General features: G+C 45.2%; 3 protein-coding genes and 1 long non-coding RNA gene across 6 annotated transcripts in view; 3 read left to right on the top strand and 1 right to left on the bottom strand.

Annotated features, from left to right (window-relative positions):
* The first annotated feature begins 32,533 nt into the window (after positions 1-32,533).
* On the top strand, positions 32,534-315,479 carry ROR1 (receptor tyrosine kinase like orphan receptor 1). Its single transcript, XM_075320352.1, has 9 exons — positions 32,534-32,829; positions 207,705-207,776; positions 248,031-248,318; positions 248,415-248,445; positions 283,552-283,679; positions 286,569-286,886; positions 290,331-290,576; positions 303,260-303,471; positions 310,564-315,479. The coding sequence occupies exons 1-9, from the start codon at positions 32,736-32,738 to the stop codon at positions 311,986-311,988; spliced, it is 2,814 nt and encodes a 937-aa protein (XP_075176467.1). The 5' UTR covers positions 32,534-32,735; the 3' UTR covers positions 311,989-315,479.
* A 12,893-nt stretch (positions 315,480-328,372) lies between these two features.
* Positions 328,373-368,159, top strand: UBE2U (ubiquitin conjugating enzyme E2 U). The gene is made up of 11 exons (XM_075321144.1): positions 328,373-329,172; positions 334,755-334,843; positions 339,504-339,585; positions 340,867-340,959; positions 349,270-349,367; positions 349,470-349,596; positions 353,765-353,843; positions 365,250-365,338; positions 366,734-366,800; positions 366,907-367,007; positions 367,200-368,159. Exons 2-11 carry the CDS (start codon positions 334,778-334,780, stop codon positions 367,388-367,390), a joined length of 993 nt encoding a protein of 330 aa, XP_075177259.1. The 5' UTR covers positions 328,373-329,172; positions 334,755-334,777; the 3' UTR covers positions 367,391-368,159.
* Positions 338,900-389,905, bottom strand: LOC142249489 (uncharacterized). 3 transcript variants are annotated; one of them, XR_012725065.1, is made up of 5 exons: positions 389,824-389,905; positions 378,300-378,453; positions 343,251-343,340; positions 343,004-343,118; positions 338,900-339,075 (listed from the first exon to the last, which is right to left on the bottom strand). It is a non-coding gene; the product is annotated as an uncharacterized LOC142249489 (long non-coding RNA). The 3 variants fall into 3 exon arrangements; XR_012725064.1 differs by lacking the exon at positions 389,824-389,905 and adding an exon at positions 387,955-388,141; XR_012725066.1 differs by lacking the exon at positions 389,824-389,905 and adding an exon at positions 387,955-388,141 and having other exon boundaries at positions 338,900-339,072.
* A 6,183-nt stretch (positions 389,906-396,088) lies between these two features.
* Positions 396,089-484,229, top strand: part of CACHD1 (cache domain containing 1) — a 166,416-nt gene continuing 78,275 nt past the window's right edge. The window contains exons 1-3 of the mRNA XM_075320351.1: positions 396,089-396,456; positions 467,569-467,631; positions 481,514-481,662. Of these exons, the coding sequence (XP_075176466.1) occupies positions 396,289-396,456; positions 467,569-467,631; positions 481,514-481,662 (380 nt within the window). The 5' untranslated portion in view covers positions 396,089-396,288. The remainder of the gene's footprint in view (positions 396,457-467,568; positions 467,632-481,513; positions 481,663-484,229) is intronic.

Here is a 484,229-nt window from a genome sequence, read left to right as displayed (position 1 = left end):
CTGCACTCACTATTCTGCTGGTGCAGTCGCTGTGTACATACATTACATTACTGGTCCTGAGTTACATCCTGTATTATACTCCAGAGCTGCACTCTCTATTCTGCTGGTGCAGTCACTGTGTACATACATTACATTACTGGTCCTGAGTTACATCCTGTATTATACTCCAGAGCTGCACTCTCTATTCTGCTGGTGCAGTCACTGTGTACATACATTACATTACTGATCCTGAGTTACCTCCTGTATTATACTCCAGAGCAGCACTCACTATTCTGCTGGTGCAGTCGCTGTGTACATACATTACATTACTGGTCCTGAGTTACATCCTGTATTATACTCCAGAGCTGCACTCTCTATTCTGCTGGTGCAGTCGCTGTGTACATACATTACATTACTGATCCTGAGTTTCCTCCTGTATTATTAGAGCTGGGTGGACAGTGAATGTAGGGGTCCTTGTTCCAGAACAGTATATAGACTCTTTGCCTTCCAGTAGTATATAGTAATGCGCCTCTTCATGTTCAGCTTTGGAGCAGTATGTGGCCCCCTTTATCTTGGACCCCTGAGTGGCTGTACTGGTTGCACCAATATTATGTCGTTTTCTCCTCCACAGCTGCGCTCTGTAATTCTGCCATTATTCCAGACTGATACATTTGATACATTTTCCATTTTGCATGCACTGACACAATGTAACAATCTGGGAGGATCAGGATTTGTGCTGGATGTTCCTCAGTCCATGACACCACTGTAACAAACCCTCAGCTGTGATCTGGATTTCCATCCTGTGAATTGAATGGAGAATATTTCAGCCGAAATCCTGAAAAGAGCAATTAAAAGAGAGATTATTCCTAGAACGAGGAGAACTTTCTGCAATAATTCCACTTTATTTACATAAATCATGCGGCGACTTTCACTACATGATCACCATTTTTTTTTTTTTACATAAAGAAACCCGCCATAACAGCCTATAAACTACAATCCTGCGGGTCGGTAATTCCCGGCTCTGCAGAACATGTGTTTTCCCTCCACGTAATGAAAAGAAAACAAATTCTCCCCCAAACATAAGTTATGTTTTTCTTAAAAAAAAGTAGTAATTTTTCTTTCTTGACGTCATTGTTCCCGGCGCTTTACAGATGGTTCGGGCGAATATTCCGCGTCCCGATTCGGGCGGCGAACGGGGATCGGGCGGTGATCGTGGCCGGGGCAGCGTCACTATAAGGATTGCAAATCAGGCAAATGAAATAAATTTTTCGCTGTGATCGATGGGCGCCGCGTTATTAAAAGCTGCAGGACGACGGGATTAAGCGCCTGCAATTGTTTTCACATGATGCAACATTAAATCCATCTTTTGAACTGTATAGAGTTTCCTTCTCGTTCCCATAAAACTTCAGAACGTTTCAGCGATCTCACGTTACAGACTGTGACCCGGCGAGGTTGCACTTTTCCCCCCTTTACCAGTCTGCAGAGCGAAAATAATCAAACCCAGAACCTCGCAGAGCAGCGCACATGAAATCCCCGGGGCGGCGAGCGAGGGGCTGGAGAAAAAAAAATAGAAAAAAGCAAAAAAAATTCCAAAAAATAGGAAATAATCTGTGTAAGCAGCGGCTTCATCTCGGTTATCAGATCCCGGGCAGTTCTGGGTCTGATCGATGGAAATAGAGGAAAGCGGGAGATATTGTCACATTCTGCACAGGGCGAACCGGGGAGGGGACGGCGACATTCCAGATGTGACACGAGCAAAAGTACATCTGTAGGGGCGGAATAAAAGATGGATGGATATGAGATGGATATAAGATGGATGGATGGATACGAGATGGATGGATGGATACGAGATGGATGGATGGATGGATATGAGATGGATGGATACGAGATGGATGGATGGATGGATATGAGATGGATGGATGGATACGAGATGGATGGATGGATACGAGATGGATGGATGGATACGAGATGGATGGATGGAGATGAGATGGATGGATGGAGATGAGATGGATGGATGGAGATGAGATGGATGGATGGAGATGAGATGGATGGATGGAGATGAGATGGATGGATGGAGATGAGATGGATGGATGGAGATGAGATGGATGGATGGAGATGAGATGGATGGATGGAGATGAGATGGATGGATGGAGATGAGATGGATGGATGGAGATGAGATGGATGGATGGAGATGAGATGGATGGATGGATATGAGATGGATAGATACGAGATGGATGGATGGATGGATACGAGATTCATGGATGGATATGAGATGGATGGATATGAGATGGATGGATAGATGGATGGATGGCTATGAGATGAATGGATAGATACAAGATGGATGGATGGATACGAGATGGATGGATATAAGATGGATGGATATGAGATGTATGGATAGATAGGAGATGTATGGATAGGAGATGTATGGATATGAGATGAATGGATGGATATGAAATGAAAGGATGGATGGATATGAGATGTATGAATAGATATGAGATGGATGAATCTGAGATGGATGGATGGATATGAGCTGGATCGATATGAGATGGATGTAAAGATATGAGATATATGGATATGAGATGAAAGGTTGGATGGATATGAGATGTATCGATAGCAGATGGATGGATATGAGATGGATGGATATAAGATGAAAGGATGGATGGATATAAGATGAAAGGATGGATATAAGATAGATGGTTGAATGGATGGATGGATAGGAGATGAAAGGATGGATGGATATGGGATGATGGATATGAGATGGATGGATATGGGATGAAAGGATGGATGGATATAAGATGTATGGATGGATAGATATGAGATGTATGCATGAATGGATATGACATGAAAGGATGGATATGAGATAGAATGATGGATATGCGAGATGGATGGATAGAGAGATATGAGATGGATGGATAGATACAACAAAAATATAAATGCAACACTTGTTTTGCTCCCATTTTTTTATTGGACCACATTGTTATTGCACAGGTGCGCCTTAAGGTCCCGTCACACGCAGAGAGAAATCTTTGGCAGATCTGTGGTTGCAGTGAAATCATGGACATATTGTTCCATTTGTACACAGCCACAAACCTGGCACTGATTGTCCACAATTTCACTGCAACCACAGATCTGCCGCAGATTTATCTCTGTGTGTAAAGTGGCCTTTAGGCTGGCCGCAATAAAGGCCACTCTAAAATGTTCGGTTTAACGGTATTGGCAGGGTCCAGAGGTCAGAAAGCCTTTCAATATCTGGTGTCACCACCATTTTTATCACACAGTGTCACACGTCTCCTTCACATGGAGTTGGTCTGCTCCTATTCAATGGCTGTGAAGTTGCTGGATATTGGCAGGGACTTGTCCTCGATGTTGTGTACACCGATCAGGAGCCCCAGACCTGCTCAATGTGTGCCAAGTCTGGTGAGTATGCAAGAATTGGGGTGTCTTCAGCTTCCAGGAATTGTGCACAGATCCTTGCACTATGGGGCCGCACATTATCAGCTCCAACATGAGGCGATGGTAGATGAGGCACAACAATGGCCCCAGGATCTCATCACTGTCTCCCTGTGCATTCACAATGGCCTCCATAACAGGTTCCTGTGCTTGTTGTCCATAACACACGCCTGCCCAGACCATAACCCACCGCCACCATGTGCCCCTCCATTCACAACGCTGACATCAGCAAACTGCTCACCCACACGACGCCATACAGTCCGCCATCTGCCCTGTACAGTGAAAATCAGGATTCACCGGTGAAGAGAAACCTCTCCAGTGTGCCAGACGCCATCAAATGTGACCATTTACCAATGAAGATTCTTTAACTTGCTGTTGTTTCTTATATTAGCTGCATTGAACAGATTCTGACCCTATCTGTTATATTGAGGCATCTAATGAGCGTGTGCAAAGGTCATTATGGAGGGAGGGAGAGGAGGTGAGTTGTGACATCTATTGTGAATGATGGACATATATTGTAAATGATGGATCCTGTGTTATCTACTGTATACAGAGGTGTCATCGTCATTAAACAGGAGGAGGAGGTGAGCTGTGACATCACCAACTGTTAATGGTGAATCCTGTGTTATCTACTGTATATAGAGGTGTTATCAATCGTTGTACAGGAGGAGGAGGTGAACTGTGACATCACCTATTATGAATGGTAGATCATGTGTTATCTACTGTATATTGAGGTATTATCAGTCATTGTACAGGAGGAGGAGGTGAACTGTGACATCACCTATTATGAATGGTAGATCATGTGTTATCTATTGTATATTTAGGTATTATCGGTCAATGTACAGGAGGAGGAGGTGAGCTGTAATATCACCTATATTGGTGGATCCTGTGTTATCTACTGTACATAGAGGTGTAATCAGTCATTGTATAGGAGGAGGAGGCGAGCTGTGACATCACCTATTGTGAATTGTGGATCCTGTGTTATCTACTGTATATAGGAGGTGTTATCTATATAAACTGAGCTCTACACTGTGTGCAGAATTATTAGGCAAATGAGTATTTTGATCACATGATACTTTTTATACACGTCGTCCTACTCCAAGCTGTATAGGCTGAGAGCCAACTACCAATGAAGTAAATCAGGTGATGTGCCTCTCTGTAATGAGGAGGGGTGCGGTGTAATGACATCAACAACCTATATAAAGGTGTGCTTAATTATTAGGCAACTTCCTTTCCTTTGGCAAAATGGGTCAGAAGAGAAATTTGACGGGCTCTGAAAAGTCCAAAATTGTGAGATGTCTTGCAGAGGGATGCAGCAGTCACTTTTGAAGCGTGATCACCGAAAAATCAAGCATTTCATGGCAAATAGCCAACAGGGTCGCAAGAAGCGTGCTGGGCAAAAAAGGCGCAAAATAACTGCCCATGAATTGAGGAAAATCAGGCGTGAAGCTGCCAAGATGCCATTTGCCACCAGTTTGGCCATTTTTCAGAGCTGGAACGTTACTGGAGTATCAAAAAGCACAAGGTGTGCCATACTCAGGGACATGGCCAAGGTAAGGAAGGCTGAAAAACCACCACCTCTGAACAAGAAACATGAGATAAAACGTCGAGACTGGGCCAAGAAATATCTTAAGACTGATTCTTCAAAGGTTTTATGGACTGATGAAATGAGAGTGACTCTTGATGGGCAGATGGATGGGCCAGAGGCTGGATCAGTAAAGGGCAGAGAGCTCCACTCCGACTCAGACGCCAGCAAGGTGGAGGTGGGCACTGGTATGGGCTGTATCATCAAAGATCAACTTGTGGGACCTTTTCGGGTTGAGGATGGAGTGAAGCTCAACTCCCAGACCTACTGCCAGTTTCTGGAAGACAACTTCTTCAAGCAGTGGTACAGGAAGAAGTCGGTATCGTTCAAGAAAAACATGATTTTCATGCAGGACAATGCTCCATCACATGCATCCAACTACTCCACAGCGTGGCTGGCCAGTAAAGGTCTAAAAGATGAAAAAATAATGACATGGCCCCCTTGTTCACCTGATCTGAACCCCATAGAGAACCTGTGGTCCCTCATAAAATGTAAGATCTATAGGGAGGGAAAACAGTACACCTCTGGGAGCAGTGTCTGGAGGCTGTGGTGGCTGCTGCACGCAATGTTGATCGTAAAAACAGATCAAGCAACTGACAGACTCTATGGATGGTCGGCTGCTGAGTGTCATCATAAAGAAAGGGGGCTATATTGGGTACTGATTTATTTGGGTTTTGGATTTGCAGAAAAATGTTTATTTCTACATTTTGTGCAGTTATATTGGTTACCTGGTAAAAATAAACAAGTGAGATGGGAATAGATTTGTTTTTTATTAAGTTGCCTAATAATTCTGCACAGTAATAGTTACCTGCACAAACAGATATCCTCCTAAGATACCAAATCTAAAAAAAAACACATTCCAATTTCCAAAAATATTAAGCTTTGATATTTATGAGTCTTTTGGGTTGATTGAGAACATAGTTGTTGATCAATAATAAAAAAAAAATCCTCTAAAATACAACTTGCCTAATAATTCTGCACACGGTGTATATGATAAGCAGTGCGCTCTACGATAAGCGATACTCTATATGATAAGCGGTGCGGTATATGATATGCGGCACTCTATATGATCAGCACTCTATATAAGCGGTATGGTATATGATAAGAGGCGCTCTATATGATAAGTGGTGCGGTATATGATATGTGGTGCGGTATATGATAAGCGGTGCGGTATATGATATGTGGTGCGGTATATGATATGCGGTGCGGTATATGATATGCGGCACTCTATATGATCAGCACTCTATATAAGCGGTATGGTATATGATAAGTGGCGCTCTATATGATAAGCGGTGTGGTATATGATAAGAGGCGCTCTATATGATAAGTGGTGCGGTATATGATATGTGGTGCGGTATATGATAAGCGGTGCGGTATATGATATGTGGTGCGGTATATGATATGCGGTGCGGTATATGATATGCGGCACTCTATATGATCAGCACTCTATATAAGCGGTATGGTATATGATAAGTGGCGCTCTATATGATAAGCGGTGTGGTATATGATATGTGGTGCGGTATATGATAAGCGGTGCGGTATATGATATGCGGCACTCTATATGATCAGCACTCTATATAAGCGGTATGGTATATGATATGTGGTGCGGTATATGATATGTGGTGCGGTATATGATATGTGGTGCGGTATATGATAAGCGGTGCGGTATATGATATGTGGTGCGGTATATGATATGCGGTGCGGTATATGATATGTGGTGCGGTATATGACAAGCGGTGCGGTATATGACAAGCGGTGCGGTATATGACAAGCGGTGCGGTATATGACAAGCGGTGCGGTATATGACAAGCGGTGCGGTATATGGCATGTGGTGCGGTATATGATAAGCGGTGCGGTATATGATAAGCGGTGCGGTATATGATATGTGGTGCGGTATATGATATGTGGTGCGGTATATGATAAGCGGTGCAGTATATATGTGGTGTGGTATATGACAAGCGGTGCGGTATATGATAAGCCGTGCGGTATATGATAAGCCGTGCGGTATATGATATGCGGTGTGGTATATGATAAGTGGTGCAGTATATATGTGGTGCGGTATATGATAAGTGATGATTTCCTTAACCAAGAATCTGCAAAAACATTAGTGCATGCCCTCATCATCTCCCGCCTCGACTACTGCAACCTCCTGCTCTCTGGCCTCCCTTCCAACACTCTTGCACCCCTCCAATCTATCCTAAACTCTGCAGCCCGACTAATCCACCTCTCCCCTCGCTATTCCCTGGCCTCGCCACTCTGCCAATCCCTTCACTGGCTTCCCATCGCCCAATGACTCCAGTTCAAAACATTAACCATGACATACAAAGCCATGCACAACCTGTCTCCTCCCTACATCTGTGACCTAGTCTTCCAGTACCTACCTGCATGCAACCTCAAATCCTCACAAGATCTCCTTCTCTACTCCCCTCTTATCTCCTCTTCCCACAATCGCGTACAAGATTTCTCCCGTGGCTCCCCCATACTCTGGAACGCTCTACCTCAGCATATCAGACTCTCAGCTACCAGGGAAAGCTTCAAGAGGAACCTGAAGACCCACCTCTTCCAACAAGCCTACAACCTACAATAACCCTCAGTCCAGTAGACCACTGTGCAACCAGCTCTGTCCTCACCTATTGTACCATCACCCATTCCCTGTAGACTGTGAGCCCTCGCGGGCAGGGTCCTCTCTCCCCCCTGTAGACTGTGAGCCCTCGCGGGCAGGGTCCTCTCTCCCCCTGTAGACTGTGAGCCCTTGCGGGTAGGGTCCTCTCTCCCCCTGTAGACTGTGAGCCCTCGCGGGCAGGGTCCTCTCTCCCCCCTGTAGACTGTGAGCCCTCGCGGGCAGGGTCCTCTCTCCTCCTGTAGACTGTGAGCCCTCGCGGGCAGGGTCCTCTCTCCCCCTGTAGACTGTGAGCCCTCGCGGGCAGGGTCCTCTCTCCCCCTGTAGACTGTGAGCCCTCGCGGGCAGGGTCCTCTCTCCCCCTGTAGACTGTGAGCCCTCGCGGGCAGGGTCCTCTCTCCTCAGATACCAGTCTGTTTTGTACTGTTGATGATTGTTCTACGTATACCCTCTTTCACTTGTAAAGCGCCATGGAATAAATGGTGCTATAATAATAAATAATAATAAAATAATAATAATAATAAGTGGCGCTCTATATGATAAGCGGTGCGGTATATGATAAGCGGTGCGGTATATGATATGTGGTGCGGTATATGACAAGCGGTGTGGTATATGATAAGCGGTGCGGTATATGATATGTGGTGCGGTATATGATAAGCGGCGCTCTATATGATAAGCGGTGCGGTATATGATAAGCGGTGCGGTATATCATAAGCGGTGTGGTATATGATAAGCGGTGTGGTATATGATAAGCGGTGTGGTATATGATAAGCGGTGCGGTATATGATAAGCGATGCGGTATATGATATGTGGTGCGGTATATGATAAGCGGTGCGGTATATGATAAGCGATGCGGTATATGATATGTGGTGCGGTATATGATAAGCGGTGCGGTATATGATATGTGGTGCGGTATATGATATGTGGTGCGGTATATGATACTTGGGGCGGTATATGATAAGCGGTGCGGTATATGATAAGCGGTGCGGTATATGATGTGCGGTATATGATATGTGGTGCGGTATATGATAAGCGGTGCGGTATATGATATGTGGTACGGTATATGATAAGCGGTGCAGTATATGATAAGCGGTGCAGTATATGATAAGCGGTGCGGTATATGATATGTGGTGCGGTATATGATATGTGGTGCGGTATATGATATGTGGTGCGGTATATGATACTTGGGGCGGTATATGATAAGCGGTGCGGTATATGATATGTGGTGCGGTATATGATATGTGGTGCGGTATATGATATGTGGGGCGGTATATGATACTTGGGGCGGTATATGATAAGCGGTGCGGTATATGATATGTGGTGCGGTATATGATATGTGGTGCGGTATATGATATGTGGTGCGGTATATGATATGTGGTGCGGTATATGATAAGCGGGGCGGTATATGATAAGCGGTGCGGTATATGATAAGCGGTGCGGTATATGATATGTGGTGCAGTATATGATAAGTGGCGCTCTATATGATAAGCGGTGCGGTATATGATAAGCGGTGCGGTATATGATATGTGGTGCGGTATATGATATGTGGTGCGGTATATGATATGTGGTGCGGTATATGATATGTGGTGCGGTATATGATAAGCGGTGCGGTATATGATAAGCGGTGCGGTATATGATAAGCGGTGCGGTATATAAGTGGCGCTATATATGATAAGCGGTGCGGTATATGATAAGCGGTGCGGTATATGATAAGCGGTGCGGTATATAAGTGGCGCTATATATGATAAGCGGTGCGGTATATGATAAGCGGTGCGGTATATGATAAGCGGTGCGGTATATGATAAGCGGTGCGGTATATGATAAGCGGTGCGGTATATGATAAGCGGTGCGGTATATGATAAGCGGTGCGGTATATGATAAGCGGCGCTCTATATGATAAGCGGTGCGGTATATGATAAGCGGTGCGGTATATGATATGTGGTGCGGTATATGATATGTGGTGCGGTATATGATATGTGGTGCGGTATATGATAAGCGGTGCGGTATATGATAAGCGGTGCGGTATATGATAAGCGGTGCGGTATATGATAAGCGGTGCGGTATATGATAAGCGGTGCGGTATATGATAAGCGGTGCGGTATATGATAAGCGGTGCGGTATATGATAAGCGGTGCGGTATATAAGTGGCGCTATATATGATAAGCGGTGCGGTATATGATAAGCGGTGCGGTATATGATAAGCGGTGCGGTATATGATAAGCGGTGCGGTATATGATAAGCGGTGCGGTATATGATAAGCGGTGCGGTATATGATAAGCGGTGCGGTATATGATAAGCGGTGCGGTATATAAGTGGCGCTATATATGATAAGCGGTGCGGTATATGATAAGCGGTGCGGTATATGATAAGCGGTGCGGTATATGATAAGCGGTGCGGTATATGATATGTGGTGCGGTATATGATATGTGGTGCGGTATATGATACTTGGGGCGGTATATGATATGTGGTGCGGTATATGATAAGCGGTGCGGTATATGATAAGCGGTGCGGTATATGATAAGCGGTGCGGTATATGATAAGCGGTGCGGTATATGATAAGCGGTGCGGTATATGATAAGCGGTGCGGTATGTAACGACCACACATATGGTTCCATTTCTGACCGCTCGGTATCGGGGTCTTTCCTTCAGGTGTCAGGTAACGAGCTGCAGGAACATACAATCCGCTGTGGCTGTGAATTCCGGGGCTTAGCGCCACAGATGCTGCGCAGACCGAGCCCCGGCCGTATTTATAGCCTCCATGAACTGATGTTTGGAGCCTCATTCATCTTGATAAGATCATTGACATATGAATAATGGGAAAAATAAGGACAGGAAGTCGGGGAGGACGGAGCGGATGATGTCACAGCTGGGCCGTGTTATATGTGGTACCATGTGGCGGCATTAATATATGGAGAGTACTGAAGTGAACCTGACCCGGGCTCCAGACTGACAGATCCCCTGATAACACTGGACCAGGTCTGCCGGAGCGCCACCGAGGGGGAGGGGCAGAAATAACCTGTCAGGACCATTTATTACTGTAACTAGTGATATGGCGGAATAGGCCCTGGTCCAAAACTAAAGCTGCCGCCTGTCTGATGTATCAGCGCTGAGAAATTGAGCTGTGAAGCCACATGCAAATCAGCCTGAAGGAGCATTGTGGGTGTGTCCATACACCATAGCCACACCTCTTATGCACCTCCAGGCTCATTTGCATGTGGCTTCACAGCTCGATTTCTCAGCGCTGATACATCGGATTGCTACGAAACCGGAGGCAGCTTTATTGTGGTCCCAGGACTGATTTCTCATAGACCTTGTCTTTTAATCATTGTAAGATGTAAGATCTCTGCTTCCAGTCTGTGAATAAAACCATTCTCATTTCCATTGATAAAATACTATAGGCGCTGAGAGTTTGCTACAATTGTATCCATAGCAGACAGGAAATACAGAAGTAGCAAGAAAATCTGTTCTGAGAGTTTGCTACAATGTATCAGAGCAGGTAAAATGTCAGGTTTAGCTGGAGATTATCTACTGTATATAGAAGTGTTAATGTCAGTCGTTGTACAGGAGGGGGAGGTGAGCTGTGACATCACTTATTGTTAATGGTAGGTCCTGTGTTATCCACTATATATAGAAATATTATCAGTTATTGTACAGGAGGGGGAGGAGGTGAGCTGTGACTTCACCGATTGTGAAGGGTGGATCCTTTATCTACTGTATATAGAAGTGTTAATATTAGTCGTTGTACAGGAGGGGGAGGTGATCTGTGACGTCGCTTAGCGTGAATGGTGGGTCCTGTGTTATCTACTATATATATATATATAAATATTATCAGTTATTGTACAGAAGGGGGAGGAGGGGAGCTGTGACATCACCTATTGTGCAGGGTGGATCCTTTGTTATCTACTGTATATAGAAGTGTTAATATTAGTCGTTGTACAGGAGGGAGAGGTGAGCTGTGACATCGCCTAGCGTTTTTGGTGGGTCCTGTGTTATCCACTATATATAGAAATATTATCAGTTATTGTACAGGAGGGAGAGGAGGTGAGCTGCGACATTGTATATTGTGATAGGTGGACTCTGTTACCTACTGTATATAGAGATATTATCAGTCAATGTATAGGAGGGAGAGGAGGTGAGCTTTGACATCACCTATTGTGAATGGTGGATCCTGGTTATCTACTGTATATAGAGCTGTTATCAGTCATTGCACAGGAGGAGGAGGTGAGCTGTGACATCATTTATTGTGAATGGTGGATCCTGTGTTATCTATTGAAGCTGAACTCTATATAAGCCGTGCGGTTTATGATAAGCTTTTATGTAATTTTATCACTGAGACCTCCACGAATCACAAGAACGAGGGTCCCAGGACCACTGAGCTCTTTTCATCAATCCTATAGACAATGAGTGGACCTGTACAGCTCTTTTCAAGCATGGGACACAGGACCCCCGTTCTCGCGGTCAGTGGGGTGTCGGTGGTGCACCCCAGATCTGGGATTACTCTGTTCTTCCCACTCCATGTGCAATCATTTAGGAATGTACAGCCGCAGGTCTGGCACAGACGCCGCCGCACTCCCTGGGAGGTGACCTGATTGACGGAGCCAATAAAACCGCTAATCTCAATATAAAATGTGTTTAACATGAAGGCCCATCCTGTAAAATTCACCAGTAAGCCTGGCATTACGGCGCGGGCACACCTGCGGGTGATGTCACCGTACACATGTGCCAAGGAGGAATACACCTGCGGACCCCGTGCACATGAATCAGGGCTGAGAGCAGAAGCGGACCCTGTATATTACAGAGCTGCAGCCTGATACATGGCTCATAGTTGTGCAGTATAGATCCATAGATTTCTATGGGCCTCAGATTACAGAACCATCCAGCACAGATATGTAATATGGCCGAAGTCTGAGAAACATACATAGAGGAACATGCAAAGGAACTACAGGTGCATCTCCATACATTACAATATCATCAAAAAGTGAATTAATTTCACTTAACAAAAACACACTTTAACAAAAAGGGAAACACATATATTATATAGTCATTACACACAGAGGGATCTATTCCTGTATATTATATAGAGTCATTACACACAGAGGGATCTATTCCTATATATTATATAGAGTCATTACACACAGAGGGATCTATTCCTGTATATTATATAGTCATTACACACAGAGGGATCTATTCCTGTATATTATATAGTCATTACACACAGAGGAATATATTCCTGTATATTATATAGAGTCATTACACACAGAGGGATCTATTCCTGTATATTATATATAGTCATTACACACAGAGGGATCTATTCCTGTATATTATATAGAGTCATTACACACAGAGGGATCTATTCCTGTATATTATATATAGTCATTACACACAGAGGGATCTATTCCTGTATATTATATAGAGTCATTACACACAGAGGAATATATTCCTATATATGATATAGTCATTACACACAGAGGAATATATTCCTATATATGATATAGAGTCATTATACACAGAGGGATCTATTCCTATATATTATAGTCATAACACACAGAGGGATCTATTCCTATATATTACATAGTCATTACACACAGATGGATCTATTCCTATAGATATATATACAGTCATATGAAAAAGTTTGGGCACCCCTATTAATGTTAACCTTTTTTCTTTATAACAATTTGGGTTTTTGCTATTTCAGTGTCATATATCTAGTAACTGATGGACTGAGTAATATTTCTGGATTGAAATGAGGTTTATTGTACTAACAGAAAATGTGCAATCCGCATTGAAACAAAATTTGACCGGTGCAAAAGTATGGGCACCTCAACATAAAAGTAACATTAATATTTTGTAGATCCTCCTTTTGCAAAAATAACAGCTTCTAGTTGCTCCCTGTAGCTTTTAATGAGTTCCTGGATCCTGGATGAAGGTATATTTGACCATTCCTGTTTACAAAACAATTCCAGTTCAGTTAAGTTTGATGGTCGCCGAGCATGGACAGCCGCTTCAAATCATCCCACAGATTTTCAATGATATTCAGGTCTGGGGACTGGGATGGCCATTCCAGAACATTGTAATTGTTCCTCTGCATGAATGCCTGAGTAGATTTGGAGCGGTGTTTTGGATCATTGTCTTGCTGAAATATCCATCCCCTGCGTAACTTCAACTTCGTCACTGATTCCTGCACATTATTGTCAAGAATCTGCTGATACTGAGTTGAATCCATGCGACCCTCAACTTTAACAAGATTCCCGATGCCGGCATTGGCCACACAGCCCCAAAGCATGATGGAACCTCCACCAAATTTTACTGTGGGTAGCAAGTGCTTTTCTTGGAATGCCGTGTTTTTTGCCTCCATGCATAACGCCTTTTTGTATGACCGAACAACTCAATCTTTGTTTCATCAGTCCACAGGACCTTCTTCCAAAATGTAACTGGCTTGTCCATATGTGCTTTTGCATACTTCAGACTCCTCTGTTTGTGGCGTGCTTGCAGAAACGGCTTCTTTCGCATCACTCTCCCATACAGCTTCTCCTTGTGCAAAGTGCGCTGTATTGTTGACCGATGCACATTGACACCATCTGCAGCAAGATGATGCTGCAGGTCTTTGGAGGTGGTCTGTGGATTGTCCTTGACTGTTCTCACCATTCTTCTTCTCTGCCTTTCTGATATTTTTCTTGGCCTGCCACTTCTGGGCTTAACAAGAACTGTACCTGTGTTCTTCCATTTCCTTACTATGTTCCTCACAGTGGAAACTGACAGTTTAAATCTCTGAGACAACTTTTTGTACCTTCCCCTGCACAACTATGTTGAATAATCTTTGTTTTCAGATCATTTTAGAGTTGTTTTGAGGAGCCCATGATGCCACTCTTCATAGGAGATTCAAATAGGAGAAAAAATTGCAAGTGGCCACCTTAAATACCTTTTCTCATGATTGGATACACCTGCCTATGAAGTACAAAGCTCAATGAGGTTACAAAACCAATTTAGTGCTTTAGTAAGTCAGTAAAAAGTAGTTAGGAGTGTTCAAATCAAGAAATTGATAAAGGTGCCCATACTTTTGCACCGTTCAAATTTTTTTTAAATGCGGATTGCACATTTTCCGTTAGTACAATAAGCCTCATTTCAATCCAGAAATATTACTCAGTCCATCAGTTATTAGATATATGAAACTGAAATAGCTGCTGCAAAAACTCATTGTTATAAAGAAAAAAAGGTTAACATTAATAGGGGTGCCCAAACTTTTTCATATGACTGTGTATGTATATATATATATATATATATATATATATATATATACATAAAAATAATATAGAGTCATTACACACAGAGGGATCTATTCCTATATATTATATAGTCATAACACACAGAGGGATCTATTCCTATATATTATATAGTCATAACACACAGAGGGATCTATTCCTATCTAATATATAAAGCTGTGTGTGTGTGTGTGTGTGTGTGTGTGTGTGTGTGTGTGTGTGTGTGTGTGTGTATATGTATATGTATGTCCGGGATTGCCATCTGCACCGTCGCAGCTACAGCCACAAAATTTTGCACACTCACACTTCTGGACCCCGAGAGCGTCATAGGCTATGTTTTGAGGGGAAATTTTAACCCCGGGCTTTACAGTTATTCACCAAAAAACCTGCCTCCATTAAAGTGAATGGAGCTGGGAGCCACAGTGCAGCCAGAACTTCAGAAGAATGCGCAGCCACGCCCTTATATGGAATGTTGGCATGTCACAATGCAGCCAGGGAAACAGACAGACACAGACAGGGAAAGAGGCAGACACAGGGTAAGAAACAGACATAGGCAGGGTAATAGACAGACACAGACAAAGAGACAGACTGACAGGGAAAGAGACAGACAGGGAAAGAAAGAGACCGGTTAAGAGACAGACACAGACAGGTAAAGAGACAGACACAGACAAAGAGACAGGGAAAGAGAGCGAAAGAGACAGACAAGGTAAGAGACAGACAAAGACAGACAAAGAGACAGACACAAGGAAAGAGACAGAGGGAAAGAGACTGACAGGGAAAGAGAGGGAAAGAGAGAGAAAGAGACAGATGGGCAAAGTGACAGAGATAGATAGACAGACAGGGAAGGAGATTGAGACAGATGGAGAAAGAGACAGAGACAGTCAGAGACAGACAGGGAAAGAGACAGACAAAGAGATAGAGAGAGAGACAGAGAGATATATACAGAGGGGGAGACAGACAGAGAATGGGAGAGAAACAGAGAGACAGTTACTATCCCGGGCGTTAATACATTCGATTTATACATTCTATCCCGGGAATGTTAATACATTCTATTTTAACAACAGTTATTAACCCGGGCGAAGCCGGGTAGTACAGCTAGTATATTATATAGTCGTTACACACAGAGGGATCTATTCCTATCTACTATATAAAGCTGTGTGTGTGTGTGTGTGTGTGTATGTGTGTGTATGTGTGTGTGTGTGTGTGTATGTATGTCCGGGATTGGCATCTGCACCGTCGCAGCTACAGCCACAAAATTTTGCACACTCACACGTCTGGACCCCGAGAGCGTCTTAGGCTATGTTTTGAGGGGAAATTTTAACCCCGCACTTTACAGTTATTCACCAAAAAAACTGCCTCCATTAAAGAGAATGGAGCTGGGAGCCACAGTGCAGCCAGAACTTCAGAAGAATGCGCAGCCACGCCCTTAAATGGAATGTTGGCGTGTCACAATGCAGCCAGGGAAAGAGACAGACAGACAGAGAGAGGGAAAGAGACAGACAGGGAAAGAGACAGACAGGGAAAGAGACGAACACAAAAAGAGACAGACACAAAGAGACAGACTGACAGGGAAAGAGACAGACAGGGAAAGAGATAGACAGGTTAAGAGACAGACACAGACAACGAGACAGAGACAAACACAGGGAAACAGACAGGGCAAGAGACAGACAAAGACAGGTAAAGAGACAGACAAAGAGACAGACACAGCAAAAGAGACAGAGGGAAAGAGGGAAAGAGACAGACAGGGAAAGAGACAGACAGGGAAAGTGATAGATAAACAGACAGGGACAGAGATTGAGACAGACGGAGACAGAGACAGTCAGAGACAGACAGGGAAAGAGACAGACAGACAAAGTGATAGAGAGAGACAGCGAGATATATACAGATGGGGAGACGGACAGAGAATGGGAGAGAAACAGAGAGACAGTTACTATCCCGGGCAGCGTCGGGTGCTATGTTGTGAGGCGAAATTTTAACCCCGCGCGTTCCAATTTACCAATCAATTTTGCCCCTAGCTACATAATGGGGAAAAAGTGAAACGAAAAGTGTTGGGGGCAAATTGACAGCTGCCAGATGTGAACAAGGGGATACGAGCGGTGGATGTGCAGCGTCTCATCATACGAGCGGTGGATGTGCGGCGTCCCATCATACGAGCGGTGGATGTGCGGCATCCTATCATACAAGCGGTGGATGTGTTGCGTCCCATCATACGAGCGGTGGATGTGCGGCTTCCCATCATAGGAGCGGTGGATGTGCGGCATCCTATCATACAAGCGGTGGATGTGCGGCGTCCCATCATATGAGCGGCGGTGGGTGTGCGGCTCTCATCATACGAGCGGCGGTGGATGTGCGGCGTCTCACCATACGAGCGGCGGTGGATGTGCGGCGTCTCACCATATGAGCGGCGGTGGATGTGCGGCGTCTCACCATACGAGCGGCGGTGGATGTGCGGCGTCTCACCATACGAGCGGCGGTGGATGTGCGGCGTCTCACCATACGAGCGGCGGTGGATGTGCGGCGCTGTAATCAGCTCGTCAGACACAATGTATCACTCACTCCTGGAAAATGTTGCTAAAAATAACGTCGTATTTCTGGGAGCAGAGAATTGTTTCCAGACCAAGTTCTCATTATCTCCAGAAATGAGGGTTAGGTTCCTCCTGAGGGAGAGCGACTCCGACCACAAACTCCACCAATATTAATTGCTCATTAACCCCGGTACTCCCAGTGCAGGGAGTCCTGGAGATACATCACAGGACCTGACAATGGATTACGATTCCTTCTCGCACCTCTGACCTCTCTTGTCCTCCCACCTAGAAGACGCATCATTCTGTCAGGAATCGTCTGCAGCATCAGATACAGGATCACGTCTTCCTCTGTCTATGATGGGTGAGAATAAATATGGCCGCCTCTACAGTAGCCACAGGGGCTGCCACCGGGTCGGCCCAGTATGGCACGTGAACATAAATGGCATCAATCCCGAATAAATGGAAATAAGCAGAGAGATTAGGGGCATGAAATGGGGTGTAGGCAACAAATGTCCACCCAAAAGGGGATGTATTGTCCAGGACGGACAGCATGGTGGCTCAATAGACTTAGGGTACTTTCACATTTGCGTTCAGCGCAGTCCGTCACTATGGAGAATAGCGCAGTCCGTCACTATGGAGAATAGCGCAGTCCGTCACTATGGAGAATAGCGCAGTCCGTCACTATGGAGAATAGCGCAGTCCGTCACTATGGAGAATAGCGCAGTCCGTCACTATGGAGAATAGCGCAGTCCGTCACTATGGAGAATAGCGCAGTCCGTTAATGCACTGCGCTATTCTCCATAGACTTGTATGGACGACGCACTGTAACGCAAGTGTCAGCGTTGCATCCGCTGGACGACGCAGCGTCGTTATTTTGACGCTGCGTCGGGCGGAAGAAACGCATCATGTAACGTTTTTTTGAGCAGCGCAATCCGTAGGATTTCACTGCACATGCTCTTTTTTTTTTTTTTTTAAATCACAAAATTTATTTTGTCTCTCGGTGGCCGAACGTTCAGCTGAGCGCCCGGCCGCCGGCATGTGAGAGCGCTCAGCTGAGCGCCCGGCCACCGGCATGTGAGAGCGCTCAGCTGAGCGCCCGGCCACCGGCATGTGAGAGCTCTCAGCTGAGCGCCCGGCTGGCATGTGAGAGCGCTCAGCTGAGCGTCCGGCCGCCGGCATGTGAGAGCGCTCAGCTGAGCGCCCGGCCGCCGGCATGTGAGAGCGCTCAGCTGAGCGCCCGGCCGCCGGCATGTGAGAGCGCTCAGCTGAGCGCCCGGCCGCCGGCATGTGAGAGCGCTCAGCTGAGCGACCGGCCGCCGGCATATGAGAGCGCTCAGCTGAGCGACCGGCCACCGGCATGTGAGAGCCCTCAGCTGAGCGACCGGCCGCTGGCATGTGAGAGCGCTCAGCTGAGCGACCGGCCGCCGGCATGTGAGAGCGCTCAGCTGAGCGACCGGCCGCTGGCATGTGAGAGCGCTCAGCTGAGCGACCGGCCGCTGGCATGTGAGAGCTCTCAGCTGAGCGACCGGCCGCTGGCATGTGAGAGCTCTCAGCTGAGCGACCGGCCACTGGCATGTGAGAGCGCTCAGCTGAGCGACCGGCCGCCGGCATATGAGAGCGCTCAGCTGAGCGACCGGCCACTGGCATGTGAGAGCCCTCAGCTGAGCGACCGGCCGCCGGCATGTGAGAGCGCTCAGCTGAGCGCCCGGCCGCTGGCATGTGAGAGCTCTCAGCTGAGCGCCCGGCCGCTGGCATGTGAGAGCTCTCAGCTGAGCGCCCGGCCGCCGGCATGTGAGAGCCCTCAGCTGAGCGCCCGGCCGCTGGCATGTGAGAGCTCTCAGCTGAGCGCCCGGCCGCTGGCATGTGAGAGTGCTCAGCTGACCGCCCGGCCGCTGGCATGTGAGAGCCCTCAGCTGAGCGACCGGCCGCTGGCATGTGAGAGCCCTCAGCTGACCGCCCGGCCGCTGGCATATGAGAGCCCTCAGCTGAGCGCCCGGCCGCTGGCATGTGAGAGCTCTCAGCTGAGCGCCCGGCCGCTGGCATGTGAGAGCTCTCAGCTGAGCGCCCGGCCGCTGGCATGTGAGAGTGCTCAGCTGACCGCCCGGCCGCTGGCATATGAGAGCCCTCAGCTGACCGCCCGGCCGCTGGCATATGAGAGCCCTCAGCTGAGCGACCGGCCGCTGGCATGTGAGAGCCCTCAGCTGAGCATTCACAATAGTCTGCTGCCGGTAAAACTGTAAAGAAGAAAAAAAAAAAATAAAGCTTTCCGTTGTTTTGTACGATCTGTAGCATCCGTTGCATCCGTCACACAACGCAATGCTACACTCATCCAGTAAGAAGTATCACACATGACAGAGTTGGATACACTCATCCACTACACTGTATCCCCCATTATAGGCTTAGATACATATGCTCAGTGAACGTCATGCCTCATTTTTCCTTTGAAACATTCGTAAGTGATGAGACCATGAGATGTGAGAGCAGAGGAGCCCCACATGTAACTGAGCGCCCCCCACATGTAGCAGAGCGCCACTCTTCTGTAGTTGTGTGCCCCCTGTTTGTAGCAGTGCGCCCCCGCATGTCACTGCACCCCTTGCATGTAGCAATGTGTCCCCCCTTGTAACTGTGCACCCATTGGCATGTATCTGTGCACCCCCAGCATGTAACAGTGTGCCACATGTTGTGGACGAGGGCTGGGCCGCTGCAGGGGCTGCTCGGATCCGGGTTCGTTACTGGGGCTCGAGTGGTAGCTGGACCCGGGCTCGTACAGTCGTCCGTCCTCACAACCGTAGAAAAGGGGGTATTTACAGGGGATATAGTCTTTGTCAGTGATGCCACCCGTGGGTTGCGGTGAGAGTTGGTAGCACCGCCGCTGCCTGGTGATTGGACGCCCGGGGCTGATGGAGCGGGGCAGCAAGATGGGATCCCCTCCACGGGTAGGGGAGGTGTAGTCCCAGGGCCCAGGGTGTACGGGAGTGGCTACGGACAATGACGTGCAGGGTTGGACCGGGGATGAATGGTGTACTCACAGTTCTAAGAATTGCACACAAAGTCCAGTGGTAAACCAAATTGCCAGTGACCGGTTGCCTCCGGCGGGTGTATTCGGGTCCCACACCCTAGTGTAGCAAACAGGGGTCCCTTCCTCCTGCACTGTGTTTGTGTCTTCAATGGGACAACTGCGCTTGGAACTGGGAAGTTGACTCCCGGTATTTTGTATGTTGGGAGCTGTGGCCCGTGAAATCTGACCCTTGGGATTTCTGTGGGTTCTGACGATCACCCTATCCCCCGTGTTGGGCTTCTGTTTCGCTCTCTGGGCTTACGGTGGAACAAGGCCTGAAACCTTGTCCCCGGCTGGTCAATTAACAAGGGGCTTGCAACCTTCCTCGTCCTAGGTTCCAGGCACCCCGACTGTGCACGGCCTCTGGACTGAATTCCCGCTGTCACTACCGGCGGGCTACAACCCTGCCCCGGTCCACTTTAGGTCTCTTTCGACCGGATCTCCGTCGCCTGTGGTCCTGCTCACTGTCTGCCACCTAGTCCGGTAGTCCGGTAGTCCAGGGGTCCCAACCCCTGACTCCGCTGTCACTCCTCTCTCCTCTCACTTCAGCTGTCAGAACTCAACCCCGTGTTTCCCACCCCTGACACCTCAGGACCCCTAGGTGGGCGCTTCCATCCGCCTGATCCTGCCCACTGGTGTGTCCCTATTGTCATGGGGGGTGACTAGGCTTTACTGGCTGTGTGTTGTACCTGGGTGTGGGTTTTGTGTTGGTATGCCAAGGAGGACGGAGTTTTGTACCTGAGAGATTTGTACAACCTCTGAGACTACATGGTTTTGCCAGAGCATCACACACACACATGTAGCTGTGCACCCTCATCATGTAGCTGTGCACCCTCATCATGTAGCTGTGCACCCTCATCATGTAGCTGTGCACCCTCATCATGTAGCTGTGCACCCTCATCATGTAGCTGTGCCCCCCACATATAACTGTGCACCCCTCTGCATGTAACACAGTGCCCCCCGCATGTAGTTGTGTATCACCCACATGTAGCTGTGTACCCCCCACATGTAGCTGTGTACCCCCCCCATATATAACTGTGCACCCCTCTGCATGTAACACAGTGCCCCCTGCATGTAGTTGTGTATCACCCGCATGTAGCTCTGCACCACCCCCATGTAGCTGTGTACCCCCCCACATGTAACTGTGCGCCCCCTGCATATAACCGTGCGCCCCCATATCCCACTAATGAGCAGCTCCAGATACAAGGAATGGAAGGAACCGGGGGATTGATTTCCACATTTCATCTATAGGGATCAGGAAATGTGCAGCTAATAAAAGCATCTCAGCCGCTCTGCATCCGAGTGCAAACACATCAGAAAATCACTTCCACGTGCGGAGCAGGAGCCCGATAACAAGTCCTGGCTGTCACATCCCAGACATCACTAAATCGTGTGATCGCCAGTGATGTAAGCAGTGACAGAAGAGATCAGACAATGTCACTGCCTGTCACACGGCTGAAATACTCTGTGCTGCTGGTACAGCCTCTCACTGTCAGTCTCTGTCATCACATCATCACCCCTGAGCTCTCTATGAGCGGAGAGTCACTGCCCCCACAAGATCAGCACAATCCGCCCCTGCTGCTGCCATTACTATCATCTAAGACAGAAATCTATCTATCTATCTATCTATCTATCTATCTATCTATCTATCCCTCTATCTATCTATCTATCTATCTATCTATCCCTCTATCTATCTATCCCTCTATCTATTATCTATCTATCTATCAATCCCTCTATCTATTATCTATCTATCTATCTATCAATCCCTCTATCTATTATCTATCTATCTATCTATCTATCTATCTATCTATCTATCCCTCTATCTATCTATCTACAGTTAGGCCCAGAAATATTTGGACAGTGACACAATTTTCGCGAGTTGGGCTCTGCATGCCACCACATTGGATTTGAAATGAAATCTCTACAACAGAATTCAAGTGCAGATTGTAACGTTTAATTTGAAGGTTTGAACAAAAATATCTGATAGAAATTGTAGGAATTGTCACATTTCTTTACAAACACTCCACATTTTAGGAGGTCAAAAGTAATTGGACAAATAAACCAAACCCAAAAAAAATATTTTTATTTTCAATATTTTGTTGCGAATCCTTTGGAGGCAATCACTGCCTTAAGTCTGGAACCCATGGACATCACCAAACGCTGGGTTTCCTCCTTCTTAATGCTTTGCCAGGCCTTTACAGCCGCAGCCTTCAGGTCTTGCTTGTTTGTGGGTCTTTCCATCTTAAGTCTGGATTTGAGCAAGTGAAATGCATGCTCAATTGGGTTAAGATCTGGTGATTGACTTGGCCATTGCAGAATGTTCCACTTTTTTGCACTCATGAACTCCTGGGTAGCTTTGGCTGTATGCTTGGGGTCATTGTCCATCTGTACTATTAAGCGCCGTCCGATCAACTTTGCGGCATTTGGCTGAATCTGGGCTGAAAGTATATCCCGGTACACTTCAGAATTCATCCGGCTACTCTTGTCTGCTGTTATGTCATCAATAAACACAAGTGACCCAGTGCCATTGAAAGCCATGTATGCCCACGCCATCACGTTGCCTCCACCATGTTTTACAGAGGATGTGGTGTGCCTTGGATCATGTGCCGTTCCCTTTCTTCTCCAAACTTTTTTCTTCCCATCATTCTGGTACAGGTTGATCTTGGTCTCATCTGTCCATAGAATACTTTTCCAGGACTGAGCTGGCTTCATGAGGTGTTTTTCAGCAAATGTAACTCTGGCCTGTCTATTTTTGGAATTGATGAATGGTTTGCATCTAGATGTGAACCCTTTGTATTTACTTTCATGGAGTCTTCTCTTTACTGTTGACTTAGAGACAGATACACCTACTTCACTGAGAGTGTTCTGGACTTCAGTTGATGTTGTGAACGGGTTCTTCTTCACCAAAGAAAGTATGCGGCGATCATCCACCACTGTTGTCATCCGTGGACGCCCAGGCCTTTTTGAGTTCCCAAGCTCACCAGTCAATTCCTTTTTTCTCAGAATGTACCCAACTGTTGATTTTGCTACTCCAAGCATGTCTGCTATCTCTCTGATGGATTTTTTCTTTTTTTTCAGCCTCAGGATGTTCTGCTTCACCTCAATTGAGAGTTCCTTAGACCGCATGTTGTCTGGTCACAGCAACAACTTCCAAATGCAAAACCACACACCTGTAATCAACCCCAGACCTTTTAACTACTTCATTGATTACAGGTTAACGAGAGAGACGCCTTCAAAGTTAATTGCAGCCCTTAGAGTCCCTTGACCAATTACTTTTGGTCCCTTGAAAAAGAGGAGGCTATGCATTACAGAGCTATGATTCCTAAACCCTTTCTCCGATTTGGATGTGAAAACTCTCATATTTCAGCTGGGAGTGTGCACTTTCAGCCCATATTATGTATATAATTGTATTTCTGAACATGTTTTTGTAAACAGCTAAAATAACAAAACTTGTGTCACTGTCCAAATATTTCTGGACCTAACTGTATCTATCTGTCTATCTATCTATCTATCTATCCCTCTATCCATCTATCTATCAACTATCTATCTATCCCTCTATCTATCTATCCCTCTATCTATCTATCCATCCCTCTATCTATCCCTCTATATATCCCTCTATCCATCTATCTATCTATCCATCCCTCTATCTATCCCTCTATCTATCTATCCCTCTATCTATCTATCTATCTATATCTATCTATATCCATCTATCTATCTATCTATCAGAATGTTGGAAATATTCCCATTTCCCTTCAGTAGATCCCGAGCGTCCATTCCCGGCCATCGTCCTTCTCCCGTGTACACGTGGATTTCTCTGAATCTTTGGAGACTCTTCTGTCCTATAGATGGGGAGATCTTCAAAGTCTTTGTAAATTTATATTAAGGATCATTTTTCTGACATAGTACCACAGACTGGTGATCTCTGACCATCTTTGCCTCTGGGAGACTCTGCCTCTCTGACTTGCTCTTTTTATACAGTCATGTGACTTGGCTGAACATTGTCTCTCCAGCTGTTTTCATTGGTAGCACTTACTTTCCAGACTTTTGCTAACCCTTTCCCTACTACTTTATGGAACAGGGGTTGTAGCTGGCCATCAGTGGTCGGATGGTTCCTCACTTAGGGAAGGTGGAATGATTTAGGCTTACACAGAATGATATCTACAGTAAATCATCAGAGGTGGAAGGGACCTGAGATCCAGGAGGATCAGCTCCAAGAGCAGCCACCAAAATGATCTGATGTCACCTGTAGGATCAGTAACAATGTCATCTCCTGGTCATAACACCATGCTCTGTCCACTCTGTCCGCTCTGTCCACTCTGTCCGCTCTGTACGTTCTGTCCGCTCTGTCCGCTCTGTACGTTCTGTCCGCTCTGTCCGCTCTGTACGTTCTGTCCACTCTGTACGTTCTGTCCACTCTGTCCGCTCTATACGCTCTGCCCACTTTGTCCACTCTGTCCGCTCTGGCACTCTGTCCGCTCTGTCCGCTCTGTCCACTTTTTCCGTTCTGTCCGCTCTGTCCCCTCTGTCCACTTTGTCCGTTCTCTCCGCTCTGTCCACTCTGTCCACTTTGTCCGTTCTGTCCACTTTGTCCGTTCTGTCCGCTCTGTCCGTTCTGTCCGCTCTGTCCGTTCTGTCCGCTCTGTCCGTTCTGTCCGTTCTGTCCGTTCTGTCCGCTCTGTCCGTTCTGTCCGCTCTGTCCGTTCTGTCCACTTTGTCCGTTCTGTCCACTTTGTCCGTTCTGTCCACTATGTCCCCTCTGTCCGTTCTGTCCGCTCTGTCCGTTCTGTCCACTTTGTCCGTTCTGTCCCCTCTGTCCGTTCTGTCCGCTCTGTCCGTTCTGTCCGCTCTGTCCGCTCTGCCCGCTCTGTCCGCTCTGTCCGCTCTGTCCCCTCTGTCCGTCCTGCAATGTGCTCTGCCCGGAGTGCGGCGTCTGCGCGATCCCTGTGCCGCCCCATCACACAATGGATGGAGGAGGAGGGAGAAGTCGCACATTTCCCGGGTGAGCTGCGATCAGGAGGCTGCGCTGAGACGTTTCACCGACAGCTCATTAATATTATTAACATTTATTTATAACGTGCCAGAATATTCCGGAGAACAGCAAGGTGGGGCGGCCGGGGGCGAGATGGAAATACTCCATATATACCGCACACTATATACTGCACACACTATATACTGCACACACTATATACTGCACACTATATACTGCACACACTATATACTGCACACTATATACTGCACACTATATACTGCACACACTATATACTGCACACACTATATACTGCACACACACTATATACTGCACACACTATATACTACACACACTATATACTGCACACTATATACTGCACACACTATATACTGCACACACTATATACTGCACACACTATATACTGCACACACTATATACTGCACACTATATACTGCACACACTATATACCGCACACTATATACTGCACACTATATACTGCACACTATATACTGCACACTATATACTGCACACACTATATACTGCACACACTATATACTGCACACACACTATATACTGCACACACTATATACTACACACACTATATACCGTACACACTATATACCGCACACACTATATACCGCACACACTACATACCGCACACTACATACTGCACACACTATATACTGCACACACTGTATACTGCACACACTGTATACTGCACACACTATATACTGCACACACTACATACTGCACACACTATATACTGCACACACTACATACTGCACACACTATATACTGCACACACTATATACTGCACACACTATATACTGCACACACTGTATACTGCACACACTGTATACTGCACACACTATATACTGCACACACTATATACTGCACACACTATATACTGCACACACTGTATACTGCACACACTGTATACTGCACACACTATATACTGCACACACTATATACTGCACACACTGTATACTGCACACACTATATACTGCACACACTATATACTGCACACACTATATACTGCACACACTATATACTGCACACACTATATACTGCACACACTATATACTGCACACACTATATACTTCACACACTGTATACTGCACACACTATATACTGCGCACACTAAACGTCACAGTCTTAGCATCATTATAGTAATACTTATATAAAGCGTCCGTCCATTTATTTGTCTACATCTCTCAATAACCTGTCTATCTGTCTAATTGAATTTCATCCATCTCAATCTATCTTCTATCTCTCCAATCATCCATCTATATACACTACAGTTCAAAAGTTTGGGGTCACTTACATATTTCCTTATTTTGAAAGAAAAGCAGAATTTTTTTCAATGAAGCTAATATTAAATTATACAGAAATCCCCTCTATACATTGTTAATCTGGTAAATAACTATTCTAGCTGCAAACGTCTGTTTTTTAATGCAATATCTACATAGATATATACAGGCCCATTTCCAACAACCACCACTCCAGTGTTGTAATGGTACATTGTGTTTGCTAACTGTGTTAGAAGGCTAATGGATGTTTAGAAATCCCTTGAAAACCCTTGTGCAGGTATGTTAGCACAGCTGAAAACAGTTTTGCTGATTAGAGAAGCTATAAAACTGGCCTTCCTTTGAGCTAGTTGAGAATCTGGAGCATTACATTTGTTGGTTCCATTAAACTCTCAAAATGGCCAGAAAAAGAGAACTTTTCATGTCAAACTCGACAGTCTATTATTGTTCTTAGAAATTAAGGATATTCCTTGCGAGAAATAGCCAGAAAACTGAATATTCCCTACACCGGTGTGTACTACTCCCTTCAGAGGAGAGCACAAACAGGCTGTAACCAGAGTAGAAAGAGGAGTGGGAGGCCGCGCTGCACAACTGAGCAACAAGACACGTACATTAGAGTCTCTAGTGTGAGAAATCGATGCCTCACAGGTCCTCAACTGGCAGCTTCATTAAATAGTAACCACAAAACGCCAGTGTAAACCTCTACAGTGAAGAGGCGACTCCGGGATGCCGGCTTTCAGGGCAGAGTGGCAAAGAAAAAGCCATATCTGAGACTGGCTAATAAAAGGAAAAGATTAATATGGGCAAAAGAACACAGACATTGGACAGAGGAAGACTGGAAAAAAGTGTTATGGACAGACAAATCGAAGTTTGAGGTGTTTGGATCACACAGAAGAACATTTGTGAGACGCAGAACAACTGAAAAGATGCTGGAAGTGTGCCTGACGCCATCTGTCAAGCATGGTGGAGGTAATGTGATAGTCTGGGGTTGCTTTGGTGCTGGTAAAGTGGGAGATTTGTACAAGGTAAAAGGGATTTTGAATAAGGAAGGCTATCACTCAATTTTTTCAACGCCATACCTTGTGGACAGCGCCAATTTCATCTACAACAGGACAATGACCCAAAGCACACCTCCAAATTATGCATGAACTATTTAGGGAAGAAGCAGCAGCTGGTATCTATCTGTAATGGAGTGGCCAGCCCAGTCACCAGACCTCAACCCTATAGAGCTGTTGTGGGAGCAGCTTGACTGTATGGTACCAAAAAGTGCCCATCAAGCCAATCCAACTTGTGGGAGGGGGGAAGCATGGGGGAAAATATCTCCAGATTACCTCCGCAAATTAACAGCCAGAATGCCAAAGGTCTGCAAAGCTGGAATTGCTGCAAAGGAGCATCCTGTGCCGAAAGCAAAGTGTGAAGAGAAAATTATTATTTCAAGTAAAAATCATTATTTCTAACCTCGTCACTGTCTGGACGATATTCTCTATTCATTATGCAAATCATTTGATAAATAAAAGTAGGATTTTTCATGGAAAAGACAAAATTGTCTGGATGACCCCAAACTTTTGAACTGTAGTGTATCTGTTTCCATCCATTCATATATTATAATGCACTGGTGGACACAGACAGAAGAGGCCCCTGCATGATCATTATATGGGCCCTGCAGCCCAATAGCTCCTCATAATGCACAATTCCTCCTGCTGTGGAGGTGGATGTGGCCCCCAACCTCTCGGGCCCCTGTGGAGCTGCACCAATGATATGTCCGCCCCTGGTATGAAGTGAAGCACAGATTCTGCCTTTTGTAACAATGGCTATGTGTATAGACCACTGGCCGCATGGTCCACTGCCTGAGCCACATAGAGGTCACAGGGATCAGCAAATAGTGGACTGTGTATATAATGGCTTGTCCACATAATACCTCCATATAGTGCCCAGATAAAAGGTGTAATCTAAAGAAATACTCAATACAATCTGCTGAGTATCTGATACTGTTTGTTGAGGAGTGTATCTAAAACTTATCTGCTGAACTGGTGTATCTAAGCTTTTCATGTGCGATTCTATCTACATTGCTGGTGCATCCACAGCCAGTGCAATCTGTTGTGTGGTTACATAGGACACACTGGTGGACAGAGACAGAAAAGGGCCCTCTGCAAGAACAGAATATGGGCCCTTTAGAGCCCAAGAGCTCATGAAAATGCAAAATCACACTTGCTTTGGAGGTGTCAGTGGCCCCCTCACCTCTTGGGTCCCTTTGTGGCTGCACCGATTCCACCATTGATATGCCCTTCCCCTGATTAGGACACATCATTCCCTGCCAATCTATTAGGTCCCAATGATCATACCCCCGATCACACACTTGTTGCCCAAATTTATATAAAAAAAAAGTGCCTAAGATGTATCTACATTTGCCTTATTTAAAGGGGATCTTGCAGATTTCACAATCTAAATTGCATAAATACGTAAACAGACCTCTTGGGCTTGATGAGGCTGGTGTACAAACATTGAAAAAACTATGCAGGAATGACTGCAAAATCCTTTTTTGGAAAGTTTTACCCTCCGATAATAAAGTAAACCTTCCAGCTGGAATCATAAAGTGTCCATTTTAATATCCACATTATAAAGCCATTCAGTCATGGATTTACACAGTAAGTACACTAGTCTCATCAGGTCTATGAGGATCTATTCAATAATGTATACAGTGTATATTGTAAAATATGGTGACAGATTCTCTTGAATGACTGGCGGTATTATTTAGGCACCTTACATCATTTTTTTGTATGTTGTATTATTTGACATATTATACCAGTAATTTCTCAAATATTACTGCAGGGGAATTCCAGCAAAATAAATCCACTTCTCAGAAACCCCTTGGTGTAGGGGAATTTATTCTATACTTTGTGTCCTCTATGTCTTGAAAATCTTCTTTGGATGACAGAAAACAGTTTTCCTTCCTTATTGTTGGTGCTCTTGTCTTGAGATGCCCTGATGATATGGAACTTCTCTGGAGGATTGTTACTGAAGCTAATTGTAAGGTTGTATAATAAGTCCCAGCACAAAAATAACAATGTTATCAGTCTTGTAGGTAGAAATCAAAGCCAAGAGTGAGAAATCAAGCTGTGAAGCCGCATGCAAATTAGCCTAGAAGTACATTGGGGCGTGTCTAAGCACTAAGCATGTATGGGCCCCCAATGTGGGTGCAGACTAATTTACATGTGTGTTCACTGCTTGATTTCTCAGCTGTGACATGTCTGTACACTTTAAGATAGGAATAATTTGCAATGTTGCGTTAGGAGTGAGGACCTGTTCCGCCGTATCACAAGTTTCAGTAGTAAAATCATCCTGACAGATTCCCTTTAAGGCTTGCAAAACCCCGGATAGGAAAACGCTGCTGTTTGGTACAACAAAAGTGGGTTAGATTAAAAAAAAACAAAAAACTGTCCAAGTGACATTTAACCTTAAAGGGGCTTTCCAGGATGTAGCGCCGGCCTCCCTGCAGGGACACCGACTTACTTACAGCCCCAGCCGGGTTGCATCTTCCCCCGCACTCCCCCAGCCATCCATGTGTGCTGCTGCCTACTTCCACTCCCAGGGTGTGTGCACGCAGCTCAGGTCTCCCGGAAGTGCGCTTAGGGCACACGCGTGCACACTGACCCTCCTCTAAAGCTGCGACACTATGTATTTAAGGCACCCCCCCATTAGAGGAGGTGCATGTGCCATGTTTAATTTATTCAGTATACCAGTCTGCTACCTAGCTAGTTGTCAGGTCCTGAGCTCCTGTCCCGTTATCCCTGTGTTAGTCACCTGTAGCTGCCTTCCCATAATATCTGTCCCTGCCTTGTCCACCATTCCTGTCCGAACCCGCCTGCCTGTGTGCTTCAGTAATCCCACCTGACTCTGCTTGCATCTGTGTCCATACCCAAGTCCGTCTGCTGTCCTCGGGGTCAGCTGCCACAGTCCCCAGTCACTGCCCTGGGAGTAGTACCTGGTGTCTGCCTCGCCGTGGGCGCTTAGCTAAGCCACCCCCACTAAGGGTAAGCCTAAGCCCCCCCTGTGGTCCAAAGGGTCCACTAATCCTGCTCGCTGCCCTTACACTGGCCATAACTTTGTTTGTTTTGTGTGCTGTACTGATAAAGGTAATGTATATGTAATCACCCATAAATTCTTAGTGCCGATCTTCCCCCACGTTGTCGGTCACTTGACCACCCCACACACTGATTTTCTAGCTTCCTGTGACGTCCCGTCTACAGAGCATTTCCTTCTCTTCCATTTTGGCTTGTTAATGTGACATTACAGTTGATGTCACCCCTACAGGCGCATGCGGATTGCGTGAAAGGATAGAGAATCAGAGCTGAGAAGCCAGCTCTAATCTTATGCAGCTGCACCGAGGAGGAGGGATGGTATAAGGTTAGAAAAGTGATGACCATGCCGTGTCAGGGTTTGGGGTTGCTGGAATAGCTACATTCAAAGAAAATAGCCCGCGGCAGGGACATGGGGGAAAAGGGTGAACACTAGACATGTGCAAAATGATTTGTACGCACGTTGCCCCTCTGCATAATATCCTCCTGGTATATGTCCTCCTCCTGGTATATATGTCCCATTCTAGGCCCTTCCTGGTATGTATGTCCCCAGCCTGGTTTATTGTCCCCTTCCTAGCATACTACTGTATGTCTTCCTCCTGTTATAAATGTCCCCATCCTGGGACCCTCTTGATATACAGTATATGTCCCCATCCTGGTTTATTTGTCCACATCCTGGTATATATATCCCATCCTGGGCCTCACCTGTTATATACCAGAATGTGCCCAGGACGGGGTTATATATATGTCCCCATTCTGGTTTTGTCACCTTCCTGATATATATGTCCTCCTTCTGGTATATATGTCCCCTTCCAGGGCCCCTCCTGGTGTATATAAATCCCCCTCCTGGGCACATTCTGGTATAATGTAGGACTCTAATCCTCTGTTGCCACCCGACAAGAGTACTACAACCGTCCTCCTACCCATAAGTCTGACGCAATACCATCGTTATGATGTAAACATGATGCCACACTGGGTCTACTTAATCAGACGAGGATGCAGGTAGGATGAGGTTTGTATCACTTTACTGATGTGGCCGCTGGGCCAAGATCCTGCAAACGATTTTTATCATCCCTAGTAAAGGACAGTATATAAAAAAAACAAAAAAACACAATTTGAGGAGCATTATACATTTATTTAGAATACCAAAATGGATTTTTTGAAAAATGGTTTTAGGCATGGAAAGCCCCTTTAAAGGTATGTGCCCATAATCAGGGTAATGTGGCGTTATGAACGCAACGTATTCTCACTACGAGAAAAATTGGATAGGAAATCAGCGTTAAAAAGAAGCACGGTGGGCAGGAGATTTCTATAAATCACGTCCACTGTGCTTGGCCTCTACAATGCAGCGTTTTGGATGCAGCGAAAATACGCGGTGTCCAAAACGCCACTAATCCGTATATCGTGTGCACGGGCTCTAAGCAGGTATCTCACTTCCAGATTCCCATAGCACTGAACAGTTACAGACCTGTGAAATGTTACAGTTTCCTTTCCTTGTTGATTGTTTCCATTTCCCACGATTGTTACATTTGTTATTTATTTACATAACACTTGTTTATCGTGCGCCGCTGTCATTAGCGGTTGTGGCCGCCAGGTGGCGCTGCGCGCACTGCTCCTCTCCGGGCTCGGCGCTGTCTGCCCTGCAGAGAGTTTGGAAAGTGACAAGTGAAGGGGGGCTGAGAAAGTTTAGGCAGCGGAGGCAGCGGAGGCAGCGGAGGCAGCGGAGGCAGCGGAGGCAGCGAGCAGAGCAGCTCCGACCTCTCACAGCCTCCGGAAAGGAGCACGATCTCCCTACATCAGCAGAGAGGAGCTGCCCCCGGAGCTGTGCACACTGCCCTCACCCGACAGGGGGCATCCCAGGGGCAACAGGGACCCGGAGCCAGGCTCTGCCAGGATTTCTAGCAGGGATGTACCCGGGCAGGCAGCGGCGGGGATGCGCCTGGTGCTCACTACTGGTCATTGTGCTGCTGGACATTGGCATGGGGAGACACTGGACACAAGGTAAGAGCTGCACCCCTAATTACTGCAGAGAGGAGGGGGGGGACCACTGTGATGCCAGGGTCTGGGGTAAAGATGGCACTCCAGCCTGTGTCTGCAAATCTCCATACAAGGGGTCAGTATATGATAAAGCATGGATGGGGGTCTGGCTGGTCAGTTACATGGTTGGCACAGTCCTCTATAGTGGGTGCTGGCTGGTCAGTGACATGGAGGGCACAGTCCTGTATAGAGGGGACTGGCTGGTCACTGACATGGAGGGCACAGTCCTGTATAGAGGGGGCTGGCTGGTCAGTGACATGGAGGGCACAGTCCTGTATAGAGGGGACTGGCTGGTCACTGACATGGAGGGCACAGTCCTGTATAGAGGGGGCTGGCTGGTCAGTGACATGGAGGGCACAGTCCTGTATAGAGGGGACTGGCTGGTCACTGACATGGAGGGCACAGTCCTGTATAGAGGGGACTGGCTGGTCACTCACATGGAGGGCACAGTCCTGTATAGAGGGGACTGGCTGGTCACTGACATGGAGGGCACAGTCCTGTATAGAGGGGGATGGCTGGTCACTGACATGGAGGGCACAGTCCTGTATAGAGGGGACTGGCTGGTCACTGACATGGAGGGCACAGTCCTGTATAGTGGGTGCTGGCTGGTCACTGACATGGAGGGCACAGTCCTGTATAGAGGGGACTGGCTGGTCACTGACATGGAGGGCACAGTCCTGTATAGAGGGGACTGGCTTGTCACTGACATGGAGGGCACAGTCCTGTATAGAGGGGACTGGCTGGTCACTGACATGGAGGGCACAGTCCTGTATAGAGGGGACTGGCTGGTCACTGACATGGAGGGCACAGTCCTGTATAGAGGGGACTGGCTTGTCACTGACATGGAGGGCACAGTCCTGTATAGAGGGTACTGGCTGGTCACTGACATGGAGGGCACAGTCCTGTATAGAGGGGACTGGCTGGTCACTGACATGGAGGGCACAGTCCTGTATAGAGGGGGCTGGCTGGTCACTGACATGGAGGGCACAGTCCTGTATAGAGGGGGCTGGCTGGTCACTGACATGGAGGGCACAGTCCTGTATAGAGGGGACTGGCTGGTCACTGACATGGAGGGCATAGTCCTGTATAGAGGGGACTGGCTGGTCACTGACATGGAGGGCACAGTCCTGTATAGAGGGGGCTGGCTGGTCACTGACATGGAGGGCACAGTCCTGTATAGAGGGGACTGGCTGGTCACTGACATGGAGGGCACAGTCCTGTATAGAGGGGACTGGCTGGTCACTGACATGGAGGGCACAGTCCTGTATAGAGGGGGCTGGCTGGTCACTGACATGGAGGGCACAGTCCTGTATAGTGGGGGCTGGCTGGTCACTGACATGGAGGGCACAGTCCTGTATAGTGGGTGCTGGCTGGTCACTGACATGGAGGGCACAGTCCTGTATAGAGGGGACTGGCTGGTCACTGACATGGAGGGCACAGTCCTGTATAGAGGGTACTGGCTGGTCACTCACATGGAGGGCACAGTCCTGTATAGAGGGGACTGGCTGGTCACTGACATGGAGGGCACAGTCCTGTATAGAGGGGACTGGCTGGTCACTCACATGGAGGGCACAGTCCTGTATAGAGGGGGCTGGGTGGTCACTCATATGGATGGAGGGCACAGTCCTGTATAGAGGGGGCTGGCTGGTCACTCATTTGTAGGGCACAGTCCTGTATAGAGGGGGCTGGCTGGTCACTAACACGGAGCGCACAGTCCTCTATAGTGGGTGCTGGCTTACCACTCACATGGTTGGCACAGTTCTGTATAGAGGGGGCTGGCTAGTCACTCATATGGAGGGCACAGTCCTGTATAAAGGGGGCTATAATGCCAGGTTCTGGGGTAAAGATGGCACTTCAGCCTGTGTCTACAAATCGCCCTACAAGGGGTCAGTCATATGATAAACCATGGATGGGGGTCTGGCTGCTCACTCATATGCAGGGCAGAGTCCTGTGCAGAGGGGGCTGGCTAGTAGCTCACATGGAGGCTACTGTCCTGTATAAAGAAGGCTGGCTGGTCACTCACATGGAGGCTAATGTCCTGTATAAAGGAGGCTGGCTGGTCACTCACATGGAGGTCACAGTCCTGTATAAAGGAGGCTGGCTGGTCACTCACATGGAGGCTAATGTCCTGTATAAAGGAGGCTGGCTGGTCACTCACATGGAGGTCACAGTCCTGTATAAAGGAGGCTGCTGGTCACTCACATGGAGGTCACAGTCCTGTACAGGGGTGGGGGGGGGGGGGGGCGCTTGTGATTGGACTTCACATATCAATAACCCTATAGTAAAGGGGACAGTTATCATTGGGTATATGGGGTCAGAATAGGAGTCGGCGGGGGAAGGGTCACTCATACAGAAATGTATAATCCTATATTAAAGGGGCAGTCATATGATGGGACACGTGGAGGGTCACTCACATAGAGAATTATAGTAAAGGGGGCAGTTGTGATTGGACATAAGGGGTCAGAAGTGGAATGTTCTGGGGGCAGTCATATGATGGGACACATGGAGGGTCACTAAGTAAAGAGGGCAGTTGTGATTGGACACATGGGGTCAAAAGTGGACTGTTCTGCAGAGGCTGGGGGCAGTCATATGATGGACATGGGGGGGGGGGGTCACTCAAATACCAATGCATTTAATCCTATAGTCATGATTAGGCATATTGGGTCATTCATATTGATAATAAGACTTATTCATCTGATAGGAAATGTAAGGGTAATCACCTACAGAGGACTGTTCTATAGTAAAGGGGTCGCTCATATAATAGGGGACGTGGGGGGTCGATCACTTATAGAAACATAAAATCCTATTGTATTTATTTCAGTTACATCGTATGATATCAAATGTTCTATATTATTGGGCATCTAGGAGTTAATCATGTATAGCTGTGGACTGTCCTTTATTTATTTGGTTGTTCCTGAGATAATTGTGTGCGTTGGAGGGGATTAAATCCAGTCCTGTAAATTTAGGGGATAATTCAGAGGATTGTGCATATCAGGCATTAATCACATATAAAAATGATCAGCGCTATCATAAAGGGGTCTAATGATAGGAAATGTATGTGTGGGGGGGCTACTCACATATAGGAGTATTGCTGGCGGCCACTCACATATAGGAGTATTGCTGGCGGCCACTCACATATAGGAGTATTGCTGGTAGCCACTCACATATAGGAGTATTGGAAGTGGCCACTCACATATAGGAGTATTGCTGGCGGCCACTCACATATAGGAGTATTGCTGGCGGCCACTCACATATAGGAGTATTGCTGGCGGCCACTCACATATAGGAGTATTGCTTGCGGCCACTCACATATAGGAATATTGGAGGTGGCCACTCACATATAGGAGTATTGGAGGTGGCCACTCACATATAGGAGTATTGCTGGCGGCCACTCACATATAGGAGTATTGCTTGTGGCCACTCACATATAGGAGTATTGCTGGCGACCACTCACATGTAGGAGTATTGGAGGTGGCCACTCACCCATAGGAGTATTGCTGGTGGCAACTCACATATAGAAGTAATCGAGGTGGCCACTCACCTATAGGAGTATTGCTGGTGACCACTCACATATAGGAGTATTGGAGGTGACCACTCACATATAGGAGTATTGGAGGTGACCACTCACATATAGGAGTATTGCTGGTGACCACTCACATATAGGAGTATTGGAGGTGACCACTCACATGTAGGAGTATTGGAGGTGGCCACTCACCTATAGGAGTATTGCTGGTCACCACTCACATATAGGAGTATTGCTGGCGGCCACTCACATATAGGAGTATTGCTGGCGGCCACTCACATATAGGAGTATTGCTTGCGGCCACTCACATATAGAAATATTGGAGGTGGCCACTCACATATAGGAGTATTGGAGGTGGCCACTCACATATAGGAGTATTGCTGGCGGCCACTCACATATAGGAGTATTGCTTGTGGCCACTCACATATAGGAGTATTGCTGGCGACCACTCACATGTAGGAGTATTGGAGGTGGCCACTCACCCATAGGAGTATTGCTGGTGGCAACTCACATATAGAAGTAATCGAGGTGGCCACTCACCTATAGGAGTATTGCTGGTGACCACTCACATATAGGAGTATTGGAGGTGACCACTCACATATAGGAGTATTGGAGGTGACCACTCACATATAGGAGTATTGCTGGTGACCACTCACATATAGGAGTATTGGAGGTGACCACTCACATATAGGAGTATTGCTGGTAGCCACTCACATATAGGAGTATTGGAAGTGGCCACTCACATATAGGAGTATTGTTGGTGGCCACTCACATATAGGAGTATTGCTGGCGGCCAATCACATATAGGAGTATTGTTGGTGGCCACTCACATATAGGGGTATTGCTGGCGGCCACTCACATATAGGAGTATTGCTGGTGGCCACTCACATATAGGAGTATTGGAAGTGGCCACTCACATATAGGAGTATTGCTGGCGGCCACTCACATATAGGAGTATTGCTGGCGGCCAATCACATATAGGAGTATTGCTGGCGGCCACTCACATATAGGAGTATTGGAAGTGGCCACTCACATATAGGAGTATTGCTGGCGGCCACTCACATATAGGAGTATTGCTGGCGGCCAATCACATATAGGAGTATTGCTGGCGGCCACTCACATATAGGAGTATTGTTGGTGGCCACTCACATATAGGAGTATTGCTGGCGGCCACTCACATATAGGAGTATTGGAAGTGGCCACTCACATATAGGAGTATTGCTGGCGGCCACTCACATATAGGAGTATTGCTGGCGGCCAATCACATATAGGAGTATTGCTGGCGGCCACTCACATATAGGAGTATTGTTGGTGGCCACTCACATATAGGAGTATTGCTGGCGGCCACTCACATATAGGAGTATTGCTGGCGGCCAATCACATATAGGAGTATTGCTGGCGGCCACTCACATATAGGAGTATTGCTGGTGGCCATTCACATATAGGAGTATTGCTGGCGGCCACTCACATATAGGAGTATTGCTGGTGGCCACTCACATATAGGAGTATTGCTGGCGGCCACTCACATATAGGAGTATTGCTGGTGGCCACTCACATATAGGAGTATTGCTGGCGGCCACTCACATGTAGGATTGGGCAATGTGTGTGATGAAACGTTAATGTGTTACGTCTTGATCATATAGACGCCGCGGGCCTCGATATACATTGATTTAGCGATGAAAATGTCTGTGTAATTGCTGTAATCGTTCCACAAGGTGTCGTGTCATTTATATATCCAGCGTTAAGGACAAGTTTGCAGTTTTGGGTGAGGTTAGAATCTTGGCTGAAGAGCTTACAATCTAGAGGCTGATGACTGGGACTGCGGCTGTCGGTCCAGTGCTGGCAGTGATGGAGACTGGTGTCTTTCTGTTAGAGACTCTGTATGTCCTGTATCCGCAGGGACGTGTGTGACATTTATTGTATCTGTCATGCTGTGTATGTGTTCATTAATATGTTGCATTCCGTATGATACATAAGTAACAATGTTGTGGCTGATATCCAAACCACTGAAAACAAATGCAGGAGACATTCTGACCGCCATGCTTTATGACCGCCATGTTTTCTGACCGCCATGCTTTGTGACCGTCATGTTTTCTGACCGCCATGTTTTCTGACCGCCATGTTTTCTGACCGCCATGTTTTCTGACCGCCATGTTTTCTGATCGCCATGTTTTCTGATCGCCATGTTTTCTGACCGCCATGTTTTCTGACCGCCATGTTTTCTGACCGCCATGTTTTCTGACCGCCATGTTTTCTGACCGCCATGTTTTCTGACCGCCATGTTTTGTGACTGCCATGTGTTCTGACTGCCATGTTTTCTGACCACCATGTTTTCTGACCGCCATGTTTTTTGACCGCCATGTTTTCTGACCGCTATGTTTTCTGACCGCCATGTTTTTTGACTGCCATGTTTTCTGACCGCCATGATTTTTTGACTGCCATGATTTTTGACTGCCATGATTTTTGACTGCCATGTTTTCTGACCGCCATGTTTTCTGACCGCCATGTTTTCTGACCGCCATGTTTTCTGACCGCCATGTTTTCTGACTGCCATGTTTTCTGGCCACTTTCTTCTCTCCCATCCGTCTGCTGCAGGTTCTTTGTTATTTTTTTTATCGCACATGATGACAGACACAGCGTCCCTTTGTCCTGGGGGTCCGGGAGGTACAAGCCCCCAGACGCCTCCTTACAGCAGCAGATATTTAGAATGGTCCATGTGCTTTTCATCTGCTCCAGTCTGAACAGTGGTGACAGAGACGGATCGAGGTGCGGGGATCCTGCGCAGGACGGTGTCAGCAGGAACATGGCAGATAACCCTTCAGGGACGCAGGATGGTTAATGAGGAGGTGCCGAGGGTCACACCATTGTAAGGTCTAGTTAATGGGGCTGGCATAGATCTGGGGAAAAGCTAATAGGAAGATCTCCGACATTTCTTCTGGCCCTACAGGGGGTAAAGTGGCACAAAGAGCCTTTATGACCCGAGCTGTGTTGCATTAATCTGCATGAGTTGATAGGGGATGGCACAGATGCCCAGGGCCTCATACACATGCCAACCATCTTCTCCATCCGGCCCAGACTGGCACAATGATCCTACAGAGTTTGTTGGCCAGAAACTATGGATTTCTCACTTTTGCATCTTTCTTTCCTCCACCTTCTCAACCGAAGCTCCCAACCTGGTGCCCAACTGCGCCACCCCGATGCCACCTCTAATCCTCTGTCCTGAGTGCCACCCAGCACCCCAAATCTTGTGCTGAGCAAATGTATAACATTACCATACAGATAGTGCCCCATAAATAAAAGCGCCACACAACGCGGCCCTAACGATATTGGGGCTGAATATTAGTGCCCCCCAATTACTCTGCCAAGTAGATAGTGCCATCCTGTGACAACCCAAAAACAGTTTTATTCAGAAGATATTGCTCTCAATCTGTGCCCATAAAGTGCCCCCAATAATTGTTCCAGCCGTAATTGCCCCTATAGTGATTAGAAGTGTTCCCCCAACAGTAAGAACCCACTTAGTGTAACCCCCCAAAATTGTGCCAACAGGAGTGTCCTCATAGTCTAAGGCAGTGTTTCCCCACCAGGAAGAACCCACTTACTGTGCCCCCCCCCCCAAAAAAAAATTGTGCCAACAGGAGTGTCCCCATAGTCTAAGGCAGTGTTTCTCCAACATTAAGAACCCACTTAGTGTGCCCCCCCTAAACAATTGTGCCAACAGGAGTGTCCCCATAGTCTAAGGCAGTGTTTCCCCAATAGTAAGGCCCCACTTAGTGTGCCCCCCAAAATTGTGCCAACAGGAGTGTCCCCACAGTCTAAGGCAGTGTTTCTCCAACAGTAAGAACCCACTTAGTGTGGTCCCCCAAAATTGTGCCAATGGGAGTGTCCCCATAGTCTAAGGCAGTGTTTCCCCATCAGTAAGAACCCACTTAGTGTGCCCCCCAAAATTGTGCCAATGGGAGTGTCCCCATAGTCTAAGGCAGTGTTTCTCCAACAGTAAGAACCCACTTAGTGTGCCCCCCAAAATTGTGCCAATGGGAGTGTCCCCATAGTCTAAGGCAGTGTTTCCCCAACAGTAAGAACCCATTTAGTGTGCCCCCCCAAAATTGTGCCAACGGGAGTGTCCCTATTGTCTAAGGCAGTGTTTCTCCAACAGTAAGAACACACTTAGTGTGGTCCCCCAAAATTGTGCCAATGGGAGTGTCCCCATAGTCTAAGGCAGTGTTTCCTCAACAGTAAGAACCCACTTAGTGTGCCCCCCCATAATTGTGCCAACGGGAGTGTCCCCATAGTCTAAGGCAGTGTTTCCCCAACAGTAAGAACCCACTTAGTGTGGTCCCCCAAAATTGTGCCAATGGGAGTGTCCCCATAGTTTAAGGCAATGTTTCCCCAACAATAAGTGTCCACTTAATGCCGCCCAGATAACTTTCCCAACCAGAGTGCCCCCAATAGTAAGTGTGCAATAAGTAATGCCTTTTTGCAGAGTGCCCCCTTAATGCCCCCCAAAATTATTTTTCTAGCATAATATTCCAAAAGTTTCCTTGGCTTTACAAGTGCCCCCATAGTGAACCCCCATAATAATTGTATCAGAGTAAAGTGACACCACTGAAAGTGCCCAAAGTATTTCGCCAAGTGCCCCTCAAAGTAGGTTATTGATTAACCCTGCGTGCACTAGATTATGGGGGTCCGAATCCAGGCAACTTTGTGCCGAGAGGGGGCATCTCCCCATTTGCTGCCCATCCCCGGTGTTACTTTCATCCCCTGCTCTTTGATAACCGCAGGGCCGTTTTGGAGAGGTTGTCGGATAACCATGTGGGTGCGGTAATGGTTTTCACCCAGACACAGATATAACCCCCCAGACCGATATAACCCCCCAGACCGGATTCCAGTAATTGATCTTTTATATAACATCTCTGCACCCCCCCGAGACCCCTCACCGCCCCCTTTCCTAAACACAGGGCAGAATTTATGTTATGGGATTGTCCATGTGCTAAGTTGTATGGCTGCGCTAAGCCCCCTGTTTATGGGACGTCAGTATAAAGCATACACCCGCTGATTGATGGCAGCCGCACTATATACCTGCAGCTCCGCGGGTCCTCTTTTTTTTTTTTTCTTATATTTTGGATTTTTGAAGAAATTGCAGTTTTTTCTTCTTTGGGAGATAAGTTATCTGGGCAGATACCGTGTGAATGGAGAACACACAGGGGCGACGCTTATCTGGCCACTTCTGACCAATGACCTTTGCTTAAGCGCCTGATTAATGGCCGGATCCTCCAGTAATAAATCCCCGCTGATATCTGGATTAATTTTAGAAACTGACCCCTAACAAGGCGGTGAGGACTGGACACTGCCACTGTGCAGGGCAGGGATATTAGGAAAATCCAAACACAACTTACAATTTCAGCCTTTACCTATTTAGTGTTATTCCCCCCCTTTCCCCCCCGAAATCCCTGATATTAGGAACGTCTCCGATGCTATTATTTACATCCATATAGTTTATCATGGCCGTATCGTTCAGCCGCTGCCCATGTCCCGGTGACCACCATCCCCTTTCTAAGGTTTCACTGCTATGTGTTCTTCACCGTGCAAGTGCAATATGTATAGGACACAGATAGTGCTGTCGTCTTGCCTCTCCCTGTAAATGAAGCCTACATGGATTGTACTGCCACCCTGTAAATGTGTGCACAGATAGTACTGCCTGCCTGCCTCTCACTGAGAATGATGAAGTCACAGATGGTCCTGGCTTTGTAGATTACATAAGCACATATTGTACTACCTATCTGTAAATAATGTAGGCATAGATAGTACCAACTGCTTGTCTCATTCTATAAATTATGTAGGTATATAGTGCTGCCTTCCTATTTCTCTGTATAGATAATATAGGTACAGTTAGTACTATCTTCCTGTTTCTCTATGAAATATGATGTAGGTGCAGATAGTACCACTTCCCAGTCTCTCTGTGTAAATGATGCAGGTCCAGATACTACTGCCTTCATATCTAAATGTATAAATGATATAGGTATAGATAGTAACTTCATTCCTGTCTCTGTATGTATATGCTGTAGGCACATATAGTACTGCCTTTCTGTCTCTCTCTATAAATGAATTAGGTACAGATAGTACTGCCTCCCTGTCTCTTTATAAATTTATTAGATACAGATAGTACTGCCTCCCTCTCTCTATAAATGATGTGGACACATATAGTATTGCCTTCTTATTTCTCTGAATAAATGATGTAGCTAGATGGAATTGCCTTCCTGTCTCTGTAAATGAATTAGGTACAGATAGTACTGCCTCCCAGTCTAGCTCTAAAAATGATGTAGGCACAGATATTACTGCTTTCCTATTTCTCTGAATAAATGATATAGCTAGATAGTACTACCTTCCTGTCTCTCTCTATAAATTAATTAAGAACAGATAGTATTGCTTCCCTGCATACCTCTATAAATGAATTTGGTACAGATAGTACTGCCTTCCTGCCACTCTGTATAAATGTATTAGTTAGTTAACGGCCTTCAACTCCATCTCGAGCCATGGTGACTTGGTGAATAAATGCCTTGTCGGAAAATCGATCTTGCGCAGCTTAGGTAGGTCCACCAGGGTCTTTTCTGCCTTGATAGGTCCAGCAGGATCTTCACCATTTTCTTGATAGTATAAAGCCATCAGATTGCTGTCTTTTTTCTTCACCTTGATCCTTCTATTCTTCCACCCATGATGTCCTTCTGTAGTGATTACTCTCTTCATATGATGTGTCAAAAATAGTCATAAATGCATTAGGTACATATAGTACTGCCTCCCTGTCTCTCTATAGTTGAAATAAGTACAGATAGTACTTCATCCATTTCTCTTTCTATCTTTCTATGTATTATGTAGGCACAGATAGTACTGTCTTCCTGTATTTCTGAATAAATGATGTAGCTTTAGATAGCACTGCCTACCTGCCTATATATATATATATATATATATATATATATATATATATATATTATAGGGTCAAATAGTCTTCCAGCCCTGTCTCTATACAATTCATGTGGTCACAGATAGTACTGCCTCTTTGTCTCTCTCGAAATTGCATGAGCAAGGATTAAGGTGCGCAGACCGCGCTCTTGCACTTCTGTCACTGTAACTGGGTGCAAACTATAAAGACCCTGCTCCCCCCACGCTCCGGTATGGAGTACAGATCTGGGCACTTGGTTGCGCACACTTTAGCATTGATTTTCTCCATGAAGGCAGAATAATGGGGTAATTACCTCTAATATAAAATATTTTCAAATTACTTTTCCAGTTTAAAAATGAAAATAAATATGTTTAGTGAATGGTGACTCCGCTGCAATATATATATACAATGCGGAGGACCGGGACGGTTCCCAGGGCTGAGCTGTGCTGGTGATGGACGTCGCTTGATGTGACACCTCGGGGTTGGGTGCTGTTTGCACGGATGGGGCACTGCGTCTGCTCTCAGCGTAATCTAATTTAATGAGGTTTACTTGGGTTGAGTAAATATCAGATAAAGAGTCACAGTTAATTATCACTCATTAATACCTGCTGATAATTGGGGTGGGGGGTCGGTGTACACATATAGTGCACATGGAAATCCATGCGTCAGCGCAATAACATTGCCTAAGCCCAGACTGCAATAAAACAGATAATTACCTCCATTTTACATCTGTACATCATATGCTGGGGGAAATAGGATGTGGCGCTGCTAAAAGCCTGGGGGTGTATGGAAATGTCCAATATAACAAATGGCACCCTCATAAATGCCGAGGAAGCTGAGATCGGTGGAGTTGTTTGCCATCATTCATGGGCATCCAGCATGCGTGGCCACCACACCCAACCCAAGATGTACAGTATATGGGAACTGTATGGACGGTATTATTTTGTGAATATTTGGTTCTGTTGTCTGGACACTATGGCCCCAATTCATCAAAGCAATTTCGCCAGAATTTTGGTGTACAATACCTTGAAATGTAGTAAAAACAATGTTGCACAACTTTTATGAGTTTACTTTATGGCATTGTTATATATCCCATGTATGATGGTATTGTGAAGGCACTGCGTGACATTATAGTAGACAATGTATGGCAGTATTAAGCAGGTATTGCAAGACGCTATTATGCAGGCACTCATTGCACTTTTGTGAAGGCACCGTATGGCGCTATTGTAAAAGCTTTGCATGGAACCAATGTAAAGACACTGTATGGCACCAATGTGAAGACACTGTATGGCACTATTGTAAAGGCTTTGTATGGCACCAGTGTGAAGGCACTGTATGGCACCAATGTGAAGACACTGTATGGCCCTATTGTAAAGATTTTGTATGGCAGTACTGAAAAAGCACTGTATGGCACTAATGTGAAGACGCTGTATGGCACCAATGTGAAGACACTGTATGGTATAAGTGTGAAGTTACTGTATGGCACTATTGTAAAGGCTTTAATTGGTACCAATGTGAAGGCATTGTAGTAAAGGCTTTGTATGGCAGTAATATTTGTGAAGGCACTTTTCAGGACAAATGTGAGGGTACTGTATGGCACCAATGTGAAGGCACTGTATGGCACCAATGTGAAGGTACTGTATGGTATTATTGTCAAGGCTTTGTATGGCAGTTCTTAGAAGGCACTGTATGGCAACAATTTGAAGGCACCATATGGCAAAAATGTGAAGGCACTGTATGGCACCAATGTAAGGACACTGTAAGGTACCAATGTAAGGACACTGTATGACACCAATGTGAAAGCACTGTATGGCACCAATGTAAGGAGACTGTATGGCACCAATGTAAGGAGACTGTATGGCACCAATGTAAGGACACTGTATGGTACCAATGTGAAGGCACTGTATGGCACTAATGTGTAGGCACTGTATGGCACCAATGTGAAGGCACTGTATGGCACCAATGTGAAGGCACTGTATGGCACCAATGTGAAGGTACTGTATGGTACTATTGTCAAGGCTTTGTATGGCAGTTCTTAGAAGGCACTGTATGGCACCAATTTGAAGGCACCGTATGGCAAAAATGTGAAGGCACTGTATGGCACCAATGTAAGGACACTGTAAGGCACCAATGTAAGGACACTGTATGACACCAATGTGAAAGCACTGTATGGCACCAATGTAAGGAGACTGTATGGCACCAATGTAAGGACACTGTATTGTACCAATGTGAAGGCACTGTATGGCACTAATGTGAAGGCACTGTATGGCACCAATGTGAAAGCACTGTATGGCACCAATGTAAGGAGACTGTATGGCACCAATGTAAGGGCACTGTATGGTACCAATGTGAAGGCACTGTATGGCACTAATGTGAAGGCACTGTATGGCACCAATGTGAAGGCACTGTATGGCACCAATGTGAAGGCACTGTATGGCACCAATGTGAAGACACTGTATGGCACCAATGTGAAGGCACTGTATGGCACCAATGTGAAGGCACTGTATGGCACCAATGTAAGGACACTGTATGGTACCAATGTGAAGGCACTGTATGGCACCAATGTGAAGGCACTGTATGGCACCAATGTGAAGGCACTGTATGACACCAATGTGAAGGCACTGTATGGCACCAATGTGAAGGCACTGTATGGCACCAATGTAAGGACACTGTATGGTACCAATGTGAAGGCACTGTATGGCACCAATGTGAAGGCACTTTATGGCACCAATGTGAAGGCACTGTATGGCAGCAATGTGAAGGCACTGTATGGCAGCAATGTGAAGGCACTGTATGGCACTAATGTGAAGACACTGTATGGCAGCAATGTGAAGGCACTGTATGGCACCAATGTAAGGACACTGTATGGTACCAATGTGAAGGCACTGTATGGCAGCAATGTGAAGGCACTGTATGGCACTAATGTGAAGACACTGTATGGCGCTATTGTAAAGGCTTTGTATGGCACCAATGTGTAGCCACTTTTTGGTACCAATGTAAAGGTTTGGTATGGCACTAAAATCTACTATCTGACTGATATATAACACTTTATTGCAATGTTTGGCAGTCATATGTGGGCATTTTAGAACTATTTGTTCTATTTTTAAAGGGCATTTCCACTGCAAGAAAATCATGAAGCCTCATTGTTAAAAGAAAAAAAAAAAAGCTCATTACATGATTATCTTGCAGTGTAAACAGGCTGCCGATCACCCGATGAACACGTTACCCTTAATTCTGAGCATTCTCGCTTGTGCTGTCTGTGTTTTATAGTTTAAGAGAATATTTCATAAGAAAGTTACCTATTGTTTAATTCAGGTTTTTGATCAAATCAAAAGGTGGCTACTTTGAAGAACCTAGAATATAATACATATTTTCAGTTGTTTCACACTTTTTTGGTATTTCATTCCACATGTGTTAATTCATAGTTTTGATGCCTTCAATGTGAATCTACAATTTTCAGAGTCATGAAAATAAAGAAGCATTGTTGACCTTAGGGAGATCAACATATCCACTGCGGAGACACCATCACGTGTTTCTCAACGCAGTGATTCTAGAGCATTATTATTATTATTATTTATATGAAAATAAAGAAAACTCGTTGAATCAGAAGGTGTGTCCAAACTTTTGGTCTGTACTGTACATGTGAATCTCCTGAAACAGCAGGACATTAGACTCTATAAAAGCTCCAGTGGCCGGTGTGAAAATAGACTTTTATATTTTATTTTTAATGAAGTTTATGATATGGAAATCTTAAATTGAAACACTTCTTGAGAAAGTTTCAGAACTTTTCACTCCAGAAAGATTCTGTAAATTAGGACTTATTTATTGCCGCGAGGGGATTAAAGTGCATTAAAGCCTCGCCGTGTGAATATGGCCATTATCAATCAGGACAATATGGGGTCGTGTCTCCGTTGGGCGCAGTGTATGGCGGCTGCGCTCACTTCTGTGGATTGTGGCAGCGGCCGTGGCCCGGAGAATGCAGCGGATCTGGCACGTTCCTCGTGAATCGGCTGACGAGTGCCATGCGTCTTATAACACAGACTGAAAGAAAGCAACACATTTTATACTCGCCGCATGTCAAATCTTACTAAATAAACAAAGACTTGGGACAGAACAATCCCCCCCTTTATGTGCGGAGCCGGCCGCTGTGTTCCCTGTCCTATGTTGTGTCTTACTCACTGCTCCGTCCGCCTCTGTTTTTCCACTTAAATGGACCTGAAGTTACCCACAAACTGTAAAAATAAACTCCTGCGTCGCCTCAAAATTACATTTGCAAAACGAAAAGCACAATAGTATTTTGTGTTCACCTTATGAGATCCCGACGTTGGCTTTAGGTTGGCCAGATGGCGCTTGGTCGGGGTTTTGGCAACGGCGGTGGGACTACAAGTACTGGAATGTCAATTGTCCACATATAGTTCTAATGTAGCAACAATGAATTAGTCACTGAATAAATCAATAACACAAACAGATATCAGACACTGTCTCTTATCAGAGATTTTGGCTTTATCAGCCATTATTTCTCACTGACCCATCCCCTGAACTCATCATCACTCTGGTGATAAGACACACTATCAGCTCAATGAGAAATCACATATGCCTATAGAAGGCAATGGAGAGGGGAGTGGGAGCAGGAGGGTGGAGCAGAGAGACAGTGCTTTCTAGTAAGTGTATATCTCACCCAGAGCTAGATTCACAATACTGCTTCATGCTCTCTATGCTGCTGCTTTCTAGCAAGCATTTATCTGACTACGGAGCTGGATTCACAGCTAGACTGGGCGGCACGGTGGCTCAGTGGTTAGCACTGTACATTGTGGCTCAGTGGTTAGCACTCCAGCCTTGCAGTGCTGGGGTCCTGGGCTCAAATCCCACCAAGGACACCATCTGCAAGGAGTTTGTATGTTCTCCCCGTGTTTGCGTGGGTTTCCTCCGGGTTCTCCGGTTTCCTCCCACACTCCAAAGACATACAAATAGGGACTTTAGATTGTGAGCCCCAATAGGGACAGTGTTCCTGATGTATGTGAAGCGCTGTGGAATATGTTAGCGCTATATAAAAATAAAGATTTGATTTAGACTGCTCAATACTGCTTTATAATGTTCTTCATGCTACTTTCTAGCCAATGTTTAGCTCACCCCATGATGGGATTCACATCTACACTGCTCAGTACTGCTGAATAACATTCTCCATGCTGCTGCTTTCTAGCAAGCGTTTATCTGCCTCCAAAGCTTGATTCACAGCTGCAATGCTTAGTACTACTGTGTAATGTTCTCCATGCTGCTTTCTAGCTAATGTTTAGCTCACCCCAGGGCTGCATTCACATCTACATTTCTCAGTACTGCTGTGTAATGTTCTCCATGCTGCTTTCTAGTCAATGTTTATCTCACCCCCAGAGCTGAATTCACAAATACACTGCTCATTACTGCTGTGTAATGTTCTTCATGTTTCCTTCTAGTCAATGTTTTTCTCACTTCAGAGATAGATTCACAACTACACTGCTCAGTACTGCTGTATAATGTTCTCCATACTGAATTCTGGCTAATGTTTAGCTCACCCCAGAGCTGGATTCACAGAAACACTGCTCAGTAATGCTGTATAATGTTGTAAATGCTGCTTTTTAGCTTATGTTTTAGCTCACCCCAGAGCTGGATTCACAGCTACACTGCTCAGTACTGCTGTATAATGTTCTCCATGCTGCTTTCTAGTCAATTTTTATCTCACCCCCAGAGCTGAATTCACAAATACACTGCTCAGTATTGCTGCATAATGTTGTAAATGCTGCTTTTTAGCTTATGTTTTAGCTCACCCCAGAGCTGGATTCACAGTTACACTGCTCAGTATTGCTGTATATTGTTATCCATGCTGCTGCTTTGTAGCCAATGTTTATCTCCAGTACCTGCTACACTGCTCAGTACTTCTGTATAGTGTCCTCCATGCAGCTGCTGCTTGAGAACCTGTGCTACATAGAGATAGAGCAAGAGATCCATCTTTTCTATGTTTACTATGAGACATAATATGAGTGGTAAATGATTTCCTACATTTCATGGATGTCCCAAAGATTTACAAAAATCTATTTTTCACAACTGCAGGATATTTTTCTGGTAGAAGCTGATCATACAGTAGGAAGGATCCAAATTTATCCCAAATTTAAAAAAATTGGGATTTTTATCTCTTTAATACATTTCACCAATATATTTAGGGGACATTGGTTAAGCTATAGTCATTTAACGCATTCTTGCCATTTTTGGTGACTTTTCAGAATAAGCTTGCCAATGAAGAATATCCCATTTTCTGGCCGTCAAAAGACTTGTGCTTTGCAATTATCAACTCTGCAGACTCAGTTGTCTCTGAGCTAGTGGAAAAAGACTAAGGGGCAGAACTGGTGTGATACCTGACAGCTAAATAATGTCTACAGTCAGTTATGTTTGGTATTCTAGGTGTATGGAGAAAAGTATTTGGAAATAGCCCTTTATTTGGGTTATGGGGTACAGTACTGTTATCTCTTGTAAGATTGAACTCACCACCAATATTTACATATGTACATCCGTCTAGCAGCCCATGTGTTAGATTTATCCAGGGGTTTAGTAGACAGGTCAAAGGTCGAAAACCTCTGATAACCCTTAAGTAATATTTAATTAGTTACCGGAACTACTAGAGCTAAAAAAACACCAGTAAAATAAATACATTTTATCTAGTAACAGGTCTGAGGGGGCAGGTGCATGACACAGGTATTGAAAGAACCAATGAGAAAGAATCTGTATTATGCCCCGCCTCCTAGGAGCCTGCAGAACACAGAACACATTATATAAATTTTACCTGGAGCTTTTCTTTAGTTTTGAGGAGCAGATTTACTTAAGATTAAGATGCAGATCATATTTATGCTTTAATGACATGCCTGTCATCTTGTTTTAGCAGTATTATACGCTGAACGATATGCCACTAGGTGTCACTTTAAGCTACTGGAGACAGTGAAGTAAAACATGCCGATAGTCACAAGCCAGGAAGTCAGATAAGGGAGCGAGAATGGCCGAGGTCAGGGTGCAAGCTGGAGGCCAGACGCCAGAATGTGGGATAAGGTACACAGGGAGTGAGCAGAGCCGAGGTCAAGGGACAAGCCTGAGGTCAGAAGCCAGGAAGTCAGATAAGGTACACAGTGAGCAAGCAGAGCTGAGGTCAGGGTACAAGCCTAAGGTCAGAAGCCAGGATGTCAGATAAGGTACACAGTGAGCGAGCGGAGCCACGGTCAGGGTACAAGCTGAAGGTCAAAAGCCAGGACGACAGATAATAGTTACACAGGGAGCGAGTGGAGCCGAGGTCAGGGTGCAAGCCGGAAGTCAGATAAGGTACACAGACAGCAAGCGGAGCTAAACTCAGGGTACAAGTTGGAGGTCAGAAGCCAGAGGGATAACGTCAGAGTCAAGGGCACAGGCAGAGAAGGGTAACAAAGGTCTGGGGTAGGGAGGCAAGATAAGAACAACAAAATTCACGGGAGCCAGAGAACTCACTGCAGAGCAGAACCTACCACTGGCAATGTTGCAGGTGACGTTGCTCTCTAATGAAGCCAAGCACTCACCTGAGATGAGGCACCTGAACACAGGCCCCTCCCCGCACCAGTGCAAAACCAGAAGGCTGAGAAGCAACCTGTCACCTGGAGCATAATACAGAACATTAGCTCTGCTGGAGAGCAGAGCGCCGCGGATTGTGAAATATACAATGTATAATAGGCTTCTGGTTGCCATTTTTCTTTTGCATTTTTGCCAATGAAAGCTCAAAAAAGAGTACTGCCCTTGCCTCTAACAATGTAAACAAAAAACATTTTATGTTTACCAGAGATCAGGATTGCACTTGATACGCTCCAGTTGGCCATTTTAGGGGACTCCTCTAATTATCTGGTGTTACAATACCTTTTATAATATTTTTTTTTTTTAAAAGAAAAGCTTTATTTTGGCAACAGGTTTACTGAAAGATAAAAAAGGTAGAACAAACCTACATTGTGAAATTTATGAAAACTTCACTTTAAAATGGCCACTAGGTGGCAGTGTTCTGTAACAATTTATATAATTTATCCTGGGAGTAAGGGATTAATGCAGCACATTCTGGAATTTTATAGCACATCCTCTCTTATGGGCAATCTCTGAAACCATAATTGTGCTCAAATAGTGGTTTCATGACGTTTAAAGGCACAGTACGGCTATTGTACGTGGGTGTGTAGTATTGTCTCCGGTAAATGAATAGCTGCAGCCGCAGAATTATACATAACATGTAATCTATTATTTTACAAGCTGAGCCTGTGCCTAAAAGCGCTGTTGTAAGAAAATTAAAATTACAGGAAACTCCTAAGTACGGGGACGTAGGCAGCTCTGGGAATACAGATCCCTTAATGAGTTAATGTCCTTATTAAGCCCAGACACAAAGCCTTTTATCATTAAGACGTTATTACATGACCCAGCAGAGATCCCGGGACTCTTCCTAGTTATTACTGAGCCTTCCACATTCTCTTCCCAAAGGCGTGTTGTTTTCCAAGGCTGTAGGGTCGGAGCAACCAAAGGCCACGTGGAGAAATCTGCTGCAGATCGTATTCTCGAGGACACATAATTATCTGTAGGGTTTATTACTTCTTATTAAAAATCCTCTCTGTTCTCAAATTACAGAAAGATTTTTAATTATATACTGTACTTTTTGTTGTGTTGATTACAGCCCACCTCTGCAGTCTGTCAGAGGTGGCCAGTCTCCTAGGCAAGGAGCGCAGCGCTTACAAGCTCTTCAGTGCCCATGTGCTCCTTCTATGCTTCAAAGGCAAAATTGCCTCTACTTAAAACATGACACCATTTGGACCATTTCCCAGAAAAATGCTCGAGTCTCCCATAGACTTCCATTATACTCAAGTAGTCAAGTCGCGCCCATCCGAGCATTAACTGCTCGTTACGAATACAGAGCACCCGAGCATGGTAGTGCCCACTCATCACTAGTTACGAGTACAGAGCTCCCGAGCATGGTAGTGCTCACTCATCACTAGTTACGAGTACAGAGCACCCGAGCATGGTAGTGCCCACTCATCACTAGTTACGAGTACAGAGCTCCCGAGCATGGTAGTGCCCGTGTGTCGCCCTGAGCAAGCCAGGGGACACAGGTCGCACACCACCACACCCTACATCCCAGTTAGGAACACCAAAGCTAACCAAAAATCCTTGTTGCCTTCCTCCAGAGGCTGATGATTCACACCAGGGGGTGGGCCAGGCGGTTGGCTCCGCCCACCGAGGAGTTCACAGCTCTGGAGGCGGGAGAAACCAGGCAGAACAGCTAGGGGAGTGAAGGAGTAAACAGCTAAGATGAGTTAAGGAAGTAAAGTGGTAAAGGAGGAAAGCAAGAGTGGTGACAGAGAGAAAGCCTGAAGTAGTCCAGCTGTGTGCAGGACAGGTCAGCAAGGTCAGCAACGGCGGTGACTGTCTGGAGGGGGACCGTTTGGAAGTTCCTGGAAGGACCGCGGACGGGTAGTGGCCCGGCGGTCTGGAGCAGTGTTCCGAAGGACAGTCAGCACCAGGGCAGGGGCCTCTCGGACCCCGGCAAGGCTAGGAGTCGCCAGAATTTGCCAAATCCGTCAGTGAAGGGGACGTAGATCCCCCAACAACCAAGTCCCGATTGAAGGCAACAGCCCAACCAGAGTAGGAGAGACCCCGCCACCGCCAGGGCACCAGTTTCTCAGGGCCAGCGCCTGCGGGCAAAGAGTAGAGCTCCCCCGGTCCAGCTTGAAGCCGGGGAGCGGGTTACCGGTGGGGACCCATCGCAACCAACAAGTAAACAAAAGTGCAGGGAAGAGGGACATCACCGTCACCTACTGGGAGAGCAAGTGCAGCCGTCCGTGGGACCGTCTTACCAGCCGTTTGGTTTACCGTAAAAACTGTGTCAACGTCTCAGGCTGAGTGAGTACCACAGTGCCGCAAGGCACAGCGCTGCCCCCACGTCCCTGCGCCCACCAGGCCCCGCACCTCCCAAGCCATCACCGGGCCCCGGGATCACCAACCCCTACCCACGGAGGGGCAACACAACACCTGGCTGCTCCGCAACACCATCCCCGGGATCCCCATATAGAGCAGCGGTGGTGAAATCACCACAACCGTGGGTGGCGTCACGGACAATAAACAATCCCCACACCCAACAACCCCCTTTCACTCATGGGCGAGGAGTGCCGCTCGAGAAACCCCCGGGATCCGGCCCACAGCTCGAGCCACCACTGAGCAGCCACCGCCGGACCCGAGCAGAAGGGGTGAGCGTAGTGTGCTGACACCCTCCTCCCCGCCCGCGACAACTGCTCATCACTAGTTACGAGTACAGAGCCCCCGAGCATGGTAGTGCCCGCTCATCACTAGTTATGAGTACTGAGCACCCAAGCATGGTAGTGCCCGCTCATCACTAGTTACGAGTACTGAGCACGTCAGCATGGTAGTGCCCGCTCATCACTAGTTATGAGTACCGAGCACCCGAGCATGGTAGTGCCCGATCATCACTAGTTACGAGTACTGAGCACGTCAGCATGGTAGTGCCCGCTCATCACTAGTTACGAGTACTGAGCACGTCAGCATGGTAGTGCCCACTCATCACTAGTTACGAGTACCGAGCACCCGAGCATGGTAGTGCCCGCTCATCACTAGTTACGAGTACTGAGCACCTGAGTATGGTAGTGCCCGCTCATCACTAGTTACGAGTACTGAGCACCTGAGCATGGTAGTGCCCGCTCATCACTAGTTACGAGTACTGAGCACCTGAGCATGGTAGTGCCCGCTCATCACTAGTTACGAGTACCGAGCACCCGAGCATGGTAGTGCCCGCTCATCACTAGTTACGAGTACTGAGCACCTGAGCATGGTAGTGCCCGCTCATCACTAGTTACGAGTACCGAGCACCCGAGCATGGTAGTGATCACTTATTGTGAAACGCATGACGTTGCACCCGGCCTTCTAATCAGAAGAGGTGCCAGAAATGTTGGCAATTTTTTATCTCTACTGGCTAACACGGTACAAAGATATATTTTACCTGTAGCACATAAGTGGAATTTCGCAGGGCTTTGGTCTGGTGGCCATGGATTACTGACTTGGCTACTGGACCAGGGTCCTTGCAAATCTTTTTACACAACTCAATCTTTCACTTTCTAGATGATCCTATTCGCTGACAGCAAGCAGAGTAAATTCACATGTCCTGCAGTCATCTGTTAGAATGGATCTGTTGGGATTTCTGTAGGATCCGTTTTAACATGGAAGTCTTTGGACAATGGATCTATTAACGAATTGCTATTTAGCCATCCGTTGTTCTTGCATTTGAAACAGATCCCTTGTTTTCTTAACAGATTCGTCACAGCAGATTTTTTGCAAACGGATCTCTAAGGCTGTGCGCCCACGATCAGTGTGTGCAGCGTTTTGGATTCAACATGTTTTTGCTCAGTCCAAAACGCTGTGATGTACGATACAAGCACAATGGATGGGATTTCATGAAATCTTGTGGCCACTGTGAGTGTGCGGTCCGCAGCAAAAATGGACCTGCGGTGCGGCTTTCCTCAGCCGCAGCATGTCGCGGAGTCGCAAGCATGTTCCATAGGGAGAACACAAGCGATAGACTGCAGCGCCTGCAGAGTAGACTCGCGGCCCCATGGGTCAGGACCCACCGCGTCCAGAATGCAGCGGGTCCCGACCATGGACACGTACCCTAACAGATCCGTGAAAATGGATGACTATAGGACATGTGAACCCAGCCTAACATATTCATCATTCTCATACTAGTCTGTTCCATTAGGCTTTACTGTAAATACATAGAGAAGTCGGCCTGAGAATTCCCGTGAATGATACATTACGAATCATTGCCAACGAAAGTATTTTTGCAGATGGCGACATTGGAGAGCGAAGTAGTAAAAGCACTTGACCTTATTGAGGCGTTACCCATTAGGGGTGATGATCCCCGTATATTGGGACGTCTCTTTCTTTTTCTTAGATGCCTTAGGCAGTATATGGTTTTCATAAAAGATCCTATTGTACATTTTTATTGTTCCGTTCTCTATTGTTGCCGGACTGACACTGCCAAGCGCACCGTCCATACAGGACACGGTGTTTAATATGATATCATGTCTGAGCTTTTGTGCCGTTCTGTTTCCATGTCAGAAATCATTACCGTCAAGAAACCAAATCCTCTCCGCCCTCCCGTCTTCCTTTTTGGAAGGGATTTTATGTGGAAGACGCGCGGAGCAATGTGTCCCGCGCTCCTGACACGTCCGCGATCTGCTCTCTTCCCGCTCAGAGAAGATTTCCTGTGGTTCAGAACGAGAAAATAGAACGTTTTCAAATCTCACATTTTCTTATGAATAACATTTAAATCGCAAATTAGATCAGGCTGAGGTTTGGCCGTCCGGGGCTGGGGGAACGTGGTTTCTGCAGAATTGCAGGATGGACGGAACGGAAAGAAATATATGATTTGTAGACTCCAAGTCAATGAGTAAAGGGCAAAACTGTGCTGTAGCTTCTATGATCTTGGGTTGGGTGGGTGACAAAAGGGCTAGTAAAACAGGAATCTTATAATTAGCGACACTAAGGCTATGTTCACACACAGTTTTTTGGCGAGTTCAAAAACCACGAGATTTTCAAGCAGAAACCGCTTAAGGAACACTCCTTTCTGGTGGGAGTATTCCTTTTCCTGAAGTGGTTTTCAAAAGTTTTTAAAGAGTTTTGGAACTTTTTTTTATATGGCTGGCATTGTACCGCCCTGAGAGGGGACCGGGGGCCACGTCGCTCTGTTAAGGGGGGGCAGTGGGGTGGTGGTGTGGGACGAGGTCCGCAGCCGGGGGCCGCGTTGTCGTTGGACCTGTCATGACGCCACCCACGGGTCGTGGTGAGGGGATGCACCACCGCTGCGGCTGGAGTGAAGGGGGCTCCCGGGATCGGTGTTGAAGGCGCAGCCTGAATGTTAGCCCCTCCGTAGGTAGGGGCGATGTGTCCCGGGGCCCGGCGGGACGGGCGATGATGTTGTCGGGGTGCAAGGTGCCGTACTGCGGTGTGGTGTTGTGCCCGGATGGCACTGGTGTACTCACTATTGATTCACACTCAGAGTCACTGGTAAACCAAAGTTCGGGTCTGGTCGGGTCCCGCAGTCGGCTGCTTGTGTCCCCTGTGAGGTTGATGGTGGCCCCTTTCCCTTGCACCTCTTGTTGTGGTTTTTCGGCTCCCCTGCCTGGACAGTGGTAGCCCACTCCCCGGCGTTGAGCTGCCGGAGGAGCCCTCGGTTGTCCGTAGGCACTGGCCCGTCGGATGTTTGGCCCTTGGCGGTGGCTCTCACCTGGTATCGGTGGGCTGTTGCCTTCTTTCGGGACTTTGGGTGAGGATGAACCCATGAGGTCCAGACTGCAATCAGTTAATTTGCCTACACTCAGTGGCTTCTAAGCTAGGACGGGGTCTGAGTACCTGGTTTCTGGTGCTCCAGTAAACGGTTGACTCCCCGGTTCAGGGCCGGCGGGCTCCAACCCTGGCCCGGTCCCTACGGTTCCGCCGGTTGCTATACCGGTACTCCTGCAGGCGGCCACCACACCGTCTGCCTGCCTGACGTTACGGGGATCCCAGGCTCCAACCCGGGTCCCCGACAGCTTTTCTCCTGACACCTCCTGTCACTGTCACTCTACAACTCTGTTCTCTCAACTAACTGTTTGTATTTCCTGCCTCAGGACAGTAGTCCTCTCGGTGGGCGTGTCTTCCCGCCTGACTCCGCCCACCTGGTGTGCCCTACTTGCCTTGAGGGAGGCATCAGGTCTCCCTTTCGGGTGACGGGTGTGTCCTCACAAGGGATGGGGGTGTGTATGTGTGTGTGTGTGTGTGTGTGGTAGGTGTTGTTACCTGTGACCCCCTGGGGTCCAGGGCGTCACAGTATGATTTAGGATAACCTGCACTCACAGGGGCTGGACCCGATGGCCCTTGAGGTTCCTTCCAATTCTACCATTCTAGGAGTTTTTAAAGAGTTTTGGAACTTTTTTTTTTGCAGCTTTTTGATAGGACATTGCCTAGTTTGGATATGTTTCCAACATGATCTTTTTCAAAGAAATGATATGAATTTTCGTTTTTCCTCCACACGTTGGATCCTTTTCAAAGAAGTGACATGAACTTTCTTTTTTCCTCCAGGTGTTTTCTAAACCTCTTTGGGAAAAAAAGTTTAAATAAAAACCCCTCCGCATTTGAGCATCAAAATGAATTTCTTATAAACATAAATAAGAGAAAGTTCATACTGAGATTTTTTTTAGGAGTTTTTTTGGAGTGGAAACTGAGCTAAAACTCTCCAAATCCTCCTCAAATGCTCAAAAATCCTCAAAAACGTGGACTTTCTGCTCCAAAAACTCAGACACAACGTTTTTTTTTAAACTCTGAAGCTTTAGGAAAATGTCGGCAGTATTTTTTTTCTGAAGCATCTTCTTTGGCGTCTCTTCGACTGATTTTCGTGGCCATTTTCATTTTCTTTTGCTTGTATATGTAAACTAGTGAGTGGCTTCTAAGTGCATGAAGAATGATGAGGTCAGTTCTTTTAGCCTCCTAAACCTTAAAGACCTGTGCACACAATGCGATTTTTTTTCTGCGTTTTTTTTCCAAAAATGTGCACCAAAATCAGCATGGCTATCCTGATTTGGTGCAGATTTTGATGCAGAAAAAATCTGCAATAAGTCAGATGTTGGGGCGTTTTTTTCCTGCTTTTTTTGGCCATTCCAGCCATTGACTTCATTAAAAAAAGCATTCTAAAATAAAGGATCAAAACCGCATGCAACTTTTAGTGCGTTTTTCTGCCAGAAGGTGCAGATTTGATGCAGAAAATATCTGCACCAAATCTTCAGCGTGTGCACATAGCCATAGGCTATGTGGACACGCTGCATATTTAGTGCAGACATTTTCTGCACTATTTCTGCACCTTGTGGCAGAAAAATGCACTAAAATCCACCTATGGTTTTGGCGCAGTTTTTGATGTGGTTTTTGCAGAGTTTTTAGCATGCAACTAGGGAAAGACTATCAATAAAGTTATGTTAATAAAAAAAAAAAAGCTTTCTTGATATCATTTCCTGTTTCAACCGTTCTACTGCTCAATTTTCTATCGTCCTGCTGCTGATGACATCACATTCTGTTTTAGCCATGTGTTTTGTTTTGTTTTTTAAATTCTGCAAAAAAGCGGCAAAACCACACCAAAAACTAAATGTGTGAACATACCTTTTCGGTGTTTTTACATCACAACATGTCAATGGGTGAAAAAACGCTGCAAATCCGACCCAATAATTGACATGCTGCAGATTTTTTCTGCATCAAAATCTGCATCAAATCTGCAAGGAAAAAAAACAGCATTGGCACAGCACTTCAGAAATCTCATAGGCTTTGCTAGCTTCAGAAGAGGCATGCAGATATTGGTACAGGTTATGAAAAAAAACGCATAAAAAAGTGTCAAAAAACGCATCATTAGCACAAGGCCTAAGAAGAGTTTTCCAAGAGTTTTTGAAAAGTATTTTGATGAGGATCAGCTCCAAAAAGCGGTTTTAAAAAAACTCATTGTTTACATGTTTCATATGTGGGTCGAAAGCTCGAATCAGTTACCCCATATACCGGTAGTACAGAGAAGAAAAATGAATTGCTGTTTTTTTGGCCACCGCAATACAAAAATGCAATAAAAAGCATTGAAAATGTTGTATATACCCCAAAATAGCATTGATTTAAACTACATTTCACCCCGCAAAAAAATGAGGCGTCATCCAGCTCCAATAGGAAAATAATAAAATAAAAATTATGGGTCTCAAAATGTATTTATTTATTGATTTTTACAAATTTCTGATTTTGTTTTAACCACTAAAATATAATTAAAAAAAACCTTATCGCCATAATCGTACGGGCTTGAAGAATCCTATGGCCGGGTCCTTACTACCGCACAATAAACACTGTAAGAACAAAGTAATAATAAAAAAATGGCTGAATTCCACATTTTTTCCATATTTCACCTCTCTTTTTCTCATTTTTCAGTGCAGTATATGGTAAAGTGAACGATGTCATTCAAAACCACAAAAAAACAAGCTTTGTGGATGAAAAAATAGATAATATGGCTCTTGGAAGAAAGGGAGGCAAAAAATTGAAGCGCAAAAATTAAAAATTGCCGGTCATGAGGGATTAATAAGATTATGAAAGGTATGTCTCCCAATATAGGGCAATTACAAAGAGCGTATTGTACGCTGGAGGACCCGACACGTTCCTACATGACGACCACAGCTCATTGACTTCAATAGGAGACGTGTAGTACCTCATGTCTCCTGTTGAGGAGCTGTAGGGAGGGATAAAACACCATAGAGTTCTGGGGTGATGGAAGTAAAACTGCAAAATGATGCAATATGGATACTAAAGTGTGGAAATCAGATATTTATGGCACGTAGGGAAGGATTTACGTGTAACAGCTGCCCCAAAAATCATGTGCTTCCTCTCACAGTCCTGTCACGTCCCTGTGAGCGGGAACTGACTGGAATCAATAATGCTCTCACCATTAATTACTGACCAATTATAGCTTTTATATACAAAAAAATATATAAAAAGTAAAAAAAGGAAAGTGAAAGCCTTCATCTTTCCACACACGGCGGCCATGTTGTGCTCTCTCACTGCAGTAACCATAGCAACCCTTGAAAAGCTACCATTATAAGGATTTATAGGCAGCCGGAAACCTCCCAGAAACAACTTCCGGGGTCTGTCTGTCTGTCTATCTATCTATACAGTGTAAATCTGCAGATGTGTCTTTATAGAGAGCGGAGGGAAAATCCTGAAGATGTGTCTTTATAGAGAGAGGAAGGAAAAACCGGCAGATGTGATTGTATAGAGAGCGGATGGAAAGACCTGCAGATGTGTCTGTATAGAGAGCGGAGGGAAAAACCTGCCGATGTGTCTTTATAGAGAGAGGAAGGGAGAAACCTGCAGATGTGCCTGTATAGAGAGAGGAAGGGAAAAACCTGCAGATGTGCCTGTATAGAGAGCGGAGGGAAAAACCTGCAGATGTGTCTGTATAGAGAGCGGAAGGGAAAACTTGCAGATATGTCTGTAAAGGGAGCGGAGGGAAAAACCTGCAGATATGTCTGTATAGAGAGCGGAGGGAAAAACCTGCAGATGTCTATTTTTCTATCTCTTTTCTATCCTTCTGTCTCTCGATCTAGCTGCCGTTGTTATTGTTCATCTCTCCTCGTCTAATTTAGCCCTGATTTACACAGACTTTTTGGCTGATAATCCATTCAGTACGGTCTGCTTAAAGGGATTAAGTTCTCTCCAGCGATTTATCCGAGTGTTTTTCAATAGTGGGAAAAATCTTCGTGTTGATTTAGTGCCGTCTGCCTTTTGTCCGCCTGTCGCGGCGCGGTGCGGGCATCGGCCGCTGTTTACTTTGCGTTGATAAAGCGAGCGCCAATCTTTGCTGCTTCCATTCTGTGCGTGGCGTGGACCTTCCCGGCGTCCTGACTGGATGGGAATATCCAGTCCACATCTATGAGAAAAATGTCTGTCTCTAAATAACGTCACTCCGACATGTCTGATCTAATAAATACTTCATGACATATCAATACTATGAATTTTGTGTTGTGCCTCTGTTATTCCTCCTGGAAATGTCTGGTGCTGTGAGCAGACTGTAGTGTCAGTGTGTGTATGGACAAACTCCATTGTCAGTTTATTCACACAATGCCAGGAGGAGTAACTGAGGGAAGCTGAGAGTCACCTTTATCTTCATTTCTATGCAGAGGATTTGGAGCTCTGTATCAGAAGGCTGCCGATCACCGATCTTCACCGGTCCGTGTCCAGAGCACCGCTCCTTGCAGCCCCCACCCTGCTCCTTGTCCTAAAAAGCTGCACTTTGGGGAAACCATAGTTGTGTTTTGGAAACGCTCGGCTCCGACCACTACAAGTGGATTTATGTTTCCAGCTGGGCAGTTATTTCATTTCCTCTTGGAAGTCTTTAAATGTTGGCACCGGTAGCTGCCTGGACCCGAGCCAAACCCACGTAACAGTATCATTAACATGCTATATCCAGGAGCCCAGGACGTCTAATACCAGATCCAAGGATCACCCCCATCATCCACACTAACAAGGGGAGACGTGACCACTACAGAAAGGAGAGATATCATATAATGGGGGGAGCGGGCAACTACACAGGGAGGTCTGGCCTCGTGTATCTAAGCCGATCGTGTTATATCGTCTAGTGACTCAATGTATCTAAAGCTGGGTTTACACACTGCAACATCGCAAAGGACATCGCTGTAACGTCACCGGTTTGGTGACGCAATAGCGATTAAGTCTCTGGTAAGTCGCTGGTGAGCTGTCAAACAGGCAAACCTGGCCAACAACGCAACAGCGATCCGGACCTGCAGAGCGACCTAGCTGGTTGTTGGGGACGTTGATAAGCAGCCTTTTGAAAGGGAAGTTGCTAACAAAGTCGCTGCAAAGTCTTTCACACACTGAAACTTTGTAGCGATGCATGCTGCACAGCGGGAAACAAAGGACCTAGGAATGGTCCTGAACGATTTGTAACGATTACAACTTCACAGCAGGGGCCGGGTCGCTGATAGGTTTCACACACTGCAACATCGCAAACAACATCGCTATTGCGTCACAAAACCGGTGACGTTACAGCGATGTCGTTTGAGATGTTGCAGTGTGTAAACCCAGCTTAAGTCTATAATGTGTGATACTATCTACTGAGCGGTATATCTAATCTAATCATGTGTATTATTGTCTTCTGAATTAATGTACCTAAACCTATTATACTGTATGTGATACTGTCTACTGGCTTATTGTATCTAAACGTATCATGCTTTATTTTGTCTATTGACTCATTGTATCTAAGCCTAACTAAATGTGTTATTCGGTCTATTGAGCTGTGTATCTAATCCTATCATGTCTGATACTGGCTGCTGTGCTGTGTATCTAATCATATGTATTATACCATCTGTTGAGCCGGTGTATCCAATCACGTGTGATACTGTCTGCTGATCTGGTGTATCCAATCATATATGCGATACAGTCTGGTGAACTGATGTATCGAATCCTATCATGTGATACTGTCTGTTGAGCTGTGTATCTAAGCCTGCCATGTGTGATACTGTCTGCTGAGCTGGTGTATCAATTCCTGTTGTCTGATAGTGTCTATTGAGCTGTGTATCTAAGCCTGCCATGTGTGATACTTTTTGATGATCTACTGTAGATAATCCTATCATGTGCGATACTGTCTGCCCCATAGTGATACAGTCTCTGAGAATCAGAATCATGTTGTGATACAATTCCACTTTTTGATGTTCGCTGCTCAGATTTGTGCCCCCATTACAGCCGACTGGTCTCCCAGTATATGGCCCCAGTGCAGCAGGCTGTTCCCCCAGTATCTGACCCCAGTGCAGCAGGCCACCCCCAAGTGTCTGACCCCAGTGCAGCTGGCCAGCCCCCCAGTATCTGACCCCAGTGCAGCAGGCCGCCCCCCAGTGTCTGACCCCAGTGCAGCAAGCTGCCCCCCCAGTATCTGACCACAGTGTAGACGGCCGCCCCCAATATCTTACCCCAGTGCAGCAGGCCGGCCCCCCAGTATCTGACCACAGTGCAGCCAGCCGCCCCCAATATCTGACCCCAGTGGAGCAGGCCAGCCCCCAGTCTCTGACCCAAGTGCAGCAGCCCTGCCCCCCAGTATCTGACTCCAGTGCAGGAGGCCGGCCCCCCAGTATCTGACCACAGTGCAGCCGGCCGGCCCCCCAGTATCTTACCCCAATGCAGAAGGCCAGCCCCCCAGTATCTGACCCCAGTGCAGCCATCCGCCCCCCCAGTATCTGACCCCAATGCAGTCGGCCCCCCCAATATCTGACCCCACTGCAGCTGCCCCCCCAGTGTCTGACCCCAGTAATTTGTCCTCCCTTTAGTGGAAGCCGCCTGACTTAGTCAGAATAGAATTATCCGGAGTCTTTCTGCACCCGGCGGAACATTTGCACATTTTTGTACTGGAGGATTAAGTTCTCTCCCAGTGCTGATAATAGTGAGGAAACAGAGCGGGATGTCAGGCTGACAGTGACTAGAGGAGCGGACGGGGCCCAGCTGACCCAAACACCTAGACAGTGATTGATGACCCAGGCCGGGCGCTGCCGCCTCAGCGGAAAACGCAGTATGGATCCGAACAAGAGCTGGAAATCAGAGCTGGGACGTAAACTGTGGGAACAGGAGTGGACAACTCACTCTGCGCTACAAGACGAGCGCGGCCGCCAACGCCACGTCTGCGCCTCACCGGAGATGGAAATATTGTGTCTACAACTCTTCCTTACATTGGATTTGCAGCACTTTAGCTCTCCTAACTTGTCTGTGTGCCAAGTTTCGAATAACGGTTTTGGTTTTTTTTGCATTGTGCCGCCCCTCTGTTACTCCTCCGGGAAATATATATATATATATATATATATATATATATATATATATATATATATATATATATAAATTGACAACTGGGTGGTACCATTTACCTTATAGGACAATTCCCTATACAGTGTAGAAATGTCAGCCCTGATTGGACAGAGTAAGGCACTGACTCCATGATACAAAATAGAAGAATTTCCGGCACTTCCTAAACTTATAGTCTGAACTGGTACAAACGGCTCATAACATATAATATCCAAAATGACAGTTGCACTCAAGTAAAGGCTCATTGACAGGCGGCGACACATGTCTCCTGTAACATCAGTACAACGGGGTGCACTTGATGGCAGCGGAAATGAATGCGTTAAATCTCCATAGACTATTATTGCCTGCAGGAAGTGATAGATTAGGCTGCTTTCACACATCTGGTTTTTGCTGTCAGGCACAATCCGGCGAAAAAACTGATGCGACGGATCCGGCAAAAAAACGGATCCATCGCATCAGTTTTTTCCATGCTTTTCTTCCGTTTGTTGACGGATTTGTTGTGATACTGAGCATGCTCAGTTAAAAAAAAACTGATCTGTTGTTGGATTCCGTCATATGCCGGATGACGACGGATCCAGCGCCCATAGGCTTCCATTATACAACATGCCGGATGGCGTCGGATCCGTCATGGTCCGTTTTTTTGCCGGAGACAAAAAACGTTGCATGCTACGTCCTTTCCGGCAGCCGGATGAAGAAATTTCGCCTGATCCGGCGGATGCAACGTGTCGGATGGCTTGCAACGCAAGGCCACCCGGCACAATCCGGCGCTAATACAAGTCTATGGGGAATAAAAGGGATCCGACGCCAGATCCGTTTTACCCGCAATTCGCCGGATTGTGCTTTACGGCAAAAAAAGGGATGTGTGAAAGCAGCCTTTACAGAGACTATGGGGTGACAGGGGTACTGGATACTGAGCTGTATGTGTGTATATACTGGTTGTGCGCTATTTAGGTCCTTAGGCTATGTGCGCACTTTGCGTTGAGTTAGTTGCATTTCAAAACGCATCCTCTGGCAGAAATTGTCTTTGTCGGATTTGGTTTTGACCACAAAAACGCAACAAATACGCTTGTGTTTTTACTGCGGTTTACATGCTTTTTCATTGCTTAAAGTCAGATGCGTTTTGAATACAAATACACTGCTAAATAAAGTTTTAACATTCAAACGCTATGAAAAAAAAGAAAAAAATGATTACAAATATCATGATTAATATATACAAAATAGCTAATTTTATTAAAATGATAACGGTGTTCTAATATTTATGTATAAAATTGCGTTCATTTATTGATTTTCATTAATTTAATTGTCGGACTATGTGTGTGTGGAAAGTGACATATCATGCCCTTAAAGGGAACCTGTCATCAGAAATTTTGCTTTAAACCTAAATGTTTCCCCCTCTGCAGCTCCTGGGCTGCATTCTAGCAAGGTTCCTGTTGGTTTTTTGCTCCCTTTTAGACCAAATATAATACTTTATAAAGGTGTACCTTTTGGGATGCTAATTTTCTAAATCGTCCATGGGGGCGGGCTCTCTGGTGTCCGTTATGTCCATCCTGCCGATTTACGCCGTCCCCCAACGCAGCATTTCATACTTCCAGGATGCCGCCCAGTGAGCCCGTGGTCCGGCGCATGCGCAGTGCCACTGTAGCGGGACTGTGCACTGCGTGCACAGTGTGACCGCTGGTGACGTTTGCGCAGGCACGAGAATGGGCGGCGCTGTGTTGTCATCACAAGTGCCCGCGCTTTCCCCTCTGCCTCCAGCGTTCTGCGCAAGCGCTGGCCAGATGACCGCACGTCCCCTCTTTCCCATCTTTCCCTGTAACAGGAAATAGATGGGAGGATCGGAGCAGGACACCAGCGGTTACGGCCAGCGCTTGCACAGAACGCTGGAGGCAGAGAGGAAAGCGCGTGCACTAGATTATGGGTGGGCACTTGCAATGATAATCACAGCGCCGCCCATAATCTCGTTGGGGGACGTCGTAAATCGGCAGGATGGACATAACGGACACCAGAGAGCCCGCCCCCATGGACGATTTAGAAAATTTGCATCCCAAAAGGTACACCTTTATAAAGTATTATATTTGGTCTAAAAGGGAGCAAAAAACCAACAGGAACCTTGCTAGAATGCAGCCCAGGAGCTGCAGAGGGGGAAACTTTTAGGTTTAAAGCAAAATTTCTGATGACAGGTTCCCTTTATTATAATGTCAAAAAAGCATGCTTTCAGCATCAAAAGAGCATTAAAACGCTAGGATTTTTATTTTGGATGCGTTTTGAAACTTCTCATTAACTCTAATGTTAGCAAAACGCTGCCAAAATGGCAAAAACAATTGACATGCTGCTTCTTTAAACGCAGATATTTTGACAAATTTTCAGCATCAAAAACGCTGCGTTTTTAACAGCATAGTGCGCACAAGAAATCCCAATTCCCCATAGACTTTGCTTGAAAATCAAAACGCATGCATTTTTTGCATTAAAACGCTGCAGTTGAAAACGCTGCGGAAACGCATGAAAAAAAGCAAAGTGCGCACACAGCCTTAGTAATAACACAGAGCTCTCCTTTACATCCCTGCCCACTAATAACAGTGAGATGACTCTGCGTCTGCTGTCCCAGGCTATACAGCAAAGCTGACAAAAAAGCTGCAGAAACCAGAGGTGTAAGAGCATAGTCTGGAGGCCGTTGTGGAAACTGCAAAAGTTCAAAATTTTTAATGTGAACACTAACAAAAAAAAAAACAGAATTAGCAACTGCCAAAAAAAAGGGAAAAATTTTAAATTCCGCCAATATCCTCCTTATAAAGGGGCGGCGGGTGGATGTATTTAGGAGCGAGATGTTAGGAGGTGATCTGTGCAGGGTTCCTGTCCCGCGTCTCCTTTGTGTATTTTAGTGGATGTTTCTGCGGTGTTGTTTGTGTTACGGACCCGGGTTCTCCATGTAAGTGACTCCATGCTGGTGGTCCTGGACAGTGTCCAGCCGCGGCTCTGCCTGATCGTCAGTAATGTGGCTGCAATTAGCAGCGGTTTTCCTAGATAAAGAGACAGATAATGAGCGTTAATGGGCGTCAGGTTGGGGTTGGCCCCAGCAATCTTCCCATCAGTCCATATCTTCATTCCATCAGCTCAGAGTGCGGAAAACGACCGCTGCAAAGATCTTTCTGGGAAAACTTCTCGACGATACATTATGTGATACATCCACAGACGCACGCGCCGGACGCGAAATTAAACATATGAGATAATGGAACAATTCCTGCAGCTGGAGAGGATTTCGGTAGGAGGGCGAGCGGCGCTGGAAGGGATCTGCCGTCTGCGGGATGGTGTGGTGCTGGGAAAGAATGAAGAAATGTTTACACTAAAATCATGTATCTATCTATCCATCCATCCATCCATCTATCTCCTATCTACATCCCAAAAAAGGTTTGCAAAAACGTGGGATCTTTATTGGCCCATGTGGCTTCCTTCTGAGAAAGGTTCTATTGGGGAATCTAAGCGCAGCCACTGGCAGACAACTCAGGGAGACCAAAAGGATCAACAGCCCAAAATCGGACACACCAGACCGACCCCTTCCGCCACAATTAATTGCCCAGGGTCCTCATACACAATAGACCGTCGTTGGTGGTGGGTTTGGTCCACATTAGTCTAATGTATATGGCGGGGCTTAACTCTATAAAACTACATAATGTCGCAGAATACTAATGTGGCGCCCCTGAGGCGTCAGGTGCCACAGGTTATTGCACCCGGTAAAAGGTGCGGTGATAACCCCGGGATTCCTGGAAGACCAGTGTCGGTAAATACCATCCAAACACACACATCCATGCCCTTTATCCCCAGACTGGGTAACAGGCTAGAGACGGATCTGATGGATGGCCACCTATTGATCGGGACTTATCGAATCCGTAGTCAGAAACCTGGGAGGAGGAGGGGCTAGTCAGTGCAGTGGACAAGAGATGGACATCTTGACAGACAGACAGTCTGTGGATGGTCAGACAGAAGTCGATGCTCAGACAGAGAGTGTAAATTGACTTATTGGGCTCAAGGAGTATGGTTGCCAGGGAGAGTACAGTGTGAGTACTCACGGAACCGAGCACCGGCGGGGTGCAGAGCTCTAGTTCAGGATGACGCTTCAAGCTCACCTGATAAATCTGCCCGGTGAGGGAATCAACAGGGTTCCTCAGCAATGTTAGTGTCCAGGGCACAGCAGCAAAGAGGGAACCCGGGTATGGGGACAGAGGTCCGACCCAAGAGAAGTTCAAGCTGCCTGCCATACGGGCCAGGACTATGACAACAGGGGACCCTAAAACGCTTCAGGCCTCGGGGACCCACCAACTGCAGACGGATGCATGGGAGTAACGCTCACCAGATCACTACACCGGCACTGGGATTAAGGGAATACCGGATTACCTGAGGCCCAGATTGGTAGAGACCAGCACCAGACAGGTTGCAGCTACTCAGAACCAGTGAGTAAAGCACAAGTTAAACCGCAGCCCCCTGTGTTGTCTGAATTCTTTATACACCTCTGCATCACCAACTCCCACCATACTACAACCACCATCATCCTCCCCTGGGACTTAGCTCTGCTTGCGGAGAGCCATAACATCCAATCTGCCTAATACCACCAGCCCCAGCAGTGAGAGACTTTGCAGCGGCGGCTTTCCCCATATAGCCTCATACCGCAAGTGACGTCACGAAAACCATTGTATTTATTCTTATTTCCTTTTTATTTTTCCTCCTTTTTTTAAGCGACCCCCATGGGCACGGAACCGGGCACCGGCCACCCCCGTGACACGTCCCTGTGACTCAAGGCTTGGGACCAAGTATCCCAAGGCCCTGAGGTGCGTCACTAAACTCTGATCTTCCTCAGTCTGGGTAGGGTGGGGAGTGAATGTCGTTCTTCTGTTTTCTGTCAGAGCAAATGTATTTTACATCAAATAAGTTCAAATTTAGTGATCCAGGAGGGCAGCAGAGATCCCCCAGAGATCTCTTTGGCATCTCTGCAGCCCTCCTTTATCTCTGGGGCATGTCTCCAGTCCACCTGTATCTCTGAGGGATCGTTGCTGCCCTCCTGGATCGCTGGGGGATCTCTGCTGACGTCCTGGATCTTTAGGAGATCTCTTCTGCTCTTCCTCTAGAAATCCAGGAAGGCAGCAGAGATCCCCACAGATCCAGAAGAGATCTCCCAGAGATCCAGGAGGACAGCAGAGATCCCCCAAAGATCCACAAGAGCAGGAGAGATGCCCCAGAGATCCAGGAGGGCAGCAGAGATCCCACCAGAAATGGGGGGATCAGAGCGTCTTTGTCGGGGAGGTCATAAGAGATGCTCAATAATAGACTTCATTTCCTCATGGCTTTGTTTTGGGTAATCTATCGAGGGCAGAAGAGGTCCCCCAGAGATCTAGGAGGGCAGCACAGATGCCAGAGGGCAGGAGAGATGCCCCAGAGATCCAGGAGGGCAGCAGAGATCAAGGAGAACAGCAGAGATCCCGGAAGGCAAAGGAGATGCCCCAAGATCATGAGAGTAGCAGAGATGCCCCAAAGATCCAGGAGGGCAGCAGAGATCCCCCAGATATCCAGTAGGGCGGTAGAGGTCCCCCAGAGATCCTGGAGGGCAGGAGAGATGCCCTAGAGATCCAGGAGGGCAGCAGAGATCCCCAGAGATCAAGAAGGGCAGAATAGATCTCCCAAAGATCCACAAGAGCAGGAGAGATGCCCCATAGATCCAGGAGGGTAGAAGAGATCCCATCAGACATGGGGGGATCAGGGCGGCTTTGTCGGGGAGGTCATAGGAGACGCTCAGTAATGGACTTCATTTTCTCGTGGCTTTGTTTTGGGTAATCTATAGAGGGCAGCAGAGATCCCCCAGAGATCTAGGAGGGCAGCAGAGATCCCAGAGGGCAGGAGAGATGCCCCAGAGATCCAGGAGGGCAGCAGAGATCCCCCAGAGATCCAGGAAGGCAAAGGAGATGCCCCTAGATTCATGAGGGCAGCAGAGATTCCCCAAAGATCCAGGAGGGCAGCACAGATCTCCCAGATATCCAGGAGGGCAGTAGAGGTCCCCCAGAGATCCTGGAGGGCAGGAGAGATGCCCCAGAGATCCTGGAGGGCAGCAGAGATCCAGGAGGGCAAAAGAGATGCCCCTAGATCCAGGAGGGCAGCAGAAATCCCCCAGAGATCCAGGTGGGCAGGAGAGATGCCACAGAGATCCAGGAGGGCAGCAGAGAACCCTCCAGACATGGGGGGATCAGGGTGGCTTTGTGAGGGAGGTCACAGGAGACGCTCAGTAATGGACTTCATTTCCTAATGGTTTTGCTTTGGGTAATATACAAAAACATGGATTATGACCCTACTATTGACTTAGCGGTTTGGAGCCCCCCACACGCTGTGCCACAAATTTTTCTTTTTTCCCCAGCAAAAAAGTCAACTGGACACAATAATCAGAACCGGTCGCGTCATAGATGTTCAAAATAGTCTTTGGCCTGAAGATGACCACATACAAAATCCCAAACTCCAAGCTAGATTTGCTATTACTTCTCTATTAAGTCTATAGGAGGGTGGCACTGCTATATATTTAGATCCTAAAGTACCTTACAAAGGAGTGGGAATCTTATATATCGCTGCAGGCCCAGCTTCTCTACATTATACCAAGCAGTTCATAAGACAAGAAGGTAAAAATGCCCTTTTTATTATATTTTGCTTCTATGTGATCCCCCCTTATGCTGCTGGGTACAGACCCGAGTCTAGAGAGAATCAGTCTCCTTCTCCTTCTGGCAGCTGGCAGTACGGTCCTTTATTACGTCACCTGCAGTCTTTCTGGCTACACTGCTTGTACTGCAGAGACTCCCTCCTTTGCTGACTAGCAGGCAGAAAGCTATTTTATTGGCTCGGCACTGAGCAGGGGATCACTGTGCAGAGAGATGACTGAGCATGTGTGTCCCCCAGTTCTTTTTGGACTCCCTCCTTTATTCAGTTGCATTCACACTTTGCGGTCATACTGTAGTTTTTCCTTTTTTTGGATTATGGCTGATTGTGGGACCTATGAGCAGCACAGTGGGTGATGATGGGGCTGTTGGAATTCGATCTGTCCATTCATTTGTCCTATTCCCTCCACCCAATCTGGACAACGACGCAATTCTACCATTCTGACGTAGAGAATGCGATGGAAACAATAGTCACCTTGTAAATAACGTGACTCCGCACATCAAGGTCACCCATATTGTGAATTGTTCAAGAAAACCCAAAAAATGACCGTCTTGTGAGAGTCGGGAGCTCCAGGGGCCGGAGGGGAACTCTTGACCTGTGAGAATGGGGCTGATTGGCATCGTGATGGGGAAGGCCGCGCTGGAACGCTTGGACCGAACAAAACCGCCTTGTCCTGACTTTCTGTGATGCCGCGGACGCTGGAGACTGAATTCACAGGGACAGAGGCGGCCGGTGAGACATTGTCCACAGAAAGACTTCTCCTTCCAAAGAACCCGGGGCCCCTGTTGATTTACCGACCTTGCTGAAAAGGCAGAACGTTCCCTTTGGGTTAAGTGGAGGCAGGTGTGCTGTGCCGCAGATAAGCCCCTCACCGAAATACAAATATATCTTGTTTCCTTCCTCCGAAAGACGAGATCTGGGGCATTCACCGCCTTGTCATGCATCAAACACAATTAAAGGAGGATTTGGCCATCGACTTCCAGTGCATTGTGCAGGTGGCCAAATTCACAGCTTTATATCATGTAATGGGTGGAAACCATTGTCAGGATTGTCAAGCGTGGGACGTAGATTAGTTATATTAGTTGCATTCTGTATTATACTCCAGAGCTGCAATCACTATTCTGCTGGTGTAGTCACTGTGTACATATATTACATATCCTGTACTTATCCTGATTTACCTCCTGTATTATACTCCAGAGCTGCACTCACTATTCTGCTGGTGCAGTCACTGTGTGCATACATTACATTACTTATCCTGTACTGATCCTGAGTTACCTCCTGTATTATACTCCAGAGCTGCACTCACTATTCTGCTGGTGCAGTCACTGTGTGCATACATTACATTACTGATCCTGTACTGATCCTGAGTTACATCCTGTATTATACTCCAGAGCTGCACTCACTATTCTGCTGGTGCAGTCACTGTGTGCATACATTACATTACTTATCCTGTACTGATCCTGAGATACCTCCTGTATTATACTCCAGAGCTGCACTCACTATTCTGCTGGTGCAGTCACTGTGTACATACATTACATTACTGATCTTGAGTTACATCCTGTATTATACTCCAGAGCTGCACTCACTATTCTGCTGGTGCAGTCACTGTGTACATACATTACATTACTGATCCTGTACTGATCCTGAGTTACCTTCTGTATTATACTGCAGAGCTGCACTCACTATTCTGCTGGTGCAGTCACTGTGTACATACATTACATTACTGATCCTGAGTTACATACTGTATTATACTCCAGAGCTGCACTCACTATTCTGCTAGTGCAGTCACTGTGTACATACATTACATTACTGATCCTGTACTGATCCTGAGTTACCTTCTGTATTATACCCCAGAGCTGCACTCACTATTCTGCTGGTGCAGTCACTGTGTAGAGATATGGTACTCCTGGAAGGACAGAGCTGCCATTGGCTGAGGCTTTACTTTTTCTTCCTCCTTGCGTCTTTTTACCTGACCACCGTGGACGGTTTTATGGATGTACCTGACGCTGGTTCCGGTGATGGGTCACTGAGCGGAGTTTCCCTTTTCCCAGAGTTGGAGTTTACGAGGAGCAAACACTGTTTTATATTCAGGAGAAATTCACAGTTTATTGCTCATTGACTTTCAGTCGCTGCGTAATCATTGATTTCATTGGCATTTACAGCGATTTCACTCCCGGTTTACAAGTGGCAAAATAGGAACTTAAAAGAAAATTTTGGAAGAAAAATGTGCACTAAGACCCCTCTAATCCCCACCTGCCCCGATGGGTACAGAGGGGATTATATCCTGGTATTTCAGGCTGCCCGTGAAAATGCAGCAACAAATTAATACTGATATGTGTACTCATTAACCAACACTATCACAACTGCACCATACTAACACAGTCTGCTACACAATACTGTACTAACACAGCTCTGCTACACAATACTGTACTAACACAGCTCTGCTACACAATACTGTACTAACACAGCTCTGCTACACAATACTGTACTAACACAGCTCTGCTACACAATACTGTACTAACACAGCTCTGCTACACAATACTGTACTAACACAGCTCTGCTACACAATACTGTACTAACACAGCTCTGCTACACAATACTGTACTAACACAGCTCTGCTACAGAACACTGTACTAACACAGCTCTGCTACACAATACTGTACTATCACAGCTCTGCTACACACTACTATACTAACACAGCTCTGCTACACACTACTATAATAACACAGCTCTGCTATACAATACTATACAATCACAGCTCTGCTACACACTACTATACTAACACAGCTCTGCTACACAATACTGTACTAACACAGCTCTGCTACACAATACTGTACTAACACAGCTCTGCTACACAATACTATACTATCACAGCTCTGCTACACAATACTGTACTAACAGTCTGCTACACAATACTGTACTAACACAGCTCTGCTACACAATACTGTACTAACACAGCTCTGCTACACAATACTGTACTAACACAGCTCTGCTACACAATACTATACTATCACAGCTCTGCTACACACTACTATACTAACACAGCTCTGCTACACACTACTATAATAACACAGCTCTGCTACACAATACTATACAATCACAGCTCTGCTACACAATACTGTACTAACACAGCTCTGCTACACAATACTATACTATCACAGCTCTGCTACACAATACTGTACTAACACAGCTCTGCTACACAATACTATACAATCACAGCTCTGCTACACAATACTGTACTAACAGTCTGCTACACAATACTGTACTAACACAGCTCTGCTACACAATACTGTACTAACACAGCTCTGCTACACAATACTGTACTAACACAGCTCTGTTATACAATTCTATAGTAACACAGCTCTGCTACACAATACCATACTAACACAGCTCTGCTGCACAATACTATACTAACACAGCTCTGCTACACAATACTATACTAACACAGCTCTGCTACACAATACTATAGTAACACAGCTCTGCTACACAATACCATACTAACACAGCTCTGCTACACAATACTATAGTAACACAGCTCTGCTACACACTACTATACTAACACAGCTCTGCTACACAATACTGTACTAACACAGCTCTGCTACACAATACTGTACTAACACAGCTCTGCTACACAATACTATACTAACACAGCTCTGCTACACAATACTATAGTAACACAGCTCTGCTACACAATACTATAATAACACAGCTCTGCTACATCTGGTCCTCCACACTGGGAGACGCTTTTTGTTGCCCTCTCTCCATTCTGGCTGACAATTGACGCTCTGAATTGAGTTTTCGATATTGAATTTTTTAAAACGAGGGGAACCTTTCATTTCTCACATTCACTTTTCCTTGTTCACGTTAATGTGGCCTAATGAATCATCTAATCCTCCAGCTGCGGAGCCTCAGCCCAAGTGTCCAGGTTTATGGGGTCCAGGATCACATTGCATCCAGGGGATTCTTGTGCCGGGATACATTTGCTGCCCGAGAATCTGAGGCCGCAGATAAATCTCATTCTGTATTTGCCAATTTCTTAATGTATTTTATATTAAATCTTCTGCGGTATTTGTTCCAAGATATGACTCTGCCAGTAAGAAAACACGGAGATCACACAGCCTCCATCTACCTAAGGACACAGCCATCTATCTATCTATCTATCTATCTATCTATCTATCCCTCTATCTATCATCTATCTATCTATCTATCTATCCCTCTATCTATCTATCCCTCTATCTATCTATCTATCTATCTATCTATCCCTCTATCTATCTATCCCTCTATCTATCTATCTATCTATCTATCTATCTATCTATCTATCTATCTATCTATCTATCTATCTATCCCTCTATCTATCTATCTATCTATCTATCTATCTATCCCTCTATCTATCTATCTATCCCTCTATCTATCTATCTATCTATCCCTCTATCTATCATCTATCTATCTATCTATCTATCCCTCTATCTATCTATCTATCTATCTATCTATCTATCTATCTATCTATCTATCTATCCCTCTATCTATCTATCTATCTATCTATCTATCTATCTATCTATCTATCTATCTATCTATCTATCCCTCTATCTATCTATCTATCTATCTATCTATCTATCTATCTATCCCTCTATCTATCTATCTATCTATCCCTCTATCTATCTATCTATCTATCTATCCCTCTATCTATCATCTATCTATCTATCTATCTATCTATCTATCTATCCCTCTATCTATCTATCTATCTATCTATCTATCTATCTATCTATCTATCTATCTATCCCTCTATCTATCTATCCCTCTATCTATCTATCTATCTATCTATCTATCCCTCTATCTATCTATCCCTCTATCTATCTATCTATCTATCTATCTATCCATCCATCTTTTTTTTATAAAGAAGGAGGTAACACCTCAAAAAAGCTTTGCAAAAAACGTGGAATCTTTTTTTTTCTCACGTGGCTTCATTCGAAAAAACGTTCCGCCTTTTCCCCAACAATTAATTGTCCAGGGTTCTCATCTACAATAGACCGTTGTTACGGGTGGGTTTGGGGAGCTTACCTCTATAAAACTACATAATGTGGCATGACTGACCCCAATACAGTACAGAATACTAAACTCTGATCTACTTTAGCACCTCTGTCTGGGTAGGGTGGGGCAGGGGGGGGTGAAGACCGTTCTTCTGCTTTCTGTCACAGCAAATGGATTTTACATCATATAAGTTCAAAGTCAGCCATCCAGAATGGCAACAGAGATCCCCCAGAGATCCAGGAGTGCAGCAGAAATCCCTCAGAGATCCAGGAGGGCAGCAGAGATCCCCCAAAGATCCAGGAGGGCAGCAGAGATCCCCCAGAGATCCAGGAGGGCAGCAGAGATCCCCCAGAGATCCAGGAGGGCAGCAGAGATCCCCCAAAGATCCAGTAGGGCAGCAGAGATCCCCCAAAGATCCAGGAGGGCAGCTGAGATCCCCCAGAGATCCAGGAGGGCAGCAGAGATCCACCAGAGATCCAGGAGGGCAGCAGAGATCCACCAGAGATACAGGAGGGCAGCAGAGATCCCCCAGAGATCCAGGAGGGCAGCAGAGATCCCTCAAAAATTCAGGAGGGCAACAAAAATCCCCCAGAGATTCAAGAGGGCAGCAGAAATCCCCCAGAGATATAGAAAAGCTGCAGAGATACAGGTGGGCAGCGGAGATCCCCCAGAAATCCAGGAGGGCAAAAAAGATCCCATAGAGGTCCAGGAGGGCAGCAGAGGTCCCCTAAAGATCCAGGAGGGCAGCAGAGATGCCCAGAGATCCAGGAAAGCAGCAGAGATCCCCCAGAGATCCAGGTGGGTAGCAGAGATGTCTCAGAGATCCAGGTGGGCAGCAGAGATGGCCAAGAGATCCAGGTGGGCAGCAGAGATCCCCCAAGAATTCTGTCTCTCACAGACCTTTTATTGTTTCTCCTACTCTGCACTCATTACCTGTATAAATTGCACCTATTTGAAATTGTTACCTGTATAAAAGACACCTGTCCACACAATCAATCACACTCCAACTTCTCAACCATGGCCAAGACCAAACAGATGTCAAAAGACACCAAGGACAAAATTGTAAATCTGCACAAGGTTGGGATGGGCTACAGGACAATAGGCAAGCAGCTTGGTGAGAAGGCTACAACTGTTGGTACAATTATTAGAAAATGACACAAGATGACTTTCAATCTTACTCGGCCTGGGGCTACATGCAACATCTTGCCTAGTGGGGTCAGGATGATTCTGACAGAGGTCAGGAATCCACCCAGATCTAACCTCCTTCCCTCAGTGAGAGCACTGAAGATGGATCTTGGCTGGGTCCTCCAGCATGACAATAAATTGTAGGTTTTTTTAACCCAAACAGAGGCATTAGTTTGATAAGGACCCAACAAGAAGAGGTCGCCTTGCCGCTGGCTGTTGGGCTCACATAAAAATGGCCATTTTTGTGTGCTAAGTATCTAAATTTTTGCATGTTTTTACATAGCAGTAATGCATCTCTATATTCCCATATTTATTGTTACACATGTCTCTTAGCACTACAGAGCGCAACTGTCTCCTTTTTGTTACAATAACCCGAAACACACAGCGGGGGCAACATAGGAGCGGCACATAAGAAGCATTTCCAGGTCCTGGAGTGTGCAGAGGACTGATGCATATTTTAGACTGGTGTCTTCTTATATGGTGGAGGGGGTTTTCGGTCCCTACTCTCGCCAGGTTCCTTATCTCTTGCTCTGACTCTACTGTATAGATTTACGGTATACCAAGAATGCCAGTTAAGGAAACTCCATAATTTGCCACAACCACAGATAATCAATGATAATGTCTGCATAGCCCCAGCCCCTGAAACGCAATAGCACTCAGTACATGAAGCAGAAAATGAGGAACATTCCTGCCATGAGGAGTCACTGAGGCCGCGGAGTCTGTGATTTCCAGGAGACATTTACAACAATAATATATTTCGGGAAATCTGGGCTTGGAGCACGTACAGCGACCGCTAAGTGAGGCCGCGCTGGATGCGAAGCGCGCTGTGATCTACAACCACATTACACAAAGTTCCCTCTTTCCGTTTTCCCTGTTGATTGTCAGGTGATCCCTTGTCCCTGTTGACTGTCAGGTGATCCCTTGTCCCTGTTGACTGTCAGGTGATCCCTTGTCCCTGTTGACTGTCAGGTGATCCCTTGTCCCAGACTCCGCGACTTTACTCAGATGTCAACACTCATTTGGGAACAACTTATTATCCGCTCAGCACAATTCTTTCATTGTGACATTTTTCATTAAGGTAGAGAATACTTTCCCAAAGCTACACCAGGATTTGTAGGATCTGGAACATTCGAGCAAAGATTTCTTGCTGGGGCATAATAAAAAATAAAATGTTCCCCTTTAATTGTACCATGTACAATAATATTCAGTCTGTCTGCTAAATATACCACAAGCAGAAGGCTCAGAATTAACTGCTTGTGTGCTGAGAAAGATTAGAAAAAAATCCTAATGGTCAACAAAATATCACTACTATTATATTGTCTCCTATGTACAACAATAAAATCACTATAATACTGCCCCTATGTCCAAGAATATAACTACTATAATACTGCCCCTATGTACAAGAATATAACTACTATAATACTGCCCCCTATATACAAGAATAAAACTACTATAATACTGCCCCTATGTACAAGAATATAACTACTATAATACTGCCCCTATGTACAAGAATATAACTACTATAATACTGCCCCTATGTCCAAGAATATAAATACTATAATACTGCCCCCTATGTACAAGAATATAAATACTATAATACTGCCCCCTATGTACAAGAATATAACTACTATAATACTGCCGCTATGTACAAGAATATAACTACTATAATACTGCCCCTATGTACAAGAATATAACTACTATAATACTGCCCCATATACAAGAATATAACTACTATAATACTGCTCCTATGTACAAGAATATAACTACTATAATACTGCCGCTATGTACAAGAATATAACTACTATAATACTGCCTTCTATGTACAAGAATATAACTACTATAATACTGCCCCTATGTACAAGAATATAACTACTATAATACTGCCCCTATGTACAAGAATATAACTACTATAATACTGCCCCTATGTACAAGAATATAACTACTATAATACTGCTCCTATGTACAAGAATATAACTACTATAATACTGCCCCTATGTACAAGAATATAACTACTATAATACTGCTCCTATGTACAAGAATATAACTACATAACTACTATAATACTGCCCCTATATACAAGAATATAACTACTATAATACTGCTCCTATGTATAAAGAATATACCTACTATAATACTGCCCCTATGTACAAGAATATAACTACTATAATACTGCCCCTATGTACAAGAATATAACTATTATAATACTGCTCCTATGTACAGGAATATAACTACTATAATACTGCCCCTATGTACAAGAATATAACTAGTATAATACTGCCCCTATGTACAAGAACATAACTACTATAATACTGCCCCTATGTACAAGAATATAACTAATATAATACTGCTCCTATGTACAAGAATATAACTACTATAATACTGCCCTATGTACAAGAATATAACTACTATAATACTCCCCCCTATGTACAGGAATATAGCCGCTATAATACTGTCCTCTATGTACAGGAATATAACTACTATAATACTGTCTCTATGTACAAGAATATAGCTACTATAATACTCCCCCCTATGTACAGGAATATAGCCGCTATAATACTGTCCTCTATGTACAGGAATATAACTACTATAATACTGTCTCTATGTACAAGAATATAACTACTATAATACTGCCCCTATGTACAAGAATATAACTACTATAATACTGCTCCTATATACAAGAATATAACTACTATAATACTGCTTCTATGTACAAGAATATAACTACTATAATACTGCCCCCTATGTACAAGAATATAACTACTATAATACTGCCCTATGTACAAGAATATAACTACTATAATACTGCTCCTATATACAAGAATATAACTACTATAATACTGCCCCTATGTACAAGAATATAACTAGTATAATACTGCCCCTATGTACAAGAACATAACTACTATAATACTGCCCCTATGTACAAGAATATAACTAATATAATACTGCTCCTATGTACAAGAATATAACTACTATAATACTGCCCTATGTACAAGAATATAACTACTATAATACTCCCCCCTATGTACAGGAATATAGCCGCTATAATACTGTCCTCTATGTACAGGAATATAACTACTATAATACTGTCTCTATGTACAAGAATATAGCTACTATAATACTCCCCCCTATGTACAGGAATATAGCCGCTATAATACTGTCCTCTATGTACAGGAATATAACTACTATAATACTGTCTCTATGTACAAGAATATAACTACTATAATACTGCCCCTATGTACAAGAATATAACTACTATAATACTGCTCCTATATACAAGAATATAACTACTATAATACTGCTTCTATGTACAAGAATATAACTACTATAATACTGCCCCCTATGTACAAGAATATAACTAATATAATACTGTCCTCTATGTACAACAATAAAACTACTATAAGGCTATGTGTCCACGGGAGAATGTTGCTGCGGATTTTTCTGCATCAAAATCCGTGGCTTTCCCGCAAAATCCGCACCTTTTCAAAGGTGCGGATTTGCAGCGGATTTACCGCGGAATTGCCGCGGATTTTGGTGCGGATTTTTTTTCTCCCAATTTTAAAGCCAAAATCTGGATCAAAATCCGCAACAATAATTGACATGTTGCAGATTTTTCCGGATCAAAATCCGCACGAATTCCGCCGCGGAAAAATCCGCAGCATGGGCACAGCATTTCCAAAATGCCATAGAAATGGCTGGGAAGTGCTGCTGCTGCAGATTTTCGGGAAATCCGCGGCTTTTCCGCGAGAAATCCGCGGCAAAATCCGCGCATTTTACGCAGCGTGGGCACATAGCCTAATACCGCCCCTATGTACAAGAATATAACTACTATAATACTGCCCCTATGTACAAGAATATAACTACTATAATACTGCTCCTATGTACAAGAATATAACTACTATAATACTGCCCCTATGTACAAGAATATAACTACTATAATACTGCTCCTATGTACAAGAATATAACTACATAACTACTATAATACTGCCCCTATATACAAGAATATAACTACTATAATACTGCTCCTATGTATAAAGAATATACCTACTATAATACTGCCACTATGTACAAGAATATAACTACTATAATACTGCCCCTATGTACAAGAATATAACTATTATAATACTGCTCCTATGTACAGGAATATAACTACTATAATACTGCCCCTATGTACAAGAATATAACTAATATAATACTGCTCCTATGTACAAGAATATAACTACTATAATACTCCCCCCATGTACAGGAATATAGCCGCTATAATACTGTCCTCTATGTACAGGAATATAACTACTATAATACTGTCTCTATGTACAAGAATATAGCTACTATAATACTGCCACTATGTACAAGAATATAACTACTATAATACTGCCTCTATTTACAGGAATATAACTGCTATAATACCCCCCTATGTACAAGAACAGTTGAGCTAACCTGTAATACCAGTCACAGCCTATGTACAGTAGTGACGCTGTTTCTGAATCCTGTTCAGTTTATATTGTAAATATTGCACGCAGCATTGTACGGTTCAGACCCAGGGATTCCAAGATAGGGTCAATTACAACTGATTACTGTGGGCCATTTTTCCCCAATCCAATTTTGAACACTCCTCTCTCTCCCCATTAATATTCCGTCTGTCCGTCCAGGGCGCCTGTCGCTGCTGTACAAGGATCACTATTCTAGATGCGAGTGTTTTTCCACCCCGCCGTACTCCAACATGAAACCCCCTCCGGGTCCCCGAACCGTCCATCCTACAGACGTGAAGAATTTTTGTGTCACGTCTCCTAAGCTCTGTGGGTTTAATATTTGGCGAGGAGAAGGCGAGCAGGCGGCCAAGGCTGTATCAGGAGTGATTTTCTGACACATGGGTCCTGGGGAGGAAATTAACACAATTGGTAATGTTCCCAAATGCCTTTTTGACTCGTGTGTATGTGTGTATATATATATATTTCTTTTTTTAGTGAATGGGATTAACCCCCTGTTTGCTGTAGGATTGCGTCTGCTCTGTACGACTTTTCCTTGCTTTTACTTAGGACTCTCTGAGCTCAAATCACTGTACCAATGTCATCTTCTGTATTAAGGAGGACCTCGTCCTAATTCCTGCACTCTGTGACAGTATTATTTACATTGGTTGCACTATTTGTTTTTCTTTTTTAACATCAGCTCAATCTCGAGCCATGAAGACATGATGGATGAATGCTCTGTAGGGAGACGGGTCTTGTGCAGTCTAGACGGGTGCCCCAGGGTCTTCTCCACTTAGATATGTCCACCAGGGTCTTCTCCACTTAGATAGGTCTAGGTCCACCAGGGTCTTCTCCATTTAGATAGGTCCACCAGGGTCTTCTCCGCTTAGATGGGTCAACCAGGGTATTCTCCAATTAGATAGGTCCACCAGGGTCTTTTCCGCTTAGAGAGGTCCACCAGGGTCTTCTTCACTTAGATAACTCCACCAAGGTCTTCTCCACTTAGATAGGTCCAACCGGTTCTTCTCCGCTTACATAGGTGCACCAGTGTCTTCACCACTTAGATAGGTCCACATGGGTGTTCTCTGCTTAGATAGGTCCACCGGGGTCTTCACCACTTAGATAGGTCCTCCAGGGTCTTTTCCGCTGTTATATTGATTGTATCAAGCCATCGGGTTGCTGGTCTTCCTCTTTGCCTTGTTCCTTCTATTCTTCCGACCATGATGTCCAGTGATTGCTCTCTTCATATAATGTGTAGTTGAGTCTTAAGGCTGCTTTACACGCTGCGATCTCGCTAGCGAGATCGCTAGCGTGCGTACCCGACCCAATCGTTTGTGCGTCACGGGCAAATTGCTGCCCGTGGCGCACAAAATCGCGCGGACCCGTCACACTACTTACCTGCCTAGCAATGTCGCTGTGACCGGCGAACCGCCTCCTTTCTAAGGGGGCGTTTCATTCGGCGTCACAGCGATGTCACTAAGCGGCCACCCAATAGAAGTAGAGGGGCGGAGATGAGCGGGACGTAACATCCCGCCCACCCCTTTCCCTCCTCAATGCCAGCGGCCGCAGGTAAGATGAGGTTCCTCGTTCCTGTGGTGTCACACATAGCGATGTGTGCTGCCGCAGGAACGACGAACAACATCGTACATGCAGCAGCAACGATAATTGGGAACAGGGGGGCATGTCACCAATTAGCGATTTTGCACGTTTTTGTGACGATTCAAAATCGCTCATAGGTGTCACACGCAAGAAAATCGCTTACGCGGCCGGATGTGCGTCACAAATTCCGTGACTCCTTAAAGCGGCCTTTAGCCTGATGATTTTTGCTTCGAGTGAAATGACTAGGTTGATTGGTTCCAAAATTGATTTGGTTCTTCTTGCCATCCATAGTAGTGATAAAATCCTTTTTCAGCAACACATTTTATATGCGTTGATTCTTCTGTCTTCTTTATTTATCAGCCAGGTTTTGCAACCATATCTTACTACAGAAAAGACCAAACTATGTACAAGCCGAGACCAGACTATGTATGAGCCGTGTCTTCATCATCAGTGAAATGTTCCTCAATTTGAGGACCTTGTCCAGTGACTTCATTGTTGATTTGCCCATGGCTATTCTCCTGTTGAATTCCGCTGTCGTTGCTGCATCTTGAGTGATCATTGATCCGAGTAGGCGGAAGTCCTTTGCAACTTCCAGTTTGTCACCGTCCATCTCAAGTGTCCCGGTCTCATCTGGCTGTAGTCAATATCTTTGTCTTCTTTGTATTGAGGAGTCCCATGCTCGAGCTTTTCATCTTGACACTGCATAATAAGTCCTTCATTCCTTCTACGCTTGTGGCTATCAATGTTGTACCATGTGAGTATTATAGTACTATTATTTGGGCACCCCGATTATACAGTGCATCTATATAAAAACCCATCCTAGACATGTCAGCCATGCAGAAAAGAATTCTGAAATGACTATTCTCACACAGTATCGGACCCCTCTAAAGCTGAACGTGCCATTTAAAGGGCCAGACATGACATTTCATATTTTATGTCGGGGAGAATAGTACGATATAAGCTTATAATTTCACATATAAACTTGCGCTTTTCTTCCTTTCTTGCAGGGACAGTAGATGAGATCATCCGCGTTACTGTACTTTCCGCCTTCGGGCTTCTCGTTCGCACTGTCGGCTGTCGTCCCAGGCATGTTACTTTTTACACTTTAAGAAATAAATTCTGCTTCAAGGTCTTTCCAGTGACAGGGATGCAAGGTCCGGCTAATCCCCCTATCTCCCCAGACCTTGGGGCCATGCATTTGATCAGAGAGATTGTCAGTTGTGTTGACTCATTCATAATATCTTCCAAAGGCCGTCACATCTGATTTATGCAGCTGTCCACCCCTCCTTCCCTCCCCGGTATTGAGTCAATGTATTTACAGGTGGATCTACTGTCCAACTTTTCATTCCTCTATAATTGTATTTTACCAGAAAATTAATTCTCTAAAGATTGTGACCAGAAGTGCACCCTCCCCCAGCTCCCGGCTTCCTACTTTCCCAGGGGGAGGCGGTGCACTCCTGCTTGATTGACAGCTCGGACCAGCGGCATTGTTGGGGTAACTGTTGGTAGCTGTCATGCGATGTTGGGCTCTGCACACATCTGCTGGAACGGTGTTGTCAGACTCTGTTCACACCACACAGTCTGGCAATCAACCTGGGCCTTCTAGATTTTTGAGTTCAGAGACGGGCGTCGGCTGGTTCAGGTTCACTTGTCTTCCGCTCTGCAGGAGTTAAATACTGCAGACTGGTGAGCAGGAACTAAGAGATCAGGTTACTAATTGCCAAATGCAGCGGTCTCCACAGCTTCCTTCCAGTAGGTGCTGATGATAGCTTCAGCGCAGCTCCAGCGATCCCGGTCTTGGTGGTTATCCTGTTTATGGTGATCCGTCTTGCGCTTCTAAGTAGTGTGACTGTTCCACTGTTGTGCATTACTTCCTCCCCTTTTGTGTTGCCCCCCCCCCAGTACACATATTGTCTCTCCTGTGTGTTTTTAGTGCTGTGTGTACGAGTTTCCATTCTCCCTTATCCGTGTCGTTTTGTGGGGTTTTGTCATTGTGTTTTCTAGCCTGCCCCAAGGGTTTGGGAGAAGGGGAGTTAGATCAGGGCCTGGACAGGAGTTAGGGTCACACTGGGGGCTCGGTCCTGGCTACCATGAAGCCTACCTTCGGTCTAAGGGACTACGCAGGACCAGCCTAGTGGCCCCAGTCCTGTCATTATAGACCCTGTGTGTAATACTACTGTATGTTTTGAGGATTTCGATAGCGTAGGGCAATGACAGCCAGAGACGAGTTTGTGGTACAAGATGTTTATGATATGTAACCACGGTAGATACACAACGGAAATACACAGTATAACAAACACATGAAAATACCTTTCCGAAACGGAGCGAAGGGGATTCCCGGGGCCACGCACCGGACTCCCCCAGGGAGACCACCAGAGCGAACCCCTATACAGGGACTGTCCGGCAATCAACCCCGGAAGGCCTAAATGCGCCGCAGCCGGGACACAAGGGGCAAGCGGTAAAGTCCAGAAGTGTCCGTACGGGATGAAAGTCCAGAATGGTTATGAACCGGAAGAAACCGGGCAGACGTGCTGACCCAAGACGGCAGACGGAGTCCGGGCACAGTTTGAAGAAACCGGGTATGGTCCAGAGTCGGTCGGTAGATTTTCAGGAGGATCCAAAGGTAATCAAGTAGCAGCAGCAGCAAGGCAGGAGCACACAGCAAGCAGTATACTCAGGCACTGGACTAGGCTTAGAGGCGGCCTTTTAAGCAGCTGGACAGGAAGTAGGGCAACAGAACATAAAACTCCATGTTAACCGAGGGCAAGCTCTTTCAAAAGAGGACTGGAAAACCCGGAAACCTGACACTGTGACAGTAGCTTCTCCAGTGGAGCATGGGGCACTGTAAATAGTTACATCCAGCAATCCTTCCATCTCTACAGCAGCGTTTACAAGCTCTATAGCAAAGACTTTGCAAGCACTGTGCTTCTTGCCTAGTAGTCTGTCCGCGTCTGATAGATCGCAGCAGTGGCCTGTAGTCTAGGAAACAATAAAGTTTAAATTCCTTCCATTCTAAAAAGGAAGATGATTTTTTTTAAAGACGTAAACTGCAAAGTTGCTTTTCGTTACAAACAATTTTACCTTTTTAGGCAGATGAGACAAGCTCTTTAATAGTGGGGATGAGGGTCCTCTGTTCAGGATCCTCACTTTTTTGGCCAGGGTGAAGAACATTGAGAAAGAGCAGCTCTCACTATGAAGGCCCTATCCTGTCCTGCACTGCACAGAAATTCTATTAATTTTTATGGGGTCTCTGTAATGCCTCATTTCACCTGTGGTGGCGCTATAGGGAATCGTGAACATTTATTGTCTCGATTTCCGACAGATTGGAACCAATAGCTTGGGTTCCTGAGGAGGACTTTCCCTGCCCTTGTGTAAGGGTTCATCAAGGTTCCTCACAGAACTATTACTTTAGTAATAGTAAAAAGAATAATAAAAAGAATTTTTTAATATAAATTAATAGCTTTTCCATATGTAAGATAAAAGTTGCATCAATATTTGGCACTGTAGGGCAAAAACAAGAAGGCTAATGTACAAGTGACCTCTGTATACAACTCTGCAGAGCCTCCGTAATACGCTCTCCATGGAGATGTATGAGTCTTATTGGACTTTATAGTGTACAATAATCTTTATTTCTATAGCACCCACATATTCCGCAGCGCTTTACATGCATTTATATGGACACATAGGGGCTCGATTTATCATTTATTTTTTGTTAAGTCACTTTTCTTTTTTTTTAACCTGTGATATTTGCTGACTTTTCCATGCCAAATTCATCCCTATGGGATACGTGATTCATAAATTTTGCATAAAGTAAACAAATATTATTTTTTTATGTTTGTGTCTTTTTGGTGCAAAAAGTTGATATTTTGCAAAATTTTGGAATAATTGGATAAAAGGTTAATGGGTTATTGGAGTAAATTTGCAATAAAAGAAAAGTTCCACATGAGGAATTAATGAAAACATCTCAAAACCCTAAACTAGACCCCTTCAAAAAAAAAAAAAAAAAACATAAAATAAACTCAAAAATGGCGCAAAATCTAAAGATGAATTGATGAATTTGGTGCAAACAAAAATGAAGGCACGAAACACAAAAGCTTGATAAAAACCGGACGTAAATGCATTAATGAACCAGACTTGTGCCCTGGGCTCTGTAGTCGGGAGCTGGTCGGATTCTGTTGTTTAGTTGGTATTTATTTCCGAAACTTCCAATCTGTGAGTATAAAGTGTAATGAAAAAAGTGTAATTCAGCTCACCAAAACAGGGAAAATCCTTAGAGGAGAATCTGGACGGTGCTCGCTGGGAGAAGGAGGCTGAAGGCAATCAATAGAGGGTGGATCCCGGCACAAAAAACGTTCATTTTAGAAGTATAATTAAAACTTAATTTATTGGAAAAATAAAAACAGCATAAAATAAATTCCTCCAATCAACGCGTTCCAGACGCGATCGTCCTTAGTCGGACGTCTGAAACGTGATGATCGGAGGAATTTATTTTATGCTGTTTTTATTTTTCCAATAAATGTGAAGTTGTAAGTATGAAGTGTAATGACAATCCCCGGCTCTCCCCCAGCCCCTATCCTACATGACTTTTTTTTTTTTTACAATGTATCGGCCGTGTCTCCTGTTCTCTGTTTGTTTGGGTTTTCCTGCGGTGACTGTAGAGAGATACAATCTCCTGGAACATATTAGTTACAGTTGGATATTTTTGCTATTTGTGTAAATACAGATATATAGACGACATCTCCTTCCTTTGATCTGCAGCGCTGCACGGGGCGGCTGCTGAGAAAGACTCGGGAGATGATTCCTGCGATATAATTTGACATCATAATGATAAGATTGCGAGGTTGAATAGTTTTGCAGTTCTTTGAAGGAATGAGGATAATTGCAGGTCCCGGTGTGAGGAAGGACAATGGGGCAGTCATATTGGACCATCAATGGTCCCTTTATTTGCCACAGTATAGGCCGTATGGGCGCTGAATGTATTTCACATTATACAGCCCTCTATGAAGAAGCAAAGTAGACCGAGGCCTCCACTGTAATATGGAGGGATATACAGACCTGCGGAGCTGTGCATTACTGCAATTCTGGGAAACAATGCTCATCCCATATCACCAACCACTAAGAAATTATATAAAAAGTATCTATCTATCTATCTATCATCTATCCATCCATCTATCCATCTATTTATCCATCCATCCCTCTATCTATCTATCTATCTATCCATCTATCATCTATCCATCCATCTATCATCTATCTATCCCTCTATATATCCCTCTATCCCTCTATCCATCTATCTATCCATCTATCTATCCATCTATCCATCCATCTATCTATCTATCTATCTATCATCTATCCATCCATCCATCTATTTATCCATCCATCCATCCCTCTATCTATCTATCCATCTATCATCTATCCATCCATCCATCTATTTATCCATCCATCCATCCCTCTATCTATCTATCCATCTATCATCTATCCATCCATCTATTTATCCATCCATCCATCCATCCATCCATCCATCCCTCTATTATCTATCCATCCATCTATCTATCCATCTATCCATCCATCCATCCATCCATCTATCTATATATCTATCTATCCCTCTATCTATCATCTATCTATCATCTATCTATACATCTAGCTATCATCTATCTATCTATCCATCCATCTATCATCTATCTATCCCTCTATCTATCTATCTATCTATCTATCTATCCATCTATCCATCCATCCAGAGAGGGACATGGGCTCCTATAGGGGACCCTAGACTATCCCTGTCCTCTGAATTACCCCTGATGGTGGAAACACTAGAGTCCCATGCCTTACTATACTCCTATGTAATGCTGATCTCCTCCCCTCTCCCCCAGGGAAGGAAGGGGCAGTGTGATGGAAACACAGATGAGACATACAGGGATAACAGAAACACATTTTACACTCCCAGGAATAGACAGTAAGAGACTAAAGGGAAAAGCAAGGAAAGTAGTGCCACAACAAAAGGACAACAAGGGTTAACAACACAACCGCTCACAACAATAAAGTACTACAACCATTAGTAAATCTGGATCACCACACCTCACCAGACCAGTATAGAAAAGCTATAGCTGGCATTAAAGGAAGCATCCTGCCAGCATATGTAGGAGGAGAGTGAATGTGACTATGTCTCACATAGCATATGACCATGGAGGTGTATAGGAGAAAAGGTGTTTCGCCGGCGCTCACACCACACTGCTCGATTGTATTAAATTGATGTCTTTTTATTCTATTGTAGGCACAGGTCAATGCGTTTCTAGGAAGGCAGCCCTCTTCATCAGGACAGCAAGCCAAAAGAACATAAATTAAATATTATATTTATGTTCTTTTGGCTTGCTGTCCTGATGAAGAGGGCTGCGCCACTTGAAACGCGTTGACCTGTGCCTACAATAGAATAAAAATACATAAATTTAACACAATCGAGCAGTGTGGTGTGAGCGCCGGCGAAAAACCTTTTCTCCTATACACCTCCATGCATTAACCTCGGGGATCTGCAGCTGACCACTTCATATTCGGCTAAAATAGGGGTTGTGGCTTACACAACCGCTATAGGTGAGTGATCCTGACATCTACCCTAAAGTGTTTGACCGGTTAAGACCCTATTGCGCTTTTTTCTTCTGCAGTGTTGTTTCATTATAGCATGTGACCAATGAGACTAACAAGCAGCTCATCAGAGATTAACTTTTGCTAACGTCCCCATGAACCACAGATCTGTGAGTCGACACCCGAGTCACCCCTATCTATCTATCTATCTATCTATCTATCCCTCTATCTATCTATCTATCTATCCCTCTATCGATCTATCTATCTATCCCTCTATCTATATATCTATCTATCTATTAGAGGTGAGTTAATCAATTCAATAAAAGTCTAAATCCTCTCAAATTTAGAAATTAGATCAGCCAGAGAAGGCTCACATGACCTCACGGTTGCACATACTTGCCCATAATGCCATCGCATGTTATAGCACAACCCATTAGGAGGGACTATCACAGACTATATAAAAGCCAAGGTAGGGAATTCAGCTTCCATTAAGTCACTATATCCACAGCTTTAAGCATGCCCTAAATACACATTTCTTTCGACACCTCAGTTATCTAACTATTTCCTTTTTGCCCTTAAACATTTTCTTTCATATCTGGTCCCTTTTATAATCTGTGTACACCCTCCATGCATTGAGTAGCTGTCTGTACTTACCCATGTGCACACTGACTGGTGACCGGGTCATGCAGCGATATGTGAATCCCTTATATATTATATTGATGACCAGACAATAGCAGTACTTTTTACCATTTACAATTTGTGCCTCCTCCCCACCCTATTTCCTCATAGATTGTAGCTTGTGAGCAGGACTCCTCGTGGTATCTGGTGAACTATGTGTTACTCTGCTATGTCTTTATTGTCTGTACACGTCCCCTCTGAATTGTAAAGTGCTGTGGAATATGTTGGTGCTATAGAAATAAAAATAATCATTATTATTATGATGTGAATCTGGAAACTGAGAGGACGTCACACCGGACAGCAATAGGGATAAAGAGAAGAAGCCATAAACCACTGAATACACATTACAGATAGTGTGTGACAGCGCAGCAGGAAGGGCGGTCACCATCCTATTACCCATAGCTGAATATGCTGAGGTCACTGTCATCATCAAGGTTCATTCTGACCTTGTTCTGGCCTTTCTTTGGACTCCTAGCCTCACTCTAGCTTTGTCCTGGCATCCTTCTGGCCTTGTACTGGCCTCATTTTGGCCTTTTTCTGGTCTCACTCTCGCCTCCTTCTGGTCTTGTTCTGGCATGTCTCTGGTCTTGTTCTGGTCTAATTCTGGCCTCATTCTGGCCTCGCTCTGTCCTTACCCTGGCCTTGTCCTATCGTCATTCTGGCCTCACCCTGGCCTTATTCTGGCCTCGCTCTGTCCTCACCCTGGCCTCGTTGTTTCGTCATTCTGACCTCACTCTGGCCTTATTCTGGCCTCGCTCTGTCCTCACCCTGGCCTTATTCTGGCCTCGCTCTGTCCTCACCCTGGCCTTGTCCTATCGTCATTCTGACCTGACTCTGGCCTTATTCTGGCCTCGCTCTCTCCTCACCCTGGCCTCATTCTGGCCTCGCTCTGTCCTTACCCTGGCCTTGTCCTATCGTCATTCTGGCCTCACCCTGGCCTTATTCTGGCCTCACTCTGTCCTCACCCTGGCCTCGTTCTATCGTCATTCTGACCTCACCCTGGCCTTATTCTTGCCTCGCTCTCTCCTCAGCCTGGCCTCGTTCTATCGTCATTCTGGCCTCACCCTGGCCTTATTCTGGCCTCGCTCTCTCCTCAGCCTGGCCTCGTTGTTTCGTCATTCTGGCCTCACCCTGGCCTTATTCTGGCCTCGCTCTGTCCTCACCCTGGCCTCGTTCTATCGTCATTCTGACCTCACTCTGGCCTTATTCTTGCCTCGCTCTCTCCTCAGCCTGGCCTCGTTCTATCGTCATTCTGGCCTCACCCTGGCCTTATTCTGGCCTCGCTCTGTCCTCACCCTGGCCTCGTTCTATCGTCATTCTGGCCTCACCCTGGCCTTATTCTGGCCTCGCTCTGTCCCCACCCTGGCCTCGTTCTATCGTATTCTGGCCTCACCCTGGCCTTATTCTGGCCTCGCTCTGTCCTCACCCTGGCCTCATTCTGTCGTCATTCTGGCCTCACTCTGGCCTTATTCTGGCCTCACACAGGCCTCACCCTGGCCTCGTCCTATCGTCATTCTGGCCTCACCCTGGCCTTATTCTGGCCTCGCTCTGTCCCCACCCTGGCCTCGTTCTATCGTATTCTGGCCTCACCCTGGCCTTATTCTGGCCTCGCTCTGTCCTCACCCTGGCCTCGTTCTATCATATTCTGGCCTCACCCTGGCCTTATTCTGGCCTCGCTCAGTCCTCACTCTGGCCTCATTCTGTCGTCATTCTGGCCTCACTCTGGCCTTATTCTGGCCTCGCACAGGCCTCACCCTGGCCTCGCTCTGGACTTGTTCTGGCTCTTATAGACTTGCATTGAGTGCTTATGACATAACTTTTGACTTCCAGCCAGTTAGAACTTACAGTCATAAGATGGAGTCTTGGGACTGAAACATCATCTATATATATAATTGCCTTATTCTGTCTGTCTGTCTGTCTGTCTGTCTGTCTATCTGTCTGTCTGTCTGTCATGCTCCAAAATTGTGTCCTTACGGTGACACAAAGCTGATTGGCCGCTGGGCTCGCCATGGCCCCGCCCCCCCACACGGATTGGCCGCTCGCCCAGGCTGCGCCCCCACACGGATTGGCCAGCCGCTCGCCCAGGCTCCGCCCCCCCCACAGATTGGCCTCTCGCCCCGGCACCCTGCAGGCATTGGCAATTCGGCCACGCCACGCCCCGCCCCCCTCACGCAATGCACGTTAGCTCTGGCCCCACCCCCTCCCTCCTCCCGCGCATTTCTCGAACTGACACGGCTGTCACGGAGGTGAGTACGGTACTCCCTGCCCACCCCCCCCCCCTCCCCCCCCCCGCCCCCGCCCCCGCTCGCACAGGACTGGTGTGGATACGTTGCTAACCATGCTCGCATGGTTACAAGCGCTGTCACGGAGGTGAGTACTGTACTCCCTCCCCCCCCCCCCTCCCCCCCCGGCCCCCGCTCGCACGGCAGTGGTGGGAGTGGTGTGGATACGTTGGTATCAAGCCCATCAAGGTCCTGCTGCGCCAGAAGATCCACACGCACACACACAAACATACACACACATCAGATCACACTCACACTCACTCTTACACACACCTCACACACACCTCACACACACCTCACATCGCATCCACATACTCACAACATCCTGGGATATCGCTTGCTTCTCGGCGGCGAAAATGTGCTGTTGTGATCTTCCAGGACCTGACGGAGGATCACATGGCCAGAAGCATGTGATATCCCCGGATGTTGTGAGTATGAGCGCGTAAGTGCGATATCGTCAGTGTCTGTGTGTGTGAGTGGATGCGATCGGGTGTGTGTGAGTGGATGCGATCGGGTGTGTGTGAGTGGATGCGATCGGGTGTGTGTGAGTGGATGCGATCGGGTGTGTGTGAGTGGATGCGATCGGGTGTGTGTGAGTGGATGCGATCGGGTGTGTGTGAGTGTATGCGATCGGGTGTGTGTGAGTGTATGCGATCGGGTGTGTGAGTGTCGGCAGAGGACCAGGCCGTGCTGGAGGAGGCTGGGAGCAGAGAGGCTGATCATGGGGAAGAGGGGAATGCTGATGCTGAAGGAGGCTGGGATGGGAAGGCTGGGAGGAAGGAGGCTGGGATGGGAAGGCTGGGAGGAAGGAGGCTGGGACGAGAGAGGCTGATCCTCAGGAAGGCTGAGGAGGGGAGGCTGATGCTGAGGGAGGCTGGAAGGAGAGAGGCTGAGCAAACGTGCTCCATCCGCCATACTGCGCACTCCCCATCGTGCTGCATCCCCCATGCTGCGCACTCCCAAACGTGGTCCATCCGCCATGCTGCGCACTCCCAAACGTGGTCCATCCGCCATGCTGCGCACTCCCAAACGTGCTCCATCCGCCATGCTGCGCACTCCCAAACGTGCTCCATCCGCCATACTGCGCACTGGAGCACGTTTGGGAGTGCGCAGCATGGCGGATGGAGCACGTTTGAGAATGCGCAGCATGGCGGATGGAGCACGTTTGAGAATGCGCAGCATGGCGGATGGAGCACGTTTGGGAGTGCGCAGCATGGCGGATGGAGCACGTTTGGGAGTGCGCAGCATGCCGGATGGTGCACGATCGGGAGTGCGCAGTATGGCGGATGGAGCACGTTTGGGAGTGCGCAGCATGGCGGATGGAGCACGTTTAGAAGTGCGCAGCATGGCGGATGGACCACGTTTGGGAGTGCGCAGCATGGCGGATGGAGCACGTTTAGGAGTGCGCAGCATGGCGGATGGAGCACGTTTGCAAGTGCGCAGCATGGCGGGTGGAGCACGATGGGAGGTGCACACCTCCCCCCAACACACACACACACGCGCACTGCACAACACACACACACTAGGAATCACAAACAACGCCCTACACAGACACCCACACAGACAACGCTGCACACACAAATATACGCACATACTGCACAACACACACATTGCTCAAAACATACCTCCCCCCAAAACACACCACACACACACAAACCGCACAACACACACACACACACACAACGCTACAGACACACAGCGCTCCACAAACAACGCAACACACGCAACACACATACAACACCGCTCTCACCCCCCGCGACACTCAGAACATGTACAGCGCCCTACACAAACACTTGGTAACTACACACAACAACATCTATATATATATATAACAAAAATCATACATGAACTACACAATACGTAAATTCTAGAATACCCGATGCGTAGAATCGGGCCACCTTCTAGTCGGTAAATAGTGAAGCCACAGAAAGGTATGGGGCAGGGGGCAGGGGGCTTAGAGGTAAAGCACCACTGCAGCGCCGAAAATAGAAACCCCGCTGCAGTACTGCTTTAAAGAGTATGCAAACAAGCCAATGTTGATTTTACTTCATCAATACATCAATAATTGCTCCAGGTCTTAAAATTCTTTTTTTTTAATTTAATTTATGGGAATTTATTGTGTTTGAGTCTGGGTCACCATTAATCCCTCTATAAAGGGAAAATCCAGCAAAGTTACAGGCCATAACCCAGCAATGTGCTGTGAATCCCTGTGGCTTTAAAGGAAGATTACTGCAATTTACAATTTAGGGCAAAGGTGAAAAAGACTCTGATTTCTGGGAGTCGGTGACCCATAACGGGTAATTTCCTCCCCACAAGTCCTAGAAAGCAAATACTCCCATAGTATGAGCCTGTAGTATAAACCATCATACAAATAAAATACTAAAACTGTAAAACAGACTCAAATTTGAGGATGAAATTTTTTTCTTTTCATTTCTATTTTTATTATCTTTTTAGCTGTTTTATTATTTAACTACAGTAACGAGATACAGAGTCTGTATAGAGGGACAAGGACCCATATATTGTCAGACTATATTCTCTCCCTCGCCCTCTATTATATATATGGAAAAAAAAACAACTCCGTTCCATAAAGTAATATCCTAGTTTTGGTTTAATTATTATTATTATTATTATTATTATTATTATTATTATTATTTTATAATCTATTATTATTGTATATTATTATTAATATCATTATTATTTTATAATATTTTTTAAATTATTTTATAATTTTTATTATATATTTTAGCATTATGATGATAATGATTATTATTATTATTTATAATATATTATTACTATTTTATTTTTTATTCTTGTTACTATTATTATAATTATTATTTTTTAATATTTAATCATTATGATTATTAATTATTATGTTATGATATATTATTATTCTATTTTATGATGATTATTATTATTAGTAGTAGTAGTATTATTGTATTGGTTGTTTTCTTAATTTTTATTTATGTCAATATATTTTTATAGAATTTGTAAAGATTTATCAAACGAAAAAAAAACAACAATATTCCATTGAAAAAGCAATAACAGTAAAGGTAACCGAAACGTCTAGGTGACCTGATACAAAAATATGCACAGGACAATACAGTGCCATCTATTAAATTATTTCAATGTTGTATTCAACATTAAAATTTTAATAGGAATAAAATGAAAAAAAAAAAAGTGATAAAACTATAAACTTCTACAGTGTTATTCTTTGTGAAACCCAGCTTAAAAAAGGACCAGTTACCAGAAAAAAAGTGCCAGTTTTTTATTTTATTTTCACTGGTCCCCTGAGTGTTCAGTTTTTTTCTGTTTTTAAATCCGCCGTACGGATCCAGAGATATGGACCTTTTAATTTAATCCAAGGGGACAAGGGTCATAGATCCTCAGGGGCGTGTCTGTAAGCTCCTCAGCATGTATACCATGCCCATAAAGACCATAAAACGTAGCCACAAGTAAAAAGGCTCATATCTGTGGAACAGTAAGGTGGATTTAAAAAAAGAAAAAAAACCTGACAACTCAGGGGAGCAACAGGAATAAAAAAAGAGCAAAAATTGGTACTTTTTTTCCTGGTGACTGGTCCTTTTTGTAAGATTGGGTTTCACAAAGAATAACAGTGTAGAACACTATAAACTTCTACAGTGTTATCCTTGTGAAACCCATCTTAAGAAAAAGGACCATTCACCAGGAAAAAAGTGCCAATTTTTGCTTTTATTTTACTCCCACTACTCCCCTGAGTATTACATTTTTTTCTTTTTTTAAATCTGCCATACGGATCCAGAGATATGGACCTTTTAATTTAATCCAAGGGAGTAGTATGGTTCATAGATCCTCAGGGGCGTGTCTGTAAGCTCCTCAACCTGTGAGCCACGCCCATAAGTACCATAAACCATAGCCACAAATAAAAAAGATCCATATCTGTGGAACAGTAAGGCGGATTTAAAAAAAGAAAAAACCTGAAAACTCAGGGGAGTAACGGGGATCCCCCATACTCTGGAACGCTCTACCTCAGCACATCAGACTCTCCACTACCGTGGAAAGCTTCAAGATGAACCTCAAGACCCACCTCTTCCAACAAGCCTACAACCTACAATAGCCCTCAGTCCAGTAGACCACTGCGCAACCAGCTCTGTCCTCACCTATTGTACCATCACCCATTCCCTGTAGACTGTGAGCCCTCGCGGGCAGGGTCCTCGCTCCTCCTATACCAGTCTGTCTTGTACTGTTAATGATTGTTGTACGTATACCCTCTCTCACTTGTAAAGCGCCATGGAATAAATGGCGCTATAATAATAACTAATAATAATAATAAAATAGAAGCAAAAATGGCCTATTTTTTACCTTCCTTATTTTTATTTAATCCAAGGAGGTGTGGTTCATAGATCCTCAGGGGCATGTCTGTAAGCTCCTCAACCTGTGAGCCACGCCCATAAGGACCATAAAACATAGCCACAAATAAAAAGATCCATATCTGTGGAACAGTAAGGCGGATTTAAAAAAAGAAAAAACCTGAAAACTCAGGGGAGTAACGGGAATAAAATAGAAGCAAAAATGGCCTATTTTTTACCTTCTTTAAAATTGTAAATGGAATAAAAAGTTCTCTTCTATAACAATATATTTTTTTCAAACAAAATGATCATTTTAATTTTTTTATTATTTTTATCAGTATGATATTGTACATTTCTAATTTAATGAAGCAAATAAGAACCGTCCTGTGCGAACTCCTTCCCCAAATCTGATAAAATACCAACCTGTTTCTTATTATAATCTCTGTAATTTGGGAGTATTTTTAGTCCTAGGTAATTCTTTCCCATAAACTATAATAAACAGTGTTTTCTATTGTTTATTTGCGTTTAGCGGTGGAAGTATGCAGCTGAACTCGTCTCTTACAATATCCGCTATTTTAAAAAAATAAAATAAAAAATGGTCTTGCTGTTTTGGCTGGTGTCTTTGGAGTTTTTAATCAGCTCGGTATTTCCTGCTGCTGCAGTCGGGGGGAACACCTGTGTTATTCTAGTGGGGATCTGGGGAGATGATTGGGGGCATCTATGATTGTGCGGAGAGGAGGGAATTACTCCTGGACCATCTGCGGGAACTGTCTTCAAAGACCAGAATGTAACGCGGTAAATTGCAGAGCGACGGTGACGGGGGCTGTCACCGAGACCAATAGGATGAGGCCGCTATCCGGTAACTTCATAGAAAGCGGGATATGAAATATTAGCTTTATTGTTAGGACGATCCCTCATGTTCTGCATCTACAAATTCCTTCTGTATTCCCGCAGACGCCGACATGTCACATCCAAAGATACTTTAATGTACTGTGTGATACTGTCTGCTGAGCCGTGTATCTAATCCAATTAAATGTGATACTGTCTGCTGAGCCATGTATCTAATCCTATTAAATGTGATACTGTCTGCTGACCCCTGTATCTAATCTCATCATGTGTGATACTGTCTGTTGAGCCATGTATCTAATCTCATCATGTGTGATACTGTCTGCTGAGCTGTCTATCTAATCTCATCATGTGTGATACTGTCCTGCAGAGCCGTGTATCTAATCCTATTTTACGTGATACTGTCTGCTGAGCTGTGTATCTAAGCCTATCATATATCATACTGTCTGCTAAACAGTGTCTAAACCGGTCATGTTTAATACTGTCAGCTGAGCTTTGTATCTAATCCTATCATGTGTGATACGGTCTGCTGAACTGTGTATCTAATATCATGTGTGATACTGTCTGCTAAACCATGTATCTAATCCTATCATGTGTGATACTGTCTGCTAAACCGTTTATCTAAGCCGGTCATGTGTGATACTGTCTGCTGAGCTGTGCATCTAATCCTATCATGTGTGGTACTGTCTGCTGAGATGTGTTACTAAGCCTGTCATCTGTAGTACTGTCTGCTGAACTGGTGTATCTTAGTGTATCATGTATGATATGGTCTGCTGAGTTAGTGTATCTAAGCTTATGATGTTTGATACAGTCTACGATGATGATGTATCATGTGTGATAATGTCTACTGAGATGGTGTATCTAAGCATATCATGTTGTATACTGTCTACTAAGATGGTGTATCTAATCCCATCATGTGTGATACTGTCTCGTGATTCAGTATATCTAATTCTATAATGTGTGATACAGTCTACTAAGACAACGTATCTAAGGATGTCATGCAGGATACTGTCTACTGAGATGATATGTACGGTATATAACTATTGTGTGAAACTGCCTGCTGAGCTGTGTATCTAAGCCTATGTATCTTATGCGGTACTGTCTGCTGAGCTTTGTATCCAGTCCTATGTATCTTGTTTGATACTGTTTGCTGAGATGTGTATCTAATCCTATGTATCTTGTGTGGTACTGCCTGCTGAGCTGTCTATCTAAGCCTATGTATCTTGCATGGTAATGTCTGCTGAGACGTGTATCTAAGCCTATGTATCTTGTGCGGTACTGCCTGCTGAGCCGTGTATCTAAGCCTATGTATCTTATGCGGTACTGCCTGCTGAGCCATGTATCAGTCCTATGTATCTTGTCTGGTACTGCCTGCTGATCTGTGTATCTAAGCCTATGTATCTTGTGCGGTACTGCCTGCTGAGCTGTGTATCTAAGCCTATGTATCTTGTGTGGTACTATGCTGAGCTGTGTATCTAAGCCTATGTATCTTGTGCGGTACTGTGCTGAGCCCTCTATCTAAGCCTATGTATCTTGTGGGTACTGCCTGGTGAGCTGTGTATCTAAGCCTATGTATCTTGTGTGGTACTATGCTGAGCTGTGTATCTAAGCCTATGTATCTTGTGCGGTACTGTTCTGAGCCCTCTATCTAAGCCTATGTATCTTGTGTGGTACTGCCTGCTGAGCTGTGTATCCAGTCCTATGTATCTTGTGCGGCACGGTGGCTCAGTGGTTAGCACTGCAGTCTTGCAGCGCTGGGGTCCTGGGTTCAAATCCCACCAAGGACAACATCTGCAAGGAGTTTGTATGTTCTCCCCGTGTTTGCGTGGGTTTCCTCCGGGTACTCCGGTTTCCTCCCACACTCCAAAGACATACAGATAGGGACTCTAGATTGTGAGCCCCAATGGGGACAGTGTTGCCAATGTATGTAAAGCGCTGTGGAATTAATAGCGCTATATAAATGAATAAAATTATTATTATTATTACTGCCTGCTGAGCTGTGTATCTAAGCCTATGTATCTTGTGTGGTACTATGCTGAGCTGTGTATCTAAGCCTATGTATCTTGTGCGGTACTGCCTGCTGAGCTGTGTATCTAAGCCTATGTATCTTGTGTGGTACTGCCTGCTGAGCTGTGTATCTAAGCCTATGTATCTTGTGTGGTACTATGCTGAGCTGTGTATCTAAGCCTATGTATCTTGTGCGGTACTGTGCTGAGCCCTCTATCTAAGCCTATGTATCTTGTGGGTACTGCCTGGTGAGCTGTGTATCTAAGCCTATGTATCTTGTGTGGTACTATGCTGAGCTGTGTATCTAAGCCTATGTATCTTGTGCGGTACTGTTCTGAGCCCTCTATCTAAGCCTATGTATCTTGTGTGGTACTGCCTGCTGAGCTGTGTATCCAGTCCTATGTATCTTGTGCGGTACTGCCTGCTGAGCTGTGTATCTAAGCCTATGTATCTTGTGTGGTACTGCTTGCTGAGCTGTGTATCCAGTCCTATGTATCTTGTGTGGTACTGCCTGCTGAGCTGTGTATCTAAGCCTATGTATCTTGTGCGGTACTGCCTGCTGAGCTGTGTATCTAAGCCTATGTATCTTGTGCAGTACTGCCAGCTGAGCTGTGTATCTAAGCCTATGTATCTTGTACGGTATTGCCTGCTGAGTCGTGTATCTAAGCCTATGTATCTTGTGTGGTACTATTTGCTGAGCTGTGTATCTAAGCCTATGTATTTTGTGTTGTACTGTTTTCTGAGCTGTGTATCTAAGCCTATGTATCTTGTGCGGTACTGCCTGCTGAGCTGTGTATCTAAGCCTATGTATCTTGTGTGGTACTATGCTGAGCTGTGTATCTAAGCCTATGTATCTTGTGCGGTACTGTGCTGAGCCCTCTATCTAAGCCTATGTATCTTGTGGGTACTGCCTGCTGAGCTGTGTATCTAAGCCTATGTATCTTGTGTGGTACTGTGCTGAGCCCTCTATCTAAGCCTATATATCTTGTGTGGTACTGCCTGCTAAGCTGTGTATCTAAGCCTATGTATCTTGTGTGGTACTGCTTGCTGAGCTGTGTATCCAGTCCTATGTATCTTGTGTGGTACTGCCTGCTGAGCTGTGTATCTAAGCCTATGTATCTTGTGTGGTACTGTGCTGAGCCCTCTATCTATGCCTATGTATCTTGTGTGGTACTGCCTGCTGAGCTGTGTATCTAAGCCTATGTATCTTGTGCGGTACTGTGCTGAGCCCTCTATCTATGCCTATGTATCTTGTGTGGTACTGCCTGCTGAGCTGTGTATCTAAGCCTATGTATGGAGTCAGACCTCGCAGTGTTGGATCAGGGCCTGGCTTCTCATAACCAGCCGAGATCGGAGATAACTCTGATCCTAATCACTGACTGAGGCCTAAAGAATCTGCAGCGGTGACGAGGCCTCAGATATGGACCGAGAAGTAATAACATGGCGGACGGCGTGCGGGGAGGAAATGTGGGAGGTTTTTTCCCAATATCAGTAGTGGTCATGAAGCGGTTAAGTAGATGTGCTGCTCCTCTGTTCTGCGCTGATCCGGTGGCCGGCTGAGGCTCGGTTGGCGGCCATGTTTTTACAATGTGTTGTACAGATGGCGTCCCGGCCGCTCGGCTCCGGCGCAGGGTGACGCTCCGGGATCACACAGAGGAGCGTTATCTGGAATATTGGGGGGAGTCATGTTTTTATACACGGGCCGCTCGCCGGAGAATGCTCTTGTGTAGTCGCCTTCGCTCATTTTTCGCACATCTGGCTTTCATAAATTGGCGCTGCTGACATTGTACTCTCCCCTCTCACAACCCCGCATGTGCTGCGCAGGGGCCGCCGGGCGGACAGCAGCGGGAGCCGCGGCCTGCTGATCTGCACACTGACCGGATTAATCTATGTGCAATGTGCAACCAATGTGACCAATCAGATGACGGATCCAGGCCGGGGTCAGCTGCACGACGGCGCAACCGACATCCCCTCACCTGGAGAAAAAGACTCGTCCTATAAATGTACAAAGACCCACACAGTGTAAACCCGCCTGGATATATGACCGCAATAATAATCTAATAACTGTACTATACTCCATGGTGTTAGCTTCATCCTCTCCTACTATAATACCTGTATACTTCTCTATAGAGGCAGTATTATAGTAGTTATATTCTTGTACATAGGGGCATTATTATAGTAGTTATATTCTTGTACATAGGGAGCAGTATTATAGTAGTTATATTCTTGTACATAGGGGGCAGTATTATAGTAGTTATATTCTTGTATATAGGGGCAGTATTATAGTAGTTATATTCTTGTACATAGGGAGCAGTATTATAGTAGTTATATTCTTGTATATAGGGGCAGTATTATAGTAGTTATATTCTTGTATATAGGGGCAGTATTATAGTAGTTATATTCTTGTACATAGGGGCAGTATTATAGTAGTTATATTCTTGTACATAGGGGCAGTATTATAGTAGTTATATTCTTGTACATAGGGGCAGTATTATAGTAGTTATATTCTTGTACATAGGGGGCAGTATTATAGTAGTTATATTCTTGTACATAGGGGAAGTATTATAGTAGTTATATTCTTGTACATAGGGAGCAGTATTATAGTAGTTATATTCTTGTAGATAGGGGCAGTATTATAGTAGTTATATTCTTGTACATAGGGGCAGTATTATAGTAGTTATATTCTTGTACATAGGGGGCAGTATTATAGTAGTTATATTCTTGTACATAGGGGAAGTATTATAGTAGTTATATTCTTGTACATAGGGGCAGTGTTATAGTAGTTATATTCTTGTAGATAGGGGCAGTATTATAGTAGTTATTTTCTTGTACATAGGGGCAGTATTATAGTAGTTATATTCTTGTACATAGGGGGCAGTATTATAGTAGTTATTACTCTGTGTCATTCCTGTTGTGATTGAGTTCACATTTTCTTTGCAGCGTTCTTTTCCCAGTATCTCCCTGGTCCGGATTACTGAGGTGTGATCCGTTTGTTATGTCAGGCTTCAGATCTTTCTCATTAGCGTTAAAGTCTTGTTTATACACCGCATATGGGGCCTGTCAGCGCACACTGCGGCGCTCCGGACAAGTCTTTGGTGGAGCTGACATCTCCTTATTCTGTGTTGTTGCTGTTACCATAGGACGGTTTTTATCATTTATCAGGGCTAGGTTTGGGTGGCTTCAGCTTTTGTGGGAGTTTTTTGAAAATATGAATCTTTTGCTCGGAAATCATCGACCCGCTGAGGACCTCGCATTCAAGCCTTTGATTTTCTCGACTAATGAGCAAAAAAGAAAAAAGGCGTCTTAAGGCCCTGTCACACACAGATACATTTTTGGCAGATCTGTGGTTGCAGTGAAATCATGGACATATTGTTCCATTTGTACAAAGCCACAAACCTGGCACTGATTGTCCACAATTTCACTGCAACCACAGATCTGCCGCAGATTTATCTGTGTGTGTGACAGGGCCTTTAGATTCTGCCATCGTCCGTTCCTGGTGGAGGTTGTAGTTGGACATTTTGATCGTCCTCCCTCCAATTTCCCATCAAGGATACAAGAGTCTAGAAGGAAGCCAAAATACAAGGGCTTTTGTTGCAATTGGCAAACTGGGCTGCAGCCTCGGGCTCCTATTTTTCGGGGGCGTCAGAAGAACCCATTTGGAAATAATCCCATCCAGTCTGTGATTAATTCATGGACGTTATCTCATAATATTGTTCTTTTTGGATCCTGATCCGGTCTCTGTCGGCGACCGTGTTATCACAATGTGTTGTACAGATGTCGTACGAATCGCTCCGCATCCGGCTGTAGCGCAGGGAATCTTGGCTTGTTGAGTGGAGCATTGTCAAAAAAATTAGTTGAAGCCATATTTTTGTTGTCAGAGACCTGGCATTTTACACTCGGTCCCGCTTTTCACACATCTGGCTTTAATATGTCGGAATTAGTTGCCGGTTGCAATATTTTTTGGAGATGCCGCATAATATCTGATCACTTAATTGTTTGGGTTTTTTTTCAGTGCACTATATGGCAATATTTTCTTGCTACTTTATTGTAAGGTCAAGTGTTAAAAAATTGCAAAGATTGAATATTTTACTGCAGAATTCACTCCGACGAGAACCGCAGGAAAGAACCAGTGCAACCAGCAAATGACAAATCATTGTCCTTGTGCCGCCATATCGTGCATGTGCGAGGCACCGTATCTGCACATAAGGCTTCTAGATAAATTGAAAAACTTTCACAGGAACAAAAGGGCAACAGTGTTTATCTGCCCAGGCCACAGAATCAGATGCTAAATTGATTTGTAATAAAACATAGGGTACAGTGGAGTCAACAGAAGATCAGTAGCACAATGATGTGGATAAATGGCTCATAATACCGCATTGGGGCCATATTACTGATCTGGATGTTTAGTGTCACAGGAGTATCGGGGTAACTGGAGCAGGGACCCCTAAACTGGCCTCAGACGACTAGGACCCCTGTACTGTCACTTATCCCAGAGCAGGGCTGCCACTAGGAATTTCAGGGCCCCTGACTGGCATAATTTTGGGGGCCCCTTGAGACTCCACCCCAGCTCTGCCTCCATCCCTGCTCTGCCTCCACACCTCACATACAAGTCAATAAATGAAGCGTGAAGAGCCCCCCTTCTGTTGGGGCTCCGGACTAGAGGCCTGTTTGTTCCCCCCTGGTGGCGGCCCTGCCCAGAGGTAGACTTGATGGTAGCCAGGTCTGGACCACCAGCATGACCCTAACTCCTGTCCGAAGCCTGATCTAACACCTCCTTTCCCCAACCCCAGGAGAGGGACAAGACCAGAGAAGCAAACTCCACAAATACCACAGAAAGGGGAAAGCCCTAAACACATGTGCACTGCAATAATACACAGTGGAGAGACAATACGTGCCCAGGAATAAAGAATACACAAGGAGGAGATAAACTGACAACGGATATTTCCATACCACACAGGATCACAAAACAGATCAGCAGTTTCTGGATTACTACAACAGGGACCGGTATCGCTTCAGCAGCACTGAGCTATATTCGGGGAGGAGCAACCAGAACCTTATAAAAAGTGAAGGCGGCTGTGAGTGATCAAAGCAGCCTGAGCTCCTAACAGCAGTTCACAAGCCAGCAGGAATTAACTCCTGCTGGACTGGAGAACAGGGAAGCTAAAACAGCCGACGCCCGAGAACGGCTAAGCAGCTAAGAGACCTCAGGTTGTTTGTCAGACCCGGTGGTGTGAGTAGAGTCTGATGCCGCTATGACACCCAGAGAGTGGAAAGCTGAACACCACATGACATTTAGGCCACATTCACACACTCAGTATTTTACATCAGTATATTTCTCACCCACTCCTGGCTTTAGCTTACAAAACGGATGCAAAATACTGACCAAATACTGTACTCGTGAATGTGGCCTTAGAATGAGTAAGGCTGCTTTCACACTTGCATTGTGAAGCATCCGTCACAGTGTGTTGTGTGACACATGTGATGGATGCGTTGCAAATAGTGTGCTAATAAACGTAACGGATTCCTGTGAAAGAACGCTTTGCGTTTTGTTTTTTTAATTTAATGTTTCGCCGGGAAAGGAGATTTGCAGTCGGGAGGAGAGACAGGTGACCGCAAATCCCCTGAGTGACCGCAGTGAGCCGCACGATCAGCGGTGCCGTCATTCAGGTTACCCGCGGCCACAGCTGAAGTCCTCCACCTGAGAGTGGTGGCCGCGGGTAACCTGAATGAGGGCACAGCAGCTGATCGCGCGACTCACTTCAGTTGCTGCATGGAGCTGATAGAGAGTGGTCGTGTTCTACAGCCGCTCCTGTCAGCTTCATGTAGTAGAGCTGGATGCGTCATGGGACATCATGTGGATCACGCTGGACCTGGATGGGTATTGGTGGATTAATAAAGTGGTGAAAGAGGGTGGTTATTTTTGTCTTTTATTCCAAATAAAGGATTTTTTTCTGGTGTATATGTTTATTTACTTTCACTTAAAGGTTAATTGTGGGGGGTTGTCTCATAGACGCCTGTCATGATTAATCTTGGACTTACTGGTAGCTATGGGCTGCCAATAACTCCTTATTACCCCGATTGCCACCGCACCAGGGCAATTCGGGATGAGCCGGGTAGAGTCCCGGGAGTGTCGCATCTAATGGTTGTGGCAATTCCGGGCAGCTGCTGGCTGATATTGTTAGGCTGGGAGGCTCCCCATAACGTGGAGCTCCCCATCCCGAGAATACCAGCCTTCAGCTAAGTGGCTTTAGCTTGGCTGGTATCAAAATTGGGGGGATATCGCATGCAGTTTTTTTTTTTTATTATTTATTTATTGTACTGCACTACATAGACCCGCCCACCGGTGGCTGTAATTGGTTTAAGCGAGACAGCTGTCACTCAGTGTGGGGGCGGGTCTGACTGCAACCAATCATAGGCGCCGGTGGGTGGGGGAAGCAGTGAATACTAGATGGAATAATGATCGGCCGGCATTTTCAAAAGCAGGAGAAGCCACCAGAGCAGTGTGACAGCCGTGCAGCGCCGCGGCTGTGATCGGTGAGTATGAGAGAGGGGGTGAGAGGGAGAGACCGGCAGACAGAGAGAGATAGAGAGACCAGGAGTGATTTTAAACGATTTAGATCGTTCTGCTGACATATTGAGCATGCTCAGTAGAACGTGACGGAATCCGCCACCATAGACAATCATTAGACACCTTGGCGGATTCTAACGACCCAAAAAACTCTACATGCAGCGTTCCCTCCACCCGATGCTGCGTCAAAATAACGACTCAGCGTCGTCCAGCGGATGCAACACAGACACTTGCATTAGGTGCGTCGTCAATACAAGTCTATGGAGAATAGCGCAGTGCGTTAACGGACTGCGCTATTCTCCATAGCGGCGGATTGCGCTGAATGCAAGTGTGAAAGCAGCCTAATATGCCATGTGCATGTGTCCTAATACTTATGATCTGTGCAGTGTGTAACATTGTTACATGATTGTGTCACCTAAGATTTCCAAACTGTGCAATAATGTTGTAAAGGATACATCTATTTATTAAGTGTATCACTTTATCGGGTGTGTTAGGGGTACTTTGCACACTACGACATCGCAGGTGCGAAAGTGACGCACATCCGGCGTCGCTGTCGACATCGGAGTATGTGAATCCTTTTGACTACGATTTACGAGCGCAAAAGCATCGAAATCGTATGATCTGTGTAGCGTCGGTCATTTCCATAATTTCGGAAGGACCGATGTTACGATGTTGTTCCGTCGTTCCTGCCGCAGCACACATCGCTGTGTATGACACCGCAGGAACGAGGAACATCTCCTTACCTGCGTCCACCGGCTATGCGGAAGGAGGGAGGTGGGTGGGATGTTTACGTCCCACTCATCTCCGCCCCTCCGCTTCTATTGGCCGCCTGCCGTGTGACGTCGCTGTGACGCCGCACGACCCGCCTCCTTAGGAAGGAGGCGGGTCGCCGGCCAGAGCGACGTTGCAGAGCAGGTAAGTGCGTGTGAAGCTGCTGTAGCGATAATGTTCGCTACGGCAGCTATCACAAGAGATTGCATCTGCGACGGGGGCGGGGACTATCGTGCTCGGCATCGCTACCATCGGCTTGCGATGGCGTACTGTGCAAAGTACCCCTTACTCCCTCTGTAAATATGGTGCATGCAACTTCATTATAACCCCCGGGGGCTTTTTTTCTTTTTCTTTTTTTTTTTTGCACATTGTGTATTTTCTTGCACAGATAATGTTTGTACCAGAATTCATTCCACCCGTGAAGTGATAATATAACGTTCAGGTGATTGATCGGCTGTGAGTGCGCAGAGCGCAGGGGGTAGGATCCCATATCCAGGATGATGAGGCACGGAGGAATGCTGGATGTGAGCAGATCGGATGTGAGACCCCCGTTGTTCACCGTATGTGTCTGGAGTTTATGAGAACATCCGCCCCATCTACGGCTCCTCCGCCGTCACCTGCCCAATCCAGGAGGAAGAATAATCAGCAGTGAATGAGTCCAGTGTTCAGCGCGGTTGTAGCTCACAGTCTCCGGCAGAACACCTGGAATCTCCGAGCTGTCACCAACCTCAAGGTGTAGCCAAAGGGAAGCGAGGAGCATCGTCGTATTATTGGGACTGACATTATATATCTGATGCAAGGGTAAAGTTCCATAATTCTGCGTCCGATAATCTACAGATTCTAAGGCTGCTTTCACACATCAGTTTTTTGCCATCATGCACAATCCGGCAAAAGCCTGAAAAAAAAAAAAAACGGATCCGGCGTCTGTTGCTGCAGGATCCGTTTTTTCGCCCATAGAGTTCTATTAGCACCGGATTGTGCCGGATGGCCTTGAGTTCTATCCGGCTTTGCTTGTCCGGCGGCCAGATGGAACGCTGAGGGGAACGTTTTTTGTCTTCGGCGAAAAACCGTATCGTGCCAGATCCGGCGCCGTATGGCGTGTTTTATAATGGAAGCCTATGGACGCCAGATCCGGTGTAATGTGGCAAAAAACGGATACGGCCACCAGATCCGTTTTTTTTAACTGAGCATGCTCAGCATCACAACGGATCCGTTTAGCATCGATCAGGAACTATGCAGTTAGAGCCAAGGATGGGATCACTTTCTGTCCTATGAAAATCCAATTCCTTCCTGCCCAGAGTTTGAGGGTATATATATATATATTCTATATTCCAAGAGTAATTGTACAGTCATGGCCAAAAGTTTTGAGAATGACACTAAAATGATATTTTCACATGATCTGTTGCCCTCTGGTTTTTTAATTGTGTTTGTCTGATGTTTACATCACATACAGAAATATAATTGCAATCATATTATGAGACCAAAAGGTTCTATTGACAGTTAGAATGAGTTAATGCAGGAAGTCAATATTTGCAGTGTTGCCCCTTCTTCTTCAGGACCTCTGCAATTCTCCCGGGCATGCTCTCAATCAACTTCTGGAGCAAATCCTGACTGATAGCTGTCCATTCTTGCATAAGCAATGCTTGCATTTTGCCAGAATTTGTTGGTTTTTGTTTGTCCACCCGTCTCTTGATGATTGCCCACAAGTTCTCAATGGGATTAAGATCTGGGGAGTTTCCAGGCCATGGACCCAAAATCTCTATGTTTTGTTCCATGAGCCATTTAGTGATCACCTTTGCTTTATGGCAAGGTACTCCATCATGCTGGAAAAGGCATTGTTGAGCGCCAAACTGCTCTTGGACAGTTGGGAGAAGTTGCTCTTGGAGGACATTCTGGTACCATTCTTTATTCATGGCTGTGTTTTTAGGCAAGACTGTGAGTGGTGCGATTCCCTTGGCTGAGAAGCAACCCCACACATGAATGGTTTCAGGATGCTTAACAGTTGGCATGAGACAAGACTGGTGCTAGCGCTCACCTCTTCTTCTTCTAATAAGCTGTTTTCCAGATGTCCCAAACAATCGAAAAGGGGATTCATCTGAGAAAATGACTTTCCCCCAGTCCTCAGCAGTCCACTCCCTGTACCTTTTGCAGAATATCAGTCGGTCCCTGATGGTTTTTCTGGAGAGAAGTGGCTTCTTTGCTGCCCTCCTTGAAACCAGGCCTTGCTCAAGCAGCCTCCTCCTCACAGTGCGTGCAGAAGCACTCACACCAGCCTGCTGCCATTGCTGAGCTAGCTCGGCACTGCTGGTAGTCCCATCCCGCAGCTGAAACAGTTTTAAGATACGGTCCTGGCGTTTGCTGGTCCTTCTTGGGCGCAGTGGAGCCTTTTTTGCAACAATGGAAGCTCTCTCCTTGAAGTTCTTGATGATGCGATAGATTGTTGACTGAGGTGCAATCTTTGTAGCTGCGATACTCTTCCCTGTTAGGCCATTTTTGTGCAGAGCAATGATGGCTGCACGTGTTTCTTTAGAGATAACCATGGTTAACTGAAGAGAAACAATGATACCAAGCACCAGCCTCCTTTTAAAGTGTCCAGTGGTGTCATTCTTACTTAATCATGACTGATTGATCGCCAGCCCTGTCCTCATCAACACCCACACCTGTGTTAATGGAACAATCACTAAAACAATGTTAGCTGCTCCTTTTAAGGCAGGAATGCAATGATGTTGAAATGTGTTTTGGGGGTTGAAGTTCATTTTCTTAGCCATTATTGACTTTGCAAGTAATTGCTGTTAAGCTGATCGCTCTTTATGACATTCTGGAGTATATGCAAATTGCCATTAGAAAAACTTAAGCAGTAGACTTTGTAAAAATTAATATTTGTAGCATTCTCAAAACTTTTGGCCATGACGGTAATTTGTGATAAACCAATGTCAAAATTCCACGTAAGTACCTGTGATTTGCAGAGGTGTGGTAAGAGCCTGACCCTCCCCTATGGTTTCCTTTTGGTTTCATCTCCTAATTTGCCCCTTAATAGCCCCTGCTTATTATTGCTGGTGTTGTGCATTTAAATGCAAACTTTTGTCCTCTGTTATCAGCCATTTTCCAATAGTAATGTTCACCAATAGGATGACTGATATGATATCAAAAATCATACCTCTTCCCCCTTTATTCACCTTTACTTCATCAATCTGTGATATAAGCCACCGCCAATATTGTGAGTAATTTCCCTTTAATTTCCGCCCCCGCTGGATGTTTTGATTGATATTTGGCATAATAAGCCTGACAGGCATAAATATCCAGCATTATAATATTGTTATAAATTCCCGTCCTGTGGCCGCTGATACCAGCAGAGATTGGCAAAGCCTCAAGTCTCCGACCAACTGAGAAGCCTGGAGCCACAGACGGCCGGTGGCCGGCCCAGGAATGCTTGACCCGTCCAAATAGTTTATTAAATTACATCCCAATTTGTGCAGCGTTCAGACCACCAGGATGTGGTGACTATCAAACCCAAACACATGACCACACCAAAAATGTTGCAAGCGGCTAATAGAAATGCAACTTTTTACAATGTTTTTCTCTATTATTATTATTATTATTCTTTTGTGTTATTTGTATTTTATTCCTTTTCATTTTGGCAATATTTTGATACAATGGATAAAATGTATCTTTCCGGATACAGTATTTATGTCATCATATAATAACAATGCAAAAAAGCCCAAAATATCCGGAATTCCATGAATTCAACGGATCTGAATGGAATGTGCATTTTTGAGCTTGAAGGTTCCAAATGTTGGTGATTTCCTGTCCATATACTCTATTAGGCTATGTGTCCACGCTGCGGAAAATGCGCGGATTTTGCCGCGGATTTCTCGCGGAAAAGCCGCGGATTTTCCGAAAATCTGCAGCAGCGGCACTTCCCAGCCATTTCAATGGCATTTTGGAAATGCTGTGTCCATGCTGCGGATTTTTCCGCGGCGGATTTGCCGCGGATTTTGATCCGGAAAAATCTGCAGCATGTCAATTATTGTTGCGGATTTTGGTGCGGATTTTGGGTATAGAATGGGGGAAAAAAAAAAAAAAAAATCCGTGGCAAATCCGCGGCAAAAATAAGGTGCGGATTTGCCACGAAAGTCGCGGATTTTCATGCAGAAAAATCCGCAGGTACATTCTACTGTGGACACATAACCTTATTGTTGCGGATTTTGGCTATAGAATGGGGGGAAAAAAAATCCGCATCAAAATCTGCGGCAATTCCGCGGTAAATCCGCGGCAAAAAATAGGTGCGGATTTGCCGCGAAAGTCACGGATTTTCATGCAGAAAAATCCGCAGCAACATTCTACCGTGGACACATAGCCTTAGATCCTACGGATTTTGGATCCCCCCATTATGAGCCGGCACAAAGATGGTCGGTCATTAACGGTGAAAAGACGTCACCACCGATTCGATGACACTAGACTAGAGTCATTCTTACACTATAACCAATTCGGATTGTTGGGCGATTCACTATGGGTGAAGTAGGTGCTACTCCTCTAGGCTGGTTTGGGGTGGCAGTGGTGGCCAGAGGACAGATGGACTAGGCCGAGATGTTGGGAATGTGCCATGTCTGGTCTCCCCAACCTTTATGCTCAGACCTGGGAGGGGGGTATGGCTGAAGAATTCGGCTAATGACAGCCCTCTCCACATGAGAGTGCCCTGTGATCTCCGAACACATGTGGCCGTGACCTTGCTGGAGCTGTGTATGAAAGGGAAACTTCCCAGCGACATCTGATCCGTGTCTTCTTACCTATGTTTATTCAGCAATCATGGACCCCAGGATCTACAGGAGCTCAGAGGCTTTGAATTCCTCAGTCTTTGTGCTGTGGCTTCCATATAGATTTCTACTAGCCGGCCGGCAAGTGACCCAGCATCAGCGCCGGCCACCACCAAGTGATAAGGCAAGGATGCAATATGGATACATAACATCTGGTAATTGTAACAGGGCAGGAAAACAAGGAGGAAACTCGGGGTCCATATATGTCCCTGGAAGAGGCGGAAGATAGGCTTCATACACCCTAATACCGAGGATGACTCTATGGCCGGATGGGCCGTGTTGGGGGTTGTAGGGCTCTATGTGTGGAGTAATAATATTTTTGCTCTCTGTTAGCCAAAATATAACAAATATGGAAGCTAAGAGACCAACAATCATCAGCAGCCGGGTCTCCATATTAAAGTGTTATTCCCCAAAAATCAAAGTACAGATAAGTGATGCCGGTCACTGGGGGTCCGACCACTGAGACCCCCATCAGTGATGATATCAGGGGTCTGGAAGCCCAAGAACAGCCATTCTGAATGCAGAGGTGGTGCGCATGCTCGGCCTCCGCTACTTTCATTGTCTATGGGACTGCAAAGCACAGCGCTGATCTATCTCCATCAGTCACAGAGACAATGAATGGAGCAGAGGCCGAGCATGCGCACCAGCTCTGCATTCAGGACAGGGCTGCAAGACTCTGATGTCAGGGGGCTCTCCTGGGATCGCTGGGGTCTCAGCCGATCAGAAAGTTAGGCCCTATCTTATGTATAGAACATAATAGTGTTATATCGGGTCCTGTTGGGGGTTGTAGTGCTCTGTGTATGGAATATAATAGTATTATATCGGGGTCATGTCCGGTGCTCAGGTCATGTTGGGGGTTGTAGTGCTCGGGTCATGTTGGGGGTTGTAGTGCTCGGGTCATGTTGGGGGGTTGTAGTGCTCGGGTCATGTTGGGGGTTGTAGTGCTCAGGTCATGTTGGGGGTTGTAGTGCTCGTGTCATGTTGGGGGTTGTAGTGCTCGGGTCATGTTGGGGGTTGTAGTGCTCGGGTCATGTTGGGGGTTGTAGTGCTCGGGTCATGTTGGGGGTTGTAGTGCTCGGGTCATGTTGGGGGTTGTAGTGCTCGGGTCATGTTGGAGGTTGTAGTGCTCGGGTCATGTTGGGGGTTGTAGTGCTCGGGTCATGTTGGGGGTTGTAGGGCTCGGGTCATGTTGGGGGTTGTAGGGCTCGGGTCATGTTGGGGGTTGTAGTGCTCGGGTCATGTTGGGGGTTGTAGTGCTCGGGTCATGTTGGGGGTTGTAGGGCTCGGGTCATGTTGGGGGTAGTAGTGCTCGGGTCATGTTGGGGGTTGTAGTGCTCGGGTCATGTTGGGGGTTGTAGTGCTCGGGTCATGTTGGGGGTTGTAGTGCTCGGGTCATGTTGGGGGTTGTAGTGCTCGGGTCATGTTGGGGGTTGTAGTGCTCGGGTCATGTTGGAGGTTGTAGTGCTCGGGTCATGTTGGGGGTTGTAGTGATCGGGTCATGTTGGGGGTTGTAGTGCTCGGGTCATGTTGGGGGTTGTAGTGCTCGGGTCATGTTGGGGGTTGTAGTGATCGGGTCATGTTGGGGGTTGTAGTGCTCGGGTCATGTTGGGGGTTGTAGTGCTCGTGTCATGTTGGGGGTTGTAGTGCTCGGGTCATGTTGGGGGTTGTAGTGCTCGGGTCATGTTGGGGGTTGTAGTGCTCGGGTCATGTTGGGGGTTGTAGTGATCGGGTCATGTTGGGGGTTGTAGTGCTCGGGTCATGTTGGGGGTTGTAGTGCTCGGGTCATGTTGGGGGTTGTAGTGATCGGGTCATGTTGGGGGTTGTAGTGTTCGGGTCATGTTGGGGGTTGTAGTGCTCGGGTCATGTTGGGGGTTGTAGTGCTCGGGTCATGTTGGAGGTTGTAGTGATCGGGTCATGTTGGGGGTTGTAGTGCTCGGGTCATGTTGGGGGTTGTAGTGCTCGGGTCATGTTGGGGGTTGTAGTGATCGGGTCATGTTGGGGGTTGTAGTGTTCGGGTCATGTTGGGGGTTGTAGTGCTCGGGTCATGTTGGGGGTTGTAGTGCTCGGGTCATGTTGAGGGTTGTAGTGCTCGGGTCATGTTGGGGGTTGTAGTGCTCGGGTCATGTTGGGGGTTGTAGTGCTCGGGTCATGTTGGGGGTTGTAGTGATCAGGTCATGTTGGGGGTTGTAGTGCTCGGGTCATGTTGGGGGTTGTAGTGCTCGGGTCATGTTGGAGGTTGTAGTGCTCGGGTCATGTTGGAGGTTGTAGTGCTCGGGTCATGTTGAAGGTTGTAGTGCTCGGGTCATGTTGGGGGTTGTAGTGCTCGGGGTCATGTTGGGGGTTGTAGTGCTCGGGTCATGTTAGGGGTTGTAGTGCTCGGGTCATGTTGGGGGTTGTAGTGCTCGGGTCATGTTGGAGGTTGTAGTGCTCGGGTCATGTTGGAGGTTGTAGTGCTCGGGTCATGTTGGGGGTTGTAGTGTCGGGTCAGTTGGGGGTGTAGTGCTCGGTCATGTTGGGGGTTGTAGTGCTCGGGTCATGTTGGGGGTTGTAGTGCTCGGGTCATGTTGGGGGTTGTAGTGCTCGGGTCATGTTGGGGGTTGTAGTGCTCGGGTCATGTTGGGGGTTGTAGTGCTCGGGTCATGTTGGGGGTTGTAGTGATCGGGTCATGTTGGGAGGTTGTAGTGATCGGGTCATGTTGGGGGTTGTAGTGATCGGGTCATGTTGGGGGTTGTAGTGATCGGGTCATGTTGGAGGGTTGTAGTGATCAGGGTCATGTTGGGGGTTGTAGTGATCGGGTCATGTTGGGGGTTGTAGTGCTCGGGTCATGTTGGGGGTTGTAGTGCTCGGGTCATGTTGGGGGTTGTAGTGCTCGGGTCATGTTGGGGGTTGTAGTGCTCGGGTCATGTTGGGGGTTGTAGTGCTCGGGTCATGTTGGAGGGTTGTAGTGCTCGGGTCATGTTGGGGGTTGTAGTGCTCGGGTCATGTTGGGGTTGTAGTGCTCGGGTCATGTTGGAGGTTGTAGTGCTCGGGTCATGTTGGAGGTTGTAGTGCTGGGTCATGTTGGAGGTTGTAGTGCTGGGTCATGTTGGGGTTGTAGTGCTCGGGTCATGTTGGAGGGTTGTAGTGCTCGGGTCATGTTGGGGGTTGTAGTGCTCGGGTCATGTTGGAGGTTGTAGTGCTCGGGTCATGTTGGAGGTTGTAGTGCTCGGGTCATGTTGGGGGTTGTAGTGCTCGGGTCATGTTGGGGGTTGTAGTGCTCGGGTCATGTTGGGGGTTGTAGTGCTCGGGTCATGTTGGGGGTTGTAGTGCTCGGGTCATGTTGGGGGTTGTAGTGCTCGGGTCATGTTGGGGGTTGTAGTGCTCGGGTCATGTTGGGGGTTGTAGTGCTCGGGTCATGTTGGGGGTTGTAGTGCTCGGGTCATGTTGGGGGTTGTAGTGCTCGGGTCATGTTGAGGGGTTGTAGTGCTCGGGTCATGTTGGGGGTTGTAGTGCTCGGGTCATGTTGGGGGTTGTAGTGCTCGGGTCATGTTGGGGGTTGTAGTGCTCGGGTCATGTTGGGGGTTGTAGTGCTCGGGTCATGTTGGGGGTTGTAGTGCTCGGGTCATGTTGGGGGTTGTAGTGCTCGGGTCATGTTGGGGGTTGTAATGCTCGGGTCATGTTGGGGGTTGTAGTGCTCGGGGTCATGTTGGGGGTTGTAAGTGCTCGGGTCATGTTGGGGGTTGTAGTGCTCGGGTCATGTTGGGGGTTGTAGTGCTCGGGTCATGTTGGGGGTTGTAGTGCTCGGGTCATGTTGGGGGTTGTAGTGCTCGGGTCATGTTGGGGGTTGTAGTGCTCGGGTCATGTTGGGGGTTGTAGTGCTCGGGTCATGTTGAAGGTTGTAGTGCTCGGGTCATGTTGGGGGTTGTAGTGCTCGGGTCTTGTTGGGGGTTGTAGTGCTCGGGTCATGTTGGGGGTTGTAGTGCTCGGGTCATGTTGGGGGTTGTAGTGCTCGGGTCATGTTGAAGGTTGTAGTGCTCGGGTCATGTTGGGGGTTGTAGTGCTCGGGTCATGTTGAAGGTTGTAGTGCTCGGGTCATGTTGGGGGTTGTAGTGCTCGGGTCATGTTGGGGGTTGTAGTGCTCGGGTCTTGTTGGGGGTTGTAGTGCTCGGGTCATGTTGGGGGTTGTAGTGCTCGGGTCATGTTGGGGGTTGTAGTGCTCGGGTCATGTTGAAGGTTGTAGTGCTCGGGTCATGTTGGGGGTTGTAGTGCTCGGGTCATGTTGAAGGTTGTAGTGCTCGGGTCATGTTGGGGGTTGTAGTGTTCGGGTCATGTTGGGGGTTGTAGTGCTCGGGTCATGTTGGAGGTTGTAGTGCTCGGGTCATGTTGGAGGTTGTAGTGCTCGGGTAATAATGGGGGTTGTAGTGATCGGGTCATGTTGGGGGTTGTAGTGATCGGGTCATGTTGGGGGTTGTAGTGATCGGGTCATGTTGGGGGTTGTAGTGATCGGGTCATGTTGGGGGTTGTAGTGATCGGGTCATGTTGGGGGTTGTAGTGATCGGGTCATGTTGGGGGTTGTAGTGATCGGGTCATGTTGGGGGTTGTAGTGCTCGGGTCATGTTGGAGGTTGTAGTGTTCGGGTCATGTTGGGGGTTTTAGTGCTCGGGTCATGTTGGGGGTTGTAGTGCTCGGGTCATGTTGGAGGTTGTAGTGCTCGGGTCATGTTGGGGGTTGTAGTGCTCGGGTCATGTTGGGGGTTGTAGTGCTCGGGTCATGTTGGGGGTTGTAGTGCTCGGGTCATGTTGGAGGTTGTAGTGCTCGGGTCATGTTGGAGGTTGTAGTGCTCGGGTCATGTTGGGGGTTGTAGTGCTCGGGTCATGTTGGAGGGTTGTAGTGTTCGGGTCATGTTGGGGGTTGTAGTGCTCGGGTCATGTTGGGGGTTGTAGTGCTCGGGTTCATGTTGGGGGTTGTAGTGCTCGGGTCATGTTGAAGGTTGTAGTGCTCGGGTCATGTTGGGGGTTGTAGTGCTCGGGTCATGTTGAAGGTTGTAGTGCTCGGGTCATGTTGGGGGTTGTAGTGCTCGGGTCATGTTGGGGGTTGTAGTGCTCGGGTCTTGTTGGGGGTTGTAGTGCTCGGGTCATGTTGGGGGTTGTAGTGCTCGGGTCATGTTGGGGGTTGTAGTGCTCGGGTCATGTTGAAGGTTGTAGTGCTCGGGGTCATGTTGGGGGTTGTAGTGCTCGGGTCATGTTGAAGGTTGTAGTGCTCGGGTCATGTTGGGGGTTGTAGTGTTCGGGTCATGTTGGGGGTTGTAGTGCTCGGGTCATGTTGGAGGTTGTAGTGCTCGGGTCACTGTTGGAGGTTGTAGTGCTCGGGTAATGTTGGGGGTTGTAGTGATCGGGTCATGTTGGGGGTTGTAGTGATCGGGTCATGTTGGGGGTTGTAGTGATCGGGTCATGTTGGGGGTTGTAGTGATCGGGTCATGTTGGGGGTTGTAGTGATCGGGTCATGTTGGGGGTTGTAGTGATCGGGTCATGTTGGGGGTTGTAGTGATCGGGTCATGTTGGGGGTTGTAGTGCTCGGGTCATGTTGGAGGTTGTAGTGTTCGGGTCATGTTGGGGGTTTTAGTGCTCGGGTCATGTTGGGGGTTGTAGTGCTCGGGTCATGTTGGGAGGTTGTAGTGCTCGGGTCATGTTGGGGGTTGTAGTGCTCGGGTCATGTTGGGGGTTGTAGTGCTCGGGTCATGTTGGGGGTTGTAGTGCTCGGGTCATGTTGGAGGTTGTAGTGCTCGGGTCATGTTGGAGGTTGTAGTGCTCGGGTCATGTTGGGGGTTGTAGTGCTCGGGTCATGTTGGGGGTTGTAGTGCTCGGGTCATGTTGGAGGTTGTAGTGTTCGGGTCATGTTGGGGGTTGTAGTGCTCGGGTCATGTTGGGGGTTGTAGTGCTCGGGTCATGTTGGGGGTTGTAGTGCTCGGGTCATGTTGGGGGTTGTAGTGCTCGGGTCATGTTGGGGGTTGTAGTGCTCGGGTCATGTTGGGGGTTGTAGTGCTCGGGTCATGTTGGGGGTTGTAGTGCTCGGGTCATGTTGGGGGTTGTAGTGCTCGGGTCATGTTGGGGGTTGTAGTGCTCGGGTCATGTTGGGGGTTGTAGTGCTCGGGTCATGTTGGGGGTTGTAGTGATCGGGTCATGTTGGGGGTTGTAGTGCTCGGGTCATGTTGGAGGTTGTAGTGCTCGGGTCATGTTGGAGGTTGTAGTGCTCGGGTCATGTTGGGGGTTGTAGTGCTCGGGTCATGTTGGGGGTTGTAGTGCTCGGGTCATGTTGGGGGTTGTAGTGCTCGGGTCATGTTGAAGGTTGTAGTGCTCGGGTCATGTTGAAGGTTGTAGTGCTCGGGTCATGTTGGGGGTTGTAGTGCTCGGGTCATGTTGGAGGTTGTAGTGCTCGGGTCATGTTGGGGGTTGTAGTGCTCGGGTCATGTTGGAGGTTGTAGTGCTCGGGTCATGTTGGGGGTTGTAGTGCTCGGGTCATGTTGGGGGTTGTAGTGATCGGGTCATGTTGGGGGTTGTAGTGATCGGGTCATGTTGGGGGTTGTAGTGCTCGGGTCATGTTGGGGGTTGTAGTGATCGGGTCATGTTGGGGGTTGTAGTGCTCGGGTCATGTTGGGGGTTGTAGTGCTCGGGTCATGTTGGGGGTTGTAGTGCTCGGGTCATGTTGGGGGTTGTAGTGCTCGGGTCATGTTGGAGGTTGTAGTGCTCGGGTCATGTTGGGGGTTGTAGTGCTCGGGTCATGTTGGGGGTTGTAGTGCTCGGGTCATGTTGGAGGTTGTAGTGCTCGGGTCATGTTGGGGGTTGTAGTGTTCGGGTCATGTTGGGGGTTGTAGTGCTCGGGTCATGTTGGAGGTTGTAGTGCTCGGGTCATGTTGGGGGTTGTAGTGCTCGGGTCATGTTGGGGGTTGTAGTGCTCGGGTCATGTTGGAGGTTGTAGTGCTTGGGTCATGTTGGGGGTTGTAGTGCTCGGGTCATGTTGGGGGTTGTAGTGTTCGGGTCATGTTGGGGGTTGTAGTGCTCGGGTCATGTTGGAGGTTGTAGTGCTCGGGTCATGTTGGAGGTTGTAGTGCTCGGGTCATGTTGGAGGTTGTAGTGCTCGGGTCATGTTGGGGGTTGTAGTGCTCGGGTCATGTTGGGGGTTGTAGTGATCGGGTCATGTTGGGGGTTGTAGTGATCGGGTCATGTTGGAGGTTGTAGTGCTCGGGTCATGTTGGAGGTTGTAGTGCTCGGGTCATGTTGGGGGTTGTAGTGCTCGGGTCATGTTGGAGGTTGTAGTGTTCGGGTCATGTTGGGGGTTGTAGTGCTCGGGTCATGTTGGGGGTTGTAGTGCTCGGGTCATGTTGGGGGTTGTAGTGCTCGGGTCATGTTGGGGGTTGTAGTGCTCGGGTCATGTTGAAGGTTGTAGTGCTCGGGTCATGTTGAAGGTTGTAGTGCTCGGGTCATGTTGGGGGTTGTAGTGCTCGGGTCATGTTGGGGGTTGTAGTGCTCGGGTCATGTTGGAGGTTGTAGTGTTCGGGTCATGTTGGAGGTTGTAGTGCTCGGGTCATGTTGGGGGTTGTAGTGCTCGGGTCATGTTGGAGGTTGTAGTGCTCGGGTCATGTTGGGGGTTATAGTGCTCGGGTCATGTTGGGGGTTGTAGTGCTCGGGTCATGTTGGGGGTTGTAGTGTTCGGGTTATGTTGGGGGTTGTAGTGCTCGGGTCATGTTGGAGGTTGTAGTGCTCGGGTCATGTTGGAGGTTGTAGTGCTCGGGTCATGTTGGGGGTTGTAGTGCTCGGGTCATGTTGGGGGTTGTAGTGCTCGGGTCATGTTGGAGGTTGTAGTGCTTGGGTCATGTTGGGGGTTGTAGTGCTCGGGTCATGTTGGGGGTTGTAGTGTTCGGGTTATGTTGGGGGTTGTAGTGCTCGGGTCATGTTGGAGGTTGTAGTGCTCGGGTCATGTTGGAGGTTGTAGTGCTCGGGTCATGTTGGGGGTTGTAGTGATCGGGTCATGTTGGGGGTTGTAGTGTTCGGGTCATGTTGGGGGTTGTAGTGATCGGGTCATGTTGGGGGTTGTAGTGCTCGGGTCATGTTGGGGGTTGTAGTGATCGGGTCATGTTGGGGGTTGTAGTGATCGGGTCATGTTGGGAGTTGTAGTGATCGGGTCATGTTGGGAGTTGTAGTGATCGGGTCATGTTGGGGGTTGTAGTGATCGGGTCATGTTGGGGGTTGTAGTGATCGGGTCATGTTGGGGGTTGTAGTGCTCGGGTCATGTTGGGGGTTGTAGTGCTCGGGTCATGTTGGGGGTTGTAGTGCTCGGGTCATGTTGGGGGTTGTAGTGCTCGGGTCAGGTTGGGGGTTGTAGTGCTCGGGTGATGTTGAGGGTTGTAGTGCTCGGGTGATGTTGAGGGTTGTAGTGCTCGGGTCATGTTGGGGGTTGTAGTGATCGGGTCATGTTGGGGGTTGTAGTGATCGGGTCATGTTGGGGGTTGTAGTGATCGGGTCATGTTGGGGGTTGTAGTGCTCGGGTCATGTTGGGGGTTGTAGTGCTCGGGTCATGTTGGGGGTTGTAGTTCTCTTTTGTGTAGTATAACAGAATAGTATCCCGGTGATGTTGGGAGTTGTGCTCTCCGTGTGACGCACGATGGTTTTCCACCTGACCAGGCCCACCCGGCCCTTTCTCCAGTGGGCACTGTCCACACCTGGTGACCACCGCTTCCATTTTTCGTGTCTCCAGATGGCCGCACCAGTTGGGGTTTAATACATTGAGACCATTTCCTGTCATGTAACATTTAGCAGATCATGAAATCCGCGAGAGCCGCCATTTATGATCATTAGCGGCATCGTTAAGAATAATGACTGTTACACATAGTGCCGTCTATTCAGGGATCCTAATCCTGCACTCCGTCATATGACTGCGGTTTAGTAAACACTACGTCATGATTTATGGCCGCCGGTTCATGGGGACAACAAAGGTTGATGAATTTGGATCCTGGTCACTTTTTTTCGGTCTTGAGTAATTATGTCCAGCTCCTTAGTGTTTGTGCGTCGGACATTAAAGGCCCATGTTGTATTTGGGAGCAGATCCCTGTGTATAAACACTTGTCAGCGCCATCCGAGTCTGTGTAATGTATGTTAGCGGAGCCGGGATACAGGGACTGGGACAGATACAGCGTATCCTGCGGGTTCAGCGCCATCCCATAGACTCGGGGCTCGCAGAATAGATGTGGCATAGTAGACTAGGAAAGGTCCCCACTCTATATGTTCAGATACACAGACAATTTCTGAGCCTCCTGACAATCCAAAATTTTGAGCCTCACTTTTGCAGTCATAGTTGAAAATGATAGGATATTATCCCTGGTGGTCTAGAGTAGCAAAAGGGCTATGTCACCCTCTATTTTTAAAGAGTTTGTTCCATTTTGATATCCATTGTGGTCGAGGTAAAAGGATAAATCTTAATAATATCCATGGTGGTGTAGGTGAAAAAAATAATGATAATATCCCTGGTGGTCTAGGGTAGAAAGGGGTCTATGTCAGCCTCTATACTTAAAGTGTTTATTCCACTATCCCTGATGATCAAAGTATAAGGATAAATCTTAATAATATCCATGTTGGTGTAGGTGAAAAAAATAATGATAATATCCCTGGTGGTCTAGGGTAGAAAGTGGTCTATGTCAGCCTCTATATTTAAAGAATTTACTGCACTATCACTGATAGTGATGAGCGGATCGGAACTGTAAAAATCTGGATCCGCGCGGTTTCAGCTTCCGGTCCGGGTTCCGACCTGGACGCGGAAATCCGACTGCACGATCCGGATCCAAGTGGTTTTTTTTTCTCTTTTTTTTTTTCTTTTTTTTTTTCTTTCTCTCTCTCTCTCATAAGTCCGCTCAACTCTAATCACTGATGCTTGAGGAAAAAGGATAAATCTTAATAATATCTATGGTGGTCTAGGTGGAAATAATAATCTTAATATTCCTGGTGGTCTAGGGTAGAAAGGGGTCTAAAGTTAGCGTTTATTCCACAATCTCTCATGGTTTAGGTGAAAGAATTAATTAATGCTAATGATATTATAGACAAAAGCTTTTATACTAATAATATTCCTGGTGGTCTAAGTAAAAAGAATATTGATAATAGTCCTGGTGATCTTAGGTAGTAAGAGGGCTATATCAGCCTCTATATTTAAAGAGTTTATTACACTATCCCTGGTGGTCTAGGTAAAATGATTAATGGTAATAATAACCCTGGTGGTCTAGATGACAGAATTATTGTTAATATTTCTAGTGGTGTAGGGTATTTACAAGGGTTTTACGCTGCAATCCCTTGTGGTCTGGGTATTATTATATCTTTGGTAGTCTAGGTTGGTTTAGAGCTTAATACAGTTTACAATTTATGGTAATAAGGGTCTTTGTCATCTAGGGTATTGAAACAGTTAACCGGTGATTAAAGTAATTGATTTATTAATTTTAATATCCCTGGTGGCCCAGAGTATTTAAGGGGTTCAAGCAAGAATCCTTGGGGATTTTTATAACACTGGTAGTCTAGGACTTATTTATTTTGTATAGATGGTCATCCCTGGTGGTCTAGTGGATTGGTAATGTCAGAATACCTGATGGTCTAGGGGATCATTATACATCTGAAGGTATAGAGTATTAAAACAGCGGTGGTGTAGGGTAATGAAGGTCCTAATGTTACCATCCTGATCCCTGGTGGTCTAGTGGATGGTTAATGTCAGCATCCCTGGTGGTCAAGGGAATTGAAGGGGTTTATGCCAATTTATTGACATGGAATGAATCACTATGAGAAGAAAAGACCACCCTATAGACTCAAGATCGGAGAATTGAGTCCAGGTATCAAACTCAATTTACTGTCATTCTAAAAACCAAGACTTTCCCTTCCAGAATTAAAGCTTTCATTGGAATTTACTTTTAATATTACTCCAAAGATTAAAACTTCATTGACCCCCCGAGAGCGGGGTGGATATACAGCACATTGTGCTGCGCCCTTTGGCAGAGAAGACTTTCACATCTGCATCGTTCCCCAAAGACCCTGACAAATGACCCCGGTCCATTTAATGGGGGGAAAGCAGCGGTTTGCCTTAGGAATCAACTTGTAGCCCTCAATACAGGTCCTTTGTGATGAAACAGCGGGATTTGATCTATCACCAGACCGTCCTCAACTTCTGAGCTAAGTGTTAGCGAGACATGAATGAAACTTTTCAGCCCGGCCAGAAGAAGGTTCAGGAGTTCACTGTGTATTAATTATTTGGTTTTGCTTTTTTTTTTATATATCTAAAAATAAATTGAAAGAAAAAAGTTGCAAAAATGTTAAAAAGTTTTTAAAGTTTGGGGTGAAATTTACATGAGTTGAGGAGATAATACAAACTCCGGATACATTGCTGTGGTGGTTGGGTTCAGATCCGAGGGCAAGGGAGAGCGAGAAATGTAGAGTGGAAGAGAGAGAGAGAGGGAAAGTGAGAGAGAGTGGGAGAGAGAGAGAGACGTAGAGTGGGAGAGAAAGAGAGGGAGAGAGAGGGAAAGTGAGAGAGAGTGGGAGAAAGAGAGAGACGTAGAGTGGGAGAGAAAGAGAGGGAGAGAGAGGGAAAGTGAGAGAGAGAGAGAGAGAGAGAGAGAGAGGGAGAGGGGGAAAGTGAGAGAGAGACGTAGAGTGGGAGAGAAAGAGAGAGAGAGAGGGAAAGTGAGAGAGAATGGGAGAGAGAGAGAGACGTAGAGTTGAAGAGAGAGAGAGGGAGAGAGGGAAAGTGAGAGAGAGTGGGAGAGAGAGAGAGCGAGAGAGGGAGAGGGGGGAAAGTGAGAGAGAGTGGGAGAAAGATAGAGAGACGTAGAGTGGAAGAGAGGGAGAGGGAGAGAGGGAAAGTGAGAGAGAGAGTGGGAGAGAGATAGAGGGAGAGAGGGAAAGTGAGAGAGAGTGGGAGAAAGAGAGAGAGACGTAGAGTGGGAGAGAGAGACGTAGAGTGGAAGAGAGAGAGAGAGAGTGGGAGGGAGAGGGGGGAAAGTGAGAGAGAGTGGGAGAAAGAGAGAGAGACGTAGAGTGGGAGAGAGAGAGAGAGACGTAGAGTGGAAGAGAGAGAGGGAGAGAGAGGGAAAGTGAGAGAGAGTGGGAGAAAGAGAGAGAGAGACGTAGAGTGGAAGAGAGAGAGGGAGAGAGAGGGAAAGTGAGAGAGAGTGGGAGAAAGAGAGAGAGAGACGTAGAGTGGAAGAGAGAGAGAGGGAGAGAGGGAAAGTGAGAGAGAGTGGGAGAGAGAGAGAGGGAGAGAGGGAAAGTGAGAGAGAGTGGGAGAAAGAGAGAGAGAGACGTAGAGTGGGAGAGAGAGACGTAGAGTGGAAGAGAGAGAGAGGGAGAGAGGGAAAGTGAGAGAGAGAAAGAGAGAGAGGGAGAGGGGGAAAGTGAGAGAGAGTGGGAGAGAGAGAGGGAGAGGGGGAAAGTGAGAGAGAGTAGGAGAAAGAGACAGAGATGGAAGAGAGAGAAAGAGAGACGTAGAGTGGAAGAGAGAGAGGGAGAGAGAGAGGGAAAGTGAGAGAGAGTGGGAGAGGGAAAGTGAGAGAGAGAGTGGGAGAGAGAGAGAGACGGAGAGTGGGAGAGGGAGAGGGATATAGTGACAGAGTGGGAGAGAAGGAGTGTGAGAGAGTGGGGAGAGAGGGAGAGAGAAAGAGAGAGAGACATAGAGTGGAAGAGGGGGGAGGGGGAGAGATATAGTGTCAGAGTGGGAGAGAAGGAGTGTGAGAGAGTGGGGAGAGAGGGAGAGAGAGGGAGAAAGAGAGACGTAGAGTGGAAGAGAGAGTGTAACGCCTGCCTGGATCCGCAGACTCAGATGGGATGTAAAATACAGGCTAGAGGGAAGCCACTCACCAAGCAGGACCCCCAGAACCCTGAAACCCGTTAACCCCTATACAGGGATTTGGAATTACACAGGGCCCTGGAGATCACTACCTGTGGAAGGCTGCACTCCGATGAGAGTAGTCGTCAGGCAGGGTCAAACCAGGAATAGCAGAACAGGGACAGAATCGGCAGGCAAGGTCGTAATCAGAAAACGTAGCAGAGGTCAAATCCGGATCGGGCAGCGAGGTACAAAAACAGCAGACAGAAGGGTAGTCAGGAAACACGCAGAAGTCAGCACACAGGAATCACTAAACAGAATAGGGCGGATCAGGAGCCAGGAAATCAGAACTATCTCTGGCAGAGGTCAGCAGACAGGAGGGGAATTAAGAAGGGTGTGGTGTCTTCCCATTGGCCGCAGCTGAATGATGGCAACCTCAACTGGAAGACACACGCCACCCATAGTCAGCCAGTGGTACTGCAGGTCCCAAGATAACCCAGCCCAGTGGATGATCGGAGCCTGTGCCCACCGGTGCCGCTGGCATCGACTCCTCTCCCATCACCAGCACCATCCACAGCAGGAACATGTCGTCGCCTGGCGATCGGAGCAGAAGTCGCTGGAGCGGAGTCCGGTGGTGACGTAACAGAGAGAGGGGGAGGGAGAGAGGGAGAGAGATATAGTGGCAGAGTGGGAGAGAAGGAGTGTGAAAGAGTGGGAGAGAGAGGGAGAGTGGTAGAGAAAGGGGGAAGAGGAGAGAGTGGGTATAAAGGAGAGGGAGAAAGGAGGAGAGATGGAGAGTGGATGAAAGAGGGATAGTGGGAGATATACAGAGAAAGAGACTTACTTACTACCCCAGGCAGTGCCAGGTACTACAGCTAGTTTGCTATAAATGTCATAGGTGGGACAACCTCTATAAATATGGGCAATTGTCACGTTTTATAACCCCTACAGATATTGGGATCCATCGTACAGTAATAAGGATCCTTTAGTGGGATGTTCAAGATAAGAATAACATATCAGATTTTTTTCCAAAACAGTGCCACTCCTGTCTGCGTGTTATAGACATGGCACTGCAGGTCAGTTGAAGTGAATGATACTGAGTTGCAGTACCATTTACAACCTTAGAGCATGAGTGGCGCTGTTTTTGGAAGAAGGCAGCCATGTTTTTCTAATTCTGCACAATCCCTTTATTGTCCAGCTCTGTATTCATGAATGTTAGTGGCTAAGCTTTCGATTTCGGCTCAAAGATAGAGGTCCGAAGCAGAGGACGACTCCCGCTCCATAATGTACATGGGTTTATAGCTAATGGGACAACTTCTTTAATTGATATAACAAAGGTTAACATAAATATGTGGTATCTATGGGTCATTCTGCACCCGTCGCCCGTCTCTACATTACACACCGGCTGAGCAGTTTGGAAACAGTCAACAGGAGCAGAATGGAAAACACCTTCAAAGAGAAGTGTCTGAAAGTGAAGCCCCAGGGTCACAGTGGTTGACCTGGCTTGAAAGTGCTGTAAATTAATGACATTAGGGGGTCTTAAGTCCAAGGCTCAACAAAGCCTTAGAAGCTTCAATTACTTGGAATACTAATGCCTTAATTGCTTTTTTTTCCAAGAAAAAATGTTTATCCGTACAGTACCGGGGACCGATCCCAAAATACAATCTACACAGAATCCCTCTCCTCCATCCCTTGGGCTCTTCCCTTAGCTTTACATGTACAGGACATGTATGGAGAGGAGCTGCGCCCGTCCTATAGGAAGTGTCTGTGGGATATGAGTGGTGAACATTTGTAGCAAAATGTATTTTGTAAACACAAAATTGTATCAAAAAAGTCCAATGACGGAGTCACAACATTCTCATTCACAAAATGACATCTGCATCCTGTGTTCTTACACTTCTAGTTTTGAAATACTGCATTTATTATTATTTTTTTTTTTCATAAATGGGGAAGAGCCGATCCGTGGATGTTCGGTTTCGAAAGGCTGGACCGGACATTAACAAATTCAGTTTGGGAGCCGGACTTAACCCCAGACCCTAAACTCCAAACAAGTCAATTGGGACCCGAATGTCTGTGCTGTAAAATGGTCTTTCTTTCTTTCTTTCTTTCTTTCTTTCTTTCTTTCTTTCTTTCTTTCTTTCTTTCTTTCTCTTACTTTCTCATTCTCCTTTTACCTTTCTCTCTTTTTCTCTTCTCTCTCTTTTTTTCTCTTCTCTCTCCATTTTCTTTCTCTCTCTTTCTTTCACTTTTTCTATTTCTCTCGCTTTCTCTTTCTCCTTTTCTCTCTCTCTCTTTTTCTCTTCTCTCCTTTCTTTTTCTCCTCTCTCTTTTTCTTTCTCTCTCTTGCTTTCTCATTCTCCTTTTCTCTTTTTCTCTTCTCTCTCCTTTTTTTCTTCTCCATTTTCTTTCTCTCTTTCACTTTTTCTATTTCTCTCGCTTTCTCTTTCTCCTTTTCTCTCTCTCTCTTTTTCTCTTCTCTCCTTTCTTTTTCTCCTCTCTCTTTTTCTTTCTCTCTCTTGCTTTCTCATTCTCCTTTTCTCTTTCTCTTTTTCTCTTCTCTCTCCTTTTTTTCTTCTCTCCATTTTCTTTCTCTCTGTTTCTTTCTTTCTTTCACTTTTTCTATTTCTCTCGCTTTCTCTTTCTCCTTTTCTCTCTCTCTTTTTTTCTCTTCTCTCCTTTCTTTTTCTCTTCTCTCTCATTTTCTCTCTCTCTCTCTTCCTCTCTCCCTCTCTCTTTTTCCCTCTCTTTCTCGCGCTCTCTTTTTTTTGCTTCCTCTTTTTCTCTCTCTCACTCTTTCACCAAACGTTATTAGCATACAAACAAAAGCCCGTGTTCAGGTGTGAGTTTCTGACACATGGTGTTCAGTATGAACCACAAACTTTACCGTTCACTCATCTCTAGTCTTAGGCTACTTTCACACATCCGGCTTGAGCCCTGCGGCTCAATCCGGCTGTGCAAGCTATGCAACGGATGCGGTGAAAACACCGCATCCTTTGCATAAGTTTTTCCCATGCGGCCCGCCCGGTTTTTGCCGCTTGCGGCATGCTACTGAGCATGCGCAGTGGCAAAAACCGCATGCGGCGGCCGGATGCGGTATTTGCCGCATCGCGCCGCATCCGGCCGCCATAGGCATGCATTGAGAGATGCGCCGCATCGGCCGAATGCGGCGCGATGCGGTTTTTTTTGCCGCACGAAACAACGTGCCAGGCAACGTTCCATCCGGCCGCCGCATCGGCTAAATCTGCCGCATGCGGCAAAAACCGGATGGAACGCAAGGCCATGCGGCACAATGCGGCACTAATTAAAGTCTATGCAGGAAAATCGCAACCGGCAGCAAAAAAAAACCGTTTGCGATTTTCCTGCAAAGTGCCGGATTGTGCCGCAGAAGAAAAACCGGAGGTGTGAAAGTACCCTAAGGCCTTGTGCGCACGCTGCATTTTTTGCCACATTTTTGTATGTATTTTGAGTGCAGTTTTGGTCCCAAAACTGCCTGCATTTCCTTCCCCAGCAAAGTCAATGAGATTTCATTTTTGCTGTGCGCACGTTGCAGCTTTTTTTTTTGCCCGTGTCTTTGTGGGGACCACTGCAGCATGTCAATTCTTTGACCATTTTTGCCAGCATTTTGGAGCTCTTATAAGAGTTGACTTAAAAAAACGCACTGGGCAAAAAATGTATGCCAAGGTTAAGTTTTTTTGGGACCAAAAATGTGCATGTTTGTGCTCACCGCAAAAATGCAGCGTGCGCACATAGCTATAAAGTGATATTAAGGCCGGGGCCACACGAGGGACTAGTGCGATCCTTGCATGACACTCGGCTCACGCTGGCAGCCGAATGTAATGCGAGTGTCACTGTGACTGAGGACCGATTGGACCTCAGCTGTGGGGGGTGGGCCGACTCTGAGGAGGGGAGGGGCAGCTCTGAGGAGAGGAGGGGCGGGGCGGCTCTGAGGAGAGGTGGGGAGGGCCGGCTCTAAGGAGAGGAGGGGTGGGGCGGTGCTGAGGAGGGGAGGGCCGGCTCTCAGGAGAGGAGGGGCGGGGCGGCGCTGAGGAAGGGAGGGTTGGCTCTGAGGAGGGGTGGGCCGGCTCTGAGGAGGGGAGGGGCAGCTCTGAGGAGAGGAGGGGCGGGGCGGCTCTGAGGAGAGGTGGGGAGGGCCGGCTCTAAGGAGAGGAGGGGCGGGGCGGTGCTGAGGAGGGGAGGGTCGGCTCTCAGGAGAGGAGGGGCGGGGCGGCGCTGAGGAAGGGAGGGTTGGCTCTGAGGAGGGGTGGGCCGGCTCTGAGGAGGGGCGGGCCGGCTCTGAGGAGGGGCGGGGCGGTGCTGAGGAGGGGAGGGCTGGCTCTGAGGAGAGGAGGGGCGGGGCGGCACTGAGGAAGGGATGGTCGGCTCTGAGGAGGGGTGGGCCGGTTCTGAGGATTGGAGGGATTTATCTCCCCTCTCTCCTCCGTAGCCGGCTATTGCCATTCTTGCCCGGCACTCGCGGTACACCGGTGTACCGCGAGTGCAGTGCGATTTGTTTTCTCACCCCATAGACTTGAATGGGGGCGAGAGAAACAAGGATCACATTACACAAGCAGCATGCTGCGACTGTTTTCTCGGTCCGATTAGAGCTGAGAAAATAATTGCTTATGGGTGCGGGCACATAGGCTAATAATGTTTTATCGCATTCCACTCGCTCCGATTTTCATGCCGTGTGTCTTAGGCTTAAGTGATATTTTGTTGCCTTTTTATGCATCACCAGCTTCTGTTTAGAGATTAAACAATGGTTGTGCATGAATGTCTCTATTCTAGTTTAACTCTTATAAAATGCTTGACTATTTCTGTAAGTTTCTCATTCATATGTCCATGATCCTCCCAGGAGCTTTTCAAAGATAGGACTCGTACCAATTATTGCCCATAAGAATAATGACCAGTCTAGGAACAAATTCACAAATGAAAGTATATGGGTCTTTGAAACTCTCAGACCGCACTCGTATGCCTTATGGAGACCGTCCTAGCCCTGTGCAGGTTTCATGATTAAAAATTGGCCATTAGCGGGTACTGCATATCCGCCTGCTATTGATTAGAATGTGAGGCGGATGTGTAGTACCCGGCCGTGGCTACTATCTGAAGATGGAGCAGTCCCGGAACTGAGCATTTCCGGCTGCCGGGACCGAGAACAGCTGATCGGTGGGGGTGCGGGGTGTCAGACCCCGGCCGATCAGACATTGATGACCTATCCTGAGGGTAAGCCATCAATGTCAAAGTAGGGGACAACCCCTTTAAAATTTGCAAGGAAAACATAATTCAACATTTGTATGAGATTTTAGGAATCTCATTCATTTTGCTGGTACTGTAAAGTGCAGCATTTTTTAGCATTGAAAAAACGGAGTAAAAATGCATCGTGTGAACAAGTCCTAAGTGTGTCTGTGATTAGTGGTACAATTAAACAATCGGACCCTCAAATCTGAATAGGTTGTGCACCCCCCGCTTTAACATTACCCCCCACCATCATGTACATGGTGGTCCAAAATGTAATAGGGTTATGAAGGGAAAGATTTATCAAACATGGTGTAAAGTGAAACTGACTAAGTTGCCTTTAGCAGCCAATCAGATTCCACGTTTCATTTTCCAAAGAGTTTGTGAAGAATGAAAAGGGGAATCTGATTGGTTGCTAAGGGCAACTGAGTTTCACTTTACACCATGTTTGATAAATCTCCCCCTTCATCGCCCTATTACGCATACTGTCCACCTACTTTAGGACCACCCTATATATGTGATGGGAATTAAGTCTGTGTTTTGTTGTTTTGATTTTTTTTACCATATATTTGAATTGACTGAAATAACATCCGACTGTTGTAAAACTACATTCTGTGTCACAAAATAAAATGTTAATAGTCATTTTTGCCACCAAAGTGTCACAAAATTCCAAAACCTGATGTTACAAAAACGCAACCTGATTTCACCCAGTTCAGTTTTGTAGAATGGTCTTTAATACTAAACCTTCTGCAAAGTGTCTCCAGACTACAGCTTGTTTGTCCCCAAATGTCAACTTACCCCCTATCCATGGTGCATGACTACCTTACTGATAGCTGGGGGTCCTGCAACCCGGGAAGATGGCTCCGCAAAGTCCTGTCCTGAACGGAACAGAGGTGCACATGCATGACCTCCACCCCATTCATTGTCAATGGGGTTACCGAAAATAGCCCATTGATAGCGTCAAATCATAATTTATGAAACTGCACAATAAAGTGTTACAATGCCGTGTCCTGTGTTCACCCAGTTCTGTTCTGTAACTGACTGGTATTTTGTGGCATAAGACATTATTGGATGTTGATGTGGTCACGTAGCGGCTCCCCATCACCGCTCTGCAGTCCGGGCTTCCTCCAGGCGTATGTGATGGCATCGAGCCCGCGTTCCTTCGCACAGAGCTGCCAGACATCAGCCCATTATCTGTATTTTCATATCTGAAGCAATAATATTTTTGACTTGAAATGTGAAAATGCTGCAGACTTTACGAGTTTTGGATAAATCTTGGAAGATATGAAAACAAATGTTTTATCTGGAAAGAGTCAGTGAAATGAAAACAGGTCTGATGCCGATATCCTTGTAGTCAAAGGTTCTGCAGCAGGAGCTGGCCATATTTCCAAGTCTCCTGTCACGATTCCTCTGTGCAGAGCATCTTGCACACTTGTGATGCTCTGCTGCGCTGTCCTGGGCTACTGAGCTGGCAGTGACACGATTCCTCGGTGCAGAGCATCTTGCACACTACGAGATGCTCTGCTGCACTTTTCTGGACTACTGAGCTGGCAGTGTCACGATTCCTCTGTGCAGAGCATCTTGCACACTAGGAGATGTTCTGCTGCGCTTTCCTGGACTACTGAGCTGGCAGTGACACGATTCTTCTGTGCAGAGCATCTTGCACACTAGGAGATGCTCTGCTGCACTTTCCTTGACTACTGAGCTTGCAGTGACACGATTCCTCTGTGCAGAGCATCTTACACACTAGGAGATGCTCTGCTGCGCTTTCCTGAACTACTGAGCTTGCAGTGACATGATTCCTCTGTGCAGAGCATCTTGCACATTAGGAGATGCTCTGCTGTGCTTTCCTGAGCTATTGAGCTGGCAGGTTGATTGACAGCGCAGGCTTCTGTGCTGGTTCTGGGAGGTGCTGATTACTCAGGTGTTCCATCTTCTGGATAATTGCTCTGCTTCTTTACTGAGCATGCTCTCCCAGAATTTTGGCAGTCGTACTTTCTGGTTCTGTAGTTGTGCTGTTTGCCTGTATTTCTGCATATGTTCTGATCTTTGTTTCTTGACCCTGGGCCATTGTTTGACGGTCTCTGCCCGCTCCCTGTTCTTGTCGGGACCTCCTGGTTCTTGACCTTGGACCGTTACCTGACCACGTCTCAGTTTACTCTATGAATCTATTACATGCCCTCCTGGATTTCTGACCCTCGGATTGTGACTTGACTACAAATTGTGACCTAGTTGTCCATATTAAATTTTTCTGGTAATCTGTCATTAATTATAAAAAATATAACCCAGATAGCAATATTTTGATAAACTGACAACGCTTCTGCTTACTCCCTATATCCATATGTGCCCTCCTGTTACCAGACCCCGGTTTGCCTGACTACTCTTCCGTCTGTACTATCCGTAAGTAGTGACTTGGATTACATCTCCTACCTGTGGCTCTCCAAATCCTGTGAAACTACAACTTCCAGCATGCCCCGACAGTCTGTAGTTATGTGCATTTGGATCATTGTTCCATCAATGAAATACTGGAGCCTTGTTATGGAGATGGGTCTGTCACAAAGCAATGTCGGAGGAAGGCTACTAGCACTTAGAAAGGCTTCCATAGAAAGTTTTGGACTAGCCATTCAGTCTGGCAGGTCCTAGAGGAAACCAGGTTTTCACCTTTTAATCCCTAAACAGTGATTTGGATTTACACAGGGGGCCCTAGGTTGAGTCCACCAAGTGGCGAGGGGCGACCAGAGAATGGTCAGAAAGTCTGATCAGCCCCAAGAGGTCAGGATGGGAACAAAACTTGTTAAGCAACAGAATAATCTAAGCATGTTCCGAGTAAGTAACAGGAATCAAGATAGTAATGGGAATCAAAAGAGCAGGATAAGTAACAGGAGTGAACCAGGTTAAGTAGAACTTATAACTGGCAATAGAAGGCATTTACTGTATATAATGTGGTGCCCCACTTACGGTTCACAGAAGGGTGTTAATAAGAAAAAAGGCAAAAAAATTGATCCAGATCACAAGGAATAAAAGGATCTAATTTTATTAGAATAACTAACTGTACTACCCGGCTTCGCCCGGGTTAATAACTGTTGTTAACAAAATAGAATGTATTAACATTCCCGGGATAGAATGTATAAATAGAATGTATTAACATTCCCGGGATAGTAACTGTCTCTCTGTTTCTCTCCCATTCTCTGTCTGTCTCCCCCTCTGTATATATCTCTCTGTCTCTCTCTCTATCTCTTTGTCTGTCTGTCTCTTTCCCTGTCTATCTCTGACTGTCTCTGTCTCTTTCTCCGTCTGTCTCAATCTCTTTCCCTGTCTGTCTATCTATCTATCTCTTTCCCTGTCTGTCTATCTCTTTCACTTTCGCTGTCTGTCTCTTTCCCTCTCTTTCCCTGTCTGTCTCTTTCCCTCTCTTTCCCTGTCTGTCTGTTTCCCTGTGTCTGTCTCTGTCTTTTTCCCTGTCAGTCTGTCTCTTTGACTGTGTCTGTCTCTTTGTGTCTGTCTCTTACCCTGTCTATGTCTGTTTCTTTCCCTGTCTGTGTCTGCCTCTTTCCCTGTCTGTGTCTGCCTCTTTCCCTGGCTGCATTGTGACACGCCAACATTCCATATAAGGGCGTGGCTGCGCATTCTTCTGAAGTTCTGGCTGTACTGTGGCTCCCAGCTCCATTCGCTTTAATGGAGGCAGGTTTTTTGGCGAATAACTGTAAAGCGCGGGGTTAAAATTTCCCCTCAAAACATAGCCTATGACGCTCTCGGGGTCCAGACGTGTGAGTGTGCAAAATTTTGTGGCTGTAGCTGCAACGGTGCAAATGCCAATCCCGGACATACACACACACACACACACACACACACGCACACGCCCACACACACATATTCAGCTTTATATATTAGATTAAAACTCCATCTTACAGGCAGAAAGTTGCAGGAAATGTGAAAAATGGAAACTATATTGAAATATTAATCCATAAGCTCTCTGTTTGGGTGGCACTGTTGTCGCTCCACATTGTCCGCAATGAAGGTGCACCACTGGAGCACCAGGAGCGAGTACAGACACTGATTTTACACTGACACTACTTACCTGGGGGAAGGACCAATGGTCATATTTGTCAGGTTACGTCCATAGTGCCCATTATTTGGATGGATTCTGTTAAAATCTGACAAATATTTAAAGTCTTTGCTCAATTCTTCAAAGGGAATCTTTGCCTTTTACTTTATTTGTACAGTAATAGTCAGAACTCCATTTTTCGGTACAGCCACGACTTTTCACGCTCAGACTGGCGAGTGCCCGACACATGGCGTGACAGATGTGCATGGACCAACGACTGTCCGGCACATGGTGAAATACATGAATTTTAATGGGGATGTTATAGGAGAGAAAGACCCTGACCATAGGGAGCAGGAGATGGGACACTTCTTGACACTAACCTGTATCTAGTCCCTAATGCTCCCCTAACGTCTCTAAACAAGTCTTTCCCCTCATCGCCATCATGTGCCTAGTCCCTTACTGTCCCTCCACTCACCCTGTATAGTGACAAAGCCAGTGAGTACACTAGACATCACAACTACACTAATAACACACAGAGAAAGGAGGACAGACAGGGGAACATAGACAAAAATATAAATCGATGAATTTCATGGTTGCAGCCAGACACCAAGGCTGCAGACATCACAGCTGCAAAGAGTAGGATCGCAAAATCGCCAACAGTGGATCTCCAGCAGCTCCTAGAGAACTTCTTCCCTCTAAAGTGGTCAGAAACAGAGTGAATTCTATTACCGGCATCAGGTAATGGATCATGTGACTATATAAAAGGAAATGGGAGTGGTCACAAACCGGCTGCACCTGAGGAGAACTAACCAGGAGCTGCTAGCAACGAAAATTACATTAACCTTCGCTGCATCAAAAGAAAGCAAATCACAATTAAAATCCAGAGTCTCGCAAGGCAATGTGAGACTTCGGTCCCAAACCTGTCACGGGTCCCAGTTAGGATTCCAGTATATAAGAAATCACCTTGTCGTTGGTTACTGGGCTCACATGCATTGGTCAATACATAAGCTAAGTATCTCCTTTTGCAAATATTCCTATAGCAGAAGTGCAATACCAGAGTTTCCTTATTTATTGTTAGCATTCTAGAGTGCAGCTGTATGTATTTTGTAGTTACATTGTGTTTTCAGCTATCACCTGTTCACACCTGTGGGATGTGCAGGTCAGTCTTTTTGATATAATCTTAATGACTGGAGACACTCGTGACACCTGTAGGGGGTCATTGGTCCATATGAAAGACAGATTTATTATTGAGTTCAATGTTGACTCTGTATACAGTAAACTCTTTAACTCCCCCTAGAGGTGGCTGCAGGAAGGCAAATTGTTAAACATTTTTTCTCAGTCTATGCTGGTAATTTGTAGAAAAACGGAATTTTGGCCAATATCATTATTATAAAGTGATTCACTGCAGAATTTTCAGTCTTTTTTAGATAAAAAAAATAAAAAGCTTTTCAAGTCCAGACGACTGTTCATCATTCATAGTGCTTGTAATGATACCTGAGCCCCTATGGATTTGGAGCCAGGACCCCTGGACACGTGAAAGCATCAGGGCAGCTGGTTTGGTCATTGTTGAAACCTGAAACTGTGAATATCCATGGGAATATTGTGCGGCCCTCAGCGCTCTTTCCAAATTTGCTGCCTCGGTGACTGAACCCATAGAGAAAAATGAGGTCAGAGAATTCTTCAGTCCTATTTTGGTTGCTCCCCCTGCTGCATCTACAATGTCTCAGTGTTTGGATACTTTATCCATGGTCGCTGACTCTCTAAGAGGAGTGATAAATTACGGAATACAGTGGAATTCCGAGTAACTCGCTGGTGTAGAATACTTTTTTATTAAATCCAGAATTAGGGCTTTTTCAGTCAATAAACAAATTGGGGGGTGGAGGATTTTTTGTGACTTCTTTTAATTATCAAGAAAAGAGTGCAGCAACAAATAGCTCCTCTTTCCCTGGAGGACCCAACATGTAATGCCTTTTTTCTCCAGTGGGGCTGCTGTGGATTAATTGAACACTTGCCGATTACCTTTCTTGCATGTTATATCTGATCGCTTGGGATCAGCTTCTTTTCAGGGCGGCCTCCAAAAGCACTGTGATTTTGGTTAGGGGAAAGTTGGGTGCTGCAGCGCCGGCATCTCTGCCCCGACCAGGCCCCGTGCTCCCCTGCTGCCTTGCAGTCTCCTACTTGTTCTGCTGCCTCCTTCCCCTCCCAGGCACTGTACATGCCGCACAGGGTTTCAGGTAGTGCACCTAAGACGCGTACATCGGCCCTCCTCTTAAAGGACCAGCGTGCTATTTCCAGGATAGTGTATTTAATCGTGCACAGTGTTTTTAAGGCACCCTCCCATAAGGGGAGGTGCCTGTGCAACACCTTGTATTAGTCAGTGTCCAGTCTGTCTAGTGAGTTGTCAGGTCCCGTTAACCCTTGTATCCGTTACCTGAGTCTGCCTTCCCATTCCTGCCTATCCCTGCCGTGCCCACCATGTCCAGCCTGCCTCAGCTACCCCACCTACCTGTCTGTTTCTGTGTCCGTCACCTGTCCTGGGGGTCAGCTGCCACAATCCCGGTCACTGCCCTGGAAGTGGTACCTAGCGTCTGCCTCGTGGTAGGCGCTTAGTTACGACCCTCCTAAAAAAGGGGTAAGCCTGGGTCCCTCCTGCGGTCCAGTGGGTCCACTAATCCCACTCGCCGCCTCTACACTGGCCGCGAGTGTTACAGGTGCCCACCAGTATGGCTGCCATTGCATCAATCACAGTCTCGTTTTTTATTTTTTTGTTCCTCCCCGTGCACTAATGGTTTTTCTAAGTCTAAAATTCATGATCGCTAAGTCTTCTGAGGGGTCTGTCGCTTTCCATTGGTTTCCTACAAGATGTTTGCTTGGAGGACTTAAAGATGTAAGCGGCGGAGAGGTCGAATTTCACATCAAATGTCTATCCCAGTAACGGGATTTTGGGGATTTTGGCTAGAAGACCAGAAATGTGGATTTACTCACATTTATTAATCTGTTCCTTAACGTGTCCTTAAATAACTTGGGTTGAGGACCAGCGGAGGGTTAAGTGTTCCATCTTCATGTTCTCCGGTGCCCACGATCTTGTATCATAACATCATTAGTAATCTACGTTGTGTGTTATACAAAACTAATCCCCCTAATTATTTAAGGCTGGCGTTCCTGTCTTTCTGCTCGTAAGGAGACCTGAACCAAACTCTTTATTCTGGCCACGACTAATACATATCGAGTTCTCCTTACCAACTCCTCAAAAGCCCCAAATAAAATAATTAGGAGTCAGGATTCAGAGGGAAATGAGGTCAAACATGAGGACAAGACTTAAAAAAGAAGAAATGAATGGGAAGTTGCTACAGAGCATAGAGTCGTTTTTAAAGATTCCAAAAGTCCGAAAAGTTTGTATTTTTTCTCAATGTTATTCGCATGTGAGTTCAAGGCCAACGAGGGCCCAGGCACGTGACGGCGCACGGGGGTAAGGAGCCGTCTAGGGATGTTAGAGAGTGCAGGGATCAACCTGAAATGATTGTTTGAAGGTAACACCACTCCCCTGTCACTAGTTCCAGCACCTTTCGTATTGTTACCCCCCAGATGACAGCACATTTCTGGATTCCAAAATTAGTTGTCACTCTTAATACTAAACACTGTTGTTTTGGTGTCACGGCCGAATGTGATCTTGGGGGGATCTGGGATCAGAAGGTCCCAGCGTAATGTGACCGCTTTAGTGCCCACTTGTTGTTCCCTGAGATAGAGTGTATTTAATTCCATCCAGTACTGAAGGAGTTAAGGTTCCTTTCCATCCTGCAGTGATCTAACAGGTAGTTGTAACCTCAACCGCAGCCACCGCCTTCTGCTATAAATATCCGCTCCTCACTCCTCCCTATGCCGACTATAGCTCATACCTATGCTATCCATGTTGAAGGAGCTAGTCTCTGCATAGCTGTGGTGTTGTTACTGTTGCAGCTGCGAAGATCCTAATGAAGAAACCTTGGAGGACTTTTTGTTGTATCTTTCCCCACCTGTTTATCTTCCCTACCTCATGTAGACTTATTGCAGTGGCCCTGGCCTTCACTAGTCAGGGTGAGTTCAGGACCAGCGAGGGCCCAGGCACGTGACAGCGCACGGGGGGAAGGACTCGTCTAGGAACATTAGGGAGTGCAGGGATCAGCCTCAGGTTATTGTTTGGAGGTGACCCTTCTCCCCTCTCACTAGTGCCAGCACCTTTCGTTGTATTGTTACCCCCCCCCCCCCCACCCCCCTTCTGATATTGTGCAGAAAGGGAAGTGACAACTGCTTTGAGCAAATTTCTGGATTACAACATTAGTTGTCACTTTTGGTGAGGGTTATAAGAATACTAAACACTGTTGGTTTTTTTTGTCACGGCCGGATGGGATCTTGGGGGGATCTAGGATCAGAAGGTCACAGCGTAATGTGACCGCTTTAGTGCCCACTTGTTGTCCCCTGAGAGTGCATTTAATTCCATCCAGTACTGAAGGAGTTAAGGTTCCTTTCCATCCTGCAGTGATCTAACAGGTAGTTGTAACCTCAGCTGCAGCCACCGCCTTCTGCTATAACTATCCTCACTATGTCAGCTATAGCTCATACCTATGCTGTCCAAGTTGAAGGAGCCAGTCTCTGCATAGCTGTGGTGTTGTTACTGTTGCGGCTGCGAAGATCCTGATGAAGAAACCTTGGAGGACTTTTTGTTGTATCTTTCCCCACTGTTTATCTTACCTACCTCATGTTGACTTATTGCAGTGGCCCTGGCCTTCACTAGTCAGGGTGAATTCAGGACTAACGAGGGCCCAGGCACGTGACAGCGCACGGGGGATGGACTCGTCTAGGAACATTAGGGAGTGCAGGCATCAGCCTCAGGTGATTGTTTGGAGGTGACCCTTCTCCCCTCTCACTAGTGTCAGCGCCTTTTTTGTTGTATTGTTACCTTGACGTTCCTCTGTGTTTCGCCGGGAGCCCTCTTGCCCCGGTGTGACACCTGCAGTCACATCATTTGATTGATGAGACTAAATATCTTTATAAGGATTTATTACTATAGTATAGGACCCGATCATGGACTGCAGAGGGCCTGGACTTATCCTAAATTTGGAGGGGTCAAAGCAATGGTTTAGCCTTTCCAAGTTTTTCCTTGTCAGTTGGCCGTGTGGGGACATGCATGCTGTCAGGTCTGATCACTCAGATGGGGCGGTGCGGTATTTCCCTGCACAGTGGGTGGCCATATTGCCAATAGAGGGGATGCAACACTAAACCAGCGCTGCAGCCCTTCATTCTCAGTGCTTGTAACCTCACTATTCATAAAATGATGGAATATCCTAGTGATGGTAATACCCCTTTAAATATACTTTACTTTTCCTAAATACAGTAATAGCTCCATGTCAGCAATCGGAGACCTTACTATCCCCACCTTTAAATATTCTGGGTACCTGCTTTCAAGCACCATTCGGGGTGCGAGGCTCTCATAGACTTGTGACTGTTAGATCTGACTGGTCAGTCAGGAGCTGCCGTCACAAGATGGCAGAATGGGACCGGAGCGGCGCCGGGAAGAGCTGATATATTATTAGGGGCAGGGAGTGGTGGTGAAAGATGGCCCGTGCTGTCTCATGTTATATTGCGATGTTTCAGATCTGCCTCTAAACTGAACTGTAATCTACTGTTTTTGTCTTATGGATTCTTGCACAAACTTCACTAACTGTCATGGCGGAGTCAGGCTCTGTTCACATTGCAGATTCTGATGGTTTCTCTGGTGTCTCTGATCAACACAGGCAGACTCGGGCATCGACCTGCTGTGTGCTCAGTCATAGTCAGGTTAGCAAGAGTCAATGTCTGCTAGCCTGCTTGTTAGTCTCCTTTGATCACAAGTTGTGAGGAAGCCAATCACATCCGCTCCTCTCATTTTTAAGCTGGATGAAGTCTTCTACCTATGCCAGCTATAGCTTATACTGTGTTGGTCTGTGTGTTTTAGTGTCCCAGACTATCTGTCAAGTGTTCATTTTTTGTCTGGAGTGGTTGTAGTGTTTACCCGCATCTTGTTGTTTCCGCCGTGCTTTTGTTTTTCTCCTTATCTTTTATTGTCTTATACTTCTGTGACCGCATTCTGTGTGACGGAGTTTTGGTTTCCTCTGTCTGTCTAATTTTGTAGGTTTAATCTCACTCCTGTCCCAGTCCCCTTGGGGGAGGGGGAATCAGATCAGGGTTGCTTAGGAGCAGAGTCAGGAAGGAGACTGGAGTTACCAGACTTGTGGTTTCCACCCTGCTCTTGTTTTCCTCCTTATTTTTTATTGTGTTACAACTTTGTGAGTTCGTACTGTGTGACGGAGTTTTGGTTTCCCTGTCTGTCTAATTTTGTGGGTTTAATTTCACTCCTGTCCCGGTCTCTCCTGGAGAAGGGGGAGGGAGTATCAGATCAGTGCTGCTCAGGAGCAGGGTCAGGATGGAGACTGAATTTTTCCAGTCATGTTGTTTCCACCCTGCTCTTGTTTTCCTCCTTTTCTTTTATTGTCTTATACCTCTGTGAGCATGTGTTGTATGACAGAGTTTTGGCTTCCCCTCTCTGTCTAATTTTGTGGGTTTAATCTCACTTCTGTTCCAGTCCCCCCTGGGGGAGGGGGAATCAGATCAGGGTTGCTCAGGAGCAGAGTCAGGAAGGAGATTGGAGTTTACCAGTCTTGTTGTTTCCTTCCTGCTCTTGTCTTCCGCCTTATCTTTTATGTTGATATACCTCTGTAGGCGCGGGCTGTGTGATGGAGTTTTGGTTTCTCTGTCTATCTAATTTTCTGGGTTTAACCTCACTCCGGTTCATCCTGGGAGAGGGGGTATCAGATTAGGGCTGCTCAGGAGTAGGGCCAAGAAGGAGACTCGGACATCCCCACCTTTAGGAGTATCCCTGGGACTAGAGATAGCATAGGGCCCCCTGGCCTGAATATTTCCTGATATCCATATAGTCATCGTGACAATTTTATATTCATTTTTTTTAATTTATTTTAAATTGTTTTATATAAAAATGTAAATAAATTGCAAATGAATGAGCAACAAAGTATCACTGTATAACCAGTTACTTTTTTTTACCAAATTTTGAAAGAATAGTTAACGACCCTTTCCAACTGTTGTCATAGATGAAAAACTATAAAACAAAATGTACAAATATCACATGTAAAGCGTAAGGGTATAAATGGCGCTAAAATAATAATAAATATAATTAAAGAACAGATGATTTATATTTCTAAAACCTTGAGGAAACAGAGCGCATTATATTTTTTTTTCTAATATTTATCGGATAATTTTTGATATCTAATGGAGACTTTTTTTAAGATCTTTTGTTTAGTTGTGACTTGAGTTTATCCTGAAATCCCGCATTCGGCGTTTGTCTTGAGCCCCCCGCGTCCCCCGGCTCCAAATGTGTTAAAATGATTTTCCTGCTTGAGCGAATTTCGGAATTGTCAGCCTTTGTTTTTAATATTTGTATGTGCTAACCCGTCACTACAGACACCCAAGAGGTTCTGTCATCGCGGTTCTTGGTGCAGCGAGACCTCGGCCAACTCCCGAATAAATAGCCTGTCACGTTTATTTGGACAGGACTTTGCCGAGAGTACAATAATAAACCAAAACACAAGGGGATGTAAAACAAGAAGGGACTTAGCGACGGCCATTTGTAGAGACTCGAGACCCCGCGTATTGTCGGTTCATAAATAAATATCCTGATTGAACAATAATCATTTGGGACAAACAAAAAGTCACCAAAAATTTCTGTCGCCTGAGAGGTCGAAATAAAAAAAAAAAAGAAAGATACTAAATAACAGCTAAGAGGTAAGGATCTAGGAATTTTTAATCTTGGAGGGTTGGTCCTAAAGGAACAGAGACAAATCATGTACAAGGGAATAGGATCTCATCATTGGGGCATTCTTCTACATAGGGGCAGAATTATAGTAGTTATATTCTTGTACATAGGGGCAGAATTATAGTAGTTATATTCTTGTACATAGGAACAGTATTATAGTAGTTATATTCTTGTACATAGGGGCAGTATTATAGTAGTTATATTCTTGTACATAGGGGCAGAATTATAGTAGTTATATTCTTGTACATAGGAACAGTATTATAGTAGTTATATTCTTGTACATAGGGGCAGTATTATAGTAGTTATATTCTTGAACATAGGGTCAGTATTATAGTAGTTATATTCTTGTACATAGGAACAGTATTATAGTAGTTATATTCTTGTACATAGGGGCAGTATTATAGTAGTTATATTCTTGAACATAGGGTCAGTATTATAGTAGTTATATTCTTGTACATAGGAACAGTATTATAGTAGTTATATTCTTGTACGTAGGGGCAGTATTATAGTAGTTATATTCTTGAACATAGGGTCAGTATTATAGTAGTTATATTCTTGTACATAGGGGCATAATTATAGTAGCTATATTCTTGTACATAGGGGGCAGTATTATAGTAGTTATATTCTTGTACATAGGAGCAGTATTATAGTAGTTATTTTCTTGTACATAGGAGCAGTATTATAGTAGTTATATTCTTGTATATAGGAGGCAGTATTATAGTAGTTATATTCTTGTATATAGGGGCAGTATTATAGTAGTTATATTCTTGAACATGGGGACAGTATTATAGTAGTTATATTCTTGTACATAGGGGCAGTATTATAGTAGCTATATTCTTGTACATAGAGGCAGTATTATAGTAGTTATATTCTTGTATATAGGGGCAGTATTATAGTAGTTATATTCTTGAATGTAGGGTCAGTATTATAGTAGTTATATTCTTGTACATAGGGGCAGAATTATAGTAGTTATATTCTTGGACATAGGGGCAGTATTATAGTAGTTATATTCTTGTACATAGGGGCAGTATTATAGTAGTTATATTCTCGTACATAGGGGCAGTATTATAGTAGTTATATTCTTGTACATAGGGGGCAGTATTATAGTAGTTATATTCTTGTACATAGGGGCAGATTTATAGTAGTTATATTCTTGTACATAGGGGCAGTATTATAGTAGTTATATTCTCGTACATAGGGGGCAGTATTATAGTAGTTATATTCTTGTACATAGGGGGCAGTATTATAGCAGTTATATTCTTGTACATAGGGTCAGTATTATAGTAGTTATATTCTTGTACATAGGGGGCAGTATTATAGTAGTTATATTCTTGGACATAGGGGCAGTATTATAGTAGTTATATTCTCGTACATAGGGGCAGTATTATAGTAGTTATATTCTTGTACATAGGAGCAGTATTATAGTAGTTATATTCTTGTACATAGGGGCAGTATTATAGTAGTTATATTCTTGTTGATAAAGCGCAGTATTGTAGTATATGTATTTTCATAGTGTTAGTGCCGTGTCTGTTCCTTGCGGTATTACTCTGCGGAGTAACCGTTTGCTCAGGAGTTCCTTTCACATTATGTAGATTATATATACATATTGATCTGGTGATCATATAACTTTAGCAGCTCGGTGACATCAGACTGATGTGAACGCTGCAGAATGCTCAGTAATAATATTAAACCTGGTGGGACTCGTTCTAAATATTGGCAGTAATTTCCATTGGGAAACAATAGACGTCAGATGTTCTTTATCAGTAAATGATTTTCCTGGAACGTTTTGTGAATTTCATTGTAAAGTTATACTGCGCTCGGGTCAATAGGTAAAGCTGATTCTTTTAATAACGTTTTCAGTGAACGTATTGAGAAATCCTCCTGCTAGAAATGGGTCTGAATTTCACTGCTCAGATTATTATGAGAGGCCGTAAAATATGAAGAGAAAGAATCTGACGAGATGAGAACGTTACGAAACCGACCTCCATTCTGTGTTACTGCCCTCTTCTCAACTCTCCTTCTTTATGTTGCCTTTCTCTTTCATTCTTTCCACTTTCCCCATGCTTCCCCCTCCCACAAGTTGGATTGGCTTGATGGGCACTTTTTGGTACCATACGGTCAAGCTGCTCCCACAACAGCTCTATGGGGTTGAGGTCTGGTGACTGGGCTGGCCACTCCATTACAGATAGATACCAGCTGCTTCTTCCCTAAATAGTTCATGCATAATTTGGAGGTGTACTTTGGGTCATTGTCCTGTTGTAGGATGAAATTGGCTCCAATCAAGCGCTGTCCACAGGGTATGGCATGGCGTTGCAAAATGGAGTGATAGCCTTCCTTATTCAAAATCCCTTTTACCTTGTACAAATCTCCCACTTTACCAGCACCAAAGCAACCCCAGACCATGACATTACCTCCACCATGCTTGACAGATGGCGTCAGGCACTCTTCTAGCATCTTTTCAGTAGTTCTGCGTCTCACAAATGTTCTTCTGTGTGATCCAAACACATCAAACTTCGATTTGTCTGTCCATAACACTTTTTTCCAATCTTCCTCTGTCCAATGTCTGTGTTCTTTCTCCCATATTCATCTTTTCCTTTTATTAGCCAGTCTCAGATATGGCTTTTTTCTTTTCCACTCTGCCCTGAAGGCCGGCATCTTGGAGTTGCCTCTTCACTGTAGAGGTTTACACTGGCGTTTTGCAGGTACTATTTAATGAAGCTGTCAGTTGCGGACCTGTGAGGCGTCGATTTCTCACACTATAGACTCTAATGTACTTGTCTTGTTGCTCAGTTGTGCAGCGCGGCCTCCCACTCCTCTTTCTACTCTGGTTAGCGCCTGTTTGTGCTCTCCTTTGAAGGAAGTAGTACACACCGTTGTAGGAAATCTTCAGTTTCTTGGCAATTTCTCGCATGGAACATCCTTCATTTCTAAGAATAGACTGTCGAGTTTCACTTGAAAATTCTCTTTTTCTGGCCATTTTGAGAGTTTATTGGAACCAACAAATGTAATGCTCCAGATTCTCAACTAGCTCAAAGGAAGGTCAGTTTTATAGCTTCTCTAATCAGCAAAACTGTTTTCAGCTGTGCTAACATACTTGCACAAGGGTTTTCAAGGGATTTCTAAACATCCATTAGCCTTCTAACACAGTTAGCAAACACAATGTATCATTAGAACACTGGAGTGGTGGTTGTTGGAAATGGCCCTCTATACACCTATGACGTTTAGAGCTAGATTAGTCATTTACCCCATTAACAATGTATAGACGGGATTTCTGTTTCATTTAATATTAGCTTCATTGAAAAAAATGTGCTTTTCTTTCAAAAATAAGGAAATATCTAAGTGACCCTAAACTTTTGAACTGTAGTGTAGATGTTATATCAGTCATTTTACAGGATGAGGAGGAGGTGAGATGTGACATAATTTATTGTGAATGACGGATCCCGTGTTATCTACTGTATATAGAGTAGTTATCAGTCATTGTACAGGAGGAGGAGGTGAGCTGTGACATTACCTATTGTGAATGGTGGATCCTGTGTTATGAGCTGTATACAGAGATGTTATCAGTCATTGTACAGGAGGAGGAGGAAGTGAGCTGTAACATCATATATTGTGATAGATGGGATTCTGTTATGAGCTGTATATAGATATGTTATCAGTCATTGTACAGGAGAAGGAGGAAGTGAGCTGTAACATCATATATTGTGATAGATGGGATTCTGTGTTATGAGCTGTATATAGAGATGTTATCAGTCATTGTACAGGAGGAGGAGGAAGTGAGCTGTAACATCATATATTGTGATAGATGGGATTCTGTGTTATGAGCTGTATATAGAGATGTTATCAGTCATTGTACAGGAGGAGGAGGAAGTGAGCTGTAACATCATATATTGTGATAGATGAATTCTGTGTTAGGAGCTGTATATAGAGATGTTATCAGTCATTGTACAGGAGGAGGAGGAGGTGAGCTGTAACAACATATATTGTGATAGATGGATCCTGTGTTATGAGCTGTATATAGAGATGTTATCAGTCATTGTACGGGAGGAGGAGGAGGTGAGCTGTTACATCATATATTGTGATAGATGAATTCTGTGTTATGAGCTGTATAGAGAGATGTTATCAGTCATTGTACAGGAGGAGGGGGAGGTGAGCTGTAACATCATATATTGGGATAGATGGATTCTGTGTTATGAGCTGTATATAGAGATGTTATCGGTCATTGTACAGGAGGAGGAGGAAGTCAGCTGTAACATCATATATTGTGATTGATGGATCCTGTGTTATGAGTTGTATATAGAGATGTTATCAGTCATTGTACAGGAGGAGGAGGAGGTGAGCTGTATATAGAGGTGATACTATTGTAATCCTGCCTGTGATGATAATGAGAAGTGATTTCTACAGAACATGGGGGTGTCAGACTATTATGAAATGTTCCCTTTAACCATTTTACGATGATGGTAGTGTATTGGCCGGAGGAGGAGGACACACACAGTGTCTTATTCTTTCCAGCGTATACTTGGTTATGGCTTATGAGAACAATTTTTCTAAAAAGGGAAAATATGTGTTAGATTTGTAGGAGCTGGAGCACTCCTGACCGCAGATCTGTTCTGGGAGACGTATATCTGCCCGTCAGGCCGATTCTCTCACAACTTTATTTATTGGAGAGCACCAAAAATGGTAGGCCCAATAAATTAAGGAAACATCCTCCAGGAGGGCCTGTCCTTCCAGGGTCATAACAACCACAAACTATGAAAGATGGAAAACCCTTCAAGAACCAGAAAATGCCGTGCCCTGAGGATCCTGCCTGTCACCGCGCAGCACCCTGTAATTTCATGTATAGGACCAATAATTATCCGAAACACAGACGGATCACTTTTCAATTTGTGTTTCTTGGAAGAAAGTACTAAAGACGCTTTAATGATATTACTAATTACATGAAATGCTGCTAATAAGGGAAAGTTCCAGATCAAACATCAGTCCCTATAGGAGCGGCAGTAAATAGGGTTATTGCTGCCATGTGGGGGCCGTAATCTCCAGCAGAGGTAACACAAGAAGCCATAGTGTAGATGTATGGAGGGAACGTTCCCCAGCGTTTACTGCCCAATTACTGACCACAAATGGATCATTATAGTGCAGAGAAAAATAAATGGAGGCTCAAAGAGAAATAGATAGATACAGTGGGGAAAATAAGTATTTGATACAATAGAAAAAAAGAACTTAATATTTGATAGAAACCTTTTTTGCAGTTACAGAGGTCGGACGTTTCCTGTAGATCTTGACCAGGTTTGCACACACTGCAGTAGGGATTTTGGCCGACTCCTTCATACAGGTCTGCTCCAGATCTTTCAGGTCACTCCTCCATACAGGTCTTCTCCAGAACGTTCAGGTCACTTCTCCATACAGATCCTCTCCAGATCTTTCAGGTTATTCCTCCATACAGAACTTCTCCAGATCTTCTAGGTTACTCCTCCATATAGATCTTCTCCAGATCTTTCAGGTCACTCCTCCATACAGGTCTTCTCCAGAACTTTCAGGTCGCTCCTCCATACAGATCTTGTCCAGATCTTTCAGGTTACTCCTCCATACAGATCTTCTCCAGATCTTTCAGGTCACTCCTCCACACAGATCTTCTCCAGATCTTTCAGGTCACTCCTCCATACAGATCTTCTCCAGATCTTTCAGGTCACTCCTCCATACAGATCTTTCAGGTTGCTCCTCCATACAGATCTTCTCCAGATCTTTCAGGTTACTCCTCCATACAGGTCTTCTCCAGATCTTTCATGTCACTCATCCATACAGATCTTCTCCAGATCTTTCAGCTCACTCCTCCATACAGATCTTTTCCAGTTTTTTCAGGTCATTCCTCCATACAGATCTTCTCCAGATCTTTCAGTAAACTCCTCCATACAGATCTTCTCCAGATCTTTCAGGTCACTCCTCCATACAGATCTTCTCCATATCTTTCAGGTCTCTCCTTAGTTGCCCTGGCTATGTGTTTCGGCTCATTGTCATGCTGGAAGACCCAGGCACGACCCGTCATCAATGTTCTTACTGAGGGAAGGAGGTTGTTGGCCAAAATTTCACAATACATGACCCCATCCATCCTACCTACAATACGGTGCAGTTGTCCTGTCTCCTTTGGAGAAAAGTGCCCCCAAAGTATGCGGTTTCCACCCCTGTGCTTCAGGGGACGTGTTCTTGGGGTTGTTCTCCTCCTTATTCTTCCTCCAAAGCGGAGCGGAGTTGATACCAAAAAGTTCTATTTTGTCTCTTTTGACCACATGACCTTCTCCCATGTCTCCTCTGGATCATCCAGATGGTCTTCAACGAACTTCAAACAGGTCTGGACATGTGCTGGTGTGAGCAGGGGGACCTTGTGTGCCCTGCAGATTTTAATCCATGACGGCATAGTTACTAACGGTGACCTTTGAGACTGTGGCCCCAGCTCTCTTCAGGTCATTGACCAGGTCCTCCTGTGTAGTTCTGGGCTGATTCCTGACCTTTCTCAGAATCATTCTTATCTCATGAGGCGAGATCTTTCATGGAGCCCCAGACCGAGTGAGATTGATTAATTTAAAAGTCATACAATGTGATTTTCTGGATTATTTTTTTTGGGGGGGGGGGTCTGTCTGTCACAGGTGAAGTTACCTGCAATAAAATTCTCCATTCTTTGTAGGTGGTGTGAGACTGTGACCGGGGTTATCTATGACGGCCGGTATGTCTCGCCCCGGTTGTGCTCACTCCATGATAGAAAGTAAATCCACTCTAGGGTTAATGCTGTTTCCCTACAGGCTGAAGGAAGGGTTAAATGGGAACAGGAACGAGAGGCAGGTGTGTCGGGTGTGGGGGAGGCCTCACAACTCCCTGGGTTCTCTGCTGGAGAGACATGTATATTGCTGTGAACTTTTGTTTGGATATTAAACACCGTGTGCTATGAACTTTAATGCCTGGATCCCGTGTCTTCTGCTGCGCAGCCGACCGCGCTACCTCACATATGGTGGAGAATCGGCGGGCATGCCAGCCGGTGAGGTGTAGCTTCCTTTTCTGGTGACCCGGTAGCACATGTCCTGGATTCAAGCAGCTATACTACGGCCCAAACCCAGCGACGCCATGGAGGAAATACTAAAGCATTTGGCTCAGGCTACTGCACAGCAACAACAGGTGAATACCCACCTGCTCCAGACGTTGGAGCAACAGCAGCAACAAGTTGATGCACAGCGGCAACAAGCTGATGAACAGCGGCAACAGCACCAGCAATCCTTGAAATTGCAGGAAAAAAGGCACCAAGAACAGATGGTTCTCCTGGCCAAGTCAATCCGTGCCGGACCGGCAGCAACAACCCCGGGATCGGGTGACGACGGCAGCGTCCGGAAAGCGGTGAGACAAGCGTTACAAAAAATGACTCCGGGGGATGATGTGGAAGCGTTCCTGGCAGTGTTTGAGCGGGTGGCCGAGCGGGAAAAGCTGCCGATCCCCCAGTGGGCTGAGGTATTGTCGCCCTATCTGACGGGGGAACCCCAAAAAGCGTACCTGGACCTCTGTACCGAGGACGCCATTGACTATGTGACCCTGAAAGCCGAAATACTGGCTCGGTTGGGGGTGAATACCTATGTACGGGCTCAGCGGGTAAATCAGTGGTTCTATGAGGAAGCCAAACCCGTACGCTCCCAAGCCTATGACTTATTACATCTTGTAAAAAAGTGGTTGCAGCCTGACACTCTGAGCCCGGCGCAAATGGTGGAAAGGGTAGTAGTGGATCGTTTTGTGCGCACTTTACCCGTCACCGTTCAACGGTGGGTGGGACAGGGTGACCCGAGTACCCTGGACCAATTAGTGTCCCTGGTAGAGCGGCATGTGGCCACGCAGGACTTGATACGGGACACTGAGACTTTGCGTGCCGCCCGTCGGTCCGGCCCCTCCAAACCTAGGGCCAAGGACCCACCGCCGACACCGGTGCAGGAGTCCACTACCGTCCCGTCTGAGGCCGTGGCCGCCGTCCCGGAGGTCCGGAAAGTTCTGTACCCTAAACGACAACCCGTCAAGGGGGTTTCCGTCCCCATTAGATGTTGGCGGTGCCAGCGGGTGGGACATATGGAAGCCCAGTGTCCACTCACCACGGAGCCCATGGATTGTGGGGTTACCCGGCGGGGTTCAATGTATGCTCAGGTGGTGTATACCGCTGACCTGGTTCCCCCAGAGACTGAGCCCCACTTGTGCCAAATACAGGTGAATGGATGTCCGGTTACAGGATTGTTGGATTCCGGGAGCTTAGTGACCCTTGTGCGGTCCACCTTGAGGGCTAAAGTAAAGGCCACAGGACGTACCGTGGGGGTGGTTTGCATACATGGGGACCGCCGAGACTATCCCACGGGGATTGTCACCATCACAGCACCTTGCGGTCAGTTGCAACATGAGGTGGGACTTATGAACTCTCTTCCCTATGATGTGATCCTAGGAAGGGATCTACCGTATTTTTGGACTCTATGGAAGGGGCCTCCTAAGTCTCTTCAGGTATTGGACAGTCCGGGACCTGAGCCCTACAATCCTGAATCCGGGACGCCTGCCGTAGGGGTCCCCATGATAGGGACAGAGTGTGAACCCGATAGGTCACCCCTAGAGGTATTGGCAGGAGAGGCTGAAATGGTCGAGCCCATCCCGGAGTTGGAAGCGTCCCCGGATACGTTTGGGACAGCCCAACTCCAGGACCCTACATTAATACATGCCCGGAGTCAGGTGACAGTAGTTGACGGGGTGGCACAGCTGCCCGGTGCCCAGGTAAGGTACCCCCATTTCGCTCTTAAACAGGATTTACTCTACCGGGTAGATGAAATACGGGGCGTGGGGGTAGAGCAGTTGGTGGTGCCCCAGCCGTATCGCCGGCGGGTCCTCGACTTGGCTCATAAACACCTGATGAGTGGCCACTTAGGGGTCAAGAAAACGCAGGAGCGAATATTGCAAAGGTTCTATTGGCCCGGGGTCTTTGGGGAGGTAAAACGGTTCTGCGAAACCTGCCCGGAGTGTCAGCTTACCGCACCCCTGGTCCACTTTCGCAGTCCGTTGGTGCCGTTACCCATTATAGAAGTCCCTTTTGAACGGATAGGGATGGATCTGGTGGGGCCCCTCGTAAAGTCTGCTCGAGGGCACCAACACATCCTAGTGATCGTTGACTATGCCACCCGGTATCCAGAGGCGATACCTCTCAGACATACTGCAGCAAAGCTTATAGCTCGGGAGTTGTTTGCTGTGTTCTGCCGGGTGGGGTTGCCCAAGGAGATCCTTACGGATCAGGGGACTCCATTCATGTCTAAAGTGACCAAAGAACTATGCCGGCTACTCCAGATCAAGCAGTTGCGTACGTCTGTGTATCATCCTCAGACGGATGGGTTAGTAGAACGATTCAATAAAACCCTGAAAACCATGCTAAAAAGGGTGATCTCCAGAGACGGAAAAGACTGGGATATGATGCTTCCCTATTTGATGTTTGCCATACGAGAGGTGCCACAGGCATCCACGGGGTTTTCGCCTTTTGAATTGTTATACGGGCGACATCCCCGGGGATTGTTGGACCTGGCAAAGGAAACATGGGAGCAAGAACCCACCCCCCATAAAAGTGTGATTGAGCACATTTTAGGAATGCAGAACCGCATAAGCGCGGTCATGCCAATTGTGAAGGAGCATTTACAGGAGGCTCAGGCCGCGCAAAGCGGCCGCTACAATAGACAAGCCACCGTGCGGACCTTTAAACCCGGGGATCGGGTGTTGGTATTAATCCCCACGGCGGAGAGTAAATTCCTGGCTCAGTGGCAAGGCCCCTACGAGATAAAGGAAAGAGTCGGGGTGGTCAACTATAAAGTATTGCAGCCCGGTAGGCGGAAACCTGAACAAATATACCATGTCAACCTATTAAAACCGTGGCAGGAACGGGAAAGCCTGATGGCTGTTTTTTCCCCATCTCCCTCCTCTTCGGGTCGTTCACCTCCGGCTCCAGTGACCTCCGGAGAGGACGAACCGGAAGTAAGGATTGGAGAAGCCCTCACCAAGACTCAGAGGCGAGAGGCCAGACGGTTGGTTCAGCAGAACCCCGACGTCTTCTCCGAGCTGCCCGGTAGGACCAGTCTGATACGACATGATATTGTCACCGAGCCCCACCTGAAGGTACGCCTGAAGTCATACCGGGTACCGGAGGCTCGACGACAAGCCATATCGGAGGAAGTAAAGACAATGTTACGCCTGGGGGTCATCGAAAAATCCCGGAGTGAATGGGCTAGTCCGATTGTCCTAATACCAAAACCCGATGGCTCCTTAAGGTTCTGCAATGACTTTAGGAGATTGAACGAAATATCCAAGTTCGATCTCTACCCCATGCCGCGGGTGGATGAGCTGATTGATAGGCTGGGACAGGCGCGATATTTTACCACGCTCGACCTGACCAAGGGGTACTGGCAGGTGCCACTGACGGAGTCCGCCAAGGAGAAAACCGCTTTTGTTACGCCGGAGGGTCTCTTCCACTATGTTGTCTTGCCTTTTGGGTTACATGGCGCTCCGGCCACGTTCCAGAGGTTGATGGACTTGGTGCTGGAACCCCACCAGGCGTATGCATCAGCGTACCTGGATGACATCATTATTTACAGCTCCGATTGGCAGACCCACTTGGAACAGGTACAAGCGGTGGTCGACGCGCTTCGAATAGCCGGATTGACAGCCAATCCCAAGAAATGTGCGTTGGGACTCACGGAAGCCCGCTACTTGGGCTACGTGATAGGCCAAGGAGTGATTAAGCCCCAAATTAACAAGGTTGAGGCGATCCAGAAGTGGCCTAGACCCCTGACCACGAAGCAGGTTAGGGCCTTCCTGGGTATCGTGGGGTACTACAGGAGGTTTGTAAAGGATTTTGCGGGCCTATCAGCCCCCTTGACGGACCTTCTCAAAGGCAAGAAGTCCGTCATGGTGCGCTGGACTCCGCAGGCCGAGGATTCCTTCCGGGCCCTGAAGGGGGTCCTGTGTGGACAGCCCGTTCTTGTAAACCCTGATTTCCGGAAGGAGTTCATAGTACAGACTGACGCCTCTGAGGTCGGCCTGGGGGCAGTGCTGTCTCAGGTGGTTCAGGGGGAGGAACACCCCGTCACCTTCTTAAGTAGGAAGCTCACCCCTCCCGAGCGGAATTATAGCGTAGTGGAGAAGGAGTGCCTGGCGATCAAGTGGGCCTTGGAGTCCCTACGCTATTACCTGCTGGGACGGCAGTTTCGCTTGGTGACGGATCACTCTCCACTGGTCTGGATGAGGTCCGCCAAGGAACGGAATGCCCGGGTTACCCGGTGGTTCCTTTCTCTGCAGAACTTCCGGTTTACGGTTGAACACCGGGCCGGTAGGTTGCAGGGCAACGCCGATGCCTTGTCCCGCGGCCCGTGTTTGATGGCGGGAGTTCAACCCCGCACGCTTGAACTGAGGGGGGGGGTATGTGAGACTGTGACCGGGGTTATCTATGACGGCCGGTATGTCTCGCCCCGGTTGTGCTCACTCCATGATAGAAAGTAAATCCACTCTAGGGTTAATGCTGTTTCCCTACAGGCTGAAGGAAGGGTTAAATGGGAACAGGAACGAGAGGCAGGTGTGTCGGGTGTGGGGGAGGCCTCACAACTCCCTGGGTTCTCTGCTGGAGAGACATGTATATTGCTGTGAACTTTTGTTTGGATATTAAACACCGTGTGCTATGAACTTTAATGCCTGGATCCCGTGTCTTCTGCTGCGCAGCCGACCGCGCTACCTCACAGTGGGAAGACTTGCAAAATCGACAGAGGGTCAAATACTAATTCTCCCCATTGTAAATAGATAGATGGATAGACAGACAGATAGATAGCTAGATAGACACCATTGTTGCCTCATTGTCTTCAGACCTCCCTATGTTCCTGACCCCTATAATATAAGAGATGCCCCTTCATTTGTTCCATGACAAAACATAAGAAGGACGTATAATGTCCATGTAACTGTTGTAATGTTGGGATTAAACCTACAGCCAAATGTTGCATCTCAACAATGTGAATCCCTGATCCTCGCTGCTAAATCACTGGTTGGGGCCACGCGAATAGCCGGGGTCCACATATGCTGGAATCCAGTTTGGCCGGGGAGCGTCTGCTCATATAATGCTTTATTTATGAGAAAAGCAGACTGATCTATGGGGTATCCAACCACTGTGACCCCATCAATCAGGAGAATGGGGGTCCCATGTCCTCTATGGGAGTGGAGCGGTAATGTAAATGTGTGACCACCAGTCTATCACTATGATCATGCATGGGCTACCACTCCATTCATAGGAGACACAAGACCCCAATTCTCTTGTTTGGTGGTGGTTTCAGCAGTCAGACCCCCACTAATCACCAGAACCACAATGTCCCCATGTGAATGGACCATCGCTTTATTTACTGCCTATAGGAGTGGTGGTCATACATGTCTCTTCTTCCTTATTGGACCGTCGGACCCCCATTCCAATGATTTGTGGGGATGTAGGAGACAGATCTTTACCGATCTTTGATTAGATACCGTATATCATTTATCCAGTGCAAATCAACATCACGGCCTGACAGCCTGTTATTAGCTATGATTAAAAATGGAGCGTCCCTTAAACCCACAATTCCTTGCAGTGGAATAATGTAACATTTGTTTATACATTTACATTAGATACATTGTTTCACTGGCTCGTGTTTAACCCTTTCGGTGTAACCGCCTGGTGTGTATGCTATTCCTACAGTTTTGTCATTGACAAATCTACTGACATTTTATCAATGTGGAAAGAGGGACAACTGCAGGGACAGAAGAGTCGTCCAGGAGGACAACATAATCCTCATCTGTCATTGCGCTGCTCTGTGACTTTAAATGGCAGCACTCAGTCTCCGGAAGGTGGCGGCTCAGCCCCCATTACATGAGAATATGAGATGATGGGGAGCTCAGCGGCGGGGAAGATCGATCTCCCACGGTATATCTGATACAATAGCAAATAACAGCTGTGTTATCGATAGGGCCGACCAACTGGGCAAGTGTTCTGCCTGTAGACCCGTGACCCGGACTGGTGGGCAGTTGTCGACACGCTGGTTTGTCTGTCCGCACCATGGCAGCCTCTTCATCTTGAAGGAGATCTCCGAAGACTTAATAATTTTTAGATATTCCCACACGATCTTCTGCATTATAAAGCGACCGCCATATTGTCTGCTCCGTTCCCGCTTAGGTATGGGTGATACAGCATTGAACTCTGCACCTTTGCCAGTTGCAAACTCCACCAGTGGTGATGGCTTTGAATGTCTAAGGGTCCCTCCAAAAACAAGAACCCTAGAAGGAAACTAAAACCACCCGGTATTATTTAGCATTGTACAATATGGCAGTATTATCTGGAAATTAAATTGTAGTTATAGGTGTGACCTATATGGCAGTATTATTTGATTGCTGCAACTTTTTGGAGACCTAAATGATATTGCTGCACCCGACACATATAGCAGTATTACTTGACTAGTGCATCTATTTTGGACTGGTATGGCAGTAGTATGTTATGTCCCGGTGGTGGATACTCTGGGCCGTGCACCGGACTCCTCCAGTGAGGCAACCCGGAGCTAACCCCTGTACAGGGACTGTCCGATCACCCCACCAGATGGCCTAGATGCACGGTAGCCGGAGCACTAACGGTACAGGAACAGAGTCCTTCAGGAGACTGGAATGACGATGTCTCCGGGTCCACGGAGCTCCTGGAGGTAGTCCAGATGATGAGGCTCAGGTCCAGGTGTCGGGTAGAGACGTCAGGCGGGATCCAGGTCCAGTTGAACAAGTGGGCAGGTCCACAGGTGAAGCCGAGGATCGGAGACGGGTTCAGGCTGGAGAAGATGGTGGGGTCACAGCCGACAGGCACCAAAGGAATTCCAGGGCGAACCGTGGTCAGGACCGGGTTAGAGTGGCTGGACTGGCTCTGTGAAATACACAAGGTTAATAGGAGACTAGGCAAGAGGGGGCCTGAACACCTAGCTTAATGAAACACGTTGAACAGGCACAGCCCACTTGGAAGGAAGGTCTTAATATAGCCTGTACCTGAATTTGGCAATATCCTGTTTCTGGAACGCTGGCCCTTTAAAAGGAGGTCAATGACCGCGCGCGCGCCCTAATGCGCATGCGCGAAGCCCGAGTGCCGGAGGCCAGAGCAGGAAGCGGTGCAGAGGATGCAGGAGAGCCCGACAGTGTGTCCTGGGTGCCACGGGAACGCCGGGAGCGGGGTACAGGGAGCATGGAGGACGCAGAGGAGGAAGAGTAAGCTGTTTGGCCGGGGGCAGGAAGACCGGGGACCGGAGCGGTGAGTGAGGGACGGCGTCGGGACCCGGGGAGTGTGACATATGTTTGGCAGCATTATTTGAATGCTGCATTTTTTTTTTTTGGGGGGGGGGGGTATATGGCATTATTATGTGGGAATTATATGATAGAGTTATTTAAATACGGTGTATTTTTTAGGGAAATAGACAGTAATATTATGTGAGAATTACTGTATGTGGCAGTATTATTTGAATGCTGCATATTTTTGGAGGGAGGTATGTGGCATTATTATATGGGAATTATATGGTATTATTATTTAAGCACTGTGTTTTCTAAGGAAATACACAGTAATATGTGAGAATTATGTGGCAGTATAACGTAAATAATGCTTTCCTATGGGATCTATATGGCCATATTATATAAATACTGTATCATTGAAAAACTGCATTGTTTTGTTTTTAGATCTAGGGCACTGTGGAAAAGATTTAAGCAGATATGAAAAAAGTTCTGCAAAGTTAGAAGCTTTCAAAAATAGTTTATTTGTATCAATGAACAAAATGCAAAGTGAATGAACAAAAGAGAAATCTAGATCCCAACAATATTTGGTGACCGCTCGTCTTCTAGGTCACTTGTCATTTGCACATGGTTTATGAAGAAGCTCAGCAGGAGGTTGTTCTTAACATCTTCTGCTGACAGCCCGTCGCCTTCATCAGTTCTTCTAGGTGACTTGCACACAATTTTTGAAGGAGTTCCAAACATCTTGGAGACCTGACCCCCGATCTTCTGTGTATGATTCTTGTGTGGATCCTTTTGTCTCTTGATCCCAGACAGATGAGAGATGTGAGATCAGGGTTCTGTGCGGTCTGATCATCACCTCCAGGACTCCTCGTCCTTAATGACATTGGCTGGATGTTTGGAGTTGTTGTCTGGCTGCAGAATAAAAGTAAAGCCAATCAGACTGATGGTGTTACATGGTGGATAAGTATCTTCCTGTATTTCACAGCATTCTGTCACCAACAAATGGCCATGTTGAAGACCATTGAGGCAAAGAAACTTAGAGCAGAGGTTGAAAGACACAAGAGACTCAACTCTGAGGACAAGAGACTCAGCACTACACAAAAACATTGGAACGGGTGCAAAAAATGGCAGCAGGAGCTCTAGACTGATGAGATTTGTCTGTAACAGAAGCAGTTTGTGCACTGAAGGTCTGGAGAGCGGCACAATAATGAGGGGTCTGCAGGAGCAGTGGAGGGTCTGGCAAGTTGGGATCTGTATTTCAGCAAATGGAGTTGGCGATTCCATGAAAAGGCAGAAGGATCTGCACAAGCCTCAAACACAGCAGATCTAGGGTCAGGTCTCCAAGATGTTTGGAACTCCTTCAAAAATTGTGTGCAAGTCTCCGAGAAGGACTGATGAAGGCGACGGGCGGTCACCAGCCACTGATGGGATTAGATTTTGCCTTTGTTCATTCACTTTACATTTTGTTAACACTTCTGTTTGTGAAACCTTCTTACTTTGCAGCATTTTTTCCACACAGTGTTCTACAGTCATGGCCAAAAGTTTTGAGAATGACACCAAAATGATATTTTCACATGATCTGTTGCCCTCTGGTTTTTAATTGTGTTTGTCTGATGTTTACATCACATACAGAAATATAATTGCAATCATATTATGAGACCAAAAGGTTCTATTGACAGTTAGAATGAGTTAATGCAGCAAGTCAATATTTGCAGTGTTGCCCCTTCTTCTTCAGGACCTCTGCAATTCTCCCGGGCATGCTCTCAATCATCTTCTGGACCAAATCCTGACTGATCGCTGTCCATTCTTGCATAAGCAATGCTTGCATTTTGCCAGAATTTGTTGGTTTTTGTTTGTCCACCCGTCTCTTGATGATTGCCCACAAGTTCTCAATGGGATTAAGATCTGGGGAGTTTCCAGGCCATGGACCCAAAATCTCTATGTTTTGTTCCATGAGCCATTGAGTGATCACCTTTGCTTTATGGCAAGGTGCTCCATCATGCTGGAAAAGGCATTGTTGGGCGCCAAACTGCTCTTGGACAGTTGGGAGAAGTTGCTCTTGGAGGACATTCTGGTACCATTCTTTATTCATGGCTGTGTTTTTAGGCAAGACTGTGAGTGGTGCGATTCCCTTGGCTGAGCAGCAACCCCACACATGAATGGTTTCAGGATGCTTAACAGTTGGCATGAGACAAGACTGGTGGTAGCGCTCACCTCTTCTTCTCCTAATAAGCTGTTTTCCAGATATCCCAAACAATCGAAAAGGGGATTCATCTGAGAAAATGACTTTCCCCCAGTCCTCAGCAGTCCACTCCCTGTACCTTTTGCAGAATATCAGTCGGTCCCTGATGTTTTTTTTGGAGAGAAGTGGCTTCTTTGCTGCCCTCCTTGAAACCAGGCCTTGCTCAAGCAGTCTCCGCCTCACAGTGCGTGCAGAAGCCCTCACACCAGCCTGCTGCCATTGCTGCGCTAGCTCGGCACTGCTGGTAGTCCCATCCCGCAGCTGAAACAGTTTTAAGATACGGTCCTGGCGTTTGCTGGTCCTTCTTGGGCGCCCTGGAGCCTTTTTGGCAGCAATGGAAGCTCTCTCCTTGAAGTTCTTGATGATGCGATAGATTGTTGACTGAGGTGCAATCTTTGTAGCTGCGATACTCTTCCCTGTTAGGCCATTTTTGTGCAGAGCAATGACGGCTGCACGTGTTTCTTTAGAGATAACCATGGTTAACTGAAGAGAAACAATGATACCAAGCACCAGCCTCCTTTTAAAGTGCCCAGTGGTGTCATTCTTACTTAATCATGACTGATGGTTCGCCAGCCCTGTCCTCATCAACACCCACACCTGTGTTAATGGAGCAATCACTAATACAATGTTAGCTGCTCCTTTTAAGGCAGGAATGCAATGATGTTGAAATGTGTTTTGGGGGTTAAAGTTCATTTTCTTAGCCAATATTGACTTTGCAAGTAATTGCTGTTAAGCTGATCACTCCTTATGACATTCTGGAGTATATGCAAATTGCCATTAGAAAAACGTAAGCAGTAGACTTTGTAAAAATTAATATTTGTAGCATTCTCAAAACTTTTGGCCATGACTGTATATGACAGTAATGTTTCGAAGTTAAAGAGACTATTATGTGAATACTGCATATCTTGTGGAGCCTATTTAAGTAAGCTTTGTTGGCATTATATACTGATCTGATAATGTTATCTTTGCTGTTATTAAGAGAAAAACTGACAAAATAGTAGACCAGGGCCCGTCTGTAGATTCAGCCATGCATCCATTCTTCATAGATAAATTGCCTTGACGCAGATCGCAGGATCTCATCTCTACTGTGAATAGTGCCCTCCTGCACCCTCTTATCCCATAGTGCCCTCCTGCTGCCTCTATTGCTCCCTCTTATCCCATAGTGTCCAACTCTGGTTGCCTCCATTGCCTTTGCTTATCCCATAGTGTCCTCCTGCTGCCTCCATTGCCCCCTCTTATCCCATAGTGTCCTCCTGCTGCCTCTATTACCCCTCTTATCCCATAGTGTCCTCCTGCTGCCTCTATTACCCCTCACCATAGTGTCCTCCTGCTGCCTCTATTACCCCTCACCATAGTGTCCTCCTGCTGCCTCTATTACCCCTCTTATCCCATAGTGCCCTCCTGCTGCCTCCATTGCCCCCTCTTATCCCATAGTGTCCTCCTGCTGCCTCTATTACCCCTCACCATAGTGTCCTCCTGCTGCCTCTATTACCCCTCTTATCCCATAGTGCCCTTCTGCTGCCTCTATTGCTCCCTCTTATCCCATAGTGTCCAACTCTGGTTGCCTCCATTGCCTTTGCTTATCCCATAGTGCCCTCCTGCTGCCTCCATTGCCCCCTCTTATCCCATAGTGTCCTCCTGCTGCCTCTATTACCCCTCTTATCCCATAGTGTCCTCCTGCTGCCTCCATTGCCCCCTCTTATCCCATAGTGTCCTCCTGCTGCCTCTATTACCCCTCACCATAGTGTCTTCCTGCTGCCTCTATTACCCCTCACCATAGTGTCCTCCTGCTGCCTCTATTACCCCTCACCATAGTGTCCTCCTGCTGCCTCTATTACCCCTCTTATCCCATAGTGCCCTTCTGCTGCCTCTATTGCTCCCTCTTATCCCATAGTGTCCTCCTGCTGCCTCCATTGCCTTTGCTTATTCCATAGTGCCCTCCTGCTGCCTCCATTGCCCCCTCTTATCCCATAGTGTCCTCCTGCTGCCTCTATTACCCCTCTTATCCCATAGTGTCCTCCTGCTGCCTCCATTGCCCCCTCTTATCCCATAGTGTCCTCCTGCTGCCTCTATTACCCCTCTTATCCCATAGTGTCCTCCTGCTGCCTCCATTGCTCCCTCTTATCCCATAGTGTCCTCCTGCTGCCTCCATTGCCTTTGCTTATCCCATAGTGTCCTCCTGCTGCCTCTATTACCCCTCTTATCCCATAGTGTCCTCCTGCTGCCTCCATTGCTCCCTCTTATCCCATAGTGTCCTCCTGCTGCCTCCATTGCCTTTGCTTATCCCATAGTGCCCTCCTGCTGCCTCCATTGCCCCCTCTTATCCCATAGTGTCCTCCTGCTGCCTCTATTACCCCTCTTATCCCATAGTGTCCTCCTGCTGCCTCCATTGCCCCCTCTTATCCCATAGTGTCCTCCTGCTGCCTCTATTACCCCTCACCATAGTGTCCTCCTGCTGCCTCTATTACCCCTCTTATCCCATAGTGCCCTCCTGCTGCCTCTATTACCCCTCACCATAGTGTCCTCCTGCTGCCTCTATTACCCCTCACCATAGTGTCCTCCTGCTGCCTCTATTACCCCTCTTATCCCATAGTGCCCTCCTGCTGCCTCTATTACCCCTCACCATAGTGTCCTCCTGCTGCCTCTATTACCCCTCACCATAGTGTCCTCCTGCTGCCTCTATTACCCCTCACCATAGTGTCCTCCTGCTGCCTCTATTACTCCTCTTATCCCATAGTGCCCTCCTGCTGCCTCTATTACCCCTCACCATAGTGTCCTCCTGCTGCCTCTATTACCCCTCACCATAGTGTCCTCCTGCTGCCTCTATTACCCCTCACCATAGTGTCCTCCTGCTGCCTCTATTACCCCTCTTATCCCATAGTGTCCTCCTGCTGCCTCTATTACCCCTCACCATAGTGTCCTCCTGCTGCCTCTATTTCCCCTCACCATAGTGTCCTCCTGCTGCCTCTATTTCCCCTCACCATAGTGTCCTCCTGCTGCCTCTATTACCCCTCACCATAGTGTCCTCCTGCTGCCTCTATTGTGTCACTCCTTATTGTGACTTTATTTGTGGCTGATGAGTAACGAGTTGATGAATGTCCCTTTTGTATCAGATCTACTGTAATGTCCCCTCCTGGGAAACAGGTCACAGACGGGAATATTCATATCCATCTCATCCGTCTTGATTGACACTTCTGGCCTCAATGCCGCCTGTGTATTAACCTCTCGGTGAACTTGTGTGTGCATTAATTAGAGAGGCTCGTCACTGTTAATAAATGACCTGATGGTTTTGTTGCTGCCTGTCTGTGGTCCCTGTGCTGTATTTGTACCCGGGACCCCCCGCTGGGACCATGTTGCATTGTATGACCTGGGCCGGGGACCGCTGGGATGTGTGTGAATTCCTTCATGACTGCACAATCTTCATGGGACGCTGACTCTTTTGCATAGTGATTTGATTTTGCAGTTTTTCTTCATAGTTGCCATTTGTGCCAATAATAACAAGCTTAGCTCTGCTACATCAACAAACTGAGCTCTGCAATACCGAAAAATGTACCTTCACTGCACTACCAAAGTCTACTTTTATAACATTGACAAACTATCTGCTACATTAAGAAATGTCGCAATGCTACCTATACACTTCCCTCCATTCATGGCCCTTACAGATCATCAATTGAACTTTTTCAATCATAAGGACTAGACAATGACAAATTCAGCTCTTATACATCAGCGGACTCGGCTTTGCTACATTAACAATCTCAGATCTGCTACATTATTAATCTCAGATCTGCTACATTACCAAACTCAATTACCGCTGTAGTGACAAATTCTGATCTGCTACATTATCCTACTTAGTTCTGCTGCATTGACAATCTCAGCATTGCTAGATTAACACATTTAGCTCTGCTACATTTATAAAATCAATGCTGTAATGTTGACAAACTCTAATTTGCTAAAATACCAAACTCTGATCTGCTACATTTATAGACTCAACTCTGCTACCCTGACAAACTCTGATCTGCTACATTTATAGACAAAACTCTGCTACGCTGACAAACTCTGGTCGGCTACATTTATAGGCTCAACTCTGCTATGCTGACAAACTCTGATCTGCTACATTTATAGGCAAAACTCTGCTACGCTGACAAACTCTGGTCTGCTACATTTATAGGCTCAACTCTGCTATGCTGACAAACTCTGATCTGCTACATTTATAGACAAAACTCTGCTACGCTGACAAACTCTGATCTGCTACATTTATAGACAAAACTCTGCTATGCTGACAAACTCTGATCTGCTACATTTATAGACTCAACTCTGCTACCCTGACAAACTCTGATCTGCTACATTTATAGACTCAACTCTGCTATGCTGACAAACTCTGATCTGCTACATTTATAGACTCAACTCTGCTATGCTGACAAACTCTGATCTGCTACATTAGCAAACTCCATTTTAATGCAATGACCGACTTAACTTTGCTACATTACCAAAGTCAGCTCTGCTACATTAAGAAACGTTGTCAAGCTTTGATCTGCTAAATGTATAGACTTAACTCTACTACATTTACAAACTAAGACCTGCTACATCTGTCGGCAGGTTTTTGCTACGTCATCTGAGAGAAGCATGATGTAGGCAGAGACCCTGAATCCCGCTATGTATCACTTAGTTTACTGGGTGCAGCAGTGCTGACACAGTTTTTAGTTTTAGCAATGCAACAGAGCTGAGAGAGTTGTCCCCACCCACACCAGGCTTTCTATGAAGAATGTCTATAGACAATGAGCTGCTAATCATAGCATGGGGAATGCCAAGTTAGCTGACCTAGTCCAGCAATGATAATCTCCTGATGATAAAATAAACATTGCAGGTAAACAACAGCACACAGTGTGATGGCTAAAATATGTGTTAACCCTTTCAGCATGCTGTCTGCAGATTACATAACAAAAAGCTGCTGACAGATTCCCTTTAAAGGGATTATCAGTAGGTTTTTGCTATATAATCTGACAGCAGCATAATATAGGGCAATAGAGCCTGATTCCAGGGATATGTCACTTACTGGGCTGCTTGTAGTTTTCATAGAATACCTGTTTTCTCTAATGTAGATGTAGCAAAGCTACGTTTTCTGATCTATGTGTAACTCCGCCCACACCTCTGACTGACAGCTTCCTTTCTACACTATGCTTTGTTAGGAAGCTGCCAATGAATGGTGTAAGGAAATACACACATCAGACTGACTGCGCTGCTGGTGAGATGTAGTCAGGCAGTGATAATCTCCTGCTGAGAAAATACTGATTGTCTTGAAACTATAACACACAGTCTAATTAGTGACATATCCCTTGAATCAGGCTCTTGTATCCTTTATTATGCTGAGCTCAGATTAAATAGCAAAAACCTGCTGCCAGATTTAGCAAATAGTTATTTGCTACATTTATAGACTCAACTCTGCTTCGCTGACAATTTCTGATCTGCTACATTAACAAACTCCGTTTTAATATATTCACTGGCTCAACTGTGCTACATTACCAAAGTCAGCTCTGCTACATTATGAAGCTCAAATCTGCTACGTTGTCAAACTCTGCTCTGCTACATCAACAAACTGAGTTCTACACTTTGACAAAAACAGCTCTGCTACACTAACAAACTTTGCTTTGCACATTGACACAGCATTGTTTCTATCATGCTCTGCTACAACCACAAAGAATCAAACATTCAGCTCTGCTGCACGGACACAATAATCATCCGTGCTACATTGAAACACTTAGCTCTGCTACATTGACAAGCTCAGCTCTGCTATATGTTTTCTCTGAGTGTCGTGTGAATTGCGGATGATGTGAGGAACGCTCCTTGTCACATATGTTCTGCTTCAGAACAACGCCGTCCACATGGCGCAGAATTCAGATGCCTTCCAAGTCTGAGACTCTGTCCTGAAAGGTAAGAGGGCTCCGAAATCTCACGCAATCAATTCTGCAGGCGGAGCAGACGTGTCTGCGAGATCCCCACCCAAACCAGCAAACGCTGCTAAACCCCATTTTGGCTGAGACCCTAATCTGCACCAAAATAGTTTCACAGGACTAATTGAGTGTAATATTCTACCCACCCAGCATGAAGTCATCTGCCGGCATTAACCCTTTATGCCACCTCCATATACAGTGCTGCCGTCTCTTCTGTGTGGTTCAACAAGGAATGGACTTCATCAATTCCTTTAGTCTGGCATCTGATGATCTGGAAATCTCTCCAATTTATCAGCTTAAGATCCCAAACCAGCAGTGATGACAAAATACCCACAGTGTGAAATGACGCTATCCTCAGTGTGCAAGCGACACTATACTCAGTGTGGAGGTGACACTATCCTTAGTGCGGAAGTGACACTGTCCTCAGTGTGGAGGTGACACTATACTCAGTGTGGAAGTGACACTATCCTCAGTGTGGAAATTACACTATACTCAGTGTGGAAATGACACTATACTCAGTGTGGAAGTGACACTATCCTTAGTGCGGAAGTGACACTGTCCTCAGTGTGGAAATGACACTGTCCTTAGTGCGGAAGTGACACTATCCTCAGTGTGGAAATTACACTATACTCAGTGTGGAAATGACACTATACTCAGTGTGGAAATGACACTGTCCTTAGTGCGGAAGTGACACTGTCCTCAGTGCGGAGGTGACACTATACTCAGTGTGGAAGTGACACTATCCTCAGTGTGGAAATGACACTATACTCAGTGTGGAAATGACACTATACTCAGTGCGGAAGTGGCACGATCAGTGTGGAAGTGACACTATCCTCAGTGTGGAGGTGACACTGTCCTCAGTGTGGAAATGACACTGTCCTTAGTGCGGAAATGACACTGTCCTTAGTGCGGAAGTGACACTATCCTCAGTGTGAAAGTGACACTATCCTCAGTGTGGAAGTGACACTATCCTCAGTGTGAAAGTGACACTATCCTCAGTGTGGAAGTGGCACTGTCCTCAGTGTGGAAGTGGCACTGTCCTCAGTGTGGAAGTGGCACTGTCCTCAGTGTGGAAGTGATATCCTCAGTGTGGAACTGACACTATCAGTGTGGAAGTGACACTATCCTCAGTGTAGAAATGACACTATCCTCAGTGTGGAAGTGACACTATCCTCAGTGTGGAGGTGACACTGTCCTCAGTGTGGAAATGACACTGTCCTTAGTGCGGAAATGACACTGTCCTTAGTGCGGAAGTGACACTATCCTCAGTGTGAAAGTGACACTATCCTCAGTGTGGAAGTGACACTATCCTCAGTGTGAAAGTGACACTATCCTCAGTGTGGAAGTGGCACTGTCCTCAGTGTGGAAGTGGCACTGTCCTCAGTGTGGAAGTGACACTATCCTCAGTGTGGAAGTGATATCCTCAGTGTGGAACTGACACTATCAGTGTGGAAGTGACACTATCCTCAGTGTAGAAATGACACTATCCTCAGTGTGGAAGTGACACTATCCTTAGTGGGGAAGTTACACTATCCTTAGTATGGAAGTGACACTATCCTTAGTGGTGAAGTGAGTCACTATCAGTTTGGAGGTGACACTATCCTTAGTGTGGAAGTTACACTATCCTTAGTGGGGCAGTGACACTATCCTTAGTGGGGCAGTGACACTATCCTTAGTGGAGCAGTGACACTATCCTTAGTGGAGCAGTGACACTATCCTTAGTGGAGCAGTGACACTATCCTTAGTGGTGAAGTAACACTATCAGTTTGGAGGTGACACTCTCCTTAGCGGGGCAGTGACACTATCCTTAGTGGAGCAGTGACACTATCCTTAGTGGAGCAGTGACACTATCCTTAGTGGTGAAGTAACACTATCAGTTTGGAGGTGACACTCTCCTTAGCGGGGCAGTGACACTATCCTTAGTGGGGCAGTGACACTATCCTCAGTGGGGCAGTGACACTATCCTCAGTGGGGCAGTGACACTATCCTCAGTGGGGCAGTGACACTATCCTCAGTGGGGCAGTGACACTATCCTTAGTGGGGCAGTGACACTATCCTCAGTGGGGCAGTGACGCTATACTGAGTGTATCTATTCACACTTGTATATTTCTATGTACTCTCGCTCCCTCCATCTCAGACATTAGTTCTTTCCTTTCTTCCTTCTTCTCTCGTCCCCTCCTCGCTATTTCCGAATCTTCTCTCTGTAGTCAGTCATTCTTCTGGAATTTTCGTCGCTGACTCTGAATATCTTTAATATCTCTCTCATAATCTTATTAAAGTCGTTTTGTGCCAGATTGCATTAACCGCTTCCTTTCAAGCTTCGCTAATGGGTTTACTTTGGAAGTCGCAGATGCTGGCCGCTCGTCAGCTCCGTTAAACTGTAAATAAACGATTGTTGCTGCAACTTCAAGAAAATTATCACGTTTTCTACATTAGTGACGATGAGATAATAAGAGGGAGGAGGACGCAACAAAGTGCAGAGCACGAGACGTCCGCGCCAAACACAAGAATTAAAGGCAAATTCTCTGTGGACGGTCAGGCAAAAGTCATATCGGGGGCTCTTTAAGGACTTTAAAGGGGCAACACTGCCCCCCTTGTCCTCAGGTTATCTCTGGTATTGCAGATTAACTCAATTCAGTTCAATGGAATTAAGTTGCAATACCAATGACAACCTGGAGTCAAGTGTGGCGCTGTTTTTTAGAGAAATCAGCCATGTGTTTCTGGACAACCCCTTTAAATATAAGCTGTTCTCCAGCTCCCTACTATCCCACAATGTGATGTTTTACAGAAGCGTCTTCCAGACTTGCATCACTACCTAGCAAAATAACACACAAGATACAATTCATAACACGATCCGCCTTCCTTTTCCCTGTGAATTGTTAAGGGAGTCAGATCCCATTCTTTTTTTTCCCCTGGGGGGGGGGGAATCTAAATTGTTGCCAATGACTAATATATCGCAAAAAAAAAAAAAGAAGACGCGAGCTGCAAGCTGCGCAGGAAACGTTAAACAGTTAATTGACAAATTGGAAATAATTCAGAGTTCTGCGCCCCTTGGGGAAAGCCAATAGTACAAGAGAGGTAATTTCATCCGGTCGTCGTGATGTCATCACATGATGTCATGGTGTCTGGTTTATTTATGCTGATAAGATAAATAATCAGGTTGGAGTCATTTTGCTGAAAATACTTTTTTCAATTTTTTTTTTTATGAAGTGATGAAAAGGAATAAAGATAAATGATGGGAGGCGCAGCTGTTTATGTATATAGGAACAGAGATAAAACAAGGAGAAGATACTGAAGTATAAGTGATACAGCATATAGTATGTGTATAGTATAAATGTGTAGTGTAATACCGTAGTAAGAGTATAGTGTAAAAACTGCAGAATAATTGTCAGGCTAGGTACGGGGAAATACCAAGTGAAAGGGAAGGGGACCCCAGCATCTAGAATTTAGATGCAGTTCTAGGAGACATCAGAGTGTTACACATATTTTTAAGGCATTTGGAATACTTACATTTTGCTGCAAATTTAATTTTTTTAAAAAATGTTGCGTATCATGGGAATTCTATTTTCAGAAAGAGCCTCCCATGTAATAGATAAATCCTGGAATCCTTAGTTTCTTGTTGGAGTTTATTGGTGGATAAGAGCCCCTCTGTTCTCTATACTCCCCCTCCCCATAGTGTAAGTTTTGGTCTAGTTTTTGATCGATATTGTCTGATGCTTGCGCCCCGGGGCATCACATCAGGAACCGTGAATGAATTAGTTCCAGTGAGCACAGAAGCTCGTCTCAGCTATGTCAAGCATCCAGGTTCCCGTCTTTGATTCTTTAATTTGACCTATGAAGTGTACGAGTTCATATCCTTCTAAATCCCTCACCTTTGAAGAGCAGATACTTGTCAGCTCATGTGGATTTTTTTTTTCGTCCAGTAAAGACTGATGATACAGATGTTTCACTTTAGGAGAATCTAGGAGAAAACAGATATAGATACAAATCTAAGGAATCAGATAGTGTTAGCACAAGTGAGTAATTTTACTTACCTTAAAAAAATCCATCAAATATCTATCATATTTTTATCTATCTATCTTTCCATCCATCTATCTATCTATCTATCCATCTTTCCATCCATCCATCCATCCATCTATCTATCTATCCATCCATCCCTCTATCCATCCATCTATCCATCCCTCTATCTATCTATCTATCTATCCATCTATCCATCCATCTATCCATCTATCCATCTATCCATCCATCTATCCATCTATCTATCCATCCATCTATCCATCTATCCATCCATCTATCCATCCATCCATCCATCTATCCATCCATCTATCCATCTATCTATCCATCTATCTATCCATCTATCCATCCATCTATCTATCCATCCCCCTATCTATCCATCCCTCTATCCATCCCTCTATCCATCCCTCTATCCATCCCTCTATCCATCCCTCTATCCATCCCTCTATCCATCCATCTATCCATCCATCTATCCATCCATCTATCCATCCATCTTTCCATCCATCTATCTATCTATCCATCTTTCCATCCATCTATCCATCCATCTATCTATCTATCCATCCATCTATCTATCCATCCCTCTATCCATCCATCTATCCATCCCTCTATCTATCTATCTATCTATCTATCCATCTATCCATCCATCTTTCTATCCATCTATCCATCCATCTATCTATCTATCCATCCATCTATCTATCCATCCCTCTATCTATCCCTCTATCTATCCCTCTATCTATCTATCTATCTATCCCTCTATCTATCTATCCATCTATCCATCCATCTTTCCATCCATCTATCCATCCATCTATCTATCTATCCATCCATCTATCTATCCATCCCTCTATCTATCCCTCTATCTATCCCTCTATCTATCTATCTATCTATCTATCTATCTATCTATCTATCTATCTATCTATCTATCCCTCTATCTATCTATCCATCTATCCATCCATCTATCCATCCATCTTTCCATCCATCTCGCTATCCATCGTCAACAAAAGAATCATGCCTCGTACAATGTGGTGCAAACAATGCCGGACTCTGTAATGGCCCATGTGCGACTATTTCTGATCAAGACACTGAATGTTTCCTCTGCATCAGAAGGGTTCAGTGTCTTAACTGGAAGGTCACCACATCGGCCAAAAAATAGTTCAGTATTGTTTGCATCACATTATATCTATTGGAAAACCTTTCGTATATATGTCCAGTGTAGGATTTGCACCCTTCCCAAGTAACTGCATCAATATTCTATTCTATTCTTTCTTTCTCTTTCTTTCCATTTTTCTCTCTTTGTTTTTCATTCTGTTTTTCTCTTTCATTCTCTGTTTTTCTCTTTCATTCTCTGCTTTTCTTTCTTTCTTTCTTTCTTTCCTTTCTCATGCATGATAATTACAGACCTTTAGATAAATATGTATTGATTAATTGATATTTAATATGTAATTAGTGCAAAGTGTCTATAACCTTAAAGGGGTGGTTCACATATTTTTTTTTTATTCTCTCTATCAGTTGTCTTCTTAATTGCCTTCTATGTCCAGTTCTGGCACTGAGCGGCGCTATCCTCCTTGCTCAGTGCCAGTCACATGACCCCCGGGTGCTGTGGTCTCTGGTATCCACTGATGTCACGTCAACGTCCGGGCTCTGAAAGTTGACGTTACATCAGCACCTGCCTCTGATCCTGAGTGACTGGGCTGTGGGCAGTGATCACTGCACATCTCAGCCCAGCATAAGGAGAAGGAAAGGAGGGTTTACTTACCCATCCTGCATCTGTGTGCGGGGCCGGCACTAGAAGTGAGAGTAGAGGAGAGGGGGAGTCATGTCGGGTGAGTATGTTATCACACAGGGGGTGGGGGTGGCAGGATGAGCAGAGTGCCACTGCAAAGGATTATGGGAGTTCTAGGAACTGAACCCAGGAAGTCAGGAGAGAGATTAACCCTATCAGAGCTGGAGCCAGCAATGAGGATGAGCTGCTAGAGCATGATAAAAGGTAATATTGCTGAAATAACATAATAGATCAGTTTTGGGAACTGGACAACTTCTTTAAGGTGATGTGCACACGCTGCAGATTTAGTGCAGAAATTCTCTGTATGAAACCTCCATCTTCTGGCAGAAAAATGCACCAAAAATGCATTGGTTTTAGTGCATTTTTGGTGCTTTCTTGCATTTTTTTTGTCAAATCAATGGTGGTAAGGACTAAAAAGCAATACAGGAAAAAAAATGCCTTAACAATTGACATGCTGCCGATTTTTTTCTGCACCAAATCTGCAAGGAAAAAAAAAGCAACGTGTGCACAGCACTTCAGACACCCCATAGACTTTGCTGTCTTCAGGATATGCATGCAGATTTTTGGTGCAGATTTCTCAAAAAAAAAAGCATAAAAACAGCACCGTGTGCACAGGGCCTTAGAATAAAATGTGTAGTCTGGAATCTGCAGTGTATTACCTACAGTACTGGTGGACACAGACAGAAACAGAAAAGGGCCCCGGTGCAAGAACAATATATGGGCCCTCAACAGTCCAATAGCTTATCTTTATTTTTATCTTTGCATAGCTATATCAGATCTATCTATCCCTCTATCTATTATCTATCTCTTTATATATCCATACAAGTAAAATATATCTTTGTACCGTGTTAGCCAGTAGAGATAAAAAAATTGTTTAAAAGAACAGAGAGTCCTCAGTGGTTGATACCTTTTAATGGCTAACTGAAAAGATGGTAATAATTGCAAGCTTTCGAGACTACTCAGGTCTCTTCATCAGGCATGGTATAACACAAAATCTGAAGAGTCACGTATTTATACAAACATACGTGACTCTTCAGATTTTGTGTTATACCATGCCTGATGAAGAGACCTGAGTAGTCTCGAAAGCTTGCAATTATTACCATCTTTTCAGTTAGCCATTAAAAGGTATCAACCACTGAGGACTCTCTGTTCTTTTAAACAATTTTTTTATATATCCATGTATCTATCTATCCATCCATCCATCCATCTATACACCTATCTATCTATCTATCTATCTATCTATCCCTCTAACTATCCATTTATCTATCTATCTATTATCTATCTATCTATCATCTATCTCTTTATATATCCATGTATCTATCTATCTATCCATCCATCTATCCATCTATATATGTCTATCCATCTATACACCTATCTATCTATCTATCTATCTATCTATCTATTATCTATCTATCTATCTATCTATCTATCTATTATCTATCTATCCCTCTATCTATCCATCTATATATGTCTATCCATCTATACACCTATCTATCTATCTATCTATCTATCTATCCCTCTATCTATTTATCTATCTATCCCTCTATCTATTATCTATCTCTTTATATATCCATGTATCTATCTATCCATCTATACACCTATCTATCTATCTATTATCTATCTATCCCTCTATCTATCCCTCTAACTATCCCTTTATCTATCTATTATCTATCTATCCCTCTATCTATCCCTCTATCTATCTATCTATCTATTATCTATCTATCCATTTATCTATCTATCTATCTATCCCTCTATCTATTTATCTATCTCTCTATTTCATATGTATCTAAATCTTTTTGTGAACACCAAATGTTAATTTGTTCCTGATCATGTATTGGAATAATGCCGCTCTCGTAATGTCTGCCAACAGTCCAATTTCCGTAATGTAAGCTGGGGCAGAGCTTTTGGGTAGAGTTAGTATCCTTGTGGGTGCAAGGCTCTGATTTGCTCATGAGACCCTAATACACGCCCATGAGGAACGATCAGTTGTAAAGCAATGTATCAATGGATCACTAGGGCCAGAGGAAGGAACAATAAAATTAGTAATGTAGTTAAAGTGATAAAATATTAAAAAGAGTTGGTTTTCTCCTGTAAAGCCATGTTCCTCCTCTCTCCACCTACAAGGTAAGGGCCAATGAATAGAACCTGAATTTCCTCCCTCTCTGAAGACCCGACATGTAGAGCGGCCACAATGAAGCCTTTCACAGCTGACTCCTGTCTTCTGTGCCACAGATCTGTATTTTCCTAGAACAGCTATTTCCTTTTTGACCTCCATGGACATTAAATACTGAGAGCAAGGCAATAAAAAAAAACTTAAAATGTCAGTAGAAATTGCATTAAGAAGTGACATATTGGCCAAAGAAAACATACTTTAGTTTTGAACCAAAATACTTGTAAAAAAATAATAATAAAACAAGAGCGACAGCGCTGGGTCTGCACACATCCTGCCTGTGTAATAAACCGTAAAGGACGAGGACAGATTTATTAAAACAAATAAAAAAAAAACATAAAAAAAAATTAAAATTGCCAAAAAAGATCACACAATGGGAAAGGAATGCTGTGAAGGTCCGACGCTTGCCAATTAGCACACCTGCTAACATTGTATATAACTATACATTACACAAGTGACATGAATATCTGGAAAATAACCTGCAAAATTTATCCCTGGGCTTGAGGAGCAGTGAAGTCAGTGCACATTAGGAGGGTCGTAATGTAGGAGAATGGTGAGGTCACTCCGAAATTAACTTATACATGAAAGCAATTGGGCCGGCTTTACTATACTCCCAACGCTGGGCTACATGTTTTTGTGCCAAATTTATTGGTTCACTATATTCAATAAGTTTGCCACATTTTTATTATTTTTTTTTTTTTTTTCATTTTTTGAAGCTTTCTAGAATTAAAACAAATGCTAAATATATAGTGCACAGTTTTTTTTGCTTCAATTTGTATCAATTGGTAGTTCATAGACAGGCTAGCAAGAGTTAATCTCTGCTGGTCTGCTTGTGAGTCATCTTTGATCACATGTTGTGGAGCAGCCAACCACATCTGCTCCCCTCCTATATACACTAGTTGGACACTTCCATTAGTGCCACCTATAGTTTATCTTAGCTGGTCTGATGGGGTGTTGTGATCCAGACTAACTGGTGGTTGTAGTACTTGTTGCTGTGTGTGAGTGTGGAGTTAACCCTTGTTGTCTTTTTGTTGCTACCTTCCTGCTCTTGCTTTTCTCCCGAGTCTCTCTTTGTTAGTTCCTGTGTGTTTGCAGTGTGTCAGAGTTTTAGTTTTCCCCTGTCTGTATTAATCTGTGTTTCCATCTCTCCTGCCCCTTCCTTCCTTGATGATGGGTTGGGGGGAAATCAGATCAGTTCTGATCAGAGGCTTAGCCAGGCACTTGACTCAGGCATCTCCACCATTATGGGGTAACCCTTAGGTTAGGGATAGCCTAGGGATCCCTAGCATGAGGGACAGCATAGGAGCCCCTGTCCCTCACTTTCTTACAGTCACATGGTGACAGGACCTTATTTAAAAATAATGATCGAGTTTGGAATTTGGGTGTTTTATGTATGCAGATCCCTCAAGTGAGCATTGCTGTGCTTGGGAACACTCGGTGCTCTTCCCAGTGTAAGCCGCATGCAGTGTTGGAATGACTCACACTGCAAGTAACAACGGCATTATTGAATGTAGTGTGCACCTAAAAAAACCACCGGAAAAACCCTGCCTACCCTCCCCCTGAAGTGTTTTGTTTTTGACCGGCTGCAAGTGGGCAGAGACACGAACTTATAAATTAGTAACTTCCATTGGGGTTCAGGTCAAGTTTGGATCCCAAACCAAACTATCTAAAATTCAGCTGAACCCACCAAACCGAATTTCGACAGATCCGGTCATCTCTGGTAGAGATGAAAGGGCTAGCCTAGACTGATCCATGGAGGTTCCAGGACTACACTAGACTCTTCAATACTGGATGAAAGACTAGCGAGACTCATTGATGGCAGTTGAAGGCCTAGTCTAAACTCATTGATGGAATTTGAAATTATACCCTATGCTCATTGATAGTGATTGAAGGGCTAGACTAGACTCATTTCTAGTGGTTCAAGGGCTAGCCTAGACTTATTGATAGTGGTTGAGGGATAGACTAGACTTATCACCAATGTTTAAAGGGCTAACCTACAAACATTGATGCTGGATGAAGGGCTAGACTAAACTCAACAATTTGTGGTTGAAGGGCTAGCCTAAACCTATCGATTGTTGTTGAAGAGCTACCTTAGAAGGTTTGATGACAAGCCTGCCTAGCATTGGTGGTTGAAGGTCAAGCCTAAACGTAGAGATGGTGGTTGAGTGACTAGCCTTGACTAATCAATGATGGTTGAAAGGCTAGTGTAGACTCATCAAAGATGTGGATGAAGGGCTAGACTAAACTCAACAATTTGTGGTTGAAGGTCTAGCCTAAACCTATCGATTGTTGTTGAAGAGCTACCTTAGAAGGTTTGATGACACGCCTGTCTAGCATTGATGCTTGAAGGTCAAGCCTAAACTTAGAGATTGTGCTTGAGGGACTAGCCTTGACTAATCAGTGGTGGTTGAAAGGCTAGTTTAGACTCATCAAAGGGGGTTAAAGGACTAGTCTAGACTTAGCGATGATCGTTGAAGAGCTACTCAATGTTGATTTAAAGCTAACTTAGGGCTGGTTCACACTAAGCGACAGCGACAACGAGGTCGCTGTTACGTCACCATTTTCTGTGACGTAACAGCGACCTTGTAAGTCGCTGTTATGATCACTGCTTAGCTGTCAAACACAGCAGCCGAAGCAGCGATCATAACCGCGAGAGCAGGGAGCCGCGCACACTGCTTAGCGCTGGCTCCTTGCTCTCCTAGCTACAGTACACATCGGGTTAATTAACCCGATGTGTACTGCAGCTACATGTGCAGAGAGCCGGAGCCGCGCACACTGCTTAGTGCTGGCTCCTTGCTCTCCTAGCTACAGTACACATCGGGTTAATTAACCCGATGTGTACTGCAGCTACATGTGCAGAGAGCAGGAGCCGGCAGCACAGGCAGCGTGAGAGCTGCGATGGCTGGTAACTAAGGTAAATATCGGGTAACCACCTTAGTTACCCGATGTTTACCCTGGTTACAGCTTACCGCAGCTGCCAGATGCCGGCTCCTGCTCCCTGCTCGCTTCATTTCGTCGCTCTCTCGCTGTCACACACAGCGATCTGTGTGTCACAGCGGGAGAGCGCCTTTGAAGAAAACGAACCAGGGCTGTGTGTAACGAGCAGCGATCTCGCAGCAGGGGCCAGATCGCTGCTCAGTGTCACACACAGCGAGATCGCTAATGAGGTCACTGTTGCGTCACCAAAACCGTGCTGTAGCAGCGATTTCGGTAGCGATCTCGCTATGTGTGAAGCACCACTTAAGGCTACTTTACACACTGCGATATCGGTCCCGATATCGCTAGTGTGGGTAGCCGCCCCCATCTGTTGCGCGACACGGGCAAATCGCTGCCCGTGCCGCACAACATCGCCCAGACCGGTCACACATACATACCTGTCCAGCGACGTCACTGTGACGGGCGAACCGCCTCCTTTCTAAGGGGGCGGTCCGTGCGGCGTCACAGCGACGTCACTGAACCGCCGCCCAATAGCAGCGGAGGGGCGGAGCTGAGCGGGACGTAACATCCCGCCCACCTCCTTCCTTCCTCATAGCGGCCGGGAGGCAGGTAAGGAAAGCTTCCTCGTTCCTGCGGCGTCACACGCAGCGATGTATGCTGCCGCAGGAACGAGGAACAACCTCGTTACTACTGCAGTAACGAGATTTGAGAATGGACCCCCGTGTCGCCGATTAGCGATTTTGCACGTTTTTGCAACGATGCAAAATCGCTTATCGGTGTTACACGCAACGGCATCGCTAATGCGGCCGGATGTGCGTCACGAATTCCGTGACCCCAACAAGTTCGCATTAGCGATGTCGCAGCGTGTAAAGCCCGCTTTAGTCTTAGGTGATTGTGAAACATCTAACCAAAAATCACCAGCTCCCTTAAGCCCACTTTACACGCTTCAATATATCTCACAATCCGTCGTTGGGGTCAAGTTGTAAGTGACGCACATCCGGCATCGTTTGTGAGGTATCTGCGTGTGACATCTACGTGCGATCAGGATTGAACGCAAAACTGTTGATCGCAAACACATCGTATCTTTGTCTAGAATTGAGCGTTTTGTTGCACGAACCTAGTGAATTGTAACGTGTGACATCCCTCATACGATTTTGGTGTCTGATGCTATGTGCGCAGGTGTGCGCTCTGCACCGCAGCTTAAAAAAGGTCCGCTTCAGAGCGCAGCTGAAAAGCTGCATTCTGAAGCGCCTCACAACATCTGTCATTCACTAATCTCTGTCAGTCGGTTACTATCTCTGTCCCTCACTCTCTGTCCATGTCAGTCTATCCCCCTCTCTCATACTCACCGATCCCCGGCGCTGCACGGCGTTCACACTGCTCCGGCGGCTTTTACTGTTTTGAAAAAGCCGGCCGCCCATTAAACAATCTCGTATTCCCTGCTTTCCCCGCCCACCGGCGCCTATGATTGGTTACAGTGAGACACGCCCCCACGCTGAGTGACAGGTGTCACACTGCACCCAATCACAGCAGCCGGTGGGCGTGTCTATACTGTGTAGTGAAATACATAATTAAATAATTTAAAAAAATGGCGTGCGGTCCCCCCAATTTTAAAACCAGCCAGATAAAGCCATACGGCTGCAGGCTGGTATTCTCAGGATGGGGAGCTCCACGTTATGGGGAGCCCCCCAGCCTAAACAATATCAGTCAGCAGCCGCCCAGAATTGCCGCATACATTATATGCGACAGTTCTGGGACTGTACCCGGCTCTTCCCGATTTGCCCTGGTGCGTTGGCAAATCGGGGTAATAAGGAGTTATTGGCAGCCCATAGCTGCCACTAAATCCTAGATTAATCATGTCAGGCGTCTATGAGACACCCTCCATGATTAATCTGTAAATTACAGTAAATAAACACACACCCGAAAAATCCTTTATTAGAAATAAAAAACACAAACATATACCCTGGTTAACCACTTTAATCAGCCCAAAAAAGCCCTCCATGTCCGGCGTAATCCAGGATGGTCCAGCGTCGCATCCAGTGCTGCTGCATGGAGGTGACCGGAGCTGCAGAAGACACAGCCGCTCCGGTCACCTCCACGCAGCTAATGAAGACAGTCGCGCGATCAGCTGCTGTCACTGAGGTTACCCGCTGTCACTGGATACAGCGGTGGCCGCGGGTAACCTCAGTGACAGCTCAGCTGATCGCGCTGCTCACCGCCGCTCCTCTCACCTCTACGCAGCTAATGAAGGCAATAGCGCGATCAGCTGAGCTGTCACTGAGGTTACCCGCGGCCACCGCTGGATCCAGTGACAGCGGGTAACCTCAGTGACAGCTCAGCCGATCACGCGGCTCTCTTCATTTGCTGTGTAGAGGTGACAGGAGCGGCTCTGTCTGCTGCAGCTCCGGGCACCTCCATGCAGCAGCGCTGGATGCGACGCTGGAGCATCCTGGAGTACGCCGGACATGGAGGGCTTTTTGGGGCTGATTAAAGTGGTGAACCAGGGTATATGTTTGTGTTTTTTATTTCTAATAAAGGATTTTTCGGGTGTGTGTGTTTATTTACTGTAATTTACAGATTCATCATGGAAGGCATCTCGGGGAGACGCCTGACATGATTAATCTAGGACTTATTGTCAGCTATGGGCTGCCAATAACTCCTTATTACCCCGATTTGCCAACGCACCAGGGCAAATCGGGAAGAGCCGGGTACAGTCCCAGAACTGTCGCATATAATGTATGCGGCAATTCTGGGCGGCTGTTGGCTGATATTGTTAGGCTGGGGGGCTCCCCATAACGTGGAGCTCCCCATCCTGAGAATACCAGCCTTCAGCCGTATGGCTTTATCTGGCTGGTTTTAAAATTGGGGGGGACCGCATGCCATTTTTTTAAATTATTTATTTCACTACACAGTATAGACACGCCCACCGGCTGCTGTGATTGGGTGCAGTGTGACACCTGTCACTCAGCGTGGGGGCTTGTCTCACTGTAACCAATCATAGGCGCCGGTGGGCAGGGAAAGCAGGGAATACAAGATTGTTTAATGGGCGGCCGGCTTTTTCAAAACAGTAAAAGCCACCGGAGCAGTGTGAATGCCGTGCAGCGCCGCACCGGGGATCGGTGAGTATGAGAGAGGGCTGCTCACTTCAGTCACTCAGGAGTTTAGCGGTCAACGGTCAGCCCTTCACAGGTGACCGCTAATCAGGACGCGACACAGACAGAGCCGCAGCATGACAATGAAGTCGGGTGAAGTTCACCCGAGTTCATTCTGATTGTGCAGCTCTGTCTGTGTCTGCTGTCAGCGGCCATTCAGCTCTGCTACATGGCTGTCTGTGTCTGCTGTCAGCGGCCATGTAGCAGAGCTGAATGGCAGATGACATAGTAAAAACGCATCCCACATTACACACGCTTGTCAAGTGAATAAATAAAAAAAAAAAAAAAAGGTGCCCAATGCATACGTCACAGAACACATGATCTAAAGGATCGCACACAAAATTGATCAATTTAACATAGACTACTAACGCACGTGTGACAGCAAATGAACGACCTACGTGCAATCTCATAAGATCCCGTATGCAACCTGGGCGTGTCACATCGCAAATGCGATTGTACAACTAATTGCAACGTGTAAAGCTGGCTTTAGATGGACATTATTCAAACAGGTAGTAAAATCTCATGGTTCTTTACAGAACAATTACTCATCATTGAAAAATATATCCTCCTACATGTCCCAAGTTGGACCCTATTTGACTATTATAAAGAAATCTTAAGGAGGCAGGGTTGGTTTATTTGAAGTAAAGGGGTTATAGAGGGTTTGAAAAACATAGCTCACTTCTTCCTAATACAGCGCCACACCTATCCACAGGTTGTTTGTGGTATTGCAACATAGACCAATTCACTTTAATAAAACTTAGCTAAAATACCAAACTCAACCCATATAAAGGTGTGGCACAGTTTAGAAAAAAAGCTGTCTTTTTTCCTATTGTAGACAATCTCTTTAACCTTAGTTGATATACTACAGTATATTCTCAGATTTTATATTGGTTACATTATTGCCTTTTTCTTTCCAACTATAGAATTGTGTGAATTTTTCTATTTTCGGAGGATTATTTTCAGACGTTCATGTTGACACTCAGATTTTATTACCGTCTTAGACACCCGGACTTGTTCGCATAATTACGAAAGCCTTTCACAACTTAACGTGTCTTCGTTTCCAGCCTCTAAAGACAAAGACATTGTCATCAGCTCCTTCATGAATAAGAAAGTACCTGGATCGGCCAGTAAGGAGCATAAATCTCATAATCCTTCCAGGTCTCTTCAGACAGATTATTACTTGTGGTCTTGGAAAGAAAACATTACATGGAAACTTAATGCCGGGGAAGATCAGTACCCGGGAATTCCTGCTCGGCTGCTCGAAGAATAAGAGGAGGAATCCAACTTATTAACTGAAATATTAACTTGGCCGCTCACCATCATATAGTTAACTCTCCATCAGAGATGCTGAATATTTCACGTCCTCACCATTATTCTTCACATCTATTTTAAAGGGTCTACTTTTTTCCAGAAACAGCACCACCCTAGGTTGTGTTCAGTATTGCAGTTTAGCCTATTCATTAGTTGTTACAAGTTTTAAACTCCTTGGCCACATCGATGTAAAGCTGAAACAGAAGGCTTTTCCTAAATACCGTAGTTTTCAGATTTTAAGACGCACTTTTCCTCCCAAAATATTGGGAGGAAAATGAGGGGTGCATCTTAAAATCCAAATGTAGCTTACCAGGGGGTGGTGAAGAAGGGTCACAGGAGGCAGGGCAATGCTGTTTGGTGTGCTACGGGCACTGCTCTATACCGGGGCTGTGGGCACTGCTCTGTACCGGGGCTGTGGGCACTGCTCTGTGTCAGGGCTGTGGGCACTGCTCTGTACCGGGGCTGTGGGCACTGCTCTGTGTCAGGGCTGTGGGCACTGCTCTGTACCGGGGCTGTGGGCACTGCTCTGTTTCGGGGCTGTGGGCACTGCTCTGTACCGGGGCTGTGGGCACTGCTCTGTGTCGGGGCTGTGGGCACTGCTCTGTGTCGGGGCTGTGGGCACTGCTCTGTGTCGGGGCTGTGGGCACTGCTCTGTGTCGGGGCTGTGGGCACTGCTCTGTGTCGGGGCTGTGGGCACTGCTCTGTACCGGGGCTGTGGGCACTGCTCTGTTTTGGGGCTGTGGGCACTGCTCTGTGTCGGGGCTGTGGGCACTGCTCTGTGTCGGGGCTGTGGGCACTGCTCTGTGCGGCGCTGCTCTGTGCCATGGGTGGTGAGGCACGGGCCATTCTGAAGATGTCTGCGGTGAGGGCTTCAAATAATGGCGCCCTGAGTCATGCGCAGATGGAGCTCTAGGCTCAATGTCCCACCATTTTTTTGAAGCCTGCCCTGCCAACATCTTCAGAATGGCCTCTGCCTCACCACCTGTAGCGAGCACCAGCACAGAGCAGCGCCGGCTGCCCCAGCACAGAGCAGCGTACACTGCCTCAGCACAGAGCAGCGCCGGCTGCCCCAGCACAGAGCAGCGCACACTGCCTCAGCACAGAGCAGCGCCGGCTGCCCCAGCACAGAGTAGCGCCGGCTGCCCCAGCACACAGCAGAGCCCGCTGCCCCAGAACAGAGCAGCGCACACTGCCCCAGCACAGAGCAGCACCTGCAGCCCCAGCACAGAACCGCCACCCACAGTGAGTATCTGGGCCCCCTCTGCACCGGCCACAGCATCGCCGTACTCCAGCACCGCCCCTGCCTCCTGTGACCCCTGCTCCACCACCGCTGCTGCCCCCCTCCCCGCTAAGACACCACTGGATTATAAAACGGACCCCATATTTTTTTTTTCTAAATTTGAGGTGCGTCTTATAAAACGAAAAATATGGTACCTTCTGTTGTCAATTTTCAATTTTGCCTGTGAGTGGCGCTATCACTTTCCACTCATCCCCAGCACATGACCTGGGCTGTGACGTGTGATGAAATTCTGCCCACAGCCCAGTCACTCACAGACACCGGGTCCCACCTCGGTGAGGTCTGGTCAACTTCCAATTCCGGAAGTTGACTTGACATCACCGGACATCAGAGGTCACTGTAGCCTGGGTCACATGATGCAAATGAGTGGACAGCGATAGCGCAACTCACAGACAGAATTGACAACAGAAGGTATTTAGAAAAAGCCTTATGTCTCAGCTCTACATGGATGTGGCCACTGTGATTTGTAGTGGATCACCTTGTAGCTTAGGTGAGGTCATCAGGGCATATGTCCTTGGTGCACGGATAGACAATGCCAAGTGGATTTTGCCAGGATATTTAGATCCAGGCATTAAGAAAGTGAAATGAACTAATAAATAGCACTAGGTGACGGAAAACTCAACCACAGTGCCAGTTACTGACTAATTAGTTCCATCCCACAGTAAATCCTTTATGCAGAATTTGTTTTATTATTTTTTCCAATTATTTTCTAATAATATTTTATTTTTTTTTTCGTTTTTTTTGTTATTTTTGGCTTTTTTTTTGTAAATTAATTTAAAAAAAATGAAAAATACATTTTATATTATAACTGGACATTTGATAAAATATGTGTATAATTTGTTAAACCTATTGAATTGACATTTTACAAGATCTTTGGACGTTAGTGGTTATTTTCCAAAATACCCTATGATACTGGCATAAGTTCTTTTCTGGGTTTCGTGTCCCTGCCTAATGTCTGGTGGTGGAATTTTAGGCTTGAAGCCAGAACATTGCTGTAGAGGCCACGTTGGGTTCTGCAACTTGTTACCCATCACTCCAACAACAAACGTTTCAGATAAAGCTGCGGCTGAACACTGAATGTAGCCAGTACTGATATATTATCTCCTCTGCTTCATGTATTGTCCAAGGGCGATCAGAGGGATGGAGATATCGGGTCATTTGTTACGACCCTCCTCCCCCACCTCCCCAGACTGTGGCAGTTATCAGTGGTGGTCGCTATCTCCTGATGGCTTCCTCTGGCTTTCAGCAGGGATTTAGAAGCTATATGGATGGAGTATTGTGGATTCTATGGGTTTTTCATGTTTCCGGGAAGGTTTTGTGTTTTTGGTATCATGGTTTATAACTTTAAAGCGAACCTTTTATGTGAAAAAATGCAGATATGGGACTAAGCGGCAGGTTAATAGTGTTTGGAACCTGCTCAGCGCCGGTACTCCAAGCCCCTTTGCCGGGAGGAAATGAACTTTATTACTCCCGGCAGCATTCGGCTTGCAGTCACAGGGGCAGCACCGGCGCGGTTTCAGTCACCACTCAGTGTATGTAGCGCTGGCGTCTCTGCAGAGACGCCAACTTACACACCGCCCCGGCCGGGTTGTGTCCTTTCCCCTACTCTCCCAGCCATCCACGTCTGATACTGCTTCCTTCCCCTCCCGGGCCCTGTACATGATGCACAGGGTTCCCTGGAGTGCACCTAAGATGCACGCGTACACACTAGCCCTCCTCTTAAAGGTTCGGCGCGCTATTTCCAGGAAATACCTTTCAGCCTATGGCTGAGAGGCACTGTGTATTTAAGGCATCCTCCCATTAGGGGAGGTGCCTGAGCATCTCTCCTAGTTAGTCAGTTTTCCAGTCTGCTACCTAGCTAGTTGTCAGGTCCTGAGCTTCTGTCCTGTTATCCCTGTGTCCATCTCCAGTACCTGCCTTTTCATACCCATCTATCCCTGCCATGCCCACCATTCCTGTCCGGACCCGCCTGCCTCAGTCACCCCACCTATACCGGTCTAGTCCTGTGTCCATCACCTGCCCTGCGGGTCAGTTGCCACAGTCCCGGTCACTGCCCTGAGAGTGGTACCTGGTGTCTGCCTTGCAGTAGGCGCTTAGTTAAACCCCCTCCCACTAAGGGGTAAGCCCAGGTCCCTGCTATGGTCCAGTGGGTTCACTAATCCTGCTCGCTCCCTCTACACCGGCCGTGAGCGTTACAGTGTATATTGAGTGGCAGTTGTAACTTAGACCCCCCCACTGACTGACAGCAATAGTGCTCAGCTTTAAAGCTGGCTGTCAGTCACTTCCAGGGCTCGTGGATACAACCGCCATTCACGATACACTGACCGGTGAAATTGTGCCGGTGATACCCCTATGACTGGAAAAATAAAGTTAATTTCTCCTGGCAGCGGGGTTCTAACTGCCATAACTGCAGACACCATGCAGGTTCAATACACTATTAACCTGCAGATTAACCCCATTTTCACATGACCGGTTCCCTTTAACTTTAAGGATATTACAATTCTTTAATATGCTTCTCCCAAAAATTGAGGGAACTGTTGATTGAAGCTGCAGTGGCTAATGGACTTTATAGACAGTGATTCCACCTATCGTTCAGCCGGAAGATCATCTCTACCATATACAGGAGCGATCACTGTGCCGAGCGTCCCTGTGTTCTCTATAAGAGAGCGCCTCCAGATTGCTCAGGTGGTGACTGATCGCACCAAGAAGAAAAGGATCGGCGGTCTGAAATCAGACATGCTGGATGCTTATCACCGAGTAACTACCTTACACAGATAAGACTGTCAAGCTGACCCACTAATATCGGGTGGTAATAAGGCCACGTCTCACTAAGCGACATCGCTAGCGACATCACTGCTGAGTCACGTTTTTTGTGACGCAACAGCGATCTTGCTAGCGATGTCGCAGTGTGTGACATCCAGCAACGACCTGGCCCCTGCTGTGAGGTCGCTGGTCCATTTTTTGGTCGTTGCTCTCCCACTGTCAAGCACTTATCGCTGTGTTTGACAGCGGGCGCCAACAATCTGAATGTGCAGGGAGCCGGCTTCTGGCAGCCTGCGGTTAGCTGGTAACCAAGGTACATATCGGGTATCCAAGCAAAGCGCTTTGCTTAGTAACCCGATGTGTACCATGGTTACGTGTGTAGGGAGCCGGCTTCTGGCAGCTGCGGACGCTGCTGGTAGCCAAGGTACATATCGGGTATCCAAGCAAAGCGCTTTGCTTAGTAACCTGATGTGTACCATGGTTACGAAGCACAGAGTCGTTACACAGGTCGCTGGTGGCTGGTGGCTAATCTCTGATCGCTGTGAAGATCTGCCTGATTGACAGGCCACCAGCAACCATGTAGCGACGCACCAACAATCCATGCCAGGTCAGATCGCTGGTGGGATCGCTGGTTGCGTCGCTTAGTGTGACGGTACCATTACACTGATGATAGATTTACTAATAGGAAGGGGCAGGATGAAGATGTAATAGTTGTACTATCAGGTCCTTTATGTGCCCCATTGTTCTTTGGATCCGTAGGGGTGTATACAGCCAAAAATGATGCATGACTGTGACTCCATCTGCATCATTGTAGTCAATAGCCCCATCAGCACATACACCCCAATCCTACTTACAGGGGTTCGGATGTAAACCCCAAGTCCTGACAGACGCTGAACGTAAGCGGAAATGCTATGTGAACATAGCCTTAATGACACGAGTCATATGATAGCCAAATGTATTACGTCGGTTTCACTCTGGCTTTCCACACTGACTGGTACCTTTGCATTTTCTGGAGTGGACCACCATGGATGCAACAGTCTAGATTTGCGATAGATTTTACCAATTATGGTGCAAATTCTGGTGCATTCTGTTGATAAACCTCGTACACTATCTGGAGTGTAAAATTGACAATATTGTGTACTGTTTGCAGGCCTGGTGCTGGGGAATCAGTATCGTTTGGTGGAGGAGTCTTATTTATCAGTGTAGAATGAAAAGGTTCTGCAACTTTCTAATACACTTTCGGAAGATCTTTGCTTTCATGAGTGACTTGTATCCAGTTGACACAACGATAGAAAGTTTAGATTACAGATTGATACATTGTAACAAACTAGCAGAGAATCTTTCTTGCTGTTAAATATATTTAGCTCACAAAGCCTAGGCTTGATACATTTGTATCCACCTCTCAGCTACGAACAGGACTAGCTACTGTAAGCTAGAATGCCTTGTCACTGACAGGGCCGGCTTTAGACAAAGTGGGGCCCTGGGCAAAAGTTTAAAGTGGGTCCCTAAATGCTCACATATTGCCCTATCACCATCCACTACAAACACCAGAAGCAAAACAGTAACAATGCAATGAGATGACAAAATCTGCATGACTAATCATATGCTAAATAGCTGCAAGTCACATTTATATATGAGATATCCAAAATGATTGTCTATAAAATGAAGGTCGTCTCATGCTCCAAGATCCAAACCCCTGAGGGTCAAAAGCTCACAACATTGTTACCCTTTTGCTCATCACTGCAAATGCGCTGAGTTCAGACTGGTAAATGAGTGTGATTGACAATATTGAAGTCTTTCAGTGCTTTTTTCTGGCCTCTTTACTCAGGTTGATGAAGTGTGATGGGCACAAAATGATCACTAGTAGATCAATCTGTCCCCATATAGTATCCTGTTATCGGCAGCACTTCTGCAGTTTGCATCGGGAGATGAACTGCTAAGAACAATGATTTTTTTTCCACCATAAACAAAACGGATATACAGTATACTCGGGTGGGCCCAGGATGGGGACATATATATCAGGAAAGGGGAAAAATATGCGAGGAAGAGGGGACATATATACCAGAATGGGAAACATATATACCAGGATGGGCCAGGGATGGGGACATATATACCCGGAAAGGGGAAAAATATGCGAGGATGGGGGGACATATATACCAGGATGGGGAACATATATACCAGGATGAGGGGACATATATATACTAGGATGGGGAATATGAACCAGGATGGGGGACATATGTGCCAGGATGGGGAATATATGTACCAGGTGGGGACATATATGCTAGGATGGGGGACATATATAACAGGATGGAGGACATATATACCAGGATGGGGGGACATATATATACTAGGATGGGGAATATGTACCAGGATGGGGGACATGTGCCAGGATGGAGAATATATGTACCAGGTGGGGACATATATGCCAGGATGGGGGACATATATAACAGGATGAAGGACATATATACCAAGATAGGCCCAGAATGGGGGACATATATGCCAGGATGGGAGACATATATAATAGGATGGAGAACATATATACTAGAATGGGCCCAGGATGGCGACATATATCCCTGGGTAGGAGACATATATAACAGGATGGGAACATATATACCAGGATGGGGATGTATATACCAGGATGGGGGATATTACTAGATAATGAAGGAGGAGAGGGGTAAGTCGTATGTCTTTATAGGATATAGAATGCTACAATGGCCCATATATAAGAGCAACATGCGGGGGAGGTGGGGAGGAGGAAGAGCCCAGGTAGAATTTGTGCATCGGTGTCCATCGCACTCTAATTACGCAACTGGTGCAGAATTAAAACACAACATAGATTAGAAACTTCTAGAACTTTTCATTATATCCTGATTACATTCATTCTACATAAAACCCAATTAATTTATCAGTATATTTTTGAAGAAAGAACTTGGGAAAATGGGGGAAGGTGTTGTCAGATTTGACCCAGGGGACCAGCAAGGTAACATTGCTAATAGAAACGCTGCTTCTATTTTGGGAAAATATTTTATTTATTTCTCTTTAGTTGTGAAACCACAGGAATAAATAAGTATAGAACTGATTTGTAAATGAAAGAAAAAATCCAGAAGGTCATTGACCACATTTTTGATGTGACATATAAACCTTGTAATGAGGTTTGCATGTCACATGTGACCAAAAAATACAATTCTTTTTATTTATTTTTTTACAAAATACCTAGATTTTCGGATCAAAAGCGATGTCAGAATGAATTAGTTCTTTGCACTTTTTGTCTAATCCGCCATATTATGTTACTGAAAATGACCAAATGATAAGTCCTTAAAGCAGCGCGTTTAGGGGCAATTACTCGTCCATGTGTTTGCGTTTAATTTTTCCATCAGAGTGAGGCTAGTGGTCATCCGTCCTTCCATATGTCGCCCGTGCACCATACACAGGACCTCTCCCGCTCGTCTGCAATATCTGCTCCATTTTGGAGATTCTCTTCTCTAGCTCAGGGTTTCCATCATGTTGCTGCATCAGCCAGACCTGTGATAAAAGGAATTAGCCTCTGTCAGTCCCTGGCAGGACTCACAATACTGGCTGCCCATATAAAGCCAGCGTCTGAGACGTCTCTGCATCCCCTGACTGCCAGAAAAGACAATCTTCATTCTTTGAACTTCCTTAAAGGCGAAATCCACTTTTAGAAGACGTTTCTGCCATTGACGTCTACAGAACTTTAATTTTCTTCTCCATTCAAATCTAAAATTATATGTCTTCCCCATTACTAGTGGGTTTTGTATTGTGGAAAATTGGGGTTAAGCTGCAGTCTGATTCCAGAGGCAGAATTTTGAATGCAGCTCTGGAGGTGAATGGTGAATACTGAATTCAGGAGACATTTTTTATGCAGTTCTGAAATTTAGTAACAGCAAAGTGTTGTGCAGGGGTGAAGTATGAGGGTGCAGCGCTGGCACTTGCACCCAGACGCTGGTGGCTGTAGAGGCCCAAAGGCTCCTCTGACACGTAAGAAGAGATGGTAGCCGAAATGTTCCAGACTTACATTGCAGGCCAGAAGCCACAAGTTACTCATCTAACCTGGAGGCAATATGGCTGCCATCATGGATGCCTTATGAGCTTAGGAGTAGCTTATTAGGTCACCAAACTCAGATGTCTGATAAGTAAGAGCCGCAGGACAAGCCCATTAATTCGGGCATAGCAAATCAGGAATGTTTGTGTGCCTTTAAGGTCTGCTAAGTCTTACATAGATGTCCCTCTCTAGAAGAATGTGTCCCATAAAGAAGGTCAAAATGTTCTGCTACTATAATCCTCAGTCCTGCCTGTTATGCTGCAGGAAGGCCGCACCTCTATAGCTACAGATATGTGTTTTATATATATATATATATATATATATATATATATATATACATACACATATATATATGTATATATATATATATATATATATATATATATATATATATACCAGCGCTGCATGTATCGGACTGATCAGGGAGCTCATGGCATCTGCTGGAAAGTCTGTGGGGTATTTCTAACCCTCCTTAACCTGCAGAATCACATCTGCTGTCTCTAAGCATCACAAAGGCTGTGTTGTTACTGAGCGTCTCCTGTTACCAGACCTTTGGCAGAAGTATAAATTCTAAGCTAAAGACAGAGGAGCTCAGAATATGGAAGATTATTAAAGGGAGCTATCCAAAAGTGTGACTTCATCAGCAGAATAGTGAGTGCAGCTCTGGAGTATAATACAGGAGGTAACTCACAATCAGTACAGGATAAGTAATGCAATGTATATACACAGTGACTGCACCAGCAGAATAGTGAGTGCAGCTCTGGAATAGGATGTAACTCAGGAATAGTACAGGATAAGTAATGTAATGTATGTACACAGTGACTGCACCAGCAGAATAGTGAGTGCAGCTCTGGGGTATAATACAGGATGTAACCCAGGACCAGTACAGCATAAGTAATGTAATGTATGTACACAGTGACTGCACCAGCAGAACAGTGAGTGCAACTCTGCGGTATAATACGGAATATAACCCAGGACCAGTACAGCATAAGTAATGCAATGTATGTACACAGTGACTGCACCAGCAGAATAGTGAGTGCAGCTCTGGAGTATAATACAGGATGTTAAGCCTATTCTTCATCTGCATATTCTCTGATGTTTGCAGTGAAGGGTTTGTATTAATTCCTTCTCCGCCTTTCATATTAGTTTCAGTATACTAGGTGTAAAGGTGTGACGGTCCTAGCATTGCTCGTGCAGTGTTCTCAGCTCTCCCCCCGAGCTATGGAGGACTCTGCTTCATCCGCTGCGCTGTTTTGACAATATAGGATTTACTTTTTGCTTTTAACACACAACAAATCTGTTTGTATCTCTGCGGCTTTTCTGCTTCTCTCTTCCTAAGAAAACATTGAAGCCAACATTCCCTCCTGGGAAATCCCTTCATTCGCCACATTATGAAACCTGAGTAATCTGCCGCCATTTGATAGGTCTTAAGAAGATCCATTAAGTCTGTCAATATCTTGTGTGGTTTGTGAGTTCTCTTGATTCCTGTAATGAATAAAGCGGACGTGGCCGTTATTGTGACCTCGTTGCTGACGGACAACGGCGGCCATTATTGAGAACTAACACAATAGGGGGGAAAGGTAGGAAACAGAAAGTAAAACTGTCTGTTGTCCATAGTAACCAATCAGAGAGCAGCTTACATGTTTTAATCAGGTCTGGTAAAATGAAAGCTGTGCTGTGATTGGTTGCTATGGGCAACAAAAATTTTCTGTCAGAGAGTTTCATAAATCTGCCTGTGTGAATAGAAATGGCCGCAGTTGCCTCTTTGTTGACCTAAAGTGTCGTCACCATACGTCTGAACATATGTAGGCCTTAATCAGGGCCGGTTGATATAAAGTTTTTGACATTTATATATATTTTTATGTGTTTACTTCCCCTAGGGCGCCACCTGATAGTTTATAATAGAGTGCAATACTATAGTATTGCAGTGTTTTGTAAAATTCCCGAGGGCTGTGACAGTGCTACCGACACCCTCTAATCATCCTGTAGGAGAGGGGGGCTGGATGCGACAGTTTCCATCATATCCACCATCTTAGAGGCTGCTGTCACCGTGGCATCTAAATGGTTCAACTGCGGCAATCAGGGCTGGTTATAAGCGGGGCAGTTAGGCTCGTGTCCTGGCCATGTAGCACATACTACATGGGTGTCTAAAACTAAAACTTGGGTTAAGTGGACCCCCGTGTTTGCCTGGTGCTGGTGCCAACACTGTCCTAACATAGATCATGAAGAAGGGTCTCCTTACAGGGATTTTCCAATATTCAGGGCCTAGACTGCAACACGGCTGGGAAATTGCATCCATAAGGATGTAACATGCGTCCTCATTGTTACGTCATTATGGGCTATAAGTGCCATGTGTCCGGGTGGTTTGCGGGTGTTCCTGCTAAATATCTCCAATTTTTGGGATCCACCCAGGAAACCAGGGTGTTAACCTCAGTCCAGGTTTCAATTTTCAATATCCGCCGTACCTATATGACGCATGTAGGCGCTGCATTTATGAGCGGTGTTTTACAGTCGGCACCTGACTAACGGCCATGATTGGAGCTAGCTCTGATCCTAATAGTTACACCCTTACATGCTCTGTCAATCATCACAATGGCAATTAAGAGGCCGGTAATGGGGAATTTGTCTCCTCTGATGTCCATTGGCCCCATCACTCTGTCCAGTCCAATAGTTCTGTCTATTTCTGTCTATGACAGAAGCTGCTTTGCAGGTGGAATTGGGCCCCCTTACCTCTTAGGTTGCACCAGTGGCATGGCAGCCACAGGTTATAGCGGCTGGGGGACTTACTGAAGACTCATGATCCCACTAACTCTCTATACTTATGAAGCCTGTGACCGGGCTTCATAGGAGATCGGTAACTTTACAATACACTGCAATATTACTGTTATATATATATATATATATATATATATATATATATACATATATATATATGGTATATACTGTGCTCTGAAAAAGTATTCATATATGTGAAGTGTAAAGATTCAGCCCCCTTAAGTCAATACTTTGTTGGACCACCTTTCTCTATAATTACTGCTCTTTTGGGGGATGTCTCTACCAGCTTTGCACATGTAGAGGAGACATTTTTGTTCCTTCTTCTTTGCATTCTTCTCTCACTCAGTGATATTGGATGGAGAGGTCTGTGATCAGCAATTTTCATGTCTTGTCTCAGATTCTCAATGTGATTTAGGCTTGGACTGTGACTGGGCCGTTCCCACACATGAATATGCTTTGATCTTTCTAAACCCTCCTTTGTAGCGCTGCAGGATGTTTAGGGTCATTGTCCTGCTGGAAGGTGAATCTACGCCCAAATCTTAGGGGTACTTTACACATTGCAACATCGCTATCATTGGCGAGCGATGCCGAGCTTGATAGTACCCGCCCCTATCGCACATGCGATATGTGGTGATTGCTGCCGTAGCGAACATTATCGCTACGGCAGCTTCACACGCACATACCTGGTCGGCGACGTCGCTGTGACTGCCGAACTATCCCTCCTTCAAGGGAGAGGTGCGTTCGGCATCACAGCGACGTCACTAATCGGCCAGCCAATAGAAGCGGAGGGGCGGAGATGAGCGGGACGTAACATCCCGCCCACCTTCTTCCTTCCGCATTGCCGTCGGGACGCAGGTAAGGAGATGTTTGTCACTCCTGCGGGTTTACACACAGCGATGTGTGCTGCCGCAGAAGCGACAAACAACATCGTACCTGTGGTCGACCCGAGATTATGAAAATGACCGACACTATACAGATCACCGATTTTCGACGCTTTTGCGATCGTTTATGAGCGCATGTAGGATTTACATGTTGCGATGTCGTTACCAGCGCCGGATGTGCGTCACTAACGACGTGACCCCGACGATATTTCGGAAGCGATGTCGCAACGTGTAAAGCCCCCCTTAGAGGCACAAAAAGACCTAACAGATTTTCCAGGATTCCCCTGAATTTGGCTCCATCCATTTTAACATCAACTCTGACCAGCTTCCCTGCCCCTGCATAAGAAAAGCCTCTCCACAGCAGGATGCTACCACCACCATGTGTGATGGGGGGGATGGTGTTTTCAGGGTGATGTGCAGTGTTAGTTTTACACCACACATAGCCTTTTGCATGTAGGCCAAAAAGTTTTACATTGGTCTTATCTGACCAGAGGACCATTTTGCACATGCTCACTGTGTCCTCTACAAATTTCAAATGGGACGCCTTATGGCTTTCAAAAATGTCTTTCTTTTTGCCACTCTTCTATACAAGCCAGATTTGTGGAGTCTACTGCTAGTAGTTGTCCTGTGGACAGATTCTCCCCCTGAGCTGTGATCTCTGCAGCTCCTCCAGTGACCATGGTCCTATTGTCTGCTTCTTTAATTAGTGCCTTCTTTCTTGGGATGTCTGTTTCAGTGGACGGCCATTTCTTGGTAGGTTTGCAGTTGTCATACTCCTTCCAATATTTTTGTATAATGGATTGAAAACTGCTCTGTGAGATGTTTAGAGCTTTTATTATAACCAAACCCCGCTTTACTCTTTTCCACGACTTTATCCCTGACCTGTCTGGTGTGTTCTTTGGTTTTCATGATGCTTTTTTTGATCCATAATGTTCTCAAACAAACCTCTGAACAGCTGTAGTAATATTGAGAATAAATTAGACACAGGTGGACTCAATGTACTAGTTATGTGACTTCTGAAGGCAATTGGGCATTCCGGATTTTGGTATCAGACTACAAGGGGCTGATACAAAATCCAAGGCACAATTTTCAGATTTATATTTTTAAAATATTTGGAAAACCATGGATCATTTACACTTCACAAATACTTGCTACTTAGTGTAACTAAATACTTAAGGGTGTATCTGATTAGTTTTAAGTCGCCCCACGATAGACCAGAGGTGGGGGTTAAATGACCCAATAGTCATGTTCCATGAATGCACGCTATATTGAGTATAATATTTTTTTTTCTGATTGGCAGATGTATTGGTGAAGAATCCTGAGAATTAGATTTTTTTTCTACTTTTATGAAACATTCCTGGTGTTTTATTATTACAGACCGCACTCTATCACCCCCTGCCCTCCTAAACATCCATAACTGGGACAAGATTGGATTTTCCTAAATATTCAATAAACTTGATCTGAACAATCCTGGAATGAGGAATCGCTACATTTACAGAAATGGCGCCATGATGTCCGTCCAAAGTGCCAAAACAAATCCAAAGAACATTGTGTAATCCCTCCGCGTATTTAAATGTAGGTAAATTCCTACTGATCGTCTTGGCTGCCCGAAGACGTGGAGTTGAATGCAAGATGAGTTTGTCTGCAGGTTTTGGATCATGTCCCATGTCATAACAATGGATAGGATAGGATAGAAGGATTGCCATAATCGTTAAAGAGGTTACCAGGATTATAAAAAATGGCTGATTTTTCCCTAAAACAGTGCCACACCTGATCACAGGTTTTGTGCGGTATTGCAGCTTGAATTGAACTGAGCTACGACACAAGACGCAACGTCTAGACAGTTTCTGACAGAAAACTATATTTTCATCACCATGTATAAACCTCCTTTAAATAAAAATAAACAACCAAAATGTTACTAATTAAAAACTCTACTTACCCTGTTCTGATCCTGAGTTACTTCCTGTATTATACTCCAGAGCTGCACTCACTATTCTGCTGGTGCAGTCACTTTGTACATACATTACATTACATATCTTATCCTGTACTGATCCTGAGTTACATCCTGTATTATACTCCAGAGCTGCACTCTCTATTCTGCTGGTGCAGTCACTGTGTACATACATTACATTACTTATCCTGTACTGATCCTGAGTTGCATCCTGTATTATACTCCAGAGCTGCACTCACTATTCTGCTGGTGCAGTCACTGTGTACATACATTACATTACTTACCCTGTACTGATCCTGAGTTACATCCTGTATTATACTCCAGAGCTGCACTCACTATTCTGCTGGTGCAGTCACTGTGTACATACATTACATTGCTTATCCTGTACTGATCCTGAGTTACATCCTGTATTATACTCCAGAGCTGCACTCACTATTCTGCTGGTGCAGTCACTGTGTACATACATTACATTGCTTATCCTGTACTGATCCTGAGTTACATCCTGTATTATACTCCAGAGCTGCACTCACTATTCTGCTGGTGCAGTCACTGTGTACATACATTACATTGCTTATCCTGTAATGATCCTGAGTTACATCCTGTATTATACTTCAGAGCTGCACTCACTATTCTGCTGATGCAGTCACTGTGTTGTGTACATACATTACATTACTGATCCTGTACTGATCATGAGTTACCTCCTGTACTATACTCCAGAGCTGCACTCACTATTCTGCTGGTGCAGTCACTGTCTACATACATTACATTACTTATCCTGCACTGATCCTGAGTTACATCAGTATTATACTCCAGAGCTGCACTCACTATTCTGCTGGTGCAGTCACTGTGCAGAGTTGCAATACCACACGCAACCTGTAGGCAGGTATTTTGGGGTGCAGGAAACACCCCTGTTTTTCTATTATGGGAGGACTGCTACTTTAGAGAGCTTTGGTTAAGGTTTTATAGCATTTTTGTGGTGATTACGGAGATTTAAGAGACTGATAATTAAAGAATAAAACAACACATTTTTATGTTCGGTGGTCATTGTCAGTTTCCCATTAATTGTCCTTATATTTTCCATTTTCTTAAAAGTTTTTTTTTTTTCAAAGTTGTGAACTTCAAAGGAGGCCTGGTGCACAGAAGTTTTGGGAATGCTGTGGCTGCCTTTTTTCCTGCGGACAGTTTTGGTAATGAGCTGTGATTTATAAGCTCTGGAGCACCATAACTGGCATTCGTGATGCATGAGTCCTGCGCACTTCCTGCTGCTAATGCAGTTTACACGGCGCAGGACAGATGGATCTGACTAAGCACAGCTCAGGGAGCCTTACAAAAAGCGGAGCCGCCTTACCAAGGGAGAGCGAGCTGGAGATTTGGGGTTTTAGCAATGTTCTGCTTTTTACATTTTTGGGCTGAATTTTGCTAAAAATGTTAGTATTCTTGTCCATGAGACGTGTAAAGGTTCTGTTATAGGGCTCAAGAGTGAATGGTCCCATCGCCACTGAGACATGAAGGCTGGGTGATGATGGGGCACATGGAAGAGAAGACATGATATGATTCAATGGGACATCGTGAACATCCCGACTGAGTGCAGTGTGACCTGTGGCATCTTTTGTGCTCGTCTTCAGGGTATCAGTTCTTTTTGAGGGGATCCAACTGATGTAGAATGTTACAGGCAATGTTTCCATATTAGCTCTTCTCCTCCGGGATCTATAGGTGGCACCAGAGTGACAGTATTCGGCCTCTGAAGAAGAGATTATTTACATTCTATACTCGCTTGTTGACATCAATTTGTGTTTATTTTGCTTTGCTGTTAAGTTATGCAGAATATCCTAACATATCGCTGTCCGCACTGTCTGTACTGTCTGTGTACTGGGACGCAGCTATGTATATTATTCGGTTTTGCCTCATCACTATGTGTATTAGTTCTGTACTGCAATATTGCTATGTGCTTTATGCTTGTATTGTGGCATCACTGTGTGTAATATCATTGTGTATGTACTATCCCTGTACTGTGACATCACTATGTTCATTATCTGTGTGCTGTAACATCACTGTGTATATAATATCCCTTTAATTTGACATCAATGTATGCATTGTCACTGTACTGTGATATCACTGTGTATTATCCCTGTACTGTGAGATTACTATGTGTATTATCCCTGTACTGTGACATCACTGTGTGTATTATCCCTGTACTGTGACATCACTGTGTGTATTATCCCTGTACTGTGACATCACTGTGTGTATTATCCCTGTACTGTGACATCACTGTGTATTATCCCTGTACTGTGACATCACTGTGTGTATTATCCCTGTACTGTGACATCACTGTGTGTATTATCCCTGTGCAGTGACATCACTGTGTGCATTCTATCTGTACTGTGACATCACTGTGTGTATTATCCCTGTACTGTGACATCACTGTGTGTATTATCCCTGTACGGTGACATCACTGTGTGTATTATCCCTGTACTGTGAGATTACTATGTGTATTATCCCTGTACTGTGACATCACTGTGTGTATTATCCCTGTACTGTGAGATTACTATGTGTATTATCCCTGTACTGTGACATCACTGTGTGTATTATCCCTGTACTGTGACATCACTGTGTATTATCCCTGTACTGTGACATCACTGTGTGTATTATCCCTGTACTGTGACATCACTGTGTGTATTACCCCTGTTTTGTGACATCACTGTGTATTATCCCTGTACTGTGACATAGCTCTGTGCATTATCCCTGTACTGTGACATCACTGTGTGTATTATCCCTGTACTGTGACATCACTGTGTGTATTACCCCTGTTTTGTGACATCACTGTGTATTATCCCTGTTTTGTGACATAGCTCTGTGCATTATCCCTGTACTGTGACATCACTGTGTGTATTATCTCTACCTATATCTTACGTTTTTCATGTTCTGAACAAGAACATTGGTCTCTTTTCCGAGTTTTGCTCTTGGACCCAGGGTTACTGGTCACGTCCCTGTACATAGTTGCCAATAAATGGATGATTTGCCCCCATAGAACCAAATTTCTCATTTTTCATTATCCAGATGAGTCAGACCTGGTGACCATCAGCATTACGATGGCAGAGGAAGATCTCGCTTTTTCCTGCGCCCGTCAGCGCCCAGACTCGCTGACACTTGTATAAACAATCCCCGGCACTGTCCAGATGGTCCGCTGTCCCTCTCACGCCGGACAATATGGGCCTTGTATGGAAATCTTATGTCACTCCAGAGGCGGCTGAAAATAATAAGCGTTTCTGCAGTCGTTCAGGAAGTGTGTGGAGTCGCTGATGTGTCCAAAGGCAAAGCAGGCACTTAATGCTGACAGCCAAAGTCAAATATTTATTGTTGGGATAATTGGGGAAAAATAATTCAGCGCAGGACATTATTGGAAGGCAGGTGCAGCCGGGACTGTAGGTAAGAGAATTGGGCCCTGGGTCTGGAATCATATCTAGTATATAAAGCTGAGTGTATGCATGTGTGTTTGTATGTGTATGCATATGCATGTATGTGTATGTGTGTGTATGTGAATGCATATGCATGTATGTGTGTATGCACGTATGTGTGTATGCATGTATATGTATGTATGTATATGTGTATGTATGTATGTTCGCTAAAGGAATCCACACCGTCACATTTACAATCACGAAATTTTGCATGTAACTTAGGGAACGTCATAGACTATGTTCTGAGGGGTAAATTTAACCCCGCACTTTATAGTTATTCGACAAAAAAATCTACTTACATTAAAGTCAATGGAGCTCGGAGCTACAGGTCATTAATAGGAGCTGTGGTTGGTGCTATAGGCAACGATGGACATTCTTAGTGTAAGAAGCTTATGTGTGAGATAATATGATATTGGTAAAGACCGAGAGACAGAGGGAGGCACACACAGAGAGACACACACAGAGACAGACACACAGAAACAGAGACACACAGAGATAGAGGGACAGACACCCGGAGACACACAGAGATAGAGGCACAGACACAGAGACACACACATACAGAGACACACACACAGAAATACACACAGAGACAGACATGTACACAGACAAAAAGACGCACACCTACACACACAGACACAGACACAGACACACAGAGACAGAGACACACACAAAGTCACATACACAAAGAGAAAGAGAGACAGACCGACAGAGGGGGAGACAGACGGACTGTTACTATCCCGGGAAACACCAGGTACTACAGCTAGTTGATAGATAAAGCTGAGCTCTGCACCGGATTGCACTGTGGTTTTTAATGACTGTTACTTGCACCACCAGCAAACAAATTCCTGAGAAAGCTGTAATGGTGGCTATACTAGTCGTCACCAGTCACGTGATGACAGACCCTTTGGCCACTATGAAGCCTGTGAGCACAGGGGGGCCTTGGAACGGATCTGCCCCAGTCACGGGGTCCCAATTTCAATGGTATCTGTTTTAGCAGAACGCAGATACAGTTGGACAAAATAGTGGAGGAGGGAGCCTTTTGCTCCACTTTTCAACTTGAATGTCTGAGTTCCAAAACTGCACTAAAAAACACTTGAAAAAACGCACTAAAGATGCACTGTGTGCACACAGCCTTACTCATGAGGTCCCATAATTTCTATGTACTCCCAGGGTTTTTTTTCCTTCATTTTGGGACAAATGCCCTTTGCTCCTCATGTTTTTGTTCGTGGGTCAAAAGTGAAGCAGCCCCCACATTTCTGTATAGTATTGTCTGGTGTAGACAGAATGGGGATGTTCCACCTGTGATAAGACTACGACTCCCATCATCACAGCAGAGCACCCAGCTTTTCAGATATTACTCCAATAATGGGACTCACATTTGTCCCTTGCTGCATTGAATGTCCGGATTAGAATGGCTGAGGTGCGGGGGCCCCTGGAACATCTGTCATCAGCTCAGGGGTGGTCTTATATACTTTCTTAATTTATGTCTTATCATAAAAGTCCACACAATGGAGGCTCAGATCAAACTGTAACCTCACGCAGAGATGAAGCCCGGAGGAAGATAAGATCGGGGTGGAAAAAACGTCAATAGGGGACATTGTCTGCTCCGATACAGAAAATATGCCGCATGGACGTTGGGAAGAGAAGGGAAACTATGCGCTTTTGTTTTTTCGGGGGCATGTGAAGCACATTTGGTTATTTATACAGTATTCATGTTTATATAATGTAGTTCCATCCTGTTTGACATGTAAAACATTGTATCAATAATGTTACTTCGGGGTTCTGGGAAGTTTAGTGAACGTCTACTAGAGTATGAAATGGCGAAATGCATAGGGATGTGGTGCAATACCGCGCACAACCTGCAGACATGTGTGGCGCTGTTTTTGGAGGAAATCAACTGTTTTTCGAATGTAACTACTTGAGAAAAGTGCAATGAGAAGAAAATTAATATTAAGGGTGATTTATCAACATATTGGACTGTGTTATATTGATATAGACTGTATTATACAGGTGTGTATGTACAGGGTCTGACATAGCATTGGTGCAAACTGGGGTCCAAGAGGTAAGGGGGCCATATCCAGGGCCGGCTCCAGGTTTTTGTGGGCCCCGGGCGGAAGAGTCCCAGTGGGCCCCATCCACACACAGACACCGATACGAACATATACATATTTAAAGACAAACTCACAAAAATACATATAAACAGACAAATATATACAGTCATATACACTTACAGACACACACACACACAAGTCTGCTGCATACAGACAGACACACACACACACACAACTCTGCTACATACAGACAAACACACACAACTCTGCTACATACAAACACATACAACTCTGCTACATACAAACACATACAACTCTGCTACATTCAGACAAATGCACACAACTCTGCTACATTCAGACAAACACAACTTTGCTACATACAGACAAACACATACAACTCTGCTACATACAGACAAACACATACAACTCTGCTACATACAAACACATACAACTCTGCTACATTCAGACAAATGCACACAACTCTGCTACATTCAGACAAACACAACTTTGCTACATACAGACAAACACATACAACTCTGCTACATACAGACAAACACATACAACTCTGCTACATACAAACACATACAACTCTGCTACATACAAACACATACAACTCTGCTACATACAGACAAACACATACAACTCTGCTACATACAGACAAACACATACAACTCTGCTACATACAGACAAACACATACAACTCTGCTACATACAGACAAACACACACAACTCTGCTACATACAAACACATACAACTCTGCTACATACAGACAAACACATACAACTCTGCTACATACAGACAAACACACACAACTCTGCTACATACAAACACATACAACTCTGCTACATACAGACAAACACACACAACTCTGCTACATACAGACAAACACATACAACTCTGCTACATTCAGACAAACACATACAACTCTGCTACATACAGACAAACACACACAACTCTGCTACATACAAACACATACAACTCTGCTACATTCAGACAAACACATACAACTCTGCTACATTCAGACAAACACATACAACTCTGCTACATACAGACAAACACACACAACTCTGCTACATACAAACACATACAACTCTGCTACATTCAGACAAACACATACAACTCTGCTACATACAGACAAACACACACAACTCTGCTACATACAAACACATACAACTCTGCTACATACAAACACATACAACTCTGCTACATACAAACACATACAACTCTGCTACATACAGACAAACACATACAACTCTGCTACATACAGACAAACACATACAACTCTGCTACATACAGACAAACACATACAACTCTGCTACATACAGACAAACACATACAACTCTGCTACATACAGACAAACACATACAACTCTGCTACATACAGACAAACACACACAACTCTGCTACATTCAGACAAACACATACAACTCTGCTACATACAGACAAACACACACAACTCTGCTACATACAAACACATACAACTCTGCTACATTCAGACAAACACATACAACTCTGCTATATTCAGACAAATGCACACAACTCTGCTGCTCTGTGGGGCCCACACCCGCGGCTTGGCGGGGACAGCACCAGCGGCAGCACCCGCGGCTCGGCGGGGCCCACACCCGCGGCTCGGCGGGTACAGCACCCGCGGCACTGGCAGCACCCGCGGCTCGGCAGGGCCCACACCCGCGGCACTGGCAGCACCCGCGGCTCGGCAGGGCCCACACCCGCGGAATCGGCGGGTGGGGGCATTGGCAGGGGCCAGGGCATACATCCAGGGGGTAGAAGCAGCTCACCGGGGCCTATAATGGGGAGGCGGGGAGGGCACTTACCCGATTAGGTCACGGTGGAGAGGGGGCCCACACAGCGCCGGACAGAAGCTCGCCTCCTTCATCTGTGGGACTGAGAAGGCGGTAGCTCCGCCCACAGGTGAAATTCAAACGAGGATGTCTGCGCGCCTTAAAGTGACGGCGCCGCAGATTGCTGCCGAGGACTGCGGTCCCCGGAACTCGGCCGGGGACCGCAGAACTGTAAAGGCGAGTGGGCCCCGGCCAAGGGACAGGAGAACTGACGAGGCCGAGTGGGCCCCCCCGGCTCTCCAGGGCCCCGGCATTTGCCCGGGTTTGCCGGGTGCTGACGCCGGCCCTGGCCATATCCACCTCCATAGCAGGGAAAATGTCCCTAGAACTCTCTGTATATACAACCCCCAACATCTTTTATTTTATATATATATATATATATATATATATATATATATATATATATATATATATATATAAAAAAATATATATATATATATATATATATATATATATATGAGTCCAACAATGTAGACCAGCTCACTCCTGTGAGTCACCTGGATCCTCAGCTCACCTGGTTAACTCCGTTGTGCCCGGATCAGGACGTAGGAGTCCATCCATACAAATGTGAACAACAACAAGGCAGAATCCAGCAATAACGTGAGCAATCCAGGATGCTGTTAAAAAATTTTTTCCTTCTTTTTATTCATAAATTCATTAAAGTATAATGGTCCAAGCAATTCAGAACAGCATTATCGCAGGAAAATAGCGCAGATAGGACTACGCGTTTCAGCGGTAAAATCCGCCTTCTTCACGGTCCAGAATTCTGAATCCAGAGATTCTGGACCGTGAAGAAGGCGGATTTTACCGCTGAAACGCGTAGTCCTATCTGCGCTATTTTCCTGCGATAATGCTGTTCTGAATTGCTTGGACCATTATATTTTAATGAATTTATGAATAAAAAGAAGGAAAAAAATTTTTAACAGCATCCTGGATTGCTCACGTTATTGCTGGATTCTGCCTTGTTGTTGTTCATATATATATATATATATATATATATATATATATATATTATATATTCATACACACATATATATATATATATATCTGTTTAAGTACAACTCTTCATATATGACCCTATATAACTTTACATTTGATTCTTTATGAGTGACCCCTTATATGAGACCCTTTATGTATAATAAATCATATACAACCCTTTATATGTTTTCCTGTATTTATGACCCCTTATATACAACCCTTTCCATATGATCATTTAATTATGACCCTTTATATTCTACCCTTTATATAGGACCCCTTATATATGATCCTTTATATGGCACCAATTTATATATGACCTGCTATATACAACCCTTTATATATGATCATGTAATTATGACCCTTTGTATATGTCCCTTTATACAGTATATCATTGTCCTCATATGACACTATATGCAGGACGCTCTTGAATACAGTAACAGGACCTTTTGTAACTCTTTATACATGATCCTTAAATATGACCCTTTATATGGCTCCCTCTATATACAATCCTTTATACATGTTCATTTCATTATGACACTTTATATGGGGGCCTATATACCGGTATAGTTCACTATATACATTGCCTTTCGAAAGTATTCAGCCCCCTTGAATTTTTCAACCTTTTCCCACATTTCAGGCTTCAAACATAAATATAAAAATGTTAATGTTCGGGTGAAGAAACAACAAGTGTGGCACAATTGTGAAGTTGAAAGAAATGTATTGCTTATTTTAAACTTTTAAAAAAATAAATAACTGAAAATTGGGGCGTGCAATATTATTCATCCTCTTTAAGTTAATACATTGTAGCGCCACCTTTTGCTGCGATTACAGCACAAGTCTCTTGGGGTATGTGTCTATCAATTTGCACATGGAGAGGCTGAAATTCTCGCCCATTCTTCCTTTGTAAACAGCTGAAGCTGAGTGAGGTTGGATGGAGGCGTTTGTGAACAGCAGTTTTCAGCTCTTTCCACAGATTCTCGATTGGGTTCAGGTCTGGACTGTGACTTGGCCATTCTAACACCTGGATATGTTTATTTGTGAACCATTCCATTGTAGATTTTGCTTTATGTTTGGGATCATTGTCTTGTTGGAAGACAAATCTCCGTCCCAGTCTCAGGGCTTTTGCAGACTCCAACAGGTTTTCTTCAAGAATGGTCCTGTATTTGGCTTCATCCATCTTCCCATCAATTTTAACCATCTTCCCTGTCCCTGCTGAAGAAAAGCAGGCCCAAACCATGATGCTGCCTCCACCATGTTTGACAGTGGGGATGGTGTGTTCAGGGTGATGAGCTGTGTTGCTTTTAAACCAAACATATCGTTTGGCATTGTGCCCAAATAGTTCGATTTTGGTTTCATCTGACCAGAGCACCTTCTTCCACATGTTTGGTGTCTTCCAGGTGGCTTGTGGTAAACTTTAAACAACACTTTTTATGGATATCTTTGAGAAATGGCTTTCTTCTTGCTACTCGTCCAAAAAGGCCAGATTTGTGCAGTGTACGACTGATTGTTGTCCTATGGACAGACTCTCCCACCTCAGCTGTAGATCTCTGCAGTTCATCCAGAGTGATCATGGGCCTCTTGGCTGCATCTCTGATCAGTCTTCTCCTTGTTTGAGATGAAAGTTTGGATTGACGGCCGGGTCTTGGTAGATTTGCAGTGGTATGATACTTCTTCCATTTCAATACGATCGCTTGCACAGTGCTCCTTGGGATGTTTAAAGTTTTGGAAATCTTTTTGTAACCAAATACAGCTTTAAACTTCTCCACAACAGTATCACGGACCTGCCTGTTGTGTTCCTTGGTCTTCATGATGCTCTCTGCACTTTACACAGAATACTGAGACTATCACAGAGCAGGGGCATTTATACGGAGACTTGATTACACACAGGTGGATTATATTTATCATAATCAGTCATTTAGGACAACATTGGATCATTCAGAGATCCTCAATGAACTTCTGGAGTGAGTTTGATGCACTAAAAGTAAAGGGGATGAATAATATTGCATGCCCCAATTTTCAATTATTTATTTTTTTAAAAAGTTTAAAATAAGCAATACATTTCGTTCAACTTCACAATTGTGTCCACTTGTTGTTGATTCTTCACCATAAGATTAAAATGTTTATCTTTATGTTTGAAGCCTGAAATGTGGGAAAAGGTTGAAAAAATTCAAGAGGGCCGAATACTTTCGCAAGGCACTGTATTTTTATATATATATCTATATATATATCTATATATATATATATATATATATATACACACACACACATATATTCACACAGTGTATATATATATATTTATATATATATATATATATATACAGTTAGGTCCAGAAATATTTGGACAGTGACACAATTTTCGCGAGTTGGGCTCTGCATGCCACCACATTGGATTTGAAATGAAACCTCTACAACAGAATTCAAGTGCAGATTGTAACGTTTAATTTGAAGGTTTGAACAAAAATATCTGATAGAAATTGTAGGAATTGTACACATTTCTTTACAAACACTTCACATTTTAGGAGGTCAAAAGTAATTGGACAAATAAACCAAACCCAAACAAAATATTTTTATTTTCAATATTTTGTTGCGAATCCTTTGGAGGCAATCACTGCCTTAAGTCTGGAACCCATGGACATCACCAAACGCTGGGTTTCCTCCTTCTTAATGCTTTGCCAGGCCTTTACAGCCGCAGCCTTCAGGTCTTGCTTGTTTGTGGGTCTTTCCGTCTTAAGTCTGGATTTGAGCAAGTGAAATGCATGCTCAATTGGGTTAAGATCTGGTGATTGACTTGGCCATTGCAGAATGTTCCACTTTTTTGCACTCATGAACTCCTGGGTAGCTTTGGCTGTATGCTTGGGGTCATTGTCCATCTGTACGATGAAACGCCGTCCGATCAACTTTGCGGCATTTGGCTGAATCTGGGCTGAAAGTATATCTCGGTAAACTTCAGAATTCATCCGGCTACTCTTGTCTGCTGTTATGTCATCAATAAACACAAGTGACCCAGTGCCATTGAAAGCCATGCATGCCCATACCATCACGTTGCCTCCACCATGTTTTACAGAGGATGTGGTGTGCCTTGGATCATGTGCCGTTCCCTTTCTTCTCCAAACTTTTTTCTTCCCATCATTCTGGTACAGGTTGAACTTTGTCTCATCTGTCCATAGAATACTTTTCCAGAACTGAGCTGGCTTCATGAGGTGTTTTTCAGCAAATTTAACTCTGGCCTGTCTATTTTTGGAATTGATGAATGGTTTGCATCTAGATGTGAACCCTTTGTATTTACTTTCATGGAGTCTTCTCTTTACTGTTGACTTAGAGACAGATACACCTACTTCACTGAGAGTGTTCTTGACTTCAGTTGATGTTGTTAACGGGTTCTTCTTCACCAAAGAAAGTATGCGGTGATCATCCACCACTGTTGTCATCCGTGGACGCCCAGGCCTTTTTGAGTTCCCAAGCTCACCAGTCAATTCCTTTTTTCTCAGAATGTACCCGACTGTTGATTTTGCTACTCCAAGCATGTCTGCTATCTCTCTGATGGATTTTTTCTTTTTTTTCAGCCTTAGGGTGTTCTGCTTCACCTCAATTGAGAGTTCCTTAGACCGCATGTTGTCTGGTCACAGCAACAGCTTCCAAATGCAAAACCACACACCTGTAATCAACCCCAGACCTTTTAACTACTTCATTGATTACAGGTTAACGAGGGAGACGCCTTCAGAGTTAATTGCAGCCCTTAGAGTCCCTTGTCCAATTACTTTTGGTCCCTTGAAAAAGAGGAGGCTATGCATTACAGAGCTATGATTCCTAAACCCTTTCTCCGATTTGGATGTGAAAACTCTCATATTGCAGCTGGGAGTGTGCACTTTCAGCCCATATTATATATATAATTGTATTTCTGAACATGTTTTTGTAAACAGCTAAAATAACAAAACTTGTTTCACTGTCCAAATATTTCTGGACCTAACTGTATATAAATTTGACCCTCCTTGAGAATATATATATATAATCCTTTATATATAACCCATGATATATCTTCATTTCATTATGACACTTTATGTGGGGGCCTATGTATAGTACACTATATACATGAACCTTTATAGAGGATGCTTTATATGGCGCTCTCTATATTTGACCCTTTACATACAACCCCTTGTATATCCTTTGTTTATGACCCATCATGTGTGTTAATTTATTTGTGACCCTGTATACCGAGCTCTGTATATACAGTATACAGTGCCTACAAGTAGTATACAACCCCCTGCAGATTTAGCAGGTTTGATAAGATCCAAATAAGTTAGAGCCTGCAAACTTCAAACAAGAGCAGGATTTATTAACAGATGCATAAATCTTACAAACCAACAAGTTATGTTGCTCAGTTAAATTTTAATAAATTTTCAACATAAAAGTGTGGGTCAATTATTATTCAACCCCTAGGTTTAATATTTTGTGGAATAACCCTTGTTTGCAATTACAGCTAATAATCGTCTTTTATAAGACCTGATCAGGCCGGCACAGGTCTCTGGAGTTATCTTGGCCCACTCCTCCATGCAGATCTTCTCCAAGTTATCTAGGTTCTTTGGGTGTCTCATGTGGACTTTAATCTTGAGCTCCTTCCACAAGTTTTCAATTGGGTTAAGGTCAGGAGACTGACTAGGCCACTGCAACACCTTGATTTTTTTCCCTCTTGAACCAGGCCTTGGTTTTCTTGGCTGTGTGCTTTGGGTCGTTGTCTTGTTGGAAGATGAAATGACGACCCATCTTAAGATCCTTAATGGAGGAGCGGAGGTTCTTGGCCAAAATCTCCAGGTAGGCCGTGCTATCCATCTTCCCATGGATGCGGACCAGATGGCCAGGCCCCTTGGCTGAGAAACAGCCCCACAGCATGATGCTGCCACCACCATGCTTGACTGTAGGGATGGTATTCTTGGGGTCGTATGCAGTGCCATCCAGTCTCCAAACGTCACGTGTGTGGTTGGCACCAAAGATCTCGATCTTGGTCTCATCAGACCAGAGAACCTTGAACCAGTCTGTCTCAGAGTCCTCAAAGTGATCATGAGCAAACTGTAGACGAGCCTTGACATGACGCTTTGAAAGTAAAAGGTACCTTACGGGCTCGTCTGGAACAGAGACCATTGCGGTGGAGTACGTTACTCATGGTATTGACTGAAACCAATGTCCCCACTGCCATGAGATCTTCCTGGAGGTCCTTCCTTGTTGTCCTTGGGTTAGCCTTGACTCTTCGGACAAGCCTGGCCTCGGCACGGGTGGAAACTTTCAAAGGCTGTCCAGGTCGTGGAAGGATAACAGTAGTTCCATAAGCCTTCCACTTCCAGATGATGCTCCCAACAGTGGAGACAGGTAGGCCCAACTCCTTGGAAAGGGTTTTCAACCCCTTGACAGCCTTGTGACCCTCCACGATCTTGTCTCTGATGGCCTTGGAATGCTCCTTTGTCTTTCCCATGTTGACCAAGTATGAGTGCTGTTCACAAGTTTGGGGAGGGTCTTAATTAGTCAGAAAAGGCTGGAAAAAGAGATCATTAATCCAAACATGTGAAGCTCGTTGTTCTTTGTGCCTGAAATACTTCTTAATACTTTAGGGGAACCAAACAGAATTCTGGGGGTATGAGGGGTTGAATACTAAATGACCCTCTAAATAAACTTTTCACAATTTAAAAAAAAAATCAATGCCAAGTTAATTCCAAATGTGTAAACCTGCTAAATCTGCAGGGGGTTGAATACTACTTGTAGGCACTGTATATATATATATATATATATATATATATATATATATATATATATATATATATATATATATATATAATATTATAAACCTTTGTAGCCCTTGATATATGTTGATTTCTTTGTGACCCTGTATATAGAGCTATATATATATATATATATATATATATATATATATACTTATAAATTTGACCCTTTAAATGCAACCCCTTGATATGTGTGTCTGTGTGTGTATATATATATATATTATAAACCTTTATATATAACCCATGATATATGTTCATTTCATTATGTCCCTTTATATAGGGCCCTGGACATGGCACCCTCTATTTCCATACATACATTGTAACCCTCGTATCCCTGGAATTAGTTAGATCTCATTAGTTTCTGGTAACTCTATAGGGTTTGAATACTTTCACCTGGAGAGTTTTGCAGCGTGTATATATTCAGACTTCGAGGCAGCCCATAAATTGATGTATATTAAATATGTCTTGTTTTGTCCCGCACAGGAACTGAGCTGACAGTCGGCGCTGATTTACTGCCTACCTCAACGTGGAACGTTTCAAGTGACCTCGACAAAGGTGCGTCCCACCAGCCCGGCCGAATCCTGCAGGCAGCTGTGTTCCTCTCGTAATCGCCCTGACATTTAATTAGTGATATTTTGGTGATTTGACGGGATTTTTTTTTTTTTATAAAATGTTCCACATGGTGAAAATGTTTCAAGATGTCTGGTACTCCAGCGTTTTGCAGCCTCGTCCAGGCCTGGCTCGTATTATGGAGATAACTGGCACAATTGTCGCTGGTTCATATTTATAATTGATGCAATTATTTGGAATTTACACCGAGGCCGGTCTCCACCGTGGGCAGCGCCGCCATAGTGCAGCTTTGGGTCGGGCCTGGTCTGCAGCCTCCACGTCATCTCGCCATGTAAATCATCGCAGGGTGAAGGATATGTGCTAATATTAACCCCCTCCCTTATGGGCACATTATATCCCCTTATCGCCTCTTAGGTTGATCCGTCTATTGAACAAACCATATCTAGTGCAATTTTAGTTCCCAGACTTTTTCCAAGTTCTTCTGGGGAGCAATATTTCACAGCAGCACAGAGCTTTTAAGCAAAAGAGAGCAATGTGATGTGGTGGGAAGACTTCATGTGATAGGGACAGGAAAGAATGGAAACTAACAAGGTCAAAAGGAGCCGGGACCAGTTTCCCTAGCAGCACAGAGTATTTCAGGAGAGTTGTGAGGCTGATGGACCCTTTATTTACAATCTTTTATCTATGACCTTTAATATACAAATCCTGTATGTACAACCCTTTTATTATGACTTATTTTTTATTTTTGTGCTTTAGTTTTTACTGGTACCATTTTGGAGTATGTAGGACAATCTGAATTTAGAGATGAGCGAACCCGTGGAAGTTCGGATTAGCGGGTGCACCTGAACCGAACCGCCATGGGTTTGGACTTGACCAATGGAAGCCACTAATTGGGCAGTTCGGATCTCCGTCCACATACAGCCAGCCAAAAGCAGAACACTTTTGGGGGAGGGTAAGGCTATGTACGCACGCTGCAGAAAACTTCTGCACCTCAAAACTGCACCTTGTGGCTAAAAAACGCATCTAAAAAACGTGTGCTTCTGCCACGTTTCGGTGCGTTTTTGCCCATGTGTTTTTAAACTGTATTCAATGGCAAAACGCAGGTCAAAAACGCCGAAAGAAGTGACACGCTGCTTCTTTTTTCTGCACCCAAAACTGCAAGGAAAAAAGAAGCAATGTGCGCACAGCACTTTAAAATTTTCATAGACTGCTGGGGTAGGAAATGCATGTAGTTTTGGGCAACAAACTGCACCCAAAAACTCAGCATGTGCACAGGGCCTTAGGCTATGTGCGCACACAGCGTTTTTTGTACGCTGCGTTTTTGGACACAAAAACGCAAAAAAAAATGTACCGGTAAAAAACACATGTGTTTTTACCGCGTTTTGGTGCGATTTTGGCTGCGTTTTCCTGCGTTTTTGATCACTGCGTTTTGCGGCATTTTTCCAATGAATTGCATGAGTGAAAATCGCAGGAAAGAATTAACTCGTCCATTTTTTTTTTAAGCTCAAAAACGCAGCTAAAAAAAAAAAGTTGTGTGTGGATAACAAAAATCAAAAGTCATAGACTTTGCTGGGGAAGCACAGTCATGCAGGTTTGAGTCCAAAAACGCACAAAAACTTACCCAAAAAACGCGCAAAAATGCAGCAGGGGAAAAACGCTCAGTGCGCACATAGCCTTATCGTAGTTTTTCCATTTTTTTGGGGAGGAGGGGGGGTTGCACACTACGTCTAATCATGCTGTTAGCGATTCGCACTGAGCGTACCCGTGCAAGTGATGCTTGTGCGTGTGGTTTGTATACATAAAGCACCCGAACTCCAAATTCGGACTCTATTTTTTCTTGTTAAGTCGGTATTCGGAACCAAAATCAAACACCGAACATCAAGTTCGCTGATCTCAAAATCTGAACCCTTGTTATTGCATTTTTTGGGAGACGAACCCATTACCGAGAAAAGACAATTTTTTACTTTACAGCTTAATTAATTTTATAGTCTCATAAATTGGACTTTCACAGGCAAGACCAAATATGTTTGTTTTATTTATTTTCTTAATATGGGGAAAGGGAAGAAGGTGATTCAATTCTTTATAAATCTTTTTATTTTTTTAAGATATGTTTATAAAAAAATTAAAATTTTATTTGACGTTCACTCTTTCGAAATGACACTTAATATGTCCCAACCCACCAGTAATTTGGATGCTCCATAGGTCTCCATTTTGCCTCAGTCTTTGTAAATATTCTTTAGATCAGCATAAAACAGTTGTTGGTTCTGCACTTCGTGATCTGTAGGTCCCGGTTGTTCCTGGCGGATAATGGGCAGGCGGCAGCCTGAAGGCCGACGCGAGTGGTTGGGATCCGCACTGCATATAGGCCATTGTTCCTTAATTTGCCGGCACCGGTGACCCGGCGGGTAATTTCCCCGTAGAAGACCGGCTTCTTATTGCCTCATAAATTCCACAGATGTGGAAGTGACCTAATCCGATGGTGATAGTGGTTCATGACTCCCTGACACGTGTCAGGTACAGGTGGAGCAATTTTCCTGCCTTTGATTGACAGGTGGAAATTGAAAGCAGTTCTGCAATGTAATATTATCTGCGGGGACGCGTAACAAGTTAATTATAACAGGAGAGAAAGCTCAAACTTGCATGTAATATACGGCTTTTTGCTCCTTCTTATGTAGAGATATTCTTCTTTAGAAATTTTCTTTTCTGTTACTCATAGAAATTTCTAAAAAAAAAAACCAAAAAAAAAAAACAACTTAAAGGAACTTGATCAACCGGAAATATTCCAATTTGTTCCCCTTAAAATTCTCCATCGAAGATGAAAAAATAATGGCTTCTGCAAAATCGCGGACATAAAATGGAAATGAAGTCGGGAACCGAACCTCTTCCTGAGAAGTCGGAAATGTAACAGATAGAAAAACAAAGTAGGACAAAATAGGAGTATGGTGCAAAAATATTCAAAATTTAATGTAGAGAACTGGCACAAAGAAAAGGATCGGCAACACATTCCATGGGCCTGTGTGTAACAACAATTGCATATAATCATTAAATAGAGGGGGAGCCAGCACTGCCTATGAATGGCATGCAACAAATAAAAAGTGTAAAATTCACAAATTCAATCCTACTGTACTATAATGCAAAATGAGATTTTCAGCAAACAATTGATCGATAATTTGAGCCACCCCTGCCACGTGACGGCAAATCTCAGTAGGGGGGTCCTACTCTATATAACAAATTTACCATTGTGCCATATGACGACCTAAATATTTTAATAAGCAGAACCATATAAAAGCAACACATATACCTGTGACATCTCAGATATGCTCCCATGTTGCAATGATGTAATGCCTGCCTGGATCCACAGACTCAGATGGGCTGTAATGGACAGGCTAGAGGGAAGCCACTCACCAAGCAGGTCCCCCAGAACCCTGAAACCCTTTAACCCCTATACAGGGATTTGGAATTACACAGGGAACTGGAGATCACTACCTGTGGAAGGATTCAGTCCGATGAGAGTAGTCGTCAGGCAGGGTCAAACCAGGAATTGCGGAACAGGGACAGAATCGGCAGGGAATGACGTCAGCAAACGTAGCAGAGGTCAAATCTGGATCAGGCAGCAAGGTACAAAAACAGTAGGCAGGAGGGTAGTCAGAAAACACGCAGAAGTCAACACACAGGAATCACAAAACAGAATAGGACGTAACAGGAACCAGGAAAATCAGACTATCTCTGGCAGTGGTCATGTGACAGGAGGGGGAATAAGAAGGGTGTGGTGTCTTCCCATTGGCTGTAGCTGAACGCTGGCAACTTCAGCTGAAAGACACATGCCACCCACAGTCAGCCAGCGGTACTGCAGATCCCAAGCTAACCCAGCCCAGTGGATGATCGGAGCCTGCGCCCACCGGGGCCGCTGGCATCGACTCCTCTCCCATCACCAGCACCATCCACGGCAGGAACACGGCGTCGCCTGGTGATCGGAGCAGAAGTCGCTGGAGCAGACTCTGGCGGTGACGTAACAAAAGACAGATAAAGGCAGTCCAGGTGCCAGCATATGCAGCAAGGCCACACACACCAGCACAATATCAGAACTAGCCCTCACAGAGTCTGACCAGCAGCCATGGATAAAGGCGGAGCAGGCCCAAGTAAATGGTGTTTAATTAATGATGCCTGTGGAACAGGGTGAGGTAGTTGAATGTGAACAGGCTCCAACATTAGTTTTGATAGTAGCTGAATGAATTTGCAAACCACACTGGGCGTGCATGGCATAGTGGGGGTCAGCTACCGAACCAGTAAATCATTATAGAGAGGGGGGAGCCAGCACTGCCTATGAGATTTTGAGATTTGTCGTGACGTGGCACGGGTGGCTCAAATTATTGATCAATTTGTTGCTAAAAATCTCATTTTGCAATATAGTACAGTAGAATGAATTTGTGAATTTTACACTTTTTATTTGTTGCCTGCCAGTCATAGGCAGTGTTGGCTCCCCCCTCTCTGTAAACAATTGCATATAGCCACAAAGCATAAGGCTAAAATACAACACTGTAATGCCAGCAGGTCTGAACGCAGTCAGAGCAAGGTAAACATCATGAGAGTACTCCAAATAGAGTAAAATATGAACAATTGTCAAAAAATTATAATTATCATAACTCCAAGAAAAGTAGTACTCTAGATTGCAAGAAGATCTTCTTCCCCCTGATGAAATGATCTAAACCTGTGAAAGATCGTGAAACGTACGTCGGGGTCCTTGTCTCTGGGGGACCGCTCTGCTGCTTTCCTTGGGCTGTGTTATGACCATGGTTATGTCACGATGACTACTATACAGCTATGCCGCTCATGGTTCCTCTTTTTTCTCTGACTCTACTTGGTCGGAGTTTTTTGCAATAGTATCATGCATGATGGGTTCAATAGACTAATTTTAAAATCTCCTTTTGCTGCTAGGCCTATGTGCAATATAACTGGTATTTATCCAACATAATATATTGGGCATCTTGCAATCTGGAGTACTACTTTTCTTGGAGTTATGATAATTATAATTTTTTTGTTATATTATTATGTTATTGTTATTATTGTTATTGTTCATATTTTACTCTATTTGGAGTACTCTCATGATGTTTCCCTTGCTCTGACTGCGTTCAGACCTTGCTGCCATTACTGTGTTTTATTTTACCCTTATGCTTTATGGCTATATGCAATTGTTGTTACGCACAGGCCCATGGAATATGTTGCCGATCCTTTTCTTTGTGCCAGTTCTCTACATTAAATTTTGAATATTTTTGCACCGCACTTTTGTTATGTCCTCCTTGTTTTTCTACATGTTTAGAGTGTGCAATGTAGGGTCAAAATGGTTTCTTTTCCCTACTACTTTATTTTGGATATTTGGATATTAAATGTAACAGCTAGTTGTCAGGAGGGGGTAATCTAGTTTGGGATGTTTTAGAAGAAAACACACAGACTTAAGCGGGCTTTACATGCTACGACATCGCTAATGCGAACTCGTTAGGGTCACGGAATTTGTGACGCACATCTGGCCGCATTAGCGATGCCGTTGCGAGTGACACCTATGAGTGATTTTGCATCGTTGCAAAAACGTGCAAAATCGCTCATCGGTGACATGGGGGTCCATTCTCAAATATCGTTACTGCAGCAGTAATGAGGTTGTTCCTCGTTCCTGTGGCAGCACACATCGCTCCGTGTGACACTGCAGGAACGAGGAACCTCTCCTTACCTGCCTCCCGGCCGCTATGCGGAAGGAAGGTGGTGGGCGGGATGTTACGTCCCGCTCATCTCCGCCCCTCCGCTTCTATTGGGCGGCGGTTCAGTGACGTCGCTGTGACGCTGAACGAACCGCCCCCTTAGAAAGGAGGCGGTTCGCCGGTGACAGCGACGTCGCCGGACAGGTAAGTATGTGTGACGGGTCTGGGCAATGTTGTGTGGCACGGGCAGCGATTTGCTCGTGTCGCACAACAGATGGGGCGGGTACCCACACTAGCGATATCGGTACCGATATCGCAGCGTGTAAAGCGGCCTTTAGTGATTTGTTGTGTCAGTCATGGAAATGGAAGCAGAAGGGCCTCACTGATTATTATGGGGTACATCTGGTGTCCGTTTTTTAAAACAGAACTGTTTTCTTTTATTAAACATTAAGCAGAACCAGGATAAATTCTAGAATAGTCAATGTGACCTCTATGCTTCCGATTGCATAACTGATACATCGGGTCACTTATTCTGTTTTTCTGTTCCTAAAATGAAACACAGAAACTTGAAGTCTAAATGGTGCGATGTGGACTGGATGTCTTGTTTGGTACACATTTTAGGCTATTTAGGCACCTATTACCCCTATGTGCACTGGACAGTTGTTTCTTAAGGCTGTTTTACACACAGCGACATCACTAGCGATGCCGCTGCCGATCGCACCCGCCCCCGTCGTTTGTGTGTCACGGGCAAATCGCTGCCCATGGCGCACAATATCGTTAGTCCCCGTCACACGTACCTGCCTAACAACGTCGCTTTGGCCGGCAAACTGCCTCTTTTCTCAGGGGGCGGTTTGTGCGGCGTCACAGCGACGTCACACGGCAGGCAGTCAATAGAAGCGGAGGGGCGGAGAGCAGCCGAAAGAAAGACACGCCCACCTCGTTGCTGGAGGACGCAGGTACGGTGTTGTTCGTCATTCCTGGGGTGTCACACGTAGCGATGTGTGCTGCCTCAGGAACAACGAACAACCTGCGTCCTGAAACAGCAACGATTTTTTGAAAATGAACGACGTATCAACGATGGACGATTTAGTGAGTCTTTTCCATCATTAACGGCTGCTCGTTGGTGTCACACGCAACGACGTCGCTAACGAGGCCGGATGTGCGTCACAAATTCCGTGACCCCCAACGACATCTTGTTTGCAATGTCATTGCGTGTAAATGGGCCTTAAAAGCCCCGTTACACGCTGCGATTTATCTGGCGATTTCATAAACGATGCGACACGCCCAGATCGTGGATACGATTTGGTGAGATCACACATAGGTCGTTTATTTGCGTTCACACTTACACATCTCACCAATGACGCAACAGCGATCAGCGATATATTGTTTGACCAAGACGGTCGTTAGAATGTTGTTAGTCGTTGGCAGGTGTCACACGTACCAATATGTCTGCTGCGATCCAAACGATGAACAATATTTTGAAAATGAACGACGTGTCAACGATCCACGATTTTCAACCTATTTGCGATCGTTCAGAGTAGCTCGTAGGTGTCACACGCAACGACGTCTTGAACAATGCTGGAAGTGCGTCACGGAAACCATGACCCCGACGACATATCGGCAGATAAATCGTAGCGTGTAACGCCGGCTTTAGACTTGAAAAAGACACCAGTCTCGCATGGAAATGCTTGTGGAGTAAAAAAAAACCCGCTTCTTTATTATTTGATCAAGGATCTTCATTTCGGTAGCACAGCCCAAAACGTGAATTGTCTTTTCCTTCAAATGGACAGTTGGACAGAGCCTTACGGAACTTGGCTTTGCTTCCCCTTAATTTGGTTTGTGTGCCCTGATCTGTTGACCCCACTTGTACCCCCTTCTTTCTGCCTTCTTTTCTTTGCCTCCGCTTATTATTGTCTGTGTGCCCTGATCTGTTGTCCATACATGTGTCCCCTTCCTGCTTTCTTGGCTTTGCTTCTCCATATTTTTGTCTATGTGCCCTGATCTGTTGTTCCTACTTGTGCCCCCTTCCTAATGCTTTCTTGGCTTTGATTCCCCTTATTTTTGGCTGTGTGCCAAGATCTGTTGTCTTAGTTGTGCTGCCTTCTTGGCTTTGCTTCCACTTATTATCTGTGGGCCCTGATCTGTTGTCCCTACTTGTGCCCACTTCTTCCCACCTTCTTGGCTTTGCTTCCTCTTATTTTTGCCTGTGGGCCCTGATCTGTTGACCCTACTTGTGCCCCCATTTTCCCACCTCCTTGGCTTTGCATCCCCTCATTTTTGTCTGTGTACCCTGATTTGTTGTCCCTACTTGTGTCACCTTCTTCCCACCTCCTTGGCTTTGCCTTCTCTTGTTTTTGTCTGTGGGCCCTGATCTGTTGTCCCTACTTGTGTCCCCTTCTTCCCACCTTCTTGGCTTTGCATCCCCTCATTTTTGTCTGTGGGACCTGATCTGTTGTTCCTACTTGTACCCCTTCTTCCCACCTTCTTGGCTTTGCTTCCCCTTATTTTTGTCTGTGTGCCATGACCTAATGTCCCTGCTTGTGCCCCCATTTTCCCACCTCCTTGGCTTTGCATCCCCTCATTTTTGTCTCTGTACCCTGATCTATTGTCCCTACTTGTGTCCCCTTCTTCCCGCCTTCCTGGCTTTGCATCCCCTCATTTTTGTCTGTGGGCCCTGATCTGTTGTTCCTACTTGTACCCCTTCTTCCCACCTTCTTGGCTTTGCTTCCCCTTATTTTTGTCTGTGTGCCATAATCTAATGTCCCTGCTTGTGCCCCCATTTTCCCACCTCCTTGGCTTTGCATCCCCTCATTTTTGTCTATGTACCCTGAGCTATTGTCCCTACTTGTGCTCCCATCTTCCCACCTTCTTGGCTTTGCATCCCCTTATTTTTGTCTCTGTACCCTGATCTATTGTCCCTACTTGTGCCCCCATCTTCCCACCTTCTTGGCTTTGCATCCCCTTAGTTTTGTCTATGTACCCTGATCTGTTGTCCCTACATGTGCCCCCATCTTCCCACCTTCTTGGCTTTGCATCCCCTCATTTTTGTCTCTGTACCCTGAGCTATTGTCCCTACTTGTGCCCCCATCTTCCCACCACCTTTGCTTTGCATCCCCTCATTTTTGTCTTTGTACCCTAATCTATTGTCCCTACTTGTGCCCCCATCTTCCCACCTTCTTGGCTTTGCATCCCCTCATTTTTGTCTCTGTACCCTAATCTATTGTCCCTACTTGTGCCCCCATCTTCCCACCTTCTTGGCTTTGCATCCCCTCATTTTTGTCTCTGTACCCTAATCTATTGTCCCTACTTGTGCCCCCATCTTCCCACCTTCTTGGCTTTGCATCCCCTCATTTTTTTCTCTGTACCCTAATCTATTGTCCCTACTTGTGCCCCCATCTTCCCACCTTCTTGGCTTTGCATCCCCTCATATTTGTCTCTGTACCCTAATCTATTGTCCCTACTTGTGCCCCCATCTTCCCACCTTCTTGGCTTTGCATCCCCTCATTTTTGTCTCTGTACCCTAATCTATTGTCCCTACTTGTGCCCCCTTCTTCCCGCCTTCTCTTTTTGCTGCTGTGTCTTGCAGGCTGCTGTGTCCTCACCAGCGTCACTGGTTGTCAGTGTACATAGTTTCCTGGCATGGAGTGAGAGGAAGAGCAGCCCAGCATCAGCATGAGTCCAGGCACAGCCCAACACTGTATCCGGGGCAGCATTGTGGCACTCATCTGTTTGCTTTAACACAATTAGTGGGTGAAGTGAGTATAGATTACATAAGTGGGTCACATGAGGGAAATACAGAGTTTTTTGCATAATCCCAATTTTTCAAGAACTGAGAAGGACATCAAGTGCTGTTATCTACATTTACTTTACCAAAGTCATACCCTTGCCTCCCGATTCCAATCCATCTCTCTTCCCCTTTACCTGAATGTTTGGACTTCAGGGTGCCTTCTAATGATGGATCATCCGGGAAATGTTCTATGAAGTCTGCTTTCCGTAAGATTTTGGGTAGTTCTCTTAATTTTCTTAGGGGTACTTTGCACGCTGCGACATCGCTACTGCGATATCGTCGGGGTCAATTCGAAAGTGACGCACATCCGGCGCCGGTAACGACGTCGCAACGTGTAAAGCCTAGATGTGCCGATAAACGATCGCAAAAGTGTCGAAAATCGGTGATCTGTGTAGCGTCGGTCATTTTCATAATGTCTCACCAATTGGAGATACGATGTTGTTCCTCGTTCCTGCGGCAGCACACATCGCTGTGTGTGAAGCCGCAGGAGCGAGGAACATCACCGTACCTGCCTCCACCGGCTATGCGAAAGGAAGGAGGTGGGCGGGATGTTTACGTCCTGCTCATCTCCGCCCCTCTGCTTCTATTGGCCGCCTGCCGTGTGACGTCGCTGTGACGCCGCATGACCCGCCCCCTTAGGAAGGAGGCGGGTCGCCAGCCAGAGTGACGTCGCAGAGCAGGTAAGTGCGTGTGAAGCTGCCGTAGCAATAATGTTCGCTACGACAGCTATCACAAGATATCGCATGTGCCACGGGGGCGGGGTACTATCGCACTCGGCATCGCTATCATCGGCTAGCGATGTCGCAGCGTGCAAAGTACCTCTTAGAGTCATTTCGGGAGAGTTGACAAGATCTGGAAAGAGGAAGAGGAGACAGTAAAACAGTGAATTAAGATTAGGGGCGCAAAACTCTATCCCTTTAACTAATCCATGCCTCACAGAGAGTTCTAAAGCAGATGAACCCCTTTTTTTCCACCGGATACTTGCAAGACTAACTACTTTAGGAAGACTTTTCATTTTGGGGTGACTGTCCCTTTAACACCTTTCAACTCGGCTCCAACAGTAATTCCGGTGATTTTAAATTTTTGAATTTGAAATTGTCAGTTAATAAATAACTGTTACTTGATAAACCGGAACACAAACAGAGGCCTAAATGCCCAATTAACATTTTCATTTCTTCTTTACCCCCCTCATAACCCTCAGACGTTTACTAAATCACGGCCAGCGAGGCCCGAGTGCAGCCCCCTGGCCCGGAGCAGTAAATTACCAGGGGTTTATTTAAACATTATTGTAGATGCAGAACATTTACTTCTTTTGTTTTCTTTTCCATTGGAGCCAAGGAAACAGCATTTTATATGATAATTTATTTTGTTTTTTACTACCCGTCTATGAATATTTATAATATGCACAATACAGTATCACAAATCACATGTGTTCCTGCGCTGGAGACCCCAAGTCACGGTCTAATTTTATTCTCCTGGGATACATTAATCTCAAACTGTGCAGCCGTAAATAACTAATTAAACACATTATATTAATAAGCGCTGCCGGCTCGCCAAACACTTATTTTTTTTCTTTCGTTGGAGACATTAAGTGATGAAGAGGTCAAGAGACTTGTCCCATTATACGTTTCTGCTTGAAGTCATATGACACTGCTGTTAAACAGACGCTTAGCAGGTAAACTATGGGCTAATGGAAGCCAGAGTCAATAAAAGCCATATGTCCTAGCGTCAGAATAATTGCTGCAGTTTTTGAACTTTTCGCCATTAAATTCCCGCCTTTGCATTCCATAATGCCCAATGCTAATAGCCTCTGACTATCTCCTGCGTTCACAGCACACATTGTGTGAGAAAGGTAAGACCAAGAATGTTCTCAGTGAGAGGAACAAAATTATAATCTTGTGATACCTTTTAATGGCTAACTAAAATAAAGTGATGTTAGAAAGCAAGCTTTTGAGACATCTTAGGTCCCTTCATCAGACATGAGATGTCTCGAAAGCTTGCTTTGTACCATGCCCGATGAAGGGACCTGAGATGTCTCAAAAGCTTGCTTTGTACCATGCCCGATGAAGGGACCTGAGATGTCTCGAAAGCTTGCTTTGTACCATGCCCGATGAAGGGACCTGAGATGTCTCGAAAGCTTGCTTTGTACCATGCCCGATGAAGGGACCTGAGATGTCTCGAAAGCTTGCTTTGTACCATGCCTGATGAAGGGACCTGAGATGTCTCAAAAGCTTGCTTTGTACCATGCCTGATGAAGGGACCTGAGATGTCTCAAAAGCTTGCTTTGTACCATGCCCGATGAAGGGACCTGAGATGTCTCGAAAGCTTGCTTTGTACCATGCCCGATGAAGGGACCTGAGATGTCTTGAAAGCTTGCTTTGTACCATGCCTGATGAAGGGACCTGAGATGTCTCGAAAGCTTGCTTTGTACCATGCCCGATGAAGGGACCTGAGATGTCTCAAAAGCTTGCTTTGTACCATGCTCGATGAAGGGACCTGAGATGTCTCGAAAGCTTGCTTTGTACCATGCCCGATGAAGGGACCTGAGATGTTTCGAAAGCTTGCTTTGTACCATGCCTGATGAAGGGACCTGAGATGTCTCAAAAGCTTGCTTTGTACCATGCCCGATGAAGGGACCTGAGATGTCTCGAAAGCTTGCTTTGTACCATGCCCGATGAAGGGACCTGAGATGTCTCGAAAGCTTGCTCTGTACCATGCCCGATGAAAGGACCTGAGATGTCTCGAAAGCTTGCTTTGTACCATGCCTGATGAAGGGACCTGAGATGTCTCGAAAGCTTGCTTTGTACCATGCCTGATGAAGGGACCTGAGATGTCTCGAAAGCTTGCTTTGTACCATGCCTGATGAAGGGACCTGAGATGTCTCGAAAGCTTGCTTTGTAACATCACTTTATTATATTTTAGTTAGACATTAAAAGGTATCACAAGATTATAATTTTGTTCCTCTCACTGAGAACATTCAATAATTTTTCAACTGGCTAATACGGTACCAAAACCTTTTCACTTGTAACTAAAGGTAAGACCGAAACGCGTCACTGCTGTACTGATTTGTAAATGAAATAATAAAGAAAAAAAACGAATAAGAAATGTATGTGAGTGCCGATCCTTCATCATTGCATTCACAGCACAGTGACAAAATCCCATTAAAATGCCCTAAGCATACAGTATATCACAAAAGTGAGTACACCCCCCCTCACATTTTTGTAAATATTTTATTTTATCTTTTCATGGGACAGCACTGAAGATCTGACCCTGTGATACAATGTACAGTGTCAGTGCGCAGCTTGTATAACAGTGTAAATCTGGTGTCCGCTAAATAACTCTCAACACACAACCATTAATGTCTAAACCGCTGGCAACAAAAGTGAGTACACCCCTGAAAATGGCCAAATTATGTCCAAATAGCCATTTTCCCTCCCCGGTGTCATGTGACTCATTAGTGCTACAAGGTCTCAAGTGTGAATGGGGGGCAGGTGTTTTACATGTGGTGTTATCGCTCACACACTCTCTCATAATGGTCACTGGAAGATAAACATGGCTCCTCATGGCCAAAAATTCTCTGAGGATCTGAAAAAATAACTGTTGCTCTACATAAAGATGGCCAAGACTATAAGAAGATAGTCACCACCCTGACACTGAGCTGCAGCACGGTGGCCAAGACCATACAGCGGTTTAATAAGACTTGATCCACTCAAAGCAGGCCTCACCATGGCAGACCAAAAACGTTGAGAGCACGTGCTCAGCGTCAGATCCAGAGGTCGTCTTTTCAAAATAGACCAGTGAGTGCTGCCAGCATTACTGCAAAGGTTACAAGGGTAGGGGGTCCGTCTGTCAGTGCTCAGACCATACGCCGCATACTGCAGAGATTACAAGGGTAGGAGTCCGCCTGTCAGTGCTCAGACCATACACTGCACACTGCAGAGGGTACAGGGGTGGGGGGGGGGTTAGCCTTTCAGTGCTCAGACATTGCATCACATCGGCCTGCATGGCTGTCATCCCAGAAGGAAGCCTCATCTAAAGATGATGCACAAGAAAACCCATAGTTTGCTGAAGACTAGCAGACAGATGACATGTATTGCTGGAACCATGAATTGTGGTCTGATGAGATCAAGATAAACTTATTTGGTTCAGATGGTGTCAGGCGTGTGTGGCAGCAATCAGGTGAGACGCACAAAGAGAAGTGTGTCCTGCCTACAGTCTGGCATGGTGGTAGGAGGATTATGGTTTGGGGCTGCATGAGTGCTGCCGGCTGGGGGGGAGCTACAGTTTATTGAGGGAACCATAAAAGCCAACATGTATGGTGACATACTGAAGCAGAGCAGGATCCCCTCCCTCCGGATGCTGGGCCGCCGGGCAGTAATCTAACATGATAACAACCCCGAACACACCTCCAAGACCACTGCCTTGCTAAAGAAACTTAAGGTAAAGGTGCTGGACCGGTTAAGCTTCTCAACACCTACACCCTATGAAGCGTCTGAGGGGCCTCCTCAAATGGAAGGTGGAGGAGCGTGAGGTTTCTAACATCCACCAGCTCCGTGATGTCATGATGGAGGATGGATGACGATCCAACAGCCGCTGAAAAGCTCTACTGACCTCTAGGCCCAAGAGCGTTAAGGCAGTGATGGAAAATAATGGTGGCCACACAAAATATTGAAAATTTTTGCACAATTTGGCCATTTTCACTTAGGGGTCTTCTGACATTTGTTGCCAGCGGTTTAGACATTAATGGCTGTGTATTGAGTTATTTAGTGGATACCAGATTTACCCTGTTATACAAGCTGCGCACTGACACTGTACATTGTATCACAGGGGCAGATCTTCAGTGCTGTCCCGTGAAAAGATATAATAAAATAGCTTATAAAATTTGATGGGCGTACTCACTTTTGTGATATACTGTAAGTACACATAAATGCAACAATTTGCAAATTTTAAATAGAACATTGTCCCCAATTTGTATTTTTTTATTTTAGGGATCATGGTCATGATGCAGTTTAGCCAATGTGCCAAATATTAAGGTCTAACATAATGTTCTAATTAAGATCCTAATACATCATCTTAGTTTGACTGATGCAAAGATCCAAACACCCCTCCAAAAACGCCCACGCCACACACAAATGAGGGTCCAAGTATTCGCTGGATGTTTCATGAACTTTCCAAACTTTCAGTTTTTCGTCTGCTGATTGATGTAGATGTCTCCTACAATGTCATCCGCGGACTGCACAAAATTTGGGTTTGCTGGATAGAGCTGAAAACTACGCCGTGTGTTGACCATTTTCCAGGCGGGGTAATTTATTTTCGACAGGTATTGGTCGAAAGGGAATTCAGTAATGGTGCAAACACGAACCAACATTGATGCTTTGGCCATGCAATGGTTTTTAGCGCTACAAATTAATTTACAAGACATGGGCTTAACCAAGATTGACCAGGACTCTTAAGGCCCCGTTACCCGCTACGATTTATCTAACAATATTTCGTCGGAGTCACGGTTTTCGTGACGCACTTCCGTCGTCGTTAGCGACATCATTGCGTGTGACACCTACGAGCGACTCCGAACGATCTTAAAAGTAGCGAAAATCGTTGATTGTTGACACGTCGTTCAGTTTCAAAATATTGTTCGTTGTTTTCGAACGCAGCAGACATATTGCTACGTTTGACACCCTGCCAACGACGAACAACATCGTTGGTGCGTCCGTCATCAGCGACGCGGGTGTGTCGTTACGAGCAATGCTCCACGCCTCCTCCGCTCTGATTGGAGGTCCCAACTGCGTTCTGATTTGGCAGCCATTGTTGATAAGGCGGACACAAAGTTTCATTGACGTCCTTTGTGGCTGCCTGCGGTCCTGTGTGCGTTTCATTACAGAGCTCTGCTGTGACGTGTGTGTTATTTCATTTTCGGCTACTATCTTTTGTCCTGGTTGATTGCATCTTTTGGATAGGTTCATATTTGTTTTAAAATGAATTTTAGACCTTGTTTTTGTGCATACTTCCGGAGTGAAAAAAGACTGAGCCCTATCCTGCATTGTTCACATGTTCATACATCTGTAAGCACATGTTGGCCGCATGTACGGTAATTTTTGTTTTTAAATTTAAAAAAAACAAAAACATACCTTGGAGAAGACAGAAAGGCGAAAAGGATGCCACACACACAGAAAACAGATCACGCGTGCGGCACCGGTGGTTGCGTCACACGGGGCAGCCGCAAATGCGGCCTTTTATTTCACATACACACAATCACGAAACAGAAGACCGGAGGAGATTCTGACAGTATGGAAGTTGGGGCGTGGAGAGGGCGAGGCAATCACACTCCAGGGTGTATGCTATGGACAATTATACGCCTCTGTCGTTGCCGGAATCGTTGGGAGGAATACTGTGTGACAGTGTCCACACGACCGCCTTGGTCAAACAATATATCGCTGACTGATGTAGCGTTGTTTGTGAGATGGGTAAGTGTGACCGCTACAAAATGACCTATGAGTGATCTCGGTAAATCGTAGCAACGACCTGGGCATGTCACATCGTTAACGAGATCGCTAGCGATTTCGTTGTGTGTAAAGTGGCCTTTAGTCTAAATGGGGCTTTACACGCTACGACATCGCTAATGCAAACTCGTTGGGGTCACGGATTTGGTGACGCACATCCGGCCGCATTAGCGATGCCGTTGCGTGTGACACCGATGAGCGATTTTGCATCGTTGCCATGGGGGTCCATTCTCAAAAATCGTTACTGCAGCAGTAATGAAGTTGTTCCTCGTTCCTGCGGCAGCACACATCGCTCCGTGTGACACCGTAGGAACGAGGAAGCTCTCCTTACCTGCCTCCCGGCCACAATGCGGAAGGAAGGAGGTGGGCGGGATGTTACGTCCCGCTCATCTCCGCCCCTCCGCTTCTATTGGGCGGCCGCTCAGTGACATCGCTGTGACGCCGCACGGACCGCCCCCTTAGAAAGGAGGCGGTTCGCCGGTCACATCGAAGTCGCCGGGCAGGTAAGTATGTGTGACGGGTCTGGGCGATGTTGTGCGCCACGGGCAGCGATTTGCCCGTGTCGCGCAACAGATGTGGGCGGGTACCCACACTAGCGATATCGGGACCGATATCGCAGTGTGTAAAGCCCGCTTAAGACATACCAGGAGGATATTTTGTACCTTCTGCTGCATACAGGGCAGGAAAGTTTTTGAAACTAATTTTTCCTATTCTTTATAGGGGACCAATGTCTGACGGTAGTGGAAGCATTTTATTTTATACCACTATGTGCAGCTTAGAAGCTAATAGCAAACTGCATTTATTAAATGGGTTGTGTCACGTCAGGGTGAGGGAATGCCCAACGTGTGGCGCAACACAGAGGGAAAACCAGGGAAGATGGAGCGGAAGGCCCTGGTGTTAGGGAGAGGGGAAAAGGGATCACCACCTGTGACTGATCCTGAGCTCCCTAACGTCCCTAGATGGGTCCTTCACCCCCATGCGCCTTTATGTGCCTTGACAATTGCTGAATCTGGTTACCCTGGCTAGTGAGTAAGGCAATGAGACACTAGTCCCATTACTACAATAAAACAACACGAGAAAGGTAAGACAAACTGTCTTCAACAAGAAACCTCACAGCTGCAACCGAAACAGCACCTCAGCTTCGTCAAAGACTACTTCAAAGTGGTCAGCATAGAAGATATATCACAGGCATGGAGCAAAGCCATGTAAAGTAAACACTCTAACCCTATTACCTTAACTCTATGTCTATCTATATCTACGCAGAGGATTCACTGAAATAAAGATATTTTTAAATTACATTAGAAATACATTTTATATTAAAATGAATATTAAAGGGGTGGACTCTTGTGTCAGATTTTACGTCTCCTTTTTTTTTCTAATTTTCATTTATCCCAAGTTGCAGTACCCATTTTCACCACCGGAACTTCTACTTTCATTATCAGTTCTGTATTCCAATTCTAATCTATGGCTGATAAAGGGTGGGGATTTTTTTTTCCAATATACTTGTATGATTGAAGGGTTCGATTAGAATGTGTTCTATCTTGAACCGTTATGTTTTTGTTTGAAGAGTCCCCAATGATAAACTGGCCAGAGATTGTCACATTACTTAGACAATCAACAATCAATTATTATCTGGGAGGGTTCCTAGCAATAAACATTTAATTTTCCTGCAGCGCCATCTCAGGGAAAAGGAGGCATTGCACAGTTCCCAATAACTTGGATGGTTGTCCATGTGATACAAGGTCCATGTTGGGTCCTCCAGAGTGATAGATATTGTTCTCAATAACTTGGATGGTTGTCCATATGATACATGGTTCATAGTGGGTCCTCCAGAGTGATAGATATTTTTCCTAATGACTTGGATGGTTGTCCATGTGATACATAGTCCATGGTGGGTCCTCCAGAGTGATATATATTTTTCCCAATAACTTGGATGGTTGTCCATATGATACAAGGTCCATGATGGGTCCTCCAGAGTGATATATATTTTTCCCAATAACTTGGATGGTTGTCCATATGATACATAGTCCATGGTGGGTCCTCCAGAGTGATAGATATTTTTCCCAATAACTTGGATGGTTGTCCATGTGATACAAGGTCCATGATGGGTCCTCCAGAGTGATAGATATTTTTCCTAATGACTTAGATGGTTGTCCATGTGATACATGGTCCATGGTGGGTCCTCCGAAGTGATAGATATTTTTCCCAATAACTTGGATGGTTGTCCATGTGATACAAGGTCCATGATGGGTCCTCCAGAGTGATAGATATTTTTCCCAATAACTTGGATGGTTGTCCATGTGATACATGGTCCATGATGGGTCCTCCAGAGTGATAGATATTCTTCCCAATAACTTGGATGGTTTTCCATATGATACAAGGTCCATGGAGGATCCTCCAAAGTGATAGATATTTTTCTCAATAACTTGGATGGTTGTCCATATGATACATGGTCCATGGTGGGTCCTCCAAAGTGATAGATATTTTTTCCTAATAACTTGGATGGTTGTCCATGTGATACAAGGTCCATGGAGGATCCTCCAAAGTGATAGATATTTTTCCCAATAACTTGGATGGTTGTCCATGTGATACATGGTCCATGGTGGGTCCTCCGATGTGATAGATATTTTTCCCAATAACTTGGATGGTTGTCCATGTGATACAAGGTCCATGCTGGATCCTCCAGAGTGATTAACATACTTTTTCCCTTTTTGTATTTGCCTTTTTTAATAGAGTGTATTTTCCAAACCACTTAAAGTGCAGCAGATTAGACCAGACTTTGTCCATTTCATCTTCTTATGGAACAGCCCTTTAAACGTTTCTTCACTTTCACAGAGCCAAGATACAAAAAAAAATCCCATGTAATGGATCATTTCACCTTCTGTTAATATTTTTGTTATCATTTCAGCTCATAAGATGACCCAGATGGTCCCTACAGCTGTAGACCCAGCTGGGCTCCATCTCCGTCCGCTCTATCAGAGTTTTGCAATAATTCCCAATTGCAAACATCTATAAGAAAAAAAAATGAAAGTCTGAGGAGTGTGGAGGAGGTCTAACCTCATTCAACCTAATAGTGTTAGACAGATATCACATTAGCGTTTGTTTCATCAGGCCTCTCATGACTCTGATTAGGTATGTGCTGACTGCTAGATAATGGGAAAAGTTTGTCTCTGTGCATGTCAGGAATTCTCAGAGCCCAACTTCTGATATTCATCGTAGTGGGGGATAAATTATTACGCTCAGTTCCAACTGCCCCTCCAGGCGGCACTGCCCCTGCCTGCAGGAGATAAGGAGAAATAACAGAGGGTCAGTCTGGAGAATGTGGAACCCACCGAGGAGCCCATCCGTCATTATTACACTCCACTCAACATCCCAACACAACAGGCGTGAGGGCCCTTTAAGTACCTCCTTTACACACTATTTTCCAAGTGGGTTTTTTTCTTTGTAAATAGAACCAGTGCTTATCAAACATATTTACATATTTAATTGTTTCGATTTTCCAAGTTCAATACATTTGTAACATGTATTTTATTTTCTGCCATTTTTAAGTCCTATAGAAAAGCTGATGGAGGAAAAACTCCATAATAACGATCAAATGCAAAGCAAGAAAAAAAACCTTCACTGGTCAAAAAATAAAGAAAACCCCATAAAACAACCACAATTAAAAACACATTTCTGTAACACGTTTTTGTAGTTCCACTATAGACCTATAAGTAACATCTTGCAACAGTGTTTATGGGGGAAAAAATGCAGGTAAAAGACCAGAGAAATAGGATCAGAAATGTTTTCAGGTATACCTACTAAAGTATTAATAAATAACTGCAGTATTAATAAATAACTGCAGTCTTGCAGCGCTGGGGTCCTGGGTTCAAATCCCACCAAGGACACCATCTGCAAGGAGTTTGTATGTTCTCCCCGTGTTTGCGTGGGTTTCCTCCGGGTACTCCGGTTTCCTCCCACATTCCAAAGACATACAGATAGGGACTCTAGATTGTGAGCCCCAATGGGGACAGTGTTGCCAATGTATGTAAAGTGCTATGGAATTAATAGCGCTATATAAATGAATAAAATTATTATTATTATTATTATAACTGTTACCTGCGGTAAACTTTTAGTGATGGCTTCTAAGATGTAACGGATCGGGATGTAGTTTTACATAACCAGATACCCTTTTCTAGAGTATAGACGAAGGGGGCTGTACACGCTGCAATCTCGCTAGCGAGATTGCAAGTGATCGTACTCGCCCCCGTCGGTTGTGCGACACGGGCAAATCGCTGCCTGTGCCGCACAACCTCGCTTACCGCCGTCACACGGACTTACCTGCCCTGCGACGTCGCTCTGGCCGGCGATCCGCCTCCTTTCTAAGGGGGCGGTTTGTGCGGCGTCACACGGCAGGCGTCCAATAGAAGCGGAGGGGCAGAGATGAGCGGATGTAACATCCCGCCCACCTCCTTCCTTCCTCATTGCCGGTGGACGCAGGTAGGAAGATGTTCATCGCTCCTGCGGTGTCACACACAGTGATGTGTGCTGCCGCAGGAACGAGGAACAACATCACTAAGAAGCAGAAAACAATTTTTTGTTTCAGGATGACACTTCCGCGGCAAACGATTTTGACCGCTTTTGCCATCGTTTTAAGGTCACTTATAAGTATCACACGCTGCGATATCGTTAATGACGCCGGATGTGCGTCACAAACACCGTGACCCCGACGATAAGCATTAACGATATCGTAGCGTGTAAAGCCCGCTTATGCCTCTTCTACACCCATACCAATGACCATGAAGTAGAATATTGAACTTCCGTCTAACTATAGAATATCCGCTAAATTGCAATATAGTATGTTACTCCTAATTCTCTTTTCACTGCTAAAATATGACTTTGAATACCATGACTATTACACCCAGGTCCAGAAGATTTAATCATTGGGCAACTGGGTCTGCTATATAAGAGCACAGACCTCGAGTGGGACCCAGAACTCAAATGGAATTGGGCACACTACTCCTTTTCTGCTGATATGGTGCTGGTCTGTGTCCCCTCCTTTCTGACTTGTGCATGGAAGGATTTCTGCAATTGTTAGTGAACAATGTTCCATACCATACCAGACCCAGATGTGACTCCTACTTCTAGCTACGTATGTGCACACCCTCTAGATTTGGTGCAGACATTTTCTGCACCCGATCTGCACACTGTATTTTCACACTTACCATTTCAAACTGCTTCCCTGAGATGTAGGGTTTTCCCTTTACAACAAGTCACACCCATCTTATTCCACCCCTGAATAAGCCCCTGGATTCTAGAGCTCAGCACTGAGAATTGAAAGGGGTTGAGGGGGTGCTTTTTCTGCAAAGTTTTTTTTTTCAAGTCTTCTAGGAGCCAAGGAGGTGGTCCTCTTTTTTGGGAATCTCATGGATCTACAGGAGGAGTTATGAAATATGTCTATAGTTACTCCCTTGAGGAGCCCATGAAAGTGTGGGAGGCAGCTAATATGAAGTATGTCTATAGTTACGCCCCTAAGGGGCCCATGGAAGAGTGGAAGCAGCTAATATGAAGTATGTCTTGGTTGTTAGGAAACCTCTGGGGTTCCGGTCACACTCGGATTTGACCGTTGTCGGCGGCTCCAAGCCTAGTCGGGGTCCGATGGCCCTGCCTTGTTGTGCTTAGCTTCACTCCGCTCCCCGGTTCGGTACTGGCCACCTCCCGACCCCGGTCCTACGGCTCTGCAGAGATCCACTAACTCCTGCAGACGGCCACCACCGTCTGCCAACCTTGCTGACAGTGCCTGGGCTCCTACCCAGACACTAACAGGTTATGTCCTCTCACTTTCACCTCCAAACTAGAACTGTCACTTTTCCCGCCTCCAGGCCTGTGAACTCCTCGGTGGGTGGGGCCAACCGCCTGGCTCCGCCCCACCTGGTGTGGACATCAGACCCTGGAGGGAGGCAACAAGGGTTTTTGTTTGACTGGTGTGACTATCCAGGGGAGGGTGTGTGTGTGGTGTTATATCTGTGACTACCTGGCTAGTCCAGGGCATCACAAGTGGCCCATGGAAGAGTTGGAAGCAGCTAATGTGAAGTATGTCTATAAATACACCCCTGAGGGGCCCATGGAAAAGTCGAAAGCAGCTAATATGACGTATGTCTATAGTTACGCTATTGAGAGGCCCATGGAAGAGTGAAAGCAGCTAATGTGAAATATGTCTATAGTTACGCCCCTGAGGGGCCCATGGAAGAGTGTGCAGCAGCTAATGTGAAGTATGTCTATAGTTACGCCCCTGAGGGGCCCATGGAAGGGTGTGCAGCAGCTAATGTGAAGTATGTCTATAGTTACGCCCCTGAGGGGCCCATGGAAGAGTGGGAAACAGATAATGCTAAAAAAAGAGAAACTGGCCGTAGGCTCACACCATCATTCTCTCCATTAGAGAAAGCGTACTGGGTCCACTTAGATGGGGCACAGTGGGGGCCCCCTAAAATATGAGCTGGAAGAAGCCCCCTCACTGCAGCTGAGTCTAATTTGCATAGTCACTAGAATTAGATTGCAAGCTCTGGCGGGCCAAGGGCCACGACATGTGTATAAGTTCTCAGTCCATTACAGAGGAATATGTCTGAACTAAATAAATATAATATAACAATGAGGTAGTCGACATTTATAAATTTGGGAATGTTTGCCGATATCTGGAAGGTCTTTCTGATATATTTTCTTCGTTCTGATATTTTTCCAACTCCCACAAAACACATCATAATTCACCCTCATAATTCACATAACATATACTGTATACAGAAATGAAACGCATGGGCTCCGCCGCGCTCTCCGACTAACAAAAACATTTTCTTAACAGAACACAGATTTTGGAACAAATTAAGAATGGAATTGGGTAAATAAAATGTCCTGTGTTCGATTACGGCAGAAATAGATGAGTAATGTTTCCTGTATACGGCAATGTGGTGCATGTAACATCGGTGACAATTGTTTACGCTGCAAAACACTCCAACATTAACCCAATGAGGAGGTATACTGGTGCAAAAATTCAGAATTTCAGACACAGCTGTAAAAAAAAAATCTACTAGAATTTAATTTAAAATATTAATAAAAAAAATAAAGGTGTCTGACAGAGATTTTATATATATATATATATATATATATATATATATATAAGCTGTTGCCTGGGATAGTAACTGTCTGTCTCTCTTCATGTTTGTCTGTCTCTGACTGTCAGTCTCTGTGTGTCTGTCTCTGCCTGTCTGTATCAGTTTCTCTGTCTGTCTCTGTATCAGTCTCTCTGTCCGTCTCTCTCTAATTCTGTATTGCTCACTTTCTCTGTGTCTGTCTGTCTCGGTCCCCGGTATGTCTCGTTTCCCGGTCTGTCTCGTTTCCCGGTCTGGCTCGTTTCCCGGTCTGGCTCGTTTCCCGGTCTGGCTCGTTCCACGCCTGGCTCGTTCCACGTCTGTCTCGTTCCACGTCTGTCTCGTTCCACGTCTGTCTCTGTCTCTTTCCCTGTCTCTTTACTTGTCTGTCTCTTTACTTGTTTCTGTTTCTTTCCCTGTCTAGTTACTTGTCTCTGGCTCTTTCCTTGTCTGTCTCTGTCTCTTTCCCTGTCTGGCTGTCTCTTTCCCTGTCTGTCTCAGTCTGTCTCTCTGCCTCTTTCCCTGTCTGCCTGTTTGTCTCTTTCCCTCTTTCCCTGTCTGTCTCTGTCTGTCTATTTCCCTGTCTGTCTGCCTCTGTCTCTTTCCCTGTCTGTCTCTCTCTATCTCTTTCTGTCTCTCTCTAGCCATCTCCCCACTGACATCTGAGTACCTCATACATAAGCGTCTTATACTAACAATTTTTGTTCCTATAGCAACCACTCACAGCTCCTATTAATAACCTAATAGTTCGCAGCTCCATTGACTTTAATAGAGGCAGTTTTTTGTAGAGTAACTGTAAAGCGCGGGGTTAAATTTTCCCATTCAAACATAGTCTGTGACGTTCCCTGAGTCACATGGAGTGTCTTTGCAAAATTTCGTGATTGTAAATGCGACAGTGCGGATTCCTTTAGCGGACATACACACATACATACATACATAAACACATACACTCAACTTTATGTATTAGATAGATATATATATAAATATATATATATATATATATATATATATATATATATATATATTTTTTATTATATTTATTTTTTTAAGTTAAAATTTCAATGAATTTTCAAGCCAATATTTGTTGTTTTTATTTTTACTTTAAAAAAATCGGGTTTCTTAAATTTTTCCTCGTTGACTCAATGCTTTGTACTTAGACTCCATATTTTTAACTAAAGGATCTACCTTGTACTTACAATAATAACTTTTCCTAACTGTGATCCTTTATTACTTTTATAATTCTATCAAATTATATACACAGTGCCTTGAAAAAGTATTCATACCCCATAGACCTTTCCACAATTTTTGATGTTACACTTAGAAACTTAAATGTATTTTATTGGGATTTTATGTGATACCAAAACTAAGTAGAACGTGTACTGTGAAGTGTAACGGAAATGATCAAAGATTTTCAAAATATTTAAAATATATAAATCTGAAAATTGTGACGTGCATTTGTATTCAGCCCCGAGTCCATACTTTGTAGGACCACCTTTCTCTGCAATTTCTGCTGCAGTCTTTTGGTGGATGTCTCTCCAGCTTTGTACATCTAGAAGGTGACATTTTCCTTTTCTTCTTTGCTCTCGCTCAGTAAGATTGGATGGAGACATCTGTGATCAGCATCTTACACCTCTTGTCACAGATTCTCAGTTGCGATCAGTTTGTACTCTGAGCCGTTTACACATAGGAATATGCTGTGATGTAAATCATTCATTGTAGCTCTGCAGGATGGTTAGGGTCATTGTCCTGGTGGAAGATGAACCTACGCCCCAGTCTCAGGTCTTTTGCAGCCTCTAACAAGTTTTCCTCGAGGATTGCCCTGTATTTACCTCTATCCAGCTTCCCATCACCTCTGACAAGCTTCGCCCTTGCTGAAGAAAAGGCTACCCACAGCAAGATGCTGCCTCCACCATGTGTGACGGTGGGGATGGTGTTTTCAGGGTAATGTGTAGTGTTAGTTTTCCACCACATCTAGTGATTTGCATTTAGCCCAAAACGTTCCACCTTGTTCTCCTCTGACCAGATCACCTTCTTCCACTGCTTCCTGTGGTCCCCTATATGGCTTTTTGCAAAGTAGCTTTCTTTAAAGAATAGCTTTCTTCTTGCCACTGTTCCATAAAGGGCAGATTTGTGGAGTATACAAATAATGGTTGTCCTGTGTATAGATTTTCCCCTGAGCTGTAATCTCTGCAGTTCCTCCAGTGACCATGGGCCTCTTGGCTGCTTCTTGATTTAGTTCTCTCCATGTGTGAGATGTTATTTTCAGTGGACAGCCATGTTTTGGTAGGTTTACCGTGGTGTCATTCTCCTTACATTTTTGGTTGATGGAGTGAACAGACCTCTGCGAGATGTTCAGAGCTTGGGCTATTTTTTTATAACCTAACCCTGCTTTACTCTTGTCCACATCTTTATCCCTGAACTGTCTGGTGTGTTCCTTGGTTTTCATTATGATGTTTCATCCCTAATGTTCTCAAGCAAACCTCTGAGGCCTTCACAGAACAACTGAAAATAAATTACTGTACATACAGCAAGACTCAATTTAATAAAGGGGACTTCTGGATTCAATTGCTGACTCAGGATTGTATTTTGGAGGTATCAGACAAAAGGGGCCTGAATACAAATGCACATCACAATTTCAGATCTATATTTTTTAAATATTTAGGAAATCATGTATCTGTCACACGGAGTTTTGCACAAACTTTGCCGACTGTCAAGGTGGTGTAGGGGTCTGTTTAAATTGCAGAGTCTAAAGCGGGCTTTACACGCTACGATATATCTAAACAGATGTCGGCGGGGTCACGCCGTAAGTGACGCACATCCGGCATTGTTAGCAATATCGTAGCATGTGACAGCGGTGAACGAGCAGAAATACTCACCTTCTCGTTCATCGTTGACACGTCGCTCATTTTCTAAAAATCGCACGTCCTGTTGTTCATCGTACCCTGGTCAGCACACATCGCTCCGTGTGATACGCCGGGAATGATGAACTCAGTTTACCTGCGTCCCGCCGGCAATGCGAAAGGAAGAAGGTGGGCAGGATGTTTACGTCCCGCTCATCTCCGCCCCTCCGCTTCTATTGGCCGGCCACTGTGTGACGTCGCTGTGACGCCGAACGTCCCTCCCCCTTCAGGAAGAGGATGTTCACCGCCCACAGCGAGGTCGTTTGGAAGGCAAGTACGTGTGACGGGGGGTTACAGCATTGTGCGACACGGGCAAGAAATTGCCCGTGCCGCACAAATGATGGGGGCGGGTGCGATCGCAAATGCGATCGCACGATTAATTGTAACGTGTAAAGCAGCCTTAACACTCTGCCTAATGTTTTATCTGGTGTCTGGGATCCACACAGGCAAACTCGGACGTCGTCTTGCTGTGTGCTGATTCAAAGGCAGGCTAGCGGGAGTTAATCTCTGCTAGTCTGATTGTTAGTTTCCTTTGATCATGTGGTGGGGAAGCCAATCACATTCGCTCCCCTCCTATTTATGCTGGATGAAATTTTCTACCCATGCCAGCTATAGTTTACTCTGTGAGCTTTGGTGTCCCCGACTTTCTAATGAAAGTGTTGTATTTGCTTGGAGCGGTTTTGGAGTTTACCCCTGTTATCTTGTTGCTTCCTTCCTGCTCTTGTTTTCTTTCTAATCTCTTTTTGTGTTATACCCTGTATGCGTACTAAGCCACAGAGGTTTGGTTTAACCTATCTGTCTATATCTGTGATTTTCATTACACTCCTGTCCCGTCCTTCCCTGGCGCCAGGAGGTATCAGATCAGTACTGGTCAGTAGCAGGGCCAGGAAGGAGACTCGGGCATCTCCACCATCAGGAGTATCCCTGAGATTAGGGATAGCTTAGGGCCCCCTAACTTGAGGGTCAGCGTAGGAGCCCCAGTTTCCTACTATCCGATAGTCATCGTGACAGTATAATTTCCTTTACACTTCACAAATACTTGTTACTTCGTATTGGTATATCACATAAAATCCGATCAAATACATGGATATAACGTGAAAAAAACATGGAAAAGTGTTTTTTTCCCTAATTTTTCGGCACCTATAGCCCTAGCATTGCATTGCACCCTCACTGTAGACCTGTGGGGTTTTTTTCCCACTTTTTCGGCACCCATGGCCCTAGCGTTGCATTGCACCCTCACTGTAGACCTGTGGGGGGTTTTTCCCACTTTTTCGGCACCCATGACCCTAGCGTTGCATTGCACCCTCACTGTAGACTTGTGGGGTTTTTTTCCACTTTTTTGGCACCCATGGTCCTAGCGTTGCATTGCACCCTCACTGTAGAGTTGTGGGGTTTTTTTCCACTTTTTCGGCACCCATGGCCCTAGCGTTGCATTGCACCCTCACTGTAGACTTGTGGGTTTTTTTCCACTTTTTTGGCACCCATGGTCCTAGCGTTGCATTGCACCCTCACTGTAGAGTTGTGGGGTTTTTTTCCACTTTTTCGGTACCCATGGCCCTAGCGTTGCATTGCACCCTCACTGTAGACTTGTGCCACAGTGTAACACATATGATGGATATTTTCTGCAGATGACTCCGGTGAGTTATGGTGGAGCGAGGACTGTAGGAGGGAGTCCCTGCGCCCCAGTCCTGTACTCCATCTTTCCAGTGACTGAGCATGTTGTATGTGTGATGGCTTTGCACACAGCTCTGCCACATTCCTCCAGCCTGGGAAATGTCATCTAGAGGCCGAAAACACAAAGCGGCTGAATTATGGAGTGTAGAGAAATGGATCTAACCTTGATATTTGTTATTAAAAGCCGGGCACATAGATATGTGTGAACATTTATTAATGAGCCACTGCTATTTATTTCCATCTCTTCCATCTCGTAAGTATGTGCGCCCCTCGTGACAGCAGATCACTCACGTTCTCCAGGTGAAAGGCTCTGACTGTTCTCTTGTGATCATCTGAGCCCGGAGACCCCTCTGGACACCTGTGGGACCATGAATCATGGGGTCGGTACAATAAAAAATGGACATTACATTCCTGGAAATCTGTAAACATCAGTGTGGGAGGTAGGACGAGTGCCCCCATATCAATATTACTGGGTGGGAGGCCGGGTATGTGATATTCCTGAACCTAATTGTCTGGAAATCCTAGTGCCATAGGATCCATCAATATCTTCTGAGATTTGCCATCTGGTGCCAAAATAAAAGGAGTATAATAGTATATACTATAGTTTACTGTATAGATGATCTCACCAAAATGAATAAATAAAATAAATATGTTCTGGAGAAAACAGTGTGATAACAACTATGGTGACTTATTCCTCCTGGGGTGACCCCACAACATTCTCATGCAAGCTACAATTTATATATATTATATATATATATATATATATATATATATATATATATATATATATATATATATATATATATCTATATATATATATATGTATGTATATATATATATATATATATGTATATATGTATATATATATTTATATATATGTACATATATATATTCTAGTTATATTCTAGTACATAGGAGCAGTATTAGTTATATTCTTGTACACATAGGGGCAGTGTTATACTAATTATCTTTTTGTACATGAGGGCAGTATTATAGTAGTTATATTCTTGTACATAGGGGCAGTATTATAGTAGTTATATTCTTGTACACATATGTGCTGTATTATAGTAGTTATATTATTCTGCATGGGAACAGTATTATAGTAGCTATATTCTTGTACATAGGAGCAATATTATAGTAGTTCTACTCTTGTGTATAGGAGCAGTATTATAGTAGTTATATTTTTGTACATAGGGGGCAGTATTATAGTAGTTATATTCTTGTACATAGGGGGCAGTATTATAGTAGTTCTACTCTTGTATATAGGAGCAGTATTATAGTAGTTATATTCTTGTACATACGAGCAGTATTATAGTAGTTATATTCTTGTATATGAGGGGCAGTATTATAGTAGTTATATTCTTGTACATAGGGGGCAGTATTATAGTGGTTATATTCTTGTACATAGGAGCAGTGTTATAGTAGTTATATTCTTGTACATAAGAGCAGTATTATAGTAGTATTATAGTAGTTATATTCTTGTATATAGGAGTAGTATTTTAGTAGTTATATTCTTGTACATAGGAGCAATATTATAGTAGTTATATTCTTTAACATAGGGAGCAGTATTATAATAATTATAGTCTTGTACATAGAGGCAGTATTGTAGTAGTTATCTTCTTGTACATAGGGGGCAGTATTATAGTAGTTATCTTCTTGTACATAGGGGGCAGTATTATAGTAGTTATATTCTTGTACATAGGGGGCAGTATTATAGTAGTTATATTCTTGTACATAGGAGCAGTATTATAGTAGTTATATTCTTATACATAGGGGCAGTATTATAGTAGTTATACTCTTGTACATAGGGGGCAGTATTATAGTAGTTATATTCTTGTACATAGGAGCAGTATTATAGTAGTTATATTCTTATACATAGGAGCAGTATTATAGTAGTTATATTCTTATACATAGGGGCAGTATTATAGTAGTTATACTCTTGTACATAGGGGGCAGTATTATAGTAGTTATACTCTTGTACATAGGGGGCAGTATTATAGTAGTTATATTGTGTCATCCCCTAGTAGTAAGGACATTACTAGTAAGGGATGACAGCACAAAGTAAAAACTTTCCTAGTAGAAATACATTATTTGATTTGCTGTTCCCTCTGGTGCAGTTTGGATAAATATTGAATATCTATTTTATATCTATATAAATGTTCACTGATTCATCTTTGGATAAATAGTGAAAACTCTTCTTAGTTATTATGCGGTGGAGTAATAAATCTACATGAAGCCCCTTTACAGAATCGATGGCTCCTCCTAAACCCACAGATCCTTCTTTGTTCTGACTCCTTGTTGTTCCCCAGTTTGCGCTGACGGCTCCGGCTCTGTAGAATTGCTTCACTGTCCCCGATCGCCTCTACGTGTTTTTTCTTTGATTCATACTTACAGCACGGAACTCATTAAGTGTTCATATAAACATCGAGAATGAAGAAAGGACGGACGGCCAGCAAAATCATTACGTACTGTGAGCTTGGCAGGAGAACAACTACTCTCAGCATTGGCTCTCCCCCTCAGTGCTGGGCCGTACCTGGCGGATACCTTTCAGAATAAGCTTCTTAATTTCTGTAAGGAAGTCACACCAGGAGTGATACATTTTAAGGAAACAGTTCCATCCTCCGCTGGTCAGATGGATTGGCCAAGAAAAATGTTGAGGAACCTCTAAAAGGCCAATTTTTTGGAGTAAGAATAAAACATGTAACACCTTTGGGAACAGTCCTCTCATTAGTGAGGAGAGAGCCCCATTACTGAAGACCCCGGCCCCCTCGTGCCAGCAGCCGCTCTTCCCATGGATTTCATACTTTGTGGTTGATACGTTTATGGGCTTTCAGCAATATTTATGTCGAGTGTTAAAGCAAAATTATACATATGAGAGCCATAAATCTCACCGTACATCACCAGACATTAACAGCCACCATATATCTCTATTATTCTTTCTTTTTACTTATTTTTGGACTTTTCCAAAAAGTTTAACAACTGGTGATAAAAAATGGGGTGGAATGGAGATATTGCCTGAAAGCACAAGGAGGAAAGGTTGAAATGAGGTGATATTTCCAGCTTTATAGAGATGGAAACTTTAAATAGAGCGTTGGAGTCGTGGAATCGAACCAAATTGGATAAAGTCATGGTCAAGAGTGTACAAAGCATAAGGACGGTGGATCCAAGGAGAATGTCACTGATCTTCAGGTCTCTGCTTCATAAGATGTGTCATCACTTTGTGATCATTTTTCATTTAACCCTAGAACGCGCAACCATAGAAATCTACAATAGAAAACAAGTAACCTAGCAGGCCTGCGAGGCCCCAGGTATGCGTTCTAGGGTTAAAGTATCAAAATAGAAGTAGAATGTCTATACTGTGGCATAAGTCTCCCATAGGATGCATTGTAATTACAAACTTGAAATTGTTACAAAAAAAACAAAAGGAAATTGTAGTCACTCCATTTAAAGCAAAACATAAAGCAAACATGGGATGCTACAAACCTGGGCGGCTGCAGGCTGCTATTTTTAGGCTGGGGGGTGGCCAATACTATGGCCCTCCCCAGTCTGAGAATACCTGCCCCCAGCTGTCGGGCTTTATCTTGACTGGGTATCAAAATTGGGGGGACCGCATGCTGTTTTTTTTATAATGTATTTAAATAATTTTTTTAAAAAATGCGGTTCTGCTTATTTTGATACACAGCCAAGATAAGTGCAGGGCTGGAGGCTGCAGCCTGTAGCCTTGGGATTTATCTGTGCTGCGTATCATAATATGGGGGGACCCTACGTCAATTGTTTTATTTATTTTTATATCATGATAGTGACTCGCAGACAGCGCCTGTGATTGGTTGCAGGCAGATGCTGTCACACAGGCTGGGGGCGTGTCTGACTGCAACCAATCACAGGCACCAGGCCAGTGGGCGTGGAAAGCAGTGCATATGGATGAGCAATGATGAGCGGCCCAGGAAGTGAAATAGAGGCCGCAGGAGCAGCATACAACCGCGCAAGAGCAGTTTACAGACACGACAGAGTCTCGGTAAGTATAAAGCGCTCGCTTCATTCTTATTTTCTTTATTTGTCCTTTATTGTTTTAATCTCTAGTGACGGATACAGATCAAACACCCCGAATCCCGGGCCTGACACCCGGGCACCTTTGAAACTTCACAGATCCGGACTTTTACAGTCCGAGTCCGCACTATGCCTATTCAATCACTGGTTTGGTGTACAAATCCAGTCTCATATGTCCTGACTCTTTTGTTCTTAAACTTATTATGCAAATTATTTCAGTGGGTGGTTCCCTTTAGCTAAATTCCGTTAATACTACAGGAGCTGGAACTTCCTTTTCCTCACTTGCCAACATGCTCCAATCATATCCAGTATCTTCAGTGCTCTGCATTGAAAGTCTTTTTTTCTTTTATGTATCTCTGTATACAATGTGACAAACCATGAAGGAGAATCAGAGAGATAAAAAGACACCCTCACTTCCTGTACACAAAGGACCGTCACCACTTCTGACACAGATATAAAGACCCTACCTACTACCTGTAGAGAAACAAAGACCGCCAGCTTCCTACAGAGAGAAAAAGACTTGACCTGCTTTCCATGCAGAGATGGAGACCCACTTATACTTTCATTAGAGAGACAAAGATTCATCTCCACTTCCTGTACAGACGCCACATTTTCCCTGTGATATCCCGTAGAGACACAGAGACCTGGCCCCACTTCCCTTACAAAGTCAAGGATCAATGGACGCTCCCTGGACAGAGACAAAGACACATCTTCACTTCCTGTACATGGACAAAGACATGCCCCACTTCCTGTACAGCAATACAGGCCCCCACTTCTTGTACAGCAATACAGGCCCTCACTTCCTGTACAGCAATACAGGCCCCACTTCCTATACAGCAATACAGGCCCCCACTTCCTATACAGCAATACAGGCCCCCACTTCCTATACAGCAATACAGGCCCCCACTTCCTGTACAGCAATACAGGCCCCCACTTCCTATACAGCAATACAGGCCCCACTTCCTATACAGCAATACAGGCCCTCACTTCCTGTACAGCAATACAGGCCCCACTTCCTATACAGCAATACAGGCCCCCACTTCCTATACAGCAATACAGGCCCCCACTTCCTATACAGCAATACAGGCCCCCACGTCCTGTACAGCAATACAGGCCCCCACTTCCTGTACAGCAATACAGGCCCCCACTTCCTGTACAGCAATACAGGCCCCCACTTCCTATACAGCAATACAGGCCCCCACTTCCTGTACAGCAATACAGGCCCCCACTGTCTGTACAGCAATACAGGCCCCCACTTCCTATACAGCAATACAGGCCCCCACTTCCTATACAGCAATACAGGCCCCCACTTCCTATACAGCAATACAGGCCCCCACGTCCTGTACAGCAATACAGGCCCCCACTTCCTGTACAGCAATACAGGCCCCCACTTCCTATACAGCAATACAGGCCCCCACTTCCTATACAGGAATACAGGCCCCCACTTCCTGTACAGCAATACAGGCCCCCACTTCCTGTACAGCAATACAGGCCCCCACTTCCTGTACAGCAATACAGGCCCCCACTTCCTGTACAGCAATACAGGCCCCCACTTCCTGTACAGCAATACAGGACCTCACTTCCTGTACAGAGACAAAGACATGCACCCATTTACTTTGCAGAGACAAAGACATGCCCCTATTTCCTGTACAGAGACAAATACATGTGCTCACTTCCTATACAGAGACAAAGATAGGTGCCCACTTGCAATACAGAGACAAAGACACACCCTCACTTCCAGTACAACAATTCACATCCCCACTTCCTTTACACAGACAAATACACGCCCCCACTTCCGGTACAGCAATACAGGCCCCCACTCTCAAAAACAAAAACAATACAGAAATGCAAAAAAAATACAGAAACAAAGATATGCCCCCATTTCCTATACGGAGAAAAACACATGTCCCTATTTCCTGTACAGATACAAAGACGTGCCCACTTCCTATACAGAGACAAAAACATGCTCCCTACTTCCTGTACAGTGACAGACAAGCCCCTACTTCCTGTAAAAAGTCAAAGACATGCCACCACTTCCTATAAAAAGGCAGACATGCCCCTCTTCTTGTAGATACAAAGACATGCTCCCCATTACCTGTACAGAGGCAAAGACATGCCTCACATTCTGTACAAAGACATACCCCCCACTTCCTGTACAGCAACAATACATGCCCCCACTTTCTGTACAAAGACAAAACAAGCCTCCACTTCCTGTACAAAGACCGAGACATGCACCCACTTCCTATATAGACAAAAACACTCCCTACTTCCTCTACAGAGGCATGCCCCTAGTACCTATACAGAGAGGTGTTTGAAAAAGACTTAGACAAAAACACATTCTTCTTTGCTTGTATCCTGATTACTTATGGAATAAATCCCTTATAATCATCTATGAAGTTTGGAGTGCCGATCCTTTTGCTGCATATTGTGGATGCATTACCCGGATTCGGGCACCATGAGTTGTGAGTGCTGCCTGGATATTTGGATTTGTATACAGAGACAAAAACATGCCCTCACTTCCTGTACAGAGGCAAAGACCAATCCACCACTTCCGGTAAAAAGACAAAAACAAGCCCACACTTGCTTTAGAAGCAAAAACATGCCACTATTTTCTGTCCAGAAACAAAAACATGCACCCCTGTCCTGTACATCAAAAATATACGCCACCATTTTCTGTACAGAGACAAAGACACGTCCTCACTTCCCTGTTAAAAGACATGCACCCACTTCCTATACAGAGACATAAACTCTGCCCCACTTCCTGTACAGAGGCATAGACTTCATGCCCCTACGTCCGATACAAGGAAAAATACCTGTCCACATGTCCACACTTCCTGTACAGAGACAAAATCCCAACTCTGTCTCTGTACAGGAAGTGGGGGCGGGTCTTTGTCTCTGTACAGGAAGTGAGGGCGGGTCTTTGTCTCTGTACAGGAAGTGTGGGTGGCTCTTTGTCTCTGTACAGGAAGTGTGGGTGGCTCTTTGTCTCTGTACAGGAAGTAGGCGGGTCTTTGTCTCTGTACAGGAAGTAAAGACCCGCCCTCACTTCCTGTACAGAGACAAAGACCCGGCCACACTTTCTGTACAAAGACAAAGACCCATCCACAATTCCTATACAGAGACAAAGACCCGCCCTCACTTCCTGTATAGAGACAAAGACCCGCCCCCACTCCCTGTACAGAGACAAAGAGCTTCCCACACTTCCCGTACAGAGACAAAGAGCCACCCACACTTCCTGTACAGAGACAAAGACCCGCCCCCACTTCCTGTACAAAGACAAAGACCCACCCCCACTTCCTGTACAGAGACAAAGACCCGCCCACACTTCCTGTACAGAGACAAAGACCCGCCCACACTTCCTGTACAGAGACAAAGACCCGCCCACACTTCCTGTACAGAGACAAAGACCCGCCCACACTTCCTGTACAGAGACAAAGACCCGCCCACACTTTCTGTACAGAGACAAAGAGCCACCCACACTTCCTGTACAGAGACAAAGAGCCGCCCACACTTCCTGTACAGAGACAAAGAGCCGCCCACACTTCCTGTACAGAGACAAAGACCCGCCCACACTTCCTGTACAGAGACAAAGACCCTCCCACACTTCCTGTACAGAGACAAAGACCCGCCCACATTTCCTGTACAGAGACAAAGACCCGCCTACACTTCCTGTACAGAGACAAAGAGCCGCCCACACTTCCTGCACAGAGACAAAGACCCGCCCACACTTTCTGTACAGAGACAAAGAGCCGCCCACACTTCCTGTACAGAGACAAAGATCCGCCCACAAAGAGCCGCCCACACTTCCTGCACAGAGACAAAGACCCGGCCACACTTTTTGTACAAAGACAAAGACCCGCCCACACTTCCTGTACAGAGACAAAGACCCGCCTACACTTCCTGTATTCCGCCTCGTCTTCTTTGCTGGTAGGTGTGGATATCACTTGCCAGCAGGCAGTAGGTAGACAGTCATTAGGAAGATGCCTAGCGGTCAGTACTTTGAAATCATTTTTCTGGAGAAGAACAGCCTCGTTCTTAAATACAGGGATTTGCTAATTGTCTATTTATTGCATTAACTATCAAATGAGAGTAAGTCGTGTAAAAATACAGGAACCATTTAAGTGGTAACATTTTCATGAATGTGCAGTGACACCGGAACGGTTGAACGGCGATATGTAAATTTTAGGAATTCCGTGAATCTACGTTTATTGCGCATAGATACGCTCTGATACAAAGTAATTAGCATTTCAACATTCAGTTTTAATTTCTGGATTTTCTTACTTCTTTTTGCAATTTCCAAGATCTGGGGCAGAGAAGTAGCTGGCACGCGTCACACCGAGCGGCAGAAAGTCCTTGTATCTGGCTGCAGACTCCGGCACTCGAGCCAAACTCACTCCGGTGAAAGTGAATGGAGGGCTGTGAATTGGTACGGCTCACATCATGCAGAGCTAAGTGCCAAGGACTTAAGTTGCTGCAGATGTCTTGAATGAGGATAAGGTACATGGAGGAAGGAGAAGGTCTTTAACAAAGTGGTACTGGACCATTATCAACACATTAACCCATTACAAGCCCTCCTGGACCAATATATATACATCATTACTATTACATTACTCATTGACGGACGGGGTTACGCCTGATTTTAATAAATTATGGGCTCAAAATGGCATTCGGGGAACACATGCTGGAAAATCCTTATACATATTCTATACAATTTGCTCTGCAAAATGCATATTTAATCCAGCTCCTTTAAAGAAGACGAGCGTATTACCGAAAATCTGCGCTGCATTTCAGCAGTATAATATGGAAATAATGATGTCGTTAAAGAATAACATAATTACTGTAATTTGTTTTTATATTATTTTTTTTTTGCCTACAACTAGAACATTCTCTGAGCATCATGCCAAACCTTCATTTATGTTGGGAGACATAACAAACTCACATCTAAAATACTGAGGTTTTCTGTGGTTTCTGTAAGGTCTGGACCCCATGAATAAGAATAGAAGGACCTTACCCCTGTCCCTTCCAAACATTTATCTGGCCAGCTAAATATATCCTCCTGTGTGCCAGAAAATAATTACTATAATACTGTCCCTATGTACAAGAATATAACTACTATAATACTGCCACTATGTACAAGAATATAACTGCTATAATACTGCTCCTATGTACAAGAATATAACTACTATAATACTGCCCCTATGTACAAGAATATAACTAATATAATACTGCCCCTATGTACAAGAATATAACTATTATTGTACTGCTCCTATGTACAAGGATAAACTATAATACTGCCCCTATGTACAAGAATATAACTACTATAATACTGATCCCCATGTACAATAATATTACTACTATAATACTGCCCCCTATGTACAAGACTTTAACTGCTATAATACTGCCCTCTATGTACAAGAATATAACTACTATAATACTGCCCCTACGTACAAGAATATAACTACTAAAATACTGCCCCTATGTACAAGAATATAACTAATATAATACTGCTCCTATGTACAAGAATATAACTATTATTGTACTGCTCCTATGTACAAGGATAAACTATAATACTGCCCCTATGTACAAGAATATAACTACTATAATACTGATCCCCATGTACAAGAATATTACTACTATAATTATGCCCCCTATGTACAAGACTTTAACTGCTATAATACTGCCTTCTATGTACAAGAATATAACTACAATAATCTGCTCCTATGTACAAGAATATAACTACTATAATACTGCCCCTATGTACAAGGCTATAGCTACTATAATACTGCGCCTATGTACAAGAATATAACTACTATAATACTGCCCCTATGTACAAGAATATAACAACTATAATACTGCCCCTATGTACAAGAATATAACTATTATACTACTGCCCTCAAGTATAAAAAATAATTCATATAATGCTGCCTCTATGTACAAGAATATAACTACTATAATACTGCTCCTATGTACAAGGATATAACTACTGTAATACTGCCCCCTATGTACAAGAATATAAAGACTATAATACTGCTCCTATGTACAAGAATATAACTACTATAATACTGCTCGTATGTACAAGAATATAACTACTATAATACTGCTCCTATGTACAAGAATATAACTACTATAATACTGCCCCCCATGTACAAGAATATAACTACTATAATACTGTCCCTATGTACAAGAATATAACTACTATAATACTGCCCCCCATGTACAAGAATATAACTGATATAATAGTGCTCTGCTTTTTTTGTTCTAACATGGATTAGAATGATTTGGAGAATCTAAAACTCGCAATCTTTCCCACCTTCTAGTACTGTAAGTCCCATACGTTAGTCCCTTAGCGTCTAGCGTCTACATTCGCCTAATTCCGTTGCTCTCTTGGTACAGTGCAGGTATTGTAGAATTTCTGTCCTGTTACACGGGATAGGTTGAATCGATGTTTGGCCACCCTTCCTGGTCCATTCTACTTATAAGATTAGGATGAGAAATGCGCCTTCGTTTCTTACAAGAATGAAATAAAGCTCAGACATCATTAGAGGAACATTCTGGCTTTTCATTACAGTAGAATTACAGGATCAGTCTTCAGTCTGCCAGGTCCCATCATCGAGGTCTTCCCGTCAGAGCCGTCTGTCTTGGCCGGTTCTTTGGATGGTCTGGTGACAATCATGGGCGAAATCGGGGATTATTACCGTTTTACAGAGCTCGCCCTCGCCAAACCAAAAGTATTAATTTCCTAAAGAATAGCAGGAGATTGACATGAAAGAGACACACATGGAGCCGGCAGCTGAACAATGTGGCCGCGTTGCCAAGAAGAAGGGAAGAAATCAGTTTTTGTTTGACTGGTTCTGGAATGCTTCTGTTTTTATGTGATCCCTGACTTTGATGTCCGCGTTATGTATAGAGACCGGACTGATGCGTTTGTCTTGGCAAAAAACAAAAAAACCATTAAACAGACAATTTTTTCATAGCATTACACAGGGATAGCTTTATTAGTCTTCCCTGCTTATTTTGACATGGGAAACATTCCTGTGTTGACACAATGTATCCATATGAATCCAGTCCATACCGCAGGTCATCAACATTAAACAGCTGCTTCCAAATAGAATGTAACAAAACATTTTCCTAGTTATGTGCTGCTAGCTTTGTCTTCAATTCTCATTTTTGGTTCTCCTTCCTGCAGATGCTGCTTGTTCAGGGTCTGTACTAACCATTATTAGTAAACTGGTAGCTATGGTGTAGCCTGAGGAATTGTTATGGGGGATCTCTGCTGAGTCTGGGACCAGAAGGCCACAGCGCCTTATTGTGCACAGGTGTGCATCTTGTGTTTAAATCTATTTTCTTCCCTTTGGTGCTGTAGGGGTTAAGGACGCTTTCATATCTGGCTGTCCTTTGCAGCCTTAATCTCAGGTGCAGCTCTTTGTGACCACTCACCTGCACTATAAATAGTCTTGTGTCTCAACATCTGATACCGGTTATAGAATCTCATCATTGTTGCGCTGACCACTTTGGAAGGAACCAGTCTCTGAAAGAAGCTGAAGTTTCATGACAATTGCAGCTGTGGTGTTAGCTGCATTGGAGTTGCTTGTAGTGTTTTCCTTTGTGTCTATTTCTATTAGGATAAGTCAAGGCCTAGGCACGTGACCTTTTGTGTGTCTATTTCCCCCTGTCTGTCTCCCTACCCTTGTGTTGTATTATTTCATTAGTGAGACTAGTGCTTTCACCAGCCTTCTCACTAGCCAGGGTGAGTTTAGGGTAAGTCAAGGCCTAGGCATGTGACCTTTATGTGTCTATTTCCCCCTGTCTGTCTCCCTACCCTTGTGTTGTGTTATTTCATTAGTGAGACTAGTGCTTTCACCAGTCTTCTCACTAGCCAGGGTGAGTTTAGTGCAAGTCAAGGCCTAGGCACATAAATTTTATGTGTCTATGTCCCCCTGTCTGTCTTCCTACCCCTGTGTTGTATTATTTCATTGGCAAGACTAGTGCTCTTACCAGCCTTCTCACTAGCCAGGGTAAGTTTAGGGTACGTCAAGGCCTAGGCACGTGACCTTTATGTGTCTATTTCCCCCTGTCTGTCTCCCTACTTTTGTGTTGTATTATTTCATTAGTGAGACTAGTGTTTTCACTGACCTTCTCACTAGCCAGGGTGAGTTTAAGGCAAGTCAGGGCCTAGGCTTGTGATAGGCGACATTAAGGACTGCAGAAATCAGCCTCAGGTGACTGTAAGAGGTGACCCGGCTCCCTTCATCCTGTCACCAGGGCCCACCATTGTATCGTGTTCCTAGACTACCTTGTTTGGGTTCCAGGTGCCAACTGTCCCCCAGCGCTGAGCAAATGATCCCCTCTCCCATAGATAAAGAAATATTTTTTGGGGAAGGAATAACCCTTTAAACTTTTTTTGTATAAATTAAATCTGTATATAAGCTTAAAAATGTGCAATTTAATTAACAAATAAGCCTCTATATATTACAAATATTTATTTTTTTGCTCTAATCAATCACCTCTGCTTTGTCCTGACAGATATTTATTTGACCCTCGATGAGCCAATGAATAATATAACAATGTCGCTGGGGCAGACGGCAGAGATGCACTGCAGAGTGTCGGGAAATCCTTCCCCTACCATACGATGGTTAAAAAATGACGCTCCTGTCGTACAAGAGCCGCGCAGGATCTCCTTCCGCGCCACTAATTATGGATCCAGACTGCGGATACGGAACCTGGACACAACGGACACCGGATATTTCCAATGTGTGGCTACTAACGGGAGGAAAACCGTCTCCACCACAGGGGTGCTGTATGTCAAATTTGGTACGTTTTTGGGCAGAATAAGAACCTTTTCTTGTTTGTTTTTGCAGACTAATTTGATTACAATTTGGATTTGACACTTGTTACCTTTTCTTCCAGGTCCCCCCCCTACATCGAGTCCTGGCTCAGTGTAAGTAAGACATTGTTAACTGTTACATCAAACCCTGAGCGCTAACAGGAAAGCAGCAGAATTTTATGGATTTATGGATGACAAATGGCAAATCAGTTCATCATAGATATCTAATCTGTGTGCTGTGCTTGAGCCTTAGAACTTTGTGTCATCAGACAGTAGAATTCTGATTGCAGCTCTGGAGGTTACAGAGTATAAATGGAACGCTAGGTACAGGGAAATACCAAGCGAAGGGCAACATTTAAGTATATCCTATGTCTAGGGAAGGGGGAGATGGTGACCCCTGACCAATCCTACCGCTCGCCCCTGGCTTCCCTCACCACCCTAGATAGGTTCCGCACCTATGCGCTGAGCAAGATCCCTGGCCCTGGCTGACCCTAGGACTGGGCCCTACATTGGGAACGGGTGGTATGAGCACTTAGTCAACCCCACTAAGCACTAAAGAAGACACAGGGAGCACACACAGGGGGAAAGCGCATAAATTACTTATTTCCTGAGAAGTACAGCAAAGAACAACAATGTTTCTTCAGATGAGTGCAAGCCGACTGCTTGCATCCAGAGCTTCTATAGGTTCTAAGTCTATCACCAGCACAGATCCAGGGGAAATGAGAGTATTTAAGCACACAAAGGGAAGTACTGATGAATAAAGGGGAACCTGTCAGGTGCAATATGCACCCAGAACCACGAGCAGTTCTGGGTGCATATTGCTAATCCCTGCCTATCTGTCCCTGTATATAGTAGCATAGATAAAGGGATATTTAGAAAAAGTATTTCTAAAGCTCCTTTATGATATGCTAATGAGGTCAGGGACTAGTCACAAGGGCATTAGTTCCTGCACTCATTACACCGTCTTAGCATGTTAGCACACACACAGGGGCGTGCTAACATGATATTCAATGCCCACTGCCCAGCATCATCATCGGCAGTGACGCTCGTACCTGTGTCCGTTGCACCGCCTCAGAACGCTGGGCATAGGGTCAGTGCACATGATCAGAAGTCCCCAGCGCTTCCAGTCATGCGCGTTACACCAGTTTGAAGCCAGGACACATCCACCCGGCTTCATCGTGCACATGACCCGAAGTATGGGGATCATGCACACTGAGCTTAAATTCAAGAGTGGCAGCAGAGAGGTTAGCATGTCTCTGACACTGCACATTCATTAGCATGTTAGCATGCCCACAGGGGCATACTAACATGCTAAGGGAGCCGACTAGCCAAGGGAACTAACGCCCAGGGGACTAGTCCCTGCACTCATTAGCATATCATAAAAGATCTCTAGAAATACTTTTTCTAAAGATCTCTTTATCTTTGCTACTAGATACAGGGACGGTTAGGCAGGGATTAGCAATATACATCCAGAACTGCTCGTAGTTCTCGGTGCATATTGCACCTGACAGGTTCCCTTTAACAGCTGAAAGGTGAGGAACTCCTCAGGGTCCTAAAGGGGAAGGGATTAACTCCAAACAGAGAATGTGAGGGAGTAGTTTGTGCAGCCAAATGTTGCGACCTTCTACAGCCGGACACCACATGACTGTCTGTCAAGCACGACACACCCATGGCAATAAACCAGGATTAAACCAAATATTCAGTAAAATAGAGCAGGAGCAAAGCAAAAGTGAGGCTGTGCTTATACCTGTACATAAGTAATAGGGAGGAGAGAGGTTATTCCATAGGGGGTGCTATAAAGGCATATTTGCATTTTGCTGCAGGACACTTGAGTGAAGCCCCCGACATTGCCCTATTAACCCTCCGCCGTCTCTAATCTTCTCACCCGCTCTATATTTTTTCACTGCCGTCTTGTTCCCCTTTTCTCTTATTTTAAACAAGAAAAGTATCCCAGAAATGGCGCTGAAAGCTGCCAAACTCGCTGCCTCCGATGGCCGACGCTGCCTCATTCTTCTCTTTTATATCCTGCCAATTTTCCTGGCACAACAGGGTTACGATTTTGCTTTTGACAAATATGGATGTATGTTTTAGATTTTATGTTTCCTAGTGATGCCCAAAGTGCTAAAACTGACATATACAATACATAAAAGACATTCTACCCGGGTGTCAGGGCCTAATGTCCCTAATAGCGCATTACAGATGTTTCATAAATCACTCACAATTTCTTTTAACCATGAAGAACATAAGAATTCCTGCCGGGTAGAAATGTGGATGAAGCCAAACACTCAGCCGCAGTCATACCAACGTTAAGCTGTAAGCTGAAACTACAACTCCCAGCGTTTACTGCAATTGTCAGGCACAATGAGTCTTCTTAATGGACATCTGTCTGCAGGTTTTTGCTATGTAATCTGAAGGAAGCATGATGTAGGGGCTGAGAACCTGATTCCAGCAATATGTCGCTTACTATGCTGTGTTTTGCTGTTTCTGTGTTTTATCAGCAGTAGATTATCATTTCAACACTAGGTGTCTCGTGCCTCCTAGTCCAACTCGGACCTGTCACACAGAGTTTTGTACAAATTTTGCCATCTGTCATGGCGGCATTGGACTCTGTTAAGATTGCAGATTCTGACACTCTGCCTGATGGTTTCTCTGGTGTCTGCTGGGATTAACACAGGCAGACTCGGGTGTTGACCTGCTGTGTGCTGATCCATAGGCAGGCTAGTAAGAGTTAACCTCTGCTTGCTCCTGTAATCACGTGTTGTGGGGAGACCTATCACATCTGCTCCCCTTATTTATGCTGGTGGAATCCTTCTACCCATGCCAGCTATAGTTTTTTTTTGTTATGGTCTGTGAGGTGAAGTGTTCCAGACTCTCTGCTGAAGGTTGTGCTTAGGTTGTGTCTACTACTTGGAGCGTTTGTGGAATTTATCCCTGTTTTGTATCTTCCTTCCTGCTCTTGTTTTCCTCCTGAATCTCTTATAGTCTTATCCTGTGTGCGTGGTGTGTGACGGAGTTGTTTTTTCCCTTGTTTGTCTTTAACTGTGGTTTTCAATGCACTCCTGTCCCGCTCCTCCCTGGGGGAAGGGGGAATTAGATCAGGACTGGTCAGGAGCAGGGCCAGGAAGGAGACTCAGGCCTCTCCACCATCAGGAGTATCCCTGAGAATAGGGATAGCATAGGGTCCCCTAGCTTGAGGGACAGCTTATGAGCCCTGGTTCCCCGCTATATCAAAGTCATTGTGTACACATAAAGCTGCCAATCAGTGGTGTGGGCTGGGTTATACAGGGCTCATCATTCAAAGCAACACTAGATCTGCAGCAGAGAAATAAATATAAAAACATAACAGCAAGCAGCCCAGTAAGTGACACATCGCTGAAATCAGTGTCTCTGCCCCTACATTATGCTGCTCTCAGGTTACCTGGTGACAGATTCAACAGAAACTTCTCCAATCCTGCCCCTATACTCTAGATTGCTCTTTCTCGCGCAGTATTCCAGAAACTGAGATTATGATGAGATTACTGATGTCAAATTATAAATCACTGCTCAGATTATTTTATTTTATTACATAGATACCACAAACGGATTGTACATTATCTAATATATAAAGCTGAGTGTGTGCGCGTATGTATGTATATCAATAAAGGAATCCGCACCATCACATTTACAATCACAATATTTTGCACAGACAATGCATTTGACTCAGGGAACGTCATAGACTATGTTTTGAGGGGAAAATTTAACCCTGCAGTTTACAGTTTGCTGAAACATGTGCCTCCATTAAAGTGAATGGAGCTGGGAACTACAGGTCATTAATAGGAGCTGTGATTGGTGCTAAAGGCAATGAAGGCTATTCTTAGTATAAGAAGCTTATGTGTGAGGTAATATATAGACAGAGACACACACACAGAAACAGAGACACACATGGACAGAGACACATATAGACAGAGACACACAGAGATACATACAGACAGAAACAAAGAGACAGACAGACACAGAAACAGACACACTGAGACAAAGACAGACACAGACAAAAACACAGACAGAGGCACACAGAGACAGACACACACAGAAACACAGAGACAAACACAGAGACACACAGAGACATAGGCACACAGAGACACAGACAGAGGCACACAGAGACAGAGGCACACAGAAACACAGAGACAAACACTGACACACACAGAGGCAGAGGCACACAGAGACACACAAAGAAACAGAGGCACACAGAGACACACACAGAGACAGAGGCACACAGAGACAGGCACACAGAGACACACAGAGACAGAGGCACACAGAGACACAGACAGAGGCACACAGATACAGAGGCACACAGAGACAAACACTGACACACACAGCGACAGAGGCACACAGAGACAAACACAGAGACACACAGAGACATAGGCACACAGAGACACAGACAGAGGCACACAGAGACAGAGGCACACAGAAACACAGACAAACACTGACACACACAGAGACAGAGGCACACAGAGACACACACAGAAACAGAGGCACACAGAGACAGAGGCACACAGAGACAGGCACACAGAGACACACACAGAGACACACAGAGACAGAGGCACACAGAGACAGACACACAAACACAGAGACACACAGACACAGACACACAAACACAGAGACACATAGAGACACACAGAGACAGAGACACAAGACAGAGACACGCAGACACAGAGACAGAGAGGGAGATAGACAGACACTTAGTTACTATCCCTGGCAACTCCGGGTACTACAGCTCGTTAATATAAAATTACTTCTTTCATTGTTTCTACTCCTCCATCTTTAGTTTGTTTTCCAAGTCCTCGTGATATTTGCAGTGGAAGTGGAAAACAAACAAAAAACAGTTACAAATGGAAACACAAAGTATATTCACGTGTAATGCGCCATGGAATAAATGGTGCTATAATGATAATGATAATAATAATAATAATAATAATAATAATAATAATATAACAAAGTTGCAGAATGTTTCATTATGCGATGATTAGGCATTTTTAACCCCATAAAGGCTCTTGTCCGGGCTCGCTGGCAGCGGTATTCTATTATTACGGCCTCGGTGCTTTCCATGACTATTGTGACAGTGATTGTTTTTTGCTCTTGTTTATTAGGAGAACATCCGAGCTGCTTTTTTTTGGCTACAGCTTCATTCTGTTTGAACAGTATTTGTCTGTGCTTAGTCATGCATGGGGAGGGGGACGAAACGGAGCCTCTTCTGATGTGGATGAGCAAATACCCGGGAGATAATTAATAACAGCGACGGAGTTATTATTCCTGAATGGTTTTCATTCCAAGAAGAATGAGACTTAATTACTATATTCGGCCTCTCGCTAATAAAACCTAAGAAGCCTCTCAGTGGGATCAGACAAGGACTTTTATGTATCTTGTCTCACATGTCAGCGGCTCAGCCATATTACTATTTATTACCAATATTAATTCTATTAATAGATGGCGGTGGATCCAGAGGCGGAGACGTCACTTCTGGGCCCTCGGGGGACCCCCAGCTGCAATGCTATAGTGACGGTTGGGACAGAGGATGGCGCTCACTTGGGTTTAGGTCATTATAATTTTAGCATTACTATTATATATTATTATAGCGCCATTTATTCCATGAAAATGAGTCTAAATAATAAAAACAATATTCATGAAGAATACAAGGAGGCACAGACTGGTACAGGAGGGGGCAGCATCTGGGAGGTTGTCCGTTCTGCAGAGCACTTTTTTTTTCCCATCCGTGCCCCTTTTAGAACCTCCGAGCCCATCCCCCTTCCATGCTTAGTGCCCTCCTTCCCTCCTTTCGGAGTTGCTGAGTTTTCGGGAGATTTTCCAACTTTTCCCAGAGTCTTTTTTTTTTTTCTTTTCAGAAGTCTCATTGAGATTTCAGGAGGGTTGTCGACTAATACATGCGTGCACCCTTGCTATCACCTCCTTTTTTGAAAAACAAAAATTTAGAATAACATACCTATAGGGCTTAGTGGGCGCCTCACCCCTATCGCAAGGATTCACAGCAGGGACATCATAGGAATACAGCTTGAATGGGGAGGACTCACAATCTGAGAAGGTCCAATATGGAGAGACACCTTAAAGGGGTTGTCCTCTACTTTTTCACCCCCTTGCCATATTTCATAGCTCTTCCAGACAATACCTTTTGTAATATACTTGTATTGGATGTATAGATTCTATGAGCGCATCTCGGCAGGGTGTTATGCGCTATATGCTGATTAGCGGGAAAAAGGCCTCCTAGACTGTCCCTCAGGCTAAGGGGACCTAGCTGTCCCTTATCCCAGAGGTACTTCTGAAGGTGAAGAGGTCTGGACCGCCAGCCTAGCCCAGTTCCAATACCCCCTCTTTCCTACCCATGCGGAGGGCCGTCAGGAGTGATTAATCCCACACAAAAAAAAAAAAGAGAGAGGGAAAAACCAAAACTGAAACTCACTGCAAGCACACACAGAAGTATAGACAATATGTGCTCAGGAGGAAATAAACAACAGGGAGGAAATAAACAGACGAGTATATTTCCACAACACTCCCAATAATGCACAGAAGAGCTCCTTAGACTGGAACACCACAGCACAAGGACTGGTATCGCAAAAGCTATAATCGGCGTGGTAGGATCAATCCACCAACTTAAAAAGGGCCGGGAGTAGCTGTGATAGGTTTCTTAAAACATGTGACTGCAGAGACAATCACCAGGCTAGCAGAACTTAACTCCTGCAAGCCTGAACCAAAGAGATCACAGCTTGGGCAATGCACGAGTCTGTCTGAGAAACTTAAAAGCTTAACATTAGACCTAGTGTATAATGTCAGACTCTGCTGTGTGAACAGGGTCAGATGCCGTCCTGACACTCAGTGAGAGGTTTGAGCTAAACCCCGTGTGACACAGGGACTACATAGTTAGCACTAGATTGTTATGCAGATTCTTCTTCCTCCTCTGATCATTCCTTTTCCGGCACAGAAATCAGACCAAATGAAAGTGAGTTGTCACTGGGCTCTTGATAGTGAATGTAGGTGATTTGGAGTAAATGAGAGCTGCCTGAGCATGAGTCCTGAAGACACAGTTTGTCTGTCTCACACAAGCTGAGCTAACAGTATAATTCAGTAGTTACAGCAGGGGCCGACACCTTTGCTACTGAAGTGCTGCAATCTGCATTTTAAAAGCAAGAGGTTTAAATAATCCAATTGCTGACATGGATAGCTGAAAGTAACGACATTTGTATAACAAACACAGTGAAAGAGCTTTACTGGCCATCTGGCAATTGCCAGATGGGTTGGTACCCACCCTGGGGTGCTCTGACACTTGGTATCTCCCAATATCTTCAGTAGAACAGGGTGTAGAATGGAGGGGGTGTGCTGAGTGGAGAATGGAGGTGGTCTGCTAATTGGAGAATAGATGGTGCATGCTAAGTGCTGTCTCACAGGCTATTGCAATGCATGATGGAACTTGTAGTAATAGCACATAGTAAGCCTGGAAAGAGGTGGTGATGGATGTAAACATCAGAGCTGCAGCTGCAGACACCAAGTGATGCTATCTGCAGGATAAAAGGTTTATATTACTATAATAAGAGTATGGATTCATTTAGTGGCACAAAATAGCACACTTGATGAATAAAAAATGAAATGAGATAGGGTAGTGGAAAACGTCTTTAATATAAGAGAACATTTCCGAGAGTTGATATAAAGGGCTTCTCTTGGTTTGGAGGACCCAACTTATCAGAACAGTACAGACAACCATGGTTTTCAATAATAATGGTGTAATGCTTTATTTCTCCTGTGGGGGTGCTGCAGGGTAATTGACCGCTTACTGATAGATTCCCTTATAGATCACATCTGATTAGTGGGAATCACAGCATTCCCCCTTTTTTTTAAATAATGAGTCTTCAGCTCTGTATATGCAGCAGACCTACAAGAATTGGACAGTAATGACCCACCAGATGGCTCTTTACAGCTCTCAGCTCTTCCATGTTCACATAAAAAAGCTTTTTTACTCAGCAATTTTTTCCAATATCCACCCATTTCGTGAAGGCATGTGCCTGTTATTAAACCTGGAAGAAATAAAGAGCAGGGAAATGTAAAGTCCCTGGATACAGCGTGATCATGTGTTTTTCGGCATTTGTGACATATACATGCCTGCTGCACATGCCACCCAGACACATTTATACACACACCACACCCTTCCAGTATCCATTGTATTCTGAAAAATTCTTACATTTTAATAGTTCAAACAAATATAAAAAATACCTTGTAATATGTGTTTTCAAAAAAATATGCTTCTTTCTCCACTTATGAAGCACTTCTTTTTTCCCCTTTTGCCTTCTCGACTAAACATGGTAAAATCTGTCTTACTGAGGGATCAGATTGCAGCTGACTATGGGAAGAAAGGAGTAAGGAGGAGGGAGGGAGGAGCATTAGTGAGAGAACAGGCAGAAGTACTTTCTAGTAAGTGTTTTATCTCATCCCAAAGCTGGAAACACAGCTACACTGCTCAATACTGCTGTATAATGTCCTCAAAGTAATGTTGCTACTCAATGTGTGCTACATAGAGACAGGAGAGCAGGAATCCCTCATGTCTGTGTGTGCTGCATATGGGAGATATAAATTGGACTCACTGAGGGATTAGATTACAGCTGTCTAAAGGAAGAAAGGAGGGAGGGAGGAGCATTAGTGAGAGAACAGGCAGAGGAAGTGCTTTCTAGTAAGTGTTTTATCTCATCCCAAAGCTGGAAACACAGCTACACTGCTCAGTACAGCTGTATAATATTCTCAGTGTTGCTTCTACTTCTGAATATGTACCACATGTACATGTCTGTGTGTGCTGTGTATGGGTGATATAAAATGGACTCACTGAGGGATTAGAATACAGCTGTCTATAGGAAGAAACGAGTGAGAAGGAGGGAGGGAGGAGCATTGGTGAGAGAACAGGCAAAGAAAGTGCTTTCTAGTAAGTGTTTTATCTCATCCCAGTGCTGGAAACACAGCTACACTGCTCAATACTGCTGTATAATGTCCTCAAAGTAATGTTGCTTCTCAATGTATGCTACATAGAGACAGGAGAGCAGGAATCCCTCATGTCTGTGTGTGCTGTGTATGAGACATATAAAATGGACTCACTGAGGGATCAGATTACAGCTGTCTAAAGGAAGAAAGGAGGGAGTAGCATTAGTGAGAGAATAGGCAGAGGAAGTGCTTTCTAGTAAGTATTTTATCTCATCCCAGTGCTGGAAACACAGCTACATTGCTCAATACTGCTGTATAATTTCCTCAGATTTATTGCTGCTTCTGAATATGTGCTATATAGAGACGGGAGAGCAGGAATCCCTCATGTCTGTGTGTGCTGTGTATGGGTAATATAAAATGGACTCACTGAGGGATCAGATTACAGCTCATTATGGGAAGAAATGAGTGAGGAGGATCATTAGTGAGAAAACAGGCAGAGGAAGTGCTTTCTAGTAAGTGTTTTATCTCATCCCAGTGCTGAAAACATAGCTTCACTGCTCAATACTGCTGTATAATATCCTCAGTTACTGCTGCTTCTGAATGCGTGCTACATACAGAAGGGAGAGCAGCAATCCCTCATGTCTATATGTGCTGTGTATGGGACATATAAAATGGACTCACTGAGGGATCAGATTGCAGCTGTCTAAAGGAAGAAAGTAGGGAGAGAGGAGCATTAGTGAGAGAGCAGGAAGAGGAAGTGCTTTCTAGTAAGTGTTTTATCTCATCCCAGTGCTGGAAACACAGCTACACTGCTCATTACTGCTGTATAATTTCCTCAGAGTTACTGCTGCTTCTGAATATGTGCTACATGGAGACGGGAGAGCAGAAATCCCTCATATCTGTGTGTGCTGTGTATGGGACATATAAAATGGACTCACTAAGGGATCAGATTATAGCTGCCTATAGGGAAAAAAAAAGAGTAGGAAGGGGGGAGGGAAGAGCATTAGTGAGAGAACAGGCAGAGGAAGTGCTTTCTATTAAGTGTTTTATCTCATCCCAGTGCTGGAAACACAGCTACACTGCTCAATACTGCTGTATAATATTCTCAGTGTTACTGCTGCTTCTGAGTGTGTGCTACATAGATACAGGAGAGCAGGAATCCCTCTCATGTCTATATGTGCTGTGTATGGGAGATATAAAATGGACTCACTGAGGGATCAGATTACAGCCGTCTGAAGGAAGAGGAGTGAGGAGGTGTGCGGTCTACGGGAGTTATGACAGCTAGTCTCTCCACCCACCAGCTCAGAGTCAACTGAAAATTATTCCGGGGGTTAACTAGTCAAAACGTCAGAGTATACCTCATATGATGTCCACACATTCTGTTATCCCTCATGTACAAACAAGACAGCTTATGCTGAAGTCATCTGTAATTATGGGTACACTATAAATCATTTTTATTTCACATGCAGTACTGCATTTGGCCACAGTGGCGCTGTTAAGCAATGCAACAAAAATATTAGACATTAGTAATCAAATGCAGAAAAAAAGCCAGGATTTATCTATTTTAGCATTCTCGGAATCAAGAGGCGTCTAATTTGAGGGTGAATTTCTCACCTGTGAATGAATGTCCGCCTGTCCTAGAAATATCCATCAATTATAGAATACCCCTTTAAACAATATTTTTCCTGATTGTGTTTTTTTAAAAGAAAAATTTCAAAAATATTTTAATTGCGTGAGATTTTCCCCGGTGTCGGTGTGACCTTCCGGTGGACACATTTCTCTTCCCTTCTCCTCCCTTTAGGATTAGGGGTTTTGGAAATTTCAGATGTCATTAATCAGGATGGTGTTTGTTCTTGGAAGACCACCTGGGCACCGGGAAACATAATAGGTGACCGAGACAAAGCATGAAGGTTGTGGCGTGACAATGCGGGCCATTGTTATAGGGACGTGTCAATCACAGCTCGGGGACCTTTGTATCAGGCTGTTTCCACACACTCCCGGTCTGGGGAACGTGTTTATCTGGCCTAATAAAATCACTAAATGGGGTCATAAATCTCCTCCAACTCAATATACTAATGCATTTAAAAAGCCCTTAAAGTCCGTGACAATATAATTTACCCTCTAAGGTTCTAATAGTGGGAAATGGTAAAGAAACCAATTGTCCCGTCACATTTTTTTTTTTGCAAAAATTTAATTTGAGGTTCCAACAAAAAGGCAATTACGAGGTGTTACATAATATACTCCGATAATTAAAACCATGCGGAGGACTGGGGGCTTAGGACGGAGCGCGCTTAATCCAGTCGCCTCCGTTACGTTCTGTAAAAATGGTATTTAAACCGTGTTGGTTTTATTGATCTCGTTAACAACAGGAGGGATGTGGTTTTGTCTGTGGTCATACAATATTATTCTCACGTATAGGCTCGTATTTACATTCAACCACATTATATGTTCATCTACGAGTCATCGCCATCGACTGAAAATGAAGGACGGTGTTTGCCCTGTTACATTGTGGTAATGGAGGCTAATATATTAAAGGTGGTCTCCTTATTGTTCTATCCTACTTGATAGAAGGGTCCGTGACAATACAGTGACCTCCGGTGATCAGCTGTACAGTCATGGCCAAAAGTTTTGAGAATGACACCAAAATTATTTTTTCACATGATCTGTTGCCCTCTGGTTTTTAATTGTGTTTGTCTGATGTTTACATCACATACAGAAATATAATTGCAATCATATTATGAGGACCAAAAGGTTCTATTGACAGAATGAGTTAATGCAGCAAGTCAATATTTGCAGTGTTGACCCTTCTTCTTCAGGACCTCTGCAATTCTCCCTGGCATACTCTCAATCAACTTCTGCACCAAATCCTGACTGATAGCTGTCCATTCTTGTATAAGCAATGCTTGCATTTTGCCAGAATTTGTTGGTTTTTGTTTGTCCACCCGTCTCTTGATGATTGCCCACAAGTTCTCAATGGGATTAAGATCTGGGGAGTTTCCAGGCCATGGACCCAAAATCTCTATGTTTTGTTCCATGAGCCATTTAGTGATCACCTTTGCTTTATGGCAAGGTGCTCCATCATGCTGGAAAAGGCATTGTTGGGTGCCAAACTGCTCTTGGACAGTTGGGAGAAGTTGCTTTTGGAGGACATTCTGGTACCATTCTTTATTCATGGCTGTGTTTTTAGGCAAGACTGTGAGTGAGCCGATTCCCTTGGCTGAGAAGCAACCCCACACATGAATGGTTTCAGGATGCTTAACAGAAGGCATGAGACAAGACTGGTGCTAGCGCTCGCCTCTTCTTCTCCTAATAAGCTGTTTTCCAGATGTCCCAAACAATCGAAAAGGGGATTCATCTGAGAAAATGACTTTACCCCAGTCCTCAGCAGTCCACTCCCTGCACCTTTTGCAGAATATCAGTCGGTCCCTGATATTTTTTCTGGAGAGAAGTGGCTTCTTTGCTGCCCTCCTTGAAACCAGGCCTTGCTCCAGCAGTCTCCGCCTCACAGTGCGTGCAGAAGCACTCACACCAGCCTGCTGCCATTGCTGAGCTAGCTCGGCACTGCTGGTAGTCACATCCCACAGCTGAAACAGTTTTAAGATACGGTCCTGGCGTTTGCTGGTCCTTCTTGGGCGCCCTGGAGCCTTTTTGGCAACAATGGAAGCGCTCTCCTTGAAGTTCTTGATGATGCGATAGATTGTTGACTGAGGTGCAATCTTTGTAGCTGCGATACTCTTCCCTGTTAGGCCATTTTTGTGCAGAGCAATGATGGCTGCACGTGTTTCTTTAGAGATAACCATGGTTAACTGAAGAGAAACAATGATACCAAGCACCAGCCTCCTTTAAAAGTGTCCAGTGGTGTCATTCTTACTTAATCATGACTGATTGATCGCCAGCCCTGTCCTCATCAACACCCACACCTGTGTTAATGGAACAATCACTAAAACAATGTTAGCTGCTCCTTTTAAGGCAGGACTGCAATGATGTTGAAATGTGTTTTGGGGGTTAAAGTTCATTTTCTTAGCCAATATTGACTTTGCAAGTAATTGCTGTTAAGCTGATCGCTCTTTATGACATTCTGGAGTATATGCAAATTGCCATTAGAAAAACTTAAGCAGTAGACTTTGTAAAAATTAATATTTGTAGCATTCTCAAAACTTTTGGCCATAACTGTAATCACTGGAGAATCCTGAGAGCAAGTCTTCAGTTTCCCTGCAGCATTCCCGCAGGGTAAATGAGGTATTACAACTTGTGCATTCATATCAGTGGATTATCTGTGTAATGCAGGACAAGAACAGTCCTCCAGGAGGAGAGACGCTCTTTACAATCACTATGGCCAAGAAATGAGGATCCTGATCAGAGTATAGGGTATGACATCCTAATAGGGTGAATTAGATATTTTATTTCCTAAGAAGATCCAAAAACCCTAGTGCATGCCCTTATTATCTCCCGCCTGGACTATTGCAACCCCCTGCTCTGTGGCCTCCCTTCTAACAGTCTCGCACCCCTACAATCTATTCTAAACTATGGCGCCCGACTAATTCACCTGTCCCCCCACTACTTCCCGACCTCTCCTCTCTGCCAATCCCTTCACTGGCTTACCGTTGCCCAACGACTCCAGTTCAAAACCCCTAACCATGACCTACAAAGCCATCCACAACCTGTCTCCTCCCTACATCTGTGACCTAGTCTCCCAGTATTACCTGAACGTATCCTTCGATCCTCTCAAGACATCCTTCTCTACTCCTCTCTCATCTCCCCTTCCCACAATCACATCCAAGATTTCTCCTGTGCCTCCCCCATACTCTGGAACTCTCTGCCACAACATATCAGACTCTCGCCTACCTTGACAAGCTTCAAAAGGAACCTAAAGACCCACCTCTTCCGACAAGCCTACAACCTGCAGCAACCCTCAGTCCACTATACTGGTGCCCGACCAGCTCTGCCCTCACCTACTGTATCCTCACCCATCAATTGTAGACGTGAGCCTTCGCGAGCAGGGTCTTCTCTCCTCCTGTGGACTTTAAGCCCTTGGAGGCAGGGTCCTCTCTCCTCCTCTTGGGCAGGGTCCTTTCTCTCCTCCTCATGGGCAGGGTCCTCTCTCCTCCTGTGGACTGTGAGCCCTTGGAGGCAGGGTCCTCTCTCCTCCTCGGGGGCAGGGTCCTCTCTCCTCCTCGGGGGCAGGGTCCTTTCTCTCCTCCTCAGGGGCAGGGACCTCTCTCCTCCTCAGGGGCAGGGTCCTCTCTCCTCCTCAGGGGCAGGGTCCTCTCTCCTCCTCAGGGGCAGGGTCCGCTCCTCCTGTACCAGTCTGTGCCTTATATTGTTTATGATTATTGTACTTGTCCCTATTATATATACCCTTTTCACATGTAAAGCATCATGGAATAAATGGCGCTATAATAATAATAATAGTAATAATAAAAAATAATGTTTCTTAACCCCTTACGAACCATGGACCGCAGGTAATCTGACCTCAGATAACCTCACTAAACTCAGATTCACAGACCGGCATCTCCTGGCAGAAAATCACGTTTTTTTGCCAAAAGATACAGGTTTGATGCTGAAATTTTTACACCATTTTCCTGCACCCAATCTACACCTCCTGGCAAAAATCCACATCATACCGCATGTGGTTTTGATGCGTTTTTTTTTGCCAGGAGGTGTAGATTGGGTGCAGGAATATGGTGTAAAAATGTAATCGACAAATCTGTATCTTCAGTCTTTTGGAACTTATTTTAAATCGCTTGAGACTTCGAAGTCCGAGAAGTGACCGGTCCATTCTTGGAAGCCGCCATTATCATGTAGTTACATTTTAAAAAGAAAAGACGTTGGCAGCAAAATTGCCAAAAAAAGGAATAAATATTCGATATGTAAGAAGCGTCAGTACGAACGCCCCCGGTGTTTTCCTAAGGTGTCTTCTGCTTCAAAAACTAAGCGGACATGCCACCATCCAAAAGACACTGCGAGCTTCTCCTGAACTATCAAATCCTTACATGGGGCATCGATATTAGATTGGAGGATGAACTGCTGCTAATCGGCTGATTGATGGGGTCCCAGCAATCGCACCCCAACAACCAATCATTAAGTGGAGGCAAATCCTCTGGACGTATCATCACTTCATGGCATGGGAAAACTCATAACCTTCTAAATACAAGGGAAGAATCTAGAGAAATGTCCTTCATCTCAGCAGTAACTTTTTTTTTTTTGTCCATGCGGTCAGGAATTCCAGCAATCTCCTCCCTCCACCGCGAAGGAAGAAAACGTCCAGAAATTTGATGCAAGGTTATAGAGATATAGAGCAGGACAGGGAAATCTCTGAGATAAACCCATCTCCAGGAGCTCGTTTACGGATCAGGATTTGGATCTACACCAATAGCCCAGAGATAAAAACCACAAGGAGCAAAGAAACCAACATCTCCATGTGTCACACCCGGCATAAAATATTACACTCAGGAGGTAGGAGATCATCTCCACCGCAGAGCTGCCAGCACCGGAGCGTGTCTTCATTATGAGGCTTCCTTGAATGTTCATTCAGGCTCGGTCTGGATTTGCACCTGAATCCGGTTGCCTCCATTGAATTGCAAGATGATGGACTCAATGTAAATTTACAATTCACTGCAAGACCCTGATACACCCTGCTCTGGTGGCCATCATCATTATTATAGCGCCATTTATTCCATGGCGCCTTAGACATCATTCCTTATTAACTCTCCCCGGCTTTCTTCTCTCTTACCTACTGTCTACTTTTGCCATTGCCAAGGTTCTCCCTACCTCGTGGCAATATTCCTTAGGTTCCTGCCATCTGCTATTGTGTTTATTTGTTCCTTCTTCTAATTTTGCCTATATCAACCTATCTCATACCAATGCAGGCGTCAGCCTATTTACGACCATACTCCATCTGCCCCAACCCAAGCTCCTTCTGACGATTGCTGCCTACTGCCTTGGCCATAAGCTCATGGAAAGTCTAGAAGACTGCCAGAAAAAAAGGAAGATCTACTGGACTCCTGGAAGAGTTGGCAAATCTACTGGCTTCTCCTAAAGTCTCAAACCTCCCAGATTATTTTTGAAGACTTTGGTGCACCCTGGTGGTGGAATAGGCAAGAAAAGGATGTGTCACCTCTTCTGAACATTTACTTCTGGATTCCAAAGATTGGCTACACAACTTGCTGTCTTCGGTCCATGTAGGAGTCGGCCATGGCTATCAGACTCATCTCCTTGCTGTAATTCTAGTCAAATCCATAAACAACCACCAATCCTTTGTGACAGTGTAATGTCCTGAATGGAGAAACCAGAGGACTGGCGAGAGGTTGATGTAACAGAAAGCTGCCTCTCAGCACCAGAAAATCCGCTTTAACCAAACTTATTTACCATTAGTTGTAGGAATAGAGGGGAAAGTAAATATATGCCACCAGGGTAACATAGAGAAGTCAGCTTTATCCAGTTTCTAGTCTTTGGAATAGATATGTGGAATGCCACTTTCACATGCGTTCCGATCTCTGTTCAGTGATCCTGTTGGGGCTTCCCTCCGAACCCCCCCGCAAAACGGGTTTCGGGCATATGCTCCGACCGGTCCACTGACTATAATGGTGCAGATGGAGTCACCATGTGCTCTGTTGTGCACCATTTTTGGGAGTATACGCTTACTGTAGGTGGATACCCAAACGCAGTCTACTGCGTCTGTGTCACGGTTCCAATGTGCAGAGCATTTTGCATTTGGAATGCTTTTGTCACGGCTCCGTTGTGTGAAGCATTTTGCATTTGAAAATGCTAGGCTATATGTCTTGTGTACTTGCTGACAAGTTATCTTTCAGCAGTAGGGTCCACGCTGGTTTTAGGAGGTGCCTTCACAGATGCGCCACGTTCCTGGTGATTGCTCTGTTTCTTTACTGGGCTTGCTCTGCCTATACTTCTCCAGTCGTACTTCCTGTTTGCTCAGTGTGCTCTTTTCTCCTGTCTGGTATAAGTGTTCTGATCTTGGCTTCTGACCTCGGACCTCCTCCTGACCACATCTCTATCTGTACCCTGACCCTTATACGTTACCTCCCGGCTTCTGACCTCTGACCTCTTCTTAACCATGTCTCTGGCTACTCCCTGAACCTTATACGTTACCTATTGGCTTCTGACCTCAGACCTCTTCCTGACCACGTCTCTGTCTGCTCCCTGAACCTTGTACATTACCTCCCAGCTTCTGACCTCGGATCTCTTCCTGACCATGCCTTTGTCTGCTCCCTGAACCTTATACGTTACCTCCCGACTTCTGACCTTGGACCTCATCCTGACCACATCTCTATCTGCTTCCTGAACCTTATACGTTACCTACTGGCTTATGATCCTGGCTTGTCTGACAACCTTTCTATTCATACTGCTCATAGTGTCTAGCATCACAGTCTGGGTGTTCGCCTCCAATTAGGCCTATACTCCCGAAAATGGTGCAAGACAGAGCACACATTTACTCCATCTACACCATTATAGTCAGTGGACTCGTCGGCACATATGTCCGAAACCTGTTTTGCAGGGGGTTTGAACTGAAGCCCCAACAGGACCACTGAACGGAGAGGGGAACACAGTGTGAGAGCGGCTTAAGACTGAACAGAATAAAGTATTGGTAGAATTTTTTAATTTTAGTCTCTTTAAGAAGTCGCAATGGAGAAATTCACATTACAACATCAGCAGATCACGGCTGTGACTGTGCAGTGTGAATATAGCCGTAGGGGGAATAATGGCCTTTTAGTGATATATTATTGCATAATTAGTGAAGCTCGGACGAATTTGCCTTTAATATATAAATTTGACATTGAAATTAAAAAAAGCCCCATTGGTGATTATTAACCGGCTTCTCGATGTAAATCACGTACAGAACGCGCTCAGTCTGCTGTGTCCTTTAGAGTTCATAAACCTCAATCATTTTCCAGTTGAAATATATGTTTTGTAGGGGGAGTTCTGCTCCGGTTGGGTTAATGAAGCATTCTGGGAGAAGCAGTTAGGGCTGTGTGTTTAATAAGTTATAATCAATGAGATGTGAAGTTCTCCCGCACACTCATTCACTTGTCATTGGGAGAGCAGCAATCGTGCGGCAGCTTTTTAAAAATGAGACTCCAGATGAATTCCAGATGTGGACCGGTCTCTAATTGTCCAGTGGCCGCGGCGCTGCGTTAACTCTCAGCGCAGCCATTGTACACATGCTCGGACTGTCATTTAACGCTTGCACTGCCACCTGGGACTGAGACCACCACAGTGTGCTACTAATTGTGTTATGTGCCATTTGTGTTGTGCTTACACCATGGATCTAAGGAAGGAAATTCTGCTACTACGCAATATAATCTACATAACGACGGAGCCAAAATAAACCGTGGTGATATTAGCAACAGGAGATTTCCGAATAAAAGTCACTGAAAAAGAGTACAGTGAATTTTAATTGTAAAGATACTACTGAAAAACATAAAAGTTGAGTCACTGTAAAAGGTTCAAGTTACATTTTGTATTATCCAGAGCTGCACTCACTATTCTGCTGGTGCAGTCACAGTGTACATACATTACATTACTGATCCTGTACTGATCCAGAGTTACATCCTGTATTATATTCCAGAGCTGCACTCACTATTCTGCTGGTGCAGTCACTGTGTACATACATTACATTACTTATCCTGGACTGATCCAGAGTTACATCCTGTATTATACTCCAGAGCTGCACTCACTATTCTGCTGGTGCAGTCACTGTGTACATACATTACATTACTTATCCTGTACTGATCCTGAGTTACATCCGGTATTATACTCCAGAGCTGCACTCACTATTCTGCTGGTGTAGTCACTGTGTACATACATTACATTACTGATCCTGTACTAATCCTGAGTTACATCCTGTATTATACTCCAGAGCTGCACTCACTATTCTGCTGGTGCAGTCACTGTGTACATACATTACATTACTGATCCTGTACTGATCCAGAGTTACATCCTGTATTATACTCCAGAGCTGCACTCACTATTTTGCTGGTGCAGTCACTGTGTACATACATTACATTACTACATTACTTATCCTGTACTGATCCTGAGTTACATCCGGTATTATACTCCAGAGCTGCACTCACTATTCTGCTGGTGCAGTCACTGTGTACATACATTACATTACTGATCCTGTACTGATCCTGAGTTACATCCGGTATTATACTCCAGAGCTGCACTCACTATTCTGCTGGTGCAGTCACTGTGTACATACATTACATTACTTATCCTGGACTGATCCACAGTTACATCCTGTATTATACTCCAGAGCTGCACTCACTATTTTGCTGGTGCAGTCACTGTGTACATACATTACATTACTGATCCTGTACTGATCCTGAGTTACATCCGGTATTATACTCCAGAGCTGCACTCACTATTCTGCTGGTGGAGTCACTGTGTACATACATTACATTACTGATCATGTACAGATCCTGAGTTACATCCTGTATTATACTCCAGAGCTGCATTCACTATTCTGCTGGTGCAGTCACTGTGTACATACAGTACATTACATTACTGATCCTGAGTTACATCCTGTATTATACTCCAGAGCTGCACTCGCTATTCTGCTGGTACAGTCACTGTGTACATACATTACATTACTGCTCCTGCGTTACATCCTTGGATAAAACCACTTACTCTGCCATGTGATTGGCTAAACAGCATCACATGATCAGCAGAGCGGACTCTTCTACCCTGGACTCCTTCAATCATTATTTTCATTCTCACTGGTAAAGACTGTTATTTCCCCTAATTACTGAGCTGCCCAAACCTGGAGCTGATATACAATGCATTCTATTACCAGCCATAGGTTTTATAGTACAGTGCATGTATAAAGGCTGTAATTCATAGTGGATGTAATATTCTTATTGCCAGCAGTATGGGAGGCAAAAGGGGGAAAGAAAAACGAAAACCAGTTGTGATTAATTGTGGTTTGGTCGTTTGTGGTGAAAAAAATAATTACCCTTTAAACGGTGCTCTCATTGACTCCTGCGGTTAATATGATCACTAATGTGACTTGTCCCAGTAACAGAATTTACTGCCTTATTTTCACTCTGCAAAATTACCCAGAGCAATTAAGAGCAAATTATCAACAATTCTTGTGGCCTGTAAACAGCAAAAGAGTGAGCGAAGTATGAATTCTATGTGTGATAAGTGGACGATTCTTGCTAGGAAAGATTAAACTCCCCTCTATGTACAAGAATATAACTACTATAATACTGCCCCTATGTACAAGAATATAACTACTGTAATATTGCCCCTATGTAAGAGAATATAACTACTATAATACTGCCCGATATGTACCAGAATATAACTACTATAATACTGCCCCTATGTACAAGAATATAACTACTGTAATATTGCCCCTATGTAAGAGAATATAACTACTATAATACTGCCCGATATGTACCAGAATATAACTACTGTAATACTGCCCCTATGTAAGAGAATATAACTACTATAATACTGCCCCTATGTACAAGAATATAACTACTATAATACTGCCCCTATGTACAAGAATATAACTACTATAATACTGCCCCTATGTACAAGAATATAACTGCTATAATACTGCCCCTATGTACAAGAATATAACTACTATAATTCTGCCCCTATGTACAAGAATATAACTACTGTAATACTGCCCCTATGTAAGAGAATATAACTACTGTAATACTGCCCCTATGTACAAGAATATAACTACTGTAATACTGCCCATATGTAAGAGAATATAACTACTATAATACTGCCCCTATGTACAAGAATATAACTACTATAATACTGCTCCTATGTACAAGAATATACCTACTATAATACTGCCCCTATGTACAAGAATATAACTACTATAATACTGCCCCTATGTACAAGAATATAACTACTATAATACTGCTCCCTATGTACAAGAATATAACTACTATAATACTGCCCCTATGTACAAGAATATAACTACTATAATACTGCCCCTATGTACAAGAATATAACTACTATAATACTGCTCCTATGTTCAAGAATATAACTACTATAATACTGCCTCTTATGTACTACAAGAATATAACTACTATAATACTGCCCCTATATACAATAATATAACTACTATAATACTGCCCCTATGTACAAGAATATAACTACTATAATACTGCCCCTATGTACAAGAATATAACTACTATAATACTGCTCCTATGTACAAGAATATAACTACTATAATACTGCTCCTATGTACAAGAATATAACTACTATAATACTGCTCCTATGTACAAGAATATAACTACTATAATACTGCTCCTATGTACAAGAATATAACTACTATAATACTGCCCCTATGTACAAGAATATAACTACTATAATACTGCTCCTATGTACAAGAATATAACTACTATAATACTGCCCCTATGTACAAGAATATAACTACTATAATACTGCGTCTATGTATAAGAATATAACTACTATAATACTGCTCCTATGTACAAGAATATAACTACTATAATACTGCTCCTATGTACAAGAATATAACTACTATAATACTGCTCCTATGTACAAGAATATAACTACTATAATACTGCTCCTATGTACAAGAATATAACTACTATAATACTGCTCCTATGTACAAGAATATAACTACTATAATACTGCCGCCTATGTACAAGAATATAACCATTATAATACTGCCTTCTTTAGACAACTGTTTAGGTTGAGGATTCTTTCTCTTCTATATATTAGGTATGTGTTGTAGCCATACTTTGCTTTTTCACTTCTACAATAAATAATCTCTCAGCACAAGTCTTGCACAATTTTTTACCGTCTCTTAGACAGCCGACCGCCCTTTAATTAAGACATTTAACATGTCACCTTCCACAGCCAATGTTTATGTCTCAGCACAAATCTGACTTGTCTCAGCTTGGGTGTATTGTAATTAGACCTGACATCATAGAATTGTAATCAGTGAGCTTCATTACAGCACCAGAGAGCAATCTCTCCCATGTATGTAAATCTCCTATATAATCAAACAGTGGGATATTATAAAGTCAGCACAATGTTGTCATTCCCATATATTAAAGCCCTGCAGATCTTGTGCATCAGTGGTTGGATCTTCAAGATCACTTCTGAGAAGAAAGGTTGTGGAAAAAAAAACCCCAAAAAGGTCCTTGTAATCCCAGCCCTGTGACGCCCATATACTCTAAAGGTCATATGAAAAAGGGCACTTCTATGTATTATATCGTGTGCTCCCATGAGCCTTTGCAAGCGGTGGTTTTCGTGGAGAGGAATGCAGTGGGAATCATAGGAGGAATGAAGGAAATTCACTGATAAACTTAATGGTTATGTATACTGTACGTTCACACAGTATATTTAGCCTTTAATTTAGATAACAAATGACCAATAAAGCAACTTTTTCTAAATAGTCCTAATTCCATTTTTTCTACACTTTTCAGCTACAGAATTTCTGAGAGTTCTTCATTTAGCTGAGAGCTTTTGAGAAATATTACAAATCCATCAGCGCTCCAGCTTCTGGTTCTGACTGCTCCCTGATGTTCTTTTCCCTCCTGTCAGTGTTAGATATAGCAGCAGGAAGGGGCATGTACAGAATTCTTCAAACTGTGGAGAGGAGAGCAAGCATGTTCAGTGTCAGGAAGAGCAGAAAAAACAGGACTTTAGGAAGGGAGGAAAGCACATGAAGAGAAAATGATTGCCAGATAGAAGCTGTGATCTAATGAAGCCAGAAGCATCGTGGAAAGATATACCTCCCAACCATTCTGGATCCAGTGGGATAGTTCGGAATCTGGGGAGCTCTCCTGCTATCACTGTTTGGGTGTACAAGAGGAGACACGACCTTTTCATGCTCACTGATGAAGGGCTTTTATGTCCAAAAGGTCTGAACTTGTGTTGGTCGTACAAATTTTCTACATTAAAAACCACTGTTCACCTTGATCCTGAGTAACAAGTTTCTGCATGTGCTTGAAGTGTAGGAAGAAGCTTAAAGCAAAATAAAATATGCCAAGGGTTGCTATGTGTGTTGCAGTATTTGTACCTTTTCATCTATCTTTCAAAGTTGGGAAGCATGCACACAGGAACCTCACATCCAGCCTATATTACTGGGAGAGACACACAGAGCTCACATCCAGCCTATATTACTGGGAGAGACACAGACCTCACATCCAGCCTATATTCCTGGGAGAGACACACAGACCTCACATCCAGCCTATATTACTGAGAGAGACACACAGATCGCACTTCCAGCCTATTATGCTGAGAGAGACACGCACAGACCTCACATCCAGCCTATATTACTGAGAGAGACACACAGATCGCACTTCCAGCCTATTATGCTGAGAGAGACACGCACAGAGCTCACATCCAGCCTATATTACTGGGAGATACACACAGAGCTCACATCCAGCCTATATTACTGGGAGATACACACAGAGCTCACATTCAGCCTATATTACTGGGAGATACACACAGAGCTCACATTCAGCCTATATTACTGGAGAGACACACAGAGCTCACATCCAGCCTATATTACTGGGAAAGACACACAGAGCTCACATCCAGCCTATATTACTGGAGAGACACACAGTGCTCACATCCATCCTATATTACTGGGAAAGACACACAGAGCTCACATCCAGCCTATATTACTGGGAGAGACACAGAGCTCACATCCAGCCTATATTACTGGGAGAGACACAGAGCTCACATCTAGCCATGGGCGTACCCAGGATCAAAACTGTGGGGGGGGGGGGGGCAAGCCATGGTCGTTCAGGTTGTAAAATATTAGAACGGAAAAGGTGAATGAAACGAAAAACTTAAGAGAATAAGGCTATGTGCACACAGTGCGTTTTTTCGGGTGCGTTTTTGGCCTCAAAACTGCATGACTTTGCTTCCCCAGCAAAGTCTATGAGTTTTCATTTTTGCTGTCCGCACACAACTTTTTTTTAAGCTGCGTTTTTGAGTTTTAAAAAAAAAAGGACATGTCAATTCTTTCCTGTGTTTTTCTGCGTTTTCCCCCCATGCAACGCATTGAAAAAACGCAGCAAAACGCAGAGATCAAAAACGCACCAAAACGCGGTAAAACGCATGCATTTTTTGCAGCTTTTTGCTGCGGGTGCGTTTTAGCGGCCAAAAACGCAGCGTCAAAAAAACGCAGCGTGTGCACATAGCCTTAAATGTAATCATAGCTTGATTAATGACTCCGCGTCCCTCCACACACACACACACACTACAATGTACCCCCATTACCCCCCCCCCCCCCACACACACACAATACAATGCACGCTCCATTACTCCTCCCCCACACACAATACAATACATCCCCCCATCACCCACCACACACACACACACAAATACAATGCACCCCCCCATCAACCACCACACACACACACACACACACACACACACACACACACACACACACACACACTGCACCTCCCATTACTCCCTACACACACAAACACACTGCAATGCACCCCCCATTACTCCACACACACACACACACAATGCACCCCCCCATTACTCCACACACACACAAACACACACAATGCACCCCCCATTACTCCACACACACACACACACACACACTGCACCCCTCATCACCCTACACACACACACACACACACACACAATGCACCCCCCCATCACCCCCTACATACACACACACAAACACACACAATGCACCCCCCAATACCCCCCACACACACACACAAACACACACAATGCACCCCCCCATCACCCCCTACATACACACACACACACAATAAAATGCATCCCCCATCATCCCCTACACAGACACACACACACACACACACACACAAAACAATGCACCCCCCATTACCCCCTCCCCACACACACACACACTACAATGCACCCCCCATTACCCCTCCCCACACACACACACACACACACAATACAGTGCACCCTCCATTACCCCTCCCCCCACACACACACAATACAATGCACCCTCCATTACCCCCTCCCCAGACATAATACATTGCACCCCCCCATCACCCCCTGCACACACAAATTACACTACCCCATCACTACACACTCCTGCCTCCCCCCTCCCTCGGAATACAGTGCTCCTCCTCTGCCTGTCACAAAGCTGTGTCTCCTTCACAAATGTTCCCCGTTATGTGTCCTCAGCCCCTCCCCACACATCTCCATTAATTAAACCTTTCATCTTCGGCTCCTCCATGGGGCGCCCGCAGCACTGTGATGACGTCAGCAATGTGCTGATCTCATCATGTTGCTGCACATCGGGGGCGGGGCCCAGTCCTGGCGCACTGTTCAAATGTATTTACGTCTGAAAGACGCAAATACATTTGAATAAGAAGAAGGAAGCTGCGGTCAGCAGCACCGGCTCCTCTGCACTGTGTGCATGCCGGGCACACAGCACATAGCAGGGCCGGCACAGGACAGCGCGCTGCCTCCTGGTCAACCTGCAGCTAGTGTGCCCAGCATGCACACACTGCTGAGGAGCGCCCCTGTGCCGGTGACTGCAGAAACAGCGGCTTACTATACCGTGCCCCTGCTTCTGGGGGGGGGGGGCAGCTGCCCCCCCCTGCCCCTCGCTGGGTACGCCCATGCATCTAGCCTATATTACTGGGAGAGACACAGAGCTCACATTCAGCCTATATTACTGGGAGAGACACACAGAGCTCACATCCAGCCTATATTACTGGGAGAGACACACAGAGCTCACATCCAGCCTATAATACTGGAAGGGACACTCAGAGCTCACATCCAGCCTATATTACTGGGAGAGACACACAGAGCTCACATCCAGCCTATAATACTGGAAGGGACACTCAGAGCTCACATCCAGCCTATATTACTGAGAGAAACATGCAAAGCACTTGGGGCCTTATTACTTAACATGGAAGCATTTAGGGAATTATTGCTTTATATGGGGGCACGGAGGGCATTATTATTTTATATGGGGGCATTATTACTCTGTTATGGGGCACTTATTATGGTTTCCTAAGAGGGCATTGAAGTATTTGGGGCACTAGTGACATTATTACTTTAGAAGGGGACACTGTTCACATTACAACTTGATAAGGGGAGCATCCAGGGCATGAGTACTTTAGAAAGGGGAACTATATTACTTTATAAGAGAGCACTTGGGCATTATTACTTTATTTTGGGGCACTTATGAAATTATAACCTTCAAAGAGGGCACGTCTAAGATTTCTTCGCATAGATAGACTGTAGCTTGTGACGATCCTTCATCACCCACAAATAAAACCATGTGGATCACATTGACGTAATTCACAAAGGTCATTTTGGCTGAAAACTGTCTGTGTAAGCTCCATGTACTTATAGTAGTAGATTTTGGGGGTTAAGCCGAGCGTCCCAGCTGTGTGCAAATCCCTCATATTAATTGTGTGTATATAGGACACCTTTAGTGGCTGAGGTTTGGCGGATTTTCTGGGCCTCGGGCCTCTGCCACCTCGATGAGGCCTAGCCTTCCAGACACGGTCTTGGAGCCTGCACAGTACCGGCCACTATCACAGCGCGCCATCACTGCGATGAGCCGCAATTAATGGTGCTGAAAGGCCCGGATTTATCTCGCCTGTCATACATTCCACATCAGTTTTTCATTTAGCAGAGATATTGCTGTCAGAGCTTCAATGCTGCCATATCTCTGAGGTATATAAAATGGATAATGCCACAGTCTGTGTCTGTGGGGATTAGTGTTAGGGTGGGTGGGGAAGAGGGCACGAGGTCCAGGTTATACATAACCTTGTGTATCTGATGAAGAACAAAAAGAGAGGCACACACTACGGAGCCACACACCTAACCTCACTTACTAAAATAGCACCTCCTCTAGTCATGTCCCATAGTGTTCCCAATCAGTTTTATACCCATTTTATGGACCCTACAAAATAGGATACCTCTCAGTGTCCAACACACAGATGATGTCCAAAAGATGCCCCACACAGTCTGAGGCTCCTGGCCCAGGGTACGATTCCCCTACAGCACCTCACATACAGTATAATGCACCCATAGTATCTCCCATGGAATGATGCCCTTCACAACGTATGATGCCTCATCTGCTACATACAGTATGTTGCCCCCACAGTCTCTCCCTCATACAATATAATGCCCCCAAATTGCCCCCATAAACAATGGTACCCCACATTGTCCACTAAGTATAGTATGGTGCCCCTATAGTCCCTCCCCCATAAACATAAAGCCCCTAAATTGCCCCCATACACATTGGTGCCCTACTCTGTCCGCTACATACAGTATGGTGCCCCTCACACTTTGTATGATGCACACAATACCTCCTTACACATAGTATTATGTCCTCACCTTGCCCTATTACACAAAGTATTTTCAGTGGCGTTACTAGAGCCCGAGGTTCCCGGATGCAAATTTTGGACTTGTCCCTCCTCCCTGCATATTTGTCAGATGTGTGGCCCCTTGTAGAGTTCTAAGTCCTATAAAGACAAAAGTGTTGTCCCTCATCACCCCTCACTATGTAATCATGTCCCCCATTCTGTACTAATGTCCCCTATCCTTGTAAATATGTCCCCCATCCTGGTAAATGTGTCCCCATCCTGGTATATATGTCCCTCATTCTTTTATATATGTCTTCATCCTGGTATATATGTCCCCATCCTGGTAAATATGTCCTCATCCAGGTCCCATCCTGGCATATATGCCCCCATGCTGGTGTAGAAGTATATATATTCCCCATTCTGGAATATATGTCCCCCATCCTGGTATATATGTCTGCCATTCTAGGCCTCATCATAGTATATATGTCCCCCAGCCTGGTAAATATGTCCCGGGCCCCTTCCTGCTATATATGTCTTTATCCTTGTCCATCCTGGTATATATGTCCTTATCCTGAGCCCCTTCCTGATATATACAGTCTCTAACACATTAAAAAAAACAAAAAACATTCTATTCACCTTCTCTGGCACTCACGTCACACAGCATTTACCTGTGTAGTAGGAACAGTGGCTGGCAGTTGACATCGTATGCCTGCTATGGCGAAGCATGATGTCACTGTCATTCGCCCCCAATCAGGGGCACACCAACGTCACCTGCTGGCTACTATTTGGCCGGCAGCATGTATTGCAGTGCAGGCACCCTACGGGTCTCTGCGCCACAATGCATTTCAGCTGGATGTGTATCCTCCGACACACAACCTGTTGAATTAGGCGCTAAGGTCGGCAGGACTCCTCCATCACTGGGCTTTGTGGTCTCGACCTCTGCGACTGCTATCATTACACCCCTGAGTATGATGCCCCGCACATTAAGATGCCTCAATATAAAGTATGATTCCCCTACAAACCTCCACACATATTATAATGCATGCATTCAATGATACACTACGTACAGTATGATGCTACGTCAGTCCCTTCCCCACATTTCCCCCAACACAATGGTGCCTGGACTGTCCACTACATACAGTATGATGCCCCAAATTGCCTCCTCACTCCTAGGGTGGTGCTCTTTCACGCCACCCCACAGCAAAACAAAAAACGAAAAAACAAAACCTTGCACCTTTTGCTGACATGGGCCATATAGGTGTCACAAGGCTTACACAAGGCGGTATGGGGTCACAAAGGGCCACCAATATGTTTTTCTGTGTTCCTCCACTAGACTCATTAATCACATTACCTCATCATTCTGGTTGATGACATCGCTCTCTGAGTTATGCCAGCTTGCTCCGTGTGCCAGAGGGCACTTTCTTATCTCAAATAGCAGATTGAATGACGTAAGATTTAGGAATGAGGGATATGAAAAGTAATACGGCCACTGTATACTGTAATAGTAGGGCCATATAGTAAAGTGGTGCTTGGTATAGATCAAAGCTTTTGACATCTGGTAACGGCATCGAGATTACAAATTCCAGAACTCTTAGACTGGAGTTAAAAACAATTATATATTTGTAGCAAGTGACGGATTTTCTTTACCTGGTGTAAAAGCCGCTGTTCTCCTGAATCCGGCGTTGTCTTTCTTTTGATTGTGCGCTTTTCTAATCCAGAGATATGACTGCTTTTTCCTGTATATAAATCTAGTCTTCTTAGCCATGTGGGTGTGGCCCTCAAGTAGACGCCCACAGAGAAAAGTTGAGGACAACGCCCAGTTGGCTAACAAGACTTAAATTTATATACAGGGAAGAGAGAGCCATATCACAGGAACGGAGAGGCGCAGGAAAACAAGAAAAACTGCGCCGGATTCAGGGGAACAGCGGCATTTACACCAGGTACAAAAAAAAAGATTTGCATATTCATGGCAAGTGACAGTATTCTAGGAAAAAGACACTACTGTTTAGTCTAGGGGGGATTAGCACAGTGAAAGTTCATGGAACTATGGGGGTCTAAAATCTGGTTCCCCCTTGATAATACATTTAATGTCTATCCTAAGACTAGGCCATTAGTGTTTGGAGTCCCAGAAAACCCGAGCCGTACATAGGGGCAGTCTATGTGAGTGCTATGGGAGAAGGGTCCTAATGGGTGGTGGGATTTCACGCAGGGCTCCTCAACACACTGGTGTTGTATTATCATCTCACCATGATTGGAGGAGTTGACCCAAGAGGGATGGGGGCAAGCAGGCTTCAAATCTTCCTGCCCTGGATGGTTATTGGTCACATACTGAGTCACTATGGGGCCCAATATTCTCATGGTTGCACTTTTATGGGATGTGAATTGATGAGAACTGGGCACAAATAGGTAGAGCAGATCTCGTGTCCCTCGATTAGGGTCACACAACCAACACGGTGCTCCGAATTACACAGCCAAAGCCCCCGCATCGCACTGGCCTAAGGGCCCCGCGGAGCACACATAGCAGGGCGATAATCGTATCCTCGCCCCACCTAAAACGTTACATCTTGAGACACGTTTCAGCCCAGTCCTAATGAGAAGAATGAGATTATCGTCAGGATCTCGCTACATCTGGCTCCATAATGGCTTTGTTGTATAGCGCGGTTATAAACGGCTCTGCGTATGAATGTAAATCAGATGTTCTGCTCCGTAACATCAAACTGCGGAGGTTTACAAGCGCTGTCTAACAAATAATTAGCATTTGGTAATAAAAGTCATTGCCAGGATTTGGCACGCTCAGTCACACATGGCAATCAGACGCACAACTGTGAGCACGCTTATACTAAGCTGCGAGTTTTACAATTTCTAGCTGGTTCTGGAGATCATGACAGCCCGGCTTCATATAGTGCGCCTGCACCCGGGCCCCGGACCTGTATAGTCACACATGCCTGCTGGCCCTTTAAGAATTTACCTTTTTTTTACCTGTACTGGATTTATTGCAGATGGGTGTTTACAAAGGGCGACACATGCGCGCTGTACGAGCGGCACATACACATACTCCCCAGCGCTACCTGTCCCCGGTCCAGTACCTGTTTCTCCATTCTTCCCCTCTTTCCTATGTACATCCGATTATGATAGTAAACCAGCATGCACCTCTAAGGTCACACTCCCGACTATGGCAACGGCACACAGCCTGAGTATTCAGGTAGTCAGCATCCATAGCTCTACATTGCACCTCAGCCACTCTGCATTTAAACTTCGTTTCAAACTCAGCTCTGTTTTTCTTAATTTCAGACCTACCCCGCTCTGCTACATCGATCAACTATGCTTTTCAGCTGATCTTCTGTGGATTGAGTTTCCTGAATACCCCACTTTGCTACATCACTGGACTCTACTATATTACTACTGTGAATCTTCTGAACTACTCACTTCTGCTACATTGCTGGGCTCTGTTACATTGCTAACATGTTTCCTGATTTTTCCCAACTCTGCTACATTGCTGGGCTCTGTTCCATCTCTAATTTGTCTCCTGAATTACCAAACTCTACATTGCTTGACTCTGCTGCATCACTAATTTGTCTCCTGATGTTCCCAGCTCTGCTACATTGCTGGGCTCTGTTACATTGCTAAAGGTGTCTCCTGATTTTCCCAACTGTGCTACATTGCTAGGCTCTGTTCCATCTCTAATAATGTCTCCTGATTTTCCCAACTCTGCTACATTGCTAGGCTCTGCTGCATCTCTTATAATGTCTCATGAGTTTCCCAACTCTACTACATTGCTGGGCTCTGCTACATCAATATTGTGAGATTCATGATGTCACAGCATGGACTTGGAGAAGGTCCGGCGTGAGGTAAAACACACAACAGACAGAAGTTTTACCAAGTCAAACAAGGGATACACCGGGAATACAATAACAACATTGGGTCCTTATGCCAATGAGAGGGAAGATTGACACCTTCCCAACTTACCTGCCACTGTACCCTGCACTCCTAGCCAGTCCCTATACATGTTCCTCGCCTATCACAGAGCAGGAACCTGAAACCCTGAGGGACACTGCAGTACGCCCTGGCTAGTTAGTGGGAAGGCAAGGACCACTAGTCCCACCGCTGCACTAAAAGAACACACCAACGGAAGGTAAGACTGATGGGGAGAAAACAACTAGGTTGCAGTCAAGCACCAGTACTGCAGCCTACACCGCTACCAATAGCAAGGGCTCCAGCAGCTCCTTCCCCCTCCAGGCCCAGAATCCAAATGAAGGAGAATAACCGGCACCCTCTGCTGGAAGCAGAGGGTATATAATGGAATCTGCTTCACTCATCTCCCTGCACTAAGTCTTTGGCTTTCTATTCAGCTAAGAAAGCCTGAGTTGCCCCTTCATGTTCTGTTCATCCCGTGTCTGCAGCATTATCTGCCTGTGCTGCACAAAAAAATGTTGTTTCGGACTAAGGGCTTAGAAATCTGGGGAATTGGGTTTGTGGGGACGGTTGGGGTTCACAAAAGAGTTTTGGCTGTTGCCTACATTTGCAAATGGACACTCTTTCCAAATCCCTTGCCGTCAATATAATAGTATATCATATTGGTTCCCCTGCTGCCAAAAAGTATCAGCCAAATAATAGTGCCACATAGTGCCAAATTGCTTTCCAATAGAGTGCTCATATAATAGAGCCATACAGTGCCCATATGGCAATGCTGAAAACTAACCATATAATATAATGTCCTGGCTAAATTATACTATCATACAGTGAATATATAGCAATACCAAAGAGCTCAAATAGCGGTATTACATAATTATCGTGGAATAATTCATCTTTCTACTCACTTGAAGGGAATCTGTCAGAAGGATCAACTCCTCTAAGCCATCTATATGAGTATGTAGGTCTTAAGAAGCTGAATAAAATTATACTTTCATGTCTGTGATCCGAACTCTTATTCCAGAGAAATCAACATTTTACTAATATGTAAATGAGCTGTTAAGACCTATGGGCTGGACATAGATCTCCCCGAGAATCTGACTCTGGAGATTATTTTACATGAAAGGAGGCGTTACTAGTGTGAGACATGTAATGATTGACAGTCTGCTCTCCTGATCTACATGTCTCACACTGTTAATAATGTCCCCTTTCATGTAAAATAATCTGAGGAGGCGGAGTCTCAGGGAGGTCTGTGTGCAACCCATAGATCTTAACAGCTCATTTACATATGTAGAAAAATGTGGATTTCTCTGGAATAGGAAATCGGACCAGAGATATCAAGGTGTCATTTTTTTTTTAGCTTCCTATGACCTGCATGAACATATAGATGGCTCGAGAAGACTGATCCTACTGACAGTTTCCCTTTAAGGAATTTTCTTCCAGTATCAACAATACGCCTTTAAGGAAAATAGAAGGCCCACTCAGGAATTTCTTGTCAGCTATTATAAGACCAGGGGCATTCTGTAATTAAGTCCTCAGTAAGGACCGAGCCACACATGACAAGGAGATAGAGACAAGAGCGATGAAAAGATGCTCGCTGTCCGCCCCATACCCAACGCGTTTCTCCTTCGGTCCTAAATGCTTTACGATTGCAGTCCTTGCATGGCGTGCGGCCAGGAGTTCAGTCTGCACTCGGCTTTCAGTGTTGGCTAAAAAATGATCTAAACAAAACAGAAATCCTACTTTCACATCACAAAGCTCCGACCATTGTGCGTCACCCTGCTGCGTTCACCTCGAAGAGTGCCAACAGCCTAAACTGGGGCACCCAGAACAACCGGCACCTCCTGAAAGTCCCTCTTTTATTTCTTATTAGTGATTATTAGAATTCAATGGAGTCATTTAGGCTGAATGCTGATCCGGTGTCGCCGTATCACTTCCCTCCATTCATTCTTAGCAGTGTATGAATCCTGCCTAATGGGCAAAGCCCTCGTTTCCAGAGCTGACCCAGCGCCAGCTCTGAAAGTAAGTCTTAACTTCTCGACAGCAAAAAGGCCTATTCCCAGTATGATGTTCTAGAATTACCTTCTGCATTGCAAACTTATCCAGCAGTGAGGATTTTGACTGAAATCATGTTTTATACAACAGTTACATCCAGAGCTGCATTCAGAATTCTGCCAACTCTCAGGCTGTAGAACCTCATGTATCTCTACTGCCCTCTGCTGGCTAAGAGCATGCACATGCAGCAGTTTATAACTTTTTTTTTTCCTTGTGGAAAAACATTTTAATTTAAAAAGTTCAAAGTTCTAAAACTTTTTAATCTATATTTTTCAATTGCTTCACTTGTCAATATCTCTGCATGCTGTCAGAGAATGTAATACTGTAGGGTTTGCTACAATTGTATCTAGTCTATCATTCCTATTGAGCTAAACCCACAGACATACAATGTATCAGTGCAGTTAAAATATACAGTAACAAACCATGTCTTTGCATTTAAGCTGATTATCTAAGAACGGTGCTAAACTTTAGTGATGCAGAAAAATTTAAATCAAAATGTGAACAGGGCACTACATCCATGAATTAGTACCAGGGCTGTAGCTAGAGGGTCTGCAGGGACAAATGTGGCTCCTGCACTCTCTAGGGCCCTGGTTCTCAAGGGGGGTCCTGCCACAAAGAGGATACCAGCATATAATGGTGCATGATAGATGGAAATTGGGGAGACCAGGGGTGGACATACAGTACAGACCAAAAGTTTGGACACACCTTCTCATCTCTAGAACAACTGTTAAGAGGAGACTTTGTGCAGCAGGCCTTCATGGTAAAATAGCTGCTAGGAAACCACTGCTAAGGACAGGCAACAAGCAGAAGAGACTTGTTTGGGCTAAAGAACACAAGGAATGGACATTAGACCAGTGGAAATCTGTGCTTTGGTCTGATGAGTCCAAATTTGAGATCTTTGGATCCAACCACCGTGTCTTTGTAGAAAAGGTGAACGGATGGACTCTACATGGCTGGTTCCCACCGTGAAGCATGGAGGAGGAGGTGTGATGGTGTGGGGGGGCTTTGCTGGTGACACTGTTGGGGATTTATTCAAAATTGAAGGCATACAGACCCAGCATGGCTACCACAGCATCTTGCAGCAGCGTGTTATTCCATCCGGTTTGCGTTTAGTTGGACCATTATTTCTTTTTCAACAGGACAATGACCCCAAACACACCTCCAGGCTGTGTAAGGGTTATTTGACTAAGAAGGAGAGTGATGGGGTGCTACGCCAGATGACCTGGCCTCCACAGTCACCAGACCTGAACCCAATCGAGATGGTTTGGGGTGAGCTGGACCGCAGAGTGAAGGCAAAAGGGCCAACAAGTGCTAAGCATCTCTGGGAACTCCTTCAAGACTCTTTGAAAACCATTTCCGGTGACTACCTCTTGAAGCTCATGAAGAGAATGCCAAGAGTGTGCAAAGCAGTAATCAAAGGAAAAGGTGGCTAACTTGAAGAACCTAGAACATAAGACATATTTTCAGTTGTTTCACTCTTTTTTAAGTATTTAATTCCACATGTTTTAATTCATAGTTTTGATGCCTTCAATGTGAATCTACAATTTTTAGAGTCATGAAAATAAAGAATACTCTTTGAACGAGGAGGTGTGTCCAAACATTTGGTCTGTACTGTATCATTGGTGCAACCTAGGGCCCTAGAGGTTAGGGGGCCCACCTCTACCTCTAAAGAAGGAGGAATTGTGCATATTAATGAGCTCTTTGACTGCAAAGGGCCCAAATATTGTTTTTGCACAGGGGGTCTTTCCTGCCTGTGTCCATCAGAGGGGGGGGGGACGGGACCAATTATAGGTTTTGCATTATTAGAATATTTACAGTTGCTCATTTATGCTGCAAATTAATCTTTTTGTGATTTTGGTCCGTTCTGCCCCCGCCATTGTATTTTTTTTTTTACACATACTATTCTGTGGATTCACACTTTCTTTTAGGAGGGGGGAGTCTTGAACTTTTTGATGTGCTGTTTTCTGGCGCCCTCTAGTGGAGGATCAGAAGTTTGATTGTCCTTTCATTGTATCACCAGGGATGAGTTTGAAGAAGATGGTTATTGTCAGCCGTACAGAGGATTCGCCTGCGCTCGATTCATCGGGAACCGGACCATCTACATGGAGTCTCTCCACATGCAAGGGGAACTAGAAAACCAGATGACCGGTACAGAAACGTTTCTCATTGGTGTTGATTTTGTCATATGTGGATTTTGTCAATGATGGCAAAGGGAATATGTAAGAATAATCCACAAAAAGAATTGACACCTGCATATTTCCAGATGTGATTTGTAAAATCTCCTCCTCAAGAGCAGCTGCAGCCCCCAGAAATCCTGCTTCTGGGGTCCACTCGGCACATTTGATCATTAACAATTTGCAATACATTGCGGTTTAATCCCCTAGATGTCATTGTCCATTGTGACACTGGAATTTAGGAGGCTCAAAATAGTGGAAGGTGTCCTTTTCAATACCCATTGCCGTCCTCTGAACACATTTGTAGGGTGCTATGGCAGCCGGGGGCCGACTAAAGACCCCTGTGTCTGCCATGTCTGTACATATATGATGCCTGTAACCGGGCTCCATCATAGGAAACCAGTAACTTTACAATACACTACAGTATTAAAGTAATGTGGATAGTCACTGTCTACCTGCCTCTCTCGCACGTTTCCTGTCTGTCTGTCTGTCTGTCTCTCTGTCTGTCTGTCTCTCTGTCTGTCTGTGTCTGTCTCTCTGTCTGTGTCTGTCTCTCTGTCTGTGTCTGTCTCTATCCATCTCTTTCTGTCTCAAATTCTGTCTGTCTCTCTGTCTGTCTGTCTCTCTGTCTGTCTCTCTGTCTGTCTGTCTCTCTGTCTGTCTGTCTCTCTGTCTGTCTATCTTTCGGTCTCTATTTCTGTCTGTCTGTCTCTCTGTCTGTCTGTCTCTATCCGTCTCTCTTTCTGTCTCTATTTCTGTCTGTCTGTCTCTCTGTCTATCTCTATCCGTCTCTCTGTCTCTAATTCTCTGTCTCGCTCCCTGATTTTCGCTCTCTTTCTCTGTCTTTCCCTGTCTGTCTCTCTCTGTCTCTTTCTCTCTCTCTAATTCTCTGCCTGTCTGTCTGCCTCTCTCCCTGTCTGTCTCTCTTGCTCTGTCTGTTTCTATCCGTCTGCTGTCTCTCTTCCTGTCTGTATCTCTCTCTGTCTCTCTCTCTGTCTCTATCCGTCTCTGTCTCTAATTCTCTGTCTGTCTCTGTCTCTCTCCTTGACTGCCTCTCTCTCTGTCTGTCTCTTTGTCTCTCTCTCTGTCTCTCTCTCTGTTTATCTCTATCCATCTCTCTCTCTGTCTGTCTGTCTCTCTCCTTGTCTGCCTGTCTGTCTCTATCTGTCTCTCTTTCTTTTTCTCTGTCTACCTCTGTCTGTGTCTATCTTGATAGGATCTTGTAGATGGGAATACCACTTTACCTTAATTTATATTGCCTATTGAACTTTAAAAATAAATGCCCCACCCACCACCCGAAAAAAAACACCAAGACAGTAAAATTTTATTTCCCATCAGCTTGTCTTACAACAACTGATATCATGCCTAATACAGCGCCTGAAGGTGCGGAGCATAGCACAAGCACTAAAGGGATGTGGTATAGTACAAGAGTGTACACCGCCTTCTTGTTCTTGCACTAAAAACGACACTTTATCCCAAAATGTCAGTTACATTTTGAATTACATTGTATCACTTTTGCTCAGAATGTCAGTTAAACTTTGAATTTGGGTATTTGTCTGTTTTTCATAGAAATGTATCACCTATTCACGAGACTTCAGCAAACTGGACCACTCCATTCAAACTGGGGACATTGGACACATGACTCTCATGATTACTGATCAGACACTTATCGTCTATCCAAAGGAATTTTAGTATGGGAAAACTCCTTGAAAATAAATATTACAAATATATTAAACGTTTTTGAACAGAAGTAGCATGATTATTGCTCAGATCACCATTAGAGCTCGTTCACATGACTGTATTTTCAACCCAAGTACTGTCCGTAAAATCTGACTCCCCCACCCCCCACCCAAACCAATGTTATTCAATGGGGCTGTGCAGATGAGGGATTTTTCTCATGGACTGAATCTGCATGTGATAGAAAGCACAAGTTTTTTCCATAAATCAGATGAGACTCCTCCATACAAATCTATGGGTGTTAAAACACATCAAACGCCATATGTTTATTTGTTTTGGGATGCATTGCAATTCTTTAAACATAGGTAGCTCTAAATAATCTTGTAAATTATTAAAAGTTGCTGGTATTAAAAATAAAATGGGTTGGCGAGTGAGATAAAGAATCAAATGTGTTTTCAGGATTTTCTACTGTTGCATGAAATTGACCTTAAAATGAAAGAGACTGTGCTGTAAGGCTATGTGCGCACGTTGCGTAAATACATGCAGTTACGCTGCGCTTTGTAGCGCAGCGTAACTGCATGCGTCCTGCGTCCCCTGCACAGTCTATGGAGATTGTGCAGGGGCCGTGCGCACGTGGCGTCTTAGAGCGCAGCGCTTCGGCTGCTGCCCGAAGCGCTGCGTTGTAAGAAGTGACATGTCACTTCTTCCGTGCGCTTTGCCGGCAGCTCCTGCTCTGTCTATGGCAGGAGCTGCAGGCAGAGCGCATGGAATCGACTTTTTTTTTTTTCCTCTACGGACATTTTCTGCAGCGATTTGAAGCGCACGTGTGCTCTTCAGATCGCTGCAGAAATTTCTGCAGGGCTAGTACGCAACGTGCGCACATAGCCTAATACCAGCCGCAGCCACTTGATGACTTGTGGCACTGTCTCTGTTTATAATCAGCCTTTTTGTGCACCCTGATGTAATAGTGCCCATTTTTTACTACACGTTGATATACAGTGAACAATTTTATTCAAAACTACAACATTGGCCTTCAAAAAAGAAGCTATCAACGGAAAAATAACAAAAGTTGACTGTAGTAGAGGAAAAAACAAAAAACGCGGAAATGTAATAATGGCTCAATCATGAAAGGGTTAATTATTCTATGGTCCTTTCTGCTCTACTGACCCATTTTTTCCCTTTTCAGCCGCCTTCACAATGATCGGGACCTCCAACCACCTGTCGGATAAATGCTCTCAGTTTGCCATCCCATCTCTCTGCCATTACGCCTTCCCATACTGCTCCGAAACGTCCTCGTTGCCCAAACCGCGAGACCTGTGCCGGGATGAGTGTGAGATGCTGGAGAACGTCTTGTGCCAGGCCGAGTACATCTTTGCCAGATCCAACCCTATGATTTTAAGGACGTTAAAACTGCCCAACTGTGAGGACCTTCCGCAGCCCGACAGCCCGGAGGCCAGTAACTGTATACGGATCGGGATACCAATGGCTGACCCGATCAATAAAAGTAAGTGGTAGTGATGATCTCACCCTGGAGGCAGGTTCAAGGTCAGACATAATCTTCCTCCAATGTGCCACCCACACTAGGAAGCGTGCCGGCTTCTGACACTCACAATTCTGCGCTTGTTTTTCTACTCAAATTTTTGATTCACAGCGGTTTGTATGGTTAAGTTACCACATTTGCTCATCGTTTTGGATTGTGGGGGTATTTGTAGTTCATGTCCCTAAGCCATGGCCTTACAAATCAGAACTCCTGAATAACAACCACGAGACCCCCACGGTGCCACGCTCAGGAATGTCCTGTCCGATGTTATATAAACACTGCCCCGGAAGACCGGCACATGCTTTACATCTGCATGAAATTGCTGATCACAATTTACATTTTTACTTTTTCTTTTAGTTTTAACTTTTAAAAATAGCAAATATATATTCTGATTTAAAGGGGATGACTGGACAAGAATAGGTCACTTGGGATGTATATAACTATTTCTTCACCTCTACCCACAAGTGTTGGATTGGGTTGAGGTCTGGGGACTGTGGGGACAATCCAGCTCCTCTACTTCATTGTCATTGAACCATTTCTTCTCCAATCTCGCCATATACTTCGGGTCCTTGTCCTGTTGGAACACTATGTCGTCCTTTTCATACCCATAGTACTCGAGTGTATGAAGTAACTCGTCTTGTAGGATCCTCACATATAGCTCAGCATTGAGACCACCATCAATCCGGGTCAAGTGTCTAACTCCTTTGATTGTAAAACACCCGATATATCATCAGGCTTTCCTCCACCGATGGACAGTTCCTTCAATTTCTGTATCCGTTCGCCCCTTTTTCCCTTGTTTCTTCCAGACCCATTTCCTCCCATGAGTGACGCCTATTGACTTTCATCTCATCTCTCCAGATCTCCTGTTTCCAATCTTCCACTTTTTGTACTTTTTTGTAAACTCGAGCCGATGTTTCTTATGATGATATTGAAGTTGAGGCTTCTTCATCTTTTTTCGGGCCACCATTCCAGACTTGTGTAACGCGCATCGCTCGGTGCTCGCATGGACGTCTGTGGTCTGTGATGAAGCAGACGAGCCGCCTCCACTGCCGGGTGTCACCAAAACCGATAGACCTTGTGATGAGCGACTTGTTGACTTATATTTTGCCTGGACGTCACCTATTGTCTTTTGAATGGTTGGATGGACTTCATTTCATATATTTCCAACTGTCATGGCCTCACATGATACATTTTGGCAATTTTCTTGGCCAAGAGATAGCTATAGATGAGCTAGATGATGCGGTTTCTCTTTTCTTGGGAAATCTTCTTTGTGGCTGCTTCTTGGTTCAAACCAGTGACCTCTCACTTTGGAATCAGCATAATAAAGCACTGAGATATTAGAGAATGTGAGAACAGGTTGTAATTTGTAGTATACAGGAAGCAAACACCAGGAGCAAAAACGTAACAATACAGTGATCTGCATAACTAATCATACGCTAAATAAATCCAAATCAAATTTCTGTTTGAGATAGCGAAGATGATTGTATATAAAATGAAGGTCGTCTCACGCTCAAAGCTGAAGCGGATGGTGAGATCCAAAACATTGTTACCCTTTTCCTCGTCAGTTTACCTCTTCCAAATAAAGGTTTTAAATGTTCTCTCAGCAAAGTATTGTGTCATTAAAGTCTTGAGAGCAGATTTTTCAGTCATGGTGCAGCCCCACCCTCGCTAAACACAGAAAAAGCACAAAACTTAAAAAAATATCCCAGCACTTCCTTCCCTCCCTTCTTTTTCATTGATCTTTTTTTCCTTTCTATTACAATTACATTTCCTATCTGTTTTTCAGAGGTTCAGACACGTCCCCTCTCTTCCTCTTGGTCCTCTGTGTGACTGTAAGACAACTAGCTGCAGCAGTAGCTTCCCTTTCTTCCTTCTCTTTATCTTGTGTCTTGCAGTTAGATAACTAACTGCAGCAGAAACCTCCCCTTCCTTCCTTCCTTACAATATCCTTTGCTTGGCTGTAAGACTACTGGTTGCAGCAGAAGTCTTTTTCTCACTGTCCTGCAGCTATTCCCCCATAATTTCATTTGTGTAGCTATAAGGCAACTTCCTACAAAAAGACCCTCCCATTCCTCATCCACAATTTCCAGTACATGAATAAAAGATAACTCTCTGCAGCAGAAACATCCCCTTTACCTTCTCACTGGCCAGGGTTTGGCTGTAATATAACTAACTGCAGCAGGAGTCTCCCCTTTCTTCCTCCTCAAGTGGCTGCTGAGGGAGCCTCAAACCTCTTTTTTCTCCTGTGTCTGGCTGTAAGGTAACTAACTGCAACAGGATCCTTTCCCACAATGTCCTGTGTATAGCTGTAAGCTAACTGTCTGCAGCAGATGCTTCCCATTCTTTCTTGACAGTATCCTGTGCATGGTTGTAAGACAAACTGGTTGCAACAGGAGCTTGTCCTTCTCCTTTTTCTCACTTTTCTGGGTCTGGCTGTAAAGTAACTATCTGCAGCAGGCTCTTTCCCCACAATATCTTGTGCGTAGCTCTAAGACAACTGTCTGCAGCAGATGCCTCCCCTTTCTCTTCCACAATATCCTGTGCATGGTTATAAGACAACTAGTTGCAGATGGACCCTCCTCTTCCTCCTTCTCACTGCCCTGTGTCTGGCTGTAAGATAACTATCTGCAGCAGGATGCACAATATTCTGACTGTTGCAGGAGTCTCTCCTACTAGATAGGTTAGCCCTGCCTACTTAGCTAAATGGGTGAAGCTTTAGCCAAAGATTAAACTGATGAGCAGGAGATTAACCCTTGTGTTCTCTGCAAGATTTCTATAAGATTGACTGTTTCAGAATCTGCAGAAATGCAGCAGTCCACTCACTCAGCACTATAAGCACTGGGACATCCCAACAATGGTTTAGACAGTATAAGGAATCTTTTTATATTGTAGTTTTCTTTCAGTGCACCAGTGTTTTTCAACTGGTGACTTTCAGTTGTTGCAAAACTACAACTTAGGGCATGCTGGGAATTGTAGTCTTGTTACAGCCAGAGAGCCCGCGGTTGGGAAACACAACGGTATATAATGATGCATCATATATTATTTAGATATTTTAGTCATGGAGAACACCCTTTGAGGATCTTGCAATTTGCAGATTTTTCCAAGAAGCCCCCTCTATGTTCCAAGACGTTTCCACGATGAGAACAAGAACTTAGTATCACATGTTAGGAAACGGTTGAGCGCTCCGGCTCTTGATCACAGCAATGTGATATCTGCTACAAACCACTTGGCTCAATCATTTCATTATGGGACGTAATCGTTGCTCCGCACAGTAACACATGGCTCTTATTTTACTACATACCACAAAATGAGTTCTAGGGGTGTCCACGGTGACCCGTCAGGATAACCTTTAGTCTTTCTGATCTGTGACCGGTTGTATTGATTTTCCCATGTCCATTCTTATTGCAGATCATAAATGTTATAACAGCAGCGGAGTGGATTACAGAGGCACAGTGAGCGTCACCAAATCCGGGCGCCAGTGTCAGCCGTGGAATTCCCAGTACCCACATACCCATATGTTCAATGCCATGCGTTACCCGGAGCTTAACGGCGGGCATTCATACTGCCGAAACCCCGGAAATCAGAAGGACGCCCCCTGGTGCTTCACATTGGACGAAAACCTCAAGCACGAAGTGTGCGACATTCCGGCGTGTGGTAAGTAAGGATACTAGTATGGGATATAGGAAAGGAATGGAAATGCATAGATCAGATCCATCTGTTGTGTCTGCAGTGGGGGTCCTTTATTATAGTCTTTACTCATCGCCTAAGATTTGGGCTACTTGTTAACTTTTGTGACATACAAAGGCTTATACAAGTCGCCCAACCAAAGTTGCAACTTAATTGAGTCTTGATGTCATGCCACAATTTATGGTGCATTCGACCTGAGGAATTTGGGATCTGAAACATTGTATTGACTGTAAAATGTATATTATATATATTTTACATACATACACAGTTGAACCTTGGTTTACGAGAACAGTCTGTTCTGTGAGTGTGCTCGTAAACCAAGTAACTCGTCTAGCAAAGCAAAATGCCCTATAGGAAATTATTGAAACTGCGACAATTCGTTCCACAACTTGTGCAATGTCCCATCCTGGTCCCCTATTGTGCCATTCCACACACACACACACTATGTTCACCTTACCCTCCGTTCCCTCGGCGGCCTCCTGGTTCTTGTAGTCCGCAGGTATGTGTATCCAGTAACCATCGAGACCGATCCAGGAGCTTCCGCTGTCAGCGCTTCAACAGCAAACGTCATATGCAGGAGTCTCTTGCCTCTGATTGGCCAGCGCACTGACATGAAAGGCATGAGCGTCTTGCCTCTGATTGGTCAGCGCGCTGCCTTTGAGACGTGTTGATAGCGGAAGCTCCTGCATTGTCGCAATGGTTACACATACCTGCGGACTACAAGACCCAGGAGGCCGGCGAGGGAACAGAAGGTAAGGTGAGCACATGTGTGTGTTTGTGCGGACTGCAAGAGTAGGTCAGAACGCAGTGAAAGTGTAGAAGCGGAAGTGTGTGCGGTGAGTATTTGCTCGTAAACAGAGTTACAAATTTACAGCAAGCTTTGCTCGTGTAGCGAAATACTCGCACACCGGGTTACTCGTAAACCGAGGTTCCACTGTATAATTTATATATATATATATATATATATATATATATATATATATATATATATATATATATATATATATATATATAATTGAAGACGTGTTGCAGCTTCAGTTCCAGAGTTGCATGAACCTTTTATGACAGTTGAGTCGTGTTGACCTGGAGACATATTTTACCATCTTCACAGATCTTTATCAACATTGCAATCTTCAAGTGGGGCGACAAAAAGTTGCATAAAGCGACATTGTGTCTTGGGACTAAACTTCTCAGACAAGTCGTTCAACCTAAAGCATTTGTGCAACTCATCTGTGGCTTGCTTTTTTTTTGCAAAATTTTTGAGCTGCAATTGGGTTGTACAAAAAAACAAACAAGTAAACCACAGGCAGGTCGCATGCCAGTCACAGTCGCACACTTCCGTCATAAAAGTCTATGCAAGCATAGTCGCATGAAATTGGCATCCTTCAACTACATTTCCAATTCCTTTGAATTTTCTGTGATAGCGACTTCCAGGCGGGAAGCTATAGATACATAGCATGATTTTTGCATGACAGAAATGTCCAAACAGTTTGTGCGACCGGTAAATTTGTGCAAATTGTGGCTCAGTTATTTTCCAAAATCAACGTGTTGCATAACAAATTCTTCGTCATGTCATACAATCCAAGTCTCTTGCATTTGTGTAACATTTTTCGACTGTAAAAACAATAGACAAATAACAGACAGGTCGTGACTCTATGAAAGCAAAGTCATTTCTGACCTGGAACCCAAATTAAATTTCCAACTGCTTTGGATTTTCCGTGACAGTTTCATTATGCAATGCAGCCTCGTTGACAATCAGTAGATGGGAGCCTAGCTCTACACGGCGACTTCCTACAATGATAGCAAATTGTGCAACAACTAAAATCTGTGCAATTAGGGTTGCATATTTGTGGCAATGGCAATTTGGCTGAAAAATTAAAAATAGGCTACAATCAAGTCGTAGTCAAATTGTGGATTCTGATGGGTGAGAGTTGGGACTGAAAAGCTGGCGGTTGCACCACAAATTTGTTTTCGTGCCTCAAATTGACCACATTGATAGTCATTAGATGCAACGTTCTGCCATGAGAGACTCACGCGAGTTACACACGAGGCACTAGCAAGTGTGATTCTGGCCTTACAATCAAAGTTGCTTTCTAACTACACCCTTAAAGGGGTTTTCTAGGGTTCAGAAAAAAAACTTGAGCCAGGAGTACCGTAGTTTTGTTTCATAAGACCGGAGTCACACTTGCGAGAGACTCGCGCGAGTCTTGCATCGCATCACCCGGCGCGGCTGACTTCTCTCCTGACTGGAGCGGGTCGGCTGCATGTATTTCTATGCAGCGGAGACGCTCCTGTCCACAGTGTGCGGCCATGCGGGGGGATGCCGATGCAAGACTCGCGCGAGTCTCTTGGAAGTGTGACTCCAGCCTAAAACAAACTCACCCTCCTCAGGTCCAGAACTGAACCTCTGCCTCTACTCCAGGCATCTATGATTCTCTGCAGTACTGACGTCACCTCAATCAGTGAGCTCACTGATTGGCTGCAGTGCTGTCAATGTGATGTCAGGGCTGCAGACAATCACAGACACCAGGAGCAGCTGAGGAGACTCAGTGCTGGGACTCAGGGAGGCTGAGTAAGGCGATGCGCACACACTGCATTTTTGCTGCGTTTTTGGGTGCAGTTTTATCTGCCTATCCTTATGACGGCAAAATCAATGAGAATTCTGAAGTGCTGTGCTCACATTGCAGAATTGGTGCAGAAATAAACTGCAACATGTTAATGCTTTTGGCATTCTTGCAGCGTTTTTCCAGCCAAAATGCATGAAAAACTCATGGAAAAAAAGCTGCAAAAAAACACATAAAAATGCACCAAAAAGGCACCATGAAAACTCTCATTTTTTTCTGCCAGGAGATGCAGATTTGGTGCAGAAATTTCTGCAACCAAATCTCTAAAGTGTGCACATAGCCTATATCAGCACTTGTTTGCTTTTTTTTTTTTTATTTTTTAAGGCAAACTGTTTCCGGGCACAAATTATTTCTGAAACTGAAAAACTCCTTTTAAGTGGCGTTTGGGGTCTATAAAGGCAATCATCATTTTGCAGCAGATTTAAGAAATCAGCTGCTTTTCTGGGAACCCCTAAATTGACCCATGGGATAGATTTCCAGTAATGGGCGGGTTGGATTGGGGAGATTTACCCCCTGCAGGCTCGTGCTTCTACCCCGACCGCACGTACAATGCACATCCCTCTGCCTGTGTGTACGGACGTTTGATACGCTCCTTTCTTGTGGAGAGAGGGAGGCGCCTGTTTCGTGTTAGCGGGGCTACTGTGCTGTGCGCTGCGGCCGCCCCTGGACACAGGCCGCCTTTGTAGTCCATGAAAACCGAGCCGTGCTGAGGATCCGTGCGCAGCCTGGATCTGAAAGCCACAATTTCCCAAACAGGAAATTCCCCAACAAGGCAAAGCTTCACCGCCGCTCCATGTGTGCAGCCAGTCCCGAAATCACATCAAGTATTCTCACTGTAGATATTTACAGGGAAAGAAAATATCCGCACCGATATCTCAGGGCCAGAGCATTTCTAAGTCAGCGGAAGGGCCCCAGTTATAGGACTAATTGGTCCCATTACTGTGCGCTTCCCATGTGTCACCCTGTGGTTTCTGCTTTCAATGATGATACTATACGTGTTAGAACCCCCCCCCCCCCACCGCTGCTCCTAGCGGCTCCAAATATCTAACATGTATCAGTCTGCTGAATACACATCTGACAATTTTTTTTGTTTTCTTAATATTTCTAAAATGAGTTTAACTTTTACAAATAATTTTAATTAAAATGAAAAAGAATTAAGTCACTTTTTGTTTTCTTTTTTTGTCTCGTGTTATTTATTGATAATTTTTTTTCCTTTTGCACAAAGTTTTTGAAGAGGACGAATGAGATTCAGTACTTTTGTGCAAAAAAAATATATATATAATATATTAATAATATATTAATAATATAATAATATATATAATCTGATATATAAAGCTGAATGCGTGTGTGTGTGTGTGTGTAGGTGTGTGTGTGTGTGTGTGTGTGTGTGTGTATGTCCGGGATTGGCATCTGCACCGTCGCAGCTACAGCCACAAAAGTTTGCACACTCACACTTCTGGACCCCGAGAGCGTCATAGGCTATGTTTTGAGGGGAAATTTTAACCCCGCTCTTTACAGTTATTCGCCAAAAAACCTGCCTCCATTAAAGCGAATGGAGCTGGGAGCCACAGTGCAACCAGAACTTCAGAAGAATGCACAGCCACGCCCTTATATGGAATGTTGGCGTGTCACAATGCAGCCAGGGAAAGAGGCAGACACAGACAGGGAAAGAGACAGACAAGGAAAGTGACAGACAGGGAAAGTGACAGACAGGGAAAGTGACAGAGATAGATAGACAGGGAAAGAGATAGATATACAGACGGAGAAAGATTGAGACAGACAAAGAGATATAGAGAGAGAGAGAGAGACAGAGAGATATATACAGAGGGGGAGACAGACAGAGAATGGGAGAGAAACAGAGAGACAGTTACTATCCCGGGGAGTGCCGGGTGCTATGTTGTGAGGCGAAATTTTAACCCCGCGCGTTTCAATTTACCAATCAATTTTGCCCCCATCTACATAATGGGGAAAAAGTGAAACGAAAAGTGTTGGGGGCAAATTGACAGCTGCTAGATGTGAACAAGGGGGACTTAAAGAATGAGAGTGATGGTGCCAAAGAGTATATACCGTACAATTACTAAGGTGGGGCCCCGACATGGGATACTCACCACACTCGGGGATATGAACACACACATAAAATGTACCACACACTACCACGTGCTTGAACACATATACGACCCTCAGCACACATCTCACCACACATACACCAACCTCACCACATAATCGCCCTAAACACACACAAGTCTGGTATTATCCTTCAAAAATAAAAATCTGATTAATAAGCAGCCAAACTACAAGAACAACAAATGTACCACATAGGAAATATGGCAGCTGTCAGTCACATGACCTGTCTATATGTGTATGTGTGAGCTAATATATACTGTCAGGGGGAGGGCTTTCTGTTGCCTGGAGATTTATCAGGCTGCCAATAGCAACCAATCACAGCTTAGCTTCTATTTTGCTACAGTTAAGTAATCTGAGCTCTGATTGGTTAATACAGGCAACAATTTAATAATTACATTTCTATCTAATTATTTTGTGTTTTTTGTGTGCAGAATACATTTTTGTTAATACATTCTATTTTGTTAACAGCAGTTATTAACCCGGGCGAAGCCAGGTAGAACAGCTAGTATATAATAAATATATTAATAATGATATAGTATATAATAATAATTTATAACATATAATAATATATAATAAATATGTTAATAATATATATATATCAAAAACAGAAGAACCATGGAGTAATAAATGGTGCAAAAATAGTGACAATTTTTATTCAAATATATGGGGGTGAACAAAACGCAAGGAAAAGGATGAATACAAATGGCCATATAAATACAATAAAATACATAGAATGGGGGGAATATAAGAATAGAAAATAGCCCCAGGGGCAGCGGCAGCAGCATGTATAGAAATGATCACAGAATATCAGTGCATATACCTGAATAGCTGTTGTTATGAACAAAACACCACCATGACGGCATGTAATAATCATAAAGTGCTGAGTGCTTAAGGGGATTCAGTGCAAAAAATAGCAGCATGCAAAATTTATAAAGTGCCAAATGCAAACATACAATGGTCATGCTGCTAAAAAGCACGATGCATATATAGAATCCACTGTGTTTCCTGCCATCAGCATAGTGCCCTGTTAAACAATGCCCAGAAAGCTGCTTGCAAAAGATGCTGATAACAAAGCAAAGCCAATTCCCCAGGTAGGGAGACCCCCCATAAAGGAAAGCCCCCTATAACCTCCAACGTACGTTTCGCCAGGTAAATACTGCCACTGTGGGCACTGCTTCATCAGGGAGGACAAGGCGAGGGTGATAATGATGAAAAGCCTCACTTATTTGTAGTAACCGCCATGTGTGCGGCTTCCTGAAGTGACGCCCACCGGAAACGACGCGCACAGGGGCCGGCGCCACACCTCCCCACTGAGGGAGCGCCGTCAGACCAGGGGCGCGCACGTGGGAGCAGGGACGCGTAACTCACATCCCACACACGTGCCCCCGTCCAATGGGACGGCGATCGCACCAGAGAGAGGGGAGGGGCCGGCAAACCGGCGCGTGCTGGAGGGCGGCAGGCCAGGAAGTCATGGGAACATTAATGCTATGGCACGGAGAAGTCCGATCATGTGACCAGACGGGGCGGAGCCAAATCGAATGTACAAGCAGTATGAACATACAAAATAAGTATCATAGGAGACGCCACCCTAGATAGCATGGATGGCGAACCTCCGCCACAATTAATGATCAGTCCATATAGATGTCGGGAATCCCATCCAAATAACTCTGAAGTCACTGGCATGGATGTAGTCAAGCTTCACTTGATGGGTCTCAAATCCAAAAGAGGTTCCCAGACATCAAAAAAGGATGGAGCCAAATTTGTTCACACTAGGCACTACCTATTTGGGAGTATAAAAAATGTAATAAATAACGGCAATGAGGCACAGAATTCAAAAGAAAAAAAGGGAGGGGGAGGGAAAAAAAAAAAAAAGGAGGGGGCAAAACATAAAGAATGATATAAAATTACATAAAAATATTTACAAAAAGGAATTAGTATATATATATAATAAAAATCAGTTAAAAAGTGGTGAAACAAATTTCATAAAAGAGGAACATGGAGAGAGTCATTCAAAGAAAACATGCGAAGCTGATGACCTCATTGAGTCCCCTAGGGACAAGAGTTTCCAAAGTACTAATCCACCGAGCCTCACATTGGGCCAATTTTTTCTTTATATCTCCACCTCTGGAGCCACAGCTAACTGTATCAATTCCACGTACCTCAAGGAGTGTTGAATCACAATTATGAAACCTCTTGAAGTGACGTGGAAGGGTTTTAAGGAGGGTGAGATCCTGTGCAGATGTTGCTGCTAAAATATCACGCACGTGCTCTCTGACCCTAACGCGGAGCTCACGCGAAGTAAGCCCCACGTAGATCAGAGAGCACGGGCAAGTGGCAAAATAAACAACATGTGTAGTACCACATGATATATATTTCCGGATCTCAAAGGTCTTTGTTTGGCCCGAGGAGAAGAACGTCCCAGTACGGACAATGTTGCTACACGCCAAACAGTGGCCGCACTTAAAGCATCCAAGAGTTGGACCACGAGTGCTAAAAGGGTTCTTGATGTCTGGGACGTAATGACTCCTCACCAACAGGTCCTTAATGTTCTTAGCACGTCTCGCTGTCACGAGTGGAGCATCCGTGAGGACCTCCGATAGTACTGGATCAGATAATAAAACCGGCCAGTGCCTATGAAGGATATCCCTCATGGTGCCCCACTCGTGATTATATGTGCTAATGAACCTTGGTTCACTGCCAGAGGACGTTTGTTTGGGCCTGTAGGTGAGGAGCTGCGCCCTGGGAGTTTTCCTAGCCCTCAAATAGCCCTTCTTTACCATCCTCCCACTGTAGCCACGCTCTCTGAAGCGGCAAGCTAGGTCGGCCGACTGAGCCTCGAACTTGTCATTGGTCGAGCAGATGCGTCTCATTCTCAGGAACTGGCCGGTCGGGATCGCACGAATGGTAGCAGGTGTATGGGCTGACGAGGCATGCAGCAGAGCATTGACCGAGGTGTTCTTACGATAGACATCAGTTTGTATTAAATGATCATCTCCAACCTCTAATTTGATGTCAAATTAGAGGTTGGAGATGATCATTTAATACAAACTGATGTCTATCGTAAGAACACCTCGGTCAATGCTCTGCTGCATGCCTCGTCAGCCCATACACCTGCTACCATTCGTGCGATCCCGACCGGCCAGTTCCTGAGAATGAGACGCATCTGCTCGACCAATGACAAGTTCGAGGCTCAGTCGGCCGACCTAGCTTGCCGCTTCAGAGAGCGTGGCTACAGTGGGAGGATGGTAAAGAAGGGCTATTTGAGGGCTAGGAAAACTCCCAGGGCGCAGCTCCTCACCTACAGGCCCAAACAAACGTCCTCTGGCAGTGAACCAAGGTTCATTAGCACATATAATCACGAGTGGGGCACCATGAGGGATATCCTTCATAGGCACTGGCCGGTTTTATTATCTGATCCAGTACTATCGGAGGTCCTCACGGATGCTCCACTCGTGACAGCGAGACGTGCTAAGAACATTAAGGACCTGTTGGTGAGGAGTCATTACGTCCCAGACATCAAGAACCCTTTTAGCACTCGTGGTCCAACTCTTGGATGCTTTAAGTGCGGCCACTGTTTGGCGTGTAGCAACATTGTCCGTACTGGGACGTTCTTCTCCTCGGGCCAAACAAAGACCTTTGAGATCCGGAAATATATATCATGTGGTACTACACATGTTGTTTATTTTGCCACTTGCCCGTGCTCTCTGATCTACGTGGGGCTTACTTCGCGTGAGCTCCGCGTTAGGGTCAGAGAGCACGTGCGTGATATTTCAGCAGCAACATCTGCACAGGATCTCACCCTCCTTAAAACCCTTCCACGTCACTTCAAGAGGTTTCATAATTGTGATTCAACACTCCTTGAGGTACGTGGAATTGATACAGTTAGCTGTGGCTCCAGAGGTGGAGATATAAAGAAAAAATTGGCCCAATGTGAGGCTCGGTGGATTAGTACTTTGGAAACTCTTGTCCCTAGGGGACTCAATGAGGTCATCAGCTTCGCATGTTTTCTTTGAATGACTCTCTCCATGTTCCTCTTTTATGAAATTTGTTTCACCACTTTTTAACTGATTTTTATTATATATATATATACTAATTCCTTTTTGTAAATATTTTTATGTAATTTTATATCATTCTTTATGTTTTGCCCCCTCCTTTTTTTTTTTTCCCTCCCCCTCCCTTTTTTTCTTTTGAATTCTGTGCCTCATTGCCGTTATTTATTACATTTTTTATACTCCCAAATAGGTAGTGCCTAGTGTGAACAAATTTGGCTCCATCCTTTTTTGATGTCTGGGAACCTCTTTTGGATTTGAGACCCATCAAGTGAAGCTTGACTACATCCATGCCAGTGACTTCAGAGTTATTTGGATGGGATTCCCGACATCTATATGGACTGATCATTAATTGTGGCGGAGGTTCGCCATCCATGCTATCTAGGGTGGCGTCTCCTATGATACTTATTTTGTATGTTCATACTGCTTGTACATTCGATTTGGCTCCGCCCCGTCTGGTCACATGATCGGACTTCTCCGTGCCATAGCATTAATGTTCCCATGACTTCCTGGCCTGCCGCCCTCCAGCACGCGCCGGTTTGCCGGCCCCTCCCCTCTCTCTGGTGCGATCGCCGTCCCATTGGACGGGGGCACGTGTGTGGGATGTGAGTTACGCGTCCCTGCTCCCACGTGCGCGCCCCTGGTCTGACGGCGCTCCCTCAGTGGGGAGGTGTGGCGCCGGCCCCTGTGCGCGTCGTTTCCGGTGGGCGTCACTTCAGGAAGCCGCACACATGGCGGTTACTACAAATAAGTGAGGCTTTTCATCATTATCACCCTCGCCTTGTCCTCCCTGATGAAGCAGTGCCCACAGTGGCAGTATTTACCTGGCGAAACGTACGTTGGAGGTTATAGGGGGCTTTCCTTTATGGGGGGTCTCCCTACCTGGGGAATTGGCTTTGCTTTGTTATCAGCATCTTTTGCAAGCAGCTTTCTGGGCATTGTTTAACAGGGCACTATGCTGATGGCAGGAAACACAGTGGATTCTATATATGCATCGTGCTTTTTAGCAGCAAGACCATTGTATGTTTGCATTTGGCACTTTATAAATTTTGCATGCTGCTATTTTTTGCACTGAATCCCCTTAAGCACTCAGCACTTTATGATTATTACATGCCGTCATGGTGGTGTTTTGTTCATAACAACAGCTATTCAGGTATATGCACTGATATTCTGTGATCATTTCTATACATGCTGCTGCCGCTGCCCCTGGGGCTATTTTCTATTCTTATATTCCCCCCATTCTATGTATTTTATTGTATTTATATGGCCATTTGTATTCATCCTTTTCCTTGCGTTTTGTTCACCCCCATATATTTGAATAAAAATTGTCACTATTTTTGCACCATTTATTACTCCATGGTTCTTCTGTTTTTGATGTTGTATAGGAGTATGTGCTAGGTACATGTTTTGCCCTACTAAGGGCAATTGTGCCTTATTATTTCTGTGATAGATGATGGTTATGAGGTACAGTTTTCTAATATATATATATATATATATATAAAATATTTTATTTTTTTTTACCTTTTCTGTGACTTTTCAGCACAAAAAGTCACATGTTTTCCTAAGACTACTTTCACATTTCTGTCATTTTTCCCTCAATAACAATCTGTCGCTTTGAGAAAAAAACTGAATCCTGCAAAATAATTTGCAGGATTCCGTTCTGTCCCATAGACTTGTATTAACGACGGATTGCGACTGATGGCCTTGTGTTGCATCCGTCGCGCACCTGATCAGTCGTGGAATGACTGACCGTCTGTCAGAAGCAACGCACAATGTAATGTTTTTCCGAGTGTCGAAACGACATACCATGCAGGATTCCACCGTAATCCATCAAAAGGTACAATGGTTGTCTATGGTGCAGGATTCCGCCGTAATCCATCGCACGACGGAATCCAGTGCTGGATTCCATCATTTTCTACTGAGCATGCCCAGTATGTACACAATCACATTGCAAGGCTCCAAAGCTGGTACGGCGGATCCATTTTTTTACAGGGATCCGTTGCATCAGTTGTACCACAATCTGTGACTTATCGTTAGTTACAAAACAGATTGTGACTGATGGAAAAAAAAGTGATGTGGGAAAGTAGCCTAACGTAAATAAAAAAAAATATTAAATTATATAAAAATATCAAGTGCACATAAAATCACTTCAGAGCTTGGACTCGCGCAGATTTGTGCAAACAAAAGTTACTACTTTTTGAAAAGTCCCAAATGATAAAAACTAAAAATGTTTGGAAACAGGAAACCTCATCCACAATGGTGAACTTAAAGAAAAAACAACAAAAAAACAGACACAGACATTATATATATATATATATATATATATATATATAAATAATTTTATATATATATATATATAATATACACACAGCATATATATATATATATATATATATATATATACACACAGTGTATGTATATATATATATATATATCTATATATATGTATATACATATAACTGTGACAAGGCACCAATTGAAAGAAGAACAATGGCGCAAATCAAAGAAAAGTATTAAAAGTTAAGTTAGACAAAGAAAGGGGTCAAATCCAATAATAAATCAGCCCTTAAAGAGGGTGGGCACTACTTTCCTTGGGATAGGTGATCAATGTTTGATTGGCTTGCGGTCCGACACTCCGCACCACTGCCAATCAGCTGTCCTTGGTGCCAGCGTCAGTGGGTGGCCAGAAATGCCCAGTTTCAGAGGTGCTCCGTCGTCTGCAGCAGGGTACTGCACATCCGCCTCCTATTGATTTAAATGGGAGGTGGATGTACAGTACCCGACCGCGGCTGTTATGAGAAGACAGGGCAGCTCCGGAACTGAGCATTTCCGGCCTCCTGCTGCCGCCGGCTACACCGAGAGCTGTTGATCGGCGGCGGTGTCGGACCACAGCCATCAGACATTGATGACCTATCCTAAAGAAATGCCATCAATGTTAAAGTAGTGGACAACCTATTTAATATCTAATTATTTAATTGTGTCTACAGTTTAAATTCAGACTAATGTGTCTCCATGGTAACTACTAACATTTTGTTATCCTAAGGAATGAATGTAGGGAGCAGTCGTAGGATCAGACGACTCGGAATGTTTGTTTTCTGTTACCATGGAGATGCATACATTTGAAAAGAAACTGTAGAAATAAAACAATGGGTCATTTTTAATCCAGAATTATGGTAAAATTCCTACATATTAAGTTGAATATTGACTTTATTGTGTATAAAGCACAAAGAAACCCTAATGAGTGATTGAGATCTTATCAGTTGAGTTGCCTGAGGCTTCTGATTTTCTGATCTCATTCGACACTCCTGGTTTTTATTGATCCCCACCCGTTCTCCACCCACTAAACATCCATTTTGACCCCCTTTTACACCTTAGACCCAGTCTCCCTGTGACATTTGGCCACAAGTCTAGTGATGAGTGAGCACTACCAAAGTTGTGTGCCTAGTACTTGAAATGAGTAGATCGGACGCTCAGACGGGCTAGACTCGAGTACAGAGTATCATGGAACTCAATGGGAAACTCTATCACTTTTCCGGAAGATCTTCTGGAAAAATGCTAGAATTTACCATTGCCTTCCATTATGGTCGGTACTAGAGTCTAGCACGTCTGAGTGTCCGACCTATTTGTTTTGAGTAGTCGAGCATGGTAGTGATTGCTCATCACTACTCAGAAGGTTTTCGTGGTCTCAGGAAAATTTGGCAACTATTTCGGGGACAGTTGGCACACATGCAACACTACCCCCGACAGAGTGAACATTTAGTTATCAAAAACTCAGGGGGTACTGTTTTTTTACATATTGCTTAAGTCTCCTTTAATTTACATCACTTTTTTTGTTTTTTTTCTTACATATTAGATACGCAAGACTCTAAAGAAAAGAACAAAATGGAGATTCTCTACATCCTGGTCCCAAGTGTCACCATCCCCCTGGCGATCGCTTTGCTGTTTTTCTTCATTTGCATCTGTCGCAATAACCAGAAGGCGTCTTCTCCCGCGGTGCAGCGACAACCCAAACACGTGCGGGGGCAGAACGTTGAGATGTCCATGTTAAACGCCTATAAACCAAAGGTAAGAAATGTTGGGTACAGATTGTACAATGAACCATTTTTGCTGGTGCAGAATTCAGCAGATAAAGGGTGTTGTGATATCTTGAAATCATTTGCAATTCTTTTAAGTTACTTTTCCTTTTTTTGTCTCCTGGTAATCGTTGAGGTGCTTTGCGCCAATTCTGCAAAGTGGAATTTTGTAAAATAAAAAATGTTCTTCACTGTTGTCATTAACCTTTTGTCCAACAAGTCACATTACTAAAATGTCATGAAATTTGTGCAAAAAAAAAAATAAATATTCAGGCGTACTTAAAACCACTCTGGGGAAAGGGCTTAAATATGTCAACATAAAAATTTAGAAACTTTTTTAAAAAAAAATCGCTGCTGATGAATCAGCCGAAGACTATGACAAACACAAAAAAGCAAACCAGGCGGACACGTATAATATAGACTTTAAAAAAAGATGCAAATTAAAAAAATAAGATGAAAAACAGTGAAATCAAGACAAAAAAGACACAAATGAACCAAAATCTTTCTTTTCAAAGTATATTGCATTGCTAATAGATTGGTGAACTGATCAGCCCCAAATCAAATTTTGGCAGTTTTGATTTCCGATGTCTGATCGATGATCTTATCTTTGGAACCAGCAGCTAATTAGAAAATGGTGGCTCTCAAAACCCATAAAAAAGTCTATGGTGGGGTGTAGTGCCCCTGAAGCCATCAGGGTGCTACAAGGTTCTGCATTCCCACCAGGATGCTGGGCCTACCCCCTTAGGGACCCAGAACACCAGTGCCGGTAACACCAAAAATCCAGGTAATTCCAGTTTTCCCCAACAATCCCCCATACAGTGGTACCTAGCTAGGGTGGGACCATGGATGGCCGCCTAGAGGTGGAGCCAGTCCAGTTCACTAGTTGACCAGGTGGGAGGGGCAGACTGTGGAGAGTAGTCAGAACTGAAGTGACTGTAGAGGTGTAAAGGTGGAAGTGAAGTGACTCCCTGACTCGGGTTAACGGTGACCTGGTACCCATGAGAAGTGGTTGCCGGTGGAGTACTCCCGGAACTACGCACCGACGGGGTACAGGACCCTAGGACAGGAAAGAGCTCCAAGCCGACCTGTTAACACCTGCACAGCAAGGGGACCATCAAGGACCTTGCTGACCCTAAAGAATCTGAAGACTCAGTAGCAAAGCGAGAATCGGGGACAGGACCAGAGACTCCAACCCCACAGGGTTCACGCTACCGTCAGGCGGACAGAAGTGGACAAACCACAGACTGGGGACCCCCAGTGTTCTATACCATGGGGACCCACTTACCAGAGACAGGTGCAGGGGAAGAAGGTACCAGAGAACCAGACTGGCACTGGGACGAAGGGGAACTGGAGGCGAAACCAGCCGGTCTCGGGCAACCAGTTAACATCCAAAGTGAGTAAACCAGTTGCACTTAATACCTGTCTGGACTCCTTCTTCTGACGCCCACCGCATCATACACCCGCTGGGGCAATACCCTACTTGCGGAGGGACTACCATACTAGCTGCTAATACCATCAGCCCCAGTAGAGACATTTGGCAGCGGCGGCTCCCTACACTTAGCCGTAACACCGCAAGTGGCGTCACGAATAAACTTTATTCACCAATCCCCTGTAAATTTCCCCATTACAAAAAGGGACCAGGGCACGGAACCGGGTAGCGGTCACCAGTGTGACATTCCCAATAGAGACTCTGCCCGGAACTGAGTACCCCATATCCCTGGCTGCTACAGGAGACCCCTTTAAGACCAGTTGATTGTGCAATTTCATATCTACTAAAACTGTACAAGCAGAACTACAATAGACCAGCTTCTTCTCTAGTGCCCCCCCATGTCAGTACTGGTATCACAAAAGTGGAAAGTCTTGTTTCAAAAGTTTGTGGACTTGATAAGATCGTGATAACATCAGTTAACGAAGTCTCGGTGATATGTCCTTTCTATGTGTGTTTAATATTAAACCAAGTGTTCGATCCATTGATTCTGCACGAAAGATTGTCATTTTTTTCTTGCCAAATGATGTGTTACTGTGATCTTTTTGTTAGGATGGGGGTGAGTAAAGGCATTTTTTATCTAGTCATTGAGTAATAATATTTTTATAGTAACCTACTCTGATACCAATTATCACCATTTAACCTTTTATTATGCAGAATATTATGGACGTACCAGAAAGGCGAAAATATTATGATATAGACGCAAAACATGACATCAAAGTATAAGAAACTCTGACTTCATAACCACAAATATCAAAATGTATTGCTAGGATTTTCAAGAAATAAAGATATCATTGCTAAAAAGATCCCGTGATAAATAACCCAATATGTGCCAAATGCTGGAAATCATTAAGCAATATTACAGACACAACATTTGTAGAGTATAACTTCTATAATACTGCTCCTATGTACAAGAATATAACTACTATAATACTGCCCCTATGTACAAGAATATAACTACTATAATATTGCACCCTATGTACAAGAATATAACTACTATAATACTGCACCCTATGTACAAGACTATAACAACTATAATACTGCACCCTATGTACAAGAATATGACTACTATAATACTGCCCCTATGTACAAGAATATAACTACTATAATACTGCCCTATGTACAAGAATATAACTACTATAATACTGCCCCCGATATACAAGAATATAACTACTATAATACTGCCCCTATGTACAAGAATATAAATACTATAATACTGCCCCCTATGTACAAGAATATAACTACTATAATACTGACCCCTTATGTAGAAGAATATAACTACTATAATACTGCTCTTATGTACAAGAATATAACTACTATAATACTGCCCCTATGTACAAGAATATAACTACTATAATACTGCCCCTATGTACAAGAATATAACTACTATAATACTGCCCCTATGTACAAGAATATAACTACTATAATACTGCCCCTATGTACAAGAATATAACTACTATAATATTGCACCCTATGTACAAGAATATAACTACTATAATACTGCACCCTATGTACAAGACTATAACAACTATAATACTGCACCCTATGTACAAGAATATAACTACTATAATACTGCCCCTATGTACAAGAATATAACTACTATAATACTGCCCTATGTACAAGAATATAACTACTATAATACTGCCCCCGATATACAAGAATATAACTACTATAATACTGCTCCTATGTACAAGAATATAACTACTATAATATTGCACCCTATGTACAAGAATATAACTACTATAATATTGCACCCTATGTACAAGAATATAACTACTATAATACTGCACCCTATGTACAAGACTATAACAACTATAATACTGCACCCTATGTACAAGAATATAACTACTATAATACTGCCCCTATGTACAAGAATAGAACTACTATAATACTGCCCCCGATATACAAGAATATAACTACTATAATACTGCCCTATGTACAAGAATATAACTACTATAATACTGCCCCCGATATACAAGAATATAACTACTATAATACTGCCCCCTATGTACAAGAATATAACTACTATAATACTGCCCCTATGTACAAGAATATAACTACTATAATACTGCCCCTATGTACAAGAATATAACTACTATAATACTGCCCCCTATGTACAAGAATATAACTACTATAATACTGCTCCTATGTACAAGAATATAACTACTATAATACTGCTCCTATGTACAAGAATATAACTACTATAATACTGCCCCAATGTACAAGGATATAACTACTATAATATTGCTCCTATGTAGAAGGATATAACTACTATAATACTGCCACTATGTATAAGAATATAACTACTATAATACTGCTCTTATGTACGAGAATATAACTACTATAATACTGCCCCCTATGTACAAGGATATAACTACTATAATACTGCCCCTATGTACAAGAATATAACTAATATAATACTGCTCCTATGTACAAGAATATAACTACTATAATACTGCCCCTATGTACAAGAATATAACTACTATAATACTGCCCCTATGTACAAGAATATAACTACTATAATACTGCTCCCTATGTACAAGAATATAACTACTATAATACTGCCCCCTATGTACAAGAATATACCTACTATAATACTGCCCCTATGTACAAGGATATAACTACTATAATACTGCCACTATGTATAAGAATATAACTACTATAATACTGCTCTTATGTACAAGGATATAACTACTATAATACTGCCACTATGTATAAGAATATAACTACTATAATACTGCGTCTATGTATAAGAATCTAACTACTATAATACTGCCCCTATGTACAAGGATATAACTACTATAATACTGCCCCTATGTACAAGAATATAACTACTATAATACTGCCCCCTATGTACGAGAATATAGCTACTATAATACTGCTCCTATACAGTATATAAGAATAGTAATCTTCTGAGTGTTTTATATTTTCTCTTTTGGAGTTTATGTAGAGGACATTGTTGATTCTTATCACTGAAGTCTGTGTAGTTTGGAGGATTTATGAGGCTGGACCGTTAATAAAGATTAATCTTCTGTCTTCCTATAAGATGAAGGCGCTGCTCTTAGGATCACAATGTCAGGATCTAGTTTCCCCTGTGTATTTTATGTTATTGTTATGTGGTGTTGCGCTGTGTCTGGGTGGACGGGCAGCGCCATCCCGCGCCCGGTTTGGTTGTGTTATTCGGCCCCTGTGATGTGGGTTTCGGCAGGCCGTGCGCGGAGGTGAGGGAGAGGTCACTCCGCTTTCATTACTGGGATATAATTTACAATATGCCAGATGTAAACAAGTTTGGCCTAAAGGATTTGTATAATGTAAACCATCTGGAGTCCAACAACACAGCTAATTTCCTGACATGGCCGAACACGTAACTGGCTCCATATTTCAGTACCTGGGTCCGATATCCTCTTCTTACTGATTGTGTGAAGAGAAATCGGGCCGTAACACGGTACCTGACTCCACCGAGGTGCGGTTACATCAGGCAATATTTTAGTAATTGGAGAAAAATTGGACACTTGTGTCTTTAGAAATGATCTTTGCTGTCGGAGGGGTTTATCAAAAGGAAAGAAAAAAAAATATTATAAAGTTATCAGATCCATATCCCTAAACCTGGGGTCCATTCCCCCAAAAAGTGCCAGGGTTCCAGGGTCTAAAGCAGTGGAGTCGGAGCTTCAACCGAAGACCGAGCTTCAAGTGGAGCAGGGCTAGTATCAGAGGCAGACCTAGCCGCATGGGCACCGCTCGTGAAAATTAAAGGCTAGGCTTTGCACATAGGAAACGTAACATATTGCGTGATATTACCGTAAAGTGACCATATTGTGGAAGTTACAAGCCGTTCACTGCAGTCTTATATAGGTAATTACAGAAGTATCTGCTCTCACGACTTCTTTCAAACTGCAGAGATGCCTTTGGTTCTTTGTTTTTGATATTCTCTTTATAGCCCCCATAAGAAATCTGTAGGGTGTAAGCGCTCGTTTGTAGTGTCCCTAGTGGTGTCCCTTGTGTTGTCCCTTGTGGTATCCCTAGTGGTGTCCCTTGTGATGTCTCTAGTGGTGCCCCTAGTGGTGTCCCTTGTTATGTCCCTAGTGGTGTCCCTCTTGTGATTGTTTTATTTTGATGCCCCTAGTGGTGTCCCTTGTGAATATTTTATTTTGATGTTCCTAGTTGTGTCCCTTGTGATGTCCCTTGTGGGGTCCTTTGTGATGTCCCTTGAGGTGTCCCTAGTGATGCCCCTAGTGGTGTTACTTGTTATGTCTCTAGTGGTGTCCCTTGTGATTTTATTTTGATGTCCCTTGTGATGTCCCTAGTGGTGTCCACTGTGATGTCCCTTGTGGTATCTCTAGTGGTGTCCCTTGTGATATCTCTAGTGGTGTCCATTGTGATGTCCCTTGTGGTATCCCTAGTGGTGTCCCTTGTGATGTCTCTAGTGGTGTCCATTGTGATGTCCATTGTGATGTCCCTTGTGGTATCCCTAGTGGTGTCCCTTGTGACGTCTCTAGTGGTGTCCATTGTGATGTCCCTAGTGATGTCTCTAGTGGTGTCCATTGTGATGTCCCTTGTGGTGTCCCTAGTGGTGTCCCTTGTGATGTCTCTAGTGGTGTCCATTGTGATGTCCCTTGTGGTGTCCCTAGTGGTGTCTGCAGTGAGCCAGAATGTCATCATTTATCCTTTTGGCAATATAAAGTAATGGATTTGGAGCTCTGTAAAAGAAAAATAATAAAATCATCGTAAATGATAACATCATCATATATTACTTGGATACACCTGACCTAGTGACGCCCCATTAATTCTTAGATTGAGGGGTGCACAGCACTTCTGCTTCCCTTTATTGTCTTTCCTGACTTAGTGGCTTTCTGGCCAACTGCCCGGTAGGGAAGAGCAGCGTGACTCCATTGAAGTGAATAAAGCCAGGTGCCCAGGAGTGCGACTGTAAGGAGAGCTCACCAGGTGACATAGCTCTTAATCATGAGTGGTAGAGTACTACCAGATCATCTTGGTGATTATTCAAAATTTTCCTATATATGCTAAAAATCAGGGAACCTGATTAAATTTGATTCACCAGATTTGCTCAAATTCTATTTGTGTTAAATTTATTCTTCGTAATTCGAAGTGTTGGTAAAATCCGTTTATTATGCTCTGGTATTTCTCACCTCCGCCCTCACTCATCATGGCACCGCAGCTCCCCGCCCGGTTCTCGCATCCTCCCTCCAGCTGCAGCCTTCTATTCTACTCATGCAATGTTATCTCGTCCCGTGATATCACATGAGGACTAGTCAGCGAGAGAGATGCCGAAGAGTGAAGACAAGACAAGACTGGAGCTGGAGGGAAGAAGCGATCTAGTGAAGGACCGGGGCGAGGGGATGAGGCATTCGGCCAGGTGAAGGGTGAGGTGGTTATAGTATTTTTCATTATTTTTTAGCTCCTTCTCCGTCATAAAAATAATCACGCTAATTGGCCAACCAAATGACGTTTTACTGGATTTGATCCAATTGAATAATAAAAACTTTTAGTTTTGGTAAATTAAATTTTTGGGAAAATCCGATTTGCCTAAATCCTTTCACGCATTAATTAATTTTTGTCTATTTTTACTTCTTCCTACAGACCAAGGCCAAAGAGCTCCCTCTGTCAGCAGTGCGCTTCATGGAAGAATTAGGGGAATGTGTCTTTGGAAAGATCTACAAAGGTCACCTCTACCTCCCAGGGATGGATCACGCCCAACTTGTGGCCATCAAGACTTTGAAGGATTATAACAATCCCCAGCAATGGGCAGAGTTCCAGCAAGAGGCATCTCTCATGGCGGAGTTACACCATCCCAACATTGTGTGTCTTCTTGGAGTGGTCACCCAGGAGCAACCTGTGTGCATGTTATTTGAGTTCATGAATCTTGGGGATCTCCATGAGTTTCTCATTATGAGGTCCCCACATTCAGATGTTGGCTGCAGCAGCGATGAAGATGGAACTGTTAAATCAAGCCTCGATCATGGAGATTTTCTTCACATCGCTGTTCAAATCTCAGCCGGGATGGAGTATCTATCAAGTCACTTCTTTGTCCATAAAGATCTGGCCGCTCGTAACATATTAGTCGGAGAACAACTTCATATAAAAATTTCCGATCTTGGACTTTCGAGAGAAATCTACTCAGCCGATTACTACCGAGTCCAAAACAAGTCCCTTCTTCCAATTCGATGGATGCCTCCAGAAGCCATCATGTATGGGAAATTTTCCACCGATTCGGACATCTGGTCTTACGGTGTAGTGTTGTGGGAAATCTTCAGCTTTGGTCTTCAACCCTACTATGGATTTAGTAACCAAGAAGTCATCGAAATGGTCAGGAAGAGGCAGCTACTTCCATGCTCTGAGGATTGTCCTCCAAGAATGTATAGTCTCATGACTGAATGTTGGCAAGAGATACCATCTCGAAGGCCGAGGTTCAAGGATATCCACATGAGGCTGAGGTCATGGGAAGGACTTTCAAGCCATACAAGCTCCACTACGCCATCGGGAGGTAATGCCACAACACAGACCACATCTCTGAGTGCCAGCCCTGTAAGCAATTTGAGCAATCAGAGGTATCCTAATTTTCTTTTCTCACCACAAGGAATTCCACAGGCCCAAATTACTGGTTTTATAGGGCCACCATTACCTCAAAATCAAAGATTCATACCTATAAATGGATACCCTATTCCTCCTGGATATGCTGCTTTTCCAACTGCTCATTACCAACCACCAGGACCACCAAGAGTCATTCAGCATTGCCCGCCACCAAAGAGCCGCTCTCCAAGTAGTGCAAGCGGGTCAACAAGCACCGGTCATGTGACCAGCTTACCATCCTCAGGGTCCAATCAGGATGCAAACATCCCGTTACTATCCCATATGTCTATACAGAGCCATCCAAGTAGTATAGGAGTACAATCCTTTGGAAGCAAAGGCATAAAACCCTACAAAGTGGACATGAAACAGTCTTCTTTACTGGAAGACTCTGACCTCCACCACGGACACGATTCCATGATCTCGGCAGAGTTGTAATATTTTGTGGTAGATATGTACATACTATATGCAGGAAAACAATCAAAAGGACATTTTAAGGAAAAAAAAAAAGTTTTATATAAAGTATTTTTATTGAACTGAGGTCATTCCAGATGTTCGGCGGATGTGTCCTTCAGGTATCTTCTGTGAAGTTAGAAAACTATCCTCAACAGGCGGACGTGTATGCAGTCCAGAATGTGGTGACTCCATTGCCTTAGATGATTGCCTTAAAGGGGCTGTCCAGGCTTAGAAAAATGTGGACGCTGCTGTCCATGAGATTTGTGTAATATTGCACTTCAACCCCATACACTTCAATAGGGCTGAGCTGCAATACCAGACACAGCCAATAAAGAAGAGTGGTCTTGCTTTTAGAACCCAATTTTGTATATATGCATTTCTAATTATTCCAAAGATCTCAACTGAACCGAGACTCATTAAAAAGCCATTGACTGGTCGATGTAATAAGAAAAAGAATTTTGAGGTTTTGCATAATAGCGGCCGAGCATGTTCCCTGTTAAACCCGACATATTAAATCACTTTCTCGTCCAACAACACATTAAGGTTCATATCCAAAATTGGATGCTCTTAAATGCTATGGGCTCTTCTCCCTCTTTACATTGTTAAAATAATGTCTAGGATTAGAAAAGCATGGCTGCTTTCTTCCAAAAACGGCGCCGCACTGGTCCATTATCATGGTTCAACTCAATCCATGACCTGCAGACAAATCGTGAATAATCCCTTCAATTTTACTTATCCTTTAAAGAACCTTTTATTTATTTCGTTTTTCCCCTTTTATTTATTTTCATTACTTTTTCACATTTTAACCTATAGCAATTGCTAGATCCTTAGCCAAATAATTACATGAACCATAAAAGTGCCACAAACAACCCACCGACCACAAGATCAGATAGAAGGGGATTTTTGGGATTTTTGTGAGATGATCGGACTCGTGGAAGTTCGGGTTCGCCAGGTTCATCTGGACTTTAGATAAAGTTCAATTCGGGAACTGGACTTAACCTGAACCCCAATGGAAGTCACTAATTGAGCAGTTGACATCCAGCCAGCCATAAACAGATCATTTCCGGGGGAAGGAGGTTTTTTATTTGTACACACTGTGTCCGAAAACATTGTTTTTACCCCCTGTGAGAGCCATTCAGAGTTTGCAAGCGGCTCCCACTGGGCCGAGCACCGAGCGTACCCGAGCACAGCGATACTCGATCGAGTGGTCAGCATACGTAGAGGACTCAAACTCCAACACTGATTTTTTTTAAAAGTCCATCTTTGGTCCAAATTCCAAACTTTACAGTTCAGATTCTCTCATTTCTATTTACTTCTAAAGTCCCCCAAACATTATAGATAGCTGTTGGCCAAAAGATGGTTCTGCCGATTGTTTGGCCGGCTGCTGTGTCTTCGGACTCCTCTATACACCGGAGAGCTTGGAAAAGCCAATCACTTCTGTGTTCTTTATGACTGATCTCTGAGAACGAAAGAATCAGCGGTCAGAAACACCAGTACAACACGACGGTTTCCAAAAAGTCCAAACCTGATTCATCTTTTTGTCACAAGTAGCTCTTGACTTTGCCATCTTGTGCTGATCGCTGTGGATCCCACCACTGAGTCCCCACCAGTCCCTATGGAGGGTAACATAAGTGCCTTGTTGGAATGAAGAGATGGCTGCGCATGCGCACCACCACTTTGTCCATTATCTGCGAGACTGATGACATCACATTTAATGATCATCAATGTGGTTATTATGTGATAGACGACCCAATGCAAGTGCAACACGACAGTTTCCAAAAAGTCCAAACCTGATTCATCTTTTTGTCACAAGTAGCTCTTGACTTTGCCATCATGTGCTCATTGCTGTGGATCCCACCAGTCCCTACAGTGAGGAATGTAAGTGCTTTGCCGGAGTGAAAAGATGGTTGCACGTACACACCACCGCTCGGTTCATTGTCTGCGGGACTAATGACATCACAGCTAATGATCATCAATGTGGTTATTATGTGATAGATGACCCAATGCAAGTGCAACACGACAGTTTCCAAAAAGTCTACACTTGTAAGGCTGCTTTCTCACTGCCTTATGACCTACGTTCACTGGTCCCGTCAGAGCTTCTGTCCGAACCCCCCCCCACAATACAGGTTTCAGATCTATACGCCGACGGGCCCCTTGACTATAATGGAGCAGATGGAGTCACCATTTCCTCTGTCCTGCACCATTTTTGGGCGTATACTCTTTTTGCAGGCGGACACCCAGACGTAGTAGACTGTGTCTGGTTGTCCGCCTCCAGAAAGCATATACACCCAAAAATGGTGCAATACAGAGCACATGGTGAGTCCGTCTGCTCCATTATAGTCAATGGCCCCCTCGGCGCTCGTGACTGAAATCCATTTTGCTGGAGGATTCAGACGGAAACTCTGACGGGACCAGTGAACGTAGGTCATAACACAGTGTGAAAGCGGCCTAAGATATTTTGATTGTAAGTTGGTTGCTAATGACTTTACCATCACGGACCATAATGTAGGTACCGTGGTGATCACTGTGAATCCCGCCACTGGGACCTCCACCAATCGCTAAAGCAGGGATCCAAAGAGCAATTGACACCACACAGGCAGTTGTCTCCGGCAGTCCCATAGACAATGAATGAAGTGGTGCTGCACATGTGCGCCAATCTGTACATTTGCAAACAGCACTTTAGAGCCCTGTTTTTGGGATTAGTACAGATCACAAAGGTGGGATCCAAAAGGATCAGCATTTTATTGGCTATTCTGTGGATAACCCTCTTAAAGCAAAAACTTTTTAGCAAGTAGATGCCAAATTAACATTGTAATAGTTTAGGTTCAAAAATTCAGTCTGGAATTTCCCATTTTTTGGCCTTAGGGGGTCAGTATTTTTTTAAGCCAGAAATGTACTCCGAGCGGTTGTCACTTCCCCTCCCCCACTCTTCTTGCAGCCTACACCAAATCCATTGGCCTAATGGTAGCAACATTGAGCAAAGAAATTCCCATGATAAAGGCAATGAGCGCTCCACCCTAATCCAAGATGGAAAAGTGTAAAAACAATCAAGAGTTTGCCGTTTCAGCCCACAATTGTCAGGGATTGCTGGGAGTTGCAGTGCACCGCTCTGTACTGTGTCCCAGCGCCCTCTCCATAGAGTCACTGTATTTGGGCATCTCCAAAACTGTTCCCATTGGTTAGTATTGGTTTCTATCCGGCAATGAGCGGCTGCCGCTTGCAGTCCGGTCCTCGCCTTCCCCCGGTGTCGTCTGTTATTTACTTGTATGATCTTTTTGTAGTGAATATACTTTGTTCTTATGAAAACCACTCAGCATTCCTCAGACCGTATTCTTGATGTTATGATCTTCACACTGTCGGTTCTTGTAAATAAATACTAGGTTTTTGTTGTAATTATGGGGAGATGAAGCTGTTTGCTAAATTTTACAGTTTTGTATTATGAGTTTTGCACAAAAGTGTTATGTTTTATACTGCAGAAGTGGAAATACATGTCTGCGATTTATCTCTGTGTTCTCTCTTCTTTTGTTACAAACTGGAAGTGTTCTACTGTTTCCCTCCAGCAGGGTGCGCTGGTGAGAGGATAGCGTCATATATTAGCACCAGATTTTGGCTTTCTAAATTAAACCTAGCACCTTAAGCAGCACCTGTGAAACTTGAAAGACTGTCCGAACCCCTTAAATCACAGGATTTAGATTTAGATACAACTTTCAGTTTAGGTGAAGCTATTGTATAATGGCAAGCGTCATATATGCTGAAAAGGAAGCTCCTACACTTATAGTGCTGGCAGAATGCTGATGCAGAGGAGCCGACCTCTCTAAGGCCTCCGACACACATCCGTTAAAAACGTGCGTGTTTTGTCCGTTTCCGTATATACTGGAGACCCGGACAAACGTGCACCAATGTTAATCTATGTTTGTGGTCAAACTTGCGTTTTTCATCATGTCCGTGTCCGTGATTCGTATGTGTTTCCATTTTGCACGGCAGCATGTCCGTTTCCTGCACGGAACACGGACACCATGAAAGTCAATGGTTTGGTGCGCACAAGTACGTGACACGGATGCATCTCTGTATGCTCCGTGTACGTTTTGTGCTTTTTCTGTAGTAATGTCGGCTATTCTTTCTTTTTCTGTCTATGTCGGTCAATCTCCCTCAGTCTGTCGGTCTGTCTCTCTCTGTCGGTCGGTCCCTCTCTCTGTCTGTTGGTCAGTCTCCCCCCTCTCTCATACTTACCGATCCCCGATCACCGGCGCGGCGCTGCACGGCGTTCACACTGCTCCGGCGGCTTTTACTATTTTGAAAAAGCCGGCCGCTCATTAATCAATCTCGTATTCCCTGCTTTCCACGCCCACCGGCGCCTATGATTGGTTGCAGTTAGACATGCCCACACGCTGAGTGACAGCTGTCTCACTGCAACCAATCACAGCAGCTGGTGGGCGTGTCTATACTGTGCAGTAAAAAAAAAAATAATAATAATAATTAAAAAAACCGATGTGCGGTCCCCCTCCCATTTTGATACCAGCCAGGGTAAAGTCACACGGCTGAAGGCTGGTATTCTCAGGATGGGGAGCTCCACGTTATGGGGAGCCCACCAGCCTAACAATATCAGCCAGCAGCCACCCAAAAATGCCGCATCCTTTCGATGCGACAGTTCTGGAACTCTACCCGGCTCTTCCCGATTTGCCCTGGTGCGTTGGCAATCGGGGTATTAAGGAGTTAATGGCAGCCCATAGCTGCCAATAAGTCCTAGATTAATCATGGCAGGCGTCTCCCCGAGATAGCTTCCATGATTAATCTGTATGTGACAGTAAATAAACACACACAACGAAAAATCCTTTATTTGAAATAATAAACACTAAAAAAAAAAAACCCTCGTTCACCAATTTATTATACCCCAAATACCCATCTATGTCCGGCGTAATCTACGGAGGTCCCGCGTCGCTTCCAGCTCTGCTACATGAAGGTGACAGGAGCTGCATAAGACACCGCCGCTCCTGACAGCTCCACGCAGCAACTGAGGTGAGCCCCCCGATCAGCTGTGCTGTCACTGAGGTTACCCGCGGCCGCCGCTGGATCCTCCCTCCACCTGTGACTGCAAGTCGCCCGAGTGACAGCGATGAAGTCACAGGTGAGTTGCGGTCACGGAGGGTGGAATCAAGCTAGCCGCGGGTAACCTGAGTGACGGCAGCGCTAATCACGCTGCTCACTACAGTCACTCAGGGGATTAGCGGTCATCGGTGAGTCCTGCACGGGTGACCGCTAATCAGTACGCGACACAGACAGAGCCGTGGTATGACAATGAAGTCGGGTGAAGTTCACCCGAGTTCATTCTCAGCGCACGTCGCTGTCTGCTGTCAGCCAGTAATCAAACACGACATTTTACATTAAACACGGAACATTTCACACAGAAAAAACATTCACACGTCGGTTAAACTTCACATGCACACACGGGCATTACACACGCACACACGGCTAGCATAGGCCAGTCATACAAAGCCCACACGGACCATAAAAACGGACAAAAAAATGGATCACGGACCTGAAAAATGGCCCGTATTACGCATGCGTGGTTTTAACGGATGTGCGTCGGAGGCCTAAAAGAGCAGGTCCTTTTTGTGAAAGGACGAGAAGGTTTTAGGTCATTATTTATTTTTCTTTTTGCAAGCTAGAAAAAATGTGCTACATTATATTCCGGATACTCCAAACACAGTGGGAGATCACTCAAATTTCCTATTGACTAATATCATCCAAGTGTCAATTAAAGGGTCAATAAATCTGAAAATAAACAATAAAAAGGAAAACATTTCTCAATTCCTCTCCTGCCGAGGAGTCTACAGAGGACTCACGAAAGCTCCGAAACAAACAGCTTTGGAGAAATCGGAGAGAGAATAAGAGACTTTCACCGCTTGGCCGACGCCATGTTTCAGATGAAATGTTAGAAGGGGTGGAGTCTGATTTAAAGGGGCAGTGATTATTTTTGGGGAGGTAGAAGTAGGTTCCCACTGGCTCCATGCCAGAGGATACAAAGTGTTAAATATCCATAGCAGAGGTGTAAGCAGCCTGTATAGAGCCGCGCCGGTGGAATATTGGACGCTTTCTGGCTTCTCACACTAATAATATTTGTACTAATAGTGTCACCGAATATTAAGAGTCAGCCGTGGTCGCTTCACCTTTAGCCGACTGTATAATGAATGGGAACCTTGAGGAACCTTCTGGCTGCAGATTTCACAGCCAACCTGTTAGAGGAAATTTGGAAGCCGTGCTATGTTTTCCAAAACATTTTTTATTGATTTTTCAAATTTGTAAAAACATGACAAGTATCATTGCAAAAGAAGAACATTCGTCTGACAAAATGTGACATAGAGGTGGGTGATACCCCAATTTGGAGTTCCATGTTGCTGTTCGATTTAAGATAGTATACAGTAACATTAAACCAAAACATAGGTAATGAAATATAATATAACATATGCAATACAATTCGTTAAATCTCTGTGTCGTCCCTGAATGATTTCAATTTTGCTAGCGTGTCTTGGTATTCCCAACCGTCTCGTCTCCCCCTCCCGCCAGAGCCCCCTCCTAGGTGATTCTCAGTTTACCCAGGCTGTCCTGAATATCGCTCAGGATATACCACTCCGAGTGAACAAAAGGTGCCATCAGGTTAATTATTTCTCCCTGTGTGAATTGGCTTTCAATAAAATGTCTCCATCTCACAAAAAACTTGGCTGTCAACCCATCTTTATCCCTCTCCGCTTCTGGTTTTTCCCACTTCAGAAGGTTGTGTAGTTCGCCCACAACCTCCTTTATGGATGGGCCCTCCCTTTGAATCCAGTGTTTTAAGATGCAACGCTTAGCTATCATGGCTATGTCATGCATTATTGCGTATTTCCTCTTTTCCTGCGTGCTCGGTCCTCCTCCTACTCCTCCCTCAAAGGAGTGGAAAATCCACACCATTAAGTCTAGTTTGCTGAAAATTCCCCATGTTGACTGGGCAAATAGTCTGACTTGGTTCCAGAACCTAGCGATTGTCTCACATTCCCATAGCCCATGCAGCATATCCGTTTTTTCTTTTTGACACTTAGGACACCACCTATCCCTACCTGGTATGTTGAAACCTATAATGGCCCTATGTAGAATTCTGAATTGAGTGTCTCTCCATCTCTCATTGGTAATATGTTTCCGCACTTGTACCCATCCTCTCAGTATATCATCCACCACTTCTTCCCTTCCCAATTGTTTCCCCCACGCTTTTAAAGTCCGACTATCCTCCCGTGAGATAAGCACCCCCCTTAGCGATCGATAAATTTTAGAGACATTTATACTTGTTACATCACATTCCAGTAACTCATCAATCGAACTTCTGTTCAGCTCTCTTCCAACCACACCCAGGTCTCCTATTATTCCATGTTTCAATTGTTCATACTGGATGACATGTGAGCTATTAAGGTTGTACTTATCCAACACTTCCCGACCTGTCATCCACCTCCTGTCCTCCACATTCATAACATCTATCATTCTCCTGACTCCCCTCTCTTTCCATCTAGTAAATAGCTTGTTTTCTCGTCCCAGGGGAAAATTTGGGAATGCCCAGGGGTTCAAGTACTTGGACACTTTCCATGAGAGCCCCAGTTTTTTCCTTACCGACTTCCATGTTAGCATGGTGTCTCGGAATATAATTGAGTTCCTTATGTGCCCTTCAACCCTGGATAGTGGGGAGTGCAGAATGGACGTCAGATCCCACGGTGACGCATATTTAGTTTCCATCGCATGATCTGAGTGCCTACTCGTTCCTCTCACCCAATCAATTACATGCCTCATGATACATACAAGATTATACCCTTGGACATCTGGAAAGTTTAGACCTCCCTCCTCTGCTGACTTCATCAGCGTACGCAGCTTTATTCTGGGTTTCCTTCCCCTCCACAGAAATTCTGTATACGCGGAGTTGAGCTTTTTCACATCCTTTAGTTTTAGCAATAGCGGGATTGTCTGGAAGGGATACAGCAGCCTAGGAAAGCTCATCATTTTTATCAGGTGGCATCTTGCCAGTAATGGAAGTGGCAGACCTTTCCATCCCTTTAATTGAACTGTAATTTTCCTGATTAGCGGTCCATAATTCAAGTTATAGATTGTTTCCACCGATCTTCCTATATGCACTCCCAGGTATTTAATTGAAGATTGTGCTATAGGAATTCCACATAGACAGCCATCCCTTATTTGTCCCCCCATTGTCCCATGATGCCCCTTTAGGAACATGATCTCGCATTTTTTTTTGTTCAGTTTGAAACCGGAGAATGAGCCAAATTTTTCAATCAAGGCAAGAGTCTGTGGCAAATCCGCACCGGGGTCGCCCATATAAAGTATGATGTCATCAGCAAAAAGCGCTGTCTTTACTTCTGAACCCCTTATCTTGATTCCTTTAAAGCTATTTTGTCCCTGTAGTATTCTTGACAACGGCTCGATTGCCAGGTTGAATAAAAGAGGAGATAATGGGCAGCCCTGTCTTGTTCCCTTCATCAAAGGGAACACGTCTGATAGAAAGCCCGGAGTGTGTACCCTAGCTCCCGAGTTGGCATAAAGGTTTCTAATGTAAAGTCTCATCTTGCCTACAATCCCTATGGCCTCCATTACCCTGTCTAACCACCCCCAATTTACATTATCAAACGCTTTTTCTGCGTCAAGTGTAACTAGGGCAGGTCTAGCCCCTCCCTCAGTGAGACCCAGTCTAACCGCGTCTACCACTAGAATTGTCTTTCGGATATTGGTAACGGCATTTCTCCCCTTGATAAACCCCACCTGGTGATTCGTAATGATCCTAGGTAAGATCTCGGCCAGTCTATTAGCCATGATCTTGGACATAATTTTTAAATCCTGATTTATGAGCGATATAGGTCTATAACTAGAGGGATCATCCAGGTCCTTGGTTCCCTTGGGGAGTAATTTAATATATGCTATGTTGGAATTTTTGGGTATTTCCGCCCCTCCCAGGAAAGCATTAAAGACTGAGGTTAGATCCGGCGAGATCAGATCCTTCAGAGCCTTATAGAATTCACTATTGAAACCGTCAGGTCCCGGTGCCTTGTTGGTGTTAAGCTCCCCAATTGTTCTCGTCACCTCCTCTACTGTGATATCTGCGTTTAAGGCACTCAAATCTTCCTCCGTCAAGCTAGGCATTTGGGCTTGTCTTAGCCACTCTGCCTCATCAGTCATGTCGTTATTCCCTGACCCATATAGTTTTCTATAGTAATCTCCCAACAGTTTATTAATGTCCTTAGGATCCGTAGTCACCTCTCCCCCCTTTGTTTTCAGTTTAGAGATCACTGTCATCTTTCTGCTGCCCCTTGCCAGATTGGCCAACATCCTTCCCGCCTTGTTGCCAAACCTATGTAAGTCAACCTCCTTGTGCGACCAGAATAGTTGTTCCTTTTTTTTGGCCCATTCGTCAAATCCCTCTTTTGCCTCCAACCATCTGCCTTTTGTCATGGGAGATCTATTTGTCACATAATTTGTATATGCTACCCGTACTGCTTCACTATGGAAATTATAATTCTCATTGGTTTTCCGTTTGATCATGGCTGCGTACCCCACCAGACGGCCCCTTAGGACCGCTTTTGCCGTTTCCCAAAATATCACTGGGGACTCTCTATGTTCCTTATTGTCCTCTGCGAATTCTCCCCACCACTCCTGTAGCACCTTATGGAAATTATCTTGCCTGAGAAGGAACGATGGGAATCTCCATATGATATCTGTACCTCTCCTGAATTTCTCTCTAATGCCCAATCTCACCGGACTATGATCAGAGATCACCATATTCTCTATCACACAATCTTGCGTTCCACTCAGTAAGTCTTGCGAGATCCAGAACTGATCAATACGTGACCAGCTATCATGAGGGTGAGAGAAGTGTGTATACTCTCTGTCATGTGGGTGAGTTAGTCTCCAGATGTCTTTCAGTCCTACGTCTTCTAATGTTACATCCCTATTGTCTAAACTCCTGCCCACATTAGCTGTCCCCTCCTCACCCCTCCTCCTATCTTCAGCTGAGTCTGGGACAGTGTTAAAATCGCCTCCCACTATAATGTTAGCCTCCCCATCTGCTAATATGGTGGCCTTTATGTCATCATGAAATGTGATTTGTTGTGAATTTGGGCCATAGACATTATAAATACTGAGTTTACCCGCTGGACTAACGATTGTTAAGTGCTGCCACCTTCCATGGTCGTCTGCCTCATGTGCCACTACCTCATGACTGAATTGTTTATTTATTAGAATCATAGTGCCCGCTTTTCTACCTTGTGCCGCTGCCCCGTAAACGGTGCCCACCCAATGTTTCTTCATGCGGAAAAAGTCCTCCCCCCCCAAGTGGGTTTCCTGTAATAAGGCAATGTCTGTCTTTAGTCTTTTCAGATGTCTCAATATCATTGCTCGTTTGTTAGGTGATCTCAGCCCTTTAACATTCCACGTAGTTATCTGTATCATGTTAACCTGTGTATTCTGCTTTTACTACTCCCTCCCCTATGGGCCCCTGCATCAAGGAAGACGAGATGTTCGACACTAGAATCACAGTTGGTACCACAAAATCGACACTCCCTTTCCCCACCTTGCAAATATAACAAATACAACAAAAAGCATGTAACTGTAAAACATATTTTCCCTTCCGAGAAATCCACAGCGTTTCCCGCCACGTTGGTGAGCTCCCCTATTCCTAGCCAAAATATGTAGCTCCCTAATCACCCCCCAAAAAATATATGTTCTATCCCCGGACTAACTTGAATAAGCCTTTGAAAATTATGCAAAAATTAGCACAGTATGTCAAAACCTCAGCAAGATTCTCCAGTCCTACTTATCTCTGACTCCAGGTAGCCATCAGTCCGCCCAGAACAGGCCCACTTCATTTGAATTTGGATGATGTTCCTGGACGAAGGAGAAAAAGAAAAAAAGAAAAAAAAAAGACCAAGGGGAGAGAAGATGGAGAAAGAAAGAAGAAGAACAAAAAAAAAAAAAAAAAAAAAAAAAAAAAAGAGAGGGGGGGGAAGAGGACCCAGACTTTGGGATGTTTTCCTCTCTTTTCTCCCTTCCCCCTCCTCCTCTCACCTCCCCAACCCTCTCTCCGTAATGCATCCTCCTCAACGCCTCTCCCTGTTTGGGAAGAGAGAAAAAAAAAAAAAAAAAAACAAAAAAAAAAAAAACAGGCAAAAAAAGGAAAAACAATGAGCGAGTTCCAGTTCAGGTATCATGGTTTCTCTCCAAGGGTTGGTTCCTGTGTTCCAGGCGAGAATTATGCTGTCGACCCGGGCTTGGCCTCCTTTCCTCCCTGGTCTCGACTTGCTTTTGTCCCCCAAGACGTCCCACATCTCTTCCTGAGCTTGTGGGGGATCCTCTTCTATTATTCCCTTCTCCACTAGCTCCTTTTTCTTGCCTTTCTGACCTAGTCTTGTTGAGCTCTGCCATGAGAATGTTTTCTGCTTCTTTGTAGTCCTTGTAGTATACAAACGAGCCATTGGGGTTTCTAACTTTCAGTGTAGCAGGGTATAATAGCTGGCACTTTACTTTTTTGTTGTACAGAAATGAGCAAATTTTGGTAAATTCTTTTCTCCTTCTGGATACTTCCGCTGAATAATCCCCAAAAATTAGCAGTCTGTTGCCTTGATATTGTAGTGGACGCTTTCGTTCTCTAAAGGCCCTCAATATTTCCTCCTTATGCTTATAATCAAGGTACTTGACAATCACCTGCCTGGCTCTTATCGGGGTATTCTTGTTTGAGTTTTGGCCCTCTCCCTTATTCGCCTCCTGGTGTCTCAGTGGACCCACTCTGTGGGCTCTTTCAACTCTGAATTTCGCCTTTATGCCCAGGGCCTGCGGTAGCTCCAACTCGCATATATTATCCAACTGTCCAATCGACACAGACTCTGGCAACCCGACTATACGTAAGTTGTTTCGTCTCGATCTGTTTTCCAAATCGTCCGCTTTATCCTTCAAGTATTCATTAGATTTTGCTAGAGCTGCTATTTGTGCTTGCATAGCCAGTATTGTCTCCTCGGAGTCAGATATTCTCTGCTCTGATTCTGCCAGTCTAGAGGCATGGGCATTTATCTGTTTTTGCATATTAGCTAATGATGTTTGTATGGCTGCCTCAATAGCCACTTTAACCTCTTTTGACAAGTGTGATGTCACTTCTTCAGCCAGTTTTTTATAGTCCACATTAAGCTTTTGTGTGTACTTGTCTTGGCCTGCAGGTGGTGCTGTTTTCTTAGTTCTCTTTGTCTGGACTGGGCCACCACCTCCATCCCCCAATAGCTTGCAGGCTTGTGATGTTGGTGTAGTAAGCTGCTTTTTGTTTCCTTTGGAAGGGGTACTATGAATTCTTGCATTTGACTTCCTGTGAGTCTGAGTGGGATTAATCTCCCTGTGCTGTTTGTCAGTTTCATCCTCCAACACTGCTGTGTCTCTGAGCTGCCCTGCTTTGTCTGCATCTTCTCTCCCCTCTGCCTCCATATCTCCTTCATCCTCCCATTGCGATCCACCATCATCAGTCCCCTGCATCCACCTCTCTCCTGCTGTGTCCTCCTGTGACTCCTCGCTCATATCTTCCTTATCTCCTGTCTCCTCGCTCATATCTCCCTTATCTCTCCCCTTCCAGCTCTGTGTTTGCTTTTCTGTGTCTCTCACCATGCGTTCAGGCTCCTCCCCCATCAGGCTCGGCGCCATTATCTTATCTTCTCCCCTGTCCATATCAAAGCTTCTCCAGGCTGCCTCACTGCTCCCAGAGCTTCTCAGGAGGTACCTTTCCATAGCTGTCTGCTTTAGGTAACCTCCTGTGCTGCTCTCTGTTTGGTGGCTCGTCCGGGGGGGTCTGTTTTTAGTCGGTTTCTGTGAGGGGTGGCAGGAGATTCTCCTCTAAGCTTCCACCTCAGCCAGGACAGGAACAGGAAGTCGCTATGTTTTAATGTATAGAACTGAAGGAGGAGAAAGAATTTCCAGAAAATGATTAAATACAGAAATACAGGCCCGAGTGTTGCCGGAGATTATCCATATTCATCGTCATTCTTCTGGATTCTAAAGAGTTATGTGCAGGAAAGCTGCTGCAAAATGTCTGATGTCAGGTCATAGAGCGTCCATTCACTGCAGATCCACCCCGCAATAAACCGCAAAGCACCACACACAATACCGCCCACGGTGTAATGACTGCGCTGCTGGGTAATGCGCACAGTGGGGTGGTCCTGTGTATAATATCAACTATATAGCCTGGACAATCACATCGGACCCCAGACCCCTGGGGCCACTATCTAATCTCCCTATTTCTGCCACACACAGATCATTGCCAACTATGAACATCTTTTTAATTTAGGTACAAAATTCGGAGCATCATGATGTAGGGACAGAGACCCTGATTCCAACAATGTGTCACATACTGGGCTGCTTGCTGAAGTTTTGATAAAATCACAGTATTCTCTGCTGCAGATCTATCAGTTCTCTGAGTGCTGAGCTCTGTATAACCCTGATTCCAACAATGTGTCACATACTGGGCTGCTTGCTGAAGTTTTGATAAAATCACAGTATTCTCTGCTGCAGATCTATCAGTTCTCTGAGTGCTGAGCTCTGTATAACCCCGCCCACATATCTGATTAACAGTTTTCTGAGTACACTGCATGGGCAGAAAATTGCCAATCAGATGTTGGGGCGTGGTTATACTAAACTCATGAATATGGAGGACTACCTGGCAACAGGTTTACTAGTCCTCTAGTGATAACCTCCTGTGTAGCAATGTAAGTGGCACTCACTAGAATTAGGGTTTCTGCCCCTACATTATGCTGTTCTCAGATGAGATGGCTCTTTTGATCCTCCAGCACTAATAATAATGAGATAACTCTTCTGCCTTCTAAGGATAATAGTATAACTCTGCTGAACCTGTCCCCTAATCATAATAAGATGACTCTGCTGACTCTGCCCACTAATCATAACAAGATGACTCTTCTTACCATGTCCTCTAATGATAATAAGATGACACTGCTGACCCTTCCCTCTAGTGATAATGAAATGACTCTCCTGACCCTCCCATCACTAATAATAATGAGCTGACTCCCCTGTCTTCTAAGGATAATAGTAAAACTGTGCTGACTACTAACCTTTAATGATAATGAGATGACTCTACTGACCCTACCCACTAATGATAATGAGATGACTGCTGACCCTATTCTCTAATGATAATGAAATTACTCTGCTGACCCTATTGTCTATTCATTATGAGATGACTGCTGACTCTATCCTCTAATTCTAATGAGATGACTCTGCTGACCCTATTCTCTAATGATAAGATGACTGCTGACTCTATCCTCTAATTCTAATGAGATGACTCTGCTGACCCTATTCCCTAATGATAATGAGATGAACCTGAAGACCCTGTTCTCTAATGATAATGAGGTGACCATGTTGACCACATCTTCTAATCTTAATCAGATGACTCTGCTGGCCCTGTCCTCTAATGATAATGAGATGACCCTGCCCTCTAATGATGAGAAGATCCTGCTGAACTTATCCTTTAATGATAATGAAATGAGCCTGTTGACCATATCTTTAATGATAATGAGATAAACTCTGCTGACTCTATAGTCTAATGGTAATGAGATGACCCGGCTGACCCCACCATTTAATAATAACCAGATGACTCTGCTGAACCTGCCCTCTAATGATAATGAGATGACCATGCCCCCTAATGATGAGAAGACTCTACAGAACCTATCCTATAATGAAATGACCCCGTTGACCATATCCTTTAATGATAATGAGATAAACTTTGCTGACTCTATACTCTAATGGTAATGAGATGACCCGGCTGACCCCACCATTTAATAATAACCAGATGACTCTGCTGACCCTGGCCACTAATGTTAATGAGAAAACTCTTATTATCATCGGGCAGCACTGTGGCTCAGTGGTTAGCGCTGTTACTTTGCAGTATGGCCAGCACATTATACCTGCACTGATACATTGTGTAAGGGCTGGAGAGAGATTTTGTGACTGTTGTGTGAAGATTTAACTGGAAACAATCATAACCAATGCAAGGATTAAAAAAGTATGAAATGTATCCACTGTACAGAAAAAAAAAAAGATTGTCTCCATTCACTGACAGCTCGCGGAGATCTGGAAAATGGTGAGAAAATTAACATATGATTTCTAAAACCTTTTAGTGGTTTATAGTCATCTGCATACACAGAAGGTGAGCACTATACATGTCCTCGTTGTGTAATGTCCGGTGTATATCACTTTAAGACCTCATTACCTGCGGTAAGTACCTGTCCTGCACCTTATAAACCTCTCTGTTTTTTATATGTCTTTTTTAATGTGCACGTTAACATTTAATGTGTTACAATGAGGACATTGTATAAACATCACATTCCTTAATATTTGGATAATTCTCCGTTTGGGCCAGGCTTTGTTCCCCAATGGATCGTTTCATACTAAGCTCCAGTCCACCATCGCCCGGCGCCGATATCTGTGCCTGCAAAGCGTTATTAAAAACAGATCTCATGTGCAAAACCGACATCAAACAGTCAGAGGATCAAGTCCTGAAAACCTGACACGGGGGAAACAGAATGAGAAGAATGTGTTTGTCCTGGACCGATCCATTGGAATTATCTCCAAATGTGAACTGTGGCTTTATAGCTATTGTCAATTCCCCTTTTAAAGGGAATGTCTCATCAGAAAATGTTTTATGTTAAATGTGATTTTTAAACTTTATTGGTCAATGTTTTTTTTTTTCATATCACATTCGGTATTAATAATAAAAATGATAACTTTTATAGTTTTCACATTGACCTCTGGAGATATTTTAGACTCTAATTCCCTGTTATTTCAGTAATTTCACACGTTCATTAGCTGCATTGAACAGACTCTGACCCTATGTTTTGTATTGAAGCATCTAATGAGCGTGTGCAAAAGTTATTGATGAAAATCAAGCTTTGTCTGAATGGTGTTGTCAGTATTTCTAATCCTTGCTCTGATGATAATGAACCTGCTGAAATCACTTCCAGAAAGGACAAGGATGTATGAGTCTAATGGGGCTAATAAGGGTTTATGGGAATTTGGCTGAAGGGCGCCTAGAATAGATTTTATATAGGGGTCCAGGAGCTTTAACAAACACCAATCAGCTGGCAGCTGCTTACTGGATCTCACTTTACACCATAAGAGCAATGAATCCTGTTTATACATGTAGCAGAGCCGATCATGACAGGATCTGCATCGTCCTGACAATTAATGTAGTCACTCTGCAGTCATGAGCTGGTTAAGTCTTTATCCTCGTTCGCTGGAGACCTCGGTGCTATAGAAACACACACAATGGAGTCTAACAAACCTGACTCCAGACTATTACCAGTGCACCCAGTCACACAGAAACTGGGATCCCAGAACTAGAGAGATAACTTTCTGTACAGCTATCATAGTGGATCTGCCGACCACTGGGTCCGAAAACTGCTGGATCCGACGACCACTGCATCCCACAACCATTGGGTCCCATGATCTGATGACCACTGGATCCCACGACCATTGCATCTGACGACTGTTGGATCCCACGACCTCTGGGTTTGACAACTGCTAGATCCCAGGACCACTGTATTTCACAACCACAGGATCCCACGACCACTGGGTCTAGCGACTACTGGATCCGACAACCACTGGATCCAACAACCATTGCGTCCAATGACTGCTGGATCCTACGACCGCTGGGTTTGCCAACTGCTGGATCCCATGACAACTGGATCTCACAACCACTTGAACCCACGACCACTGGATCCCACAACCACTGGGTCTGACGACTGCTAAATCCCACGACCACTGGGTTTGACAACTGCTGGATACCACGACCACTGGATCACAAAACCACCAGATCCCACGACCACTGGGTTTGACAACTGCTGGATCCCACGACCACTGGATCACAAAACCACCGGATCCCACGACCACCGGATCCCACAACCACCGGATCTGACGACTGCTAAATCCCACGACCACTGGGTCCAATGACTGCTGGATCCAATGACCGCTGGGTCAGATGACGACTGGGTTACAGAATTGTGCAATTAGAGAGAAAGCAAGAAAACACAGAACTATGAGAAAATTGGATGTTGTAACAAAACTGCATATTCATTAGAAAAAACACCTTAATGTAAACAATACGTAAGTGCCATTTATTATGTTTCCTTCTCTTCTAGTTTTGGAGCACTGTATGTTGATAGGGCTTATAGTTTAGAGGAAAAATTTTACTTTCCTTCAAAAAACTGCATGTCTGGTATTGCAGCTGAACAGGATGTGTGTGTGGTATTGCAGCTGAACAGCGCCACTGTTGTGTATAAGCTGTGTGTGGTATTGCAGCTGAACAGCGCCACTGTTGTGTATAGGATGTGTGTGGTATTGCAGCTGAACAGCGCCACTGTTGTGTATAGGATGTGTGTGGTATTGCAGCTGAACAGCGCCACTGTTGTGTATAAGCTGTGTGTGGTATTGCAGCTGAACAGCGCCACTGTTGTGTATAGGGTGTGTGTGGTATTGCAGCTGAACAGCGCCACTGTTGTGTATAGGATGTGTGTGGTATTGCAGCTGAACAGCGCCACTGTTGTGTATAAGCTGTGTGTGGTATTGCAGCTGAACAGCGCCACTGTTGTATATAGGATGTGTGTGGTATTGCAGCTGAACAGCGCCACTGTTGTGTATAAGCTGTGTGTGGTATTACAGCTGAACAGCGCCACTGTTGTGTATAGGATGTGTGTGGTATTGCAGCTGAACAGCGCCACTGTTGTATATAGGATGTGTGTGGTATTGCAGCTGAACAGCGCCACTGTTGTATATTGGATGTGTGTGGTATTGCAGCTGAACAGCGCCACTGTTGTGTATAGGCTGTGTGTGGTATTGCAGCTGAACAGCGCCACTGTTGTATATAGGATGTGTGTGGTATTGCAGCTGAACAGCGCCACTGTTGTGTATAGGCTGTGTGTGGTATTGCAGCTGAACAGCGCCACTGTTGTATATAGGATGTGTGTGGTATTGCAGCTGAACAGCGCCACTGTTGTGTATAGGCTGTGTGTGGTATTGCAGCTGAATAGCACCGCTGCTGTCTATCAGATGTGCCTGATATTCTCATTCCGTTAAATTAGATGGAGCAGTAACATCAAACAAAACCTGTAGATAAGAATGGCGCTACTTCTCGTCAAGAATTTGTGAGACAGAAACAGTAGAGTGGTGCGAGGTGGTATTTTGGGCGAGGGATTGACTCATGACACCCCGTCACGTTACATGAAATGTGGTGCGTGGTCTTCAGCCGTGCAGGCTGGGAACTCATGTGGGCCACATACTGCCATTGATGTTGGCTGGCCAGGATCGGATGACGACTCACAAACACAAGGAGACCAACTGTTCACTTTATCCACAACTCTTTACTGGATGGTTCATTGTCGGTCAAGACTTTACACTCCAGATATCGGGCTTGTATCCTCCAGAACGTTACATTTTCAGATTGCATTAACAGACACAGTTCCACTTCCCGCTAGGTTGCATCCGATCTAACTGAGCCGGTGAGTTCCAGTACAACCCAGCTCAGCATTACAGGGCAAACAGTGATGGTCACTTTCCCTTCCTGAAGTCCCACATCCGGTCTCTTCAGGGTTCCCATAATGATCGGACTAAAGCTTTGGACATCTAATGGATCACCACTAGGTTGTCTGACTACGTCACATTCCAATAAAGGTTTACCTGATACATTGACAGTACAGGCATGGCCACTAGAGTTCTGCACCGGTAGAAGCCACCTGGTACCTTGACGGTTAAGGGCCTGGATGTAAGGATTCAGTCCTCCAGTCCCTATAGCCTGGAGCCACTCCCTCTGAGGATCATCCTCTAGTTACAATGCTGTTTACACCCTGTATCTCCTGTCTCTCTCGAGATTCACACTATCTTTCCTTCTGTCTCCTTGGCTCCATTGCCACAAATCACCCACTGTATGCGACCTTCATGACCGACCAACTACACATCCATATTGTACGTTCACTAGGCTTTCCCTGACACTTTCCAGAATGAACCGTCCTTTCCCTGTCAGCCGACCCCTCCCACGGTGGTCTAGTACCAACACTTAACTGTTTGTCTCCTTCCAGTCTGTTGCTGGGCAGACTTAACCTTTCATCTATAAAACCATTCCAATATTGGTACTAATATATATATATATATATATATATATATATATATATATATATATATATATATATATAAACATTACTTTACACATTAGCCTAATACACAGATATTATACGGAAATAATACATCACAATATTTACAAAACACGCAAGACATAATTCCCATTACACAAAATTGACACGATTAGCATCTTCAGGGGCAGAAATGAGACCCCCATTGTCTACCACTCTTATTAAACGCAGATCGACATTAGTGAAGTTGCTTTGGATTCCTGCAAACACAACTTAGGAGAGGGAAACAATTGCAGCTATTTCTCCTGTTAATCTGCCGTGAAGTCACCCTCATCCTCTCATACTCACGGGATCCAGAAGTCTTAGATATTGCATGCTGTTTGCTAGGACCCCCACAGCTGTTCCCGCTCTGACATGGTCCCTGCGGGTCGGAGGCAAGTATAGTTATAGATGTAATTGCAACCTGTCAGAAAAGGCTTCTAGTGGAGTCAGTCTCACTTGGGGGCCAAATCTCAGGAACGGAGAGGTACAGAAACAAAAGAAAAAGCGCCAGATTCAGGAGAACAGCGGCATTTATACAGGTAAAAGAAAATTTATATTCATGGCAAATGACAGGTCGAACAGAGAGATAATGGTTACAGCCAGTATTCCGTATTGGACTGAATTGGGTTTGTTCTCAGTATAGATGGGGGTTGTAGTAATCTGCCCTCCCACTTGTCAGATATTGATGGATCTCCAGATCCCGGTCACAGTGTGGGATCCTGTGGTCCCGTCTGGCGTGGGAAGCTCCAGTGGCAGATTCATTATCACAGCCGCTGTGATCAGCAGAGAGTTTATTTTGTGTCTCTGGGTAATTATAAAGATGCGGTCACAATAATTTGTTTTCTAAAAACCGTCCTTTATTCCCTGATGATTGTTTTGGGCTGTGCAGTAAAATAAATCTGCCTCTAGTTTAAGACTTGTAATCCAGAACGTTCCCATATGTGAGAGGCAGCCGAGCATGATAAGTGACTAATACAATTTACCAAACAAGCATAAAAGTATTCACCATGCTCTGCGCTCTCATACCGGCTCCTCCGCGCTAAACGGAAGAGACAAGCCACAGACTCAGAGTCCCGTGTGGTGGTATGCAGCTGCGGAATATATTCAGATCTAGGCCCCTCGGCTGTGACTTCAAGAGAGACCATCACCTGGATATATAATCTGCAACAGCCCTACATAGTCATCGCCAACTCTAGATAGTCTGCCCCAACCCGACATAGTCTGCCCCAACCCGACATAGTCTGCCCCAACCCGACATAGTCTGCCCCAACCCAACATAGTCTGCCCCAACCCGACATAGTCTGCCCCAACCCGACATAGTCTGCCCCAACCTGACATAGTCTGCTCCAACCCGACATAGTCTGCCACCACCCGACATAGTCTGCCCCAAACCGACATAGTCTGCTCCCACCCGACATAGTCTGCCCCAACCCGACATAGTCTGCCCCAACCCGACATAGTCTGCCCCAACCCGACAGTCTGCCCCAACCCGACATAGTCTGCCCTAACCCAACATAGTCTGCTCCCACCCGACATAGTGTGCTCCCACCTGACATAGTGTGCTCCCACCCGACATAGTCTGCCCCCACCCGACATAGTCTGCCCCCACCCGACATAGTCTGCCCAAACCCGACATAGTCTGCCCCAACCCGACATAGTCTACCCCAACCCGACAAAGTCTGCCCCAACCCAACATAGTCTGCCCCAACCCAACATAGTCTGCCCCAACCCGACATAGTCTGCCCCAACCCGACATAGTCTGCAACCCAACATAGTCTGCACCAATTCTACATAGTCATAGAATCTGGTTTGGGAATGTATTAGTTTTTGGTGTAGGATCTGGGGGCTGCAATGATTTAGGGAATCTGCACTGAGTCTCATGTTATTTTGAGGACCTGCATTTGTTATAGGCTTTTGGTTTGTAATTGTTTTGTGGTTCTGATCTGGGGTCTGTATTGGTTTAGAGAGGGTTTTGTCTGTGTTTCTAATTATGTAGAAAGTACTTGTCCAGGGATTGTATTAGTTATGCTTATCTGTATTTATTTTGGGGGGGGGGATTGTTCTAGGGACCCTATTGGCTTAGGTCTGGTCTGAAGTTTATATATTTCGATGTTTTTGGGTCTGCATCAATTTATGGGTCTGATTTGGGGTCTGTATTAGTTTATCGAGACCACTACTCATTTTTGGGGTCTGGTATGGGACCTGATTTGGTATAGTGGGATCTGTATTACTTTATGGGCTCTATATTTATTTGGTGGGATCTTGGTTGGGGTCTATATTTCATTTAAGGGGTCTGATATAGGGTATTGTCTGTTTATAGGTGTCTGTACTAGATAGGGAATAGCCTGCAGCAAGAGGGTCATATGCCGTTCTGTGTGACCCTCAACCATGAAGAAACAGTCATCTCTTCCCGTACTGTCAGAAAACTCTAGGAGTTGTACTCTCCTGACAGTGGTAGTGAAGGAAGGTGTTGACACCGCGCCATAGGAGCGCCACACTCCTTGACCAGAGAGAATCGGTGTTTGTAGACCGCTTTGGGCAGGTGTGCGACACTTACTGTTCTCTTCAGGACAGAGTCCACCACACCCCACAGCCAGTCACTGTCATAGACGCAGCAGAGGAACACATGACACTGGGGTTCGCTTGTCAAAATAACATTGAACAGTTTATTTATCTTCCACCATCATGACAGACATGGCCACACTTCCACGGTCCTGCTGACACTTTCTCATGGGGTACCTCGTCTGGCCTAACCTTCTATCTGGATTCTCATCCACCAGCTGCAGGCCTATGCCTCCTCTTTCCTCTTATTTACTCTTCCGCTACCCATGGTCCTCTCCTCTGCTCCTGAAGGCTACTAGTCACTTGACTTCTTTTGACCCATTCAAGGACCTCTTTCCCGACAGTCATCTAATCCCTGGACTTTTCTAAGCCCGTACCGAGGTGAATCGTAGGCTCCGGACCCTTGGAAGATACCTTCGGGTTCCCCAACTGGCCCAAGTTACAAGGCCATAATCTCACTCCAGGAACCCTCCTGCATAACTGCCCTCACCAGGCCCGTATCTCTAACCAACCCATTGGCCATCTGTCACTGCTCCCACCTTACTCTAAGCTCCTTTAGAACCATGAAGTGTCCAACACTACTACATCTGTAAAACCTATACCTTCCGCTTATCTGGCTAATATATCATTAATACATTTACAATTTAGTGCACACTACGTAACCAGAACACTTTACATTGGGTTCTCGGCCGCTATACAGTCCTGGCTCTGCTACATCGAGAAACTGCATCTTCTAGCGGCATTATTTCTTATCACATTCTCTATAGGATTCAACACATGTATAATACATTCCGCATAAAGCAGATGGAATAGAATAAATCACAGTAGGAGAGGGGGTAACGCGACCACCTCCTCTAGTAGAACCACAGGTTGGAGACAGCTGATGACTTTACTATTAATTAGTATATACTACTACTCATTATTGGTGATATTTAACGGTTATATCTATGCATTGTGCAGATCACGACTCGTGAACGGAGAAGATGCACTCAAGAAGCTATTTAATACTGGAGAGGGAATATCAGGAGCTGCAGGAAGCCCGGCTTTATGTGAGTCTGCTGCCGTATTTCATGTACAGGACATAGTAGAGCTCTTTATCTTCAGCCTCTTCAACTTGTGGTTGGCTCATTGTGATTAATGGCATAAATGAGGGCCAAGTACCGCCAGACCCCCATCCTGCGATCGCTGGAAGAATATAAAAAAATACTTGAAGCAAATTCAAGCGGCTTCAACCTAGCTGCAATGTCTGATGGAGTCTAAAGGCCGCTTTACACGCTGCGATATCGGTCCTGATATCGCTAGCGTGGGTACCCGCCCCCATTGGTTGTGCTACACGGGCAAATCGCTGCCCATGGCGCACAACATCGCGCGGACCCGTCACACTATTTACCTGCCCTGCAACGTCGCTGTGACCGGCGAACCGCCTCCTTTCTAAGGGGGCGGTTCGTTCAGCGTCATAGCAACGTCACAGCAGCGTCACTAAGCGGCCGCCCAATAGAAGTGGAGGGGCGGAGATGAGCCGGACGAACATCCCGCCCACCTTCTTCCTTCTGCATTGCGGGCGGGAGGCAGGTAAGGAGAGGTTCCTCGTTCCTGCGGTGTCACATGGAGCGATGTGTACTGCCGCAGGAACGACGAACTACATCGTACCTGCAGCAGCAACGATATTCGAGAATGGACCCCCATGTCACCGATGAGCGATTTTGCACATTTTTGTGACGATGCAAAATCGCTCATCGGTGTCACACGCAACGGCATCGCTAAAGCGACCAGATGTGCGTCACAAAATACGTGACTCCAACGACATCGCTTGAGCGATCTCGCAGCGAGTAAAGCGACCTTAAGGCAGTCTGAAATCCATTTCTTGAATAATCAGATGGTTCTGTCTCTTCTCCATGCTTTACACTGAAGCCTAAAAGTGGCACTGACTACCATATTTTTACCCCAAATAAAGAGATACGAGACAAATTTTGGATTTAACACTTTTGAAACAACAAATGGCGCAAGCTGTGTAACGCAAGTATTGAACATCGCTAGATATATTTCACATCTTTTTCTGTTTTGCTCTCTCTTGGATGACATACTTTAGTTTACATACTTTGCAAAATTTTAGATACTGTCGATTTTCAAAATGCAAAATGTGTCCAAAAATGCCTAAAAAAGATTTGGTGTGCACTTTATTTTTTATGAGCGATTGGTTTAGTTCCTCTCACCCAATGTTTCAAATGGACGGATAAATAGAGTTGTAGTTGAGCAGCATCTGTAGAACACATGTTGACCACTCCGGGCGCACACCGCCTCTATATAATCAGCCCGCTCTGCATATTCTGCAAGATTTGAACATTTACCAAGATGCCTGAGAAATGAGCTACGTGCCAGGATAACCCTGACTTGTTTTTACATCACCATGATCTCACGCGTTGGGTTTGGATTAGAAACCGCAGGCACAGCAGTGTGCAAAAGTTTTAGGCATGGCCTCCAGCTATCTCAGCTGACTCTCCCATACACCGGAGCGCTCATTCGGCTCCTGCGTTTTGTATGAGAAAACCGACAACAGATATACCGGCAGGCGGCTTATCTTTGGGATCTTTGAGTGAACAATGCGGGTCGGCAGTCTGACATCAGACAAGCCCAACATCTCTCTGAACCAACCAGCAACCCTATATATTAGACTGGAGTCCGAATCTGTCCATATCGGCGGGATTCTGTAAGAGGGTGTCCAGTGCCCTGCCGCCCCCATAGATGTTATGGTGAATAGGTTGATTTTAGTGAAAGATGCTCTTTATGCATGAGTTTTAATGTGCTGTATTTTTCTTAATTGTGTCTCCTGGGTAATTTGGCCGGCCGCCACTAGGTGTCACTGGGCCCCTGGTCCCTTAATGTGAGGGAATGCAGAGGGAGTGACAGGACAGCAGGGATTAATTGGGGGAGGATGGTCCCCAGTACAGGAGGAGATATATACAAGAGAGATAGGGAAAAAGAGAGACAAGTGAACGGACCTGCAGGGTCGGATGCAGTGGAGTGGAGTTGGGTGGTGTGGAGGTGTCAGGCAGAGAAAGATGGAAGAAAGAAGGAAGAAGGAGAAAAGGAGGTTGCAGTGGAATGTGAGCCCATCAGCAGTGAGGCGTAATTCCAGTATGGAGGTAGTGGAGAAGGCAGGCATCATTTGTTCTGGAAAGGAGAGGATAAATCGCCCCTTGGTGGCCGTAGATGCAGAGTCGGGTTCGGAATGATGCATGATGAATGATGATGAGTCTGCCTTAAAGAGATGGAAACTGTGTGCAAACCAACTGTTCAGTAAAGTTATGACAGTTTTTACCGATGGTGGATTCGTTTCTGACATTGCGGTGTGCAAGGCCGATTATAGTGAACGGGATCCTGACAAGCCTAGTGAAGATCCAGAAGTGTAGCTGCAGAATGGTATCTCCTCCACACTCACTCCATACACCACTCTACCCCCAGTGTCTGTGAAGCGATGGCCGAGAGGACCACCGCAGTGCAGAGTAGGTTACAGTACACAAGACGAGGTGCGAACAACAAGGGTGTATTTATTAACAGGCGGGGAAAGATGTGGAGAAGGCAGGTTCAGGCACGGGGTATACAGTGGCAAAACGTGATTTAACAACACTTTTGTATTCTCTAGCTGGTCCGCTCAATAGCACGGTGCTCCAACTATTACAGGTTCAAGAAACACAAAAACAGTCAGGTACAATGCTACTCTACACGTAAGGGTACTTTCACACTTGCGTTATTTTCCTTCCGTTACAATCCGCCCTTTTGGGAAACAGCGGAATCCGTTAACGGATTCCGCTGTTTCCCATAGACTTGTATGGTTGACGGATTGTACCAAAAGGAGCTGCGTTGCTTCCGCTGGGCGACGCTCCGTTGCTTCCGCCCAGCGGGAGGAACGCAGCATGTAACGTTATTTTGAGCAGCGGAATCCTCTGGATTTCACTGCGCATGCTCTTTTTTTTTTTTTTTTTTTTTTTAAATCAAACTTTATTTTGGCTCGCGGTGGCCGAACGTTCAGCTGAGCGCCCGGCCGTCGGCAAGCGACAGCGCTCAGCTGAATGACCGGCCACCAGCATGCCCGGCCGCCGGCAAGTCACAGCGCTCAGCTGAGCGCCCGCCCGCCGGCATGCCCGGGCGCCGGCAAGTGACAGCGATCAGCTGATCACCCGGCGGCCGGTTGCAGGGAGCGATCAGCTGATCACCCGGCGGCCGGTTGCAGGGAGCGATCAGCTGATCACCCGGCGGCCGGCTGCAGGGAGCGATCAGCTGATCACCCGGCGGCCGGTTGCAGGGAGCGATCAGCTGATCACCCGGCGGCCGGGAGCGATCAGCTGATCACCCGGCTGCAGGGAGCGATCAGCTGATCACCCGGCGGCCGGGAGCGATCAGCTGATCACCCGGCGGCCGGCTGCAGGGAGCGATCAGCTGATCACCCGGCGGCCGGCTGCAGGGAGCGATCAGCTGATCACCCGGCGGCCGGCTGCAGGGAGCGATCAGCTGATCACCCGGCGGCCGGGAGCGATCAGCTGATCACCCGGCGGCCGGCTGCAGGGAGCGATCAGCTGATCACCCGGCGGCCGGCTGCAGGGAGCGATCAGCTGATCACCCGGCGGCCGGCTGCAGGGAGCGATCAGCTGATCACCCGGCGGCCGGCTGCAGGGAGCGATCAGCTGATCACCCGGCGGCCGGGAGCGATCAGCTGATCACCCGGCGGCCGGCTACTGGGAGCAATCAGCTGATCACCCAGCGGCCGGCTGCAGGGAACGATCAGCTGATCGTTCACTATAGTCTGCCGCTGGTAAAACCGGGAAAAAAAAAAAAAAAAAATCAAAACGAATTGCGTTGTTTTGCAGCATCCGTTGCATCCGTTGTGTCACTATATGCAACACATCCGTTGCATCCGTTACACAACGCAATGCAACGGATACCGTTCAACGCAAGTGTGAAAGTAGCCTAACCTCTCTAGCCTCTGCTAAACGGGCCACACGGATGCCGTGTTCTACCTACTGAAGCCTACTTTAGCCCCTAGAATGTGCACAATATTCAACTCACAGTGATGCTGGGGACGTGGATCCATTCCCGGGGGCCCCCAACAACAGTCTCATCTGAAGGTGCGCACTTCTCCTGGGCCGGGGGTTAAGGAGATCAAAATCTTCTTCTTGCGTCTGATTCCTCGCTTGTTCTCTGTTATCTGCTATTCTCTCTCTTGATTCAGAAGAAAAACTCCAATCCTCCGAGACGCACCGGCTGTGTGTTCCTTCACAGGCTTCTAAAAGCAAAACAGAAACTCACTTCTCTCCTTACACTCGGGCTGTCCATTAGCACACTTTCTGCAGGGGGAGCAGAACATTCCATTACCCCTCAACACGGGGAGGTTTCTGTCTCTTAAAGTGGCAGCGTGTTTCTTATTGTCCATAGCAGTAGCACCCCCCCAATATCTGTACTGTGCCAGGGTGGGTTGAGGACCACAACCCTCGCCTACAACTGCCCCTCCTTGGCACTTTACAATTGAACATTACTCTAAAGTATATGGGGACATTTACTTTGTAGTTTTTCCAAATTTGCCTGAAACTTTTGCAGACTACTGTAAGTCATTCGGGAGGGAGCATTGTCCATCTGCACCCAGAAGAGGATCAGTCATTGTTTGGAAGACGTCAGAGTGACGAATAATGTAAAACCTGTATGCTTCACTTTTAGGGGATCAGTGCGACACCCATATCTGACAACTTGCGGAAATGGATAGTTCAGGTGCAGGGGCTGAAGGATTCCCTATGGGAAGGTTTGTTGTATTCATATTTTTAAATATTATCATTTTTACATTTGGCTATAAAGGGTTTGTCAACGTTTGCAGAAGTTTTCATTGCTTTAATGCATTTTAAATAAAAATAAATTCATAAATTCTTAACCCCTTTCTGACTAGATCAATTTTTCTTTTTATGCTTTCATTTTTCTCTTCCTCTTTTTCCAAGATCCATCATCTGTTTATTTTTTTATCTACATATCCAGATGAGGTTTTTTTGTGGCACAAGTAGTAGTTTAAACTTATTATATTCTTTATATTTGTATTGGAAAAGAGGGTTGATTACATTTTTTTATTGTAAAACTTTTGTATGACTGTGCATTAGTTCCTCTGGGGATTTGAACCTGTGCTTGCTTTTCAGTATATAGTACCGTAGTAGACTGCAGGTAATGCCGCATTGCAGTATATAGGGAAATGAACAATCTACTACCAAGCCCAGCTACAGGCGAAGGGGCCAGTGGGCATCATAACTGGCCCCCACTCTAGATCGTGCCACTTAAGTACTAGTAGTTTAACAGCAACGATCAGAGCTGCTTTTAGGGTACTTTCACACATCCGGACTTTTGCTCTGCGGCACAATACGGCGTTCTGCAGAAAAACCGCAACCGGCTTTTGTAACGCCGATTGCGGTTTTTTTTTGCATTGACTTACATTAGTGCCGCATTGTGCCGTAGGGGCTTGCGTTCGGTCCGGTTTTTGCCGCATGCGGCAGATTTAGCCGATGCGGCGGCCGGATCGAACGTACCCTGCAACGTTTTTTGCTCCGGCAAAAAACACCGCATCGCGCCGCATCCGGCCGCTGCGGCGCATTTTTCAATGCATCCCTATGGAGGCCGGATGCGGCGCGATGCGGAAAAAACCGCATCCGGTCGCCGCATGCGGTATTTTCCACTGCGCATGCTCAGTAGCATGCCGCAACCGGAAAAAACCGGACCGGCCGCATGTAAAAACTGATGCAAAGGATGCGGTGTTTTCACCGCATCCGTTGCATAGTTTTCACAGCCGGATTGAGCCGCAGGGCTCAAACCGGATGTGTGAAAGTAGCCTTAGAGTCAGGTGCTGGCTGTGCAGCACAGCCGGCATCAGCAGTGTATGTTGCAGGCTGAGCTCCTGAGCCTTCTCCAAATAAGCACACCTAACATCTGCCATATCTGTATAGTCGATATTGAGAAAGGTTTACAGGTGAGCATACTTTTGCAATCAATTTTTTTTTTTTTAAGTCCTGCTTAAAAATTGATGTTCTCTATTAATGTAATACAGGGGCAGTTCTTCAACTCACCATGACATACACAGAGGACTATAACCACCATCCTCCAAGCATCATATTTAATACCATTCCGTTCCATCCAAATGGTAAGAAAATTTCACTAAATAGTTATTATAGCGGCATTTATAGCATTGCGCTTTACATGTGAACAGGGGCATACTGTACATAAGAGACAAGTACAATAATCATGAACAATACAAGGCACAGACTGGTACAGGAGGAGAGAAGACCCTGCCCAAGAGGGCTCACAGTCTACAGGGGATGGGTGAGGAAGGATACAGTTGGTGATATTGTAATAGGTTGCCATTTTTCACCATTTTACACCAGTTAGGCCCAGCTCTGCAAAAATAGGCAGATCTGGGGCGGACCGTGGACATGACACCCTAGCTTGTCTAATTTATGTTGAGCTGTGGTCTACGTTTCACCAAAACTCTTACCCCAGTTGCCATATTTAAGACATATCTCAAAATGAATCAGGTACCTCTGACTCCAGCATGCCCCCTCTTCAAGACCGGCAAGAACAACACCAGTCTTGATGAGCCCAGGTACTCAACCTGCATTTTGTTGCCTTTTCTTGAAGCTCCCGCCATATAAAAACATTGTGTTGCTATGATTGGTGAACATTGGTCTAGAAGCCATTAAGATCAAGTCTAGAAGATAACTGAAGACTGAAGTTTCATCCATAAGAACAATATTGAGCAGGTTGGAAAATACTTGTATAGATGACATTAAAGCCAGTAATACAAAGATAAATGAATACTTGAGTTTTATCCAGAAGAAAATGCCGAGCAGCACAGATTGTACAAACCTGGTCTAGAACATCTTGAATACTACTAGACTATGATTAAAGACTTGAACTCCATCCATAAAGATTGATTTGCCATGGCTGGTGCACACTAGTCTAGAAGAACTTTAGATCAGAGCTAGAAGACAACTAAAGACTTAAGTTTCATCCATAAAAAAACATTAGGCAGCACAGGTTGGAGAACCCTGCACAAGAAGATGTTGACTCAAGGCCGCTTTACACACTGCGATATCGGTACTGATATCGCCAGCGTGCGTACCCGTCCCCATCAGTTGTGTGACACGGGCAAATCTCTGCCCATGTCGCACAACATCGCCCGGACCCGTCACACGGACTTACCTTCCCTGCGACGTCGCTGTGACCGGCGAACCGCCTCCTTTCTAAGGGGGCGGTTCGTTCAGCGTCACAGCAGCGTCACTGAACCGCCGCCCAATAGAAGCGGAGGGGTGGAAATGAGCGGGACGAACATCCCGCCCACCTCCTTCCTTCCGCATTGTGGCCGGGAGGCAGGTAAGGAGAGCTTCCTCGTTCCTGCGGTGTCACACGGAGCGATGTGTGCTGCCGCAGGAACAACTTCGTTACTGCTGCAGTAACGATATTCGAGAATGGACCCCCATGTCACCGATGAGCGATTTTGCACATTTTTGCGACGATGCAAAATTGCTCATAGGTGTCACACGCAACGGCATCGCTAAAGCGACCGGATGTGCGTCACAAATTCCGTGACCCCAACGAGATCACTTGAGCGATGTCGTAGCGTGTAAAGCCCGCTTAAGGCTAAAAGATTATACTAGATTGGCACTCCATCCACATTGAGTTATAAAGTTTGGAGAACACTTGTCTAGAAGATATTAAGATCAGTGCTAAAAAAAACAAGTAAAGACTTGACATTCATCTATAGGAAAATATTGGGTTTCCTTGGTTGGAAAACACTAGTGTAGAAGATCTTGAAGGTGGCTAGAAGATTATTAAAATCTTGAGCACCATCTATAGAAAAACATTTGATTGACAAGGTTCAAGAACTTTGGTCTAGAAGACCTTAAGACCATGAATTAGGACCTGAAAACAACTGAAGGCTTCATAGAATACTAGAATTTATTAATCATTACCTTGGTCCATGGTGGATTAATGTCTACTGGGGGCATTGCATGACAATTTCACCACACGTTTCACGTCAATGACTAAATTAGTTGTATAGCTCTATTCTAGCCTTAAAATAATCTTCTTGTGACGGATTACCCAACATGTAGGAAAGTCTCTATTCCTGACATGAAAGAACTGGAAAAACATTGACAAGAAATATATAAAAAATGTTCTAAACTCACTGGTGTAGAAGGTCTTTCTTACTTGCTGAAAACGTCCAAAGATTTTCTGTGATGGTTACTGGATGGTATAGAATGGTCTGACCTGGTCTGGCTTCCCAAGGTCAAGAAGGCTTTTCTGTAAGCAGATACACAGTAGCTCAGTCAGGATCCTGATATCTGTGTTCAATAAAGTGATGGGTCGGTAATTTTCATGACACTGGTGGTCGTGACTGGGTTTTGTATTCACACAAGTATGCAAAGTATTTACCTCAATGACCACTAGATGTTCTTTGAGGATCGTATCCGAAGAAGCAAGGCACGTGGACGGAAATCCATCTCGGGAGACATCCTTGGGGTGCTGAAAGTTTTAGAGAGAAGGAACAAATCATTCCAGGAGGAAAGCAGCTGTCAAAGACAGTACTGATTGTGATGTAACGCAGAGAAAACAGTTGTATATATTTTGAATGTTTTTGTTTATGGCATTACAAGGGGGCATTTATCAGATCTGAGGATTGATGCGCAATAATATGGACTTTAGAGATGTGAAAAAAGCTGACTGATAAATACAATGCTTTATTAATGGCCTGAGGAGTGGAATCTTGGAGAAGGTTTTGAAAATGAACTAAGTGTGGAGATTTATGAAACTTTATATCTCTTAAGAAAAACATTGAAGGTTTTCGAGAGTGTGCCAGGCAGCAGAAGTATGTAATCTGTACAGACCCAGTGCAAGACGGGCTTGCCAACAAGATCATTGAGATATAGTCATTCAGACTTATAGGAACCAGGTACATTGAGGGAACATTTTTCTTGGGCTAAAGTTCCCCAACTCTAGTACTCCAGGCCCCCCAACAGTGCATGTTTTTTCAGGATTTCCTTAGTATTGGTCAGGTAATAATTTCATCACTTGCACAGGGGATGATTCCAAAACCTGTATACTCTTAAAAGAAATCCTGAAAACATGCACTGTTGGTGGGCCTTGAGAACTGGAGTTGGGGAACTCTGACTTAAGGGTCTAAAGCCCACCTTACATATTAGATGACTGTTGACCGAAAGATGGTTTAACCGACAGCTGTCTCGGCTGTCTCCCATATATACAGTATAGGAGAGCCGCTGTTGGACTCTTCTGGTGGCAACTTATCTCCAAAAGAACAAAAAGATCTGCAGTTCGAAATTGGACATCCGGGATCCTTGTCTGGGACTTTAACAATGTCGGATCGGTGAGAGTGCGACATCCAGATCCCCCACCGCTGATCAGTTGATCCCGGTACCACCGAAGGACAGAACTACTTAGTTGCAGAGATCCACAGCACAGATTCATCAACTATGTAGGGGCTAAGGCTAGTTACTGCATATCCAACCCCTGTTCAAATCAATAGGGAGCGTATCTGCAGTACCTGGTTGCAGCAACTATTTAGTCGATGGAGCTTTTCTATGTACCTCTGCAACTAAGACGTTCTGGCCGGTGGTGGTGGGGGGGTCACACCCTCACCAACCTGACATTTATGACCAATCCTGAGGATAACTCATGAATGTTAAACTCTTGGGACAACCCCTATAGCTCTACTGACAATCTTCTGTCTGCTGCCTCATTGACATTTAATATCCAGTGAGCCCAAAGCCAATTAGATGTGATTTCATGAAAACTCTTCCCAGTATGCCTGTAAAGACGCTATTAACTGTGCAGTTTTTTGGCTTTTTTTCCCTCTATGGGCTCCTAAGCTGTGTTTTTAAGTGCAAAATCAAAGCTTAGTACTATAAAAAAACGCAATGAAAGCCATGATTCAAATCTGCACCAAAAATGCTTCAAATAAAGGAAAAAAGGCATAAAAATGCAGCAAAAACATAATAATCCGAGAATATTGTTATGGTGTAGTTTTGTTCTGGCATCTGCGAAAAAATACAGCATTTATGGTGTGTGAGAATACAACCTTAGACTATGTGCCCACGTTGCGTTCTATTACGCAGCGTGTAAGTCACTGCATGTGCGTCTCAAAACGCAGCCGAAAAGCTGAGTTCTGAGACGCATAGGTAACTGCAGAATTCATGCGTTCTGGATGCTTGGAAAAGCTTCCAGAACGCACATTTTTGACAGTGCGGTCCCTCTTGGCTCTGCTGCATCCCCATAGACTTGCAGCAGAGCTGAGTGGGACCGCACTATCAAAAAGAGCATGGCTGGCTGCGAGACAGTGCCGTGTGATCAGAATGAGCTCGGATGAACTTCACCCGGCTTCATTGTGATCGCGCGGCTCTGTGCGTGTGCCGGGGCTTGATTTTCGATCACAGGTGAAGGACTCACCGGGGACCGCAAATCCCCTGAGTGAGTACAGTGAGCCGCGCGATCACCGGTGCCGTCACTCAGGTTACCCGTGGCCACAGGTCTCGGGTGGAGGACTCGAGCTGGCCGCGGGTAACCTGAGTGACGTCTCCGCTGACAGTGCGACTCACTTCAATTGCTGCGTGGAGCTAACAGGAGCGGCGGTGTTCTATGGCCGTTCCTGTCAGCTTCATGTAGCAGAGCTGATGCATCGTGGGACCTCGTGAGGATTACACCGAACCTGGAGGGGTGTTTGGGGATTTTAATAAAGTGGTGAAAGAGGGTGTTTTTTGTCTTTTATTTCAAATAAAGGATTTTTTTGGGTGTATGTGTTTATTTACTTTCACTTACAGGTTAATCATTGGGGGTGTCTCATAGACGCCTGTAATGATTAACGTAGGACTTAGTGGCAGCTATGGGCTGTCATTAACTCCTTATTACCCAGATTGCCACTGCACCAGGGCAATTCTGGATGAGCCGGGTAGAGTCCCGGTACGGTCGCATCTAATCGATGCGGCAATTCCAGGCGGCTGCTGGCTGATATTTTTAGGCTGGGGGCTCCCCATAACATGGGGCTCCCCATCCTGAGAATACCAGCCTACAGCCGTGTGGCTTTACCCTGGCTGGTATCAAAATTAGGGGGGACCGCACGTCAATTTTTTTTTTAATTATTTATTTATTTTACTGCACTACATAGACCCGCCCACTGGCGGCTGTGATTGGTTGCATTGAGACAGCTGTCACTCAGCGTGGGGGCGTGCCTGACTGCAACCAATCATAGGCGCCGGTGGGCGGGGAAAGCAGGGAATACCAGATTGAATAATGAGCGTCCGGCATTTTCAAAAGCCGGAGAAGACGCTGCAGTGTGAACTCCGTGCAGTGCCGCGCCGGTGTTCGGTCAGTGATCGGTGAGTATGAGAGAGGGGGGAGAGAGGGATAGACCATCAGAGAGAGAGAGACCGACCGACAGGGAGGCAGAGAGACCGACAGACAGAGAGATAGACCGACATTGTAACCAAAACGCGCAAAAGAAGTGACATGATGCTTTTTAGAACGCAGCATCTTGGCAGCAGCCGAAACGCTGCATTCTAAAACGCAACGTGCGCATGGATTATGCACAATCTTCATAGATTGTGCTGGGGACGCAGGACGCATGCAGTTACGCTGCAGTGCAATACGCAGTGTAACTGCATGCAAATACGCAACATGGGCACATAGCCTTACAGATGCGTTTGGCAAAAAACTACTGCTCATTTCTCAAAAAAGCAAGACCTCATATAGCGAAGCTTACACAAAAATCAAAAGGCTCTGCCCGCTACAGCTATGAATAAATGAAAAAAACAATATATCCATAGGTCCCAAACATCCCGGATATACTGGGACAATAATTCATATGGGTCTACCCGGCCCTGTTATCCCAGGTGTCTGTTGAATGTCCCTCTCTGCCACCATGACCCCTTTGACATCTGCCAGGGAAGAAAGAAATGGTAAATGGTTTGACTAAGGGGTATGATTAGGGGCATAGCAAAAAGCATAGAGCCCCGTGCTTCAAGTGCCATAAAAATTGTCACTAATTCATTTTTGTAGGACTTGGGCATTACCTGGGTCTTGTTCCTAACAGGGTGTAAAGACCCCTCTTTGGCACATGGTAGGTGGGGTCCTGCTACACAAGTTTTGCATTGAGGACCCAGGTGTTTCAAAATTACATGGGACCATTCCCTTTTTATAAGGATCTAAATATAGACAAGATGGGGCCCCGGGTGTCACGTTTCTGGGGGGCCATCAAGCCTGAGATGATAGGATAGTCATTTAGATACTGGGCAAGGGCAGCAAACGTAATATCTGTCTCAGGAAAAGTGCGGCCTAGTTATGGTTTTGGCAATAGAAACCAATTGATATTATTATCTGCCTGGTTGCTATGGAGGAAACTCCATGTTTGTCAGTGCGGGGAAGCAGATAGAGTTTTCAGTAGATTATCGAGGGTGGGATTCTGCAGTTTATCAGCAGGGGACGGCGATGTCGGAACAAGAGGGGCTCACAATGGACAACACTCCCAGATTTTCCATAGATTGGTATAGCAATAACTATGCCAAATGTGAGGATGTCCCGAGCCGGAAAGGGGCAGAGTTTACAGAAACTGCACATACAAATGGGTGGTCCTGGGTGGGTTTTGGGTGGTTTTGGGCAGCTGAAATGAGCCTCTGCTGCCTCTTTTATGTATTTAGTCATTCTTTTTATATTATGTGACCCATCCTTAGCCATTTTTAAAAATTATTTTTACCCACCAATCACTCCCTTTTAAAAATTGGAACCAATCCAACGGGACTTTCAAAAATAAAAGATTTATTGATATTTTTACAAATACTTGGGAATCCTGCGGACCTGATGATGTCACGATGGCGCAGAAGGATAATTATGAGTACCAGGGAGGTGCACACAAATAAATTTTACTTTCCATTTAACAGGTCTCGTACAGGGGTCTCGTCAGGTCATTGGGGTTTTCAGCGTGCGACCGTCCGTCCTACATTCCTCCGCATCATTACTACGGCCCTCTGGTGGGAATTCCCATCTGTCATTCTTGACGCTTGTTTGGACGGCGCCGATAGGATGTCAAAGACAAATATACATGGTGTAATATTCTTTACATCCGCCATAGGGGACAATGAGGAATATGTGAAACTTTCTGTTCAGTATAGAGGCAGATAATCACATATGACACCCAGTACAGGCCTGTACCCGAGCGTCAGCGTCATCATCCTGTACCCCGAGTCTCAGGGTCATTAACCTGTACCCCCAGTGTCATTATCATTATCCTGTACCCTGAGTCTCAGTGTCATTAACCTGTACCCCCAGTGTCATTATCCTGTACCCCCAGTGTCATTATCATTATCCTGTACCCCAAATCTCAGTGTCATTAACCTGTTCCCCCAGTGTCATTATCCTGTAACCTCAGTGTCAGGGTCATTATCCTGTACCCTCAGTGTCAGGGTCATTATCCTGTACCCCGAGCGTCAGTGTCATTATCCTGTACCCCGAGTCTCAGTGTCATTATCCTATACCTCCAGTGTCAGTGTCAGTAACCTGTACCCCCAGTGTCAGTGTCATTATCCTGTACCCCCAGTGTCATTATCCTGTACCCCCAGTGTCAGTGCCACTATCCTCTACCCCCAGGTGTCAGTGTCATTGTCCTGTATCTTGTGTGTCATTGTATCATAGTTCTAGGTTTACAAATGTTAATTCTTCTCTTTCATTGTTATAAAACATCAATCATCAGAGGCGGGTGTCATTGTTCAGTGCATTAAAGTGCTCTTTTTTTGAGACTCAGTGTCCTGATCTAATTTTAAAAATATAATTGTTCCCAACAATACTCATTTATTGGGAATAAGAACTGCACAATACAGTGAGCAGGGAAAGACGTCTCATAGCGCAGGAGCACTGCACTACAGCATCAAACACCACGCGTTTTCAGGTTGTATCAATTCATTGGGTGGCATCTGGGTTGGTGCAACCTCAAAATGTTTTGTACTTATTCCTATATCTTTTTCTGCGATTCCGCGAGCCTGCTGTATCTCTTCTCTATGTCCTGTAATCACTTTGGACAATAGCTTGGAGCCGCTGTATTTACCTTAAAGGGAATGTCTTATGTATTTGTCATAATCTGTATCCAATGATGAATTCATTAACAGATAAAAAGTCATAGATTATTACCGTTTCTTGAATGCGATGGAGCAGGACGTGTCGGATGAGCTGCAGATAGTATCTTTTTTGCATCTAGGTAATATTTGGTGTTACTATCCTGCCTTCTCTGTGCCTCCGTCTGTTAGTAACTTCCTAATCTTCTAATGCTAATGAGATGGCTCTGCTCATTCTGTCCAAGTCCATACAGTAAAGCAAAGTGAAAGCAGATAATAAAAGAAATATCACTGAAATAATCATTATCTACTTGTCAGCCATTATGTATTTTATCTTACAGTTGATCAGACCTCAGGTAAACCTTGCATTGATTTTTTGGATGAACCAGCAAAATGGACGCCAGCCTACACCATGACATATGTCCTATTGGTGATCCAGGTACAAGCTGTCTTCATTGGAAATGTCCATGTCACGTTATGTTGTGTGATCTGTGCTCATCGAGTCTGTACAGATATGTCCATTGATTTCTTCATCATGCAGGCAATGCTCTCCAATCCAGTACTGGAAAAGGCCGTCAATCCAGACGCAGCCAACATGGTGTTAAATAAATCAGCTCTATACAGGCAGATGGTTCTCAATTGTGTGAAGACCAGCAGACAGATTGAGGGTAAGCCCATGATCCCATATGGGGTACACCGTACAATTAGCCTGTCATCATACAAAAATTGTGCTAATATTGTCCATTGTGAATTACACCTTATAATCCAGAGCTGCATTCACACTTCTGCAAGGTTTAGAACTAAAATGCCCCAGTAATCCTTCCTTATGTAGAATCTGCAGGGGTCAACCTGACAGGTGTGCTACTAAGTATGGTGGTATTATTAGGCTAGTTTCACACTTGCGTTGAACGGCATCCGTAGCATTGCGTTGTGTGACGGATGTAACGGATGCGTTGCATATAGTGGCACAACGGATGCGACGGATCCTGCAAAACAACAGAATCTGTTGCAGCTGATTTTTCAACAATCACTCAACTGAGCATGCACAGTTGTGTAAAAACGGATGCGTCACAGGAATCTGTCGAATGACGGATTCCGCCACCATAGGCTTCCATTATAAAATGACGGACGCCGACGGAATCCAGCACATTGCATTTTTTTGACGCTCAGGGAAGCGCAGAAAACCGCTACATTCTGCGTTCTTTCCGCCCGGCGTATGCAGCGCAGCGTCGGCCGGCAAATGCAATGCAGGACCATCAGTCGCAATGCGTCGTCCATACAAGTCTATGGGAAGCAGCGGAATCTGTTAACGGATTCTGCTGTTTTCCAAAACGGCGGATTGCGACTGATGGAAAAAATGCAAGTATGAAACTAGCCTTAGGCGGGCTTTGCACACTACGACATCGCAGGTGTCAAATTGAAAATGACGCACTTCCGGCATCGCATGCGACATCGTAGTGTGTAAAGCCTAGATGATACGATTAACGAGCGCAAAAGCGTCGTAATCGTATCATCGGTGCAGCGTCGGCGTAATCCATAATTACGGTGACGCGACGGTCCGATGTTGTTCCTCGTTCCTGCGGCAGCACACATCGCTGTGTATGAAGCCGCAGGAGCGAGGAACATCTCCTACCGGCGTCACTGCGGCTTCCGTAGGATATGCGAAAGGAAGGAGGTGGGCCGCCCCTCCGCTCCTATTGGCCGCCTGCCGTGTGATGTCGCAGTGATGCCATACGACCCGCCCCCTTAATAAGGAGGCGGGTCGCCGGCCAGAGCGACAGTCGCAGGACAGGTGAGTCCATGTGAAGCTACCGTAGCGATAATGTTCGCTACGGCAGTTATCACAATGATATCGCAGCTGCAACGGGGGCGGGGACTATCGCGCTCGGCATCGCAGCATCGGCCTGCGATGTCGCAGCGTGCAAAGCCCGCCTTAGGGTATCATGGTGGCATCTATACAGACAATGTGTGGCACTGGTAGATAGGAACAGTGCAGTATATTATTTCACACTGTGGTGATGCCTGCATTGTACAATATTATCATCTATATGGTAGCGCTCTTTGACTGACATATGGCACTGCTATATTTGACGCTAGTCACTACTCACGGACAAACTGTGAGGCAGAGTAGTCAATTGTTCCGGGGTCAGATATAAAGAGAGCGCGCCATGAACTAAGAGGAAAGACAAAGGCAGAGGACTGACTGCTCAGCTAAGAAGCTGGGCAATCACAGGGAACTCCTGAAGAAGCCCGGCTCCTCCCAGTCTCAGATTGGACTGCTGAGCTGTCAATCAACATAGCGACAGCTCAGCATACCCCCGCACCAGATTGGACGACTGAACTGTCACTCACCAAATTGGCAGCTCAGCACGGCCTGATTCCATAGGGCATCAAAACTGTCACTCACTCCATCTAAGACACAATGAGAGGAGGAATCCGAGACACTATATGTGCAGTATGTTATTTGTATCAGAAGGCGGCATCTAACAAAAATCGCAATGTCTGCACAGGGTTTGCATCAGTGATATGCAATATGGGTAATGATCCTTTACATGACCACCTGATGTAGGAAAACTTACTGCCCCCTTGAATTTTAGGAGCTTAGCGAGGACAACAAGCTTGAAAGTTGTTTTAAATAATCAGCAGAATAGTGAATGCAGCTCTGGAGTATAATACAGGATGTAACTCAGGATAAGTAATGTAATGTATGTACACAGTGACTGCACCAGCAGAATAGTGAGTGTAGCTCTGGAGTATAATACAGGATGTAACTCAGGTCAGTAATGTAATGTATGTACACAGTGACTGCGCCAGCAGAATAGTGAGTGTAGCTCTGGAGTATAATACAGGATGTAACTCATGATCAGTAATGTAATGTATGTACACAGTGACTGCGCCAGCAGAATAGTGAGTGCAGCTCTGGAGTATAATACAGGAGGTAACGCAAAATCAGTACAGGATCAGTAATGTAATGTATGTACACAGTGATTTCACCAGCAGAATAGTGAGTGCAGCTCTAGAGTATAATACAGGATGTAACTCAGGATCAGTACGGGATAAGTAATGTATGTATGTACACAGTGACTGCACCAGCAGAATAGTGAGTGCAGCTCTGGAGTATAATGCAGGATGTAACTCAGGATCAGTACAGGATCAGTAATGTAATGTATGTACACAGTGACTGCACCAGCAGAATAGTGAGTGCAGCTCTGGAGTATAATGCAGGAGGTAACTCAGGATCAGTACAGGATAAGTAATGTAATGTATGTACACAGTGACTGCACCAGCAGAATAGTGAGTGCAGCTCTGGAGTATAATGCAGGATGTAATTCAAGAAAAGTAGAGGATAAGTAATGTAATGTATGTACACAGTGACTGCACCAGCAGAATAGTGAGTGTAGCTCTGGAGTAATACAGGAGGTAACTCAGGATAAGTGATATAATGTACGTACACAGTGACTGCACCAGCAGAATAGTGAGTGCAGCTCTGGAGTATAATACAGGAGGTAACTCAGGATAAGTGATATAATGCACGTACACAGTGACTGCACCAGCAGAATAGTGAGTGCAGCTCTGGAGTATAATACAGGAGGTAACTCAGGATAAGTGATATAATGTACGTACACAGTGACTGCACCAGCAGAATAGTGAGTGCAGCTCTGGAGTATAATACAGGATGTAACTCAGGATCAGTACAGGATAAGTAATGTAATGTATGTACACAGTGACAGCACCAGCAGAATAGTGAGTGCAGCTCTGGAGTATAATACAGGATGTAACTCAGGATCAGTACAGGATCAGTAATGTAATGTATGTACACAGTGACTGCAGCAGCAGAATAGTGAGTGCAGCTCTGGAGTATAATACAGGAGGTAACTCAGGATAAGTAATATAATGTATGTACACAGTGATGTACCAGCAGAATAGTGAGTGCAGCTCTGGAGTATAATATAGGAGGTAACTCAGGATAAGTGATATAATGTACGTACACAGTGACTGCACCAGCAGAATAGTGAGTGCAGCTCTGGAGTATAATATAGGAGGTAACTCAGGATAAGTAATATAATGTATGTACACAGTGATGTACCAGCAGAATAGTGAGTGCAGCTCTGGAGTATAATACAGGAGGTAACTCAGGATAAGTAATATAATGTATGTACTCAGTGATGTACCAGCAGAATAGTGAGCGCTGCAGACTAGCACTGTTCAGGAGATACAGATAGGACCTGGTTTATTTTGTGCCTTTTCTGTGGTAGAAGTAAATTCTTACGTGAACCTTCTTACGGCTCATTTCTCTTTTTGGCAACACAAACTGGTGATCTCACATGGAGACGTCTCCTGGCACATAAAGATTTGCAAATGGCTTTTGCACAAAGTCCCTGAAGAGTACGAGTAATGCCGCTTCCCGTCCTGCGATTAGAGCTGTGTAGACTTTCCTCTAGGATATATCCTCTGGCCGCGTCTCATCGATGATTATTTTCTTTTAACTTCTATTTCAAAAAGATAAGTAAAAAGAGTTCCTGGCTGTTTGTTATCGCAGCGCGCGCTGGACGGAGATCAGGGACTGCTCGGCCCAATACATGGCAGCGAGACGGTATTAACCCCTGCTCAGCCAGTGGTGTGTAATAACAAATGTCGGTAAATGATCTGTCCGTCCGTCTTCAATTAGGCAGTTGGAGAGCCCAACCTGACAGCACAACCCACCCTCGAGGGCTCGTTGTGGCCACGTTACGTGGCATTTCATTGGTATTATTAGGCGCCATACAATATCACGTGTGTCCGGCTGGAGAATATTTGTGCGGCCCCGGCTCTATTATTTATCATTGTTAATTGCAGATGGCTCGATACAAGAAAGCATCGCTACAAGTAAGACCCCAGCCCCGACCTCTACCCCGACCTCCGCCCCCGCACACAGGTGGGTATCATGTGATCATTCTGTAATCGTAAAATATTATATCCTGATATTTGTAACTTATCCAGGTAACGGAATTGGATTAGAACTATTCAGCAAGCTGCTGTTGATGGATCTGATATTTCCAGAAGCTGCTGTTGATGGATCTGATGTTTCTAGAAGCTGCTGTTGATGGATCTGATGTGTCTAGAAGCTGCTGTTGATGGATCTGATGTTTCTAGAAGCTGCTGTTGATGGATCTGATGTTTCCAGAAGCTGCTGTTGATGGATCTGATGTTTCCAGAAGCTGCTGTTGATGGATCTGATGTGTCTAGAAGCTGCTGTTGATGGATCTGATGTTTCTAGAAGCTGCTGTTGATGGATCTGATGTTTCCAGAAGCTGCTGTTGATGGATCTGATGTTTCCAGAAGCTGCTGTTGATGGATCTGATGTTTCCAGAAGCTGCTGTTGATGGATCTGATGTTTCCAGAAGCTGCTGTTGATGGATCTGATGTTTCCAGAAGCTGCTGTTGATGGATCTGATGTTTCCAGAAGCTGCTGTTGATGGATCTGATGTTTCCAGAAGCTGCTGCTGATGGATCTGATGTTCCCAGAAGCTATTGTTGATTGATCTGATGTTCCCAGAAGCTGCTATAGATGGATCTGATGTTTCTAGAAGCTGCTGTTGATGGATCTGATGTTTCCAGAAGCTGCTGTTGATGGATCTGATGTTTCTAGAAGCTGCTGTTGATGGATCTGATGTTTCTAGAAGCTGCTGTTGATGGATCTGATGTTTCCAGAAGCTGCTGTTGATGGATATGATGTTTCTAGAAGCTGCTGTTGATGATCTGATGTTCCAAGAAGCTGCTGTTGATGGATCTGATGTTTCTAGAAGCTGCTGTTGATGGATCTGATGTTTCCAGAAGCTGCTGTTGATGGATCTGATGTTCCCAGAAGCTGTTGTTGATGGATCTGATGTTCCCAGAAGCTGCTGTAGATGGATCTGATGTTTCTAGAAGCTGCTGTTGATGGATCTGATGTTTCCAGAAGCTGCTGTTGATGGATCTGATGTTTCCAGAAGCTGCTGTTGATGGATCTGATTTTTCTAGAAGCTGCTGTTGATGGATCTGATGTTTCTAGAGGCTGCTGTTGATGGATCTGATGTATCCAGAAGCTGCTGCTGATGTATCTGATATTTCTAGAGGCTGCTGTTGATGAATCTGATGTTTCCAGAAGCTGCCGTTGATGGATCTGATGTATCCAGAAGCTGCTGTTGATGGATCTGATGTTTCTAGAAGCTGCTGTTGATGGATCTGATGTTCCCAGAAGCTGCTCTTGATGGATCTAATGTTTCCAGAAGCTGCTGTTGATGGATCTGATGTTTCTAGAAGCTGCTGTTGATGGATCTGATGTTCCCAGAAGCTGCTGTTGATGGATCTGATGTTCCCAGAAGCTGCTGTTGATGAATCTGATGTCTCCAGAAGCTGCTGTTGATGGATCTGATGTTCCCAGAAGCTGCTGTTGATGGATCTGATGTTTCCAGAAGCTGCTGTTGATGGATCTGATGTTTCTAGATGCCGCCTGTTTAGGACCTGATTATCGTACAGTGCTATTCAGGCAGGAGACATCTGCAGTCAAAAGACCATATAAGGCAGGGGTCTCAAACTTGGCTGGGTGTATGGGCCGCACAGAGGAAAAAAAATAATTTGGGGGGCTGCATTTTTTCAAGGACAAAGTGACATTTTTATTGGTACCATATATAATATATTTAAACACAGAGCACAAGAGTCTTTAGATTCACCAAAATATAGAAATACCCCATAGACACCGTAATGCAAATGTATAAAACATTTTATTTAATAGCGCACAGGGTATTACAATACATACAGAACAACAATCATGAAAAACCGGAATGGGTAAGTGAAGGAAGAGGGGAGAACCCCACGTGACCCAGGAAAAATGTCAAGTATTATATAGGACCTGCTAATACAGATATATATATATGTCTTATTGTAGTAGCCTCATGCCCATAGGAAAGGCCCACGTAGGGGCCAAAGATCCATTGCCGCTAGTTAATGGCCCAATACATAAACCTATGGCCTTCTATCAGGTCATACCTCAAATATATCTGCAGGCCTATATATAAGACTGGCACAATGGCCAAAGTTCGCTCTACGGCTAGGCTATAACCTCATATACAATTAGGAGGTGCCCAGACAGTGTCGCATTGGTCAATCATTAATAAGGCATGCAGGCTTACCACAAACAAGCAGAACGTCCGGGAGTCCTGGAGGGCACGTGGGGACCGACGTCCCAACACGTGTTTCGTCAAGTGCTTCGTCGGGGGACGATGTTAAAAAGTGCAAGAAGTGGGGTTTAAGAAGGGAACCTAATTATCAATGACACGCCTCCATTTCCCCATGTGCACAAGAGTAGGTGACCGCTGCAGAGCGCGCCGTGGCTCGGTATCGGCGGCCGGAAGCCGGCGGAGCGAGAACTTCCGGTGACGTCACCATATGGTACTTCCGGTTCCCCGCCGCAACGAGCGTTGCCACGGACGCGAATCAACAAGCGGAAACCACTGTAGTGCTGGGTAAGATGGACCTGCCCCTAATGGAAACGCTAATCCAACCTCCACAATCCCATCAACAACAATATGGTATATAATGCGCAAACATATGCTAGGCATTATTGTATATGAAATATCCCCTAATAACACCTATCAGGGGAATATATATATATATTACAAGGCACATACATATTATGCATTATTTATATACAATCACCACAAGTGGTGCTTAAAAAAAGATAAAGGGAAGAGGAAGAGGATAGATAGAATAGATAGGCAGACGTCTGCAAAGGAGTAAAGATGTAAAAACATAGACATAGATATATACACAGCAATTTCAGCATGAAAACAATTACAGATATTCCATGTCCATGTACACCGCAGTTCCATAGCCTCCCAATTTTTGGTTCTGTAAACGTATACGAGCCTCCGTTTCTTCCAGGTCGGAATTGATAACAGAACCCGAATGAAGGGGGCGCTTTTACGGGAGGGGGGGGGGTGGAGGAGAGAGGGAGGGGGGGGGGCCGAGATGAGGAAGGTTCATGACAAAAACAGGTCCCTTAAAATTAAACAAAAGATAAAAAGACACACTGTTAAAAGAGTCATAAGACCACCAATATATACAGCATGAAAAGATAACACTAAAAATACACTAGGGGCTACGCAACTATTCACCTCTGTTGCATATACATGGTGGACTCAACCACCCTGAAAACCAACTCTCGAGTTTAATTGAATCCGACTGGGAGGAGCTCAACCTCCCTCTTTCTTCTCTCCAGTCGGACTCACTTAGGATACCATTATTATGGGGATAAGAGCGGTGGTTATAAGAATGGGGCGAAGGAAAGCCGTTCATTCAGCCCATCTGGTGCCTGAGTACCCAGAACAAAAATCCAACGGCACTCCATCTGTGCCAGCCGTTTTTTGAGGTCACCGCCCCGAATTCCCAGATGTACCCTATCGATGCCACGGACCTGGAGGGATGTAGGGTCACAATTGTGAACCTCCCTAAAATGTCTGGGTATCGTTTTTAGGGATTCGGGGTTGGTGGCCTCTTTGGCCGCCAGAACATCACGCACATGCTCCCTCGTGCGAATTCGGAGCTCACGTGAGGTCAGACCGACATATATCTTGTTACAGCCACACGTGGCGTAATATATTACGCCAGATGTGCTGCAAGAGATATATGCCCGAATGGAAAACTCCCTCTTTCCGTCCGCGGAGAGGGGGTAAAAACAACCTCACTAGACAACAACAAATGGCACTACGGGAGATCGAATCGTTGGATGGGGTGGTGATTAAACCCGCCGACAAGGGCGGGAATGTGGTAATTTGGCCAGTGGAGTTGTATGAGAGGGAGGCATGGCGGCAATTGAGGGACCGGGAGGCATATGAACCTCTCCATCATAACCCCATACGCGGCTTCACCAGTGACTTGGAGTTGATATTACTGAGGGCATTTGAGGAGGGGATTATTCCTAAAAAAATCTATGAGGGCCTCCTAGTAAAAACACCTGTTGTTCCAACTTTCTACCTCCTCCCCAAGACTCACAAAAAGCCCAAGACACCTCCTGGGCGTCCCATTGTCTCTGGCATGGGAGGGCTGTGCGACGTCACATGCAAATTCATCGAACACTACTTGCATCCCTTAGTGGAGACGTTGCCCTCTCATGTCAGAGACACTGCTGACGTCCTAAGGAGACTGGAGGGTCTTATCTTGGAGGAGGAGGCGATTTTGGTAACAATGGATGTGGAGGCCCTATATTCCAGCATTGGCCATCGGGATGGGCTAGCCGCCGTGCGATTCTACTTGGATTCGAGTAGTCTTGATGGGTCCTTGTCCGCCCTTATTATGGAGCTGTTGGAGTTTATATTGACGCACAATTTCTTTGTGTTTCGAGACCGGTTCTTCCTCCAGCGGCGCGGCACTGCGATGGGGGCGGCCTGCGCGCCGTCTTACGCAAACCTCTTTCTCGGTTTTTGGGAGAGGGAGGTTTTCGGGGACGGCGTGCCGGCGAGCTCCCATGCGCAGTGTTGGCTGCGCTATATTGACGACATTTTGGTCGTCTGGGGGGGAACCGGCTCTGAGCTGGAAGATTTTGTGCGTCATCTTAACTCCAATAGCTATAACATCTACTTAACTCATCAGGTCGGACCAAGGACCATCGAATTTTTGGACATTAGAATCTCGGTGGAATCTAACGGGGCTGTTTCTACTACCATCTTCCGGAAAACCACTTCGGTCAATTCCCTCCTCCATGCTACCTCGGGTCACCCCAGGTCGACGGTGAACGCCATCCCGACGGGCCAGTTTCTGCGGTTACGCAGGCTGTGCTCGTCGGATGATGGATTTGAATCCGAATCAGGGGATATGAGGGAGAGGTTCATAATGAGGGGGTACAGCAAGAGATCCATCAAAAAAGGCTACCAGCGTGCTAAACACTCCCAGCGGGACCAGCTCCTATCTGGGAATGCAATTACAAAACCCACATCTAGTCCAGTGGCGAGATTTATTTCCACCTATTGCCGACAGTGGGACCAAATCAGAGGTGTACTAAATAAACATTGGGCCATTCTCCATACTGAGCCCTCTCTTCGTGGCTATTTACCGGAACGCCCCTTGATGACGGCAAGGAGGGGTAGGAGTCTCAGGGATGCATTGGTGCATAGTCACTATGTTGCCAAGAGAACCCCCCTTTTTGGATGTGGTCCCCAACGTGTCGGCTGCTACCCTTGTGGTAGCTGCCGTGGCTGCCAGAACATCATTCGGGCCACAACCTTCTGTTCAGCGGACGGAAAGAGGGAGTTTTCCATTCGGGCATATATCTCTTGCAGCACATCTGGCGTAATATATTACGCCACGTGTGGCTGTAACAAGATATATGTCGGTCTGACCTCACGTGAGCTCCGAATTCGCACGAGGGAGCATGTGCGTGATGTTCTGGCGGCCAAAGAGGCCACCAACCCCGAATCCCTAAAAACGATACCCAGACATTTTAGGGAGGTTCACAATTGTGACCCTACATCCCTCCAGGTCCGTGGCATCGATAGGGTACATCTGGGAATTCGGGGCGGTGACCTCAAAAAACGGCTGGCACAGATGGAGTGCCGTTGGATTTTTGTTCTGGGTACTCAGGCACCAGATGGGCTGAATGAACGGCTTTCCTTCGCCCCATTCTTATAACCACCGCTCTTATCCCCATAATAATGGTATCCTAAGTGAGTCCGACTGGAGAGAAGAAAGAGGGAGGTTGAGCTCCTCCCAGTCGGATTCAATTAAACTCGAGAGTTGGTTTTCAGGGTGGTTGAGTCCACCATGTATATGCAACAGAGGTGAATAGTTGCGTAGCCCCTAGTGTATTTTTAGTGTTATCTTTTCATGCTGTATATATTGGTGGTCTTATGACTCTTTTAACAGTGTGTCTTTTTATCTTTTGTTTAATTTTAAGGGACCTGTTTTTGTCATGAACCTTCCTCATCTCGGCCCCCCCCCCCCCCCCTCTCTCCACCCCCCCCCTCCCGTAAAAGCGCCCCCTTCATTCGGGTTCTGTTATCAATTCCGACCTGGAAGAAACGGAGGCTCGTATACGTTTACAGAACCAAAAATTGGGAGGCTATGGAACTGCGGCGTACATGGACATGGAATATCTGTAATTGTTTTCATGCTGAAATTGCTGTGTATATATCTATGTCTATGTTTTTACATCTTTACTCCTTTGCAGACGTCTGCCTATCTATTCTATCTATCCTCTTCCTCTTCCCTTTATCTTTTTTTAAGCACCACTTGTGGTGATTGTATATAAATAATGCATAATATGTATGTGCCTTGTAATATATATATATATTCCCCTGATAGGTGTTATTAGGGGATATTTCATATACAATAATGCCTAGCATATGTTTGCGCATTATATACCATATTGTTGTTGATGGGATTGTGGAGGTTGGATTAGCGTTTCCATTAGGGGCAGGTCCATCTTACCCAGCACTACAGTGGTTTCCGCTTGTTGATTCGCGTCCGTGGCAACGCTCGTTGCGGCGGGGAACCGGAAGTACCATATGGTGACGTCACCGGAAGTTCTCGCTCCGCCGGCTTCCGGCCGCCGATACCGAGCCACGGCGCGCTCTGCAGCGGTCACCTACTCTTGTGCACATGGGGAAATGGAGGCGTGTCATTGATAATTAGGTTCCCTTCTTAAACCCCACTTCTTGCACTTTTTAACATCGTCCCCCGACGAAGCACTTGACGAAACACGTGTTGGGACGTCGGTCCCCACGTGCCCTCCAGGACTCCCGGACGTTCTGCTTGTTTGTGGTAAGCCTGCATGCCTTATTAATGATTGACCAATGCGACACTGTCTGGGCACCTCCTAATTGTATATGAGGTTATAGCCTAGCCGTAGAGCGAACTTTGGCCATTGTGCCAGTCTTATATATAGGCCTGCAGATATATTTGAGGTATGACCTGATAGAAGGCCATAGGTTTATGTATTGGGCCATTAACTAGCGGCAATGGATCTTTGGCCCCTACGTGGGCCTTTCCTATGGGCATGAGGCTACTACAATAAGACATATATATATCTGTATTAGCAGGTCCTATATAATACTTGACATTTTTCCTGGGTCACGTGGGGTTCTCCCCTCTTCCTTCACTTACCCATTCCGGTTTTTCATGATTGTTGTTCTGTATGTATTGTAATACCCTGTGCGCTATTAAATAAAATGTTTTATACATTTGCATTACGGTGTCTATGGGGTATTTCTATATTTTGGTGAATCTAAAGACTCTTGTGCTCTGTGTTTAAATGCATCATTTTCGAGTTGTTGCCTATAATTTCTGGATTCTTATGTTATACATATATAATATATATATATATATTTTTTTTACACACCTTGGGATCACTGATATTCAACATTTTCACTTGTTCATTATAGCAAACGTGCACATTCTTTGTTTAAATATAAACCTTTTTTTACATTTCATCCCTTTCTTGTAACTAATAGTCTTACAATTAGCACTATATAGAAATTTTGACCAACATCTTTTAGTAATGTTCCCCATATTGTTGTAACGTGCCCATCCTTGTCCCCTTGTAGTATTGTGCCCCATCCCACAGTAATGTGCTCATCCTTGTCCCCTTGTAGTATTGTGCCCCATCCCACAGTAATGTGCTCATCCTTGTCCCCTTGTAGTTATGTGCCCCATCCTAGTCCCCATCCCACAGTAATGTGCTCATCCTTGTCCCCATCCTAAAGTAATGTTCCCCATCCTTGTCCCCATTTTGCAGTAATGTGTTCATCCTTGTCCCCATCCTATAGTAATGTCCCCCATCTTATAGTAATGTTCCCCATCCTTGTCCCCTTGTAGCAATGTCCCCATCCTATAGTACTGTCCCTATTCTATAGTAATGTGCCCATCCTTTAGTAATGTGCCAACCTTGTCCCCACCCTATAGTAATGTCCCCAGCATTATCCCTATTCTATAGTAATGTTTTCCATCCTTGTCCCCTTGTAGTAATGTCCCTATCCTACAGTAATGTGCCCACCTTGTCCCCATCCCGTAGTAATGTCCCCATCCTATAGTACTGTGCCCATCCTAGTCCCCATCCTATAGTAATGTCCCCATCCTATAGTACTGTGCCCATCCTAGTCCCCATCCTATAGTACTGTGCCCACCTTGTCCCCATCCTATAGTAATGTCCCCATCCTATAGTCATGTGCCCATCCTAGTCCCTATCCTATAGTAATTTACCCATCCTAGTCCCTATCCTATAGTAATGTACCCATCCTAGTCCCTATCCTAATGTCCCCATACTATAGTAATAATGTCCCCATCCAATAGTATTGTGCCCATCCTTGTAATGTCCCAATCCAATAGTAATGTCCCCATCCTATAGTAATGCCCCCAGCCTTGTCCCCATCCCATAGTAATGTGTGCACTTTGTCCCCATCCTGTAGTAATGGGTCAGCAGCTCCACTCACCTTCCACAGATGCCGGAGTGAAGCTGAGGGGGCGGTCTCCGGCCCCAGATCCACAGTGATTGGAGAGATCGGTCACAAGGCCGGTCTCTCCAATCAGAGCTGGGGGCGGGTGAAACACAGGTCACCCAGCTCCAGCCAATGATCAGGGCTACAGCTGCACTGATATGGCTGGATTTCAATGTTTCAGCGATTTTCAATGGCTGAAACATTAGTTGCTGTGATTGGCTGACGAACGCCGCTCAGCCAATCACAGCCTCCGTAAGTCCGGGGAGGAGACACCACCCCTCCTGAGGTCCCCTCCTCCCCGAATCTAAGGTTTTTGCAGCGATCGTAGCCACCGGGGCCGCGATTTTGCCATGACGTACTGGGTATGTCATTGGTCCTTAAGTACCAGGGAGCCATAACGTACCCAGTACGTCATAGGTCGCTAAGGGGTTAACGTCCAACACACACACACACCATTCTTCTCACCTGTCCCACGCTCCCTCCGCTGCCTCATCTCTGCTTTGTGCGGCCCCTCATGGTCACTATCGCGCCGGCAGGTGCAGCGTCACTGTCAGTGATTTATGTGAGATGATTGTATTGGCGGCGCGAGAGCTCAGCCCCAGCAACACATTCATCTGACATACAGTGCAGACAGTGACCAGGGGCACGGGCCTGGGAGCCGCACAAACTACCCTGAGGGGCCGCATGCGGGCCGCGTGTTTGAGACCCCTGGTATAAGGGTCAATGCATTACATAAAAGCCCTGGACGGGGTCCTCATAATAAATCCACTATAATGGAGTCATCCCTTCTGCCCCCATAACAAAATCAGCCATGATGCAATCATAAAAGTGATGTTTTGGGAATTACAAGGTCTATTTTGTGACCCTGTGCACATGACCATGTGTTTTATAGGTAGAGGAATAATTTCCAATTAAACGGATCCTCACAGCTCTGATCTCTGCATGTTCAATGTTATAAGACTCGATACTGGAGTGAAACCACAGCAATAATCACATATAAAACCTGCAATGTGCCATCAGCTCTGACATCAGCTTTCTGACAGTGCCCCCTGGTGGCTGCGTCACTACAGGACAGGTGGGCACATTCTGTTCTGAGATCTGCCTGTTGCAACTGTCCCATTAGATTAATTTACTAATTAATAATAAATCGTGTATTCCCTTTTGCCTTGAGTTACATTTTATTCATGCTGAACATAGATACAGTATATATAAAGTCTACACACCCCTCTTAATATGCAGGGTTTTTGTAATGTAAAAAAATCATTAAAAAAAAAATAATTTCCGAATTTTCTCTTCCTTTAATGTTGTCCATAATCTGTACAATTGAATTGAAAAAGGGAACTGAAATCTTTTTCAAATGCAAAAAGAAAAATAAAGGGTAACAGTAATGTGGTTACATAAATCCAAACACCAATATACTAATAATGTGTTAAAGTCGCCTTTGCATTTGACACCATTCAGTCTTGTTGGGAGGGAGTTTATCAGGGCGGCACATCTAGAATTGGTGATCTCTGCCCACTCAGGGCATCTCCTGTCTACAGCGCCCTCTTCAGGTCACACACACAGATTGTCAATTGGACTCCGCCTGGGCTCTGCGTCATTGCAAAATGTTGTTCTTCTTCTGGAGAAGCTGTTCTTCTGTTGATTTGGAGGGTCATTGTTGTGCTGAAAGGTGAAATACCTCTTCATTTTCAGCTTTTTAGCAAAAGCCTGAAGGTTTTCTTGTTAAACTCACTGGAAATTGGCCGTTAATAATCCCCTCCTTCTTGACTAAAGCCCCAGGTCCAGCTGTAGAAATCCAGCCCCAGAGCATAATGCTGCCTCCACCATGCTTCACTGTGGGCATGGTGATCTTTTTGTGATGTGCAGCATTGGCTTTGTGCCAAACATACCTTATGGATTTATTGCCAAAAACTCAACCATGGTCGAACCAGACTATAATACATTATGACAGAAGTGATGAAAGTTTTGGCAAAACATAGCTGGGCTTGGGTGTTTTTCTTTGCAAGAAAAGGCTTCAGCCTTGCAAGACATATGAAAAATATGGAAGATTGTTGTCACATGCAGGACACAACCAGAAGGTTATGGAAATTCCTGCACCTTTTTATTATTGCTGTAAGTCTGCCTACTGGCCCAATTTTCTGCTTGTCTTATCATTAATTTTTGAGGGGTGTCCAGTTCTAGGTAATGTCAGTGTTGTGCCAAATTTAAGCCACTTCTTCAGTATGTCTTCACAGTGTCCTTGATACATATAATGCCTTTGAATTTTTTTTATACTCTTCTCCCAAGTGATAGCTTTCAACAATGAGATCCTTTTGCTGTGTTGTCAGCTGTTTATAGACAATGGCTTTTGATGTAAAATACAATTAAGGAAAATCTGGAAAATCCTCCTGGGGTTAATCAGAATCCCTGTAAATTATGGCAGCCGCACACTGACTACTATGTAACATGGGGGTAAATGTGATTAGCTGATTCTCAACACAATTACATCCCCGATTATAAGAGGGTGTTCACACTTTTGCTACCACATTATTTTTATTTTTTTATTTTTCCCCTTAAAATCAAATGATCACTTTTTTCATGCCTCATTTGATCACTGCCGTAATTCACAAGGATGTCTTGTCTGATCAGTGCTACGTTCCCAGGAGCATCACTCTTATTATACTGGTCCAATGGATCCACAAATGGGATCAGTAGTGAAGATTAGCTCTACTGGGGTGGAATGGATCCTGCATTGTGGTAGTCTGTGTGCTGCTTCCCTTTGTCCTTTCCTATTACTCAGTTTAACTTTGTGAACATTTCTCTTTTTTGAACCATATTAACACTGTAACTGATATATTGTGCACTAAGTTTTATTTCATCCTTATTTTTAGGAAAATAAAAACTGTTTCCTTTGAGAATTATCATAAGACATGGAGTGAAATAGCCACATCAAAGACCGTCCAGGGGGTAAAAAATAAAAGTACGTTAAAAGGAATATTTTAGGGTTAAAGTGTGATATCACTACTATAAAACTGCCCCTATGTACAGGAATATAAGTACTATAATACTGCTCCTATGTGCAAGAATATATCTACTATAATATTGCCTCCTATGTACAAGACTATAACTACTATAATACTGCTCCTATGTACAAGAATATAACTACTATAATACTGCCCCTATGTACAAGACTATAACTACTATAATACTGCCCCCTATGTACAGGAATATAACTACTATAATACTGTCCCCTATGAACAAGAAAATAACTACTATAATACTGCCACTATGTACAAGAATATAACAACTATAATACTGCCCCTATGTACAAGAATATAACTACTATAATACTGCTCCTATGTACAAGAATATAACTACTATAATACTGCTCCTATGTACAAGAATATAACTACTATAATACTGCTCCTATGTACAAGAATATAACTACTATAATACTGTCCCCTATGAACAAGAAAATAACTACTATAATACTGCCACTATGTACAAGAATATAACTACTATAATACTGCCCCTATGTACAAGAATATAACTACTATAATACTGCCCCTATGTATAAGAATATAACTACTATAAGACTGCCCCTATGTACAAGAATATAACTGTTATAATACTTCTCCTATGTACAAGAATATAACTACTATAATACTGCCGCTATGTACACGAATATAACTCCTATAATACTGCCTCTATGTACAAGAATATAACTACTATAATACTACCCCTATGTACAAGAATATAACTACTATAATACTGCCCCTATCTACAAGAATATAACTACTATAATACTGCCCCTATGTACCAGAATATAACTACTATAATACTGCCCCTATGTACCAGAATATAACTACTATAATACTGCCCCTATGTACCAGAATATAACTACTATAATACTGCCCCTATGTACCAGAATATAACTACTATAATACTGCCCCTATGTACCAGAATATAACTACTATAATACTGCCCCTATGTACCAGAATATAACTACTATAATACTACCCCTATGTACAAGAATATAACTACTATAATACTGCCCCTATGTACCAGAATATAACTACTATAATACTGCCCCTATGTACCAGAATATAACTACTATAATACTGCCCCTATGTACCAGAATATAACTACTATAATACTGCCCCTATGTACCAGAATATAACTACTATAATACTGCCCCCTATGTACAAGAATATAACTACTATAATACTGCCAATATGTACCAGAATATAACTACTATAATACTGCCCCTATGTGCAAGAATATAACTACTATAATACTGCCCCTATGTACAAGAATATAATTCTTTATATATGCGGTATGTACTTGCTTTTACTATTTTCTTTGTTTATTACAGAATACAGAAAATTAGAATCAAGAATCTTTTCTAAAGAAGCAGAAGAGATGAAGTGCGGGAATAAACTGTCAGTTAGAAGATGTGCAGCTTATAGCAGTTGTATTTATGTAATTTATGCCCCGCTTAGTGCAGTGAAATTCCACAGTGATGAATGATATATTTTGCATCTGCAGATACAGCATCATTATTCATGGACGTCTTAGTGACCGTATAACAACACTTCCTTCCCTCAGAGAGGTGGACGCCCGGGGATGTGCGCTGTGCAGGTTGTCAGGTATGAGTTGTCAGCTGTTCTATAAACATTACCATTTTCCATGCAGGAAAGTGAGGCCTGTAATTCTCATCTGTGGACACTAGAGGGCAGAGCAGTGTTACAATTTGTCCTGTGCTGCCAGTAAAATGGGGGGGTCACTGTGATCACAAGAGATTTCATTTTTCTAATATTTATTTTATATTTTCTCATCAGAAAGTCACTTATTAGGATCGATCACAGATGTAAAGTCAGAGACAGAAAGCCGTTGCGATAGAAGGCGTCAGACTGATGACAGGACGACGACGTGCCACAAATCCGAACGAAATACAGAACCGCTGGAAGAAGAAGTGGACAATTTGGTGGCCTGGACTAATAATCTCAGTACTGAGCTACTGGAAGACTGATTACAGGGACCTTTCTACTGCACTGGTGTTAGCAATCAATCAGCTGAATTGTGATTGCAGCTCTGAAGTATAATGATGAAAGTTATAGGCTAAAGCATTGTATTTCCTGTCCTGCTCCCTTATCATCTCACATGGATAGCAACGTCAGATCAGGAGCACAATGTTCATTTTCACAACAATTTCTGCGTAAATAAACTTTGTGACTTCGGTGTCATAAACTTCACTAAATGTAGAGTGAACTATCTCTATTCTACCACAAGGTGGCGACATTGTACAGGATATCTCTGCTCAGCACGTCAGTTTTGCAGGTTTTTTTTGGAGGGGGGGTAGTGATATATTTTTGGATAGGCTGAGTGTATGTGAAGAGTGAGCGCCTTTCCTTCACAAACACAACTGAACAGTACAATCATTCTACATGTTACATGTCACATAAAGAACAAAAATCAAGAGGGTTTTTTTTTTCCATAGAAGCAAATTGTCTGACACCTGGGTCCCCTTAGCAGAATAAAGGGATTGCAACATTTGCAATGACCTCAAAATACCTCCATCTATTCAAGTGCATAGTGCTGCCGAGGTGCAGTACCTGACCCTGCCACAAGGGCAGGAGTGGCGCTGTTTTGGGTACTGGACTATTGGATCTGTTCAACTTCCTCATTCTGTGCCTATTCTATGTGACTACTGGATTACCAGGAATATACAAAACTGGAGTATGAATTAACGTTTTGGTCTGGACAGGGGTCTGATTCATTTAGGGATGCAGACTGGGGTCTAAAAGGAATGATCCAATTAAAAAAATATATGCATAGATATGTTCTTGATACAGTGGTATAATATTATTTATTATTATAGCGCCATATTTTTATATATATATATATATAGTTAATTTATTTCAGTAATTCAATACAAAAAGGGAAACATATTATAGAGTCATTACACACAGAATGATCTATTTCACGTGTTTATTATATATTATATAGAGTCATTACACACAGAATGATCTATTTCACGTGTTTATTATATAGAGTCATTACACACAGAGTGATCTATTTCACATGTTTATTATTTAGAATCATTACACACAGAGGGATCTATTTCATGTGTTTATTATATATTATATAGAGTCATTATACACAGAGTGATCTCTTTTATGTGTTTATTATATATTATATAGAGTCATTACACACAGGGATCTATTTCATGTGTTTATTATATATTATATAGAGTCATTACACACAGAGGGATCTATTCCTATATATTATATAGAGTCATTATACACAGAGGGATCTATTTCACGTGGTTATTATATAGAGTCATTACACACAGAGGGATCTATTTCACATGTTTATTACATATTATATAGAGTCATTACACACAGAATGATCTATTTCACGTGTTTATTATATAGAGTCATTACACACAGTGATCTATTTCACATGTTTATTATTTAGAATCATTACACACAGAGGAATCTATTTCACGTGTTTATTATATTATTATATAGTCATTATACACAGAGTGATCTCTTTTATGTGTTTATTATATATTATATAGTCATTACACACAGGGATCTATTTCATGTGTTTATTATATATTATATAGAGTCATTACACACAGAGGGATCTATTCCTATATATCATATAGAGTCATTATACACAGAGGGATCTACAGTTAGGTCCAGAAATATTTGGACAGTGACACAATTTTCGCGAGTTGGGCTCTGCATGCCACCACATTGGATTTGAAATGAAACCTCTACAACAGAATTCAAGTGCAGATTGTAACGTTTAATTTGAAGGTTTGAACAAAAATATCTGATAGAAATTGTAGGAATTGTCACATTTCTTTACAAACACTCCACATTTTAGGAGGTCAAAAGTAATTTGACAAATAAACCAAACCCAAACAAAATATTTTTATTTTCAATATTTTGTTGCGAATCCTTTGGAGGCAATCACTGCCTTAAGTCTGGAACCCATGGACATCACCAAACGCTGGGTTTCCTCCTTCTTAATGCTTTGCCAGGTCTTTACAGCCGCAGCCTTCAGGTCTTGCTTGTTTGTGGGTCTTTCCGTCTTAAGTCTGGATTTGAGCAAGTGAAATGCATGCTCAATTGGGTTAAGATCTGGTGATTGACTTGGCCATTGCAGAATGTTCCACTTTTTTGCACTCATGAACTCCTGGGTAGCTTTGGCTGTATGCTTGGGGTCATTGTCCATCTGTACTATGAAGCGCCGTCCGATCAACTTTGCGGCATTTGGCTGAATCTGGGCTGAAAGTATATCCCGGTACACTTCAGAATTCATCCGGCTACTCTTGTCTGCTGTTATGTCATCAATAAACACAAGTGACCCAGTGCCATTGAAAGCCATGCATGCCCATGTCATCACGTTGCCTCCACCATGTTTTACAGAGGATGTGGTGTGCCTTGGATCATGTGCCGTTCCCTTTCTTCTCCAAACTTTTTTCTTCCCATCATTCTGGTACAGGTTGATCTTGGTCTCATCTGTCCATAGAATACTTTTCCAGAACTGAGCTGGCTTCATGAGGTGTTTTTCAGCAAATTTAACTCTGGCCTGTGTATTTTTGGAATTGATGAATGGTTTGCATCTAGATGTGAACCCTTTGTATTTACTTTCATGGAGTCTTCTCTTTACTGTTGACTTAGAGACAGATACACCTACTTCACTGAGACTGTTCTGGACTTCAGTTGATGTTGTGAACGGGTTCTTCTTCACCAAAGAAAGTATGCGGCGATCATCCACCACTGTTGTCATCCGTGGACGCCCAGGCCTTTTTGAGTTCCCAAGCTCACCAGTCAATTCCTTTTTTCTCAGAATGTACCCGACTGTTGATTTTGCTACTCCAAGCATGTCTGCTATCTCTCTGATGGATTTTTTCTTTTTTTTCAGCCTCAGGATGTTCTGCTTCACCTCAATTGAGAGTTCCTTAGACCGCATGTTGTCTGGTCACAGCAACAGCTTCCAAATGCAAAACCACACACCTGTAATCAACCCCAGACCTTATAACTACTTCATTGATTACAGGTTAACGAGGGAGACGCCTTCAGAGTTAATTGCAGCCCTTAGAGTCCCTTGTCCAATTACTTTTGGTCCCTTGAAAAAGAGGAGGCTATGCATTACAGAGCTATGATTCCTAAACCCTTTCTCCGATTTGGATGTGAAAACTCTCATATTGCAGCTGGGAGTGTGCACTTTCAGCCCATATTATATATATGATTGTATTTCTGAACATGTTTTTGTAAACAGCTAAAATAACAAAACTTGTGTCACTGTCCAAATATTTCTGGCCCTGACTGTATTTCATGTTTATTAGATATTATATAGAGTCATTATACACAGAGGGGTCTATTTCATGTGTTTATTAGATATTATATAGAGTCATTATACATAGAGGGGTCTATTTCACGTGTTGGGGTTTGATTTAATTTAGGGGACTGGTCTGAGATCTCAGTTGATTAAGGGGTCTGGTCTAGGGTCTGAATTGATTGAAGGGTTTTAGTCTCGGGTCTAAATTAATGTAGGAGTCTTCGTCTCAGGACTGAATAAATTTAGGTGTCTGGCCTGAAGTATCAACTGATCAAGGGGTCTGGTGTGGGGTCTATAATGATTTAGGGGTCTTATTCTGAGGTCTGAATATATTTAAGTATCTAGTCTGTGATCTGAATTAAGAAAGGGTTTTAGTCTATGATCTGGATTCAATTGGGGTCTGCTCTGGCGCTGGGGTCTGAATTTATTTAGGAGTCTAGTCTAAGTTCTGCATTAGACAAGTCTGGGGTATGAAAACATGCGGAGGAGTCGGGGGTCTGATCTGATATAGGAGTCCAGTCTGGGGTTTTGGGGGGGCTTGTCTGGGACCTGAATGCTCTGAGGAGTCTGATCCGTGTTCGGGGTTAATCTAGGAGTGTGGTCTGGGGTTTTGGGGGTCTTGTCTGGGACCTGAATGCTCTGAGGAGTCTGATCCGTGTTCGGGGTTAATCTAGGAGTGTGGTCTGGGGTTTTGGGGGGCTTGTCTGGGACCTGAATGCTCTGAGGAGTTTGATCCGTGTTCGGGGGTAATCTTGGAGTGTGGTCTGGGGTTTTGGGGGGCTTGTCTGGGATCTGAATACACTGAGTCTGATCTGTGCTTGGGGTTCATCTAGGAGCGTGGTCTGGGGTCTTGATATATTTTATCTGGGGGGCGGGGGCACTTTTTTAATGTTCGCCCCTTTGGCCCACATTCTTCCTGTTTTCCACTCCAGAACATTTTCGCTGTGTTTGTCCCTTTAAAGAAAAAATGCAAAGTAATTAAATTACTCTGTTCTGGAAATAAATGTAGTATGAAGATCTCAGATCCTCCTCCAGGGCCGCGGCCACGTGACTTCCTCAGCCCAAAGCAGATCTCCACAACCAGGGTTTTATGAGCTGGAATGTGTCAGATGTGTCCGCGCTAATTCAATCATCGCAAAATAAAAGCCGGGTGTTCAGTGTCTCATATTCAGTCAAACAAGACGCGAAACTATAAGGGCTTTATTGTAGGGCGGATTCACGTCTGTGCGGAGGTCGCGTAATGCAAACCTCACACACGGACATGGGCACGAAGGGAGAGAGCGATGGGGGCCGAACAGTGCGCAATTTACACTGCTAAGTATAGGCAACATCTAATCACAGAGCAAATCTACCAGCAGAACAGTGAGTGCCGCTCTGGAGTATAATACAGGAGTTAACTCAGGATCAGTACAGGATAAATAATGTATGTACACAGTGACTGCACCAGCAGAATAGTGAGTGCAGCTCTGGAGTATAATACAGGAGGTAACTCAGGATCAGTACAGGATAAGTAATGTAATGTATGTACATAGTGACTGCACCAGCAGAATAGTGAGTGCAGCTCTAGAGTATAATACAGGATGTAACTCAGGATCAGTACAGGATATGTAATGTAATGTATGTACACAGTGACTGCACCAGCAGAATAGTGAGTGCAGCTCTGGAGTATAAGTCTATGTGCGCACGTTGCGTACAGTCACTGCAGAAATTTCTGCAGCGATCTGAAGAGCACATGTGCGCTTTAAATCGCTGCAGAAATGTCCATAGTGAAAGCCGATTCCATGCGCTCTGCCTGCAGCTCCTGCCATAGACAGAGCAGGAGCTGCCGGCAAAGCGCAGGAAAGAAGTGACATGTCACTTCTTAGAACGCAGCGCTTCGGCAGTAGCCAAAGCGCTGCGCTCTAAAACGCCACGTGCGCACGGCCCCTGCACAATCTCCATAGACTGTGCAGGGGACGCAGGACGTATGCAGTTACGCTGCGCTACAAAGCGCAGCGTAACTGCATGTATTTACGCAACGTGCGCACATAGCCTAATACAGGAGGTAACTCAACATCAGTACAGGATAAGTAATATAATGTATGTACACAGTGACTGCACCAGCAGAAAAGTGAGTGCAGCTCTGGAGTATAATACAGGATGTAACTCAGCACAAGATAAGTAATGTAATGTATGTACACAGTGACTGCACCAGCAGAACAGTGAGTGCAGCTCTGGAGTATAATACAGGATGTATCTCAGGATCAGTACAGGATAAGTAATGTAATGTACAGTGCCTACAAGTAGTATTCAACCCCCTGCAGATTTAGCAGGTTTACACATTCGGAATTAACTTGGCATTGTGACATTTGGACTGTAGATCAGCTTGGAAGTGTGAAATGCACTGCAGCAAAAAAGAATGTTATTTCTTTTTTTATTTTTTTTTTTTTTAAATTGTGAAAAGTTTATTCAGAGGGTCATTTATTATTCAACCCCTCAAACCACAAGAATTCTGTTTGGTTCCCCTAAAGCAGTGATGGCGAACCTATGGCACGCGTGCCAAACTGGGCACGCAGAGCTCTTTCTGTCGGCACGCATGCTGACGCCTCATGCAGCCTCTTGCACTGCTGGCAGATCGCGCCAGCAGTTCAAAGTTGTGCTGGAGCAGAGGAGACATTTCTAGGAGACAGCAGGAGCATCAGTAAGCGGCGCCGGCGTAATGACGTCTTGTGGCTGCATGGGATCTGAGGACCCAGCGGCGCGCAGCAATGGAGCGTGTGTTGGAAGATGAGTTGTTTGGGGTTTTTTGTTTTGTTTTTTTTTTTTAAAACTGTGTGCGGCTGTGCCAAGGTAGGGAGACCGTGGCAGCATGGGGGAAACGTGGCAGCATGAGGGAAACATGGCAGCATGGGGAAACATGGCAGCATGGGGGAAACATGGCAGCATGGGGGAAACATGGCAGCATGGGGAGCCATGGCAGCAAGGGGAGACATGCCAGGATGGGGAAAACATGCCAGGATAGAGGTACATAGATATGCGAGGATGGGGGAGATATGCGAGGATGGGGGAGACATGCCAGGATGGAGAAAACATGCCAGGATGGGGGAAACATGCCAGGATGGGGGAAACATGCCAGGATCGGGGTACATAAACATGCCAGGATGGAGAAACATGAACATGCCAGGATGGGGAAACATGAACATGCCAGGATGGGGAAACATGAACATGCCAGAATGGGGAAACATGAACATGCCAGTGTGATTGTGGAATATGGGGGGTTGTGTATCATGTTGTGTAGGTTCATATTTTAGGCGTGGTTCTCTGTCCATTCTATGTATTCTTGGGTGAACATTGTGTTGTCTTTAGGTAATCACCCCCTGTAGTGTTCCTGTCCCTAGGTCTGGGGGAGGGGAGCCTGGGATCCACCTAAACTCTCTGCTTACCTGATGATTAGTCATTCTGGGTGAGAGGAACATGCCAGGGTGGGGTACATTTATCAGGATGGGAAAACATTTACCAGGAGGGAGGAACATGCCAGGATGGGGGAATATGCCAGGACGGGGTACATTTACCAGGAAGGAGAACATTTACCAGGATGGGGTACACCATGATGGTGTACAATTACCAGGATGGGAGCATTTATTAGGATGGGGTACATTTACCAGAAAGGGGGACATTTACCAGCATGGGGGAACATGCCAGGAAAGGGGACATTTACCAGGATGGGGGACATTTACCAGGATAAGGGACATTTACCAGGATGGGAGAACATATTAGGATGGGGTACATTTACCAGGATGGGGAAACATTTACCAGGATGGGAAATATGCCGGGATTGTGTACATTTACCAGGATGGGGCCATGATGGGGACAAATATACCAGAATGTAGGAAATATATGTCAGGATGAGGGTCATGTCATACGTCTTTATGGGATTTCGAGATGTTCAGACTTTGAAATGTGGATTATAGGGTGAAATATGATTGCATTTTATGCTAAAATCCCTGTCTGTCTAATTTGCTGCAATTTTTTTCCAGAAAGCTCAATCCAACTGCTGTGTTTGTAAAGGGCAGTGGGAGAGGCTGAGCTTCAATGTGTGGTAAGCACGCATGAGTGTGATGCCCCCTGCTGAGGAGAAGAGAAGACTGAAAAAGTAAGGTTAAAATCAATTATTTACATAATAGGATTGGTCGGCACTTTGGAAAAAAATTTGGGTTTAGGGCCACAGTTTGGGCACTCGGCCTGTGAAAGGTTTGCCATGACTGCCCTAAAGTATTAAGAAGTATTTCAGGCACAAAGAACAATGAGCTTCACATGTTTGGATTAATTATCTCTTTTTCCAGCCTTTTCTGACTAATTAAGACCCTCCCCAAACTTGTGAACAGCACTCATACTTGATCAACATGGGAAAGACAAAGGCGCATTCCAAGGCCATCAGAGACAAGATCGTGGAGGGTCACAAGGCTGGCAAGGGGTACAAAACCCTTTCCAAGGAGTTGGGCCTACCTGTCTCCACTGTTGGGAGCATCATCCGAAAGTGGAAGGCTTATGGAACTACTGTTAGCCTTCCACGGCCTGGACAGCCTTTGAAAGTTTCCACCCGTGCCGAGGCCAGGCTTGTCCGAAGAGTCAAGGCTAACCCAAGGACAACAAGGAAGGAGCTCCGGGAAGATCTCATGGCAGTGGGGACATTGGTTTCAGTCAATACCATAAGTAACGTACTCCACCGCAATGGTCTCCGTTCCAGACGAGCCCGTAAGGTACCTTTACTTTCAAAGCGTCATGTCAAGGCTCGTCTACAGTTTGCTCATGATCACTTGGAGGACTCTGAGACAGACTGGTTCAAGGTTCTCTGGTCTGATGAGACCAAGATCGAGATCTTTGGTGCCAACCACACACGTGACGTTTGGAGACTGGATGGCACTGCATACGACCCCAAGAATACCATCCCTACAGTCAAGCATGGTGGTGGCAGCATCATGCTGTGGGGCTGTTTCTCAGCCAAGGGGCCTGGCCATCTGGTCCGCATCCATGGGAAGATGGATAGCACGGCCTACCTGGAGATTTTGGCCAAGAACCTCCGCTCCTCCATCAAGGATCTTAAGATGGGTCATCATTTCATCTTCCAACAAGACAATGACCCAAAGCACACAGCCAAGAAAACCAAGGCCTGGTTCAAGAGGGAAAAAATCAAGGTGTTGCAGTGGCCTAGTCAGTCTCCTGACCTTAACCCAATTGAAAACTTGTGGAAGGAACTCAAGATTAAAGTCCACATGAGACACCCAAAGAACCTAGATAACTTGGAGAAGATCTGCATGGAGGAGTGGGCCAAGATAACTCCAGAGACCTGTGCCGGCCTGATCAGGTCTTATAAAAGACAATTATTAGCTGTAATTGCAAACAAGGGTTATTCCACAAAATATTAAACCTAGGGGTTGAATAATAATTGACCCACACTTTTATGTTGAAAATTTATTAAAATTTAACTGAGCAACATAACTTGTTGGTTTGTAAGATTTATGCATCTGTTAATAAATCCTGCTCTTGTTTGAAGTTTGCAGGCTCTAACTTATTTGCATCTTATCAAACCTGCTAAATCTGCAGGGGGTTGAATACTACTTGTAGCCACTGTATGTACACAGTGACTGCACCAGCAGAATAGTGAGTGCAGTTCTGGAGTATAATACAGGATGTAACTCAGGAATCAGTACAGGATAAGTAATGTAATGTATGTACACAGTGACTGCACCAGCAGAATAGTGAGTGCAGCTCTGGAGTATAATACAGGATGTAACTCAGGATCAGTACAGGATAAGTAATGTAATGTATGTACACAGTGACTGCACCAGCAGAATAGTGAGTGCAGCTCTGGAGTATAATACAGGATGTATCTCAGGATCAGTACAGGATAAGTAATGTAATGTATGCATGTACACAGTGACTGCACCAGCAGAATAGTGAGCGCAGCTCTGGAGTATTACAGGATATGTAATGTATGTACACAGTGGCTCCACCAGCAGAGTAGTGAGTGCAGCTCTGGAGTATACTACATCATGTATGTAATTCCTATATGTACTCTGCACATGTGTTTATAGGTGGACATGCCCTTTAAGTGTTTTCACACAGTTTAACATTGGTATTTAGCTGATGACTGTACAGAAGAGACACACTTGACTGATCTGTGACTATTTCTCGGTCAGGACATTATAACACTATTGACTTTCACAGCTCAAGGCAAATTTTTAAGTGTTGACAAAACAGCGATCACAAAGTGTCAGGATGCCGGCAGCCGGTGACATTGTCTATTGTGCGGTGATATCACCTTTATAGAGAAAAGAAAAAGCAGAGGCAGAACAACTGGTCAGTGTTCATTCCAGCTACCGAATGTAGTAGATATATGTCCAGCACAAATCAGAAAGAGGCTCTTGGAGGGAACACTTCTAAGACAACTATATTATCTAAAAAGATATATGGAAAGCGATTGACAGAAGACACCATCCCTTTAAAGGGTCTTCATCCTTAAAGCGCACCCACCACCAGGAGTTTCCTATAGAACCTAAAGCCAGTGCTATACTGGCACTATCAGGCTGATTCTATACATACTTTTAGTGGTCAGCTCGGATGTATAGGTTTTGAAACACAAGCAAGTCAAGTTTGTAAAATGAGCAGATTTTTGAATGACAGCAGCTGCTGATCAGCTGATAGTTGGGGTGGGTATTCATAGCGATTCCATCCCCCGCCTGTCCATCCTCCCCCTGTTATTTATGCTAATTTTATTATAAAAGCGTTTTACTAACTGACTAGAAGGACCTGTGCTGATGTCATACCCATGTCATACCCATACCCAGGCGGGGCCTCAGCTAACATTTCTTATACAAGGAAGAATGTTATTTTTGTTAGCTGAGGCCCCGCCCCTTCTGGTCACATGGGTATGACATCAGCACAGGTCCTTCTAGTCAGTTAGTAAAACGCTTCTATAATAGAATTAGCATAAATAACAGGGGGAGGAGGACAGGCAAGGGGGGGGCGGGAATCACTATGAATACCCACCCCAACTATCAGCTGATCGGCAGCTGCTGCCAATCAAAAAGCTGCTCATTTCACAAACTTTACTTCCTTGTGTTTCAAAACCTATACATCCGAGCTGACCACTAAGCGTATGTATAGACTCAGCCTGATAGTGCCAGTATAGCACTGGCTTTAGGTTATATAGGAAGATTCTGGAGATTGGTGCGCTTTAAGGGGTCTTATTTTGACAATGGTGCCATATGGATTGCAATCAGAAAGAGGTGCCATATGGACCCTTCTCCATTCTTCCTCTGCACAGAGCTCATGGGGCAGAAGTGCATGGTGGTATCCAATGTACTCTTAATAATCATCATCACAGGACAAAGGAAGAAAGGGTCTGCAAACAGACAATTCATATAATAAACAGCAGTGGGCGACAAAGAGCAAAGGCCAAAGCTCCACCCAGGATAAAGAGAGATTACACCTAGAATCCCTGTTGGGAGTGACGGTTACAGTCAATATAATGGGCCTGATGTAACGTCATGTTATAAAATATTTGCACCTTTTAAAAAAGCAATAATTCCTGTATCACTCACAGCAATATCAGTACTGGATGGAACTGCCCTTTAAATAATCACTTTCTGTGGTTCGTCCCTATTATGATGTGGGGCTTCCGCATGTGTCTTTCTTATGTTGTTAGGTTGATGTCTTGGTCCTGAGGAAGAGGTTTCAACCTCGAAACACGTAGACCTATGGAATAAAAAAGATATTTATTCATCAACAACTCTACTTCTTCATTTGGCTGATGCGCGGTGTTAACCCCTTCTCTTCTCCTGTTTGAATGCTTATGTTGTTTGGGTGGATAGAGGAGCGGTCACCCTTCTACTTTGAAGGTTATCGATCCTCCATGTCACTGTTCTCAGCTCCGGTGACTGGTGCCCTTTAAGAGATGAAGAGAATCCAATATATGGAATGTAGAGTGTGAGTTAATAATCACTGCGCTCAGTGACCTTGGAGATGATAGCAGTCCTCGGTTGCAGTTACCGCTCTCCTCGGCCTCTTTTAACCGAGTCCAGAGTAAACAACACCAAGATAAAAGCCGGATCTGTCCCGACATGTTTTCTTGTCTGTGAAAAGTCAGCTCCATACAAAAAAGTGAGTAAAATGCCTAAACGCATAAAACACGTAACATCGTCATCGAGCTATATTCATAGTTAGTTATATATTGTCTGGAAAAAAAGGTTACAAAAGCCAAATTGTGTTCTAAAATGTAGTGAAAAGTGGCAAAATGGAGCAAAAAGTATTAATGACACATTCCAAATAGGGAATGAAGAGAGGTTTTAGCTCTATATCCCAGAAAATAGACTGCACCAGCTGAATTGTGAGTGAGTGCAGCTCTGGAGTATAAGGCCTTGTGCAGACACTGCATTTTTTGACGTGTTTTTGTGCGTTTTTTGGGTGCAGTTTTGGTCCCAACACTGCATGCATTTCCTTCCCCAGCAAAGTCTATGAGATCTAATTTTTGCTGTGCGCACGTTGCAGCTCTTCTTTGCCTGCGTCTTTGTGGTGACCACTGCAGCATGTCCATTCTTTCTGCGTTTTTGAGCTGTTCCAGTCAATAGATTTGACTTAAAAAATGCATTTTGGGACCAAAACCATGCATCTTTGTGGTCACCACAAAGATGCAGCTTGTGCACATAGCCTAATACAGGAGGTAACTCAGGATCAGTACAGTAATATATGTACACAGTGACTGCACCAGCAGAATAGTGAGTGCAGCTCTGGAGTATAATACAGGAGGTAACTCAGGATCAGTAATGTAATGAATATACACTGTGACTGCACCAGCAGAATAGTGAGTGCAGCTCTGGGATATAATACAGGAGGTAACAGGATCAGTACGGGATAAGTAATGTAAGTACACAGTGACTGTAGCAGCAGAATAGAGAGTGCAGCTCTGGAGTATAATACAGGAGGTAACTAAGGATCAGTACAGGATAAGTAATGTATGTACACAGTGACTGCACCAGCAGAATAGTGAGTGCAGCTCTGGAGTATAACACAGGATGTAACTTAGGAACAGTACAGGATAAGTAATGTAATGTATGTACACAGTGACTACACCAGCAGAATAGTGAGTGCAGCTCTGGAGTATAACACAGGATGTAACTTAAGATCAGTACAGGATAAGTAATGTATGTACAAAGTGACTGCACCAGCAGAATAGTGAGTGCAGCTCTGGGTAATACAGGAGGTAACTCAGGATCAGTACAGGATAAGTAATATATTGTTTGTACACAGTGACTGCACCAGTAGAATAGTGAGTGCAGCTCTGGAGTATAATACAGAATGTAACGCAGGATCAGTACAGGATCAGTAATGTCATGTATGTACACAGTGACTGCACCAACAGAATAGTGAGTGCAGCTCTGGTTATAATACAGGAGGTAACTCAGGATCAGTACAGGATAAGTAATGTATGTACACAGTGACTGCACCAGCAGAATAGTGAGTGCAGCTCTGGAGTATAACACAGGATGTAACTTAGGAACAGTACAGGATAAGTAATGTAATGTATGTACACAGTGACTGCACCAGCAGAATAGTGAGTGCAGCTCTGGAGTATAACACAGGATGTAACTTAGGATCAGTACAGGATAAGTATTGTATGTACAAAGTGACTGCACCAGCAGAATAGTGAGTGCAGCTCTGGGGTATAATACAGGAGGTAACTCAGGATCAGTACAGGATAAGTAATATATTGTTTGTACACAGTGACTGCACCAGTAGAATAGTGAGTGCAGCTCTGGAGTATAATACAGAATGTAACGCAGGATCAGTACAGGATCAGTAATGTCATGTATGTACACAGTGACTGCACCAACAGAATAGTGAGTGCAGCTCTGGTTATAATACAGGAGGTAACTCAGGATCAGTACAGGATAAGTAATGTATGTACACAGTGACTGCACCAGCAGAATAGTGAGTGCAGCTCTGGAGTATAATGCAGGAGGTAACTCAGGATCAGTGCAGATTAATTAATGTAATGTATGTACACAGTGACTGCACCAGCAGAATAGTGAGTTCAGCTCTGGAGTATAATACAGGATGTAACTCAGGGTCAGTAATGTAAAGTATGTACAAAGTGACTGCACTAGCAGAATAGTGAGTGCAGCTCTGGAGTATAATACAGGATGTAACTCATGATGTTTCCATATTGCTGGTATGTAAATCTTTCCAGTGTTGCTGTTACAGATGTATACATATTTGAATCGGACCTTGAAGTGACAGAACAATGTGTAATTCTGTTAGAAATCTTTGGTTACACATGTCTCTCGTAGTCACGAAGAAGGGACGGACCGCACATCATTGCTGTGTTATGTTCTCATTTTCCACATTCTATTATTTTACATTATTTATTCTTGGGTGGATTGTTCACCGCACAAAATAACAAAATTCCTCTGTTACAGGAACAATTTTAATTCCTATCACATGTTTTTAGATTGTAACTTTTTTTTCCTTTACTACATTTTGAGAAATTATGTGTTTACAATATAATCATAAATCAGAAAGCTGGAATGGTCTGAGGAGGGTTGACTTACAGGAAACGACCCCTTTCAAAATGCATCTGGCTGAGTGATCAGCTCCATCCCAGCAAACAGGCAATTCTGCCAATCATGCAACATTACATAGCAGCCATTCAGATGAATAGCCATCCATGTATTACAAGGAGTGCTGCTCTGCAAAGACTTAAAGGTAAATGATGAATTTCTGTCTGTCTGCAGCCACCACTAGGGGGAGCTCCCTGTATAGAAAGATACATGATAATATTCCGTCTGCAGTCACCTCTAGGAGAAGCTCCCTTTATACAGAGATACATGATAAGATCCTGTCTGCAGCCACCACTATTGGGAGCTCCCTGTATATAGAGATACATGATAATATTCTGTCTGCAGCCACCACTAGGAGGAGCTCCCTGTATACAGAGATACATGATAAGATTCTGTCCTTGGCTACCACTATTGGGAGCTCCCTGTATATAGAGATACATGATAAGATCCTGTCCTTGGCTACCACTATTGGGAGCTCCCTGTATACAGAGATACATGATAAGATCCTGTCTGCAGTCACCACTTGGGGGAGCTCCCTGTATACAAAGATACATGATAAGATTCTGTCTGCAGTCACCACTAGGAGGAGCTCCCTGTATACAAAGATACATGATAAGATTCTGTCTGCAGTCACCACTAGGAGGAGCTCCCTGTATACAGAGATACATGATAAGATCCTGTCTGCAGCCACCACTATTGGGAGCTCCCTGTATACAGAAATACATGATAAGATTCTGTCTGCAGCCACCACTAGGGGGAGCTCCCTGTATACAGAGATACATTATAAGATTCTGTCTGCAGCCTCTACTAGGGGGAGCTCCCGGTATACAGAGTTCCATGGTAAGATCCTGTCTGCTGTCACCACTAGGGGGAGTTCCCTGTATACAGAGATACATAATATATATATATATATTCATTCATTTATATAGCGCTGTTAATTCCACAGTGCTTTACATACAATGGCAACATTGTCCCCATTGGAACTCACAATCTAGGTTCCCTATGAGTATATTTTTAAAGTGTGGGAGGAAACCAGAGTATTCGGAAAAAACCCACGCAAACACAGGGAAAACATACAAACTTCTTGAAGATGTTGTCTTTGGTTGGATTTGAACCCAGGACCACAGCGCTACAAGACTGCAGTGCTAACGGGAGCTCCCTGTATACAGAAATACATGATAAGATTTTGTCTGCTGTCACCACTAGGGGGAGCTCTCTGTATACAGAGATAAATGATAAGATTCTGTTTGCAGCCACCACTAGGGGGAGCTCCCTGTATACAAAGATACATATGATTCTTTCTGCAGCCACCACTAGGGGGAGCTCCATGTATAATAATAATTTATAATAATAATAATAATAATAATAATAATAATAATAAAAAAAAAAACAGCTTTAAAATCCTGCAGCCACCACTAGGGGGAGCTCCCTGTATACAGAGATACATGATAAGATCCTATCTGCAGTCACCACTAGGGGGAGCTCCATGTATACAAAGATACATATGATTCTGTCTGCAGCCACCACTAGGGGGAGATCCATGTATAATAATAATAATAATAATTAATTTATAATAATAATAATAATAATAATATACAGAGATACATGATAAACTTCTGTCTGCAGTCACCACTAGGGGGAGCTCCATGTATACAGAGTTACATGATAAGATCCTGTCTGCAGTCACCACTAGGGGGAGCTCCATGTATACAAAGATACATATGATTCTGTCTGCAGCCACCACTAGGGGGAGATCCATGTATAATAATAATAATTAATTTATAGTAATAATAATAATAATATACAGAGATACATGATAAACTTCTGTCTGCAGTCACCACTAGGGGGAGCTCCATGTATACAGAGATACATGATAAGATTCTGTCTGCAGCCACCACTAGGAGGAGCTCCCTGTATACAGAGATACATGATAAGATTCTGTCCTTGGCTACCACTATTGGGAGCTCCCTGTATACAGAAATACATGATAAGATCCTGTCTGCAGTCACCACTTGGGGGAGCTCCCTGTATACAAAGATACATGATAAGATTCTGTCTGCAGTCACCACTAGGAGGAGCTCCCTGTATACAGAGATACATGATAAGATTCTGTCTGCAGCCACCACTAGGAGGAGCTCCCTGTATACAGAGATACATGATAAGATCCTGTCTGCAGCCACCACTATTGGGAGCTCCCTGTATACAGAAATACATGATAAGATTCTGTCTGCAGTCACCACTAGGAGGAGCTCCCTGTATACAGAGATACATTATAAGATTCTGTCTGCAGCCTCTACTAGGGGGAGCTCCCTGTATACAGAGATACATGATATGCTGCTGTCTGCAGCCTCTACTAGGGGGAGCTCCCGGTATACAGAGTTCCATCGTAAGATCCTGTCTGCTGTCACCACTAGGGGGAGTTCCCTGTATACAGAGATACATAATATATATATATATATTCATTCATTTATATAGCGCTGTTAATTCCACAGTGCTTTACATACAATGGCAACATTGTCCCCATTGGAACTCACAATCTAGGTTCCCTATGAGTATATTTTTAAAGTGTGGGAGGAAACCAGAGTATCCGGAAAAAACCCACGCAAACACAGGGAAAACATACAAACTCCTTGAAGATGTTGTCTTTGGTTGGATTTGAACCCAGGACCACAGCGCTGCAAGACTGCAGTGCTAACGGGAGCTCCCTGTATACAGAAATACATGATAAGATTTTGTCTGCTGTCACCACTAGGGGGAGCTCTCTGTATACAGAGATAAATGATAAGATTCTGTTTGCAGCCACCACTAGGGGGAGCTCCCTGTATACAAAGATACATATGATTCTGTCTGCAGCCACCACTAGGGGGAGCTCCATGTATAATAATAATTTATAATAATAATAATAATAATAATAATAATAAAAAAAAAAAACCAGCTTTAAAATCCTGCAGCTACCACTAGGGGGAGCTCCCTGTATACAGAGATACATGATAAGATCCTATCTGCAGTCACCACTAGGGGGAGCTCCATGTATACAAAGATACATATGATTCTGTCTGCAGCCACCACTAGGGGGAGATCCATGTATAATAATAATAATAATAATAATAATAATTAATTTATTATAATAATAATAATAATATATAGAGATACATGATAAACCTCTGTCTGCAGTCACCACTAGGGGGAGCTCCATGTATACAGAGATACATGATAAGATCCTGTCTGCAGCCACCACTAGGGGGAGATCCATGTATAATAATAATAATTAATTTATAGTAATAATAATAATAATAATAATATACAGAGATACATGATAAACTTCTGTCTGCAGTCACCACTAGGGGGAGCTCCATGTATACAGAGATACATGATAAGATTCTGTCTGCAGCAACCACTAGGGGGAGCTCCCTGTATACAGAGATACATGATAAGAGTCTGTCTGCAGCCACCACTAGGGGGAGCTCCCTGTATACAGAGATACATGATAAACTTCTGTCTGCAGTCACCACTAGGGGGAGCTCCATGTATACAGAGATGCATGATAAGAGTCTGTCTGCAGCCACCACTAGGGGGAGCTCCCTGTATACAGAAATACATGATAGTATTTTCCTATTTTTATATTTTTATTCTGGACTACCCCTATAAGTAATGCAGTAAGCTCCTCCTAGTGGTGGCTGCTGCAGGTAGATACATTTATATTTTTTGCCTTTGCAGCTGTGTATCAGGAAAAAGTGAGCTTTAATCGCTACAAAGAGATATTACAGAACTGATACCAGCAGGTTATAGATATATTTATGGACAGATAATAGGAGTGTACCAAACAAGAAATGATTGTACGTGTATAGGGGCAGCTCTTCAGCGTTGTACAATGTGTTAGTACAACTCCCAGCGTGGACCCGTCATTCTGCAAAGTTTGGAAATACTTTGGCAGAGTTTAAATAAGTTGCAGCTTAATGACTTTATGATGCGATCTCCTGGCATCTGCCCAACAGGAAAGTGGGATCAGGTTCCACTAAACTATATTCAGATGTTGCAGAGCAGGGGGGGAACATTTGGGGGACGCGGTGATACATACAATTGTTTGGTGGAGAATGCAAATATTTCCCCAAATCAGCAGCGGAGATTTTGTTGCATCTGAATGTTTAATAAAAGGTTTATTATCTCCGAAATATAATATTCAGTCTTCAGCTTTACTGCAAGAAAACAAAGAAGAAAATGAAACGGCAGCGCCCGCTATAATGTATGCAAATCCCCCGATAAGGAATGTGCATTGTATGATGCCGGAGCAAAGAAGCCATCTTCATGCCTCTAACAGCTGCGGAATACTACTGCAGCCATGGGGTGATGAGAGGGGTTGTAGTGCTTTTATTTTAGTGGTGTCAATTACAAAGTCATTTACCATATACCGTGACAATAGTATGGACTATGCGAATATAACTGGGCCTCTTTTGATATATAGTAATATCTTCCATGCTGGTATAACCTGGGCATCTCCTGTATATAATTATATATGTACAGCTGGTATAACCTGGGCATCTCCTGTATATAATTATATATGTACAGCTGGTATAACCTGGGCATCTCCTGTATATAATTATATATGTACAGCTGGTATAACCTGAGCATCTCCTGTATATAATTATATATGTACAGCTGGTATAACCTGGGTATATTCTGTATATAATTATATATGTACAGCTGGTATAACCTGGGTATATTCTGTATATAATTATATATGTACAGCTGGTATAACCTGGGTATCTCCTGTATATAATTATATATGTACAGCTGGTATAACCTGAGCATCTCCTGTATATAATTATATATGTACAGCTGGTATAACCTGGGCATCTCCTGTATATAATTATATATGTACAGCTGGTATAACCTGGGTATATTCTGTATATAATTATATATGTACAGCTGGTATAACCTGGGTATATTCTGTATATAATTATATATGTACAGCTGGTATAACCTGGGCATCTCCTGTATATAATTATATATGTATAGCTGGTATAACCTGGGTATCTCCTGTATATAATTATATATGTACAGCTGGTATAACCTGGGCATCTCCTGTATATAATTATATATGTACAGCTGGTATAACCTGGGCATCTCCTGTATATAATTATATATGTACAGCTGGTATAACCTGGGTATATTCTGTATATAATTATATATGTACAGCTGGTATAACCTGGGCATCTCCTGTATATAATTATCTATGTACAGCTGGTATAACCTGGGCATCTCCTGTATATAATTATCTATGTACAGCTGGTATAACCTGGGCATCTCCTGTATATAATTATCTATGTACAGCTGGTATAACCTGGGCATCTCCTGCATATAATTATATATGTACAGCTGATTTAAGCTGGGCATCTCCTGAATATAATTATATATGTACAGCTGGTATAACCTGGGTATCTCCTGTATATAATTATATATGTACAGCTGGTATAACCTGGGCATCTCCTGTATATAATTATATATGTACAGCTGGTATAACCTGGGCATCCCCTGTGTATAATTATATATGTACAGCTGGTATAACCTGGGCATCTCCTGTATATAATTATATATGTACGGCTGGTATAACCTGGGCATCTCCTGTATATAATTATATATGTACGGCTGGTATAACCTGGGCATCTCCTGTATATAATTATATATGTACAGCTGGTATAACCTGGGCATCCCCTGTGTATAATTATATATGTACAGCTAATATAACCTGGGCATCTCCTGTATATAATTATATATGTACGGCTGGTATAACCTAGGTATCTTCTGTATATAACTGTATGTGTACGGCTGGTATGACCTGGGTATTTTCTGTATATAATTGTATGCGTACGGCTGGTATACCCTGGGTATCTTCTGTATATAACTGTATGTGTATGGCTGGTATAACCTGGGTATTTTCTGTATATAAATGTATGTGTATGGCTGATACAACCTGGGTATTTTCTGTATATAGCTGTATGTGTATGGCTGGTATCGCCTGGGTATTTTCTGTATATAACTGTATGTGTATGGCTGGTATAGCCTGGGTATTTTCTGTATATAACTGTAACGGACAGATGTTATTGTACACAATGCAGCGCTCTGGTATAACCTGGGTATTTTCTGTATATAACTGTATGTGTACGGCTGGTATAACCTGGGTATTTTCTGTATATAACTATATGTGCATGGCTGGTATAACCTGGGTATTTTCTGTATATACATGTATGTGTACGGCTGGTATAACCTGGGTATTTTCTGTATATAATTGTAACAGACAGATTTTTTATTGTACACAATGGAGCGCTCTGGTATAACCTAGGCATCTCCCCCTCCCCCACAAACCCTAAAACTTTTCTTGTTGTAACTTTCTGTGAGTTGTGAAATAATATAATGATTAGTAAATAATGATCTTGTTCTCGGGATCTCTCCGCGTTTCTCACTGAACATTTTGCTTCTCTTATAATTGAGGCTTCAGGTTTTTCCGCACGAGATGTCACCAAAAACTGACAATGAAAATCAACATTATTTTAGCCTCGATGATGAAAGTGGCGACAACAGAACAAACCTCCATTGCTGGTCGCTGCGTCCCGACAGACCGCCCGGCATGCAAATCTCCTACCTGGGCTGCAATCATTAATTATTTCCATTGTTAGAAGCCGTCATTAGAGCTGTCACGTCAGGCTGTCAGGTGGAGGAGACGTCCCCAGCTCCACTGCTCCGCTCGCTGCTTTATTGTGTTCTGTCTATCACAGATCTCTCCCCGGCTGCGTACACCGCCGCTCCTGCGCCAGCGCTTCATCTACAAAGATCTGATGTCCGCCTGCCATCAATTAATCCTCTGCGGCTGACGCTCTATTCCTGCCATCATTATTTACTTCTATAGTTTTCCGTATAAGTTTTCAGTTTTAGTGTTTCTACCAACTAACAAAAGGCCTGTAGCCCAGCTTTTCCAGTCTCCTGAATGGCACACAGAGAATTGTACAGAAATATGGTGCATGGGTAAGGCTATAAAGTAATTAGTCAGATATATCAAACACAAGAATAGGAAATCAGCTGCAGCAACCCTTCACCATGAATCGCAGCAGCAGGAGGTAAGATTATACTTCACTTCAGAGCTGCACTCACTATTCTGCTGATGTCACTGTACATAAAACACATTACTTATCCTGTACTGATCCTGAGTAACATCCTGTATTATACTCCAGAGCTGCACTCACTATTCTGCTGGGGCAGTCACTGTGCACATACATTACTGATCCTGTACTGATCCTGAGTTACCTCCTGTATTATACTCCAGAGCTGCACTCACTATTCTGCTAATGCAGTCACTGTGCACATACATTACTGATCCTGTACTAATCCTGAGTTACATCCTGTATTATACTCCAGAGCTGCACTCACTATTCTGCTGGTGCAGTCACTGTGTACATACATTACATTACTGATCCTGTACTGATCCAGAGTTACATCCTGTATTATATTCCAGAGCTGCACTCACTATTCTGCTGGTGCAGTCACTGTGTACATACATTACATTACTTATCCTGTACTGATCCTGAGTTACATCCTGTATTATACTCCAGAGCTGCACTCACTATTCTGCTGGTGCAGTCACTGTGTACATACATTACATTACGTATCCTGTACTGATCCTGAGTTACAGCCTATATTATATTCCAAAGCTGAATAGAATACAGGTTGTAACTCAGGATCAGTAACATATGTACACAGTGACTGCACCAGCTGAATAGTGAGTGCAGCTCTGGGGTATAATACTACAGGAGGTAACTCAGGATCAGTACAGGATTAGTAATGTAATGTATGTGCACAGTGACTACACCAGCAGAACAGTGAGTGCAGCTCTGGATATAATACAGGAGGTAACTCAGGATCAGTACAGGATCAGTAATGTGATGTATGTACACAGTGACTGCACCAGCAGAATAGTGAGTGCAGCTCTGGGGTATAATACAGGATGTAACTCAGGATCAGTACAGGATAAGTAATGTAATGTATGTGCACAGTGACTGCACCAGCAGAATAGTGAGTGCAGCTCTGGAGTATAATACAGGAGGTAACTCAGGATCAGTACAGGATCAGTAATTTAATGTATTTACACCTTGACTGCACCAGCAGAATAGTGAGTGCAGCTCTGGAGTATAGTACAGGATGTAACTCAGGATCAGTACAGGATAAGTAATGTAATGTATGTACACAGTGACTGCACCAGCAGAATAGTGAGTGCAGCTCTGGAGTATAATACAGGAGGTAACTCAGGATCAGTACAGGATCAGTAATGTAATGTATGTACATAGTGACTGCACCAGCAGAATAGTGAGTGCAGCTCTGGAGTATAATACAGGAGGTAACTCAGGATCAGTACAGGATCAGTAATGTAATGTATGTACACAGTTACTGCACGAGCAGAATAGTGACTGCAGCTCTGGAGTATAATACAGGATGTAACTCTGGATCTGTTCCTTCTTACCTGGAGTGCTGCCTGCATTTTCTTGGCTTCCTTACTACATGAATTGCTTGGGTTACCGCTGACAGTCATGCACATTAGCTACATTAACCTTGTGCTGCTTTTCTTCTTTTTTTGTAGATTCTTGCCAGGTTCAGTGTCTGTCATGGATCTGTCCCGGAGTCATGGAGCTGGCAGGAATCCCTGGATTGGGACAGCAGATGATGTGTTCTGAGATCGTGGCCTCCAGCGATCGTCTCGCTCGTCAGACACTCCCTATGAACCAGACAGTCCCTTGTTCTCTGTTCACAGGTTTAATCAGAGAACCTGCAACAATCCATAGGATTCTGTGTCCTGTAACATCCGCATCTAGCGAAGTTAGAAGCATTCCAGTCGATATATATATACACGGCTATATCTGTTGTTACCTCGTTACTTTTCCTTGCTATATATTGTCTCCAGTGTAACTGTATTGGTATTTGGAGTCTAATGTAGTTTATAATCCACCTTTTTTCTCAATAGTGGCCTTTTTACTGCAGTTCCTCACAGCTCCATACACCGTATAGTGGTCGTTCTCAGTACTGCACCTCCTCACAGCTCCATACACCGTGTAGTGGCCGTTCTCAGTACTGCAGCTCCTCACAGCTCCATACACCGTGTAGTGGCCGTTCTCAGTACTGCAGCTCCTCACAGCTCCATACACCGTGTAGTGGCCGTTCTCAGTACTGCAGCTCCTCACAGCTCTGTACACCGTGTAGTGGCCGTTCTCAGTACTGCAGCTCCTCACAGCTCCATACACCGTGTAGTGGCCGTTCTCAGTACTGCAGCTCCTCATAGCTCTGTACACCGTGTAGTGGCCGTTCTCAGTACTGCAACTCCTCATAGCTCCATACACCATGTAGTGGCCGTTCTCAGTACTGCAGGTCCTCACAGCTCCATACACCGTATAGTGGTCGTTCTCAGTACTGCACCTCCTCACAGCTCCATACACCGTGTAGTGGCCGTTCTCAGTACTGCAGCTCCTCATAGCTCTGTACACCGTGTAGTGGCCGTTCTCAGTACTGTAGCTCCTCACAGCTCCATACACCGTGTAGTGGCCGTTCTCAGTACTGCAGCTCCTCATAGCTCTGTACACCGTGTAGTGGCCGTTCTCAGTACTGCAGCTCCTCACAGCTCTGTACACTGTGTAGTGGCCGTTCTCAGTACTGCAGCTCCTCATAGCTCTGTACACTGTGTAGTGGCCGTTCTCAGTACTGCAGCTCCTCACAGCTCCATACACCGTGTAGTGGCCGTTCTCAGTACTGCAGCTGCTCACAGCTCCATACACCGTGTAGTGGCCGTTCTCAGTACTGCAGCTCCTCACAGCTCCATACACCGTGTAGTGGCCGTTCTCAGTACTGTAGCTCCTCACAGCTCTGTACACCGTGTAGTGGCCATTCTCAGTACTGTAGCTCCTCACAGCTCCATACACCGTGTAGTGGCCGTTCTCAGTACTGCAGATCCTCACAGCTCCATACACCGTGTAGTGGCCGTTCTCAGTACTGTAGCTCCTCACAGCTCTGTACACCGTGTAGTGGCCGTTCTCAGTACTGTAGCTCCTCACAGCTCTGTACACCGTGTAGTGGCCATTCTCAGTACTGCAGCTCAGATCACATTCACTTCTATCAGAGCTAAGCTTCAGTATTGAGTATGGCCACTACTTGGTTGTATGGAATTGTGCAGCCTGACTGCACACACCAACAGCTGATCATGGGGGTGTCAGGTGTTGGACCCCCACTAATCTGATATTGATGACCTATGCGTAGGATAGAGCTTAAATATTTTAAGTCTGGAAAACCCCGTTAATCCTTAGACTTTGGCTGTAAGGATCATTGACTTGTCTGGAATGATTATATGACTTCTCTCTCACTACTTGAGAAAGTTAAGACACTCTTCAGCTAAAAAAAACGTTCAAACCATTGGATAAGTTTGAGATTGGAGGAAAATACTGTATTATTACATCCTGAAGATGCACAAATGTAGTTTTAAAAGACCATCAGTCGCAGATCACAATATGCTCTCTGCTCTTTCTTGTCCTACAGTACCAAAAAAAGGTCTTCTCACCCCTGTTCACACCATGATTTTCCATGTTTTTTTGGAATGTGAACATTTTAGATTTAGACTAAAGGCAGCAAAACCCACAAAGTTACAGAAAAGGAAACAAGGAGTGAAAAACACATATGACACAAACCAGAGTCTGTGTTACTCCTTAGGTTCCTCACAGTTCCCTCCTTTTGTTCTGATGATGGTTTTACACCCCCGTGGCTTCTCTCCGCAGCTTCATCAAGTCTAGCCTGGAATGGCTCCAACATCCTCAATGTTCTCTCCCGGGGAGGCCTAGTCAGCTTGTGTCCAACTCATCCCAAACCATTTCCATTGCATTGACGTTGGGCGATTGTGGAGGACATATCATCTGACGCAACCTCCATCTGTCTCCTTCTTGGTCACATCATCCTTACATTGCCTGTTTCTCCTACTTGATCACAAATGATGGTCCCACTAAGCACACACCAGATGGGATATTGCTGCTCCTTGGCTCAAACAAGTCTCTTCTTGTCTACAGTCTTCAGTAGTGGCTTCTATGCAGCTGGCCATAAAGGTCGTTCATCAATAAAGCTTATGTTTCTGCTACTTACTGTCTGTGTGTTTATGACTGCTGTTATCTAAGCTGCTGTCCATCTCTGGTTTCTGAGGATGGTAACTCTGATGAACTTATCCTCTGCAGCAGATGTTATTTTTAGTCTTTCATAATAGCAATTGACTGTTTCATGACTGCACTTCAGTTTTCCAGATTGACTGACTTTCATGTCTTACAGTAATTCTGAACTGTCAATTGTCTAAGCTGTGTGTTTCTTGTCATATTCTGGCTTAGGACAGTTGTAGATTAGAGCTCACACTGTATGGAGTTGTGCACCAACACAGCCTCTACAAAACACAGCTGATGGTCACAATACTTTCTGGAGGCCGGTGATTTTCCACATGGATGCAGGGACCCGTTCATTGGAAGCCATTCCAGATGAAACTGTGGAAAGAAGCCAAGAGGATATAAAACCGTCATCAGGGTAAAAGGGGGTACAGTGAGGAACAAAAGGTGTAACAATATTCTGGTTTGTTTCACACTTGTTTCTTTACTCCTTGTTTCCAAATGTGTTCCTTCCTTTGTGGTTTTGCTGACTTCAGCCTGAATTTACAATGTGCACATCCAACCATTGAATGAACAGGGTTGTCCAATTTTTTGACTTGTACTGTATGCCAATCAAGTTCCTCCTCTTAAAAGTATTAAGGGGATCTTAAGGGAACCTGTTACAAGTGTCACAGCAGATTCACCGTCTGAGCTTGCTGTCAATGAATGGAAAAACGTAGAGCTCAGAACATGGTGTAGAATACAAACACAAAGAACATTAGAACGCCGCACCATGTATACGCACGCGGCCGCCTCTCACACTGTATACTCCCACAATCCCTTCGTATTCTCTTCGCCAGCAGCAAGTTCTGTGAAATTCTCTGCAGAGATGAGAGAGCTCGGAAGTTCACACTTTGGATACTGAGGAGAAAAGCATAAAATGTGATCCTACTACAAATATTGGAGAAGAAAGAAGAAATGGTTTAAAAATACATGAGCTGAGAAATAATTTAGGGAAATCTGCATAAGACCAAAGGCGGCGAGTAGGAGTCAGGCAAAGTGCTGGCACACTGCAGGAACTGGCGGTACAATGTACGGGGGGCTGTGGTGACGTATAGAGGGGCTGTATATAACTCCGATAATCCTATTATTATATCCTCATTGTTATTACCACCACGGTTTATCTCTGCTCCTCATCCGGAACCCCTCATTAATGTTTTATCATGGCCGTTACTGGGCCCCGTTTACTCCTCTTTATCTATGACCCCCCCCCTTCCTGTAAGCTGCTCTATTATTTTTTTCTCCCTCTCTTGGAACCTCATGTACCCACTTTATCTCTGCCCTCCATGCCTCTCTTGATCTCTGCCCCTTCTGACTTGTGTACCCCTATTTATCTCTGCCCTTTTTGTACTGTTTGCCCATCCACCTCTACCCAATGTACCCTTCTGTATGTCTGTCCTATCCTGCCCTGTTTGCCCTTTGTTAATCTGCCATCTCCTGTCCTGTGTACTCCTTATCTGTGTACTCTCCTGCCCCCCTGCACCCTTTGAAGCCCACTTTACTTGTTTCCCCTTTCCTCTGCACCCTTTGAAGCCCTCTTTATCTGTGTCCCCTAGAGTCTAGCATAGCCCTCTTTTTATTAGCCCTCTCTACCCTAAGTACCAGTATTTATCTATGCCTGGTCCTGCACTGCTTACCTCTCTTTTATGTGTTCCCCCTTTCTACACTGTGTACCCCTCTTACTTTGTGCCCTCTCCCACTCTGTGTATCGATCTTCTTTGGTGTCCTGCTTCTCCTCTGTACCCTTCTCTGCCCCTTCTCATGTTGTAATCATCCCCTCCTGCATTGCATGCCTATTTTCTGTGCCACCTCCTGCTCTGTGATCCACTTGCTCTCTTTGTGCCCCTCTTGCTCTATGTACACCTCTTTATCCTTGCACCCTCGCGTCCTGTGTATCCATTTTACTGTGTCTTCTCCTACTCTGTGCATCTTCCTATATGTGGGACCTACAGTCGTGTGTACTCATCTTTCTCTGTCTCCTCCTGCCCTGTGTTCCCCTTTCTTCTGTGCCACCTTGCAATGTGTTTCCCATTTTTCAGTGCCCCTTCCTGGTCTGTGTTTTCCCTCTTTATATGCCCCCTCCTGCCCTGTGTTTCTTTTCCCCCTGTCACCTCATGTCTTATTTTCCCCTTTTTCTTTGCCCCCTTGCCCTGTGTTGCCATTATCAGGTACCCCTCCTGCATTCCTCTTTATACCCTGTCCTTCCCCATGCACCCCTTTTTGTCTGCGCCTCTTCTGCTCGGTGTTCCCCTCTTTCTCTTTGCCCCCTCTGCCCTGTATTCCCTTCTCTTTGCTCTCTGTTCCCTTCTTTCTCTGTGCCCTGTGTTCCCCTCATTCTCTCTGCCCTCTCCTGCCCTGTGTTCCCTTCTTTCTCTGTTCTCTGTTACCCTCTCTCTATGCCCCTCCTGCCCTGTGTTCCACTCATTCTCTCTGCCCTCTGTTCCCCTCTTTCTCTCTGTGCCCCCTCTGTCCTGTGTTCCTTTCTTTCTCTGTGCCACCTCCTGCCCTGTGTTCCCGTTTCACTATTCCCCCTCCTGCCTTGTGTTCCCTTCTTTCTCTGTGCCCCTCTACTCTTTGCCCCCCTCTTTTTCTGTGCCCCTTCCTGCCCTGTGTGCCACTCATTCTCTCTGCCCTCTCCTGCCCTGTGTTGCCTTTTTTTCTCTGTGCTCTGTTATCCTCTTTCTCTATGCCCCCTCCTGCCAAGTGTTCTTCTCTTTCTCTGTGCCCCTTCCTGCCCTGGTTTCCTCTTTTTCTGTGCCTCTGCCTGCCTTGTGTTCCCCTCTTTCTCTGTGCTCTGTGTTACCTTCTTTATCTGTGCCCCCTCCTGCTGTTTGTTACCCTCTTTGTTTGTGCCCCTCTGTTCCCCTTTTTTTGATGTGCTCCCTCTTGCCATGTGTCCATCTCCTTCTCTGTGCCCTCTCCTGTCTCGTGTACTCCTTTCTCTGTGCCCCCTCCACCCTGTGTTCCCCACTTTCTCTGTGCCCTCTGTTCCTCGCTTTCTCTGTGCCCCCACTGCTATGTGTACCCTTTTTTCTGAGCCCCCTCTGTCCTGAGTTCCCCTCTTACTCTGTGAAACCTCTGCCCTGTGGTCCCTTCTTTCTCTGTTCCCTCTCTACCCTTTGTTCCCCTCTTTTTATGTGCCCCTTCCTGCCCTGTGTTCCTCTCTTTCTCTGGGCCACTTTCTGCTCTGTGATCCCCTCTTTCTTTGTGCTGTGTTCCCCTCTTTCTCTCTGCCCTGTGCACCCCTTCCCCTGTGCCCCCTTTCCCGTTTCTCTCTGCCCCGTGCACCCCCCTTTCTGTGTCTCCTCTACCCCGTGTACCCCTTTCTCTCTACCCCGTGTACCCCTTTATCTCTGCCCCGTGCACCCCTTTCTCTCTGCCCCGTGCACCCCCTTTCTGTGCCCCCTCTGCCCCGTGCACCCCCTTTCTGTGCCCCCTCTGCCCCGTGCACCCTTTCTCTGTCCCCCTGTGTAGACTCTCGGGTGCAGTCGCCTCCTGTGTCGCCAGGGGGCAGCCTTCCTCCCGGTTTCAGTGTCGGGCCGTGATTTCCCCGCCTCCTCTCTCCGCCTCTGCTCGCACTTTCTCCGGGACTCCGGCAGCTCTGGAGTGCACGATCCTCCCGGGCTCCTCTGTGACTTCCTCCGGCTGCAGAGCGCGGTCCCCGGAGCCCCCGAGGCTCTGATGCCCCTTCCCGGATCTCTGCCGCCGCCGCTGGGAACTTTCGGCTGAGAGCGCAGAAGTTTGGAGCGGCCCCCGGAGCTCGGAGGATGGGGCCGGGGGGGAGCGCGGCGCTGCTCGTCCTCTGCTGTGCGGCCGCCGTGCTCTGGACACCTGCCCGACCGGAGCCGGACGTCTCCATCCTGGACGAGGCGCAGCTGCTGGCCGCATACATGCGGAGGCTGGCGGCGGAGGAGCTGGGGGTCCGCACCATGCAGGTGAGCTGGGGGTCCACACCGTGCCGTTGATCTGGGGGTCCATACCCTGCAGGTGAGCTGGGGTCCGCACTGTGCCGTTGATCCCGGGGTTCGGCACCGTGCCGTCGGTCCCGGGGTTCGGCACCGTGCCGTCGATCCCGGGGTTCGGCACCGTGCCGCCGGTCCCGGGGTTCGGCACCGTGCCGCCGGTCCCGGGGTTCGGCACCGTGCCGTCGGTCCCGGGGTTCGGCACCGTGCCGTCGGTCCCGGGGTTCGGCACCGTGCCGTCGGTCCCGGGGTTCGGCACCGTGCCGTCGGTCCCGGGGTTCGGCACCGTGCCGTCGGTCCCGGGGTTCGGCACCGTGCCTCCGGTCCCGGGGTTCGGCACCGTGCCTCCGGTCCCGGGGTTCGGCACCGTGCCTCCGGTCCCGGGGTTCGGCACCGTGCCTCCGGTCCCGGGGTTCGGCACCGTGCCTCCGGTCCCGGGGTTCGGCACCGTGCCTCCGGTCCCGGGGTTCGGCACCGTGCCTCCGGTCCCGGGGTTCGGCACCGTGCCGTTGATGCCGGGGTTCGGCACCGTGCCGTTGATGCCGGGGTTCGGCACCGTGCCGTTGATGCCGGGGTTCGGCACCGTGCCGTTGATGCCGGGGTTCGGCACCGTGCCGCCGATCCTGGGGTTCCGCACCGTGCCTCCGGTCCCGGGGTTCGGCACCGTGCCGTTGATGCCGGGGTTCGGCACCGTGCCGTTGATGCCGGGGTTCGGCACCGTGCCGTTGATGCCGGGGTTCGGCACCGTGCCGTCGATGCCGGGGTTCGGCACCGTGCCGTCGATGCCGGGGTTCGGCACCGTGCCGTCGGTCCCGGGGTTCGGCACCGTGCCTCCGGTCCCGGGGTTCGGCACCGTGCCTCCGGTCCCGGGGTTCGGCACCGTGCCTCCGGTCCCGGGGTTCGGCACCGTGCACATCTGGGCTGATTTTTGTTTTATCTGATATGTTATTTATATTTCTCTTTGTTTGATACATTGTATCTTCTGTTGGGAGTCGGAGGGGATTCACTCACTTAATGTCCCCTCATATCTGAAGGCTATGGGTAGGTCTCTGATTTAAAGACCAATCCTGAGTTCTCGTCACGATAAAATCTGGTTCTCCGACACCAACCTGATCAGATACTGTCAACTTGAATCTTCAAAAAAATTGGAAAATCTTTCGCCAGTGGTCGGAAATTCTGGTTTCTTTGTGACAGACGACATTGTGCCGGCAGATCGCCGGTGATTGGCGCAGCTTTGGATGTAGGTGAAGGCGCTATAAATGGAGCCACAGAAATCGTTGTGTTGGAGCCAATTTGATGGGAATGGAGTTCAGAACGCACATTGATCTGAACTCCAATAATCCAAGTTGGAACATTTCATTTGAAGGACATTGATCTCATCGACTAATTGAATCAAATAATATTGGTCAAATCCATCTTTGTCAATTGAACCAATTCTGATTTTCCCTGGTGTTATGGTCATGGTAAGATAAAACCTTCCTTTTCCCATTAATGATGTGATCTGTCAGATATCTTTCAGACTTGTTGACCCTCAACAATTGTTGTGACTGGAAGATTGTAATCTGATCAGTTGGCCTTTTGCACAACTATTGATCTTGATCTTATTGGATAGAAATTGTTCAAATATCTGTATGTGTAAAGGCGCCTTGTGATTGGATTATTTGTACATGTGTTTTGTCCTGGAAGGGGCTTCACACTTGATAAAGACCCTCAATAATATAAATTATTTTTGCATCAATGCACTTGTCATGGCAGCAGATTCTGGATTCTTACTGGTTGGTGTTACAAACCCTCTTGACGACCTGCTGTGTGGGGACTCCGTCACATCTAGTGATGAGCGAGCACTACCATGCTCAGGTGCTCAGTACTCGTAACTAGTGATAAGCGGGCACTACCATGCTCGGGTGCTCAGTATGTGTATCTAGTGATAAGTGAGCACTACCATGCTCGGGTGCTCTGTACTTGTAGCTAGTGATAAGCGGGCACTACCATGCTCAGGTGCTCAGTACTGGTAACTAGTGATGAGCGGGCACTACCATGCTCGGGTGCTCAGTACTCGTAACTACCATGCTCGGGTGCTCAGTACTCGTAACTAGTGATGAGCGGGCACTACCATGCTCAGGTGCTCAGTACTGGTAACTAGTGATTATTCGGGCACTACCATGCTCAGGTGCTCAGTACTCGTAACTAGTGATGAGTGGGCACTACCATGCTCGGGTGCTCTCTACTAGTAACTAGTGATGAGTGAGCACTACCATGCTCAGGTGCTCAGTACTGGTAACTAGTGATGAGCGGGCACTACCATGCTCAGATGCTCAGTACTCGTAACTAGTGATGAGCGGGCACTACCATGCTCAGGTGTTCAGTACTCGTAACTAGTGTTGAGCGGGCACTACCATGCTCGGGTGCTCTGTACTCGTAACTAGTGATGAGCGGGCACTACCATGCTCAGGTGTTCAGTACTCGTAACTAGTGTTGAGCGGGCACTACCATGCTTCGGTGCTCAGTACTCGTAACTAGTGATGAGCGGGCACTACCATGCTCGGGTGCTCAGTACTCGTAACTAGTGATGAGCGGGCACTACCATGCTCGGGTGCTCAGTACTCGTAACTAGTGATGAGCGGGCACTACCATGCTCGGGTGCTCAGTACTCGTAACTAGTGATGAGCAGGCACTACCATGCTCGGGTGCTCAGTACTCGTAACTAGTGATTAGCGGGCACTACCATGCTTCGGTGCTCAGTACTCGTAACTAGTGATGAGCGGGCACTACCATGCTCAGATGCTCAGTACTTGTAACTAGTGATGAGCGGGCACTACCATGCTCAGGTGCTCAGTACTCGTAACTAGTGATGAGCGGGCACTACCATGCTTGGATGCTTAGTACTCGTAACTAGTGATGAGCGGGCACTACCATGCTCGGGTGCTCTGTACTCGTAACTAGTGATGAGCGGGCACTACCATGCTCGGGTGCTCAGTACTCGTAACTAGTGATGAGCGGGCACTACCATGCTCGGGTGATCTGTACTCGTAACTAGTGATGAGCGGGCACTACCATGCTCAGATGCTCAGTATTTGTAACTAGTGATGAGCGGGCACTACCATGCTCAGGTGCTCAGTACTTGTAACTAGTGATGAGCGGGCACTACCATGCTTGGATGCTCAGTACTCGTAACTAGTGATGAGCGGGCACTACCATGCTCAGGTGCTCAGTACTCGTAACTAGTGATGAGCGGGCACTACCATGCTCGGGTGCTCAGTACTCGTAACTAGTGATGAGCGGGCACTACCATGCTCGGGTGCTCGGTAGTCGTAGCTAGTGATGAGCGGGCACTACCATGCTCGGGTGCTCAGTACTCGTAACTAGTGATGAGCGGGCATTACCATGCTCAGATGCTCAGTACTCGTAACTAGTGATGAGCGGGCACTACCATGCTCTAGTGCTCAGTACTCGTAACTAGTGATGAGCGGGCACTACAATGCTCGGGTGCTCTGTACTAGTAACTAGTGATGAGTGAGCACTACCATGCTCAGGTGCTCAGTACTGGTAACTAGTGATGAGCGGGCACTACCATGCTCGGGTGCTCAGTACTGGTAACTAGTGATGAGCGGGCACTACCATGCTCGAGTGCTCGGTACTGGTAACTAGTGATGAGCGGGCACTACCATGCTCGGGTGCTCAGTACTGGTAACTAGTGATGAGCGGGCACTACCATGCTCAGATGCTCAGTACTCGTAACTAGTGATGAGCGGGCATTACCATGCTCGGGTGCTCAGTACTCGTAACTAGTGATGAGCGGGCACTACCATGCTCGGGTGCTCTGTACTGGTAACTAGTGATGAGCGGGCACTACCATGCTCGGGTGCTCAGTACTCGTAACTAGTGATGAGCGGGCACTACCATGCTCGGGTGCTCAGTACTGGTAACTAGTGATGAGCGGGCACTACCATGCTCGAGTGCTCAGTACTGGTAACTAGTGATGAGCGGGCACTACCATGCTCAGGTGCTCAGTACTGGTAACTAGTGATTATTCGGGCACTACCATGCTCAGGTGCTCAGTACTCGTAACTAGTGATGAGTGGGCACTACCATGCTCGGGTGCTCTCTACTAGTAACTAGTGATGAGTGAGCACTACCATGCTCAGGTGCTCAGTACTGGTAACTAGTGATGAGCGGGCACTACCATGCTCAGATGCTCAGTACTCGTAACTAGTGATGAGCGGGCACTACCATGCTCAGGTGTTCAGTACTCGTAACTAGTGTTGAGCGGGCACTACCATGCTCGGGTGCTCTGTACTCGTAACTAGTGATGAGCGGGCACTACCATGCTCAGGTGTTCAGTACTCGTAACTAGTGTTGAGCGGGCACTACCATGCTTCGGTGCTCAGTACTCGTAACTAGTGATGAGCGGGCACTACCATGCTCGGGTGCTCAGTACTCGTAACTAGTGATGAGCGGGCACTACCATGCTCGGGTGCTCAGTACTCGTAACTAGTGATGAGCGGGCACTACCATGCTCGGGTGCTCAGTACTCGTAACTAGTGATGAGCAGGCACTACCATGCTCGGGTGCTCAGTACTCGTAACTAGTGATTAGCGGGCACTACCATGCTTCGGTGCTCAGTACTCGTAACTAGTGATGAGCGGGCACTACCATGCTCAGTACTCGTAACTAGTGATGAGCGGACACTACCATGCTCAGATGCTCAGTACTTGTAACTAGTGATGAGCGGGCACTACCATGCTCAGATGCTCAGTACTTGTAACTAGTGATGAGCGGGCACTACCATGCTCAGGTGCTCAGTACTCGTAACTAGTGATGAGCGGGCACTACCATGCTTGGATGCTTAGTACTCGTAACTAGTGATGAGCGGGCACTACCATGCTCGGGTGCTCAGTACTCGTAACTAGTGATGAGCGGGCACTACCATGCTCAGGTGTTCAGTACTCGTAACTAGTGTTGAGCGGGCACTACCATGCTCGGGTGCTCTGTACTCGTAACTAGTGATGAGCGGGCACTACCATGCTCGGGTGCTCAGTACTCGTAACTAGTGATGAGCGGGCACTACCATGCTCGGGTGATCTGTACTCGTAACTAGTGATGAGCGGGCACTACCATGCTCAGATGCTCAGTACTTGTAACTAGTGATGAGCGGGCACTACCATGCTCAGGTGCTCAGTACTTGTAACTAGTGATGAGCGGGCACTACCATGCTTGGATGCTCAGTACTCGTAACTAGTGATGAGCGGGCACTACCATGCTCAGGTGCTCAGTACTCGTAACTAGTGATGAGCGGGCACTACCATGCTCGGGTGCTCAGTACTCGTAACTAGTGATGAGCGGGCACTACCATGCTCGGGTGCTCGGTAGTCGTAGCTAGTGATGAGCGGGCACTACCATGCTCGGGTGCTCAGTACTCGTAACTAGTGATGAGCGGGCATTACCATGCTCAGATGCTCAGTACTCGTAACTAGTGATGAGCGGGCACTACCATGCTCGAGTGCTCAGTACTCGTAACTAGTGATGAGCGGGCACTACAATGCTCGGGTGCTCTGTACTAGTAACTAGTGATGAGTGAGCACTACCATGCTCAGGTGCTCAGTACTGGTAACTAGTGATGAGCGGGCACTACCATGCTCGGGTGCTCAGTACTGGTAACTAGTGATGAACGGGCACTACCATGCTCGAGTGCTCGGTACTGGTAACTAGTGATGAGCGGGCACTACCATGCTCGGGTGCTCAGTACTGGTAACTAGTGATGAGCGGGCACTACCATGCTCAGATGCTCAGTACTCGTAACTAGTGATGAGCGGGCATTACCATGCTCGGGTGCTCAGTACTCGTAACTAGTGATGAGCGGGCACTACCATGCTCGGGTGCTCTGTACTGGTAACTAGTGATGAGCGGGCACTACCATGCTCGGGTGCTCAGTACTCGTAACTAGTGATGAGCGGGCACTACCATGCTCGGGTGCTCAGTACTGGTAACTAGTGATGAGCGGGCACTACCATGCTCGAGTGCTCAGTACTGGTAACTAGTGATGAGCGGGCACTACCATGCTCGAGTGCTCAGTACTGGTAACTAGTGATGAGCAAACACTACCATGCTTGAGTGCTTTGTTAGTGCTCGCTCATCACTAGTCACATCCATTTGTCATTCTGCATTCTTGTAGTCTTTTTAAGGTCAAAATCACTGCACTCAAGGTTTGTTTTTTTTAAATGCTTGTCTCCGTTTTTACAGCATGGTAAATAAACTTGTATTCTCCACTGAACCCACCACACCGCTCCACTCCTAGCTCTGCGGGCCCTTGTGCTTTGTTTTACAATGGGAACAGACATGTGACAGCTGCTATCAATCATTGACCACTGCAATTGCCATCAAGACACTGAAACAGCCAGTGATTGGCTGCTATGGTCACATGAGAGAATGTACAGAGCTCAGCGGGGGACCCAGGCCGTACCAGGAGAGGAGGCGGCAGATCCGTAGGGGAGTGTCCATTGTTTACACCCATGCTAGCTATTGCTATGAAAGATTGGGGTCGAAAAAAGCAAAATACTATGTTTGTTTTATATATACAGTGCAGACCAAAAGTTTGGACACACCTTCTCATCTCTGGAACAACTGTTAAGAGGAGACTTTGTGCAGCAGCCTTCATGGTAAAATAGCTGCTAGGAAACCACTGCTAAGGGCAGGCAACAAGCAGAAGAGACTTGTTTGGGCTAAAGAACACAAGGAATGGACATTAGACCAGTGGAAATCTGTGCTTTGGTCTGATGAGTCCAAATTTGAGATCTTTGGATCCAACCACCGTGTCTTTGTAGAAAAGGTGAACGGATGGACTCTACATGGCTGGTTCCCCCCGTGAAGCATGGAGGAGGAGGTGTGATGGTGTGGGGGGGACTTTGCTGGTGACACTGTTGGGGATTTATTAAAAATTGAAGGCATACAGACCCAGCATGGCTACCACAGCATCTTGCAGCGGCGTGCTATTCCATCCGGTTTGTGCTTAGTTGGACCATCATTTATTTTTCAACAGGACAATGACCCCAAACACACCTCCACGCTGTGTAAGGGCTATTTGACTAAGAAGGAGAGTGATGGGGGGCTACGCCAGATGACCTGGCCTCCACAGTCACCAGACCTGAACCCAATCGAGATGGTTTGGGGTGAGTTGGACCGCAGAGTGAAGGCAAAAGGGCCAACAAGTGCCAAGCATCTCTGGGAACTCCTTCAAGACTGTTGGAAGACCATTTCCAGTGACTACTTCTTGAAGCTCATCAAGAGAATGCCAAGAGTGTGCAAAGCAGTAATCAAAGCAAAAGGTGGCTACTCTGAAGAACCTAGAATATAAGACATATTTTCAGTTGTTTCACACTTTAAGTATTTCATTCCACATGTGTTAATTCACAGTTTTGATGCCTTTAATGTGAATCAAACTTTTGGTCTGTACTATATATGAGTGTGTGTGTGTGTAATATAAATAAATATATATATATATATATATATATATATATATATATATATATATATATATATATATATTTATATATTGCTGTTTTTTGGAGGTGAGGGGTATTTTACCCAGAGATTGCCTTCTTTTTTTTAATTCTTCATAGGCTTTTGGATTGGATCTCAGATATCCCATGATGAGAAACACAAAATATTAGTTGTTATTGTTGTTACATTGGTTGCAGGATACAAATGTTTCCACCAAAGTGTTTATTGTAAGGTCCAGTATGTAATGTAGCTGCTGCAGAACATCTTGATCACTGTGCATTAATGTTTATTGTTCATTTACAGTTAAAGATGCAACAATGTGTCAGGTTTTTTTCTGCCATTGGATCCTCTATGTATAGATTTTGAATTTCTTCATTGCTGTGCATTTATTAACATGTGGAAAACAGTGAAGATTACTAGCTAGTCCAGGGATGCTGGGCATTGTAGTGCAGCTGCTGGAAAGCTACAAGTTGTTGGGGCCTGATGGAGAATGCCGGTCAGGGGATGGTATATTCAATTTATTTCTTGCAAAAATCTGCCCCCTCCCCCGCACATACATCCCTTAATATTCAGCCGGGGATCCAGGTTACATGACGCTTTTGGGCTGCACTTGTCTGACCTGATGAAATATTCTGTTTCTTCCCCCCCCACCTGCCCCACATTACACGTTATCTGTAACACATCGCACGAGGCGGAGAGGGATGGACGTGAAAGAGATTTAAAGATCAATGGAAGTGCGGCAGCCGAGTCTCTGAGCCGGGAGATAACCTTCGCTGTTCACATATCATGTTCTGCGCTTTCTGCAGCCTCTGGTTCCTTTTATATATATATATATATATATATATATATATATATATATATATATATATATATATATATATATATATATATATAGATATATATATATAGATATATATATATAGATATATATATATAGATATATATATATATATATATATATATATATATATATATATATATATATATATATATATATATATATATATATATATATATATATATATATATATATTGATACGTATTGCACATTTTAACTCTTTGGCCCCCAATTCGTCAAGCCTGGTCTTTAATGATGAGAGCGCTGCATTAGGATGCGTGCCACCGCTGGAAATGTTCTCCAGTCAGAGCCACAAATAGATTGCCATCATCATTTATGGCACTGTTTTGGTGCTGGTTATGATACCGTGTTTCCCCAAAAATAAGACAGGTCTTATATTATCTTTTGCCCCGAAAAAATGCGCTAGGGCTTATTTTCGGGGTAGGTCTGGGAAACACAGTACATTTGTTGCAAAAACGTCAAGTTGCAAAATGTTGGCCCATGTGAAAATTGTGCCAAAATTTTACAATACTTAAAGGAGGAAAATTGGCAAAAAATGCTGATGAATCGATACCTTTCTTCTGAGATATTGATACTGTACCAGTGACAAAACCAGTTTACGTAATAGTCAAACTCTTGTTTCATTGGTGGGGATGTAGAAAGTTAAGGTGGTCCCCTGCACTCCAATAGCTCATCATAGAGCGCCCCTTTCACGCTTGGTACGGGGGAGTTCCAAGCAAACAGCGAAATGTAAGGGAAACCCTATGTCTAGGGAATGGGGAGATGGTGACCCCTGACCAAACCTACCGCTGGTCACTGGGGTCCCTCACCACCCTGATAGGTTCCGCACCTATGCACCAAGCCGAATACTTAATCCTAGGTACAGGGGTGTACCAAGCAAATGGCGAAAGGTAAGGGAAACCCTGTGCCTAGGGAAAGGGAAGATGGTGACTCCTTACTAACACCTACCGCTGGTCCCCGGGGTCCCTCACCACCCTAGATAGGTTCCGCATCTATGCGCTGAGCCGGACACCTGAACCTACCGTATATGCCGGCGTATAAGACGACTGGGCGTATAAGACGACCCCCAACTTCTGCCCTAAAAATATAGAATTTGGGATATACTCACTGTCCATCTGTCATAGTGCCACCGCTCCCTCCGATCTGCTGCACGGAGGTGAGGGGCCGGGCAGCAGATTGGGGGGAGCGGTGGCACTGTGGCAGATGGAGGGCGGCGGCGGCAGCGGATCGGGAGGTGTGGGGGTGAGGGTGCAGGCAGGAGATCGGGGAGACAGGTGGCAGATCGCGGAGGGCAGCGGCGGATCGGGACGCTTTTCGTACAGTGCCATGGCAGCGCGGCAACTTCCGGGTCCCATGCTCCGGTCTCATAACAGCATGGGACCGGAGCTTTTCGCCCTGCCATTGCACTGTGTACACTCACTGTGTGTGCTGGCGTGCTGCAGGGACGATGACGGGGGCGGTCACCGGCAACAGGTCCACTGTGATTGGAGAAATCGGTCACAAGGCCGATCTCTCCAATCAGAGCATTGGAGCTGGGGGAGGGTGATCCAGTGAGGTCACCCAGCTCCAGCCAATGGCCAGTGCTACAGCTGCACTGGCCAGGGCTGGATTTCAATGTTTCAGTCATTTTAAATGGCTGGAACATTACAGTGGCTGTGATTGGTTGAGCGGCGTTCGTCAGCCAATCACAGCCTCCGTAGGTCCGGGGAGGAGGCACCACCCCTCCTAAGGTCAGGAACAGGTCCCCTCCTCCCCGAATCTGCGGTTTTTGTTAACATATTGCAGTCACCGCTGTATATCCGGCGTATAAGACGACCCCCCACTGTAGCCATTATTTTAAGGGGGTAAAAAGTCGTCTTATACGCCAGTATATACGGTAGATATCCCTAGTGCTGGGCCCTAAATAGGGAATGGGTGGGATGAGCTCTTCATCAACCCCACTAAATGCTAAAAGAAGACACAAGGAGGACACAGGGGGGGAAATACATGAATTACTTATCCACAGATGACACAGGTAGAAGTTCAGGAACAACACCATAAATAAGTACAAGCCATCTGCTTGCAACCTAGGCTTGCATAAACTGAAAATATCACCAGCATCAGTAAAAAAAAAAAAATAGGTATTTAAGCGCCAAGATAATGCTGATGATCAGCAGCTAAGTGAAACTGCTGGGTCCAAAGTGGAAAGAGATGACTGCAGAAAAGCTACCTATACCAATGAATACTGACAGAAGGAACAATGGCAAGTCAGGGAGCATTTTGCACAGCCAAACACTGTGACCTTCTATTGCCAGAAACCACATGACTGTCTGTCACCTGTTTATAACGCTCTGCGCACCAACAAATATGAGGTCAGGTCCTAACATACAATGTAATAGTCAGAAGCGTCTTCTCTACTGGGCCCTGTCCACTGGTTGCACATCGGTCTGTCCATCTCTGCTGAACTCTCCCAATGTATTTCATATCTTTGTGTGTCTCGACTTATCTTACTTTGTTTCTTATCTCCTCTCTTTCAGTGTCTTATATCTCAACTTTTTCTGTATATAGTATTTAATCACTGCTGCATCTTGTATCTCATCCCTTTGTATATCTCATCTCTCTGTGTATATATTTATGGCCAGAAGTGTTGGAACCCTTGAAATTGTTCCAGAAAATGAAGTATTTCTCCCAGAAAACAATTGCAATTACACATATTTTGTTATACACAAGTTTATTTCCTTTGTGTGTATTGGAACAACACAAAAAAAACCCCAAAAAACAGAGAAAATAAAGCAAATTAGACATAATTTCACCTCAAAAATTGGCCGGACAAAGTTGGCACCTTTTCTAAAATGGTGGATAAACAACTTTGTTTCAAGTATGTGATGCTCCATCAAACTCACCCATGGCAAATAGGTATGGGCAATATGAAAATCACACCTGAAACCAGATAAAAAGGGGAGAAGTTGACTCAATCTTTGCTTTGTGTGTCTGTGTGCCACATTAAGCATGGAGAACAGAAATAGGAGAAGAGAACTGTCTGAGGTCTGGACAACCAAAATTGTTGAAAAATATCAGCAATCTCAAGGTTAAGAGTCCATTTCCAGAGATCTTGATGTTCCTTTGTCAATGATGCGCAACAAAATCAAGACGTTTAGAAGCCATGGCATTGTAGTTAATCTCCCTTTATGTAGACAGTAGAGAAAAATTGATGAAAAGTTGTAACGCATGATGGTGGATAAGCTGCCCCAATCAAGTTCCAAGGAAATTCAGGGGGCATTAGTGTCAGCGCAAACTATCCATCCACATTTGAATGAAATGCTATGGATGAGACCCAGAAGCACCTCACTGCTGACACAGAGAAAAAAAAGAAGCTAGACTGCAGTTTGCCAAAAAGAACTTGAGTAACCAAAATCCTTCTGAGAAGGCGTCTTGTGGACAGATAAGACCAAGGTAGAGCTTTTTGGTAAAGCACATCATTTTACTGTTTACCAAAAACGGAATGAGGCTACAAAAAATAAAGAACAAAGTACCTACAGTCACTTATGACGGAGGCTAAAAGATTTTTTAGGGTTGTTTTTGCTGCCTCTGGCACTGGGGGGCCTTGACTGTGTGCAAGACATGAAATCTGAAGATTGCCAAATTATTTTGGGTGGCAATGTAGAACCCATTGTCCGAAAGCTGGGCATGTGTCATAGGTCATGAATTTTCTAGCACACCTATGACCCCAAACATGAAGAAGCCCCAGAAATGGATGGAAACACAGCGCTGGAGAGTTCTGAAGTGGCAGCAATGAGTCCGGATCTAAATCCTATTGACACCTGTGGAGAGATCTTAAAAATGCTGTGAAGAGAAGAGAAGAGAAGACGCCTTCAAATATGAGAGACCTGGAGCAGAGAAGAGTTCCAATTTCACGATGAGAGGAGGAAGAAGCTTGTGGACGGTTATAGGAGGCGACTTATTGCAGTTATTTATTCCAGAGGGTAAAGGGTGTGCAGTGAAATATTAAGTTGAGGGGGGACAACGATTGTCCAGCCCATTTTTGAAGTTTTGTTTAAAATTATTTCCAAATTATCTTTTTTTTTTTTTTTTTTTTTGTGATTGTTCCAATACATGGAAAGGAAATAAATGTGTATATAACAAAACATGTGTATGTATTTTGTTGCACCCTGGCTCGCTCTCCCCATCACGTCCGTGTTTGCTCTCTATATCTCCTCTCCCTTGTGCTCTCTTCTTACCGCATCCTGGCTCGCTCTCTGTATCTAATCGCGCCCCTAGTGTGCTCTCTCCACACCGCATCCTCGCACGCTCTCCCCTTTGCATCCTCGCACGCTCTCCCCTTTGCATCCTCGCACGCTCTCCCCTTTGCATCCTCGCACGCTCTCCCCTTTGCATCCTCGCACGCTCTCCCCTTTGCATCCTCGCACGCTCTCCCCTTTGCATCCTCGCACGCTCTCCCCTTTGCATCCTCGCACGCTCTCCCCTTTGCATCCTCGCACGCTCTCCCCTCCGCGTCCTCGCGCGCTCTTCCAACCACTCCCTGTTGCTCTCTCCCCGCCGCCCGCTCTCCCCGCCGCGCCCCCGTGCGCTCTCCCTTCCGCGCCCTCGTGCGCTCTCCCCTTTGTGCGCTTTCCTCTTTGCGCGCTCTCCCCTCCATGTCCTCGTACCTCTCCCCTCCACGCCCTAGTGCGCTCTCCCCTCCGCGTCCTCTCCCCTCCGCGCCCTCGTGCGCTCTCCCCTTTGCGCGCTCTCCCCTCCGCGCCCCTCGTGCACTCTCCCCTCCATGTCCTCGTGCGCTCTCCCCTCGGCGCCCTCGTGCGCTCTCCCCCTCCGCGTTCTTCGTGCACTCTCCCCTTTGCACGCTCTCCCCGCCGCGCCCCCGTGCGCTCTCCCTTCCGCGCCCTCGTGCGCTCTCCCCTTTGTGCGCTTTCCTCTTTGCGCGCTCTCCCCTCCATGTCCTCGTACCTCTCCCCTCCACGCCCTAGTGCGCTCTCCCCTCCGCGCCCTCTCCCCTCGGCGCCCTCGTGCGCTCTCCCCTTTGTGCGCTCTCCCCTCCGCGCCCTCGTGCACTCTCCCCTCCATGTCCTCGTGCGCTCTCCCCTCGGCGCCCTCGTGCGCTCTCCCCTCCGCGTTCTTCGTGCATTCTCCCCTTTGCGCGCTCTCCCCTCCGCGCCCTTGTGCGCTCTCCCCTCCATGTCCTCGCGCATTCTCCCTTCCTTGTGAGATATACAGGCTGGATACTAATGAGATGCAATAATGTATAGAAATGCTGCGGCATGGCTGGAGACTTGCCAGCATTATATAATCCTTCCTCCTGATTATCCCGTTTGTAATATATGATATAATCTCCAGCACCCTGGTGGCTGTAATTCCTCCCAGTCATCCCCCATTATAATATCTTATTTGCTCACAGCTCAAAATAAAAGCAGAATGAAAGGGATTGTATAGAAAACTGAAGTCAATTAAGTTTTAAAGGCTTTGTAGATTAGCAGGCGTGCATTGCTCCGCAGCCGGCAGGGGGTCACCCCAAATGGCCTTTTATCTTTCAAAGTGGTCAGCTTTCCTGCCTCTTCACACCCTCCTTGTGCTTACCACCCCCTGTGAGCTGCCTTTGTCCAGAAGACAAAAATATCCCCCCTTCCCACCCCCAATACCTAGTCCTGTTGTCTGCTTTTCAGATGTGGGGGATAATATCCGAGATCCTTGTTATTTTGGAATGTTTTGGATATTTTGGAATGTTTGATACAATGTAACATGTTTAGATGAGCTTCTAGTTACCCGTGATACAATGTGTGTGTCATCGGATTGGTACAGTGAATAATTTACATCAGGCATGATCACATGACCCGAGCTCGTGACGGCGGCGATGATTGTCATGTGCGTATAGAGATACTATGGAGTGTTCTGAGGATCATTCAGCAGCTCCGACTGGACCGAGCGACACATGGATAAACCAGTCAGACAAATCAATGGTTAATGGAAATTTGTCTGAACCATTGGGCAGTTTTGGTGATGCGTTTTTTTGTGGGACCATAGTACGCATGTGTGACACCCCGCTGATTCCAAAAGGGGCAGGGGACCCTCGTACTGGTGATCACTGACGTCCCCGGCAGATTACATGTTTATCACCTGTCCTGTAGGTTGATAGAATTGTTTTTTATATAATGTAACCTTTTTAAGAATTCTGTTACTTTTTAATAAACCATTAGTTACAAAGTGTAAACAAGAATGTTTCCATTTGCTGACAGCAAGCACGGGTGAGGAGATCCAATAGTTTTGCAGCTGTTTGGATTTTTCTTTTGTAGTTAAAATCTAAAGATAATGGCTAAAGCCGTCGCACTGACCCCCGGAGGGTTCCTCGCACTGACCCCCCCCCCCCGGAGGGTTCCTCGCACTGACCCCCCCCCCCCCGGAGGGTTCCTCGCACTGACCCCCCCCCCCCCCGGAGGGTTCCTCGCACTGACCCCCCCCCCCCCCCCGGAGGGTTCCCCTCGCCCTGACCCCCCCCCCGGAGGGTTCCCCTCGCCCTGACCCCCCCACCCCCCCCCCCCCCCGGAGGGTTCCTCGCCCTGACCCCCCCCCCCCCCCCCGGAGGGTTCCCCTCGCCCTGACCCCCCCCCCCCCCCCCGGAGGGTTCCCCTCGCCCTGACCCCCCCCCCCCGGAGGGTTCCCCTCGCCCTGACCCCCCCCCCCCCCCGGAGGGTTCCCCTCGCCCTGACCCCCCCCCCGGAGGGTTCCCCCTCGCCCTGACCCCCCCCGGAGGGTTCCCCTCGCCCTGACCCCCCCCCGGAGGGTTCCCCTCGCCCTGACCCCCCCCCCGGAGGGTTCCCCTCGCCCTGACCCCCCCCCGGAGGGTTCCCCTCGCCCTGACCCCCGGAGGGTTCCCCTCGCCCTGACCCCCGGAGGGTTCCCCTCGCCCTGACCCCCGGAGGGTTCCCCTCGCCCTGACCCCCGGAGGGTTCCCCTCGCCCTGACCCCCGGAGGGCTCCCCTCGCACTGACCCCCGGAGGGCTCCCCTCGCACTGACCCCCGGAGGGCTCCCCTCGCACTGACCCCCGGAGGGCTCCCCTCGCACTGACCCCCGGAGGGCTCCCCTCGCACTGACCCCCGGAGGGCTCCCCTCGCACTGACCCCCGGAGGGCTCCCCTCGCACTGACCCCCGGAGGGCTCCCCTCGCACTGACCCCCGGAGGGCTCCCCTCGCACTGACCCCCGGAGGGCTCCCCTCGCACTGACCCCCGGAGGGCTCCCCTCGCACTGACCCCCGGAGGGCTCCCCTCGCACTGACCCCCGGAGGGCTCCCCTCGCACTGACCCCCGGAGGGCTCCCCTCGCACTGACCCCCGGAGGGCTCCCCTCGCACTGACCCCCGGAGGGCTCCCCTCGCACTGACCCCCGGAGGGCTCCCCTCGCACTGACCCCCGGAGGGCTCCCCTCGCACTGACCCCCGGAGGGCTCCTTTCGCACTGACCCCCGGAGGGCTCCCCTCGCACTGACCCCCAAGGATTCCTTGCTCTTTCTCAGCATTTTACCATTAAATGGATCCCGTCTTATACTCTTGCGGTTTCTGCCATCTTGCTTCACCCGTTTGCTGGGAAGGCATCTGGTAATTGATGTAAATGGCTTTGATAATGGATGTGGAAATAGTTGATGAACTGAAAATACGAGTCGATCCGGCGATTTTAGAAGCCTCTCGTAATGTTTACGTTACACTTGAAGCGCGCGGATCCCCTGCAGGTATTTATACAGCTCTGCAATAAGCGTTCACCTGGAAATCTAATATATACCAATGATTAAAAGGTAGCCTGAAATCGCTTTCATGATCACAGCTATTAGCAAATTTGTGTCCTAGATTCAATAACTTAGGCGGCGGTTGCCCAGGGCTTCGTTTTTTGTAGTGGATAATCGGGAGAAACTATAGAGCAGCTGCCGTTGCCCACCAGCGACCTTTACCATTGAACCCCTCGCTCTCCTACACCTTCAAGTTTCTTTATGATGATGTCACTAAATATATAGACACTAGACTTTTTATTGTAGACACTAATTTTCTGTTGCTTCAAGAATTTCACATGTACATTAACCACAATGTGCAGAGTATGACCCCATTTTTTTGTATTGAAGCATCTAATGAATGTGTGAAAAAGCCATTGTGAAGAGAGGAGGAGCAGAGTCTGTTGAGATTGGTTGGTAGAGATGAGCGAACCTGATGTTCGGAGTTTGGGTTTGGATACAGACTACCAAAAAAACAAAGTTCGGGTTTGAAGTTCGAGTGAGCTACGAGTGCAAATCACTCAAGCGAGCGGCGCTGAGCTCAGGTATAATTGATGCTCGGCCCTGTGCAAGCCGCGTGCAGTGTTTGAACAGTGCATACTGGGGATAAAATCCGCGTGATCAGACGTAAAATCCAGCCCACCCTTCCCCGGAAGTGTTCTGCTTAAGGATACTTTCACACATCCGGTTTGAGCAGTGCGGCTCAATCCGGCTGTGAAACCTATGCAACGGATGTGGCGAAAACACCGCATCCTTTGCATAAGTTTTTACATGCGGCCGGTCCGTTTTTTTCCTGTTGCGGCACGCTACTGAGCATGCGCAGTGGAAGAAACCACATGCGGCGGCCGGATGCGTTTTTTTTCCGCATCGCGCCGCATCCGGCGTCCATAGGCATGCATTGAAAATGCGCTGCAGCTGCCGGATGCGGCGCGATGCGTTTTTTTTTTTGCCGGACAAAAAAACGTTGCAAGACACGTTGCCTCCGGCCGCCGCTTTGATAAATTTTGCCGCATCCGGAAAAAAACGGATGCAACGCAAAGCCATCAGGTACAATCCGGTAACAATGCAAATCTATGGGGATAAAACGGATGCGGTACCGGATCCGTTTTACCCGTTTTTTTCCGGATTGGACCTGATGGGAAAAAACTGATGTGTGAAAGTAGCCTTAGGCTGGCAACATGTGCGGAGACTGCCAAATTACTGACTTCCATTGAGGTTCGCATCAAATTGGAGTCAGAAACCAAACTTTTTTTTTAAGGTTCAACTGTACCTGCCGAACCGAACCTCCAAAGGTTTGCTCTTCTCTATTGGTGTTTCCTGTGTTATCAGCGGTGTATAGAAGTGTTACCTGTCATTGCAATCCTGTCTATGATGATAATGAGACTGCTGAAAACTCTTCCTGAAAGAACAGTAAAGGGTGCTTTACAAGCTGCGACATCCCTAGCGATTGCTAGCGATGTTGCGAGCGATAGCACCCGCCCCCCGTCGTTCGTGCGACATGTGGTGTTCGCTGCCGTAGCGAACAATATCGCTACGGCAGCGTCACACGCACATACCTGTTCAGCGACGTCGCTGTTGCTGCCGAACAATCCCTCCTTCAAGGGGGAGGTGCGTTCAGCGTCACAGCGGCGTCACAAAACGGCCGCCCAATAGAAGAGGAGGGGAGGAGATGAGCAGCCGGAACATGCCGCCCACCTCCTTCGTTCCTCCTTTCCGATGGACGCAGGTAGGATGATGATCGTCGTTCCTGCGGTGTCACACATAGCGATGTGTGGTGCCGCAGGAACGACGAACAACCTGTGGAATGAAACACCAATGACATTATGATTTGGAGCGACGTCTCAACGATCAACGATTTTTGCCGTTTTTGCGATTGTTGATCGTCGCTCCTTGGTGTCACACGCTGCAATGTCGCTAACCACGCCGGATGTGCATCACAAACACCGTGACCCAGACGATATATCGTTAGCGGTGTCGCAGCGTGTAAAGCACCCTTAAGTACAAACCTATACCCTGGAGACTAGTATGTAAAATGCAAGATTTATATTAGCTGTGTATAAAGGTGTTACCTGCCATTGCAATCATGTCTCTGATGATAATGAGACTGCAGAAAACTCTTCTTGAAAGAACAGGAAGTACAAACCTATACCCTGGAGACTAGTATATAAATTGGAAGATTTGTATTATCAGCGGTGTATAGAGGTGTAACCTGTCATTGCAATCATGTCTCTAATGATATTGAGACTGCTGAAAACTCTTCCTGAAAGAAGAGGAACTTCAAGTTTATACCATGGAGACTAGTGTGTAAATTGCAAGATTTGGGAGATATTTAGCCAAATATTTTGTAAGAAATAAATGTAACATCAAAACGTGATTTCAATAGGACATTTTTTCTGATGACACCTTCCCTTTAAGTTTATATATGGCTCCAGTATAGTGTAAAAATAAAAAGTACCCTAATTCGTCGCTCTTCCGCTACGCCTCTTGTTGGCTATGCCTGTTCACAGTCTGGGTGCTGTTAAATCCCGACCGAAAGGGAAGGAGAAATAACCGTTGCGGAAGACGACCTGGAGGAAAAATGCAGCTGCAAAATGTGCATTTTCTGTGCATTTTTTTATGCATTTTAGTGCAAGTTTTTCTCATTCATTAGTATGAGTGAAATCTGCAGCAAAAACACTTAAAGAATTGACATTCTGCAGATTTAAATCTGCAAGAAGAAAACAAGCAACGTGTGCAGGAGCCTTCAGGATTCTCAATACTTTGGTGCTTCAGGAAATAGTGACAAATCTGCAACGTGTGGTAAGGCCCTTAAAGCGCACCAATCACCAGGATTTTCCTATATAACCTAAAGCCAGTTCTATACTGGCACTATCAGGCTGAGTCTATACATACTTTTAGATGTCAGCTCGGATGTATAGGTTTTGAAACATAAGGAAGTAAAGTTTGTAAAATGAGCAGATTTTTGATTGACAGCAGCTGCCGATCAGCTGATAGCTAGGGGGTATTTATAGTGATTCCCGCCCCCCTGCTGTTCCTCCCCCTATCTTTTATTGATGCTATTTATATAATAGAATCGTTTTACTTAGTGGCTAGAAGGACCTGTGCTGATGTCATCAGGTGACTAGAAGGGGTGGGGCCTCAGCCAACATAGCTGATGCTAGAAAGCAACATTATAGTTCTGTTGGCTGAGGCCCCACCCCTTCTGGGCACATGGGTATGACATCAGCACAGGTCCTTCTAGCCACTTAGTAAAATGCTTCTATAATAGAATTCGCTTAAAAGGGGGAGAACGGACAGGCAGAGAGGCGGGAATCGCTATGAATACGCACCCCAGCTATCAGCTGATGCCAATCAAAAAGCTGCTCATTTTACAAACTTTACTTGCTTGTGTTTTAAAACTTATACATCCTTGCGGACCCCTATAGGTATATATAGAAACATCCTGATAGTGCCAGTATAGCACTGGCTTTAGGTTATATAGGAAAACCCTGGTGATTGGTGCACTTTAATACTACAAGTCCCAGAAATTTCGAGCTCCCTCCTTGAAGTCCCGAAAGAGGGTCAAATGACCCTTAGTCCAAACTGAATAGAACTAACTAGAAACTAAATGGCTAAACTTAATGGAAAACAACAACCTCCTGTGGTGCGACAATAATGGCCTTAATTACAGAATAAAAGATGGTGATTATAGGATGTTAGCTAAAATCCTTCAGGTCATTCGACCCGTCTCTGGGTTCCATAGGTAGAAATGTTAAATGACCCCTCTCTGGGACTTCTAGTGTTAAGGCTACAGGGGTCAATAGTCTAAGATCGTTTCTATTTGCTTGGTTTGAGTTGTAACAATGTAAAAGAGCCATAAAACAAAACCGATCCATTTGTTATGTCATTGGTCGCCCCTTTTGATTGATGCCCAAGAATCTGCCCGTCTAAGGCCGGGTTCAGACTGGTATATATCACAATATGCATGCTTTCATTAATGCCAGGACTGATGATGAAGCTCTAGGTTCGGGTTTGGAGACCCCCTGCCTGTATACACCCAACTTCATCTGACCGGAAAGGTTCGTTGGCTAGACACTGGGTTGGCAACATTATCTGAGCACTTATGTGGCAGCATATTCAGCATTGTTTAATATAAATATCTAATATATATATATATAATATTATATATTATACGATATACATATATATTATATGATATATTATGATATATTATATGATATATTATGATATATTATATTATATATTATGATATATTATATTATATTATACATATATGATATTTTATATATAATATAATTTGATTATATATATATATAAAATTATATTTTATATATCTATTATATATATATATATATATATAATATAGATATATAAAATATAATTTTATATATATATATATATATATATATATATATATATATAAAATTATATTATATAATATATAATATAGATATATAAAATATAATTTTTTATATATAAAATTATATTATATATAATATATATACATATATAATATAGATATATAAAATATAATTTTTATATATATATATATATATATATATATATATATATATATATATATATATTTTTTTATTTATATATATATATATATATATATATATATATATATATATATATATATATATATATATATATATATATATATATATATATATATATATATATATATATATATATATTCCATATTTTTATATCCTGTTAGTCCAAAAAATTTGACCCGGCTCTGGTTGTTGTCTGGGCCCAAAATTCCTAAACAAAATGGTGTTATTAATACAGTGTAGTAAGCGGGTTTGGATTCCACCACGGTACTGGTATTTTTGCTCCTTAGTTTTTGGAAACCATTGTTCACTGTTTTGATGACTGTCGGCCCGTTGGAGCAATGTCCGCCTCCCCTGCAGACACCCGGTATTTCCCATCGGTTCCCGGACCAGGTAGCCGACATTGTAGGAATCATCCAGCTCCACCTCTGATGATCCGCTGGGCTCACTCTCCGGAGGGACGCTGGGAAAGCAAAACACTGTTGCCGTTCTTTTTTTTTTTTTTTCTTCTGTTTCATTCCACTTGGAAATTTTTAGTTTCATGTAACATAAAAAAAAAATTAAAATGAGGGAAAAAAAAAACCCAAAACGTTTTTTTGAAAGTGCTCCAAGTGGAAAGGCAGTTCAAACGAGCGGCGCGGAGGAGACGGAATTAGAATTTTTAATTAGGCTTTGAGTCCCGTCTTCAAAGTGTTCGCCATCATTAGTGATGTAAGTCTGCCTGCATTAGCCAAGAGTGACATTTTCACTTCAAACGAGCTCGTGCAGCTGTCCTGCGTAGATAAAAGTTGCACCGGCGCGCTGCGGCAAGGTGGATTGGCGGGTAATTAGCTGTCCGCCTTCACTCGCGGCTGCGTTCTGCCGGCTCCTCGCAGAAATCGTAGCTAGTCAGGGTGAATTATTAACAGCCCAAAATCCAAATATGTCAGAGTCGTTTTGTCTCTTAAGCTGTGCGGGGACTGATAAGCCACGGGCTAGAAATCTCTGAACCGCATTGACTAAACCCTGTATGGACTCGCCAAATTTTGCACTGTCCCTTTAAATATATGCCATATTTTTCGGATTATAAGACGCACTTTTCCTCAAAAAATTTGGGAGAAAAATGAGGGGTGCATCTTAAAATCCAAATATAGCTTACCAAGAGGTGGAAAATTGGTGAGGGGGCTGTGCAGGCGACGGTCTGTGCTGCCGGCCCTCTGGCTTGCCTCTCTGTGCTGCCGGCCCTCTGGCTTGCCTCTCTGTGCGGCCGGCCCGCTGGCTTGCCTCTCTGTGCGGCCGGCCCGCTGGCTTGCCTCTCTGGGCGGCCGGCCCGCTGGCTTGCCTCTCTGGGCGGCCGGCCCGCTGGCTTGCCTCTCTGGGCGGCCGGCCCGCTGGCTTGCCTCTCTGGGCGGCCGGCCCGCTGGCTTGCCTCTCTGTGCGGGCCGGCCCTCTGGCTTACCTCTCTGTGCGGGCCGGCCCTCTGGCTTACCTCTCTGTGCGGGCCGGCCCTCTGGCTTACCTCTCTGTGCGGGCCGGCCCTCTGGCTTACCTCTCTGTGCGGGCCGGCCCTCTGGCTTACCTCTCTGTGCGGGCCGGCCCTCTGGCTTACCTCTCTGTGCGGGCCGGCCCTCTGGCTTACCTCTCTGTGCGGGCCGGCCCTCTGGCTTACCTCTCTGTGCGGGCCGGCCCTCTGGCTTACCTCTCTGTGCGGGCCGGCCCTCTGGCTTGCCTCTCTGTGCGGGCCGGCCCTCTGGCTTGCCTCTCTGTGCGGGCCGGCCCTCTGGCTTGCCTCTCTGTGCGGGCCGGCCCTCTGGCTTGCCTCTCTGTGCGGGCCGGCCCTCTGGCTTGCCTCTCTGTGCGGGCCGGCCCTCTGGCTTGCCTCTTTGTGCGGGCCGGCCCTCTGGCTTGCCTCTCTGTGCGGGCCGGCCCTCTGGCTTGCCTCTCTGTGCGGGCCGGCCCTCTGGCTTGCCTCTCTGTGCGGTCCGGCGGCTGGCTCCGGGATTCAAATGATGGCGCCCGGAGTCGGCGCATGCATAGATGGAGTTCTCAGCTCAAAATCTTGTCATTGAGCTGAGAGCTCAAATTGCGCACGCGCAGCTCTGGGCGCCATTTCTGTGAAGACCGCACCATTGACAGAGCATCCTGGACAACCGCTGCATCGGCATGCTTCACACAGCCAGCACAGCTTCCGCTGCCAGCACCGCCCCTGCCTCCTGTGACTCCACTCCACCACCGCTGCCGCCCCCCTTCTATAAGACAACACCGGAGTATAAGACGGACCCCATTTTTTTTTTATATCTTTATATTTTTTATTTTTAAACCTTTTTTTTTAATCTCTAAATTTGGGGATTTGGGGTGCGTCTTTTAAAACGAAAAATATGGATATATTTATTAACCTAAAAAAAAAACAAAAAACAAAAAACCCCCAACCGCCTGTCACTGTTAGCGCCGCTTATCTCTGGAGTAACCAAAAGATTTCCCATATTAAAATCCAGTGCCAAAGTTTTTCTCCATCTCATTAGGAGATACTAGGACATTTGGGGTCACCCCATAGACATCAGATAGCTGCAGAAAAATGAATGGTGTCCTATGGTTCTGTATTACTGAGCAGTCGGCCCGGTTTCTTCACCCTTCCTCCCCTATGCAATTCTTGTTCCATCTCCATTTTCCCAACAGGCGTCAGTAAGGTCACGATAAGCGGCGCAATTTGTGCATTTCTGCTGCTTATCTTTTTTTGTTTTTTTTTTTCATTTCATTTTGAGATTTTTTTTTTTTTAAAAAAAAAGAGAACTGCGTGAATTTCCCTTTTTACAGCATCCGGGCCCCTCTCGAATTTACCGGGGGTCAAAAGTATTATGAACCGCTCTGTAATGCAACCCATGAGTTGCAGAAAGCGCTAAACATGGCCGACAGCGCGCAAGACAAATGTCATCCAGATGTTGTATCATCATGGCTTAGGTTTCCGTCACTCCTAATTATACCTGATTTCAGCTCCAGTTGTATGTGCCGAATTTTTTTTTTTTTTCTTTTTGGTCCTTGATGGGGGTCTGCTTGTTCTCAGTACTTTTTTGCATTAGAGGCCGGTTTGGGGTTTGTGCGATGATTAAAGCCCTCGTCTCACCAAAGCCTCGCAATCACCGTGAATGGCGACCACATTAGTGCTCCGGGCCGCGCTCAGACTTGAAGGGTTTGTGTCCCGGGACTGACAGCTGCTTATTTTGTGGTCACTGTTAGATCTTTACTAGGACTTGTCTGCATTTTGCAAAAATTGCTAAAATTTTTACTCTAAAATTTACTACCAGATTGCAAGACGATGCGACTCAATGGACCGGGCCATTATTGATTTTGCACCTATTTTTTTCTTTCTTCTTCTTTTTTTTATTTTTTGTTTTATGCCAAATTTTTCTTTTAAGTTCTCACTATTTTGAAGTTTAATTTTCACTTGTTTTTTTTTCTCTCTTTCCCCATTGTACATGTATTTTTTGTAATTCAGATGTTTGTGCCAGACTCAATGTGATTTTTCAAAAATTGGCAAATTTCTGTAGCCCTGCCTCATATGGAGTCATTTTTTTTTATTTTTTTTGCACAAATTCTTACTCAAATGTTAGTATTCACGGTAACAAATCATGCAAACTTTTTGCTCTAAAAAGACTTAAAAAGGTGAGAAAAAAAACAAACAAATAAAGGGCTCCAATCAATTTACATGTCTTTTGGGTTTTTTGGGGTGGGGGGGTTTGGCAATTTTTTCCACCAAAGTTTTTCAAAATGGCTCACATGGTTAATGAATTGTGCATCCCCAAATTCTCTTTTTATTTTTTTGTTTTTACGTTTTTTCCAACTTTTTAGAAGCAAAGAGTCGCGTGTTCAAAAGCAGCTTATAGTTATAGGTTGAAAAAAACCTCTGCTCCTTCTAGTTCACCTTCCTCCACCAGTTCTACATTTTGTCATTAAGTCATCTATACCTGACAATGTTGTGTAGTGAGGAAATCATCCGGCCCTGATATAAAGCTGTTATAGTATCAGCCATTACTACCTCTTGTGGTCGGCATTCCACAGTCTGACTGCTCTAACTGTAAAGAACCCTTTCCTATTTAGCTGTCTGAATCGCTTTTCTTCCACTCGCAGTGTATGCCCCCTGGTCCTTAGTATTGTCTTTGGAAGGAAAAAGTCATGTGCCAGTCCTTTATATTGACCACACATGTATTTATACATATCAATGAGATTTCCTCTGAGACGTCTTTTTTCCCATCCTCTCATCATACGGGCGGCCTCCATTCCTCATCATACGGGCGGCCTCCATTCCTTGTAGTAGTCTAGTTGCCACCTTTGAACTGACTCTAAGTTCTGAATGTCCTTTTTAAAATGTGGAGCCCAAAACTGGATCCCATATTCCAGATGTGGTTTATAGTGGGGTAACAATACGTTGGGATCACGGGATCGAATCTCTTTTTATACACCCTAAAATCTTGTTTGCTTTAGCAGCTGCCGCCTGACATTGAGTGCTGCTGTTCAGCTTATTTGTAATGAGAATCCCCAAGTCTTTCTCCTGTTCTGTAGTCCCGAGTTTACTTCCATTTAATGTACACGCAGCTATAGGATTACTCCGTCCTAGGTGCATTACTTTACATTTATCAACATTAAATCTCATTTCCCAAGTGTCTGCCCATTCTGACATCTTATCCAGATTGTTTTGTAATATTGTACTATGAAGGTCCGTTTTAAATATCCTACATAGTTTGGTGTCGTCAGCAAAGACTTAGGAGTCCTTTGCACACTACGACATTGCAAGCCGATGCTGCGATGCCGTGCGCGATAGTCCCCGCCCCTGTCGCTGCTGAGATATCATGGTGATAGCTGGCGTAGCAAACATTATCTCTACACCAGCTACACATGCACTCACCTGCCCTGCGAGGTCGCTCTGGCCGGCGACCCGCCTCCTTATTAAGGGGGCGGGTTGTGCGGCGTCATAGCGACGTCACACGGTAGGCGGCCAATAGAAGCGGAGGGGCGGAGATGAGCGGGATGTAAACATCCCGCCCCCCTCCTTCCTTCTGCATAGCTGGCGTGAGCCGCAGGACGCAGGTAGATGTTCCTCGCTCCTGTGGCTTCATACACAGCGATGTGTGCTGTCGCAGGAACAAGGAACAACATCGTACCGTCGCTGATGCCAAATTATGGAAATGTCGGACCCTACACCGATGATACGATAACTACGCTTTTACGCTCGTTAATCGTATCAAAAAGGATTTACACACTACGACATCGACAGCGACGCCGGATGTGCGTCACTTTCGATTTGACCCCACCAATATCGCACCTGCGATGTCGTAGTGTGCAACACTTGTAGTGCCTAACACTTTACTGTCAATCCCATCCACAAGGTCATTAGTGACCAAATGTAGAACTTGTGGAGGAAGGTTGAACTAGATGGACCTAGGTCTTTTTTCAACCTTAGTAACTATGTAATAAAGAGATTAAAAAATCAGTTCTAGCACAGGACGGACACTGAGACATAGCAGACTGCTTCTTGGTGTCCACCTCCAATAAGTATAAACCCCCAAAACGGTGACTCCCATCTGCACCGTTATAGTCAGTGGCCTCGCTGGCGCATACGTCCAAATCCCGTTTTGCAGGATGTTCGAATGGAAGCCCCGACGGGACCACCGAACGTAGAGGTGAACGCAGTGTGAAAACTGCCTTACAAAAATAAAATCTCTCCATCGGGGGACTGGCGTACATGTGTGCAAAATGTTTGTGACCTTTATAAAAAGTTGGAATTGATGAATCTGCTGCAAATATCTGGAAAGGAAAAACCGTCCCCACATTGCAGAATATATTAAGTAATTTGCATATCAAAATGCAATAAAAAATGATTTTGAAAAATGGTGCAAATCAAAAATGAGCCTAAAGCAACAAAAACTGCACAAAAAACAGACGCAATTGTAATAATGAATCGATCCACAAAAGGTTTCTTATTTTGAACTTGCGTGCGACATTTTGAAGACTCTGTGGCTAAAAGTAGCAACAAATACCAGAAGATAAAGTGACTAAAACCCCCCACAAGTGATGAATCTGGCCCAAAAGGTTGAAAGGTATCCGGCTTCCTCGGCAGCCCCCGTCCTGCTCGCTCACTAGATACTATGAGCCGGTTTGCACTGACTCCCCCTCCTGCCATTGAATATGTGCGCACTTTATTAGGTTGCATTTAATAGGCATTCTGTCCTAATGAAAGAATGCTTTGTTGCTGTGCGAGCCAAGGAGCCATTGTGCTGCGCTGGAGCTCTCACTTGTGTGTGACGAGGGGAACGTATACGTTTCAGGGCTGAATGGAGGATAATGGTGGGAGCTGGGCTGGACGTGGGGGCAGAAGAGGCGACTCGGGAATGCACACAACATTGTTATTGGCCGGCGTACAAGCGCTCCACATTTGTTAACAGTTTTTAGTCTCCGCACCACCAGCTGAGGCTTTGCATAAGGAAGCAGGACGGTGCCGTGATCCGAAACGTCTCACCCAGTGGGCAAATGTACTCGAAAAAAGCCAAAAGTGCCCCATCCCCTTTCCCCTCCAAAAAGTCTGAAGTCTCTTTACTAGTTTCTTCTGTTTTGGAAAAAGGGGATGATTTTCATAGGTCTAGGAAAGCTATAAAGGGAATATTAACAACTCTGATATTCACCTCATGGGAACAGTAATGGGGTCCCATCTCACGCCACCAGGTATGGAGAGCTCTGCAGATTTGTATTCACTTTATATAGGAGTTTATTTGCTTAGTGAACCCCACCCCTTGCCCTCCCCCACCATCCTTTCCCATAAGTATCCAAGCTGGCCCTTTAATACCAGCGATATTGGATATCCACCCCTCAAGGCCTCATTTAGACGTGTGTGGTATCCATTTTTTTTCCACGGAAAAAAACGTACCCATTATAAACTATTGTGTTATTCCAATGTCTGTTTTTTTACATGGACTGTGTCTGTGCAAAACAACCAGACATGTTAATTTTTTGGGGGCAGCACGGATGACCAAGGTCAATACAAGTCTATGGGTTTGTGAAAAATACTGTGATGACTGTCACAAGGTGGCGCTAGACACATTTGAATGCAGTAAATAGAGCGGTAGTAAGACGGGCCGAGATCATAGGCCAGGAGACTACGACAGTACACGGGGGCCAGACAGAGATGAGGTCAAGATACAAGCCGAAGGTCACGGTTCCAGGAGAGTACGTAGAAAATACAGGGAGCAGGAGAGGACGTGGTCAGGAGGAAGGCCGAGGTCAAAAGCAAGGAAGTCACAACAAAAACAGGGGAGGACAGGCAGAGACAGGTAAACAACAGTCCGGAGTCGAGAGACCAAGACCAGAACACTGAGCACCATGGGAGCCAACAGCACAACTGTAACCAGGAAGTACAACTGGTGGCATCCTGAGCTAACACACTCTCTAATGAAGCAGAGCAATCACCGGGAATGAGAAGCATCTGTGAGAGCATCTCCTGGGACCAGCATGAAACACAGTGCTGTGAAACAACCCGCAGAGCATTCATCCTGCAAAACGCTCTGCACCATAGGCAACATATACTGGCTCTGCAGGAGAGCATAACAGAACAATACAGAATATTCTGCACATAGAAATCATGACAAACACTTCCAGGACACAGATGACATCCATGAGCCATCTGTGCCGTACATGTTTAGCATAAAGTAGAGGCAAGGCTTGGGAATCAATTTAGTTGATGATCCATCTGTGAAAACCACGGATGGTAAAAACGGACACACGGATGTCGCACTGATGACCCCTGATACGAAACACCGATGACACCAGCACCATTTTTTCACATTCGTGTAACATTGCCTTTGCCTTGGGTGGTTCACACTGATGCTTCAGAGACCCCTCGTCATATGAGGACACCCCATTAACATGAACTTTAGCCTTTGATAAATGCCTACAAAAGTCCAACATAGCGGATCCGTGTTGTGACTGCCCGCTGGAAAACCACTTACTGTCAGTTAATATTTATGACCGGCTGTCTATTTACACAGGGCAAATAAGCGACTTTCATATTATACCCGATCATATACCATATCCCCGATCAGTCAGAGCTTAGAGCGACTGTCAGTCTTATAATGTCTGAAGGGTGCAATTACCTAACTGGCACCTCACAACGGCGGGTTATTAGCGGATCTGCTGCAAAGATATGGCGGTAGAATTGAGGACAGCCATGTAGTGGAGAGGCATGATCACCAGCCTGACCTGAGTAATGAGAAGGACGGGGCAAAACCTAGCTCAAATTATATATCAAGCGGACATATACATTACTGATCCTGAGTTACATCCAGTATTATACTCCAGAGCTGCACTCACTATTCTGCTGGTGCAGTCACTGTGTACATACATTACTTATCCTGCTCTGATCCTGAGTTACCTCCTGTATTATACTCCAGAGCTCCACTCACTATTCTGCTGGTGCAGTCACTGTGTACATACATTACTTATCCTGCTCTGCTCCTGAGTTACCTCCAGTATTATACTCCAGAGCTGCACTCACTATTCTGCTGGTGGAGTCACTGTACATACATTACATTACTTATCTTGCTCTGATCCTGAATTCTACTCCAGAGCTGCACTCACTATTCTGCTGGTGGAGTCACGATGTACATACAGTACATTACTTATCCTGTACTGATCCTGAGTTACCTCCAGTATTCTACTCCAGAGCTGCAGTCACTATTCTGCTGGTGCAGTCACGATGTACATACAGTACATTACTTATCCTGTACTGATCCTGAGTTACATCCTGTATTATACTCCAGAGCTGCACTCACTATTCTGCTGGTGCAGTCACTGTGTACATACATTACATTACTTATTCTGTACTGATCCTGAGTTACATCCTGTATTATACTCCAGAGCTGCACTCACTATTCTGCTGGTGCAGTCACTGTGTACATACATTACATTACATTACATTACTGTTCCTGAGTTACATCGTGTATGATACCCCAGAGCTGCACTCACTATTCTGCTGGTGCAGTCACTGTGTACATACATTACTGATCCTGTGCTGATCCTGAGTTACCTGCAGTATTATAGTCCAGAGCTGCACTCACTATTCTGCTGGTGCAGTTACTGTGTACGTACATTACATTACTGATCCTGAGTTACATCCTGTATTATACTCCAGAGCTGCACTCACTATTCTGCTGGTGAAGCCAATGAGTATGTCAGCATGTTCACCTGTTCAATAGCATGGAAATCCAGAGAACATGCCCTGTTGATTGCTCTTGAGTTGGGGAACACGGGTGTACTTACTTTACATTACTAATCAACTTCCTGGTAGTGACATCTTTACCCCTGACATTGTATAGTCGGCTTGTTGACTGTTTCCATTAGCAGCGTTATCATATGTAATATTTGAGTCTACTTGTATTTCCATAAAGCATCTTCTTACGTCTTTTCTGCTCCCATCTTGTAGATAAATATTTGAATCTGACGATAATTAGAATTTTTTTTCCGGGGTCAAATAATCGATTTCCTTTTATTATTGTTTTTTTTCACAATTTGCTGTGACGTCTGTGGCTGCCCTTTTTGTGGCTGAGGGTTTAGTTGAGGTGACCCTTTGTGGCCTCAGGAACCTGCTCATCCCACGGAGATGCAATATGGCGGCTTTCTATGCTTATCTGTAGTGCTGTGGCCTGGTCTCTACCTTTCCTGCGTGATGCGCGGCACATTCCTCCAATAATCCCCCCTCTCTCTTCACTCTTACATGAGGAATGTGGAACGACTGCATTTCTTGCTGGGGTTTTCAGCAGCTGTGGGCATATGGAATCTATCCGCTGGTTTCAAACTTTTGTTTACAGGATGTGATTACTTTTGCAACCGTCTTTTCATTGCTGTAAAAGGGAGGGAAAAAGCGCAAAGTGTTAAAAAAAAAAAAAAAAAAAGAAATATATAAATAGTGTGCAGCTCAATTGCAGTACTATGTGTCTCCATGGTTACAGACTACAAACAACCACTGTGTAGTCTGGATCTGCTGATAAGTTTAATAACAATATACACTGCTCACAAAAATTAAGGGATATTTGGCTTTTGGGTGAAAATGATGGAAAACGTAAAGTTCATGCGGCAGTGACATTATATCATGAAAGTAGGACATCTAAGTAGAAGCAACAATGGTGATTTCCTCATCTCCAAACAATTTATTGGGAACAAAAACCAACACCAGTGGTGGTATAGACCCCCAATATATCAGGGTCTCAATAACTTGTCATCTGACCTTGAGCATCAATTCCAGCTGACGACGCCTCCTGCTGGTCACCTGTGGCGTTGTCTGCGGAGGCATGGCATCCCACTCATCTTGAAGGGCAGAACTCAGGTCATTGAGGTTCTGGAGTACAGAGTTTCGGCCTCTACACAGCGTCTCAGCTGATCCCATAGGTTTTCTATGTGATTCAGGTCTGGAGAAAGTGCAGCCGCTCCATTTGTGGTCTCCCAGTCCACAGCAACTGCTCCATTTGAGGTCCCTCAGTCTCCAGCAGCCATTCCCTAATGATGTGACCTCGATGATCTGGTACATTGTCCTCCATGAAGATGACATTAGGCTGGTGTTCTTCATGCAGAGGCACAATGACTGGAGTAATGATGATATTCCAGTAGTTGGGGCAGTCACTGTACCATTCACACAGTGTAGGGTCATTCTGTACTGACTAGACACCAACCCACACTGTAACACCACCTCCACTACCAAAAACTTGTCTGGTGGCAATAGTGGCTGAATCATAGCGCTCTCCTGGACATCTCCATCGTTGGTGGTCATCATTTCTGCTCAGCGGGAATCGACTTTCATCAGTGACCAGCACTGAGGCCACTGGTCCCTTGTCTAGCATAGATGATGCCTGTGCCTGGTGGTGTGGTTAGGTACCGTGTGGGTCATCTATCACACAGACCAGGCTGATGTAAACCGTTTTGAATGGTCTAACGTGACACTTGGCGCCTCTCACCTCCCTTGAATGTGCCTGGAGTTGTGAGGCATCAACCATCCAGTCCTGAAGGGCATTGTTCACAATGAAGTGGTCATCAGTGTGGGATATGTAGAAAGGACATCCACTTCACTGCCTTTCTGTGACTCATCCAGTCTCTCTGTGTCTCTGTACAACCTGCCGGTGACACTCTGTGACGTTCTAAGCTCAGTGGCCACTTTAGTCTGGGAACCTCCTGCTTGAAGCCTCACAATGTTGTGGTGCTGCTGATCAATTGTTAGGTGTCGTCTTCATGTCATGATGTCAAAATGTGAACAGCCTGATGAGGAGGACGGTTTCATACCAATTCTAATTGAACCCCGAAATTAATTGGGCGATTCATGCATCAAACACCTGCTGTGAATTTTGCCCTTACGTTCCTTGTTAGAGAACAGCAAATTGTGCAAAAAGTCCTGAAACACTGAACAGTTGGACATGAGCATTCACGTGTAGAGAAGGTCACATTAAGGTCACCTGAAAAGGTCAGAGGGCATATCAGGACCATCCTGAAATTTTACCCCAAAAGCCAAATATCCCTAACTTTTTGTGAGTAGTGTGACTTTTTGTTACATACTTCATTCTCGTTGCTGCACGTCAGGCTTTTAGTCTGTCAGTCTTTTGCGCCATCATGTTTTTATTTATCGGCCATGGCGATGAACCCTTGTTGCGGGTCGCAGTGGTAGGGCGCAACAGTTGGGGGTCCGCATGGAAGGCGCTGTTTTGATTTCGGGTGCAGCCCTCTATGGGGTTGTTGCAGTCTATGGCTGCCATTGCAGGGGTCTTCATAAGGAATTACTGAGTCTTATAAGAACTGTTTTCACCATGTTTGTGGGCGTCATGGCAACTTCTGAGATGCAGATTTATTTTTTTTTTAAGTTATTGGACATCCTATCAAGACTGTTGCCCATAACAGCCAATCAGAGCACAGCTTTCATTTTGCCAGAGTTGTTTTAAAAAAAAAGAAAAATAATAAAATGAAAGCTGTGCAGTGATTGGTTGCTATGGGTGACAGTCTTAAAGAGGTAGTCACATCTCAAATATTCTATCCCAATATGTAGTAGATGTAATAATATTAGCCAATATCTCAAATTAGAACTGTATTCTAGGATCTCCCGATTAGCTATGCCTTTTACCTCATGTGCATTGAATTGCAGTGGCTTAGGTGTCCATGGTTACGACCACGAGCACAAGTGGTCATTACCAAGCTAATGCAATGCCCTGCAAATGAGGTAAGAGGCATAACTCATCAGGAGACCTATACAACATTTCTAATTGGAGGTATTTACGAATATTATTTTTTTAATTATTAATATTATTATTATTATTATTATTATTATTATTATTATTATTATTATTATTATTATTATTATTATTATTATTACACCTACTACATATTGGGATAGGATCTTGGAAATGGGAATAACCCTTTAATAACAGAGGCCCAACATCTCTGAAAAATATATCTGTACCTCTGTCAGGAGTTACCATTGGTTTATTGACAATAAGTCACTATTCCTGTGCCCCCTACACAAGCGGGCCCACGCACCCCTACACAAGCGGGCCCACGCACCCCTACACAAGCGGGCCCACGCACCCCTACACAAGCGGGCCCACGCACCCCTACACAAGCGGGCCCACGCACCCCTACACAAGCGGGCCCACGCACCCCTACACAAGCGGGCCCACGCACCCCTACACAAGCGGGCCCACGCACCCCTACACAAGCGGGCCCACGCACCCCTACACAAGCGGGCCCACGCACCCCTACACAAGCGGGCCCACGCACCCCTACACAAGCGGGCCCACGCACCCCTACACAAGCGGGCCCACGCACCCCTACACAAGCGGGCCCACGCACCCCTACACAAGCGGGCCCACGCACCCCTACACCTACACAAGCGGGCCCACGCAACCCCCGCCTACACAAGCGGGCCCACGCACCCCCCCGCCTACACAAGCGGGCGTACGCACCCCCCCCGACCTACACAAGCGGGCCCACGCACCCCTACACAAGCGGGCCCACGCACCCCTACACAAGCGGGCCCACGCACCCCCCCACCTACACAAGCGGGCGCACGCACCCCCCTCCCCCGACCTACACAAGCGGGCCCACGCACCCACACACGAAAAAAGATTTCCAGGTGTCTGCAATTAAGAGGATGAAACAGACTCATTTCATTGTGGCCCTTTTTGTTGTATTCACAGAGCACAATACCAAATTCATCTGTTCTCGGCTGATAAAACTAGAATTTTTTTTGGAGGGGGGGGATTTTTTCTACTTTCAGCAAATGCAGCAGGAAGTTGTCCTGAGGTTACGTTTCCATGACATTTGCCCACTTGTAGCCATCTCAGCTGAAGATGAAAGCCCGGCTCCGTCTTTTGATGGCTTACAACTAATTGGGCTTTCTTATGCGGCGTGCAGTCTTTTTTTTTTTTTTTTTTTTTTTTTTCTTTATGTGAAAAAATGGATAAAAACAGCTGTATTCTGTCTATTGTGCGGTGCAGATAAAACGTGGCACAATCTAATCCTGTCTAATCATGGCGTATTTACCGTGTAACCTGATAGTGAGGGATTTTTTTTCCTGCATTAAGTAATGGTGGGCTTCATCGTCAGTTCAAGGTATTTCTGCTGAGACGTTTGCAAAAAAAGAAAAAAAAGAAAAATTCCCTTTGGACGCGGCTGTATGGATTTAATCAGCTGCATTCTTCTGATCGCTTTGAAGGAGCTTTTCTCAGTGTTTGCTTGCCAGAGAGCGCACACATCTCCGCAGAGAGCAGATAAAGATCGCTGCCTTTTGTGAACACTTCTAAATTGTCTGTGACGGTTCGCTGGCGATTGCTGCGTGACGGGCGTTGTTCACCTGCAGGTTGGGGGGATGAATACCTGGTGGTCAGGGGGCTGTACTGGATTGTGGCAACATAAAATAGAGACCAAGAAAGATGAGAAATTCCTTTTAATTTTTGTCATGTGGTATAGGCCTAAAAATAAAGTCTATTATGCAAGACAGGTGTTTGTTTTTTTTAATTCTTTGTGCCGCCACAATAGCATGATTTTTTTTTGGATTGTCTGACGCCCTTGTCGGGGCTGGCTGATGTCATTGTGTCCGCTGCGTTGGGCGCCCGTGTCTGGGTCGGCTGGCGAGGGGCGCCCGTGTCTGGGTCGGCTGGCGAGGGGCGCCCGTGTCTGGGTCGGCTGGCGAGGGGCGCCCGTGTCTGGGTCGGCTGGCGAGGGGCGCCCGTGTCTGGGTTGGCTGCGAGGGGCGCCCGTGTCTGGGTCGGCTGGCGAGGGGCGCCCTTGTCTGGGTTGGCTGCGAGGGGCGCCCTTGTCTGTGTCGGCTGCGAGGGGCACCCTTGTCTGGGTCGGCTGGCGAGGGGCGCCCGTGTCTGGGTCGGCTGGCGAGGGGCGCCCGTGTCTGGGTCGGCTGCGAGGGGCGCCCTTGTCTGGGTTGGCTGCGAGGGGCGCCCTTGTCTGGGTTGGCTGTGAGGGGCGCCCTTGTCTGGGTCGGCTGGCGAGGGGCGCCCTTGTCTGGGTCGGCTGGCGAGGGGCGCCCTTGTCTGGGTCGGCTGGCGAGGGGCGCCCTTGTCTGGGTCGGCTGGCGAGGGGCGCCCTTGTCGGGGGCCTGCTGGCGAGGGGCGCCCCTGTCGGGGGCCTGCTGGCGAGGGGCGCCCCTGTCGGGGGCCGGCTGGCGAGGGGCGCCCCTGTCGGGGGCCGGCTGGCGAGGGGCGCCCCTGTCGGGGGCAGGCTGGCGAGGGGCGCCCCTGGCGAGGGCCGGCTGCATCTGGCTTCTGTAATTAAAAAAAGATGCTATAGCTTGTGAACCCTCGTGGGCAGGAATCTCTCCTTCTGTATCAGTCTATGCCTTGTATTGTCAATGAATTCTTGTTTTATTACGAATTCCCTTTTCACTTGTAAAGCGCCATGGAATAAATGGCGCTATAATAATAATCGCCACATCAGTAGATGTCACGAGCTATAATGATGTCTGCCATGTGATAGGTTGATAACCCAGACATTTTGTCTAATCCATTAGACGCTGTATTCACATTAACAGGTGAAGTCCTTTAATCTGTGGGAATTGACAGGTTTCAAAATTTCGCATAATAAAAGTATATAGAGTTCTCATCTATGGATGAAGAAGAATCGGGAAGAAAACAAAGTCCAAAATGAAATCTACACAATATCCGGAACACTCTGGACATTTCTTTAATTCCCGCCATTCCTTCTTTTTGTTGTTTTCTCTGCTTGATATTTATTGCAGTGCTTTTTTGAATGGTTCTATGTATATCGGGGACGTGGCCGCTATATACACATGAGCAGTATCTGTATTTTTATGGCGGTCACTCTGTGGATTGTGTTTTAATCTTTTCCCCTCCCGGTTCACAGCTCTTCTAGTATTGACTGACTGTGCCGGGGGCGGGGGGCGCTTGTTACCAGCCGCCTGGAAGCCAGAGAGAGGGGATAATGTAAAATTAATGTCTACAGCTATGCCTGCAACTCGACACTGTGGGAATGCAGGTGGTCTGGGCCCCTTGTGGAAGAATTAAACCAACATGCCAGTCGTTGCCTGGGCTGGGGGCACTGCGGCCTCGCTCTCTGGGCCTTGAAATGCCTCCTGGCGCTGTTATGAAAACGGAATCGCAGCTGATGTGAGCGGCCGGGAACCATATGGACTTGTTGTTGTAGCTGATAAAATGCGACATGTTGTTTTCATTCAGTAGAGGGGAAGGATAAGGATCATCCGAACTATGGCCTGGGAATTCACCACGTGGAAGGAATAGTGCGTGGCGCAATGAGCCCAATGGCTTTTCTTGGACCGAGCTGCGGGTGCAGGACTTTGGGTAAAATTTGACAAAGGTGCATCAGAAAAAAAGCTTTCCATTGTGCACGACAAAAGGTGCATCAGAAAAAAGCCTTCCATTGTGCACCTTGTTTATTGAGATCCCATATTCTGTGTCAGGTTTATCACGCGGGATGGTGAAATGGGGCATGGGGTTTGAGATGGATATATACATATATGTGTGTGTGTAGATATGTAGATATATATGTGTGTGTGTGTAAATATAATATAGTTAAAGTTTTAAACTTATTTGTAAACTTTTATTTCAAAATTTTTCACTTTCTTTCATTGCAGCCATTTGATAAATTCAACAAAGTTTATTATTTTTCTCATTAATGAACACTCTGCACCCCATCCCCCATCTTGACAGAAAAAAACTGAAATGTAAACATTTTTGAAAATTTAAATTTAAACAAGAAAAAGTGGAAATATCCCATGGTCATAAGTATTCAGACCCTTTGCTCAGACACTCATATTTAAGTCACTTGCTGTCCATTTCCTTGTGATCCTCTGTGAGATGGTTCTCCTCCTTCATTGGAGTCTGGCTGTGTTTAATTAAACTGACAGGACTTCATTTGGAAAGGTAGACACCTGTCTAAATAAGACCTCACAGCTCACAGGGCATGTCAGGTCAAATGAGAATCATGAGGTCAAAGGAACTGCCCAAGGAGCTCAGACAGAATTGTGGCAAGACACAGATCTGGCCAAGGTTACAAAAGAATTTTTGCAGTACTCAAGGTTCCTAAGAGCACAATGACCTCCATAATCCTTAAATGGAAGAAGTTTGGGACCACCAGAACACTTCCTAGACCTGGCCGTCCAGCCAAACTGAGCAATCGTGGGAGAAGAGCCTTGGTGAGAGAGGTAATGAAGAACCCCAAGATGACTGAGACTGAGCTCCAAAGATGCAGTAGGGAGATGGGAGAAAGTTCCACAAAGTCAACTATCACTATCACTGCAGCCCTCCACCAGTTGGGCCTTTATGGCAGAGTGGGCCCGACAGAAGCCTCCTCTCAGTGCAAGACATATGAAGGCCCACATAGTTTGCAAATAAACACATGAAGGACTCCCAGACTATGAGAAATAAGATTCTCTCGTCTGATGAGACGAAAAACCTTTTTTTGGTGATAATTCTAGGTGTTATGTGTGGCGAAAACCAGGCACTGCTCATCACCTGCCCAATACAATCCCCACAGTGAAACATGGTGGTGGCAGCATCATGCTATGGGGGTGTTTTTCGGCTGCAGGGACAGGACGACTGGTTGCAATTACAGGAAAGATGAATGCGGCCAAGTACAGAGATATCCTGGAAGAAAAGCTCTTCTAGAGTGCTCTGGACCTCAGACTTGGGCGAAGGTTCACCTTCCAACAAGACAATGACCCTAAGCACACAGCTAAAATAACAAAGGAGCGGCTTCAGAACAACTCTGTCACCATTCTTGTCTGGCCCAGCCAGAGCCCTGACCTAAACCCAATTGAGCATCTCTGGAGAGACCTAAAAATGGCGTCCACCAACGTTCACCATCCAACCTGACGGAACTGGAGAGGATCTGCAAGGAAGAATTGCCGAGGATCCCCAAATCCAGAATCCCAAGAAGACTCGTGGCTGTACTAGCTCAAAAGGGAGGGTGCTTCTACCCAATACTGAGCAAAGGGGCTGAATACTTATGATCATGTGATATTTCAGTTTTTCTTGTTTAATAAATTTGCAAAAATGTCTACATTTCTGTTTTGTTTTTTTTCTGTCCAGATGGGGGATGGGGGGCAGAGTGTACATTAATGAGAAAAAAATGAACTTTTTTGAATCTACCAAATGGCTCCAATGAAACAAAGAATAACAATTTTAAAGGGGTGTGAATACTTTTCGTAGCCACTGTATATATTAACTATACAAGCCAAATTTAGTGGCAGAGAACCCCTCTGTGACATGTGCTTCATGTTTGAGAAAGGGGAAGTGCTCAATTATTTCAGCAGGTGTCCAGTCCAAAAATACGCAATAGCAGAGTGCTCTGATTGTGGTTTGTTTGTTTTTTTTTTTTTGTTTTTTGCTTTTTTGGTGCAGATTTCACATGCATCATTTTTAATGCATTTTCAGCTCATGTTCCCTCATGGCCAAAAATACTCAGTCGAGAAAAAAAAATCCATATTTATGCTGACAATAGGTTTATAGAATTCAGACTGTGCTTTACTCAACATCCCCCGGTCCAGCGCTGATTCTCCAATGCTGCTCTCTGTCTGGAATTGTCTGCAGTGCCGACGTCATATTTACAGCCAATATCTGACCTTAACGGCTCCTGCATGAACACGAGCAGGGCGGATGGGCTCAGCGCTGTCGACCGTCACCTGCATTGTGAGCAGCAGCGTAGATGCCGCGCTCGGCCTGGGAAAGGTGAGTAAGGCCTGCAGCCACGGCGCACGGGTTTTCTAACACCAGAATATCTCCTTTACTCTCCAAGAAAAGTGGATGTCACTTTATGAAAACTCAGACGCTGTTGAACAGTACATGTTTTTTTTTTTTTTTTTTTTTGGACTTTTTAGTTTTACTTTAGAGACTTATAGAGCACAAATAAAAGAAGCAGTTGTATTTTTAAGCCCTGGACTGATGCTTTTAATCTAAAGTTCTTATATTTCCTCTCAACATTATTGGTGCTGCTCTGATCCCGCGGCGCCATCTTGTGCCCGAAACGTCTGATTAGCTGTAAGTCAAAGGTTACGTCACAAACGCTCAATACAAGTCTATGAGAGCCAGAATGAGGCTCTTATAGACTTGAATTGAATTGTCACCTGCAGCGCCTTCGTGAAACACTGGGGCTGCCGGGAGGATACAAACTGCTGGAGACTACAATGCCGATAAAAGGTGAAAACACCAGATGATGGGTATAAGGCCGTGGATAACCACCTTAGATTAAAAGCACCATTCCAGTAGTACATAAAAACGCTGGGTTGGAGCATTACTTATTTTTTTTATTAAAAAAAACACATAAAAAATGCTGTTTCTAATCTGCCTCATATGAAGGGGAAAACGCTTAAGAAAAATGCGGCAAAACCCATTTTTCTTTTGTGGTTCCAAAAACTAATTTTCGGGCTAAAGTCATCTATATCAAAAAGCTTTTTCCATCTTGAAACCAGCAGACAGCGACCTGTGCTTTCCCCGCCTGCAGTGAGCTGAAATTTGGCTTGAAGTGTTGCTGTTTGGACTCGGTGGTCCTTGTGGAGGGGTCTTCACAATGGCTGGAACACTCTTGTTGTTGCTGCTGCTGCGCGGGGGGGATGGGCCGGTAATCAGTCACAGACCGTCTCCCTGTCTTCAGGCCTCTAGAACAGTTTAATTGAAACCGCTTGCAGTGAGCAGCTTTGTTGAGACTAAACTTGTGAAGTGTCCCCCACCCTGATGAGCCGGGGCGCTGGTGGTCCCCCCACCCTGATGAGCCGGGGCGCTGGTGGTCCCCCCACCCTGATGAGCCGGGGCGCTGGTGGTCCCCCCACCCTGATGAGCCGGGGCGCTGGTGGTCCCCCCACCCTGATGAGCCGGGGCGCTGGTGGTCCCCCCACCCTGATGAGCCGGGGCGCTGGTGGTCCCCCCACCCTGATGAGCCGGGGCGCTGGTGGCCCATCATTACAGCCACAGGCCATTCAGCTTTGCATAGCTTCTGTGTGTGGGCTATATATATGTGTGTATATATAATATATATATATAATATATATATAAATATGCTAAATTTAGCAACTTTCTGATGTTTTCCATATGTGAACATCTGACAAGGTTTGCTTTTTTTATTTTTTATTTTTTTGCGAAATTCATCAACGTTGTTGCACAATTTGATATGTGGCACAAATCCAAAGTGTGGTTGTTTTTTTTTTTTGGGAGGGGGATCTTTAGCTTGTTTTGGTCCTTTTAGAGTAAAGTTGTGCAATCCTTTATAGTGTTGCACATTAGTCTTCAACAACATAAAAAAAAATTTATCTTTTGTACTGCACCAAAGTATTAGACACCTGAATAACTAAAACGACGTGCTCCCCTGTAATGTCCATAGGTTATCAAAAATTGTCTTAATGTTTACAAAAGGTTTTAGTGCTTCCTTTTCATATTTTTGCAATGTTTTCTTTCCCGTATCCCGATCTTTAAAAAGAAAAAAAATTTTTTTTTATATAATAAATATATATATATATACACACAAACATACACACACACACACCCCTCTTTGAATGAGGAGGTGTATCTAAACTTTTGGTCTGTACTGTATATATAGATATATTGATGTAGATTATATGCACACACCGACGCACACACGTACTTACACACGTAGATAGTTACACATGTACAGACAAGCAAAAGGGTAACAATGTTTTGAACTTTTCACTTTCAGGCTCCATATCTTACCATCCACTACAGCTTTGAACTTCATCTTATAAACAATCATCTTGGCTATCTAATACATAAATGTGACTTACGGCTTTTTATCATTTGATTAGTTATGTAGAGTCTTGTCCAGTCACTACATTGTTACTGTTTTGCTCTTTTCTTCCGGTATACTACAAATTACACCCTGTTCTCACAGTCCCTAATAGCTGAGTCTTTTATTAGGTTGATTCCCAAGCAAAAGGTCACTGATTTGAATCAAGAAGCTGCCATGAAGAAGCTTTCCGAAGGAAAATAGACACTGCATCATCCAGCTCACCAATAGCGATCTCTCTCTCAGCCAAGAAAATTGACAAACTGCATCATGTGAGGCCATGACAGATGGAACAATAAGAAATGAAGTCCGTCCATCCATTCAAAAGCCAAGAGGTGACGTCCAGGGAAAATATCGGAGTCACCAAGTCGCCTCATCACAAAGTCTCAGTTCTGGTGACACCCGGCAGTGGAGGCGGCTCGTCTACTCCATAATAGAGAGATCACAGACGTCCATGCAAGCACCGAGCGACGCGCGTTACACAAGTCTGGAATGGTGGCCCAAAAAAAGGTGAAGAAGCCTTAACATCAATATGTATTGGTTCATAAGAAGCGTTGGCTAGAGCTTTGTAAAGAAGGCCGAAAAGTGGAAAGAAGAAGTTTGGAAACGGGTGATCTAGAGAGATGAGATGAAAGTCAATAGACGGCTCTGATTGGAGCAAATGGTTCTTGAAGAAACAAGGAAAAAAAAGGGCGAACGGATCGAGAAATTGAAGGATCTGTCCAGTTCGGTGGAGGAATCCTGATGATATGGAGGTGTTCATAGCCAAAGGCGTTGGATACTTGACCAGGATGGATGGTGGTCTCAAACTATAAGTAAGTTTCCTACAAGACGAGTTACTTCATACACTCGAGTACTATGGGTATGAAAAGGCCAACATAGTGTTCCAGCAGGACACCGACCCGAAGCATACGGCCAGACTGGGGAAGAAATGGTTCAATGACAATGAAGTAGAGGAGCTGGATTGTCCCCACAGTCCCGAGACCTCAACCCAATCCAACACTTGTGGGTGAAGAAAAAGCTGTATACATCCCCAAGTGATCTGACTAGTATACACCAACACTGGGAACGTGGAGAAGAGACCTGACCAGTATACACCAACACTGAGAACGTAGAGAAGAGACCTGACCAATATACACCAACACTGGGAACGTGGAGAAGAGACCTGACCAGTATACACCAACACTGGGAACGTGAAGAAGTGACCTGACCAGTATACACCAACACTGGGAACCTGGAGAAGAGACCTGACCAGTATACACCAACAATGGGAACGTGAAGAAGAGACCTGACCAGTATACACCAACACTGGGAACGTGAAGAAGAGACCTGACCAGTATACACCAACACTGGGAACGTGAAGAAGTGACCTGACCAGTATACACCAACACTGGGAACCTGGAGAAGAGACCCGACCAGTATACACCAACACTGGGAACGTGGAGAGGAGACCCGACCAGTATACACCAACACTGGGAACGTGGAGAAGAGACCTGACCAGTATACACCAACACTGGGAACCTGGTATAGAGACCTGACCAGTATACACCAACACTGGGAACGTGAAGAAGTGACCTGACCAGTATACACCAACACTGGGAACATGGAGAAGAGACCTGACTAGTATACACCAACACTGGGAACGTGGAGAAGAGACCTGACCAGTATACACCAACACTGGGAACGTGGAGAAGAGACCTGACCAGTATACACCAACACTGGGAACGTGGAGAAGAGACCTGACCAGTATACACCAACACTGGGGACGTGGAGAAGAGACCTGACCAGTATACACCAACACTGGGAACGTGGAGAAGAGACCTGACCAGTATACACCAACACTGGGAACGTGGAGAAGAGATCTGGGATCAATTTATGGTGAAAACATGGTGGAACTTTGAGAGCCCAGAAGAATTTGGGCAAAGCTGAAAGCCAAAGGTGGATTCATAAAATAATAAAGACAAAGTTTTTACGAACAGAACGGTAACAATGCAGCAACATGATCAGAATCTGTATAACCAATCAAATGCTAAATAGCTGCAAGTCACATTTATGTACGAGATAGCCAAAATAATTGTGTATAATATGACGGTCAACTCATAGCCAAACAAAATTGAACCATTTAATCAGTAGGTCATTTTCTGATGATTTCTTCTCTTTAACGTAAAAAAAAAAAAGAGCAACAAAAAAGCACAAAGCTAAATAATGTTTCTTATTGCAAACAAACAAAGTGGGGGGAGGCTCCTGCTGCAGCTATGGTAGTTGCCATTAAAGCTATAGAGAGGTTTGTGAGATGAAAAGTTGCTAATTTTTCAGAACGTAGTTATTTTTAAATTTATTTTTTTATATTTTATCAGTGCTGTTTTTCATATACCGTACATTTGCTTTCTGGAAGCTACAACTTTACAGTGATCTACAAGCCAAACCCCCCTCCCCCACCTTTAGGATGTGAATGGGAAACTTTTTGGAAAAGTAGTTTGGACATTAATGCTGCAACTTTACAAGACAATCCTTTTGCAACTTAATGGTTAAGGACTTTGGACTTTTGTATTTTTGTGACTTAGATTGAAACTATATATATTTTTTTGGGGTGGTGGGGAGCAGCACAATGTTCTTCAGATTATTGGATCACTACGACTGATACATCACAAGCTGAGGACAATCTGGTGTTGGACGTCACAAATGATTGTGTTGCGCAATATTTTTGCACCTCATCAGCAGAATTGGCCAAACCTAATAATCTGTAGCCTCCGAGCTGTGCCCTTCAGCGTTCACAGTTTTTAACTCGTCTATTGCATATAAGGTCTTGTGCGCACTTTATATTTTTTTGAATGTGTTTTTCTTGTGTTTTTTTGGTGCAGTTTGTTGCTGAAAACTGCATGTCATATCCTTAGGCTGCTTTCACACATCCGGTTTGTGCTGAGCGGCACAATCCGGCTCAAAAACCTATGCAACGGATGCGGCGAAAAAAAAAACGGATCCGTTGCATACGTTTTTCCCGGCGGCCCGTCCGTTTTTTGACGGATGCGGCTTGATACTGAGCATGCGCAGTACAAAAAACCGCATCCGGCGGCCGGATGCTTTTTTTTCCGCAGGATGCCGCATCCATAGGCTTGCATTGTGAATCGCGCCAGATCCGGTGCGATGCGGTTTTTTTCGCCGCACAAAAAAACGTGCCAGGCAACGTTCCATCTGGCTGCCGCATGGGCTAAATATGTTGCATCCGGCAAAAAACGAACGCAACGCAATGCCATGCGGCACAATATGGCGCTAATGCAAGTCTATGCAGGAAAAAACGCAACCGGCGGCAAAATAAAACGGTTGCGTTTTTTCTGCAGAGCGCCGTATTGTGCCGCACAGGAAAAAACGGATGTGTGAAAGCAGCCTTAGTGAATAATGAAAAACTGAAATCTATTTACAAATATCTCACATACTTCTAAGGCTATGTGTCCACGGGAGAATGTATCTGCGGATTTTTCTGCATCAAAATCCGCAGCTTTCCCGCAAAATCCGCACCTTTTTCATAGGTGCGAATTTGCCGCGGATTTGATGCGAATTTTTTTTTTTTCACAATTTTAAAGCCAAAATGCGGAAGAAAATCCGCAACAATAATTGACATGTTGCAGATTTTTCCGGACGAAAATCCGCACGATTTCCGCTGCGGAAAAATCCGCAGCGTGGGCATAGCATTTCCCAAATGCCATAGAAATGGCTGGGGAGTAGCTGTGCTGCAGATGTTTGGGAAATCCGCGGCTTTTCCGCAGCGTGGGCACATAGCCTAACATTCTGGATTGAAACTTCTCTGTGGATTGTAGAAATGCTCGTTTTTAATAATTTGCTGCTAGTTGACTGCTGATACTTCCGAACTGTTGATTCATGTACATGGCGACAGTGTTAGGGGCTGTTCACACTTTCTGAGCAGGATGTAAGAACCTGTAAGGAGGTTGCCCAGCTCCCCTCCCTTCAGTACGGGGGGGGGGGTGTATCATGTCCATCGGCCCCTTACCAGGGCTCGTGAACACCCACCAGATATCAGACTGCCATGCCATTGACTTATCTTCCCCAGGAGCAAATGATCGCTCCTATTAAAATCCGACATGCCCGCTCTTTCTTTTCTTTGCTGCCGCTGATGGAGTGTTATCAGGCTTCCATACACGGCAGATCCCCCTGCAATCGACCATCTTGGCTGTTTTCTATCCAATAGGTCTGGTCAGCGTTGGCTTTTAAATGCTGAGCCGTGCACTGGAAGTGTCTGGCGCCTATATTGTAAGGATATTTCCATATGTTGTGGATTTGGCAGCAGAATCTGCATGTTTTACGTGTGGATTTTACACCGTGAAGGGTGTAAATACATAAGGAAGACTTGATTTAAAGCCTGCACCGTGTCTCAATCTATACGCGAATATTTCTTGGCAGCGCGTGGGTGAGATTTATTAGTTTTTTTGGGAGGTGGAACAATTTTTTTCAAGAGAAATTGCCGCTTTTTATGTTTTTATTGTCCTTTTAAGGTGTTTTTTTAAGAGGGTTTTTGAAGCTTTTTCCTCGTTTTTTTGGGGTTTTTTTGCAGCTTTTTGACATGACAGTGTCAGGATTTCACATGTGGATGTGAAGTGACACGTTACTTTTAACATAGCGAGATTTTCAAGACTTCTTTTAAAGAAAGAAAAAAAAAACCCATCCAAACAGTAAAGTGGATCAGGCAGTGAAATAAGTATGAAGACAATTCAAGGAATATTTGAAGTGGTTTTGGTGGGAATTTTGGAGCTGTGGATTTGCTTTCAAATCCTCCTTAAAAAACAAAACAAAAAAAAAAAAAAACTACCCCCCCCAGTCTCATCTTTTTAGAATCCTTAGTGGATTTGCTACATGTGAACACAACCTTACTCCATGCGCCTTCGATTTAGATAGAAGCCTCAGTGAAGCTTTTTCGTTTTATTTTGCAGCGTCTACATAAAAAAAATGAGGGCGCTCCATTGGGCATGTGACATCCGTTCAGACTTTTGCCGGAGTGCTATGAATAGACCCTTCAGATGTTGGGGATGGCACTTCTTCTCGTTACCTCGATTGGCAAGCAAATGGTTAACGGTTCCGGTAATTGGCAGCCTCTGTGTTTATAGTCCTTGGTAAACTCTGGTAATTGGGAGTCCTGTTTCCTGTGAACCTCCCTCTCCCTAAAGGAAGATAATGGCCTCTGGAGAATGTTCTCCTTTCAAGGGACCAGGGGGCCACCAAATGTTTTCCATACTTTACTATTGAAGCCATCGCGGTCGAGCTAAATTAAAGGGAAAATTCCTTGATTTTTCTTTCCTGTTTAAAATATTAAATGTCTTAGATGGATTCATATTATATTTTGAGTGTAAAGAAACTTTTAGGGTGTGAATACTTTTGCAAAAGTTTTGTTTATTATTCCAAAGCATCAAAAGTAAAAGGCAAATAAGTGTTGAAAATATATCAGAAGTCCTGCCGTTTTGTGTATGCAGCTCCACTGGCGGACGCAGACATTAAAAGGCCCCTGTGCAAGAACAATATATATGGGCCTTTTGCAGCCCCAAAAGTTATCAAAATGCACAATTCCACCTGGTGTTGGGGTGGAAATGGGCCCTCTTACCTCTTGGGCCCCCTGCACCAATGATGTCCCCCCCCCCCCCCCCCCCCTCCCGTGCAGCGCCTATGTGTCTCTAAAATGGGAAGATAGGGTCCAAGGGGAGCCACACACGATTGCACGCACAGGGTTTGCTTGTATCATCTCATTATTAGTAGACAGATTGTATGTATTGCAGGAGGCCCGTAGATTGCATCCACCAATGTAGCGGCTGAAAATGTATTGCAGGAGGCCTGTAGATTGCATCCACCAATGTAGCAGCTGAAAATGTATTGCAGGAGGCCTGTAGATTGCATCCACCGATGTAGCAGCTGAAAATGTATTGCAGGAGGCCCCATAGATTGCATCCACCGATGTAGCGGCTGAAAATGTATTGCAGGAGGCCCGTAGATTGTATCCACCGATGTAGCGGCTGATAATGTATTGCAGGAGGCCTGTAGATTGCATCCACCGATGTAGCAGCTGAAAATGTATTGCAGGAGGCCCCATAGATTGCATCCACCGATGTAGCGGCTGAAAATGTATTGCAGGAGGCCCGTAGATTGTATCCACCGATGTAGCGGCTGAAAATGTATTGCAGGAGGCCCGTAGATTGCATCCACCAATGTAGCAGCTGAAAATGTATTGCAGGAGGCCCCATAGATTGCATCCACCAATGTAGCAGCTGAAAATGTATTGCAGGAGGCCCGTAGATTGCATCCACCAATGTAGCAGCTGAAAATGTATTGCAGGAGGCCTGTAGATTGCATCCACCAATGTAGCAGCTGAAAATGTATTGCAGGAGGCCTGTAGATTGCAGCCACCGATGTAGCGGCTGAAAATGTATTGCAGGAGGCCCCATAGATTGCATCCACCGATGTAGCGGCTGAAAATGTATTGCAGGAGGCCCCATAGATTGCATCCACCGATGTAGTGGCTGAAAATGTATTGCAGGAGGCCCCATAGATTGCATCCACCGATGTAGCGGCTGAAAATGTATTGCAGGAGGCCCCATAGATTGCATCCACCGATGTAGCGGCTGAAAATGTATTGCAGGAGGCCCCATAGATTGTATCCACGGATGTAGCAGCTGAAAATGTATTGCAGGAGGCCCGTAGATTGCATCCACCGATGTAGCGGCTGAAAATGTATTGCAGGAGGCCCGTAGATTGCATCCACCGATGTAGCGGCTGAAAATGTATTGCAGGAGGCCCGTAGATTGCATCCACCGATGTAGCGGCTGAAAATGTATTGCAGGAGGCCCGTAGATTGTATCCACCGATGTAGCGGCTGAAAATGTATTGCAGGAGGCCCCATAGATTGCATCCACCGATGTAGCGGCTGAAAATGTGTTGCAGGAGGCCCCATAGATTGTATCCACGGATGTAGCAGCTGAAAATGTATTGCAGGAGGCCCGTAGATTGCAGCCACCGATGTAGCGGCTGAAAATGTATTGCAGGAGGCCCGTAGATTGCATCCACCGATGTAGCGGCTGAAAATGTATTGCAGGAGGCCCGTAGATTGCATCCACTGATGTAGCGGCTGAAAATGTATTGCAGGAGGCCCGTAGATTGCATCCACCGATGTAGCGGCTGAAAATGTATTGCAGGAGGCCCGTAGATTGCAGCCACCGATGTAGCGGCTGAAAATGTATTGCAGGAGGCCCGTAGATTGCATCCACTGATGTAGCGGCTGAAAATGTATTGCAGGAGGCCCGTAGATTGCATCCACTGATGTAGCGGCTGAAAATGTATTGCAGGAGGCCCGTAGATTGCATCCACCGATGTAGCGGCTGAAAATGTATTGCAGGAGGCCCGTAGATTGCATCCACCGATGTAGCGGCTGAAAATGTATTGCAGGAGGCCCCATAGATTGTATTCACCGATGTAGCGGCTGATAATGTATTGCAGGAGGCCCGTAGATTGCAGCCACCGATGTAGCGGCTGAAAATGTATTGCAGGAGGCCCCATAGATTGTATCCACCGATGTAGCGGCTGATAATGTATTGCAGGAGGCCCGTAGATTACATCCACCGATGTAGCGGCTGAAAATGTATTGCAGGAGGCCCGTAGATTGCATCCACCGATGTAGCGGCTGAAAATGTATTGCAGGAGGCCCATAGATTGCATCCACCGATGTAGCGGCTGAAAATGTATTGCAGGAGGCCTGTAGATTGCATCCACCGATGTAGCGGCTGAAAATGTATTGCAGGAGGCCCCATAGATTGTATCCACCGATGTAGCGGCTGATAATGTATTGCAGGAGGCCCGTAGATTGTATCCACCGATGTAGCGGCTGAAAATGTATTGCAGGAGGCCCCATAGATTGTATCCACCGATGTAGCGGCTGATAATGTATTGCAGGAGGCCCGTAGATTGTATCCACCGATGTAGCGGCTGATAATGTATTGCAGGAGGCCCGTAGATTGTATCCACCGATGTAGCGGCTGAAAATGTATTGCAGGAGGCCCGTAGATTGCATCCACCAATGTAGCATTGCTTATAAATGGAAAGGTCTTGTTAATCAAAAATAAAAATGACGTATAAACGGGGATCCTCATGACCGTAACATTAATGACTTATCTTTATCGGATGAGCAAGCATCCAAATACTGATGAGATGGCTGCAGGGGCTGCAGCGGAGCAGACGTGGGACAGCTCCATGGTGCCAGTGATTGGTGCCGCAGCTTGTTTTTAGTATTTAGCTTCACAAGACAGGACTGAGCAGTACCAGTTTTGGGGGACCGAAGCCCCTTTAGTCGGCTGATCACGTGCCAGGAGTTCGATATTCACTGAGCTTCACGAGCAGACATGTCCCAATGTACCGAATGACCCGGTCTGATGAAACATCTCATAGCCAGGTTTCAGCACAGCTCAGCTCCGCTGTACTTGAAAGGGGAGACAATGATCGTGCTATGAAGATCCCCAAGAGCCACCAATGAAATGTGGAGTTTGAAAATGGTAATTACTATTAGGCTAGGGTCAGACGACCGGATGTTTTTCCCAATCTGAGAAAATTGGATTAATTTATGTAAATCACACTCTGATCAGTTCTTCCCAGATGTGGAGAAGATAGAAAAAAAAATGTTTTTGTTCTTCTATCCTCTCCATTTGTTAGTCCATGCAAATCAGACCACACTCGGCTGTCATCCAGGTGGGGTCCGATTCCCCCCTCCGATAATAATCAGATGCAACTCAAACACTTTCCTCAGACCTACTGTCCACGGAAAACAATTGGACTTATGTACTGCTCCATTGATCCAAGTGCGATCTGATGTTTTATCGGATCGCACTCGGACCGAAAATACGGTGGTGTGAGCAAGCCCGTAGTCAAATAGTGGGTCACATCACTACATTTAAAATGATCAATGGTCACCTCATCCATATAAAAAAGTTGCCCATATTGAGATTTATCTACATTTCTCTATACAGAACCACACAGAAGAGCAGAGTTAGGGGCCTGCAGCACTGAGAAGGTGCAGGGTGCTGCTGGGAAATGTAGTTTTTGCAGATACAAATACAGGAGAGCAGAGGTAGGGGCTCGCAGCACTGAGTAAGCACAGGGAGCTGCTGGGAAATGTAGTTTTTGCAGATACGAAAACAGGAGAGCAGAGTTAGGGGCCTTACAGCACTGAGAAGGTGCAGGGTCCTCCTGGAAATGTAGTTTTTCCAGATACGAATACAGGAGAGCAGAGGGAGGGGCTTGCAGCACTGAGGAGGCACAGGGAGCTGCTGGGAAATGTAGTTTTTGCAGATACAAATACAGGAGAGCAGAGTTAGGGGCCTGCAGTACTGAGAAGGTGCAGGGTGCTGCTGGGAAATGTAGGTTTTGCAGATATTAATACAGGAGAGCAGAGGGAGGGGCCTGCAGCACTGAGAAGCTACAGGGTGCTGCTGGGAAATGTAGTTTTGCAGATACGAATACAGGAGAGCAGAGTTAGGGGCCTGCAGCACTGAGGAGGGGCAGGGAGCTGCTGGGAAATGTAGTTTTTTCAGATACAAATACAGGAGAGCAGAGTTAGGGGCCTGCAGCACTGAGAAGGGGCAGGGAGCTGCTGAGAAATGTATTTTTTTCAGATAGGGAAGGACCACCCATTCAGCTCTGTGACGTTGAATACACAAAGGAGCAGAATAAGATGAAACGTTTACATTGCGTTTGAACGGTATATTAACAATAGTCATGCAGATACTGTGCTTTTATAGCAAAAATAAACATCAAAATTTGGAATTCTCTGCTTGCTCTCCGTGAATAGGAGCTGAAAACCTACTGAATGCTTCTCACAGCTGAGTGGTTTGTTACAATTGTATCCGGACTGAGCAATCCTCGGCTACACAGCCCGGATTATAGGATTCTCCGCACTGATACATTGTAGAGAGCTGAATATTCATACTACAGGGGAGGGCATTGTTATTTTTTTCGTACATTTCCATTTGCGCCGGTGTATGAACTCTGAGACGACCGTTCCAGGTCTTGCTCCGATCTGTGTGTGAAGTCATGTTAATCAAATAATAGCAATATCAATTGTTTCATAATGATCTCCTCTGATCCCCTCCGCACGGGGGAAGGCGACTCTCACGCCATTTTAATTAAAAAACTAAGATGCGCTCAGTGTGACGCCAGGAAACGCCACTCATGTCTTCTCGCCTGAATAAGCAGACGGTCACAAAAGAAAAGCTGAGTGATGCCAAGGTGCAAGGACTCCTTACCCACCGTCATCTCACAATACAGATGTTCCTTTCATTTGCCATCATGAGAAGCTGATAGGTGCCAGACTATGCGCAACTCTGGATTATTGGATGGCCTTTAAATTTATACTTATAATATACAGTCATGTTCAAAAGTGTTGGCGCCCTTGAAATTGTTTCAGAAAATGAAGTATTTTTAGTTAATTATTGCAATTGTACATGTTTTGTTATACATTTGTTTATTTCCTTTGTGTGAATTGCAACAAAAACAAACAAATTGGACATATTTTCAGGCAAAACTCCAAAAATGGTCCCGAAAAAAATGTTGGCACCTTCAACTTAACATTTCTTTGGAATAAATACCGTAACTGCAATCAGTCACTCCCTATAAACGTCCACAAGCTTCTTACTCCTCTCACCTGGAATTTTGGACTCTTCTTTATAAACTGCTCCAGGTCTCTCATATTTGAAGGCGTCTTCTTCTCCCAACAGCAATTTTCAGATCTCTCCACAGGCGTCAATGGGATTAAGATCCAGACTCATTACTGCCACTTCAAAACTCTCCAGCGCTTTACTATCCATGTCTGGGGCTTCTTGAAGTGTTTGGGGTCATAATCCTGCTGGAAGACCCTTGATCTAGGACACTAGGCTCTACATTGCCACCCAAAATGCCTTGCACACAGTCAAGACCCCAGTGCCAGAGGTAGCAAAACAACCCTAAAACATCTCTGACCTCCACCATGTGTGACTGTAGGTCCAGTGTTCTTTTATTTGTCGGCCTCATTCCATTTTCGGTAAACAGTAGAAGGATGTGCTTTACCAAAAAGCTCTATATTGGTCTCATCTGTCCACAACACTCTTTCCCAGAAGGATTTTGGTTACTCACGTACATTTTGGCAGACTGCTGTCTAGCTTTTTTATGTCTCTCTGTCAGCAGTGGGGTCCTTCTGGGTCTACTCCATAGCCTTTCATTTCATTAAAATCTGGACAGATAGTTCACACTGACACTGATACCCCTGATCCTGCAAAACAGCTTGAATTTTTTTGGACCTTAATTGGGGTAGCTTATCCACCATCTGGACTATACTGCATTGTACCCTTTCATCAATTTTTCTCTGCCGTCCACGTCCAGGGAGATTAACTACAGGGCCATGGGTTGTAAACTCCTTGATTATGTTGCGCACCGTGGCCAAAGGAATATCAAGATCTCTGGAGACGGATTTGTAACCTTGAGATTGATATTTTTCAGCAATTTTGGTTCTCAAGTCCTCACACCATTCTATTCTCCATTCTTACCCTGGCACACACAGTCACACAACGCAAATATTGAGTCAACTTCTCCCCTTTTTATCTGGTTTTAGGTGTGATTTTCATATTGCCCACACCTGTTACTGGACACAGGAGTTAGAACGAGCATCACATGCTTGAAACAAAATTAAAAACAATATTTTGTCCTGCCCTTTTTTGGGGTTTTGTTTGAAATTATGTCCAATTTGCCTTTCTTTCCTCAGTATTCTTTTGTGTTGCTCAAATACACACAAAGGAAATAAACATGTGTATACCAAAATGTGTAATTGCAAGCATTTTCTGGGAGAAATACTTAATTTTCTGGAACAACTTCAAGGGTGTCATGTCTGTAGATGTGAGCATAAAATAAGTGCAGGACTTTCCAGATGACCAAATGCCAGATTGAAGGAATTCTACTGTATATTGTTCCCAAACATAATGATTTTTTCAGACTGTACGGTGACCGAGTTCTGCAGACGGTTTACAAGGTTGAAAAAAATCCCACCTTCTTCTGAGTCATTCAAGATTCATTCTGCTTTTAATATGCAATATGAAGACTTGTAAATACTCTGGAATTTATACCCGGGGGCGAAAAATCTTTTCATACCACCAATCAAAATTTTACAAAGGGCGCATGTCCTGGAAGTTAAAATGACCTAATTGGCCTTGTGTGAATTGGTCTTTTGTACCAACGGAAACCAGGTCCTCTATAAAAGAGGAAAAATGAGCATTATATTTGGCTGCATATAACAGCACATGTATGACATTGTAAGGCTCGGCCCAAATTGATAAAAGAAAACCACTTTTTGTTTAGTTCTCAATGCCAGATGTGGAGCAGCTGCTGTTTATAATTGGAGGATAATACCTATTATGTGTAGAACTACTATACTATAATATAAGAATATAACTACTATAATACTGCCCCCTATGTACATGAATATAACTACTATAATACTGCCCCCTATGTACAGGAATATTACTACTATAATACTGCCCCCTATGTACAGGAATATAACTACTATAATACTTCCCCCTATGTACAGGAATATAACTACTATAATACTGCCCCTTATGTACAGGAATATAACTACTATAATACTGCCCCCTATGTACAGGAATATAACTACTATAATACTGCCCCCTATGTACAAGAATATAACTACTATAATACTGCCCCTATGTACAAGAATATAACTACTATAATACTGCCCCTATGTACAAGAATATAACTACTATAATACTGCCCCCTATGTACAGGAATATAACTACTATAATACTGCCCCTATGTACAAGAATATAACTACTATAATACTGCCCCTATGTACAAGAATATAACTACTATAATACTGCCCTTATGTACAAGAATGACTACTATAATATTGTCCCCTATGTACAGGAATATAGCTACTATAATACTGCCCCCTATATACAAGAATTTACTATAATACTGTCCCCTATATACAAGAATATAACTACTATAATACTGCCCCTATGTACAAGAATATAGCTACTATAATACTGTCCCCTATGTACAAGAATATAACTACTATAATACTGTCCCCTATATACAAGAATATAACTTCTATAATACTGCTCCTTTTAAAGCTAAGCTAATGACGGTTAGACGTTTTATATGGAAAGCTGTGGGTCTGTTGCTTTCTTTGATGAAGTAATTCCTCTCACAAGTTAGAATTTGTCGCACTTGCACATGGTCTGGGATCCTCTGTGCTCCGCAGACTTCTCGCTTTCACAGATGTGGTTCCATAGCACTGATACAATGAAACACATTTGCTCCATGCTGTATACTAATGCTGTATGCTATTGAGCCACTAAACTGAATATTTAGCGTTACTGCCCCTTTAAATGTTTATTACATGGTACTTTTCTGGCAGGGCCCATTCTCCCCCGCTCTTACTTTTGGGCAAGGTCCCTGGTAGTGAAGGGCCTAGTGTTGTGGGCAGGGGCCCCGGGCTCTGCAGCCATCTGTTTTATTTTACCGCTTTGGAGCAGAGTTCTGTAGGCGGCCGGCGCTCGCGCTGTAGTCAGATTACACAGCCAGATCCTCAGCCGTCCACATGTGGTACCTATTTTTCTGGCCTTTCACCTCCGTCTTAACCTGCAGCTTTGCTGATTGCTTTCTGGCAATTTTTCAGATTGCTGATTGCAGAGAACCTTGGTTTGGGGTCTCCCTGACTTTAACTATTTCCTGACTTGGAAAGTGAACACTATGTTCAGACATTGTTGTTAATATTATAGCGGCATTTATTCCATGACGCTTTACATATGAAAAGGGAATACATAATAGGGACAAGTACAATAATCATGAGAAATACAAGACACAGACTGGTGTAGAAGGAGCGAGGCCTCCTCCCGCCCGGGAGGAGGAAGAGGAGGAGCGAGGGCCCCCCCACCCGGGAAGAGGAGGAGCGGGGTCCCCCCGCCTGGGAGGAGGAGGAGGGGCAGGGTCCCCCCGCCTTGGAGGAGGAGGAGGGGCATGGTCCCCCCGCCTTGGAGGAGGAGGAGGGGCAGGGTCCCCCCGCCTTGGAGGAGGAGGAGGAGCGAGGCCCCCCCGCCTGGGAGGAAGAGCGAGGCCCTCCCCGCCCAGGAGAAGGGGGAGGAGGTGCGAGGCCCTCCCCGCCCGGGAGGAGGGGGAGGAGGAGCGAGGGTTCCCCCCCTGCCCGGGTGGAGGAGGAGCGAGGGTTCCCCCCCCCCCCCGATGGCACACAGTCTACAGGGGATGAGTGAAGATACAGTAGGTGAGGGGAAAGTTGGTCATGCAGTGGTATAATGGACTGATGGTTGCAGGTTGTAGGCTAGTCGAAAGAGATGGGTCTACAGGTTCCGTGTGAAGGTTTTTGAAGATAGGCAAGAGTCTATGTTGAGGTAGAGAGCTCCAGAGTATGGGGGAGGCACAGGAGAAATCTTGTATGCGATTGTGGGAAGAGGAGATGGGAGGTGAGAAGGAGATCTTGTGAAGATCGATGGTTGCGTGTAGGTAGGTCGCGGGAGGCTAGGTCACAAATGTAAACGTTAGACAGGTTGTGGATAGCTTCCTATGTCATGGTTAGGGTTTTGAACTGGAGTCTTTGGGCAATAGGAAGCCAGTGAAGATATTGGCAGAGAGGAGAGGCCAGGGAATAGTGAGGAAACGGGGATTAGTCGGGTGGGGTGAAAGAGCGTTAGAAGGGAGGCCACAAAGCAGGATGTTAGGTTTTTTTGCAGAAAATTGGTTAAGGAATGTACGGATGAAGGAAATTTTTTCTGATTTGGAGTCGACAAGCGGTGGAAAGAGCTTGGATATGTGGCTTGAAGGAGAGAGCCGAGTCAAGGGTTACCCTGAGACAGCAAACTTGTGGGACTGGGGAGAGTGAGCAGTCATGGACTCTGATAGATGGGTCTGTTGTGGTGGTTGAGTGAGATGGAGGAAAGATGATGAAGTCTGTTTTGTCCACGTTAAGTCTTAGAAATCGAGCAGAGAAAAAGGATGAAATAGCAGACAGACATTGTGGGATTCTGGTTAGTAGGCAGTTGATGTCAGGTCCAGAGAGTTAGATCTGCGTATCATCAGTGTAGAGATGATACTGAAAGCTGTAGGACTCTGAGCAGTCCTAGACTGAAGGTGTAGATGGAAAAGAGGAACGTAACGTTGGGGAACACCGATAGAGAGGGGGTGAGATGAGGAGGTGGTGTGAGAGTGGAAGATGCTGAGTGTCTGGTCGGTTAGGTATGACGAGATCCAAGATAGGGACATGTTTTTGATGCCAAGAGATGAGAGAATCTGTAGTAGGAGAGAATGGTCTACTGTGTCGAAGGCAGAGGACAGGTCCAGGAGGAGGAGGACAGAGTAGTGTCGCTTGGTTTTGGTGGTTTGTGGGTCATTGGTCACTTAAGTTAGGGCAGTTTCGGTAGAATGATGTGGTCGGAAGTCAGATTGTAACCGGTCAAAGAGGGAGCAGGAGGAGAGGTATGAGGACAGTTCAAGATGAACATGCTGTTCCAGTAGTTTTGAGGCGTAGGGGAGAAGTGATATGAGGGGATAGCTAGATACAGAAGATGTGTCAAGAAAGGGCTTTTCGAGGATGGGTGTGATCAAGACGTGTTTAAAGCATGAAGGGAATACACCAGTTATTGATAGGTTGAACAAACTGGTTAGGGTTGGGATGAACACTGCAATGATCTTGTTAATGAGGTGGTACAGGGTTGGGTCAAGTCTACAGGTGGTGAGATGTGATCTGGACAATAGAGAGGAACGTTTATCTTCTGTCATGTTGAAGAAGCTGGTTTTGGAGGAAGAGGGCTTAGTAGTTATGAGGAGGGGCTGTGGGGACTCTAGGGCAAAGCTTTTCCTGGTGTTGTTAATCTTCTGCTTGAAGAATGAGGCAAAGTCTTTAGCGGAGTTGAGAGGAGGTGCTGGGGATGGAGGATAGAATTGAAGGTGTTTGAATAGCTCTTAGGGTTGTGAAACAGGGAGGATATGAGACATGAGAAGTAGGTTTGTTTTGCAGCAATGAGCGTTGACTTTGAAATTGGTGCAGGACTGTTTGTATGCGATGAAGTACTCAGTGTAATGAGATCCTCTTCCATCTCCACTCAGCAACCCTGGAAGGCTGCCACAGGCTGGTGTGCCACGGTTGCCTGTTGATTTGTGCATGTTTTGGTATGAATGATGAGGTGATCAGTTCGAGAGCTGCTATTGTGATATTGTGATACTCCGAAAGTGAGTGTAAACCAAGGTGTTTCAGATTTAGGCAAGGTTTTGTAAGTTCGTGGAGTGGAGATTATGTACTTGGAAACGAGAGGGAAAAGAGTTTGAGTAAGTTGTGGTCATATGGGGAGAGGTAAGTGACAGAGGTTAGGTAGGGAACAGTGTTGAGCGGACCCGGATCCGCAAAATACGGATCCGCGCGGTTTGAGCAGCAGACCCGGGTCCGACCCGGGATTCCGGGTGCACGATCCGGATCCGTTTTTTTTTTTTTTTTTTTTTTTTTCTCTCTCTCTCTCTCTCTCTCTCTCTCTCTCGATCTCGGACTTCTGTGACAACCCAACCCGGATTATGAGCGATCCGCTCAACTCTAGTAGGGAACAGAGGTGATAAAGATGAGGTCCAGCGTGTGGCCATCTTTGGGTAACTGCGAGGCCGAAGGAGGAAGTGAGAGTTAGAGACTGCTGAGTAGGAAGTGTCAATGGAAAGCAAATGAAGTAGCCAGGTGATGAAGTGGTCAAAAACGTAGTGGTCAGCCCTGGTGGTAAGTGACAGCCAGTTGGAGACAGAGTGCACCTCATAAGGGAGATTGACTGATGGTGTGATGGTGGCAGTGGACTTGAGGGGAAGGAGCAGGTATCAGACTGGAGAAAACCAACTCCTCCATCATGCTTGTTGCTGTGGCAAGGTGTGTGAGAAAGATGGAAACCACCATAAGAAAGTGTGGCACGAGAAGCTGTGGCAGAGGGGTGAGCCAGACTTTGGCGATTCCAAGGAAGAGATGAAAAGATCATGGATGTGTGAAGTTTGTTGCACTTCTGTAGAGCTCCTGTAGAGAGACTGGTGCAGCGGGGGCTGGGAGAATGGGTGTAGGGTTCTAAAGGCTGCGGAGATTCATGATACATCGGGGATGGGGGTAGAATTGGCTGTGGGCACGTGGTGAGGAGGGCCAGGATTTGGAGAGTTGCATTTTTTGTGCAGTGTTTTTTTTCATGAGTTTTATGCAAATTACAAGCTGCTTTTTACCATATCAGCAAAAACTGAGATTTCTATATAGATTATATAGTGAGAAAAAGGGATTTCTCACCTAATCCAGTATATGGCGCTGGTTTGGTTTGGGTCATATTGCTGGGATTCTCGCTGTGCCACGCGGAGTTCTGTGGCTTCTTAGGACAGGACAAGACAAGAGTCACTACACAGAGAATGTCCTGATCTTGGCTATTGCTGGGGTGGGGGGTCCTTGGGGTGTAAGAACCCCAATCAGCACGTGATGGCTTATCCCAGCAATACCAGTGTAAACCTTTATGCAAAATTGGAATCTCCCCATTAAAGGGAACCTGTCACTAGATTTGGTGACTATAAGCTGCGACCACCACCAGTGGGCTCTTGTATACCGCATTCTAATATTCTATATATAAGAACCCAGGTCGCTGTGTAGGACGTAAAAATCACTTTATAACACTCACCTAAGGGGCGGTGTGGTGCTGACTGGTCGGATGGGTGGCTCCGCTCTCCGGCTGCCGGTGCCGCCTCTTTCGGCAATCTTTGTTCTTCTTCTGAAGCCTGGGTGCATGATGCGTCCTACGTCATCTACACTAGCCGGCATTGAGGTCCTGCGCAGGCGCACTACAATACTTTGATCTGCCCTGCTCAGGACCTCAATTCCGGCGAATGTGGATGACTCAGGACATGTCATGCACCCAGGCTTCAGAAGGAGGAGGACAAAGATGGCTGAAAGAGGAGGCGCCGATACCGGAGAACGGAGACACCCGTCTGACCAGTCTGCACCGCACCGCCCTTTAGGTAAGTATTATAAAGTGATTTTTACGTTCTACACAGCGGCCTGGGCTCTTATATACAGTATTATAGAATACTGTATATAAGAGCCCACTGGTGGTGGCCGCAGCTTATATGCCCCAGATTGGGTGACAGGTTCCCTTTAAAGTTACACCGTTGTTTTATCAGACCAGAATGCATCTCTAGGGTATGCAATCATTGTGTTGGGGTCTGGCCTCCAGCATCCGCTTTGATTTTGGAAATGAAGGATCTGCAGCACTAAATAGATCTAAGGGGCACAGTGCTCTGTCCCCTTCATCCTCAGAATTTGTGGGGGTCCCCAACAATGAGAAAGTGACAACCTATAACTTCAGTACATGAGATGAGAAAACCCACCTGACGACAAGTCCCAGCATACATATTATGCCAAACTCCATAATCCTGACAAAGGCAACCTAGGAGGTGATGGCTACCCTGCTGCTGCTGCTGCAGAACCTCATTATCATGCTGCATGGATGGTGCTTGGTGTTTTTGGCCCAGAGCTTGCTCCCGTCCCTCCTGCCGTGTCGGATGAATGTCCCAGTGTGACCTTGATTGGAATAGTAATCCGCGGCTGCTCATGACCTTCATGTGATCAGAGTCATCTATCGCTCCATTCACTGCCATTCCCGTCTCTGAGATTTATCCTTGGGCGGCTCCAGTGCTTCTTATTATAATTTGCTGTTTACTTTTGCATTACTTTTTTTTTCCTGGGTTCCAAATGACACAAACTACAAGATGTTCATCCATATTGTATCCAAATGGCATTTGTTTTTTTTTTTGTTTTTTTTTAATATCCATGCACTGTTTAATAGGGGACGCTGCAGACCTGTCCATGTGTCAAACTTTCATCTGAACTATCCCATTATTTTACAATCCATGTGTTGTCCATCCGACCACACAGACCACCCGCTGACGGCCCATGCACCCAAAATCCGTCTGAACCAGCCCTAAGGCCATTAATTGCACAGCGCTTTTACAGATTTTTGGTGTCGCCGTCTTAATTCCCCATGGGTATGTGCGCACGTTGCAGATTTGGTGCACTAATTTTCTGCATGAAATCTGCACCTTTTTGACAAAAAAACGCAACAAAAATTGCATGCGTTTTTGGTGCATTTTCTTTCCATGCGTGTGTTTTGTTTTTTTTTTTAATTGAGATCAGTGGCTGGAAGCGCTAAAAAAATGTAGGTAAAAAACGCCGCAACAATTGACATACTGCAGATTTTTTTTCTGCACCAAATCTGCAATGGAAAAAAAGCAACATGTGCACAACATTTCAGAAATTTCATAATTCGTGTTGAGTCCAGGATAGGCATGCAGATTTTGGTGCAGATTTCTCAAATAACGCATCAAAAATCTGCTTAAAAAACACAATGTGTGCACATAGCCTATCCGTTTTTGGAGTTTGGGAGGAATTCAGAGGAAGCACTCGCAAGCGCGAGGAGAACATGCAAACTCCTTGCAGATGTTGTCCTTGGTGGGATTTGAACCCAGGACCCCAGCGCTGTAACACTGCAGTGCTAACCACTGAGCCACCATGTACAGTGCTAACCACTGAGCCACCGTGCTGCAAATTGTAGCCTTAAGGCCTTGTTCACACACTGCGTTTTTACCCGCGTTTTTTTTTGCGTTTTTGCTGCAGAAATTTCTTGAGAAAATAGTTGCAACCTTTCTGCAGTCATTCCCCAGCAAAACCTATGGGCAAAAAAATTAGCTGTGCGCACACTGCGTTTTTTTCTCAAGAACATTCTTTTTGCAGACTTTCTTAGGAAAGAATGAGCATGTCACTTCTTTTCTGCAGGTACCTGCGTTATTTGCCATAGATAATGGTAAAAAAACCACAGGGACCAACCTGCGGGAAATAACGCATCAAAACCGCGGTAAAAACGCATGTGTTTTTTGGTGCGTTATTGGTGCGTTTTTAAACGCAAGTGCGCTAATCTTTCAGATTCAAGAAATTTTTTAAGAAAAATCCTTTTTCTAGTGCGCACAGGGCCTAAACCTGCTACGGTCTCCATTGGCTCAGCAAGATTTTTGGTCATAATTCTGCTGAACACCCCCCCCCCACTCCGCCACACGCACGCGCACGCACACACGCACACACTATCATTGGTTTCTTCTGAAATTTTGTAATAACTTATAATGCATTGCAATTGAATGGGTTAAATCCGTCTAGTGTCTAATAATTAAGGAAAATTCCCCTCTTGTAGTCTCACACCCTGCAACAAGGTTCGCACTGTGGTATGGTCCAGTCGTGGCTGTGCAGTTTGCGTAGTAGCATCATACGGTGATGGAAGCTGCTTTACATTGCAGTCACCGGGCTGACAAGACAGTGGGGATTTGAGTGTTTTTCATCTGTGACCTAGTCTCCCGGTACCTACCTGCACGCAACCTCAAATCCTCACAAGATCTCCTTCTCTACTCCTCTTCCCACAATCGCGTACAAGATTTCTCCCGTGCATCCCCCATACTCTGGAACGCTGTACCCCATCATATCAGACTCTCCCCTACCGTGGAAAGCTTCAAGAGGAACCTCAAGACCCATCTCTTCCAACAAGCCTACAACCTACAATAGCCCTCAGTCCAGTAGACCACTGCGCAACCAGCTCTGTCCTCACCTATTGTACCATCACCCATTCCCTGTAGACTGTGAGCCCTCGCGGGCAGGGTCCTCTCTCCCCCCTGTAGACTGTGAGCCCTCGCAGGCAGGGTCCTCTCTCCTCCTGTAGACTGTGAGCCCTCGCGGGCAGGGTCCTCTCTCCTCCTGTAGACTGTGAGCCCTCGCGGGCAGGGTCCTCTCTGCTCCTGTAGACTATGAGCGCTCGCGGGCAGGGTCCTCTCTCCCCCTGTAGACTGTGAGTCCTCGCGGGCAGGGTCCTCTCTCCCCCTGTAGACTGTGAGCCCTCGCGGGCAGGGTCCTCTCTCCTCCTGTAGACTGTGAGCCCTCGCGGGCAGGGTCCTCCCTCCTCCTATACCAGTCTGTTATGTACTGTTAATGATTGTTGTATGTATACCCTCTTTCACTTGTAAAGCGCCATGGAATAAATGGCGCTATAATAAATAATAATTATAATAATAATAATGTGTTCCTTGTCAAGAAAATTTGTGATTGGTCAACCATTCATCCAGATCGCTCAGATGTTCACTCACTGCAGTGCTGCAAAACGACAGTCTGTACAGTTACCTGTGAATATGTGATAGATGGAGATGTGGAGTACGATCACTCGCAACAGATTTTCCGGAGTTGATTTGGCTGCAAATTTGTATTGATTTTCACCCTTTTGTTTCCACAACTAAATTTTAAAAAATTCCGTGGTATGCCTTAATTATTTTTGCTGGGGACTTGTTCGTTTTTGCAGATTCTCGGTACAGAACTGAATACCGCCACATTGATCTATATCTTTATAGTGTAACAGTGTGTTTGGCTATATACACTCGGCAGTGAAAAAGCAACACTGAGAAGGAAAAGTAGTGGCATCGTGGAAATCACAGGATGGAGAATATAATGATCTGCAAATGATGAAAAAATGGAAACAAAATTTTCCAAACATCTTGATTTTATTCAGTATCAGGTATGAGCGTCACGCACAGAAATCTCAGCACTTCCTGCCTTAGCGGCTATCAGTGAGGTTATTAATGGTCGTTTGAGGAATGTTCTGCTGAATGCACTTGGGCAAATCATCAAGCTCCTCTGCTGGCAGCTGCTCATGATATCTGACTATTGACGTCTTTGATGTGCTCGATGGAGATGTCCAGGCCACATTACCACGCTTAGGCCACGCAGGCTGCTCGCATGATGCCTGGCGTTGTTGTGTTGCAAAATGATTTCTGGGAAGCTGAGTTATGTCCAAACCTCTGGTTCCACGACCAACCACCGAGCTGGAATCAAGGCTACATCCAGGGGTGGGATTCAAATTTTTAACAACAGGTTCTCTATATACCCCGCCCATTTGAAAACCACACCCCGTTCTGTAACCACACCCCATTCTGTAACCACACCCCATTCTGTAACCACACCCCATTCTGTAACCACACCCCATTCTGTAACCACACCCCATTCTGTAACCACACCCCATTCTGTAACCACACCCCATTCTGTAACCACACCCATTTTTGCACACTTTTCTCAACCACAAAATACAAGTAATTAATAACTTTCCCCTTCTTACTCTTCCTATACCTTCACTTTCCTATCAAGTACCAGTTGTTTCAGTCACTGTCAGTCACTTATTTACTTGGCATATTGTATGAAAGAGTTTTTCTACAATGTTTGAAAATTATCACTAAAGGAACCCTGCTCAAATTGGAACGGATGACCTTTCCTATACAGATCCTGTCCCCTGCAGGCTCCCGTCCCATGTGGCCTCCTCCTCCCCTGCAGGCTCCCGTCCCATGTGGCCTCCTCTCCCCTGCAGGCTCCCGTCCCATGTGGCCTCCTCTCCCCTGAAGGCTCCTGTCCCATGTGGCCTCCTCCTCCCCTGCAGGCTCCCGTCCCATGTGGCCTCCTCTCCCCTGCAGGCTCCCGTCCCATGTGGCCTCTTCTCCCCTGCAGGCTCCCGTCCCATGTGGCCTCCTCTCCCTGCAGGCTCCCGTCCCATGTGGCCTCTTCTCCCCTGCAGGCTCCCGTCCCATGTGGCCTCCTCTCCCCTGCAGGCTCCCGTCCCATGTGGCCTCTTCTCCCGTGCAGGCTCCCGTCCCATGTGGCCTCTTCTCCCCTGCAGGCTCCCGTCCCATGTGGCCTCTTCTCCCCTGCAGGCTCCCGTCCCATGTGGCCTCCTCTCCCTGCAGGCTACCGTCGCATGTGGCCTCTTCTCCCCTGCAGGCTCCCGTCCCATGGGGCCTCTTCTCCCCTGCAGGCTCCCGTCCCATGTGGCCTCCTCTCCCTGCAGGCTCCCGTCCCATGTGGCCTCCTCTCCCCTGCAGGCTCCCGTCCCATGTGGCCTCCTCTCCCCTGCAGGCTCCCGTCCCATGTGGCCTCCTCCCCTGCAGGCTCCCGTCCCATGTGGCCTCTTCTCCCCTGCAGGCTCCCGTCCCATGTGGCCTCCTCCTCCCCTGCAGGCTCCCGTCCCATGTGGCCTCTTCTCCCCTGCAGGCTCCCGTCCCATGTGGCCTCTTCTCCCCTGCAGGCTCCCGTCCCATGTGGCCTCTTCTCCCCTGCAGGCTCCCGTCCCATGTGGCCTCTTCTCCCCTGCAGGCTCCCGTCCCATGTGGCCTCTTCTCCCCTGCAGGCTCCCGTCCCATGTGGCCTCTTCTCCCCTGCAGGCTCCCGTCCCATGTGGCCTCTTCTCCCCTGCAGGCTCCCGTCCCATGTGGCCTCTTCTCCCCTGCAGGCTCCCGTCCCATGGGGCCTCCTCTCCCCTGCAGGCTCCCGTCCCATGGGGCCTCCTCTCCCCTGCAGGCTCCCGTCCCATGTGGCCTCTTCTCCCCTGCAGGCTCCCGTCCCATGGGGCCTCCTCTCCCCTGCAGGCTCCCGTCCCATGTGGCCTCCTCTCCCCTGCAGGCTCCCGTCCCATGGGGCCTCCTCTCCCCTGCAGGCTCCCGTCCCATGGGGCCTCCTCTCCTCTGAAGAGTCGCATCACTTCTGCAGCGTCATCACGCCAACGGATGCCAGGTCAGAGAGAAAACTGGCTCCACTGAACCCGGAAGTGCAGCGCGCATGGCGGTACGGGGATTCATTTGTATCGTCGATGCTGATTCCTGCTGGTTCGGTGAACCGGCTGTTATTTTAACAACCGGTTCTCCCAAACCAGACAGAATCGGCTGAATCCCACCCCTGGCTACATCTAGCCATGCGTCCAACGCAAAAGTGGACAGACCTCCATCCCAGCCTCCATGTCCACCTTGCACTGTACTGTGATGGCCTTTGAGAGCAGTGGCATGAGGTCAATGGAGCATCTGAAGCTGAATGTCTGGCCCCGTAGCCCAATGTGAACACAGACATTAGACCACCCCAGTAAAAGTGCATAAGGGCCCCTTCATTTTTTATAGCTCATGATAAAACACCTAATAATGTATCTTACATATCCTCCGGTAATTCTGTGTTGAGGTTTATTAGTTTATGCTCTTACAAGGGGCTGCTAAGTCTTTGGCTTTACCCAGAAAGAAGCGAGATAGGATGATGAAACTTTCCATTTCTTCCACATACTCTCCACTGATGTCCACACACTTCTTACATCAGTATTCCAAGTTCTGTAAGCCTAGCAAAAATAAGGATTTCGGTTGTGTCTCAAACCAGGCATCTGTAGCAGCCATGGCATCAGAAATGGTGTGAAATTTAGTACCCTTGAGGTGTTTCTTCAGGATTGGAAACAGATGATAGTCGGAGGGAGCTAGATCTGGTGAATATGGTGGTGGTCAACCAGCTGGAAGCTCAGCTCTTCCAGTTTTGCCGTGGTCGCTTGTACAGTGTGAGCGAAGGTGTTGTCTTGCAGGAACAAAATTCCTTTGGACAGTTTGCCGCGCCTTTTGGCCTTCAGAGCTGCCTTCAGTTGGTCCAAAGATTCAATGTAATACCTTGCATTGAAGGTGGAACCCTTTTGAAGGTAGTCCACTAGCAGCATGCCCTCCTTGTCCCAGAACACAGACGCCATAACCTTAGTGGCTGATTTTTGCACCCTGAACTTATTTGGATGAGGAGAACCACTGTCCCTCCACTCTTTTGACTGCTCCTTGCTCTCAGGGTCATACAAATAAATCCAGGTCTCATCCATAGTGACCGGTCGATCCAGGAAGTTCTTATCAGTCCGGAAACGCTGACAAATGGAGTGGGACGTTTTCACTCGCTGCTTCTCTGATCTTTTGTCAGACATTTGGGGACCCACTTTGCAGATCGCTTCCTCATGTCCAAATGTTCATGGATAATGACACAAACACGTTCACGGGAAATCCCATGATGTCTGCTATTGCTTTAGCCGAAATTCGTGGATCCTCCAGTATAAGGTTGTGCACAGCATCGACGATCTCTAGAACAGCAACTACTCTGTCGCCCAGGATGTTCCTCATCATTGGTGCTGAAGTGGCCCGTTTTAAATTTGGCAACCCAGTTCTTATCTGTGGAATATGAAGGACATTGATCCTCCAACGCCTGCGACATATCACCATGAATATCCTTCACAGACTTTCCTTGCAGAAACAAGAATTTTATCCCTCCTCTGCTCTCAGTTGCTGTGAATATCGCATTAGACTCCGTCATTTTGTTTCCCGCGTGCGTAGAACACTGTTGCCATAAGCAACAAACACGATTTTGAAAATATACATTAGACATATAAGGCTTTCATGTGATGTAACATTTGTTACCATAGAAACAAAAAATATCACAAAGCTAAAGACTTATCAGCAGCCCCTCGTATGTGCAATAATTTTATTAGTGTTCGTGAGAGAGGCCCCGAACCCATCGGACCCCTGTGCAGCGGCACCAAAGGGATCTTGATACAGAATAAATCGACATATTTTGCAGAATTTTAATTCCGTTTTTTTTCCCATCATTTGCAGATCATTAGCGCGTCTCCTTCCCATGATTTCCATAACTCCATCACTTTCCCTTCGATGTTTTGTGGAGTGCCGATATTTCTGAATGTAACATTTCCTTTTCTTGTCTTGTTGTCTGCTATCTCGCTCTTCCATTCTCTTCTCGGTAAATAAGAAGGGGGCGGGCGGAGGGCGCAGCAAGTTATATTTCTGGCATTTTGCTAGCAATTATTTCATAGCCTCAGGGAAGAATCGGAAGACGTTATCTGTGAACCGCCGGGTGACTAGACCTTTCTCACAAAATGGTGCAGTCCTAATTTAATGTGGATTTACTGTGATTTTTTTATTTTTTTTGGGTCGGCAGATTTGCTCATAGGTTTTTCTTATTATTTTTTTTTTTTACCTTGGCTGCACAGATTTAAATGAAAACCAGAATATAAGGGAAAATTCAAAGCGTCTTCCCCGGCGCGGGCTCGTGTCCGGTACATATCGCTCCCAGGTTTCGCTCCGGAAGTTAATTGTTGCTTTTGAACGCTTACGTTTTCTGATAATACATGCGTATTTCATATTTTCTGCTTACTGAGAATAATTAAGTTTGGGGATTGGGATGAGGATACTTTGGCGGTACACCTATAAGCTGTATATACAATGTATATACAGTGCCTTGTGAAAGTATTCGGCCCCTTTGAATTTTTCAACCTTTTCCCCACATTTCAGGCTTCAAACATAAAGATAAAAATGTTAATGTTCTGGTGAAGAATCAACAACAAGTGGACACAATTGTGAAGCTGAACGGAATTTATTGCTTATTTTACACTTTTGTAAAAAAGAATAAACTGAAAATTGGGGCGTGCAATATTATTCATCCCCTTTACTTTGAGTGCCTCAAACTCACTCCAGAAGTTCATTGAGGATCTCTGAATGATCCAATGTTGTCATAAATGACTGATGATGATAAATATAATCCCCTGTGTGTAATCAAGTCTCCGTATAAATGCACCTGCTCTGTGATAGTCTCGGTGTTCTGTTTAAAGCACAGAAAACATCATGAAGACCAAGGAACACAACAGGCAGGTCCGTGATACTGTTGTGGAGAAATTTAAAGCTGGATTTGGTTACAAAAAGATTTCCAAAACTTTAAAAATCCCAAGGAGCACTGTGCATCTTGAAATGGAAGGAGTATCGTACCACTGCAAATCTACCAAGACCCGGCCGTCCATCCAAACTTTCATCTCAAACAAGGAGAAGACTGATCAGAGATGCAGCCAAGAGGCCCATGATCACTCTGGATGAACTGCAGAGATCTACAGCTGAGGTGGGAGAGTCTGTCCATAGGACAACAATCAGTCACACACTGCACAAATCTGGCCTTTATGGAGGAGTGGGAAGAAAGCCATTTCTCAAGATATCCATAAAAAATGTTGTTTAAAGTTTGCCACAAGCCACCAGGGAGACACCAAACACGTGGAAGAAGGTGCTCTGGGTCAGATGAAACCAAAATCGAACTTTTTGGGCACAATGCCAAACAATATGTTTGGCGTAAAAGCAACACAGCTAATCACCCTGAACACACCATCCCCACTGTCAAACATGGTGGAGGCAGCATCATGGTTTGGGCCTGATTTTCTTCAGCAGGGACAGGGAAGATGGTTAAAATTGTTGGAAAGATGGATGGAGCCAAATACAGGACCATTCTTGAAGAAAACCTGTTGGGAGTTTGCAAAAGACCTGAGACTGGGACGGAGATTTGTCTTCCAATAAGACAATGATCCAAAACATAAAGCAAAATCTACAATGGAATGGTTCACAAATAACCGTATCCAGGTGTTAGAATGGCCAAGTCACAGTCCAGACCTGAACCCAATCGAGAATCTGTGGAAAGAGCTGAAAACCGCTGTTCACAGACACTCTCCATCCAACCTCACTCAGCTCCAGCTGTTTGCAAAGGAAGAATGGGTGAGAATTTCAGCCTCTCGATGTGCAAAACTGATAAAGACATACCCCAAGAGACTGCAGCTGTAATCGCAGCAAAAGGGGGCGCTACAAAGTATTACCTTAAAGGGGATGAATAATATTGCACGCCCCAATTTTCAGTTTATTCTTTTTTTTATAAAAGCTTAAAATAAGCAATAAATTTCGTTCAACTTCACAATTGTCTCCCACTTGTGGTTGATTCTTCACCAGAACATTACATTTTGTTATCTTTGTTTGAAGCCTGAAATGTGGAAAAAGGTTGAAAAATTCAAGGGGGCCGAATACTTTCGCAAGGCACTGTACAATGCACTGCCTGATACTACTTTCAAATAGGTCTGTGTGTGTGTGTCTGTGTGTGTACACACACACACACACACACACACACACACACACACACACACACACACACACATACACACATACACACATACACACACACACACACACACACACACACACACACACACACACACTCACGTGTGTGTAGAAGTACAAAGCAAGTGGTGAAAGGTGAACCATATAGGGAAGGGGGAAATGGTGACCCTTGACCAAACTTACTGCTGGTCCCTGGGGTCCCTCACCACCCTAGATAGGTTTCTCACCTATGCACTGAGCCAAATACCTGACCCTAGGTATCCCTAGTGCTGGGCCCTAAATAGGGAACAAGTAGGATGAGTTCTTCATCAACTTCACTAAATACTATAGAAGACACAAGGAGGTTACACAGGGGAAAGTGCATGAACTATTTATCTACAGATGACACAGGTAGAAGTTCAGCAACAATACCACAGAGGAGTACAAGCCACCTGCTTGCAACCAAGGCTTGAATGAATTGAAAATATCCCCGGCACCAGTCCAAGGAAGGAAGAGGTATTTAAGCACCAAGATAATGCTGCTGATCAGCAGATGGGTAGAAGGTGAGCTCCTGCTGGGTCCAAAGGAGAGAGAAAGAGAGAGAGAGAGATGAAAACACAGAAGGAAAGCTACCTATACCAATAAATACTGGCAGCAGGAACCATTGAAAGTCAGGTAGCATTCTGCACAGCCAAACGCTATGAAAGTGCATGAACTACTTATCTACAGATGACACAGGTAGAAGTTCAGCAATTATACTACAGATGAGAGCAAGCCACCTACTTACAACCAGAGCTAGAATGAACTGAATAATATCACCAGCACCAGTCCAAGGAAAAAGGGAGTATTTAAGCACAAGGGAAGTACTGATACCGATCAGCTGGATGGAAGGAGAGCTCCACTGGGTCCAAAAGGGGGAAGAGATGAAAACCCAGCAGGAAAGTTGCCTAGTACAATGAATACTGATAGCAAGAACAATGGAAAGTCAGGGAGCATTCTGTGCCGCCAAACGCTGTGACCTTCTATTGCCAGAAACCACATGACTGTCATGCATGACACACGCGTGGCAACATGATTATATGATGGTGGCCAGAGAGGGCGCTCACAATTCCCATTGATCGGTCCCAGCAGCCCGGCTCCTGTGGTGTAGGGTATATGACACGTGCTGGCTGATAGAGATGTATGGAGAAGGAAACCTGTACAAAGCCCAGAATCTTTTTTTTGGCTCTAGGAGCTGTTAAACGGAAGAGATTTATTGCCGCTTTTTTAGATCTGTGAGTTCACGTTTCTTAAATTCTCCATTTCCCAGCCAGAGTGAAATGGAGAAAGGGTCTGTTCTAGAAAGGGGGGAAATTGAATCCATTGGATTTGCAGAGTGCGGAGGGTTGGGGGGATTCACACATTGTAAAGGCTTTGATTTGTGATGGAGGGTTGCGGTGTCATCACAATATCCTGGTTCAGTAATGAATCTGGGGACGGGTGATCTACAGTGTATCAAAGAATCGTTCCCAGCGGATTCCCATTGCTTGAAATGATGATTACACTGAGCCGGATCTTAACCATTTGTGACTGTGACGTACTGGAATGATTGGGACGGTGCAACTTAGGCTACTTTCACACATCAGGTTTTTTCCATCAGGCACAATCCGGAAAAAAACGGATCTGGTACCGCATCCGTTTTATCCCCATAGATTTGCATTGTTACCGGATTGTGCCTGATGGCTTTGCGTTGCATTCGTTTTTTTCCGGATGCGGTAAAATTAGAGGCAGCCGGAGGCAACGTATCTTGTCACGTTTTTTTTGTCCGGCAAAAAAAACGCATCGCGCCGGATCTGGAGCGATACGGCGTGTTTTACAATGGAAGCCTATGGACGCCGGATCCGGCGTAATGCGGCAAAAACCGGATGCGGCTACCGGATCCGTTTTTGTAAACTGAGCATGCTCCAATGTTTTGAAAAAACGGATCCAGCAAAAAAAAAACAATAAAAAAAAAAAACGGACAAAACGGATGCAAAACGGATCCGGCAAAACGGATCCATTAAAAACCGGATCCGGTGGATCAGGAAAAGGATTGTGCCTGAATGCAGAAAACTGATGTGTGAAAAAAGCCTTATACTCCAGCCATCTGCGGAATTGCTCATGTTATCCTGCATAACATATTGGGAGTTGTAGTACTGCTGGGGATGAAGCGCATTATATTTTTTATTTATTTATATATTTATTTTTAGTAATTCTCTAAATTCCATGTAACGTTTTACTTTGTCTTTTTGTGCCCACAGAGAATATTCAATTCATTCGTCTATACAGAGAAGATTTCAAATGGCGAAGGTGAAGTCCAACAAGTAAGTTCATAGATTTAGTTTTGGTCGAGATTTGTGCAGACTTGGATTTTCTTTCCATACAATGTATCACGCATTCTTGTATATCTTGTCCGCTAACTTGAAAAAGAGACGGTAACCATCGCGACCGATGCCCTGGAGCTTCCGCTGCCAGTATCGGCTGATAGCGGATGTTCCTCCATTGTCGTGATGGTGACCCGATACACATCCTGTAACGGCGAACTACAAGAACCTTGAGGCCGGCGATGGAACAAATGGTAAGGTGAGCGTAATATGTGTGTGTGTTTGTGCGGAGTGCAAGAGTGGGTCAGAGCGCGGTTAAAGTACAGAACCGGAAGTGTGAGAGGTGAGTATTTGCTTGTACGGCAATGCTTGCTCGTAAACTGAGTTACAAATTTACGGCAAGCTTTGGTCGTATAGCGAAATACTCGCACACCAAGTTACTCGTAAATCGAGGTTCCACTGTACAAAAATATAACTACTATAATACTGCCCCTATGTACAAGAATATAACTACTATAATACCGTTCCTATGTACAAGAATATAACTACTATAAAACTGCCCCTATGTACAAGAATATAACTACTATAATACTGCTCCTATGTACAAGAATATAACTACTATACTACTGCCCCTATGTACAAGAATATAACTACTATAATACTGCTCCTATGTACAAGAATATAACTGCTATAATACTGCCCCTATGTACAAGAATATAACTACTATAATACTGCCCCTATGTACCAGAATATAACTACTATAAAACTGCCCCTATGTACAAGAATATAACTACTATAATACTGCTCCTATGTACAAGAATATAACTACTATAATACTGCCCCTATGTACAAGAATATAACTGCTATAATACTGCTCATATGTACAAGAATATAACTACTATAACACTGCTCATATGTACAAGAATATAACTACTATAATACTGCTCCTATGTACAAGAATATAACTACTATAATACTGCCCCCTATGTACAAGAATATAACTACTATAATACTGCCCCCTATGTACAAGAATATAACTACTATAATACTGCTCCTATGTACAAGAATATAACTACTATAATACTGCCCCTATGTACAAGAATATAACTACTATAATACTGCTCCTATGTACAAGAATATAACCCGCTAATACTGCCCCCTATGTACAAGAATATAACTGCTATAATACTGCCCCCTATGTACAAGAATATAACTACTATAATACTGCTCCTATGTACAAGAATATATCTACTATATTACTGCTCCTATGTACAAGAATATAACTACTATAATGCTGCTCCTATGTACAAGAATATAACTACTATAATACTGCTCCTATATACATAATACTGCCCCTATGTACAAGAATATAACTAGTATACTGCCCCTATATACAAGAATATAACTGCTATAATAATGCCCCTATGTATAAGAATATAACTACTATAATACTGCCCCCTATGTACAAGAATATAACTACTATAATACTACTACCGTATGATTACCTTAGAACAGGTGACCTATTTGAAAATATAGTGACCCTTGTTACATATTCAGTTCAGGGAGAGGATGATATAAAGAACAATGGTTGGATTCTATATGTCTTATTTGTCTGTAATAAAATCCGAATGTGATGTACATTTGGAATTCTTTTGTGCCTTTTTTCTTATTTCCTTTTTAAATAAATGAGTATTTTCAGCTTCTATCAGCGGCAGCAGTTGGCGGTGGGGTTTATGTCGCGGTTGGCATTCCTCCAGACTGTTAAAGATCCTGTTACTGAAAAGTTTGAAGACCCCTGACCTTAAGAATTTGAGCCCAATGAGCTGCGGCAGATCAGGAAGGGTTAATGCACTTGTCCTAAAAACACTGTTTCCCCCGAGCAGGGCCCCGTAATATAAGACTGTGTAAACTGAGCCCGATGACATCACCGGAGTGGCAGGGGCATCTTTCAGTGCAGTGAAAGGCCGGAGCCAGGATTTTACTGGCCAGATGGAGGATAAACAAGGAGGGTGAAGTTGTCATTCAGCACGGTTTAATGGCCGCCACAGATTGACTGCAATGCAGTGCGTAAAGAGGTCAGGCCTCAGTAAGTTTTACTAACTTGCTGCATTAAGTTGTAATGACACAACAGCGGCTGTTCTCTTAAAGAAACATGATCGGTGCAAATTACAACACCTTATTCCAGAAGGCCTCCAAGATTGTAGCTGGGGCTGCGTTAATTAGGTGCAATGGCTCGTGCGTTCGCCGAAAACTTAGCGCCACCCTTGTGTACAGGTTGGGTCTGGTACTGCAGCTGAACAGTAATACAACACATAAACATGTGTAGTGCTATTTCTGGAAGAAAGCAGCTAAATTCTACATATTTAAAAGATTTTGTTTGTTTTTTTGTTCTTGATTTATTTTTAAGAGGTTTTTACAAAAGTTTGAAATGTTATAAAATAAGGAAATAACCATTGTGTATTGTGCTGGTCCTGCAATGACTGTCCGCAGTGGTCACGTGTAGAACGAGCAAACTTAACTGCTACTGCCAGTGATTGGCTGCAGCTGTCTTTATGAATGATGGATGGGATGTCCTCAATGTAGGAATGGTGGGGACCAGCAAAGTGGTGGGGGATCCAATAGGTAGAAAATGGTTATTTATTTATTTATAATCACAACTTTGAAATATAATCTATACACTCACGCTATGCACTAATTTTCATCATATCCAGATGCATGTCTCATCGAGAGTGGATACTGTAAGGCTATGTGCGCACGTGTGCCTATTGCATGCAGTTACGCTGCGTTCTGCGTCCCCAGCACAATCTATGAAGGTTGTGCATGAGCCGTGCGCACGTGGCGTATTAGAACGCAGCAATTCGGCTGCTGCCCGAAGCGTGCATTCTAAGAAGTGACATGTCGCTTCTTCCGTGCGGTTTGCATGCTGTCTATAGGGAGAGGCAGCATGCAGAGTGCACAAATTCTGCAAGCACCAGGCGCTACAGAACAGAGCTTTTCAGCTGCACTCTGAAGCAGCCCTTTTGTGTGCGGTGCAGAGCGCACACGTGGGCACATAGGCTATGTGCCCACGGGAGCTTGCATCTGCGGATTTTGCCGCGGAAAACCTGCGGATTTTTCTGGATTTTCCAGATAAATCCGCAGGTTTTAGCATGTACAGTCACTCCCCATGTTATCCTATGGGACATGGGGAGTGCTGTGTCCACGCTGCGGAAAGTGCGGCTGCCGAACATGCTGCGGATGTAGGCATCCGCATGTATAATTGCATGTCAATTATTCATGCGGAATTACCTGCGGATGTCCCGGCCCTCCGCTATGGAGATAAGAGGCCGGGACGTCCGCAGGTAAGCCACATGAATCTCCGCATGTTTCCCGCAGCTATTCCGCTGTAATCTAGCAGCTAAAAATAGCTGCGGACGCCGGCGGGCAGCTGCGGGAAACATGCGCTCGTACCTGCGGATACATCCGCAGGTACGAGCGCCTGTGGGCACATAGTCATTGCCTTAAAGTAAGGCTGTGTGCGCACAGTGCGGTTTTTATGCAGATTTGGTGCAGACTGTGGCCCAGCTCTGCATGTCTATCCTTCTGCCAGCAAAGTCAATGAGAATTCTGAAGTGCTGTGTGCATCATTTGTTGCTTATTTTTTCTTTGCAGTTTTGGTGCAGAAAATAATCTGCATCATGTCAATTGTTGGTGCATTTTTTTTCATGCGCTTTTTATCCCTTCCACCCATTGACATCATTAAGAAAAATGCATGGCACAAAAACACATGCATTTTTTGGTGCATTTTTCTGCCAGATGGTGCAGATTTGATGCAGAAAATTTCTGCAGCATGTGGCACAAAGCCTAATAACAGCCTGTATCAGTTGGACATGATCAGTCTGGGGTTTTTACCACTTGAATGTTTGCAAAAATCTTGGAAATGTAAAGGCCAAACAATACAGCCCCCTCACTTTGCCTTTATTTATACAAAACTAGTGGATCTCTATAAGACTATGTGCCCACGGGACTCTGTAACCGTGGAATTTATCGCGTAAAAACCTGCGGATTTATCTGGATTTTCTAGATAAATCCGCAGGTTTCGGCATGTACAGACAGACACTCCCCATGTTATCCTGTGGGACATGGGGAGTGCTGTGTCCATGCTGCGGTATGTGCGGATGCGGAATATGCTGTGGATGTCACGCAGCCGCACGTAACTGCATGTTAATTATTCCTGTGGAAATCACAACCCTCCACTATGGATATAGAGGCCGCGACTTCCGTAGGTAAGTCGCATGAATTGTCCGCAGGTTTACTGCAGCTATTTCGCTGGAATCCCGCAGCAATGGATAGCTGCGGATTCCGGGGATCAGCTGCGGGAAACCTGCGGATATATCCGCGGGTACATAGTGCCGTGGGCGCATAGCCTAATAATCAGGCCATAAGAGTATGTGCCCACGATCCAGACAGGCTTTGTCCGGAATGCAGCGTGTCCTCTTCTGCGGGGCCGGGAGTCTTATCTGCAGGCGACCGCAGTGGTCCGTGTCCATGATCAGAGTCCGGGCAGCTGCGGACTTTCTCTGTGTTCTCCTTGCGGCTCTGCAGCATAAATTGACATGCCGCGGCTCGGGAAGCTGCACCGCATGTCAGTTTATGCTGCATGAAAAACAAGCACAGTGTGCGGGAGATTTCTATAAATCCCATCCACTGTGCCTGTACTGTACAACGCAGTATTTTAGACGTAGTGAAAACACGCTGAATCCAAAACACAGTGTGTGCCACGCAGCCTTAGATGAATTTTATTTGTGAAAACATTGAATGTTTTTGCAATATTTTTAAATTGTTTCTGATTTTGTGGAATTGTATCTAAAACCACGTTCTGTATTTGGTCAGTATAGTAGCCAAAATGAGGAGTGGGTGAAAAATGCAGAAGTGGTCCCCGTGTTTCTATTAGGCCGCTTTCACGTTGCGTTTTCACCTAAGTTCACTGGTCCCGTCGTGGCATCCGTCCGAATCCCCCCCCCCCCCCCCCTGCAAAACGTGTTTCGGACGCATGCGCAGATGGGGCCATTGACTATAATGGAGCAGACTGAGTCAGCTTGTGTCTGGCACCATTTTCGGGCGTATACGTTTTCTGCAGACGGACACCCAGACAAAGTCTACTATGGGTTTGAACGTCCCGACGGGACCTGTGAGTGTAGGTGAAAATGCAATGTGAAAGCGGCCTTATACCGTTCCTCTGATTGTTCCACTCCTGGTTTTGTATTACAAATACGGAGGTAAAATACTGACCAAATACTGAACGTGTGAACGTGACCTATTGGTGAAACTTCAATAGAGTCTGTTTTTAATGTTTTTGGTTAAAGAGAACCCACCATCAGGATCTTCATGTGAAGAGTATAGACAGTGCAATACTGGCGTTGGGATGCTGAATGTAAGCATACCTTTTGTTCTGAATTTCGAATTTTTTGTTTCAGGAATATGTGCAAGTAAAGTTCCAGCAATGCACTGCTATTTGATTGACAGATGCAATAGGCGCAGGAATATGTGGGTCGGGGTCTTGCTATGGATTCCTGTGCCTGTCTGCCTGCCTGGCTTCTTCCCCTTGTCACCATCATACACGTTAGTGCGCAGGCGCCGGAATTATCATTTGGAAGTATTGCATAAAAGTCTCCACTAAGATGGCTTTGGAGTCGGTGCCTGTGCGTAGCGCTATCTCCGCCGCTATCTTTGTGAACACTGTCTTCTTTGAGTGGACTGCCGCATACGCTTTGCGACGGCGGTACACGTGCTCTCGTATCCTCTGCTTTCGTATCCTTTGTATAGGAGCCTATAAGTGCACTGGGCAGTCACAAACCAGACAAATCCGTTGACTTGTTGGGAAGCCTAGCCCAATAGGTGCCGATGAGGTGACAGACGGAGCCCTCTTCCCTTTTATCTGCAATCACTGTAGCATTTAAAGAGTCAAATGGCTTGAATTGGACATCTCCCTAACTGAGATCAGAGTTCTCTCCGATCTTGACTGTTTGGGTACCGTCACACTTAAGCGACGCTCCAGCGATCCCACCAGCAATCTGACCTGGTCAGGATTGCTGGTGCGTCGCTACATGGTCGCTGGTGAGCTGTCAATCAGGCAGATCTCACCAGCGACCAGTGACCAGCCAGCAGCGACTCGTGGAAACGATGCTGCGCTTGGTAACCCAGGTAAATATTGGGTAACTAAGCAAAATGCTTTGCTTGGTTACCCGATATTTACCCTGGTTACTAGCGCACACCGCTTAGCGCTGACTCCCTGCACTAGTAGCCAATGTACACATCGGGTTACTAAGCGAAGCACTTCGCTTAGTTACCCGATGTGTACTCTGGCTACGTGTGCAGGGAGCCAGCACGGGCAGCCTGAGAGCGTTGGACGCTCGTAACCAAGGTAAATATCGGGTAACCAAGCTAAGCGCTTCGCTTAGTCACCCGATGTGTACCTTGGTTACCAGCGTCCGCAGCTTCCAGATGCCGGCTCCCTGCTCCCTGCACATTCAGATCGTTGCTCTCTTGCTGTCAAATACAGCGATGTGTGCTTCACAGCGGGAGAGTAACGTGCAAAAAATGAACCTGCACTGTGTGTAACGATCAGCGATTTCACAGCAGGGGCCAGGTCGCTGCTCAGTGTCACACACAGCGAGATCGCTAATGAGGTCACTGGTACGTCACGAAAACTGTGACTCAGCAGCGATCTCGCTATGTGAGAAGTGCCCCTTAGGTGAAGGCTGTTTAGCGCTGCCTGCATTTGCAAATGATTGTCATTTTGAAGCAATTGTATACCATTGTAATCATGGTATTGGCTATTAGGAGTTAAATGGGGGTGACATTGGTGCGGTATGTGTACACTGCAGCCATGGCAGTTACTGTGTTCGCTTATTTTATTTTTTTTGCTTTTTTCCTCCTTTAACAAATGTGTTTTGTAAATTGCTCAGATTTATCACGTGCCAAAATCTCCTCCTGTATTTTTACCATTTAATTTAAATTAGTTTCCGTTTCGCTATAGGATTAAGGTCGGAGTGTTGATATCTTTAGGGCTTTACACCCGCTCGCTGGAGGTTATTTATGGGAGTCTCTTAACCTGTTTGTTCCTCATCAACGGTTGCGATTAAGTATTCACCACAGAGACCGGTTTCCCGGCTGCTCGGTGCAGGATGCGTAAATCTTTCCCATAAAGCGCTTGTCCTGCCTGTAAATATATTGTATGAATCAGGAAAAAAGTAGCAAAACTTAGAGGATGCCAGGACTGTCATATCGATGGCCTATCCTCAGCATCAGATTGGTGGCAATCTGACACCTGGCAGCTGCACCGATCAGCTGACGGATGCAAGTATAGATCTTACAGAGTAGTGGAGTAGTTCTTGGGTCCTGTGGTGCAGCTCCTATTTACTTCAATAGGTAGTCCATCAATATCAAAGTCCTGGACAACTCCTTTATTATAGAATACAGTTATGGCTTCCAGAGGGGGAAGTGTTCACACTTACATTTTTGCAGTCACTCCAAAGGCTTCCTTAGGGTATGTGCCCACGATCAAGACTCACTGAGTCTTGGACGTTCTCCTGTGGGTCCGAGAGTTTCCTCCACAGGAGACCGCAGCCGCTTGTATCCACAATCAGGGTTCGATGCGTGGCGGTCTATCACTTGTGTACTCCCTATGGAGGACGCATGCGATTCCACAGCAAACAATTGACATGTTGTGGTCTGGAAAGCACACAGGTCAGTGTTTGCTGTGGAAAAAACAAGCACAGTGGGCACGGGATTTTTAGAAATCCCATCCACTGTGCTTGTACTGTACAACGCAGTGATTTGAACGCAGCTGAAGCATGCTATGTCCAAAACGCCGCAAACACTGATCGTGGGCACGCAGCCTAAGACTGCTCTTTTGACAGACGCTGGGTTGGTAATTTGTTATTTAGCTACCCAGACAGCAAGTACACAAACTGGGAATTTACTGGAGGTTATATTTACAGCTGCCAGAGGAAGGAGGAGACTTATTTCCAGAACAGGGGAGAGAAAAATAAAATCTAAAGTTTAGGTAAGATTTGTATGGAGTTTTGGTTAATCATTTGTCACTACCCAGATAATAAAAAAAAATAAAGATTTTTGGTTTTTTTTTTTTAATCAATTCCCCTTCAGAGTATTATCTATTTATTTTGTATTTTGATATTATATTTTTGTTATTAATAGTTTCTTTTTATTTTTTATGGATATATCTTTGTATTTTGCTATTCATTATATTATTTATTATTTTATTTATTATTTGTAATTATTATGTTTCTATATATTTAGACCTAATAAGTAAAACTGTCTTTGTTGCTGTGGGCACAATTAGGACTCGGCCTTCATTTGTTAAAGGGTTATTCCCATCTCCCAAGATCCTATCCCAATATGTAGTAGGTGTAATAATAATATTAGCAAATACCTCCAAATAAAAATATAGGATAGTTTTTCTGATTCACTATGTTGCTTACCTCATCTGTGGGGCATTGCAGGACCTTAGGTATCCATGGTTACGACCACAAGCAACTAACTGTCACTGTATGCGTGGTTGTAACCATGGATACCTAAGGTTCTTCAATGCCCTGCACATAAGGTAAGCAAAATAGAAATGTAGAATAGTTCTACTGATTCACTATGTCACTTACCTCATGTGGAGGGCATTGAAGGACCTTAGGTATCCATGGTTACAACCATGCATATAGTGACAGTTAGTTGCTCATGCTCGTAACCATGGATACCTAAGGTCCTTCAATGCCCTGCACATGAGGTAACTGACATAGTGAATCAGAAGAACTATACTACATTTCTAATTGGAGGTATTTGCTAAAATGGTATTCTTATTATTACACCTACTACATATTGGGATAGGATCTTGGAGACTGGAATAACCCTTTAAACTGCTATGGTAAAATAAAAGCTCAGCTCTGATTGGTTACTATGAGTGATAGGGTTACTATCAGACACTTTTGATAACCGAGACCCATATCGTCAATGACCCAAAAGACAGAGTAGCCACATCGTTCCTCCCAAACCTCAGCCGTTTCTCATAAATCCCACTTTCTTGTCGAGTAAGGTCTACAAGTAAGAATTACAAATTACAGCTACAAGATCCCCCCCCCCCCAACTTGACAACAGGCACGCTAGGCCTCAACTTTTAAGTGTTTGTTGCCCATAGCAACCAATCAAAGAACAGCTTTCATTTTTCAAACAGCTCTGGTAAAATGAAAGCTCTACTGTGATTGGTTGTTATGGGCAACAAAGGCAGGCTTTTTGTTAGTTTTGATAAATGAGGCCTACCAGATTACTGATTGGAACCCCAGTGCATACTGGGAGTTGTAGTGTGATCTGGAGAGTCAGACTTTCACTGTCCTCTACCCCTGTCCTCTGCCCATTTCCATATCTATTACCCCCTTTATTTGTCAGCTGTGGATTCATATTCACAATCCGCTCTTGATAGGATTGAAATCCTTTTATTTTTTTTGTTACCCTTTTGAGATGTCATTTTTTTTTTTTTTTCATCTGAAAAGGGGCTTCTTTTGAGATGCAAAGTTTAAGAGGAGCAAACGCTACAGAGCGGCTCAGTGTGGGGGGGCGGTGGGGAGAATATGTGCAGCTAAACAAAAAGGACGCCTGGGGAAAATTAAGCCAGATAAAAGGAACAGATAGGCCGGATTAAAAAAAGAAAAAAAAATGCCTCCCATTGAAAACACAAAAGGAATTGATATTCAAAGGGCCGATTGAGGTTGCCTCATAAGAGAAAAATCAGATCCACGAACACAACATATTTCCATATTTAACGCCATCACATCTCCACTCACCGGCGCACTAACCGATATTAGTGTGTTGCCGTCTACTAGCCGAATTGATGTTTAGGGCCAGGCGGCATGAAAACAGTAGTTATAGGGGGCTTTGGAGGACTCAACACCTTTTTAAAGCACAATATGGCCCCATTGACATCTAATGGGACGGTGTAATACTTTAAATACTCCTCTGGGGGCGCTGTAGGGAAATTAAGCAGTTGCTGCTGAGTTCCCTATGGCACCATTCTAATAGAAGTGGAGAACCCCAGTAGCCCTTTCCCAATATCCGCCATAAATGTACGACACTCGTCAGATGCAGGTGTATGGGGCATGGGCTCAGGAGCTGAGTCTGCTCCATAGACAGTGGGTGCCGGCTGTGTTGAACAGCCAACACTTACTGCAGCAGCAGCTGGAAGGGTGTGCCGCCCCCGTGCCAGCAGCCTGCAGCTGCTCGGGTCCGAACCTTCCGGTGGGTGGCTCGAGGGTCTCCGGACCCGGGGGATCCTGCGGACACTCCGAATGAAAAGGGGGATTTGATGGACGTATATGTACGGGCAGGCCCGTACTAGGTTCTTGACGCCACCCACGGGATGTGGTGATATTGGACACCACCGCTGCAGTTACGGGGCACCGGGGAGATGTTGTGCAGTAAGTTAACCCCTCCGTGGGCAGGGATGGGGGCCCCGGGACCCGTTGGGGTTTGGTGGTGCAGGGAGATGGGCGACCGCAGGGTGCTGGTGTACTCACTATTAAGAAAACACACGAGTCTCTGGTAAACCAAGGTGATGGTGGTCGGTGCCCGCAGCCGACTGCGTTCTGGTTCGCCCACCCAGCTGGTGGTCTCTATCTTTCTCCTGCACCTGTTTTAGAACGGTGGACTGCCTGTACTTGCAACTTCAGGAGTCCGCTCCCGGCTGGATGTGGCCTAAGGAGCCCTTGCCCGCAGACGCTGGCCCATGGGATCTCTGAGCCGTGGCGGTGGCCTGTTATCCCCCTCAGTGGGCTGTTGCCTTCAATCGGGACTTTGGGTGGGACAGGACCTCTAGTCCTGGCCGCAATCAGTTAATTAACCAGTTCCAGTCGCTTTTGGACCTAGCTTCAGGGTCTGATTACTCCGCTGTGTGCTCCGGTTTCCGAGTTGGTACCGGCAGGCCACTACCCTGTCCCGGTCCACCTCGGTTCCACCGAGCCGTCTTCCCGACTCCTGCAGACAGAGACCGCCGTCTGCCTCCTAGCCAAAGGCACCAGGGCTCCTACCCTAGTACCTGTCAGTTTTCCTTCATGCCTCAGACACAGGCCTGACCTCCACTCTCCTTGAACTCTACAACTGATCTGAAACTGAACTGTTGTTTTCCCCGCCCCGGACTGTCTAAAACTCCTAGGTAGGCGTCTTCCAACCGCCTGGTTACGCCCCCTGGTGTGTCTTTCAAGCCCTAAGGGGGTGACTAGGGTTTTAAGGTTGGCTGATGTCACCTGTGAGGGAAAGGTGTAATGCAGGGGCCTATCTGTGACTACCTGGACCGGCCAGGGCGTCACAGCTGCGGATCAAGAAAGCATTAAATCACTTAAGTGGAGCAATCACATTGTCCCACCATTTCAGGCATTACCCTGACACGTTTGTGAGTTGTCGGTGGATTGCCACGGCTGCCAGTGGGTTTACTGACGGCCTCCGTCTCTGCCATCTTTGTGGTGCAAGGCCTCTCGCTGCGGCACCCACTCCTTTTCTAGGCTCAGATTTAATTCTAAGGAGATTAGCAATACTGCACGGATATAATCAATCACTTCTCACAGACCCGCTGCTGATTTATGGCGTCTGTATATTGGTATAATATTTCACTATTCTCTCCTTGGAGACGTCTGGTACATTTGTAGATTTTCATGCAAATGTCTGTGGGATTTGCGGCGCAATCACTCATTATTCATTCGCACAACAACATACATAAGTCCGGGCACGACGCGTTTTGTTAATAACAGTTAAGGAATTCATTTGTCAATATAAATTCTCAGCAATCCAGCTGGGGATTATTAATTGCAGAGATTGGATTACTGGCTTGGAGGAGGGTGGATATCTAATCATGGTTTACATCAGGGGATCGGTGACTGTGGGAATGGGAGAGGCCTGTGCTGCAAATGTAAAAGGAGCAACACATAATGGGAAACACCAGCTACCTGTTCACATCCATATTCTCATACATAGGTGGTAGTGTAGGTTTTAGTAGTTATATTCTTGTACATAGGAGCAGTATTATAGTAGTTATATTCTTGTACATAGGAGCAGTATTATAGCAGTTATATTCTTGTACATAGGGGGCAGTATTATAGTAGTTATATTCTTTTACATAGGGGCAGTATTATAGTAGTTATATTCTTGTACATAGGGGCAGTATTATAGTAGTTATATTCTTGTACATAGGGGCAGTATTATAGCAGTTATATTCTTGTACATAGGGGCAGTATTATAGTAGTTATATTCTTGTACATAGGGGCAGTATTATAGCAGTTATATTCTTGTACATAGGGGCAGTATTATAGCAGTTATATTCTTGTACATAGGGTGCAGTATTATAGTAGTTATATTCTTGTACATAGGGGCAGTATTATAGTAGTTATATTCTTGTACATAGGGGCAGTATTCTAGAAGTTATATTCTTGTACATAGGGGCAGTGGGTTCAAATCCCACCAAGGACAACATCTGCAAGGAGTTTGTATGTTCTCCCCGTGTTTGCGTGGGTTTCCTCCGGGTACTCCGGTTTCCTCCCACACTCAAAAGACGTACAGATAGGGACTCTAGATTGTGAGCCCCAATGGGGACAGTGTTGCCAATGTATGTAAAGCGCTGTGGAATTAATAGCGCTATATAAATGAATAAATATATTATTATTATTATTATACTCTTGAACATTGGGGCTTTCTTATAGTAGATATATGTTTGCACATAAAGGCAGTATTGTAGAAGTTCTATTGTTGTACATAGGCAGTAATATTGTAGTTTTATTCTTGGACATAGGGGCAGTATTATAGTAGTTATATTAATTATATTCTTGTACATATGAGCAGTATTATAGTAGTTATATTCTTGTACATAGGGAGCAGAAATATAGTAGTTATATTCTTGTACATAGCTGCAGTATTATAGTAGTTATATTCTTGTACATAGGGAGCAGTATTATAGTAGTTCTATTCTTGTACATAGGAGCAGTATTATAGTAGTTATATTCTTGTACATAGGGAGCAGAAATATAGTAGTTATATTCTTGTACATAGCTGCAGTATTATAGTAGTTATATTCTTGTACATAGGGAGCAGTATTATAGTACTATTCTTCTACATAGGAGTAGTATTATAGTAATATTCATGTACATAAGCAGTATTATAGTAGTTATATTCTTGTACATAAGCAGTATTATAGCTTTTGTATTTTTGTACATGGTGCAGTATTATAGTTATATTCTTGTAAAAAGAGGGCAGTTTTAGCCTATGTTCACACAGGGCATTTTTGTTTATTTTTTTTCTGCAGCAAAACCGGATTTCTTTGCAGTAACAAAGCTGTTTGCTGCGTTATTTGTCTACAGTTCATGTTTAAATAAAGTTTGTTTCGTTCACCAAAAACACAGAAAAATAACGCAGCTGCGATTTTTTCACTTTCATTGTTGTTAACAGTGGGGAAAAAAAAGCTGCAAAATCTCTGAAAGAAGAGGCAGGCTTATCTAAAAAACGCAGCAGTTTTCCATTTTAGCCAAGAAAAAAAAAAATTGTGTGCACAAGATTTCTGGAATCTCATATGTTTGGCTCGTACTGTAAAAACCAGCTTTTTATTAGAATGTATTTGCATAAAACCAATGAAAAAAAAAAAAACATGCCAAAAAGCCCCACAGCAAAATGCAGCAAAAGCGTACTGTGTGAACATAGCCTTATAGCTTATTTTTTCTTGTACATAGTGGTTATTTTAGGGACGTGGAAATGAAAATTTAAGGATATTTCAAGAATAGTTTGGAATTACCAGTATTTCTATGGAAATTTTTTTTCCTGACTTCTCATAAAGCTTTCTGTTTTCTTTCTTTCTTACCAGTTGGCCAAGAAGATTCGGGAGAAGTTTAATCGTTACTTGGACGTAGTAACGCGGAATAAACAGGTGGTAGAAGCGTCCTACACGGCACATCTCACCTCCCCTCTCACTGCCATCCAGGACTGCTGCACCATCCCACCCTCCATGATGGAGTAAGCCACATCCTTGTATTTTGTAACATTTCCTTTTGTGATCTGAACCATTGATTAGAAGCCAATTTATATCCTACTTTGGCTGCAAAAGCAATAACACCTCTTCTAGTGACCATTGTGTCCTTAGATTTCAGAGTTCAGGTTTCTAAATAATTTTTTGAACCCTTGTAATGATCTGCGTTACTCTGGTCTGAACCTCTGCAATAATCTAAACAATATGTCTGCCCTCGCCGTGGCTGATTAGAAAAGACGTCTCCGCACACAAAGATACCGGCTAATGGCAGATGAAAAACACTTGGACCACCTTGTCTGTTCAGCTCATTTCCTGCCATCCCCTCATATTTTACACAGCGGGGTGTCAAGAATTAAGACAAAAAAATTTGACCCAAATTTTTTTTTTTACAGTCCTTGGAGGGCATGGAGCCGCCTTGTTTTGTCGGTTCTTAATGGAGTCTCCTTGTATTTAAATTTTTCCGATAATGCCAGCAATTCCTGTCTTATCTTCCTCTTCTGCTTGAGATCCTATTTTGTCTCTTATATCATTCAGGTGAGAAGGGGGGTGAAACCTGGAGAAGGGGGCAGGGCAGCCTGGAGAAGGGGGCAGGGCAGCCTGGAGAAGTGGGCAGGGGGGGCAGGGCAGCCTGGAGAAGTGGGGAGGGGGGCAGGGCAGCCTGGAGAAGTGGGCAGGGGGCAGGGCAGCCTGGAGAAGTGGGCAGGGGGCAGGGCAGCCTGGAGAAGTGGGCAGGGGGGCAGGGCAGCCTGGAGAAGTGGGCAGGGGGGCAGGGCAGCCTGGAGAAGTGGGGAGGGGGGCAGGGCAGCCTGGAGAAGTGGGGAGGGGGGACAGGGCAGCCTGGAGAAGTGGGGGAGGGGGGACAGGGCAGCCTGGAGAAGTGGGGAGGGGGGCAGGGCAGCCTGGAGAAGTGGGTAGGGGGGGCAGGGCAGCCTGGATAAGTGGGTAGGGGGGGCAGGGCAGCCTGGAGAAGTGGGTAGGGGGGGCAGGGCAGCCTGGAGAAGTGGGGAGGGGGGAAGGGCAGCTTGGAGAAGTGGTGAGGGGGGCAGGGCAGCCTGGAGAAGTGGTGAGGGGGGCAGGGCAGCCTGGAGAAGTGGTGAGGGGGCAGGGCAGCCTGGAGAAGTGGGGAGGGGGGGCAGGGCAGCCTGGAGAAGTGGGGTGGGGGGCAGGGCTGCCCAGAGAAGTGAGGAGGGGGGGCAGTGCAGCCAGGAGAGGGGGCAGAGCAGCCTGGAGAGATGAGGAGGGGGCAAAGCAGTGAGGAGGTAGGTCAGGGCTGCCTGGAGAGGTTAAAAAAGGGGATTGGAGGGGTGGCAGGGCAGCCTGGAGAGGTGGGGGGGCAACATCTAGAGGTGGGGAGAAGGGGAAAGGGTGGGGTGGCAGGGCAGCCTGGAGAGGGGAGGAATGGGGGGCAGGGAAGCCTGGAGACATAAAGTGGGTTGTGGCAGGGCAGCCTGGAGAGGTGGTGAGGCAGCATTTACTTAGAGTTCGGGAGAAGGGGCAGGAAAGCCTGGAGAGGTGGGGTGTCAGGGCAGACAGGAGAGGTGGGGAGGGGGGGACAGGGAAAGAAATACAGCAGGGACTAAAGCTTAACTTTTACTGATGGCTAGATAAAATCAATAATAATAACAATAATAGTAAAGTGCTAGTGCATAAAGTGTGCAAACAACAAAATGCCACATGGCAACGCATAGGCTTGATCTCACCGAAGCTTCATCCATGAGCTGGACTGCACATCGGTCCCAAATGAGAGGTCACAGGCCGGAAGGATAAGGTGGAAGGGTATACTACAAACCCTGTCGTGCCCCGTGAATAAACTTCCGCCCTGACAAGGGCAGCACCCAAATAGAATGTCTGCCCCACAACCAAAAAACAAACAAATAGTTCCTCCCGACGCGTTTCCCTCAGTAGTGAGAGTTCCTCAGGGGAGACGGAGGAAAAAATTGGGAAAGATCGACCTGCAGTGGCAGGGATCAGCACAGGCCAAAAAGGTGATGGACCTATGTGTGCTGGGCAAATGGTGGGGAGGGGGGACAGGGCAGCATGTAGAGGTGGGGAGAGAGGGGGTAGGACAGCCTGTAGAGGTGCGGAGAGTGGGCAGGGCTGGCTGGAGACATGGAAGGGGCGGCAGTTTGACCTGGAGCGGTGGCAGGGCGGCCTGTAGAAGTAGGGAGGGGTGGCAGGACGTCCTGAAGTGGTGGAGGGAGGGGTAGGGCATCCTGGGGGGGGCAGCGTTCGGGGGAAACAAGTGATGGTGAGCAGGGCAGTCTGGGGTGGCATGTGTGGTTTAGGCCACCTCCAATAGTGCATGTCGCATTAGTGCAGCTGGCTGTAATGGTGGAGGTGTTGATGCGGGCTGGGTAGTCTAAAGAGTTCTGAAGTGCAGGGAAGCCTGGAGAGAAGACGGGAGCATTTGGAAGGTGGAGGAACAAACTAGTCGGGAGGTGGACAGATGTTTCCAGGGGTTTAGGGACAGAGGAGGCTGTCAGGAGTTTAGTCCCTTTTCACCTTTGAGAATACGTGCAATCTTGGTCTGACTGAAAAACTATTGAGGGTGGAT

The sequence above is a fragment of the Anomaloglossus baeobatrachus genome, chromosome 8, assembly GCF_048569485.1.
Source record: "Anomaloglossus baeobatrachus isolate aAnoBae1 chromosome 8, aAnoBae1.hap1, whole genome shotgun sequence".
Lineage (NCBI taxonomy): Eukaryota > Metazoa > Chordata > Amphibia > Anura > Aromobatidae > Anomaloglossus > Anomaloglossus baeobatrachus.
Note: the sequence above shows the minus strand (reverse complement) of the source record. Positions and strands in the feature narration are given on the sequence as shown.

What these genes read in the sequence shown, in the direction of transcription:
- ROR1 (XM_075320352.1), top strand. Translation starts at nt 32,736, where the DNA reads ATGTACCCGGGCAGGCAGCGGCGGGGATGCGCCTGGTGCTCACTACTG. An exon ending in ACATCGAGTCCTGGCTCAGT is followed by an intron (nt 248,446 to 283,551) that starts GTAAGTAAGACA and finishes TTGTATCACCAG; the next exon opens with GGATGAGTTTGAAGAAGATG. An exon ending in GGCTGACCCGATCAATAAAA is followed by an intron (nt 286,887 to 290,330) that starts GTAAGTGGTAGT and finishes TTCTTATTGCAG; the next exon opens with ATCATAAATGTTATAACAGC.
- UBE2U (XM_075321144.1), top strand. Translation starts at nt 334,778, where the DNA reads ATGCACTCAAGAAGCTATTTAATACTGGAGAGGGAATATCAGGAGCTG. An exon ending in GAAGGATTCCCTATGGGAAG is followed by an intron (nt 339,586 to 340,866) that starts GTTTGTTGTATT and finishes AATGTAATACAG; the next exon opens with GGGCAGTTCTTCAACTCACC. An exon ending in CCAGGGGGTAAAAAATAAAA is followed by an intron (nt 365,339 to 366,733) that starts GTACGTTAAAAG and finishes TGTTTATTACAG; the next exon opens with AATACAGAAAATTAGAATCA.